The 531962-nt window shown below is 43.7% G+C and overlaps 10 protein-coding genes, 1 long non-coding RNA gene and 1 pseudogene across 23 annotated transcripts; 5 read left to right on the top strand and 7 right to left on the bottom strand.

Moving 5' to 3' along the window:
* Positions 1-14697: 14697 nt before the first annotated feature.
* On the bottom strand, positions 14698-37680 carry MEP1A (meprin A subunit alpha). The gene is made up of 14 exons (XM_084623593.1): positions 37584-37680; positions 37475-37499; positions 37315-37368; positions 36086-36126; positions 35885-35960; positions 34701-34818; positions 31629-31804; positions 26062-26283; positions 25240-25389; positions 22106-22321; positions 19387-19860; positions 17967-18140; positions 15625-15829; positions 14698-15038 (listed from the first exon to the last, which is right to left on the bottom strand). The coding sequence occupies exons 1-14, from the start codon at positions 37650-37652 to the stop codon at positions 14891-14893; spliced, it is 2148 nt and encodes a 715-aa protein (XP_084479719.1). The 5' UTR covers positions 37653-37680; the 3' UTR covers positions 14698-14890.
* A 33344-nt stretch (positions 37681-71024) lies between these two features.
* ANKRD66 (ankyrin repeat domain 66) lies at positions 71025-94996 on the bottom strand. Of its 3 annotated transcripts, none has more exons than XM_084622089.1 (4): positions 94877-94996; positions 86387-86546; positions 80624-80852; positions 71025-72721 (listed from the first exon to the last, which is right to left on the bottom strand). In XM_084622089.1, the coding sequence occupies exons 2-4, from the start codon at positions 86523-86525 to the stop codon at positions 72541-72543; spliced, it is 549 nt and encodes a 182-aa protein (XP_084478215.1). In that variant the 5' UTR covers positions 86526-86546; positions 94877-94996; the 3' UTR covers positions 71025-72540. The 3 variants fall into 3 exon arrangements, with proteins under 3 accessions (XP_084478215.1, XP_084478214.1, XP_084478213.1); XM_084622088.1 differs by lacking the exon at positions 94877-94996 and adding an exon at positions 86768-86949; XM_084622087.1 differs by lacking the exon at positions 94877-94996 and adding an exon at positions 86780-86949.
* Positions 94260-125719, top strand: PLA2G7 (phospholipase A2 group VII). Of its 2 annotated transcripts, XM_084622085.1 has the most exons (12): positions 94260-94398; positions 110880-111017; positions 113322-113446; positions 116192-116342; positions 117039-117132; positions 117993-118061; positions 118720-118867; positions 121170-121283; positions 121537-121628; positions 122110-122280; positions 124172-124320; positions 124848-125719. In XM_084622085.1, exons 2-12 carry the CDS (start codon positions 110927-110929, stop codon positions 124958-124960), a joined length of 1317 nt encoding a protein of 438 aa, XP_084478211.1. In that variant the 5' UTR covers positions 94260-94398; positions 110880-110926; the 3' UTR covers positions 124961-125719. The 2 variants fall into 2 exon arrangements, with proteins under 2 accessions (XP_084478211.1, XP_084478212.1); XM_084622086.1 differs by lacking the exon at positions 110880-111017 and having other exon boundaries at positions 94266-94398.
* Positions 105378-106884, bottom strand: IMP3 (IMP U3 small nucleolar ribonucleoprotein 3). Its single transcript, XM_084624769.1, has one exon. The coding sequence runs from the start codon at positions 106732-106734 to the stop codon at positions 106177-106179; it is 558 nt and encodes a 185-aa protein (XP_084480895.1). The 5' UTR covers positions 106735-106884; the 3' UTR covers positions 105378-106176.
* Positions 125720-131484: 5765 nt separating the features above from the next.
* On the bottom strand, positions 131485-145526 carry TDRD6 (tudor domain containing 6). The gene is made up of 5 exons (XM_084623637.1): positions 138694-145526; positions 138060-138208; positions 137060-137149; positions 136101-136161; positions 131485-132226 (listed from the first exon to the last, which is right to left on the bottom strand). The coding sequence occupies exons 1-5, from the start codon at positions 145475-145477 to the stop codon at positions 132147-132149; spliced, it is 7164 nt and encodes a 2387-aa protein (XP_084479763.1). The 5' UTR covers positions 145478-145526; the 3' UTR covers positions 131485-132146.
* A 3211-nt stretch (positions 145527-148737) lies between these two features.
* Positions 148738-190441, bottom strand: SLC25A27 (solute carrier family 25 member 27). 7 transcript variants are annotated; one of them, XM_084623632.1, is made up of 9 exons: positions 190199-190441; positions 173285-173476; positions 166381-166465; positions 160583-160705; positions 159805-159917; positions 154761-154845; positions 152213-152305; positions 151647-151749; positions 148738-149676 (listed from the first exon to the last, which is right to left on the bottom strand). In XM_084623632.1, exons 2-9 carry the CDS (start codon positions 173370-173372, stop codon positions 149605-149607), a joined length of 762 nt encoding a protein of 253 aa, XP_084479758.1. In that variant the 5' UTR covers positions 173373-173476; positions 190199-190441; the 3' UTR covers positions 148738-149604. The 7 variants fall into 7 exon arrangements, with proteins under 7 accessions (XP_084479758.1, XP_084479759.1, XP_084479760.1 ...); XM_084623633.1 differs by lacking the exon at positions 190199-190441 and adding an exon at positions 188810-188899; XM_084623634.1 differs by lacking the exon at positions 190199-190441 and adding an exon at positions 175615-175647.
* On the top strand, positions 188716-268638 carry CYP39A1 (cytochrome P450 family 39 subfamily A member 1; the record flags this gene model as incomplete). Its single annotated transcript, XM_084624259.1, has 27 exons — positions 188716-188898; positions 192663-192798; positions 194741-194915; positions 195416-195553; positions 195629-195722; positions 196313-196408; positions 201119-201209; positions 201876-202012; positions 204298-204393; positions 204792-204880; positions 205660-205747; positions 208145-208197; positions 215752-216019; positions 236744-236879; positions 239752-239926; positions 243353-243502; positions 244350-244443; positions 245031-245129; positions 252376-252466; positions 254586-254719; positions 255339-255434; positions 257253-257341; positions 263227-263251; positions 263346-263369; positions 264540-264631; positions 265999-266086; positions 267638-268638. The coding sequence occupies 27 exons, from the start codon at positions 188716-188718 to the stop codon at positions 267707-267709; spliced, it is 3009 nt and encodes a 1002-aa protein (XP_084480385.1). The 3' UTR covers positions 267710-268638.
* A 32616-nt stretch (positions 268639-301254) lies between these two features.
* Positions 301255-465873, top strand: RCAN2 (regulator of calcineurin 2). 3 transcript variants are annotated; one of them, XM_084623209.1, is made up of 6 exons: positions 301255-301405; positions 307890-308010; positions 313491-313717; positions 428616-428789; positions 430784-430955; positions 465253-465873. In XM_084623209.1, exons 3-6 carry the CDS (start codon positions 313493-313495, stop codon positions 465411-465413), a joined length of 732 nt encoding a protein of 243 aa, XP_084479335.1. In that variant the 5' UTR covers positions 301255-301405; positions 307890-308010; positions 313491-313492; the 3' UTR covers positions 465414-465873. The 3 variants fall into 3 exon arrangements, with proteins under 3 accessions (XP_084479335.1, XP_084479337.1, XP_084479336.1); XM_084623211.1 differs by lacking the exon at positions 307890-308010 and having other exon boundaries at positions 301270-301405; XM_084623210.1 differs by lacking the exons at positions 301255-301405; positions 307890-308010; positions 313491-313717 and adding an exon at positions 390274-390528.
* LOC311517921 lies at positions 445723-465952 on the bottom strand. Its single transcript, XR_014710818.1, has 4 exons — positions 465872-465952; positions 454671-454902; positions 451707-451820; positions 445723-447024 (listed from the first exon to the last, which is right to left on the bottom strand). It is a non-coding gene; the product is annotated as an uncharacterized lncRNA (long non-coding RNA).
* An 11830-nt stretch (positions 465953-477782) lies between these two features.
* Positions 477783-499846, top strand: ENPP5 (ectonucleotide pyrophosphatase/phosphodiesterase family member 5). The gene is made up of 4 exons (XM_084622951.1): positions 477783-477871; positions 484992-485860; positions 493284-493460; positions 497311-499846. Exons 2-4 carry the CDS (start codon positions 485032-485034, stop codon positions 497694-497696), a joined length of 1392 nt encoding a protein of 463 aa, XP_084479077.1. The 5' UTR covers positions 477783-477871; positions 484992-485031; the 3' UTR covers positions 497697-499846.
* On the top strand, positions 479071-481268 carry LOC311517752 (electron transfer flavoprotein-ubiquinone oxidoreductase, mitochondrial pseudogene; annotated as a pseudogene). The gene has a single exon. The product of its transcript is annotated as an electron transfer flavoprotein-ubiquinone oxidoreductase, mitochondrial pseudogene (transcript).
* Positions 499847-501265: 1419 nt separating the features above from the next.
* Positions 501266-513353, bottom strand: ENPP4 (ectonucleotide pyrophosphatase/phosphodiesterase 4). Its single transcript, XM_084622952.1, has 4 exons — positions 513231-513353; positions 507282-508152; positions 505975-506145; positions 501266-503129 (listed from the first exon to the last, which is right to left on the bottom strand). Exons 2-4 carry the CDS (start codon positions 508117-508119, stop codon positions 502768-502770), a joined length of 1371 nt encoding a protein of 456 aa, XP_084479078.1. The 5' UTR covers positions 508120-508152; positions 513231-513353; the 3' UTR covers positions 501266-502767.
* Between the last annotated feature and the right edge of the window lie 18609 nt (positions 513354-531962).

Raw genomic sequence — 531962 nt, 5'->3', positions numbered from 1 at the left:
TTCTCACATGAACAGAGAGCAACAATACCCGAAGTCCAAAGGTGCAAACAATTTGATGTTTATTGGGGTGAACTTCCAGCAAGCATGATTCTAGTTTCCTTCCTTAGTGTCCCCCTTCCCAACGCAGAGCCTTACCTATGTCCCTGTTCCCATTCTCCCCCTTAGCAAAACATGATTCCAATTTCCCCACCCCCATTCCCTGTTCCCACTTCCCCCCCTTACTTCCTGATTGACTGCAGACTATATAGTAAAACTTGAGTTCTGCTTAGCTATACCTTAACCAATTATTTTCCTGAAATTTAACTAACCAATCCTAACATATTGTAACATGATTAGCTAACCAATTATATCCCACCACCTTAATTAGTTTACACCCAGCAAAATTAATTATACAGCAGACAGAAACAATCACAGAACCAGACAGAGACCATGCAAATAAACAACAGCAAAGTGGGAATTATAATGACAAAACAATACAGAAGTGAGGATTTCACATCCCAGCTATTGATAAGTGAGTTCTTGCCAGACAGGATGCTATCAAACTAAGTTTCCTTTTACATCTTCTAGGCTCTTCCCTTTCTCTGGAGGTGATAGGCAGTATCAGGACAGGATTGTAGTCCTAGCAGCCCAATAGCACCTGATTTCAATGTGACTAGTTTGAAATGTGAGGATGTGACTGGTCGCTTCCCAGCTTAGGGCTGCCTCTGCTGCTTAGCCTAAAAACAGGGCCTCAGTCTGTCACAGTAAGAGAAGGCCCTTACACCGGCAGACAGTGATTTTCATTCTTTCTTTTATACCTCTATAACTAGCTAAGTGATAAAAATACACCTAAATTCTTAGAGTATAGGCCTTTACAGACAGGCCTGACAATCTATATCCTAACACCCAGCACAAGGATGTGTGATAAGACTGCAGTCAAGATTCTCAGCCCTGCCTAAGTTCCCTAAAGCTGTCTCAAACGGGCAGCTGAGCACTTGCCCTATGCAAGAGCAGTGCCAAGGTGTGGCCCTAGTGAAAGCATCAACCCTGCCCTGTGGTGCTAAATTTTTGACACTGAACGGCTGTCAGTAACCACATCCACCTCGAGATGTGCCCCTCGCCAGTTCCCCCGCAGCCTCTCTGCAAGGTGGATTGTGTAATACGGGTTTTCTGTCCACTGGGAATGGGACTTTATAGCAGATCCCGATGCCCTCATCAATCTGAGTGTGCAAGAGCAGCTGCATGTGCCTGGTTAAGCATGGGATCAAAATGCTTTTTCACTGATTAATGGTCCAGGACCTTTGGGAAGGTGGAGTGGAGGGAACAATTCTGATTTGCACTACATGGCTGTGCAAGGGAGAAAGGGGTCGTGAGAACTCCCTTTGGCCTGCACATGGGCTGATTGCAGTCTGGGTCCAAAGGCATAAGAGCAAGCAGTATTACACTCTCCCTCCTTTTCTGGAGCAGGTGGCCTCGAATGCTCAGAGCCTTGGTTCTACCGCTCCAACTTGCTGGCCACAGTAGCAGAGCCAGCACACGAAGGGTGGCAAAGGAGGGAATTGTGACTCAGAGGGGTATCCTTTGTGTTCCCCAGTGCTACCTGCGTATGCCTAAAGTGCAGATTTAGCCTATATCTGTAAAATGCTTTGAGATCCTCCAAAGGCGCTACATCACATATGATAAATGTAAGCCTTATAACTGTGATTGCTGACATTTCCCTACATAGAATTGACTTGCAGAATTAGTAATTGCTCAACAATTCTGGAGTTTATACACTGTAAAATTCACATTTCATTTCTGTGAACTACGAAAACTGTTGTGCCATGATTTTTTCATGACTCTGTCCTGTGCTAGCCATCACAGCTTAGAGTAGGCTTGTTACATTGCCCCAAGGAAGATACATTTATGCAACAGCTGCATTTTAGAAAGGTAAGTTTGTCAAGAAAAATAAACCCCATGTTTAATAGTCACACAGTCTCTTAAGGATTGACATAAGCTAACGGGTTATCTAAACAACATTATCTGACATCTGTCTGGATAATCCAGTCTTCTTTCCCTAGATGGGGATTCGGAATTCAAAAACGTACAATAAAGTGTATTCAAAATCTAGGGGAATTTCCCTTAACCACTTCCCATTCTATTGCTTAAAAGATTTTTCTTTGGGGCAAATTCTGATAATTTCTATGCAGCTTCTTTCAGTGTTATTTTACAACCCTTCCTTTTTAGAAGAAGTGATTGTTAATGTCTTCCATTTGTAGGATAACGTCTATAGTACTTTACAAATGAAAGCACTTTATTTTTGTACTATGATTTTCTTCCTAATACAGTAACTCCTCACTTAAAGTCGTCCCGGTTAACATTGTTTTGTTGTTATGTTGCTGATCAATTAGGGAACATGCTTGTTTAAAGTTGCACAATGCTCCCTTTTAACGTCATTTGGCAGCCGCCTGCTTTGTCCACTGCTTACAGAAAGAGCAGCCGGTTGGAGCTAGCTGGTGGGGCTTGGAACCAGGGTGGACTGGCAGCCCCCCTATCAGCTCCCCACCCAGCAGGCTATTAATTGCGGGGCAATTCAGCTGTCTCTGCCCCCCACTGCCATGTGCTGCTCCTGCCCTCTGCCTTGGAGCTGCTCCCCGGAGCCTCCTGCTTTCTTGCAGAGTGAGGATGAAGAGGGATGCTAATGTCAGGGTGGCCCCCCTTCCCCCACTCCTGTACCCCCATCTTCTGTACCGTATCTCCCCTGGGGGGCGGGGAGGGGACACGACTCTACAGGGCTCAGGACGGAGGGTGCTTGCTGGCAGCAGCTGCTGTCTCAATTTGATAATCTACTTAAAAAGGCAATGTACTTAGCTTGCGGTCAGCATACTTAAAGGGGCAATGCGCGTCTCTGTCTCTCTCTGCCATGCTGTCTCCCCTCCCTCCATTCGTGCTGCCTTAGAATCATAGAATATCAGGGTTGGAAGGGACCTCAGGAGGTCATCTAGTCCAACCCCCTGCTCAAAAGCAGGACCAATCCCCAATTAAATCATCCTAGCCAGGGCTTTGTCAAGCCTGACCTTAAAAACCTCTAAGGAAGGAGATTCCACCACCTCCCTAGGCAACGCATTGTAGAGTGTGAGGCTACATTAACATGTTCACCTTTCAGGGCTAGTTCATCCCACCCTCTGACTTCACCACCTCAACCAAGCTTCACAATCATCACTGCTGTGTACAGTATTAGATTGTTTAAAACTTACACTGTTTTATAATAACTACAGTGTTAAGCGAGGCGTTACTGTTTACAGTTTATATCTCAAAAGTGTGAAAGAACGCAAAAGCATGCATGCTTACTGTGCACATCTATATCTTTCACTGTTAATTGTTAATAAAATCTGTTTGCATATAGCTCAAAGGAGACTGGCGTGTGTTGTCTTGGAACGTTCAGCATCATAAAAGTAAACTAGTGTCAGGAAAGCACTGGTCCCATGTTTGTAACTCAAGGAAAGATGGGTGTTATTTAAAGATGACAGCTGTCAGGGCTACTAGGTGAACTGTGCCTTAGACCCCTTTTAGTCCCTCTTGAGTGTGCCCCATAGGTGACAGACTTGGCTCCCTGTATCTCTCTCTGGGTGGAACCACACTGTCCAATCACTCTCAGACTGGATCTCTGGGCTGCAGCCCCTCTGGTTCCCAACCCTGTTAATGAACCAGGCCCAACTCAGTTTTGACCCCTGTAAGAGTTTCCCTTCAGGAGTCCGCTACAACATCCATTTGCAGTGACAATGAAACAGCATAATCAAACCAAAGCATTATTTATTCATTCCTCAAAGGTACAAAGCATTTAGGAAATTGGGTCAATTCAAGAAAAGGCTTAGACAAAGATTTCCTTTCCTAAGCTTAGCCTCTCTCTATCCATAGCTCAGGGAGGTCCAGTTTATTCCCATCTATGAGCTGGGAGAGCCAGCCTCTCCTGCTCACAACATGCTCCCCGTGTTTCAAGGAAGGTGTCAGCTTTCATTTACTGATACCTCACCTTCCTCTCCTCCTCCTCAAGGCCAGCATTTTGTAGATTTAGGGTCCTTTGATCCCAAACTCAGCCTTGGAAAGCGCAGATCACACCAGCCTGGATGGAGCTGGATGGGGGATATTGCCCAGTAAACTGTTCTTCCGTTGTTTCCTCCAGGACACCCATCTGTGTCATTGTTTCCTTTTCAGTGGGCTTCTCACTCAACAGTCTCCTGTGATTTAACTCCTGGCATTCAGGCAGGTGAGTATGAAACATAACCTGAAGGGCATAGACTCCTTATCAAAAATACTACATGTAACACCCTCATTCTCCACCACTGTGTCTAACGTTCCTGGTCCACAATACTGAAATATACAGTGCAGGGGAGTCTGGATCCAGGGTTTTGACCCAGGGCCCTTTCTAGGGGTTTGATGGAAGGCTTGAGTCCTATTCCTCATGCTGCATAGATAGGATCCTAGTAGGTAGGGATGGGAAACACACAGAGATCTTTGAATCGGTCTCTCTACGAAGACAGGCTATAAATCCAGCTCCGCAGAGTGATGTAAGCTGATGAGATAACTCAGCAGTTTGCAGCAGGGTCTACCTTAAGCCAGACAAATATAACCAAGAAACCCCTTCCAAGCCTGAGATTAATCCATACTGGGAGGACCTGTGCGTGGACCCTGCTGTCCCACAGCCATTTTGCCTCTCCCTCTCACAGCAGCCTGATCCTAAGCAAGGGGATGGCAGCCAGAGTTAACCCTTTGTTTACTGGAGACTTTGTATCACTCCTGTACCCTCTGACAAAGGCATATTAAATTGAGACCACGTTGGAGCCTTTCCAGTGTGGGTGGTTAATGACTGATGCTAGTGTACATAACAACAGGTATAGCGAGTGGCTCGTAAGAACCACCCTGCCCCAGAATTGTTTGGGCTGATACCATAATGCTTGCCTGGCGGATTGGGGGAGAGGGCATCTGAGTTTGCACAGAGCAGCTTCCTCTAGAGATGGGCTGTAAAGGAAGCTTTCAGCTCTGGAATAGGGTTAAAATGAGGTTGCGGGTCCTGAATCAGGGCTGCAGTTCAGATCCAACAGCACAGCTAGCTCAAAAGATTCTGCCCCCTCCAAAATAAACTGGACAATCGGATCCTTCTGAGTCTTGGATCTGAGCTGGACTCAGAACCACAGGAGAAGGAATGGATCCCGGCGCTCTAGGGCAATATTAATACTTCATAATAAAGGGGTTTGGATGCAGGATTCTAGTGGTTTCAGGTTAGGGTGCCCAGATAGCAAGTATGAAAAATCAGGAAAGAGTGTAAGGGGTAATAGGCGCCTATATAACAAAAAGCCGCAAATTTTGGGACTGTCCCTATAAAATCAGGACATCTGGTCACCCTATTCCAGGTCAATTCTGACAAAAACAGAAAACTATGCAAGAGGCAGCGGTTAGGGTCTCAGCCTGTTAATATCTCTTCACTATATAGTGCAGTGCAGAAATATATGGCAGTGAAAGCCAGATGGATGAGCATCTCAGGGAGCATCTGGAACAAGCCTAGGATCTCAGACACATGACCTGAATATTTCAGCTGTGGCTTTCTACTGCCACCTTGTGGGAAAATGAAAGTAGAGAACAGGGAAGACAATCAAAAATGCTGAACATTGCTTAGGTTTTGAAATGGGAGCTTAGCTCTTTTGAACACGTCCCAATGGTGGGTGCTGAGCACTTGAAAATCTGGCCCCTGAACGGATTGATGGAACAGACTTGTGCTTCTGTGAGCCGGTAGATGCAGAAATAGCTACTGTGAGAAAACAGCAAAGGCTGTAACTAAGGCCTGGTCTACAAAGTAAGGCCTGGTCTACAAAGCAAGGCCTGGTCTACAAAGCACTACAAGGTTAGGTTGATGCAAGGTACCTCACATCGACCTATTTATGTATGTGTGACCTCCCTTTGGAGCGCAGGAAGCGAAGCTCCCCAGAAGTGAGGAGGATACCAGCCCCGCCCGTGCTCCACCCTGAGGCCCCCCATCCTGCTCGGCATCTTCCCCCGAGGCACCCTCCACCCACCACTCGCTCCTCTCCACCTCAGGGGAAGAGGCGGAGCGGCGGCAGAGGGGGGGTCTCAGGGGAGGAGATGGAGCCATGGTCCAGGGGACGGGGCTATGGTCCAGGTACTGGTGCCCCCCTACTTCTAGGGAGCTTCTGGCACTCGCGTGTAAGCCTCTCCAAACAGAAGACTCACACGCTGCCTATGCAGACCACCATGAGTGTCTCGGAGGCACCTGAGACAGAAATGCCTGGATGAACAACAAGGAGCAGGAAGAGGAGGGAGAACAGGTGTTGTGCAGCTTTCAAAGGTGAGCTTCGGAACTTACATTCATAACATAACAAACCAATGGACTTCACAGAGACACTGGTTTTCTGGCTCATTACAACAATTTAACACATCACACTGCCTGCTACCTATATTTACCAACTTCAAACCCTTTATGCATAACAATCTGTCCCCAGTTGCCCACTTTGTTTCAGTTGACCACCTCCAACATGTAATACCCTTTCTGCTTAACAATCTGTCTCTACTTCCATTTAGAAGAGACACTCTGCTTCCTTCCCCAGACCTGAAGAAGAGCTCTGTGTAGTTCCAAAGCTTGTACCTTCCACCAGCAGATGTTGGTCCAGTAAAAGATATTACCTCACCTACCTTGTCGCTCTCATAGAAAACTAGCCCTTTCTGTTAATATACTCCATGATAAGGTGGGCTGGTGCCAAAAGGTGTGTGCCAGCTGTCACCGCAATGCTGTATGAGAATTCCATTGCTGCAAATCCATCCACTATTACTTGCCCATTGCCAAGAGTCACAGTTTTCCATAGAAGAAGACAATTAATGGCCCTGTATTTGCATGACAACAGCCCCCAATATGGCTCTTCCTTCCAACTCCAAAATGATTTCCCACTAACCAGAAGCAATCTGGCATTGTAAGCTTCTAGAGTGCAGTCACCACGCACTTCTCCCATCAATGCAGATCTCATTCTGGTGTCCCTGCGCTGGAGGGTTGGAGCAAGCTCAACACACAGGTCCAGAAATGAGGCCTTTCGCATCTGAAATGTCTGCAGCCACAGCTCGTCATCCCAAACCTGCATTGTGATGCAAGGCTACCAGTCAGTGCTCACTTCTCAGGCCCAGAAGCAGCGCTCAACCAGCTGCAACTGTTCCGTGAACACCACCAACAACCTTGAGTTGTTTTTCCACTATGCCTCTCAGCAAACTGTCCTCGAAGATATCCTCATGGCCCTAGTTGTTGCAGTTCTTCTTGAGGGTCTGCAAATACAGGAGAATCATGTGTCCTGTGTTTGCAACATTCATGAGAACAGTGCATACCTCTGCATACGCCATGCTTCTGCCAGATGTGACAGAGACTGAAAAGCACCATGCGGGTTTATGGGGGTTTTTAAAAAATGGCATGACAGTTATGGGATATGGATGGTTTTATGGGATGGACAAAGTTACATACTGGGAACTTGACTCCTAGCTCTCAGAGATCCCAGGGCGAGTCATTACTGTCCCATAAAACACTGTGAAAGTGTCCCAAAAGGTATTGCACCCGAAGCTGGTGTGTGGCCCACTGAGATACCTAGGTGTGGTGCACCATGCTTTAAATTGACACCTGGTGAGTATGTGGCTCCAACTGAAGCCACCAAGTATGCATGTGCCCAAGTGGCAGCTATATTCCCATATAACTTGTGTCAGCCTTGATTTGTAGTGTAGCCATGACCTAAGACCAAGTAGGTGCTAAATCAGGTTACAGCTGGGATCCTATCTCTCTGAGCCACATGTAATATCCTGTCTGATCAGCAGCTGTATGTGAGATATCAGGAAGTGACTGATCACGTAGACTTTGTCCACAGTAGAACTTTCTACATAGCTTATCTCCTTCAGCTGCTTTAAAAGTTATCATAGGTCACACCTGCATTATTAAGGCTGATAGTGTAACAGCAAGAACTCATTTTTCCCATCACCATTTCAATTAAACAAGATTTAGCAACATTACTGAAGAGTGTCTTCCCACAACTCGGTGAACTATTGGTCTGAAGCAGTAGTTCTCTGTCTCACTTCCCTGTGTGTTAATTTTTGCCTTAGCCTTCCTAAACTTCAGGGGCTCAGATCCTTGTTAGGGGCTTTCTCTTCACCCCTCCCCTGGTTCTTGTCACGCAGACAGAGATCAGAAGCCTGGAACTGCAAAGTGCAGGCAATGTGATGTTTACTGGGTTAGTTTCAAGCAAGCCTATCCATAGCTCTGATGCCACAGAGTCTTTATCGGGGTCCCCGTTCCCACCTCCTCCTTCTTAGCAGGCATAACTATACCTGTAATGCATGCCCCGGTCCCACCCCTAACCATTTATGGTCATGCTCCATTTTGGAGGCTCGCGAGTCTGGATCCTTTGGTACCACCTCTTTTGTATCCCACGGGAGGGATAACGAGTGAGATTGTGCTTTGGTCAGGGACTGGCCTTTCTTTGGCTTTTGGTGTTTCTTATGCCTTCCCCCACATCCTCCTCACCCCTCCCGACTGGTTGCTTGACCTTATCGTGGGAGAGGAGTTGAGGCAGGACCGTCCTTCAGGTATACTCTCGTCTATTAAACTCCCACTCTACCCAGCAACACTTTAGCTCTAGTCCTTCTCTTTTCTGATTATACTAACAAACCCATCTGCTTGGCCAGAAGCAACACACAGTGTCTTTGTTCTTTGCTCACACATATTAGTAAGGATGTACGAGTATAAAAAAAAATCAAACCCAAAATTCTATCTCAGGCTAACCACCAGGACTGCATACTATCGGGGGGGTCTCTGTATTTGGCTTACACAGCAAAAATTTCCCACCACAGCTATCACTGCATTGGTGCTAGCAACAGTGGGAGCACCCACGTAAACAAGTCTCCAGGCAGCCACCGGCATCGTAAGCCTCAGAGCAGGTCTACATGACATACTGGTTAAAAAGCTTACCTATAAAAATGCTTCCCCCACTGCAGCAGAGCCATTGATAGCAACGGGGGGAACTTTTGACTTTACCGTGACTTGTATCAGTGTGGAAGAAACAGTTAAAAGGAATGAAAACAGAGGCCAAATCACCTTGGTTATAGGCTCCTCATTAGGTTTCCAGGCCCTTTCTCAAGGGAGTGTCCATGGATATATTCATTAACATAAGGGTACCAGAATAAAGCAGGTTAATGTCATGAAATGCCCTTGCTCTTAGCCAAATGGTTATTAGTTCATGCACATTGCTCCGCACTAAACATTTCACTTTGGGGCTCTGAATGTTGATGGTAACAAGTGCCTCCCAGTTCAGCAGCTGAATCAAAAGGCAGAGTTCACAGCACAGGTCCTGATCCTCAAGTGGGGCTGAGCTGCTCTTGATGTAGGACCTGAAGAGGGGTGGCAAAGGTGGCTGAATGCCACTTTTGTCCTCCCCATGAGCTCTTCAGATATCAGGGGATAATTTGGCCCCCAGTATAAATTAGAGCACTGTGACAGAATGTACCCCTGGATCCTCACCCTACACACTATTATAATAATCTTTGTACAAAGTATGCCTTGTAAAGTATAATTGGAAAACACATAATTTGCTGGTACTGTCCTGGCAAAATGTGTGTGGCAACATTATATGTGAAGTTATAACATGCCAATGTCTGGTGTTAGTAACACACATTCCAAACCCCACAGCCCTGTCCAAACAGAGGCTGGCAAACAGGTCTGTCCTAAACAAAGGAATGTGCGCTCTGCTTATTGGCATTTAATCACTAGACAGAGTCATCAAGCATGAAGGGAAACAAACAAAAGCCAAACAGGTGAGAAAAATCCAGCAGGAAACGTCCTTCCACATAGATTCCTAGTGCCCAGCTGGAAATGTCTTTCCAAGAGAGGGAAAGAAACTATAAAAAAGCAGGACAAGCACCCCAGGTATCCCTCTCCCCCACATCACGCCCATCGCATTCACTGCTCATGATGTGGCAAAGGAAGCATTCATTGGACTTTAGGGGTTGGGTCCTGACCTAGAGGGTTTGGTTAGTAAGACTGCTCAAAGCATGTGGGGAGAACCTTTGCTTGACTCTAATATACAGTAGAACCTAGTTTATCTGAGCCTTCATTATCCAGCTCTCCCTATTAACCGAACCAGGCAGCCGGGCTCAGACTGACAGCCTGAGCCCCACCCATTCTCCTGATTATCCACATTTTTGATGATCCGATCTGGCCCTGGTCCCAGTTTGATCAGATAAATGGATCAGCTCCACTGTAGTTTAAGTTAGGTATTAGTAAATGTCTTGTCCTTTTTTTTCTTCTAATCATTTCTGACTTAGGCCTCATTCCTTGTACTCATTTAAAATCTCTTCATGGTTAATAAACTTGTTTTACTGTTTTATCTAATCCAGTGTATTTAAATTGAAGCATCTCAATAGTTATTTGAGATAAAATGGCATATTATTCCCTTTAAAGAATAACGGACTCAAAATATTTTGTACTGTCCAGGAGAGAGCTGGGCATTGCAGGACATACATTTCTTTGCGGGGGGGGGGAGGGGATCTAGGACTGGGTTTGTGTTGGGGTCACCCTGCAGTATAACCCAGGCTGGTGAGAACCTGGTGAGAACAGAGTGTAACCTGTGTGTGGCTGGCAGGTTGCCATTACCCACAGAACTCTGGGAGTGGCTGGCATGCTGGAAGGCTGTTTGTGAGCAGCCCAGGTGGGAGCTACTTCAGCAAGGCACTGTAAAGCACCCAACGTTGCAGGGCAGGAGTGACACAGCTGCTCATTAAGCTGGATCGTACCTTGGTATGTCACAAGCATCCTTGGGGCTTGTTATCCAAATTTCTAGAAGGCTTTATGCTAACTATAAACCAAACTCCCAGTGTGTTTTGAACGCATGCCAGGCTTATAGTAAACTGTGCATGACCTCTGTTCCTGGTTTCTGTAGGAAACAAATAATTGGTGCAGGTACTAGAAATCATTGGGGAACTAGATAAGAGAAAGGAAAATAAAGGTCTGTAATAAGACAGTGAAATCTGGTATAAACATGAGCCAAAATGAGGTCATACCTTTGGAACAGTGAAAATGTAAGCTGCAAACCTGTTCCCAGATTGGGTCAAGTATTATCCCTTTCTGTATAGTGCTGATCTATTTGGCGTTAATAAACTGATTGAGCTGAGTCATCTGATGGCTTATTGATCTATAATTTAAATCAAACCCTCCACAGGCTGCTCTAACTGACTCCATCTTGTAATGGCCCTCAAGGAACTGCTGGAACACAGTGCAGTCTGGCCAAGTTCCCACCCCAACATATCCCTCACTTGCTCCCTAGATGAGGAGCCTGGAAGAGGGTGGTGCAGTGCTGAATAAGTTAGAGCACGTCTGCATTGCCAGAGTGATTCCAAAGGGTATTGCAGGCCTGGAGTGTGACCTGACACATTTCACCTCCCCTCTTACGAAAATGGGACAGAATGCAAAGCATAGGGGAGCCTCACATTTCCTTCTATGGTTACCAGTCAAATTACACTTTGCCTACCAGAGAAAACAAGCAAGCAAGCCTGCCGCACTGCCTCCTTCCAACTCCAACCAGCGTAGTGGTCTCCGTCCAGTTCCCAATGGACACATGGCAATATCACAGAAGCCTCCACAATGACTGGGCGCGATTGTTGGCAGACTCAGCAGGGCTGATCATGCTGTACGGGAACTTAGGAGACCTGATTCTATTCCTGCCTTGGCCGCTGCTCTGCTGGGTGACCTTGGGCAAGTCACTTTCCCTCTCTGTGCCTCAGTTTCCCCATCTGTAAAATGGGGGCAATGATGGTGACCTTCCTTTGTAACACACATTGAGATCTACTGATTAAAAGAACTATATAACAACTAGGTATCAGTATTTGGAGACTGAACTACAGTCTCTTTCCTAGAGGTAGTCCCTGCAATCAGGGACTTTGTGGGGAAAACCAGTGTGACCCCCCCTCTCTGCTTTAGTCAGTTTCTGGCTCAGTAGAAGACTTTGGCCTCCAGCTCTGTCATGCCAGCACTAAATTTCTATGGACTGAGAACAAAATTCTCACGTTACTGCTCCTCAGCCCCGGACTGGCAGAGCAGTTCTCACCCCCTCCCTTGAAACACATTCCTTCCCCTAGTCTACAATGTTAATTTCTTTTCCTCTATCTATTGAACCCATTCCTAGCTGCTCAGCACCATAGGTTATTTTTTGTTTAGTCAACTCACCCTAAGTCAACCAATAAGGCACAGATCTGAAATTCCTCCTGTACATACAGTGAGGGAGCCATAAAATTCCATATGGTCCACAGGAGAGTTTCTGCCCTACAGCATGAATTTCATTTTAAAAAAGGATGTTCCGACAGGAATGCTGATGGCATGAAATTGACAACTTGATGTGCACTAGTCCCTGTTTACTGTTTCCCACTTAACCCATCATAGCGAAGTAACTGATTGTTATCTGCCAGTGCTAAGTTACAAGTCCATTTTTCATAGATTCATAGAGTTTTAAGGCCAGAAGGGGCCCACTGTGATCATCTAGTCTTACATCCTGTTTAACACAGCTCCCCCAAATTAATTCGTGTTTCAAGTCCAGTAGCTGTGGTTGAACCAGAGTATAACTTTAAAAAAAATCCAAACTTGATTTTAAAATGTTCAGTGATAGAGCATCCACCACAACCCTTGGTAGGTTGTTTCAATGGTTAATTTCCCTCACTATTAAAAATCTGCACTTATTTCTTGTCTTAATTTGTCTAGCTTTCAACTACTAGCCACTGGATCTTTGTCTGCTAGTTTGAAGAGCCCTCTATTGTCAATTTTTTCTTCCCATGTAGGTACTTACAGACTGTGGTCAAGTCACCCTTTAACTTTCTCTTTGATAAGCTAAATAAATTAAGCTTCTTGAGTCTATAACTGAGACAGGCTTTCCAACCCTTTAGTCATTCTCATGGTTCTTCTCTGAACCCTCTCCAATTTAATCAACATCCTTCTTGAATTGTGGCCAGCAGAACTCACAGTATTCCACTAGTAGTCTCACCAGTGCCAAATACAGAAGTAAAATAACCTCTCCATTCCTACTAGTGATTCCCCTGTTTGTACATCCAATGATCACGGGGTTAGCCCTTTTGGTCACATCATCGTACTGGGAATTTTGTAAGTTATGGTACACATAACATCCTTGAAAGGATTAATTTTTGTAAGGCTGTGGCTCCCACCCATAGCTAGCAGCAGCATCATGCCCTCTGTGTGTAATCAGCCAATGACAGTGCTTTCCAATTTGGAAACTTGGTGCCTGTTACTGACTGAGGGTGAAATTCCTCCCTGTGTAGAAGCCCAGCATAAGGCCAAGGTACCAATGAAATCATACTCATGGCCTTACTTTGGTGGAACATCACTAGTGGTACTTCATAGGCCTTTATGCTGGCTCTCTGCATGGGGTGAATTTCACCTGAGTGTATTGATCAGGGAGGTAGGAGAAAGTGAGGGAATAACAAGAGAAAAGAGATCTTTGCGGAGGAAGAGGATCCCTAGAGCAACATCACTCAATGACTTCAGTGGGCATTGGATCAGGCCTTAACGAGCAAAACACAGCATTAAAACATCAACAGAATGGCAATAGGGATGGATTTGGCCTTTCAACGCTTAGTGCTAAATTCAAATGCACATGGAAATACACAACAAAGTCACTGTCTCATGGAACTCATGGAAGAGGGGTGGGAATGTTTTATAAAGGAGACTGTGGGTCCTGATATTGGGAGGTGCTGAGTGAATCTGGTGAATGCTGAGCACCCTTAGTTCCTATTGATGGTGGTAGGAAGTGTTCAGTAACAACTAGGATCATATATTATCAGGCGGGGTTCCAGTTATTTTCTACATCTGAGACTTTATTTCCCGAGTTTCATCCGAGAGCAATTTCATGTAGGCAGAATACAGAACTTTTGAAGACAATGGAAGCTCAGACAACAGCAATCGGAATGACACCACCTAATATTTATCGGACACCCGACAGAGTAACTGTAGCTAAGGGGAAATGTGATGGGGTATACCTGACCCTTTGAGGCCCCCTGCTGGAGACCCTGGCCAAATCCATCCCTATTGCCATTCTGTTGATGTTTTAATGCTGTGTTTTGCTCGTTAAGGCCTGATCCCATGCCCCCTGAAGTCATTGAGAGTTTTCCTTTGCCTTCAAGGGGCATTGGATTGGGCCCACAGAGCAGACCAGCACTGAAATATTTGATAACTCCATATGGAAGGGTCCTATAGAATTTAATATAAAATTACATCCCTGATATAGAATCCATAGAATGGTTCAAAGATTCATAGAAAGGAGCTTATGTTGTATTACATGCTGTTTGCCAGCTTCTCAGCTGGTTTCAAGCAGCATAGCTCCATAGAAATCAGTGGAGCTACATCAGCTGAGGATTTAGGCCAATAAGTTTTTAGAGTAATTGCTATAGAGGTTCATTATATTTCTAAAGAAGCCCATTGGGTCTGTTCCTGTTGAATTCTATGGGCTTTTTCCACAAGGGAATTTATCTCAGTCATTTCAAAAGTTCTTCCAGTTACTTTACCTGAGTTTGAACATTGGCTATTTTCCACTGGGTAGATCAAATACATGGGATCTCCTCATTCCTGCTTGTGTGAGAAGAAACAACAATCTGATAAAAGAACATGCAGAAAAGATTCTCCAGGTTGTTCTCATGTTATAAACCTTTATTAAACAGAAGTTCTAGGTGAAGGATCTTTAAATGCTATGCCCTGCAGAGCAAACGCATTGTCACTGAGATTTTAGTTGAACATTTCTATATCCATATCTTGAGAGTTTCTACATATTTTATTCCTGCATCTGTTTTAATTAAAAACCAAATGCTCTCAAGCTCCAGGAAAAAAATCACGCTGAAGCATTTATCTTCTAGTTAGCATGGAAACAATTACGATAATTAATACTATTGTTCCGGCGGCTCCACCAACCATCATTCCAAGGAGATTCCCATGGACCTGTGCAGCCTGGCATCTCTCACCTGTATAGAAGAAGGTGTTGCCTGAGGGACACCTGGGAATAAAAGGCAACAAATGTAAAGGCTTGGTGTGTATTTTCCTGCCCTGCAGGGACATTGCAAGATCATCCATCTACATTCAGAACTCCTGAAAGAACTAAGGGGCCTGTCTGCTGTGGATTGAGGACTGTTTGGTTTGAGAGAGGATGTTCCATCTAGACACAGCCTTGAGCAGGGTCCTATGGGGAACCATCCCCTCCCAGAGCTGAGAAGGAGAGGGAGCTCAAGGAGGCTCCTTCCCCATCAAGATGGCTGGGTTGCATGGGGCAGTTCCCAGTAGAGGGGTTCAGGCCAAGTCTCCCACATCATCCCCACTTCCTTTAGGGTAATTTATGTCCCCTGGGAGCACCCACAAAGGGAGCAGTCCCTGCACTGCCCTGAGGACTGCTAGTAAGAGAATTCCCAAAAGCTGAGCAAAGGAGTGCTGTGTTCCTATCACTGTGCCTGACAATGTGGAGGATTTGATACTAATGTCTGTAGCAGTGAACGGAGAGTCTTATCTTCTCATGAGCTGAATGTCTATTAGATGCATCAGCTAGTGCATGAGAAATCTGCGGCTGGCATGAAAGGGGCCTGTGGTACCTGCAGCTTGCTTTCCCTTTCACATTCACACAGACGCCATCATTTTGGCAAGGATTTGGGTCACACGGGTCTCTCATGTAGGATGGCCAGTCTTCAAGGGAGCCAGTGTTCAGAGCTGATCTCCTTTGCCTTTCAAGAATAAGGTCTTTGGTGATGGATTGAGCAGGTTTAATAGGGACTTCAGTCTTTTTGAGATAGGTGAGATCTTTTGAAAAGGAAAAAAAGAGAGACAGTGATTAATAGCGACTGACATTATTATACATTGCACTTTTCATCCGAAAGGATCTCAGCAATGGCATATTATCTCTCCTTGCTCCACACAGGGAGCTCTCACTTGTATTGGAGGAAGCTCTGCATGTATAAAAAGAGGAGAACATGCCCCTGCTATATACATTAATACGTATAATATATATCCATGTATATATACATATACTTTCTATATGTATATTTGTATATATATATTATAGAATGGACCAAACTAAAACCTTACAGCCTGGGATGCTTGAAATCCAGATCCACATTTTACAGTCTGAACCCACCACTAACACATATAGGAATCACTTCACCAATAATAGAGATTACTTGGCAAATGACTTCAGTGCAAGGCTGCTATGGTAGCTTTCTCTGAAATGCCCTCACATGGGGCTAGCTAAAAGGGGGAAACTTCAAGGTTTTAATACATGGATGCCAAGATGGCATAAGCAGGAGGAGTTTCATTTTATTAGGCACTGGGGAATTTTCAGGCTCCACATTAACCAAAGTGTAACCAGACTGCTGGCACAGAAAGTTGATGAAGTTTTAAAGGAAGATCTTAAAGCAGAAATAGGTGAATTAGAATATAAAGGGCTTTGCTGAAACAGGGTGGAGTGACAAACATCAAATCTGTATGGATACAAGTCCCACGTAATAACAATAGAAAGATATTAACAGAATTGTTCTACCAACTTCCAGATGCGGGAAAGGTTATAATGGAGTGCACAATGCTGAGGGAGGTCACAGAAGCAATGAATTCTAATAAACAGTAATCAATGGTGTTTTCAGTTAGCTGGGTATAAACAGATCAAATGTCCTGATGGAACAAGGTTTAGAGTGGCAATTTCTCGACATATTAAATGATTGCTTCTTGGAAAGAGAATGGACAAGAACAGAGGCGGATAGGCTAGTTTCATCTTAGGGTGTGTCTACACTTAAAACACTGCAGCGGTGCACTGTAGCGTTCAAGTGTAGACAAGCCCTTAGTAATACACTGGAGATGGGTAAAGAAGTTAGCTGACCCCCAAGACAAAAGAATGGAAATTAAAATCTTTAGACTCATGATGGAGGCTATTCAAGCAACCTGCGCAGAGTGTCCCAGAAGGAAAGCATACCCCTCAACAGAAAAGGAAGCATGCAGGCATGTAAGAGAAGATTGGGGATGAAATTTTCAAGTGTCCAAGCAAAATAGGAGACTAAATCTCATTTTCAAGAAAATTAGAACTCTTGGGCCCAGAACCTCAAAGGCATTTAGACACCCAACTCCCACAGAAATTGGTAGGCATTAGGTGCCTAAATACCTTTGAGGATCCGGGGCCTAGGAGCCTACGTCCCATTGAAAGTCAATGATTTTGTCTTCTAAGGATTTTGATTTCCTTTCCATTGAAAGTCAATGGGACTTTGGATCTAAAATGCCGTCACTTTCGAAAATGAAATTTAGACTCCTAAATCACTTAAGCTATTCTGAAAATGTTACCCCAGAAGATTAAATGGCAAAGTTCAAGAGGTTATTCAATCAAAGAGATATCCTTCCAAAAATGGACACCCAAGCCAAAAATAAGCAATCAAGACATAAAACGGAAATTAGGAGCAGGGGTGATTATTGAAAATATACTAGCTCATTACATCAATCAATTATACATCCTTACTTGGAATACTGTGTTCAATTCCAGACATCCTTTTCCAAACAGACACAGCAGGCCAGATTTTTAAAGGTATTTAGGCACCTAAAGATGCAGATAAGCACCCACTGGGATTTTCAAAAATGCCTAGGTGCCTAACTCTTATTGAAATCAATGGGAGTTAGACACCTAGGAGCTCTTGAAAAATCACACAAGGTGCCTACCTGCATCTTTAGGTACCTAAACACCATTAAAAATCTGGCCCTGCAAAATAGAAGGGGCTCAGAGATTGATGACAATCATTATTGGAATAGCCATCTGAACTGACATTGAAGGAAGAGCCTGTTCAGTTTGATTTAGTTGGGGTTGGTCCTACTTTGAGCAGGGGGTTGGACTAGATAACCTCCTGAGGTCTCTTCCAACCCTGATATTCTATGATTCTATGAAGAGAAAGAAAAGATTCTGCACCTTTAAATTCTGCAAAAATAATGAGATCATCATTTTTCAGGAAATTCCTCTGTCTCAGATGTTTGTGAGAGATGAAATTACTCCACCCCCAGTCTAAGCTTCTATTACAGTTGCATGAAGGGTCGAATGTTCCGACAACAGATGGTTTATCCCACATTGAAGTATCATTTTTATCTGCAAAATAATAGAATTATGCATGACTTGTTTTTAATCAGCAAAAAGCCTAGAACCAAATGTTATTCAGCGATAGATGTTAAAGCATTACAAGGACTTTTTCTGCATTAAAAAACTAGTGGTGAAGTCATGCCACAAAGTAAGATTCAGATTTTGAAAGTTTAGAGGTTTAGAGGTGTGAGAGTTTAGAGGTTCTGGATTTTATCCATCATTATTGTTCTGTGAAAAATCTTTGTAATTAAAAACATTAATATAGAAAAGATCATACTGAGAAAGGTATGGAGAGATGGGGACTCAGCTGTTGCGGTTTTACTTTACCATCAAACTCTTTATTGTTCTTATTATTAATTTTATTACAATATCACATAGACGTTCTAGTCATGGACCAGCTGGGTGTTGTACAAACATAGAACAGAAAGACTGCCTCTTCCCCAAAGAAAAGGAGTACTTGTGGAGTACACAAGTACTCCTTTTCTTTTTGCGAATACAGACTAACACGGCTGTTACTCTTCCCCAAAGAGTTTATAATCTAAGTGTAAGGCAAGAGGCAGTTGATGGAGACAGAGATATGGATGGGGCGGGGGATTACTGGATGTGCTCTGGATGATGGTAACTCAGAACTCCCACAGATTTCCAACTACTTTATTCGTTAAATAAAATGTTTTGGATGCTTTGCATGACGGTTTTTGGATGACAATCTAAATGCAACCAAGCTGTCTGTATTCAAGTTTGCCAAACCGCAAAATCTGCATGTTCAGTTGGTCAGGTGCATCGCGGGAAGGTGATGCTCTTGTGGTGTTGCAATGTCACATTTTGACACACCACTCATCAGATCCTGTCACTAGCTTGGAAGTATTCTGATCTCCCTGAGCCCATTCTAAGAACACAGGCAGAATTCTGGGTCTTGACTTGGCTTTGAAGAACTTTATATTTAGAGTCAAACTCATATATCTCTGGGCTCATTCGCCCCTATAATAATAAATAATAATTATTAATAAACACCTAACACTTATAGAGCACATTGTTATCCCAGGTGAGCTTGTATCACTATTCCCATTTTACAGATAAGGAGTCTGAGGCTCAGAAAAGGGGAAGGGACTTGCCCAAGGTCACCTGACCAAGTAATAGAACAGCTGGGAATTGAAAGTAGGCCTCCTGACTCCAAGTCCCATGCCCTCTCCACTGAATCACACTCCCTTTCTCTTGTGCATGCTGTTTCAGTCATTTTCATGCAAAAGCCACTTACCCGGCAAAACTTGGCTCTTGTCTGTTGTGAAGGTCCTGCTTGAGGACATCCTGTTCCTGATGTCAGGGTACTGGTCTAGCACCGTTAAAATAGCTTGTCTGTTCTCAGCAGGCCATTGCAGAGCATCATCATTCTCTCCACTGCACAAGTGAAAAGAAATGCGGGTGTAATCTGGAAAGTAGGAATTAGATGTGCCACGAGGATACAAAGATATACCATAACCATAACCCTCAGGGCTATAAAACCGGGGACTACGCATCACAGAGCCTGAAACAGAAGTCTGGAGAATATGGGTGAAGTTCCGAATGAGCCACACGGCATGGGGGCATGGTGTCTCAGTTAGGGTGACATCATCAATAAAAATTCCACCAGATGAGTTGCTGGGATTGCCCCTGAGTCCTTGGAAGACGTATCTGAACTTCTCTTGAACATTGAGGGTCACATGGGCAATTTTCCAATTGTAGTCGCTATCTCCTACCGGAAGAAATGAGAAAAAGGGACACAATTAATAACAATATACCTTAGGCGTGGTCTACATTAAAGAGTTAGGTCAGCACAAGGTGGCTTACATTGACCTACTAATGTCAGTGTCTACACTAGAATGCTGCTTCCGCCAAAGTAAGTGGCCCACTATGCCAACATCATGACTCCACCTCCAGAAGAGGCACAGTGCTTATGTCGATGTAGTTAGGGCCCCACCCCTGCCCTACCACTGACCGCCCAAAGTGTCAGTCGCCTCCTCCCACACCCTGGCGTGACAGCCTGAGCTGTCAGCCAAGCACGTGGCTCACCTGGTCCCCGGCTAACAACTCGGGCTGTCAGTGCCAAGGCAGCTGTCAGTGCTGGAGTGAGGGAGGGGACCCAGCTGTGAGCCTGGCATCCAGCTGACAGCTTGGGCTATCAGCACCAAGGTGATGTGGGGGGCAGGGAACAGATATTATCCCCATGCGGGGCTGCCAGACTCCAGCTGACAGTGTTCCACAATGCCCCACTTCAGTCAGTGGACGCTCCTGGTGAGGACGCGCACCACCGACAGAAGAAGTGTGGACGTGAATTACAGTGGTATCTATACAGTGATTTGAGTCGACTTAATTTTGTAGCATGGACAAGTCTTTAGTAGCACATTTATTGTTCTCCAACCACTTATTTAAACCGCATACTAAGACATGTGGATTCCCCCATAACCCCTCAGGGTGGAGATCTCAGGTTGTTGCTATTATACATTTATATTTCAGTATCACCAGAGCTCAGCTAGGCCAGGGGCCCATTGTGCTAGGTGCCATACAAATATTTAGTAAATGGTAGTCTCTAACCCAAAGAGCTTACACTTTGAAAGACAAGAGATAAGAAGTCAATGAGACAAACAAGAGGCTCAGGGAAGCTGGCACCAGCTGTCCCAATATCACCCTGATTTTGCCAAGGTACAATCCTTCATCCTGAAAATCCCACCTGCAGGATATTCCTAGGTCCCCCAAACTCCCTGGATATTGCCACCACAACAGCACCATTTCACGATAGCTGAGTTTGTGCTGTTGAGCAAACTCACAAAAAGTGGCAAATCTCAACAATGTTTGGGTTTGCATTTTTTTAACTTGGTCTAAAGTGATCTCAAAATAAACCATCAGGGTCAGATCCTTTCTCAAGGTGACTCTATGGCAGTCGTTAGAGTGACACAAGGGCTGAATGTTGCCCTTTCTGTTGTAGGAAAGCCAGATTCTGATACCTTTACTCACACTGAGAAGCACAAGACTCCTTGAGAAGTCCAATTCTACGTGTCAGGTGCATTGAAATCAGCAGGATTGCTCATGAAGTCAGGTGTTATTTAGTATGACTGACATACTATCAGAATATGGACTACTAGGTCTCTGACTTTGTGTGGTCCATTCTGAGACCATTCGTTAGCTAACCCTTCACCCTTCCCTATTATTCCAGGCTGACCCCAGGATGCTCTAAGTGTTCTCTGTTCAGACACAAGTTTAAAGTTTGATGTCAAAGCACTTGTATTAGATGGTGCCACTTAAATTCACAAAGAGAAAAGGAGGACTTGTGGCACCTTAGAGACTAACAAATTTATTTGAGCATAAGCTTTCATGAGCTACAGCTCACTGCATCCGATGAAGTGAGCTGTAGCTCACAAAAGCTTATGCTCAAATAACTTAGTTAGTCTCTAAGGTGCCACAAGTACTCCTTTTCTTTTTGCGAATACAGGCTAACACGGCTGCTACTCTGAAACCACTTAAATTCAGTGAATCATTGGAACCATGTTCTACTGGCAAGCAATAAGGAGTTAATGAATTTTCTGCATGGAAAATGCTCTAGAAGCAAATACATGTGCAACTTGTCAGGAATGAAAGGTCTTATTTGCATTAACAATGCCGAGGATCATTGCTCCTATTTGCATGAGAACAGTGATTAATTACCCCTCATGGTGCAAATGTAAATCTTTTACAGTCCTGCTTTGCTCTTACCCAAAGCATTAAAATGGTGTCCTATATTGTTTGGGACCATCAGAATTTCACCATCCAGGGCTTACATACAGCCATCCACGTAGTAGGTATGTTGTGCTCAGATACCAGAATACCTACCTGGATAGCAAGATGCTGACCTGATTGGTTTAGGAAAACTCTTGTGTTTCTGAACCAGTTTGTCTCATTTCTGAACACACTATGGTATCCCTCACCCACCCCAATTTTTTGTAGTCTAATATTTTCAAAAATACCTTGAAATGTTTTGACTTTAACCAGCATGTTAACAGTCCCGGTGCCATTATCCTTTCTAACCCAGATGACAAGCTTGTCCAAGGGGCTTCCGGAGATCTTATAGAAGAACTGGAGACACTGCTGAGTTCTCTTTGGGTAAAGGATCCGGGATTCTAGGAGAGCCATATCTTCTGCCTGGCCAGAGCTAGTGCTGAAGTACATGAAAGAACCAGCATCTACAGAGAAAGTGAGTATTAAGTATTATTAATTATTAATTAATTAGTTATTAATTAACAAATAATCATAATAAATTAATTATTAATTATTGCCTCTTCTTAATCTTTCTGCCTGCTGCATATGACTTGTGATTGCATAAATGTACGTGCAGTGCAGATAAAACAGCTGCATGTACAGTTAGTGGTGCTTTTCTTAAGCCTCACAGTGCCATCATCTTTTTAGGTATTATCTCATATCCCCATGTCACCAACAGGGAAACTGAGGCACAGAGAGGCTACACAGAAGACCCAGGAATAGACTGGGGTCAAGCCCCTGGATACTTTCTCTAGTCACTAGACTGTACTGTCACACAGCCAAAGTCCCTTTAGTTACACCTGTGAAATAAAAAATAGGGGTGTGACATTTTGGGGATCACACAGACAGGAAAAGGGTTCTGTCACTGCCTGCCTTATAACTTTGGGTGCCTTAATGCTATGCTGCAATAGCTCAGCACTCCGATACCAGCAGCCAGCCTTCAAGCATAAAGGGCTTCCACCCACCTAGTTACTCCTTGTAGGGTGACCCCAATAGCCCGTCTGCTCCTGAGCCTCCCCATATCCATCCCCTGAGTTCTTAACAACCAGACACTTGGACTTTTTCCATTGGGATCATCATCCCAGAAGGAGCGCAACCTGACCCAGTCAACAGATAACTGCTCAGGGTAAAAATAAATAAAAAGTTTATTTAATAGAAAAATCACAGATTCAGAGATGAAATCACAAGGAAAAGAAAACACATAACGAGTTACACAGAACTTAACCATAGAGACACAACCTCAGACTTTACACTTCAATATTAGCGAAATCCCCTTCTCTAACACAAGTTACCTATTGCCGCTGAACAGTTTCCCAGCATGCTCTCTGTCCTAGAGGGGATCCAGTTTTTAAGGAACAGCACCCTGCTGAGATGCTGGCCCTGAGTTTCTGCATAGCCTGCACTTCAAACTCCTTCCCTTTTAACTGGGGGGTTTGCAGTTTTTTCCTCTTCCTTTCAGGCTATGAGAATTCATGGTTACAGAGAGTGGGGAAACTCCCTCCAGGTTGCCTTAGTCCACCAACCATCATCTTGGAGTTAGTTTAATGTAAACAGCTAGCCTGGGAGGTGCCCTGCCTGCCTGCCTGGTGGGAGGCGACACGGCAGCTGCACCCTCGTTACTAGGACAATGTTCTACACATATATCCACGCATACATTCATAACCATCTGAAGAAGTGGCAAAGAGTCCTGTGGCACCTCATAGACTAACAGACGTACTGGAGCATAAGCTTTCCTGGGTGAATAACCACTTGGTCGGAAAAAGAAAAGGAGTACTTGTGGCATCCAACAAAGTGGGTATTCACCCATGAAAGCTCATGCTCCAATACATCCGTTAGTCTCTAAGGTGCCACAGGACTCTTTGCCGCTTTTACAGATCCAGACTAACATGGCTACCCCTCTCACATCTGAAGAAGCGGGTTTTTTACCCGTGAAAGCTTATGCCCAAATAAATCTGTTAGTCTTTAAGGTGCCACTGGACTTCTCGCTGACCTCCTAATGACCATCAAGTTTCGGACATTACATGCTTTTCATGAAAGACCTTACTTAACCTACAGTTCTACTCTGTAACATTGTGTAGAACCCGCTGATTCAATTGCTTATCCCTTGGGGTTCAGAGCCCCCTGTTCTCTCCTGGGGGTGTCTGGACATTGATTGTCACAGGAGGGGAAAGAATTCAAAGAAAGCCTGCAGGCTGTTTTATTGGTGACCCTTAGATTGCTTCCAAGTATCATTTCCCATTCCTTGTTTAAATTGTATCTGATCCTGTGTAACCATTCCTGAGAGAGTGTGAGTCTCCGTGTCTTCTTCACTTTTGTGGCTGGTCCACATTAGGGGATAAGAGTGTACCACAGCTGCCAGCAAATGGAATTGCTCCTTTAGCTCAAATGATAGCGGCTCATGCTTAGGGTCATTACACCTGCACTTCTTACTTAGGCAAAATTCCCGCTGAAGTCATATTTTCCCAAAGTCTGAGGGAGTTCTGCCTGACTACGTAGTGGAAAATCAGGTCCTTAGTTGTCAAACAAGCCTTTGAGAATTTTTCTTTACTTTAATGTGTGAGCAAATTCTTCCTGGACTGACACTGCCGGGCTCTGTGACTGGCTCATGCTAGGGACTGACTTTGCATTTTTTTGTGATGCCACTCGTTTGAAAAACAGAAAACTGGGGATTTTGTGTAAAATTGTCATTCAACACATGAATAGAAGGACCTTAAAATCATTGTTGTTTGATTCTTTAGGAAACCAAATATTGACCTGAGACTGTACCAGCCTCAACACACCTCACACTTCGTTTATGTTTCAAATGTAACAGTTATCAGAGATTTGCGTGCAACTCTTCACTCTTATGTTGTGCTAAAATCACTGTTAATCAAACAGAGGTAGATAGTGTAGGTCACATTCCAGCATATATTTATTATGCCTCTAATACCATAAACCATAATACGTGTTCTTTGTCCTCTTTGATATTGCTGATATGGTCTAGAGAATGCAGTGTATGTTGCAAAAAGCTTCTGATTTGGCACTGGTAATATCAGCACCTTTGTTCCTCATTATCAAAAGGAAGCACATTGCCAAGGTGCTGGGAAAAGGGTGCTAGCATGGCCAGGGTCATAACAAACAAGCCTTCTTTAGAACAGGATCCTCCAAGATAGTCATGCTTTTCCTGGCTTTGAAGTACCTTTCAGTTTGATCAGCTGCGAAGTTTTTCCAAGTGTTGGCTGCAATGTTACCATCAGTCTGAAGCTGTCTTTAAAACACAGCTGTCACCCTCACTAAGGCATGAACAAAGTGACCTTTGGGGTCCCTAACTTGTACTCAGGTCTGTATTTATTTTTTATTTTACCTTTGCAGCGTCCGAGGAGCGTGTGGTCTTCTTGTCCCATGAGGCTGCTCTTCTTATGGACCCAGTCTGCATCATCTCCGGTGCCTTGAACCATGCCACAGATATTGGCAAACTCAAAAGCACACTGGTCCAAAAGGGTGTGAGTTGAAGCTGAAAGAACATGCATATGGTTAAATCCAAAGAAGACTCTAGTAAATAAAATGTGTTTTAAGGAAGACTGGGATAATGCTGTTCAAATTATTTTTCCCTTCTGTACGCTTTTCCTGAGGGATACATTTCTATGCAACACATCATACGGCCCATATACAATCCTGCAACCTTTACCCTCCCTGAGTAGTCAAAATCATTCCTTAGGGAGCTATTACACAACTTGTTGGTTCCTGAAGGTAGCAAATAAAATCAGCTATCCCTGACTGATGCACAGCCTGACAATTGGCTGATTTCTTGGAGTTATCACAACTGCAAGGATCTGAAGGAGGAAGAGGTTAATTCATTGAGGGGGATCCCTGAATAAAGCACACATGAAAGGAGGCATAGAATTGGATGAGTGTAAGTCTTTCATTCACTTGCTGGACTGCTTCAAAAGCAGTAATGGCTAGCAGAGACCTAGAAAGGGATTGGGATGGGGAAAATAACCTGCTCCACACATCACTCATCCCCACAGTAAGGTAAACTGAGGACAAGTTTTCTATAGCTCCTCCCAATTTGGCTCTCTCGTCTTTTTATTTATTTATTTAGACATAAAAAATGAAGGGGGAGCAAAGAAATCCTGTTAAAGTCCAAAAATGTAAAGCACTTGATAATGGCTAAGTATGGACTTACTGCAGTTGTACATGCGATTGAGTCTTTCTAAGTCAATGGCGCTGAAATCCAAGCGCTGCCCAATAATGTCATTAAATGCTGGTATCTTCGCAGTGATTGTTGGGACACTCTCGTTTTTGTTAAAGGATAACGGCTCATAATGCATTACTGAGTCATAATCGTAGGGGGTGTTCAAGTCGGAGATTAACATGTCGTCGTACTTCACAAAGTTGTGAGATTGGCCTGGTGAAAGAACAAATGAGTGATTCATTTTTAAAATGGTCAGAATCTTTCCCAAGGCAAAAATGTCCCTGGGATGGACATACTAAAGCTCAAAAGTTACAACATATTAATGCAGAGCGGATATGGTGGATTCAAAGACAAATACCATATGGTTAGAATTAGAATCTTACATTATTGGTTTATGAAGCAATTTTGACAACAAAGTCCTCATATTTTAGATCCCAATTTTCATTTCACGTGTCTTCTGCTTGTGCACATTTAAATAACTGCCAGATTCAGCTTTTGAGAGCTTTCACTTGTGAAGGCAAATGATGGAATTTTCATGCACGAACTATATTTGTGCTTGACGGTCACTCAGCTTGCACCTGTAAATAGATCGTAAGAGCCAACTTCTCCCTAACTCACACTTATGTAAACTAGTTCAGTGAGAGCAGAGTCTGGACTTGTGCACATGAGATGGCATGCACTAGTAACAGTGCTCAGAAATGGTGCACGTATATATAAGGCCACATTTTGAAAAAGTGGTTCTGAATGTTTTTTCCTTTTCTGAAGGTCCTCAGGCATCTCCTTGTTTCTGTCTAATTTGCTTCCCTTCTCTGCCTCCTTTATGCCTCACATTACAGCTAGTCTTCTTCTAGCTATGGCCTTGACCCTGCAAAGTGTGAAACTCTCTGGCTTCAGTCCAGCAAAGCATGCAGGTAACTGCTCCATTTTACTCATGTGAGTAAATCTGTTGACCTCAGTGGGACTACTCACACACTTAAAAGTTAAGCCCAAGCTTAAGTGCTTTGCGAGAATTGGGGCCAGAGTGCTCAGCACCTCGCAGGATTAAGCCCTAAGGAATGATGAGCATGCCTCATTCTGGAGTCTTTAATTACTGATGCAAATGTTTGCCTGGGTATTCGGTTCACTGTAGAACAACCAGGGGTACTTCTTCTCAGGAGGGGGATGGATGCAACATGCACCCTTAGTCTGTAGAGTGCTCCCAGCCCCCGCTAGCCTGTGGGACAAATTACATCTTCCATTTAGAGCTGAGTGAAAATGCAGTTTTGCCACACTAGATATAACATTTGCTGCAATTTTATCCATTTTCACATCCCTATGACACTAAAACGTTAATTTGGCTGCAGAAGCACATGAAATCGTAACATTTCCATCATTTTCCTAAAAACAATGTTGCTATAAAAAAAGGAAAGACCTATTTTTTCAATGAAAATAGTCTCTATTTAGTGCAAATAATTCACAAAAGGGACCAGTTTCAAGCTTGCAGAGTTTGAGGGAAAGAGAGGGAAAAAATTAACATTTCAAACTATACTGTGAATGTTTTGGCTGCTTCTCACTGCTATGAAATTTCTTATTCTTCTTAATTAGAAATAGCATGTGGCCGCACTGAATGAACAATTATTACTAAATAGCCTCAGTTGTACTATTTCCCAGTGTAGCTTACTGGGGTAAGCAGCTACATGCTCAACACAATGGTCTGCGATTCAAGGCTGAGGATTATCTGAAAATTTATGTTTATTTCCTTTTAGAGATTTGAATTGAGACTTTGACTGGATTAATTATCAGAAAGGATGTCACTCCTCCCAGGGTAGCACTATAGCTTCTTATAGCTTGGAGGCAGGTAGTCTACGAGAAGATCAGTTCTAACTTTTAGATGAAGATCCGTTCTAAGACGAGCATGGCACTAGCTGCCAATAGAAGAAGCAGCTGGCAGGTTGCACAAATATTGCCAGTGATTCAGAGCCAGAGATTATCCAGTCTTTATGCAGATGCAAGATATGAGGAGGGCATGCAGAACCTTCCACTGTATCCCCCGTGCAGTGCCCAGCTAGAGTTGCAGTCTCTCAACTCCCCTAAGAAACTTTAAGAAGTGTTTTCCCTCAGTAAGGCCTGCAGGATTTATCCCAGCGGGAAGTGGGATCTATAGCTTGTAATGACACCTGCAGAACATCGTACCTGCAGTAAAGTTACGCTAACATGCACTTGCTATATTTTTTCCTTTTTTGCGTTAGGCAGGAGAATGTTATAATGCTCCCAGTCAATTACCATTTTATTGCATGTGTCATATTTGGGCTGAGAGGAGGCAGAGAGGGGTGTTATTGATCATGTGAAAAGAATAAAGAAAACTGATGACTGGCTGGCTCCAGGGATCAAGAAGGCTGATGTGTTTAATGTCTATTTTGCTTCAGTCTTCACTAAAAAGGTTAATGGCATTCAGATACTCAACACAATTAATAGTGACAACAAGAGGGAAGGAATGCAAGCCAAATTAGGGAAAGAACAGGTTAATAATATCAGATAAATCAGATGTATTCAAGTAAGCAGGGACTTATGACACTCACCCTAAAGTACTTAAGGAATTGGCTGAAGCCGTCTCAGAACCATTAGCAATTACCTTCAAGAGCTCATGAATTGATGAGGTCCCAGAGGACTGGAGAAGGGCAAACACAGCATTTGTCTTTAAAAAGGGGAACAAAGAGGACCCAGGAAATTATGGACTAGTCGGCCTAACTTTGATACCTGGAAAGATACTGGAACAAATTATTAATCAATAAATTTGTAAGCACCTGGAGAAGAATAGGGTTATAAGGGATAGCCATAATGGATTTCTCAAAAATAAATCATGCCAAACCAACCTAATTTCCTTCTTTGATGGGGTTACTGGCCTAGGGGGGAAGCAGTAGCTATGACATCTCTTGATTTTAGAAAGGTTTTTGACACAATCCCACATGATATTCTCATAAACAAAATAGGGAAATGTGATCTAGATTAAATTAGCATAAAATGGGTGCACAACCAATTGAAGACCATAGTCAAAGTGAGCTATCTCTGGTGTGCTGTCAAACTGGGAGGGCATATCTAGTGGGGTCCCACAGGATTCAGTCCTGGGTCCTGTGTTGTTCAATATTTTCTTTAATGACTTGGATAATGGAGTGGACAGTATGCTTATAAAATTTGTGGCTGACACCAAGATGGGAGGGGTTGCACACACTTTAAAGGACAGGATTAGAATTCAAAATGACCTTGACAAATTGGAGAATTGGTCTGAATGAAACAAGATGAAATTCAATAAAGACAAGTGCAAAGTACTACACTTAGGAAGGAAAATTCAAATGTAAACTACAAAATGAGAAATAACTAGGATATTGTTATGCACATGCACAAAATGGTACACAGATGTCAGTACTGATGAAAAGGATCTGGAGGTTATAGTGGATTTCAAATTGCTTTGGGCAGGGGGTTGGACTAGATGACCTCCTGAGGTCTCTTCCAACCCTAATCTTCTATGGTTCTATGATTCTATGAATGTGAGTCAGTGTAATGCAGTTGCCAAAAAGGCTAATATCATTCCGGGGTCTATTAACAGAAGGGTCATATGTAAGACAAGGGAAGTAATTGTCCTGCTCTGTGTGACACTGGTGAGGCCTCAGGTGGAGTAGGGTCCAATTCTGAGTGCCACACTTTAGGAAAGATGTGGATAAATTGGAAAAATCCAGAGAACAGCAACAAAAATGATAAAAGGTTTAGAAAACCTGACCTATGAGGAAAGAGTAAAAGAACTGGGCATGTTTACTCTTGAGAAAAGAAGACTAAGGTTCAAATATGTTAAAGTCTGTTATAAAAAGGATGGTGATCAGTTGTTCTCCATGTTCACTAATGGTAGGACAAGAAGCAATGGGCTTAATCTGCACCAAGAAATATTTAGGTTAGATATTAGGAAAAACTTTCTAACTATAAGGATATTTCAGTTTGAAATAGGGAGGCTGTGGAATTCCAAGGCAGGCTGTGGAATTCCCATCACTTGCGGTGTTTAAGAACAGATTTAACAAACACCTGCCAGGGATGGTCTAGGACCTGGTCCTGCCTCAGCACAGGGGACTGCACTAAAGGACTTCTCAAGGTCCCTTCCAGCCCAGCCTTTCTATGATTCTACTATTGGTAATGGGTTGTGGAGCCTTTCAACACATCTGAAAAATGGGGATAATTATACTCTCTGGTCTGTCTTATCTATTGTAAGGACCAGAGACTGTTTCTTACTATGTATTTGTTCAGCACCTGGCACAGTGGAACCCCAAACTCAGCTGAGGCATGTAGGCCCTACATTTAATATTATTATTGTATTTTATATTTAAATCCAGCTCAAGTTAATATCGTCTGAAAATTATTGCCATCTGATGACTGACTGGTGATCTAAGTGAGGCGAGTTGTTCCTAGTTCAGTTTAATGATGAAAAACATGGTATGTAAAGCCCACATCAAGAGTTGCCCATCCCAGTCATGCCATGTTGGCAGTCCCAACACAGACATTAAGGAAGGAATTGGCATGGATGTTCAACTCCTCTCTCGCTTCTAGAGACCCTTCTGCCACCACACGGGTCAGACACATGTTGGGGCAGAGCTGAGAGAGCATGCATATACTACTGTTATCCGTTTAGTACAAAATGACAGCTATTCGGTTTGGAGGACAGAAGAGAGTATTTTTACCATCAGTTAATTAGATAACTGAATTATTTTGGTACATTTTCTTTCTGTTTGTCTTGCATTTATTTAGTGTTTGTGAAAGGTGGTGAGTGGATAGCCCTGAACATTGAAGTCATCTGTTTATCACATATACCATGGGCAACAACACCGCAAGCTTCCCTATACAGTCCCACCAATGTACCTCAACACTGAGCAAAAAGAACCTCCTCTAAGAGTAAAAGAGTGGCTCATGGTCTTGATGCTGAGACTAGCAATAAGGATGCCAGTGGAGGTGATATTTGTTACATGGTCACATGGGACAGGTTATTGTTGAACCTCAATTCTTCCATTCTTCTACTTTTATGTGTGCGTTCTCCTTTCCTTATTATTATTTATATCACATTAACCTCTAGCACTAGGACCACAATGTGCTAAGTACTGTATAACTCCATAGTAAAACACTGCCCCGGCCCCAAAGAGCTTCTAATTCAAAAAGAGAATACAGAGAAATAGGGAGAGGGAAAACAGAGGTAAAATGACTTGCTTAAGGTCACACAGCAGGTTACTGGCAGAGCCAGGAGCAGAACCCAAGACTCCTGACATCTAGGCCAGTCCCCTATCCACTAGGCAATGCTGCCTCTCTGATCTGTGTTATCCCTCGGGGGGGGGGGGGAAGCAGAGCTGAGATAAAATGATGTCGGACTATCTACTACATCTAAACCTGCACGAGTATCAGCTTTTAGAGATGTCTGATGCTGCACCCTTGACTCTCATCTGGCTCTAAAATTCCATGTCAAGAGGCTTTAAAATCTTAGTGTATTAGTGAGAAAAATAAAATACTCTCTGTTCTTCCCAAAATCTGTATTGATATTTAAAACTGACCTGAAAGAATTTCATCCCACCAGATGTTCACGTAATCATCCCGATCTGTCCTCGACTGTTCATGATAAAATCCCATCGCATGTAAGAGCTCGTGTTCTACAATAGCTTTATGGTCACACCACTGCCCAATGGAAAGGTTTTGTCCTGTCTGCCGATCACCGACCATAGACCAGCACCTGAGAAAGAGAGAGAGTGCACAGTCATATAACCATAGAAGTGTAAGACTGGAAGGCACCTCAAGAGGTCATATAGTCCAGTCCCTGCACTCAAGGCAGGACTAAGTAATAACTAGACCATTCCTGACAGGTGTTTGTCTAACCTGCTCTTAAAAACCTCCAATGATGAAGATTCCATAACCTGCCTGGGTAATTTGTTCCAGTGCTTAACTACCGTGACAATTAGGAAGTTTTTCATAATGTCCAACCTAAACTACCCTTTCTACAATTTAAGTCCATTGCTTCTTGTCCTATCCTCAGAGGTTAAGAAGAACAATTTTTCACCCTCCTCCTTGTAACAACCTTTTATGTACTTGAAAACTGTTATCAAGTCCTGCTGCAGTCTTCTCTCCTCCAGACTAAACAAACCCAATTTTCTCAATCTTTCCTCACAGGTAATGTTTTCTAGACCTTTAATCATTTTTGTTGCTGTCACTTGAGAAGAGTTTGGAGGTCTGTATTTAAGGACTCAATTTACTTACTTTATCCAAAATGATGTTGAAAAAAATGTTCACATAAATATTTAAATAACTAATGACAGGTTTCAGAGTAGAAGCCGTGTTAGTCTGTATTCGCAAAAAGAAAAGGAGGACTTGTGGCATCTTAGAGACTAACCAATTTATTTGAGCATAAGCTTTTGTGAGCTACAGCTCACTTCATCGGATGCATTTAGTGGATGCATTCACTGACTGCATCCGATGAAGTGAGCTGTAGCTCATGAAAGCTTATGCTCAAATAAACTAAATAACCAATGTTATTATTTATTATTTGTTACAGTGCTGACAATGTGCTCAGTGTTGACCAACACACAGAATAAAGGCAGTCCCTGGCTCTGAAGACATTATCACAGGAGGCCAGTATATGACAAGTTATGCCTGTTAGACAAGCTCATTCACAATGTCTTAGGTCTACTTGTGGCACCTTAGAGACTAACCAATTTATTTGAGCATAAGCTTTCGTGAGCTACAGCTCACTTCATTGGATGCATACTGTCGAAAGTGTAGAAGATCTTTTTATATACACATAAAGCATGAAAAAATACCTCCTCCCACCCCACTCTCCTGCTGGTAATAGCTTATCTAAAGTGATCACTCTCCTTACAATGTGTATGATAATCAAGTTGGGCCATTTCCAGCACAAATCCAGGTTTTCTCACCCCCGCCCCCCCGCCACACACAAACCCACTCTCCTGCTGATAATAGCTTATCTAAAGTGACCACTCTCCTTACTATTTCCCCTTGTTTTTTCCTACCCCCCCCCTCAGATGTTCTTGTTAAACCCTGGATTTGTGCTGGAAATGGCCCACCTTGATTATCATACACATTGTAAGGAGAGTGATCACTTTAGATAAGCTATTACCAGCAGGAGAATGGGGTGGGAGGAGGTATTTTTTCATGCTTTGTGTGTATATAAAAAGATCTTCTACACTTTCCACAGTATGCATCTGATGAAGTGAGCTTTAGCTCACGAAAGCTTATGCTCAAATAAATTGGTTAGTCTCTAAGGTGCCACAAGTACTCCTTTTCTTTTTGCGAATACAGACTAACACGGCTGTTACTCTGAAACCTGTCTTAGGTCTACGAGAGTTAAAAACATAAGAACGGACATACTAGGTCAGACCAATGGTCCATCTATCCCAGTGTCCTGTCTTCCAATAGTGGCCAATGCCAGGTGCTTCTAGCAGTTGAAAGTTTAAGGACACCCTGAGAATAGGGTTGTGTCACTGACCACCTTGGCTACTACCCACTGATGGATGTATCCTCCATGAACTTATCTAATTCTTTTTTTAACCCAGTTATGCTTTTGGCCTTCACAACATCCCCTGGCAACGAGATCCACAGGTTGGCTGTGTGCTGTGTGAAGAAGTACTTCCTTATGTTTGTTTTATTGCTACTGCCTATTAATTTAATCAAGTGACCCCTAGTTCTTGTGTTATGACAAAGGTGTAAATGACGCTCTCCTATTCACTTTCTCCACACCATTCCTGATTGTATAGGCCTCTATCATACCCCCCCCACACACACACATAATGCTTAGTTGTCTCCTTCCTAAAATGAACAGTCTGAATCTTTTTAATCTCTCCTCCTATAGTCCCATTATGGGTGCCATTTTGCCATGAAACACATGGCCAGACTGGATTACACATACAGACACCATCCTCATCAGTGAAAACTGAACCTTCCACCTCTTGTGCTAAAGAATTTGTCACTAGTGGGATTTAGGATGAGAGGCACTTAGGCATCTTATGAGGGAGTATGTAATGTGCTGGGATCTGAGCTATTGATTGGGCCAGCAGGAGTTAAGAGTGTTGCAGAGGCAGCATGCTCAGCATTTAAGGGAAGGGAACACTTTATGTCATTCACTGGTGACTTCTCTGGATGACTCAGAATTGGCCCTGATGGGATCCAGAAAAAGTCTCTTCAGTCTGGAGGATAAATGAGCCAAGGCAGAGTGGAGGACAGGGGAAAATATAATAATCTTTTTGACTCTGAAAAGTCCTTTAAGAAACCATGAGATAAAAGAAACATACATAAGTGATATACTGGATAAGATTCTTATCTTTTTCTAGCTGCCTCCTTTGTACTCAGTGATCTGGAGATAGTTTATACACAGGAAATAAAAACTGTGTTTCAATAACTTGAGCTTTCATGGCATCTTTTCTTCTAAAGATTTCAAAGCCCAAATTCTGCCTCCCAACACCCCTGCAAAATAGGTAAGGAGCGTACATAGGGGTCACTTCACCCAGCACTGAAATGGAAACATCTCTGGGGAAGAAGGTGGCGACTGTTTAAGGGTGTGCAGCAAATCTACCCAAAGAAAATTAAACAAGAATCTAGGAGGTTATCATAATACTTGCCCATTAGATTTTTGAAATCGTATATAGGAGCGCTCTCCTTCATATGGCTTGAAATCCACACAAGACTTAAGACGGAACATTTCAAACACTTCAAGTATGACACCCTTGGCATTCAGATCTGGAAAATATATTTCAAAAAGTACCGTTAATATATTGTAGATCACTTGTCTGTGGAGATAAGCTATATGCTGTACATACATTATGCCAGTGGTTTTCAAACTTTTTTTCTGGTGACCCAGTAGAAGAAAATTCTTGATGCCTGTGACCCAATGGAGCTGGGGATGAGGGGTCTGGGATGTGGGAGGGGCTCAGGGATAGGGCAGAGGGTTGGGGTGCAGGGGTGAGGGTGTGAGGGGGTCAGGGCTCTGGGTTCGGGGTGCAGGATCTAGGGTGGGGCCATGGATGAGAGGTTTGGGGTGCAGGAAGGGGCTCTCGGTTTGGGGAGGGGCTCAGGGCTGGGACAGGGGATTGGGGCACAGGGTTGGGGCGGAGGGTTACCTCTGGCAGCTCCCAGTCAGCAGCACAGCCGGGATGCTAAGACAGGCTTCTTGTCTGTCCTAGCACCGCGGACCGCACTGCACCCTGGAAGCAGCCAGCAGCAGGTCTGGATCCTAAGCGGAGGCGTGCAAGAAGCTCCGCGTGGCTCTCGCCCACAGGCACAGACCCCCCCATCCTCCCGCCAGTTCCCATTGTCCAGGAACCGGCCAATGGGAGTGTGGAGCCGGTGCTCAGGGTGGGAGTAGCGTGTGGAGCCCCCCTATCGGCCCCTGCCTAAGAGCCGGACCTGCTGCTGGCTGCTTCCGGTATCAGAAGAGGTAGGAACTAGCCTCCCTTAGCTGGGCAGCACGGCTGACAGGACTTTTAAGTGCCCAGTCAGCGGTGCTGACCAGAGCCTTACATTCCGCAACCCAGTACTGGGTCGCGACCCACAATTTGAAAGCCACTGAATTATGCTATATCGCAGTCAGAGACAAACACTTTAAATTACATTTTTTGCTATATCTTTGTGATGCTGTGGAATTTGATCTTAAGTGTAATTGATGGGCCTGCTTATTAGTGTATTTTTTAAAGCTTTGAATGTCATAATGTCATTTCTCTTAGGGTCAAATTCTGGTATCATGTTAACTCCAATGAGACCAGCATTTGGCCGTAAAATTTGAAGAATAAAATATAGTCTGCTTTACCTAAGTCATCACCCAGAATATAGGGAATGGGGAACTTCCATCTGTAGGCCTCATTTCTCAGTGCATTACGCTCATTCTGTTGAAACAAGAGGGAAAGATTAACAGTCAGTGGTGCATCCCTTGGAATAGGGAAGAGGGATAATAGTAGTACTGCAAATATGATGCGTACGAATTACATCCATGCATTTACAAAATACTTACTGGCAGTAAGATATCCCCCTGAAATAGGTTCAGGCCAGCAGCTGAAAAGCAATTTAGGAACAGATTATTTAAATGGAATCTCAAATACTGTATCTTATATCCCGAAAAATGCTGAGTTTATAGAATCATGGAAGTTTGAAGTCCACAAGTGACATTTATGGATAATTATGAAGGGCCTGTTTCTAGTCTCACTGAAGTAATGGCTCTGTCCCTAAATTAACAGCAGATGCTGCTACCTGATTTGACAGGTTTCTAAAAAACATGTTACGAGAGGTTTACTCTGCCTTATGGCTGTCTATGCTCCAATGTCTTTGCTTCACTATAATCATAGCTTCATAGATTTTAAGTTTAGAGGAAACTATTCTAATTATTCCGATCATCAAGTCTGACCTCCTTCATAACACTGGCCATAGGATTTCACCCCCTGATTCCTGCATCAAGCTCAGAACTTGTGTCTGAGCTAGAGCATCTCTTTTAGAAAGAGATCCAGTTCTGATATAAAGACTTTAAATGATGGAGAATCCACTATGTCCTTCGGTAAGCTGCTGCAATGATAAGAATAGAATAGATTTTATATATATATAATCAAAATCAGATTACAAAAAATAGAAAATTAAATGAGGTGGGTTCATTTTGCTACGTGTTTTTCCATGTAATTTCTATACAGTTCAGACAGAAACACAGTAAACCACTAAATTACTGCTGACTCTCTAGAACCAGCTGTTATGGCGGGTGGGGGGGAGTGCTAACTGGCTTCTAAAGCCATTCCTAATTGGCACCCCACTCTGGGCTATACTGTTAATTGGAATAGTATCATTCACTTCAATGTAAATTCCCCTCAGCTATAGATCTGGCCCAATAGCTCTGAGTCTTCAGGAGAGAAAGGCTCTCAGCCCTAGTGGCTGTTCATTAACATCACAGAATTACCACACAGGTCAGTATGACCTCTGGTTTTCGTGCAGGAGAAGCCCAAGGTTTGGACAGCAGGATTGTGGCAAGGCTAAGATGCAGGAACACTGGTGTGCAGGAGGATGGTCAGTCCCATCCTGCCCTCATTATGTCTGTTTATGTCCATTGATCTGACTGCCTGCCCTGCCTGACCATGTCACCCAGTTTAAAAAAAAAAAGACTAAAAAAAAATTAAAGCTTCTAAATATTAGAAGGTTGCACCAGCATTTTGCTTACAACCATCTCAAAAGGACTGCATAGGAATTAGAAATGCAACCCACCTAAGTTTATTGCTGGAATGTCCTCCCTCAGTTCACCAGCATCAGCATCGCGTGCTGTAAGAAAAGCAAATTAAGAAGAAAACATTATGCATCCCCCGCTCCACCCACAAAAAATAAAAGAAAATATCTCAACCCTAGAAATAGTTTACCGAGTCCTTACCTTCTCCCTTCGGAAGGTGTCTAACCTGAAAGAGAGTAAAGTACATGTTGTAGAAGTTGTGTAACATGTGCTGAAAGAGAGGATCTGGCAATACAAGAGTTAGACTTACCGAGAATGTACTGCAATAGGCAAAGCATAATATGAGACATAGGCATGAGGAAAAGTAAGTGGAAACCATTCTTGCAGCAGAGAGAGAAAACAGAGTATTTACAATTTACAACTCTCACATTTTATAGAGCAGTTCCTTGAACTTTGCACTTATCATCAGGAAAGAAACTTTGAACCCATCCTTTTCACCAGGAGAATTATTAAAATAGTAAAGATTTTTTCAGTGACATGAGATGGTGTCATGATCATTGTTCACCTAAGTCTATTTGCAAGAACACGTAACTGAGCAGCCTGATATCTTTCTGTCTTCATTCCAAAAGCTGAAGGGCCAGACTCCGATCTCAAGTACGGCTTCCAGGTCTGAATTCAGCCCAGAGATTAAGGAAGTTATCTCGTTGCTGACTGCAGTTCACTCTGTCAACATTATGGACCAATTCTAATCTCAGTTACTCTAGCAAAAATCCAATTTAGCTCCATTTGCTTTATGCTCAAGAAACATGCACTGTAAACTCGGCAAGGTGAACTTTGTGGCATTTCCTGGTCATAGAATGCTAGGGTTGGAAAGGACCTCAGGAGGTCATCTAGTCCAACCGCCTGCTCAAAGCAGGACCAATCCCCAGTTTTTGCCCCAAATGGCCCCCTCAAGGATTGAACTCACCACCCTGGGTTTAGCAGGCCAATGCTCAAACCACTGAGCTATCCCTCCCCTATAGGGTCCTTCTGTCTCTCCCTATAGGTTTTACCACTGGATGATATAATATACCTGTAACATAACAACAGCCTTGTTTTCAGACAGTCTGCACACAAACAGTGGAAAATGTATGTATGATGAGCTCCTGGCTCAAACTTCATACAACAGTGGTTAGCTTCCCAAGCTACCTCTTTCTTCTTCTTGCAGACTTTTTGCTCTGTACTTGTCAATTAATGTGTCTATTATAGCCAAAGAATCAGTGATAGCTATAGTTAAGGTTCCCTAAATGTGTACATTCTAACACTTTTTCATTTTCTCACGGCTTTCTGAAGCTTTCAACCTTCCGAATTGAATTTTTCCAGGTCTGATTTCCGAGTGAGGGTGAATTGAAATAAATGTGTCTGATTCTCCTAAGAGAGAGCAGGTGGGTGAGGTAATATTTTTTATGGCACTAACTTCTGTTGGTGGAAAGGACCAACCTTCACAGAGCTCTTCTTCAGGTTTCTCTGATTCTCCTGTCATTCACACTGAGCCAAAAACAACTCAGTTTAAATCAGTGGTGTTAGATGGTATAGAATTGGGGTAAGTGAACGGAGACTCAGGTTCCGTGAGGTTCTCTTTATGTGTTGACTTCTTATGGAATTTAAGGGTCTGGCAAACTTATCTTAGGGCCTGGCAAACACATTTATTTAAACTTGGTTAAAAGTTTCCTTTTTACTGAAAACCAATAAAAAATATTTCAAACAAAATCTTGGAGCAAGTCCCTGAAGAAGCCACACTGGCCACTTCTTGCTCTGTGCACTTTTTACAGTGAAATCGAAATCCGTTGTTGTTGGATCATATTAAAGAAGTTCTGTATTAAAATCACAAATGAGTTTGATTCCCCAGAGTTTCAATTCCAGGCTATTACTAATGAAGAGGTCTCTTGGTTTTTGGTGCTGTTTCTCTCCCTCTATGTGTGAAACTTGCAAGCTGCTAATTGTGTTAGTACATTTTAAGACAGTCTGTTCTCAAAGCAATTCACAGAGAGAGAGACTCAAAGCAATACTCTAACAACAGAAACAGCACCCAGAGACTCCCCGCCCTTTTGTTGTATTAACAATTGTGATTAAAATAGAGATAGAGGATGTATGTGGATGGATGCTTGGTGTGGATAATAACTGAATGATCAGGGAGGTGCCAGCCTAAGAATCCAGTGTTCATCAGCTGAAGAAGGCGTCAAGTGGAAATAACCAGAGGACCCCCCCCCCCCAGAGGGCAGACTGGAATCCACCCAACAGCCTCAAGAATGGGAGAACCAAAGAACAAGATAACATCTAGCTGCATGGAGCCGTCAGGAATGTGCTATCTGCTGATTGATTCATAGACTGGCATAGGAAGAAATTCCTATAAAAAGAGACTCTAAAAAGTGAGAATTTTGGGGTCTGATTCTGCAAATCAACTTCCAGGAGCATCAGATGAGCATCTGACAAGGCCCTGCTCCCTCCTCATGTCCAGGCCACCTGGCCAGTGGCTTGGCATGAGCAACTTTAAGGCTGGTAACTATGATAACAACCTTGCAGAACCTGTATGTGTGTGTGTGTGTGTGTGTATGAATGAATGTGTGAATAAATATGAGATTGAATGGAATGTTCTAGCTATAACTAACGGCTTACTATGATTCTTTCTGTATTCACAATAAATGTGGTATTTTGCCTTTTTCCCTTTAATAAGATCCTGCTGGTTTTTAATTTATTGGTACAACAATATAACAGTAGGGATATATGTAGGAGCAGGATTTTATATTTGTACTATAAGAATTAATGTATGATTTGATCATCCTGCCAGCCACCTTTTTTGAATAGCAGAAAGGAATGACCCTCTGGGACATTGGTAGAAATGCTTCTGACAGACTGCCAGTGTCTGTACTGATGTTAAGGCAGGGACAGACCAGAACAATCCTTATGACTGATTATGGTCACCCTTTTGTTTTAGGATAAGTTATAATGTCTACTATGGTTTCCTACATGTATTATAAATTAGGCACTCTAGTTAAATATACATTTCTTTGTTTTAAGATTTAGTAAGTAAGAGACAGGATCTTATATTGTGTCTATATTAAGGAGCTTAGAGGAACATTGAAGGCCTGGGCCCCAATGTGAATTGTTTTGATTATAAGATTTAGGAAGGCTTAATTTACAATGTCTTTTGCTCAGTATAAACTGACACTGTTTGTATTCTCAAAGGTCTCTGTAAAAGACTGTTTGTGTGAATGAGGAATGCATGCATCAGGAAAAGATAAGGCGTGAAGGTCATTGTTATAGCTAGATGGTCAAGGAAGAAGGAGTGAAGAGACTTGACATCAGAGAACCATCAACATGCATCCATAATGAAGGAAGGGCAGATTGACGACCCTGAGGTGGAGGCTGGCACCCCTAAAGACAAGACAATTGATTAAATTGAAACCAGGACAGGATGACCCTCTCAGAGGTGTTTTGGAATGTTAACATCAAAAGAAACACCAATTAAGAAGTAACCGGTCACAAACTGACACAGCAAAATCCATAGACTTCAACAGAGAAAAAAGACTATAAGAACAGGATGCTTGGCCATGGGACTTTGGGTTCATCTTGCCACACTCCAGGAGCATCGGATCGTGACTGACAGAGCCCTGCTCCCCCCTGCGACCATTCTGGCTGGCCATTAGATTGATCCAGACTCTGGACTGGTAACTATAAACATCAGTTGGCAGGACTGTGTGCATTGTGTGTGTGTGTGTGTGTGTGTGTGTGGTTGAAAAGCATATGCTAACTGTTGTATTCTCAATAAATGCAGCATGCTGCCTTCTCCCCTATAAAGATCCCGTGTGCTTCTTATAAGTATAACTATTATTGACCACCTGACCAGGACAGTGATAGTAACTATGAAATGCTAAGGGAGATTAAGAGGCTATCAAAATAAAGAACTCTGGGGATTTCAATTATCCCCATATTGACTGGGTACATGTCACCTCAGGGCGAAATGCAGAGACAAAATTTCTCAATACTTTAAATGACTGCTTCTTGGAGCAGCTGATACAGGAACCCACAAGGGGAGAGGCAACTCTCGATTTAGTCCTGAGTGGGGCGCAGGATCTGGTCCAAGAGGTAACTATAACAGGTTTTGGAATTAATTGAGAAACTTAACAGTAACATGTCACTGGGACCAGATGGCATTCACCCAAGAGTTCTGAAAGAACTCAAATGTGAAATTGCGGAACTATTAACTATGGTTTGTAACCTGTCTTTAAATCAGCTTCTGTACCCAATGACTGGAAGATAGCTAATGTAACACCAATATTTAAAAGGGGCTCTAGAGGTGACCCCAGCAATTACAGACCGGTAAGTCTAACGTCAGTATCGGGCAAATTAGTTGAAACAATAGTAAAGAATAAAATTGTCAGACACATAGAAGAACATAAATAGTTGGGCAAAAGTCAGCATGGTTTCTGTAAAGGGAAATCATGTCTTAGTCTTACTAATCTATTAGAGTTCTTTGAAGGGGTCAACAAACATGTGGACAAGGGGGATCAAGTGGACATAGTGTACTAAGATTTCCAGAAAGCCTTTGACAAGATCCCTCACCAAAGGCTCTTATGTAAATTAAGTTGTCATGGGATAAGAGGGAAGATCCTTTCATGGATTGAGAACTGGTTAAAGACAGGGAACAAAGGGTAGGAATAAATGGTAAATTTTCAGAATGGAGAGGGGTAACTAGTGGTGTTCCCAAAAGGTCAGTCCTAGGACCAATCCTATTCAACTTATTCATAAATGATCTGGTGAAAGGGGTAAACAACGAGGTGGCAAAGTTTGCAGATGATACTTAACTGCTCTAGTTAAGACCAAAGCAGACTGTGAAGAACTTCAAAAAGATTTCACAAAACTAAGTGATTGGGAAACAAAATGGCAAATGAAATTTAATGTGGATAAATGTAAAGTAATGCACATTAGAAAAAATAACCCCAACTATACATACAATATGATGGGGGCTAATTTAGCTACAACTAATCAGGAGAAAGATCTTGGAGTCATCGTGGATAGTTCACGCAGTGTGCAGCAGCAATCATAAAAGCAAGCAGGATGTTAGGAATCATTAAGAAAGGGATAGAGAAAAAGATGGAGAATATCTTATTGCCCTTATATGAATCCAGGGTATGCCCACACCTTGAATACTGCTTACAGATGTGGTCCCCTCATCTCAAAAAAGATACTGGCATTAGAAAAGGTTCAGAAAAGGGCAACTAAAATGATTAGGGGTTTGGAATGGGTCCTATATGAGGAGAGATTAAAGAGGCTAGAACTTTTCAGCTTGGAAAAGAGGAAACTAAGGGGGGATATGATAGAGGTATATAAAAACATGAGTGGTGTGGAAAAAGTGAATAGGGAAAAGTTATTTCCTTGTTCCCATAATATAAGAACTAGGGGCCACCAAATGAAATTAATGGGTAGCAGGTTTAAAACAAATAAAAGGAAGTTCTTAACACAGCGCACAGTCAACCTGTGGAACTCCTTGCCTGAGGAGGTTGTGAAGGCTAGGACTATAACAGGGTTTAAAGGAGAACTGGATAAATTCATGGAAGTTAAGTCCATTAATGGCTATTAGCCATGATGGGTACGGAATGGTGTCCCTAGGCTCTGTTTGTCAGAGGGTGGAGACGGATGGCAGGAGAGAGATCACTTGATCATTACCTGTTAGGTTCACTCCCTCTGGGGCACCCGGCATTGGCCACTGTCGGTAGACAGGATACTGGGCTGGATGGACCTTTGGTCTGACCCAGTATGGCCATTCTTATGTTCTTAGTTAACAGCCCTACTTTTAAAATGTTCACATTGATAAACAAAATATCACAAGAGAAGACTGTAAGAACTAGCACAACATCCTCCATCAGTAAGGAAGCCAGGCACACCACAAAAGATAGATAGTAAGCGATGGCAGGAAATGGAAAATCTCTCTCACAATAAGAGTGTGAGCAAAGTCCCAGTGCAGGGCTGAAGATATTTAAGCTGCAGAAAGATTCATGCCTATATCTCTGTCAAAGGAGAGTCCAATACCAAGTAACTTACTTAAGATACATGTAAGTGTAAAATTCATGAACTAAATAGATGTTAAATTAGATTCACCCCACAAGGTTCCCCTACCATTTCATTCTGCAGGACACTTTAGAACAGACCCCATGCTTGGACTACCCACATGACTATTTCTCCAATCCTCAGGCTGCGGTTTCATTCTGTGGACATCTATGAACAGGCTCTGCAGACCACTAATTGCCCAGGAGTACTCTTAGAGAAGCAAACTTTACGATGTGATGGGCTCCCTGCATGGTTATCCTTGGAGGGCTTCCGATTGCCTTTAAACCAACGTCTCCCTGTCAACCTCTCCTTCCTCCTCTTCTCTTAGCTCTACATCGTCCTTACTGGCTCTCCTTTACCATGACTGAAAGGTCAGATCTTCTCCTTTCTCCACGGAAGCAGCCAATAAACATCACACACATTTTCATCTCCTTTGCAGGACCTACTTCATCTGTGTTAAATGTGGGATTTTCCAACATATTGGAGGAGCTGTCTGTCCTCCTCCTGGCTGCAGGTTTTGCAGGTCCCAAAAGCAAGCTCTGATCTAATGTTAGTTTTCATCACACTGCCGTATTATTTTTATTTCCCCCTGTTGGAGACCCCAGGGCATGGCCACTAGTTAAGTCGAGGGGCTGGAAGGCCATAAGGGTTGAGGAAGTCTCCCTGCTGAAGGCCTAAGGGCTTCTTCTTAACCCCCCTTAATAGAATTCAGGCCTGGCTGGTTTGAGTAAGCTCTTTTGCTCTTAAAACAATGTTGCAGCTGCAGATAATGCCTTATAGTGTAAGGTTTGCTGACTCCAAGTTAAAAATAATAGGAGATAGTTACAAGGCCAGGCAGGATGTGCTGGTTGTTTAAGTTGCTAGGAATGCTTGTAAGAGGTTGCAGGAAATAAACATTGTTGTAACCCATATAAGGAAGGCAGAGTATTTGTGCAAAGTTTTAATTGGCTGATGTGTAGTGCAGTAGCATTAAGGAATATAAAAGTGTGTGTAATGACCTGCTCTGGTGTGCAGGATTTGAGATTTTATTCTCCCTGTACCTTTTTTTTGAAGCTTCAAATAAACTTTTCTGCTTCTCCACCCTGTTGTGATTATTGAGTGAAACACGCCGGGTAACGAACCTCTGCTGTTGTTTTGCCTCTCGGCACTGGGTGCCGGCAACACCCCTCTTTTTTGCTTACCTGCATTTATTTCCGGGATATTGCCTTTCAGCTGTGTTGCAAATGAATCAACATATGTATGTTACTATCAAGATGTCAGTGAACCTTTGCAGTATGATACTGCTTGCACTACTCCCAGCCTAGTAAGTAAAACTCATCCATTTTCCTTTAGGCCTAGATGCATAACCATTTCATTATTACCCTTATCTTCAGTGAAGTTTCTGATCTGCAACATAAAAAGTCAATTTCAAAATCACGGACAACAGTGAAATCTTGCCCTGACCTTGAGCCTGAAAATAGACAAAAGGATAAGAATACCATAAAGATGGAGGTGCAGGTAGCCACAACTGCCAGACACAACAGCCTAAAGGAATCCATTGTAAAAGATCAGCTGGTTTTGTATACGCTGGTATACCACGCTGTCAATGATGGTCTCAGAAAACACTAGTAAACTTCAAAAGTACTGCACTTTGTACAGAAAATTGGGTTCTTGTTGTATCAGATGCAGCCATAAACCAACTTACTGGTTAAGCTGCCTTCTCATTTCATAACCATCCCTAATTTTATGAACCTTTGTAGTAATCAGAGCCAAAGAGGGTTATTTAATAGTGCTCCAAATTCTTCAGGATAAGCTCACTCTTTTTTTCCATTCCACGTACTCTCCAGTCCCCATTCTGGCATAAGGAAAAACCTGGCTGCTAAGAATGGAGGCATCACTGATTGGATGCTCACAGGTCTGCAGCCTGAATGGATAGATCACTAGAGAGGGTCAGAAAATGGGTATTTTTCCCTGGGAGCATTTTGATAATACCAAACATTTTTGTTTTCATCAAAATTTTCAGGGTAAAGTATCACCTTTTCTTCAAAAAAACAAAAATTGTTTCGCTTTTGGCAACCAAAACTGCAAACTGCCCAAACCCAAACCCTCAGTTTACAGGTTTCCCTTGGGAAAAAAAAAAAAAAGCATAGAGGGAAGCAGACACTTTCTGTGAACATTTTTTTCATTACAAATCAAATTTTCCATTTTAAAAAAAGAAGTTTTGATGGACTATTTTCAACCAGCTCTATAATCCACAAAGTGGTCAGACTGGCAGCACTGGGGAGAGAAGGCTTCTATTCACCACAGAACTGTGGGAGTCCAAGCATTTACCACATGCCACCCCTCAACCCTTCTTCCACAGTTCTGTAAATATTTTCATTGTGGGGGGAGAATGCAAAGAGGCACAGGGACTATCCTCCTCCTCTGCCCAAGATCCATGCCTCTGTTATCTCTAAAATTGTCTTGGTGCCCTCTACATGGGGCCAGCCTGGAAGCATTAGCTGGGACAGAATACAGTTCTCAGAGGGAGCACCTTATACCACAGATGACATTGGCTTCCAGTAGATACCTGGGTACAGTGCTAGATGTAGGTTGTGATCTGTAAAGCTCTTCAGTGTCTGAGCCATATGCCTCCCTCTTTCACGTGGCAGTTGAGATCCAGCTGTTTTATTGTAATTTGTTGTAAGAGTACTGACAGAAGTTCAACAGAAATCTTGTATAAATGTGCCTGTGTCTGGAATAAATGATGTGTGCAATCAAAAATGGTGGCCATTTAAAATGGTGGCTGTATACGACATCCGTAGGTATTGAAATGCATTAGGACCTTGTATCTTGGAGAGACTGTGAAGTGTGTGGATTTCAAGGCATGTTAGTTGGTTACTCCAACTAAGGAAAAAGGTAGAATTGGTACATAGCTCCTAATAAATTCCTTATTCTCTGTTACATCCATCTCCAATGGGAACCATTCTCTTAGCACAGTCTTCCGTGCATGGGTGGTGGATGAACCACAGGCTTGGGGAGGCTAGCTCCCGGCCCAGCCCACCCCTTCCCCCTGAAGTCCTGCGCCTCCTGCCTACTTCCCCCGTGGAAGCCCAAAGTCATCCCCCCATGGCTGCCAGCCCCTCCTCCCCATCCCCCCGTGGCCCCTGGCTGCCCGAGCACCTCCAGCCTCAGGACCAGGGGCTAGAGACTCAATGACCTTAGTGGAGCAATGCTGATTTATAACAGCTAAAAAGCTGAGCCTATATTTTTATAACAGTGTACATAAAAACCGACACATAATTTACATGTGCAGTAACAGCTGCACAGGCTGACACTGTAATTGCATATGCAATTAGTCAGGCAGGTCATTTGACATGCAAATCACCATGGCCGCATATGCACAATTCTATGTGACTTTAAGTGACGGTAGGAGGCTAGATGATGGCTGGCAGTAGCCACTGAAGCAAGGTGGGTATCGGGGGTTGGGGTTCCCCTGGGAGGAGTGTGGGGGCACTGCTGTGAGGCAGCACCACAGGGTGAGAGGGCACCAGGGTCCGGGAGGGACAGGGGGCCTGCGGCAGCTGAGACACTGGCCGCAGAGGGTGCTCTGAGACTGACCAGCAGGAGGTGCCGTGAGCGATCTGCTACACAGACACACAACAGGGATTAGGCCAGTTCGGAGTCACTGTCCCAGCACCATGGAATAGGTTGTCATTCACCATTTACCCTCCTTGTACTTCAAGTTTTACTGCCATCAGTGCCTGACGCTCACCGGCTTGTTCTGATCCCACAGACTGCCGTATGGGATGACACGTATGTTCTTAGGAAAGCAGTTCTATTGTCTGAAATCACCCACCTATGTAGTTATAAGCAGGTACATATTAGCTGGGTCTTGTGGAGTTCCAGGGCTGCAGGAATTCATTTGGCATCACCAGTCTGCTATGGTCATCTCTGTTCGCAAACCTCTGAAAAGAAATTCAGGTGCAGACAAAAGATGAAGAGGACATTGGCCTCATTAGACACATGGGGCCAGATCCTTTTAAGTCAATGGACCTGCACCCTTATAGCAACCTATTCTGCTCTTGAAAAGTATGTGGGCACCCTCACGGTCACCTGGTGCTCTTGAAGGCACAGTGCTGTCAGTTCGGCTCCTAACCTTTTCATTTCTTTTTTCAAAGTAACCCTGAATTTTATTTTTTTATATTAAAACAATAGAATAAAGCTTTTGAGCCAGAATCTGCTCCCACTGAAGTTAATGGGAGCTTTATCATTGACACTAGTGGCAGCAGAATGGCATAAGGTTCCACACTCCTTGTTATTCATTGGCATACGACAACTTCTGTACCATGCTAATTCAAAGCCATAATGGACTCCAGCCTGTTCATGGCACCCACATTCAAATTATTATGGTAGCATATAGGGGAACATCACCAGAATAATAACTAGCGGATCTAAAATTTGCATAATTTTTGCCCCTTCCAATATTGTGCAAAATATATTGCATAATTGCCAGTGAAGATGGAGGAGGGGATAAGAGACAGATTCAGAAGGGAATAAGAAAAAGGGAGATGAAGACCAGGGAGAGCTGCCAAAGACTGGGGAGGTGGAACAAAAAGGGAACAGAGTGAGCTTCAGTGAGATGAGGGAGAAATGACTATTTGTGGGAGGGGAAGGCCAGAGCCAATATGATTCAAAGGGGTCAATAGCTGATTTATTGGAGAAACTCTTCTCCTCCCCACCAGAGGGATGGGGCTCTGACCCTTTCTGCACTTCTCTCTCCCATGCACACTTTCTGCATGCCTTTCTCTCTTTCCCTCCCCAACCCCTTGCATCTCCAACTGCCCCTTACACACACTCCCAAGCGTGTCTCTGTGCCCCTGTCACACTTCTCGGGCTGCTGAAGGAGATGGGGTTCTTGACTCCCATTCCCCTAGTCCCTTTTGTATAGCCCCATATTCCCTAACCCCTAAATGGGTATAGGTTAGTGGTACGCTCTGCCTAATGATTCAACTTAAGGCTGGCCAAACCTATCATACCCAGCTAGTATACCAGGGTCACTGTCTCCTTTTAGAGAGGTGCGGTGGGGTGTGTGATAAGTGGCCTTCAAGAGGGAAGTTCTGCTCAAGGCTTCCTGGAGTCTCCTTTGGGAGCTGTACAGCAACTGCTGGGAACTACTTCCGTTTAAGCCCTTATTCCACCAGTCCATGCCTGAGGGGTGGGGCCAGCCTTGCCCACAGCAGATTTTTAGCCCCTTCATCACCAGCTGGGTTTATCATAGAATCATAGAATATCAGGGTTGGAAGGGACCTCAGGAGGTCATCTACTCCAACCCCCTGCTCAAAACAGGACTGATCCCCAATTAAATCATCCCAGCCAGGGCTTTGTCAAGCCTGACCTTAAAACCTTCTAAGGAGATTCCACCACCTCCCTAAGTAACGCATTCCAGTGTTTCACCACCCTCCTAGTGAAAAAGTTTTTCCTAGTATCCAACCTAAACCTCCCTCACTGCAACTTGAGACCATTACTCCTTGTCCTGTCATCCGCTACCACTGAGAATAGTCGAGATCCATCCTCTTCGGAACCACCTTTCAGGTAGTTGAAAGCAGCTATCAAATCTCCCCTCATTCTTCTCTTCTGTAGACTAACCAATCCCAGTTCCCTCAGCCGCTCCTCATAAGTCATGTGTTCCAGTCCCCTAATCATTTTTGTTGCCCTCCGCTGGACTCTCTCCAATTTTTCCACATCCTTCTTGTAGTGTGGGGCTCAAAACTGGACACAGTACTCCAGATGAGGCCTCACCAATATTGAATAGAGAGGAACGATCACGTCCCTCGAGCTGAATCATAGAATCATAGAATCATAGAATATCAGGGTTGGAAGGGACCCCTGAAGGTCATCTAGTCCAACCCCCTGCTCGAAGCAGGACCAATTCCCAGTTAAATCATCCCAGCCAGGGCTTTGTCAAGCCTGACCTTAAAAACCTCTAAGGAAGGAGATTCTACCACCTCCCTAGGTAACGCATTCCAGTGTTTCACCACCCTCCTAGTGAAAAAGTTTTTCCTAATATCCAATCTAAACCTCCCCCACTGCAACTTGAGACCATTACTCCTCGTTCTGTCATCTGCTACCATTGAGAACAGTCTAGAGCCATCCTCTTTGGAACCCCCTTTCAGGTAGTTGAAAGCAGCTATCAAATCCCCCCTCATTCTTCTCTTCTGCAGGCTAAACAATCTCAGCTCCCTCAGCCTCTCCTCATAAGTCATGTGTTCTAGACCCCTAATCATTTTTGTTGCCCTTCGCTGGACTCTCTCCAATTTATCCACATCCTTCTTGTAGTGTGGGGCCCAAAACTGGACACAGTACTCCAGATGAGGCCTCACCAATGTCGAATAGAGGGGAACGATCACGTCCCTCAATCTGCTGGCAATGCCCCTACTTATACATCCCAAAATGCCATTGGCCTTCTTGGCAATAAGGGCACACTGTTGACTCATATCCAGCTTCTCGTCCACTGTAACCCCTAGGTCCTTTTCTGCAGAACTGCTGCTGAGCCATTCGGTCCCTAGTCTGTAGCAGTGCATTGGATTCTTCCTTCCTAAGTGCAGGACTCTGCACTTCTCCTTGTGGAACCTCATCAGATTTCTTTTGGCCCAATCCTCCAATTTGTCAAGGTCCCTCTGTATCCTATCCCTACCCTCCAGCATATCTACCACTCCTCCCAGTTTAGTGTCTTCTGCAAACTTGCTGAGGGTGCAATCCACACCATCCTCCAGATCATTAATGAACATATTGAACAAAACCGGCCCCAGGACCGACCCTTGGGGCACTCTGCTTGATACTGGCTGCCAACTAGACATGGAGCCATTGATCACTACCCGTTGAGCCTGAAAATCTAGCCAATTTTCTACCCACCTTATAGTGCATTCATCCAGCCCATACTTCTTTAACTTGCTGACAAGAATACTGTGGGAGACAGTGTCAAAAGCTTTGCTAAAGTCAAGGAACAACATGTCCACTGCTTTCCCTTCATCCACAGAACCAGTTATCTCGTCATAGAAGGCAATTAGATTAGTCAGGCATGACTTGCCCTTGGTGAATCCATGCTGACTGTTCCTGATCACTTTCCTCTCCTCTAAGTGCTTTAGAATTGACTCCTTGAGGACCTGCTCCATGATTTTTCCAGGGACTGAGGTGAGGCTGACTGGCCTGTAGTTCCCAGGATCCTCCTTCTTCCCTTTTTTAAAGATGGGCACTACATTAGACTTTTTCCAGTCGTCCGGGACTTCTCCCGATTGCCATGAGTTTTCAAAGATAATGGCCAATGGCTCTGCAATCACATCCGCCAACTCCTTTAGCACTCTCGGATGCAACGCATCCAGCCCCATGGACTTGTGCACGTCCAGCTTTTCTAAATAGTTCCAAACCACTTATTTCTCCACAGAGGGTTGGTCACCTTCTCCCCATGCTGTGCTGCCCAGTGCAGTAGTCTGGGACCTGACCTTGTTCGTGAAGACAGAGGCAAAAAAAGCATTGAGTACATTAGCTTTTTCCACATCCTCTGTCACTAGGTTGCCTCCCTCATTCAGTAAGGGGCCCACACTTTCCTTGACTTTCTTCTTGTTGCCAACATACCTGAAGAAACCCTTCTTGTTACTTTTAACATCTCTTGCTACCTGCAACTCCAGGTGTGATTTGGCCTTCCTGATTTCACTCCTGCATGCCGGAGCAATATTTTTATACTCATCCCTGGTCATTTGTCCAATTTTCCACTTCTTGTAAGCTTCTTTTTTGTGTTTAAGATCAGCAAGGATTTCACTGTTAAGCCAAGCTGGCCGCCTGCCATATTTACTATTCTTTCTACACATCGGGATGGTTTGCCCCTGTAACCTCAATAAGGATTCTTTAAAATACAGCCAGCTCTCCTGGACTCCTTTCCCCCTCATGTTATTCTCCCAGGGGATCTTGCCCATCAGTTCCCTGAGGGAGTCAAAGTCTGCTTTTCTGAAGTCCAGGGTCCGTATTCTGCTACTTTCCTTTCCTCCTTGTGTCAGGATCTTGAACTCGACCATCTCATGGTCACTGCCTCCCAGGTTCCCATCCACTTTTGCTTCCCCTACTAATTCTTCCCGGTTTGTGAGCAGCAGGTCAAGAAGAGCTCTGCCCCTAGTTGGTTCCTCCAGCACTTGCACCAGGAAATTGTCCCCTACATTTTCCAAAAACTTCCTGGATTGTCTGTGCACCGCTGTATTGCTCTCCCAGCAGATATCAGGGTGATTGAAGGCTCCCATGAGAACCAGGGCCTGCGATCTAGTAGCTTCTGCGAGTTGCCGGAAGAAAGCCTCGTCCACCTCATCCCCCTGGTCCGGTGGTCCATAGCAGACTCCCACCACGACATCACCCTTGGTGCTCACACTTCTAAACTTAATCCAGAGACTCTCAGGTTTTTCTGCTGTTTCATACCGGAGCTCTGAGAAGTTTAAAACCTAGTTTAAAGCCCTCCTCACTAGGTTAGCCAGCCTGCTTGCGAAGATGCTCTTCCCTCTCTTCGTTAGGTGGAGCCCGTCTTTGCCTAGCACTCCTCCTTCTTGGAACAATATCCCATGGTCAAAGAATCCAAGGCCTTCTCTCCTACACCACCTGTATAGCCATTCATTGACTTCCACAATTCGACGGTCTCTACCCAGGCCTTTTCCTTCCAAGGGGAGGATGGACGAGAACACCACTTGCGCCTCAAACTCCTTTATCCTTCTTCCCAGAGCCACGTAGTCTGCGGTGATCCGCTCAAGGTCATTCTTGGCAGTATCATTGGTGCCCACGTGGAGAAGCAGGAAGGGGTAGCGATCCGAGGGCTTGATGAGTCTCGGCAGTCTCTCCGTCACATTGCAAATCTTAGCTCCGGGCAAGCAGCAGACTTCTCAGTTTTCCCGGTCGGGGCGGCAGATAGATGACTCAGTCCCCTTGAGGAGAGAGTCCCCGACCACCACCACCCACTTCCCTCTCTTGGGAGTGGTGGTCATGGAACCCCCAACCCTAGGACAGTGCATCTCATACCTTCCAACTGGCGGAGTCTCCTTCTGCTCCCTTCCCTCAGACGTATCATCTGGTCCACTCTCCGCATTGGTACCTGTGGAGAGAATATGAAAACGGTTACTTACCTGTATCTGCGTTGCTGGTACATGGACATTCCCCTTTCTTCTTCTGGAAGTCACATGATGCCAAATTTCTTCGCCGGCCTCCTGCCCCATCACAGCCAGGGCTCTGCTAGGAGTCAGTCCTTCAAACCCCACAAAGGGCTTTTCTGTTCTAAATTCATAACTGTCTTAGCTCAGAACCAGAAGCATCAGGAATAGTCCAGTCTTTCCTTTATGCAGCTTGGGCCTTTGATCTTCAGATTCTGGGAACAGATGATCAGCAGACAATGGCCAACGCCTCAGACCATAACATCAAAAGGTTTGGGTCTTGGAGAATGAGGGGTGGGGAATTTGTATTCACCTCCTTTAGATATTTCCCAGGAAATCCATTTCACACGTATTGTTCCAAAAGGACCAGTCTTATCCACCACAGCATTTATTATAGTCCTTTGATCAGCCAGACCCACCATAACACAACCTTTGCATTTAATACAATGGACTCCAAAGATACTGAAATTTAATTCGATATGGGTTTTCAAAGATATTGCAGGAAATAGACAATTCTGTCATGTGGGGGGTCTGAGGTAGGCAGGGGAAAGGGGCAGACTGCTCATTTTTTCACCTGATCAGATGGGGAGGGGTGGGGATGAGGGAGTATAGCGACCCTGAGCAGCTGGACTCTTTCTGTTCCTTCTACCTCCCCTACATCAGGAACTGAAAGAAGGTTTTAGATAAGGGAACACTGTGCCTGCTGCAGGCAGCAGCTCTGACTGGCTGCTTTTCCCAGGAGGTGGGATAAGCAGCTGTCAGGTGAATCCAGTACCAGCATAGACAATACTGCAGGTGAATTAGTCGATAACACACTAACCAACTGGCACTTTTTGGTTAATTTCTTACAACATCTGGGATTTTGGGGGCAAGACAGACAGAGAACAGACTAGTCAATGCCTACAGAAATCAAATCTACAAAAGAGGAAACCAAGGTGATGGCAGGTGCAGTAGTAACAGCCCAGGACCTAACCTGGAGCCGGATGGAGAACTATCATGACGCTCCGAATCAGGGGCCTGGGCAGGAAGCCAAACTCACTGGCAGGTCTCACATAAACAGTGTTTAGCTACCATGGTGATAAGTAAATTAGATAAGATTAAGAGATAAAGAAAATATGACACATCACTCCTAAACACTTGCTATTCAGAGCACTGTGTATAGCAGTCACAAAACATTCATTCTAAAAAAGCCCTTGGCTTCTCTGTAGCGTATCCTTCATAACCTGGATGTGTCTGGGTCTGATAGCACCTCCCTGTTGGACCAATTCTTTCCTGACTTTGGTTATTTCTAAAGAACCTGAGGCCATCTTGTTTCATACTCACTCTTGTATTTATTCACTTGAGAACAGGGTTTATTTTTCTTAAGTTCTTTTTTCTTGAGTTCCCACTTTTTATCTGTCTGGTCTAACCCAAGCTCTCTAACAGATGTTCGTTCCTGCACATCGCCTTGGCTCTAGAGAAGAAAGACAAAATTTCACTCTAACCACAGCAAGTTCAGTAAAGTCACACTAGTGTGACACCCTGTACCCCATGTGATACTCCCTATTTGCCACTTTTATATGGTTGTGATATAATTTGTACTAAGTGTGTCTTGTGAGGCATCATTTGAAAACTCAATCTGCTGAACATCATTATCCTGTTAAAATGTGTTCATTGACATGGTATATGTAGCTATGAGATCTTGCTATATGATCGTTACCTAAATATGCTGTCATTCTGGGTTACACCCTCAGACCACTTTCTCAACAACAAAGGCATGCTGGCTTGTCAGCTAAATCAGACATTCACCAGCAAGGGGGGAAAGGGATAAACAAAGTATTTATAATTCATCTGAAGGATGGCTTGCAGAGCAGTATGCTGACCCCATGACCCAGCAAAGACTTTTCCAATACAAAGGGTCAGAGTATAGAAAGGACAGGCAGTGACCTCCCCCCCTACCCAGCATCTCTACTCACACCAGCAATTGAAAGACAAAGGTGCACTATTGAACTGGGGTGAGTGGTCTTGGTCTGCAGGTTTTCCAGCCAGTACAGACTGTGGAAAGCTTTTGGGTGAGAGAAACCTTTTTGCTTCTTAGCCTTAGTAAAGTTTAGGAATTAGCTTGTGTGTTTCTTTTTATTTCTTTTGTAACCAACTCTGACTTATAACTATCTATTAAAATCTACCTTTCTCTTGTTAATAAACTTGTTTGTTTTATCTAAACCAGTGTGTTTGGTTGAAGTGTTTGGGAAGCTTCCATTTGAGATAACAAGGCTGGTGCATATTCATTACCATATTCATTACACTTTGTCGGAATGATGAACTAATTATGAGCTTGTACAGGCCACTGGACTAGTGAATGGGCCAAGACACATGGGGGGTGGGGGGGGGGTAGCACAAGGCTGGAACTGAGGGATATGCGGGTGTTGCCCTGTATCTATTCATGGGTAGCTAGGTGTAGCATTTGTGTACTCACCTGGGAATGACTTTGCATGCTAATGGCTGTGCATGAGCAGGCCAGGAGTGGCTGTTCTGACAGTAAAGCAGTGTGAAAGGTGCAGGGATGAAGAGTTAAGGGGACATAGCAGTTCAAGGTTACACTCTGGGGAATGTCACACCCAATTCTTCAGGATTATTCTGGATTTTCTATTTAAATAGCTATCATCATCACAGAGCACACAGGCTGATCCAAAATCTTGGCTCCAAATGCCCCATAACTTTTGGGAATGTTTGCATCCCAAATCCAGATCTAAACTTGGCAACCCAGATATTGACTGCATGGTTTATTCACCAAATCTATATTCTTTCCTACTGTGAAGCACTGTGGGATACAAATTTTTAGGAAAGATGTCATAGAAAGTGTTTTGCAGCAGTGTAATGCTCAGACTAGAGCTTAATTAAAAGTCACCCATGGCAATTTAGTGGGATATTTGTTCACTATTTTTTATTGTGCAGGCATGAACTTCAGGCCTCCTATAAGGCAATTTAAACATTATTCTGCAGAAGAACTGGGTACTGAGTTAACAATCCAAATATCCATGGGTAATATTGATATTTGGGGCTTTTTTCCCCCAGTGATATAAAACCGTGTTTTCCATGTGTTATACAGAAAGAAGTGTAGTTCATCTGTCCATTTGAGTCTAATGTTACAGCACTGCAAGAAGATCTGCTGCTCTGGGACAGAACTTCTGTACATATTCAAGAATTGGAGCCACTGGTATAAATCTTTCAAAAAATTAGTATCCACTGTAGTTGGCCTGGTGATCCTACTAATTGAGGCTGCTGTTGGAATTCAGGTACATGCTTTCATTCAGAAATTCATAAATTGCATTGACTGGGTCAAACTGAGATGCCTGTCCTCAAGTGCCATTCTGGGCTTCTCCAGGTTTTGCTTCTTCTGCATAGCTATAGTACAGATTTTCTGTGTGACCATCTTTCCTTGCATCTGTTAAGTGAACTCTACATACCAAACACTCAGAACTGTCCCCTGGTTCACTGCCTGTCTGTCTTTTACTGCGTGAGGACTGTGACCTTCAGCCTAAAACTAAAAATCTCCAGGCTGATGCCATGGTGGTTCCTCGCTTCTGTACTTTAATTCTTTTTTTGGTGATATTTATAAAATACAATATAATAGTTCTTTCTAACCTCTCGGGACTTAAAACTGAGGAAAAACTTACACTGGAGCCACATTTTCCCCCCCTCTGTTTGGAGGTTTTCCCTGGCTTTCACCATATCCACCATTGCAGCCTCTCACTCTTCTCTCTCTCAAGACACACCTGACAGACGCTAAACAGTTTATAGCATTTCACAAACCCCAGCACGGAGCCCATGTTCTGGCAGTAAAAAGTATAAATGCCCTTCACCATCATCAATGTTATGCTGGACATATGTTTATATGCATATAAATATGCACGAAAACTACTTGAATCTTCCCTGTTTAATCGCTGTAGATGCTTGGCTGTTGAGACAGTCCATTATCTTGATTCTGAGCTGCCACACACTGAAAAAGGCATTGACTAGGGGGCTACACCATGCAAGGGGCTGCGGTTGTTTGGGAGAAGGAACTTAACAAAACCTACCTCTGTCTTTCGGATGGGAGCCATTGAAAAGTAACTTTTCTCTTGAATAGATTATTGGAATATAGTTGCCCCACTCTCTGCTAGTGCAAACTGGCTCAGCTCCACTGACCCTACTTCTTGGCTCTTCTCTCAGACTGGTGCAAATCAGGAGTAAGGCTACATTTTAGTCACGGGTATTTTTAGTAAAAGTCATGGACAGGTGATGGGCAATAAGCAAAAATTCACGGCCCATGAGCTGTCTATGACTTGTACGATATACCCCTGGGTATATATAAACCTTGGGTGCTCTGGGGCAGGGGGTGGTTCGGGGGCACAGCCCAGGACCCCCGCTGGCGCTGGGGGGCATGCGTGGCCCGATACTTCCCCAGCAGCAGCCAGTGCAGCTGGCCCAGGTACTGCTTGAGCTGCTCAGGCAGCCCCTAGGCCAGCCGCACTGGCCTCTGCAGATGTCACAGAGGTCCTGTGACTTCTGTGACCTCTGTGACACTTGCCTCCTTAATCAGGAGTAACATTGTTGAAATAATTAAGCTACACCAGTGTAAAACTGCTGTTAAGGAGAGGATAATACCCCAAGAACTATCACAGGACTGTGAGTCACTTTTGTTACTCCCTGCCTCCAGCATGAGGGAGTCTTGTTTGTGCTTAGCTGGGTGATCTAATTCCTGACCCCACCAGCCTTCTAGCCACTCTAACGCTCTCCTCTAGACTATGCCAGCCTTTATTTTGCCTTGAAGGCTAACAATAGGTGCAGCCCAGTCCTCACACCAAGCACTGGAAGCTTAAATAGATCACTGACCTGACTAGTTCTGGTCTCTGTTTAAGATCAGGTCAGGTCTCTTTTTACCTTTCTGATGCCGAGTGTGATGCTGGGTCTCCAACCTGCTCCTAATTTAGTTATTGGTGGGTATAAGTGACCCAGTCTCACACATTAGCAGTCTGCACTGTACTTTAAAAACTTTTACAGAGTTTAGATACCACATTCTAGGCACATGAGATTAGATTAAAAGATAAAGAAATAGATGATACATCTCTCCTAACCACTTCCCATTGAAAGCCCTGTACACAGCACATCACAAAGCACTCAGGGTAAAGCCATACGCTTTCACACTCAAGATGGGCCTGGGGTCTGTTAGAATTTCCTGATTTACCAGTTCCTCATGACATTCCTTGGTTCTAAGAATTCTGAAGAACACTTTGTGGTTTTCTATTGCGTACAAACTGTGTTTTTCACAATCTTTCCATTGAGTTCTCAGTCTCTACCTGTCTGGTTCAGTCAAAAATTCCTTTCATCCTGCTGCCAGGCTGTGGTCTGCAGCTCCTGCACTCAACCTCAGCTTTGGAGAAGAAAGAAAACATCTTGCATTGAGCATGTGCAAGAGGGATGCAGTGAGCCCACCCACTTTGGCATGGCATACGACTGTAGTTCCTTCCAAGTGTCAGAAATAATCTACTCACATCCAGAGAGTCTTTAAACAACGCTCCCCTCACCTACGGTTTAATTTATTAAAGAAAGTTTGGTTCCCTTACATTCAGGGCTCCAGAGTCCTTCTTGGGACTGGGTGATTTCAACCTGGCCTGTCCACCCTACAAACTTTCCCCTTCAGTGTAGGGTTTTCTCAACTCTCCTTCTGGCTGAATTCTTCCTCTTGGCAGGCTTTCCTTGGCTGGGTTTGGACTTTCCTGTCTGATTCACCTACCCAGTCATCATTTCTCAGGTGGGTCTAATAACCTCAAACACCTGTTGGGGCCAGCTGGGAGAGAGGGAACATTGCTCTGCCCTCTTTGCAGGAACAATGGCCTGGGTTTTCCTACTCCTTTCCCTCCCAGTCACTAACTATGGCCTAAGACCATTTCCCTCTCACCCAATGTCCGTCTCCTGCCCCAGATGCCTGGAATCAGGTAACTGGCCTTCCAGACATCCTCCTTCAGCCTTGTGACACATTGTAGATACAATATGTCACACAACAACGTTGTTACACAACCCTGTTACACATTGCAGATACAATATGTCACACCAGGTCTCATTCTATTCTATTCTAGTGGTGCAATGGAAACACATTATAGCTACAGTTGTATCATATCTGTTTAAAGGACAACCATTCTAAGTCCCCTAAAATCTTCGTGCTTCGATGGATTCCTTTGAAATTTGGAGTGCCTCAGGAGCGGGCAAGGTAAGGTCAGAGATCCACATTTGGAGTCCTTTGAGCAAGGGGTTCTGCAGATTTAAGCCCTGAAAAAAAGTCATTTTAAAAAAAGTTTCTAAGTGGGATTTTTAAGGCAAAAGCTAAAGCTCAAACTATTTATTAGTGGGTCAAATAGTTTCAATCTGTCGAGTTTTACCCAAGATAGTGCATGGCACCCACAACATATTTGGGGGACCCTAAGGAAGAATGGTATTTGAGAAAAAAGTACATTTTTACACTGTGTAGGAACCAACACAGAAAAACAGCTAGAGGGTTTCCATTCCCACCATTTTATAGGCTTTAAACTCAACTCCTGTGGAGTGCTCTAAAATATAAATGATTACTCAGGCTTTTTTTTTTTTTTTAATTTGAGGCGGGGGGGGGGGTGAGGGGTAGCATCCAATCATATTTTGGCTCGTTTGACCTAAGGGCTCCCAAGTTACAGGCCCCACTCAAAAAACTGGTTTCCTTCTGCTGCCTTGTACTGTTAGAGATACTGAAGACTGCATGAACTGCAGACCTCCTGCTGGCTGTGAATTCACCCTTCAGATAACATACTGCCTTATATATCAAAAATGTATACACACGGACTGTGGCTGAGATGGAAATAGGAGACAGATATGTTGCAAGCCTCTGGATAAGGATAAAAGGGATACAAAACAAGGGTGATGTCATGGTTGGGGTCTATTACAGACTACTAACCAGGAAGGAGGTGGATGAGGCTTTTTTAAAAACAAAATCACCCAGAGCACAGGACTTGATGGTGATGGGAGACTTAAAACTAACTATGACATCTGTTGGGAAAATAACACAGCAGGGCATCGATTATCCAACAAGTTCTTGGAATGTATTGGAGACAATTTTTTTATTTCAGAAGGTGGAGAAAGCTACTAGGGGAGAGGCTGTTCTAGATTTGGTTTTGACAAACAGGGAGGAACTAGTTGAGAATTTGAAAGTGGAAGGCAGCTGAGGTAAGAGTGATCATGAAATGGCAGCGTTCACGATTCTAAGGAATGGTAGGAGGGAGAACAGCCAAATAAAGACAATGGATTTCAAGAAGGCAGACCTTAGCAAACTCAGGGAGTTGATAGGTAAGATCCCATAAGAAGCAAGTCTAAGGGTAAAAATAGTTCAAGAGAGCTGGCGGTTTTTCAGAGATATTATTAAGGGCACAAGAGCAAACTATCCCACTGCGTAGGAAAGATAGGAAGTATGGCAAGAGAACTTGCTGGCTTAACCAGGAGATCTTCAATTATCTGAAACTCAAAAAAAGAGTCCTACAAAAAGTAGAAACTAGGTCAAATTACAAAGGATGAATATAAACAAATAACAAAGTATGTAGGAACAAAATTAGAAAGGCCAAGGCATAAAATGAGATTAAACTAGCTAGAGACATAAAGGGTAACAAGAAAACATTCTACAAATACAGTAGAAGCAAGAGGAAGACCAAGGACATGGTAGCCCTGTTATTCAATTTGTGGGGGAAAACAATGACTGGAAATGGCAGAAGTGCTAAATGACTTCTTTGTTTCAATTTCCACCAAGTTTAGTTACAACTGGACATCTACAATAGTGAATGCCAGTGAAAATGAGGTAGGATCACAGGCTAAGATAGGGAAAGGCCTGAACATCCTAGAATACTCAAGGAGCTGAATGAGGAGGTATCTGAGCCATTAGCGATTATCTTTGTAAAGTTATGGAATACGGGGGAGATTCCAGAGGATTGGAAAAGGGCAAATGTAGTGCCAAGCTATAAAAAGGGAAATAAGAACAACCCGGGGAATTACAGACCAGTCAGCTTAACTTCTGTACCCGGAGAGATAATGGAGCAAATAAGTAAGCAATCAGTTTGTAAAAACCTAGAAGATAATAAGGTGATAAGTAACAGCCAGCATGGATTTGTCAAGAATAAATTGTCAAACCAACCTGATAGCTTTTTGACAGGGTAACAAGCCTTGAGAATGGGGGATGGGGGGGGGAGGGAAGGGGTGGAAGTCGTAGACGTGGTATATCTTGACTTTAGTAAGGCTTTTGATACTGTCTCGCATGACCTTCTCATAAACAAATTAAGGAAATACAACCTAGATGGAGCTACTATAAGGTAGGTGCATAACTGGTTGGAAAACTGTTCCCAAAGAATAATCATAAATCAAGCTGGAAGGACATATTAAATGGGGTCCCACAAGGATCAGTTCTGGGTCTGGTTCTGTTCAATATCTTCATCAGTGCTTTAGATAATGGCATAGAGAGTACACTTGTAAAGTTTGTGGATGATTCCAAACTGGGAGGGGTTGCAAGTGCTTTGGAGGATAGGATTAAAATTCAACATGATCTGGAGAAATGGTCTAAAGCAAATAGGATGAAATTCAATAAGGACAAATGCAAAGTACTCCACTTAGGAAGGAACAATCAGTTGCACACATACAAAATGGGAAATGATTGCCTAGGGAGGAGTACTGCAGAAAGGGATCTGGTGGTCACGATGGATCACAAGCTAAATAAAAGTCTGTATTACACTGTTGCAAAAAAAGCAAACATCATTCTGGGATGTATTATCAAGAGTGTTGTAAGTAAGACATGAGAAATAATTCTTCTGCTCTACTCCATGCTGGTTAGGCCTCAGCTGGAGTATTGTGTCCAGTTCTGGGTACCACATTTCAAGAAAGATGTGGACAAACTGGAGAAAGTCCAGAGAAGAGTGACATAAAAGGTTAAAGATCTAGAAAATATGACCTATGAGGGAAGATTGAAAAAATTGGTTTGTTTAGTCTGGAGAAGAGAATATTGAAGGGGGACATGATAATCATTTTCAAGTATATAAAAGGTAGTTACAAGGAAGAGGGAAGGTGAATTGTTTTCATTAACCCTTGAGCGATAGGACAAGAAGAAATGGGCTTAAATTGCAGCCAGGGAGGTTTAGGTTGGACATTAGGAAAAACTTCCTATCTGTCAGGGTGGTTAAGCACTGTAATAAATTGCCTAGGGAGGTTGTGGGAGGTCTAGAGAATACGTAGTCCTGGCATGAGTGCAGGGGACTGGACTATATGATCTCTCAAGATCCCTTCCAGTCCTACGATTCTATGATTCTACATCTAAGAATACATTCATCACAAGCCCCCACCCCACCTAGGACCAAAGGGGTTTTGAGCTGAGTGACTGGAGGCTGCTGCGATTTGAGAGTCATGAGTGGTAATTTACTCTGGGGGGAATGTAACCAAAGTATTCATGGGGGAATAAAGCATGTGAATGCTTTTTGGTAGGGGAGTGGTATTAGGGGTGGAAGGGCCTTGGGGCTTCAGCAAGGGGAGGCTGGCCACTCCAGGTCGCTGCCTCCGTGCAGCGCAGCGTCTGCCTGGAAAAGCCCGGCTGGGGAGGTAGCTGCGGCCCACCCCCTCTACTTCCTGCCCAGGCCTGGCTACCAGGGAGTGGGGCCGAGCAAGCCAGAAACATGCTGGGGAGAGGCACAGAGGAGAAGGACAGAGCCCGCCTCCCCGCCCCCTGCAAGTAGGGCTGGGAAGGGGGAGGGTGTCACTGGGGAAGGCACCAGGAGTGGGTTCCCTCTGCTCAGTCCAATCTAGGGGCATTGCTCAGGTGTCTGTGAGGGTGCAGGAGCTCCGGGCAGACACTGGGGCACTGTGGGCCTCCCTGGTCTGGCCAAGAAGAAGGTGTTCCCCACTCCTGCGGCCCCAGCCCTGGCCTAGGGAGGTGGGGCTGGAAGGTTCCTTCCAGAGGGGACACATGGAGTGGTCATATGCCACCCCCCCTTTACATTTTGTGTCCCCCCGTATCAGCAGGTATGAGCTGTCTCTGCCAGCCACTGCCTCCACCTTTTAGTGGGGGCACACCTAACACACTGACTGCACTTGGCGTGTATGCAAATAATTCCTGCTGGCTACTGCCAACTCCAGGAGAACAGAGGGTAGGTGACATGGGCATATTGTTGAGGTGGCTTTTGCGGTTTTGTTCTTTAATAGGATTGAGGGAATCCTGTGGGTGAGAATAAATGGGCTGGAAAAGGAGGTGAAGCATTTGTACATTTCAGCAACTGTGAGGTTGGCAGAGTAAAGGGGTGTGTGCTACTGGGCCTATTGGGGCATTGCTGAAAGAGGGAAGAGCTAAGGTTACCTAGGCATTTCCTGGTTTTCAGAAATCTGAGTTTTACTCAATTCAGCCTTTTGCAAGGGGACAACATACCCCCGGCTGCCTTCACTCTGCATTAATTGTAGTTTTTTGCCATTGAATTCTGTATAGGTTTATGGGCCAGCCATATCACCGTAGTATCTGAGCACCTTCCAACTGTGCATTCAGCTAATTAAGTAACATGCGTCACGTGTGGTTCCTTCTTTCTCTCATCTTCATCCTACCGAGGGAAACAGTGTGTGCCTTGTAAGGTTTTGGTAGGGATTTTTTAATACATACATACTGCTCTGTGTTTGAGCAGGCAGGTTGAGGAGAGTGGAGTTGTCGACCATAGTCCTCACGCTGGAGCATTAGGTAATCTTTTAGATACGCCGAGGTTCAGGACTTTGAGCACCTTGAAGATAGGGACCAAGACCTTGAACTTGTTTCAATGTTTTGTGGGAAGCCAGGCAGGCCCGGTGAACTTTTCATTCCTTGCATCAGACTAAACACATTGCAGACTGACCGTGCGGAGTATTTACTTTAAAATAATAAAATCTGACCTGTGAAGTTTCCTCTCTTTCTGCTATTATTTAGTACTAGAGGTGGTTCAAAACCAAATCACCGGATCAGAACACCACTGAAATCTGGAAAAGTTGGGATCCAGATCTGGACTTTGCAGCTGACAGCTGTCTTTTAAATAGGCTGAACCAAGGCCTGGATTCAAATGCTCTTGAACTTTTAGGAACGTTGACATCCAAATCCAGATCTGAACTTGGCAACTCAGGCCCATCCCTGTTTCATAATAGCAATGCATTTATTCCTCTGGTTTCTCCAGTAACGCACATCTTTATTTTTCAGCTGTGTAAATGTATTGAAGTAATTCAAATTTCAGACTAGAAAATTAATGTACACAAATGTAGTATTCTAGTGGGTTATGTGGTATATGTTTTATTTAGTTTGTATTATTCTGGCATAAACAGAAGGCATCCCAAAAGATCATTTTAAGATTGTTTTTACTCTGTACACAGCTCTTCAGAATGAAAATGCAAATATTAATGAGTGATACCAATAGATTGTAAGAGAATACACCACACATTTACGTTCCTGGTCAAGCAGATGCTTCATTATGAAGAGACATCTCTGAAGGGTTTGTTTTTCCAACTCTATAAAGCTGTGTTGTCTATAGGTGATACAGACAAGAGGATAGTGCATCTGTCAACCACATTCCAACAGTAAAATGTTGCGTGACGAATGTTTGTTTCAGAGACAGAACTTTCGTAAAGAATGGGACACAATAATTGTAACTTTGTAAAAGAGGCTGACATCACTGAATCAAGCATAACTGTCCTGGTAATCTTAGTATCTGGGGCTTTTGTTGGGATGTGGATAAATTCTTTCATTGTGGCCATGAATTGTGTTGGACGTGTCAAGTGCAGGTGCCTGTCCTCAAGTGATAATACCTTGGCTGTCCTGGCATTCTCGAGATTTTGCTTCTTGCTCAAAACAATATTACAGACTTTTTGCTCAACATTTTTCCAAGAGATCTATTACCAGAACTCCGTGTTCCAAGCATTCAGAGCTGTTACCTGGTTTTTGAACTTTTCCAATCAATGGTATGCCGCCTGCTTGTATGTATTTTACTGTGTGAAAATTGCAAACTTCAGCCACCCCCTCTTCATCTGTCTAAAATTTAAAATCTCCAAGCTGGTGCCATAGTTGCTCCTGGGTTCTGTGCTTTTATCCTTGTTCAGCAGCCTCCCTTTCCTTAATACTATTTACAAAATAGAGTATAATTACTTCAATTCCAACTTCAAAAGGCATTACAATGCGAAAAATGTCACAGCGTAAACATCTGTGTCTCACGTACTTTTTTCTGTGGCGTTAGATTTTCCATGGCGTTCACCATATTCATCATTTCAGTCTTTCTGTTGTTGGTCTCTCTCTGGAAACACACCCGGCAGATGCAAAACAACTCAAGCAGTGTCAGGAGCCCCTGCGTGGAGGCCCACATTCAAGCAATGATAGCTATCATGTCTTTCTTCCTCATCAATATTGTTAACTTTATAGCTTTGCTAATCTTGTTGACAAATATATATCAAGAAATATCTGCTGTGAGCATTGCCTGTACAATCATTGTAGATGCTTGGCCATCAGTACATTTCATTATCTTGATTCTGAGCAATCCCAAATTGAAAAAAAAAAATTGATTAAAGTTCTGTATTATGCAAAGTGCCAGGGATGAGTGGGAGAAGGAACATCATAAAATCTACTTTTGTCCTTCATATGGAATCCATTAGAAGAAACTCAAGCTTTTCTATTAAAAAATATAATTTAATCTAGGGTCTAAATTCTCTGCTGGTGTGAAATGCCACAGATTCATGTGTCTTTCACCTCAATTGTTCTCCCAAATCACTATAATTTAGAAGAAACTTCATTGAAAGCAATCAAGCGGCAGTGATGTAAAACCAGTGTAAATGTGAGGATAATTTAGGCACCTATTTTAATATGTCTCCTGGTATGTGTTTTGTTTTGGTGTTTTGAAAAGACTTCTAGCTCAGTGGAGAAATCTGGATGTAAAAATTAATCTTTCCAGAAGATAATTTTGTTGTCTCTCACTTCAGCTGATGGTACCTTGAATTTCCATGGAGATATGGGACTGCCTCTGAGTTCATTAAGGAAATATATTTTTGATTTCTTACAGGATAATCTCCTGTCTAAAAGACTGCAAGTACCAGTTGATATATCATTGAAAGTATCCCAAGAGAAATGGGGGAAGCCACATTGCTTTGAAGCATTTAAAACTGGACTCGACAACTCACTAGAAAATATATCACAGAAAACAATGAAGCATTGTCAGGAGCTAGACTAAGTGATTTAATAAGGCTTTTCCATCGCTAATTTGTATATCTTTATGATCCTGTGATCAAAGACCACTTAATTTTGTTCATCTCATGTACTTATCTTGTATTTATGAAGCACCTTTGATCCAATGACTTAAATGCTTTTGCTGTGTACAGGCCTGTGCTCTAAATTGTCCAATGTAAGAAAAGTCCAGCTCAGCCTCTTACTTAAAATTATTTATAAAAATCAGCAAAAATTTAAGACAAAAAGACCACCCAAGGACTGTGTTGAGATCATTTCTCATGAACCAGAGCAGTGTAGGACTAGAAATCAATGGACCAAAACTGGTGTGCTGGAAATTTGACCTAAATGGTGGAGAAAATAATGAGGGGATAGGATATTTCACCTGTCACTCCCTTTTGGGGTCCTTAAAAAAGACTTCAGGGTAAGAATCAAGTTAGCTAGCTGGGAATGAGCTTCCTCACTATCTTCTGGGATCCATTGTGACACCTTTGGACCTTCACTGCCTTGATCCAGAGAGATGTCCTGCCCAGTCCTGGCCAGAAAGAGAGACCCAGATGGCATCAGAACTTCAACCAGCTTTGGTTTTGATGATTTAACTGGGAATTGGTCCTGCTTTGAGCAGGGGGTTGGACTAGATGACCTTCTGGGGTCCCTTCCAACCCTGATATTCTATGATTCTATGATTCTATGGTTCCTGCTGTCACCAACCTCCCAATCATGTGCCCCATTCCTTCCCCCACCTTTTTTTCCTTCTCCTTCCTTTTGCCTTCTGTCTAGAAAGAGTCTGGCTTACCCAGCCAAGACCTTCTCTTCCTATGCTGCTGTGGGCCTATGACCAGAGAGGCAGCTAAAACAATGCCCAAAACAGTCTGACGGCTGATACAAGTTTGACAAGTCTTGGAGTGGCTGATCAGATCATGTCCTGGGGGGCTGTTTTTCCCCAGCAGCAAGGCTGCAGGTAAGAAGCAGCACTAGAGACAGAAGCTGCATTTTCTATCTGTGCTGATCTTGCCTTTTGCCCTTTGTGTCTGTTGCTCTTGTTTTGTCTTCAGGGAAACAGGATCAGATTTTAGCAACAGTAACGACAACAGCTCCAGCTCATCTCAACTAACGTCGCTTTTCCCCCAAAGAGGCAGTTACTGCCATCCTTAGTACCATCTAAAAGACAATTAGACAGGCCTAGTGCCTAAGGAAATGGAAATAAGGGATGTTGGTCAAATAGAAGCCTCACTTAATACTTTACATTTCACACGCTGTCATAAATATAAAGGGAAGGGTAAACCCCTTTGAAATCCCTCCTGGCCAGGGGAAAGCTCCTCTCATCTGTAAAGGGTTAAGAAGCTAAAGGTAACCTCGCTGGCACCTGACCAAAATGACCAATGAGGAGACAAGATACTTTCAAAAGCTGGGAGGAGGGAGAGAAACAAAGGGTTTGTGTGGCTGTCTGTAGTCGTCTTGGCCGGGGACAGAACAGGAATGGAGTCTTAGAACTTTTAGTAAGTAATCTAGCTAGGTATGTGTTAGATTATGATTTCTTTAAATGGCTGAGAAAAGAATTGTGCTGAATAGAATAACTATTTCTGTCTGTGTATCTTTTTTGTAACTTAAGGTTTTGCCTAGAGGGGTTCTCTATGTTTTTGAATCTAATTACCCTGTAAGATATATACCATCCTGATTTTACAGGGGGGATTTCTTTATTTCTATTTACTTCTATTTTTTATTAAAAGTCTTCTTGTAAAACACTGAATGCTTTTTCATTGTTCTCAGATCCAAGGGTTTGGGTCTGTGGTCACCTATGCAAATTGGTGAGGCTTTTTATCCAACATTTCCCAGGAAAGGGGGAGTGCAAGTGTTGGGAGGATTGTTCATTGTTCTCAGATCCAAGGGTCTGGGTCTGTAGTCACCTAGGCAAATTGGTGAGGCTTTTTACCAAACCTTGTCCAGGAAGTGGGGTGCAAGGTTTTGGGAAGTATTTTGGGGGGAAGGACGCGTCCAAACAGCTCTTCCCCAGTAACCAGTATTAGTTTGGTGGTGGTAGCGGCCATTCCAAGGATAACGGGGGTAATATTTGTTACCTTGGGGAAGTTTTGACCTAAGCTGGTAAAGATAAGCTTAGGAGGTTTTTCATGCAGGTCCCCACATCTGTACCCTAGAGTTCAGAGTGGGGGAGGAACCTTGACACACGCTTTCCCTGGTTTTCTTTTTTTTCTGTATCTTTGATGAAGTGTTTTAAAGGTGTTCTTTTATGATGATTGTTGCTATGGGATTAAGCAGGACAAGATCTCTGTACTCAAAACCCCAAACCATATTTGGCTGTTTAGTGTTGTACAGTGACAGGGCCATGTTCACACCTTCGGTTCCCTGGGCACATTTATTCCACTGTAATTAACACACACACTGTCCATTTTGGTCAATTTCACGGTCGTAGGATTTTAAAAATCATAAATTTCATTATTTCAGCCATCTAAATCTGAAATTCCCCAGTGTTGTAATTGTAGGGGTCCTGATCCAAGAAGAGTTGGGGGGGGGGTCACAAGGTTATTGTAGGTGGGGTTGTGGTACTGCTACCCTTATTTCTTCACTGCTGCTAGCGGGGGCCTTGCCTTCAGAGCTGGGTGCCCAGCCAACAGCTGCTGCTCTCTGGCCCCCTGAAATAACCTTGTGCCCCCCCACTGCCCGCAACTCCATTTCAGGTCAGGACCCCCAATTTGAGAAATACCAGTCTCATAGAATATCAGGGTTGGAAGGGATCTCAGGAGGTCATCTAGTACAACCCCCTGCTCAAAGCAGGACCAACCCCAACTAAATCATCCCAGCCAGGGCTTTGTCAAGCTGGGCCTTCTCACACTGTGAAATCTGTGTATAGTATAAGGTAAGAGCACACAAAAGACCAGATTTTATGGGGGGAGACCAGATTTCATGGCTGTGAATTTAGTAGGATCCTAGCGATACGACTACATAAAGTACCGTAAAAATGCAGCCATCTCTGGGTTGCATGGCTATTGATTTTACATGCCATCAAAGTCTAGTGATGACTCAGAAAAGATGATTAACTAGAGCCAGTTCCTGAGATGTGCTGAGCAACCCCACAAATCCCCCTGATTTCTGTAAATTATGCAGCTGCTCAGCATCAATCAGGAAAAGAGCCTAAGACTCAATGGAAGATAACGTATAAACCATGTTAGATTTCTCTCTTAGAAATTAGACAGATGAGAATACTAAACTCTACTAAAGATACTGGCTCAGATACTGAGTTGTGTCTGCAAAGCACAAAACAAACTCACTAGCCTTGTAAATATAGCTTTAAGATACCTTTGCACTCCCCTGGGCTGGCTTTGAGCTGATACAGTTCCCTGGCATTGTAGCAGTTGAAGGTCTGCTTTAAATTATGCTTGCTGCCTATGGCCCAATGGACTTTATAGCAGCAGCATCCAGAATGCTGAGACACTTCAACCATTCATCCATATTCTTGGCCACCAGCCTATGCAGGGAAGGGATGGTGTGCATAGGACCGGCAACAATAACTCTATGCCAGTGGAGTATCCTCCTGCATTGAGAGATCATTCTGTGAATGCATTGAGACCTCATTTGGAATACTATGTTCCATTCTGGTCTCCCATGTTTAAAAAAGATGAATTCAAACTGAATCAGGTGCAAAGAAGAGCTAGTAAGATGGTACGAGGAATGGAAAACTTACCTAATGAGAGGAGACTCAAAGAGCGTGGCTTGTTTAGCCTAATCAAAAGAAGGCTGAGGGAAGATATAATTGGTTTTTATAAATACATCAGAGGGCTAAATACCAGGGAGGGAGCAGAGTTATTTAAGTTAAGTACCAATGTGGACACACGAACAACTGGATATAAACTGGCCATCAACAAGTATAGGCTTGAAATTAGTGAAGGTTTTTAACAGCCTTCCAAAGGGAGCAGTGGGGGCAAAAAAACTTAACTGGCTTCAAGACTGAGCTTGATAAGTTTATGGAGGAGATGATATGATGGGACGTCCTACAATGGCATTTGCCTGATTTGCAACTGCCAGCAGCAAATATCTCCAGTGGCCGGTGATGGGACACTGGATGGTGAGGGCTACAGAGAATTTTTTCCCAGATGTCTGGCTGCTGGGGGTTGCTCACATGCTCAGGGTCTAACTGATCATCATATTTGGGATCAGGAAGGAATTTCCCCTTGGGTCAGATTGGCAAAGACTCTGGGTTTTTTTTGCCTTCCTCTGCAGCATGGGGCCCGGGTCACTTGCAGGTTTAACCTAATGTAAATGGTGGATTCTCTGCAACGTGAAGCCTTTAAACCATGATTTGAGGACTTCAGTTACTCAATCAGAGGTTAGAGGTCTATTATAGGAGTGGGTGGATGAGATTCTGGGGTCTGTGATGTGCATGAAGTCAGACTAGATAACGATGATGGGCCCTTCTGGCCTTAAAGTCTATGAGACTGGATATGGAGACTTTAGCTGCTTTTTGCCAGTAGCTAAGTGCAAAGTGGCCACAGCCTAGGTCCAGTGTCGGTCTTTGGAAAAGCATTACTTATACCTCTCCCTCCTGGTTCATACTTCTATCCAATTCCCGGCTCTTCCACTGGCCTGCTGGGTGACCTGGGGCATGTCACTTTCCTCCTTGTGCCTCAGTTTCTCCATCTGTAAAATAGGGTCAGTGATACTGACCTCTTTTGTAAAGTGCTTTGAGATCTAAGGATGAAAAGCACTGAGTAAAAGCTAGGTATTATTATTACTACATTAATAATATGTTGCTTTATAATGGCTTTTACTATTGCATCATGCCATATTTCTTTATAGACTATGTGTTATCTGATTAAAGTTCCATTGATTCACAATTTATGTGGAAGTGTTTTGATCATTATTGTCACAGTTCCTCCCCCACTCTGAACTCTAGGGTACAGATGTGGGGACCTGCATGAAAACTTCCTAAGCTTACTTTTACCAGCTTAGGTTAAAACTTCCCCAAGGTACAAATTAATTTTATCCTTTGCCCTTGGAATTTCCACTGCCACCACTAAACTTTAACTGGGTTTACTGGGAAACGTGGTTTGGACACATCTTTCCCCCCAAAATCCTCCCAACCCTTGCACCCCACTTCCTGGGGAAGGTTTGGTAAAAATCCTCACCAATTTGCATAGGTGACCACAGACCCAAACCCTTGGATCTGAGAACAATGAAAAAGCATTCCGTTTTCTTACAAGAAGACTTTTAATAGAAGTAAAGGAATCACCTCTGTAAAATCAGGATGGTAGATACCTTACAGGGTAATTAGATTCAAAACATAGAGAATCCCTCTAGGCAAAACCTTAAGTTACAAAAAAGACACACAGACAGGGATAGTCATTCTATTCAGCACAGTTCTTTTCTCAGCCATTTAAAGAAATCATAATCTAACACATACCTAGCTAGATTACTTACTAAAAGTTCTAAGACTCCATTCCTGTTCTGTCCCTGGCAAAAGCAGCATACAGACAGACACATAGACCCTTTGTTTCTCTCCCTCCTCCCAGCTTTTGAAAGTATCTTGTCTCCTCATTGGTCATTTTGGTCAGGTGCCAGTGAGGTTACCTTTAGCTTCTTAACCCTTTACAGGTGAGAGGATTTTTCCTCTAGCCAGGAGGGATTTTAAAGGGGTTTACCCTTCCCTTTATATTTATGACAATTATTATCAGTGTAGTTATTAGAAGGGTTACTCCAGTCAAATCAATCACATGTAGAGGTTTATGCAGCATAGGAATACTGGAACAGACTAGTGCTAGCTTGATTAGATGGATCCCCTGCCTCTAGCAGTGGCCTTCATCTCTTTTCATATCTGAGCTGAAAAATATCTCTCTTCAATGCTGTCCCACTCTGCTATTATTTATGGCATTGTGTTATTAACTCTGTAAAGCATTTCAGGATGCTATTTGTGTACCAAATAAAGTTGTATTGTACTTCAAAGATGTTAAGGGATTGCTGAGATCTGTGAACTCTGTGTGTCTGTGTATATATATATATATATATGGAATATTTTTTGCTCTGAGAGAGCTTATGACTCATGGGCCAACAGGTGTAAATTGACAATGCTGGACTGAAGTAAAAGTTAATAGATTGCAAACTCTTTTGAGTAGGGGCTCTCTTTTCTTTTAATTTCAGTAGGTAAAAAACAGTTTAACTTTTTCCCCTCACTGGAAAACAGGAAGGGGAGAAGAAAGAGTGAGAAAGTGTTCCCAGGGGAGAAAAGGAAAAAGTGATTTTTTTTTCAAATTAAAACAAAACAAAGTTTTTGTTTTGAATTTTTCCATTCAAGGATTGATATGTCTGCCCTCTACCACTCTGTCTGTCAGGACTGACTTTGTCACAATAGCCAGATCCACTACTTCTAGCCATTTCCCATTAATAGCCATATGTACAACCCACCACACAGACCATATGCTTTTTCTCTTAGGTCTTCTCTACACAGTTCTTTAATTCACACCAGAGGGGTGTCAATTTTAGTCCCCACTAGTGTGTCATGCACTAACTGACCTACGTGGACCCTAATGGCATATACTAAAAGTTCCCACATTAACATAGGCTTGTCTAGAACAGGGCTACGGTAATGCACACTAGAGAATTTCGGTGCATGCCAGCAGGGCACACACAAGCCAGTTAGCACGCAGCATGCTAGTGCAGACTAAAATTTACCCCTCTGACGTGGACTAAAGCACCATGTAGACAAGCACTTAGTGTATGTTTCATACTCCAGATGTATCTGGGGTCTGTTAGTGTCTTTGACTAGCTCTCTGTGACTTTCCCTAGTTCAAAGGAATCTGAAGACTCTACTGTTTCACATTCTTTCCTCTGTTTTTCTTTTGAGTAGAGAGTGTAGATTTTGCTTGAACACAGAGTGTATTTTTCTCAAGCTCTTCTTTCTTGAGTTCCCAGTCTTCATCTGTCTGGTCCAGTTGAATCCCTTTCAATCCTGCCACCAAACGGTAGTCCCTGCACTCCACCTCAGCTCTACAGAAGAAAGAAAAAACTTTGCCTTAACCATTGCACACTGCACAGTCCGACCACGCTTGTAGGACTGCTGTGGACTTTCCATTCAATGAAACAGACTAAAACATTGCGAACTGGTCATACACAAAAATTCAGTTAAAAATAACGAGCCTAAGCCTCTTCATTTCCACTCTTTCTGCTATTGCTTATTATGTAGAATTAGAGATGGTTCAGAACCAAAACATCAGATCAGAACAGCAAGAAAATCTGAAGAAGTTTCAGTCCCAATCTAATTTTGCAGCTGGTGGTGTCTCTAAAGTGGTCTGAACCAAACCCTAATTTAACAACCCTAAACTTAATTTTGCATCCAAATCCAAATCTGAACTTGGCAACTCAAGCCCACATCTTCCTAGAAATATATTGTTCTGCTTTATTCACTAATGCAACTCTGTATAACATTGTGGGATACAGTTTGCATGAAAGATGCTATAAAAATATAGCTGTGTTGTAGAAATTCACATTTTAAGCTAGAAAATTAAAGAAAAATTACCATAGTATGCAGGCAGGATCTGTGGCATTTCTTACATTTAGTTTTATTGCACTGTCATGAACATCATTCCTTCTACAAGAAGATTTAAACATTTATTTTATTTCTGTGCATTGCTCTTTGGATGAAAGTGCACATATCCATGAGTAACACTGATACTCATGAAGAGGATATTCTTGCCATGTACATTCCTCATTAATCAGGTGATTAATTAGGAAGAGAAACATATCCACTTGTAAAAAGAAAAGGAGTACTTGTGGCACCTTAGAGACTAACCAATTTATTTGAGCATGAGCTTTTGTGATGCTCTTCATCGGATGCATGAGCTGTAGCTCACGAAAGCTCATGCTCAGATAAATTGGTTAGTCTCTAAGGTGCCACAAGTACTCCTTTTCTTTTTGCGAATACAGACTAACACGGCTGTTACTCTGAAACATATCCACTTGTTTTATTTTGTTCAACTATTCAAAGTTGTGTGTATATGGGATGCAGACACAGGGTAGTGCATATGTCAACCAGACTCCAATAGCCAAACTTGGCAAGGAGAGTGGTTCTTCTGGGACAAAACTTCTGTACATCTTCAAGAATGAGGGCCAATAGTTGTAATGTTCAAAATGGAGGTAAGGCTATTGTATCTGATATAATTGTCCTGGCAATCACAATAACTGAGGCTACTGAAGAGCTACCTCTACCCTGCAGGAAGTATCCTTTAAGTTCCTGAGAGTTTAGACCTGACGGTTAAACCATTAATCCATCTTTAAGAAAAGGATTGATGATTTTCCATGGACAAAGCCTAGATACATAACAAAAGACTGAGAATAATAAGGGCCAACTCCTGACATTTGCTGATGATTGCAGTTCTCCTTGATTTCAAGAGGTACTGTGGATTCTGGACACCATTCTGGATGGGGCCACATCAGGGTTGATAGAAGACAACTTGACCATGAAGGGACCTCCTAGAACAGCAAATATGGCTTCAACATTAAGCACTCTGAAAATGAGATGGATACACACTAGAGAGCCAGGTTCTCTGCTTCTTTGCACCATGGTTAGCCGTTGGCACTGGTGCAAAGTGGGTGTAAAAGAACCCAAGATGGGGAATTTCTGCTGCAGACCAAAACTGATGTAAATTGTGTTTTTGTTGTTCTTGAAAAAACTCCAGGCCTCTGACACAAGCATTGTTTTTAACTCTGTACACCACTCTCCACACAACAGGCAAATATCAGGGAGTGACACTGACCCTCAACAGAATACATCTCACATTTACATGCCTAGTATAGCAGGAACAATTCCATTTAAGTATATATATTAACCCATGTTTTGAATGTGTGACCTACAGAGAGAAGGGCAGTGCATCTCTTGCCCAGATTCTAACACAGCACTGCATGAAGACCTTTGACCTCTGGGACAGAACTTGTGTACATCTTAAACAATGGGAAGCAACAGTTGTAATGTTCCCAAAGCTCTAATTTTCCCCCATCTGCTGTCAGTTTCCTGGCATTCCTAAGAGGCGAGGCAGTTGTTGGCTTTTGGGTAAATTCATTGTGGCAGTCAAAAAAGAGAGGCCTGAACTCAGATGATAAGATCTTGACCATTCTGGGGATCTCCAGGTTTTGCTTCTTGTGCACAGCAATGCTAAGGGTTTTCTATATGGCATTCTCTGCTAGCTTCTATCCTAGGAACAAAGCATAGCGAGCATTCACAGCTGTCAGCTGATTTTCAAGGTCTCCCATCCTCAGGTTGGTGGCCTGTTTATATGTCATTTACCATGTCAGAATTGGAGATTTCAGCCCCCTTTCTTCATCCACCTACACCTGAGAATCTCCAAGCTGATAGCCTGGTGGTGCCTTATGCCTGTGTTTTTATCCTTAGTCAACAGCATCCCTTTCTTCTGTGATATCTACAAAATGCAGTGTAATTATTCTGTTCCCAGTCTCTCCAAAAAGAACACTATGAAAGACTTGATCTTGGAGACAGATTTGTTTTTCTTTTCCGTGGCACTGGATTTCCTGTGGCTTTTGCCGCATTCATCATTTCTCCCCTCCTCCTCGTTTTCTCTCGGGAGTCACACCTGGCACATGCAAAACAGGTAAGCCAGTTTCAGGAGCCACGGCACAAAGGCCCACATTCAAGAAGTGAAAAGCATAATGTCTTTTTGTAATGGGGTGTGGACCCCACACTGGCCCTGCAAGAGATGGGTTAAGTCAGGAGGGCCCAATCAGCTAATTAGGCTGCAAACAGGGGAGCTTTAGGCTGGAGGCAGCTAACTAGAGAGAAGCTCACCTGCAAGAGACAGTCAGGGCTGCCACAAAAGACCAGGAAACTGGAAGTAGAGGGGGCAACAGGGGGAAAGATGCAGTCGCTCCCTGCGGAAAAGGAGGAGTGTTTGGGTTGAGTTATTCCCAGGGAGGAGGGAGACTGGCAAATCCAAAGGAGTGTGGAAGGCCAAGAAGTATGGAAGCAGCTCAGGGAAAGGCAGCAAGGTGCAGGGAATGGATCTTAGCTGCTGTGTAGAGGGTCCTTGAGCTGGAACCCAGAGTAGAGGGTGGGCCCATGTCCCCCTGCCAGCCACAGTGGGAGTGGCACTGTGAGGCAGTGAAGCAGAAGACTGCCTGAGATGGCTGGAGAGCAGGAACCTAAGGGGAAACCACATTAGTGACCTGGTGTGACGTTATGAGTGTAATAGGTTTCAGAGTAACAGCCGTGTTAGTCTGTATTCGCAAAAAGAAAAGGAGTACTTGTGGCACCTTAGAGACTGACCAATTTATTTGAGCATGAGCTTTCGTGAGCTACAGCTCACTTCATCGGATGCATATTGTGGAAACTGCAGAAGACATTATATACACAGAGACCATGAATGTAATATAATATCTCATTGAAAGGTGACATAAGGTCAGAAAGAGTTAATTAACTCACATACTGACCTGACCCATGGAAGAACTTTAAAGACTTGTTAGAAAGATATGTAAATGAATAGAGTTTTGAAATGCAAGCCTACATTGTTAGAGATAGAAGGGTAGATGTTTGCTCAGGTCTTGTGATTTAAGCAAACAAGTCTTGATTCAAAGATCAAAAAAGGAATATTAATATTTAGGAAGACTCTTGAGTGAAATAGTATTATTGTCTATATGTCTCTTTGAAGGTTGTGGTAATTTGTATCTGAACTGTTTAATGGATAAATTACCCTATGCTAATTGCCATGATGTTTAGGAGAAGGAAAGTTAAGCCTATCATTTTCTCTGGCCAAAAGGCTGCTAGAAATGTATAAAAACCCTGGGACACGATTCTTCTTCATCTCAGATCTGCTTTGGGTTTCAAGAAGGGGAAACCCTGAGCCATAAGGATTGAGATCCCCAGTCACTGACTGGAGTTATCCTGACTATGGACATTGGACTATAACCTGTGGACTATTTCTAAAAAGACTTTTGGCAACTACAGACTCCTCTCTGCTATGTATCTGAACCTCAAGAATTGAATTCAAGTCTGTCTGTATATTGATCTTTTAACCAACACTCTTTTCTTTTTAAATAAATTTTAGTTTAGTTAATAAGAATTGGCTATAAGAGTGTATTTTGGGTAAAATCTAAGTTATCATTTAACTTGGGTCCAGGGCTTGGTACTTTGGGATCAGGAGAACCTTTTCTTGTATATGATAAGATTTTCAGTAATCATTATCCTATCTGACACGTGTGTCTGGATGGAGGCCTGAGGCTGGGGACTTTAAGGGAACTGCATTATTTGGACTTCTGAGTAACCAGGGAGGTGCCATAGAAGCTGTTTTGTGCTGGGTTGTTAAACCTGAGTATTGGAATATCCACCAGCGTTTGAGGTTTGTCTGCCCCATTCTGTTTGCAGTTCACCCTGATTGAGTGACCTCAGCTGGCTCCCATGGGCCGCATCGTCACACCTGACCAGAGGGCTGAGTCAGGGAGAGAACACTGCGGTTCTTGGGAGCAAGAGAGGGAGCAGAGGACAAACTGATGGGCTGTGAATTGGAAAGTAAATTTCTCTTTTAAAATATGTATTTAATCAAAAATCTAGCCCTGGGTTTTCCTCTCACACTGGTGAAATGTAGCTGGTTCTCAGGACTTGCATTAAAACTGCCTGGGGTCTGCTTCAGCTGCCTGGCTGTCTCACGAAACTGGAGCTGAAGCTGCAGTTGCTGTTGTCACCCCATACTCCAGCTTGAGAGGGTGGATGTTACATCACCAGAGAAGGCCTTGGCACCCATCAGCTCCATTAATCACCAGCATGTGATCTAGCCGAAAGGGTTTTATTTTTAAAAACATTTTGTTTCAGAATTGTTTTTGCCATCGTAACATGTTTTATTTGTCAGAAGTCTCCTGGATGTTACATGATATGTTACTTTGCTTCATAACTCATGTTAATGTGCTTTGACTATTAATAATGGTGTCGTTTATTACAAATTTTACTCCGGTAAACTGAATTAAATATGGAGTGCCTTGCTTTCATTTACACTAAGTCCCCTTTACACCACTCTGGAGTGGAAAGGGCCCTTAGTGTACCTGAAAATCAGATCAGAAAGTTTGGCAGCTAGTTTCACAACATGGAAGCTGCACTATTGGAACAGACCGGCGGTCTGCGACAGCCAGATACATATCCTCCCTTTAGTAGTGGTATCACTGGCTCTTCATCTCATTTTGGGATACAATTTAGGTGAAATCAGCTATTCCAAATATAGTTGTATTTGGATCTCTGAGATCTAACTAAGCTAGTAAAGTCATAGAAATTTTTTTGCTCAGATCTCAGTTAGAATCATGGCCCATTTCCAGCAGCTAGTGTAAATTGACATAACTCCATTGAAGTCAACACTAACTTTCACCAGCTGAGCATCTGACCTCCTGTTCTAGAAGAGCTTACATAAAATTTGCATGTGCATAATTTGCATGTGCAGTTACCCCAGTTCCACAAGGAAACACAAATGGTCAACAAACCAAACATACAAATGGCCCGTTCGGTCAGTTGAGTGTGGAAATCACAAGTGTAATTCTAAATGATAGCTTTTAACAGCATAAAAGATTTGTATTCCACAAGGTGAGAAACAGTGAAAACTTTCAACATTACATAATAGTATACTGACTTGACAGATCTGGCTAAATTTGAATGGGTACGTTTTCATTTGACTATTAAGCAGGAAAAAATTAAGCACATGTGCTCTGATTTCATAGTTACATGTAGTTAGTGCAATGGTGGTGGTGTACATGTTTCTTGAACATATTATTTTTGCCTGCAATTAGAAGTAGAACTGTTTTTATTCTGAATAAAGAATTTCTTTGATTTATCCCTTCTTTTGCAAATTATTTGTGAACTAATCCTGATTTCTACCAGAGTAACTGTTATTTCTAATTAACCAGTTAGCTTGGATGAACAGTGTTCTGCCAAAGGGCTGTTCACTTTACCTATTGAGTGGTCATGCTGTGCAATTCGTCACCTAAGTCACACTGTGTTCCTTCAGCTTCCTCAATAGATGTCTGAGGCTTTTAAAAAATAAAACTAGCAAATGGTGAAGAGTGAATAACAAGTAGTCCTCTTTATGCACGAATACCCCCTTTTTGCATGTGAATATGGGTAGTCATATGACGAACAACCAATCCCCCCAAATATCTGTGGGAACACAATCCCAGTGGCATGAATGTTTGTGAAGAGTGAAGGAAAAGAGGCCTGGCCACCCATTCAGAATTCAAAGACTTGCTCGTGAGAAGAAGCCTTACAGATGCAATGATAAATGCCTGAGGTACTTATGAGACAATAGAGCCAGTTGGAACATTTTCCACAAAATGATTTTTCATTGGAAATTTGGAAAGACGCGAAACTTCGACATCTCAAAAGTCTTTGCAGAATTGAATTGTGACTTTTTGGCCAGCTCCGTACATGAGTTAACTCTCCCTTCTACCTTCCAAGGCAGCAGCTGGGATTTCTTGGGTTTAGACCCAGAAAGCTGCAACCCCAGGGGTGGCAGGTCTGTAGAAATGTTGGTGGTGCCCAAAACCCGCCCCCCCCCAACTCTGCCCCCACCTGCCTAAGGCTCTGGAAGGAAGTTTGGGTGCTTGGTGTAGGCTCTGGGCTGGGACAGGGGGCGGGGGTGCAGGAAGGGCTGAGGGGGGCAGGCTCTGGAAGGGAGTTTGGGTGGGGGAGGGGGTCTGGGGTGCAGGCTCTGGGATGGAGTTTGGGTGCTGGGTGTAGGCTCCGGGCAGGGGGTGGGGGTGGGGGTGCAGGAGGGGGTGAGGGGGGCAGGCTCTGGGATGGAGTTTAGGTGTAGGCTCTGGGCTAGGGCAAGGGGTGGGGGCGCAGGAGAGGGCGAGGGGGGCAGGCTCTGAGAGGGAGTTTGGGGGTGGCGGGGGTGCAGGTTCTGGGTGGGAGTTTGGGGAGAGGAAGGGGTGAGGGCTGTGGATGAGAGGTTTGGGGTGTGGGAGGGGGCTCACGGCTGGGGCAGAGGATTAGGGTGCGGGGGGGGGGGTGAGGGCTCTGGGGCGTTGGAGAGGCTCAGGGCTAGGGCGGAAGGGCAGGGTACGGGCAACCCGCCCTGCCACGAGTGACAGGGGTGCCCTAGGACCCTGCGGCAGCCGGCAGAGCAGAGTCAGCGTGAGCTGCAGGCGCTGGGGCCAGGGGAGGCGAGCGGGGGCAGCAAGTGGGGGCCGGGAGGAAACCGGGCTTTGGGACGCTCCCTCTCTCGGGAGCCCAGACTGTGGGCTCCATCCTGAGCCTGGACGTCTACATTGCAATTTAATTGCCCTACATGGCAAGGTAATTGCCCTGCAAGCCCGCGTCCGCTGACACAGGCAAGCCGCGGGTGTTTTATTGCAGGGGAGACATACCCAGAGTTTTCCGAAGAGCTCAGCTCCCCTGTCAGCACCTCTGTGAAGCGGCCAGATTTTCATAAGGGCTTGGTACCCGGAAGCTCCTGTTTATTCTTTCTTGAAAATCTGGCCACTTCATTTCAGAGCTTAAGTAGTCATTGAACATTTAAAATTCAAGCCACTTATTTATGTGCCTTAAGGGGAGCTCCTGGGTGCTTAGCTCTTTTGGAGACCTGGACCTAGAGCCAGAACACTTTGAAAAGATGGAAAATGATGAAGTGCTGTTCAGAGGCAGCAAGCCACTTAAGATAATTGGCTCTGTGGATTCACTGAAATCAACAAAGTTCTTTCCATTTGCTCACGCTGGTCCAGAAGCCCAGCAGAAAGCCTAAGCACATTTATATGCCACTTAAACCCCTAGGGCTTACATAGGGTTTAGGTTGAAATGCAAGTCGTGCATAGGCCATGGCGTAGGCCCTCTGTACAGGAGTGAATTTCACCTTCACTGGCTTCCACTTCATTTACTGCGGCTGGTTGCAGAAGTCTGTCAATACTCACATTTCTAAGAACTTCACACAGTCTTTGTGTCCATAGATTTCTGCAATCCTTTTCGGAGTGTCCCCATAGAGATCTGCTGTATCGAGGGCGGCATGCAAAAAATGAAGAGTCCTTAGAACGCCCAGTCTTCCTGACTCAGCAGCAAAATGAGCTGGAGTCCAACCCACGTCAGTTCTCAAGCAAAGGCGAGCGCCATGCTGCACAAGTAGCTTTACCATCTCTGATTGTCCTTGTAGATATGCAGAAAACACAGGGAGAAAAAAAAATGGTTCAAAGGTGAAATATTCAAGATGTTCTATATGGCAGTGTAAAGAATCTGTGTCCACGGACAACAAGCGCTGCAGTGATGTCACCAGCTAAACGGCACATACTTAGGAACTCCGGTTCCAACCCACACACGCCTCTACCCACTTGTGCCGATGCTCTGCTAGCTGGACTAGTGTTGGGTCTTTTACCCTCTGTAGACAGAAAATAGCCACAATCAGCTGATTAGGTCTGACCTTCCATCCAGACAATAGTACTGAGGTTCATAGCCACACATATGCTATACGGTATATTACATACTCCCTCTAGTTAGGCAGCGCTTGACCTCAAGCATCTGGGCTACAGGAATTCAAATCTCAGCAGCTGGACGTCATCCGCTATGAATGTAGTGTTAAGTGTACGAGCGTCAGCTGGGGAGCAAGATGGCCATGGGTTATGGCTGTGGATTGGTCACAGCCGCGTTTCCAGCACTTGCAAATCTGAGTCCTGTGATTTTCTTTTTAGGGTAGGGATATTTTTTTAAAATCATTAGGGACTCACATGAGCATAATTAAAATCTATATGTTTAATAACTTTTTAAAAATAACCAGATCCCCAGTCTCCTTGTCCAGACCTCATGGCCTGGGAGATGGATAAGCCAATCAGGGTACAAAAAAAGACCCTCAGCAAAGAGTGTCAGGGTATCTCTACACAGGGATAAACGAACCACGGCACAGCCGTGGCTGGCCTGGGTCAACTGTGAGGCTAAAAATAGCAGTGGAGACATTCAGATTTGGGCTGGAGCTTGGGCTCTGGAACCCAGCAAGGAGGGAGGGTCTTGGAGTCCATGCTCCAGCCCAAGTCCAACCAGCTGCACTGCTCTGTTTAACATCACAGCACACGTCCCAGCACCCTGAGCCAGTTGATCTGAGCTCTGAGATTCGCTGACACATTTTTTTTCTGCTGTGTAAACATACCCTTTGAGACTTACCTTCTGAAAGAAAAGGAGTACTTCTTTTTGCAAATACAGACTAACACAACTGTTACTCTGAAAGGTTTCAGATGAAGTGAGCTGTAGCTCACGAAAGCTTATGCTCAAATAAATTGGTTAGTCTCTAAGGTGCCACAAGTACTCCTTTTCTTGTTACTCTGAAACCTTCTGAAAGGACGCCCACATTCTATGGCCTTACCTGGAGATACATACACGGTTTTGATCAGCTCAGTATAACAAACGCAGCAACCCAGATAAGTAAAACACCAAGTTCAGAATTCACCCATAATAGCCCTTAGATACCACCTCTGTGCCATGTTAACTTGCCTCCCAGTCAGGACCCTGCTCAACTGCAGAGTATTTAACCACAGACCACAGTATTGTAGTCATTAACTTTTTATATTTCACTGAGCCTTCATCCATCCCAGGTGACATTCGTCAATCACAGAAGAAACTACATCTCTCAGCAATATCCTCGGCAGCTGTGATCATGGGAAGAAAGAAACTGCAGAGAGTTTCACTCAATTCCTAGAATTCCCTAAAGGCAGACCAGAAAGCAGTGCAGAGAGATGCTACACAAAGACAGACAAGCGAGAGGAAGAGAAAAAAGCGAAATGGAGAGGAGACAGGACACTGAAAGGCAATGAGGAAGGCAAAAAGACATTGGAGACAGGTTATGGGGGACAGAAGTGCAAGTCTGCGAAGCCTACCAAATATGGATCTAGCATAGAGATAAATACTTAGGTCCTTACTCGTTATACCATTGATTCCAAAGGGAGTTTTGCCAGACTGAAGGCTGAGTAAGAACAGAGTAAAGACCTCAGAATTTGACTCACAGATTTTTTTAGTTTGGGGAGGGAGGCTTGGGTAGGAGTTGGAAAGATATAGATTTTTCTGTGCAAAAACCTGTCCTTCCAGCTTGTTCTCAGCTTTGTATTCCATCCATGCTTACACATGATTTATTTCCCTGAAATGCTGAGGGAGAGGGAGAAAACCTGGCTGAGTTCGGACATTAATACAAAGCACAGTCCTGGTCTGCACAGAGTGTGAAACTATTCATCCAGGTCAGTACAAAATATTGAGGGAAAATGTACATTTGATATTTATATTTAATGCTTTGAAGAGCTGGATGTATGGTGTTTAGATTTTGTGTGCTGGTTGCAGGGGGTTAGCATTGTGTATACTATTGTGACACAATACAATACACAATGGCTCGGAGCCACTATTGAAGTCAATGGAGCTATGCCAGTTTACATTAGCTGAGAACCAGCCCAATATCAATAACTTAACTCATACCTTTTATACCCAACTATCATTAACCTACCACAGTGTGATATATGGCTTTGTTTCCCACCCTTCATTTAACCTTTCATCACTTGTCCTCCTCAGCCACCCCCAATCCTAGGGTTTCATATCATCACATCTTCTAATTTAGGTCCCAATCCTGCAGGGTACTGAGCACCCCCGGCAAGGTGCTGAGTGCCCTCATTCCCTGCTGAAGTTAATGGGAGTTGCGGGCACTAGGTAACTGCAGGAGATGCTCAGCAACTTGCAGGATCCGGCCCTTAGAATGTAAGTGTAACGCTAATGCTCCAGGGTGGGTCGTCAGCAGCAGGGATCAGACCTCTGGATCTTAATACATAAGGATCTACTGTCTGAGCTAAAAGACCCAGCTCTCGGAGCCAAGGAGGTAGCAGTAGAGCTTATCAGTCTCTAGCTGCTCTAGCCACCACTAGAGGGGAACAGAGTCCCACGTGGAGTAGGCATCGCTTACTAGAGAAAAGGAGTACTTGTGGCACCTTAGAGACTAACCAATTTCTAAGGTGCCACAAGTACTCCTTTTCTTTTTGCGAATACAGACTAACACGGCTGCTACTCTGAAACCTGTCATAAACTAGAGACCACACTGATGGATGCCACTGCCAGCTGGCACTCTCTGCACATCACTTGTAAGGCTCTTAGGCAGGTAATTAGGGAGTTACCAGCAGAGAGAAAACTCATTACATGTCTTACAAAGGGATATCACATGAACTGGGACCGAGGGTGCTTCGAGCAACCTGAACTTGTCACTGCTTTTGTGCAGTGTATTTTTAGTGCACACCAATTAATGTACGTTTAATCTTATCACCCCTTGCATAAGTCTTTGTTAGCACTTCCCCAAGCTTCCTAACTTTTATAAGGGCCAAGGGTCACTGATCCAAGGGCCACTGAAGTCAAGGGAAGCCTTTTACCTGGATTTCAAAGGGCTTTAGATCAGGCTCATAGCTCCTGTAATAAGATAATTATTTATTCTGAATGTGTGGTATTTCATTTCATCCCTTCTGGGAACAACATCTCAGGGGAAAGTCCAGCGGCAATGAAAAATGAATTAATAATGATTGAAACAACAAAAGTCACCGAATAAGGTAAGAATTTCTTTGTCTTTCTATAGGATCCTCAAGGATCTCAAAGCTCTTTACAAATGTTAATGCATTATAATACGGCTCTACCCCAAAGGATGGCAAAGTGATTCAAATGGTAGTGAGATGGTCTGTTTCTTGTGTCTCAGTGCCCTACAGACCACATGTACTCGGTGAATAAAATGTGTTCAGGATTTAAGCCAGGGGTGGGCAAACTTTTTGGCCCGAGGGCCACATCGGGGTTGCAAAACTGTACGGAGGGCCGGGTAGGGAAGGCTGTGCCTCCCAAAACAGCCTGGCCCCCACCCCCATCCGCCCCCTCCCACCTCCCACCCCCTGACTGCCCTTATCAGAACCCCTGACCCATCCAACCCCCCGCTGCTCCTTGTCTCCTGACCACCCCCTCCTGGGACCCCCCGCCCCTAACTGCTCCCCTGGGACCTCCCCCTTATCCAACCCTCCCTACTCCCTGACTGCCCTACCCCCTGTCCACACCCCCACCCCTCACAGGCCCCCCAGGACTCCCATGCCTATCCAACCTCCCCTGTTCCTCAACCCCTGACCGTCCCCCGCAGAATCCCCAACCCATCCAACCCCCACCCCCCTGCTCCCTGTCCCCTGACTGTCCCCAGGACTCCCTGCCCCTTATCCAAACGCCCCCCACCCCCCAGCTCCCTTACCATGCTGCTCAGAGTGGCAGGAGGTCACAGCCCCTCCGCCCAGCTGGAGCCAGAGCGCTGCCAACACGGCAGCTTCGCTGTGGGGCAGGACGGTCCTATGGGCCGGATGTGGCCTGCAGGCCATAGTTTGCCCACCTCTGGTTTAAGCCAATCTCTAACTATTAGAGGTAAGCATGAGACAGATGTGGGGGGCAGATTATCCCACATCTGCCTACTGAGAGGTTCTTTCACTTTCCTCTGAAGCATCTGGTACTGGTCACTGTCAGAGACAGAATACTGGACTAGATGGACTTTGGGTCTAATCCTGTCTGGTGATTTCAGTTCCTGTGCAAGTAAAAAGATGTTTGTTTCCCCCCTCACTAATTGCCCTGGAAATTCAACCTGGAATCTGAGGGTCAAGCTGGATTCTTTCTTTCTCATGCACTATCACCTGTTATAAAGATTCTGCAGGCTAAATTAAGCTCTCAGTGACCCCCATACAAACCATTTTCTTTAAAATTAAGTCCTTTGTTACATCCGCACAGTTCCACCTACTGCCTTCTAGGGGTTGGACCTGGTTGGACCTTAATAAATAGTTCTGATGCTAAAACACCAAACGTCAGCTGCAGGCAGGATCTGGTCCTGCATTGCTGATTTGAAAGATTCAACACTAAAAATAAAGGTGGGAGGATTTTAAACCACTGTGTAGTTACTGTGCTCAATCTGTTTTTCCTAAATGCCAATTGTGTCTACACATTGATTCGCCCTTCACACAGGTGTAAATCAGGAATAACTCCACTCAAGTCAATGCAGCTATTCCAGTGTTTCAGAGTGGCAGCCGTGTTAGTCTGTATTCGCAAAAAGAAAAGGAGGACTTGTGGCACCTTAGAGACTAACCAATTTATTTGAGCATAAGCTTATGCTCAAATAAATTGGTTAGTCTCTAAGGTGCCACTAGGCCACTAGTACTCCTTTTCTTATTCCAGTGTGAAATCAAAGCGATGAAAGAAATAGGGCCCTTATATATACACACAGTGTGTAAAAATTACACATTATCCCTTTAAAATAATCAAACTTCATATAAACAAGAAATGATCATTTGGGGTCCAATCCCACATGTTCTTTAAACAGGCAAAATTCCCTTTTAATTCAATATTTTGTCTGTTTGGGCAAGGACAGCAGAATCAGAACCTCTCAGTGTAATTATCGGGATGCTGCATAACCCCATTAACATCCTGCTCAGCAGTGGTGCTGGAACAATTTGTATAGTGGGGGTGCAGAGAGTCATTGAACCAAACTGTAAACCCTGTATATAATGGAAACTACTTCAAGCCAGGGGGTGCGGCAGCACACCCAGCATCCCTAGTTCCAGCACCTCTCCTGCATAGTGTAATATAATAATAAGCTGCACTCTCTTATATAACGTCAATGTTAGCATGTACATGGGCTACTGAGTACAGGGCCTCCTTACCTTTAGCAGCAGCCCAGTGCAGTGGTGTCCTGTCATTCCAATCCGTATCTTTGTAATTCACATCAAAAAGCCCTTTTTTCAGAAGCTTATTCACTAAATCGTAATCGCCCAGAGCTACAGCTTCATGAAGCTCTGTCATGTTGCACAGTTCTGACAACCCCTAGTACAAGAACAACAAAACAACAACTTCATGCACATGCTTTATATAGCAGTTTTCAGTAACTGTGGCTCAGAAAAGCCTCAACCCAAGAGACAATTTGAATGGATTAGGCAGTGTCCACACTGAAAATTCAGACATTAACCATCTGTATCAAAATTCTATCGAAGGCCAGAACAAGAAAGGCAGAGAGACAAAAAGAAAGAAAGAAAATTAACATCCACAGTTAACTGAACCTAAACCAATCACTGATTGCAGTCTGCTGGTGATGTTTGCTAGGTATTTAGTCTCCAAGTTCAGGGAAATCTGTTACAAAGTGTGACTCAGTAAATAAAGAAAACCACAGATAAAATCATAGTGCATTTCTCAAAGATGTCGCTGAAGATCTGCCAGCTCACAACACACAGTTGGCCTCCAAGTCTGTTGTTACTTATTTACCATGGAAACTGGCTCCTCCCTTGTTAAAGGTGCAGGTTTATTATATAGATTTTTTTTTTTTTAAAGAAAAGACGTTACTGATCAGATATTTCCCATGTTATTCTGGGCAGATCTTGACACACCACACTGCTTATAAAAAAACATAATGCTGTTCTCCCCCAGGGGCATGCTCTGCATGCACAGACACCGTCCTATGAATCCAGCTGGGTGTGAGGCCCGTGCAATGGGTCCCCCATTGTGTTAGGTGATCACTTAGTGGCTGCTTTGCTGACAAATTATGTGCATCCCCAGAAAACAAAACTAGCTCTTCTAGGAACACAGGGTATTTCCTCCAGTGATGTACCCAGCTGGAAGGATCATTGCTAAGGAAAGCTCTCCCTTCTTCCAAGTGTAGAATGTAGTACTCATCTCTTACCAACCAGGGAAGCTAGAAGCCAGGCTGGGGATATTGATGTAGGTTTTAGTATAATAGATGCACAGGGTCTACAAGCATAGCCCAAGCTGAAGGGGTAAAGGGATCATCTCCTTTAATGCAAAGGGTGATATTCACCCTCCTAACACAAAGCCTCAAGAGGGAGAAGAGCCAGATGAGCTGAGTGAGGCAGCTAGTCCAGGCAGGCACAGAAAGAACACGGGCTGGACAGCTCAGATACAATGTGTATCCACCCCCCCGCACCACCACCCCCCTTCCACACACACACTTCACAGAGCAAAGCCAGTGGGGAGGAAACCAGTCAGTGGGACAGACCAAGGCAGCTGGGGCATGAGGTAACAGGGGGGTGTAAATTGCAAAGTGGGAGATGAGTTGTCAGGGGATCTCTGGCATCAGCCTGAGAAAGAATTGTTGGCCAAAAGGTCCAATTCACTCAGCACTGTTGTACATGGACCACCCCACTGCTGGAAGGGAGCACACACGCTCCTCCACAGCCACAGAAGGATTGGTTCCATGGTCAGAGAACAGACAGAAGGGGCTAATTAGCAGGCCCTTTCAGAGGTCCAGAGAGGCCTGGGCCACTTCCAGCTTTTGAGGCCCCTAGCCATAATAAAAATTTAAAAATGACAACACATGAAAACAAAATAAGGCGCCAAAAAAAGAGTGAGACATAATTTGAATATTTTTTTATTTAACAAATGCTTTTCTAGCTTTTTTCTGTGCAAATGCACTAATTATTGAGGGAAAAGCTAGCTTTTGTGCAGTGCCACAGTGGATATTAAGCATGGCGAGCCCATTCAAACGCTCTTGTCCGACAGTTGGACGGTGATAGTTCTTTACCTGCCTCAACATGTTGAAGGTGCATTCAACTCAAGCCACTGATGCAGGCAAACTGACAAAAATATGCAATACAATTGTGATATTAGGAAACACCCCAGAGAGTCCAAGTTCAAATATTTCTTGAAGCAATTCCTTTGTCTTGCAATCCAATTTAAAGTTCATGGAATATATTCATCTAAGGAAGATGACCTCGTCACTGAGATCTTTTGAGATTTCTTTGTTGTTGCTGAAATTGTTCAGCTGCAGAAAGTAGATCTTCATTATCAGTCTGTTGAACTTCCAAAGAAGGGTACAAATTAGTTGCAGTGACTCAAACTGACATGTAAGACCTGATTGAATAGAGTCAATGATGACAAGGAAGACATTGACCCTATAATGCTGCTTGGCATCGGATTTGGTACGTAAGTTGTGATTGGTGGAGAACTCAGATGAAATGGCAATATTCTGTGCTACTAATTTGGACTCAGTCAGGATCGCATCCCATTGTCATGAATCTGTTGAATCTCATTGATAAGACTTTCAATGTTATCCCTCTCAACATCAAGAGTAGCATTGCATGCTTCAATTACTAGATTAGTTTGGTGGATCATTGTAAGTAGCTTCATCCACAAAGATGACATCAGAATGCAGTCACATTTGGACATGTGCTTCTGAATAGATTGAAGTTCAGTTTGAGCCTGTGCAGTGAGATTGAGAGTTTCAAGCTCATTTAAAGCCTTTCTCACTGAATTCAAATGCTGTGCAACTGGTTGAACACCATTAATCCGTGCAGACCATCTAATTTTGGACATCCCATGCAGTGAAACAGGAGGATATTGCTTCAGAATTTCCCACCTTTGTGGATGGCTACTGGAGAGATTGTACATTTGCTGAACAGTTCCAAAGTAAGTAATTGCCTCCTTGCATGATTGAGCACAGTCAACACCTTCAAGGTTTAGTGTGTGGTTTCCACAGCTGGAGAAAATACAGTCTGAATTATGCTCATGCAGAACTGCTTGTACACCTTCATACTTCCCAGCCATATTAGATCCACTGTCATAGGCTTGACCAATGCAGACTTGAAAATCTAACTTAAAACCTTCTAGAACTGCTAGTACTGGAGCAGCAGTTTCTTTTCCAGTTTTTTTCGTGAAATTATCAAACAAAATAAACCTTTTTTCAATTGAAAATTTTGAGCTGTCTATAATCTTAACATATCAAATAACGATAGTAGTCTGTTCCTTGTGAGAACAATCTGGAGTGGCATCGACAATTACTGAAAAATACTTGGCATTTCAAATCTCATCAAGAATTGTTGTTTTTTCGAATGACGCAAATAGCTCAATAAACGCATTTTGTATGCATGTGGAGAGATAATGGACTTGCATGCACTTTTGACTCTCTTGCGATTCTTGAACACATTTAACATGCTCTGATAAAAGGGGGTCATATTTGCTGAGGAGCTCAACTATGCCCAGAAAGTTTCCATTTGCACAATCACCAATACATTGACTGGAACCAAAGAAAGCCAATCCCCACACAGAAAGAAAAAGGATGACATTCAGGATATGCTCAAGAAGTTTTTTCCAGTTATTAGTTTCTGTAGAGAGTTCAGTCAAGAGTAAATTCTCAACTGAACTTTCAGCTTATGCTGCCCTACTGGCTGATTTCCATGCAACATAGTTTTCTTTCTGTGACGTTGAACTCTCATTTGATGGTATTCGGTCTTTCAACTTCCTCCAACCTCTGTTGATGCTCCATCCTGATTGATGAGAGAGAACTGATTCATTTGCAGCACTTTTGTTCAAAATGAAGCAGGGTGCACAGGACAGAGATTGTTTTTCCGTACTCCAGCATAACCAGTCTCCGTACTCTAGCATAACCAGTCTCTAGTCTCTAATGTATTGGTGATCTCACCATTTGGAAGAGTTTTTGTCAGCAGACGAGTAGGGAAAGCATGATTATCAGCATCTCGTGAACTCTTACTTGCAATTTCAAAACAACTAATTTGAAGAAAAGATTGCATTTGGGCAGCATTGCTCTTGTCAATAGTTCCAATGTCAGTCACAATCAAACCTGTCGTACTCATGAATTGCTCTTGCTGTGTAAGATCTACATCTTTCTGTTGCTGTTGAGTTTCTTGATTCTACACAGGATCTTCTGCTGCATCTGTTACTGCTGGTACATCTCCTTCTCGACTACTGTCCTCATGTTCAGGTATTGGCACTGAAATATCACCTGTTGCAGTTGCGGAGTTTTCATTATCGGTAGCATTGTTTGTTGGGTAAGGTGTGTTTTCCAGTGGTTTGAGAAATGAAGTTACTGGCTTTGAGCTCTTAGCTGCCACTTCACTCAGTTGTTTTTGCCATCTTTTGCTTGTACCACTTTCAAATCTTCTCTTCATAGTGATCTATCTGGCCAATATGTAGCCTATCCACACTTGAAATATTCTGCTGTAAATAAATAGCTTATCTACACTTGAAATCTTCTACTGTAAACATGTAAACAAATGCTGAATGGTACACAAATGCTGAAAAGACTTAAAACAAAGGAATACTAATTAAGAACACAAAATGAAACAGTCAGGTTATTATCGTTATCACTGAATCAAAACTCAAGCACGCAAGGTATAATATAACAGGCTGAGCTGAAGACAAAGGGATGACATATATATAGTGAACACAGATACAGAGAGAGGAATAATGTCCAAAAATTTCAAACATGTGTCCTCATGAAACTCACTGTACAAGATCATCCTCACAAATTTCAGCTTGAATCTTGGCCTAAAGACTATGAAAGCCTATGATGATGGCCAAGCTACCAAGCTAGGGTTCAACCAACCAACCAGTCACCTCCTTTTAGCTACTATATGAAGATAATAATGAGGAATTCTCAAACATAAATAATTCCTTAGTCAACTAGATGTAAAACTATAAAGACACTAAAATGTAACAATTCTGTATCTTTCAACATGCACATGATCCAGCACCAGCCACTAGTATTGGTTTGTTTATATAATCAGCTTATCTGAGAGGACACATTCATCACGATCTAATCTTGTGCCTTCAGAGCTGATACCTTTTTATTAATATTTATGAACATTTTTAACTCTTTAATAGGACAAAATCTATATCAGTTAACAAAAAAATTATGTCTTTTACCAAAACACATCTCTTATTTGCTTAAATTTGCAGCTCTAAGCTGAGAGAGTGTGTCACATTTTGGTCCAATAGGGATGCGCATAAAAAAAAGTTGCAAAACTTATCAAATGCCAAAAAATTAACAAGTGTCTAAATTTGAGGGCCCCTTTGAGCTTGAGGCCCAGGCCAAATGGCCCTCCTGCCTCCCCCCTCCCCCGCCTCCGATTGGCCCTGCTAATTAGAGAGGCGAGGTGTGTGAGGTAATATCTTATATAGGCTAATGGTCTTTCTGATAACAATCCCTGGTGTGAGCAGACTTTCACAGCTCAGCCGGAGCTTTGCACCAACTGAAAGGGACAGGGAAAAGGTGACAGGGTAAAACCAAAGTCAACAAGATTAGGCCCCATATCCCCACTTCACCCTTACCCTGTGACCCCCATGGATTATATGGGGGGCTGTGTATTTTGGGAGGGTTCTCAGCTCACTGTCGTGTGCCCCCCCCCAACTGCCAGTGAAGGGTTACCCAGCTGTTCACATTTGGCCAGAGCATCTGGAATCTTAGCTCCCAGCTAAGATGAGGGTGCAGGGGGAAATCAGGCTGGGGGCATCTTGGAGGGTCTCTGGGTCACAACAGGCCATCAAGATTTACAAATGGGTCCTGAGCTCAAAAAGATTGAGAACCACTTCTTTAATGGCCCTTGCTGTCTTCTGTGTTTCAGAAGCGACCGGAACCTTGTCAGAGCAGTGTGTATTTATATAGCTAGGCTGTGCATGTTGTAGAAAGTGAGTCAACACAGTTATTTGGACTCCACTGTATCCATGTGGTTCCTTCGTATGATGTCTGATGCCCCAGTTTCCCCATATATAAAATGGGGATAATGATACTGACTGCCTTTGTAAAATACTTTGAGAACTACTGATGAAAAGTGCAAGATAAGATCTAGGTGTTTAGGGTGCATCTAAAAAAAGTCATATGTTGTTGCCATAGGAAGTCACAAAAGTGTCATTATTTCAGGTTTCAGAGTAGCAGCCGTGTTAGTCTGTATCCGCAAAAAGAAAAGGAGCACTTGTGGCACCTTAGCTCACATAAATTTGTTAGTCTCTAAGGTGCCACAAGTACTCCTTTTCTTTTTATTGGTTTCAGGGTTTCTGCAGCACTGATGTCACATGTATTGTATTCCCCTCCACCACCTCTCCAACCCTGCGATTGTTCTTGCTGAACCTGTTTCTTGAATAAACACAAGTCTCCAGGGCTGACCTTTTACAGACATTAAATTCTACCATACAAACTATATGCTCTGTTGGATCCAACCCTCAATTAGGACTACAGCTGGTAAGAAAAACAGGGGGGAGTGGAAAGAAAAGGAGTACTTGTGGCACCTTAGAGACTAACCAATTTAGAATCCTGAAAATGTTTACAAACTTCATTCTCGTTTTCAAGCAAAAATGTCTTTTAGATTTCAGCCAGCTTTCTGTGCAGTTCACACCTAGTGATATTCACACATGCGTTGGGCAGCCACATCCTCTCCCACCCTCCAGGGAAGCAGTCTCAGAAATCTGTGAAGTTCACTCTGTCGCGCTCCCGCTCTCCCCTTCTCACATGCCAAAGCCCCTGGCTTGAAGTGGTTTCCATCATATGCAGGGTTTGCAGTTTGGTTCAGTGTTCCAGCACCCCTGCAGCTGAGAGCAGAATTTGGCTCACAGTCACTCCCACAAGGAGCTTTCAGTGTCAGAGCTAGATCCTACTCATGTATGTGGTACAACACAGGGGTGCTGGGCCTGGAACAATTTGTATGGGGGGAGGGGTGCTGAGCGTCATTGAACCAAACTGTAAATCCTGTATATCAGAGGTTCTCAAACTTTGGTCCGTGGACCACCAGTGGTCAGCGAGCTCCATTCAGGTGGTCCGCGGATAGTTCCCTCTAAGGTGCGCACCTGGGCGGCCACACACGAGAGAATGAAGGGCCACCCACCTAATTAGTGGCGCCGCACAGGCATGGCTCCACTATTTAGGTGCTTGGACCCTGGAGAAGACGCACATGTAAGGTGAGGTGGCGGCCTTGGGGGGAATAGGGAGTAGTTGGGAGGGGGTGGGGGGAATTTGGGACGTGCAGGGCTGCAGCGGCCAGAGAAAGAGGCGACTTTCCCCAGCTCCAGGGCTGTGGCTGCCGGGGGAAAGACGCCCCTCATTCCCAGCCTCAACCCTGTGGCTGCTGTGGTGGAGGAAAGACCCCCCTCCTTCCCAGCCCCAGCAGGGGACAGAGGGCACATCCATCACATTAGAAAGGTCAGACTACTGATATTAAAATATGAGTTGTGCGCTCTTATTTGTAGAACAAAAAAAAAAAAAAACCCGTTCATTATTATTAAAGTTTTTTTGTGTAGTGCTTTTACCCAAAGGGCTTTACAATGGTTAGCTAAGGATACAAACAAGGCTTGGAGAGCTCATTAAGTGGCCTGCCGAGACCCTCAGCAATTTTCAAGTGAGCTGCGGAAAAAAAAGTTGGAGAACCGCTGCTGTGTAGGATGGAAACCACGCCACGCCGGGGTGGCAGCCCCCCTGGTCCCAGCACCTGGGCTCAGCTGCCCTGATGCCACTGGGGCTGACGGCAGCACTGGATCCCTTGTGATGAGCCGTAAAACAGCCACGGGGCTGAAGAAGTGGGACCGAAATGAGCCCCAGCCTGGCTGCGTGTGAGTGAGCGCCAGCCCCCGGGATGTGCGCTGAGTTACACAGCCGCCGGGAAACACACAGCGTCCCGATGGAGAGGCCCTGCGGTGGCTTGCCGGGCGCCGGGCGGGAGCGCGGCGCAGAAGGAAAAGCTCCCGCTGTGTAAAGAGGGTTGCAAGTCCCTCCCCTCCTGTGAGGAGCGAGGCCGAGGCCGACAGAAAGAGAAACAGCCCCGGAGCAGCAGCCTGCTGGGGCGCTGGCTGTCTCGGGGATCCAGGCTGCCACAGGACTGCGGCAGGCGGGCGCAGCTCCCCCGCGCCCGGGCAGGCCGCTCCCGGGGACCCCGCGCAGGAGGTAAGGGGCGTGGGAGAAGGGAGGCAGAGGAAAAAGCCCCAGAGCGGGGCGGGAGGGGATCTGTAAAGGGCTCTGTTCTAAGCCCAGTGGTTCTCGCTGCCGTCTCTCTGCCTTGCTCCTCTTTCTCAGTCCAGTCTTCCCCAGGCTAGCCCCACACCCCCGACCTCTGCCCAGAGGCTGAGTCTTATGCCAGCCCCCCTTCCCCCCCGCTACTCAGACTATCATCTCGCCTCCTCCAGACTGGCTCCTCATCGCCCCCTGCTACCCAGAGCGGCATGTCCCCCAGCTCCTCACCCAGTCCCGATGCCCCCCAGACCTGCATTTCACCCTCCCTGCCCCTGCACAGACTAGCATCTTGCCACATCCCACAGGGCTAGTCCAGCAGACACAAATCAGGAGCGTTTAGTGATTAACTGGGGCCTCTGGGTTCAGTGTGCCACCATCTCCCCCTCAGCTACCCCAATTTCTTGTGCCATACCTGCCGGGGGAGGGGAGAGTCCTTCCTGTTGGACTGGGAGGGCGAATGGGTGACTTGGCTTGTATCTGGTGTGTGTACGGAGGGAGTTGGAGGAAGAGTGGATGAAGGCGTCCCAGAGCCAGGGGAAACTACTTTGTTCTGGGGTGTATAAAGAGGGAGGTAGCCTGGGAGTCCGGGGGACTTTACATTGTCACCAAAACTCTGCACGAAGCAGCTTGTACCCTACCCCACCTGGCACTGGCATGTGGACAGTTTACATGCAGTTACTGAGGAAGCAACTGTAGGTAGAAACAGGGGCTAAAGTGTCAGCTGGATTTACAGCTGTTATAATATTATTTGTATTACCATAGTACCTTTGCACATCACTCAGGGATCAGGACCCTGTTGTGCGAGGCACTATACAAACACAGAACAAAAATACGAGCTTCCAATCTAAGTTCCAGACAAGAGACAGCTGATGGATGTAAACTGACAGGGGGGAAAACACAAGGAAACAATGAGACAATACTGGTCAGCATGATAAACAGTGGTGTCAGCAGGTCAGCTGCCTAGCCATTGTCAGATTTCAGTAGACATCAGGGCAAAAGAGAGTTTTAAGGAGCAATTTGAAGGAGTGTAATGATGTAGCTTTATGGCTGTGGTGGCAGATCCTCAGTAGAGCTAGGCTGATTTACACCAGCTCAGAATCTGGCCCTCTGTTGTGTCTTATTAACATTGAAACCAAAAAGAAAAGGAGTACTTGTGGCACCTTAGAGACTAACAAATTTATTTGAGCATAAGCTTTCGTGAGCTACAGCTCACTTCATCAGATGCATTCAGTGGAAAATACTGAATTTTTAGGTATTTTTCTATTAAAGAGGCATTAATGTAAGTAACCCTTGTGCCAAAGGGGGAGTTATATTTTGTTACACTGTAAAGAAGGGTGAGGGGCAGAAACTGCTTCCAAGGGGCAGAAAGATCCTTTCCAAGTAAACGTATCCAACTGGGAATTACACGTTTAATTCCTGGCTCTGGCAAACATTTACAGTATGACCCTGGGCAAGTCACAGCCTTTCGAAGCCCCATATTCCCATCTGTACAATCTTGCTTTTCCTTGTGGAGTTTGATGCTACAGTGACGGCTGCTAAAGACATATGCAGGCTTAATTTAGTCACTTTGTGTAAGATGTTTTCAAACATCAGCTAGAAGTTGCTATAGAAGTGCAAAGTCTTACTGTCTACCAGACTTGGTGCCTAGAGCAGCCCTTTTGTATTTCGCTCAATTGTGCATGGCCCCCACAATACGAAAGCCTTTGGCGTAAGGACATTCTGTGTCATCAGGCTCCCTCAGTCTTATTCACCACTTATCCATGAGTAAATATTTAATCTCTCTGACTAAACTCTTCCTCTCTGTCAGCCTTCCTAATAATACAACATCCTGAGTGGAGGTTATGGACAGGGCCAAGGTCAGAAAAACTAACAGAGTTTGATTAAAGATATTAACTTTCCAATCCTACCCCCCCTAAAGTGTGAGAGGTTTCCAGTTACTGGAGTGGGGAGGAGGCTGTTCACAGGTTAATTTGCACGGACGTCTCTTACCTTAGCCCCACATTTACATTTATCTTTTATATATGCAATCCTAACTCAGGCCTGACATTAGCAGTGCTGACTCATGACAGGCTGTAATAAAGTGCAGCATGCATTCTTATACACAGTTTCAAAATGAAATTCTTGTTTCCAGCTTCCTTTGCTGCAGCTGTTTTGCATCCTACACTTTAGGTGGATCACATGCTTTAAAGATCTCACGGACTGGGGAACTCATTCATCCATGTAACAGACTTTGGAGCAAGTTAATGTTGTGCCTGGGCCAGTCACAGACACTAAATTGCATTGTGCCACTGTAGCCTATGTTTATAAACTTCCTTGTGGTCAGGGTCACTCACTAATATTGATGATTGTCCCTCTTGTCCATAACAAACTGAGTAGCTGGCATACATCATAGAAATAAACAGGCAAGGGAGCATCTAATGATAATCACATCTAGGGCCTAATCCTGCCACTCTGACATAGATGTAATTCTCACTGGAACCTATGGGAGTTTTATGTATGAGAGAACTACAAGAGGAGGCCTAAAGTGGCCAAGTGAAGCCAGACCCTCAGCTGATTCAGCTCCACTGGTCAGTGCTGATTCACTCTAGCTTTGGATCTAGCCCTTGGGAGTTTAGAAATGAATAGTTACCGTCATATATGTATTGAATACATAAAGGAGAGGCCTCCCTGACTTCTCTCTGCTTCTTTCAACTGAGCTCTTGTGACCATTTCCCTGAGGCCCTCCATATGGATGGGCAGTGGTTTGCCACCAATGAAATTGCAGGAGTGGTTAACATGGAAAATTATGTGATAAGCAGCATTCTGGTTCCTCCTGTGTCTGATGCCAATTGACATTCCTCCCCACTTTTCCCCAACTCTCTCCTTTCTGCACTTACTCCACTAATTCCTCTTCTTACCCCTCTGCATGGCATTTAGCTGCAGACATGTTGCCCTATATTATACATCTGTACACTCACTATTCCTCCTAACTTCAGACCCACATGTAATAGTGGCAAGAGAGCATTAAACTAGGAGATGCCTATAATAAAGTGTCACTTCAGTCAAACATTACCAAAGAAAGGCCCTTGTCAGCATAATGCAAAGTGTAGCACCTTAAAATACACTGAAAGGAAGCAGTGCTGATCAAATCAAGGTCGGGGTGGTTGTTTTTTTGCTCACTTACTTCCTTTAACTATGTATCTCCTCCTCTGCAGTGCCACAAACTTACTCTCCTTTTACTTAAGTATCAACATGATTGGTTCACATACAGAAAACCCCTTGCAAACAACGCTTGAAGTTTATCTGCTTATTACCATTTCCTTTGACTAGTAACTAATATTTTGGTATGTTGCTGTTGTGCATAGTTTGTTATTTTTTTGAAAGCTAGAAGACATTCTTCATAGCACATTTATACAGTGCAGTTTTTATGGTATGCCCATGTATATGATCCAAGGAAGAGTTAGAGTTGGGGGCTCATCTACCTTCAGATACATCTCACACATTGTGTATGCCCTGAGCACACGCACATAAGTGGCAGGATATACTGAAACAAAGTACAGTATTGGGCCTTTACTGTCTGAAGCAGCAGCTAAGGGACCACAGTACCATTCCCACATCACACAGAGTCTTTCTGGGGAAATCAGTTAGAAATAATTGCTCCTCAGATTAATTTAACTGGCTACAGCATTGGGAATTTAGTCTCTCTGCCTCAGTTTCTCCATCTATAAAATAGGATTAATATGTAACACATTTGCAAGGAGTGCAGGGGTGCTTAGAAGAAAGGTTCAAAGAAGTAGTATGATGATAATGAAACAGACTGATGCTCACAAATGCCACTAAAGTTAAGGATTTCCAGTCCCCCATTTTATTACTAACTCTGCCACAGAAAGGTGTTGGAAGATGACATGAGGGTTTTTCCTGTGGGATTCAGGCTGATTGGGAAGCTCCCCCCAACGTACTGTGACCACTGAAGTACTACCATCATCTTTCAGTGTTTAACTCTGCCCTCCAGATAGACACCTACAATTCCCCAGGGCATCACCAGGAGTTGCTTGGGTAGATGTTATAGCACAATTGCGCCCTTCCTCCTAAAAGTAGGGTTCTGGCAACTACAGCTCCCTGCCACCACAAAGGGAACTGGCTGGCCTGGCGAGGGCAGCGGTGGTGGTGGGACCTGGGGAAGGTGCGCGCGCGGCTCTTCTGCCATGACTACACCCGGGGCGCCAGCCGATGGAGGGATGCAGCGATAGGACAGTTGGAACGGGAGGTCTTAGAGCTGGAGAGGCGTCTGGCCGCCAGCCCCAAGGATCCATCCCTCTCCAGGGCGTGCCGGAAGAAGCAGAAGGAGCTCCGGGCCCTTGAGGACTATCGGGCCCGGGGTGCCTTTGTTCGATCCCGCATCCGCCTCCTTCGGGAGATGGATCGTGACTCCCGCTTCTTTTACACCTTGGAGAAAAAGAGGAGGGCCAAGAAGTACGTCACTTGCCTCCTAGCAGAGGACAGCACGCCCCTCACGGATCCGGCGGAGATGTGCGGGAGGGCCAGGGCCTTTTATGCAGGCCTCTTCTCCCCAGATCTGACCGATCCTAACACTTGCAGAGTGCTCTGGGACGAACTCCCAATGGTCAGCGCGGGCGACCGAGACCAGTTAGAGCTGCCTCTCACTGTGACCAAGTTCTCGGAAGCCCTCCACCGCATGCCCACCAATAAATCTCTGGGCATGGACAGGCTGACTGTGGAGTTCTACCGTGTGTTCTGAGACCTCCTCGGCCCAGACCTAGTCACCGTCTGGGCCGAGTCTTTGCAGAGCAGGGTCCTCCCTCTTTCATGCAGGTGAGCCGTGCTCGCCTTATTGCCGAAGAAGGGGGACCTCCACGATTTACGAAATTGGCATCCCGTCTCGCTCCTCAGCATGGACAACAAGGTTGTAGCGAAAGCCATCTCGCTGTGGCTAGGATCCGTGCTGGCGGACGTGATCCACCCAGACCAGACCTACACCATCCCGGGCCACACCATCTTCGACAACCTGTATCTGGTCTGGGACCTCTTGGAACTCGGGTGTAGGGACGGTCTGTCGTTCGCACTCCTGTCCCTGGATCAGGAGAAGGCGTTCGACAGGGTGGATCACAGGTATCTCCTGAGCACTCTGCGAGTGTTTGGCTTCAGACCCCAGTTTGTGGGTTTTCTCCAGGTGCTGTATGCTTTCGCAGAGTGTCTGGTCAGGCTCAACTGGACCCTGGTCAGCTTCGGAGTATGGCAGTGGTGCCCCTTCTTGGGCCATCTGTACGCTCTGGCGATCGAGCCCTTCCTCTGTCTCCTCCGTAGGAGGTTGACGGGGTTGGTGCTGCGGGAGCCGGAGCTGCAGCTGGTCCTGTTGGTGTACGCCGACAATGTGCTCCTCGTGGTCCAGGACCCGGGCGACTTGGCGCTGGTGGAGGCTTGCCAGGCCATTTACTCGGCAGCCTCCTCTGCCAGGGTCAACTGGGTCAAGAGCTCTGGCTTAGTGGTAGGGGACTGGTGGCAGGCAAGCTCCCTCCCACCCACGCTTCAGGCCATCCGGTGGAGCGCAGGTCCACCGCTCTATCTTGGCATTTACCTTTCTGCCACGCATCCGTCTCCCCCGGAGAACTGGCACGGTTTAGAGGGCAGGGTGGTAGAGTGGCTCCGGAGATGGATGGGACTACTCTGGTGTCTCTCCCTTTGAGGGAGGGCACTGGTGCTTAATCAACTAGTCCTGTCCATGCTCTGGTCCCAGCTCAACACTCTGGTCCCAGCCCCGGGTTTCCTAGGCAACCTCTGGACATTGATTCTGGAATTCTTCTAGTCAGGGCTGCACTGGGTCTCTGCAGGGGTTCTCCATCTACCCTGGAGGAGGGAGGGCAGGGCCTGAAGTGTCTCCGCACTCAGGTCCATGTCTTCCGCCTCCAGGCCCTGCAGAGGCTCCTTTATGGTGCAGGTAGTCTGGCGTTGAGAGTACTGGCGCACGCCTTCCTGCGCCGCTTCCGAGGGCTCTGATATGACCGGCAGCTCCTTTATCTCCATCCGAGAGGTCTTCCGCAAGACCTCTCCGGGCTGCCGGTCTTCTACCAGGACCTCGTCTGGACTTGGAAACTGTTCACAGTGACCAGGTCCATGGCGGCCTCCGTGGGGGAAGAGCTCCTCGCGGATCCCCTGCTACACAACCCCCAGCTCCGTGTGCAGGTGGCGGAGTCCCCTCAGTGCACCAGAGGTTGGTCCTGGCAGAAGTCACTAGAGTCAGAGACCTCCGGGACTACGACCGGGGAGACTGGCTGGAACCCTTGATGCTAGCTCAGCACATGGGGCTCTCCAGACCTCGTACTCCCCTGCGTGTACTTCAGGAGGTGAGGGCCGCTTTGCCGCTCGCTGCTTGGGTTTACCTCGACCGGATCCTAAGGAGGGGCATGCCCCGCCCACCCTCCACGCCAGGCCCTCCGGACCTTCTTATCGGGCCCCTGCCCCATGGACCCAACCGACCCCCCACCCCTTCACCGTGAGCCAGCTACACGAGCTGCAACCGGTCCATTTCCAGACCACGCCAAGGAAACATCTATACACGCTCGTGCTCCACACCCTTCATGTCCTCACCCTCGCGTCCTGCCCCAAACACAAAGTGGTGGGACCTCCTGCCACCCCTAGAGGGTGAGGAGCCCCGGTGGGCTGGCCTATATTCCACCTTGGTCCCGAGGCCTGCCGGGGATATCAGTTGGTGGCTCCTTCATGGGGCCGTGAGTACGGGCGTGTACTTGGCGCGGTTCACTCCAATCCCGGACGCTTGCCCCTTTTGCGGTGTGAGGGAAATCCTGGCGCATGTCTACCTGGAGTCCGCCAGGCTGCAGCCCCTATCCCAGTTCCTCACGAGTATTTTGTTAAGATTTTGGTTGCACTTTTCCCCTCACCTCCTTATCTATGCACTCCCTGTCCTTGGCCCCACTAAGTCACAGGACCTCCTGGTCAACCTCCTCCTGGCCCTGGCTAAAGCGGCCATCTATAAAACCAGGGTGAGGAGGTTGGCCGATGGAGTCTCCTGTGACTGTGGGGCTTATTTCTGATCCTCCGTCCGTTCACGCCTCTGAGCAGAGTTCCTCTGGGCCGTGTCCACTGACTCCCTTGACGCCTTTAAGGAGCAGTGGGCACTGTCCAGGGTTCTCTGCTCGGTGTCCCCGGTCCTTCGTTTGACCCTTTGACCACACTCCTGTCCCTATGGTTCATTAGTTGTCCCCCGTAATTATTTAGTTTTCCAGGTCCTGTGGACCCCCTCTTAGGCTGGGGGGGATCCTTTACTACTTCCTGGATCCCAATAAGACAGCTTCCTACTTTCCCCACCTCTTTTGGAGTCCTAAAAAATACATTTTTCACTTAAGGATTTTTAAAAATTCCTTGTTTTACTAATATCTTGATTAAAATGGAAAGAAGTTTGAAAATCTAGTTTGTTCCATTGCCATTTATGGTAGTTTATTCAAACTAGTGCACACACTACTCAGCTTGAACAAGATTAGACTGTGAGGTTTCACTTTGTGACTCTCATACTCTCGCATGGTGCTGCTGGGTTTAAGTTTCCATCCTAAGAGGGGAATGTTTTTAAGGTCAGGCTTGACAAAGCCCTGGCTGGGAGGATTTAGTTGGAGATTGGTCCTGCTTTGAGCAGGGGGTTGGACTAGATGACCTCCTGAGGTCCCTTCCAACCCTGATATGCTATGATTCTATGTTTAAACATGCTACCCATCCCGCTTAAAACATCTGTGCGAACCTTTCTATTTATAGTCAGGATTGGAATGGAGATGTAGGCTAGTGTCCAGGCACAGGAATTTTTGGAGTTTACTCCAGCTCCAACACCAACTTCCTTTGTAGCCGTGGTTAAAGGTGCAGAAAGAAATTTGAAAATAGAAATCTTTAGTACCAAATTTATTATATACATATATATTTTTATAAATTGAAATTAGCATCTATTTAACTATCTGTGGTTTCATTGTAAACTTTTGTTTTTAAGGTCATCCAGAAGGAAGATAAAGAATAGAGTCTACTGGCACATTTAATTATCTTTATGAAATTTCAAAGAAAGGCTTACAATTATTATGTCCAAAAATACATGTACCCTTTTCTGGCAAGGCTACAATTTCACATATTAATTTTGGTTTGCTCAGTTCCCGTCTGGGAAAGAAAAATGTAACTAGGTAGTTCCTAGTCAATTTGAAAGCTGTGGGTAGCTTATTAGTGCCAATTTGCATTCAACTTATTTTTCACTAAGGTCAGCTACAAAAACTAATTATTAATGTGAGAGTCTTGCTAAGACTAGAATTATTGTCAATGGCTTTACTCATTTCAGTGTCCAGTTTAACCAGCAGTTTGCAACATTCATAAGTCAGTGGTGTAAAAAAAGAGGTTATAGGTTCAACTCTGGAGCTTACTCGGTACGTGGATATATCAAAGATACTCAACTCACAGTGCTTCTAAAGTCAAACTTCTCTTCAGTCACCAGTTAGAATCTTTACTATAAGTTATGGAGAGTTGGTTTTTCATTATTTTTAAATCTACCTATGGCTTAACCCATAGGACAATGAGCACATGTTCATCCTCACCACTTGGGCCTGAGGGATTTTGTGCCAGGTCCCTCTTCTCCTTGGCAAAGGGCCCCTATGTCCTCCTTCCTGAGATTGCTCTCCTCCTACAGTCCTGCTGAGGAGCTCACATGGCTGTGCATGCTCTGTAATAGCAGTGCATACCAACTCCCCAGTTGGCAGCAGCTCCCAGCTTCTGGAAGTAGTTGGGAACCTGAAGCAAAAGGGGACGGTACGTGACAGAGAGTGAGGGTAGAATGTGGAAGGTTCCTAAAAAAAACCAGAAGTGGTAGCAGGTGGGAGAAAGGGACTTACAGCAGGCATGAAACCAGACCCAGTTCCTCCCTATCTAAACAACCCCACATCAGCAGCAAGAAACCCAGGACATTTGTTAGTTAGACCCTGTGTGACATACGGAGAGCAGCTAATTTTCAAAGGGTTAAAACAGCAAAACTAGGAGAGATTTTCCTCTATGTCAGAGTCCTGGCACCACACAGCCATGAAAACTTCCAGCATTTTAGCATGTTAGTGCTGACCAGAGATAAGGAGGTCATACCATTAGTTCCACTGCCATACACTGTCTCCTTGCCTGCATGGTAGGCAAAAGATAGATCACAACCTTGCTATTTATGCATTGCTTTACATGCTTTGCTCCTTTTCCTCAAACTCCATGCCACCAGTATACCAGTATCACGGAAGAATAGCTACTTCAGTAGAGGAAAAGTTTAAAATTCCTTCATGGCATAAAGTATTAGTGACCCAAAGTTTTCCTGGGTAACTACCCACTCACCTGTTTTTCACATGGTTAGGTTTAAGATTTTCAAAGCACTTCTCAGTTTGCTTTGGGTTTATTCTTTTAAAAATAGGCATTAGTATCATCCTAGATAAGATATTTTCTCAAAATTATGAATGACTTACACCCTGGTTGGCAGAAAAATATAGTTACATCCATGCTACTAAAATATATATAGTATTTCTCATTTAATAACTTCCCCTTTTATCATTAAAGGGACAGCAGCTTTAAAAACAAAAAACAAACAAAAAATACACAGTAGCACCTACCTCTGCTACAGTTTGATAAGATAAAAGGAAAATATATTTCCCTTGTCAGTTTCATGTTGTGGATTTAACAACATGTACTGAAGACAACTTTATGATTTCCTTTAGTCTTTAAGCTATTTAAGGTTATAAGCCACAAAAATTGTCAGGGAGAGCAAAGTGAAGATACTTTTAACTCCGTTTGAAATTCACTAGATTTCAACTTGGTAAAGTGGGAGCGGAGTTCACTCTGCCACCTACTTTTAAAGTACGCTTTTGTTCAGCTGGATTCCCTCACCATCTACTGATGCATTAACCCCTATCAGCAGGGAGCTAAGCCTAAACTCAACTTTCCAACCATACCAGTATTGAAGAACTGCAACTCAAGTTCCACAACAGCGATAGCACTGTGTTGCCAGTATTCCACTCTAATCACATGATCCATGTGTGAAACTTGTATTGCAAGTGATAATGAATATGTGAGAGGCGGCATGGGGCAGTTCTGAAGCACTAGCCTGGAACTCAGGCCTCCTGGGTCTAATTCCCTGCTCTGTAACAGACTTCTTTTGTGACGATAGGAAAGACCCTTAGTCCTTCTGTGCCTCAGTTTCCCTTCCGTAAAATGCGTATGCTCATACTTCTCCCACCTTGCTGCAGAGCTGAGGATAAATAAAGATGCCCAGACACTACGGTAATGGACATGTAAGTGCTTTAGGTCACAAGCATGCACGTTATTCAGTTTAAGGCCTTATCCACACTAGAAAAGATCTGCTGATTTATTTCTACTTCCTAGTAACAAGGCCAGTTCCTACCAGTCCCCAAACAAAATAAGCTATACCAGCAAAAGCCCTTGTTTGACTGCATAGTTATGTCCGATTTTTTTTCTCCACACTAAGCGACACAGCTATACCAGCAAAACTCTTCAGTATAGAAAAGGCCTTCACCCCTCTAAAGAGAGGATTTAACTTTCTGAGCTCCTTAGGGCAAAATGCCTAGCACATAAGTAGCACTACCATAAACAATAAATCCACAAGATGTAATAGACACTATGCAGCAAAACAACAACAATAAAGACAACAGGAAATATACTTGTGACCATGATGAAGACAGAATATACCTAGCCAGGTGCCTGAAAATCCACAGAAAAAATTAATAATGAACCATTTAAAATGTAGTTTGGTTTAAATTATTGGTTAAATGACTGTTCCAGTTCAAAACTGAAACAATAACATTCAATTTTATTACTTTAGGGCAGGAGAAAACAAATACTACAGGGAAAGACAGCTCAGGTCTTGCTTTAAAGAAATCAAATGAATGCTCTAAGAAAAGTAATTTCAGCTTTATTAAAAGTGAGAAAGTCATGAGGACTATGTTAGGTATTGCTGCTGATTACAATGTTAGCATAACTAGCGAAGTTGAATTCTGAAAACAGAACTATCCCTATTGATTTATTTTTGAAAGAGTGACTATTGTGAGAGACAAGCCCCTTGACAAGGCAAAAGTATAAAACCTGTATCTCTTCCAACACCACATTTGAGCAACAAAATTTAAATCTTCAGTTGCCCTCTACATTGTTTTCCTGGCTAGGAGAGCATTTGTTCATTAGTTCCTTCTAGATGGCCCTCTGATGGTGACAACAGAACAACACCGTTCTGCCTGTTTTGCTAATGGTCTTTGCAGCAGGAGGGTACAATGTCACAGAGGAGACAGAGGCTTGCAGAGAGCTTAGTAGCCCATCTGGCCAGAAGTCCCTTCCTACAGGAAGTGGGTGGTATTGGGCTCAGCCCATCTGAGCCAGGAGTCCCTTCACAGGGAGGTGGTAGGAAGCAGGCATGGTGGCACAACTGAGCCAATAGCCCCTTTGCAGAGGAGGTGGGTGGTACTGGGGCTCAGCCCATGTGGGCTATGAATCTCTTCCCAGAGGAGGTGGGTAGTATCAGACAAGGCCCATCTGAGCCAGGAATCCCTTCGCAGGGGGAGGTGGTACACAGAACAACTGGGCCAGGGCAGCACATGTAGGTCAAGCCCCACTCCCAGTGGCATGGAGGAGCAGCATATCTGGGTCCAGAGTCTCTTCCCAGGCTGGTGGAGCCTATTAGCCAGCAGGGCCCCTGCTCTCCTAACAGGCCAGGTCGAAGTCATCCCTCTCCTGGTTGTAGTTCAGCACGTGTTGGCGGATGCGGGAGGAATCGGTCCAGGTGATGAAATCCTCCATGGCCCGGCTCACCAGGCAGGCGGGGTCGGTCACCACCTCGGGCCCCACCCGCACGTGCCCCTGCTCGATGAAGGTGATGGCGTCGCGCAGCCTCTGGGCCATGCGGAGCCGCAGCAGCAGGCAGGGCAGGCGGCGGCGGCAGAAGGCGCTGGCCGAGACCCGCTCGCACTGCTCCAGCGAGTGCTTGGAGCTCACCAGCCCCAGCCCGTAGAGCTTCTCCAGCAGCGCGGCGGTGCAGCGGGCCCGGAAGGCGGCGTCGGCCTCGCCCAGGTCGCGGATGCGGCGCGCCAGCTCCCGCACGGCCCGGCTGAGCTGGTTGTAGCGGGTGTAGTCCTCACGGCGCTGCAGGCGGTAGCGCCGCAGCACCCGCAGCTCGGCCAGGTTCCCCGAGGCCGCTTCCCAGCTCACCAGGTCCAGCCGCTTCAGCAGCTTCTGCTCGTGGAACTTCAGCTTCCGCACCATCCTGCCGCGCGGTGCGGGGCCGCGGGCAGCCGGGCGCGGGACGGGGGGGGGGAGGCCGGCGCGCGGGAGCTGCCTGTCACGTGCAAGCGGGCGCGGGACCCCGGCGCAGTCACAGCCCCGGGCCGGGGGAAACCGGAACTGCCGGCGCGCGGCGCTGGGAGCGGAAGTGCGCTGCCCTTCGCTCTCATTGGCCAGAAGGAGGGGCCGCCCACCCGTCACATATTTCGACGGGCGGGGCGGGCAGCGGCGCGCGGTGCGGTACAGAGGGGCGGGGAGCCAGGGGGTGCGCGTGGTCTCCGCTGGCGGCGGCGCTGCTCGTGTCTGCGGGCCCGAGCCGTGGTTACTCTCTCAGCCTCTCGGGCGGATCTCCGGAGCCCTTTGGGAGCGCGGGGACAGCATTTCTGGAGCCGCCCCAGTTCAGACAGTTGCGTGTGGAAGGCAAAAGGCCACCCCGCCACCCTGACAGCAGGGTGGAAAGGGCGTGGGGTGTTTTGCAAGGTCCCAGCAAGTTACGGGACCCGCCGTCCAGCTAGTGCGGTATCTAGAAACATGTAACAGAATTCAAGCAGAGAAAAGCATTTCTTAACCAGGAAAATTTAAGAGATTCAAAATACAAGTGTCTTCCCTAGGGTTGGGTTTCAGTTTTCCGAATGATATTTGTTTGGCACGAATAACTTCTTGAATATTGCAATCAGCCTGTCCTGCTTTATTCTTTGCTACCCTGCTTCCTTTTCTGTTTAGGGGTATGCATGTCTTTTGTGACTCAAGTAGCCTCTTTGCTGAGTCTTAAGTGTAACAGTTTAAAGTGTCTCAATGTCTCTGAGAGAACAGACTTTGCGCTGCTGTCATGCTTTTCGTACAAGGCTCTTACACAACCTTACAAACAATGAACAAAGCCTCACACACCCCTGTGAGCTAGGGAAGTATTCTTCCCATTTTTCAGGCAGGGGACAGGGCTTGTCTGTTCTTAAAACGCTACATTGGCACAGCTGCACTGCTGTAGCCTTTCAGTGTAGACACTACCTATGCCGACAGGAGGGGCTCACCCATTGGTGTAGATAGTCCACCTCCCCAAGAATTGTTCCATTGACCTAGTGCTGTCTGCACGGGTATTTAGGTCGGTTTAACTACACCACTCAGGGGAGTGGATTTTTCACACTCCCAATTAACGTAGCTATGCGGACCTAATTTTCTAGCGTAGATTCAACCTGAGACTGGAGAGATTAAGGACCCAATTCAGCAGGGTACTTAAGTAAGCACATATTTAACTTTCAGTTCTGAGTAGTCCCATCAAAGTCAATGGTGCTTGAAGTTAGAAACATATTTAAATATCTTGCTGAACTGGGGTCTTACGCTCAGATCCTCAGAGTATTTAGGTTCTTATAAACCTTTGCAGACCTGAGCCCTAGTCACTTGCCCACGGTTGCATAGCAAGTCTGTTGCAGAGCTAGGAAGAGAACCCAGGTGCCCTGACTCCTTAACTTGTGTCTTTATCACTTAACAGTATTTTCTTTCATTGTCATTTTGGGCATAAAATCACAATCATTTATAGGCTGTGGCTGCAAGCTAACTGGAAAATAAGGGCTTCTCTACGCTTAAAACACTACACAGCACAGTTGTGCTCATGTAGTGCTTCAAGGTAAACGCTATCTATGCTGATGGGAGAGATTCTCCCATCGACGTAGGTAATCCACCTTCCTGGGCGGCGGTAGTTAGGTGGATGGAAGAATTCTTCAATTGACCTAGTGCTATCAACACAGGGACTCAGGTCAGCTTAACTACACTGCTCAGGGGTGTGGATTTTTCACATGGCTGGGCAGCGTAGTTATGCTGAACTAATTTTCTAGTCTGTATCAGCAAAAACAATGTGGAGTCCTTGTGGCATCTTAGAGACTAACAAATGTATTTGGGCATAAGCTTTCGTGGGCTAGAACTCTGGGGGAGGGATAGCTCAGTGGTTTGAGCATTGGCCTGCTAAACCCAGGGTTGTGAGTTCAATCCTTGAGGGGGCCATTTGGGATCTGGGGCAAAACTTGGGGATTGGTCCTGCTTTGAGCAGAGGGTTGGACTAGATGACCTCCTGAGGTCCCTTCCAACCCTGATATTCTATATCCTCTCTGGGATTGATAATGGCATAGCAGATGCCTTATCTCATTTTCTATATTCTATAACTCTACTTGGCTACCACTCTAATTTTCCAGTGTAGATGAGGATTCAGTCACTTCAGATTCAGATTATGGCCCTGATTCTCAGCAGCTCTGCAGTCTCTTTACATCACTCCTCACACACAAAAGGGTTCATCTACACAGAAACCCCTCCCACCCTGTGACAGTGAGTCTCAGAGCCCAGGTCAACTGACTGGAGCTTGCGAAACTAAATATAGCTGTTGATGGAGTGAAGTCAGGGCTTCAGGATCCTTCCTCCCCCTCGCAGAGGTTCAAAGCCTGGGTTCCAGCCTGAGCCTGAACTTTGTCACCACAATTTTTAACCTCCCCCAGGCTCTGAGACACACTATTGTGAAGCTGTACCCTAAGGGTATGCCTACACTGCAATAAAAGACGTGGCATGGCCGCAGTTGGTCCAGGCTAGCTGATTCAGGCTCACAGGGCTCAGGCTGCGGGGCTATAAAATTGCAGTGTAGAAGTTTGGGCTTGGGCTGGAGCCTGAGTTCTGAGATTCTGTGAGGGGGAGGATCTCAGAGCCCAGGTTCCAGCCTGACTTTGAATGTCTATGCTGCAATTTTTCAACCTTGTAGCCCAAGTCACGCAAGCTCAAGTCAGCTGACGTGGGCTCTGAGACTTAGTGCCGTGGATTTTTAGTTGCAGTGTGGACATGACCACAAGGTCTAGAAAACAGCTAGATTCCCCCGGCACAGGGGGATTCTCAAAGAGGTGAAGGGACAGCAAAACAGGCTTTTCCCTCTTGCAGCTGTGATTGTAGGGGCTCTGGGGGTGGTATAGGGCCCAGAAGAGCGGTGCTGTGGGAGGAAAAGTGTGTGGCTGGGGTATTCTCTGCTCCAGCTGTTCTGGGCTTGGAAGGATTAGATTTTTATTGGTAAACATCGATTTCATCACACACACAGAAACAGATAAAAAGATATTTCCACTAATAATAACCAAAATTTCCAGATAGGCAAAGTAAGAAAAATGCTGCTTGAGAACTTATTAGTGTTTGATTTAATGATATTTACATTGTATGTTTTTACATGTGACATTGACTATTGGTGTTTTAAAGATTATAAAGCTTTAACTTTTTGAATCTGAACATCTGCTGTCATTCAATAATTATTGTCTGGACCCCCCATCCATAATGTCTCACAGCTATGAAAATTTAAACAGATTAAAATAAAAAAACTTAGAACCCATCATTTTGCACAACTGTGAAGATTTAAATCAATGAAAATTAAATATTCTTTAAAATATTTAAGAATTTATGATGGTGTCCCTAGCCTTTGTTTGCCAGAAGCTGGGAATGGGCAACAGGGGGTGGATCAGTTGATGAGTACCTGTTCCGTTCATTCCTGTGAAGCACCTGGCATTGGCCACTGTCGGAAGATGGGATACTGGGCTAGATGGACCATTGGTCTGATTCAGTGTGGTCAGTCTTATGTTCTGATAAACATTGATATTATCTGTTGAAATTATAAAAAAATAAAAGCTGAATTCTGCCAAGCCTACCAACAGGGGGCCTTGGGAAGCTGCTGTAAAAACCTGCCCAGGAACTGCTCTAAATTATGCTCTAGACTGATTGGGCCCGAACTTATCCCAGAATCCAGGAGGCATGAAAGGGGCGTACAGTTGCCTTTACCTCACCTCTATGGGCTCCCGTAAGGCACAGCACAGAATGTGGGCTGTAATGACCAGTCAATGTAATTATGATCTGATGGCTCTGTGGTAGGGGTTCTGTGTGAAAAGCGCTGATGCTCTTAGTCCAGGTTGTAGTGAAGCAGGAATGAACATCACAAAAAAACAGCCCCCACAATTGGCTCTCTTGGTAGACTCAGCAAGGATTGAATGGCCAAGGAGACTGAGCGAGGCTCCCAATCTTCTGCTAATCCAGATGCCACCCTTAAAAGGAAAACAAAAACTACATTGCTTTTGAATATTTGTTGCTTATATGGTTTTAAATTATTTGCTTTGACAAAGATTATGAAGCTGAAAGACGTTCGTGAATAGAAGTGCGCGAATAGAAGATGCAGTCTTCAAAGTTTCATTTACTTTTCCGTTTCCGTTACTGGTTGCTCTGGACTAGCATAGGGAAATTGGGAGAAATTAAATTTGCAGGTAAGAAATGTATCCTTTAGTGTTGCAGCTATTATTAATTTGTAGGAGACTAACAAAAAACAAAAAAAGGGGGAGAAATGTGATTTTGCACTTGTTACCTCAAAGCTCTTAATTTATGTGCAGACTACCAGTTCACTATGCACCCCAATCAGTAACTCCTCCATGCATGAAGTTTCATGCAAGCAGCATCTGCAGAATTGGGGCCTATTAGTGCCTTTGGGTATTTAATGGAACATTATTTTATGAAGAATAATGATCTTGTGGCGATAACACAGGACTGGGAGATAGAAGATCTCATCTGTAGTCCCATCTCTAGCATAGACTATTTGTGTAACCTTGGACAGGTCACTTAACTGTTCTGTGCCTCAGTTTCCCCACATGTGAAATGGAGATGATTCTTTATTGCCTTGCATTTTATGGAGTCATCTACACCTATGCAAAGAGACCGCTAGCATTTTAACCCTGCTGTTTCTCCCTTTACATAATGTAAATGACTACACAAGGGCCAAGGCAATAGAGAATCTGGCCCAGTAAGGATGGTCTAAACCTCAGTTCATTACTGTTTGTAAAGCACTTTGAGACCCCAGATGGAGGTCATCATAGAACTGCAAAGTATTATTATTTTATTGTTATCACACACAAAAATTAGCCCATCCTTACAATAACTATAGATACATTTAACATTCTTCTTGATCCTGAAATATCCATCAGTTCTGAACGTGATCTGAAACACTGATACAGTTCCGTTTTCTCAGCTGGGTAAGCCATTATCAAGCATTCCAGAGTACTGGTCACAGGCATGTGTAAGCTTTGAGAGTGATTTTCAGAGTGCTGAGCACTCAGAGCTACTTACCGGGAAATTGTGGGCACTTCACAGTTTTGAAAATCAGGCTTACTTTGTGCTGTCTCTTCATTCATCCAATTGCACACAAATGAGACATGCAGTCCTCCAATATGAAGGAGGAAAATCTCCTAATCCTAGGCCAATTAGCCTTTGAGCCTTTTAATAGCAGACAAAATGCTGAGGTTTGCAAAGCAGCCACTGACCACAGGCATGTATTTCCATGGGGTTTTATAGTATGCACATATTCTCTGCCTGTGAATTAGAATAAGGTAATTGGTCTGTTTTTATTTAATATTTCATGTATTTTTATGTGACTATGAAACTTCTGCCAAATCAGTGGTGAAAAGCAATAGGCTGGCCCTGGTAGTGTAATGGATATCATTCAAAGTAATTTTTCCAGTGGATCCCAATGTGAGTTATAAATGCTACTGACTGTACCTACTGGTGCTATCTGTGTCAACTAATTATTATGCACCTTAGAAAGATTGATCTAGAGGAAGAGTTGGCTATGTTACCACCACTCGCCTCCCTCAGGGCTTTGCTGAAGGCTGGGCTGTAGAGTGTCTGATATCACATGAGACATGCACACATTCAGAAGACCGGTCATGCAGATCAGCAGTCCTGTTTGCAAGTCACACATCAAGCCGGTCTGCAAGGATTCTGCTGGAGTTTCTCCTCCTGGCCACCAGGGACAGCTATGGTGAAAGAATTGCGGACCCCCAAACTCCATCTCCCCTACTCTTGCTGCTCCCCTGCAGGATGCAAACCATTATGGAGCTGCTGGAAGGAGGAGGTGGTTCCAGTTGGCAAGGGAGCCAGGAGTCAGGAGGAGGAGGAGTGGCTGGGGGAGGAGACAAGTGGGAAGCCAGCTCGGAGAAGGAGGGGGACAGTCTCAGGGGATAGGCCGAGGACAGGATGGGTGTCAGGTTGAAAGGTTGGGGGAAGCATGGGGATCAGAATGAAGCAGGAGCTGAAAGGGGACAGGGCAGGGTGGAGAAGATTAATGCAGACAAGGCAGAGTGTGGGGCGGCTTTAAGGTAACAGTGGTAGAATGGGGGCGGCTGAACCAAGCTCCTCCATGCAGGCTGCTCCAGGATCTCCTAACCCTGCCCCATCAAACATTGCTCCTGGCCGAATATCACTGCTCATCCCCCCAGCAATCCCAGGTTTCTGCCAGCTTCCTAGTCCCCACATCACTCTGGTAACCCCTGCCCCGGCTCTCATCTCCGCCCCTCATCATTCCCACCCAGCTGTCTGTGGCTTGCCCAGGTGAAATTCTATGGCCTGTGGTACACAGGAGATCATAATGGCCCTTTCTGGCTTTAAAATCTATGAATCCTGTGCCTATTTCTCATCACCCTGAATGTCAGCTCAACCCTGAATCTCAAAGTCCTGAATCTTTAATGTCCTTATGTCCTTTTCAGCAGGTATGAGTCTCATGTTCTGTTTTTTCCCCCCAGGCTTGTCTGTTAATGCTCAGAAGGAACTGGGGAGCATGAGCTCTGCAAAGTTTTATAGAATCCCCGAGGGGAAGGGGCCTTACACTGTTGGCTGCACGGACCTGATGACTGATCACACGATTCAGGTATGATAGCCAAAACCTTCCTGTCACTCCCTACTTTATTTTGACGTAAGTCACAAGTCCAACATTGCAGCCTTTGTCATACTACTAGGTATTAATTAAATGAAAAGTTCCTCTGGTTCTGATAGGTGGAAATTCACCCAGGCAGAGGGGCAGGATAAAGCCTCCAGGCATTTTACTTTTTGTGAACAAAATGTTTCATATGAATTAATTCTGACAGAGGATGGCTACTGTGGCACAGGTATCGCGAGAAGTGTAAGGCTGTAATGACAGGAATATACTGTAAATCAGTCAATTTTGTCAGATACTAGGATATAGATTTTATAAACTGAAGTTGGCAGGCAAAAATGTCTGGATATAGACACTATCATTTAACCTCCAAAACTCTGGAGAAGTTCAGAACTGAATCCTTATCTAAATCTGAGCTTTGTAGCTTGGACCCATCTCTAAGTACAATTTAAGAGCCTGATCCTGCTTTCCTAGTTAAGGCAATGCTCCTTAGCCAAGATCCTCAAAGGTATTTAGACACCAAACTCCAACTGAATTCACAGCTTACCATAGAGAATTCTTTGGAATGGCGCAGGAAAACTCTTCCTGATTGTTCCATGTGCCGTAGTGAAGGTGAGAAACGTGGTTTGCCACCCCATGGAATGAGCCAGAGGCCCTGCCCCTGATCCTGGGAGATATGCAAGACCATTCACCCAGAGCCCTCATACCTCTGGGTTCCTGGCACCTGCCCCCATCCTTCCTGGCAACTTAGCTCCAATGGAGACCCACCACCAAGGTCTCCCATGACTGCAGCTGTCCCCATCAGAAAAGTCCCCCTAGCATGGCAAATGAGGGATGAGGTATAGCATTTCTGCTGTGTGTTAAAAAGTAACAATTATGGAATTTGTACCCATTTAAAAAGAAAGATTACTGCCTTCAGAATTGGTATAGAACCATAACAGAACCAAGCAATTATATCTCTCAGGTTCCCAAAAATGCAGATAAAGTATTAAGCAGTTAATGGGCCTGCAGCCCATTCAGCCTAGTCAATGCTGATTTGCATTTTCAGATACAGTAGCCTCACAATTTTTCTACTAAGACACTCTTGCCCTTTGTTGTTGGTAGTTCCTGTAGCATTGGCATGGCATTTTTAAACTCCAAGCAAAGCTAGTATGGTAGAATTTGCTTGTAGTGATTGTGGTGAGTAGGGATCATTTGGGTATTTTTGTCTGTGAATTGTATAAGGATTTATTGTGTGCCTACATTACATAATGATTGGGTAGTTCACATGGTAGAGTTTAACTGCTTCAAATTAGCTTTCGTGCCTTTATTAGGTAAATGATCTGGATTATTAACATTCTCTAAAGTCTAGATTATGAAATTTACTCACACTGGTAACCAGTTATTCACCTGAGTAATGCAATAGGGACTGTTCAGGTGAGTAACTCCTCATCACTGTCAGGGTTTTGCAATCTGTTCCTAAATAAGCCTTTGTCAAAAATGGCTCATTCATTACAGTGTGATTTGTAAATAGAGAGAAGATTCATCAGCTAAGCTCTTCATGTGCATTGGGTAATAGATCAGAAACTTAAAATTCAGGCAATCTGACACTGTTTTTAAAAGTCCAGTTTAAAATAAGTATTGTTCTTAACAGCCATCTTGCCCTATTGTTTAGGGCATTTTGCATGCACTCCTACAGTTAATTCACCAAAACACAATATAATCAGTGAGCGATTTTGAATAGTGTGCTCCAAAGTCACTTTTGTCCTAAAGAGCAAGAATGCAAACTGTACATACTTTTTATCTGATGGACACCTTCTTTATTACATTAAATTACTTGTACGTAGTCCCACCCTGTGGTCCTTGCAGAAGAAACATTCTATTGAAAAAACATACCCAATGGCATACCCAATGGCATACATGGTTCACAAGAAGAGAAAGGACCCAAAAGGAAGGAAATTGAGAGGGGAGAGAGAACAGTGGTAAGACTTTGAGAGAGAGAAAATACTACTAATAAAAATATGTATAGGGGAACAGAGACCACAGCAGATATGAAAACATCTTGAAAGAGATTGGTTTGGAGGGGAAAATAATCTGAAACACTTAACAAAGAAGAAACACTATAGAAAATTATTAATGGTAATATTTTGTATTTATGCAGCTTTCATCTGTAGCTATCAAAATGCTTTACAAAGAGGGTAAGTATCACTGTCCTCAGTTTAGACAGAGAAACTGAGGCACAGAGGAGTAATGGTCAGACAGCAAGTCAGTGCTTAAACTGTGTATAAAGGTCAGATCTCCTGACTCTCAGTCTGTGCCCTATCTGCTGGAACATATTGCCTGAAACAAGTCTGAGGGAAATGCAGGCTCTGAAGAAGTCTGAAGAAATATGATGCAGGAGGAAATAGGAAGAGAATAGGGAAAGAAGGAGAAATAAGAGAATGGAGGCAGCAAATACTCTAAAGTTAATAGAGAGTTTGCACTGTACATTTTGAAATAATGCTGTAATGGTATCCTGGGAGGGAATGTTATCTAACTTTAGCTGGATGCCAGAGATCATGTCTGTTTGGTTCCCAGGTATGAAAAATACAGTAACATTTGGTGGCAATCAAAGCTGAGCCTTTATTGTTAATTTTCTCGTTGGACTCTCTCTTACACCTTGTGGTATCATTTTAACATGTTAAACTCTTAGGTAAAAATATTTTTCTTCTTTAGCAGCTTCAGTGAGAAAATCTATTTCTTTTTCTGATTCAATCACAGGGAAGCTTCTTTCGTCTGTATTATCCTTCACAAAATGGCACAAGTAGTGAAGAAACCAAGTGGATCCCCAGGAAGGAATATTATCGCGGACTTTCCGACTTCCTCAACGTGTACCGGATGTTAGGAGAGACAGTTTTTCAGTACTATGTTGGTAAGATGAGTTTATTTCTAATTGCCTTACCAGTGAGACATTGTGTGCTATGGTCAGTTTAGTTATGGCACCTGTATGTGAGGAATGTGTTAATACTGCAGGAGCTCAAGGGAATTTCCTTTGCAGAACTGTTTCTCCTCCTCTTCCTATGGGGCAGGAACATTCAGGTGACTGTGACCGTATGTTTCACTGCACCACGTGCCCAAATATCACTGTCATGGGTGTCTGGGAATATTCCCAGTAGTAAGCCCTATGGGTAAAATTCATCCTTGAGCAAAGGGCCATCACTTAAGCCCTATAGGGAATCTTTTTGAAGGCACAAAGGGGAGGCTAGGTGCCCAGCTCTGATTGAAAGTCAGTAGGAGTTGGATGCCTAACTGACTTTGTGCCCTTGAAAATCTTCCCCTACAGAATTTAAGTGGGAGATAGGCCTTATGCTGGCTCTCTGTATGGGGGGGAATTTCACCCTTTGCCCGGTAATAAGTGTCTGTAGGATCAGGCTTTTTAGTGCAGAATACGAACTAAGGCCTTTACTCTTATTCTCCTTGTGTATCTCACTCAAAAATCTAATTGAAATCAATGGGACAACCTGAGGAGTAAAGCAGCTACTCAAGGTAAGGGAGGGTATCAGAACGTGTCTCAAATAAGTGGTTACATGAGAAGCCACACTAACTGCAGATATCCTTTTTTATCTAGGCTCAGTGACATGTCCTGCAAAATGGAATGCTGCTTTCAAGCCTGGAGAGAAATACCCCCTCATTATTTTTTCCCATGGACTTGGAGCTTTCCGGTAATGCTGCAGTTTGTGGCCTCAGACCACATGGGGACAAGTGACTCTCCAATGTAACTCCACTGCGCCCAGTGGACTTATGCTAGGGAGGAATTTAGCCCAGGAAGTTGACAGTTCTTGAGAATGGTTTTGAACACTATTCCAGTAAAGTTGCGTTGGATCCATCACAGCATTAGCTAAAACTGGTTTTAAAAACAGTGGGCCAGATCCTCAGCTGGTGTAAAGTAGTATATCTCCATGGAAATCAATGCCAATTTATAAAAACTGAGGGCCTGCTCCAATTTTGGTTTATTTATATGTTTCCCTATTTGAAAATACTTGCTTCTTAGGAGTGTTGCGAGAAAAAATTATTTAAGGTTTGTAAAGCACTTTGAAGATGTAAAGTATTGTGCACATGGTATTATTATATATAATCATTAGTTTCTCTTCCTCAAAAAATCCTCTTCAAAATGGGTGTTGGTATAAAGATAGAGAGGCTGTATGGCTTAGTGGACAGAGCACTGGACTGGGACTCAGGAGACCTCAAAGGGATTCCTGGCTGAGCCGCTGGGTGACCTTAGGCAAGTCACTTCCCTCTCCCGTGCCTCAGTTTCTCCATCTCCTTTCTCAAACACTTTGAGTTCTATGCATGAAAGCACCATATCAGAGCTAGAAATTATTATTATTCCTGTGGGACTTTGAAAATGTTGTACAGACTTCCACATAAAAATCAGTCCCTTAGTAACTTGAGAAAGAAAGGAGGCATTGATCTACAATGTACAATATTAAATTAGGTGTAGTACAAGCATGGCCTATATGTTATTTCAGGAGCAAGGTATTGAAACTATGTGTATTTAAGCAGTGTATTATTTTGATTTCAGGACTATATATTCTGCTATCTGCATTGAGATGGCATCTCAGGGTTTTATAGTTGCTGCTGTGGAGCATAGGTATGTATAGTACATCTGCTTCTTTGGGTTAGAAGAGGCGAACAGTTATTTCACAAAGTCCTATGCTTATCATTTGATCTTGCAAGATGCTGTGTGCAAAACCTGAGACCTTCTGAAATTTGAAAAACATTTATTTGACTGGAAGAGATCATTTTTCTCAGCAACGTCTTTAGTCTAAAAGATGCAAAAAGAATGTCGTGTTTATTGTACAGGATAACTTGGATTTATTTTAAAAGACTAAAATAGTATTAATTTTCTTCAAAACCCATGTAACTCCCATAGCTCAACTCTCAATCTAAACAAAGAGCAAGTTACTTGAATTCTTTGACTAGGGGAGCTGGCAGTAGTCCATGTAATTTTTTTTAAATGCACTATTTGTGGCTGTTTAATATTAGATTCCGGCAAAACAAGGTCTGTTTTCTTTTCATTTAGACTTTATTATATACATTCAATTATAATGCTGCTCTAGTTATTTTCTTGATGCCAGGAGCCAGTCTTTCTTGATAGGGGGTGAAATCCTAGCCCCACTGAAATCAGTGGCACTAGTCCCATTAACTTCATTCGAGACACAATTTCAGCCCTGAAGTCCATGTGGGTTGAGTACTGTTGGCATGAGTGTGAACTAGCCTTCAGAAGTAACTTTTTTTCTGTATTATAGAGATAAATCCTCTTCTGCTACTTATTACTGTAAAGAAAATCCTGTTTCTGAAGCACGAGAAGAGGCTACAGAAAATCCGGAAGAGGAATGGATCTTCTACAGAAAACTAAACCAAGGTGAACAGGAATTTCCTTTACGCCACCAACAGGTATGTGTTGTGGAATGCTGATCTAAAAACTGAGGAAGATGCAATCTATCACCCAATAGGTGCCAAGGGATAGATTAAAGCTGACATATTTGCAAGGCCACTAACCCATCAGACTTCCTACCTCAGGCCAGGTCTACACTACAGACTTTTACCAGCATAGCTATGTTGCTGAGGAGTGTGATGAGGAATGATTTGTGACTGACAGAGCTGAGCTGGCAAAAGTGCCTAACATAGATGTGAAAAGAAAAGGAGTACTTGTGGCACCTTAGAGACTAACCAATTTATTGGAGCATGAGCTTTCGTGAGCTACAGCTCACTTCATCAGATGCATGCCGTGGAAACTGCAGCAGACTTTATATATACACAGAGAATATAAAAAAATACCTCCTCCCACCCCATTGTCCAGCTGGTAATAGCTTATCTAAAGTGATCATCAGGTGGGCCATTTCCAGCACAAATCCAGGTTTTCTCACCCTCCACCCCCCCACACAAATTCACTCTCCTGCTGGTGATAGATGTGGTTATACCAGCACAACTGTGCTTTTGGCAGTATATTTTGCTCAGAGGTGGGGGACGGAGGGAGGCCTCGAATAAGCTATCCCAGCAAAAGAGCAGCTTTGCTGACATAAGCTGTCCCCACACTAGGAGTGCTTAACAGGTATCGTATACCCATATAGTTATACCCACACAGCCTTCCAAGTATGGAGCTGGCCGCAGAAGCATGCCAGCAGTTTTTCTCCTGTGTTCCAATCCCCACTTAAGTCAGCAGAGGTCTTTCCATTGACTTCAATAGGCTTTGGATGAGGTCCTTAGTGAGTCTCTGGTGACAGTGTGCACACCAATGAGGCAACAACTGACCTCTCATATATACATCCAATATCCTATTTGTGAGCCTAAATTCACGCCAGTTAGAGAAACATTGGGAATAACCTGCCGAGTTACTGCCTATTGGAATGATCTCTCTGGTGGAGCTCAGCAGGTGTTTCTTTCAGGGATTCATAGCGATTCCAGCGGCACATAGGCCTCATGCTGGCCATACGCAGTGGGGCGAATTTCACCCTCACATAGAAAGCTGGTTCCAAAGAAAGAGAGAGATTATTTTTCTTGATTGGTAAAATATAAAAATCAAAAGGAATACAAAAACATCCTACAACCCTCATTAGGTTACGGGTATACAACACAAGAAGGGCTCTCTGATCGGTTCCCACTGAGGGCTTGTCTAGATGAAGACAAACAGCATATTGACACACTTTAAAGCTCCAGTATAGACAGGGCAAGTTGTACTGTGTTACGAATTATACCTGGTAGGACACGCACACAAATGCTACGAATTATACCTGATAGGTCACGCACAGTTCAAATCTAGGCTGAGGCACATAAACAAAGTCCACAACTGCAGAGTTCCCAAAAGACACTAAGTTTATTACGCTCGAGCGTGGTGCCCCCCTGCTAGCCAGGAGGGGACCCCAAATACAGATTATACAAAGGTTATATACCTTTTAGCAAAGCATGTTGCCCTCGTGCATCGGAAACCTTAGCCAATAAACAAACCCTTTTCTTATCTACCACCTATCCCTACTTGGTGCATTCCTCCTGCTAAACTAGTATGTTAATTACACAGCATGGTCCTAAAGCCATGCATCAGTAACTTTTATTATCCGGATGGGAGGCCTCACATCAAAGGCCAGGAAATAGGGAGTTAGAGACTGACAAAAAACAGATACTGGGAGTCAAGGCAGGCTGGAGACAAGGAGGATTTTCACAGGGATGCGGTGTCTAAGGAACACTCCTCCTGGTGCATGATGTGCTTCCTTTTAGACAATGGTGGGCCCCAAACCAAAATGGAGTCACATGTGCTAACTTTTCCTTAACAACTGTAACACGATAGCTCATTCAGGTGAACCCCACAAGAGAGACAAGGGATCATCTGGACCAGCCAAGTTTTAAATACATCTTTCATCCAAGTCCTGACAAGCCTGCTCCTGAAAAGTACTGAGTCCATGGGAGTTGCTCTCATGGGGCTAAATTAACTCTTGTGCAGAGTAAGCTCAAGGCCACTGGCACTTCAGTCCTCAGGGCCAAATTCTCTGCTGGTTTAAACTGGTACAGCTCCTTTCATTTTTTTCTATTTATGGATCCAAGCTCCAGTTCTGCAAAGTGCTTATCTTTGAACATGAGCGTAATCCCAATGACTTGAAGCCCTAGATGTTTCTAAGTTTTTTTCTAAGTGTTTTAACTGAATGTCTGGCAGCTTGTTTTTTCTGTCCAGAAGGATAATTGTTGTTTTTTTATCTATGTCTAGTTGCAGCAGAGAACAGAGGAGTGTATCAAAGCTCTTGACCTCATTCTTGATATTAATTCTGGAAAACATGTAGTGAATGTACTATCTTTAAACTTCGATTGGACTCTCTTAAAGGTGAGTGAAGAGATCTAGACTCCTTTTAATAATAGCCTGACTGCCTTTCTGTTTTCTCTTTCTGTGATCCCCACATCAGCCAACCATATTAGTTGTATGACTGTTTCATCTCATGTGATCCTGAAGCTGTGTTTTTATAGCTGCTATCTTTCTATTTCCATTCTAGTAGTCTCTAGCTTTTAAAATAGATATGCCGTAATGACTAAAAGTTGGGAAAGGAACGTTCCTCACAGCATCTTGATTTCTTTTACAGGGTTCTATTGATAGTGACAGAATAGCTGTGATGGGACACTCTTTTGGTGCTGCTACAGCCATTGAGGCTCTAAGCAAAGAAGCTAGATTCAAGTAAGTATCATAAAGCAAAGGCAAGTCCCAGGCTTTGGGATGGCATCGAACTGCATTTAAGCTTTTTGCTTTTCTTGGCTATGCTGAGATCTCATTTAACTAGTACTAACTGTAATGATTACAGCAATTGTAAAGAAAATGGCTTTGCTTACTAGGGACAATTTTTTCCTTACTTACCCCCTGCTTCTGTGAGCTCCAGGGAGCCAGAACATCTGAAACAGACTCACATGCTTTCTCATTTCTTGGTACCCTGTGGAAGCGTCTCTGCCAGAGCTTCACGGGGCCAGGGACAGGACTGAGTGGAACATCGGCCTGCTCCCCGCCATACCAAATGGATTTCCAGTCTGCAATGAAAGCACGCTATCCCTTCAGGAATTCTTATAGCCTATTTATCCATGTACACTGTAACTCAAAGCATACTGAGACCACCCTATGAACCATTCTATGTCAGTGATATGATCGCATAGCTCCTTTTTTGCAGGTGTGGCATTGCTCTGGATGCATGGATGCTTCCTCTAGATGATGAAGTTTATACCAGGGTCCGCCAGCCATTGTTGTTTATCAACTCAGAAAAATTCCAGTGGGCTTCAAATGTTTTAAAGATAAAGAAACTTTACTCCACTGGCACAGAAAGAAAAATGATCACTATCAAGTAAGTATTACAGCACTATAGTCCTGTTTTCTTCTCTAGAGACTGGATTCTTTGCTTGTAAAATCTACAGGAGGAAAATTACAGGCTTCTGAGGAGAGTTGGTGGTTTACCTGTGGGAATCTAGCAGTGCCAGTTATTACAACCTCACCAGAAGTATTTACCATGCAAGGCATTTTCGTTTTCAAATCTCTTCATATAGAAGTCTGGCGTCAAAGCAAAGGGCTTTGTGCACCAAATCAATACAGACTTCCAACCAAAGATGCAAGATATCTGTTCTACTGTATTCAGGTTCTTATGCTGTGCCCATCATCTGTGTAACCTGGCTGTGAGAATGGGGGCTAGAGTAGCAACTGGAGCCCATTGTGCAACACCCAGGTGGAATTTGTGACCCGTGGATCTGCATACCCCAGCCACTTCCCCGGCCTACTCACAAATCCTTTCAATTGAAGTTAGGTGCTTAAATACTTCTGTTTGAACTGGGCCATGTGACTTGCCCAAGGCCATAAAAAAAAAGTCCTTTTTGAGGCCTTCACCTCTCCTAAGCAGAGAACACCTCTGTAGCCAGTACGTAAGAGAAATGCCTGATCCATTCACTGGCACAGATGGCCCTGAAGGTGATGGGATGGAGAAAAATATAAGAATCCCACACAAGGGGTGTGTATTCCTTCAGTGACACAGAGAACAAGGATGTTGATAAACTGGAGAAGGTTCAGAGAAGAGCACAAGATTGATTAGATTAGAAAAAACATGCCTTATAGTGATAGGCTCAAGGACAATGGTGGGCAACCTGTGGCCCATCAGGGTAAGCTGATTGCGGGCTGCGAGACATTTTGTGGACATTGACCGTACATAGGCACGGCCCCCCACAGCTCTCATTGGCCGTGAACGGTGAACCATGGCCACTAGGAGCTGCAGGGGGGCCATGCCTGCAGATGGTCAACGTCTGCGAAATGTCTCGCGGCCCGCAATCAGCTTACCCTGATGGGCTGCATGCAGCCGTGGGCCACAGGTTGCCCACCACTACTCAAGGAGCTCAATCTATTTAGCCTAACAAAAATTAAGAGGTAACTTGATCACAATCTATAAGTATCTACATGTGGAACAAATATTTGATAAAGGGATCTTCAGTCCAGCAGAGAAAGGTACAACATGATCCAGTGACTGAAAGTTGAACCTAGACAAATTTGGACGAAATAAGGCATACATTTTCAACAAGGGTAATTAACCATTGGAACAATTTACTCCAGGCCATGGATACTCCATCACTAGCATTTAAATCAACACTGGATGTTTTTTCTAAAGATATGCTCTAGGGATTTTGCGGGGGAAGTTCTGTGGCCTGTGTTATACTGGAGGTCAGACTGGATGATCCCATGATCCCTTCTGGTCCAGGAATCTGTGACTCTATTAACAGTTTCAAGGGTCCTTCAGGGGGCATTTGGAGGCTGTGGGGAGCAGATCCAGTTAATATGATTATTTGGATCCACTAGACAACACATCCCAACCAACTGGGCAAGAACTGTGAGGGGCAGAGGATTATTGCTGCCCTAAGGATCTCAGATTCATACACAAAACTGCAGTCCTTGACTTCAAGGCTAGTCATGTAGACATGTACCTCAACACAGAATTTACCCTTAGGGTTCTTCCTACACTTGAAAGCTATTCCAATTAAGGCAGGTTTCGAATTTAACAAATAAAAGCTATTCCCAAATAACAGAGTATGGAAAAGTCCTGAAGCAGCAGTAGCAATAGAGGAATACAAGTCTCCTATCCCAATTAAGTATATAATCCATGATTATCTTTGCAAATGACTTGATTTACATGCATTACCTTTTATTGCAAAACTGCCTTCCTGTGAACTCATTTAAAACTGTCTCTTTTCTGTTTACAGGGGATCAGTACATCAGAGTTTTCCAGATTTTACCTTCCTGGCTGGTACCATTGTTGGAAAGATTTTCAAATTAAAGGGAGAAATAGACCCAAACATAGCTATAGATATTAGCAACAAAGCTTCATTAGCCTTCTTGCAGAAACATTTAGGTGAGTAGCAGTATTAAAAGGTAGTTTTGTTTAAAAGGCTCAGGTGACCATTAAGACCGATATGACTAAGCGTTAATCAACTCTTTATTGCTATGCAGCCCCTCAAACTAATCCACCATTTTCTATAGGACAAAAATTAAAATGTGAATTATCTCAGTACCTGCTGACCTGCCCCTTGCTGAAAATGTGTGAATACTTTGACAGTTGACTCTTTTCTCTGGGTTTGTAACTTGACTGTAAAAAGTTTCTCCCAGCTGCAAGATCGGGTTAAAGTGCCTCAAGTTAGGAACATTTAAATTTTCCTCATTTTATTCATTTCTAATTTATGAGATGTGTAAATAGTTTAAAGTTTCCCCACTTCACATTTTATTTTGTTCCAACATCTTCCAAACCAGTTTGATTTAAAAGATGAAATTGGCAAGTAATTACCTCATTATCTGGTAGTTTGATTTTAATAATTTTTGCATTTGTCTCCTTCAGACAGTTGTTGTTTTTGGTCACATTTGTTTTGCTTCCATGTTTCACAGGTCTGGAGAAAGGTTTTGATCAGTGGGACGCTCTCCTGGATGGCGAAGGTCATAATGTCATTCCCGGAACCAACATTGATCTACCCTCAACTCAGCCTGAATCACTAGAATGAAGAAACTGATAAACAGTGCTTTAGTATGCACGGTATTAAGTCTTCAACAAGATCTTACTTAGAAGTCTAGTACGGCTGGCCAGCTACTTCCCACAGCTCCAGCGTATTTTTTGTTCTTACTTATCAAGACAGGTGACTGTGAGGCAATCTCATTGCACGCTGATAAAAGAGTTGCAGGGGTTTAAATTCATACCAGCCTATAAACTTGTTATTGAAAATACTGTAAAACTTTTGCTTTCTACAAATTAAATATTAAATCAGTTATTAGATCGATGTCTGACTCTAAATTAGGAAAGAAGCAGTGTTGCCTAGTGTTTACAGCAGGTGACTTTCATTCTGGCAAGAGTTTGGGCAAAATGTTTATCCTCTCTGTTCTTCAGCATCTCCATCTTTAACATGGAGACAATACCTAACCAGCATATCAGATGCTTTGAGCTCTCCAGCTGTAGAGTGCTACATAAGTATTGAGGGGGGAAAAAAATTACTAGACCTAAGTTAGCCTGACTTCAAGAATATCAAATGGGAAGCCCTGACTCAGTTTCTTAAGAGTCTGATCCTAAATGAAGATAGATTTTACAAAATATTTCCACCAGCACCCCTGGAAGCCTCTTGAGAGCATACAGTGTGTATGGTAACACCCATTGTTTCATGTTTTCTCTGTATATAAAATCTCCCCACTGTATTTTCCACTGCGTGCATCCGCTGAAGTGAGCTGTAGCTCTCGAAAGCTTATGCTCAAATAAATTGGTTAGTCTCTAAGGTGCCACAAGTACTCAGTTTCTTTTTGCGGATACAGACTAACACGGTTGCTACTCTGAAAACTCTTGAGAGCACTTGTTCTTGGGAGAGTTCCTGTAAGACTTCTGGAAGTTTGGCTCTTCTTATGAGGTTTCAGTTCCATGGGAACTGCAAACTGAAAGAAGACTCCTTCTAGTTTTGGATTTAACCCAGAACCAAAATTGCAAGGACAGATTGGGATCTAGGGACTTTAATCACAGTCCTGCCTCCTAAAATTCAAACCAGTTTGGATTGTAGGTGCCACATATGGTATATTTAGTAGTTAATAACTGATTCTGTTTTTTAGAAGCCACACTGCACATGCTTAAGCATTCCTGCCATGCTTTAGGAAACTAAAACTGCAAACAAATTAGCTGAAATGTTTTCCCTCAATGACAGACAATGCAAGACTAGCAGAATTTCTTGTCAAGATTACAAAGCACAGGGAGCACTTAGGTGCTTTGGAAAATCCAACCCAAGTGACACAGGAGCACAAGTCCCCTAAAAGTCAATGGGATTTTGCACCTTCTCCATCCAGCTTTTGCCTGCTTTGTAATCATCAGTTGGGGATGAGGCTGATACGGGAGGGAAAATTGAACTCTCAAGGCAATGTAGTCTTCATCTTTAAGAGTAATTCTTTTGTCTTCACATACATTTACCTGCTTTGTACAAATGCCATCTCAACCTACTGTGACATGCACTATTGCATTTCGGGATGCTTTTTTACATGTCATAAGCAAACTGTAGCCAGGTTCCAGGACAGTGGAAGTTTTCTGACCTTGTGCGTGCCCTTGCAATACAAATCTATGTTTTCAACAATAAACAAGCTCTTGAGCTGGAATTTGCTGAACAAGGGAAATAGAAACGTTTATTTTTAAACTACATTCTAAGCTACATTATCTCCAACTTAAAATTGTGCTTACTTCCCTACAAGGGGTCATTTTGGGTCTGTTAGAACTCAGGAGCTCTCCCTTTTAACTCCCCACAAATAAACACCTCCCCCCCTCATAGAATCACTGTTCTGGCAAAGGACAACTGAACTCCTTTCATAGAGCCATTAGCAGTCAGAGGAAGAGAGCTTTACGACCATGTCTACTGCACAGATAGAGTACTGTTCCTCCTCAGTGGAGAACCTGTGGAGTGGTGGTTAGGGACTATTTAGAAAAGCTGAACGTGCACAAGTCCATGGAGCCGGACGAGTTGCATCCGAGAGTGCTGAAGGAATTGGCGGCTGTGATTGCAGAGCCATTGGCCATTATCTTTGAAAACTCGTGGCGAACCGGGGAAGTCCCGGATGACTGGAAAAAGGCTAATGTAGTGCCAATCTTTAAAAAAGGGAAGAAGGAGGATCCTGGGAACTACAGGCCAGTCAGCCTCACCTCAGTCCCTGGAAAAATCATGGAGCAGGTCCTCAAAGAATCAATCCTGAAGCACTTGCATGAGAGGAAAGTGATCAGGAACAGCCAGCATGGATTCACCAAGGGAAGGTCATGCCTGACTAATCTAATCACCTTTTATGATGAGATTACTGGTTCTGTGGATGAAGGGAAAGCAGTGGATGTATTGTTTCTTGACTTTAGCAAAGCTTTTGACACGGTCTCCCACAGTATTCTTGTCAGCAAGTTAAGGAAGTATGGGCTGGATGAATGCACTATAAGGTGGGTAGAAAGCTGGCTAGATTGTCGGGCTCAACGGGTAGTGATCAATGGCTCCATGTCTAGTTGGCAGCCGGTATCAAGTGGAGTGCCCCAAGGGTCGGTCCTGGGGCCGGTTTTGTTCAATATCTTCATAAATGATCTGGAGGATGGTGTGGATTGCACTCTCAGCAAATTTGCGGCTGATACTAAACTGGGAGGAGTGGTAGATACGCTGGAGGGGAGGGATAGGATACAGAAGGACCTAGACAAATTGGAGGATTGGGCCAAAAGAAATCTGATGAGGTTCAACAAGGATAAGTGCAGGGTCCTGCACTTAGGACGGAAGAACCCAATGCACAGCTACAGACTAGGGACCGAATGGCTAGGCAGCAGTTCTGCAGAAAAGGACCTAGGGGTGACAGTGGACGAGAAGCTGGATATGAGTCAGCAGTGTGCCCTTGTTGCCAAGAAGGCCAATGGCATTTTGGGATGTATAAGTAGGGGCATAGCGAGCAGATCGAGGGACGTGATCGTTCCCCTCTATTCGACATTGGTGAGGCCTCATCTGGAGTACTGTGTCCAGTTTTGGGCCCCACACTTCAAGAAGGATGTGGATAAATTGGAGAGAGTCCAGCGAAGGGCAACAAAAATGATTAGGGGTCTGGAACACATGACTTATGAGGAGAGGCTGAGGGAGCTGGGATTGTTTAGCCTGCAGAAGAGAAGAATGAGGGGGGATTTGATAGCTGCTTTCAACTACCTGAAAGGGGGTTCCAAAGAGGATGGCTCTAGACTGTTCTCAATGGTCTCAAGTTGCAGTGGGGGAGGTTTAGATTGGATATTAGGAAAAACTTTTTCACTAAGAGGGTGGTGAAACACTGGAATGCGTTACCTAGGGAGGTGGTAGAATCTCCTTCCTTAGAGGTTTTTAAGGTCAGGCTTGACAAAGCCCTGGCTGGGATGATTTAACTGGGAATTGGTCCTGCTTCGAGCAGGGGGTTGGACTAGATGACCTTCTGGGGTCCCTTCCAACCCTGATATTCTATGATTCTATGACCTAGGGCAGGCCATTGGCCCTGATGCAGTGATAAAATTTCATTTTTATGAATGCCAAGCGGTCATTTGTGTTATGGACATGAGTTCCCCAGCCACATTACCCCTACTAGAGATGGTCTATTCCCAGTTCTGCCCATGGCATTGCCACCTTCCCCTTGCTCCCATCCTTCCATTCGGCACAAGTAATTGACACACATACTTCCTAGTCAGTACCCATTAGGTTGATATATTTAGAATACTACAGTGGCAATAACATCTGCATGATCAGCCACTGCCCTTTCCCTTCTAGCTTCCCTAGAAGGCATCATCGGACAGTTTTGTTTCCATAGCTGTGGCAAGGAGTGGCTATAGTACTCTTAGGCTATGTCCACGCTACGGACCTTACAGCAGCACTGCTGTACCGCTACAGCTGTGCTGCTGTGAGGTCTCCCGTGAAGCCGCTCTTTGCCGGCCGGAGAGCGCTCTTGCCGGCATAATTAAACTACCCCCAACAAAGCAGCATTAGCTGCGTGAGCAGAAGTTCCCCTGCTGACATAGCGCTGTCCACAGCACTTTTGCCGGTGAAACTCATGTTTGTCAGGGGTGTGGGTTTTTTTCCCCACACCCCTGAGAGACAAAAGTGGTAGTGTAGACATAGCCTTAGGCATTCTCACCACTAGCAGCCTTATGCTGCTTATGCTATTACCAGTGTTGCTACTTGCCGTGTCTAGGTGAGACAGTAGGCATGGGAAAGCACTTGATAGACCATTTAGAAGCCACTGTGCAGCTCTGATCTTCAGAAGAAGCGATCTCCATAAGTAATTATCAACATGGAGAGATGGGTGGACAAAGCCACGGTCCTAAGATCTTGTTTTGTCTACAGGTGGAGCAAAATTAAATCAACTTTCAAGAAGAGTTTAATAAGACTCCTAATCTTAAGAATAAACATTGCAAAATGTTGCCCCCTTTAACCATAGTTCATTTGATTCTAATGTTTATATACAGCGTACAGCAGAATTAGCATTTGTAAGATACTGCAATGAAGTTTTAGAAATACATTTAGCAGTATTTTTTTCAATAAAACCACCTCCCTCCAGGCCCATTTTTATGAATTTACTAACATACTGTAGAATAAGCCCCGTTACCAACAGCATAAAGATTTACCAAAGAGATTCAAACAAACAAAAAGTGACAAGTGGGATTTTCCATAGTATTTAAGGAACAAGTCCCACTGACTGTCAATGGGACTTGTGTTCCTAAATCACAATTGCATGGAAAAATCCTACAGCTTTGTGGAGAATCTACCTTACCTGATTATGGCACAAAACAGGTTTTAATCTTAATCTTACCAACCTTGTGAGAATTCTGACATATTACTCATAGCATAGCAGTGTCCTTTGCCTCTAAGAGAAAATGGTAATATCTAATGAAACTTGCTCTGTTCCATAGCAATTTCCACACATGCAACAGAAAAAGTTTATTTCATTCACTGTGCTTACAATTCTGTTTGAAGGTTTTGTTCCTACTTGTAAAGTGAGAACAAGCAAGTCAGTACTTTTGCATACACATTTCCAGTGTTTGGAAACGTTTAGAACAGTGCCAGATGTTGGAACTGGATAATGGGGGATGAATCACCCAAATTGCCCTGTTCTGTTCACTCCCTCTGCAGCACATGGCACCAGCCACTGTTGGAAGAGGATACTGAGCTAGATATATGAGGGAATTCTGCGCCAAAAAGTTAAACATTCTGTGCACAGTATTCTAAAGTTCTGCGTATTTTATTTGTCAATAAACAAGATGGCGGCTCCAGCATGGCAGTGGGGAGCACAGTCCACTGGCTGCACAGAGGTGGAAGATCACCCTGCATTTCCCCCCCATCCCCAACATGGACTTGGCCATGAGGTTGACCCAACTGACAGTGCAGGAGCCAAGGCTTGCCCCACAAACACCCCAGGGCCCTGTCCCTCCATGCCAGGTGCACCAAGATAGTAAGTGAGAGGGACAGTCTCTCACACATGCTCAACCCTGGCCCCCGATCCAGGTGTGGGGCAAGCAGGCTCAGCCCAGCAGGATACAAGTGTGGAGGGGTTTAGTGCGGGGGGATCCAGGTGCGGGGTGAGAGGGTTCTGTGTGGGGCAATTTGGGTGTGGGTGGTTTGGTGGGGGATCTGGATGCACAGGGGCTCGTTGAGGGACTCTACAGGGGATGCTGGGGGAGTGGGGCTTAGTGTGGTGGAGGTCCGGGTGCAGCTGGTTGGGCACAGTGGGGTGGGGGTCTGGATGCAGGGGGGAGGACCTTGATGGCGGGGTCCCAGTGTGGGAAGTGAGGCTCGGCAGGGGGTGGAGGGAGAGGGGGGTTCAGGTGCAGAAAGGCTCTAGATGCAGGGGCTGAGGCTCAGCATGGTGAGTGTTTGAGTGCAGGGGACTGTGTGTGGGGATTCTAGGTATGGGGAGTCTGGATGCAGGTGGGATGAATGATAGGGGCATGCAGCAAGAGGGAGTGCAGAGCTTCCTGCAGTCAGGGGAGGGTTCTGGGGGTGGGTCTGACCTGGCCCCAGCAGCTCCTTGTAAGGGAAGAGGAAGTTCTGTCCTTTCCCGGCCCCCGCAGCCCAGCCAGGACTAGCAGCTGAGATCAGCACAGGGTAGGAGTCAGCGGCCGGGGTCTGCCCAGCCCCTTCTCCACAGTGATTTACCTCTCCACCAACTGCTCCAGGTGCCCAAAACGACACGCCTACACTGCTGGGGAGGGTTTCATGACCACTCTTCTGGCTTCCTTGTCATTTTCTGTGGGGAAGCAAAGAAATCTGCAGAGAACATGAATTCTGTATGTGCGCAGTGGCGCAGCATTGGCCCAGGAGTATAGATGGACCCATTTGTCTGACCCAGTATGGCCGTTCTTATCCTCTTATGTTTAATATTCCTGGGGTGCTCTGTACTTATTGGCCCTGTTTTTAAAAAGGGTGTTCATCCAACAGATTGTAGTCAATTAATTATAGATGAAGGAAGTATTCCTTATACACTAAAGAAAGTAGTGGAGAAATCAAAAAGATCAAGACCAGATAACAATGCACCAGCATCAGCTTTATTCCATCTTGTTCTATTGTTAGTATAGTAGTATAAATGCAGAGTTCACACTGAAGTATATATTGTTTACCATAAAGGAGGACAAAACATTCAAAGTAACTGGTGCAAAATATCCTCACATTTTTTTTAGGAGAGCTATTCTAGCAAAGAAATCTCAGCGCTCATCAGAAAGCAGTGCTGCATAATGTACAGTCGTTTGTATACATCTGAGTAACCTTCATTTAAGCAAACCCAAACTTAAATCAAGTATAGTTCCAGTAGAAATATAGGACTTAAGCAATCTACATATGCAAAAAAGTTTAACATCAATCTAGTTATTACAACTATTGGTACAACAGACTAAAACATTCAATAGCTGAAACTCCACTGGTCAAGAGCTGCCCAAATTCTCACTTAAATGAAGGCAGCACAATTTTAAGAAACTACATGCTGGAACTATCAAAACATCTGTAGATTCCATGTAGGCATTTTGTTAGCACTTCACACTTGTGTAACACATTACAGAAATATGACATACGAGTTAGATATTACTTGCACAGCTGTATGAAAACCATGCTCAAAATACTTCTACACTGTAGAATTCAGATATCTCGGGGAAGTACATGTTCATAAGACTTTGCTTCTCCAACACATGACACTAGTGAACTAGAAGCCTTACTCGGTGGCATTTTCAGGACTGCTGGACAACATATATGGATCAACCATTACATCTGTGCCACAGCTGGCCTTTTTTTCTAGGAAAAGAGGAGAGAAAGACAGAGGTAAGAATAGGACCATGAAGATCCAAAAATATACTTATGCAGTAACAGTCATTAAAGAGTGTGACCTGTATGTTTTTTGATAGTCTGAAAGATTGTAGTACAATTTCAGACCAACTTTGTCTACTTCATGGTCCTGTACTAAGTTTACCCCAAAGATTACACAGTTGAAAGACCATTGTGTACAATGATTAACTATTAACTAAGGCAGCTGGAACTTTAGTCAAAGGTGAAATGTTTACAAGACTGTCTCGAGTTTTGTGTTGTATTGTTCAGTTTAAGAGATAACCCATTCCACCTGCAGGGGTCAAACATAATAGTCATAGTAGATATTTAAAAACGTAGTTTAAGATAGATGAATTCAAACTGGAACAGGTACAGAGAAGGGCTACTAGGATGATCCAAGGAATGGAAAACCTGTCTTATGAAAGGAGCCTCGAAGAGCTTGGCTTGTTTAGCCTAACCAAGAGAAGGCTCAGAGGAGATATAATTGCTCTCTATAAATATATCAGAGGGATAAGTACCAGAGAGGGAGAGGAATTATTTAAGGTCAGTACCAATGTGGACACAAGAACAAATGGATATAAACTGGCCATCAGGAAGTTTAGACTTGAAATTAGACGAAGGTTTCTAACCATCAGAGGAGTGAAGTTCTGGAACAGCCTTTCAAGGGGAGTAGTGGGGACAAAAGACATAACTGGTTTCAAGACTAAACTTGATAAGTTTATGGAGGGAATGGTATGAGGGCATAGCCTAATTTTGGCAATTAATTGATCTTTGACTATTAGCGGTAAATATGCCCAATGGCCTGTGAAGGGATGTTAGATGGGGTGGGATCTGAATTACTACAGAGAATTCTTTCCTGGGTGTCTGGCTGGTGAGTCTTTCCCACATGCTCAGGATTTAGCTGATCATCATATTAGGGGTTGGGAAGGAATTTTCCTCCAGGGCAGATTGGCAGAGGCCCTGAAGGTTTCTCACCTTCCTCTGCAGCGTGGGGCACGGGTCACTTGCTGGACGATTCTCTGCACCTTGAAGTCTTTAAACCATGATTTGACAACTTCAGAAGCTCAGACATAGGTTAGGGGTTTATTACAGGAGTGGGTGGGTGAGATTCTGTGGCCTGTGTTGTGCAGGAGGTCAAACTAGACGATCATAATGGTCCCTTCGGACCTTAAAGTCCAGGACTCTATGGTGTTTTATCAATAAAATGTTGATTCTATTAACATGTACAGTTTGTATCAGACATTCAGATACTGTGACATTCTGTGGATAGATGAGTTTGTATCTGAAGGTTTTTTAAAGTTAAAAAACAGTCATTAACAGGACTGAGTGAAAGGGAACCGGCCACCATTTGCAGACTTATACACACTTGATTTTAAGATATTCTGATTAGAGCTCGCTTGCTCTCTCATATGCACGCATATAATTTTTTTGTAAGCACAGAAAAACTGTTAATAGAACATTACAGTTAAAAAGTCAAATGCTCAAGAGTTAGGAAATGCCAGCATGACGGTTACCTGTGCACTCCTTGTGCACATGCATTCCAACGGTCTAATTACATGATCACATGCTATTGTTTCCACAGGACCCCTGCTTCATTCTATGCACAAGATGGATGGTGCTCAATGATCAGATATTCAATATCTTATTTTATCCTCATTCCGCACCCTATATAATGCACACTATTCATACCCTGCTCTGAAGACAGGATTATTAATTCCAATATGGCACTCTTGGGAAGGTGGGGTAATATCCCCATTTTACATCTGGCGAGTTGAGACAGAGAATAAGGTCAAAGGTATCAGCTAGTTTTGGGTGCCCTGAGACACCTAGGATCTGATTTTTCAGAGTACTTAGCATTATATAGCACTCTACAAGTTCACAGCACAGCTCCCATTTATTTCAGTAAGATGTGAAAGCTCAACACATCAGAAACCATGCCCACAATTTGGGCATCCAGAAAATGAGGAACACAATTAGCGACTGCCTGTGGAAAGTTTGGTTTAAGAACACCCCAGTGTAACCCCAGCATCACACAGGAACTCTGTGGCACAGGCAAGGATAGAATCCGGTTCTTCAGGGTAGCATTCACTTCCCTGAATCACCGGACCCACTTTCTCTTTCTGCAATGCACTGCCTCATTCACTACACACCTTTCAACTTCTGCAACAAATAATGCAGGACCTTACAGACAACCGTCTCCTTTACCACACAATCCTAATTCATCCCCAGAGCAAGACCACCCTGTACACTGAATGAGGCAAAGGACCTGTGGAAAAAATAATGTGATCATGTAATTAAAGACCATCAGAATGTATATGCAGCAGGGGGCCAAATTAAGGTTGCACCTTAATCATGGCATTTCCTCACTTTTGAGGGCTTGACATTGCAGCCTCAATTTTTTCAATGTAGTTTTGTGTGTAATTTCTTGGGTTTTCAGAAAAAACAAATGAAAAAAAACTAGAAATTCCTTCATATGGCATGTGATCCATCTAGGTGTCAATAAGCAGTGGTGGAACCTTTTAATCTCCTTTTGATCCACCACAGATCTCAGTCACTTGAACTAGTGGAATTCCTGATTGCCGTAGTAGGTTGCCAGCACTAAAGGGCAATGAAACACATGCTTTGCCAGAGTGTTTCACAAATATTTATTGACTGCAGTGAGAGTGAGTCAGTCTCACGAATCTTGGGTTCCATTCCAGGCTCTGGAGGGGAGTGTGCTCTAGTAGTCACAGACTCTTCTGCCTATGCCACCCCCATACTTCACCCCTTCTGCCCAGTCCCCTCCAGCAAGTCCTTGTCCCAGCCCTCTCTCTTCCCCATGCTTGTTTTTGTCCCAGTCTCAGTTTCTTTGCCCAAGTTTGGCAGAGTTAGGAGTAACTGAAAACATGGTCTTATAATGGGAAGTGTTGGGCAATCATAATAATAGGCAGTGCTACCATTCCCGTCTATCATATAAATTGTCAATGTGACCTTTCAAACAAAAAGACTCAGGAGAGAATTTACTTGTCCATATCTTTAAAAGCCAATTTCCTAACTTCTGTAACAAGGATACCTTACATTACTGAAAAAATTAAAAAAATTAAAAAAAAAACCCACACACAATCCTGGCAATACACCAGACAAACTTAAGTAAACCGGTGCTAGTAGTAGGAAGGTCTATACACCTTTGACTCAAATGAGAAGAGCAGATTAGCTAATAGCTTTTCAGGCACTGTAAAAAGTCAGGAAGAAAGTATCACCAGCTAAGCTTTTTATTCCTAGTATCAGTCTACAGATTGGCAAATTAAACCCGATCATCTCAGAGAAAAAAAAACAGAATGACATAAGGTTTCTTGTACTTTTTTTGTAAGAAAGAACAAAAATAAGGGAAGAGCTACAGAGAGACCACATGCCTCAGGTGATCAGTAATGGATACAAAGACTTTCATGTGACAGTCACTACCACTTTACAAAGATTTGGGAGCCTACAAGACCCGACTTGTTATCATGGTTCAATTCTCCAGGTGGAAAAGTACCCAAGAGATAAGCCTCAACCGAAAGGCCAATGATTTGACCAGGCATGAAAACAGAACTATTATTTCCCCTTAGGGATAGTCCTTCCAGACACGGAAATATGGGGAGTCTTGCACTGTTACTGGCTGTGCTGTACCTGCTAGTGAAAAACCCAGAAAATTATTCTACAGTGACCAGTTAGTCCAACCACATTTCACAGCTGGAAGTTCTGTTTAAAATATACTAGAATATCATGCTTTTAGCCTTTTGAAGCATAAGACAGGTACTTAACATCCAACTAACAATGAACTTTTCATATGGCAGGAGTTTAGAAAATAAAATTTAAGTACTACCTTTCAACACTGAGCCTTCCGCTGATAAGGAGTGCAAGTTATCTGTCACATGGAACTCTGCCTAAAACAGAAACAAAAACAGGTTTTGCTGAAAGGGACAAAAACACAACTGCTGAAAAACTTTTTGTATTTGCATCTGATTTAAAAGTAGACTGGTTTTTACATTAACACTCAGGTATTCACTCATGATCAGTAGGAGAATTATTTTCCTATCTCAAGCACTAGAACTGGCTTTGTGTCCATCTTATTTCTTCAAGCCACGCTTCTGTCGCAGGAATGAAGAAGCTGAAAATTGATTCCACTCCCTTCTTCATAATAATCAGCATCTGTGACAAATGACTCTGGCATAATTTAATATTAGGTTCCTGGATGTATGTGTTGCCATAACAGCACTGTCCACAAAGCAAAATACAAATGCAAGACCCCTTTAAGATCATTTCTACTACTAAATAGTTATGAAATATTTCATTGTTCCTTATGCAGTGTTTCTTTAAGCTCTTTGTTAGCACTATATTGTCAGAACTGATGCCCCAATAGCATTATTCAGAACTGTCAAGTCTGACAGCAATAAGCAGCTTTCTGCACTTCCTGATATTTCTTCTGCTTAACACTGTGTTTACTCACTTTCAATATCACCCGTTTTCTGGAACTGGGTTTCACACAACCCAAAATAATAATAATATTCCTTATCCAAGTAACTGGCTGAGGGTAGCCAGTTATACTCCACTCTTCAGGTTTTAAAAAAGGAGGGCCACAGGGGTCACTTAGAAGCTACAGTGTATCAGGCAGTTTGGTAAAGTTTTGATAAACATCAAGATTTTCCAGATAAAGGTTGGGTGGGTTGGTGTTGGTGTTATCCCCCATGATCACACAAAGATTACAACTCAAAATTCCAGATACTGGATATTTTATCTCCATTAGGTTTCCCCAAATATTTACCAAGAGCTATAACACTGTACCTCAGATGGACTCTTAGTCACTTCAGGAATACCATTCCAAACATTCTCAGGATTCACTATCTCCTCATTGCCATTAGAGAGATTCAAAACCTATATAGATAAAACATTAACCTTAGTCTAGTAGGCATTACCAGTTTATACAGAATACATAACACAACATGTTAATGGAAAAAAAGTCCACAACTGGCATATCATGTAAAACACTAAGTATACAATTCCTGTAAAATGCAAGAAGGGAGAAAAGAGTATATAGTGTTCAGTTTCTGGTTCAGACATTTATTCGTCTAAGGTGTATAAACAGATGTCTGCAGCTACTCTTCAAAACCATTCAAAAATCAGACTAGGAAACAGAGATTTAATAGGAAGAGTTCTTGAAAACCTTTACATTGGCACCTCCTGGCATCTACTTACCAAGTGAATTTCCATTGAGTAACTCTATTTACCAATATAAGAGGCAACTGTAACTATGTATTCTAGAAATCCAAAAGCAGCAAGCAACACTAACTACAGTGGAACCTCAGAATTACAAACACTCTGAGAATGGAGATCGTTTGTAACTCTGAAATGTTCATATCTCTGAACAAAACGTTAGGGTTGTTCTTTCAAAAGTTTACAGCTGAACATTGACTTAATACGACTTTGAAGCTGTACTATGCAGAAGAAAAATGCTGCTTTCCCTTTCTTTTTTTTAGTAGTTTGCATTTAAGCCACTACTGCACTGTATTTGCTGCCTTTTTTTGTGGGGGGTAGGGTGGGGTGGTGGTCTCTGCTGCTGCCTGATTGCGTACTTCCGGTTCCAAACGAGGTGTGTGGTTGACTGATTAGTTCACAACTCTGGCGTTTGTAACGCTAAGGTTCTACTGTAACTATTTTAATCTCTGTAACCTCTCTAGTAATCTGAGAGTCTGGAGAACGTGGGATGCACGTGGAGCAACCAAAGCATTTCTAATGTACATGGAATCTTTTCTACACATGGAGAGAGCTCTGAAGTCCTACTTACCCTGGTGCCTTCATCAGATATCTCCAAAATCCGAGCCTCACACCACTTCAGACATGTCCACACCATACATTTGGAGCCAACAGCAAACCCCTCTAGATTACAGGCATGCTCACTTTGCTCTACAAGATTTGAAATGTCACCAAAATTTGCTGTAAGTTTTAGACTTGATTAAAAACCATCAGTGTATTTAACTGCCTCTGCCTGCTGCCTTTTCAGTCTGTATTTGCAGGTAAGAAACTACTCTTATTTGTTAGAGTTAGTAATGGACACATTTTACAGGAGACTTTGCAGTGCTAACTCATTACTAAAACCCAGGAATTCAAGAGGTTTTAAGGGTGGAATAGATCTAAATCAAGAGTGTCTCATAGACCACATAACACTCTGTTCATATATTATTCCTTTAAACTATAGCACTTTTTATGTATCTTACCTCACAGACCTCATTTCCCCATCCCCTCCCCACGTCTAATCTTAACATTAGAATTAATTTCTTCTCCAAAACACACCCCAGTCAAATATTTTATAAACATTTAAGCTAAATTTTGCATTTGCAACTGTTGATTTTTTAAAACAAAATGTTACTGTGCTGTACAGTTTGAGTCTATAGCTCTTTAAAATAATTAAAGGTACATACCTGCATCATGACCAGCTAAAGTTACATCCTGCTTTCCTCTTATTTCAATTTCTTCTTCATCTGAGGGCTTATGCCTCAAGGACTCTCCACTCACAAGAGTATTTTTATACTCTCTGAACACTTCATGCAAGTCTGGTTTCATCGGTTCTGCACAACTCTTCTCTTGCAAAGTTAGCCATTTCTTACATTTTTCACCTCTGCTGTCAGCTTGTCCTACATCACAAAGCTCTACAGGGCAAGTAGACACTTGCTTTTTAAAGTCAGTTTTGGGGAATGAAAACTTATCTGCAGAAAGCTCTAAAAGAGATGATTCCAACTCTAACAGGTCCTTCCTTGTTTCATCACCAAGAGAAGCCTGCACCTCAGATGGCACCAGTTCCAATTCCTCTTTTCTTTCAGCACCAAGCAAAGATTGTACTTTGTGCGTCTCTGGTTCCAGCTCCTTCCTGGCTCCATTACGAAGTAAAGTCTTTACTAGGGAAGACTCCACTTCCAACTCAGTTGGTACAGCTTTCATTTGATGAACTTCAAGCAAGTCCAAGTCCCAATCCACACTCTCCTTTGTTTCTTCACCCAAGGAAATCTGTACCTCACATGGTATCAGTTCAAATAGTTTCCCTCTTTCATCACCACATACAGGCTGTATTTCAAGTGACGACTCCATTTCCAACCAATTCTCTCTATTACTAAATGAAGGCGACACTTCAAGGGATTTCAGTTTCATTAGCTCCCCCGTTTCATCATCCAAAAGCTGTATTTGGAGTGATTCCACTTCTGACAATTTTTCCTTTGTTTCATCAGTCAAGGAAGTCTGCATTTTTAGTGACTCCACTTCCAGCACCTCTTCTTTTGTTTTGCCACCCAAGAAAGGGTGCCCTTCGAGTGACTCTAGCCCTTCAAGTGACTCTAGCTCCAGTAAGAGCTTTTTCAGTTCGTCAAGTGAGGAGTGCGTTTGTAACTGCTCCATTTCCAACAGCTTCTCATTCTCACCCAGGGAAGGCTGCACCTCAGCTGATGGAAGTTCCAACAGCTCCTTTCTTTCTTCACCCAGGAAAGATTGTACTCTAAGTGATAATTCTAACATCTCTGCTTTGAGTTCGTCATCCTCTAAGAACTGTGCTTCAAATGGCTCAAGAACTAAGTCCTTTGCTCCACTATTGGCAAGAAGCTGTGATTCAGATGTTTTTGGTTCTGCATATACCTTTGTTTTGCTATCGCTCTCTTTTTCCAATAAAGGATTCTCTACTTTATTAAGTATTTCAAAATTGGTCTGATGCTCATCAGCAGTTTTGAGACTCACTTTTTCTTCAATTTCTGCAGTATTTAGACATCCATTGTCTGTCAGGTGGAATGGTTCTGCACAGAGTAAAGCATCCTGCAGAGCACTATTTTCTTGCTCAGCATCTCCAGTAGAAGCCGCAGCTTTTTCAAGGCAAACAGCATCTGTATTATCTGTCCCTGGACCCTCATTCTTTTCACTGAACGTGTTCTGAATGTTTGCCAAAGTCGTGTCAGTGTTATGCTTCCAAAAACATTTCATCTCCTCATTAATGTTTTTTCCATTACATTCCAGTTTAACAACAGATAAGGGAATTTCAGAAGATCTATCCTTTTGTATTTCCATTATTGTGACCTCTAGTAAATATTCTGCAGTCATGTCATAAAACTTGTCTTTTGCTTCATTACTCCATGAACTCTCTGGGGAATTAAATCCAGACAGACAGCATGGAAATGCTTGCATAGGTATTGTAAGCAATTGATCAGGAATTTGTCTAATCATCTCTCTGCCAACAAGTTCCTCAGATCCATAATCCACATGTCTCACAGTTAGGTTGTTACCTTTTATGCTGCTAACTTTTGCTCTGTAAAGTTTTCCATCTTCACTATACTTTGCTATGCAAATATCACCACTTCTAATACTAGATCTGAAGTCATCCACACTGCTTATTTCAAGTTCTCCAGTTTCCTGTAGTTTTTTTTCTAAGTAGTTTATATTTTCTGGATCAGCCATCTGACACCAAAAGTATTCTGGACCCTTTACAACAGTGACATAGGTTTCTACAGTCTGAGCTACCTCTGGAGTCTTCCAGAAGAATGATTTAGTGTCCGTTATACTAGAAGCTTTATTTTTCTCATCAGAAGGCAGAGGTTCACACTGATTTGCCACATCAGCACCACTCTCTCTCCTGTCAGGTGCTTCTGTTGACTGAGATTCTTCTCTCGTTGCAAAGGTTTCATTAATCAAATCCACTGCTATCATACCTTGCTCATCATAGAGAACAATTTCCCATCTGTCTTTGAGTTTCTCTACAAATTCACAGTTTATTTGAACTTCACTTGTTCTTTCTGAAAAATAACTCACTGCTTCGTGTGTCCAATTTGTAAGCTGTTTAGACTGAACTCCAGCCAGCGAGGAATGAATACTCATCATTGGAATTGATGAATATTTTTCAAGCAGTCTATTTGTTTCACAAACATTAACTACTGAAGTGTTGCCATAATCTATATATTGTACACTGATCCGTTCATCAGATAGTTTCTGTTTTACTACAGCTCGATACCACAAGCCGTCTTCTGAAAAAACTGCACAAATTAAGTCTCCTACTTGCAACTGTTGTTGACTGAGACTATCTGTTCCTGTTTTATTGTTTAATCCTTCTGAAATATTGTTAAGTTGAGGCTCATCACTTGCTAATTGGATATAAAAATCTGAAGGGTTATTTACATGAGAAATGTATACTAAAGTTTTCAGACCAGGCACTAAGTTCCTTGGAGGCAAGTCACATATGCTTTTAAGCGGAAAGAGTGTACTATTTTCTCCTTGATTTCTAGCTTTAAGAGTATCAGGTTTAACAATATCAGACTTTATCTCTTTCTTTATAAAGGGTAAAGATTTATTTTCACCTACTTTTTTACCCACTAAGGGAGTACTTGTTGAGGGAAAATCTTTGTTAGTGTTAAATCTTTCCACAGATCCTAGAAATTTGGTTGACAACTCTCTTTTTGCAGCGGGTTCGAAGTGTTTTACATCCTTACATACAAAATTGGTTTTGGTATTGCGCTCCTCTCCTTGGATTTCAGATCTCCAAGTTCTATTCTCAGACTTTCTCATGTATGTTGCTGATAACTTCATGTTTTCATTCCTCTCTTCTTTAGCATTTATGTTTTTAGAATGTAGAGTTTCATTTCCTACATATTTGTTAGACTCTCTATTTCTTGGTAAGCTTAAACCCTCTTTCATTTTTGCATTAATTTGAATATTGCCATCATACAGTTCAACTATCAGCTTTCCATCAGATTCTTTTGCTACCACTACCATCTTTAAAGGCTTATCCAAGACAGCGGTTTCAAACCATGTGGTAGCTTCTTTTGGTATATTAGAGATATCAGATAGTGAACATTTTATGGCTTGCATTGGCAAAAGCAAGATATCGTATGCATCGCTGGGTATAGGAATCAAGTCTTCTTTCTTTACCACCTGTATATTCCCAAAGTCTACAAAGAAGACTTCCTTATTAGGCTTGGTTTTCAAAACTACTCCTCTGTACAAGTGATTGTCAGTGTACCTTGCAAGATACAGGTTTCCAGGGTTTTGTGACATTTTTAAACTGTGCATTACTTTGCTTAGTCGACCAATGTTATTTGTGAGCTGTTCTAGAACATTTGCGCTTCTGGCAAGTTGGCAGTAAAATTTCCATGGATTGTCAACATGTGTTACATAAATCTCTTCTTCACTTCCAATTTTGATGTCATGTGTAGAATAATAATAAGAGTGTAGCTGAACAGAGGATGCCAGAGGTTTTTGAGGTGGTACAGGTCTGGCCAACCCTTTCTCGGTTAAAAAATGGCACACACTCTGAAAAGGCGTAATTAAGTCCACAACATTAAACAGCTCTTTATTGTTTATGGCAGCTAGAGCAAATATTGTACACTTCAGTTCCAAATGATCTGCTGTCTCATCAACAAACTCCTGAAAAGCTAGGATTGCTTTTTCATCCCAAATAAAAGGATCCTGACCATTTGGTTGGATTAAATTGTAAAGGCTGCATCTGAAAGCCTGAGCCTTTAATTTCAGAAAATTTGCATTAATTGAGCAGAGATTCTTTACAGAAACCAGCTCCTTGTTCCCATAGTCAACATATATCACTTCTACCTGTTCTGTAGAATACTCTCCACTAATAATCAAAGCTCTGTACCATTTTTCATCCTCTGAATACTTTGCTAAACACACTGGACTTGCCCAGTGATGTGGCTGTGTTGAAGTCTTGCAATAATCTTGAATTTCAGCCATTAGTGTCTTAAGTTCTTGGTTGTTGCTACTCAACTGACACCAAAAGTAGCCAGGACTTTCAACATAGGATATTACCACCTGAACTGTACTACCAACTTCCAGCTGACCTTCATAAGGAGATCCTGGTTTTATTTCCAAGTAGTACTGTGTAAGAGAGGAGGGCAGATTTAGGTTTCCCTTAACTTTTTTTTCATCAGGAGCAGAGTCACTTGATAAATGGCAAGTTTCTGCAGTAGGCTGGTCTTTGACAGTCAAAGGCACAGAGGGATTCAGCACTATGTTGTCTCTTATTGTTTTGGATCGCATTCCACTCCTCCTGGCTGTTGAACTCACTAGCTCCCCCTCGCCAGCACGTTCTTTGGGATCCTGCCCCGGAGACTGAGCAGATAACTTCTGAAGAGCCTCTGGAATCTCAGCCCCCTGGAATTTTGCATAGCCTCCTTGGGACAAGATTTTGCTTATATTTTTCTCCCCCGTTTGAGACTGGTCAAGAACTTCAATCACATGCTTGTCACCCTGCGTAGCCAACACCTGGATCACCAGCTCTTTGCTCTGCACTGTCCTTTTAAAGTGAGCCACAGACTCTTTACTCCATGCCTCTCCCAGGGGAGAAACATCTGCCAAACAGCACTTCAGAGCTACAGCAGGCAGCTCCCTGAATTGAGGCAGCAGCTCCTTCACCTTATACCAGTCCAAGATCTCCCTGTTGCCTCTATCTACCAGGTGCACTTCCACCCCATTCCGCAGCACCCTTGTGATAATGGCCCGATAGTAGGCGTTCTCCTTCCACTTGGCGCAGCACAGGGATCTCGGCTGGGGCTCCAGGACGATGCCGTCCAGCTTCTGGGCTGGGGAGTAGAAGTCGCTCATGCTCCGCATCAGCTGGCTGAAAGGCAGCAGGTGCTCCTTCAGCCGCAGCCAGAACTCGGAGGGGTCTCGGACGAAGGACACCTGGGCATCGTAAAACACTCCCACCTTCAGCCGCACGCCTGGTAGGTGGGCAGCGGCCGGGTCCCTCTGAGCCGCAGTTGCAAGGAGTCTGTCTGGCGGCGGCGGCCCCGGCTCCTTAGGAGGGTCGGCGTCCTCCTCTTTCGGCTGCTCCTGCGCTCCCTGGCCGCCCTGCAGCAGGCTGTGGGCCAGACAGCGGGTTTGCACCCCATAGAGGCAGTTCAGGTTGAGGCCCTTCTCCCCGTACAGGTTCACGTAGTAGAGGTGCTCGAAGGGGCTGTAGGCTTCGATGCGGGCGCTCACCGCCTTGCCCAGCAGCAGCGCCTTGAGCCCGCTGAGCTGGGAGCGGGACCAGCCGCAGCCCCCGTCCGAGATACCCTGCAGGGCGCACGGGTAAGTCACTACCGGCATGCGGAAACACTCCACGGGCAGGCGGCGCAGGTTAGCCCCGGTGACAAATTCCTTCCTGCCGTAGTCCACACAGATCACCTGGGCCACCAACCGACTCTGCTCCCCGGGGAAGATCTCCAGCAACAGCGCGCGGTACCAGCGGCCGTCTACGCCGCGTGCGGCGCAAGGAGAGCCCGGCTTGGGTAGCGGATCCTGCTCCCACCTGACCGCCGTCTCGTACATCTGGTGCAAGGAGTCCGAGAGGCGCTGGATCTCCTGGGACAGGCTCTGCAGCTGGCAATAGACGCGGTGCGGGTCGGAGATCTGGGTCACCAGCACCGGCTCAGTCACCCCCAGCTGAAGTCGTGGGTAGAAGAAATCCAGGGCGTCCGGGCCCGGCTGGGGAGCGGTAGCCACAGGGTACTGCGTAGCTGAAGTAGGGCCAGGGGGCTCCGGCTTGGGCTGGCCGAGCAGGCGGGGCGCCGCCAGGCAGCGCTTGAGCAGGGCGCGGAAGCAGCTGGGAGTGACCTGCTTGGCCAGGCCCAAATGGTGCATCTGGGCCAGCAGCCAAGGCAGCTCGAGCAGGACCAGGCGCTGCGGCATCAGCACCTCTCGCACCAGCCCCGACACCTGCTTGGCTTGCAGGTAGCCGAGGAACTCCAGGGCGCCCGCCGTCCAGCTGGCGGCCGGCTGCTCCCCGCCGCCCGCCCCGCCCGCCCCGGCTCCCGGCGGCACCAGGTCGGCCAGCACGCAGCCCAGCACCTCGGAGGGCAGGTGGAAGAATTCGTCCCCGCCCCGAGCCAGGTAGTAGGCGCCGGTCGTCACCGTGCGACCCTCGTCCAGCAGGAAGACTCGGCAGTGCTGGCCCTGGCGGCTCACGACCCGGCAGCGGTGCCAATGATCCCCCAGTTCCACCAGGCACAGATCCCCCGGGCACAGCCCGGCCCCCGCCGCCGGCCAGATGGCTCCCGGGGCGCCGACCAGGCGCGGACCGGCCTTAGCCTGGATGTCCTGGTGCAGGCGGGCATACTCCTCCCGGCGCTCGCCCAGCAGGCCCCACAGCCGCACCAGCGGCACCTCCGGGTGGACGTCCACGAAGGAGACCCTCAGGCTGACGGTGGTGCCGGGACTGGGGATCCCCTGCACGGAGCACATCCCCCAGCGCGGCCGCCCCCTCAGCGCGACCGACCGACCTACCGACAGCGCACTGGGAAGTGAGCTAGCGGCCGTTCCGCAGGTAGAGAGGCACGTGACCACCCCCCCCCCCAAACTGTCCGGCACGAGGCCGGCCCGCTACGCTCCACTGTTATAGGCTCTTCTTCCTCACGTGACCCTTCCCGCCGCCGTTGGGTGGTCCGTGGGCCTCCCTGGAAAGAACGTCCGTTAAACGAATGAAGTCTGTGTCAGGAGGGAGGTCGCATTGGTCCAGTCTGTTTTGCCCAGGAGGAGGGGGGTAAGAACGGGCTGGGCGGCCCTTACCGTCAGAGGGGAAGGGAGCGGGTGAGGGTCAGCAGTACCCCTCAGGCCCTTGGTGCGGGATAGGCGGGCGGAGGCCTGAGCGGTGTCTCCAGGCTACTGGGGCTCGAGGCAAGCCATTAGGGGCTGGCATCTGGTCTAGAGTGAAGCATAGCATGCCGGGACTTGTTTACATGCTGCTTGACATCAGGGGAGAGCATTGCATGCTGGGAGGGAGCTGCCTTTACAGGCTAGGTGGGCTGAGGACCAAGCATTGCATGCTGGGAGCTGTCTCAGGCAGCTCAGGCTCAGGGTGAAGCATTAAGCTATGGGACTTGAGTACAGACTCCTTGAGGTCAAGGTGAAGTGTTGGATGCTGGGACCTGTCACTACATATTGCTCAGGGTGAAGCATTTTATGCTGGGACCTGTCTCTGTAAGTTGCAGTTTGGGCTCAGGGTTAAGTGCTGCATGCTGGGAATTGTCTGTGGGCCGCACCCAGCTGCTCAGTTCAAACAGTGGTTGTGATGGCAGTGCACAGTTGGGAGCATGTTTCGGTGTGGATGCAATCTGTGTTACACCTCTACTAGCTGGAGCACATGGTTAGCATGTAAAATTTCTCTAAGGCACACAAACCGAGGGCTGGGTGCTAAGCCCAGCTCCCCTAAACCACAGGACAATAAGCTCCTAATATTAGCCATTAGGTGTCATAAAGTAATTTTGCAAATTAGCAGGATGGGGACAGCTGTAACTTAAACAGCTTCCCACATCTGTCTGTGGGCCACTGCACCGTCCCAGAATAGCCAATGCACAGAACTGTGTGTACCCCAGAGCTGCCCCTGATATACCCCTGCAGCAGGGCTGAACTGGGGCAAATGAGTATAAAGGTATTACACCACTCCTGTGTTCTCCAGGGAGTCATCCTTAGCCTGGGGAATTCTAGTTAGGATGATCTATCTGCATTCCTGTGGCATAGAGAGGGAATGCAGCTCAGAAATGAGGCCAGCAGGTCTAAACACATTTTAAAATGTAGTGTTTCAAGAAATGTGATATACTACATAATTGACAATGTTGACCAAGTAATATGTGTAAACAAGGTTAAGATTTTGTCACAAATATTTTTAGTAAAAGTCATGGGCAATAAAGAAAAATTCATGGAAGCCCATGACCTGTCCATGACTTTTACTAAAAATATCCTGTCGGGGCTTAGAGCTCGAGGATCCCCCTGCCACCCAGGAGCTCTGGGATACCCCCGCTGCCCGCAGCAACCCAGAGTTCTGGGTAGGCCCCCTGCTGCCTGCATCTCCCTGCAGGCAGGGAGACCCTGCTGCTCCTGGCTGCCACAGGCTGTAGTCGTGGAGGTCACTGAAGGTCATTGGAAGTCACAGATTCCATGACTTCCATAACCTCTGTGAAAAAATCGTAGCCTTACATATAAATGTACACCAAAAAAAAAAAAATCAAACATAGGTGTTTAAAACAAAGCACCTAAATAAGAGTGGCCTGATTTTCAGAGATGCTTAGTTTCCCACCGAAGTCAATAAGAATTATAGTCACTTTACATTGCTGAACATCAGACAATTTATTCAGATGTCTACTGGATTTGAGTGTCTAACTTTGGGCACCTACGTTTGAACTTTGCGGCATGGGTGTTTATTACTGTACATCAGTATATTTGGCACTTAATTTGGCACATCTTTTAATACTTATATTTTAATTCATTTGTAAACATAAAGCATGCCAGATTCCTGCCATCAATATTAAACTTTATTAAGCACTATGTTTCTTCCTTAAATATTTCTTGCCTAGGTATAACTTTAGTAAGAGCCAAACAGTGTCTTTCATCAAAATGCTGTAATACACTGAAAAGTGATCATTAAAATAGCATCTGAAGAGATAACTACCTATGTGTATCCACAGTTACATCTACTTGGGTGGTCAGACTTGCAGGGCCACTGAAGGTGAGGGCAGAATTTTGCCCACAGATTTATTATTGATTGTGATGATGTGTGAGAAATAAGGAACTCAGGTTGAGTTTTCAGGACAGTTAGAAAAAAAAATTCTGCTTATGAACAGAAAACATTTGACATCAAAGACACTGAGACATGAACATGGGACCTTACATTTTTACAGAGCAATTTTTCAGAGCAGGATTGGACTTTGTGTTCCAGCACACTATCCAAATGCTGGCTAGTGTCAGCTGGTCGTATCCTCCCCCTCCTCTGAAATCCAGACAGCATTTGGAGGGTGTCTGGTTAGACAGGCTACAGTTTTGATCCTCCCATTGCAGGATGTTGTTCAGTTTCCATCCACCCTGATTAAGATACTCAAAATATTCATAACATCATTTAACCATTTGTAGGTTGAAAATATTTTGTGGTTATGAAAGAGAATCCAGTAAGATCTAGGCAAACTGAGGGCAGGTACTATACATGTTTTTACACAAACCTCTGCTGGTACAAATTAGTGCTGACCTGCTAATGTACCACTGGGATTCTCAAAAGACACCTGTCCAAAAGATCTTCAGTCTCTAATCATTATGATTCCCTCTGTACTGGTGAATTTCACCAGTAGCACAGTAGTGTGTCCAAACATCATGTGAGATGATTTAGTTGGCGATTGGTCCTGCTTTGAGCAGGGGGTTGGACTAGATAACCTCCTGAGGTCCCTTTCAACCCTGATATTCTATGATTCAAACAGGTAGTGGTGGTGTGAAGAGGGTATACATCCATTGAGAAATAAGTTGAACCTATCAATTCCTTTCACGTGTTATATCAAACTTATCTGCGGCCAAGTCTTCACAGCTGAATCTACTGTATTAACTTATTACAGCACCTAGTACTTAATGCTTGGTTTGCTAAAAAATGACACACCTCTAATGAAGAGGTAGCTACAGGAGATGTATTTTCCTTTATTGTGTACATCTGTGTGTTTGTCTAATTCTAATGAAAGGCTGCAAAATTTACACTTGAGTCTTTTATTTATCCACAGAACATGTATAATGCACGATTAAAAACGTACATTCTATAGAAGTATCTAGAGCTCAATCAAGTCTCATCCTTAGCTACAGGAGCCCTCTCTCTAGGATTAAAAAGGTAATTTAGTGTACTTGCTTAGTAAGTTGTTTTGCCTTTCCTGAATCTTCCAGCATGGCTGACACTTATTGCCAGGTGGAGTTGTGCTTTTTGTCATAGACAGTTATGACCACCATTGAGACCACCAATTCTATATACTGCTTTAGCAACCACCTCCGAAGAGAGACCACCCTGTCACAAGCAACTACTTGTAGAGGACACAGAAAGTTTTCCCCCTATAATTTAACTGCGAAGAAACTGTAAAGAGGGATGACCTGTCATCTGCAACCAGTGACCACATTTTCTTACTCCCATTCATAAAAACAAACCTGTAGGAGAAACTGATTTTTGCCTATCAGTAGGGATCTAGTGTACCATACCATGCCACCCTTACTTCTGCACTGTTGCTGGTGAGAATGGCCAAGCGGGGCACTGGGCCAGCAGCCAACGCTCTCCCGTGTGCAAACCTTTGAAGAGTGGCCATCTCTTACAAGAGACCACTTTTGCTAACTCCCATGAGTGGTCACTCTTGGCAGGTTTTACTGTACTGTAATCTGTCAAGTGGCAATCAGAAGGTAATATTAAATCACTATCAACCAGACTGAATTTGAAGTGATGACGTAAAGGTGAGAGACTATTGCCAGTCTCCTAAAATAACCAGTTTCCTTAGGGATGGAGTGTTTTATTGATGATCTGCTGGATTTCCAACTCTGTTTTATTTGTTATGTGATTATTAGTATATGCTTTCAAGATCTTAAAAAGAACTAACTCCACAGATCCTTCTGATTTGTTCATAGGTAAGCCAGAATACCAATGACCAAGGAGCCTGCAAAAGTAACCATACAATTTATTACAAACTAAGAACAGAGGTAACATTTTAGTAAGTATTCATTAGCCAGTTTAACAGGGATAAATACATAACTATATTAAAGTCTTTGTCTTAGCTAGATTATAAGAAGTTTATGGAGGGTGTCATATGTTGCCTATAGTTAAGGTTGCCCAACCTCTCCCATAAGACCCTCTTTCCAATTTATTTTGCTAAAATGTAACCCTTTGGGCTGAAATTTTCCACGCTGCAGGCTGAATATTTTCAGAAAATTTCAGCAACAATTGTTCAGCAGTTTCCAAAAATAAAATTAGGGGAAAATACATAGTTTTGCCCATGTTAAAGAAATTCTTACAACTGTTTAGATCAGCAACACTCATACCAACAATACATGCTGACTCCATGGGTGCTCCGGGGCTGGAGTCTGAATAGGGGCAGGGAGGGGGCAGAGTTGGGGCGGGGACTTTGGGGAAGGGGTTGGAATGGGGGCAGGGGCGGAGTCAAGGCGAGGCGCCTATGTACCAACATACTTCGGAGAAAGGAACTGAAATTTGACAAGGTGCCTGTCTGTGTCAGTGGTGTGCTTTTGCTTTTTTCCCCCATAAAAAAACACACAAAATTTGGCCAAATTATAAACCTTTGAAAAAAATCTCAGTTGGCACATGCTCAGTAGAGACTTGTTAGAGTTTGGCTGCTAAATTCTCTGAAGATTCCATCTGTACTGGACATAGTCCAGCCCAGGGATGCAGTAGCTGAGCAGGACTTTCCTTGCAATTGTTCTTTCCAGCTGCTGTGATACCAGGCACAGGAACTGAGAGCAGAAAGATTTTCTTTCCTGTGCTCTCTTTGCCAATGCCCAGGCACCCTGAAGGAGGAAGCTCCTTGACTTGAATGCAGAGAACAAGCGTCAGACCCCGGGGGAAAGGGAAGTGGAGGGAGTAGATTAGTGCCAGTGGGAGTGGGACTGGTTGGCAAAGGAGTCTGGGACCTGGGGAAAAGAAACCAGGGGATTGAGAATAAGTGAGTGGGTAAAAGACTGACAGTGGTCAAGGACCCGGAAGAGGGGGAGACTGGCTCTGACCGAGCGGGGAGACTGGCTCTGACCGAGCAGGGAGACTGGGACAAGGAGCCTGGGGGAGGTGAGAGTGGTTGGACAAGAAGACTGGGGCAAGCAGAGTAAAAAAGTCACATTAATTTTGGAATAGAGTGTCCACACAGAGAGTTACACTGACATAGCTTTAGCAGAATAATTATCCTGCTATAGCTATGCCTGTCTGCTTCCCTGTGTAGACAAGCATGTGGCTTATGAGATCTGAGAACTTGACAATTCAGGATGAATGAAGGCAGGCACATAATGAGACACAAACCTCTGTCAGTACACATCAATCTTGATCTGCAACATCCCTATTACTCCAGGCCTGGGACCACTTCTGAACGAACACTGACGGTCATGTCAGCCAATGTGGTTGGTGAAGTGAATAAATGAGAACTCTAATCTAGCTAAGGAGTTACAGTGCCTATCATGAAGGTATTTAAACACAGAGACCAGTCTTTCCATGTAACTGGAGGCAATGCTTGGGTTCATGCCTCCAGATTTAAATGACTAGTGTACTAAGAATGCACACTAATTTAATTCATTTTTAAAACCTCATATTAATATTTTCCAAGTTTAACGATACAGTGAATGCAACAAAGGACTATGAAATACATACTTTAATATCATTATTGCTGTAAGATGTTCTGTGTAGTTCTCTAATTCTGTTTTAGGACCCAATCTTGCAGGGTGCTGAGTGCCTCCTACAAAGCGCTCCAACTTCAGTTCTCAGCAAAGTCAATGGGAATTGAAGGCATTCAGCACCTGGCAGGATAAGGGTCTTGATGCATTGAAGGAACCCCTGTAGTTGTACAACACTGCATTACAAACTATTTCGTTCTAAAGAGTTTATACTAAAAGAGGAAAAGTCATTTACCATTCGCATCCAGGTTGGTAAAAAGCCTTTGTATAGAGACATAAATCCTTCACCTTGTATAGCCTGTATCAAGCAGTCTGTAGAAGACTTATACAGCAGTCCCCTAGCAACAAGGAAGTAGAACAAAATGAAGTTGGTGTTACAAATACACAAGTAGACTGTAGGAAATGAAAGTGTTTCAGCACCATCACCCCCACCCAATATAACACCCCCAAATCTTCCATTAGGGTAGTTCCTATGAAAGGTTACATTTAGAAATAAGATCCCTGGCATAGACCCACTGAAGTAAATGAAGCTATACCAGGGATTAATTCAGCCCCCAAAAGTAAACTATATACTTTAAGGAAGAACTTTATATAGTTATGGACCATTACTACAAAAATAGCTTTTATATGCAAAAATAAACACCAAGACAATAGGCAGAAAGATTAAGAGTAGACTAGAGATCCAAAGCCTGCTGTATCGAAGAAATCAATGTGAATCTTTCCATTGACTTCATTGGGAGTTCAGTTCACGTCCCAAATTACTACTGAAGCTGGGAAATACCCTCTCAGAAATATCCATACCTTCCCTGTTTATCTCTTGGTTGGTTCATTATCCGCGTTTTGATGACATCAGCAGGAGTTCCCAGGATAGCAGCTACCAGGCCGGAACATACACTATCAATAAAAAACACTATTTGAAGAAAAAACACATCAAGATTTATCATCCCAATTCAACCACCTACATCTGAGTTTCAATAATAAAGACATTTTTATGGCTGTTGTCATTAAACCATGATTAATGCCCCATAACTTAATGTGGGTTTCCCAGTTAGGACAGAGCTGGGAAGCATTGCCTCAGCATCCTGCCCAGCCCCAGTGGAGTTCCTCAAGGATTGGTTTTGGGACCAATCTTATTTAATCTTTTTATTACTGACCTCAGCACAAAAAGTGGGAGTGTGCTAATAAAGTTTGCGGATGATACAAAGCTGGGAGGTATTGCCAATTTAGAGAAGGACCGGGATATCCTACAGGAGGATCTGGATGACCTTGTAAACTGGAGTAATAGTAATAGGATGAAATTTAATAGTGAGAAGTGTAAGGTCATGCATTTAGGGATTAATAACAAGAATTTTAGTTATAAGCTAGGGACGCATCAATTAGAAGTAACGGAGGAGGAAAAGGACCTTGGACTATTGGTTGATCATAGGATGACTATGAGCCGCCAATGTGATATGGCCGTGAAAAAGGCTAATGCAGTCTTGAGATGCATCAGGAGAGGTATTTCCAGTAGGGATAAGGAGGTTTTAGTACGGTTATAAAAGGCACTGGTGAGACCTCACATGGAATACTGTGTGCAGTTCTGGTCTCCCATGTTTAAGAAGGATGAATTCAAACTGGAACAGATACAGAGAAGGGTTACTAGGATGATCCAAGGAATGGAAAATTTGTCTTGTGAAAGGAGACTCAAGGAGCGTGGCTTGTTTAGCCTAACTAAAAGAAGGTTGAGGGGAGATATGATTGCTGTCTATAAATATATCAGAGGGATAAATACCAGAGAGGGAGAGGAATTATTTAAGCTCAGTACCAATGTGGACACAAGAACAAATGGATATAAACTGGCCACCAGGAAATTTAGACTAGAAATTAGACGAAGGTTTCTAACCAACTTCAGAGGAGTGAAGTTCTGGAACAGCCTTCCATGGGAAGCTGTGGGGGCAAAAGATCTATCTGGCTTTAAGATTAAACTTGATAAGTTTATGGAGGAGATGGTATGATGGGATAACATGGTTTTGGTAATTAAATATTCATGGTAAATAGGCCCAAAGGCCTGTGATGGGATATCAGATGGGGTGGGATCTGAGTTACCTAGGAAAGAATTTTCTGTAGTATCTGGCTGATTAATCTTGCCCATATGCTCAGGGTTTAGCTGATCGGCCATATTCGGGGTCGGGAAGGAATTTTCCTCCAGGGCAGATTGGAAGAGGCCCTGGAGGTTTTTCGCCTTCCTTTATAGCATGGAGCACGGGTCACTTGCTGGAGGATTCTCTGCTCCTTGAAGTCTTTAAACTACGATTTGAGGACTTCAGTACCACAGATATAGGTGTGAGGTTTTTTGCAGGAGTGGTGGGTGAAATTCTGTGGCTTGCATTGTGCAGGAGGTCAGACTAGATGATCATAATGGTCCCTTCTGACCTAAATATCTATGAATCTATGTACAAGTTGAGGGCAGAAGACGAAATGAAGATAAAGTAGTTTAGGACCGAACCCTACCAGATCATTTAAGGTATCACCTAATTTTTCCATACACACAGTTACACTGGTCTCCAGAGAAGCAGCATATGTACATAGTTAAAAACAGCCTATGGAGAGAGGTCCAGAGAGCCATATACAGTGTGTCTGATTTTAATACTCCTCCCATTGAGCAGATGGAATAAGATGCGGAGAACGTGATCTCCTGAGTCCCAGACCATTGCCTAAACTGCAAGTCCATCCCTTCCCTCCTCTCTCCTGAGGATATCTGATACCTTTATTGGAATAGGATTTGCCTTGGTGCTCAGTAGGCAGTATACCATCCTGTTCTCTACATCTGGCCCACTTCTGCCTAGGATCAAGTTCTTCACCAAGGAGACACCTATCAACATTAGGTGCATCTCCTGTTCTTTCTACTAGTTCCCTTTCAGTTCTTGCTTTTTGGTTACTGGTCAGCTACTGTCTATTCTCTGTCTGCTCCTGCTCCATCTCCAGGTACAATACTTAGTCACAGAATTCCAAATATACTGTGTATAATTTACCACCACCTAGCACTTTCATATGCAATCTCAAAGTGCTTTGCAACATTGGGTAAGTAGCATTATTTCCAGCTACAGCATTGGTAACGGAAGCAACAAGAAGTAAAGTGATTTGTTTATGACTACACAGCAAGTTACTGGCAGAGCTGGGAATAGAACCCTCGTTCCCAAGTTGCATTTGAGTGCCCTGTTATGGCTACCTCTGAAGAAGCAATAATTGGAAGACAGAGGGAAGCAGCAATGTGACTGTCCTGAAAATTATAACATCACTGAGTGATTAGCTTGTGGCTAAAAGTTATCTCCTTAGAGAGGTTGGAGGGGATAATAAAATAATAAGGCACCTTGCAATGCTGTGAGTCGCACTATTGTCCTGAAGTGGTGTGTTCAGAAGTAAAAAGTGTTTCACTGAGTCATAAGTAGTCAGATCTGTAAAGACAGTAATTAGTGGAAATAAGCATAAATGAGAAGTTACTTGGTGTTCAGGCTCCTTGTTATTGATTTAGGAGATAAAGACCTGTGCTAAATAAATCCCTGGTGTAACCTATTGACTACAAGAATTGCACCAGGCTGGCATATACCCTGTTCCCCTTTTCTACTGCCATCAGCTACATCTAGAGCCTCCTCTCTGCTTTCCCCCTGCCTCCATCAGAAAACATATTATTGGAATATGCATATAGAATAATTGAACTCTCTCTCTTCCCGAAACCGCCCACCTTTCCTCCTGTTTAACATGAAAACAGTAACTTGGAAAACAAATGACCAAGGGGAAATTTGGCAAAAATGTTGTCAAACAAAATTGGAAACATTCATATAACTCTAAAAAGGATTTTTTTCCACTTCTCTATCACTTTTCTTTCCCTGTGTAGGCACCATTATCCCCATTTTGTAAATGGCAAAAAATGACAATAGAGGGCATAAGGGGGTCTAAATTGGGATAACTTGATAAAGGGTTGGAAGGAAGTGTAAGTTAAAGTGACTAAGGATTTAAATGAAGACCAGCAGTCTCCTAGAAAATTAATGATAGATTTAGGAATAGAAGACAGGTGTCCTGACCTTAGATATGGTGCTTTATCTACACCAAGGGAAGGTCATGCCTGACTAATCTAATCGCCTTTTATGATGAGATTACTGGTTCTGTGGATGAAGGGAAAGCAGTGGATGTATTGTTTCTTGACTTTAGCAAAGCTTTTGACACGGTCTCCCATAGTATTCTTGTCAGCAAGTTAAGGAAGTATGGGCTGGATGAATGCACTATAAGGTGGGTAGAAAGCTGGCTAAATTGTCGGGCTCAACGGGTAGTGATCAATGGCTCCATGTCTAGTTGGCAGCCGGTATCAAGTGGAGTGCCCCAAGGGTCGGTCCTGGGGCCGGTTTTATTCAATATCTTCATAAATGATCTGGAGGATGGTGTGGATTGCACTCCCAGCAAATTTGCGGATGATACTAAACTGGGAGGAGTGGTAGATACGCTGGAGGGGAGGGATAGGATACAGAAGGACCTAGACCAATTGGAAGATTGGGCCAAAAGGAATCTGATGAGGTTCAATAAGGGTAAGTGCAGGGTCCTGCACTTAGGACGGAAGAACCCAATGCACAGCTACAGACTAGGGACCGAATGGCTAGGCAGCAGTTCTGCAGAAAAGGACCTAGGGGTGACAGTGGACGAGAAGCTGGATATGAGTCAGCAGTGTGCCCTTGTTGCCAAGAAGGCCAATGGCATTTTGGGATGTATAAGTAGGGGCATAGCGAGCAGATCGAGGGACGTGATCGTTCCCCTCTATTCGACATTGGTGAGGCCTCATCTGGAGTACTGTGTCCAGTTTTGGGCCCCACACTTCAAGAAGGATGTGGATAAATTGGAGAGAGTCCAGCGAAGGGCAACAAAAATGATTAGGGGACTGGAACACATGAGTTATGAGGAGAGGCTGAGGGAGCTGGGATTGTTTAGCCTGCAGAAGAGAAGAATGAGGGGGGATTTGATAGCTGCTTTCAACTACCTGAAAGGAGGTTCCAAAGAGGATGGCTCTAGACTGTTCTCAATGGTAGCAGATGACAGAACGAGGAGTAATGGTCTCAAGTTGCAGTGGGGGAGGTTTAGATTGGATATTAGGAAAAACTTTTTCACTAAGAGGGTGGTGAAACACTGGAATGCGTTACCTAGGGAGGTGGTAGAATCTCCTTCCTTAGAGGTTTTTAAGGTCAGGCTTGACAAAGCCCTGGCTGGGATGATTTAACTGGGAATTGGTCCTGCTTTGAGCAGGGGGTTGGACTAGATGACCTTCTGGGGTCCCTTCCAACCCTGATATTCTATGATTCTATGATTCTACAGAACCATGCAGACTTCCATAATACTTTATAGTAGGGCTGTCAAGCGATTAAAAAAATTGATCACAATTAATCGTGCAATTAAAAAAATTAATCGTGTGATTATTTGCACTGTTAAACAATAGAATACCCTTTATTTAAATATTTTTGGATGTTTTCTACATTTTCAAATATATTGATTTCAATTACAACACAGAATACAAAGTGTACAGTGCTCACTTTATTTTTGATTACAAGTATTTGCACTGTAAAATAACAAAATAAATAGTATTTTTCAATTCACCTAATATAAGTACTGTAGTGCAATCTCTTTATCATGAAAGTTGAACTTACAAATGTAGAATTATGTACAAAAAATGCATTCAAAAATAAAACTGTAAAATTTTAGAGCCTACAAGTCCACTCAGCCCTACTTCTTTTTCAGCCTATCGCTCAGACAAACAAGTTTGTTTACATTTGCAGGAGATAATGCTGCTCACTTCTTGTTTACAATGTCACCTGAAATGTCACCCGAAAGTGAGAACAGGCGTTGGCATGTGTCAAGGTTCCTCCCCCACTCTGAACTCTAGGGTACAGATGTGGGGACCTGCATAAAAACCTCCTAAGCTTATCTTTACCAGCTTAGGTCAAAACTTCCCCAAGGTACAAAATATTCCACCCGTTGTCCTTGGACTGGCCGCTACCACCACCAAACTAATACTGGTTACTGGGGAAGAGCTGTTTGGACGCGTCCTTCCCCCCAAAATACTTCCCAAAACCTTGCACCCCACTTCCTGGACAAGGTTTGGTAAAAAGCCTCACCAATTTGCCTAGGTGACTACAGACCCAGACCCTTGGATCTTAAGAACAATGAACAATCCTCCCAACACTTGCACCCCCCTTTCCTGGGAAATGTTGGATAAAAAGCCTCACCAATTTGCATAGGTGACCACAGACCCAAACCCTTGGATCTGAGAACAATGAAAAAGCATTCAGTTTTCTTACAAGAAGACTTTTAATAAAAATAGAAGTAAATAGAAATAAAGAAATCCCCCCTGTAAAATCAGGATGGTAGATATCTTACAGGGTAATTAGATTCAAAAACATAGAGAACCCCTCTAGGCAAAACCTTAAGTTACAAAAAGATTCACAGACAGAAATAGTTATTCTATTCAGCACAGTTCTTTTCTCAGCCATTTAAAGAAATCATAATCTAACACGTACCTAGCTAGATTACTTACTAAAAGTTCTAAGACTCCATTCCTGGTCTATCCCCGGTAAAGACCAGCATATAGACAGACACAGACCCTTTGTTTCTCTCCCTCCTCCCACTGTATCTTGTCTCCTCATTGGTCATTTTGGTCAGGTGCCAGGGAGGTTACCTTTAGCTTCTTAACCCTTTACAGGTGAGAGGAGCTTTCCCCTGGCCAGGAAGGATTTCAAAGGGGTTTACCCTTCCCTTTATATTTATGACAGCATGGCACTGTTGTAGCCAGTGTCACAAGATATTTACGTGCCAGATGCGCTAAAGATTCATATGTCCCTTCATGCTTCAACCACCATTTCAGGGGACGGGCTATGAAGTTTTACTTTTTTTGGTTTGAGTGCAGTTATGTAATCAAAAAAAAAAATCTACATTTTTAAGTTGCACTTTCCCGACAAAGAGATTGCACTACAGTACTTGTATGAGGTGAATTGAAAAATACTATTTTTCATTTTTACAGTGCAAATATTTGTAATAAAAATAATATATACCGATTTCAGTTACAACACAGAATACAATATATATGAAAATATAGAAAAACATCCAAAAGATTTAACAAATTTCAATTGATATTCTATTGTTTAACAGTGCGATTAAAACTGCTATTAATTTTTTTGAGCTAATCACGTGAGTTAACTGCGATTAATCGACAACCCTACTTTATAGTGTTTTTCAGGACAAATGTATAAGGTGGTAGAAGTTACATGTTAGTAAACAGATGCAACTAAATGTAAGAGAGTCTGAATTGGTATAGCTTTTCTTCTGAGGGATGGAAAGACTAAATTAGTGTGTGTGTGCGTGTGCGTGTGTGTAACCCCTAGACATAAGCACCCTCCAGTGACCAACCTCAGCAACACAGGCATAAATCTCCTCAGTTTAACCACAGGCGTGGGTTTCTATACAAGAATTCCACCAGTCTTTAGCTGTTCTGACAACCAACCTGGCCTTTTATATTGGCACAATTTTACCTTCTTACTCCAACAATTACAGGTGGATTCCCCACATTCAAACACCCAACGTACAGAAACAATAACAGGCTCTTCTTCCCCAGAGAGTTCTTCCAGTCCAACCATTCCTGGGCTCTTCTTCCTTAAAACTGTCTTAAAGCCAGTCCTTAATAACGGTACATCCAGACTCCCTTCATAAGGTGGTTCCTCCCAGGGCTTTCACCAGAGGCAGGCTTCTTCCCTTTCCCCAAGTCAGGGATTCTAGGTGCCCCTCACAAGGCCCATCCTGCTGGTCCTTCCAGTATCATGCTAGCCTCCTTCTTCCTAATAACTATCACATGATCCCCTTCTAAACTTAGTAAGAGGTAATTAGTTGGCCACAAGTGGACAATGCCCACATGTTCTTAAAGGACCAGACTCACCTGTGACAATGGATACTTTAACTTTTATACCTGCTTGTTATCCTTTCTCTAGCCTTAGTGATGTATAACTTATGCCACCTCTGACCCTGGCCCATCAATCTTAAAAAGGGATTTACATACATCAGCAACAAATACTTAAAATAGCCTTGGGTTAAGTGGCCTAGAAATTACCAGCCATTCTGCTAAGCAAATTTAAACAGGCCAACAAAAAAATGACAGAAGGTCAAAAGTAAACTGATGCAGAGAAAGAGGCTTCTACTGAGCATTGGGGGACATGATTATGGAGGGCACTCCTTAGGCAACAACCCTGAACCCAGAAGACCTCACCATCCTACAGATAAAACCTCAGGAAAGATGGCAAAGACAACCCAACTTATCTCAATGGTCCTGGAAGGACAAAGGAAGAGAGAGTCACTTAAGGAGCTCAGGCCTACTTTATTATGTTTACCTCCCATGTTTACCAGAGCAGCTCTTTGGACATTTGGCACCCAACCTGCCCAAAGGCCCTGAATTCCCCCTTCAGACAGGATCTTCACAAATGCATGGTGAACTCCATGAAATCTGAAATAAATAACATTTGACATTTCTCTAGCATCTCATATGTCTTTACAAACATTCATTCATACAGCTAATGAGTAGAGAATTCAGTGATGGACAAACTTCTGTTGTACACATGCAAGGAGGACTTCTTGTGCTTTCTGTAGCACACATTTTAAAAAAAAAATTCATAGGAATGTTCGTAAAGGTTATTGACCTGTTACAGCCCTGAAGACTGAAGTCCTCTGTTTATCCACAGAAGAGATCCTTTATATTAAGGGCAGTGATAATCCAAGCTTCCCCACACTGCCCCACCAATGTGCCTCAACCATGACTTGAAGAAACTATTTTGATGGGAGTTCAGTCTCCAGCCAGATCCTTAGCTGGTATAAATAAGCACAGTTCCATCGATGGAGCTATGCTGAAGTACACCAGCTAAGGATCTGGGCTTTGTGTGTCATTTTAATCACTTAAGCTCTCCTCTATAAAAAAAAAAATACTTGCTTAAACCACAAGGTTTTGTGCAGTAATGGTATGTATAAATTAGGTGCATAAATATGCATATATTTTTGCACATACAAAGTCCTAAAAATCTGTCTCATACTGCATGGCACTTGTCAACATCCACAGAATGACCACTGACAACAACAAAAAAATGCCAATTAAAATTAGCTTACTTGAGAACTCACCGTAATGGTTTCCCTTCTAGTCTCCTCTTTCCTTCCATTTGCATCTGCACCTTCACCAGATCAGTTGGACTGGCAAAAAACTGACCAATGGCACCAGCTGCCATCCCTCCAACTACAGATTTCCTGTACAAAAGTAAAGTGGGACCTAAACTCCCATTTTTCTCCAGAATACATTCAAGACGTTAACAACTATGAAGTCACAATGCCTGTTTCCCCAATGAAAATAAATGCCTCACCTAATGAGCTCTGTAGCATCTTCCACGTGAAATGGAATCTTAAACAACCACTTCTCATGTGAACAGCCAGAGCTTAATCAATGATTGTAGTAACTCCAGATGGCTAATATAGTCTATAATGTTCTTGTCAGTTTTATACAGTGTTAAAGGTAACTTGGAAATAAAATATTTAATATACATTACCAATATATGCTGGTTGCACTCAGGAAACATTGAAATAGCCAGAAGTTAGTCCCTTCCCCTTAATTGCACTTTCCCTTTATGATTTCTCTTTTTTATTTGGGAAGAAATTGGTATCAAATACTTATAGTCTTTTTCTGTTTTTTGGTTTGCTTGTTTTTTTTTTAAGTGAATTTGCACAGCAGTGGGGTGTGGGTCTCAAGAATGGTCTTCTTGGAAACTCTTGCTATTCCCATTGCATTCCAAGTTGTTACGTTCATGGCTACACCATCTGTAGCACCTCCTCAAGTTCTGTGATTTTTGGAGGTAGCCCCCAGAAGTCTGAGCTCAGGCAAGTAATGCAACTAGCCAGGTGAGATGGAGGGGTATTCAACATATTAACACTTCAAAGGGAAAACCACGAGGAGTCCTTGTGGCACCTTCGAGACTAACAAATTTATTTGGGCATAAGCTTTTGTGGGCTATAACCCATTTCCTCAGATGCATGGAGTGAAAAATACAATAGGCAGGTACAAATATACAGCACATGAAAAGCTGTGAGTTGCCTTACCAAGTTGGGGGTCAGTGCTAACAAGGCCAATTTAATCCGGGTGAATGTGGCCCATTCCCAACAGTTGACAAGGAGGGGTGAATATCAGATGGCAAATTACTTTTTGTAGTGACCCAGCCACTCCCAGTCTTTATTCAGGCCTAATTTGACAGTGTCAAGTTTGCAAATTAATTCCAGTTCTGCAGTTTCTCACTGAAGTCTGTTATTAAAGTTTTTTTTGTTGAAGAATTGCCACTTTTAAGTCTGTTATTGAGTGTCCAGGGAGACTGAAGTGCTCTCCTACTGGTTTTTGAATGTTACAATTCTTGACGTCTGATTTTTGTCCATTTATTCTTTTGTAGTTTGGCCAATGTACATGGCAGAGGGGCATTGCTGGCACATGATGGCCAGGACCTAACCACATGATAGGACCTAACCACATCAGCCACACCATCAAGGGCTCGTTCACCTGCACATCTACCAATGTGATATATGCCATCAGGGTTGTACCGTATGACTGGAGAATTGCTAACATAGTTCCTGTTTTTAAGAAAGGGAAAAAAATTGATCCGGGTTACTACAGGCCTGTTAGTTTGACATCTGTAGTATGCAAGGTCTTGGAAAAAATTTTGAAGGAAAAAGTAGTTAAGGACATTGAGGTCAATGGTAAATGGGACAAAATACAACATGGTTTTACAAAAGGTAGATCGTGCCAAATCAACCTGATCTCCTTCTTTGAGAAAGTAACAGATTTTTTAGACAAAGGAAACGCAGTGGATCTAATTTACCTAGATTTCAGTAAGGTGTTTGATACGGTGCCACATGGGGAATTATTAGTTAAATTGGAAAAGATGGGGATCAACATGAAAATCGAAATGTGGATAAGGAATTGGTTAAAGGGGAGACTACAGCGGGTCATACTGAAAGGTGAACTGTCAGCCTGGAGGGAGGTTACCAGTGGAGTTCATCAGGGATCGGTTTTGGGACCAATCTTATTTAATCTGTTTATTACTGACCTCAGCACAAAAAGTGGGAGTGTGCTAATAAAGTGTGCGGATGATAAAAAGCTGGGGGGTATTGCCAATTTAGAGAAGGACCAGGATATCATACAGGAGGATCTGGATGACCTTGTAAACTGGAGTAATAGTAATAGGATGAAATTTAATAGTGAGAAGTGTAAGGTCATGCATTTAGGGATTAATAACAAGAATTTTAGTTATAAGCTGGGGACACATCAATTAGAAGTAATGGAGGAGGAGAAGGACCTTGGAGTATTGTTTGACCACAGGATGATTATGAGCCGCCAATGTGATATGGCTGTGAAAAAAGCTAATGCGGTCTTGGGATGCATCAGGCGAGGTATTTCCAGTAGAGATAAGGAGGTGTTAGTACCATTATACAAGGCACTGGTGAGATCTCATCTGGAATAAATACTGTGTGCAGTTCTGGTCTCCCATGTTTAAGAAGAATGAATTCAAACTGGAACAGGTACAGAGAAGGGCTACTAGGATGATCCAAGGAATGGGAAACCTGTCTTATGAAAGGAGACTCAAGGAGCTTGGCTTGTTTAGCCTAACCAAAAGAAGGCTGAGGGGAGATATGATTAGTCTCTATAAATATATCAGAGGGATAAATACCAGAGAGGGAGAGGAATTATTTAAGATCAGTACCAATGTGGGCACAAGAACAAATGGATATAAACTGGCCATCAGGAAGTTTAGACTTGAAATTAGATGAAGGTTTCTAACCATCGCTCCAACCCAGTGGCCTGTGATGGAATGTTAGATGGGGTGGGATCTGAGTTACTGCAGAGAATTCTTTCCTGGGTATCTGGCTGGTGAATCTTGTCCACATGCTCAGGGTTCAGCTGATCGCCATATTTGGGATTGGGAAGGAATTTTCCTCCAGGGCAGATTGGAAGATGCCCTGGGGGTTTTTCGCCTTCCTCTGCAGCATGGGGCACGGGTCACTTGCTGGAGGATTCTCTGCACCTTGAAGTCTTTAAACCATGATTTGAGGACTTCAATAGCTCAGACATAGGTGAGAGGTTTATTTCAGGAGTGGGTGGGTGAGATTCGGTGGCCTGCATTGTGCAGGAGGTCAGACTAGATGATCATAATATTCCCCTCTGACCTTAATATCTATGAATCTATGTGCCAGCAATGCCCCTCTGCCATGTACATTGGCCAAACCGGACAGTCTCTATGCAAAAGAATAAATGGACACAAATCAGACATCAAGAATTATAACATTCAAAAACCAGTAGGAGAGCACTTCAGTCTCCACAAGGATGTAGAGACAAAATCAAAAATGCTAAGGCACAAAATGAGTTATACCTGGCAAGGGACATAAAAGGCAATAGGAAGAGCTTATTTAAACACACTAGGAGCAAGAGAAAGACAAAGGAAAGTGTAGGTCGTCTACTTAGCGGGGAAGGAGATTTAAAAACTAGGGCTACGAGTTTGTCACAGATGTCACAGAAATCACAGAATCTGTGACTTCCAGAAACCTCTGTGACTTGAGCACCCTGCTGTAGGGTCGCCGTGGCTTGGAACTACGGGGCCCAAGCTCCCAGCTGCAGAAGGAGGCAGGATGCCCCGCAGCTCCCAGGCAGCGGGGCCGCTCTGCGAGATCCTGGCCGCGGCGGGCACTGGGGCCCCTGAGAGCTCCCAGCCGCTGCAGCTGCTCTGCAGCTCCTGGCCCTGCAGCTGGCGGGGGTGCCCGGGAGCACGAGCTGCCACAGCAAGCAGGGGTGCCCAGGAGCACGGAGCCGCTGCAGCCGGTGGGGGTGCCCGGGAGCACAGAGCCATCACAGGTGGCAGGCTTGGAGCCACTGGTGATTTGGGGACCCTGCAGCTCCAAGCCAGGCACCCCTGAGTGGTGTGGGGAGCCTGCAGCTCCCCATTTTGTCATGCATATTTTTAATAAAAGTCACGGATAGGTCATGGGCTTCCATGAATTTTTCTTTATTGCCCGTGACCTGTCAGGGACTTTTACTAAAAATATGTATGACAAAATCTGAGCCTGGGAAGGAATGAAAGCCAAAATAGGGAAAGAATGGGTTGAAAATATTTATATAAGTTAGATATATTCAAGTCAGCAGGGCCTGATGAAATTCATCCTTACGGAATTAGCTGAAGCAACCTCAGAGCCATTAGCAATTATCTTTGAGAGCTCCTGGAGGACACAAGAGGTCCTAGAAGACTGGAAAAGGGCAAACATAGTACAGTACCAATCTTTAAAAAGGGGAACAAGGAGGACTGAGGGAATTATAGACCAGGCAGCCTAACTTCAATACCTGGAAAGATATTAGAGCGATTATTAATCAATTTTTAAGTACCTGGAACATAATAGGTTTATAAGGAATAATCAGTATGGATTTGTCAAGAATAAATTATGCCAAACCAACTTAATTTCCTTCTCTGATAGGATTACTGACCTAGTGGATGGGGGGAAGCAGTAGAAGTAATATACCTTGATGTTAGTAAGGCTTTTGACACAGTTCCGTATGACATTCTCATAAGCAAACTAAGGAAATGTGGTCTAGATGAAATTACTATTAGGTAGGTGCACAACTGTTCGGAAGAAAATACTTGAAGAGTAGTTATTAGTTAAAACCAGTTATTAGTGGTTTGCTGTCAACTTGGGAGGACATACCAAGTGAGTTAAATACAGGGTCTATCCTGAGTCTGGTACTATTCAATATTTTCGTTAATGACTTGGATAATCGAATAGAGAGTATGCTTATAAAATTTGCCGATGACACCAAGGTGGGAAGGATTTCAAGCACTTTGTTGGACAGGTTTAAAATTGAAAATGACCTTGACAAATAGGAGAATTAGTCTGAATTAAACCAGATGAAATTCAATAAAGACAAGTGCAAAGTACTTCACTTAGGAAGGAAAAAATCAAAAACCACAACTAGTACTGAAGAAGAGGATCTGGTGATCATTTAGCACTTCTGCCATTTCCACATTTTCTGTTATTGTTCCCCCTCACTCCCCACCATTGAGTAACAGGCCTACCCTGTCCTTGGTCTTCCTCTTCCTTATAATGTATGTGTAGAATGTTGTTATTCTTTATGTCTCTAGCTAGTTTAATCTCATTTTGTGCCTTGGCCTTTCTTATTTTGTCTCTACATGCTTGTGTTGTTTGTTTCTATTCATCCTCTGTAATTTAACCTAGTTTCCACTTTTTGTGGGACTCTTTTCTGAGTTTCAGATCCTTGAAGATCTCCTGGTTAAGCCAGGGCTGTCTCCTGCCATACTTCCTATCTTTCCTGTGCAGTAGGATAGTTTGCTCTTGTGCCCTCAGTAATATTTCTTTGAAAAACTGCCAACTCTCTTTAATAATAGGGAGATTCATTGCAAATTACTGACTTGCAAGTTAGTGATTTAGGATGAAATTCACTCTGTGCAAACAACCAATGCAAAGACTATGCACCACTTAAATCTTCAAAGTAGAGATCAAATAGTAACCTACATGTTGCATAAGCCTTGTGTTGGCCAACTGCATATGAATTAATTTCACTCCAGGCCCTTGTTTACACAGGAAAGTTGCACAGGTTTTTAAACTAATTTGGTCAAACCAGTGGAACCCCTGTGTGGACACTCCTATTTCAGTTTTGCTCAAACCTGTTCCCAGTCGACTTAAACCAAGGGAAGCTGCTCTTCAACTGAAATAAAGAGTTCCTCACAGATGTTTGCACTGGATTAATTAAATCAATTTAAATTCACACCTTAGTTAAACCGGTGCAGCTTTCTTGTGTAGACAAGCTGTGAGAGACAATTTTCCAGGGCCTATAGAACTGCTGCAATGACAACAACCCCAACAGTAGGCAGTAGCACATTTACCAAAGAGGAAAGCTCTCATCTTCAGCTCCACCAAGCACAGAGTCACGAAGGTGCTCATATGTAACCATCCGCACTCCGGAGTATACTACAGAAAACAAAACCACAAGAGAATTTTTAGGGCAGCCCTCTCTCTGTTTGTACTAGAATAGAAAGCCAAGAGATTAATTGTAAAACATCTACCACAATGGGACCCTTGGTTCTGACTGAGGCATTTGGTTGCTACTGTAATAACAAATAATCCAAAAGGGGAGGAAAAAGAGGCTGAATGGAATATCTGCCCCAGCCATGAACTTGTTAGTGTAAGGGAATCTCTTTTGCTAAGTGGTATTTCTTGTCAAAGATATGAGATGTCTCAGCACTTTAAGACACTTTACTTCACCGGACATCTCACCACCAATCTGTGAGATTTCTTTCATTTCCAGCAAACTAGCCATTAAAGAATCCTCTATGTGTGTTCCCTCCCACAGGCGCAATCCCTTTAAGATTTGCTGCTGTCATTGTATTTCCAATTAAAAAAAATACAAACCAGCTATCTCTGAGAACCTCTTCCTGCTAACGAGAAGGGAATGTGATATAATGGATGGGGCACTAGACTGCATTTCAGATTTCATGGTTTCAAGTCCTGGCTCTGCCATGGACCTGCTGGGTGACCTGGGAAAAGTCACTTCCCTTCTGTAAATTGAGGATAATGATACTGACCTCCTTTGTAAAGCATTTTGACACCTACTGATGAAAAGTGCTGTATAACTATCCACTTCAAAATGCCAACCTTTAGTTAATTTGGATTACTTTTCTTGGCTGTCCCCATGTAGACAAGCCCTTTGAGTCCTGGACCTCAATGGAAAAATAGGGGGGTTAATTGAAAATGTTTGATTGGATGATTTGACTGCACATTCCAACTCAGGCAAGAATGTAAGTAACAGCGAAAAGGCTTGGAGATGGAGCACTTGGCTCCCTCTAGAGGCTATAATTAAGGCTGTAAGTCTGTCCCAGAGATCCTGGATTCCATGACTGTCCGGAAATTCCATGACTCCTGCAGCAGCCGGTACGGCTGACCCCAGGGCCACCCAAGCAGCTGCTGCTACTGCACTGGCTGCTGTTCAGGTGGCTCCAGGCAGCTGGCCTCTGGGGCCACCAAAGGAGCAGCAGTCCCAGGTGATGTCCCGAAGCACCGGGGCAGCACCCCGCCTCACTGGGCTGCCCAACCCCCAGAGCAACAGCAGAGCCCTGGGCGGCCTCCCTTCCAGAGCAACATCGGCACCCCTGAGCAGCAGTGGTGCCCCAGAACCCTCCCCACCCCTGAGCAGCAGTGGCACCGCAGGTGCACCCCAGAGCACCTAAGATTTAGTCAGTGGTATTTATAGTACAAGTCATGGGCAGGTCACGGCCGTGAATTTTTGTTTATTGCCCATGGTCTGTCTCTGACTCTTACTAAAAATACCCAGGACTAAACCTTAGCTTTAATTATAATGTTGTTTACTCATAGTTCGACCGACTGTATTGGAACTAGTTTATATTTTGATTGCATGAATGATAACAGATTGTAAGACATTACAAGCAGTACAATCTGGTTAGGGAATGCAGTTCAAGTTCAGCAAGGTAGAGTTGGGAGAACTCCACTCTAAAGACCAGGAGCTTTATGCCAGCACGCACGATTCTGTCTCAGGGTCTAGTGTTCCTCCATTCCCTACCTGGAGATTCCAAACCCTGCGCAGAGTGATTCTGTAGGACTGAACTGATGGCAGTGGCAACGGCAATGAAGCCACACTGTAAGGCCCGACTAGTCCAGCTGTGGCAGGGGTGCCAGAACTGACTTTACAGCAACACGTGACCAGACCAGCTGTGACAGGTCTGCAGAACTGACTTCACAGTGAGGCCCACTGGACAAGCTGCGATGAGGATGCAGAACTGACTTCATGGCAAGACCCAACCAGAGCAGCCATGTTAGGCAGGCCATTCATCCAACTTTAGGTCAGACAGCCCTGTTTTTAAATTGTTTGTCTCCTACCGTGTACTGAGACAACACAGGATGTGGTTTTGTCTGGTATCATGGCTAGGGGATGCCATTTTGAAGATCACACTCCCACACCCATGCCTGCATGACCTACCATGCACCATGCAGGCCAGGTCATTCTGGCGAGAGTGGAGACATGCAGGCGGGGGAATGTCCCATCTTCTGGGGTTGTGTAAACAGCATTCTTGGCAGGAAGGGTGAACTGACTTCACAGGAGATCCAACTAGAGCAGCTGGGGCAGGGATGCGGAACTGACTTAATAGTAAACCCATGTTAGGCCAGTCATTCATCCAGTTTTAAGCCCGATAGCCCTGTTTTTAAATGGTGTGTCCCCTGTCTGGTACTGAGACAACACTGGATATGGTTTCGACTAATATCATGGATGGGAAATGCCATTTTGAAGAGAACACCACCCCACCCCTGCTGGCATGACTTCACACGCACCATGAATGTGAGGTCACACTGGCGAGGATGGAGTCATGCAGGTGGGAGTGAGGGGCAGACCCATGCCATGGCCAGTATTCTGGGGATGTGTGAATGACCACCCTAGCCATGGCAGGGATGCAGAACTGACTTCACAGTGAGATCCAGTTAGACTAGCTGAGACAGGGGGTGCAGAACTGATTTCTCAGCAAGGCCTGACCGGACCAGCTTTGGCAGTGGTGAAGAACTAACTTCAAAGCAAGGCCCGACTGTACCAGCTTTGGCAGTGGTGTGGAAGTGACTACACTGTGAGGTCCAACTGGACCAATCCAAGTGGAGGTGCAAGAACTGACATCATGGCAAGGTCTGACCACACCAGTGGCAGCCAAAGTACAGAGCTCACATTTCAGTGTGACCCACGCAGGGGTGCAAAACTGAGTAAGTTCTCAGTGGCAGAAAAGCTGATTTCTTGCAGCTGAACTAGGTAGCCTCACAATGGAGCAGGACTTCTCTGGATCGGAGCAGACAGATGGAGGAGAGCCACCCCCTGACAGCAACTGAGTCTGAGACCACTTCTAAAGTGAATTAAGCTAAATCAAATCGAGACCACTTTAATTCTGAATAAGAGCATTCACTCAAGTGTTTAACTAATCTACTTTAAATCCGCTTGGATTAAATTTCCTGAGTGTCCTCATTCAGGGCACGTCTTCATTAGCAACGGCTTGTGTAGTCGCAACAGAGTGCTGGGAGAGAGCTCTCCCAGCACTATAAAAAACCCACCTCCATGAGGGGAATAGCTACTGTCACGGAGTCCCTGGGCGATGGTCTGGAACTGCTCCCCATGAAGCCAGTCAGGACTCTGGGGCAATCTCCTTTCTGTGAGCAGCCTGCCTTCTGGACACAAAGCTCACACAGCTTCCACCTTCCTGGGTCTGACCTCGGAGCATTCAGCATCCTCTGCCCCTCCGTGCGCTTCCCACAGCGAGTCCGCTCAGGCGGGCCTCCTGGGGAAGCCAGAGGGTCCTGCACCCCAACTTCGCAGTCAGACGTGACTCTCAGCCAGCCAGTAAAACAGAGGTTTATTAGACGACAGGAACATGGTCTAAAACAGAGCTTGTAGGTGCAGAGAACCGGACCCTCAGCTGGGTCCATTTTGGGGGGCAGTGAGCCAGACAACCACGTCTGCCCTTCACTCAATGCCTCCAGCCAGCCCCAAACTGAAACTCCCTCCAGCCCCTTCTCCTCTGGGCCTTGTTCCCTTCCTGGGCCAGGAGGCCACCTGATTCCCCTGTTCTCCAACCCTTCAGCTCTCACCTTGCAGAGGGGGAAGGGCCCAGGCCATAAGTTGCCAGGAAACAGGGTGTTGGCCATTCTCTGTGTCCAGACCCCTGCCCTCTAGGGCTCCGCAACGATCACATACCCCTCCACCCAGACACTCAAGAACTGCACAGGGGAAACTGAGGCACCATCACACTATTCAGAGGAAACATTAAGAACAGTCCCACTTCGTCACAGCTACCAACACTGGAAGCTTGGCTCCCAGCGCTGGTGCACTGTCTACACTGGCACTTTACAGCACTGAGACTTGCAGCACTCAGGAGTGTGTTTTTTCACACCCCTGAGCAAGAAAGTTGCAGTGCTGTAAAGTACCAGTGTAGACAAGCCTTCGGACAAGCCCTAAGTAGAGCTGGGAATGAGGTTTCAGGTGGGTGGGAACTGTTGTGTGATTAAGGGTCCGCAGTAAGCTGGTCACTTACTGTTTGGGTCTGGAGGGCTGACTGAACACTGATTGGGTTTGGGTTGTTGTGTTGCATGTAAATATACGTGCAGTGATCATGCTTTGGGATTTTTTTTCTTTTCCCCCCAAATAAAAGGAACCAGTGGTGCTGAGTGCTGCCATCCCAAGGATGCTGAGTGCCTGTGAGTGGGGAAAAACGACCTGCAAAGGTAAGTGGGGAGGTTTTACTTTAACTTCTCAGAGTCAGAATACGGCTCTGGTTGAGGGCTCAAGCCATAGTTTAAGAGGACCTCTAGGCACATTGAATGAGCCCTTATGCTGCCATTGGCACTAGCCAGAAGGGTTACAAATTGACATGGCAGGATTATGACACAAGACAGTATAGCTGTGGGACATTATCTTGGCCATTATCTTTGAAAACTCGTGGTGAACGGGGGAAGTCCCAGATGACTGGAAAAAGGCTAATGTAGTGCCAATCTTTAAAAAAGGGAAGAAGGAGGATCCTGGGAACTACAGGCCAGTCAGCCTCACCTCAGTCCCTGGAAAAATCATGGAACAGGTCCTCAAGGAATCAATCCTGAAGCACTTACATGAGAGGAAAGTGATCAGGAACAGTCAGCATGGATTCACCAAGGGAAGGTCATGCCTGACTAATCTAATCGCCTTCTATGATGAGATTACTGGTTCTGTGGATGAAGGGAAAGCAGTGGATGTATTGTTTCTTGACTTTAGCAAAGCTTTTGACACTGTCTCCCACAGTATTCTTGTCAGCAAGTTAAAGAAGTATGGGCTGGATGAATGCACTATAAGGTGGGTAGAAAGTTGGCTAGATTGTCGGGCTCAATGGGTAGTGATCAATGGCTCCATGTCTAGTTGGCAGCTGGTGTCAAGTGGAGTGCTCCAGGGGTCGGTCCTGGGGCCGGTTTTGTTTAATATCTTCATAAATGATCTGGAGGATGGTGTGGATTGCACTCTCAGCAAATTTGCGGATGATACTAGGAGGAGTGGTAGATACGCTGGAGGGCAGGGATAGGATACAGAGGGACCTAGACAAATTGGAGGATTGGGCCAAAAGAAATCTGATGAGGTTCAATAAGGATAAGTGCAGGGTCCTGCACTTAGGACGGAAGAACCCAATGCACAGCTACAGACTAGGGACCGAATGGCTAGGCAGCAGTTCTGCAGAAAAGGACCTAGGGGTGACAGTGGACGAGAAGCTGGATATGAGTCACAGTGTGCCCTTGTTGCCAAGAAGGCCAATGGCATTTTGGGATGTATAAGTAGGGGCATAGCGAGCAGATCAAGGGACATGATCGTCCCCCTCTATTCTACATTGGTGAGGCCTCATCTGGAGTACTGTGTCCAGTTTTGGGCCCCACACTACAAGAAGGATGTGGATAAATTGGAGAGAGTCCAGCGAAGGTCAACAAAAATGATTAGGGGTCTGGAACACTCAGTGGTTTGAGCATTGGCCTGCTAAACCCAGGGTTCTGAGTTCAATCCTTGAGGGGGCCATTTGGGGCAAAAATTGGGGATTGGTCCTGCTTTGAGCAGGGGGTTGGACTAGATGACCTCCTGAGGTCCCTTCCAACCCTGATATTCTATGACTCTATGACTTATGAGGAGAACTGGGATTGTTTAGTCTGCAGAAGAGAAGAATGAGGGGGGATTTGATAGCTGCTTTCAACTAGGTGGTGGAATCTCCTTCCTTAGAAGTTTTTAAGGTCAGGCTTGACAAAGCCCTGGCTGGGATGATTTAATTGGGGATCGGTCCTGCTTTGAGCAGGGGGTTGGACTAGATGACCTCCTGAGGTCCCTTCCAACCCTGATATTCTATGATTCTATGACATAGCACACAGCAGTGGTTTTCAAACTACGGATCGCGACCCAGTACTGGGTTGCGGAATGGAAGGCACTGGGTCGCAGCAGCTCTGATCAGCACTGCTGACTGGGCCACTAAAAGTCCTGTTGGCGGTGCTGACCGGCTAGGGAGGCTAGTTCCTCCCTGTTCCAACACCGCACTGTGCCCTGTAAGCAACCAGCAGCAGGTCCGGCTCCTAGGCGGCAGGGCCATGGGGCTCCACATGCTGCCCCTGCCCTGAGCATCAGCTCCGCACTCCCATTGGGCGTGAACTGGCCAATGGGAGCAGGGTGGGGGGAACGGTGCCTGCGGGTGAGCGCTGCGTGGAGCCGCTTCCGCACCTCCGCCTAGAAACTGCACCTGCTGCTGGCCGCTTCCAGGGCGCAGTGCAGTCCACAGTGCCAGGACAGGCAGGAAGCCTGCCTTACCACCCCTGATGTGCCACTGACCGGAAGCCGCCCAAGGTAAGCCTACGCCCTAACCCTGCACCCCAATCCCCTGCCTCAGCCCTGAGTCCCCTCCCCAGACCCGGAGCCACCTCCTGCACCCCAAAACCTCAGCCCCACCCCAGAGCCTGCACCCCCAGCCCAGAGCCATGACTCCCTCCCACACTCCAATCCCCTACCGCAGCCCAGAGGCCCCTCCCATACCCTGAAGCCCTCATTCCCAGCCCCACCCCACAGCACTCACCCCTGCACTCCAACCCTCTGCCCCAGCTCTGAGCCCCTCCCACTCCCCAACCCCCTAATCCCCAGCTCCGCTGGGTCGTGGGCATCAACAATTTTCTTCAACGGGGTCATCGGGAAAAAAGTTTGAAAACCACTGGCATGCAACATTCTGACTCATTGCTATGGGAGAAGATAATCACCTATGTGTCTGTAGACGGCAGGTGTTGCTCCTTGCCAGAGTTTTAGTAAGCCTTCCTCTTGAACAATCCCTGCTGCAGTACGTAGCATGCCACGGTAGGGTACAGCTCTTCTGGCAGCAGCTCCATATCGACAAACAGCAGCTTCACCTTGGATCTGCAGCCGTGTTTTCGTGAGATCCAGGGGAAAGGTTGCTAGCAAAAAATATCAGGGAACACAGCTGAACAAGGGCACATCCTGCAGAACAGATTGTTGCGAAACACAGGCTGGCAGCATTTGGTTTGCCGCAGGCACTGTTAGCAAGTGCTCATCCTGACTGAGACAGGAGGCTCATTATTCATGGTGCCTTTTGACAAGATAGCAAAAAAATACATCAATCGCCTTTCATTCTATCCCAAGTTCTTCCCCTTCCAAATCCAATGCTTACCACCTGCCCCACTTTTGAAGTTTCTTTGGAGAAGCATTTGGAGTTTCTGGAAGATGCTGGAGCACGTCAAATCCTTGTCAGTTACTCCCACCCTTTTACATACTCTGTGACCAAGACTTTGGTGTACACAATGCAGTTGGGCAGGTCAGGCACCCCCTTATTCTCAAGTGGCCACTCTGCATTTCCAGTCTGTGCCCAGAGGGAAAACACACTCTGCAGAGCCAGTAATCTCCCCATCCCCATGCAGGGGAGCATGAAATGGGAAGATGTTTGACTGGCTCCATCCCACGATGTGGGGAAGGTGCTTTGAGCAGAGGGGGAAGCAATCTTCTATTGGCGTGGATTAATAGAAGATTACTTTTCCCCATTGGAACAAAGCAGAACCAGGGAAGAAAGTGTCCCGCAATCCCTTCCCTATGCTGCTTCTGGGGCAGTGCAGTTACACGCTGCCCTTACATTAAAAAAAAAACTTGAGAACAGCTAGGCTGCTGGTGTGCTGAGACCACCGCTTCCTCTGCTAACCAACATTGCCTTGTATTTCCCAGGCTGTCTGTATCCATCGGTTGTCACTTGTTTTATACTTAGATTGTAATCTCTGTGTAGTACAGACTATCTCTTGGTTCTATGTTTGTACAGAGCCTAGCACAATGGGGTTCAGGTCCATGACTAGGGCTCCTAGGCACTACAGTAATATAAATAATAAACAACACTAATAATAATACTTAGGGATGCCAGTAAAGTCACAGTATAGTCCCATATTATAAGTTATTATTTCTTGTACTGGGTATCTTTAAACAAAAGAGAACCCTTAAATCACTAGGACATTGCACCAAGTTTGCATGTACAAATTAATAGTTTACACTACATAGATATTACAAAATATCAAATTATTTATCACAATGCAGCATTGTATAGGCGTTTCCTCTCCCGTAAATATCTGCTATCATTTTATTGCACTGACACCTGTCTCTAAAGACAGTTCTGCTGTAATTGGAAACTAGATTAGATCTCTTTTTGGGGTGAAGGAGGAGTGCTACTCTAGGCAAATTACTCACAGTCAAGTTCAACGGATTGTTCTTCGTTTTTGGTGTTCTATCAGAAATAAGAGTACATTGCACATTTAAATCACTCACAACTTGTCTTGGTTTGCTATTGCATCCCACTGTTCTCAACAGCAGAGATTTAGGGCTAGTCTACACTGGCAGTGCTTTAACATGGCTTGTGTGGTCATGGCACAGCTCTCCCAGCGCTCTAAAAAAAACCCACCTCCATGAGAAGCGCGGCTCCCAGTGCTGGGGTACTGTTTACACAAGCACTTTACAGTGCTGAAACTTGCTTCACTCAGGGGCGTGCTTTTTCACACCCTTGAGCGAGAAAGTTGCAGTGCTGTAAATTGCCAGTGTAAACAAGCCCCCAGAACTGAAATACCTACTGCGGAGCAACACCAAGTTTGCAAAGCTGCAGACCCGGAGAAACCATGTGATGTAATATATTTTGCAACCTGCAATACACAGACAAGTATAAAGAGCAGAGGCCGGTGTAACAAGTTCCCTGCGCTGGGAAGTTGTTGAACGTTGAGGCAGCAGTGAACAGAGAGCTGGGGGAATGGGGCTGAGTATTTTCCCTGCCTCCCACCCCAGTCAATCACGACTCCCTTCCCTCTAATAAAATCATAGTGGCTAGTACCTAGTTCTGCAACCACCGCTGCACAGGCTGACAGGGTGAACTTACTGGCTCGGGGCCATCTCTCTGGGAAAGGCAAACTCCTCTCCTCCTGGGGTAGCATTGAGCATGTAACATAACAGGCTCACTCACCTACCCACCCGAAATAATTAAAAGTCAGTGAGTGAGTCACTCTCCTGAGGTCATTTTCCTAAAGTTCCAGCCGCACCAAGGAGCACTCACCCCACACCGTCTCCTGATAAACAGACTCTAAAGTCTCTGCTCAGTGACATAATTAAGTCCTACAGAGAGGCTTCTGGGAAATGTAGTCTTTCATCTTATCTCGTTTTCACGTGCAGTAGTGAAAGTTGGTTTTTAAACACAGTTATTTATTGCCAGTTGCTGATATTCAAAAATCATGAGTCAGGTCCGCAAAATCATGAGATTGACTTAAACATAATCATAGAATAGAATCACAGAATATCAGGGTTGGAAGGGACCTCAGGAGGTCATCTAGTCCAACCCCCTGCTCAAAGCAGGACCAATCCCCAATTAAATCATCCCAGCCAGGGCTTTCTCAAGCCTGACCTTAAAAACATCTAAGGAAGGAGATTCCACCACCTCCCTAGGTAATGCATTCCAGTGTTTCACCACCCTCCTAGTGAAAAAGTTTTTCCTAATATCCAACCTAAACCTCCCACACTGCAACTTGAGACCATTACTCCTTGTTCTGTCATCTGCTACCACTGAGAACAGTCTAGATCCAACCTCTTTGGAACCCCCTTTCAGGTAGTTGAAAGCAGCTATCAAATCCCCCCTCATTCTTCTCTTCCGCAGACTAAACAATCCCAGTTCCCTCAGCCTCTCTTCATAAGTCATGTGTTCTAGTCCCCTAATCATTTTTGTTGCCCTCCGCTGGACTTTTTCCAATTGTTCCACATTCTTCTTGTAGTGTGGGGACCAAAACTGGACACAGTACTCCAGATGAGGCCTCATCAATGTCGAATAGAGGGGAATGATCACGTCTCCTGATCTGTTTGGCAATGCCCCTACGTATACATCCCAAATGCCATTGGCCTTCTTGGCAACAAGGGCACACTGTTGACTCATATCCAGCTTCTCGTCCACTGTAACCCCTAAGTCCTTTTCTGCAGAACTGCTGCCAAGCCATTCGGTCCCTAATCTGTAGTGGTGCATGGGATTCTTCCGTCCTAAGTGCAGGACCCTGCACTTGTCCTTGTTGAACCTCATCAGATTTCTTTTGGCCCAATCCTCTAATTTGTCTAGGTCCCTCTGTATCCTATCCCTACCCTCCAGTGTATCTACCTCTCCTCCCAATTTAGTGTCATCTGCAAACTTGCTGAGGGTGCAATCCACACCATCCTCCAGATCATTTATGAAGATATTGAACAAAACCGGCCTCAGGACCAACTCTTGGGGCACTCCACTTGATACCGGCTGCCAACTAGACATGAAGCCATTGATCACTACCCATTGAGTCCAACAATCTAGCCAACTTTCTATCCACCTTATAGTGCATTCATCCAGCCCATACTTCTTTAACTTGCTGGCAAGAATACTGTAGGAGACCGTGTCAAAAGCTTTGCTAAAGTCAAGGAACAACACATACACCACTCTCCCCTCATCCACAGAGCCAGCTATCTCATCATAGAAGGCAATTAGATTAGTCAGGCATGACTTGCCCTTGGTGAATCCATGCTGACTGTTCCTGATCACTTTCCTCTCCTCTAAGTGCTTCAGAATTGATTCCTTGAGGACCTGCTCCATGATTTTTCCAGGGACTGAGATGAGGCTGACTGGCCTGTAGTTCCCAGGATCCTCCTTCTTCCCTTTTTTAAAGATGGGCACTACATTAGCCTTTTTCCAGACGTCCGGGACTTCCCCGGATCGCCATGAGTTTTCAGAGATAATGGCCAATGGCTCTGCAATCACATCCGCCAACTCCTTTAGCACTCTCAGATGCAGCGCATCCAGCCCCATGGACTTGTGCACGTCCAGCTTTTCTAAATAGTCCCGAACCACTTCTTTCTCCACAGAGGGCTGGTCACCTCCTCCCCATGCTGTGCTGCCCAATGCAGTAGTCTGGGAGCTGACCTTGTTCGTGAAGACGGAGGCAAAAAAGCATTGAGTACATTAGCTTTTTCCACATCCTCTGTCACTAGGTTGCCTCCCTCATTCAGTAAGGGGCCCACACTTTCCTTGACTTTCTTCTTGTTGCTAACATACCTGAAGAAACCCTTCTTGTTACTTTTAACATCTCTTCCTAGCTGCAACTCCAAGTGTGATTTGGCCTTCCTGATTTCACTCCTGCATCCCCGAGCAATATTTTTATACTCTTCCCTGGTCATTTGTCCAATCTTCCACTTCTTGGAAGCTTCTTTTTTGTGTTCAAGATCAGCAAGGATTTCACTGTTAAGCCAAGCTGGTCGCCTGCCATATTTACTATTCTTTCTACACATCGGGATGGTTTGTCCCTGTAACCTCAATAAGGATTCTTTAAAATAAAGCCAGCTCTCCTGGACTCCTTTCCCCCTCATGTTGTTCTCCCAGAGGATCCTGCCCATCAGTTCCCTGAGGGAGTCAAAGTCTGCTTTTCTGAAGTCCGGGGTCCGTATTCTGCTGCTCTCCTTTCTTCCCTGTGTCAGGATCTTGAACTCGACCATCTCATGGTCACTGCCTCCCAGGTTCCCATCCACTTTACTAATTCTTCCCGGTTTGTGAGCAGCAGGTCAAGAAGAGCTCTGCCCCTAGTTGGTTCCTCCAGCACTTGCACCAGGAAATTGTCCCTTACCCTTTCCAAAAACTTCCTGGATAATCTGTGCACCGCTATATTGCTCTCCCAGCAGATATCAGGGTGATTGAAGTCTCCCATGAGAACCAGGGCCTGCGATCTAGTAACTTCCGTGAGTTGCCGGACTATATATATAATTAGACTATATATGTATATATATTTGCCTTCAGTTATTTGAGTGGTTAGAGTTCACGTTTTCAAACTCTGCTCTGGAATCATGAGGGCTAGAAACTTTTTTTTCCGAGATGAAAGCTGAGATTCTCACATAGTCAGGACTCCAGCACAGGGGTGCTATTTCAGATTTTAACCGTGATTTCAGAGGCTACTTAGGCACCTGAAAACTCTAGGTGTGATGTTTTGTTTTGTTTTTTGTTTTGTGTTGCAGATAAGTTAGAAATTAACTGCTTGGAACACTGTATCTAATTCCTATATAAAGAAAGAAAAACACCAATTAAAGCCATATTTTAAGTTTATATGTAAATTTAGAACAATCTGGAGAGAATACCTCAATGCTTGGGTTTGGAAATATCTTGTATCAGTTTTGGAGCCTTAGCACAGATATCAGAAACACAAGTTTGATACTTTATACACTACCTTTAGTAGAGATAAATAAAAATAAATAAAATTTGCCTAATATCTGCTTACTTTCTCTGACACACACTGTGTTACCACAATTATCCACTCTATTTTAGTCAATTGTTTTTTCACTCCACTAAAAAGATATTTACTTAATTTTAACATGCACAGTTAAGTTTTTTCCCCCTCTTTAATTAAGAATAGGAATTTGTTTAATTATTTTGGCATTTCTGTTTACTGATCACAATCATATATGTTACTCATTAATATTTGAATCCATCATTACTATTAGTATCGGACTTGGAACTGCATTTATTTTCATGTAAATTTTAAGTTATTTTACAGATATAATAAAAAATATAATTTGAAAATAAGCAACCTTCATCTGCACAGTGCCTAAAGTTTTGTGTTTAGCTTTTTTTAAAAAAAACTGGCACTGCTAAGGTGAGTACAAGCTAAATTTAAATTCTAGAAGGATACTATTATTTGATGGTGTGTGTGTTGGGGAGAGTGTGTGGGAGACTGAAGGTGTGTGTGTATGAGATTGTGTGTGCTGAATGATTGTGTCAGCACACTCAGGCTGGCCTTACCATGAGGCAAACTGAGGCGGCCACCTCTGGTGCCAGACTGGGGGGGGGGGGGCACCAATAGGACCCAGAGTGTAGAAAATTGTGTCTGCTGCTAGTGCATATGTATTATTTCTGCTCTAGATGCACAGGGATGGTGGAGTGCTGTGCTGGAGGAAGGAGGGTACAAGAGACTTAACAGGCAGGCAGGAGAAAAGGTGAGAGGGAACAACAGAAAGCAGCAGGATCTGCAGGGAGAGAGAGGAGGAGGAGCCTCTTATGTACCTCTGTAGCACCCCAGGAGCCTGGACTGGTTGACACCAGCTTCTCAGGGAGCTTCCTGTTTCCTGCTGCTTCCCTGAACCCTCTTGAGGAGAACAGGCAGTCAACTGAAGTAGTAGGAGCCAGTTAGGCCCTGCTACCAGCCTGCTTATTTGTCCCCTTCAACTGAGTGTTGAGAGCCACTATCGCTGGCACAGAACAGCAGTCATGAGTGAAAAAAGAAAACACCCCTCTGGGGCAGCATTCAGAAAAAGAAAGCAAAGGAAGCTTTTCTAGCTAAGCAGGAAGCAGTTCTCCTGAGATACATAGACACAAATGTTCACAGTGAGCCTTCCGGCCCCAGTGAGGATGTGAGTGGTGAGGAGATGCCTGATCGTCCAGTTAGTCAGAGTGCAGGTGACCTGGCAGCTACTGCAGCATCCATATCTCCATCTCAAATGGATGTAACCATGCACATTTCTGAAGAAAAGTGTAGATTAGAGAAGAGTGTGGTGGAGGCGCAAGAAACAGGTGCTGCTGAGTTTAGTTCCTTAAGTTTAGATGATCCAGGACTGTGGACCCAGTTGAGCAGTAGCCTGAGGGACTTCCCTGTACTGCATGGACCACAGCAAGTGAAAAATGTCATGTTCCCCACAGACAATGAAAATAGAAGTTTTCATTCAACACATTACTGGCGTGAAATCCCCAATGGTGACAAAGTGGAGAGGCCATGGCTTATGTACTCAAAAACCCAGAATGCTGCATACTGTTTTTGTTGCAAACTCTTCCAGTCTAATGTTCCAGCCACATTGGGTTCTAGAGGAACAAAGGACTGGAAAAATCTGTCTAGAAATCTGGCATGCCATGAGAAGGCAGGAAATCACCAGAGAGCATTCCATAGGTGGAAAGAGCTTGAGATGAGACTAAGGTTAAGGGCCAGCATAGATGATCTGCATCAAGAGAAGATTGCATCAGAGTCTCTTTACTGGCAAAATGTTCTGAAAAGGCTCATTGCCATTGTGAGAATGCTTGCTACCCAAAACCTAGCACCGCGTGGCACTTCAGATCAGCTGTATGTGCCAAACAATGGAAACTTCCTTAAAGTTGTGGAGCTGATTGCTGAGTTTGATGTTGTACTCCAGGAGCATCTAAGCAGAGTCACCACCCAAGAAATGTACACACACCACTACCTTGGAAAAACAATTCAAAATGGGATCATACAGTTACTGGCAACAAAAGTCAAACAGAAGATTGTGGCAGATCTGAAGTCAGCAAGATAGTACTCTATTATTCTGGACTGCACACCTGACCTCAGCCATATGAAACTGTAGGGAGCCAGGGTGGCTTCCCTCCGAACCAGAGGGTAAAGAGCCACCCTCTCAGCCTGAGTGGGCGGTGCCAGACCAAGCTTACGCCAATCCCCGGAAGGGAGGGGTGGGACAGGAAGTACAAAGGGCAGGACCCTTTGCCCAGTGAGGAGAGCACCAGGGAGGGAGACAGACACAGGCTGCTCCCTCGCGATCCTGCTGCCGACCCAGGGGAGGCCCGGGCCCAGGAGGAACCTGACCGGGAGGAAGGCCTGTGGCGACCAGGACTGCCAGCCGCTGAGTACCCGGAGGACCTGGAGGGGCCAGGCGGTAACCCACGCCAGCATGAGCCCGACACAGAGAGGGAGCTGGAGCTGCCAACAGCGGAATACCTGGACGAGCTGGAGGGACTGGAGAGACCCACTTGAGAAACCGGGTAGGAAGTAGCCCAGGGGCAGAACTGCTCTGTGGGGTGGGTGTGTTTGGTCAGCGTGCGCGGATGGCCCCCCGCTGACCCAGCAGCAGGACCTTCACCTCCCGCCACTGTCAGGGTCCTGGGCTGGAACGCAGTGCAGTTGGGTGGGCCTGCGTTCCCCTACCCTGGCCAACCTGCCTTGGGTAGCAAAACTGTGCGCTACCAACCCGTGCCGGCGCTCCCCGGCCCAAGGGGCGCGCCGCAGACTCGTGCCGGCGCTCCCCGGCCCAAGGGGCGCGCCGCAGACTCGTGCCGGCACACCTTTCCCACTAATTCCCCAGTGCCCGAAAGGTGTGACTAAGGCCTGCCAGTGGGGCCATAGCTCTCCATCGCCCCCTAGGGGCTCGAAACCTGTCACAGGAACAAATGACTTTAATGGTGCATTTTGTAAGAACAGCAGAACCTAGTGAAAATGTCCCTGCAATGGTGACTGTCAGAAAGCATTTTCTAGAATTTATTGACCTTGATGATACTACAGGAGCTGGTATGAAAAATGTGCTTCTTAAAAAGCTGGAAGATATGGGAATTGCGATAGATGACATGTGAGGTCAGGGCTACGATAATGTGTCAACATGAGAGGAAAGAACAGAAGAGTGCAGACACGGATCCGAGAGTTAAAGCCTCGAGGTTTTTTTGTCCCATGCAGTTCTTATTCATTGAACTTGGTGGTCAGTGATGCAGCATCAGCTTCTAGAGAGGCTGCTGAATTGTTTAATGTAATTCAAAGCATCTATGTATATTTCTCTGCATCAACTCATCGATGGCAAATTTTGAAGCAACATCTGAGAACATCCTCCTGACACTAAAACCACTGAGTGCCACACGATGGAAAAGTCGAATGGAGGCTGTCATAAATATAAAGGGAAAGGTAAACCCCTTTAAAATCCCTCCTGGCCAGGGAAAAGCTCCTCTCACCTGTAAAGGGTTAAGAAGCTAAAGGTAACCTCCCTGGCACCTGACCAAAATGACCAATGAGGAGACAAGATACTTTCAAAAGCTGGGAGGAGGGAGAGAAACAAAGGGTCTGTGTGTCTGTCTATATTCTGTCTTTGCCGGGGATAGACCAGGAATGGAGTCTTAGAACTTTTAGTAAGTAATCTAGCTAGGTACGTGTTAGATTATGATTTCTTTAAATGGCTGAGAAAAGAACTGTGCTGAATAGAATAACTATTTCTGTCTGTGAATCTTTTTTGTAACTTAAGGTTTTGCCTAGAGGGGTTCTCTATGTTTTGAATCTAATTACCCTGTAAGGTATCTACCATCCTGATTTTACAGGGGGGATTTCTTTATTTCTATTTACTTCTATTTTTATTAAAAGTCTTCTTGTAAGAAAACTGAATGCTTTTTCATTGTTCTCAGATCCAAGGGTTTGGGTCTGTGGTCACCTATGCAAATTGGTGAGGCTTTTTATCCAACATTTCCCAGGAAAGGGGGGGTGCAAGTGTTGGGAGGATTGTTCATTGTTCTTAAGATCCAAGGGTCTGGGTCTGTAGTCACCTAGGCAAACTGGTGGGGCTTTTTACCAAACCTTGTCCAGGAAGTGGGGTGCAAGGTTTTGGGAAGTATTTTGGGGGGAAGGACGTGTCCAAACAGCTCTTCCCCAGTAACCAGTATTAGTTTGGTGATGGTAGCGGCCAATCCAAGGACAAAGGGTGGAATATTTTGTACCTTGGGGAAGTTTTGACCTAAGCTGGTAAAGATAAGCTTAGGAGGTTTTTCATGCAGGTCCCCACATCTGTACCCTAGAGTTCAGAGTGGGGGAGGAACCTTGACAGAGGCGATAAAGCCTATCAAACACCAAATTGGGAAGATAGATGATGCTATAGTTGCCGTTATGGAGGATAATGCTATGACAGGAACTATTTGTGGGAGAACAGTGGCAGAGGGAAATAGAATCACCAGAAACATACATAACTTCAAATTTCTGTGTGGCTTAGTGTTATGGCATAACATACTGTTTGAAATAAATGTTGTAAGCAAGAGACTCCAAGGTGTTGACCTTGATATAGCTGGAGCAATGGAACAACTGGACAAAGCAAAGTCATACCTACAGTCTTACTGGTCAGATGAGGGATTTCAAAACATTCTGAAGAGTGCATAGAAGCTGGCAGAGGAACTTCATACTGAAGCTATTTTCCCACCCGTTCAAGAATACAAGCGTCACCGAAGAAGACGGCATTTTGATTACGAGGCATGGGATAATCCCATAAGAGACCCCAAACAACAATTCAAAGTTGAATTCTTTAACCAGGTGCTAGATTGTGCAATACAGTCACTTGAGGAACGTTTCATGCAGCTCAAGGAACACAGCGGTATATTTGGGATGTTGTATGATATTCCAAAACTCCTCACTATACCTGAAGAAGACCTACACCAGCAATGCAAGGCACTAGAGACAGTGTTGACCCATGATGACATGTGCTATATTGATGCGAGTGATTTAGGTGATGAACTGAAAGTCCTTTCAAGATGCATTTCAGCAGGGATCAACTCCAAAGGCTGTTCTGGAATGTAGGTGCACAAATAAGATGACCACCCTCTTTCCAAATGCTTTTTTTTGCTCTGCGTATACGTCTAACACTTCCTGTAACAGTTGCCAGTGGAGAACGCAGCTTCTCCAAGCTGAAGCTAATAAAAACACATCTACACTCCACAATGACACAGGAGAGGCTGGTCGGCCTTGCAACCATCTCAATAGAGCATGAGCTGGGCCAGACTGTGGACCTTCAGGAAGCAGTTCAAATCTTTACAACCAAGAAGGCACCGAAAGCACCACTTTGATTATTCAAACAGATAAAAATGCCAGTGTTTACTATGCAGACAAGAAAAGTTGTTGGATCATATTAAAGAAGTTCTGTATTAAAATCACAAATGAGTTTGATTCCCCATGGTTTAAATTCCAGGCTATTACTAATTAAGAGGTCTCTTGGTTTTTGGTACTGTTTCTCTTCCTCTATGTGTGAAACTTGCAAGCTGCTAATTGCCTTAGTACATTTTAAGACAGAGTCTGTTCTCAAAGCAATACTCTGTAACAACAGAAACAGCACCCAGAGACTCCCCGCGCTTTTGTTGTATTAACAATTGTGATTAAAATAGAAATAGAGGATGTATGTGGATGGATGCTTGGTGTGGATAATAACTGAATGATCAGGGAGGTGCCAGCCTAAGAATCCAGTGTTCATCAGCTGAAGAAGGCGTCAAGTGGAAATAACCAGAGGACCCCCCGGAGGGCAGACTGGAATCCACCCAACCGCCTCAAGAATGGGAGAACCAAAGAACAAGATAACATCTAGCAGCACGGAGCCGTCAGGAATGTGCTTTCTGCTGATTGATTCAGCAACAGCATGATGAAGCAATTCCCATAGACTGGCATAGGAAGAAATTCCTATAAAAATGGACTCTAGAAAGTGAGAACTTTGGGGTCTGATTCTGCAAACCAACTTCCAGGAGCATCAGATGAGCATCTGACAAGGCCCTGCTCCCTCCTCATGTCCAGGCCACCTGGCCAGTGGCTTGGCATGAGCAACTCTAAGGCTGGTAACTATGATAACAACCTTGCAGAACCTGTGTGTGTGTGTGTGTGTGTGTGTGAATGAATGTGTGAATAAATATGAGATTGAATGGAATGTTCTAGCTATAACTAACGGCTTACTATGATTCTTTCTGTATCCACAATAAATGTGGTATTTTGCCTTTTCCCCTTTAATAAGATCTTGCTGGTTTTTATTTTATTGGTATAACAAAGTTACATTTGCTGTTCAGGCATTTGAAAGTTAAGTGTTACTTAAAATTTTTGAACAAGGCATTTTAAGTTGTTAGTTCTCTTTTATTGGGGTAGGTAGAAGAGCAGTACCATGAGAGGATTAGAACAGGAAGAAGGCAGAATTGAGACCTTTCAAAGTTTTGGCCCAAGCGAGGGAGCATGGGCGCATCATTTGAGCTCCCCACCTCAGGTGCCAAAATGTTGTGAGCTGGCCCTGAGCACACTGTCTCTTTAAGCCAAGCATGTAGGAGTCTGAACACTTGTTCAGTACAGCAGTAGCAGCAGCTCCTACTCCTGAGTCAGAGGAACATGCACAGTCAGGCATCTGTCCCCACCTCCCTAGCTCAGCAGAGACCCACTCGGGCACAGCCACCTCTAGCATCAGATGAGCTCCTCTAGTGCTGCACCAGCCGTGGATCAGCTTCCCAGGGAAGAGGAGACTGCCAGGGTGACAGGAGCTGGGCAACCGGAGAGTGGCGGCTGCTGGCTGAGCAACCAGCTCTGGGAGGGGTGCTACAGGTGGGGGCTGAGACAAATTTTCAGGTGGCTATAGTCCCTGCAAATCCCCCCTTGCACCACCCTGTTTGTAAAATTATAATGTGGTACAAAACTTAGGGGTGGGGGCCAGGTCCCCCCTTCCCTTCCTAAATGGTGCCCCGATCCAGGAGCTGGGGCTTCAATAAAAACACCCAAAATTGCGAGGCTCATGAAAAAACTAACAAGAGTTGACAACACTGTTGGACTAAACTCTATAATGGAGACCTGCAAAACAATAAACAACCATACTTTGCATTTAAATGGCACTTCACAGCCATAGATCTGAAAGTACTTTACACAGAAGTATAAGCATTACTATTTGTATTTTAAAGATGGGGAAGCTGAGGCACGGAGCGGGTGAGTGAATTGCCCAAGGTGACACAGCAAGTCAGTATTAGAACCAGGAAAACAACTCAGGGCATCCAACACTCACAGCTACATCCTCGCACTTCACCATGCTGCCTCCCAAGAAGTAAGCATGCTACAGAAAGCATAAGACGTCTAGTTCCACTGGCACCCCTTCCTGTTTCCAAAATGGGGCAGCCCTGCCTTGCAGAAATGATACAAGGGAGCCAGAAAGGGGGCATGCCATGGAATTGCTTCTCCCTTTCTATGCCCCCAGCTGAGTTCTCCTTGCTTTGCATCCTCTCCTGCCATAGAAGCACTGTGGAGAATCCACCCTTTTGCAATTACATGCCTTTGGTTAAATAAAACATTCTGATGACATTAGGTTGTGGCTCCTACCAGCCTCCTTCTACACCCCTTACTATGATGAACCTGTATTTCATATCACTGGAATTACATGGGTGGATAAGAGGTTACTCCACATCAAAGTGAGAGAATAATAATGGTATTATTATTTATCATTTGTATTTATCGTAGTCCGGCCAGCCAGCCTAGGAACCTAGTTATGGACCAGGACTCCATTGTGCTAGGTGTTGTACACACATAGAGCAAAAAGACAGTCCCTGTCCTGAAGAGCTTACAATCTAAGTATAAGGCAGAGACAACAGATGGATCCAGACAGTTGGGGAGTACAAGGAAACAAGTGAGACAGTATTGGCCAGCATGATAGGCTGTGATCTCAGCACTCCAGCAGCCTAACCGTTGGTAGGGATCACGACAAAGGAGAGTTAAAGGGGTTTTGAAGGAGGACAAGTAAGTTTTACGGATGTTTACAGTGAGCTTCTCCTGAGCATGAGGGGCAGCATGGGAGAAAGAACAAATGTGCCGGTTTGCCCTTACACCCAGTTCCTGCATGCACTTACATATATTAGGAGCTTTGCACATGCATAGTCCCACTGAACACAATGGATCTACTTACATGTGAAAAGTATAAGTGTTTGCTACAGTGGTGGCTTCAGGGCAAAGATTGTATTGCCTGTCTGTTCTGCAAAGCCCCTTGCTTTACATAGATCAAAAGTGTGCTAAAAGCTGTAATGTGAATATTACATTTTTGCTACTCAAAGGGGTATACACTAAAGGAAGTAGTTTTAAAAACTCTGGCCCAATCCTTCACCCACTGAATTCCCTGGGAGTTTGTAAATGACTTCAGGGAGAGCTGAATCCCACTGCAGTGCCAAATGAAACTAGCAAAAGGTTAGTCGTGTCAAAGGGATGCTGTGATGTATTTTGCAATGTTTTATTGTAGACTGTAATCATTACTCTGCGGCTCAAGTGTTGCTCTGTGTACAGTATTTTGATGTACTTGTAAGAGTTCATTTTGATTCTCCTCTGCTGTCCTGTTGAAGATGCATCCACTTACCTGAATAGCAATCCCACTAAAGTTAATTTGACACCTTGTTTGCTGAGATTTCCTAAAGGACATTTTTCTCTCTTTTGTACAGACAAAAAAAAAAAAAAAAACTCCTCAACCCAAAGTATCTCAGAGTGATAAACGCATAGTGCCAAATTCTTATCTAATTTATACTTCCTGCTGCCAACGTCAACATCAATATCTCTAAATACAGGGCTCAGTACAGGTAATGGGGTGAAATGTTATGACATGTAATATACAGAAAATCAGATTAGATGATCTAATAGTTCCTTCCAGCCTTAAAAAAAAAAAAAAAAAAAAACTATGAATCTAAAGTTTGTCCTTTATTCTCTATCCCTGTTCATCTCTCATGTTGACGGCTATAGCCCCCTTTCTATACTCCCCAGTCTAGTCTATCCAAAACAGGGTTGACACAATCATCTTCCTCTCCTGTCATTCTGACCTTATCTCTTTATGGTACTTATGTGGCCTCCATCACCATTGTATCTTAGTACCTCACCATTTTTAATACATTTACCGTCAATACATTTACCTTCCCCAGTGAGGTGGGGAAATGCTATTATTCCCATGCTAGAGATGGGGAATTGAGGCACAAAGAGACTGAGTAAATTTCCTAAGGTCATAGAGGAAGTCTGTGAGAGGGCTGGGAACTGAACCTGGCTCTTCCAACTCAGTCTAACCACTGGCCACCCTTCCTCTATTTGCTCTAGCTTACTTCGCCAGCTTCCACATCAAATCCAAGCTCTTCATCGTCATTGCCCGGGCTACAAAACTCATTACATGCCTACACATTTTTCCTTCTACACCCATACTACTATTAGCTTCTCCCTTGGACCTGATCTAAGGCACACTGAACTCAAAGGGAATCTCTCCATTGACACCAATGAGCTTTGCATCAAGCTATATCCGTCCTGCATCCACACCTAGTATTATGTCTTCTTCTAACCCAATTACAACTAGGAGAATTTCTGAATTAATGATCAACCAACCCTTCTCTTTTATGCCACAAACATTTTTCACATACTCACCCACTCCATTACATGTGCTAAGTAACAGCCACACCCCATTCTTCATTTATCCTATACAAAACAGTTCTTCAGTTCAGATATATTCAGCACATTTGCCCTGTGTACAGCCCTGCGTACACCCATGTGCGCTATATAAATACTACAATATATCATTAAGGGAGCCGCAGAAGCAGCAGCAGAAGCCAGTTTGGAATCAACAGCAACATTTCTCTGAATCATCAGTCATAGGTGTTGGGGAGGAAATGGACATAGATGTTACTGCCATCTTGTCTTTAGTCCTTGGACTTATTATTATCATGTATTTTTTGTTTCAGCCAAAAAATCCAAATTCCCCACCTTTTATCCGTGGTTGGATCCCTTGGTTTGGAGCTGCATTTCAGTTTGGGAAAGCGCCTCTGAAGTTTATAGAACAAGCCAGAATCAAGGTAATAAGCTGGTAGACATAACTGTGTGAATAAGTAATGTATTATTGGAGAAATGGGATACTACCATGTAACTGAAGATTGTGTTGTAATGTATAAGCAAAAGAAAGAAGACTTCAAGTTGAATATTTAACTTTCATTTTTGCATTTCCTGATTTTTGACCATTTAAATTTATACCATTAGCTGAGCTTTTCTATTCTAATTTCTATACTTTGTTTTTAAGCCTATAGTTATTAATGCTGAGAAGAATACAAGGCTCCCCTTCCCGCTGATCTTACAGACCAGGCTTTGAAACAGCTTCCTTTTCCCGTACAGCAGTGATTTTCAGCCTGTGGTCTGCGGACCCCACGGAGTCTGTAGACTGTGTCTAAAGGGTCCGCAATAGGTTGTCATTATCATAAAACAGTGGTTTTCAACCTGGGGTCCACAAACCCTTGGGGGTCTGCCAATTATGTTTAAGATTTCCAAAGGGGTCCACACATCCATTTGAAATTTTTAAGGTGTACGCAAATGAAAAAAAGGGTGAAAAAAGGGGGGCAAGGACACTTGGGCCTAGTGCGAGGGGGCTTCATCGACACTCGTGGTCTTCCATCCCCTCGAGTTACCTAGTGGCCATGCCCCAGTGTCCCCAACAACATCAATTTTTTTTGAGGTAACATGTCAATTTTTATTGACATTTTGACCAGAAAACATTTGAAACTGTCAAAATCAGAATACAGTATTTTATTTTGACTTTATTGTTTCACTTCATTTTGACATTCTTGTTTAGTTCAGCTCTAATTCTCATTTCGTTTAGACTTTTAATTTATTTTTTAAAAAACTTTCATGTTATTATACTTATTTAAATTGCACATGCATATATTATATTTAGTAGTGTAATGTTTCAATATTATCAAAATGAAAACTTTTGATAAGGTCTTTGCAATGTTTCCAAATTGAAATAGTTTGAAATTTCCATTCCATAAAATATTTTGAGCTTTCAACTGTTTGTTCTGATTTGGGATGATTTTTCCCCCTGCAACACGTTGGAATTTCCCACTGGACAGAAATTCTGTTTTCTGACCAACTTAGAAGCCATTTGGGCAGACTTTATAAAATCTTCCAGTGGCATCACATCCTTAGATTTGCCTAGCTAGAAGTCAGGGGGTCAGTCATAGATGACTCGTTTCCCCCCCGCATACTGGGGGGGACACAATCTAAAGGGGAGGACACATGGTCGCCCCATGTGTCTTCTCCGCCCAGCGACCCCACTCTCCTGTCCTACACCCAGCCTGCTGCCGCGCTCTCCCCAGTCCACGTTACCTCCGTCCTTCTCCTGCTGCACCTCCCACCCCAGCACGTTTGGCCGCTCTCCCTGGCAGCCGGGCGAGGAGCAGAGCCGCTTCTCATGCGGCTGAAGCAGGCGGCTCCGGGTCACTGCTCTGTGCAGTGCAGCAGCTGCCCGAGAGAGCCTGGCGGCAGCCCACTCCCAGAACAGGGGACGAGCGAGCCGGAAACACACTTGGGGGGGAGGGGGAGAGGGGACTCTGGCTCGCTCAGCCCCTGTCTCTGGCAGCCGGGCCCAGGCAGGGAGCGGACTGCTGCTCCCAGCGAGGTTCTCACAAGGCGACCCAGAGCGCCCAACACGAGGAACGGCTGGTCCCGCCCCCTCCATTCTCCGCCCGGGCCCGGCTGCCAGGGATAGGGGCCGAGCATGCCGGGGGTCAGGCGCAGCGGGAGGACAGAGACCCTTTCCCTCCCCAACCTCACAGGGCAGTCGGGGGTGGGGGGGAGCACTTAACCACACATGACCCCCTACTCGTCTTCTCTGGGGACTGTTGCCACCAACCACAACCCCGTCTATATGCTCCACTTTGTGCCTCACCCAAACTTTGCAGGATATAATATAATCACACGTAATGTTCTGTATGCTGACACAACTCCTCCTCTCCCCTCCACTGAATTTTTCTATTAGAGATTTTTTTTTCCTGTGGAGCTCAGGATCACCACAAGAAAGAGAGAGTTTCTCTCCATGTCCAGCAGAGTTCCACAGGAGAGGGGATCTTCTCTTACAGAACTCAAACTCTGCATAAGAATGCAGGCAGATTTGGGTGAAGACTCTGTTCTTGCTCTGAAATCTGTCTACAGAAGTTCTTATGGGTCACGTCAAATCCTGTCCAGTTATGCAGTGAATGAAAATTGTTACATTCAGCAGTTTATGTGAAAGGAGTTGATTAATACAATTCACCAGCTAGCTGAGAAGTATTTAAATCACAACAACTATCCTCTTAATTGACATCCTTGTCTGAAGTCTCAGAAAGTCCAAGTAGCAGATCCCAGAAGCTTTGTATTAGTTTGTATTTGTATTAGTGTCATACCTTACAGTACTGTATACATTGATAGAATAAAAACACCTGATGTTATTAAAACATTAGGAGGCCAGATTTTTAGAAGTCAGCCTTGTTTTTGCAATTTAGGTTATTTAGAGGCCAAAGTAGCAGATTGCATTACAAATAATTGTGAAAGGAAAATAGTGTCCATAAAAACAGGCCTCATTAAAATCAGGCTGAAAATGTATCCTAATAGTTGTAGCAATGTGTAATTTGAGCTATTTTGGCCTTTTAAACTTTTGTTTTAAGTTAGCCCTCAATCCAAGTCTCAAATATTGTTGGCCCAAAATTCTGAGTGCAAATTAAATTGTTCTCACAATTGGACCCATTTAAATACCTAACTCTGGTTTATGGATGCAGTCAGTTAAGTAGGCTTCCAGATGAGTACATCTGCTGGTTCAATTTAATCATGCCTAAAGCTTTACACCTGCATTTAAATGCAAATTCATCATTGTGCCCACAGTGTAGGAGGATGTTTTGAAAACAGGTCTTTCTCTGTATAAATGTGGTCAATTCATATTGTCCAGTGCTGGAAATCAAAACACAACTGCATTGTGCTAGTACAGGAAAACCAAATAGTGAAACTTACATGACTTATTGCATTATCCCTGGAAATGTAGAAGGTAAACCCAAAGCATTCTGGGCTGATTCAAAACCCCATTACTAGTAATAACATGAGTAAGAACTCCATGCATCTGAAGAAGCGGGTTTTTTACCCACGAAAGCTTATGCCCAAATAAATCTGTTAGTCTTTACGGTACCACCGGACTCCTTGTTGTTTTAATGGGTAAGAACTGGTTTTAAATATTCTCCATTCCATTAAACCCAGGGCCGGCTCTAGGTTTTTTGCTGCCCCAAGCAAAAAATTTGCCGCCCCAAGCTCCGAGAGCGCAACTGCCCCCCCGCCAAAAAAAGGTGGCCGGAATGGTGCCCCTGGAATTGTGCCGCCACAAGCACGTGCTTGCTTTGCAGAGCCGGTTCTGAATAAGCCACTTTTACATTGGTGCAACTCCACTGAAAATGTTCACACACAAAATGTTCCATTCAATAGAGTTAACACTATCATGTTTCTGTGGACATTATTTTGCACTCAATTATCTGTGGATGCAGTCTGCTATTTAGGCATCTAAATGACCTAAATTACAAAAACAAGGCCAACTTCTAAAATATCTGGCCCCATAATGCTTTAACACCATGTTTTATTATGTAAAACTGTAATAACAGAGTGCTGAATCAGGCTCATAATTTTCATCTTGATAGTGTCCATTTAAAGTGGGTTTTAACTCTTGATTAATTGGCAATTGCTGCAGAAGTTATGGAAAATATCTTGGTCTTCTGTAAAATACACTAATACTACAACAATATTTGTCAGGATTTTTTATTATTATTTGTACTAGTATGGACCAGTGTTCACCGTGTACCTTCTGGGAAATCGATTCACCTTTGTGACTGAGACAGAGGATGTTCTTGAATTTCTGAGGTCTAAAGAAGCAGATTTGGATGAAGCGGTGCAGCAAGCCCTCCAACACACGGGTACAGGATATTCTCTTATGTAGACCTCAAATTTAGTCACATATCAAGATTAAGAAGCTTATTTGGATCCAAGGTCAAGTCACAAATTTAGGGAGAAGAATCCAGTACACAGAAATACTGGGCTAGATTCTTGGCTGATGTAAATTGGCATATCTCCATTGGCTTCTGACCCATTATTTTAGTAGTGCCCAAAATCTCAATCAAGGCCTCATGGGGTACATCTACACTGCGATAAAAAACTTGCAGCACTGAGTCTCAAAGCCCAGGTCTGCTGACAGGGTTATAAAACTGTAGTGTAGACATTTGGGCTCAGGCTGGAGCCCAGACTCTGAAGCATTTTTAGATGTTGATGTTTTATAGCCTTGCAAGCCCAAGTCTGCTGACCTGTAGCCTGCTGCAACCATGCCTTGGGTCTTTTATTGCAGTGTAGATGTAATGTTAGATGTTGAAAAACAGAGGACACAGTTTGCCAATGAGCTTTGTTCTAGTCCTCTACATGGAGTGGATTTAACCTTTTGAGCGCTCGTTATAGAATCCTAGAAATGTAGGGAACCTCAAAAGGTCATTTAGTCCATCCTCCCATGCTGAGGCAGGACCAAATATACCTATGCCATCATTGACAGGTGTTTGTCTAACCTGTTCTTAAAAACCTTCAATGATGGGGACTCCACAATCTCTCTTGGCAAACTATCCCAGTACTTTATTAATATTATAGATAAAAAGATTTCCCTAATATCTAACCTAAATTTCCCTTGCTGCAGATTAAGCCTATTACTTCTTGTCCTGTCTTCAGTGGACATGGAGAACAATTGATCACCATCCTCTTTATAACAGCCGTTAACATATTTGAAGACTTATCAGGCCCCCTAGCCCCCAGTCATGTTTTCTCAGGACGGAACATGCTCAGGTTTTTTTTAACCTTTCCTTGTAAGTCAGGGTTTCTAGACTCTAATTTGTCCATATTTTTCTTAAAGTGTGGCACCCAAAACTGGACACAATACTCCAGCTAAGGCCTCACCAGAGCTTAGTAGAGCAGGACAATTACCTCCTGTGCCTTACATAGGACACTCCTGTTAATACACTGCAGAATGATATTAGCTTTTTTTGCAACTGCATCATATTGTTGGCTCATATTTAGTTGGTAATCCACTATAACCCCCAGATCCTTTTCTGTAGTATTACCACCCAGCCAGTTATTCCTCATTTTATATTTGTGCATTTGAGTTTTCCTTTCTAAATGAAGTACTGTGCACTTGTCTTTATTGAATTTCATCTTGCTCATTTCAGAGCTATTCTCCAATTTGTCAAGGTCATTTTGAATTCTAATGCTGTCCTCCAAAGTGCTTGCAGCCCTTCCCAGTTTCATGTCATCCACAAATTTTATAAGCATACTTTCTGTTCCATTATCCAAGTCATTCATGAAAATATTGACTAGTGGCAGACAGGACAAACCCCTGTGGAATCCCACTAGATACATCCTCCCAGTTTGACAGTAAATCATTGATAATTACTCTAAGAGTATGATTTTTCAGCCAGTTGTGCACCCACCTCACAGCAATTTCCCTTAGACCACATTTCCCTTGTTTTCTTGTGAGAATATTATGTGAGACTGTGTCAAAAGCCTTACTAACATCAAGATATATCACATCAGCTTCTCCCCATCCAAGAGGCCAGTAAACCTGTGAAAGAAAGAAATTAGGTTGATCTGGCCTGATTTGTTCTTGATAATTCATGTTGACTGACTTATTCACCCTGTTGCCTTCTAGGTGCTTACAAATTGATTGTTTAATAATTTGTTCTAGTATCTTTCCAGATATCAAAGTTAGGCTGACTGGTCTATAATAGCTGAGTTCCTTACATTTTCCCTCACCATCTGCTTTGGTGGGTGGATGGGGAATTAACTTGCTGGCTTCCAAAACATGCTGTTTATTTTCTATTTAAGTTTCAATCTCCAAAGAAAGCTTTCATCAGAACCGAAGCATGTTCTTCAAATTGATGATACAACAACTGAGTTCCTCTAACCTGCATCAGTTCTCTGAGACTCTGTGTAAAGAATTCCATGAGCACGTGGAGCATTTGGGCAAAGAAGGAACTGAGGATCTCAATGACCTAGTAAGGTTCGTAGATTTACAATCCAGCTCTAATGCACAGATATCCAGTATGTTTATTAAACACGTAAATATTTATTTATTGTGGGTGAAATTCATCTGTGTTGAGGGTCAGCACAAAATTCTGTGTCTCACCGAAGTCCCACATAAGACTGATTTTTGGGGCTTAATGGGGACTGATGTGATGCAAGGCCCTCTGTGCTGACCCTCTGGAGCCAATTTCACCCTGACTGATTTGTGAACCAGAATGGAATCTAGCTTACTTTCCCATGGCAGTGTTGGTTCTGCAGGGCTTATAGAAGTGAAAAGTTGTTAATGTATTTCAAGTCAGCAGATCCGATTCTATTATTGTCAAGCATCAGATCTGCCGAGTGAGAAGGTTCCATTTTACATAGTCACTTTTCTCACCAGAGTCACTCTTAAATATTCTTATACTGCTAATCAAAAAGATTACATTCTTGCCTTAAAAAATGCTTGAATGAATTACTTTTAACCTTCTGTTTTCACAGGCATATCATGTGTCCAGCAGTAATGAAAACCCTGTTTGGGAAAAACTTCTGTCCAACAACTGGGGAGTTTGAAAGGCATTTTCAGAATTTTGATGAAGGATTGGAAGTTGGGTCCCAGATACCTGAATTTTTTTTAAGGTGAGTTTTATGCTTCATAAATTGTTCCTTAAGGTGTATTTAAAATCCATTTCCATTTATCTCATCCTCTGACAGGAACTGGGGTAAATCCAAAACTTGGTTACTTAATGTATTTGAAAGGATTGCAACAGATATAAAGAAAGACAAATCTTCAGAAAGTGGCTCTAAGGTAAACCTACCAAAAAATTTTTTTTTTATAAACTGCCAGGTTACCATTGGTATAGAGGCTAAGTTATGGACATGGGCCAAGATTTTTAAAAATGACTAGTGATTTTGGGTGCCTCCATTTTAGGGTGCTCAAGCTGACACTTTTGTAAGACTGAAGGGTCTGAAAACTTAAAGGGATAGAATTCTCTGCTACCTCTATAGGAGAAAAGTCAGCTCTGACCAGCTTCAATTACATGAATTTAATGTTGCTTGACCATAATTCCACCTACCAAGTTTTGTTGCTTTGGTTGGAATTCTGTATGATTTGATTATTATTCCTGTACTCATGAAAGGGAAGGAGAATTGTGCAGGATATGCCCTGGAGTGAGTGGTCTCTCCAATTTAATAAATACCACCCTTTGGAATGTTAACAAAACTCAAGCCGAACAGGAGGGAGGGGGAAAAGGGTTCTAGCCTCAGACCCGGGACTGTTAAGTAATAGGACTTTTTTCTTCAATAAATTAATGTGATCATCCTGTAGGCAGAGTATGTTAGCAAACTATTCTTTTAGACGACCTTTAACATGCATATTCATTCTCTTGTTTATGAGAGACACTAATACAGCATCTCCTGGACAATTTGCATGGAAATGAAGCTTCCGGTTATTTGCTGCTCTTGTTCTGGGCTTCCCAAGTTAATGCTATTTTGGTAAGTACACTATCTGAGAAATGCTTTCTCGCATCTCCAATTTGTTGGGAAAAGACAGGAAAAAATAACGGTCAATATCTGGAAGATTTATTAAGGAGTGAAAAGCTTGTAATATGTTCACTCAGAGGGATTGAGGGCTTGTCTACACGAAAAATGCTACAGCAGCACTGCGTAGTATTTCAGTGTAGACACTACCTACCCTGATGGGAGGGATTCTCCTGTCAGCGCAGGTAATAAACCTCCCCGAGAGGCGGTAGCTCGGTCAATGGAAGAATTCTTCTGTCAACCTAGTGCTGTCTGCATGGGGACTTAGGTCGGCTTAACTACACTGCTCAGGGTTGTGGATTTTTCACACCCATGAGTGACGTAGTTATGCTGACCTAATTTTCGAGTGTAGACCAGGCATCAGCAACTGATACAAAGGAATTCAAATTCAGTATTGATAAGGAAAAGGAAAATTTTTTCCCCAAATTATTTTCTTCGTGGCACCTTCCACATTCAACAGCCAGTAACAGGCACAAAGAAGTAAAGGTTGCCAGGCAGCTTGTGCACAGGAAACACTCAGCACTTCTCCAACTGCCCCTGGTAGAGCAGGGTCTAACTGGCTCACAGGCAACAGGGAAATCTCCCAGGCGGTCCCTGGTCCCCAACCAGACACAGCTGCAACAGAAAATCTGTGTGCTGTGAAGGCAAGACCTGACTCTTTACTATTGCTAAGAGACAGGCCAGTGTTCTTGGCACTTTTCCCCCTACCTTTTGATGGTGCTAACACTTCTGAAGAGATGGGCGGCCAGTGAACTGACTGTTGTGGGAGGCTAGCCTCTGGCGCCTCCCCTTCTGCCCACGGCCCCAACCCTTGCCATCCTCTTCTGCCCCATCTCTCCTGCAGGAGCCCAGCGCACCCCCTGCCCCAGGCTGCCCCCAGCCCTGGAGCTCCAGACAGGCCCCCAACCCCAGCCCCGGAGTACCGGGCAGGCAGCGCAGCAACAACCCCACTTACCCCAAATCCCGGCGGCACGCCAGCCGCCCCAGCCCTAGTCAGTCTGGGGCGTGGAAGAGCAGGAACCAGGAAGGAACTGCAGGAAGGGGCCTAGGGGTGGAGTGTGGGCAGAGCCACTCCAGGCTGTTTGGGGAGGCACAGCCTCCCTCAGCCTCTGATACCCACCACCCATAGCTGAAGAGCACTGCATAATGCATTGTTAGTGCTGACACCAAGGAAGGGAGGATGCTGCTGGCATCTCACAATTTTTCCACCACATCAGAGGTGGCACCATAGATCACGAACTTGAAAATCTCGTTCTGCATCTTATGCAGAGTGCCTCACACAGCAGAACAACATGCTGCCTGCCATCAGAATGGCTAGTATAAAAAGAATGTACAACGTGGCCTGCTCACTGGGCTTAGTAGTGGCAGCACATGGAAGATGTTTCCGTGTATGCTCAGGCTCTCGCACGACACATTGGTCGGTGTTGTGAAAGCCTCACTGAAAGCAGCCACTATTTTTCTGTTACCCCTTTTTGACCCAAATGACTAGTCAAAGTTCCGGGCCCTGGGGATGTTCCAGCTGGGAGTAAAAATTGATGATGGAGTCTGGTATTTTCTTGGATACAATCTTGTTTATCTGAAGGAATGTACAAGGTTCTGCTTCTTCAAACTCAGGTCTTTTTAGCCAACACCAGACCCAAAAAGCTCTCTCTCTAGCTTCTTCCAGGGCCATGCCATGCTTACAGACTTCTGCTTGGATTTCTTCAGGCACACTGCATCGCATGCATGCCCTTACCCAAAACAAAATTCAGCCCAAAGCCCACCCCCCCCACACCATCCAAAACTTCTGGGCAGCATCATATAATCCTTTTGTTTTACATGGGGGCATATGATTAATTTAGCCTTGTACTTATGTTAATTGAAGGATACATTCCATCCACCAATCTCAATGAGGTTTTAATTCAACCCCTAACAAGATTTCATCCAGCTCATAACATTTCCATCCCGTGTCTCTTGGAGATTAGAGAATGTAGATAGTTAAGCACCTGTTGGGAAGGATTGCTGCTTATTCTCTCCTTTTTGGTATCAGTGTCTGTTTATGTAGGTATTGAAACTATTCTTATCTGGTTGCTAGGTGTACACACCCTCAGGAATTAAATAGATAATACAAGGGGAATCCATCTCTGAGCTGGGCTGTAATTGGGTCTTTAATTATGTAACCCTTCTGCCAGGCCAAGTTGATAGCAGCAAGGGCCGGGTTCAGTACACAGGGGTTCCCTCTCATCAAAGCAAATGCAAAACTGGCTCGACCCCCCACCCAGTGACCAGAGAAAATCTTACACACCCCCTGGGTGCCTCAAAGAGGCAATAGTTCCCCTCTTGCAAGCACAGAGTCTCGGTGTAGCAGAGAATCTTTAATAACATGAGGTAAATGATATCAGCATTAAATTGGGAAACCACCACAAGTAGTGTTCATTAACCAAACCATGAGCAAAGACCCACCCCAGCAAATTGGGCCACATCCTTTCCCTCAGGTTCTTGAGTCCCACAACCCAAATGTCTCTTGAGTCTAGCAATCCAAAAATCAGCCAAAGTCCAAAAAATCCAGCCCCAGAGTTCAAAAGTTCATCAGCAGAGTGTTACTCCCCAGTCTGGGTAAAATTATGCCTGGGGGGGGGGGGAAGAGGTAAGGGCCACCTTACATGTCCTAAAGCTGACTGCCCCACAGGGCTCCGCTGTCTCACAAACAGCTCCACTCTGCACAGCTCACTATCTCATGAACACTCTGCCAGCCTATCCACAAACAGCACCACTGCACTCTAGATCTTCCGGCTCCCTACTACTTGACACAGTGCTTGGTGATTTCAGCTCATAGTAGTGGGAGCCTTGAGTGCTGGTGCTCCATAAGGCCAAAGTGAACTCAGCACAGTACCTGTAGCAAGACTCTTAATAGACCCAAAATTAGCTCTGACATTCCACAGGCGACAGAAATAGAGATGTAATTGGTGTTTCAGGCCTTCACAAAGGGGGCCCCCACCACCAGGTACTAATACCTGTCTTAAACCTCTCTCAATTCACACAGTTTTGGAACCCATGTCCCTTGCCTAGCGAGTGCTACTTAGTTGATGGTGAGTCCCTCCATCATACAAAAGGCCAAGTACAGTTCCACTCTCCTTGATTCCCATAATCAGGGTAATAACAATTTATTCTTCCTGCCCCAATAACAGAGACACTGGGGATCTCACAGCAGCCAAAGTGACCATTTGGGCAGCTATGGCCTCATTCTAGGTGGGGTGGGTGTGCCTATGCAAATGAGATCAGCCCTTGAAGTTCTTTTCCACAACTTGCCACACCTCACCACCAGATGTCAGGGTGGAGCTCATCCTGACTCTGCTTACAATTAGATATATATTTCTAATAGCTTAACCTTCAATGGTGGTTGGATTCTCAGTTTTGGTTAAACCCCTTAAAGACTGGAGCCATATAGAAAATTCATACTTGAATTGGGATTTTGTTTGGGGCTGTTTGGTTCACGCCCATCAGTAGTTTTGGAAGGTACAAGCAATCTTCTCATTTGAAATAGATGTGTTGGAGTAGGTGCCTTTCCTAATTGGATTCAGGACCTATGAACTGCTTCTGTTGAAGCTGGTGACAGTAAAGCTATTGATTTAAATGAGAGCAGGAATGGGACCTAGTTTTGCTATCCACAGATCTGTGCAAGAACTTGGCAGTTTCATTTTACAAGGCTGTAACAGGGTCAGCTGCCGCCTGAGCACCTGCTCATGGACAGAGGTTGCTTTCCAGTTCCCAGCCTCAATTTCCATTCTTGGACTTTCCTGCAGCAGCCTCTCTCACTCACTGTAGCTCCTGGTGCTCTTATAGGGGAATCACCTGGTGTCTGGCAAATATGCCTCTTCAGTAGTCAGGCTTGGCTGGCCCCAGGCTTCTAGGTCTCAAAGGACCAAGCCACGCTGTTACAAGGGAACATTGTGGGACAGATTCACCAGAGCTCTCTGGCTGCTTTACACCATTCCAGTAATGTAAAGCAGCCATAAACCTTGCTAACCCTGTCAGAGGAGCATCCCCAAATAGTTTTAGCAAATCGGAGAATCTGGCCCCTCTATTTGATTTTGTTTCCTGTGCTTTTGCATCACTTGAGTTCTGTTTTGAGTTCTGCATTTGTGCAGCCCACAAAGCTCAGAGCAAACTGCTGCATTTCAGCTCATATCACACTGAAACCATAAAAAACTGTGAAATACTCCATAAACCGCCCCCGCCCCACCCCAGGTTCATCTGAAACCAGGCTCTGGTTCTCTGCAATAGTTTATCATCTCAACCTTATGAATCCAGATAAGTGACGTGGTGCTTTGTTGTGAAAACACCGTTCTAGCTGCCAATTCCTCTTCTTTTGCTCATTTGTAGACATTGAATGCCTGATTTTCACAGGTGCTGGCCTCTCACTAATCCAGGGGAAGGTAAAAGGGGCTGTGGGTTCTCAACTCCTCTGAAAACCAGGTCCGTAACTTACAGTGTTTTCTTTTAAAACGTTTTCAATAACGTTATATTTAATTGCATTACCAACTCTGCCCACCTTACTCACTTGCCTGGTTAACTAGATGGGGATTACTCATGTGAGTAAGGTAAGCAGGCTCTGATCCATTATAGTGACCTAGTTTTAATTTACCAGAATTTAATATCGCGGAGGTAATTTTTGTTTCTCTTTAGGGTGCCTTTTGGACCCTGGCATTTATACTATCCAACCCTTCTGTTTACAAGAACATCATGGAGGACATAGTTTCTGTTTATGGCAAAGCAGGTAATAAACCAGAAATAAGTGACTGCAGTGGTACAGAACAGAAAGTAAAACCACAGTTAACATACGACCAAAACCCTCACTCAGTTTTTGCTCTGTCGTTACTCAGCCTGATCCCACTGAAGTCCATGCGTGTTTGGCCACTGGCTTTTTTGGGAGTTTGCCTGAATAAGGTCTTGAGGCCCAGATCCTGAAAAGTCTTTAGGTGCCTTACTTTCCTTGATTTCAATGGGAATGAGACACCTAAATACTTCTCAGGATCTGGGCCTGAGTAACATCAGGGTAAATATTTCTGGATTTAGCCTCTAATGATTTGGCCTTTATATTTGTGTAATATCTTCAACTAAATGACATTTCTTTCATGTGTGCTGTTCCATGACTTTTCCATGGACTTTCAGGGATTTCTGTGAGCTTCAGCCTTACTGAAGTTAATAGGACCCTTGCGGTACTAAACTCAAACAAGGGAATGGGATAGCCGCAGTGGGTCATTATTTCTGGTTTGGGCCAGGTACCCCAATGCAAAGTGATCTCAGCACCAAGGTGAAATATCCCTTCTCCCCACCCATGAGTACAAAGTGGGTTCAAATCACTCCCATTCTGATTTGAAATTTTCTAAATTGAAAGGGGGCTGATGTACTACTGTATCTGTGTCATGCCACCTTGTTTCAGCAGGTGAAGCTAGGATTGAAGTCTTTGAAGACAACCTTAAGAAACTTCCATCAATTAAGCTGTGTATTTTGGAAGCCTTACGGCTAGTGGCCCCCGGTTCAATCATAAGGAAAGCAATGAAGCCACTAAAAGTTCAGGTGTTGTATTATTTTAAATGGACTTTGTATTTTCTTAAAAAGAAAAGGAGTACTTGTGGCACCTTAGAGACTAACCAATTTATTTGAGTAAATCTTCTGGAAATAGATGTCACCAGTTCATTCAGATTGTCAAGCCCATTATTTAGAACACTGCTGTAGTTTAAAAAAAAAAATCTGACAAAAATGGGTCATGGTGAAACAAGCCAAAAATTTGAATTTGTTTTGACCTGACTCCAATTTTTTTTTCAAACTTTTCAATCTGCTGAATGTAAGAACAGCCATACTAGGTCAGACCAATGGCCCAGTATCCTGCCTTTCGACAGTGTCCAGTGCCCGATGCTTCAGAGAGAATTAACAGAATGAGGCAATTATTGAGTGATCCCTTGCCTGTCATCCAATCCCAGAATCTGGAAGTCAGACGCTTAGGGACACCAAGAGTATGGGGTTGCATCCCTGACTATCTTGGCTAATAGTAGTTGATGAACCTATCCTCCCTGACTTATCTAATTCTTTTTTGAGTCCAGTTACACCTTTGACCTTCACAACATTCCCTGGCAACTATAGGTTGACTGTACATTGTGTGGTGAAGTTCTTCCTTTTGTTTGTTTTAAACCTTCTGCCTATTAATTTTGTTGGGTGACCCTTGTTCTTGTGTTATGTGAAGGGGTAGATAACACTTCCTTATTCACTTTCTCTACACCATTCATGATTTTAGAGCCCTATCATATCCCCCCTTAGTTGTCCATTTTCTAAACTGACCAGTCCCAGTCTTCTTAATCTCTCCTCCTATGGAAACTGTTGCATACCCATAATCATTTTTGTTGCCCTTCTCTGTACCTTTTTCCAATTCTAATATATCTTTTTTGAGATGGGGCAACTAGAACTGCGGGCAGTATTCAAAATGTGGGCCTACCGTGGCTTTAGATAGTGGCATTATGATAGATAATAAAATAGGAACCATTAGGAAAGGGATAGTTTCAAACATTCTGTTCACTTTTTTGACTGCTGCTGCACATGGAGTGGATGTTTTCAGAGAAGTATCCACAATGACCCCTAAATCTCTTTCTTGAGTGTTAGCAGTTTAGTTAGACCCCATCATTTTGTATGTATAATTGGGATTATGTTTTCCAATGTACATTACTTTGCATTTATCAGCATTGAATTTCATCTGCCCTGTTGTTTCCTAGTTTTTCAAAAAGTTCTCCCCCAAATTATTTTTGGAATTGCCAGCAAATGGAAAAAACCCTTATTCACTCAGCTCTAATTACGGTAGCGTGTAGGAATGCCAATCAAGGATCCCATTGTGTGAAGTGCTGTTACTTGACAAGTACAAACAAGATGGCCCCGAGATGCACACATTCTATATTTTTTGTATTCATTATATCCTCAGACCTACTCCATACCTCCTAACCAGCATCAGCTTCATTGTTAAGGTGACTCAGCCACACAAAAGGAGAGTATGTTATGGTATTATTTGTATAGCATGCCAGGGGCCTGAGATTCTGTACAGTGGTAAAGTAGATTCATAGATATTAATGTCAGAAGGGACCATTATGATCACCTAGTCTGACCTCCTGCACAACGCAGGCCACAGAATCTCACCCACCCACTCCTGCGATAAACCTCTCACCTATGTCTGAGCTATTGAAGTCCTCAAAAGTGTGCAAACTGCCTGGAAGAGTTTACAGTCTACTCGTAAAAGGGTATAAAACAGTGAATACACATTGCTGGTTCTTGATGAAAATACTGGACACATTTCAAAAGACAGGAGGATGCATGAATTATTTGTCCACTTTTCCTTAAGTCAAGGAGGTCTTTAAAAAAATCCCCTTGTTTTCTACTACTGTTTTGTTTGACTTTTAATTAGTCACTTAAGACAGGGATGTCTCCTGTCAGCAACGCTTCAGTCCTGAAAGAAGAAGTGCCAGAACACACTTCTGATATTTTCAGTAAGTGATAGTACTGCAATACTGTTACAGCCCCTGCAAAAAAGTGCCAGAATGGCATTCGGGAGCCTTCCAGCAGGACTTGAGCCCTGTTTACAGGTAGTCTTTAGTCCACACTTCACTATAGTAACACTAACAAGAACATGTATGGTTAATCCCACTGCAACTAAAGTCAATGAGAATTTTGCCATTGGCTTCAATGGGAGTAAGATGAAATATTCTGCACATCATGCCAGGATTTCCCTCCCTCGCACAATTTTTATTCGACAAGACATTCTGGTAGCCAATTGGGCTTGCAGTTATGTATTCCTTTGCTGATGATTTGTGTTTCTCATTTAGAATTTTGTCATTCCACCTGGTGACTTGCTGATGGCATCGCCTTACTGGTTGCACAGGAATACAAAATATTTCCCTGAGCCTGAAACATTTAAGCCTGTAAGTTGTTTCTTTTGGGACATGTATTTTGCTGTGTTTTGCCCTGGGCTGGAAAAATGGAGCCATGTGAAGGGCTGAAAGGTCAGCAAACAGTGGTAAAGTGTGCAAACTCCCTAGAAGAACTTAGAGTCTCAGTATAAAACTGAATATATATTGCCTGTTCATGAAGAAAAATACTGCAATACCCCAATAATTCATTGGTCAGACCTTGCTACCACCCATCCCTCTCCTCTTGTGAGAGGGAACTGGAATTCATAACAGATTGCAAATAAACCCCAGCAACAATACAGCTTCATATGCAAGGATTAGCTGTGTAAAGTCATTTTTAGCCTGGAGAAATAAAGTTAAGACTATTTATACAAGGCTTATTTGGAAAAAAAATGGTTTTCTTCCCACAGAGTCGTTGGGAAGAAGCAACATTAAAGAAGAATGCTTTCTTGGACGGCTATTTGGTATTTGGAGGAGGAAAGCACCAGTGTCCAGGAAGGTCAGTGAAACAACTGGGGTTTTTTTATTCCTAATTCTGTGGAAAATAGCTCCACTGGAGGAGACTCCTCTTTTATCTCCAAAACAATTTCTTTTTGCACCAGTGATCAGTAGCGTGTCATTTCTGGGGGTCTGTCCAAGGTCAGTCTATTAAAAGACTGCACACAAAGGAAGAGAGATTAGTCTTTTGATGTATGGAAAAGCAGCGTAGAAGATCAGGAGATAGAGGAGGAGAAGTCAGAAGAGGAGAAGAGGAGTCAGAAGTCAGCTCAGCTCTTTTCTCAGCTCAGCCCAGTGTCTTTTCATCAGTGGAAGGTTATTTCAAATACAGGATGTGCCAGTTTGAGCTCATGGCATTGGAGTGGCTATAAAACATTCTCTGCCCTTGGAGTAAGGAATAATGCACTAATCTAAGGGCTTTTCTTCATGGGAAAGTTTTACAGTTATGGTTTACCAGATTGAGTGTCCACAGGGGAGGTTATACTGGTCTTAGGGGTGGCTTTTTCCAGTTTAGTTTAAACCCCTCCCCAAGCAACAAACTAAACCAAAACCAGCCCTCTACTACATGTCATTTGAAATTAACACCTAAGGTAACACTGAAAAAACTCCTCTGTTTAGATCTTTAACTTTCTTATCCCTTCTGCCCTTTGTGCGGAAACGGAAGTAGGATTTAAATGGGTAAAAGATACCAGGAAAAAAAACATACAATAGAATATGATAATTATACAGAAACAGTGCTAGGATCATGATGGATAAGCTTTGTCTTTCTTTTTCTTTCAGGTGGTTTGTTCTAATGGAGACTCACATGTTAATTATTATACTCCTTTATAAATATCAGTTTACTCTTTTGGACCCAATGCCAAAGCAGGTAACATCTGTCAGTATCTGCATCTATTTTCTTTAAACGCTTAAATCTTTTACCCTCAAAGCTTATCTACATGCAAAAGTTGCACTGCTATACTAGCATAGTGAAAGCAGTGCAGCCCCCCCAGCATAGATGCAGTTATATCAATATAGCTTATTCCATAGAGGGAGGGGAATAAATTATACTGGTATAGAGCACTTTTATGCTTGTATAACTGTATCCATACTGCAGGTCGTACTGGTATAACTATATAATTAAAAAAAAATCACATCCTTACCAAAAATAGTGATATTACTACACAGTGTGTAGACCAGGCCTCAGTTGGAATGTTTATCATTTTGTTAAAAAATGAATGATAAAACACATAAGGCCAAATCCTGCAGCCAGAGTCCCCCCTGAGGGGGAGTCAGCAGGACAGGCTGGCCCATTCCCACAGTCCTTTATGCGGACAATCTAGTTGGGTCTGGACCAACCTTCCTGACCCACCCACATTCTCCTTCACAGTGTGCAACTTCTCCACAGCCCCACCTTTCCACTCAGTGGCAACACCACTGTGGTCTTTTTGGTGCATGGGTACCCGGACTGCACAGGCTTTGTCCGATAGCAAGGGATCTAGCCAGCTAGTACAGGTGGACGCTTGGGAGCAATGTGGCATTCAAGTGTAATTGCTGACTGCTCAGTGCTGTCCCACACCAAACCTCTTAAGGTTCTCAGTAGTGCAGCACATGTACCACAATCTGGGGGCAAGTATAGAAGGCACTTCAGTGGCTAGGCCTCAAGAGGTGCTAGCCCTGTTGGGTCCCAGGACCCAACAGGGCTAGCACCTCTTGAGGCCTAGCCACTGAACATCACCAGGAACATCACCTGGCTAGCACCAGGAACATCACCACCTAGCCCTTATCTAGCACTTTTCATGAGTAGAACTCAATGCACTTTGCAAAGGATGTCAGTATCACTATCCCCATTTAACAGATGAGGAAGCTAAGGCACAGAGGTGAAACAACTTGTCCAAGGACACCAGTGGGAGATCTGGGACTGGGACCCAGATCTCCTGAATGCCAGTCCATTGCACTATCCACTAGGCCACACTGCCTCCTACCTAATAAGCACTCAGACACACATCTAAGTGAAGGGACATTTATCTGGGCTGTCAGAAAAGGGAAGGGTTGCAAATACTCTAGGTGTGCAGTGGCTTAAAGAGTTACATTTCAAGGTAAAACATTCCTAGTCTGGCCCCTGGGGGTATCCAGTCCAGGGTTAGGCCTATTATCTGGGGTGTCCTCTCCCTCCTCTGCTGCCTAGTCACCCTGCAACTGCTGTCCTGCCCAAGAGCAAGGAGATTTCCTGGGGCAGGGTCTTTCAAAGAGTTTCTCCTCTGTTGGCCAGGGGAGGAGGATGTGCCTGTGTCCAGGCTGGAAAGTCAGCAGGGAGGGGGTTGATGGGAATTCATCACACAAGTCTTTAATGAGGACTTTAGAAGGAAAATGTTCAGCTGGCTCTATTTACAATAAGGAAACAAACTTGTGTAGGCCAAAGATGGATTTGGATTTAAAAATCAGTGTCAAACCTTGTCATGGGGAACTGTTAACAAGTTCCTCAAAATGCTGCACTGTCGGACTGTGGTTATAGAAACCAGAGACTAATGGCTAGATCTTCAGAGGTGTTGGGCACCCACCATTTCACACTGACTCCAGTGAAAATGGTGGGTGTTTGGCACCCCTGAAAACCAGGCCTTTTTTATTGGTCATCCTAAATAGGGATTTCAGTATCCAATTCTAAGACACCCAGGTTTGAAAATTTTGGCCTAAAGTGTTAGTCTTATGCTTCAAAGGTATCAGAGAACAGACACCAACCCTCAAAATTAAGCTCAGTAAAGGCTCATGAACATAAATAACTTGCCAAACAAAACAGAATGTAAATGTATTGTATCTTCAAATTGTGATTGACTAGTAAAGGGCCTGATCTCATGCTGGTTTTACATGTTCTCAGTGAAGTTATGCTTGACAATATAACAGAGCAAAATCCATCCCAAGGGCACAGATTCTTACAGTGTAAGAGAGTAGATAGTGCATGGACCAGCACTCTGCTGACCTTGGTTCTATTCCTAGTTTGCTCCTGGGTAACCCTGGGCAAGTAACTTCCCTTTCTGTGCTTGTTTCCCTATCAGCCAAATGGGGATAATGATATAGACCTCCTTTGTAAATTGCTGATGAAAAGTGCTATGTAAGAGCTAAGTATTATTATTAATTACACTAAGGCACCTTTACACCAGTCCATGAAGTACTGTCAAATGTAATTTATTCCCACTTTATGGGCCTTTTACACTGCTCTGACCTTAATTTGTGTAAACTTAATCTGTATGTATATTTACAGGTTTCTATTGTTTGTGATTTTCTACAGAGTCTTCTCCAATTATCAAGGGTGTGTCAGCCCGATGGACCATGCAGGGTGCAGTATAAACTCAGAGAATGAAAGTTTATTTTATTAACTTGGTTTCCTGTACCAGCCACCTCCAGAGTAATGGACCATTTGACTTTTCTGATTTGGCATTTCCTCTGTTCCTTAATGAATTCACAGTTTTAACATTTTTAAATAGGAAAAGGTTCGTATGCTGAGAATGCTCAGTCATATCTTCAGATGGTGTAAATCTACGTATCTCCATTGATTTCAGTTGCCTTCAGTGAAAGCTATGTCAGTTTACACCAGCTGAGGACCTGGACATTAGTATCTAACCTAAGAACAAATTATTGTGAATGCAATGTTTTTGTGAGCATATTAATAGATTCCAAGGTCAGAAGGAACTACTCTGCTCATCTAGTCTGACTTCCTGTCTAAACGCAGGCCACAGAATTTCCCGGAAATACTTCCTGTTTGAACTACAGCATCACTTTTAGAAAAAGATTCCATCTTGATTTAAAAGTTGTCAATGATAAAGATTCCACCATGACCCTTGGTAAATTGTTCTAGTGATTCATTACCCTCATTGTTAAAGATATACTCCTTATTTCCCGTCTAAATTTGCCTAACTTCAACTTCCAACCATTAGATCTTGTTTTACTTTTGTCTGCTAGGTCGAAGAGCCCATTGTCAAATGTCTGTTCCCCATGTAGGTACTTATAGACTGATCAAATCACCCTTTAACCTTCTCTTTCTTTGAACCCTCTCCATTTTATCAACATTCTTGTTGAGTTATGGACACCAGAAATGAACACAGTAGCCCAGCAGTGGTCACACCAGTACCCGACACAGGTGTAAAATAACCTCTCTACTATTCAAGATTCCCCTGTTTATCTAACCCAGGATCACATTAGCCCTTTTGACCACAGTGTCACAATGGGAGCTCATGTTCAGGTGATCATCCACCATGACTCCCAAATCTTTTTCAGAATGACTGCTCCGCGGAATAGAGGACCCCATCCTGTAAGCATGACCTACACTCTTAGTTCATAAAAATATTACAGAAAATTCCCACTTTCAACACATATGCATCTATGAACAATCTTTAGGACTCTATCACTTTGGTCTTGCTACTCATTGCAGGGAAGAAACTGGTTTTCTCCTGTGACATAGGAGATCGGCTAGATATTTGAGACATATAGCTACTAGGACTTCCGCACTGAAATCAAAACATTGAATGGAAGATCCTACAGAGGTGACGAAATCCCGATGACAGAAGATTAACACCTTGCTGCAGAGGCAGCTAAACTTGTGAACATGGCATGGCTGTGTCCAGAGAACGAACACAAGGGGTGTTCTTGTAACTTAACAGTAACAAGTCACCAGGACCAGATGGCATTCACCCAAGAGTTCTGAAAGAACTCAAATGTGAAATTGCAGACCTATTAACTATGATTTGTAACCTGTCCTTTAAATCAGCTACTGTACCCAATGACTGGGAGATAGCTAATGTAACGCCAATATTTAAAAAGGGCTCTAGAGGTGATCCTGGCAATTACAGACCGGTAAGTCTAACGTCAGTACCAGGCAAATTAGTTAAAACAATAGTAAAGAATAAAATTGTCAGACACATAGAAGAACATAAATTGTTGCGCAAAAGTCAACATGGTTTCTGTAAAGGGAGATCATGTCTTACTAATCTGTTAGAGTTCTTTGAGGGGGGTCAACAAACATGTGGACAAGGGGGATCTAGTGGATATAGTGTACTTAGATTTCCAGAAAGCCTTTGACAAGGTCCCTCACCAAAGGTTCTTATGTAAATTAAGTTGTCATGGGATAAGAGGGAAGATGCTTTCATGCATTGAGAACTGGTTAAAGACAGGGAATAAAGGGTAGGAATAAATGGTAAATTTTCAGAATGGAGAGGGGTAACTAGTGGTGTTCCCGAAGGGTCAGTCCTAGAACCAGTCCTATTCAACCTGTTCATAAATGATCTGGAGAAAGGGGTGAACAGTGAGGTGGCAAAGTTTGCAGATGATACTAAACTGCTCAAGATAGTTAAGACGAAAGCAGACTGTGAAGAACTTCAAAAAGATCTCGCAAAACTAAGTGATTGGGCAACAAAATGGCAAATGAAATTTAATGTGGATAAATGTAAAGTAATGCACATTGGAAAAAATAACCCCAACTATGCATACAATATGATTGGGGCTAATTTAGCTACAACTAATCAGGAGAAAGATCTTGGAGTCATCGTGGATAGCTCTCTGAAGACATCCACACAGTGTGCAGCAGCAGTCAAAAAAACAAACGGGACATTAGGAATCATTAAAAAAAGGATAGAGAATAAGACGGAGAATATCTTATTGCCCTTATATAAATCCATTGAATACTGCGTACCAATGTGGTCCCCTCATCTCAAAAAAAGATATACCGGCATTAGAAAAGGTTCAGAAAAGGGCAACTAAAATGATTAGGGGTTTGGAATGGGTCCCATATGAGAAGAAATTAAAGATGCTAGGACTTTTCAGCTTGGAAAAGAGGAGACTAAGGGGGGATATGATAGAGGTCTATAAAATCAGGAGTGGTGTGGAGAAAGTGAATAAGGAAAAGTTATTTACTTGTTCCCATAATATAAGAACTAGGGGCCACCAAATGAAATTAATGGGAAGCAGGTTTAAAACAAATAAAAGGAAGTTCTTCTTCACTCAGCGCACAGTCCACCCGTGAAACTCCTTGCCTGAGGAGATTGTGAAGGCTAGGACTATAACAGGGTTTAAAAGAGAACTGGATAAATTCATGGAAGTTAAGTCCATTAATGGCTATTAGCCAGAATGGGTAAGGAATGGTGTCCCTAGCCTCTGTTTGTCAGAGGGTGGAGATGGATGGCAGGAGAGAGATCACTTGATCATTACCTGTTAGGTTCACTCCCTCTGGGGCACCCGACATTGGCCACTGTCGGTAGACAGGATACTGGGCTGGATGGACCTTTGGTCTGACCCAGTATGGCCATTCTTATGTTCTTATGGGTGTCTGATGTCTGTGTTAAGACAATCAGGGCACATCCAGCAGGGCCCTGTGTGTAACTGGTAGACAAAGGAGAGTGGGCGAGGATGGCTCAGAGAGCAGAGTATTGTGACTCCCTGGCTTCTACCAACAGGAACCATATCACAATCCTGCCTCTAATGCTAGGTCCCTTTGGGAATGTACAGATCCTATCTCTGTAATGCACATAGATAGAGACTGGTTTCAGAGTAACAGCCGTGTTAGTCTGTATTTGTAAAAAGAAAAGGAGTACTTGTGGCACCTTAGAGACTAACCAATTTATTTGAGCATAAGCTTTCATGAGCTTAAGCTCCAATAAATTGGTTAGTCTCTAAGGTGCCACAAGTACTCCTTTTCTTTTTATAGATAGAGACTGTATGCAGCAGAGAATAGTGCAGAAATGGTTTGTGACACAGTCATGGGGCACAGTACTCACCGCTTGTCTGGTACCTCCTCCTGGTCACTCTGGTGATTAGCTCTTGAGGCTGACACCACTTCCCATGGTCACACGCCGTCAGACCTTCTCTCTCAGGTCTGCAGCTCCTCTCTCATCCCAGGAACTGCAGGATCCTCTAAATGATTTAGCTCTCTGGCTAGGTCACTCAGCATGTTTCCCCCCTTCCAAGGTACAGTCCTTCAGATTCTCTGTCTCTCCCACTGTGACCTATTCACTGCCCCACTAGTGCCATTTCCCCAGTGACAGGTAGGGGAACCCAGGCCCACTCTCTACTCCAGGTTCCAGTCCAGGGACCCTCAACCCAGTAGTTCTAGGCTTTCTTGCCCAGCCCTCACTACTTCCCTGGACTGCTTCCTACCACGCCTGGCTCTGGGCATACAAACTCCAAACCCTTCTCCCAGGGACAGCCTGCAGCCTACATATCTCAGCAGCCACCCAGAATCCCTCCCTCTTCTCAGGGCAGGGAGTGACTGCCCTTTCCCAGCAGCAGCCCATCTGTGGCAGCTTCCTGTCTTGATAGGCCCCATCTGTTCCTGCACAGCTGAACCTGCTTGCAATCAATATCCTGCTCTCTGACTCTCCTTCCAGCTGCAGCCTGTAAAGTTAATAGGCCTATCTGGCCATCTTAACCCTTTCCAGTCCTGTGTGGGGTGGACACTGCATCACAGATACTTATTAACCAGATAGGATCATGATAAGTGCAATAGAAAAGCCCCTCAGGAAATTAATAATTTGGTGTTTGTAACACCGACAGACCCCCGTCGTTGGTGGGCAGGGTTGAACCTAGGACATCTGGAGCTAAATGCATGAGCCTCTACTGCATGAGCTAAAAGCCACGTGGCCCTTAGCTAATGCTGTAGCAGACTCATTAATCTCTAAGTGGTCTCGGTGCCACTAGAGGGGACCGAGGACCACACCCAGGAGATGTGTGGGTTAAATGTTCACAGCAGGTTCAAATACCTTTCCATGAAACCATCCTTAAGTGAGTACCATCCATCCTGTGCACTGAATGAGGCAGGGGTCCAATGGAAAAAAATGTATGTGAACATGGAATTAAAGGTTGTATAATTATGCATATGCACAAGGGGGCTGAAATAAGCTTGCACAGAAAACTTTAGTTCTGGCACTTCCTAACTTTTGAGTGTTTGGGGAGAGGAGGAAGCATAAGCAGAAAAAATAGCCCGTGAGAACACCACAGCCCCCATGTCTTTACTATCATTTCATCAAGCAGAATTCAGTAAAATATTTAGAAAGGGTAATACTGAGGCCTTGTCTACACTACAGGGGAAATTTTATCTAAGCTACAGAATTTGAGTTACATGAAATCAACTTAGCTTAGATCTACTTAACATGGGGTCCACACTACACAATCTCGATGGGAGATAGTCTCCTGTCAACTCTCCCTACTCTTCTCGATCCGGTGGAGTACAGGAGTCTACAGGAGAGCGATCTGCGGCCAGTTTAGCGGGTCTTCTACCACCAATGCATCTGTCGCCGCTCGATGATGCCCTAGTAAGTGTAGACAAGCCCTGAGAGACACAGCTTCACTATTCCTAAGCACAGCATGACAAAATACATGTTGTAACTTATGAGTGCGAGGCTATTATCAGGTTACAAATATGGAGTAAATTCCCTGAAGCCATTGGACTTATTCTAAATTTATGTTGTCTTAGCGTAGTTGAGAGCTCTCTCTACAATTTTGGATTCGGCAGTGAATGAGGTAGGTCAAATAGTAACCATTGTATACTGTGACACCTTCCCCTGGGGAAGGAATTGCGATGTTCCCCTGGTGTTATCTGCACTGGTGATCTGCTAGGTCACTCCAATCCTTGACTCTGGGAGCCAGCCTTACCTTTCTCTGCTGTGAGAACTCTGACTCCTGGGCTGTTCACACACAGCCTCTGTCATGCAAGATGCTTGGATCGTGCAACTGAATGACACTAGCCAATATCTCCGGTCCCAGACACAAACCTAGGAACCTCCGTCTTGTGGTGTCCAGTTATGCCTGCTGGATGCTGCAAGGTTATATGAGTTTGTCAATTTAACAAAGAAATTGATATGCTTGTTATCCCAAGGGGAATTGACAAGCTTCAAACCAAACGCACTGCTTCAGGTAAAATAAACAAACACATTTATTAACTACAAAAGATAGATTTTAAGTGATTATAAGTCAAAGCACAACAAGTTGGATTTGGTCAAATGAAATAAAAGCAAAACGCATTCTAAGCTGATCCTAACACTTTCAGTGCCTTTACAAACCTAGATGCTTCTCCCCACAGGCTGGCTGGTTGCCCTTCAGCCAGGCTCTCCCCTTTGATCAGCGCTTCAGTCGCTTGGTGATGATGTCTGTAGATGGAGGTGGAAGAGAGAGAGGAAGAGCATGGCAAATGTCACTCCTTTTTATCATGTTCTTTCTTCCCCCTTGGCTTTACCTCATCATAGTCCCTGACTGACCAAGGAAAGGGGAGTGACTCACTCGAGAGTCCAACAGATCCTTTGTTGCTGTCTAGGCCAGTGTCATTTGTTCTTGTGAGGCTGGGCTGGGTTTGTCCCATACATGCCCTGATGAGGTGTGAACTGCCCCTCTGTTCCTGGAAAGTTTTTGCCTGAGCTTGAATTAAGCCATGAGGATACGTTTTCAGCCTCATAACTCTATACATGAAATTACAACCTATAACATTACTATAACAACAATGCTCAGTGAATCATGAGCCTTCCGAAGACACCTGACATGACAAACTTTGCATTGGATACCACACAATCATAAGGATGAACATGGGGGTGCAGAGTGTTCCCCTGAGATACAGAGTGTCATAGGGATGTAGCCCTGACCCAGGTCAGGTGACAGGAATCAGGAAATAAAGTACAATACCACTGTCACTTGGCAGGTGCAGTATCCATTGACTCCAGTGACCATTTGTACATCAAGGGTCTGCTTAGTGGGCAGCAGGTGCAGTGAATGAGGCAGGGGTCCAACTCATTCATCAAAAACAATCAAAATAAATGAAAATTGGGCTTCAAACAGTAATTCTATTGCAACCTTAGCTATGGCGCAAGTTTACTATAATTAAACTATATGTTAAAGGAACATTATTAGGTTGCAAAGTCAAGCACTTGTAATATAGGAAATGCTGGAATTAAGGTTGCCTGTGCAGCAAAATATTTACATTTTTTCAGAGGTTTTTTTTAGGTTTTTTTTCCCCCACTTAAAACATTTCAATCAACTTTGACATGAATTTGCAAATCATTTCAGTGTCACCAAATCTGCATTTTTCAGTGTAAAAAGGTTTAGTTGAAAAATTTCACCCAGCTGTACAGACAGCTTAAATGCTAGAGCTCCAGGTATCCCATTCATGGCACAAGATCCAACTTACACACTGAATGAGGCAGGAATGCTGCAGAACTAATGGGAACTTTTATTCCTGTAAAAAAATCTGTGATTGTGTAACTAAAAATGGTCTTGGCATGCCTTTGCCCAATGGAGCAGCAGAGATAAAGCTGAACAGGCTGCCTTAACCTCACTTCTGAGCACTTCGCTTTGCAGTCAGTCTTAACATTCTTTTAACATCATTTAGTTTAAATAGAAAAATAATAAACCAACAACTCCCTCTCAACCTCTGTGCCACTAGTTCATGGGCGTTCGTGGTCTCAGGGTCTGGTTCCCTGAGGTTATTTTCCTAAAGCTCCAATAGCTGCAACAGCAACTACAAATCTTACTGAAAGCTGCTCTCAAGGCTAACTCTATGCAGTAGCATCACTGAAGTACTGCTGATAAGGCTTCTGGGAAATGTAGTCCCTCAGTCACTTGTTATACACATACCCAGTTTGTTATATATATATATGTTTGTGACTGAGTAGCTCACAGCTGTTGAAATAAGTTTCTAACCCTCTGCTTTGAAGACAGATAACAAACATTTGCAGCCTGAGCCGATTTAAACTGTTGTGAATCTCCTCTGACCCCTGATTAGAAAGCAACTCTCCCTCCCCTCCTTTCCAGAGTGGGCAGAACAACCCGGCTGTGTTTCTTGCCTTGGAATCTTGTCTCCATGGCAGTGATCAGCCAGTGGCATTGACAGGAAAAATAGGCCTTATCATCTGTCCTGGACTGAGCCTGGGCAATCTTTCAAGCTGGGAACGGCAGCAGCCAGTTCAAAGCAGCGGGAGGAGCAGCTCCCCAGTCAGTATGCAGGAAAATGGACATAACGATGGCTGTTGTGTTGGTATTGGTTCTGGGACTTCTTATGGTCAAGTTTGCTTTGTTTCAGCCAAGAAACCCAAATTCCCCACCTTGCATTAGTGGCTGGATCCCTTGGTTGGGAGCTGCATTTCAGTTTGGGAAAGCTCCCCTGGAGTTTATAGAACAAGCCAGAGTCAAGGTAAGAATTATAATAGGGTGCATGCATCTGTGTGTTGGGGGAGGGGGTGCCTGGGGCAGTATAGGGAGACAGATGAGGAACCTTTCTGCATTAAAGGAATCCCTTACAACATTAAGAAGATTTCTATCATTTTTATTGTAACACAGAAGCCTCCGGCTGAAATAGGTGATATGTGTGTCAACTGATTGGCAGGTTACCCTAGATACCTTGGACTTGATATTGCAATCACTGTTTTCGCACAATAGTACCTGAGCACCTGATCGGGACACACAATGCATGCAGCTTTTCTTTCTCAGCTGGGTACTGACCTGGGTTCCACATGAAGGGAAACACGTTGCAAAGTGCATTGGGACTGTAAAAGTTTGTGCGAGCTGATTGTATGAGGTATCACCTAATACACAGTCAGTAGTGCCAGCTGCATGTGTTCACAAACGATGGGCTGCCCCCCCGATCATGAAATTAAAAAAAAAAGGGGGGGAGATTTTTTATTTGCCTCCTTTTTGAGTCTTCAGGGTTCATGTTTTCAAGCTGTTCTCTGCAACAAGTTCTAGAAACTTGGTGGGGTTTATGTTCCCCCTCCCCAGCCCAGCCCATGAAACCTGAGATTAAAATATAATCTCATGACTCCAGTAGCTGGAGCTTTAAGAAAGACACCAAATATCGCAAGACTTGCAATACAATAAAACTGGCAACAGTGTTAGTTCAGGATGAATCACACAACAAGTTCATACAACCTAGCTGAGTGCAGAAAAATTCCCTGGCTTTTGAGTGCATAATATATCAACCTTAGTGTTACATAATTGTAAATCTCTCCCTCAGATCTCTTATTATTACATCTAATGTAAATCAAAGGGCAATATTAGAGCAGATGCCTGCTGCCATCCAGAATGATTCATTTTGCAAAAGAGTTATTTCCAAAACATTCACTTTGAGGACTGAAATTTTCCTACAGTTTATTTCTTGCTGCATGTGATTTCTTTTGCAGGAAGTTGGAGCAATATCCGTTTAGATACTTAAGGTTGAAGCTAGAGACTGGGCGTGGATTAGATCTCATTGAGGATTAGTGATTTTGGTTGAAAAACAAGTTGTTTGAAATGAACAAAGGCAATTCAGACCAAGAAGTTGCATTAGAAAACGTCTTTAACATTGAGCAGGAGTTGTCCTATTAGACTCACGGGCTTGATACTTATTTACACCAAGGCCATTTTACACCACCCTGGCATTGTAAAAGGGCTTTAACATGGGAATAAATTACATTTATACTTGTTTTAAGGCTCCTTTACACTGTCAGCATGGGATAAAGCATCCTTCAGGTAAAGGAGAATCAGGCTCATTGGGACTACATTAAAGTTAAGCAATGCATAAGGCTTTGGAGGATCAGGGCCACAGACACAATTCATTGTGCATTCCTGCCCAGCTAGCTAAAGGGATACTGGTAAAAAAAATTCTGGAATAAAAGTCATGAAAATTTAGTTCAAGTTTTTCCCTTTTATTGAAATTCAAAGCTATGATGCAAACTTTATTTAGATTTAAAAAATGAAGAAGATGCCTACACATAGCTCAAACTGCCTTCAAAATAGTATCGCATAACCCCAGCAGCATTCAAACAAGTATTCTGCCAGTTAGACACTTAGAGACTTGTTTTGATCCCTTCATCCATAGGCGCTGACTGCATGGATGCTCCAGGGCTGGAGTACCTATGGAAAAAAAATTAGTGGGTGCTTAGCAACCACAGGCAGCTAAGCTTCCCCCCTGCCCCCCCCCGGCCCCCGTGTTTCCTGCCTGCCAACAGCCTCACCGATCAACTCCTCACCCTCCCTCCCAGTACTTCCTGCACACCGCTGAACAGCTGTTCTGTGGTGTGCAGGAAGCGCTGGGAGGGAAGGGGAGGAGTGGGCTCCGTGAGGGGGCAGGAAGAGGCTGGGCAGGGTTGGGGCTTGGAGGAAGGCGTGGAGTTGGGGCAGGCCTGGGGTGGAGCAGGGGTGTCAAGCGGCCCCCCCCCTCTACCGCCCACATGGAGAGGAAGTGGGCGCCTATGTCTTCATCATTCTGGGAAGCATCCCTCAGCCCTCTCCAAAAACCCTATCAAACAGATGTCTATTGCAGCATGCCTGGAAGATCACCAGCTTAACCAGGCTATTTCACATCAAGGGAGAGAGAGTAAATTCCAGAGTCCTGGAGCCCTCACAGGAAGTGCCCCTGCCACTACCCCTGACTCTTTTATAATGATAGCAAGTGTATCTGCCAATCATAGCTGTGGCAGTATGGCATGGGGAGACATACAGTCTCTGGTAGGTAGGTTCCAGGCCATTTAGAGCGGCCTAGGTCAGAACCTTTAGATGCATTATTAGGTGCACACTGGTTTAAAGACTACAGTTTCTATAAAAAATAACAAGGAGTCCTTGTGGCACCTTAGAGACTAACAAATTTATTTGGGCATAAGCTTTCGTTGGCTAGAACCCATTTCATCAGATGCATGGAGTGAAAATACAGGAGCATGTATAAATACATGAAAGGATGGGGGTTGCTTTACCACCTGTAAGGTCAGTCTAATGAGATAAATCAATTAACAGCAGGATACCAAGGGAGGAAAAATAACTTTTGAAGTGGTAATGAGAGTGGTCCATTACAGACAGTTGACAAGAAGGTGTGAGTAACAGTAGGGGGAAATTAAGTTTAGATTTTGTAATGACCCAACTACTCCCAGTCTCTATTCAGGCCTAATGTGATGGTATCCAGTTTGCAAATTAATTCCAGTTCTGCAGCTTCACGCTGGAGTCTGTTTTTGAAGTTTTTTTGTTGAAGAATTGCCACTTTTAGGTCTGTTATTGAGTGACCAGAGAGATTGAAGTGTTCTCCTACTGGTTTTTTAATGTTATGATTCCTGATGTCAGATTTGTGTCCATTTATTCTTTTGTGTAGAGACTGTCCAGTTTGGCCAATGTACATGGCAGAAGGGCATTGCTGGCACATGGCATATAGCACATTGGTAGATATGCAGGTGAACAAGTCCTTGATGGTGTGGCTGATGTGGTTAGATCCTATGATGGAGTCCCTTGAACAGATATGTGGATAGAGTTGACACCGGGTTTTGTAGCAGGGTTTGGTTCCTGGGTTAGTGTTTTTGTTGTGTGGTGTGTAGTTGCTGGTGCGTATTTGCTTCAGATTGGGGGCTGTCTGTAAGCAAGGTGCGTGAGGTAATATCTTCTATTGGACCAACTTCTGTTGGTGAGAGACATAAGCTTCCAAACTACACAGAGTTATTCTTCTGGGCCTGTTGGGTTCCGGGATGTGGGTGGGTACAAGCCCCCCCATGGCTAAAGGCCCCTCCCCCAGCCTCAGGAGAGGTGCCACTTAGTCTGGGATTCAAATAGATACAGGGGACAACAGAAGAAAAAACAAGGACAAGTGTGAGGATCAAAGAGTTAAAAATAGGGAATCTGAAAGAGACACCATGCAGAGAACCCCAGACAGCACCCACCGCTCCTCGAAGCTGTCAAGGGAGACAGCGGACGTGGTCCAGAGGAATTCTGCCCGGATACCTGAGCAGAGAGAGGAACAGAAATAGGCCCCACAGTCGCAGAGAACCCCCTCGGCCAACATCCTCTCCCTGCCAGGGGAAGGTACTAAGAGCATCACAGCTAAATACAAGATCAAACAGATAGTTTAGCACAAGTAGTTAGCACATGGTCTAATCTAAGAGACCATTCAAGGGTGAAGCAGCCAATTAATACCGTGTAGTCATAGGACAAAAAGGAAGATTTTGACAACCTCAGGGAACTGATGGGTACGATCCCCTGGGAGAATAACATGAGGGGGAAAGGAGTCCAGGAGAGCTGGCTGTATTTTAAAGAATCCTTATTGAGGTTACAGGGTCAAACCATCCTGATATGTAGAAAGAATAGTAAATATGGCAGTCGACCAGCTTGACTTAACAGTGAAATCCTTGCTGATCTTAAACACAAAAAAGAAGCTTCCAAGAAGTGGAAGATTGGACAAATGACCAGGGAAGAGTATAAAAATATTGCTCGGGCATGCAGGAGTGAAATCAGGAAGGGCAAATCACACTTGGAGTTGCAGCTAGGAAGAGATGTTAAGAGTAACAAGAAGGGTTTCTTCGGGTATGTTAGCAACAAGAAGAAAGTCAAGGAAAGTGTGGGCCCCTTACTGAATGAGGGAGGCAACCTAGTGACAGAGGATGTGGAAAAAGCTAATGTACTCAATGCTTTTTTTGCCTCTGTCTTCACGAAGAAGGTCAGCTCCCAGACTGCTGCACTGGGCAGCACAGGATGGGGAGGAGGTGACCAGCCCTCTGTGAAGAAAGAAGTGGTTCAGGACTATTTAGAAAAGCTGGATGAGCACAAGTCCATGGAGCCGGATGTGCTGCATCCGAGAGTGCTAAAGGAGTTGGCAGATGTGATTGCAGAGCCATTGGCCATTATCTTTGAAAACTCATGGCGATCGGGTGAGGTCCCGGACGACTGGAAAAAGGCTAATGTAGTGCCCATCTTTAAAAAAGGGAAGAAGGAGGATCCTGGGAACTACAGGCCAGTCAGCCTCACCTCAGTCCCTGGAAAAATCATGGAGCAGGTCCTCAAGGAATCAATTCCGAAGCACTTAGAGGAGAGGAAAGTGATCAGGAACAGTCAGCATGGATTCACCAAGGGCAAGTCATGCCTGACTAATCTAATTGCCTTCTATGACGAGATAACTGGCTCTGTGGATGAGGGGAAAGCAGTGGATGTGTTGTTCCTTGACTTTAGCAAAGCTTTTGATATGGTCTCCCACAGTATTCTTGCCAGTAAGTTAAAGAAGTATGGGCTGGATGAATGGATGATAAGGTGGATAGAAAGCTGGCTAGATTGTCGGGCTCAACGGGTAGTGATCAATGGCTTCATGTCTAGTTGGCAGCCGGTATCAAGCAGAGTGCCCCAAGGGTCGGTCCTTGGGCCAGTTTTGTTCAATATCTTCATTAATGATCTGGAGGATGGGGTGGATTGCACCCTCAGCAAGTTTGCAGATGACACTAAACTGGGAAGAGAGGTTGATACGCTGGAGGGTAGGGATAGGATACAGAGGGACCTAGACAAATTAGAGGATTGGACCAAAAGAAATCTGATGAGGTTCAACAAGGACAAGTGCAGAGCACTTCGGATGGAAAAATCCCATGCACCGCTACAGACTAGGGACTGAATGGCTCGGCAGCAGTTCTGCAGAAAAGGACCGAGGGGTTACAGTGGACAAGAAGCTGGATATGAGTCAACAGTGTGCCCTTGTTGCCAAGAAGGCCAATGGCATTTTGGGATGTATAAGTAGGGGGATTGCCAGCAGATTGAGGGACGTGATCATTCCCCTGTATTCGACATTGGTGAGGCCTCATCTGGAGTACCGTGTTCAGTTTTGGGCCCCACATCCCACAAGAAGGATGTGGAAAAATTGGAAAACGTCCAATGGAGGATAGCAAAAATGATTAGGGGACAGGAGCACATGACTTATGAGAAGAGGCTGAGGGAACTGGGATTGTTTAGTCTGCGGAAGGGAAGAATGAGGGGGGATTTGATAGCTGCTTTCAACTACCTGAAAGGGGGTTCCAAAGAGGATGGATCTAGACTGTTCTCAGTGGTAGCAGATGACAGAACAAGAAGTAATGGTCTCAAGTTGCACTGGGGGAGGTTTAGGTTGGATATTTGGAAAAACTTTTTCACTAGGAGGGTGGTGAAGCACTGGAATGGGTTACCTAGGGAGGTGGTGGAATCGCCTTCCTTAGAAGTTTTTAAGGTCAGGCTTGAGAAAGCCTTGGCTGGGATGAGTTAGTTGGGGATTGGTCCTGCTTTGAGCAGGGGGTTGGACTAGATGACCTCCTGAGGTCCCTTCCAACCCTGATATTCTATGAAGGTCGATGGGCTACTGATTGTTGTAATAAGCCATAAATCAGGTGCCTTTATGAAGACCATGATTTTTAGGGCTAGTCTACTCTGGCAACACTAAAGCACTGCCATGGCAGTGCTTTAACGTGGCTTGTGTGGTCATGGCGCAGCTCCACGAGGGGCATAGCCCACCTCCACAAGGGGCATAGCTCCCAGCGCTGGGGCACTGTTCACACTGGCGCTTTATAGTGCTGAAACTTGCTGTTTTTTAACATCCCTGAATGAGAAAGTTGCAGCGCTGTAAAGTGCCAGTGTAGACAAGCTCTTAGTGTCTCACAAAGTTATGAATTTAAGCACCAGGCTCATCTTTTGAAAGTGTTTAGTACCTTCTGGCTCACCTCCCTTCTCTGGGTTTGCCAGTTGCACAACTCCTGCCTCCCAGGGAGTAAACTATAGACTACCTACCTCTATAATCCCAAACAGACCTCCTTATTACCAGGAATGACTACAGACTACTTCCTATAGTCAGGGGCGGCTCTACAAATTTTACTGCCCCAAACAGTCGCCACTGAATTGCCGCCATGCCCGGAAGAGCGGCGGAGCTGCCGCCCAAAAGCTGCCGCGGCACGAAGACCTCAGCGGAGCTGCTGCCCAAAAGCCTGGAGCTAGCCCTGCTTATAGCCTCTTTCTGCTCTCAGCTCCTGTGCTTTATACAGGCCCTCTCTGTTCCTGTTCAGCTGAGTCACACGATTAATCCCTGCTCCCTGGCTTCTCTTCCAGGTGCAATTAATTGGCCTACCTAGCCACCTTAATTTCAGACCTTGTGTGTGGTGGATACCCCATCACATCAATAAAAGATATTACCTCACACAAGCCTTGTCTTGCTAATATCATGGGACCAACATGGCTACAACAACAGTGCATACATGTTCTGCAGGTAAGTCAGGAGAGTTTGTATCCTGTGCCAGGTGAAACCAAAAGAGTACTTGTGGCACCTTAGAGACTAACCAATTTATTTAAGCATAAGCTTTCGTGAGCTACAGCTCACTTCATCGGATGCATACTGTGGGAAGTGTAGAAGATCTTTTTATATACACACAAAGCATGAAAAAATACCTCCTCCCACCCCACTCTCCTGCTGGTAATAGCTTATCTAAAGTGATCACTCTCCTTACAATGTGTATGATAATCAAGTTGGGCCATTTCCAGCACAAATCCAGGTTTTCTCACCCCCCCCCAACTGTGATTATCATACACATTGTAAGGAGAGTGATCACTTTAGATAAGCTATTACCAGCAGGAGAGTGGGGTAGGAGGAGGTATTTTTTCATGCTTTGTGTGTATATAAAAAGATCTTCTACACTTTCCACAGTATTCAGAGTAACAGCCGTGTTAGTCTGTATTCGCAAAAAGAAAAGGAGTACTTGTGGCACCTTAGAGACTAACCAATTTATTTGAGCATAAGCTTTCGTGAGCTACAGCTCACTTCATCAGATGCATATCGTGGAAACTGCAGCAGACTTTATATACACACAGAGAATATGAAACAATACCTCCTCCCACCCCACTGTCCTGCTGGTAATGGCTTATCTAAAGTGATCATCAGGTAGGCCATTTCCAGCACAAATCCAGGTTTTCTCACCCTCCACCCCCCACACAAATTCACTCTCCTGCTGGTGATAGCCCATCCAAAGTGACAACTCTTTACACAATGTTCATGACAATCAAGTTGGGCTATTTCCTGCACAAATCCAGGTTTTCTCACATCCCCCCCACCCCCATACACACACAAACTCACTCTCCTGCTGGTAATAGCTCATCCAAACTGACCACTCTTCAAGTTTAAATCCAAGTTAAACCAGAACATCTGTGGGGGGGGGAGGTAGGAAAAAACAAGAGGAAACAGGCTGCCTTGCATAATGACTTAGCCACTCCCAGTCTCTATTTAAGCCTAAATTAATAGTATCCAATTTGCAAATGAATTCCAATTCAGCAGTTTCTCGCTGGAGTCTGGATTTGAAGTTTTTTTGTTTTAAGATAGCGACCTTCATGTCTGTGATTGCGTGACCAGAGAGATTGAAGTGTTCTCCGACTGGTTTATGAATGGTATAATTCTTGACATCTGATTTGTGTCCATTTATTCTTTTACGTAGAGACTGTCCAGTTTGACATTATGTCATTATGCATTAAGTCATTATGCAAGGTAGCCTGTTTCCTCTTGTTTTTTCCTACCCCCCCCACAGATGTTCTGTTTCATATTCTCTGTGTGTATATAAAGTCTGCTGCAGTTTCCACGATATGCATCTGATGAAGTGAGCTGTAGCTCACGAAAGCTTATGCTCAAATAAATTGGTTAGTCTCTAAGGTGCCACAAGTACTCCTTTTCTTTTTCCACAGTATGCATCCGATGAAGTGAGTTGTAGCTCACGAAAGCTTATGCTGAAATAAATTGGTTAGTCTCTAAGGTGCCACAAGTACTCCTTTTCTTTTTGCGAATACAGACTAACACGGCTGTTACTCTGAAACCAGGTGAAACCAGTGGCTGGAGAGTAAGCTGCATATGTTCTACTTAGGCTCATCCTAGCAATCATGGTGTTAACTTTTGTGTGCTTGATCTTACAACCTTAATGTTGTCTAAATGCTAATCTTTTTGCATTGATTTGTGGCACAACAGGTCAAATTAATACGCACTTCCTATCTTCAAAGTGTCTGAGCAAGCTCTGTAATTAAGCCTTTCTAATATAGTGAAGGAAGGTCACACCTTTGAGGATGTTTAAGGGAGTTGTTGAAATAAGCTGCCACATCTCAATGCTTTTATTAACAAGTATTTAAATACAATATCTTCAGTGAATGACACGAGCCCTTGCAGAGCTCCGACTCAGTCACGAAACAATAAGACACATATTATCAGTTCATAGAAAAGTGGTACATTATTATGAGGGGTAGCACGTGATTAGGTATTTAAAGACTGTGTTGCAGTTAGAACTGGTTGGAATTTTTTTTTTTCCTGCAGGAAATTTTGACAGTTTATCAAACAGTAAGAAACACCACACTGAAAACTGTTCTGTTTTCAGCTACCAACAACTGACAATTTTCACCCCAAACCAAAACATTTTCAACTAAAAATTGAAAATGTTTCAGCTGAAAATTATTGGCTTCCAGGTTTCTGGGGTTGTTGTTGGTGGTGGTCTTTGTTTTTTTTAAAATAGGAAAACGTGCGCTTCTGTGAAAATCTTTGTTTCGTCAACATCTAGTTTTCCATGGGAAAAAAAGTTGTTGATGGAATTTTTTTTTACTAGTTCTAATTGCAGTGCAGATATCCAGGATAACACAGCTATGGTTGCACATGCAGTCTTAACTTTAGCGCTTCATGACTCAAGTGCTTAACCATAGAAACTTAACATCTTCTAAACATGGTGGGGAAAGGCAGTTAAAGGGAATTTTGCAGTTTTTAAAGAGAAAAGAAATTACATATGCAAAATGGTTTGGCTGGACTGCACTGGAATACTCACCCTCATTCATGGTGCATCACCCAGACCAGTGCAAGGCCTAGAGAGCTCATAATTGCACTTAATTTCACAAAGGCCCTGTCTCATTCCAGGCAGCTCAGGTGATCTGTCTGTTCATTACCCAGCTGAGTCAGCCAAACATCCTTGCATAGCACACGCCTTCCTCTGGCAGCTCAGACGCGGGTACCTCCAGAGCTCCAGTTTGTTTAGGATTGTCCCTAGCCACGTCTGGTGGTGATGGATCTCTTTTGTAAAGGACATAGCTATGGGAAATGGGAGAGCAAATCAAAGCTTTTATGTGGTGGTTTCTTATTCATTGGTCATTCCCCCTGAGGAGGACATAAAAGGAGAGATGGAAAATGGTGGAACGACTCAGCAGAAAACACCCCTGGTTTAGTCAGTAAGATTGTTTTCCCTCGGGGGATAGTGTTCATAAGAAATTAAAGAGAAAATTCCCAAGCTGGGGGTTCAGCCATGACCTCTGACCTCTTGATATACAGCCCAACAGCATTCTCTCACAGAAAACTTCTCTTACAACCTTACCCATGGAAATCGGTGTCAGAGGAAGGGCAACGGAGCCAAAGTTAACCCCGTGGCCACTAGGGCCCCTGCACCCTATCACAGAGGGATTCTGGGTGAACACCTGGTTGCACTGAAGTGAATGGGAATTTTATCATTGACCTAAATGGGACCAGAGGATGTCAGCCTTTGTACCTTTTCTGAAATTTTAAAAGAACGAGAGGCTACTTCAACCTCCCTCCCCCGTGGCTCACATTCACCAAAAGGTCTAGAGCAGAGGTATTATGATCAGCAAGGAGGGCGATCCAGTGTAACTATTCCTGCTAATGCCCAGCACATGTTGCAATTGTAATACATAAAATTGCAATCTTGGCAAGTCACAGATTATTACAAGTGTCAGCCACATGCTCTAGATGCCATAAAAGGCATGCAGATTAAACACTGCCCCTCTCTTTAATAATTTACAATCTAAGGGCCTGATCCAGAGCCCATGGAAGTCAATGGGCCATGGAAATCAACAGGAGTGTCTCCCATTGATGCTAATGGATGGATCAAGACCCAAAAATGCAGATACAAATGAGAAAACCCAGGCTGGCAGACCCAGAGACAGGAATTTTACCATTGACCTCAGTGACCAGGATGTCACCCTTAGATTAGATAAGCAGCATGGGGTAAAGGGTAAAAGCACCAGTATGGTATTTGATGAAACAAAGTTTGTTTGGCAGTACGCTAACTATATATTCTAACTAATTCAAGTATCAAGGACAACACCATCATTTTAATCATAAAAATGATCTTTCCCCCACCCTAATCAGCGAGGTATTCTGACATAGAAAATTCTGTAAAATCCAGTTACATGGTTACAGACTGTACATCTGCCAAACCCTTTCATACAATAACCCTGAAACGTTAAACCTGGACATGCTGCCCTCCCTCCCCTTAGGTGACATTTGCAGCATGCACAGAATTCTTGTACGAGGGAGGCAGACTTTTTTTCCCCTGCAGAAAATCTGCTGCAGTTCTGCCTTTTGCCTCCCAGAGACCGCTGTGGCACCAGAACAGCCTGAGCTGGCTGAGGCTGACTGGTCAGGTGGGCAGCTGCAAACAGCTAGTAGGCGGGTGGCTGGTGCGTTTTTTCCTCAAGTGAAAAGTCACAGCAACCGTCTTGGAGGTAAAGTTGGCCACACAGGGCTGCTGAGGTCACAGGGCCACACGGGGACGTGGGGGGGGTGGCTTGAGGCAGGGCCACGGGGGGGGGGCGCTGAAGATGCTGTGCCTAGGGGCGCGTAAGGTGTAAATCCGGCCGTGCCAGTAGATGGCTGTTTGGTTGCTTATCTGAAGTGAGCTGGTGGCCCCATCCAGGTTTTCGTGGCTAGGTAGACATCAGCTTTAGCTGAATTCTCTCAAGAGAAAAAAGGGCTGACTAAGCCTGAAACTATCTTCTCATCCACAGGGTGGCCTGGAGGAAGCTTGTCCTGCTGCTAATTTCTTGTAGATATTGGAGCTAGCCAGAAAATGGGGAGTAACTTTTGCTCTTTCTCCCTTTTGTGGGAGAAAAGTGATCATTTTTAATTGTGGTGGGCACCAAGTAATTTTATCTCCCAAATTACCAAAAATATTTAGTCTAGAGAAACAAGAAATGGTTGGCCAACTCTTATGAATTCCCTCTCTCTCTCTCACTGACAATTCAGGGATGTGACTCTACTCTTAGCCCTGGTCTACACTGGGGGGGCAGGGCGCTTGGATCGATCTAAGTTAAGCAACTTCAGCTACGTGAATAACGTAGCTGAAGTCGACATACTTAGATCGACTTACCGTGGTGTCTCCACCGCAGTGAGTCGACTGCTGCCGCTCCCCCATCACTCCGCTGGCGCTGGAGTACAGGAGTCGATGGCAGAGCACTCGGGGATCGATTTATCAAGTCTAGACTATACGGCATAAATCGATCCCGCTGGTAGTATGAAGACATACCCTGAGTTACAGGGGTTCTTTTACATACTTTAGGTGACAATAAAGACCAAGCAAAATAGCCATCATTCATAACTGTGATGATTTTATTAATAAAGAAAGGAAAAGAAAACATTAAACAAAACACAAATGACAGAACACTAATTATAAATTGGCTACTTCCATTGCAATCTCGTTTTTATGCCTCTGTGGAAAGTTTTTAACAGAGATTACACTTTTGAGGGTGAGCCCACCTTTGATGGGCATTTTGCTCTTGGTAAATTGAGGCCCAGGTCTTCTCTCCCAAAATTATTGTGAGGCCAGTCTTAGTATCTCATAGGAAACTAAAAGCTGTTTATGGATGGACAAAATTTTAAGGGCCGATGGATCCTGTCACGTTGTCATTGATAACCTAAACCAGTTTATAAAAAGGCAGAGTAAGCACTCTTAACTAACTCCTATCAAAGTTGTTTAAATCAGTTGCTTAGAAGAAGCCATTTAAGGAGTTCTCTTAAAACAGGCCACTTAGCAAATATCTTAAATCCAATTAAACCCACTATTTCTCTGTTTACAAGTGTTTAGCCTCTGTCTCCTCTCCAGAAATATATGGTCTAACCATTTGGTGATTAACAGGAGAAGCTGTCAATATTTTAGATTACAGTATCATTTCAATATCCCAATAAAATCATTACAAGAGTTTTCTAATCTAATCCCTTGGCAGTGTTTTTTGACTGCTTCCACCTCATCTGTGATGATTGTCTTTCGGTTGGAAGATAGCCTTTCTTTGCTACTGCTGTGTGATATAGTTTTCTGCAGGGTGGATTGATTTAAATCACTAGTCAGGAAGACTCAATTTAATCATGGATTTCTACATAAAAGTGCATTCTTATTGGTTGTTATAACCTTAATACATATTCTTCACAACTCAGAGATAGACATAGGTTTCATTTTTAGAAGGTACACACTATACATTTTTAAAGTGATTTATTTTGAAAACTTTTCAGATTAGTTTTACAGCTATATCAGAAAATGAATAATTGTTTGGTTATTTCATTTACCAAAGGAAATTGAAGCAGATATTTTTGAAGTCATTGGGAGGTGAACTATCTCCAGTTCAACAGGTTAATCATTAATATTTGGAGGATTTTCTTTCCATGCTGTATTAGAAGGAGAACACGACCAGACAGACACTGAAATTGTTTTATTTAACTAAAACAACAATGTTATGTATTCTGGATTTTTTTCTTCAACAGCAAACATAATATTTTAACAAAACAAGCATATGAATTTTTGAATTTAGTTAAACATTCAAGTTTTTTAAAATCAGGTTTGTTTTTGTTAAAATTGTTTTTAACTAAAATAGTTAAATGAAACATTTAAAAAAACAATAACAATGTAAAATCTACTATGTCAGCCAGGTCAACATGAGAAACTTAAAATATTGGCTTCTAATATTAAAATATTAGCTGCTAACTCAATCGTCTTCACCTTCATTTTCCTGTTTGTTCATAATCTGGAAAAGAAAAATAAGCTTTCCTGCTTTTTCAGGTCCCAAACAATTTCTCAATTTGGAATGAATTAGTCCAAAAGAAGAAAATATTTTTCTATACCAGCAGAAGAAGCTACTGCTGTTAAAAGTGAGATTATCACTTCAACAATCTCCGAATCGAACTGCTTAAGTGACTTCTACCAGTTCACTGATGTGACTTTCTTGAAAACATCAACAGCAAGCATATATTTCTTGAATGGTTCTCATTCCCAAACTGGGTCTCTTTTATGGCCCAGCTGCCATTATAGGCTTTCCCTTCTAGTGAGAGAATGGTATGGTAGATCTCAAATCTATTTATTTATTTTAAAACAATTTTGCTGTTAACAAGCATGTTACCTCTGGAGACACAAATCCACAGTTTGAGAACTGCAAAACTAAACATCTCTGATGATATCTTCTAAACTGAGCACTGAGTCCCATTGGGTAGATAGAAAGATTGACCTAAACAATCTATACAGAAGCCCCTGGACCCCATACTATTGGGTCCCTAATCCATGAACTATTTGAACTCATTTACAAAACTTTTCTTAAACATCACATAAATATATTGTCTCATACTATAGAATTAGACTTTATAATCCCCATTCCATGATGAGATATCTTTGAGCTATAATGTATCTATCTTTAGATAATTTTTTTTGAGGAAAAAATCTATCTAAAAAATCTGATTTAAATAAAAAACACGACTTTTTAAAAAGTTATTTATTTATTTATTTTAAATCATTGATTTTTATCCATCCTGGTTTTCTGCTTTTTCTTAGTTCTCTGTGGCTTCTTGCTTGTGAAGGGACAAGATGAGTTGAGGAATGCTTCAGCATAGTAGCAGAGAGTGAGTGAACAGTACTCACTTCAGAATTTATACTCTTCTCCTTCCTATTTTCATGAAATTATAGGAAAACACCTCTTTCAGACTTGTTTAGATTCAAATTTGGCTGCTGTTATCCTTTCCTTGGCTCCATGTCTTTTTGGTGGTATCTTCAGCTCCTCAAATTGCAGTCTGATTAATGAATGTGCAACACACTTCTAAATGTTTTTGTTCTTCTGTGGCAGGAAAGTATCAGAAAACTTTTAAAGTTTTAATTCTTTTTATTCAGTCTATTTTCTGAGATATTTTTTCAGTTTTATTAGAGTTAAACAGGAAATGAAATTCTGTTTTCAAAAAGTCCAAACACCCCTACTCTTTACGTAAATGCTTTAATTCTCAAAGCAATCTTTTTCGAAGGCAATAATTTTTAAAGAGAGTTTTTTGCTTAAACAGCTATTTAAAGAATTGTTTCATTCTTCATAACAATTTTTGTAGAGATTATTCTTGTCTTCCTGAGTTGGGTGACTGGTTCCATAAGTTTACCAAATAGCTAAATAATTAATTCCCCAATAATATAAGTACACTCTATTTAAATGGCCTCTTATATTAGTAATTAGGTTATCAAGAACATTAGATTCCATGGTGGTCCATCAAGCATTTTACCATTTATAATGGTAGCAATTATATTAGGAAATTACATTAGAAGATTTCTATTCAGTAAGCGTTTTACGAGGTCATGCCATCTCTACACTTACGAAATAAACAAAGGTTTTCTATAAAATATTTCTCAACTATAAATGTTTTTCTTAAGGCTTCCAGGAGGAAGATTTTACAGTGATTACAAAAGAATCTACTGCCTAGTTTTATGGTTCTATTAACACATCCTTATGTATGACTCCTTTTTGCTCTTAACATCCTCTTAAAATTGGGACCTAACTTTTGTGTAAGGTCCGTTATTTGAGATAAACCCATCTCTTTGCCAGCTGATGTTTTAGGTAGGAGATGTGTCCTTGTGAGGGAGTGCCCATGCCACACAAACCTTGAGTGAGTTATTGGGGGCCTGGAGAGAACAATTAACCTTAGATGCTGAATCTAGAGGGGAACCAGGGATTGATAGGGCCTAATGGCAGATGAAACCCAGCTTTCTGAACATTGAAACTGACTGGGGGGAGGGCAGGGAGACAGTTGCCTTGGACAATAAAGGAGAAGCAGCAGGGGATGAGGAATGGTCTCAGATCAGGAAGAAGAAAAAAGACTAGATATATTAGGATCTGAGTATGAAGGAATCCAGAGAAATGAAAAACAAAAACAGGATAAAGTCAATATTTCATAATTGTCAAATGAGTGCAGGCCCTCCGATGCGGGTGGTAGCAAATGGAGCAATTGCCCAGGGGCCCGGTGATTTAAAAGGGCCTGGAGGCCCCCAGCCGCCACAGCTGCTGTGGCCCAGAACTGCTCTCCGCAGGCCTGAATGAGTGACAGGAGATGTGAACACTGAAAATGGATCTATTGATTAGAATGTACACATAAGGAGCAAGATGAAAAACTTAAAACTGTAACCTTAGGGAACCTGAAAGTTACTTGTCAACTGCCTAAATTCCTGACAGAAGCACGAGTGGTTGTGCATGGAGTGCTGCTAGAATTGTCTGAGGATGATATCAAAAAGAGTATAGGTGAAGATAAAGTATTGTTTTTAAAAGGGCTACTTTAGTACAAGAGAGGGAGAAAACTGGCCATCTATGGCTGGATGTATAACACTTAAAGGTGAGACACTTTTGAATAGGATCCAAATTGGGCATCATTCTTGTTGGGCTAAATCATAGGTGTCCCCCTCTTCCCGCCGCCCCATGATGTGCTGTAATTGTCCAAGATTTGGACATGTGGCAGCGATTTGTAAGGGAACATTGAGGTGCAGTAAATGTGGAGGAAATCACTCATATGAGAACTGTGTAGAGGGAACACAACCTAAAAGCAGCAAAAGGTAACCACTGCAGCAAATAGAAAAATACTCAAGTAAGAGAAAAGATGTACAGGGGCAGCAGAACATATCTCTGGTCAGGGAGGAGACTATGAGAGGAATGGGAGATCATGTATTGCTTGTAGGTATAGAGAAGTTTATAGCATTAATTACAGAAGTATTTAACTGCACCCTGCAGATGGGGGGCGGCGGGAACTGAAAAGAGTAAAATCATAGCAAAAGCAGCAGAAAAATATCTAAAGATGGACAACCGCTCAATAGACCGCATTCATGTGATTTTAATGAAGGCAATAATACATCTTAAATAACGTGGCCTTAATAATCCTTAGCTGAAGTACAAATAGTTTCATAATGCATGGACAGGAATTTAGGAAAGGTATCTTTGAAATGGGAAAAAAGCCTGATGTAATATATGTGCAAGAAACGTGGCTAACGAGTAAACTTGTTTTCAGTCTATGGGGATATGATATACTCCAGAAGGATCAAGAGGCTGCCAGAGTAGGAGTGGTCTGTATATTTATAAAAGAGGGTCTTAGATATGTCAATATGGATGTGCAGAAACTAAGTTTTGAATATAACGATATTGAGATTCCCATACAAAACAAAAGCTCTGATTATATGTATTTATAATGTCCATATTAAAATTAGTTTATTTTATCATTCGAAAATCTAGCTAATATAAAAAAAATCATAATTTTCAGAGACTTTAATATTCATAATGATCTGTGGGAAAGAAAACTGACCTAAACTGTAAATGCTAGAACACTTTGTTGATATGCATAACCTGGTCATATGGAATGCAGGAGCACCTACTAGATTTAATTCAGTGGATGGATCCTTTTCTGTTTTATATCTGGGAAATTCAAAAAGAAGATGGCCTTGGTACTTTTACTTCCCATTCCAAGGAAATGTCAAAAACACAAAAGAGTTCTGACCTGGAATTTTTGAAAAGTTGATAAGGGCCTTTTCAAGATTAAATGTGATGAATACTTATGTAGTGATTGTACAGGTTGCCAGGTGTCCTGTGTTCGACCAGCACGCCCGGTCAAAAAGGGGCCCTGGCAGCTCCGGTCAGCACCGCCAACCGAGCCATTAAAAGTCCGGTTGCCAGTGCTGCAGGTCTAAGACAGGCTAGTCCCTACCTGTCCTGGCACCGTGCTGTGCCCCGGAAGCAGCCAGTAGGTCTGACTCCTAGGTGGGGGGAGAGGGAGTGCCACAGGGTTCCGCATACTGCCCCCGCCCCAAGCACCAGCTCCGCACTCCCATTGGACAGGAGCCTACCTTAGCCCCGCTGCACCGCCGACCAGGAGCCGCCTGAGGTAAGCCTGCACCCCAACCTCTGCCCCAGCCCTGAGCCCCCCCCCAAACCCAGAGCCCCCTCCTGCACCCTGAACCCCTCATCCCTGGCCCCAGCCCAGATCCTGCACCCCCAGCCCAGAACCAGTACCCCCTCCCACATCCCAACTCCCTGCCTCAACCCACAGCCCTCTCCCACATTCCAAATCCCTCGGCCCTACCCCCCAGCCTGGAGACCCCTCCTGCACCCCAAGCCCCTCATCCCCAGAGCCTGCACCCCCAGCCTGAGCCCTCAGCCCCTCCTGAACCCCAACTCTCTGCCCCAGTCTGGAGACCCCTCCCGCACCGTGAACCCCTCATTTCTGGCCCCACCCCAGAGCCCGCACCCCCAGTTAGAGCCCTCCCACACCCCAACCCTCTGCCCCAGCCCCGTGAAAGTGAGTGAGGGTGGGGGAGAGCGAGCCACCAAGGGAGGGGGACTGTAGTGAGCGGGGGCAGGGCATTGGGGAAGGGGCAGGGCTAGGGTTTTCAGTTTTGTGCAATTAGTAAGTTGGCAACCCTACAAACGGCATGCAGATAAGAAGGTATTGATGAGGAGGAGGAGGATGTTTAGAACATTGATAAGACCAGTTTTAAACTACGGATGCCAAGCTTTTGGTTCTGCCTCAGAAACAACTTGTACGATATGCTGGCCCATGTCAGCTCGCTCGGGTTTGCAGGGCTGTTTTATTGCCGTGTAGACATTTGGGCTCGGGCTGGAGACTGGGCTCTGAGACCCACCCCCAGACAGGGCCAAGAGCTCATGCCCCGGCCTGAGGCTGAACATCTACATGGCAATTTTACAGCCCCGCAGCCTGAGACCCACGACCCTGAGTCAGCTGACACAGGCCAGCCGCGGGTGTTTGATTTGCGGTGTAGATCTAAGTTCCCTCCAAGCTGTGTGGCCGCGCAGCAGCCTATGAAACACCGCGCAGGTGGTCGGGGCTGCGGCAGGGAGAGATGCCTCACCCCCGACCCCAGATCTGCTGCGGCGCACAGCGCTGGGTTTATAATGGTGGCAGGCCCACGCTTAGCAGGGTCCCCGCCGGCCCAGCTCGGTGCTCCACTTCACTAGTGCTGGCTCCTCTCCTCTCTGGACCTTCCCCCACACTCCTCTAGGCTCACCAGCCCAGGGCTTCTCTCCGCCCCCACCCTCCGTCACCAGCAGAGTGACATGTGCGTGTGTGTGTGTGTGTGTAAAGGAGCCCACAGCTGCTGCCGTTCCTCCCGGCATTCCAGTGAGACTTTGTTACCCTGGAAGGGGGGGCTTATATAGTCACCAGAGGGCCAAGTCACAAAGAGAGAGAACTTCGAGTCACTGGGTGGGGAGGGGGAGGCTACAGCATGAGCAACTGACAGAAAGGGGTGCCAGGTGGGACAAAAAGCCCCACCCCCAAGGAAGTGCACTTGCCGTGAGTGGACCCCTTCGCAGTCCTGTTCTGTGATAAGATGCTGTGGTTGGTTGGTTCGTCTTTTGATCCAGCACTTCTTAGAGCGTTCACAATTTGCAATTCAATATTTTACACAAAACGCAAATTGCAGTAAACGTTGGTTATAACACTGTACAACAGAGCATCAAAGCAAAGAATAAAGTGTTAAAGTAAAATGGAAATTACAACAGCTGCAATTTAGGGTTTGTATAAATATAGTGTTATCTTCCTTGACTCTTGTGGAGTTTGTCAAATTGACAGACAACAAAATTCCTAAGAATTTCCTTAGCTTGGATGTTTCATATAATTAAACAAACAAAAATATATGCAGGTGAGGTACTTTTCTCCAAGCACCCTATGAAGTAAGGATATGTATCTCCTAAGACTCAGTAAAGGCACAGACATGTTTGTAATGACTTAACATTATAAAAATAAGTTATAATAATTTTACTAATATCATTTTGCATCAATATTGAGGTCTCTTCCCTACACTTTCCACCCACTCTTTGTCAAAAAAAATGTTATGACCAACTCCAATGGACAGTGAGGGCTTCTTTGATCTCTGTCTGGTATCTCACAAGCACTGAATTCATGTGGCTACTGCTCTCTTGCAAAATCTATTTTATGTGCTTCTATAGTCCCCATTACCATAGTAATCTGGTCACCACACATCCTTTAATGTATTTATCCTCACAACATCCCAGCAGAGGAGAACTATTATCCCCATTTTACAGATGGGGAACTGAGGCACAGAGACTGTTTTGTCCAGGGTCACACAGGATATCTGTGACACAATGAGGAATTGAACTCTGTCCTCCCAGGTACTAGACTAGGGCCCTAACCACTGGGCAATCCTTTCTCTCTAGAAGTCAGTGTGTTGGTTAAAACATTTTACCTGTCTCCCTATCATAAACTTATGCTCCCAAAGATCGCTCTGCAGAACAGACCACACAATAATTACAGCCTAAATCAAGTTCAAAGACCAAAAACTGGTGAAAAATAATGCTCTAGCTTCCAAACAGTTGGGAGAGTTTGGATTCCAGTAGTGAGTTCTGAGTTGAGTAGATATGAGATGTTAGAGAAGCTAACTTCAGAGAAAAGCTACAACAATGATTTGTGGGATGGAAAACACATCTTAACAATGAAAGGCTTAACGACCTCAATCTATTTAACTTAACCTTGTCTTTGATAAGAGGTAGTCTTTAAATACCTACACAAGAAGAACATATTTGATATTAGGCGGCTCTTTAATCTAGCACAAACGCGTAACAAGATCCAATGTCTGGAAGTTTGTTATAAAAATTCAGATTGGAAATAAGATGGAACTCTTTACCAGTGAGGGTAGTAACTATTGGATCAGATTACCAAAGGATGCCGTCGTTTTCCTGGCATTTGGAGTCTTGAAATCAAGACTGGGTATCTTTCTAGAAGCTATATGCTAGCTGAACCACACTTGTGTCTGTTCAGGAATCAGTGTGTGAAATTCTGTGGCTTGTGCCATGCCGCTGGTCAGAGGAGATGATCACAAGGGTCCCTTCTCACCTTAAAATCTATGAATTCAAGTCTAATTTATTTACATGTCTGTTTGCTCCTGAACAAGGATTTTAGATAGTGAAGCTGCATACCTCTACCCCCCGCTTTGGTTTTATTTTCTTTCCCCCCTATCTTCTCAACATTTCTGTTGTATTGGTGCAATTCCTGTTGCAGGATCAGAGCCATGGTCTCCCATAAAATGTCTTAGCAATAAAGTCATTAATTTTTTTAACTCCCTCCTTGTTTTTGCAGTATGGGCCAATATTCACAGTGTTTGCCCTGGGAAACCGATTCACCTTTGTGACCGAGGAAGAGGGGATTGAAGCATTTTTGACATCTAAGGACATAGATTTTGAGCAGGCGGTGCAGCAAACGGTCCAGCGCACAAGTAAGGGATATCTCAATTTCAAAGAAAAGCTAATCTAGCCACCCATCAAGGTTAAAGATGTGATCCATAGCCCATGGGTCTTTGGATCAGGTCTCAAATGCATATCTTAATCCACAATTAAAGCATAAAGTTAAGGGGCAAATGCAATACACAATGTCATAGCCTGGGCCAGTCCTGCTCTCTGGATAGACACCAGTCTATCATGAGGAGATCCACCTGCATGGGCCACTAAATTCCTGGATCTGGGTAGTGATAGATCACTGTTCCTGGTTCTGGGACACTCAGAGGCACTCCTGAGGTGTAGACCCCACGTCTGACATTCCTCATGGCAGTGGGACCCTGCACTCCAACCACCTTGACACTGGAACCTGTGCCCCATTCCTCCTGAGCACCCCAGCAGCTTTGATCTGTTCCCTCCAGAGTCCACCAGGCTGGATGAGTTCTGGTTTCTCCAGTTGCACCCTTCAGGAATCATGTAACCATGAAAGCAAGGAATCTCTCTTTCACTCTCTCTCATTCTCACATGCACCTGACTCATGGACAACACAACACACACACACCTGTCTCATGGACAGCCCACAAGAGTTAAAGATCTAGGCAAAATAACAAACACCTGAACATAACTGTCCCTTGGGCTGGTCTCACCCCTCCATTTATGTCCGAGGGGTGTCCAAGGGTCTATCTGTGTTCAGGCTAGGTGGAGACTCACTTGTCTCCCTGGCAGCCATTCCCTCTTGGTGCTGGCCATGGCCAGCCCCATGCACACAGCACCCTTCTTGCTTACAATCAGCCTTGGTCATGAGCCTCTAGTGTGAAAGCTCATACCCCAGTCATGCTGAATTCACATTCACAACACATTTTTTCACAGGGGTGTACAGTAGAGAAGAGTCACTAACAAGTCCATATTCCTTTGGAGCTGGCTGGATGACACTTCTTGTGTTAGGTCTCCCGAGGTTGAGAAATGTCACTACCCGTCCTGTCACTACCCAACCCCATCCTCTCTGGCTTTGTTATACATCTGGAGCAAGCTACACATATGCCAGTTCAAAATGATGCTCCATGCCAGGGCACAAAAATGGGTCATATACAAAATGGGGATTCTAATCCACAATGCAGGTTACAATCATAAATGGTCCCCGCAAAACTAAATGAAATTTATAAATTGACACCAACATATTCCCCAAACTGTCACACACAGATGTAACTATTTGTTGTCCAAGGCCCTGAACATGTATAATGATCCCAGAACATGTCATCAGTAGATTTTTTTTTGAACCTACAACCCATATTGTTGTTTGTGTGGCAGTAAAACTTAACAGCCCCAACCAGGTATCAGGGCTTTTTTGTGGTAGGAGCTTGTAAGAGCATCAGAGCCACAGGACAGACTTCTACCAATTGAGCAAAAGGAGAAACTGTTAGCTGGTAGCTATAGTAAGCTGTTCTTCTTTAGAAGAACAGACAGTGGAGAAGAATGCAGGACACACTTTGCTGGTGTGCTATGCCAACATTAAATCCCATTCACACATCCTTTAAGTAAATGGAAAGTGGACTACAGGAGTAAGTTCTCTCATTGTTGAGAGAGAAATGAGTTGGTAGAAGGTGAGATGTTTTGCATGTTTGCAGTGATGAGAACCAAAATAGGGCAGCTCTAATCCCCAGGCTTAGATGGTACAGCCAGCAGCTGTCTATTGCAGGCTGCATTTTCCACCTCCACATACTTATTGTGCAATCTGCCTTTGCTAGCCATAAAACAAAAATGTGCCACTGAACAAAGTGACAGTCCTCCCAAAGTTTTCCCTGCGCAGGTGTTTAATCACCTATCCCAGTATTCCCAACCTCAAGCTTTCAAAATCATGAGTCAGGCCCCTCAAAATCATGAGATTCTTTTCCAAATAATACATTTCAGGGTTTGGGGGGTTTTTTGCTGCCTTTTGGGCCACTCAGTATTTAAAAGCACGTACATTGCTTAACACCCCCTGCCCCCTTCACACACACACACCACAGAAACGGTGCTCCATGTAGGGTCCTGGGACCTGCTATGATGACACCTGCTATTTAATACAAGGCTTGAATAAAGTGACCAGATTATCAAAATGAAGAAATGACGCTTGTCACTCCACACCCAGTCAGGAGTCTGTTCTCCGCACTCAGCCACTACTCTCACCTTAGTGAGGCTGCTGGCTAGAGCTCATGCCTACAGGCCTGTTCTCAGCTGGGCCCCGGTGATGGTGGTGTCACGCCTGTACCTCCACCAGGCTTCATCTCAATGCGCTGCTGTCCCCATGGGCTGAGACCAAGGGGAATGGCTTCCCAGAGTGCACAGCGGCACCTGCTGCGGAGGAGAGAGTGAGGGGGACAGTTGAACAATAAACACTTAGATCCCAGACCACTTCCAGCTTTATAGATTAACAGTAACTCCTTGAACTCCCCCCTCACAGCCCCCCTTCCCCCGCAAGCTTAGCAGGTGCTCAGTGCAGGTGATGGAGCAGGGATTCTGTATGCTCTCAACATGAAGCTCCAAAACGTGCCTTTGGAATTGCTCGGCACATAAATCAGGGGAAGTGTTTGGCATATTTATTTCCAAGAGACTGAAGCTTTATAGGGCAGAAGGAGGAAGTTCCCTACTGAGCAAAATAAAACAAAACTTAGTGGGGTCTGGGTGTTAACCACTGCTGATCCCTTTACAAGGTCAGAAATGCAGGCTGTGGGAATAAAATCTTCACGGGTATGAATTTCACTCATGGAGAGAAAGATTACGGTAAACTGAAACTAGTGTCACAAGTAATATACAAAATAGACACTTTTTACATTTAAAATTTACCTTGGCTAGTTTCCAAAACATTTACGCCTTCTCTCATTTTTGTGTTTAAAGCTTCAGTTCCTGCAGAAATCTTTTATCTGAACCATAGCAGACTCTATAGCATGATGAAAGGAAAAATGGGTACCTCTCGCCTGTACCTTTTTGCTCGGACTCTGTGTCAAGAATTACATGAGCACATGGACTACTTGGGCACAGCAGGAACGGAGAATCTCAGTGATCTAATAAGGTATGTGACTTTTATAATCGTGCTCTATTGAACAGATGTCCATGTTTTTTGCTAAATAAATAGTAGCTGCAGCAGTGACAGTATTATAAAGTCTGCAGGTGGAGATCAGGCTGTGGGATCCCAGAAAAAAACTCCTCCAGGAATGCAGAGCAAGCCGTTCATTGCCTCACTGTGCCCAGTGACTTAGAGCTGGCTGGTGCAGCTCATAAAGTCCTTGCGTCTGGAGAGGGTGGAGGCTGGGACTGGCTGCCATGGAGAAAAGTCTGTTACAAGTTTTGAAAAAAGGTAAGCACAGCCTCCTCTACTTACCAAGGTATTTGCCAAGGGGACCCCAGGTCAAGGATTCACATGTCTAGGAAGTTTCTCAAGTTATATTGGCAAGCACTGGCTCATGCACCCCTTGGCAGAACTAAACAATTCCCATAAAAATCCGGGGTGAAACCCTGTCCCCAGTGAGGTCAATGAGAGTTCTGCCATTGATTTCAGTGGAGCCAGGATTTCATGCCAGGTGTGCAAGAAGTACCTGGCTGACAATCTAATATTCTGTACAGACTTTTATGCCGCACTCATGACCACAGTATCTAAGCACCTTCTTATAGTGCATTAAGCAACATGACTAACATGTGTCATGTGTGTTTGTTCTCTCATCCTCTCCCCAAGGGAGAAGCGTGTGCAGTGGAATGTCTTTTTGGTAGGGAGGGAGGTTTTATTTTTTTTCATATAAATATACCTGTTGCTATACTAGAGAAGGCAAGGTAAAAGAAATGCACCTTGCACTCAGAGTGGAAAGTGATGAGGTTTATGATGAACCTCAATTCTTGGGGAAGTTCATTCCATATTTGCCTGGGCAGACCTGTACACTTCTCACCTGTTGATAACATAGCGCTTTTTCCCAGTTGTGCGGCTCATATACACTTTGGTAGGCCTGTGATTATGTGGAAATGAAGCTGAACCATATTTGTAAGGTGAGGCATTCAGTTGTTGTAGATCCAATGCCATTTATCACAAGGTACATCTGCTCTGCACAAATCTTAGAGAGGCATGTAGAGTACAGCTCTCCTTCCCTCCACCCCAGCATGGGTATAAATAGCTGTATGGATGGTGAAGCACTGCTTAGATGAGTAAAGACATGCCTGAGCCCTGTGGCTATGTATCCTATTTTTAGCACCAGGGAAAGGCTCCAGCAGTGGGGAAAGGCTCTGGCATGGGGAAGGCAGCAGGGAAAGACTCTGGCAGTGGGGGGAAAGCTCTGGGATCTGCCCACCATTGCCTCCTTTTCCCCACCACAGGCAGCTGCCAGGGCCTTTCCCCGTTTCAGGGAAAGATTCTGCCAGCAGGGAAAGACTCTGGCAGAGAGGAAGCTGTGTGGAAAGGCATTTCCCCACTGCCTCCCCTCTTCCAGAGCCTTTCACTGGTGTGTGTAGCTACTCACTGCAGTGTGGCAATGGCTTGTTTTTCACTCAGGCTTATAACTACACATACCCACCCCTGCCAGTGGTGTGCAGTGCAGACCTATCATAAAACTTAACAAGCCAATTAGGTCATGTCATAAATATAAAGGGAAGGGTAACCACTTTTCTGTATACAGTGCTATAAAATCCCTCCTGGCCAGAGGCAAAACCCTTTCACCTGTAAAGGATTAAGAAGCTAAGGTAACCCTGCAGGCACCTGACCCAAAATGGCCAATGGGGGGACAAGATTCTTTCAAATCTGGAGGGGGGGTGGGGAAGAAAGGGTTTGGTCTATCTGTGTGATGTTTTTGCTGGGAACAGATCAGGAATGAAGCCTTACAACTCCTGTTAAGTTAGTAAGTAATCTATAAGTAATCTAGCTAGAAAATAGAAAAGGAGTATTTGTGGCACCTTAAAGACTAACAAATTTATTTGAGGAGCTGTAGCTCACGAAAGCTTATGCTCAAATAAATTTGTTAGTCTCTAAGGTGCCACAAGTACTCCTTTTCTTTTTGCGAATACAGACTAACACGGCTACTACTCTGAAACCTAGCTAGAAAATGCATTAGATTTTCTTTTGTTTAATGGCTGGTAAAATAAGCTGTGCTGGATGGAATGTATATTCCTGTTTTTGTGTCTTTTGTAACTTAAGGTTTTGCCTAGAGGGATTCTCTATGTTTTGAATCTGATTACCCTGTAAGGTATTTACCATCCTGATTTTACAGAGGTGATTCTTTTACCTTTTCTTTAATTAAAATTCTTCTTTTAAGAACCTGATTGATTTTTCATTGTTCTTAAGATCCAAGGGTTTGGGTCTGTGGTTCACCTGTACAAATTGATGAGGATTATTATCAAGCGTTCCTCAGAAAAGGGGGTGTAGGGCTTGGGGGGATATTTTGGGGGAAGATGTCTTCAAGTGGGCTCTTTCCCTGTTCTTTGTTTAAAACGCTTGGTGGTGGCAGCATACAGTTCAAGGACAAGGCAAAGTTTTTACCTTGGGAAAGTTTTAACCTAAGCTGGTAAGAATAAGCTTGGGGGGTCTTGCATGCAGGTCCCCACATCTGTACCTTAGAGTTCAGAGTGGGGAAGGAACCTTGACACGTCATAACTAAGATAATCAACTACAGAAAGGGGAATCTAATAAATCTTGTGTTGTACACTTTTATTATGTGCCTTTTGTTTGGTATTGGTTGGTTATAAAATGGGGGCTGAAAAAACTGAAATACACACTGGTTGAAAAATGTTTATATAGCTGACCTGGAGCTGAAATGCATTGAGCCAGCAGATGGCTCTAGAGAGACAGCAGGAGAAATGTAGCTTATGATACTTAGAAAGGCAAACTAAATGAAACCATCCCTGTCTCTAATAGTCATTAAACAGTAGCTGGAGCTCAGGAGAAGATGTTAGGAATTTATAGATCTAATGACCCCCAGTGAAATCTGCTGGGGATGTGTGCAGGGGGAAGGAGACAAATGAGCAGGCTGGGAGGGAGGCAGAGAGGGGGAGGGAAGTGTCCCCTAGCCCAGCAGGACTCAGGATGGGGCTACATTTCTAAGCCCCAGCTGTGGGTATCACCCAGGAGAAGGGATTCTGGTGCAGCCACCGACTGGGGAAGTCCTAGCATGGAAGCTCATTTGGAATCAGACTGATGGATAATGGGGGTGGGGAGAGGGTATTCCAAAGGACAGGGCCATCCTGCAGCTACTTGGTAGAGTAAGTGCTCACTAACTGGTAAAATTTGACCACAAGCTGAGGGCTTGTGCAAGGGCTATTCATCACATAGGTCCCACTTAAACTCTGTGTTGAGGGCTTAAGTCCTGCTGGCCCCTCTACACAGGGGAGAATTTCATCCCAGCATGAGTTAAGGTTCGACTGTTAGGCCCAAAGAGTTATTTTTCTGTTGGTAATCAAACAGGCCTGGCAAGATGCTAGAACAGCTTCCCATTGGCCTAATGCTGCAGTGCTTCTGTTACAGATCTGTCATGTATCCAGCAACCGTAAATATCTTATTTGGAAAAGACGTCTGTCCAACAAACAAGAGTGACATCAAGGAGTTTGAAGAGCATTTTCAGAAGTATGATGAGGATTTTGAATATGGGTCCCAGATGCCTGAGTATTTTATGAGGTAACGGAGCGGGTGGGGGAATGGGGCAAGTCTTGCAAACCTATTAGAAGTATCTTATCCTGGTAACCCTAGCAGCATTTCCTCGGAAACCAATGTTCTGCCTTTGACTCCATCTTGGTCATATGCAGTGTTAGTTGGGCTTTAAATTTTGTCCATTAAAAATTAGGCTCCTGATTCTCCTCTAACGTATATTGGTGTAAAACTTGGATAACTCCACTAAAGTCAATGGAATTACACCACTGCATGAGGAGAATCAGGTCCTATGTGCTGGTTTTGTAAAAGATGTCCCATCCTGTCATTTTATTCTCTTGGGCCAGCACTTCAGTATTTTGTGCCCAACCTGAGGCATCTTGGGCCTTATTTTTAGTTGTAAGCACCCACAGACCTCATTGCCTTCAGATGAGAGCTGTGAGTGCTCAGTAGCTCTGAAAATCAGACCTTGTTTTCTCAGATTGGACACCCAATGACTGAGACACCCAAAGTTAATGGTTACTTTTGGAAAAATTTGGCCTAAGTAACCTGTCCAAGGTCACACAGGAAACCAGTAGCAGAGCTGGCAGGAAAATCTAAAAGTGCTGAGTGTCAGGTCTCTCTTCTAGCCATCAGATCATGTGTTTAGCTATTGTGGGTTTCAGAGTTGCTGAGCAGCCGCTGCTGATGTTGACTCAACAGTACTGAAAAATCAGCTTGGTACATCTGTCCCTCAAAGAAAGAGTGCCGAGGTGCTCAGAGAAGCCTTGGAGAGAAAGCGAGGAGTCCTCTTCCGTGAAAGTGATGTTGCGCTGTGCTGCCTGAATTGTTTCCCCAAATGCATTTCAAATCATTCCTATTTTTTTTTCCTTCACAGAAAGTGGTCTAAATCCAAAAAATGGCTTCTAAAAGTGTTAGAAAAAGTGGTAGCAGACGCTGAGAGAGCCAATCCGTCAGAGAGCAATTCCAAGGTAAATCTGTGTGTTCCATTTCCCCACAACTTACTACCTCAGAAGCCTTGCTTTTCCTTCATCCACCCCAGAGACAGAAAGGGAAAGTGGTATGGAGTCTGCCCAACTGTATGCCTGGATTGTGGGAAACAGGGCGACATAAGATGACTATTCCATGCTTGTCATGAGTGTTAGGTCTGCTACACTGCACAGGACCCCTTGGAAACTGGGGAAAGCCCAGACTCTTAAAGATACTGTGTTATGGAGGGATGAGCCCTGACTACTAGGGGATTGAGACAAAGGAGTGTGGGAATCCACTTTGGATGAAGCAAAAGTGGGCCTCAGAGCAGTTTGGGGGACACACAGAGGAATTGCCCTGAAAAAAATCTCAAACTTTAGGAAGTAGGATTATCCATGTGGGGAAGCCAGGCTTCAGAGGATCTAGCAACCTTACTCTAGGCCTTATGGCAAAGAGAATACCTGCCCTGTAGTGCCCCCTTCTGCCCAAGTGTGGCTCTGCAGAGGTGGAAGCATCTACCCAATTTTTAGAAAATCGTACCCTAAGACACTAATGTGTGTGTGTATATTTATGCTTTTACTTATAACAGACACTGCTGCAGCATCTCCTGGATAACTTGCATGGAAAACATTTAGCTCCCAATTATGCTCTCTTATTGCTCTGGGCCTCGCAAGCAAATGCTATGCCTGTAAGTATGATGGCTGCAGGAACACTTTCTTTCCTCTTTGATTGCACCAGATAACTCCATATCTGATTTTTTTTTTCAATACTTGTCCTCAAAGGAAACCTGCACAACACCTTGTTGTGGGGTAGGGGGTAGTTCAGTATCAGTCCTGGCAGCACTGCCTGGTGGCAGTACTCTGGGTTATGCTGCCCAGTGGCGAGCATCAATAGCCAGGGGTAGGGGAACCCAGGCCACCCCTGCTCCACCAGGTTCCAATCCAGGGCCCAGTGAAACAATAATTCAAAATGTTTGGCCTAGGGGTTAGGGTGCTCCTTGGGCCACTTCCTACCCTGGCTTCTGTTTCTCTGTTGGCATCACTGGGAGCCGCTGAGTCCTCCCTAGAGCCCTCTCTGTCCGTGGTTCAATCGGTCTTGCTCTTGCAATTGCATCTCTTCATCATCAACCTCTCCAATTGAAAGGCCTCAGGTGGTCTGGTGTTGAGGCCTGGGTCCCGCTGCATGGGGCCTTGGCGGGTTCTCAGTAGGAGCCTGAAACACACAACTGCTCCCCTGCTCCATCCACCCTGACTGAGCTAAGCTGCTCCCTTTTGAGCTCAGCCTTCATTGTGACGCTTTCTGGGCCCAGAGCTGCTCCTTAACCATTTTCTCACCAGTGTGGGGGTTGTACACCCCACCACACACCTTCAAAAGGTGAGCCTAGGAACTTAAATTCATAACTCTGCAAGACACCAAAAACTATGGACTCAACGGGATGCTGCTTTTATGGCTCATTAAAACAATTTTGTAACACACCACACCGCCCGCTACCCTTAATTGTCCAATTCAAATCCCTTATGCATAACATCTAGCCCTCAATTTTGCACTTCATTTCAAGGGACCACCTCCAACATGCACTACCCCTTATGCTTAACAATCTGTCCCACCTTATATTTAGCTCAGATGCTGTGATTTCCTTCCCCCATGCCTGAAGAAGAGCTCTTTGTAGCTTGAAAGTTTGTATCTTCCACCAACAGAAGTTGGTCCAATAAAAAATATTACCTCACCCACCTTGCCTCTCTAGTATCCTGGGACCAACATCCTATAGACTTATTAAAAACTGCCTTATTGTGAGTAAGCTCTTCAGATGGGATTTTTAGGCCTTGTCCACACTAGAGTTGTACCACTTTAACTAGACTGGTATAGTTATACTGGTACACTCCACCCTGCCATAGATGCACGTATATCTGTATAAAAGTGCTTTATACGGACATTCCTCTTCCTGTAAGAGGAATAAGCCATACTATTATAAGGCACTTTTTTTTACTAGTATAACTGCCTCCATCCTCAGGGCTATTCTGGTTTAACTATATCAGTAAATAAATCTCACCTCCAACTGAGATAGATACCTGTACAAAATCTGTATATAGACCTTAATCAGCAAGGGAAGAGATACTTCTAGTTTTGAAGTAGCTCTGCTTTTGATTTCATATTACTTCAGGGAATTTTCACCTTCTCATAAAGTATAAACTACTTCATGCATAATCAGTTAAAACTTCATGTCCACAAATTCACTTTGTTTTGCAGGTAATTAAAACATTTCTTTGATGACACTGCCATACTGATATGACTTACTAGAGTAATGCTCTGCAGATTATTATATGCAGTATTATTTTAGAGATGTCAGTCCTAGGATATTAGAGCAGAGGTCCCCGAAGTATGGGATGCTCCCCCCAGGGGGGCGTGGAAGAATGTCCAGTGGGGCACGATGGGGCCCAGGCCTGTCCCCACAGGGCACGGGCAGGGAGTGCCACCTAGCTCCTCTCCGCCTCCAGCTCTGCTCTGGTCCCGCCCCAGTTGCGTCCCCAGCTGCCAACTCTGCACCTGGTCCCGGCCCCAGCCTCAGTGTAGCTCCAGTCCCAGCCCTGCACCAGCCCCCAGCCTTGGCTGCTGACTGTGGCTCCGTTCCCGGCCCCAGACCCACGCCCAGCTATGGCCCCTTACCCCATCCGTGTCCATCTCCTCCCTCCCCCAACGAGCCACGGCCCTGCTCCTGTATTAGAGAGACAAGGTGGGTAAAGTAGTATCTTTTATGGGAGCAACTTCTGTTGGTGAGAAAGACAAGCTTTTGTGCTATACAGGGGTCTTACTTATTAAGTTATTAGGCTTATCTATCTTATAAGCATTAGTGGGAATTTGATACCTCATTTTTCCATTTATGTGGCTGAAACCTAATTGCATGCAAAGCAAATGGCATACTAATTCATTTTAATGCCTGGGTATCTGAAATTAGAGTGAATGTAGGCACTGTATATTTCACACTCCTTTTTATAGTTTAAAGTAGAAACAGGAAAAGGCTCATTTAAGAGGAACGTGCAAGTATTCAGCAGAGGAGGAGACTGAATTTTACTCAGACTGTGAGCTCTCTTACTCCCACTGTTAGGGTTACTCACCCAACCAAGTAGACCCATGGAAATCATTGGGATTACTCAGGTTAGTAACTCGTCAACAATGGCAACAAGAGTTCACAATCCAGCCCTTAATCTTTTGTCAGCTTCTTATCTGACCTTTTATTAGACATACGGGGCAGATTTTCACAGCTGGGTACAACATTGTTCCCACAAAATGCATTTACACCCAGTGATGGGGTAGTCTGCCACTTAAAGGCACAGGTAGCATTGCCTTTTAAGGGTTTGAAAGGGTCTACCTCTCTATCTTCTTCTACCTTTGGTCCCATCTCTATGGGGTGGGCTCTTTGCATCCTCCTCCACTCCAGTCTGTATTGAAGCAGTTCCTTGGAAATGCTGCAACTAATATATATAAAATATGGACCTAAGGGGGACATGGAGAGAAAGCAGTCTGTTGTGATAATTGGACCTACAAATTTACCATAGAATCATAGAATATCAGGGTTGGAAGGGACCTCAGGAGGTCATCGAGTCTAACCCCCTGCTCAAAGCAGGACCGATCCCCAATTAAATCATCCCAGCCAGGGCTTTCTCAAGCCTGACCTTAAAAACTTCTAAAGAAGGAGATTCCACCACCTCCCTAAGTAACGCATTCCAGTGTTTCACCACCCTCCTAGTGAAAAAGTTTTTCCTAATATCCAACCTACACCTCCCTCACTGCAACTTGAGACCATTACTCCTCGTTCTGTCATCTGCTACCACTGAGAACAGTCTAGAGCCATCCTCTTTGGAACCCCCTTTCAGGTAGTTGAAAGCAGCTATCAAATCTCCCCTCATTCTTCTCTTCCGTAGACTAAACATCCCCAGTTCCCTCAGCCACTCCTCATAAGTCATGTGTTCCAGTCCCCTAATCATTTTTGTTGCCCTCCGCTGGACTTTCCAATTTTTCCACAGCCTTCTTGTAGTGTGGGGCCCAAAACTGGACACAGTACTCCAGATGAGGCCTCACCAGTGTCGAATACAGGGGAATGATCACGTCCCTCGATCTGCTGGCAATGCCCCTACTTATACATCCCAAAATGCCATTGGCCTTCTTGGCAACAAGGGCACACTGTGACTCTCATCCAGCTTCTCGTCCACTGTAATCCCTAGGTCCTTTTCTGCAGAACTGCTGCTGAGCCATTCGGTCTCTAGTCTGTAGCAGTGCATTGGATTCTTCCTTCCTAGGTGCAGGACTCTGCACTTGTCCTTGTTGAACCTCATCAGATTTCTTTTGGCCCAATCCTCCAATTTGTCTAGGTCCCTCTGTATCCTATCCCTACCCTCCAGGGTATCTACCTCTCCTCCCAGTTTAGTGTCATCTGCAGGCTTGCTGAGGGTGCAATCCACACCATCCTCCAGATAATTTATGAAGATATTGAACAAAACCGGCCCCAGGACCAACCCTTGGGGCACTCCACTTGATACTGGCTGCCAACTAGACATGGAGCCATTGATCACTACCCGTTGAGCCCGACAATCTAGCCAGCTTTCTATCCACCTTATAGTCCATTCATCCGGCCCATACTTCTTTAACTTGCTGGCAAGAATACTGTGGGAGACAGTGTCAAAAGCTTTGCTAAAGGTAAGGAACAACACGTCCACTGCTTTCCCTTCATCCACAGAACCAGTTATCTCGTCATAGAAGGCAATTAGATTAGTCAGGCATGACTTGCTGACTGTTCCTTATCACTTTCCTCTCCTCTAAGTGCTATACCATAAGTATAGGCTCAATTGTAAATGTGTATGAAAGTTCATAAGCTGTTACAATAACCTAAAAAAATGTTGGTGGAAAGTAGGTCAAATTGCTTTCAATAATGAATGTTATAGGCAGGTGCAAAAGAACCAGACTAAATTAGTCCAGATGAAAAAAGGCCACGCTGATATGATTCAAAGATTATGCTGAAGTCCACCTTGGTGAAAACAGAAGGTGTGGAACTGGAAATTAATGAACCAAAATTTCTGTGTTGGATATTGGGCCTAACTGGTGGACAAAATAATGAGGGGATGGGCTATTTCAGCCATTGCTGCCTTTTGGTCCTTAAAGAAAGGCTTTGGGGGGAGAAAGAAGATGTAAGAACAGATGCAGACTGTTGGAGTGAGCTTCACCATCATGGCTGCCACCCCCACTGTTTCCTGGGACCCCAGGCCTTCATGATCCTGAGAGGTGTCCTGACCAGACCAGGCCAGCGAGAGGGATCCAGATGACATTGCCAGCCTTACCAGCTCCACCTGAATCCTAAACACCAGCTGAGATGAAGCAGGATCAAACTCAACAGCAGCTCCAGCCCATCCCAACTAACTACTTTGCTTTTACCCAAAAGGACAATTATTACCTTATTATTATTATTAGCTTATGCTCAAATAAATTGGTTAGTGTCTAAGGTGCCACAAGTACTCCTTTTCTTTTTGCGAATACAGACTAACACGGCTGCTATTCTGAAACCTACCATCTAAGAGACTGTCAAAAAGGGGGCTTTTCCTCCTAAAACTCTCTCCAGCTAAAGGGAATGAGAAATGTTGTTAAAATGAGTCTTACAGTATATTTTACATTTCAAGTGCTTGAACTGTTTTTGCTTCTTCTCCGTATCTCTAATAAAACATTAATTTTTTTAATGGCATGTTTGTCCTGGTGTTAAGCAGGCTGAGGTCTCTATATACCAAACCCCGGACCTTATTTAGCACTGTTTAATGCTGTACAATGACTGGGTTATGTTTACACCTTTGGCCAATATATTCTATCTAAATTAATACAACAGCTCCTAGGAACGATTCGTGCTTGGAAGCAAATTCTATCACTGTACATTTAAGGACCCTGGGCCAGGAGTTTTGCAGAGAGGGTGAGCCAAGATTCCTCTCTCATCCAATCAACGGGGAATGAGCTGGGAGAGGGGCACTAGCATATATACTGCCTATTCCCTCCAGGGCAAACACCAGGGATATCGGCAGAGAAACACTGTCCAGCTGAGTGCCCTGAAGGCTAATTAAGGAGAAGGGAGCAGCTGAGTCCGGCCCATACTTCTTTAACAATACAATAGACTATCCCACAACTCAGCTGCAGGGAAGAGAGCTGTGTACAAGACAATTTGATTAACATGACCCAACTCCAGAGAAGAGAGCCGTTTAAGGGGAGAGAGTGAGAGGCTAAATTAATGCAGCCACACTCCAAGGAGAAGAGCTTAGGGAAAGACTGAAAAGGAATAATCTAGGCCTAGTCTACTCTACAGTGTTAGATTGACATAAAGCATTTAATGTTGACCTAACTCTGTAAGCATCTACACTACAATGCAGCATCCACCGATGTAACTCGCCCACTATATCGACTTAACTCCACCTCCTTGAGAGGCGTAGTGCGTAGGTCAGTATAGCTAGGTCAACACAGTGTCAGCGTAGACACTTGCATCAACTGTTGCTGCCTTTCAGAAGCCAACCCACAATGCCCCACACTGACAGTTAAATCGGTGCAATCGCTCGTGGGGAGGATGCACACCACTGACCCAAATAGCACAGTGTGGATATGCAAAAGGGTTAATTACTGCGGTGGGTGTACGTTGACATAACTTAGGTCGACTTAATTTTGTAGTGTAGACTTACCCCTAGAGAAGGAACTGGGAAGGGTTCCACAAACAGGCTGGCTACAGATGCAGGAAAGAAGTCTCTCATGAAGGAAGGAAACAGAGATCACTAGTTGGACTAGGCCTGCGATGATGACTGTCCCCAGGTGTATTTGTGGCTCTGGCTAGACTAGAGAGCTTACAGTGGAGCATCTACACCGATGCAGCTGCACCTCTTTAAGCTCCCTAGTCTAGCTGCGTTAAGCTGTTGGGAGAGAGCTCTCCCATTGGCTTAATTAATCCATCCCCAATGAGCGGCAATAGCTACGTCAGCAGGAGAAGCTCTCCTGCTGATATAGCGCTGTCCACACTGTCGCTTAGGTCGGAGTAACTTACATCACTCAGAGGGGTGGCTTATTCCCACCCCTGAGTGACGTAAGTCATACCAACATCAGTGGTAGTGCAGACATAGCCTGAGTGAGCGCCTACGTAGGCTGATGGCTCTTGTTAATAATAAGTACGACCCTTGAAAAGGGTGTGCTCTTTGATAAAAAGATTTGTGTGGGCTTGTTTATAAGCTGGGTGAAGGGAAGTGTGGTGCCACTCCTAACTGAAAGGGGGTACACCGCTGTGACCCCATGTCATCACACACCCACAAAAGGAATTGGGTAATTGTGCACAAACATTCATTTTGTACAAGTAAAGCTTTTCAACAGGAGACACGTGCGCCTGTGTTTTGCCCTTCCCTGCATTTAAAACTTGAATTGCAGTTCATTGGTTTGCAAATGCATTTCAGCATTATATTCTCGCTAATCACCTGACTCTCTTGCACTGGCTTTCCACTGACTTTAGTAGCCACTTCCGACTGACAAAGGTGTAAGTGGGATGAGACTCAGGTTCATTATCCCAGGGCCTCTGGCAATCTCTCAGACCACTTAGCAGTTTTCGAAACTCCTTCACATACTCTCCATGTCCATTGTGAATCAATAGAAGTCACATTGTTCTACAGTGTCATCCTCATCTGCTTTCCGTGAGGGAGGGGCCCACTCCAAATACCCCTTAAAACTTAGGGTGGTTTGGATCTGGACTTGAGCTTTGTGACTTAGAATCGTAGGCGTAGGGCTGGATGAGACCTCGAGAGGTTGAGTCCCATCCCCCTAAGTATACCTAGATCACCCCAGACGGGTGTGTCTCTAGCCTGTGCTTCTGATCTGACACTTTTACAATACAGCTCTATAATTCTGAGGTAACTTCTTTCAGTCTCTTTCTTTAGGTGGCATTTTGGACTCTGGCATTTATACTATCCCACCCTTCTATTTACAAGAACATCATGGAGGACCTCGTTTCTGTTTTCGGCAAAGCAGGTAATAAACCAGAAATAAGTGACTGTCGAATTCTAGAATATACATTTAAAAAATAACAATCTGTTCTGAATTTGTACAGGGCCAGGCATTGGGGTTACTAGGCATAACTGCAATACAAATAATAACTGGCCAAACCCTGAGATCTTTACTCAGGATTTGCTCATCCTTACTCAAGCAAACCTACCTGTTGATGTCAATGCAAGAAATAAATAAAAATTGAGTAAGAACTCAGCAAGGATCTAAGGATTTGGCTCTTCAGGCTCAGCCCTAGCATTTGGGCGAAATCTCTCATATCTTCTAAGGGCTTTCTTGTCAAAGGAACAAGGCTTGATTCTGACTTGAAAGCTGTTTCAAACGGTTATACTCCATTGACTTCGGTGGAGTTACTTCTGGAAATAATGTTTGAAGCATTACTAAGGCCAGTGCCAGAGAAGCGGAGAGAATTCAGGACATCCTGGCTCGAAGCCCCATGTTTAATATACAATCATGTCTTTTAGGAAGCATTACTCACTCGTTCTCCTCAAGTCCATGGAAGGGTGGACAGATCTGCCTGTAATGGCTGTACTCATTCCTGAAGGCAAATTCCTTGTGTCCCTGTTGTATTTGGGCTGAGACTGCTCTGATCTTGCTTCCATTGACTCACTCAGAACTGGAAAGCAGGATTTTCTTAGTCAAGGAAATTTACTTGTGGAACTCCCTTGTATTGGAGGTCTACCTGTCTTCATTGTTGGCTGTGACCAGGGCATGCTGCAAGTCCTACTTGTTTTGGTCTGTTTACTGTGAACTATTTATGCCCCCATCATGTTTGATTTATTTAGCATTTGCCAAAGTCTCTCTTCCTATTTTGTGTGTGTGCCCAATGGGAACCTTTGTGTATGGCTGGTTTTCCTGAAGGTTATTGTGTGCCATTGGGCCACAGAGTATTTCTGTGATGTTGCCTTGCTGTGCATTTGGTCTGGCTGCCTTTCCTTTTTCCATGTTTTATCTCATGTTGTCATTCCTGCAGCGTGCTTCATTGCCTTCAATAGGCACCTTATAAACTGCTTCCATTTTTAAAACTGTCTTGAGAGTTAGTGAGCCTAACACAGTATGTAAAAGTAAGATCCAATAACTTACCCAAGTTATTGTCTTACAATGGACTCTACGAACATATAACAAACCTAAGGAAATAAAATAAAGAATAGGGTGGGCACTGAGGTGCTTAATTATTATTACTATTTTTAGTGCCCAAAATTGTGCTTGGATGCCCCACAGAACAAGTCAAAGCTGCTGCCCCAAAGAGCATGCCATCTAAGTTCAGTGTGACACAATGCAAGTCAGGGTCATAACACAGATACAATGAAAGAGTAGGGGAGCAGAAACACACAGATAACAGGGTCATGTGATTAGACAGTAAGGAATGTAACATATTTAAGGTTCTGCGAATTTAAATGGGTTCAGTGAGATTCTGCACAGCAATAATACCTTCTGTAACACTTTTTATCAGCAGATCTCAAAGCACTTTACAAAGGAGGTCAGTATCATTCTCCCTATTTTGCAGATAGGGAAACTGAGGCACGGAGTGGTGAAGTGACTTGCCGAATGTCACCCAGCAGGCCCATTGCAGAGCTAAGAATAGAACCAAGGTCTGCTGAAGCCCAGTTCAGTGTTTCATTCACTAGGTCTCAGTATCCATCTACATACGTCGTTTAACACGGTTTAAAACTAGAACTGGTCAAAATTTTACATACACCTCAAAAATTACCATTTTTCATCAACATTTTGTCAAGTTTTTGTTGAGCTATCACAAGTCTGAAACTTGTTGACCAGATATATTTGAAACCCTTACATGCTAAAACAATACCAAAGTGGCTTAGCCAGCCAGTGTATAAAACTGTTTGAGGAATGCATTCTAGACATTCTAGACATTGGTTAGTCTCTAAGGTGCCACAAGTCCTCCTTTTCTTTTTGCAAATACAGACTAACACGGCTGTTACTCTGAAACTAGACATTCTAGAGGCACTCTACCAGAAGTCCTCTAGCAAAATGTTTCAGTGCATGATGAAATCTCATAACCCATGTGAAATCTTGTACTTCTTACTGTCTTATTCATACATTATTATTTCTTATAATGCAACAGGTAAAGAGAATATTGAAGTATCTGAAGATGACCTTAAGAAGCTTATCTTAATTAAATGGTGCACTTTGGAAGCCATACGGCTAAGGTCTCCAGGTGCAATCACTAAGAAAGTAGTGACTCCAATAAAAATTCAGGTAGGTTTGTTTTTATGAGGCTGTCATAGTACACTGTAATCCTTCTAGAAGTCACCATCCCAAATGTATCTGGACATAATAAATTAGGCATAGGGAACCCCAATCCTTATTTAAATCAGGATACTCAGGAATCTCCTAAACAAACATTTGGGAGAAAAGCTATCTTGGGTAAAGAAGTGGCATTACCACCCATTCAGGACATAATCCAAAGGTCATTTGACTTCAACAGGAGTGTTTCTGTGGATCTCACTAGGTTTCAGATCAAGCTCTTAATGAGAGGACTACCTAGGTTTACAATCCACTTCTGAATACAGTCCTTCAGCAAGAACCAGGGAAGACCAGATTTAACATTCCTGTTACATCTAATGTTAAAAAACCCCTCCAGGCCTTTCTTATATGTAATAAAGAAGCAGCAACAACAACAAAAGGTGCAAACCCATTTTCCCCTTGCATCACATCCTTAATACACCCAATAGTGCTTTACCAGCTGCACTTCCTCTCTAGCAAGGCCTTTCATTCTGTTTTTGGTGAACCAGCAGCATTCATAATATGTTTTGAGAGCAGACTGAACTTGCAATTATCTATTTCTTTACTTCAGAATTGTTTCTCTTGCTTTTAGACTTTCACCATCCCTACAGGTGACATGTTGATGTTGTCTCCATATTGGGTGCACAGGAATCCAAAATACTTTCCAGACCCTGAAACATTCAAACCTGTAAGTTGCCTCTTTTGATGTATTTATTTTGCTCTCTCTTCTCCTTTTTGCATGTAATTAGATCCAAAACATATTGTTGAGTGCATCTTCCTTTAAGGTTGCTTTCAGGAAGATATTAATCCTATCCCTAGAATACTCACTATATGGATTAATGCCTTAGTATTTATAGGGGAAGAAAGCATGCACAAAGAAGAGGGACCTGCTGGAATGAGCAAGATCCTCCAGTTCAAGAACATATTTATGTTTAAAATATTTTTGTGTAATCACCGCCACTCTGAAGTAGCAAATTGTATCTTGCTGGTAAATTGCAAATACATATAGGACTTGATCCAAAGCCCATTGAAGTCAGTCAATTAAAAGACTCCCATTGACTTGCACTGAGCCTGGTCTGGAGCCCAGTGATTCCTCCACTGGACATCTGTTTTATACCTCATCTCTGTGTATTTTACCCATCTACATTGTCTTCAAGTCCCTCCTGAAAACTCTCCTTTGCCATGGTACCTACAAAGAACTTGCATCAATTAGGCTGCTGGTGTGCTGTGACCACTGCCTATCACCAATATGAGAGAGACAAGGTGGGTGAGGTAGCATCTTTCATTGGACCAGCTTCTGTTTGTGAGAGAGACAAGCTTTTGAACTTACAGAGAGCTCTGGTTCATGACACTTAGAAGACAGGATGAAAGTATCAGAGGGGTAGCCATGTTAGTCTGGATCTGTAAAAGTGGCAAAGAGTCCTGTGGCACCTGTGATACAGGGAGGCCAGGGAGCAGTGGTAGAATGGTCAAGGGGAAATATATAAGCCCTAGGCTAATTAAGGCGTGGTTCCCTGTAGACTAGAGAGGGTTGCTACAGGTTAATTGGAGCACTTGTCAGGAACCGAAGGAAAAAAACCCTGCTTCAGGCAGTCAAGGGTAGAGGAAGGAGAGAGGACTGGAGCTTGGAGGTGTGTTGAGAGATTTGGAAGACCTGAGAACTGAAGTAAAGGAGACCCTGCCACAGCAGGAGAGGGAGATTCCCTTCCCCCCAGCATCTAAGGACCAAGGGTAACCCCACCTAAGGGGGACAAGGGTAAGAAACCCGCAGGGGTTGAGAGGGGCTGGGACTCAGAGGAAGGAGCAAACCCAGACCCCCTCCCCCGCTTCCCTTCTCTACCACCTTCCTGGGCTAGTAGCGAGGTCCTCAGCACCCAAGAGCAGGGGCAAAGGGTGGCATCTTAGCCCCTCCCCAAGAAAAGCACAGGACCCACCATATGAACATCGGCCATCTTGCCACACACCTTATAGACTAACAGACATATTGGAGCATAAGCTTTCGTGGGTGAATACCCACTTCGTTGGATGCATGTATGAAAGATGCTTGTATGAAAGATCCTATGCATAATTAAATTTGCATTGCCTGGTATTACCTTGCAATTCAGGGAGAACTAAGGACAAAGTGTGAGCCTTCACTCTGAATCAGCTTGCTTCAGTGAGGTAAGGGCTAGATTTAAAGGCACTTAGGTGCCTAAACATGCAGGTAAGGTGCCTAGTTGGATTGTCAAAAGCACCTAAGTGCCTAAATCCTACTTGGCACCTTCCTGCTCCTTTAGGGGCCTAAATGTCTTTGTCAATCTGGCCCTAAATTCCTGTCTTAAATGGGCTTGACTAAATTACCTTGTTTACAAATCCATATGCTAGCAACACAGTGGTCAAGTAATCTTAACAGGTTGAAGGGAGCTTTATATGCCAGGATTAGCTGTCCCGGTCATTTTTAGCCTGGAAAAATGTTAAGCTTATTTATACAAGGCTGATTTGGAAAAAAAATGTTTTCTTCCCACAGGATCGTTGGAAAGAGGCAAATTTAGAGAAGAATGCTTTCTTGGACGGCTTTGTGGCATTTGGAGGAGGGAAGCATCAGTGTCCAGGAAGGTCAGTGAAACAGCTGGGGTTTATTTATTCCTAAACCCTGCAGAGAACAGCTTCCTCACTGTGGGACTCCTCTTTTCTTTTTTTTTGTCCTCAGATGTATTGACATTGGTCAGCGATCAGTAGTTCAATAATCTTTGGGCCTTGCCCGAGTTGGTCTGATAAGAAGTTGCACACATAGGAAAGGTAGAGTTAGCTGTGAGATAAAAGTAGAGTCTGAGACCAACATTTTCAGGGTTCTGCATCTTGGGAGACAGAAGTCAGCCCAGTTCTGCTGCTCTCCCAGCATCTTTTCATCAATGGAAGGTTATTTCAATTACAGGGCATGCTAGTCTACGTACGTGGGATTGTGGTGGTCATAAATTCTGTCACTGATCTAAGGAATGTTTCTCCAGTCTAAACCTCTTCTCTCATTCCTCATGATAAACTAGGCTCCTTGCCCATCAGTCCAATCATATCACACCCCTCTTTGAATATCTTGACTGGCTCCCCTAAGTTTAAATGTCTTGTACTTGCCTTCCAGGTCCTTTAAAACTATGCCTTGTCCCATGGCACAGATGTCATCTCCATCACATCCCCTTTCACTCCTTCAGCAAGCCTTGATGCCTCCTTCATGCCCACTTCTTTGTTCCATGCTGTCCCCCACCCATTCATGGAACAACCTCCCCATCCCAGAGAGCCAGCTGCCCACATCTGATGATCTTCAAATATGTAAAAGGTTGTTATAAAGAGGATGGTGATCAATTGTTCTTCACGGCCACCCAGGGTAGGTCTAGAAGTGATCGGCTTAAATTGCAAGAAGGGCGATTTAGGTTAGTATGCTGGGATATGTACCCCACACTGGTATAGAAAGGGTTAATTGGAGCCAGAGCACAATCAGTCCACCTGGAGGATGTGCTAGGCCCAATTACTGATTAATCCCATCTGGGGTTTACTATAAAGGGAAGAAGCCAGATGAGTGGGCAGTGGAAAGGAGATAATTCTGAATTCCCTCCCTGGGTAATAGAGAGGTCTGTAGGAAGACTCCTGCTAGGCTAGTGAAGGACTTCATGGCAAGAGGGGGAGAAGAAAGCAGAAGCTCAGGGGCAGAGCTACTCTTGGCACCCTCTCTTGAGTAGAGAGCTGTGGCAAGAGGCTGGGAGAAACACAGAGAAGTTCCTGGGGTACAGCAAACTCTGGTGATTAGTCTTGATAGAAGGGCAGGATCTAGACTTTCAGTCAGAGAGCCCCTGGAAAGGGTTCGACTGAGGAAGAGAGCATAGCATAGCAGGAGGGAGCTGAAAATTGAAGCCTGAAGAGGGAAGAAGTGGTTTAAGTTTATATTTTTATTTGAGACTTACTGGGGAACTGCATGGAGGAGCCATGCAAGCCCCCAACCTCTAAGAAGAGTGAGTATTTAGAGGTCATGGAACCTGGGAAGATTACAGAAACACAGTGGGCCCAGAAGAGGGCTATGGAGAAGGCCTACAGGCAGGCTGAGCTAGGAAGAAGCCCAGGAAGGCAGTAGAGTCCAAGGGAGCAGAACTTGCCTGCTTGCTACAGTGTTGCTGGGCTGGAACCAAGAGGAAAGAGGGGAACCCAGGGTCTACCCCCTGTCTAATGTTCTCTTTTGCAATGCAGTGACATAGATCTTTAAGGAAAAGGGAGGAGATGGAGAAAGAAGATGAGCTAATGCAGGGCAAATGTGAATATGTGTGTCACATTTTGGGGTGCAATGCACACCAGTGAGGGGTTGTCACCACCTGCAACTCTGGGTGCCTCCCAATGCTTTGCTGTTGTAGCTCCCAAAGGGGGCCACTCACAAACAGCCAGACTGCATGCAGGTCACACCCTGAATGGCTGTGTATAGCTGCAGCCCTAGTCCAACATCTCTAACTCCAGCAGCCGTTCAGCAACACTCCAACCACACCCTGGCTTCCACCAGCCTTGGTTACAACTTGAAGGGTGACTCCAACACACTCCCAATCCTGAATTTTCCCCAAAATGTGTTCTGCATTGTCCAGCCTTCTCCTGGGCAGTTCAAATATTAGAGGTCCGTTGCCCCTCTAAAGGGTCAATATGCAACAGTTTCCTACTTCACCTGGAGTTACTCAAACAGCTCAGTTTAAACTCAATGCTGGATTAGTTTTTTGATTAAAAAATAAAACAAGTTTAACTACAAAGAGATTTTAAGTGAGTACAAGTATCCAGCATTAAAGCCAGAAATGGTTAGAAGAGAAATAAAGATAAGACTCTTTCTAGTAGCTAATCTTACCTTGAACCAAATCTAGTTTTTTAAAAATCCTTACCACAGATGCCCAGCAACATGGCTGACCAAATTCTCAGATCAGGTCCACCCCAAAGTCAAAGGGCTGGTTTCTTTGTTGTCTTAGGTGAATGAAAAAGAGAGAAATCCTGGGGTGTTTTTACCCCTGAGTTTTATAGTCCAGTGCCCCTTTGAAATGCATTTTCCTCTGGGTTACCATTAGATAAAGTTCCTTCCCACTGTGTGGACGGAGACATGGAGTCTTGTGGTGAAAGAGGTTCCATGCTGTTCCTTGCTAAAATGCAGATTGAGCTGTTCCTGCTCCCTTTTGCTGTCAAAAAAAGGCCGATGGACTGGTGATTGCCAATTAATCTGGCCAGAGGCATCAGCTTGTCCTTTATCTTTGGAAAAACCAGTTTATCTGCCTTGCAGTCTTGAGGACCTTTTTTACTACTTGTATGTAAATTGAGCTAAGCAAACATTTCTTTGTTTAGGATGGATCTGTTTAACAACTTCTGCCTAGTCAAGGCTGTGTGGTTTGAACACATGCTACCATCCTCAAATACAGGGAATGCATAACCTTACATATAATTTAAAAAAAAAACTAGGAGTACTTGTGGCACCTTAGAGACTAACAAATATATTTGGGCATAAGCTTTCGTGGGCTAAAACCCACTTCATCAGATGCATGCAGTGGAAAATACAATAGGAAGATATATATACACAAAGAACATGAAAAAATGGGTGTTGCCATAGCAACTGTAACAAGACCAATTAATTAAGGTGGGCTATTATCAGCAGGAGGGAAAAAAAACCTTTTGTAGTGATAATCAGGATGGCCCATTTCAAACAGTTGACAAGAAGGTGTGAATAATAGTAGGGGTGGGGGGAAATTAGCATGGGGAAATAGTTTTTACTTTATGTAATGACCCATCCACTCCCAGGCTTTATTCAAGCCTAATTTAATGGTGTCCCATTTGCAAATTAATTCCGATTTCTGCAGTTTCTCGTTGGAGTCTGTTTTTGAAAGTTTGTTTGTTGGAGAATTGCGACTTTTAGGTCTGAAATTGAGTGATCAGGGAGGTTGAAGTGTTCTCCAACTGGTTTTTGAATGTTATAATTCTTGATGTCTAATTTGTGTTCACTTATTCTTTTGTGTAGAGATTGTCCGGTTTGGCCAATGTACATGGCAGAGGGGCATTGTTGGCACATGATGGCATGTATCACATTGGTAGATGTGCAGGTGAATAAGCCTCTTATGGTGTGACTTATGTGATTAGGTCCTATGATGGTGTCCCTTGAATAGATATGTGGACACAGTTGGCAACAGGCTTTGTTGCAAGGATAGGTTCCTGGGTTAGTGTTTTTGGTGTGTGGGGTGTGGTTGCTGGTGAGTATGTGCTTCAGGTTGGGGGGCTGTCTGTAAGTGAGGACTGGCCTGTCTTCCAAGATCTGTGAGTGAGGGATCATCCTGCAGGATCAGTTGTAGATCCTTGATGTGCTGGAGAGGTTTAAATTGCGGGCTGAAGGTGACTGCTAGTGGCTTTCTGTTGGGCCTGTCCTGGAGTAGGTGACTTCTGGGTATTCTTCTGGCTCTGTCAATCTGTTTCTTCACTTCAGCAGGTGGGTATTGTAGTTTTAAGAACGCTTGATAGAGATCTTGTAGGTGTTTGTCTCTGTCTGAGGGATTGGAGCAAATGCGGTTGTATCTTAGAGCTTGGCTGTAGACAATGGATCGTGTGATGTGGTCTGGATGAAAGCTGGAGGCATGTAGGTAAGTATAGCGGTCAGTAGTTTTCCGGTATAGGGTGGTGGTTATGTGGCCATCGCTTATTAGCACTGTCATGTCCAGGAAGTGGATCTCTCGTGTGGACTGGTCCAGGCTGAGGTTGATGGTGGGATGGAAATTGTTGAAATCATGGTGGAATTCCTCAAGGGGTTCTTTTCCATTGGTCCAGATGATGAAGATATCATCAATGTAGCGCAAGTAGAGTAGGGGTGTTAGGGGACAAGAGCTGAGGAAGCATTGTTCTAAGTCAACCATAAAAATGTTGGCATACTGTGGGGCCATGTGGGTACCCATAGCAGTGCTGCTGACTTGAAGGTATACATTGTCCCCAAATGTGAAATAGTTGTGGGTGAGGACAAAGTCACAAAGTTCAGCCACCAGGTTTGCCGTGACATTATCGGGGATACTGTTCCTGACGGCTTGTAGTCCATCTTTGTGTGGAATGTTGGTGTAGAGGGCTTCTACATCCATAGTGGCCAGGGTGGTGGTTTCTGGAAGATCACCGATGGATTGTAGTTTCCTCAGGAAGTCAGTGGTGTCTCGAAGATAGCTGGGAGTGCTGGTAGCGTAGGGCCTGAGGAGAGAGTCTACCTAGCCAGACAGTCCTGCTGTCAGGGTGCCAATGCCTGAGATGATGGGGCGTCTAGGGTTTCCAGGTTTATGGATCTTGGGTAGCAGATAAAATACCCCTGGTTGGAGTTCTAGGGGTGTGTCTGTGCAGATTTGTTCCTGTGCTTTTTCAGGGAGTTTCTTGAGAAAATGGTGTAGTTTCTTTTGGTAACCCTCAGTGGGATCAGAGGGTAATGGCCTGTAGAAAGTGGTTTTGGAGAGCTGCCTAGCAGCCTCTTGTTCATATTCCAACCTATTCATGATGACACCCATTTTTTCATGTTCTCTGTGTGTGTGTATATCTTCCTACTGTATTTTCCACTGCATGCATCCAATGAAGTGGGTTTTAGCCCACAAAAGCTTATGTCCAAATATTTGTTAGTCTCTAAGGTGCCGCAAGTACTCCTAATTTTTTTTGCTGATACAGACTAACATGGCTGCTACTCTGAAACCTTACATATAATGTTACTACAGTAGAACCTCGGGAATGGAGGTTGTTCATAACTCTGAAATGTTCACAACTCTGAACAAAACATTAAATGGTTCTTTCAAAAGTTTACAACTGAAAATTGACATAATATAGCTTTGAAACTTTACTATGCAGAAGAAAAATGCTGATTTCCTGTTATTTTTTCGTAATTTACATTTAGTACTGTATTGTATTTGCGTGTGTGTCTTCTGCTGCCTGATTGCATACTTCCAGTTCCAAATGAGGTGTGTCGTTGACTGGTCAGTTTGTAACTCTGAGGTACTACTTTACATACATTTCACCACGATATTATTGACCAGTGAGTTGTTAGTTTTCAGATGATACCTGATGAGGCATATTTTGTACGAAGATTATTACAATAGGGTGTGAATACAGGGTGCATTTGGTCACAATGTAATAATGGCTGTGCTTGCTGTGATATAACAGGTAATATTTACATATCATTTTTATCCACATATCTGAAAGCACTTTCCAAAGTGTGTAACACTATCCCCATTTTGCAGGTGAGCAAAAGGGTCCTGAAAGGCTGTCCCATGTCACAGTCAGTAGGTGGTAGAGGCAGGAAAATAACTCAAGCTAAAGTGAATCTTCATTTAGTTTGACACTGGCATTTTATAGTTTAATGATGTGTTATAATTTTTCTGTCTTCCCACATTATAAAAGTCCAACCTCAGATGAAATTCCAGTATCAACATAAATGAAAATAGACCACTTGTTAAACTATCAAATGAGCATCATTGTGCTTTTTCTCCCAGGCTGTTCACGTGTGAGAGGAGCTCTTCATAACATCCACAAAGCCACCTCATTGTTCTCCTGACTCCTTTGCTGTGGTGTCTGTAAAAAGAAACACAACAACTGAGTTGGTGTGTCTCAGCACACCAGCTGCCTACCAGTACTGGTCAGCATTTCTCATTGTTTCCTCATACTCCCCATATCTATCTGTTGTGTCTTGTCTTCTACTTAAATTGCAAGCTCTTTGGGGAAGGGACCACTGTTTTGTTCTGGGTTTGTACAGCACCTAGCACAATGGGGTTCTGGCCCATGACTGGGGCTCTGAGGCACTACCAGGTTACAAATAGTTAATAATAGCCCAAGTGTTACCCAGGGTTTTCAGAACCCACAGCATTGGTAACTTGTTTCACTCCAGGAAGTGTCAGGAATAAATCAATGGGAACACAGCACTCCAGCTGATAGATTTAACACAAGTAAGCATGCTCTTATCTAAAACTACAGTTTATTATATTTAAGCACACACAGACACAAGCAATAGGTTTAGAACATCCCAAAAATTTACCTAAAATAGGGGACAGTATTGAGTAGTTACAGCAGTTCTGCGATGGCCAATCATTTTCCCCACTGGGGAGTAAGGTGTCAGGAAGAATGTCACTCAGGATGGCTTCAGAGGACTGCTCCAAAATACACTCTATTATCTAGTCCTTTTTATAACTAACTTTTACAAAACACACAGATCGTAGTGACCCCTGCTAAGTCATCACTTCTCCTAATATCAGTAAACTACTTATCAACAAACATTCCTTACAGTCTAGTCATAATAAGCTTCTATGTCAAAGGCACCCAAACTCCAAGGTTCTTGTCCACTTATTCCCTGTCAATCTCAAATTGTTGATTCTGTCTCTCCCCTCCTCCCATTTTGATTAGCAGAGTCTGCAAGCTTGCAGCTAGTTTTGACCTTGCCTTCAGAAGCCCTACTTTATTCAAATTAACCCTTAACTATGCCGTGTTCTATTTTATTAGTTCATGGTGGCTTAATGCACATAATATGGTTGCAGTTGGCTTAATCACATTCTGAGGTACACGCAGCCCTTAAATCTAGGGTAACACATAGAACACAGAACATCTGATAGTCTTTACTAAGCACATATTGTCACTATGTAAAAACAGGAAGGAGTGAACTCTGCAGAATTCTCAGAGGAAAATCACTCTGGGGCCTTATCCTGTGAGGTGCTGAGCACAATCTTGGAGAAGTCAGTGGGAGCTGAGGGGGTGCACAACACTTTGCAGTATCTGACCCACTCAGTTACAGAACTACTTTGGTTTCTCTTCACAGCAGTGTGACTTACTGGAGAAGGCACTGGACTGGGACTCAGGAGATTTGGATACTATTCCTGTCTCTGACACTGGCCTGCTGGGTGATGTTAGGCAAGTCACTTCACTGCTCTGTGCCTCAGTTTCCCCATCTGTAAAATGGGGATAATGATACTGACCTCCTCTGTAAAATGCTTTGAGATCTACTGATAATCATGCTATAAGAGTAAAGTATTATTACTTGAGACCTTGATTCAGCAAGGTACTTATGCACGTGCCTAACATAAAGCATGTGAATTGTCCCATTGACTTGACTTAAATGTGAACTGGGCCTGAGTGGGTAGAGAAAATTCTTGTGCAGATCCATGGAGGGGAAAACCCAACAGCCAAGACTGAGGCTGTCTGAAGTCCTCTACAGACTGACAATGGAGAGCTCAGCGATTGTTAGGGCACATGGGAAAGGATCTAACTGTTCAGGCCTCTCACCAGGTTTTGATGTTGACATGCTAACTAATAAGCTGCGATCTCATGGTTACTCTGTTGTCCCGCTCCCAGCTGTATTGTACTGTGACATAGAAGGTTGTACCCATGTAGTATTTTTCTAGGTCTCATTCCCCTCACGCTACAGTGAGGTTCCTCCTGGCTCACAACAATGTGAGGAGAATAAAGGCATACGCTGCCAAATGAGTAGGGCCCTACCAAATTCACAGCCCTGAAAAACACATCACGGACCATGAAATCAGACCTCCCCCCATGAAATCTAGCTATTGGAGGGGAAAGCGAGAGGGAGGGGCTGGGGCAGGCTGGGGGCTCCTACTGCACTGAGCTCCAGCTGCTAGTCCCAGCTGAGCTGTAGAGGGATGGAACTTCCTCTTCTCCTGCCCGGCTGCTCTCAGGGAGGGATCAGACCCCACTCCGGGTACTTCCCTTGGCTGTAGGAAGCTCCACGGCTGCTGGCTGGGTGTCCAGCTCTGAAGGCAGTGCAGAAGTGAAAGTGGCAATCCCACAACCCCACTACAACAGCTTTGTGATTTTCCCCCACCCCCATGATCCCCTTTTGGATCGGGACCCCCCACGGTTACAACATCATGAAATTTTAGATGTAAACATCTGAAAACATTAAATGCTCATTTAAAAACCCTATGACGTGAAATTGACCAAAATGGACTGTGAATTTGGTAGGGCCCAACAGATGAGCATACAGACCCTATTTTAAAACAAACTCTTGTAGCAGAGGAGTTGAGGACCACAGTGCAGTAGTTTTAGAGTTTCACAGACAGGAGGGGAAGCTACAACAGCCATACCCTTTACCTGCTAAAGGAGCAGAGCAAGATCCTCAGCATCATTTTCTGCTGGAGGTAAACTTGTGTGCAGAGACAGGCGATGGACTCTAAAGTGTGCAAAAGGGATCGTGTGTTTTTTCTGCTAATATGAGGTGGTCATGCCAGATAAACGACTGTTTTCTCCTTTGCCTTTTTTAGGTGGCTTGCTATAATGGAGGTTCACATGCTAGTCGTTTTGTTCCTTTACAAATATGAATTTATTCTTTTGGACCCAGTACCAAAGGAGGTAAAATATTTGTATGTTTAATCCAAATCTTTTAACCCTGTTTCTTTACTCTCAATTGAAATGGTGAAAATATTGATAAAAATATGTAAGGGGCAAATGCTGCCCTCACTTCTAGCTATGTAAATCCAGCCATTGAAGCCAATGGAGCTCCTCTGGATTTACAGCAGTGCAGCTGAGAGCACATTTTGGCCCATAGATGGCTAAACCTCATCCTAGCTTCTTATTAAATGACTTTGTGCTGTTTGCCTCTCTACCGGTACTTAGCACAAGGTAGAGGATATAGAAATGACTTCTGTCTGTCATCTCATACATAATTTTATCCATGTCTGATGGGCTGGACCCTTGCCACATTACGTGCTCAAAGGTTATTCCCAGGTAGGCGACTGGAAACTCCAAGGGCCTGTTTCTCCATTGCCTTTGCACTCATGTGGCAGAGGGATAAGGACCAGGTGCAAGTCGATACATCAATACCAAAGAATTCACATTCCTTCTCATTCCATTAAGAGGTGAAGGGATTGCCCTCCCCTGCAGAATGGGAAAGAAGCTCAATGCACAGAGTCCTGGTTCCACCAGAGGCTACTCCCTCTCCACACAGGCCCTGTGTCTCTGCACTCTCAAACAGGGCCCAGAATGCAACACGTTGGGAGCAGCCTGTGCATCCCTGGCTCAGCCCCCTTGAGCATCCAATGGCACTAATTATTAAGCCTGAAATACCCCTTGTTACTGAGTGACTGGCTAAGAGCAGCACTGACTGCAGCAGCTCCTTGTCCATGTCTGCATTCCTCCCCACTGGGCTTGCTGGCTAGCATTCCCCTTCGCAAACATGGTGCTCTGCATAACACAACACATAAGCCTGCTAGGACCCAAATGTGCCACTTGCCTTTATATCTAAGCCGCCATAAGTGAGGTATCTAACATCAGGAGAAGAGATGGAAGCTTGCAATGACCCAGGATTTATAGGAGTTGCCCATTAGGCTGGCATATCAGAGGAACGGCACTCCTTGGTTCTGGTGGAAGAATCTGGGCTGTTACTCCCCAGTGGTGGAAAGTCCATTTAGGATGGGGGATTGCAGCGGAGCTGGTCAGCACAGCCCTCAAAATGAGTAGGGCAGCCAGGGAAAGGGGCATGGCCACAATATCTCAGCCAGCAGCTCCCTCTTCAGGACTGGGGCAGCACTGGTGTCTGCACTCCCACTGGAGTGAATTGCACCTTCTGTCTGCCACCACAGGCAATCATGCCACTGAAAGTAAATTGAGTCCCCTTAGAGTTCATGCTTCATACTGTATTAGAGCCAATACTGACCTAAAATGAAACATGGGAGACAAAATCTGGTCCTGCTGAAGACAATGACAATTCCGATTGGCTTCAGTGGGAGTAAGAGTTGGCCTTAATATTGGTTCTCAAGTCTGTGTAACAAGGCAAAGCAAATCTCTAAGAAACAATGCCTATAACATTAATGTCAAAGCAAACCGAGACAAGGGCTGCGTTCACTAAACTAACCCAGATGCATATTTACCATGTCTTTCTACTACTTTTCTATCTTTTTGCAGAGCCTTCTCCATTTAGTGGGGACACAGCAGCCCATGGGAGCATGCCGGGTTCGGTATAAACTCCGGCAATGAAAGCTGACTTGACTAACTCTGGTTCCTTTGCCAGCTGCTGTCTGTGAGGGACTATTGCTCTGTTTCACTTTAGCATGTCCTATGCGCTCCAGTGTAGTCGGTGCCATAAGCAGTTTTTAAACAGTTTCAAATGCTGTATGTACTTCATGTAGTTTTTGTATCATGCCCATCACTGTGGTATTTAAGCACCAGGGCCTGATTGCTTAGGACACAGTATTTAAAATGCAGCCTTCCTTTATGCATATACAATTTGTGGGTGTAATCATTGGCAGTGTGTAGCTTTCTAACTCGCTGACTGCACCCACAAGGCAGGCATTTAGAGGCCAGATTCATTATGCTCACTGTTACTTTGGGGCACAAAGAGGGAGGCTGTGCTGGGAGCTCTTTGAAAATCAGGTCGTCTTGGCCTAATTCACAGCTGTGCTGCATGTTCACTTGGACCAGTACAAAGTGGCTGGTAAGCGTTAGCAGGTCAGAACAGTAATGCCTTGCACTGGTATAAATGAATGCACAAAGTTCAGGACCATAGTGATTGGGCCCTCTGGATCAGATCCTCAGCTGGTGTAAATCAGCATAACTCTTCTGTCTTTGTTGGAACGATTCACACCAGAGGAGGAGCTGACCTGTGTCTAAACTACAGCTAAATAATTGTAAATGAAATATATGAAAAGTGAAAGTGATACTGTGCCCTGGGTGCAGCCAAAACTCCCACTGACTTTTGAGCTTTGGTTGCTCCAGGGATTCAGAATTGCCCCCTATCTTATAGTATAATGAAAGCCTTGCCATGGTGTTTGTTTTCCATTTTATACTTTGCAAGAATTTGCAAGGAAACTTTGTCTAAGGTCTAGAAGACTTTTGCTTTAGTTTAATGATTTACAGCATGTGAAATGCCAACCCTTTTTTGGCTGTTGCACAAATCTGAAAATATCTAACCCTAAAAAGAAAATCTGGAAAAAACCACTGTTAAAGGAAGCGATTCAACAAATTAAAAATATCTTTTAGAATATACAAAATTTTGTAACTGCTGTCAGATTTGATACATTATAATAACCTTGTTTGTATATCTTTAGTTTTAAGTAAAGACTACTGATCACTTTTACAAATATTTGCCTCCAAAAAGGATATTTTAAAATGGTAAGAACTACAGAATTAAGTTCCATAGGAAAAAAAAATAACAACTATAGTATGATGCACTAAATTGGTGACCAGATCCTATCTCGCTTGGTTTATGGATCTGACAGTATTGCAACCTAGCCGCCTGGTTGGCTAGTGATTTTGGTAATGGTATATTAAAGTGGTCTCTGGTTGTGCTCATTATAGTTACAGCTGCAAGACAGTTTCCATTCTCACCTCCTGTTTTTTGTTGCTTAAGTGGTTCTGAACACTCACCGTTAGAGCTGATATTTTCATGTGTGGTCACTGCGTAAAAGTATGGGTCTATATATTTTTAATTTTGAAAGTTTGAGCAAAATCTGTTCTGGTATTTTGCAGTCGTGAGCATGGAAAAACTTCTTTCCCATTGCTTTAAAATAAACACTCTCTCATATTTTCTTTCTCCGAAAGGGCAACATCACACTTGACACATCAGTAATCCCCAATGAGCAGTAATGACACTGCTATAAACATTTTTTTTTCCAGCGGAGTTGTGTTACCAGATTTGCCTGTTGCTTTGGGGTACACTCATTTTAGGGTTACTTTTCTGGGGGGGAGGGGATTTCTGTAATTCTATCAATGTACTGTATGCATCACTTGTGTTTTCATATGGAGCTCAACTTCTCCCTTCTGCAAGTTTCCTCCCAATGGAGCTATCCTGCCGGACCTAGGTTCCCCAGAGCTGGGTTCCTCCAGCCCCAGAATCAGAAGAACAAACACACACAGATGAACAGAGCACATATGAGCGGACCGGGTCAGTCAGCACTCCCAAATTGACCCCTGATATGCCCCTGGACCCAGCAGGCTGGGTCGAGCAGCACTTTCAAGCTGCCACCCTCCTATGCCACAGGTTCAGCATGTCCCTGTTCTCACTTTGACATTACAATTGTTCTGGTAGAACCCACCTGATGAGCAAACCCTACAGGATTTTTGGGCGCTACAGGGATCTTTAGTTTAGGTAAGAGGAGCGTTGCTGCAGAGCAAATAGGGAAGCCAAAACCACAAAACAGAGAGAGAGAGGGAGGGAAGCAACCACCTTAACCATAAAAGTTATTTATTGCCAGGTAATAACCATACACGGAGAGCCAAACAAACAAAACAGTTACAATATTAAATCTAGCTTAAATTTGATTACAAAAGTCAGGTTTAGAAAACTATACCTGATCACACAGGTCAGGGTTAGAAAACTATACCTAGAGTAGAAAAAAAAAAACAGCTAGAGAGAGAGTTGGGTTCTCACCTCTCCGTGAAGCTTGACCTGGTCAGGGTTCCCAGGTGATGGTGGTAGCTGAGACCCCAGCATGATCAGTCAGGAGAAGATGAGGTCCCAATGGAACTGATGCAGATTTTGGATCCAGGCATCAGGACACTTACTTGAGCGTAGGTAGGGTTTTTTTTAGGGAAATAACAATGGTTCAAGGGAGAACACAAGATTTGTCTATGGGTAAACCAATGGCTCAAGGAAGTATACCAAAGTTGTTTTGTTCAGGCTAGACAATAGGAACTGATCATTACTGGCTATGGGCAGTGTTCCTTCAAGAGAGCTCACAATGCAATTAATCAGTTTCAGTATTTTGGATACCAATGAAGGATTTATTACTAGAATTGGTCTGATAACTACTGAGCTGGGTGTGTGCACGCATGGGTTCCTTAACATCTGCAGCAGAGATTCCCCATCATGCAGTGCTTCCCTGCTTTTCTGGTCCAAGAGTTCAATGCGGTTCTTGCCTTGGAATCTCTGTTTTCCATTCTGTATGCTAATGGAGATGCCTCCTTGTCCCATCTTCCATGCAAATGAGGTTAGGGGAGTTGCCTTAATCCTGTCACCTTTGTCTGGAGGGATTTAGGTGTGTCGCCCACTGACTTTTCATTGCTTTTGGTAAGTCGTTCTTCTGATAGGTTTTGAGTCAAGCAGAGGCTGAAGGGGAGGGCAGGTGTTCTTTTGTGAGTCATACAGGCTTGATTCTGCACCCTGGTTCCTCAAGAACACAGAGCTGACAGCTAACATATGAATATTTGAAAATAGAGCGCACATGAGTTCCGATCTGCCTCGAGAGCTGGGAATACCTTCGGGTGTCAACTTCAAACCTGCATAACACACTCCAGGATTGTTTTTTGTTTTTTTTAAACTTAACTTGATGTCTAAGCCTCTGAGATCTACAAATGCTTTTCTTCAAACCCTCTAAAAACAACCTCTGCGCTAAAATCAGATATGAGAGGTTTTGTCCTATGAAAGTTTCTATTTGTTCTAGAAAGTCTGAGTGATTGCAAATAGGGGTTAAGTATAAAAGTACTAGCTCAGCCTTAATCATGCTATCAGTATTGTAACTAACCTGAAAGTTGCTAAATCTTCTGATTTATAAAGCAGTGTGCAATAGCTGTATCCCATTAGTGGGATCTTGTCAGGCACATTGTGCTAATTTAATCGGTCTTGGTTGTATAATTTAAGCCCTGAAGTTGCCAAGGGAACTGTGTGGGCACATTCCTACATCTATATGGAGTCCAACTGTCTGCAATGGGGCGTAAGGTTAGACTGTAAGCATTCTGGGCAGGGACCATATCTGTGTTCGGTACAAGACGAGACCCATTGTTTGCGCTTAACAAGCAAATATAAATGGTTTTGAACTCTTTCCCTTCTCGTCATTCTAACAATAAACGTCCTCTCCCTGTTGATTTTTGGCCTCCCTTTTGCCTAATATTTTCTGTTGCTGTTTTTCCCAACGGCACAGGCACCAGAGCTGTAGCACTTTATTGCCTGTACCAGTCATGTGGCACTTGAGAAGGACTGTACAGAGCGCTGGGCCACTAGTTGCATCTAAGCACTTGTGCTCATTGTTTGTTTCTTTTTTTTATACAAAAGTAACTTGCTAGGTCCTGATCTCAGAAGGTGTTGCGCACCTACAACTTCCAGTGACTTCAACAGCAGTTGCAAGTTCTCATCATGCCTTGGAATCAGGCCCTTCCTGAGGATGCAAAGCCTTTATGGGTCCTTGAAAAGACTCTTCTTGACTTCAGTGGGCTTTGAGTCTGGCTCCTAGTTTATTGCTGTAGCAGTAAATATTGTGTGGGATGTTCAGGTAGCCTGAATGCAAATTCTACTCTGCTACTGTGACTAATGGAGCAGTGCACCTGTAATGGACAGCAGAAGGTGGGACTGTATTTTGTTTAACACCACCAGGCTGGTGTGTTTGCAGATTTTTAAAATTCAGTGATAAGTAAGAATAAGGTCATCTCTATTGCATGTATGTACAAGAGAACTATTAAGTAATACCCTGTGGGCCAAGCCCCACCAGATGCCTTAGGAACTCTAGGTTCTGACCGCTTCTATCATGACACAAGCTGGACCTATCTCCTTACAAAGTGACCAAAGCACTCAGTCTGGCTTAGCAAGGACTCTAGGAGCTTGGTGCTCATTTGTTTAGATGTAAGTAGCCTCCCTTTCTGACAGTGGGAAACCAGTGGTACAGGTTGTCTTCAGGGCAAGAAATAAAATACAGGAAACCAAACCTGATTTGTCACAGGGTGACTGGACCCTGCTGTCTCTGATTTTGGATGGGTGATGGGAGACCCATTGTGAATGAGACAATACTCCATTTACTAAATAGTACAGATGACCATTTCCTAACTCAAAAAACATTACAGCCAACACTGGGGAATTCTATAGTAGACCTTATCTTGACAGATGAAGAGGCACTGATCACAGAACTAAAAATTAACGGTAATATAGTGTGATGGTTCTTGGAGTATGCAGGACTGAGAGTCACTTTGTTACCTCCCCTTCACCTCCAGTGTGAGGGAGACTTGCTTATCCCTAAGTTGGGGGTCAGCTCCCTGCCACCAGCAGCCTATTAGCCACCCAAGCACTCCACTCTGAGCTATGCTAGCCCTTCCTTTACTTTGCACGTTAACAGTTGGTGCATCCCGGTCCCAGGGTCTCTGTGGAGCATTCCCCTGTAGTGTCCAACCTTGTACACACATAGAAATGCCAGGTCTGCTGTCCCCAAGGGACCAATGTACACGACAGCTTGTATGATTTAACTCAGGAAACAAGAATAAGTTTATTATCAAAGATGCAAGATTCAAGTAATAGTGAGAGACGATGCAGGAATGTCTGTGAAGGGAGGGCCCCTGCCTCATACTGAGAATGAGGGGCGATCAGCAGGTTATCTCAAGTGCTTATATATGAATGCACAAAGCCTTGGAAACAAGCAGGGAGAACTGGAGGTCCTGGTGATGTCAAGGAATTATGACGTGATTGGAATAACAGAGACTTGGTGGGATAACTCGCATGACTGGAGTACTGTCATGGATGGTTATAAACTGTTCAGGAAGGACAGGCAGGGCAGAAAAGGTGGGGGAGTAGCACTGTATGTAAGGGAGCAGTATGACTGCTCAGAGCTCCGGTACGAAACTGCAGAAAAACCTGAGTGTCTCTGGATTAAGTTTAGAAGTGTGAGTAACAAGAGTGATGTAGTGGTGGGAGTCTGCTATAGACCACCAGACCAGGGGGATGAGGTGGATGAGGCTTTCTTCCGGCAGCTCGCAGAAGCTACTAGATCGCATGCCCTGGTTCTCATGGGTGACTTTAATTTTCCTGATATCTACTGGGAGAGCAATACAGCGGTACATAGACAATCCAGGAAGTTTTTGGAAAGCGTAGGGGACAATTTCCTGGTGCAAGTGCTAGAGGAGCCAACTGGGGGGGGAGCTTTTCTTGACCTGCTGCTCACAAACAGGGAAGAATTAGTAGGGGAAGCAAAAGTGGATGGGAATCTGGGAGGCAGTGATCATGAGTTGGTTGAGTTCAGGATCCTGACACAGGGAAGAAAGGTAAGCAGCAGGATACGGACCCTGGACTTCAGGAAAGCAGACTTCGACTCCCTCAGAGAACGGATGGGTAGGATCCCCTGGGGGACTAACATGAAGGGGAAAGGAGTCCAGGAAAGCTGGCTGTATTTCAAGGAATCCCTGTAGAGGTTACAGGGACAAACCATCCCGATGTGTCGAAAGAATAGTAAATATGTCAGGCGACCAGCTTGGCTTAACGGTAAAGTCCTAGCGGATCTTAAACATAAAAAAGAAGCTTACAAGAAGTGGAAGGTTGGACATATGACCAGGGAAGAGTATAAAAATATTGCTCTGGTATGTAGGAATGAAATCAGGAGGGCCAAATCGCACCTGGAGCCGCAGCTAGCGAGAGATGTTAAGAGTAACAAGAAGGGTTTCTTCAGGTATGTTGGCAACAAGAAGAAAGCCAAGGAAAGTGTAGGCCCCTTAATGAATGAGGGAGGCAACTTAGTGACAGAGGATGTGGAAAAAGCTAATGTACTCAATGCTTTTTTTGCCTCTGTCTTCACTAACAAGGTCAGCTCCCAGACTGCTGCGCTGGGCATCACAACATGGGGAATAGATGGCCAGCCCTCTGTGGAGAAAGAGGTGGTTAGGGACTATTTAGAAAAGCTGGACGTGCACAAGTCCATGGGGCCGGATGCGTTGCATCCGAGAGTGCTAAAGGAACTGGCGGCTGTGACTGCAGAGCCATTGGCCATTATCTTTGAAAACTCGGGGGAAGTCCCGGATGACTGGAAAAAGGCTAATGTAGTGCCAATCTTTAAAAAAGGGAAGGAGGAGGATCCTGGGAACTACAGGCCAGTCAGCCTCACTTCAGTCCCCGGAAAAATCATGGAGCAGGTCCTCAAAGAATCAATCCTGAAGCACTTACATGAGAGGAAAGTGATCAGGAACAGTCAGCATGGATTCACCAAGGGAAGGTCGTGCCTGACTAATCTAATTGCCTTCTATGATGAGATTACTGGTTCTGTGGATGAAGGGAAAGCAGTGGATGTTTTGTTTCTTGACTTTAGCAAAGCTTTTGACACGGTCTCCCACAGTATTCTTGTCAGCAAGTTAAGGAAGTATGGGCTGGATGAATGCACTATAAGGTGGGTAGAAAGCTGGCTAGATTGTCGGGCTCAACGGGTAGTGATCAATGGCTCCATGTCTAGTTGGCAGCCGGTGTCAAGTGGAATGCCGCAGGGGTCGGTCCTGGGGCCGGTTTTGTTCAATATCTTCATTAATGATCTGGAGGATGGTGTGGATTGCACTCTCAGCAAATTTGCGGATGATACTAAACTGGGAGGAGTGGTAGATACGCTGGAGGGCAGGGATAGGATACAGAGGGACCTCGACAAATTGGAGGATTGGGCCAAAAGAAATCTGATGAGGTTCAATAAGGATAAGTGCAGGGTCCTGCACTTAGGACGGAAGAACCCAATGCACAGCTACAGACTAGGGACCGAATGGCTAGGCAGCAGTTCTGCGGAAAAGGACCTAGGGGTGACAGTGGACGAGAAGCTGGATATGAGTCACAGTGTGCCCTTGTTGCCAAGAAGGCCAATGGCATTTTGGGATGTATAAGTAGGGGCATAGCGAGCAGATCGAGGGACGTGATCGTCCCCCTCTATTCGACATTGGTGAGGCCTCATCTGGAGTACTGTGTCCAGTTTTGGGCCCCACACTACAAGAAGGCTGTGGAAAAATTGGAAAGTCCAGCGGAGGGCAACAAAAATGATTAGGGGACTGGAACACATGACTTATGAGGAGTGGCTGAGGGAACTGGGGATGTTTAGTCTACGGAAGAGAAGAATGAGGGGGGATTTGATAGCTGCTTTCAACTACCTGAGAGGTGGTTCCAGGGAGGATGGTTCTAGACTATTCCCAGTGGTAGAAGAGGACAGGACAAGGAGTAATGGTCTCAAGTTGCAGTGGGGAGGTTTAGGTTGGATATTAGGAAAAATTTTTCACTAGGAGGGTGGTGAAATACTGGAATGCGTTGCCTAGGGAGGTGGTGGAATCTCCTTCCTTAGAAGTTTTTAAGGTGAGGCTTGACAAAGCCCTGGCTGGGATGATTTAATTGGGGATTGGTCCTACTTTTGAGCAGGGGGTTGGACTAGATGACCTCCTGAGGTCCCTTCCAACCCTGATATTCTATGATTCTATGATAATGGAAACAAAAGATTGCAAAATGATATCCCATTGTCATGAATGTAAATGCACTTCCTGTTTACTTCCTCGTTGTCATCTTTGTTCTCCAAATATAGTCCAGCAAACCTTTGAAGTGTAGCTCAAGAAAAAGTTCATTTCCCCTAAGTGTTTCTCTACCTGTTAGTTCTTTTCTGAAATTCTTAGTCTTTCATCTGCATTCAGCTTAGATGGGTGATGGGAGAGCCATTGTGAATGAGATAATACTCAATTTACATTTCAATAGCGAGACAGGTGAATAAATATCCCTTGTCTGACAGAAAAACCTGTTTGTCAACTCTGCCTCAATACAGACTTTAAAACATATTTTCTGTATGTGTGTTTGTCCTCACATTGTATCTGTACATACATTTCACACTGGTATTAATGACCAGTGTCACCCTGCATTTCATTAAAGACCTCACATAACAGTTTTTGGTGAACCAGAATGTACATACCAGAATTAGCACATTCCTATAACCTCCTTGCCAGTTGGCAGGGAGGGGTTCTTGGGTCATGGGACTTAACTATGCACTTCAGTTTAAGTATGTGCTTAAGTACTTTGAATCAGGGCCAACTGCCTTTGACAGCTAATGGGTTGATCACATTTATAATATGCCAACAGAATAAAGTGCAGAACAATAATACACTTGGTGCCTTCGTAATGCTGAAAACAATTATGAGCCAAATCTGTTGAGAGGATGAATTTAATCAGGAATATAGGAGTGAGACATTGGAATTGTTTAAGTACACTTTACTAGATGACTAAAAAGCCATTTACGAAAAAGGTTGTATTGGTTTAAAAAAATGGTTTGGTTTAGAAGGGAAATGAACAAATGGAAGGAAAGGCAATTTGATAGTATTGACTATAACTCAGAAGCTAGAAATTGTAGAAAATTGATAAGGGAAGCAAAGGGACACAAGGTGAAATCTTTGGCCCACAGAGTTAAGGACAATAAGAAGGAGTTTTTAAAGTATATTGTAACAAAAAGAATTGTAACAATGCTATTGGTCCATTACTAGATGGAAACAGTGGAATTATCAATAATAAAGCAGAAAAGGCAGAAGTGTTCCATAAATATTTCTGTTCTTTATTTGGGAAAAAATCAGATGATGTAGTCATGTCATATGACAACACTCTTTCCACTCCACTAGTAGCTTAGGAAGATGTTAAACAGAAGCTACTAAAGTTAAACATTTTAAAATCAGCCGGTGCAGAAAATTTGTATCCAAGAGCTGGCTGAGGAGTTCACTGGACTGTTAATGTTGATTTTCAAAAAATTCTAGAAGACAGGAGGAAAGCTGATGTTGTGTCAATAGTTTTTTAAAAGGTAAATAGGACAACCCTGTTAATTATGTCTGTCTTTCTAACATCTATCTTGGATAAGATAATGGAGTGGTCGATACAGGACTCAGTTAACAAAGAATTAAAGGAGAGTAATATAATTAACAGCAATCAATATGGGTTTATGGAAAATTGATCCTGTCAGATTAACTTGATAACTTTTTAAATTAAATTACAATTTTTATTGATAACAGTAATAGTGGTGATATAATATACTTAGACTTCTGTAAGACATTTGACTTGGTACCACAGGATGTTTTGATTAAAAAACTAGAAAGATATAAAATTAACATGGCACACATTAAATGGATTAAAAGCTGGCTAACTGATAGGTCTCAAAACGTAATTGTAAGTGGGGAATCATCATCAACCGAGTGGTGTATTTCTAGTGGGATCCTGCAAAGATCAGTTGTTGGCCCTATGATATTTAAGATTTTTATCAATAACCTGGAAGAAAAAAGTTGTCACTGATAAAGTTTGCAGATGACCCAGCAATTGGGGGAGTGGTAAATAATGAACAGGAAAGGTCACTGATACGGAGCGATCTGGATTACCTGCTAAACTGGGCCCAAGTAAACAATATGCATTTTAATACTGCTATATGTAAATGCATACATCTTGGAACAAAGAACATAGGCCATACTTACATGATGGGGGACTCTATCCTGGGAAGTAGTGATACTGAAAAAGATTAGGTGGTCATGGTAGATAATCAGCTGACTGTGAACTCCCACTGTGATGCTGTGGCTAAAAGGGTTAATTCTATCCTTGGGTGCATAAACAGGGATCTCTCGTAGGAGTAAAGAGGTGATTTTATCTCTGCATTTGGCACTCGTGCAACCACTGCTGGAATACTATGTCTAGTTCTGGTGTCCACAATTCAAGAAGGATGTTGATAAATTGGAGAGGGTTTAGCATAGAGCCACAAAAATATTTAAAGGGTTAGAAAACATGCCTTATCGTAAGAGACTCTAGGAGCTCAATCTATTTAGCTTAAGAAAGAGAAGGGTAGGGGGTTATTTGATTAGAGTCTATAAGTACCTACATGGGTAAGAAATATTTAACAATGGGCTCTTCAATATAGCAGAGAAAGGTATAACACCGTCCAATGGCTGGAAGTTGAAGCTAGACAGATTCAGACTGGAACTACGGCATACATTTTTAACAGTGAGAGTATTTAACCAGAGAATCATAGGACTGGAAGGGACCTCGAGAGGTTGTCCAGTCCAGTCCACTGCACTCATGGCAGAACTAAGTATTATCTAGGCATCCCTGACAGATGTTTGTCTAACCTGCTCTTAAAAAATCTCCAATGATGGAGATTCCATAACCTCCCTCAGCAATTTATTCCAGTGCTTAACCACCCTGACAAGAAGTTTTTCCTCATGTCCAACCTAAACCTCCCTTGCTGCAATTTAAGCTCGTTGTTTCTTGCCCTATCCTCTGAGGTTAAGAAGAATAATTCTTCTCCCTCCTCCTTGTAACAATCTTTTATGTACTTGAAAACCGTTATGTCCCCTCTCAGTCTTCTCTTTTCCAGACTAAACAAGTCTAATTTTTTCAATGTTTTCTAGACCTTTAGTCATTTGTGTTGCTCTTCTCTGAACTTTCTCCAATTTGTCGACATCTTTCCTGAAATGTGGCACCCAGAACTCAAGACAGTATTCCAGTTGAGGCCTAATCAGTGCAGAGTAGAGTGGAAGAAGTACTTCTCATGTCTTGCTTACAACACTCCTGCTAATACATCCCAGAATGATGTTCACTTTTTTTACAACAATGTTACACTCTTGACTCATATTTAGCTTGTGGTCCACTATGACCCCCGGATCCCTTTCCGCAGTACTGCTTCCTAGGCAGTCATTTCCCATTTTGTATGTGTACAATTGATTGTTCCTTCCTAAGTGGAGTACTTTACATTTGTCCTTATTGAATTTCATCCTGTTTACTTCAGACCATTTCTCCAGTTTGTCCAGATAATTTTGAATTTTAATCCTATCCTCCAAAGCATTTGCAACCCCTCCCAGCTTGGTATCGTCCGCAAATCTTGTAAGTGTACTCTCTATGCCATGATCTAAATCACTGATGAAAATAGTGAACAGAACTGGACCCAGAACTGATCCCTGCGGGACCCCACTCCTTATGCCCTTCCAGCATGACTGTGAACCACTGATAACTACTCTCTGGGAACGGTTTTCAAACCAGTTTTGTAACAACCTTATAGTAGCTCCATCTAGGTTGTATTTCCCTGGGTTGTTTATGAGAAGGTCAGGGACGACAGTATCAAAAGCTTTACTAAAGTCAAGATATACCACATCTACCGCTTCCCCCCTAGCCACAAGGCTTGTTACCCTGTCAAAGAAAGCTATCAGGTTGGTTTGACAGGATTTGTTCTTGACAAATCCATGCTGACTGTTACTTATCACCTTATTACCTTCTAGATGTCTGCAAATTGATTGCTTAATTATTCGCTCCATTTTACAAATGGTTGTGCCATATTCTTCATCATCTAATGATTTTTAAACCAAGATTGGATGGTCTTCTAAAAGCTGTGCTCTAGGAATTATTTTGGGGATGTTCTATGGACTGTGTCATAGAGGTGTCCCTCAATAGTTCCTTCTGGCCTTGGAATCCATGAAAACCAAGGGGCCAATATACATGGACTGATTATCTGCTGCCCAATAGGCCTGAAGGGAAGGCATCTGGGCTTATAAAAGGGGAGAGAAGTGGGTTCCTAAAGGGACCTGAGTTAGGAGTGGAAAGCAGAAGAAACTTAGAATGCTGAAGAGAAAACTGCTCCTTAGGGAGGCAGGACTAGGCCCAGCTGAAACTGGGATGAAGACTTTGTAAGTCTGTGTTTTCTTTTGGAAGTCTGCATGAAAAACAACAAACTGGACCCCAGAAGAGGGAATGTTTTTAATATCTAGCCTGTATGGACTTTGTAAGGAAACTGAGGCAGGCCTCTTCAGACCCACACTTGGCCAGAAAGGGGGGTGCTTTGGGGCAGGCCTCTGCCAGGTTGCTAATTACTATGAAACCTGGCTTCCCCATAGTCATTGCCCCATTTCTCAAAGACAGAGGCTGTTTTGTTTTGTTTTTTAATTTCAGGGCAATGCCTTCCTGTGTGTCCCATTTCCCCACAACTTACTACCCCAGAAGCCTTGCTTTTCCTTCATTCACCCCAGAGACAGAAAGGGAAAGTGGTATGGAGTCTGCCCAATTGTATGCCTGGATTGTGGGAAACAGGGAGACATAATATGACTATTCCATGCTTGTCATGAGTGTTAGGTCTGCTACACTTCACAGGACCCCTTGGAAACAGGGGAAAGCCCAGACTCTTAAAGATACTGTGTTATGGAGGGATGAGCCCTGACTACTAGGGGATTGAGACAAAGGAGTGTAGGAATCCACTTTGGATGAAGCAAAAGTGGGCCCCAGAGCGGTTTGGGGGACACACAGAGGAATTGCCCTGAAAAAAATCTCAAACTTTAGGAAGTAGGATTATCCATGTGGGGAAGCCAGGCTTCAGAGGATCTAGCAACCTTACTCTAGGCCTTATGGCAAAGAGAATACCTGCCCTGTAGTGCCCCCTTCTGCCCAAGTGTGGCTCTGCAGAGGCCTTCCTCAGTTTCCTCTTAAATCAGGCTCCCTTAAAAAGTCCACAAGCCAGATATTCGTAACCTTTCCCCTTGCTGGAGTCCAATTTATTAAGTCCTGAACCAAATCTTTCAAAAGAAAACTCAAACTTACAAAGTCTTCATCCCACTTGCAGCTTGGCCCAGTCCATTTTGCTGGGAATTTGGCCATCTCCACAGGCCTTCCCCCTGCTGACTCAGGAGCCTTCTTGCTCCTTGCAGGTATCTGCTAATAACCTGCAACTGTCTCTCCTCTTTTAAGGCCCAGCTACTTTCCCTTACAGTCTAGGGAGCAGCAAGCACAGTGGGAGCCTGCTCATGAATCTAAAGCTGGTTGGAAAAGAATTCTTGTTCTTGTGAAAAAAATTGGAAAAGTTTCTGCTTTCATTGAAGTTTTGGGATTTTGTTGAAGTAAAAGTGTTTCTGATGAAAACTCAGCCACTGCTGAGAAACCAAAAAACCAAAACAAAAAAAACCATGGAAAACAGATTTCTAGAGGAAATGTCTAACTTTTGATGAAATAGGTCCCTCTCACCCATGCTTGCCAGCCATGCATTCCCAGGGGGCAGAGAATGGGCTCTGTCTTTACTTTAGTCATGTTACTTAATCCCCTTTCTGCCCTTGGGTGGGGCATATACACAGAGTCAAAGAAACCAGAAGATTAGGTTTACCAGGTGGCTCCTGAAAGCAGGCTGCATCTGGGGACAAAAAGACATGTAGAAATGAACTAGTTTAAGCTAACAATGGCCACCTGTAACAGATCAAGCACTCACTGGCACAGCATCTCCTGCTGGTCAGTCTAGGAATTAGCTCTTTCCAGTCTCAGAGTGCCTCCAGCTGGCCAATGTGTCACCTGCCACAGGCCCCATGTCCCTCCCAGACCCCAGTGCCCCTTACCCTTGGGGTGCTGCCCTATACTCTGGGTTTCCCCTCACAGGGGAACCCCCTCCTCTTTTGTCCACCTTGCCTCAGTGGCTACTGCCAGTCATCATCTAGCCCCCTTTCTCTGGGGCAAACTGCAGTCTGTAATGGCCACTCATCACTGGCAAGGGGGTTGGACCAGCTGCCTCTGCCTATCCCCAGGCTGCACCTCTGCAGCCCCAGTACCTCCTTAGGCCTTTAATAAGGCCTCAACCTGGGGAGTTGCCAGGCTGGCACTCGCCAGCTCCTTTTACTCTTCCCCAGCACTGCTCTGCCCAAGGTACCCTGTCTCCTAAGCAGCTAGGTCCTTCCCACTCCCCAGGAGCCCTTCTTATACTACCCAGCCGGGTCCTGATTGGCTGCCTCAAGTCCGCTCATGATTGGTTCCCTGGGGTAGCCGTTTCCCAGGGCTGTTTTTAACCCAGAGTGGGGTGATCACCCTGCTACACTGCCTATAAAAAAAATATTGCCAAGGTCAGTGGTGTTAAGCACTGAGCCAAAGCGAAATGGACTTAGGCACCTATTTTACTTTCAGCACATGTGTTAAGTATCTTGACTCAGGGCCCAATTGCCTTAGAGAGCTAAATACAGGTAGACTTAGTATTTTCTGTATTCAACACATTTGTTATAGCAGTTTTATGGAAATACAAGGGATTGCTTGAGATACACCTCTACCCCGATAGAACGTGACCCGATATAACACAAATTTGGATACAATGCGGTAAAGCAGTGCTCTTGGGGGCGGGGCTGTGCGCTCCAGCGGATCAGCACATCAGGCTCTGACATGCTGCTCTGAGCGGCGTGTTAAGGGTGCCGGGCCGGGTCCGAGGGCTTGGATAAGGGGCAGAGGGTCTTGGGGGGCGGTCAGTGGATAGGGAGCGGGGGGGTTGGATGGTTTGGAGGTTCTGGGGGCAGGGCAGTCAGGGGACGGGGAATGGGGGCGTTGGATAGAGCGTGGGAGTCCCAGGGAGCCTGTCAGGGGTTGGGGGTGTGGATGGGGAGCAGGGGGGTTGGGCAGGGGGTGGGGTCCTGGGGGTGATTAGGGATGCGGGGGGGTCTCTGGAGGGAGCGGTCAGGGGACAAGGAGCAGGATAGGGGGTGGGGTCTTGGGGTGGTTAGGGGCAGGGGGTCTCTGGATGGGGTAGTCAGGGGACAAGGAGCGGGGGGGGTTGGATGGGTCGGGGGTTCTGAGGGGTCAGTCAGGGGACGGGAAGTCACTATTAATAACGGAAATGCTGAAGGCCAAAGCAAGTTCGATATAACGTGGTTTCACCTATAATGCGGTAAGATTTTTTTGGCTCCCGAGGACTGCATTATATTGGGGTAGAGGTGTACTGAAGTAGCTCTGTTGGTCTTTGATGCAGCTGCCCATAAATTACTTAACAGATTAGGGGATGGGCAAGTCCTTAATTCTGCTTGCTTGTTTCGGAGTTACAAACATTGTAAGTGGTGGGTGCAGAGGAGACCCGTGCCTGCAGATAGTGGGGTTGGGGAAAGGGGGGGGGAAACAGCAGTGTTACTGAGCATGCTCAGTACAAGCCAAGCAGCAACCCCACATGCCCGCTCCCCACTTGTCATCTTTGGGAGGATGCATCTTGAAAATCACCAAAAAATGTGTTACATAGTTTATGGGCAATCCCAATGAAACTACCAAAGGTTAAGAGGGCATCACTGGTTTAGCAAAGTAAAATTTTAAACCATCACATTATATTAAAAAAAAAAACATTTGGCTTTCTTGGCAGCAAGCATCTTTCCCAATGATTTGGTGCATTCTAAACATGTGGCTCATCACACGGCCAAAAATATTTCTTCTCCATTGGTATGCAGTGGAAGGGGAATTAGGCACAAGAAAGGCATTCAGGAGATAGCAAGAGTTTAATTGAAAAGACCAAGGAGAAGCTTTCATCGTGTATCTATGCTGAACAACATTGGACGTGCCATTGAGGGGCAGATAATTATTTATTTCTTCACTTTGATCATAAAATTACCAGGAAAGGCTTAATGGAGTTATAAATATCTTGTTTCCATGAGAGTCGTGGGAAGATAATTATAGTGCTGAAGTCTTTACAAAGATAATACCATTCTGTACATACGCTGCTTGAGAAGGCACAGACCCATGGATTACGTATGGAACTAAGAGTCTGGAAGCCTGGGTTCTGTTCCCAGTTCTGGGGCTGACTTTCTGTGTGCCTTTGGGCAAGTCACTTCATCTTTCTGTGGCTCAGTTTCTCCTCTGCAAAATGGGGATAATGATACTCACTATTGTGAAGCAATAGGCTATAGGTTAGAATTGCTAAGTATTGTCCTTATTTAGCAAGGCACTCAAGCATGTTCTTAACCTCTATTGAAATCTATAAGACTTCAGTATGTCCACATAGCTCGCAGCAGTGAGCCTCCCAGCCCGGGTGGATGGACCCGGGCTTGTGGGCAGAGCCGTCGCTAGGGTACAACGAATTGAGGCGACCGCCCTGGGCCCCGCCCGCGCTTCATGAGGAGGTGGGTGGGGAGGGGCCAGGAGGAGCCCCCCACCAACCTTCCCCTCCGTCCAGCACCTCCTATCCACCAGCAGGCCCCACCAATCAGCGCCTCCCCATCCTTCCCAGCGCCTACCGCTAATCAGCTTTTTCGTCTGGAGGCACTGCGGGGGAGGGAGGAGGAGCGAGAACGCAGCTTGCTCGGGGGAGGGGGCAGAACTGGGTAGGGAAGAGGTGGGGCGGGGGCAGGAAGAGACAGGGTGGGGCCTTGGGGGAAGGAGTGGAGTAAGGGCCTGGGAAGAGCCGGGGGGACCATCCCCCAGCAGATAGAAACGCGGCACCTATGTCCCGGGCCCTGCACCCCACTACGGACGGCCCTGCTTGCGGGGCTCACACTAGTGCTCTAAAACTAGCGGTATAGACATCATTTGAAGTTGCAGGTTGGACTGGAGTTCGGGCTCTGAAGCCTAAGGAGGGGTGGGTGTCAGAGCCCGAAGTGCAACTTCAAAGCATTGTCGACAGAGGTATTTTTAGAGCACTAGCAGGAGCCCTGCACACCAAAATCTGTCAGCCCAAACTGGGAGGTTCTTTGCTGCAGGCTGTGTAGACGTAAGTGCTTTGCAGAACAAGGGCCTATAGTATTTGTGTTACTCATATATTGTGTATAAAGCAACACAAATAGAGCTACAAGCACAAAATATTCACAAGAAAGATTTTAAAACTTTTGGTGCACACTTAAAGGAATGACACTGGTGGAATACACATTTTGCTATTTACAACCCCTTCGAAATATTTTGTGCATAATTTATGAGTTTGTATTGAAAAATGTATAAACAAGTTTAGTTTAGGACAAAACTACAATCCCCTTTTCAAACCAAACACGAGTAAAGAATGTTAGCTTGAAATTGTGCAACCTCTGTCTCTGCATGTTAATTTTGCAAAACAAATTTGGATCATGCTATTTTGCCAGTGTATTATTTCTATTTCACTACAGATTCGGTACAGCACCATTCTCAAGTATCAAACAGTGGCACATAACACAGTAACAAACTACAGAGCATCATGTATGAGTATAATGCAATTGTTATTACTAATTCCTGGGAAGCAGTGACTCTGAAAAGGACTTGGGGGTCATAGTGGATAATTAGTTGAACATGAGCTCTCAGTGTGATGCTGTGGCCAAAAGGACTAATGTGATCCTTGGATATATGAATGGGCATATCGAGTAGGAATAGGGAGGTTATAGTACATTTGTATTTGACACAGGTGTGACTGTTAATGGAACCCTGTGTCCAGTTCTGGTGTCCACAATTCAAGGATGTTTATAAATTGGAGAGGGTTCAGGGAATAGCCACCAGAATAAGTAAAGAAAGCCTTACAGTGAAAGAGTGAATCTATTAATCTTATCAAAGAGAAGATTAAGGGGTGATTTGATCACAGTTTATAAATACCTAAATGGTGAACAGAAATTTGATAATGGCCTCTTCTGTCTAGCAGATAAAGGTTTAACAAGATCTAATGGCTGGAAATAAGGCACAACTTTTCAATAGTGAGGGTAACTAACCATTGGGACAACTTACAAAGATATGTGGTGGATTCTCCATCACTGGAAATTTATAAATCAAGATGGGATGTTGTCCTAAAAGACAAGCTCTAGTTGAAATAGGAATTAATTCAGGGAAGTCCTATGGCCTACGTTATGCGGGAGAGCAGACTCGATGAACACGATGCACCCTTCTGGCCTTATAACTTATTAATACTATAAATCTTTTCTCAGGCCTAGATTCTTACACCCCTACTCATGCTGACGAGTATCTTACTCTGTAAGTAGTTCAACTGAAATCAATGTAATTAAGGGTGGCAGAATCTGTCCTTCAGTTTGTACTGTGCTTTTATACAGGCAAAACTCCCATTGACTTCAATGAACATTTGGCCCAAGTAAATGCTGAGTAAAGACCTTAGGATGTGGTTCATTGTCCCTTGGCACTTCTATTTGCCTCTTGATATGCACATGGGCTCTTGACCTGGTGCAGTGTGTGCTAAACTGAAGAGATGCCTTCTGTCATCACATCTCATGTCAAAGGTCTGTGTTACAACCGCACTTGAGCCTATTGCATCTTAAGTTAATTAAGCACAAAAGCTTAGTAATAGAATCAACTGGGATTGTGTGTCTGGGGCTGTTTGAGCCTTTGTTCCCTGGATCATTCTTGATCATCTTTGATCAGCCTCAATCAGCCTTCTGATCACCCTCCCGCTGTGTGATTAATGAGGGGGTAGGGCTGACCTAGGAGAGAAGGCCTTAAAAGCCAGAGGCTGAGCGACCAACAGGAGCTAGTGAACAGGGGAGTTTGAGAGGGAGTCATAATATAGTCGCTATGGTTAGGAAGACCCACATCGCCAGTGCCAAGGCTGCTCTTGTCTTCTCCACCTGCGTCTGTATCCAGACAGATAACGTGACCGTGGAGGCCTCTACCCAGATCCCGGTGTGGACTTGCAGAGACTGTGGCCTGCATTTCCATGCACAGAAAGCCAGGATGGGGGGACCATCCAGTGTGAGAGGTGCCTGCTGGTGGAGTCTCTCAGGAAGCAGGTGGGAGAGCTACAGGAGGAGGTGGCTAGGCTGAGGAGCATCCATGCCCATGAGGAATTCCTAGAGAGTATTCACATGGAGACATCCAAGGCTGAAGAGGTTATCCAGCTACAGAGGACTGCTGTCACACCACCAGGGGAGGAGGATATGGCCCTGTCACAGGGAGGACACTGGTTGCTGTTTACTTCTGGCAGCAGGCAGTGCTCCACCCCTTCTCCCAACCCCCACACCAGGGTGATGGAAAACAGATATGCTGCCCTAGCAATGAGTGATGAGGAATCACCCCTAAAGGTGGAAGATGAGAAGCCATGTACCCCCAAGGCTGGGAGGATCACAGCCACCACTCTCAGGAGGAAACGTAGGACAGTGGTGGCCAATGACTCTCTTCTGAGGGGGATGAAGGCACTTATATGATACCCTGACATGGAATTCCGGGAGGTATGTTGTGTGCCAGGGGCCCGTATCTGACAGGTTACAAAGGGATTGTCGAGGATCATCCAGCCCTCTGACTGCTACCCCATACTACTCATCCATGTGGGCACTAATGATACTGCGAGGTATGACCCTCAGCAGATCAGAAGTGACTACAGGGCTCTGGGAGTACAGGTGAGGGAGTTGGGAGCGCAGGTGGTGTTCTCTTCGATCCTTCTGGTCAAGGGTAGGGGCCCAGACAGGGAGAGATGCATCCTGGAGATGAATGCCTGGCTGCGAGGATGGTGTCACCAGGAGGGATTCGGCTTCCTTGACCACAGTATGCTGTTCCAGGAAGAAGGACTGCTAAGCAGAGATGGGGTCTGTGGTGGGTTCCCCCCCATCTTCAGGATCCCACCTGGGACTGGGGTATCGCTGAGCCTGCCTAACTCACCAGCCAGGGCTCCCTTTATACTGTATTGCTGAGGCAAGCCAGCCAAGCCCTCCCTCAGGCTTAAGACTGCACTTTACCAGCACACATACTCATAGGGACACACCCAGCTGCAGCTTTACACACAGATATTGAGATCAGCTCTGCATGGGAAGGCTCAGCTAAGGAACTGCCCAGTATTCAAGTGCACGCCCCTCCCCCCGAGAGGGTAGACCCAAAATTGTACCATCTTGAGCTGCACAGAAACTTGTACAGTGTAAGTTCATGAAATTTGCCCCCTCCCGCCCCAATGTGGAGAGAGATATGCAACAACTTTTTGCCCCCCAGTTATGAATTCCACACACTGGGTTTTAGACAAAAGATAAATAAGTTTATTAACTACAAAAGATAGATTATAAGTGATTATAAGGGATAGCAAACAGATCAAAGCCGCTTACCCAGCAAATAAACCAAAATGCAATCTAAGATTAATATTCTAAAGAAATTGGTTACAAATAGCAAATTCTTACTCTAAATGATGTTTTAGGCAGATTGCAGAGACTTGCTGGCAGCTTAAAACTCACTACAGATAGTCCTTTCACTGGCCAGACACCCTCTAGCCTGGGCTCAGCCCTCCTGCCCACCAACCTCAGTCTCTTTGTTCCGGAGGTGTTTCCAGCAGCCTTCTTTCTTGGGTGGGGAGTTAATGAAGAACAAACCATGATGCTGTCACTCTCTTGCCTTAAATAGCTTTTGCATATGGTGGGAATCCTTTGTCTCCCGGTTAGTGGGAAAATACTAGTATTATCATGGAATCCAGTACCAGGTGACTTGGTCACATGACCATGCAGCCAAAACTCAGAGGCTGTTTGTAGCATCTCCAGGAAGCATCCTCAAAGACCTATTGTTCTCCCTAATGGCTCTTCCCAGCTAGACATCTACACTGATTGTATTCTGCCAAATGAGCATTCCCCAGGTGTAAACACCTTTGTAATAGATGCATAGACAATATTCCTAACTTCAGATACAAAATGATACATGCATACAAATAGCACAATCATATCCAATAAATCATAACCTTTTCAATGAACTCACAGGACCTATCTGATATAAAATACATCATAGTTATGCCATAATCATATCATAACAGTATCTCTAAGAAGAATATGGGGGCTTAGTGTCACAGGTTCCACCTATCGAGGAAGGGGAGGAGCATATTTGGATACAGACTGACTAACCTAGTGAAGAGGGCTTTAAACTAGATTCGAAGGGGGCAGGTGACCAAAGCCTACAGGTAAGTCAAAAACATGGAGACCTGGGAGAAGGGTTGGAATTTGGGGGAGGGGGGGGTGGAGGCGCGAGGGCTGTTATAGCATGGATAAAGGAGTGACAAGACAGAACTGTGGGGGGAAAATCAAATTGGTATCTTAGATGTCTGTATACTAATGTGAGAAGTATAGGGAATAAGCAGGAAGAATTCTAAATACTAATAAATAAACACAACTATGATATAGTTGGCATCACAGAGATTTGGTGGGATGATACGCATGACTGGAATATTGGTATAGAAGCATACAGCTTGCTCAGAAAGGACAGGCAGGGAAAAAAGGGAGGAGGTATTGCCTTATATATTAAAATGTATAAGATAATAAGGTGAAAAGTAACAGTCAGCATGGATTTGTCAAGAACAAATCATATCAAACCACCTGATAGCATTCTTTGACAGGTAACAAGACATGTGGATAGGAGGGAAGCGGTAGATATGGTATATCTTGACTTTAGTAAAGCTTTTGATACTGTCGTCCCTGACCTTCTCATAAACAAACTAGGGAAATGCAACCTACATGGAGCTATTATAAGGTGGGTGCATAACTGCTTGGAAAATCGTTCCCATAGAGTAGTTATAGTGGTTCACAGTCATGCTGGAAGGGCATAAGGAGTGGGGTCCCACAGGGATTAGTTCTGGGTCTGGTTCTATTCAATATCTTCATCAGTGATTTAGATCATGGTATAGAGAGTACACTTCTAAAGTTTGCGGACAATACCAAGCTGGGAGGGGTTGCAAGTGATTTGGAGGATAGGATTAAAATTCAAAATTATCTGGACAAACTAGAGAAATGGTCTGAAGTAAATAGGATGAAATTCAATAAGGACAAATGCAAAGTACTCCACTTAGGAAGGAACAATCAGTTGTACACATACAAAATGGGAAATGACTGCCTAGGAAGCAGTACTGCAGAAAGGGATCTGGGGGTCATAGTGGACCACAAGCTAAATATGAGTCAAGAGTGTAACACTGTTGCAAAAAAAGCGAACATCATTCTGGGATGTATTAGCAGGAGTGTTGTAAGCAAGACATGAGAAGTACTTCTGCTCTACTCTGCACTGATTAGGCCTCAACTGGAATACTGTCTTGAGTTCGGGGCGCCACATTTCAGGAAAGATGTAGACAAATTGGAGAAAGTTCAGAGAAGAGCAACACAAATGACTAAAGGTCTAGAAAACATTGTGTTTGTTTAGTCTGGAAAAGAGAAGACTGAGAGGGGACATGATAACCGTTTTCAAGTACATAAAAGGTTGTTACAAGGAGGAGGGAGAAGAATTGTTCTTCTTAACCACTGAGGATAGGACAAGAACCAATGAGCTTAAATTGCAGGGAAATTTAGTTCGGACATTAGGAAAAACTTCCTAACTGTCAGGGTGGTTAAGTACTGGAATAAATTGCTTAGGGAGGTTGTGGAATCTCCATCACTGGAAATTCTTAAGAGCTGGTTAGACAAACACCTGTCAGGGATGGTCTAGATCAGGAATCAGCAACCTTTGACACGCGGCCCATCAGGTAAAGCCGCTGGCAGGCCACAACAGTTTGTTTACCTGCAGCATCTGTAGGTTTGGCCGATCGCAGCTCCCACTGGCCACAGTTTGCCATTCCAGGCTAATGGGGGCTGTGGGAAGCAGCGACCAGCACATCCCTCAGCCCATGCCGCTTCCCGCAGCCCTCATTGGCCTGGAAATGCAAACCGTGACCAGTGGCAGCTGCAATCGGCTGAACCTGTAGATGCTGTAGGTAAGCAAACGGTCCCTGCCTGACAGCAGATTTCCCTGATGGGCCACGTGCCAAAGGTTGCCAATCCCTGGACTAGATGACCTCTCAAGGTCCCTTCCAGACCTATGAGTCTACGATTCTATTATTCTAAAAAGCAAAAGAAGATTCACCATCACTTACCAAGTGTGAGGCACATGGGATCTGTGTGACGTTGCACTCCATATGTTTTATAGAAATATGCTTATGAGTGTGAATATGATGTAACTGGAATATGCTCTATGCAAAACGTCTCTTGTAAGGTATCATAACAAAGGTTATAAACTACTGAATATATTCATCCTATTTGTATGCATGTATCAGTCTTGTAGCTGAAGATAGAAATATGAAGTATAACTCTGAGTTCCTATTGTAATTATGCAAAGTGTGGGCCATTAATGGTGGTTTAGAATCTTGATGGCTCTCATTGACTAGGACAATTGGTTGCAAATGGTTTATTTACCTGCAAGCCTTCCTGTGTACGTGTGGGCCAACCCAGGAAGAATGGAGACTAGGGTTCTTACAGTGACATGTAATCCTTGAACTTTTCCATTTAGGAGGAGGGGTGGGGACCCAGACAGACAAAAGATTCCCGCCTTGTGCCAAAGCTATAAAAGGGGGTGGAGCAGGACAAAAGGGGCCAGTCATGAGAAAACCCCTGCTTACCACCTGAGATGTCTGCTGGATCTAACAAAGACTGTACTAGGGAAAGGATTGGGTCCAGACTAGGAAGGACTCTAGTCTGTGAAAGAAGCTTATTGGAACATCTTTGAGGATAGGATATTACCTGTAATCAGTTTCTTAATGTATTAGGCTTAGACTGGGGTGTTTTGTTTTATTTTGCTTTGTGACTCACTTTGTCCTGGCTGTTACTACTTGAAACCACTTAAATCCTACTTTTTATACTTAATAAAATCACTTTTGTTTATTAATAAACTCAGAGTAAGTGATAAATACCTGGGGGAGCAAACAGCTGTGCATGTCTCTCTATCAGTGATATAGAGGGTGAACAATTTACAAATTTACTGTGTATAAGCTTTATACAGAGTAAAACAGAGTTATTTGGGGTTTGGATCCCATTGGGAGCTGGGTGTTTGGGTACTGGAGACAGGTAACCTGCTGAGCTGCTTTTAGTTAAAGTCTGCAGCGTTGGGGGTGTGGCCCAAACCCTGGGTTCTGGAGTACCAAGCTGGCAGTGAAAAATGGGCTCAGAGGTAATTTCAGCACATCAGGTGACAGTCCCAAGGAGGTCTCTGTGACTGAACTCAACACAACATGTTTTACATTTTCTGTGTTGTAAATATGGGTAGTAGGACGCTGGCTGGTAACTCAAAGATTTTGTATCCCCCAGCCAACTGACTCCTGACGTATTCAGAAGGGTTTGCAGCTCTAGTCTTTGTTACTGCTAATTCAGATCTGGGGTGTATTTAATGTATCTGGCCCAAGTTCAGGAAAGCATCCCAGTTCAGCAAAGCACTAAGCATGCGCTTAATGGACAATTGACTGCTTTCCTGAATTTATTTATATACAGTAGATACATGTGCTTTAAATTGGGACCTATATAGATAATATGACCTCTGCCTAAATGTCACATCCAGCTTAAACTTGATAGCTAGGTAATGCATGATAAAATGTAAAGTCCCATTGAGGCCACTGACCTTTATTCAGTAATACACTGTGGCTTGATATATTACTTATGAGAGCCTCTTCCACTGTCCAAATCTTGGTATTGTCATCTACTATTTTAAGCTTGCTTACAGAACTGGAATAAAACATGGATATAAAAAGGTGATTACAGCAGTGCAAGTCTGAGCTTTTAAGTTCCTTTTCCATGAAAACAAACCAAAGAATGTTTTATCCAAAAGGTAGACAGCTGGTTGTTGCTTGCCATGAACTTGAATCATGTACCACTTATTTAAGAGTCCAGTCTGATTTTCCTCTAAAAGCAAAACAAACCCTCCCCAAGAAGCTGGTCATGCTTTTCCTTCAGGTGTAAGTCCATATATTTAGATAGAGTCTGTGGGCCAAATTTTCAAAATGGCCCCAACCCGGCCTCTAAATTTGCAGCCAAGGTTTTGTGGGTGTGCACATTTTTGCATGTTCAAAAATATGGATTTGTGTGACTAGATCAAGTAGCAATTAACTTATTTGCCAGCACAAATTCAAGTGCCAGGACATGCAAAAATTTGCAGTCACTAAAGCCTCTACATCTCACTTCTTTGGGACATGGGCCCTGACCCTGAAAGGCATTTGGGTGCTTAGCTCCCATTGTAATCAAATACTTTTGAGGATCTGGTGCATAGTGTATGGACGGGCTGACCATCTCTTCTGAAGTTCTCTTGTACATGGCTGGGAGATTCTGTCCTGTGGTTTATGCAAAAAAGGAGAAGCTCCCCTTTTTTTCTTTTTTCACTTCACACTGGCACATCAGAGCAAGAGAGGCCAGGTTTGACCCCATACTGCTTAACAACAATTGTGCACCCATGGCGGGTCCTGCTCCCCCACCTCCACTGTTCACATTTCACTAGGGACTGCAGTCTATGTGCTATGGCGCCACCTCAGGGCCAACTTCAAGTTGATTAATTTATTATAGGTATTTATTCATTTATTATAGGTATTTCTAGTGGGGTTAGCATTGTAGTAATTAGCTTTAATAATTTTTTTCAAATCTAAGAGTTAGAAGCATGGGCTTTGCTAGTAAATTTGTAGCAATAAACCCAGTTTGAAGCAGACTGTGTATGAGTCCCCATGTCTCTGTTAACTTCAGGGATACTGGTATAAAATGTGATTTTTGTTACTTGTCCGTTCATGCTGTTTATTTTCTATTGGCTGTACATATTTGTAGTGTCATATAAATGACTAATAAGTTAACCATAATAATTTAACATCCACACTGCTCTGCTTCTGAAAGCATAATTATTTCTATAGCAATCTCTTGGAAACAAAGGCATATTTAGGCTTGACAGAAGCCTGCTGTGGATATTAAGAGTTTCTTCAGATAACATTTAACCGCATAAGCATAAGTAAAACTGTGCGTGTGTAAGAAATTGTAGAGTAGTCATGTTTGTGAGGAAAAGAAAAGATAAAGTAGCTAAAAAGCTAGAAAAGACTGGTTTGAACTAACAATAAGCCTGTACTGACGGGGAAGAGGAATTAGTGGGGAAATGGGAGACTAAGATATAAGAAAAGAGAAAAAAATTATCAATAAGTTTGTGTAACAAAGGGAGGCTGAAGGTGTATTATCCAGTGATGGAGGTGACTGTGATGAGATCGCCCCAATGAGCTTCCCACTTGTGAGTAATTGATCCCTGCTTGCTCAGTGTTTTGCCTTAATAGAGATTTGTTAGACCCATCTGCTGAGTGAGTCTCAGTCCTACGCAACCCTCTGATGGTATCATCCTAATAATGAATGAAGATATCAGGAAGGAAAGAAACAGATACAAACTTAAAAGCACGGATCATCGTTTCACGCAATGAAACAGAGGCAGAGCAATTCAGAAAATGATCTCCCAGTGTAAGCCAAAATGTCTCTTAGGATGTTTTTCCAAAGGCTTCCAGTTCGGGTCAGTAGGTCCTGAAGCACTTTCACTGGCAAAGGCAACCATAAAGATATCCACATCATTCTGAACCAAACCTATCTTGCACAATGGGGTCCGGCTCAATGCCTGGGGCTCCTAAGTGTTATTGCAACACAAATAAGTAATAATAATAATAATTCATTGTAAATTCACACAGACCTTCACTTCTCAGACATGATCTGAACTTTGCAGCTTAGGCCTTTCCCTTGTTGTTGACCTACTAATGGGCATAAATGAAAAAACAATACTTGTACTACAAATGTCTTCTTAGTAGTTTTTATCTTTAATCAGATTGACCAAAAAATTCAAAATTTAGGCAACTAAATCTACACTTAGACACCATAATGATATTCTTTGTACCTGCAGGTTCTAGAGTTGCTTGGCACCTGTGGAAATCAGACATCAATGGGAGCAGAAATGCTTTTTGCTCATTCCTTTTAGACATAGATTACAACTCTGAGAGTCTGAGGTCAGGATCATTGTGCAGATGGTGTCTACATTTAGGGTAGGCACACAAGTCTGAAATGTTTGGATTGAGGTTACATTGCAGTGACCCATTGTGTTTGTAGGGCTTCTGATTTTTAGGTTTTAACCAATAAAACACCCCTGATAAAAAAAAAATGAAATTGGTGTTTATCTAAAAAACACTGGAAAAACACCGGAAATGGTTACTTGTCTCAAAGGGCTTGTCTACAAGGAGCAGTAATGTGGATTACAGGGGTATGATTTCTAAAGTGCACTAATGTGTTGTGCTTTAATTGGTCTGGATAGACCCTGCTGGTGTGCACTAAAGTTTCCCTAGTGCACTTTAATATACTGCTGTTTGAAAGGGTATGTTAAAGTGCGCTAGGGAACATCACAAAGAGATTACTCATTACAGTATTACATTACTACACTAGGTAATATTTGTAATATACATTACTCATTATAGTATATACAAAAAGAAAGCCCTGAAAACACTGGACTTTTGAATATCTACATAAAATTTAAACATTGCTAAAAATAAATCCCGAAAAATAAAATTCATGGACCTTCCAAAACAGAAGCCCTATTCATATTGTATCTTTTGCTGCAGTTTGGGACATACTGGGCAAGTCACTCGTAATAAATCTCATTGTGAATATAAGAACCAGGAGTGGGCCTGGTTATGTATTAAGAGCTTACAATGTACACAGCACTGTACATGAGATGAAATAAATATAGTTCCTCCCCAAAGGATCTCCAGCCTGAAAGGAGCTGGAAATATGTGTACCAGAAAGGCAGGCAGGATGTTTAGAAACCACATGCTGGACAGACTGCATTCTTAGTTTGGGTTTGATTCAGCTGACATCTTTGATACTCCTCCACAAACTGTATGTGCTGTAGGCAGATATCAGATGGTTCCTTTGAATAACTGGCTGCTATTATATCCCATTCACCAATTTAGGGAGGAGGCAATAGATCAGCCTGGGAGATCATTTTGACAAGCCACTTGCTGTAGCTTCGCAACTAAACATTTGGTTGAGTACAGCTGAGAACTCAAAGGCTGCTGCTTGTAAACACGCAGCAGCAACCACGGGCCATTCATGAGCAACCTGATCTAATGCCATTAGTGATGCTAGTGAGTGGTGCCTTCTGTTCTCATGAGGATGTGTATGCCATGGGGTGTCTCCACCCTTCCAGGAACACTTTCAGTATATAATGTAGCTCACACAGGACTGAAGGGGAGCACAAACCCCACACTAGACAGGAAGCGGTTAATTAACAGACAGCCTCAAATTGTCCTGCTCTGTAACACCTGTTGGTGGGTGTTAGGTTAAGCCTGGGAGGGGGGATTTAAAAGGAGGGTAGTCATGTAATGCCCTGATAGAGAGGGCACATAGGCTGCTCCTAGGTGGGGGTAAAAAGCCTGTTTGGCTAGGAGCTGTCTGGACACTGCATTATGCCTGAACCTGTCAGTAGAAGGGTAGACCTGAACCATATTGTTGGTGTGATTAAAGCCCAGGAACCTGATCTTAGGCCAAGACGTTGCAGCTGCAGGGGCCTACCTGCCAGGAAGAGGGCTGACAGCTGAGCTGGCTGGGATGAAGCTGTTTTTGTTTGGTGTATCTAGTGGATTTTGACTGAAGGGCTCAATTACCCTGGAAGGGGTGGAGCTTTCTGATGTGATTAGGCTGGAGGACTAAGCCACATCTGTAGTGGAAATGGTCTGACTAGCATGTGGGGAAACTGAGGCAAAGCTACTGCATTACACCATGAGATGGGGGTGCTGGGATGGCACCTCTATTATAAGGACTGTACGAGTTAACCAGTCAAGATAGAAGCAGTAAGAATTTGTTATGCAAGACACTGGGGGGGGGGAGGGGGTGGAGAGAGATTACTGGGAATAGGAACATAAAGCAGAAAAGGAAATACCTTATAGCAACCAGAAAATTGATTTTCTTTTTTTCTTATCCCTGCCTCCCCAGTCAGCAATCCCCCATGTCATACTGTGGGACCCTTTAGGTCTTGGTAAGGGATGCATTCACAGCTAACAATTCAGAGAACTCTTCTTTAATTTGGGCCTGGTGGTGACAGATAAGTTTGGCTAGAAGATGCAACCAGTAGATGGGGGCGGGGGGAAACAATCTTAAACCATAGCAGGAATTCAGACAAAAGAGAACCTCTCCAATTTTTCAACATCCTTTTTATACTATGGTCAACCAGAGCTGGGCACAGTAATCCACATCCTTTCATTGAGATAATTGCTGTTATGCTTCAGGATGAACTTTGTTGTGGAACAAAGATTCTTTCTTTCCTTGCTAGCAATAGAGATTATTTTAAAAGTTGCTGGAATTCTTTGTTCCTCTTACTTTACCAAGCATCAAGGCTAACAAACATTTTTCTTAGTTAAAATCATTCCTCACTAGATATGCAGACACAGTAGTTCAGTTTTCTTCAAAACTGTGGGTTAACTGTAACACAAGTCTTTATTTTGGGGGGCTCTAAATTGGGTCAGGAATTCGACAATGTCAAAGAGAAAAGGATGTTTGGGGGACTCATGGACAGAACATGTTGACGCTGTGCCTCTTCTGTCAGTTGCCTTAGAACTTATTGTCACTTCTTGTTAGTGGCTTCTGCAGCGATAATCCTAGTGGCTGTGTTACCATATATATTTACTGACACATACTTGTTAAAGGACTGGAATTATACAGCTAATCCAGAGAGACAGACTTTCTGTATCGAAATTTAAATGAAACATTATTAATCGTTCCCACTCCTCCCATCGCGGGCAGGGTGCTTTGCAGACTAATAAAAGACACAGATAGCCCTTGCCTCCCCAGTTTTATTTTGCTGTCTTCATTGCATTCTGCAGAAGCCATCAGTAGATACTACATGCATAAAGAAGTCCCCCTAACCAGCTACAGGGAATATTCATGGGTAAGTTAATGTTGATCCAGTCAGCATTAATTTTACCCATGTTTCCCACTCTGCTCTCTGGACTCTTCCGTTAAGTAAGATTCCTAATTCAGCAGCCCATGAAGGAAGCTGGGGGCATTCAGAGGGGGCGGAGATGGATAAGAGCCAGTATGTAGGACAGGAACTTTGTAGATCTGCTTCATTAGGAGGACAGGGGTACAAACCCCTTTCTTCTTCTGAAAGGAGAAAACTCTGACCCTGAAGTATGTGCTAAGACTGCAGGATTGGGTCCTTGGTTGTATTTTGCTGGTGGTCACGTATTAACATGATGGGCCAAATTCTTTTCTTAGTTATATTGATGCAGCTCTGTTGAAGTCACTCAGATTGCACGAGTGTAACTTGGAGAACAGTTTGGCCCAGCAAATCAAATCCGGAGAGATGAAGTGTATTTGCCTTATCTGCAGTGCAAGTGGCAGGTTCTGAGCAGCTCAGGATTTGGTTCATTGGATCTAATCCTACATCCACTGGAGTCAATAGCAAAACTTTCATTGAGTTCTGGGTGAGCAGCACTGGGTCACTATAGATCTTATAAGGAGCTGCTGTTCTGTGGTTGGTTCAGGGATTCCTCCTCAACACTGAGATTCCCTGATACTCTACAGATACTTGGGCTGTGGGAAGATTCCCTGCAGCACTCTGATATGCACAGCCTGGCTACTCAGAGCAGACATAGTGTTTGAGTTCAAATTAGTAAATGGCAAGATTATCTCCGAAAGGCAGGTTTCATTAGCTACCAGGGAGCTCTTTTTTCTCAGAATTGCTTTTAAATATTTTAAAACATAATTGCCCTTTATTATGGAATTTTCCTAATGAGAATGTTTGAATACATACAGAGGGGGATATTCAGAACCCTGTCATTGTTTCTGCTCTCGTTAGTGCTTAATTTGAAAGACATTTGATAGTTTAAACACTGGAATCCTATGTTGGTCTCCCCGTTGTCCCGATAATAATGTTGAAATGCTTGCAAAAGCATTTCCAAAGCTCAGGCTTAGATGTTCCCAATTTTCCTAATTATGGGCTAGCTCAGCCCCCTCTGTGGAGGTACCCGGGGGTAAGGGAAAAACCCTGCCTGGTGAACCTTGACTTTCTTCCAAGCATGAACTTCAACTGGAAGAGGCAGTAAAGAATGAATGGAGAAAATCGGGATTATTGACCTCAAAGAGGAGACGTGATACAGGGATATGGCATGTGAATGGTGCAGAGAAAGTAAATTGGGTGCACCCGTCCTCAGAATACAAAAACAAGGGGACATTCAATGAAACGGAAAGGCTATAGGTTTAAAACTGATAGAGAAAGAAAGAAATGCTGAGAGACCTTAGCAGAATTCAAAGAATATTGAACATGTCTATTTAGATTGTAAGCTCTTTAGGATGGGGACTTCTCTGGTTGTACAGTGCCTGGCACAATGGGGTCCTGGTTCATGACTTGGGCTCTGAAGTGCTATTGCAATACAAATAAATCATAATAATTAATCTATGGATTACAAGGATATCCACTCACAATAGTAAGAATTAAAAAATAGAAACAAAGAACCAAAACTTTGAAAGGAATCTAAAACCTCATGCTTCAGGACATATGACAGCATGTCCACATATCTATTCAGGGGAAACCATCATAGGGCCTGATCACATCAGCCACACTATCAGAGGCTCGTTCACCTGCACATCTACCAATGTGATATATGCCATCATGGGCTAGCAATACCCCTCTGCCATGTACATTGGTCAAATTGGACAGTCTCTACATAAAAGAATAAATGGACACAAATCAGATGTCAAAAACTATAACATTCAAAAACCAGTTGGAGAACACTTCAATCTCCCTGGTCACTTGATTACAGACCTAAAAGTCGCAATATTACAACAAAAAAACTTCAAAAACAGACTCCAAGGAGAGACTGCTGAATTGGAATTAACTTGCAAACGGGACACCATTAAATTAGGCTTGAATAAAGACTGGGAGTGGATGTTTCATTACACAAAGTAAAACTATTTCCCTTTGTTTATTTTTGACCCCTACTGTTCCTCACACTTTCTTGTCAACTGCTGGAAATGGCCCATCTTGATTATCACTATAAAAGGGTTTTTTTCCCCTCTCTCTCTCTCTGCTGGTAATAGCTCACCTTACCTGATCACTCTCGTTATAGTGTGTATGATAACACCCATTGTTTCATGTTCTCTGTGTGTGTATATATATATATATATATCTTCCTATTGTATTTTCCACTGCATGCATCAGGTGAAGTGGGTTTTAGCCCACGAAGGCTTATGCTCAAATAAGTTTGTTAGTTTCTAAGGTGCCACAAGTACTCTTGTTCTTTTTGTGGATACAGACTAACAGGGCTCCTACACTGAAACCTGTGTGACTGTTATCCTATAACTATCCACTGCAGGATTTCTTGCACCATCTTCTGGCACTGCTACTGGTCACTGTCTGAGATGGGACTCTGGTCTCATTCACCACAGCAAGTCATAAGGGCCGTTAGTGGAAAGAGCTTGAGTGAATTGTAACCTTTCTATAGGATTTTTTAATATATTTACTTAACAGAGAATCTCCTTTCTGTAGATTTCTGTAGGATGTTTTAAAAAATTCTATGGGAATGATCTCATTCTGTTACATTTTATAGATTTTCACAGCCATTTCTGTAGAACCTTATTGATTTCATCCCCATAAAATTTTATAGGATTAAGGAGATACCACAGAAAACTTTAAGCTTTAGCAGCCTCAGACATGTAGATGGCAGAGAAAGGAGGAAGAGGAACAGTTCTTTTTCCAAGGAAGCAGAAGATCAAAATTCTTAAATGACTTTCTTTTTATAATAAGACCAAGGGTGGTCCTTTTCAGCTATAATGGATAGATATTTTCAGAAGTTTGTGTGTGCTCCCTGAAATTGACATTCACAGATAAAAGTCTAATACTCCCAAGCCTAGTTATTATGACACTGAACTAGGGGAACCCAACGGAGGAGAATGAGAGTTCTGGCATAGCAGAGATCTATATGCAATGCTTAATTTGTGCCAGGGCTTGCCAGGGCTCAGCCCTGGCACCGCTAGACTTGGCAGGTCATAGCCCCAGCACCTCTGGGCTTGCCACCTCAATTATGAAAATAAAATAATCTGTTTGAGCCCTGGCACCCCTTTCATTACAAATTAAGCTCTGTCTACACTCCAGTGCCCAGAGCCAGATGATGCCACAGAAACCTGAACTCGCCTCCACCTGGTGGGCAGAGTTTTCCCCTTGAACCCCCACACCCCTGCCTGTATGGAAGTGATTGGGAAGGGGGAAGAACCCTTGCGCAGGGAGGGGCAGGCAGAAACCTCCACCCACCTGCGGAGCGGCGCTGACCGATTCCCACCCCTCTCGGCCAGCCTGAAGCAGCAGCCGGCGTTGACACGAGCTCGGCGGGCGTGCTGGGGAGGGCGGAGAGCGGATTGGCTCGCGCAGCCTGGGAGGCTGAGCCGCGGGCGGGCTGATTGGGCCCGGCTGCCGCCCGCCCTCTGTGGCCAGCCCGCCTCCCCCGAGCCGCTTTGTCAGGGGGGCGGCAGCTCGGCGGAGCCGCCAGCCGAGCAGAGCAGCAGCCGAGGCGGTGCACGGGGGCTGCGGGGAGGGAAAACGAGCCGCGGCAGGTAAGTTCAGGCGCAGGCTGCGCGGTGTCCTTGCAGCGTGGGGACCCCCTCCCCGGGGGGTAGCAATTGCCAGGAACCCCCCCCCCGTCCCCCCGGACGGGCATGTCCCCCGCACCCCCCAGCCCGTTATATAACAGCCCCGAGGGATGCTGTCACGGGGAGGGGGACAGTTTCCTGCTCTTCCCGGGTGTGGGAGGAGAACGCGATCCCGCTTGTGCCCCCAGCGGAGGGGGTGCCGCTGCCTGGGGGAGCAAGACATGGATCGTGCCCAGCGCTTGGTCTCACGGCTTGGGGGGCTCAGCAGTTCTCCGCTCAGGGCTCCGGTAGGGGCTCCCTGCGTGCCCGCGGACCCCGGCCCCTTGCAGGGGCGTTCTGAGCCTTCCAGGCGCCTGGGGGTTTTCCCAGGCGCGTGTGGGGTGGGGGTGTCCTCATCCGGGAGCAGCGACTTTGGCAAGGTAGTAGGGAGCCCCTCGGGGACCCGGCTCAATTTTTTTCATTTTGTTTTGGCTGGGTCTGTGGCCGCCCCCGCGTGATTTCCCCCCTCCCGCTGCACACCCATCAAGCGCTACAGCCCCCACAGGACCAAGCCATGCTGCGCTGTCAGAAACGTGCTGGGGTGGATTGGGGGATCTTTGGGGGACAGGGGGCAGGTATTGTTGGGGGCTTGTGGAGTACTGCGTACAGCCTTGGTATGTTGCAAATAAAGGGAGGGGTGTTTGGATAATTCAGGGCGAAGGGGGCTTGCTGAGGGGTTTGGAGATAAGTTACTTCTTTGGGGTGGAGGGAATTTTGGTTAAATGGGGAATTGACAAATGAAGGAGTGTCTCATGTTGGGGTGTAGAGATGTACACAGGATTTGGATAAAACCAAATATGGGAGATGCTAAAGGGGGTTCTGCTGTGCTGAATTAAACCTTTCGGCTCACATAAAAATCAGTGGAAATTAAGTGACGACAAACCTGTTCTGACCGCTTTGTGTTGCTTCTGAGTGTGGAAGTACAATGAAACCTGTACCCCATGCCCCTCCCAAAGGGACTCTGCGGTTTTGAGAGGCCGCTATAAAGACAGCCCTAGGATTCCAGTACGGTTTTATCAGACCTCTAGTTAACTGTCATCTCAGCAAGCAGTTTTCTCCTGGATCCATGAGTAGTCATTTAAGAAAGTTTTCACTCCCCATCACCTTCTAAGTTTGTGTCCATAAATTCTTCATACATTTATTGTTTTCAGCAACTAGATTAAAAATAAAAGTGGCAGATTCTATAATGTTTGTATGGATTTGTTAGCATGGCTTATATTTCACATTTTAGATTTTCATAGTCTTCTGTAGCTATATATAGAAAAATAACTTGCTCCAGTTTTGTTTGTTCATAGAGGTTGCTCTGTGGAATAATTAAGCATTGTTCTTTTAAAATCATAGCATTACTCCCAAGCAACTCTGTTGCTTCAGTAAACATACAAAACCAGTAAGAATACAAAACCAGTACGCTTTCACAGTGAATACAACATCATCCTCTGAGAGTCTGAGGTCTAAGACCATTGTGTAGATGGGAAATTGTCACAGGAACTACAAACTAACCTTCTGTTTTGCTCAGTGGATGGTTACTAAGTGGGAAATATGTCCATACGTATTGTAAACTTGGCTCTGTGGTTTCTTCAGTGCAGTAAGAACCGAGGACAGGTGACCCCTCCCTTACCCCAGTTTGAGGAGGCTGGGGCCCATCTGTCTGATGTATTTGATTCTATCTTTTGCCAAACAATGTGCTTGGCTGGCTGGTTCTTGCTCACATGCTCATGGTCTAACTAATTGCCATGTGTGGGGTCAGGAAGGAATTTTCCCCCAGGTCAGATTGGCAATGACCTTGGAGGTTTTTTTGCCTTCCACTGCAGTATGGAATGTGAGTCACACCCAAATAATCCTGGCAAGTATCTCATGTAATAATTTCCCTGCTATTGCAGGGGCATTGGTGCATCTCAGTACCTCCTATTCTCTGCCTGTGGCACACAATAGCGTAGGCTCCTGTGGGCTGTAATACCATGGTCTAATTTTGGTTGTTGGGTTTAGTCTACAGGTCCTATTGGGAATCCAGGACGTGGGCGGGCAGAGCTCGTCCACTACAAAAGGATCCCCCCACAGCCTAAGGGGGAGATCCACAGGGCCTGGAGAACCAACTAATTACGGGGGACAACTAATGAAAACCAGGGACGGGAGTGCGGTCAAAGGGTCAAACGAAGGGAACCGGACGGGGACACCGAGCAGAGAACCCCGGACAGCGCCCACCGCTCCGCAAAGGCGTCAAGGGAGTCGGTGGACGCCGCCCAGAGGAACTCCGCTCAGAGGCGTGAACGGACAGAGGAGCGGAAATAGGCCCCGCAGTCGCAGGAGACTCCATCGGCCAACCTCCTCACCCTGGTTTTATAGATGGCCGCTTTAGCCAGGGCCAGGAGGAGGTTGACCAGGAGGTCCCGCGACTTAGTGGGGCCACGGACAGGGAGTGCATAGATGAGAAGGTGAGGAGAAAAGTGCAACCAAAACCGTAACAAAAGATTGGTGAGGAGCCGGAATAGGGGCTGCAACCTGGCGCACTCCAGATAAACGTGCGCCAGGGTTTCCCTCACGCCGCAAAAGGGGCAGGTGTCCGGAATGGAGGTGAACCGCGCCAAATACACGCCCGTGCTCACGGCCCCGTGAAGGAGCCGCCAACTGATATCCCCGGCGGGCCTCGGCACTAAGGTGGAATAGAGGCTGGCCCACCGGGGCTCCTCACCCTCTAGAGGTGGCAGGAGGTCCCGCCACTTTGTGTCAGGGCGGGACGCGAGGGTGAGGACATGAAGGGTGTGGAGCACGAGCGTGTAGAGATGTCGTTTTGGCGCGGTCTGGAAACGGACCGGCTGCAGCTCGCGGAGCCGGCTCACGGTGAAGGGGCGGGGGGGGCGGTCGGGTCCACGGGGCAGGGGCCCGATGAGAAGGTCCGGAGGGCCTGGGGTGGAGGGTGGGCGGGGCGCGCCCTCTCGCAGGACCCGGTCGAGGTAAACCCGAGCAGCGGGCGGTAAAGCGGCCCTCACCTCCTGAAGTACGCGCAGGGCAGTACGCGGTCTGGAGAGCCCCATGCGCTGAGCGAGCGTCAGGGGATCCAGCCAGTCTCCCCGGTCGTAGTCCAGGAGGTCTCCGACTCTGGTGACTTCCGCCAGGACCAACCTCTGGCGCACCGAGGGGGACTCCGCCGCCTGCACACGGAGCTGGGGGTTGTGTAGCAGGGGCTCCGCGAGGAGGTCTTCCCCCAGGGAGGCCGCCACGGACCTGGTCGCTGCGAACAGTTTCCAGGTCCGGAGGAGGTCCTGGTAGAAGACCGGCAGCCCGGAGAGGTCTCGCGGAAGACCCCTCGGGTGGAGATAAAGGAGCTGCCGGTCATATCGGAGCCCTCGGAGGCGGCGCTGGAAGGCGTGCGCCAATGCGCTCCACGCCGGACTACCTGCACCATAAAGGAGCCTCTGCAGGGCCTGGAGGCGGAAGACGTGGACCTGAGTGCGGAGACACTTCAGGCCCTGCCCTCCCTCCTCCAGGGGCAGATGGAGAACCCCTGCAGAGACCCAGTGCAGTCCTGACCAGAAGAACTCCAGAACCAATTTCTGGAGGTTGGCCAGGAAATCCATAGTCTACAGGTGCTGGGTAGTGTTGATGGCTTGTGATATACAGGAATCAGAGTAGATGAGTAGCTTCTGTTCCTAAAATTTATGGCTCTGATGTGGGCTCTGTTTGTATCCTGGGTTTTGGTTTGTCCCCAACTGTATTAAGAACACTGATGGCTACACTGATAACACCCATATGATGGTGCCTGGTTTGTAAACTTCTTCTATGTACCAGCCATGGCATCTATAAAGAGAGTATCTCCAAACTCTTATATTTTGAATGGCTTCAGTTTTTAATTTCCAAATTGTAATGAAAGTGTGATAGAAGACTGCCTGGATGGTTATCATTCTATAAGATTGTCTTGAATTTCTTTTCTTAAAGATATGATTTATTAGCCTTACTTTTTCACCATGTGTGTCCGTATCAATATTTTAAAAAGCAAAGCAAAACTACAGTCGTGATCCCACAATGTGATGTGCAGACCCTCACTTCATCGGATGTGATTTTAGACATTTTTATTGCCACTAGAGGGAGCAGTCATAAACCTGAGTGCAATACAGGCTATATTGCTTCTTTGTCTGCGGCAATCCGTTCCTGTTGTCACTTTGTGTCCAATTCGTCTGTCTCTGCTCTGGTGAAAGTTCCACTGAAGCCAACAGAAGTGTTGCCATGGTAGGGATTGTGGGACTGGGATTTTGGCGTAATAAGGAAACACAAAGGCAACTTCTCTAGTGTTGGTCTAACTCAGCTCCTATTGCAGTCAGTGGGAATTTGATTTAGGCCAGCGCTCACGTGTCTGGTAAAATGACTTTAATGAGAGCAGAGTTAGGCCAACGTTGAATGCATTTAAAATTCTCAGAGAGATTGCTAATGTGTCCAACCTGTCCTGGGACCAACCTGGCTACAACACTGCAAACAACGCTTTGAAAATCTCACACACGCTGCCTGAAGACAAAACTGCCATTGACTTCAGTAGGAGCAGAAATGGGCCCCCTGCTCTTCGCTCATTCCTTTTAGATACAAGACGGCAACTTTTGGTTTATTTTTGGTTTTTCTATTTTTCTCATTTTCTGTGGAATTAGTTTTCCCAGAAGGTTTGTATCTATTTAGTCACTTGCAATTTTGGTTATATTTAAACCTTCTTCATTAGTAGCATTTTGTTCCGTTATTCTATTTTTAGTTATGTAGTTTGTCATGGCTGGCAGCACTGGTCAAAAAAAAGAAAGAAATGCTTCCTAGCAGTTTCAAGAGATCCTTAGTTATAACTTGAATATGTCCCCAAGGGACCTTTTAAAAACTCTTTTAAGACAGAAAAGCAGTTTCTAAGAAAATACATTATTAATTTCCATAAATATAGTGTAGAAATGGATATGTAAATGGTGGTAATTGAGTCCCAATTCAGCAAAACATATACTTAAGTCCATCCAGCAAAGCATATAAGCATGTGCTTAACTTTAAGTGTGTGCTTAACTGCTTTACTTCAGGGTCTAATTTCATAATAATATATACTTAAATGTATTTTCAGTCTTTGACTCGCAAGTCATTCTCTGTTGTCCTGATGTCATAATGCCCTTAGTGGCAATTCCAGTAGAATGAATCAACTGGTATCTATTGATTCCTGCTGGCCTCTACTGATTTTGCTGGAGAGCCATTAGTTCCAGGAACCAGTATACTTTTTGAATGGTTAAATAGATCCACAACCTAGTTGCCAGAAAGAACCAGGAGAGAATTTTCAACTAGAATTTCAACGAGGGGTCAGGAAAGTGAGGATTTTGGGTGATATAATTCATCTTGATGCTGAGGGCCTTCACAAAGTCTCTGAACCCCTTCAGCTATGAGGAATCACTGAGCTAAGAGGGTGATAGGGGCTTTTGCACCACTTGAGCACCCAGATGGTAGGGTCTGGGTTGGCTTAGAATAGGTCAGAATGGAGCAGAGCATTGGGGTGCACACAAACATAGTGGCCAGGAAACTCCATATAAAGGACGTGGAAGGGCAGTGGCCACTTGTGTGGTCCATATGCTAACGGCGTAGTGGCAAGGGGCCTGTACTACCATTCTGTGGGTTAGGAATGTGTTTAACACACACGTGGGTTTAATACACACACACACTCCACATAAATGCTCTGTTTATGCATGTTTGCAGTGTTGACCCTTTGAGTATTGTAGTTTAATACCCAGAATTAAAACCAAGGGCCAAACTCAGCAATGATGTTTAGGGGGATACAAATTGCATTGATTTAAAGGAGACTCACTTACATATCAAGAAGCCAGAAGAAGATGAAACTTGTATGAACTTGCACTCAGACTTGCCTCTGAATTTGACCTAACATTTCAGACTCAGATAGGCAAGGGTCCTGCAATGGGATGTGGGCCCTAATGCCCAAGCAAAGGCTCATTGACTTCAGCAAGATTCCAGGCAATAAGATTCAGTGGATTCTCTGATAAGGTCACAGCATGCTTGGATCATTAAATCTGAGGCTGTTTTTCAGAAAATTACTCCTATTGGAATTCTGAATAATTAATCAAGTATAATTTTTGTTATCTTAGGTGTTTCTAAAAGCTTGTTTATATAAAAGCTAAATTTGGGGCCAAATTTGAATTCAATGTTTGTTTGTTTTTTTTTAAATTATAATGGGTCTGATTCCCACTTACAGTAAGGCCCTGTAATAGGGTGGTCTGACCTTTTAAGGGCCGGGGTCCTGGAGTCACACAGTCTAGTTGGATGATCAGATGGCTGGGAAGGGGTCAGGTGTTTTATATAAAGGACTGAAAGAGTTCAGGTAGAAGGTAGCTGCAGGAAGGAGATGGGCTCCAAGCAGGGGAATTGAAAGGAAGAAATGCTTTCTATTTGACAGTGAGAGCGGCAAGAGGAAAAGCCCCTGGGAACTGTGGCAGGCTGAAGAACAGCTTTGTTTTGGTGTGTTGCCTAAGTTTGGTGACTAAAGACTAAAAGGCTGGCCCAGAGGAAGATTCTAGGTGAGTCCTTCATGGGTTTGGGGAGACAGGCCAGCAGCCTTACAGGCCTCCTTTACATTTACAGAGCTGTGTGACGTGGTAGTAAATAACTTTTGACAGAAGCAATAGAATGGGGCCTTAGTGTAAATCAGAATGTGGCCCAGTTACTATATTATACCAATATACCTGCTTAAAAATAACCAGTTAGATGGACTTCAGTGATTTATAAGGAATTAATTCTCTTTTTTGTGGGGGGGAAGAGGTTTCTGATGACACCATGAGCTGTACATACTTGTGTGGTATTTATTATTAAATGCTTTGACAGAGTTATTGGCAAGAAATTGTTTCTGGCACAGGTTTGTTTGAGGTGATAAATATATTTAGTGGCTGAGTAAATACTAAAACAAAACAGATGTTTGATAACCACACAATCTTTTTGTTATGAACATAATCCAGCATTATGACATGATTCCTAGGGTTACATGGATGAGAAAATCTCGGCTTGTGAATGGCTGAGAAGTCATTGGAAGGGTTAGCAAATTCTTCTATTGTTTACGCAGAGGTCAAGAAAACTCAGATTTGGAACAAGGGCTGACAAATCAAATCACATATGCACATCTTAAATGGCTACAGCTGAATCCATATGTTAGCCAATCAGATGACATGCAAATCTGTGTTTCCTGAGGACTTTTATTTAGCCCTGATAATGCTTCAGAGACTTCCCAGTTGATATTCCAGAGAAGCCCCGACTTGTAATGCCGATAGACCCCGGTTGGCGGCAGCTGGGATCAAACCTGGGACCTCTTGAGCTTAACGCTTGAGCTGAAATATATTGGTGTGTTAGCCAGGGTTGTAGCACGCATCAGTCTCTAGCTGGCCTAGGCATCACTAGAGGGGGACAGAGTGCCATACCAAGCAGTTCTGGGTTACAGAGTTATCGAGGATATTAGATCGACAAGGTGGGTGAGGTAATTATTGGACCAGCTTCTGGTGTTGAGAAACACAGGCTTTCGAGCAGACACAGAGCTTTACAATAACATTGCATACAATTGTTAAGGGTGTGTGTGTGTGTGTGTGTGTGTGAAGACTGTGTGTAGGTGCACTTCCCCGCATCCTGGACAGCGGATACTATTATCCCTCTGCCTAATGGCAGCTGATATCAGAGCCTTGCTGGCTGGTTTCTTAGTGGAGAAGAAATCAGTGGCTTGGAGTCTGGATATATTTTAAGTGTACCTTGTTTTATCTATAGCACCAGTCCTGGAATGGAGGTGGTTACAAAATATGCAGGACAATCCCTTCTCAGGAATCTCAACTCAACACCGACCCAGAGACCAGCTCTGTCTTAAGAATTTACTCCAATTGGAGGTCAAGGCAGAGAGCAAGTGTAACCCACGCATCTCCTGGGTGTGGTGTTCTGTCCCATCTAGTGGCACAGAGACCACTTAAAGAGAGAGATAAAATGAGTCTGCTCTACAGCCTTAGCTAACAGCCAGTTGTAGCTACAGCCTTTTAGCTCATGCTGTAGAGGTTCATGCACTAAGTTCGAGAGGTCCCAGGTTCGATCCCGCCCACTGACAACCGGGGTCTGTCAGCGGAACACAAGTTCTCCTGCTGCTCATACAGCAACCTCTGGATAGAACCTTGCATAACAGAACCAACAACAGCACACGTCTTTCTAAGACGGATCATTGTCTCACAAACAGAGAAAAAGAACTTGGAAGACTGAGTAACATCATCACCTGGTGGTACCTGATATAACAATAATCCCCTTCAGGGGGTTTGCTTTTATTGCTAACTTAATTAACAAAAAAACCCCAAACATCTGCTTTCTCCCCAAGCTTGCCTGCCCTTTTGATTTCCTGTTCCTTCTGCTTGAGAGACCCTCCTAAATTCAAGCTAATTGGACATACCTGCTCTAACCTTAGCATGACTCAGAAAAAATATCTCTGCACATCCCTATGCACGGTTCAAATACCTGACATCAGGATGACTCAGTACAAGAGTGGCTTAAGATCTGACACCCTATATATCTGACACTGCTACAGTTACATTTGATTTCTTTGCTCCCTTACAGAGGCACCTCCCCTCACATAACATCCCCGTGGAAACCATAGCAATTGCTTGCATGGAACAGTAATACTAGGAAAGTATTTAATCTATTTTTAGCTGCCTTTTAATGTAATTTAGCACCTATAAACAAAGGAGAGCCAAGACCTTGTGACCAGCTAGCTCTCCACAGACTATTGGCAAAGGTTAGGTTGACTACTGGTGGTCAGTACACCAGGTTTTGGTACCACTGGGCACCGCTCCGTACAAACATCACAAAGTATGACTGTCTGACCCCAGTGTTCCTGAGCTGCCTGTGTCAATATCCAGTGGCCTGGTACAGTAATTAGCTTGGGCCCCTACAGTATTACCCTGAAGGTACATCTACACTGTATGCTTCTTTTGTGCATAGAGAACATATAATATCCCCTCCCCCCCCCCCCCCCGTAGCATGGGTACAAATAGCAGTATAGATGGTGAGGGACTGCTTAGGTAAGTAAAGACACTCCTGAACCCTGTGGGTATGTACCCTACACGCCTCTCTACTTACCCAAGCAGTGCCTCCCTTTCCATACTGCTATTTTTAGCAGTGTAACATCCTGTTGCTTCCCCACTCCTGGAGCCTCTTTCTGCTGCAGAGAAAGGGCCAGCAGCTCCCTGTGGCAAGAGTCTTTCTTTGAAGCAGGGAAAGTGAGACTTTTGGGGGCGACTTTAGATTCTTCTACATAAAGGCTTTCTCTTAGTCAGATGCGCCCACCAATAACCACTTTTGCTCTCTCTTTGATGTAAGATAATTGTATGTTGTGCAAGCCTGTGAAGCCAGTGGGGTTATACCAGGGGTATAGTCATGGCAGATTGGGCCTGAAGGGTTCATGTTACTTATTGAGATTGTTTTTTTTTATAGATATTAAAATCAGAAGGGACCATTATGATCATCTAGTCTGACCTCCTGCACCCCGCAGGCCACAGAATCTCACCCACCCACTCCTGTGAAAAACCTCTTACCTATGTCTGAGCTATTGAAGTCCTCAAATCGTGGTTTAAAGACTTCAAGGAGCAGAGAATCCTCCAGCAAGTGACCCGTGCCCCATGCTACAGAGGAAGGCGAAAAACTTCCAGGGCCTCTTCCAATCTGCCCTGGAGAAAAATTCCTTCCTGACCCCAAATATGGCGATCAGCTAAACCCTGAGCATATGTGCAAGATTCACCAGCCAGATACCCAGGAAAGAATTTTCTGTAGTAACTCAGATCCCACCCCATCTAACATCCCATCATACCATTGGCCATTGGGCCTATTTACCATGAATATTTAAAGATCAATTAATTACCAAAATCATGTTATCCCATCATACCATCTCTTCCATAAACTTATCGAGTTTAATCTTAAAGCCAGATAGGTCTTTTGCCCCCACTGCTTCCCTTGGAAGGCTATTGTTTCTAAATATCACAGTGGAGTTGTACATAGTATAATCCTGGGCAGAATTTAGCCCTAAGAGTTTTAGTTGCATCAGTAGTTACAAATGTTAACAAGGAACAGCAAGTAGTATGCAAGAGAACAAGGCAAATCGGAAACATCTGAACAAACTATGTAAATGTAGCCCTCTAACCACTTCCTTTCAGAAAAGATAATTTCTCCTACACCACTTGCATATAGTTAATTGTTTTAAGTAATCTGGATGTCTCCTCTTGGGTCCTGATCCAAAGCCATATTCTCAAGTCTATTTCCCACCCCCCCTCCAATGTTTGTTAAAACTCCTTTAAAGAAAGTGTTAATGAGCTTAGAACAACAGGACATATATTCTACGGCAAACCTTAAATTCGGCTGCAAGTTTATTCTGTATGGAAATAGTAGAATAACAGGGTGTTGTCTTAGCTATATGCACTGCTCCTTTCAGCCTTTCGATAATATCATTTTTTTGAGGCGCTTTACCTTTTTTATTTTGATTTGAAATTTGGAACCATCCTTAAAGAACTTTTTTGCTTTTAAATCAATTTTGAAACTGTTGGTTGCAAACTTCTCTTTTTGAAGGGTGTGTGTGTGTGTGTGTGTGTGTGTGAGAGAGAGAGAGTGTGTGATTGACACACACACACACACTGTAATGAATTAGCGCACTGAAGTTTTGCTTCTGTCTAGCTGGAGTCCAGACTACAATGCACCATCATTGGGTTCCCTATCCCTTGACCCTGTGACTAGATCATTTGTTTTTGTGAAGTGGAGGGGGCCTTAACCATGTCTTTACTTTCAAGGCCCTTTGTGGCATAGCCTCACTCCAGTCTCTCATTCTGTATCGAGAGGTTGACTCCCACTTCTGATCCGCTGATGACTAGCTTCTGTCTCCAACTAGTTAAATTTTCAAACGAGCACCTTTGTGCATTCTCCCTTGTTGGCCCTCATGCTTTGGAGGAGTTCCTTGTAAACGTCTAGAAAGCTACATTTGTTCTGTGTTTGTACAATACCTAGCACCATGGGGTCCTGGTCTGTGACTAGGGCTGCCAAGTGCTATGATAATATTATAAATAATATGCCAAACTTATGGATATGTCCTAGAATTTTATCATGTTTAATATACAGTTAGGCCTCTTGTAGGCTGCTAGTCAATATTTTCATTAATGGCTTGGATAATAGAGTGCAGAGTGTCTATAAACTTTGCAGATGACACCAAGCTGGGAGGAGTTGTAAGCTCTTTGGGGGACAGGGTTAGAACTGAAAATGATCTTGATAAATTGGAGAAGTGGGCATCACACTCCAGGAAGGATGTGGACTAATTGGAGAGAATCCAGAGGACGGCAACAAAAATAGCAAGTTTAGAAAACCTGACCTGTGAGTAAAGGTTAAACAGATTGGGCATGTTTAGTCTTGAGAACAGAAGATTGAGAGGGGGAACCTGGTAACAGTCTTCAAATATGTTAAGGACTGTTTATAAAGAGGACAGTGATTGATTGTTCTCCTTGTCCTACCTTCATTGGACATGAAGTAATGGGCTTAATCTGCAGCAAGGCAGATTTAGGTTAGATGTTAGAAAGATTTTCTTAACTACAAGGATTGTTAACCAATTCCAGCACTTAACTAGCGAAGCTGTGGAATCCCTATCAGTGGAGGTATTTAAGAATAGGTTAGACAAACACCTGTCAAAGATGGCCTAGGAATACTTGGTTCTGTCTCAGTGTGTGGGGATGGACTAGATGACCTCTTGAAGTCCCTTCTGGCCCTACACTTCTATGATTTTATAATGCAGACATGGTCCTAAAACTTTGGTTTGAATCTTATTGAAGTTGATGGTGGTGTCCTGGGTTTCCAGCTCAAGCTATTGCATTGCTGTCTAGTGAAAGTGACTTTCAGATTCAGCTTGATTTCAAGTCTCTCTTCTAGGACTAAGAATTAATTCCTGTAGAGACTTGTGTGTATGGTTTAAAAGCCTTATAGACTAACCATCATATTTTCTCCATGCCATTAGGAATGAGGGGAGAATCGTATTTTCTTGGAATGCGAGGCCCTGGTCACTATGGCTGTATTCTGGATGATGGGGGACTTTTCCTGCTCTACTCTATAGACAGAGACAAGGATATAAAGAGATGTTTTGAAGAGGAAGATTTTCATGAAATAACTGATTTCAATGATCTCCCAAACTCTCTCTTCGCTTGCAACGTCCACCAATCTGTGTTTGAAGGCGAGGACAGTAAGGTATGGTGTGACTTTTCCACTTACATGTGAAGTATGGAAAGTATTTGTTAACATTTCAATGGTGCAATGCTTGTTTTACTTATGTGGAAACAGGCAACAGCAGTCAGCCCCAATATTTGACTCCTTAAATAGAACTTGCCTGCTAACTATAGTGCATAAAAAGGTTTTGGGTTTTGTTAACATTTGTGCAAATCTCACCAAACATGTGGGCACATGTATCCTAGCAACTATCACTGCAGACATGGTGGAGGTGGCAAAGCTAAACACATGAAAGAATGTTTCTCCTGCTCACTGGTAACACATTACTGTGATGTCACTGCCTTTCCTGTATTGCTCACAAATGTTTTAAATTCTGATCTGAAGTAACTTCTCACCTGGGAAAGTGGAAAATGGTGGTGTGTATCCCCCCTCCCCCTCCCCCTCCCCGGGTTTCATTTTTGCTGAACTTCAACTATGCTAGTTACGTGGAAATTTGAAAATATTTATAGTGCTATAATTATGCTTGTAAAAACTGAACTGGAACCCTTTAAAATCCTCCAGAATCCTGATGGCTGAGCAGCAGGGTTTGTGGTTGAAAAAGGTTTGTGCAGGAGGTGTGGGATTCTTGTTTCTTAGGAAACACAGATTGGGGTATGGTTAGAGGGAGACTGGTTTTAAAACAAAATTGATATACTTCTATAATTATCTGGGATTAGGCTTGGCTGACTGTTGCAGGGATACCCAGCCTGGTAGTTAAGGTTACTGGGGTGGCGACACATAAATTCTCCCCCCCGCCCCCGGATGGAGAATCTCAGACAAGATGACTCCAGTGAACATGGAAGTCATTTTCATTGGAATTGCCTGAAGGCCAGGAATAAAGTTTATTTAGGATGGAGAACAGAGAGTCCGTGTGGTGGGGGGAAGGTATGGCTTTAGGTTGAAGGACTCCCAGGTCAGAGCACCAACAAGTTGGCCTGTAACCCTTTGTGCTATTAAAGGTACTGGCCAGTGTTCTTGGTTGAGGTTCTGCAAGTGGAGTTAGTGTGTGTGTGTGTGTAGCTTTACTCATTTGTTTGGGGTGTTTTTTTACATCTTTCTTCAAGGTAAAGATGATGTCTTATGTACCCACTGTAAATAACATGGATTGGGGGGAATATTCCAAATCTCTGCGTCATAAAGAAAATGATCTGCTATGGGGTCCCAAACTCTGCTTACTGCTGGCAGCCAGATTGGCACGAAGGTGATCAGCAAACTTCTACAAACTCTTAATAATAATCTTAGAGAATTGTGCAATCATAGGTCCTAATACTGAGGTAACAGCACCACCAGCTACCCTACCATGCTCTGTTGATAGATGTGGCCAGTTGGTCTGCCACTGCTTATTGAATATTTGCAGCTGACCGGCATTGTTAGGGTGTTTCCCTATTTGCTGCCTTGAGATGCAGATGATGGGAGTTAGTTGCTCTTTGATTTAGGAGTGAAAATCCCATAGTGGGATTTTGGCTCCGGATTTCCTAAATCCTTTTTGGAAATGAAATGAAATGCTAAGAGCTGCAATGTCGCCTAAATACCTTAAAGAAATCTGGGTCTTGATTTCAATGGGAGTTAAGGGCACACAGTACATTGCAGGATTGGCATGTTCATTTACCTGGGTCTGGCAGTGTAAAAGGGCATTCATGTGGAAGCAAATGTGGATCTTTGGGTAGAATCTTTTCAGAAAGATTCATAAGTAAAATCTCCTGAAAGTTTCCTTTAGACACACTGTACACTGAGTTGCTCTATTTGAAGCTGGATTATTCCAGTGTTTAGCTGATGGCTTAGTTAATAAAGGAACTGGTGGTCACATAACTGAGAAAGGGACAGCAATCTGTGAAGATGTGCAAGAGTAGAGTTTTTCTTAAGATCAGTGACTCAGCTTTGGAGGTAGATGCTCCGATGCCATGTCCACATTAGTGAGATGGAGTGTGCCTCCATAGATAACAATGGATTATTAAGGAGTTCTGCTTACAGGTAAGTAGTGACTCTCCTTTTATTTCACAGTCTGTATGTTAGACTAGATAAAATTACACTATAGTTTCCAAGTAACACAAATGTGCACCAAGGGACCTGATTTCCCTAGAACGAATACTTGTGTTCCCAGCTGATTTGGTTTCATAATCCTTTCTGTTATTAACTACTACTGCAGGATAAGAACACACATGATTCTAATATAAAATCTTGTACGTTTACTAGGCTAAAGTAACTGTTGGTTGATTTTTGGTATTTTAATAAGTACCAAATAAGTGCTGATAATGGACTCCTATCCTACAATATCGCTTTTTAAATCCAGTCTATAGCAATGGCACAGTGGCGTGTTATGAAAACCACATTGATATAACTTATACCGACAATATATGCATGAAGTTTTACATGTATTATAGGCCGAGAGTAAGAACTTTTGCAGTATGTTTGTGTTTGTTGACTTTGCTGCTCTTTGAAGCATATTTTTGGGGGGTAGGGGGGTCTGGTACAGATGGGTTTTTACAAAAGATAGAGCCAGAGGAGATTGCTAGTGTAAATTATTGTTTGATCTGGTGGGTGAGCTTGAATCCTAAATTTTAAATCTAAGTTCTAGGTGCACATGGCATATAACAATTTTAGCCTATTGGGGGTCACACTGACCATTTTTAAAAAACTTCATTTTTTACAACTGATGTTTTAATCCTGGAGCTGAAAGCACTTGAGACAAACTATACTTATAAGCACATGGTAGTTTGAAAGGTTCTTTGTTTCAAGTAAAACAAACTAAATAGAAGGATTAATTTACTTTCATTTGTCTGGGGATCTCTTTTCTGCAGCTTGTCACGTGGTGGTTGTGGGTGTCTAAATATGATAAGAGTTTCATATCTAAGTTGTGGCTACCAAAAACTCAAATACCTTTTCCCTACCTCAAAATTAAACTTTAATTTCTTATTTGCTTTCTCATATCTACCTCCTTAGATTTCATATGGTTCTTTCCTTTCTTCTGCATTTCTCCCGCCCTCTCTTTCTTAGGGCTGGGTCAATCAGAGAGAAATCCCTTCTGGTTTGGCTAAATGCGACCTAAATTTTTGGGTTATATCATGCTGCGGACTACAGACAAATGCTGCCTGGCTGGGAGAAGGATGGCTAAAGATGAAGCCGTGCTGGAGCCATTGGACTTGATCCCAATATCTGGTTACAGCCCCTTCATAGCAGTGTCTTTTTCTGAATACAGAATCACCGCTGCTTCTCCTGCTTTTGGCCCTCTTCATCTTATGAGGAAACCTTGTGGATGCCAGAGTAGAGGAGATCTTTCTGATCTGGAGGATCCACTTCAAGAAGTGACTGCTTGCTCAGTGGTGGCTAAGGAGAGGAAAATTGAGGCTATAAATGGACAAAGCTCTCCTCCATGATTGGCTGCACCACAGGAACTGAGAAGCCTTTGGCTCAAAACTGATTCCTTAGCCCAGAAAATACAGTTCAGAAAGCAAAGCAACGTTCATACTGGGCAAAAAACATTTGGCTGAGGACCACTTCCTGGTGGGTGGATAGGTGGAAAAGAAGAGCATGCAACATGCACATTCTGAGAATTTCCATGGACAACAACTTACCTGTAGATGTGCCTGGGTTAATGTCAAGGCTTTTCATATGAAATATAGACTAGTTAGTACCCAGTTTGCAATCTGATTAGAAAAGACAGAGTTTCGGAGGAGGAATAAAAGCACAGAGAGGTGAAATGGATTGCCCAAGGTCACCCAGCAGATCAGTTGCAAAGCTAAGAACAGAACCTAGGTCTTCTGACTCCCAGTCTATGCCCTACCCACTTGCCCTTTTTATTTTTAGATTACAAGCTCTTTGTAGCAGAGACTGTCTTTTATTCTGTGATTGTGTGCAATGACCAGCACAAAGAAGCCTTGGTTTTTGGTAGGGGCATAGGGCATTTTGCTACTGGAAAATTAATGAAAACCCTGGGAAACAGCACGCGATCCAAGTAATTGGTTTAAGTCACTACTCACTTGTGAGAAACTGATGGGATTACTTGTGAGTAAGATTTGGCAGAAGTGGGCCTCTTATTTTTGGCTCCTAGAGTAGCTGAATGAGAGGAGCTGCTCCTTGCCTGTCCCTGATAAGGAAGCTGTGTTGTGAAGCCAAAGGGCATGACTTTGATAACAGTTTAAGGATGTGTGTATGTTGCTTTTAACTTAGCTAATTGCTCAGTGTAACCATAGATTTTTTTTTCCTCTCTGATCTTTCTATTTTAGTATAACAACATTTCTCTGTACTGCTTGTATTAGTGTTTTCCTTGTAAACCCCTCCTTTGTGGGAGTTCTGTAACTTGACTCTAATTCCCTTCAGGCTGGAAATGGTAAATATACTGTAACTGAAGCACACATTTATTTTCTTTTAAGATGCTTTAGAGTTGTAGTTTAATAAGCTTCAGGATGTATTGATACTTAAATACCAACCTCAGAGGTGCCTAGAAATCAGAGAAGGGACAGACACTTGTCTCTTTGGTCAAGTCAGCTACTTCTTCTCTTGCTTGCTTCTGTGTAAATCAGGAGTAATGCTATCAAAAGAGATGGAGTTACTGATGGAAAAGCTAGTGTGAGAAGAGGATCAGGTTCTGTAGGTTTAGGTCATTATGGTGTAGCTGGTTGCAACACTATAGCGAAGGTCACATTACAGATTTGCGTTTTCCAGCAATGGTAGCGAGAGAGAAGAGCGTATTTATCCCTGAATCAGTACTGAGATCCATGTAGGAACTAACAGGAGGTGATTTGTTAGTTTGGTGACTTTGGTCTGTGATTGTAGAGTATGTTCTGGGGAGGTAATTATTTAAACTTAAAATAAATCTCCAGAACTGTAATATATGTGCGGGGGGTTGGGGTAGAGAGAAGAGTGCAGCTGAACTGATGAAGCAGGATTGTAGCTTTCAATGGAATGTCTACAATGGGAGTGCAGGGAATAGCTAGTGATTTCATGTTACTTTTCCTGTTTAAGATTCTTCAGCTTTACTAATACGTTGGGCATGATCCTGCTTTCATTAAAGACAATGGAAGCTTGTTGCTGACTTCTATAGCAGCAGGATTGGGGTCATTCTCATCACAGCCTCTTGTCTCAGTCTATAGGATTGGCTGTAAGATCATGCCTTAAGCAAACTCTGTAGCCTGGTCAGGGTATTCACATATGTCCCTGATCCTTCAAAGATTTAAACACATGCTGTATGCACTGTAACTGAGCCCTATTGACTTCAGTGGTGGGTAAAGTTAAGCTTGTGGTTGTTTAGTAATAAATATTATTTTTCCTTGTGTACCTGAATTAATTTTGTTAACAAAATAAACCACTGCAGCTACTGGCAACACTTAAGGTGCATTGCAATTCAGTGAACTTTCTACATTGCCTCTGTTTTGTATAAAAATCACAACGTTCATTCTGGAACTGAAATTGGTAGTTGTTTTACTTTTCTAAGCCAGGCAGGGAGGCAATGTGACTGGGCATCATGAGTGGAATGTGTTCCAGCTTCCATGTTCCAAAGGGCTGGTTCAGGAGGCACATGTTGGGATGCAGGTTTTGTTTGTTTGCAGGGAGATCTGCACTTTTTGCATTTTTAAAACAGTCTATGAAAACCCAGAACCTCTCTGGCCATATGACATCACTGGAGCCTCTAGGTGTTGAGTCATCATTATTTTTAGGAAGTGGCACACTTGTTTTGTTCTAATAATAGTATTCAGGCCTGGACTCTGTGGAAAGTCACCCCAGCAAAGATGAAGTCACTGCTCCAAGGCTGGAATGGAATGCAGACTCCATTCCTGGCTTCCTGGTACACTTATTGTTGCTTTATTTTACTTTCAATTTTTCTACCTTTTAAGGTTGTATGTTTATTGGTGTGATAATGCTATCTGAAACTGCCACTTGAAATGGTGGGATGTTTTGTGCTCGGGGATTTTTACCTAGTCTGTATATAGCAGAACATAATATGGTATGAATGTGTTAATCCATCACTTGGTAAAAACAAAACCTTCTGCACAGGATATGTACTATATAGGCAGCTATCTATAAAGAGTCTGAACAAAGGGATAATGGTGAAGCAGAATGGGGTCCTTTACCACGTTATGGCTCATAGCTTCATTATGAAATCTTAGGCTAGCGTCATTCCACCTTCTTCTCCATCTAGGCAAGAGTCTATAGACAACAGTGTACTATCATCCACTGTTATTTAGACCACAGTAGCACTTGTGTGCTAGACACTTAGTAAATACAGAAGACATTTCTTGTTCTGACAGTCATACAGTCCAATGAGAACCTTTATTTCCTATGGCTTTTTTATCCCACCATCATCATAGGCTCAAGTCCTTTTCCCTGCAGTCTATGCCAGTGCAATATTTGAAGTGCACAGCGGCAGAGTGGCCACAATTTTATTCAGCTCCCAGGAATTTTACCCTCTAGGAGTCTGAGTCTCACTTGCAGGTGGGATTTTAGTTCTTGGATCCTCTCATTCCTTCATTTCTACAGATGCCTGCCTTGTGCTTCACAAGTGTCACATTGCGCCCTGTCTATCACAGAGTGCTAGTCCTTGCTAAAGAATCAGCTCAGTACCCACTTTTGGAATTAGGGAATCGGCTGCGATGGGTCAGAAGCTTGCGAGACCATTGCGTCCTTGCTTTCTGCAACAACGGGGCAGCAGTCATGCACATGTAGGGGCTTGCCATTTATTTGAACCCCAACATACCATAGTTCTGGGACTATCAAACTCGAGCTGGTACTGCTATCCCCAGTATGTACAACTGTCTTGACAGCCCTACAACATATGAGTTTTGGGGTTCCCTGGCACATGATACGTTCTGGGATGCCACTACATGCTTAGCCCTAGAATGGAGGCAACAGCAGGGGGGAGAGAGAGGTTGGAAAGGTCAGTATGAGAATGTTAGTGGTGGAAAGATGCCAAACCACAAAAACGCTCCCTTTCTGGTTGAGAGATGCGTTTCAGTGTCTACATTTTTGTAGACCCAGTCTGCCCCTTCACAATTGTAATGCATATGCCTGAGGAGGGATGTTAAATTTGTTGTAGGAAGTCTCACTGAGAAGTTCCTGACTTTACATTCCCTCTATTAACAAAGCCATTTGCAGAAGGTATTAACAGTGGATCAGGCCATTGTTCCCAAAGAGAACTAGGTTTTTATAGACCTAGCGCCTGATCCTGCTCTTGTCTGAATCAACTCTAAAATTCCCAGTGAATTCAAGTATCTTGTTGCAACCGGCATCCTATTTGCTAGATGGCCGACAGCCTGCTCTCTGTGTTCTTGTCATTCCTGTTCATAGCCAGGACCATCCAGGAAATGAGATGGGAGAAGGCCACACTAATTCTACTCTCGCTTTCTGGCCAAGTCAAATGACCAGCTTTCTGATCTGATAACCTTGTCAGAAGGCACTCCCATGTTCATCTCCCAAAGAAAAGACTTACTATCCTGGGGCCCACTGCTTACCACAATCTAGGCAGGTTGAATCTGGCTGACTTTTTAATGGCTACCCTCCAGGCATCCAAAAACTAATAAACAAATTTAAAATACTCCTCAATTTGGCAAACATTGTAAATAATTCTTAATTCTGAAAATATTTCTAAAAGTAAGTTTTTAATTCTGCATTTAGCACCTGGTTAGTACAGTGATAGGTGCTTGGTATATGCCTGAGACAATGTCTGAGTTTCAGACTCTGCCGCAGAGATTTATAGTATTTGAGGTTTATTTTCCTATCCACCTACAGTGCATTTAGGTGCATGAGTGCCTTCACGTTGATGGGAGAATGTCCCTGGGTCCAGATCAAGAGGATTAAAGGTAGACTTGCGATTTCTGCAGCTGAAGTTTGGACTGATGCTTCAAAGCATGCAGTTATAAGACAGCCATTGCTAATTTTATAAAGATGAACTTATGAACATTTTTCCCAGAACACATAAGACAACCCTCTTTAAATTTGGAAACTTACTTTTCTCTTATAAGCTTCTGTGGAAGCATTCTTCCTAGCATTGCTTTTGGCGGTCACGTCCTGCTCAGCTGCACGCAGAAAGTGCTCACCATGCCATGAACAAAGCACAAAGGGGATGCTTGCTTGGGAAAGAACCAACTAATCAATATAAATAACCATAATGACAACTAAGACACTCCTATGCATGTGGGTTGTATAAAGAGTATGCACTATTCTAAATAGTGTGGTGTGTTAGTGTAGTTGTTGGTGAGTCCATGCCAAGATTTAGGAAGACGCTATGTGGTGACATTAGCACAACCTTTGCATCCTAATCTATGAGCTAGGGAGAAGACCATATAGTTCTATGTGGCCTCAGTAAAGAATCCCCCTTATATTCATTACAGCCCAGTCCTGTTTCGTCTCTTTATCAGAAAGGACCCTACAGGATAAACAGTGGAGATGGGTCTGATCCAAATACTCCTGAACTTTAGGGAAATTTGTACTAATGTCCCAATTGGCTCCCTTCTATAGGAGGCTGATCCAAATCCCTGGATCTGAACATCCCTGATCTTTGAGGAAGTTGGGATCTGGACTGGAACTTTGAGGCTGGAGCATCCTTTCTATTTAACAGTGGTTGAGAGCAAGCACGTAGGCAGAGTACGGCAAAGAACTTGCTCTGAAAGGGAACATCTTTTGCTGGTTGTCTTGGTCTTCCTCAATAATTCTGCATGAATTTTTTTTTTTTGAGAAGTTAGATGCACTTACAATGTCTTCACTGTGCTAGAACACAGCTGAGTCTGTCACAGGATAGTAGTATGATATATACACTTCTGGGAGCATAAAAAGCAAAACAAACCAAAAATACTGCTGTAATCTACCCATATAATTTTATGCCATTTTATTCCTAACCAGCTCAGAGAGTTTTGGATTAGAGTACTTTGTGTCAATATTTAACAGTGAAATATTTTGGTCAAGTTTACTAGCAACTGGTACTATTTACACCTCATGCCCTGCATTGTTTCTGCATTGTTGTCTCTCCAGTCCAGGCATCTGTGGAGTGGCATAGCTTTGCCTGACTTCAGTCAAACCCATGGGGAGGCCTGACCACAGACAGAATAAATAACAGCAATAAACTCAGACTTTCACACACTGATATACTTTTGCATCTAATTTAAATCCTAAAAATTTGGCCCAGTGCAGTGTTAAACTTAGAAGTAAACTCCTCTGAGTTCTGATGAAGGTAACAAGACTGCATCTTCTAAATGGAAAGAGGTTGCATGCGTGTCATTTGTAGCAAGGGTCTTGGTTCATTTCATCAGATGACTTTAATCTCCACTGAGAGCAATAATTTTTTTCTCATTCCTTTTTGCACTGCCTCTTTAGTAAACAAGACTCCAGGGAGTCCAATGGAAAGTCAACAAATATCAGTTTTTCTGGTTGATAATCATCAAAAGTGCAGTAAAGTCCTCCTAATGCAGCAGCTGTTCTCAATCTTAATACCATCATTGATATCAGGACTTGTGGCTGGATTAGGATCTGTTTTCTGGTCCAAGGAAAAGGTTTCCATATGAAGGTCAGCCTTTGCTACAAGTAGATGTGCACCATCTTTATGTAAATGCTACATTCTGGTTGAATAATGTTCAGTGCAATAGGCTTGTAATTATTTCTAAAGCAAATTGCAATTATAAGGGAGTTTTAGAATTAGTACAATACATCTTTTATTTTGCCTAGCATCAGTCAGTCAAACTATATCCATGCAGAATTAAATAGCAGTTACCAAGTGAAAAAATGAATAATAGCAGAGGGAGGAGAGAAATCAAGCAAGGGGGCAAAATTATTTTCAAAAGTTGAAAAGAAAGGAAGACTGTATAAAGCAGAGATACGGGAAGCTGTTCCATGTAGCAGCGGAGGAAAGAGGATGCAGAGGAAAGAAGGCCAACAGTATCAAGACTGGCAGTGACCGAGAAGGAGATGGTGCTAGACAGGCAAAGGAAGATAAGATGTCTAATTTAGAGATGAATCTAGGGGAAGAGAGTTCTCAGTTGGTGAAGTTAGATCATTGTGCATGTTAAAACAAATGACTCATCCTCTAAACTTCAGGTGAAACCCTGCCCCATTGAAGTCTGTGGGAGTTCTGCCATTGACTTCAGCGGGGCAAGGATTTATCCCATGGTTAGACTCCAGGGGCCAGATCTCCAGCTGGAATTAATTGCAATAGCTCTAGTGAGGTTAAACTATGCCATTCATACCTGCTGAGGATCTGGCTCTATCTCTGCATTTGGCCCAATGTCTTTGCTTATGAGCTTTTAGCAAATCTATGGAAGGTTTTAAAAAATGAAGAGCCTGATTCTCTACTGCCCTGCAACTAGTGTAGTCATTTATACATGTGTCAAGTTCGGTAGTGTTTTACATCCCCGTTATCCTCACTTTACACAAGGAGGGCACGTTGGAACTGAATCTTAAAATTAATGTGGAATTAGTGGAGTTGTATGAGAATGTAGATAGATTTCTCAACCATGCAAAGAAGTATAAAAGAATCCTTCAACCTGTGGTGTGCTGGATGGAGTCTAGAGAGCAGGAATTTAAGGAGATGTAGGGAAGAGTTACAGTATTCGAGGTGAGAGATGATCAAGGCATATATGAGGATAGGCAGTGTCCTGCATACTTTGATTGTTTTAATGTTCATTGCAAGTCAGCTGAATATAAAATGCATTAAGAGATTCTTTTCAACACTCACATTCTTAGCCATGTTAAAATTCATCCCTGGATGTTACTGGAACTGGTATTGCCAAGATGTCTGATCTCATTGCATCCTTAGCACTTAGTATGTTGGGTTGCCTTTTCTTCTAAACCACAGTCATATTGGCTGAAATTTTCAAAGAGTCCTATGGAAGTATGGCCCCCAACGCCTATTGCAGTTCAGTGGCAGTTGAGAGCTTAGTTCATTTAGGCCTCTTCGAAACTCCCAGCTACTTTCTCCTTGTTGACTCTATGCCTGGTGTTTAATTCCAGTGACCCTTCCCCCTCCCACCCCCACCCCTTTTTTTTTGTTCTTGATCACCAGCCACTCAATCACGGTCCAAAAGAACTAGCTGTTTATCAAAATGCCTCAAAGTTAAGAAGCTTTTTATGATTTAAAAAAAAACAAAAACGGCTTGAGCCAGAGATATCCTTGGCTAAAAATGACTGTATTCCAAGCTCAATGCAAAGGCAAGAACTAATTCCCACTGAAGTCAAGGGGGCTCTTTTTATTAGCTAAATTGCATAGCATCAAGCCACAGCCCTGACTGAAGTGATGTGGAGCTGCTCCACAGCTGGGGAGATCAGTGAGGCATGTGTCTTAGTAGGCACAATACTATTCCCTAACTCCCTAGCATAATGAGAGAGTGGACAAGCTGCAGTACCCCTTGGCCTGATGCGGACTGCTCCCTTGGGTGAACCCAGCCAGCTCCACTTATGGGAAAGTCCTACAGAATTAAGTAGAAAGCGGTGACCTCTGTACTATTCTACAGCAGGGATATTATTACATTCTCTAGGATTCTATAGGATGGTACAAAAAAACCCTATAGAATGGAGCTCATCCCCTGTTAAAAGCTAGAGAGTTTTAGAGTCATTCTACAAGCCCTATTATATCACCATAGATCATTACTGGTTCCATACCTATTAAATTCTTTCAGGCTTGTCCATAAAAGTTTGCAGGCTGATGTAGAGGAAGGGGGGGCATGAACCCTCTCCTCTTCACCCTCTCTGGGGGAGCCATCTTTGGGTAAACAAGGGAATGCAGAGGGAGCAGTACCTTGTGATAGCTCTTGTGGGTGGGGTTGCAAGGATCCTGGTACTTTTTCTGTTCACCACACACCCATCCTGATCTCCCCTGGCTCTTCTGGCCCATTCATTTGAATGGGGGTTTAATCAGGTAACAGATCCTAACCTTGCTGTCCGGAGCACTAACTCTGCTACGTGCTAGCACTGTAATTACAAAGCATACTAGGTAATTTTAATTATTCATCATGCATCTTGGCGGGAGCGCTCACCAGCCTAGGGAGCTGACCTTTCCAGATGAGCGCACTGTCAGTTTGGTGGATATGATCTAAGTTAAGTCATATGTTGCCTTATTTGACATAATTTTGTTTCTAATTATTTTCGGAGTCCTTTGGGTTGGCCACCTACACGTTAACGTGGATTGTTATTTTAATCTCCATCTCTGGATTTGAAGGGGTGGTTCTCATGTTATCTCAACTCTGTTTGGGAAATTCAGAAACATACGGTGTAATATACTAAGAATTGCTTTCTACAGTCAGTGTTCCTGCCATATGCTCCCTCTTACAGGTTTTTCACACCAACGCCACCAAGAGCCATTCTCTGTTTTGTAATCTGATCTTGTCCTGATTCGTTGTTAATTTACACCTCCTGTTAATTATTTACACCAGACAGATTTCTGTCTGCTAGAGCTTATCTTCCTGATGGATGGTGAGTGGATGCTGCATAGCAGCTCCTGGCTGTTTGTGACTCAAGGGCTTGATCCCGCATGGTGCTGAGCTCCCTCAATTCCCATTAACTTTGGTGAGAAAGAACTGAAGGAATTCAGCATCTTACAGGATGGTGCCTTTTAGTGTCATTTTTTTTTCCTTTCATAAAATCATAGAAGATAAGGGGTAGGAAGAGACCTCGGGAGGTCATCTAGTCCAACCCCCTGCTCAAAGCAGGACCAACCCCAACTAAATCTTCTCGGCTAGGGCTTTGTCAAGCCAGGCCTTAAAAACCCCTAAGGATGGAGATTCCACAACCTCCCTAGGTAACCCATTCCAGTGCTTCACCACCCTTCTAGTGAAATAGATTTTCCTAATCTCCAACCTAGACCTCCCCCACTGCAACTTGAGACCATTGTTCCTTGTTCTGTCTTTCCTCTCTTCTATAAATCAAATTCTCAGCATCTCTTGGCATCCACAGCTCACAAATAGCCCTCCTTGTTGCTGCTGACCGTTTCAAGCAGAGGCGCCGACTTTGTGATTTCCCTGGGGGTGCAGGACCCCCGTTCTGCCCCAGACCCCGCCCCTACTCCACCCCATCCACACCCAAGTTTCCACCCTGTCTCTTCCTGTCCTATTCCTCCTCCCCAGGACCTCCTGCACACCACTGAACAGCTGATGATGTTAGAAGAGCTGATCCTTAGGGCTGTCATTGGGTGCTGAGCACCCACTAGTTTTTTTCCATCTGAGTCGGTGCCTATGGTTGCAAGTATCTCTTTACCCTTTCTGTCCATGTTACGTTACCGAGTGTGTGTTCTTGTAGCCCTTTTAAAGTGAACACACCACCTTTTATCACACTTTCAGAGCAATTAGAGATGGAGAAATCCATCCCCCTGAAGGTGCAGGATTGTTCTTAGAAACAATCTCCAGTGCTTTGTCCATTCCAGTTTCAAATGTCTTAAATAACCGGGCTTATGCTACTTCTCTTGGGAGGCTGAGCCACAGACTTGCAGCTCTTGCCCTGAGGAGTTTTTTCCTAAAGAGCCTAAGTCTCACTTTCTTAATTTCATCCTCTGAGCTTGGATTACACCCATCTGTATTAATTTATGCAGCCCCACTCACACCGTGGTGTTTATGCCCTTCAAATAACTCCTCTGTCCAGTGGTTCTGATGGTGATCATATGTGTACTGCACATTTATTTAAATTTCTAGGAGCCTGCCTGTTTGTAGAGGCAGCTGTCACTTAGCAAGTCAGAGCTAAGGTAGCATGTTCCTGAGGAGATACAAGCAGTGCTCTCTCATGGAGAGTTTACTTCTATTCTCCTCCTTCCCCCACCCCTCTTTATTTTTTAATGAAAGTTGAGATTCTTTCATAATCACTTTATCTCCAGGGTCTGAAGCGATAAGCAAAACTTCAAATGTGAGACTCATGATATCATTGTGAGAAGTGGCAACACTGTGTTGCCAACTCTGGCTGAAGCTATTCCAGGAGATTTTTTTTCCCCCTCCCAACATGATGTAATGTCATTTTCTTAAAATATCCTATTAAAATCTCCCAGATTGCTTTCAATTGATAGTGATTCTGCGAGACTCCAGGCCAATCCCAGAGGGTTGGCAACCCTAGCCTCTAACCGGAGAAATACTTCCCCCCCCCTCCCCCCGGCCATATATCCCAGTGGAGTTAACATCATATGCCACAGAAGAATTTACTCAGACACTTTATACAGGGTCCTAACTCCTGCTGGCAGAGTAGGTTAACAAGAGAGCCCTGTACTGCTGTGCAGGCTTACAGATCTCTGTGGCAGTGACTATTAGAGGAGACTAGTCAAATGTTTTCAGGTAAGTAGGTGTTACAAGCCTCCAATAAGAAATAATTATGGAGTTAATCTCCCAGGAATCAACTCCCAATACTAGGATTGCTGCTAAGCAGATCCTGAGGCTCAGAATCAGTGAAAATTAGGTCTAGCAGCATCTTCCCTCTGAGATGGCAGTGACTGATCATACCTGTCTCTTAGACAAGTGCTATTGTTCCCCTCTTACAGATGGGGAACTGAGGCGGGCAGCTAAGTTACTTGTCCAAGCTCACAACAGGAAATCTGTGGTGATGCCTAGGACATGGAAAACCCAGGTTCCATTTCCTCCAAGTGCCTTAAGCGCTGAATCATCCTTCCTTTCTCAGTTGGAGAAAGTTCTATCTTCATTATTCAAGGCCCTATGTGAAAGATTATCAGATACAAAGAGAACGCATTAGGAAAAGCCAAGCGGCACCTAAGGGTATGTCTACACTGCAATTAAAAACCCGCAGCTGGCCCATGCCAGCTGACTCAGCCCAAGCCCTGTGAAACCAAGGGGCTGTGTAATTGTGGTATAGACATTCGGGCATGGGTTCTGGGATTCTGTGAAGTGGGAGGGTCCCAGAGATCTCTACGCCACAATCAAACAGCCCCTTAGCCCAAGTCCTACAAGCCAAAGTAAGCGGACATGGGCCAGCTGTGAGTGTCTAACTGCAATATAGACATACCCTAAAAGTTCTGATGGAAAATCCTAACAGATTTATTTGGGCACAAGCTTTCATGGGTAAAAAGCTCACTTCTTCTGAAGTTGGTTTTTACCCATGAAAGGTTATGCTCAAATAAATCTGTTAGCTTTTAAGGTGCAACTGGACTCCTCGTTTTTGTAGATAGTCTAACACGGCTACCCCTCTGATACCAGGAAATCCTAGGAACAGCTGTTTTTTTGGGGAGAAATTTTAAAATGATTTATTGTTGATCAATAAGGCCAAACCCCCGGGAGGAGGGTAATTCTGACTCTGTTTGCTGCCTGCTCAGTCACCCAAATAGGCTCATATACCATACGTACAGCAAGCACTACTTCTCCCCCCCCCCCACCGCTCACCCCTGTGATGGTAATTTTAAGCTTCCTGGTGACATGGTCTGATCATGTTCCTCACCATACTAAGCCTCGGTGATATTCACCAGGTCTGGCTCCCCATAAGCAGACGTAGACTGTGACTCCCCATTTCTGATTGCTAACTTGCCAACTGTAACACTGAAATAAGAGAAAATGAAGTCCTTTCTTTTTCAGTCTAAATGACATGGTCATTCTTTCTGGACAATAGCTGACCGGATGGACACCAGACTCACCTTGCCAGTTACTGAAACCTTACATTCGCCCTTTGTCTCTAATACTAATTTACTCTAGTAAAGCCCTCTGGTCTATACATGTTTGATCCTTGTTTAAGTAGTTCTCTCTATATCTTATTGCTAGCACAAAGGGATTTGCTTTGCTCAGATGGAGCTAATCTATAGTGAATACAGTAGAACTTCAGAGTTAAACCACTCGGGAATGGAGGTTGTTTGTAACTTTGAAATGTTCATAATTCTGAACAAAACTTTATGGTGTTTTTTTCAAAAGTTTACAGCTGAACATTGACTTAATTCAACTTTGAAACTTTACTATGCAGAAGAATTGCTTTTAACCATCTTAATTTAAATGAAACAAGCACAGAAACAGTTTCCTTACTTCGTCAAATCTTTTTTTTAAACTTTCCTTTTATTTAGTAGTTTAACACAGTGCTGTACTGTACAGTATTTTCTTTTTTTTATCTCTGTTGCCTGATTGTGAACTTAGAGCTCTAAATGAGATGTGTGGTTGACCGGTTAGTTTGTAATTCTGGTGTTGGTAACTCTGAGGTTCTATTGTAGTTTTCTCTTAATTCAGTAGAGGTCCTTGTTCCCTAAGAAACTAAAATGCTTCTGCCTCTTTTGTGCATTGAGACCTCTGACTAAAGCTTCTGTCGAGAACTGGCTAGCTAACTTCCTCTCTAATGCTAACTGAAAGCAAAAGATACTGGGTTGAATTCTTGTTTATGCTATGGGGCATAGACAGCTCTTTTTTTTGTGGGGGGAAGGGGGAAGCGAAGAGGAGGAGGAGGAGTAGTAGTAATAATAATTAATAATAAATACTTGTTGACTATCACTTTAAAGAGTAGTTTCGTACCATAACTCTATTTATCCATTTTACTAAAAGTGAGATAAAAGGGCTTCTGTTCCAAACTCAGTGTTCTCTTTAATTATTTATCCAATCCCAGTTTTTTGTAGAAGAGGTATAAAGCCCCTCATCTCCAACCCCCAATTGTGTACGCACGCACAAAGCCCACTCCCAACCACTTTGGCAATGTTTTAAAGGAGTCCTTAGAGTGCATGTAAATTATATTTACACCCACTTCGAGACCCTTTCCACTGCCAGAGTATATTGCTGTAGCTCCTTTGTGCACATAAGAATCAGGCTTGTGGTTAAAAGCAGTCACTAGAATACACTTGATTTGAAAAGTCGTCAGACAGTGAGCAAATGGTAGCAATGGCATACAAAAATCCCTGAAATCTTGTCTCCATTTCAGGATCTTTCCAAGTGATAGTGGTGCCATCTGCTGTCCCTCTCTTGTACAACAATACCATTTCCTTTCTTTTGGAGGAAGGATGAATGGCAACACCCTCATCTCTATTAAAGACTAAATGAAGAATATAGGTTTTAAAAATTACATTCCATGTCACTGGGACTATTACATGTCTCTCACTCTCTCATATATATTGAATTCTTAGTTGATTAGTTTTTATGCAGTTAGAATAACACACTGTTTGTGCTCCAAGTTTGTGTTACGAGAGAATATCTGCCTTGAAGTTTGACAGTTAAGAGTGTTCATGCCTTGCGTTGTTCCGGTTGTAATATTTCAGTTGTGATGTTCCCAAGCCACAACTTTCAGATCCAGATTTTGAATACCCTGACATTTCTGGATGATTGGATCTGCAATGTGGAACTGGCCGAATGTCTAACTTGCAAACGTTTTAATGCTAGGCTGCCCTTCCTCATCCCATTTCCCACAATCTAATCTCATTAGTTTCCTGTATTTGGCCAGGGCATGCAACATCAAATAAACCATAGTTGTGTGGAACACCCTAGAAAAGTCTGCCCCAGTGTGAAATACCAGCAGCACTACTAAGTTTGGACACCAGACACTATGATTATAGTGTTACCAATATACGAATACCAGAGCACAGGCTGCAGGTTGTTACTGACTGAAGTTTGATCACACCGTCAGCATGCAGTGGGTACTTGATGCAGGGGTAGTGTGGCGAAGTAGGGAAAAATCTCTCCACAGACACCTTTCCAGTGGACGGCACTGTTCTTACAAGGGGGCAAAATCCAAGCAAGCCTGGTTATGCATTCTGCACTGAGTGATATTGGTATAGATGCAGAGTAACTCCAAAAACACCAGTGAGATGCAAGCAGAATTTGTCCCTAGCGCAAGGGGCACCAACCCACAGGCCAAATTCTATGGGGTTATAAATGACAGTGTAAGCTACATGATGGGTATAAGTAAAATAGTGAAACTTGTACCAGTTTGGAACCCACTAACTTCCTAAGATGATAGTGAGGGTGCTCTGTCGGCCTCCAAATCTGCATGTGAGGAGGCAACAGACAGTGGGTTGGGCCAGCAGAGGTGCGGGTGAGTCTGGGTTGATGTCTGTCATTGACCCTCCCCACCAGCCCTTCCAAACTCAGGGTGGAAAACAGTACCACCCTGGAAGTCCAAGGAGCAGTGCTTAACTGCCAGAGCTTTATCAGGGATGTTCCACCAGGGCTGTGCTCTTGTTTGGGGCATTAAGGCACAAGAGTCAAGGAGCTGGTCTCGGCCTTCAACTGATACTTAGGAGCCATGTCTCCCAGCTCTGTCAGACAGTTTGAGAAGAAATCTCTGAAAAGAGATCCACCCCCTCTGCCCATAGATTTTTAAGGCTAGTGATCACCTAGTCTGACCTCCTGCATAACACAGGCCATAGGACTTCCAGGAATTAATTCCTGCTTGAACGAGACCATATCTCTCAGAAAAACAACCGATCTTGACTGAAATTTCCAGTGATGGCACCGCTGCTCAATCACCATGATGCTGAGCACCAGAAATAAGAGTCAGAGATGCAAAATCTTCAGACAGTTTGCAAACCCCTTCCCAAATGTCTGAGTGAACCACTGCTGGCTTTGTAAGTATTGGTTGAACTTGAACCAAAGCTGATCCATGATATGTATTAGGTTTGAATAGGTTTCAGAGTAGCAGCTATGTTAGTCTGTATTCGCAAAAAGAAAAGGAGTACTAGTGGCACCTTAGAGACTTAGTCTTTACTTTACTTTGTAGCTAGTCCAATTGAAGTCAGTGGGATGATTCCTGGAGTCAGGTGCTATTAAGCATGTATCAGGATCCCTGAATCTGCCCCATAGAGGAGACCGAAAACTAAAGTTAATGAACTATTTTTTTTTTAAAGTGGCTCATTTGAGGGACGGAAACAAACTGTAAGCCCTGCATATGATGGAAACCACTTCAAGCCAAGGGGTGCAGCAGCACTCCCAGTTCCACCACCTGTGTCCAGTTCCGATTCCAGATGTTGATAAATTGGAGAGGGTTTAGAGAAGTGCCATGAGAATGATTAAAGGATTAGAAAACATGCCTTTGAGTGATAGACTCAAAGAGCTCAATCTATTTAGCTTGACAAAGAGAAGATCTACGATTCGAAGATTAAGGGGTAGCTTGATTAGGCTGTAAGCGTAGACCACGGGAACAAATATTTAATGATGCACTCCTCATTCTTAGAGAGAGAGGTTTAACACGCTCAGTGTCTGAAAGTTGAAGCTCGACAAATTTATACTGGAAATAAGGCATACATTTTTAATAGTGAGATTAATTAACCATTAGAACAATTTATCCAGTCGTTGTGGATTCTCCCTCATTGACTGTTTTTAAGATTGGATGTTTTTGTAAAAGGTATGTTCTAGGAATGATTTTGGGGAAGTTCCATGGGCTGTGATATGCAGGTCTTGGGGATCTATGATATCAGTGGAGATATACTGACTTACACCAGCTGAGGATCTGGCCCAGAGTACATATTAGGCTGCATGAGGGTGAAGAACTGAGCAGTCATATTTTTTGTGCGTGAGTGTGTGTGAATACATATAAAATATTCTACAATTATGATCTAATTTATGTAGTTTATATTATGATACTGAAGAATACAGTGTTGTTGTTTTTAAATGAGTGATGGGACAGCAGTTATTTTCTGGTATGTAATGTTTGATGCAATGATGTCCATCACTTCAGCACACTGGGACATTAATCATCCAGACAGTTCAAATTAGTGTTTTTTGTCAAAATTTAATCTCACTTTTTGCTGTTATCTGCACTTCCAGGGACAAATTCTAAATCAGTCACTTGGCAGAGGGAATGAAACAATACGACAGACAAAGCAGGAAGAGGGCTTACTTCCCCTTTCCCTGCGAAAGCCCTACTAAAACTTGCATAGCATACACCTTTTGTTCCATTTATTTTGCCCACTAACGTTGAAAAATGTAAACCAACTTCAGCAACTGTACAGAGAGGATGCATCCTTGCAATCAGTGATGTAGTAGCAGATATTTTAGCTGTGCATTCATACTGCTTTAGTTGGCTCAGCGAGTACTTCTTTAGAAGTTTTCAGTTCTAACTCAGAAATCAGGTGAAACTCTTTGGTCAGATGAGCAACTTGGCATACAAGTCCAGGAACAGTTTCCTTCTAATTTCTTAAAGGGGAAAAAAAAGAGAGAGAGGTTAAAACAGGGGGACTTTATTCTGTTTTCATGTATACGGGTGTAAATCAGGAGTGACACGACTGGAGTTGCAGCAGCATAAAACTGGTATAAAAGAGGAGGATCAGGTCCTGTGAGCATTGCTCATCTCCCTTTGTGCTGCTCCAAAAACCAACTGTGTTTGCCCAACTGGATGGAGAGTCTGCTGGCATGGCAGAGCCATCAGAAGCATAGAACTGGCATAGCTGACTTCTGCACTGTCCTCCTCACTGCTGCAGCTTTGGCATATGGGGCATGTTGTAGGCAGTGAGGGGACATGGCCAAAAACTATTGCACTCCAGCTGTTCCCAGTTGGTAGACAGCCCCTTGGGGACTGTTGGCAGTTGAGTCTTTCCTTCCTCACGTCTCTTTGGGGAGCTGCTCGGGGTGGATCCTAATAGTTCCAAATGAACCTCCCTGTTGTATTTGCCCTTTCACTGGGGGACAGTGTCTGCTGCCCTCACTTGCATTAGTTAATGAGCAGCTCCATTTTCTCTATTGTGGCGTAAGATGCTGCTCAGCATAGAGGAGGGTGGCAGAAACCATCCCTTATTTAGTATCTAGGGTTATGCAATTTGTACAGTCATTTGCCTTCAGCTGGCCCATTGCTGCAGTAGGAGCAAAGTAAGAGCTATCAATATAGTCCTATTTTAACCTTGTGAGTTACTTTTTTAATAATACGGAATCTTTGTATGCGGGACCCAGAGTCCTCCGTGCCAAAATTTCTGGTGCAGCTTCACTGACTCTGTATACCCCTCCTGTGGTGAAAGCAAATGACACAGCATCTCCAGATGGTTGTATCTGAGATTCAGAAATACTTCATAGGCGCAAATGTGCATCTTCCTCCTTTCCCTCTGGTGCTGCTGTATTTTATTTCACTGGGTCACATACTGTGGTGCTACATGGGCATAAATGAGGGCAGAATTTGGACCTTTCATAATTTTTTTGTTTTTTAACTGAAGGGCCACTGCTTGATACTTCCCCAGTCACCATCAGTGGCTGTTCTGCACGCTAGTGCCTGCTAACAGGTGTCGACACAAAGGGGTGCCCTCTGGTAGCAGTTACAAATATCTGCCAGGTTAACTGGATGGAAAGTAAATTGTAGGTGGCTGTAGCAGCCCTGAATGTTTAGGGGAGACTAGTATGATTAGTTAGCACCTGGGGGGCAGCCACAGAGAAGTTGGAAAAAGTGAAACCACTGTCATCACCTGTACCTGGTAGCACCGCTCGGAGCAAGTTCTGACAGGTGATAGAAATGCTGGTAGAAATTGTAAAAGGTAAATGATCCAGGAAAGAATACAATCAGAAAACCCTCCAGGGACACTTTGGAATCTGTCATGGAGAGGAAGGATAGCTGACTGGTTAGGGTGCTAGCCTGGGGGAGACCCATTTTCAATTCCCTGCTCCAACATAGGCTTCCTGTTTGACTTTGGGCACAGCTCTCTGGCTGTGTGTGTATTATCTGGGTTACTGATACTTCCCCCACAAAGTTGCTGTGAGGCTAAATATATTAAAGATTGTATAGTGCTCAGATACCAGGATAAGGGGGGACCATGTAAGTTTCTTAGATGTCTCCATGGGGACATCTTCCTAACTTTCAAAACATTGATTTTTGTTTGTTTGGACTCTGCAAATAGACTTGCTCACTGGGACCAGGACTCTTCCACCATCTCTTTAGGCCTAGGCGAAAATGGACAATATTGATAATGCTATATTAAGGGTCAGATTCTGATACCCTTGCTCATATTGGATAGTTCCTTACTCCACAGACAGTCCCACTGAATTCTACGGAACTGCTTTGTAGAACAGGGTAATCCCTACTCTGAGTAGGGGATCAGAATCCGTTTCAGATATAGTAGCCAGGATGGCTTTTAATGTTTTCCATCACTAGCTTTTAGGCATGTTAGACAAAGGGGGAGGTGGTTTGCCTGAGATTACACCAGGCTTTGACTAAAATGGACAGGCCGGGCAGTTCTTCTGTCTGGTACACTGATGTAAGATCACGTCTTCAGTCCCTTGTGTTAGAGGTATTGTACAAACAGCCCCATATAGATCTCTTAACCACAAGACAAAGTGCCTCTGTTGACAGTAAACCTCAGGCCTGCTACATGGCTCTCTTATCCTTGAGCAGGGACAGGTTCTTGAAACATGCTTTTCCACTGATACAACTTGGGTACCAGGGCAAGAAAAATCACACCCCAAAAGTTGCTTTTCACTAAAAAGGTTTTTGTCTATATAATAAAAGTCCAGGATTGCCACTCCATGTGTCCGAATGTCTGTTAAGAACTAAGAATGGCCATACTGGCTCAGATCAGTGGGATCCACCTAGTCCAATATCTTGTCTCAGACGGTGGCTGAGATGCTTCAGAGGAAATGAACAGAACAGGGCAATTTTGAGTTATCCACCCACTATTGTCTAGTCCTAGCTTCTGGCTGTTGGAGATTTAGGGGCACCAAGAGCATGGCATTGCATCCCTGCCAATAGCCATTAATAGACCTATCCTTCAAGAACTTGTTTAATTCTTTTTTGAACCCAGTTATATGTTGTAGCTGTTTCCATTACTTCACACTGATTCACACATGGATGGGAGTTCTTTTTGTTTAGACTATCATCCGGGTCAATCATGTCTGGGTTTCGTGGTCTTTCACTGTCCAGTTTTTAAGTTCTCTGCCATTTTGGGGCTTGTTTACACTTTACAAATGATACCTGCAGCACAGCGTGGGCTTTCACTGAGGGTTGTGTTTTGGTTTTTTTTTATTTTATTTACTTTTATCTCATACCCACTGGTCCAGGATTTGTTGGATGCTTCTTCCCTCCATTTTGTTGATAGGACCAAAGAGTATTTGGAGCTGTACAGCCAGACTTCCAGGGTTTATTTCTTCCCCAGACAAATATATAACAACATGGACTTCTTCTATAGCACACTTTATCTGTGTATCTTATAAAGCATGAGTAAAATCTTCACATTATCCCTGTGAGGTAGATAACATGTTATAGACATTTTACTGATGGGGACACAGGAGCATTGACAGACTAAGTGGTTACATAGCAAGTCAGTGGGAATAGAACTGCCATCTCCTGTTTCCCAATCCCTACTCTAACCACTGTAACCTACTTTCCCCCAAACTACTTTCATCTTGTAAGTGAAACTCCGTTAACTTTCTGTGGGCCAGGTACTCAGCAGGTGTATATTGGCATAGCTCCATTGGCTTCAACAGAGCTATATTGATTGGCGCCAATTGAGTATGACCTTACAACTTTAATAGCAACTGTCATGCTGATGCTAATTCTGACTAATAAATTCATTTGGGACTATTATGGAAGAGTCATTCAGGATCAGGGATTGGCAGGGGGATAGACAACATAAAAAAACAAACCAAAAAACCATTTCTGTGTATAAATGATGCCAGGTCCCCACTCCATTCTAGTTAGAAAAAAAATTAGTAAACGAAGACCTGATATGTTTTTTCTTTTTACCTTTTGAAAAAAGAATAGAACACAAATGTACTTGTAAGGGAAAAGGGTTGCATATTGCGCTCTCCTCCAAATGTGCGTGTGCACACAAATAAATAAATAAATCATATTTTATCTGTGGGTTTTTTTTTTTTGTTTTTTTTTGCTAAAAGTTTTGCTGCACTTTGTAGTAAAAGCCATTTAGGTAAATTAATGCAATGAGAGGGATACATTTCCTTTGAATTGTTTAGACACATTTATCTAGCCCTCTTACTTTAAAAGTAGAGTAATGATGCCTGTTTCTTTTTGTGAGTGTATCTGCACGTTCAGTAAAGTAAAACCTGACAGAAATATTGGCTCTAAATTGCCCAGAAATTCATACAGTTATAAGCATCCTGGGTTTCTGCTCAAAACCATTAGTGTCATAATGACCAAGTGATCCATGAGGACAGAGTGAAATGTCTTTTTGCTTTAATAAATACGCTTGAAGGCTAGTAAAAACGTAAATGAAGTAATAACTTAAAGACAGGTCTAACTCTGATGGAATTTTTCTCTTTTTATCCCACACCAATAAACTCAATTGGGAAAAAATTTAAATAAATGTAGGGCCTGTTTATTATTTTAAACCAATTTCCAATTTTGTGCCTGCATTTAATTGCATTGCAGGCACAAAGGATGATGATTAGATTCCTGACTGTCTGATTGTGTCCAGAAATCTGGTCGACAACTGAAGGCCTGGTCTACACTCAGTTGTACCAGCTTAACTAAAGGGGTGTGTGTGTGTGTGTGTGTGTGTGTGTGTGTGTGTGTGTGTAAAAAATACTGCTGCCTGATCCTTTTTAAAGGTTAATACCGTTTGTACTGATTGCCAATGATCAGGAGGTGATAAGGTTCTTTTCCCTGAAATCAGTCTACTCGGAACTAAAACCACTGAGTTCAGTATTTTGTAGGAACCATTGGGGGGTGTGGCAAGGCCATTCACATTAAGGGCAAAGCAAAGCCTTAGGGACTTCTGGAGCTTCTCTGTTTTTTGCATTGATTTTAATAAGACACATGAACAAATAAGAATAATACAGTATTGGGGATAGCTGTGGTAACATTCTTTGCATAAGCTCTGAGATTTGCATACTTTCACCTCTCCTTGAGGAGCTGGTGGTAAGAGACAAAGGACCAGCCCTGTCTCTGGCATGCCAAATGAGTCCGATGGTCCAGGTTCTTTAACTAAAATCCTGTAACTAACATGACCAACAACAATCCATAAAAGCATTAGCGGAAACTTTGAACTGAAATTAGACAAGTTTAAAAAAATCAAGCTATTGAATGTAGTTCAACCACCCACTCCAAACCTTATCAAAATGTCATTTGACATAAATAATTGTTTCTTGTAATTGAAGTAACATGAAAGACATTATTATTATTAATGGCTGCTTCATTGTGTTTCTTTTTAATACACTGTCTATAAACATAACATCCAGACATCATCTTTAATATTTTAGGCTTCCATATGCATTTATTTTTCTATAGAGTCTGGAAATATTTAAGCCTATTAACGCCTACAATAAAGGTGCACTAAAAGGAGACATTTGCATGTGGTATTTCAAACCCTTTTTAAAGAAGATGTTATGAGAACCAATAAAGTTTGGTCGGGGGAAATCTCAAAACTTATGGCTAATGGCCCTCCCTTCAACTTTTTTCTTTTTTTTCTCTCTTTTGTGTCATAGCGCAGAAAAGGTGAAGAGTAGGTTACAAGCCTAGAAAAGCAGTATTTACTGTACTTTAGAATCCAGCATCTTAATACACAAGGACATCCACCTGTAATGAACTCTGATGTTGCAGAACTGTATTCACAGGGTGGAATACAGAACTAGTACAAGATTTAAATCCTGTAAATAAGACTGCAGTGATGCACAGGGCTTGTGCTGGCCTTCTCCATGGGGGTGAATGTCACCCACAATAAAGTAGGTTGGATATCCCTATGTATGTCCCTACATTACACTGAACAAACTACAGTTCCAGAGATAGCTATCCTCATTATTTGAAAGGAAAAAATCTCTACTGTACAATGTGTGTGTGTCTAAATATATATTTTTAACTGATCTCTGACTAGATTTTGAGCCCCATATTCGTCAAGCTGGGTAGTGTTTTACTCCACAAATAGTCCCAGTGGATAAAATTCTAGGTCCGTTGAAGTCCATTAGAGTTTTGCCATTGATTTCAATGGAGTGAGGGTTTCACCCATTGACTTAGTACACGAATTCAGGTATTGCTCAACATGAGCAAAGGTCTCTGAATCCATTGCAAAGTAAACTAGGTTATAACTTAATATAGGGCAAAATGAGTGGGTTGGCTAGAGTGGTCTGTTTCCCCGCGAAATTAACATAGGGCAACTAGATGTGAAAATAAACCTTCACTAGTGAACCCCAAAGTCTGAGTTTAGTGATATGTTTTTTCCTCCTCCAATTTATCATAATTTAAACATCTAGCAGACACTAGCAAGTGAGAAATTAACTTGGCATCCTTCAAACTATACATGGGTTTTTATTGCTGTATTTGGGGATACATTCAGCTCTCCAAAGGATCAAGTGGGGCAGTAGGGATTGTAATCAAATTCCTTGGTGAACAAAGGAGCCATAATTTCAAATTCTAGGTGTAAGCCCATGGACTAGGGGCTCTGTAAGGCTCTTTGATGCTGAAATTCACTTTCCCATTTTGATCTGTTAGACTTGTCGGCATGCTGCAAAGTGGGAGTGTTATGGATAGTTGACAAAGGTGGGTTATTGTGTGTCTTGCTGGGATGGGGATTTTCTTTGGTGTTTGTTTATGAGAGCTAAGGGCCTGATCTGAATCCCAACAACTGGAAAGACTCCCATTAAAGCTTGAAGCAGAAAAAATGTGGGGGTTTGGGTGTCTATCACAATCTAGGAGTAGCAGCTTTGGTGACATACTAATCATAGAATATCAGGGTTGGAAGGGACCTCAGGAGGTCATCTAGTCCAACCCCCTGCTCAAAGCAGGACCAATCCCTAACTAAATCATCCCAGCCAGGGCTTTGTCAGGCCTGACCTTAAAAACCTCTAAGGAAGGAGATTCCACCACCTCTCTAGGTAACATATTCCAGTGCTTCACCACGCTTCTCGTGAAAGTTTTTCCTAATATCCAACCTAAACTTCCCCCACAGCAACTTGAGACCATTACTCCTCATTCTGTCATCTACTATCATAGAATCATAGAATATCAGGGTTGGAAGGGACCCCAGAAGGTCATCTAGTCCAACCCCCTGCTCAAAGCAGGACCAATTCCCAGTTAAATAATCCCAGCCAGGGCTTTGTCAAGCCTGACCTTAAAAACCTCTAAGGAAGGAGATTCTACCACCTCCCTAGGTAACGCATTCCAGTGTTTCACCACCCTCTTAGTGAAAAAGTTTTTCCTAATATCCAATCTAAACCTCCCCCACTGCAACTTGAGACCATTACTCCTCGTTCTGTCATCTGCTACCATTGAGAACAGTCTAGAGCCATCCTCTTTGGAACCCCCTTTCAGGTAGTTGAAAGCAGCTATCAAATCCCCCCTCATTCTTCTCTTCTGCAGGCTAAACAATCCCAGCTCCCTCAGCCTCTCCTCATAACTCATGTGTTCCAGTCCCCTAATAATTTTTGTTGCCCTTCGCTGGACTCTCTCCAATTTATCCACATCCTTCTTGAAGTGTGGGGCCCAAAACTGGACACAGTACTCCAGATGAGGCCTCACCAATGTCGAATAGAGGGGAACGATCACGTCCCTCGATCTGCTCGCTATGCCCCTACTTATACATCCCAAAATGCCATTGGCCTTCTTGGCAACAAGGGCACACTGCTGACTCATATCCAGCTTCTCGTCCACTGTCACCCCTAGGTCCTTTTCTGCAGAACTGCTGCCTAGCCATTCGGTCCCTAGTCTGTAGCTGTGCATTGGGTTCTTTCGTCCTAAGTGCAGGACCCTGCACTTATCCTTATTGAACCTCATCAGATTCCTTTTGGCCCAATCTTCCAATTGGTCTAGGTCCTTCTGTATCCTATCCCTCCCCTCCAGCGTATCTACCACTCCTCCCAGTTTAGTATCATCCGCAAATTTGCTGAGAGTGCAATCCACACCATCCTCCAGATCATTTATGAAGATATTGAATAAAACCGGCCCCAGGACCGACCCTTGGGGCACTCCACTTGATACCGGCTGCCAACTAGACATGGAGCCATTGATCACTACCCATTGATCCCGACAATCTAGCCAGCTTTCTACCCACCTAGAACTGTCTAGATCCATCCTCTTTGGAACCCCCTTTCAGGTAGTTGAAAGCAGCTATCAAATCCCCCCTCATTCTTCTCTTCTGCAGACTAAACAATCCCAGTTCCCTCAGCCTCTCCTCAGAAGTCATGTGCTCCAGTCCTCTAATGATTTTTTTTATTGTCCTCTGCTGGACACTTTCCAATTTTTCCACATCCTTCTTATAGTGTGGGGCCCAAAACTGGACACAGTACTCCAGATGAGGCCTCACCAGTGTCAAAGAGAGGGGAATGACCATGACCCTCAATCTGCTGGCAGTGCCCCTACTTATACATCCCAAAATGCCGTTAGCCTTCTTGGCAACAAGGGCACACTGACTCATATCCAGCTTCTCGTCCACTGTAACCTCTCGGTCCTTTTCTGCCGAACTGCTGCCTAGCTGCTCAGTCTCTAGTCTTTAGCAGTGCATGGGATTCTTCCATCCTAAGTGCTCTGCACTTGTCCTTGTCGAACCTCATCAGATTTCTTTTGGCCCAATCCTCTAATTTGTCTAGGTCCCTCTGTATCTTATCCCTACCCTCCAGCGTATCTACATCTCTTCCCAGTTTAGTGTCCTCTGCAAACTTGCTGAGGGTGCAGCCCATGCCATCCTCCAGATCATTAATGAAGATATTGAACAAAACCGGCCCAAGGACCGACCCTTGGGGCACTCTGCTTGATACCGGCTGACAACTAGACATGGAGCCATTGATCGCTACCCATTGATCCCGACAATCTAGCCAGCTTTCTATCCACCTTATAGTCCATTCATCCAGCACCTACTTCTTTAACTTGCTGGCAAGAATACTGTGGGAGACTGTGTCAAAAGCTTTGCTAAAGTCAAGGAATAACACGTCCACTGGTTTCCCTTCATCCACAGAACCAGTTATCTCGTCATAAAAGGCAATTAGATTAGTCAGGCATGACTTGCCCTTGGTGAATCCATGCTGACTGTTCCTGATGGCTTTCCTCTCCTCTAAGTGCTTCAGAATTGATTCCTTGAGGACCTGCTCCATGATTTTTCCAGGGACTGAGGTGAGGCTGACTGGCCTGTAGTTCCCAGGATCCTCCTCCTTCCCTTTTCTTAAAGATGGGCACTACATTAGCCTTTTTCCAGTTGTCTGGGACCTCTCACGATTGCCATGAGTATTCAAAGATAAGGGCCAATGGCTCTGCAATCACAATCCGCCGACTCCTTTAGCACTCTCGGATGCAGCGCATCCAGCCCCATGGACTTGTGCTCATCCAGCTTTTCTAAATAGTCCTGAACCTCTTCTTTCTCCACAGAGGGCTGGTCACCTCCTCCCCATGCTGTGCTGCCCAGTGCAGCAGTTGGGAGCTGACCTTGTTCGTGAAGACGGAGGCAAAAAAGCATTGAGTACATTAGCTTTTTCCACATCCTCTGTCACTAGGTTGCCTCCTTCATTCAGTAAGGGGCCCACGCTTTCCTTGACTTTCTTCTTGTTGCTAACATACCTGAAGAAACCTTTCTTGTTCCTCTTAACATCTCTTGCTAGCTGCAACTCCCAAGTGTGATTTTTGGCCTTCCTGATTTCACTCCTGCATGCTCGAACAATATTTTTATATTCCTCCCTGGTCATTTGTCCAATCTTCCACTTCTTGTAAGCTTCTTTTTTGTGCTTAAGATCCACAAGGATGTCACTGTTAAGCCAAGCTGGTTGTGTGCCATATTTACTATTCTTTCTACACATCGGGATGGTTTGTTCCTGTAACCTCAATAAGGATTCTTTTAAAATACAGCCAGCTCTCCTGGACTCCTTTCCCACTCACGTTATTCTCCCAGGGCATCCTACCCATCAGTTCCCGGAGGGAGTCAAAGTCTGCTTTTCTGAAGTCCAGGGTCCATATTCTGCTGCTTTTCCTTTCTTCCTTGTATCAGGATCCTGAACTCGGCCATCTCATGGTCACTGCCTCTCAGGTTCCCATCCACTTTTGCTTCCCCTACTAATTCTTCCCAGTTTGTGAGCAGCAGGTCAAGAAGAGCTCTGCCCCAGTTGGTTCCTCCAGCACTTGCACCAGGAAATTGTCCCCTCACTTCCCAAAATCTTCCTGGATTGTCTGTACACTGCTGTATTGCTCACCCAGCAGATATCAGGGTGATTGAAGTCTCCCATAAGAACCAGGGTCTGCGATCTAGTAACTTCCATTAGTTGCTGGAAGAAAGCCTCGTTCACCTCATCCCCCTGGTCTGGTGGTCTATAGCAGACTCCCACCATGACATCACCCTCGTTGCTCACTCTTCTAAACTTAATCCAGAGATACTTAGATTTTTCTGCAATTTCATACCGGAGCTCTGAGCAGTCATACTGCTCTCTTACATACAATGCAACTCCCTCCCCTTTTCTGCCCTGCCTGTCCTTCCTGAACAGCTTATATCCGTCCATGACAGTACTCCAGTCATGTGATTTTTTCCCACCAAGTCTCAGTTATTCCAATCACATCATAATTCCAAGTGGAGTAATCAGTTGCACACATACAAAATGGGAAATGACTGCCTACGAAGGAGTACTGCGGAAAGGGATCCGGGGGTCATAATGGATCAAAAGCTAAATATGAGTCAATAGTGTAACACCTTTTTTTTTCTCCAGAAAAAGTAATCTTCACTCTGGGATGTATTAGCAGGAGTGTTGTAAGCAAGACAGGAGAAGTAATTCTTCCACTCCCCACTGTGACAAGATCTCAGCCGGAGTATTTTGTCCAGTTCCAGGTGCCACGTTTCAGGAAAGATGTGGACAAATTGGAGACAGTCCAGAGGAGAACAAAAATGATTAAGCAAAGTAAACTGTCATGGGATAAGAGGGAAGGTCCTCTCATGGATTGGTAACTGGTTAAAAGATAGGAAACAAAGGTATGATTAAATGGTCAATTTTCAGAATGGAGAGAGGTAACTAGTGGTGTCCCCCAGGGATCTGTACTGGGACCAGTCCTATTCAAAATATTCATAAATGATCTGAAAAAAGGGGTAAACAGTGAGGTGGCAACATTTGCAGATGATATAAAACTACTCAAGATAGTGAAGTCCCAAGCAGAACGAAGAGCTACAAAAGGATCTCTCAAAACTGGGTGACTGGGCAACAAAATGGAAGATGAAATTCAAAGTTGATAAATGCAAAGTAATGCACATGGGAAAAGATCATCCCAACTGTACATATAAAATGATGGGGTCTAAATTAGCTGTTACCACTTAAGAAAGAGATCTTGGAGTCATTGTGGATAGTTCTCTGAAAACATCCACGCAATGTACAGTGGCAGTCAAAAAAGCTAACAGAATGTTGGGAATCATTAAGAAAGGGATAGATAAGACAGAAAATATCATATTGCCCGTATATAAATCCACGGTAGGCCCACATCTTGAACACTGCGTGCAGATGTGGTCGCCCCATCTCAAAAAAGATATATTGGAATTGTAAATGGTTCAGAAAAAGGCAACAAAAATGATTAGGGTTATGGAATGGCTTCTATATGAGGAGAGATTAATAAGACTGGGGCTTTTCAGCTTGGAAGAGAGACAGTTAAGGGGGGGCTATGATAGAGGTCTATAAAATCATGACTGGTGTGGAGAAAGTAAATAAGGAAGTGTTTCCTCCTTCTCATAACTCAAGAACTAAGGGTCACCAAATGGAATTAATAGGCAGCAGGTTTAAAACAAACAAAAGGAGGTATTTTTTCATACAACACACAGTCAACCTGTGGAACTTCTTGCCAGAGGATGTTGTGAAGGTGTAGACTATAACAGGGTTCAAAAAAGCACTAGATAAATTCATGGAGGATAGGTCCATCAATGGCTTTTAGCCAGGATGGACAGGGATGATGTCCCTAGCCTCTGTTTGCCAGAAGCTGGGAGTGGGTGCCAGGGGATGGATCACTTGATGATTACCTGTTCTGTTCATTCTCTCTGGGGCACCTGGCATTGGCCATTGTCGGAAGACAGGATACTGGGCTAGATGGACCTTTGGTCTGACCCAGTATGTTCGTTTTTATGTTCTTATTAAAGATCTTGAAAACATAACCTATGAGGGAAGATGGGGGAAAATGGGTTTGTTTAGTCTGGAGGAGAGAAGACTGAGGGGGAGACATAACAGTTTTAAAGTATATAAAAGGTTGTTGCAAGGAAGAGGGGATAAACATTATCCTCTGAGGACAGGACAAGAAGCAATAGGCTTAAATTGCAGCAAGGGAGGTTTAGGTTGGACATTGGGAAAAACTTTCTAACAGTCATGGTTCAGCACTGGAACAAATTGCCAAGGGAGGTTGTGGAATCTTCATCATTGGAGACTTTTAAGAACAGGTGAGACAAACACCTGTCAGGAATGGTCTAGTTATTATTTAGTCCTGCTTTGAGTGCAGGGGACTGGACTAGATGAGCTATTGAGGTCTTTTAAAGTCCTACACATCTATGATTCTATAATTAAATTTCACAATTTCATAGAAATTCCTGTAAAGCTGACCATATGAGTGATCATTCCAGAGTCTGTTTATAAATTAAAATAAAGACACAGTATGGATGCATTAAAATGCTGCTGTACAGTTCAGGTATCTGATTTTCAATTGCTAATTTCATAGTTTGAAGCAGTTTTTAAAATACTGAAATGGGATATGGACCTAGCCCATTTCTTAAATGAGGAAAGTGTCTTTTTTATAAGCAGCTTGAGGGAGGGCAAAAGAAGCAAAAAGAGGCAGGGAAGCACAGGATTTGAGGTTGCCTTGTTTTGTTGTAACCACCTATTGTCTGTCTGTCTTGCTCCTGTATTCCTTCCCTGTCCTCCTAATATTTCTGTTGACTGCATTGGATGGACTCCTGGACTGGGATGTATATGAATCTGGGAAAAATTCACTATGCTAATGCAAGACTGGCCATGGTGAAATGACATGTAGTTCAAAGTTTGTCTAAATGGAATAAATATTGTTGTCAACAATAATTAAACTGTAGTCAATTGATCATCCAGACAGAGGAGTAGGAGACAGGAGCCCTGGGTTCTCATCTGAACTCTCACAGTGCACTTTGCTTTAGTATTACTAGGTTACTCTGCAGTCTTTTTCTGTATCTTGGCATTTAAGTGGATGCAATTTAGATGCTTGAATCTAGAAGTATATAAGCTTTACTATTATAATTTATGTTGCTTACTAATGTAAGTAATCACCAAAAAGGCACTTTTGGGTGCTTAGGCAAGTCAAAACAATAACCGGGTAAATGATAAAGGGGATCAGCTAATAAACCTCCATGCACCTGACCGAAAAGATAGGGTGCTGTCTGTAGTAGCACTGGGTAGATACTAAGTAGCGCTTCACTACATCTGTTTCTCCACTGAATGTTTTTTCAGTAATGCTTAATTTTCCTGAATTGTGGGCTTCCTGAATTGGCATAATTGTGGTCCCACATTGGGCTCGGTTTCCCTGATTTGGGGAATTCTTAAGGGCATCCTCAGTTGGGGGAAGACTTGCATTGGGCTCCTGAACTGAAGGCACCCTTGTGTGATTATGCTATATTTGGTTCAAACACTTCTCTAAAGCATTTTCTATGTGAAAACTTTACTGGTGCTAGAATTTTTTGGCATAAGTGTCACCTTGCCCAGGACCATTCCAAAGCTGTTTCCTAGCGACAGTGTTAGAATAATAATCTAGCTGAAGAGAAATGTACAACATCATCAATGTGTCTGACACAAAAAGTACGGCTAGAAATATATTTTATAGACAGATACCAAAGATTTGTCTTTGGATGAGTCTTCAAAATCATTACACCTTAAAAAGCATGGGGACAAAGATGAAGTTTGTGTGGCTGCAGGTGGCTTCAAAGTTTCTTCTGAGCAAGGAGAGAGAGGATTTTTTATTGCAATCCAAGGTAATGACTGACCGGATCTCATGACTGCCTCCATATCAGCAGGGCATAGAAACTGGGGTTTTCAAAGGAGTTGAAGGAGTTTGCTACTCAAACTCTACTGAATGTCACTAGACTCCTAACTCCTTTGAAAGTCCCAGCCAAAACCTATTGTGAACTTTACTGCACATTCTATCCCAAAGGAAAGTAGTTAAGCCAAAATGTCCTATCCTTTTCCATATTGAGAGCTGGGTGGTGGGGGGGGACAGGAATGGAAATAAATTCATGCCTTAAAAAGTATGGGACATGAAACAAAAACCTAATACCAAAATGCTGTGTGGGCATTGGACGTAATGCATGTTGACCTGATTATTCTCTCACCAGTTGTATATCAATGTAACTTCACTGACTTCTTGGATTTATTCCTGAAGTACTCCTCCGTTTAAGTGAGAGAGGAACAAAACCCTGTATCGCTATTTAAATGTTACAAAATTAAGGCATTTGATTTAATGTCTGAAACTTTTATTTCAAACTTTAGCCTTAGCCTGGCATTGTGTATGTGTATAGGTTGGCAAACAAATAGTGATTCATGATAACTGATGCACTGTGTCTTCTGGGATGAAAGATTTTCACCAACTTAGCTATCAGATCACTGTGCAGAAAGAGAAAACAGTTTTATTGTTAAATAGCCTTGTTCTCCATGAAATTTCATTGCTGGGCCCCAGGTGATAGAGATTTATGATTCATACACTGATGCCACAGAAATGAAAACTTAACTTTTATCAACAAAATTGTCCTTTTGGAGTGCCAACAATCCGGATGAACGGATACATCATCATTACACAGGAGATGCCAATCAGGTAGCACCGTTGACTGCCATAAAGCATTTTGTCACCAGTTGTCCCCTCCCTATTATGTCATTTTTCTCTAGTCTTCACTCTGCCTTTCTTTTAGGCAGTCTCTTTCAAGCAGCTTGGATACAGTCTGAAAATGGAAAAAGATACATGAAAGGATTACAGTAATGGGGTAGAGTATGTGGGTACCATAGGAGACAACATGATCTGGTGTGTAGGTACAGACATTGAAGTTGGAGGAGCTGGGTTCTATTCTGCCAGTGACTCACTGATGACCTTAGGCAAGTCACTCAACATCTCCATGCCTTGACTTCCCCATCTATAAGATGGTGTAATGATATTTAATTTCTTTTTGCAAAGCATTTAAGCTCTGCAGATGGAACATGGTATATAAGTGGTATATATTTGTTATACCTCAAATGCTCACTTTCGCAGCCCTTCCCACTCATCTATGCAGAAAAGATGGAAAACAATTAACTCCATACTGGCACGAAGTTGTTCATTTTTTGGGTCCACCAATTCTAATTTACTTTCTTCCATAACAAAGATGAAGTACTGTGCACTCTGCCAGATCTTCAAGTGAAAACGTACTTTACGTGAGATTAGCTGTGGACTAAAGTGCTTAAGTGAAAATCTTCAGGATTCCTCTAAAAGCTTAAAAGTGCTGAATGCAGTGCAGTTGTAGTTGTAGCTGTATCAATCCCAAGTTATTAGAGAGGCAAGGTCAGTGAATCAATATCTTTTATTGGACCAACTTCTCTTGGTGAGAGAGACAAGCCCATACAAAATGATGGGGTCTAACTAAGCTGTTACCACTCAAGAAAGATCTTGGAGTCATTGTGGATAGTTTTCTGAAAACATCCGCTCAGTGTGCAGCAGCAGTCAAAAAAGATAACAATGTTAGGAACCACTAGGAAAGAGAGAAATAAAAAGACAGAAAATATAATGCTCTATATAAATCCATGGTATGCCCATGTCTTGAGTACTGTATGGAGTGCTGGTCACCCGATCTCAAAAAAGATATACTAGAAGTGGAAAAAGTACACAGAAGGGCAACAAAAATGATTAAGGGTATGGAACAGCTTATGTATGAAGAGAGATTAAAAGATTGGGACTTTTCAGCTTGGAAAAAAGATGATTAATAGGGGATATGATAGAGGTCTATAAAATCATAATTGGTATGGAGAATGTGAACTAAGAAGTGTTGTTTTTCTCCTTCATGTAATACATTGGTCACCCAATGAAATAGGCAGCAGGTTTACAACAAACAAAAGGAAGTACTTCTTCACATAGTCAACCTGTGGAATTCAGTGCTAGGGGATGTTGTGAAGGCAGTTGATTTGATATCTGAAAGTTTTTTATTTGAAAATTATAATGGGGTTCAAAAAAGACTGAGATAAATTCATGGAGGTTAGGCTCACCAATCAATGGCTATTGGCCTACGTGGTCAGAGATGCAAGCTGGGAGTGGATGACCAAGGATGGATCACTTGATTCCCTGTTCTGTTCATTCTCTCTGAGGCACCTGGCATTGGCCACTGTCAGAAGACAGTACACTGGGCTGGATCAGTGGTTTTCAACCTTTTTTCATTTGTAGACCCCTACAAAATTTCAAAAGGAGGTGCAAACACCTTTGGAAATCTTAGACATAGTCTGTGGACCACAGGTTGAAAATTACTGGGCTAGATGAACAATTGGTCTGAGCCAGTATGACCATTTTTATGTTCAAGCTGTTGAGCCACGCTGAGTTCTACCTTGAGTGGTCCTTTAGAATATGTGAAAACCACTAATGCTAAACAGTCTGTTCCACCATTCATTTAGCTGTGACACTCAGAGTACCATTCCCAGACCCGAAAGAGAGCTCTCTGTGGTTCAGAAGCGTGTCTCTCTCAAACAGATCTTGGTTGAACAAAAGATACCACCTCTCCCACGTTGTGTCTCCTAAATGTGCTGAAATCCAGATCTGCTCTTCTGCCTTGAGGATCCCCAAAACAGGATAGGTATAACTAAGACAGCTACAGAGAGAATGCCCAGAGGTATTTGATCAGCCTGATGCCTTAGTTATGCAAATTCTTCTATCCAAACACTGTTTAAGTGAAGTCTATTTTGTTGATGCAAATTACCCCACCCTAGATAATCCACTCAACAGCCTCCTCAGATGTGAAGCCAATAAGCATCTGACTGCCAACATGTTTGTGTAAAGAATGAACACGCTTAGCCTAATTTCAAACCCACTCTTATATAGTGAGTTTGGAAGTTCAACTCAAATATTATTGGATCCACTTCCCACTAGGGAAAGACTGAAAATGAAGCAGAAGAGAGGAAGAAAATCTTTAATGGAAAGCCCAAAGTTAACTCCTCTTTTTTTTTTAATTTTTTTTATTGTGGGATTCTTCTACCCCCTAACATATAGCCAAAACTTGTATTGAACTTTTCTAAGTGCTCAAGTCTGCAAACTCTTATTCATCCAAGGAGTTCTTTTGTCAGTGAGTAAGAGTTCTCAGGGTCAGGTCCTAGCTTCTGAATAAAGGACTGCAGGATTCGTCCAATCACCATGAATGAACAATCCTATGGCAGATGTTCTATGTATCATGACAGGTGTGAAGATTCATGTCATTCACATCATAAGTCCAGTGATGCTGGCAAACCAGGTGCCAGTTCGTGACAAAGCCCCAGGCCAATTTATTTGTGTATTAGTATAGATCAAAGTGATTTGTTAAATTTATAAGAATGTATTTGGTGTTTAAACTTTATGAAAACTGATGGGAAGTTACATGCATTGTTTTCACTTATCTGTATCCTGTTATGAAGTAATAGCAAACATTTACATTGTATATATCCTTGTAACTAGATATACTTCTTTCTCTCTGATGGGTTAATGCAAATGAAGAACTTTATCAGGAAAGTGCTAATTCTTGTGCATTTGGAGGCAAGTGGTCATTGTGTGTGATGAGCAGAGATCAAAGGCTCTAAATCCGAGGTGGGCAAACTACAGCCCGCGGGCCACATCCAGCCTGTGGGACTGTCCTGCCCAGCCCCTGAGCTCCCGGCCAGGGAGGCTAGCCCCCGGCCCCTCCCCTGCTGTCCCCTCTCCCCCGCAGCCTCAGCGTGCCGCCCCACCAGCGCTCTGGCCCACCGCTCCTGCCAGGCAGCGTGCGTGGAGTGGCTGGCTCCGGCTGGGCGGTGGGCTGCAAGCTCCTGCTGCTCTGAGCAGCATGGTAAGCGGGTGGTGATAAGGGGCAGGGGTTCCCGGTGGGCAGTCAGGGGACAGGGAACAGAGGGCGGTTGGATGGGGCGGAGGCAGTCAGGGGACAGGGAGCGGAGGGGTTGGATAGGGGGTGGAGTCCCCGGGGGCAGTTGGCGTGGGGGGTGTGGATAGGGGTCGGTGCAGTGAGGGGACAGGAAGCAGGGGGGGTTGGATGGGGGTGGTGTCCCAGGAGAGTTCTGAGGGGGGCAGTAAGGGGGCGGGAAGTGGGAGGGGGCAGATAGGAGGCGGGGGCCAGGCTGTTTTGGGGAGGCACAGCCTTCCCTACCCACCTGTTGCCGGCACCCAGTGCCGAGAGGCAAAACAACAGCAGGGGTTCGTTACCCGATGTGTTTCACTCAATAATCACAACGGGGTGGAGAAGCAGAAAAGTTTATTTGCAGCTGCAAACAAGGTACAGGGAGAATAGAATCTCAAATCCTGCACATCAGAGCAGGTCATTACACACACTTAATGCTACTGCACTACACATTAGCCAATTAAAACTTTACACAAATACTCTGCCTTCCTTATATGGGTTACAACAATGTTTATTTTCTGCAACCTCTAACAAGCAGTCCTAGCAACTTAACCAGCACATTTTGTCTGGCCTTGTAGTTGTTTCTTTTCTATTATTTTTAACTTGGCGTCAGCAAACCTTACACTATAAGGCATTATCTGCGGCTGCAACATTGTTTTAAAAGCAAAAGCATGTTGCATTCATATCATGAGTCCTCTTTCACCCTTTCTAAAAACTGTCTAGTTAACCTCAACTCATATCTTCAATAAGCTATGGGCATCCTCTTCAGGTTACTAGAGAACATGCAGTCTGGTAACAAAACATCTTATAAACCAAAGTTCTTGAAGCCTAATAAAGGTGGAATTTCACTAAAGGAATTTGATTGCTGTGCAACTAGGTATTAATAGATGACTGATTTATACTCCTCTCCGGAGAAGTGCGTGCCCAGTGCCCAAGACTGATTCATCCTAGCTAGGATTCAGAATTCCAATAAGACATGCACATGTGTTTTCATTTACACTGAGCTGGACTCTTGCGTGCATAGATGCAGAATTCTTTGGTTATTTTTGAACTAGTCCACCAGTGCCACAATATATGTGGAAACGTTCTTCGTTAGGTCAGACACCTTCATTTCACTCATATGGCAAAATATGCTTTTCATTGACATCTTTCCCTTCTGCTTTGCATGATCGTTTCTGTGTCTGTAATGCGAGAACATAAACACAAAGAGCCATGCCTTAAACTGCAAATAGAGAATTCCCAGGCCAGGAAGTCCTCTTGTTTATTAAGCCCCTACTGCAACATATCCTGAGCCTCTCTGGTAACTGTGGAGGACCAGGAACTCTAGAACCACTACTCAGTATCAAATCTATCCTGTGATAACCATACGGGTTTTGGGCCAGGTATGTTGTTCTGACCTATTGTATAGATGGAGAGAACTGGAGCAGTTCTTGTTTGTTTCTGGGATCAGGAGTTGGATTCTGCAATGACAGAAATTCCCTGAAAGCATCTCCCTAAATCTGTCTTTTCCCCCTGAGCTGTAGTCCATGCTGAGAACATCTACCACTCTGACTGCTGTTACTTCCTCTCTTGCTATCTGCTTCTCTCTGAGCTCCCTTCCAGTCCATCATACCGTTCCCCTCTTTTAACCCTTTCTCTGGCTTCTCCTCACCGTCAACACCAAATTCAAGCTTCTTATCCTCAACCACAGGCCCTGGATAACTCTTTACTTCTCTGCTCTCTCATTGCTTCCTACACCCTTATCTGCCCTCATTTTGCTTCTCTAAACTAAGCCTTCCCCCTTTGTACAGTATCTTCTTTCCACTCACCATCTTATCATTGATTTCATTAGATCTAAATAATAATTTAGAAGATGCTGTGGGCACCCTGACATTTAATGTTATAACAACATAATACCCATGTGATTTGCACTCCATATGTTTTATAGAAATATGCTAATGAGTGAATATGATGTAACTGGAATATGCTTCCAAAGGTCTCTTGTAAGGTATCATTACAAATCTTATCTGAGTGTGTTCATCCCATTTGTTGGCATGTATTATTTCTATGTCTGGAGTTAGGAGAATAAGATACAACCTTGCATCACTGATGTAAACATGCTAAGTGGAAGCCATGAAGGGTGCTTCAGAATCAATCACCTGGAACTGGCTCTGTTTACTCGCAAGCCTTCTTGCATTCCTGTGAGTCAGGCCCAGGAAGAATGGAGGCTGGGGTCTCACAGGACATGTGGCTATGTCAGCAGGTACTGGAACCCATCTTAAACCTGGGACTTTTCCATTTAGAAGGAGGGGTGGGGACCCAGAGAGACACAAGAGTCCCGCCTTGTGCCAAAGCTATAAAAAGGGGTGGAACAGAACAAAGGGGGCAGCCAGTCATGAGAAATCTCCGAGTTACCACCTGAGCTGGAGCTAACAAGGACTGTACCAGGGGAAAGGATTTGGCCCAGACTAGGAAGGAGTCCAGTCTGTGAAAGAAGCTTATTGGAACATCTCTGAGGGTGAGATTTACATGTATTCAGTTTCTTAATGTATTAGGCTTAGATTTGCATGTTTTGTTTCATTTTGCTTGGTAACTTACTTTGTTCTGTCTGTTATTACTTGAAACCATTTAAATCCTACTTTTTATACTTAGTAAAATCACTTTTTGTTTATTAATTAACCCAGAGTAAGTGAGTAATCCCTGGGGGAGCAAACAGCTGTGCATATCTCTCTATCCGCTTTATAGAGGGTGGACAATTTGAGTTTACCCTGTATAAGCTTTTATACAGAGTAAAATGGATTTATTTGGGGTTTGGATCCCATTGAGAGCTGGGTGTCTGGGTGCTGGAGACAGGAGTACTTGCTGAGCTGTTTTCAGTTAAGATTGCAGCTTTGGGGGCATGGTTCAGACCCTGGGTCTGTGTTGCAGCCGGCTAGTGTGTCTGGCTCAACAAGACAGGATTCTAGAGTCCCAAGCTGACAAAAGAAAACTGGCTCAGAGGTAGTTTCAGCACATCAGGTCCCAAGGGGGTCTCTGTGACCAAACCCGTCTCAACCTATAATAGCATTAAAACAAGCATTCAGAGGAACAAATAACTCAGCCAGCCAACTACCCATAAAAAGGGCTCCTTTCTGAACTTTGGCATTCCAGGAACACAACTTCAGCCCTATCCAAAACCCCTTCCACATAGATGCCTTTTGCAGCATGCCCAGAGAGTCACATAATCAGGGCTGTCCCTAGGGTACAACGAATAGGGACAACTGCCCCGGGCCCCGCACTTTGGGGGGCCCCACAGGTGGGGAGGTGAGGCGGACAGGCGAGCTGGATGAGGAGACGAATGGGGAGGAGAGTGGCGGGTGGGGGGGGGGGTGACAAGGAGCCCCCCTACCAGAACCTCCCCCAGTCCTCCTGCCCCCTGGCAGGAGCCCAAATCAGCACCTCTCCCTCCCTCCAAGCGCCTACTGCCTGCTGCGGATCAGATCAGTTTTGTGGCGTCAGGAGGCACTGACGGGAGGAGCGAGGGTGCAGCACCCTTGGGAGAGGGGGTGGAACTGGGTGGGTAAGAGGTGGGGTGGGAAGAAACTGGGTGGGGGTGGGGTCTTGGGGGAAGGGGTGGAATGGGGTCGGGGTAGATAGGTGCTGGCAGATAGGTGCTGAGTTTCTAATGTCCTGGGCCCCACACCCACCCTAGGGATGGTCCTGCACATCATTTAGGTTATTTTGGACAAAGGATGTGGAAGTGAGTCCCCTCTTTCATGTTGTCTTCCCAGTTATCCCTTCTGATGCTTAGAAGTTTCTCTTCTCATGTGCGAAACCTCCCTCTCTTCAAATCGCAGAAGTAATTCTTCCATTCTGCTCCATGCTGATAAGGCCTCAGCTGGAGTATTGTGTCCAGTTCAGAGTGCCACAGTTCAGGAAAGATGTTGACAGATTGGAGAAAGTCTAGAGAGCAACGAAAATAATTAAAAGTTTAGAAAACATGACCTATGAGGAAAGATTGAAAAAACTGGGTTTGCTTAGTTTGGAGAAGAAGAGACTGATGGGGGACATAAGTTTTCAAGTTCATAAAAGACCGTTACAAAGAGTGTGAAAAAATTGTTCTCATTAACCTCTGAGGATAGGACAAGAAGCAATGGACTTAAATTGCAGCAAGGGAGGTTTAGATTGTACATTAGGAAAAACTTCCGAACTCTCAGGCTGGTTAAGCACTAGAATAAATTGCCTAGGGAGGTTGTGGAATCTCCATCATTGGAGATTTTTAAAAGCGGGTTAGACAAACACCTGTCAGGGATGGTCTAGTTATTACATAGTCCTGCCTTGAGTGCAGGAGGCTGGACTAGATTATCTATTGAGGTCCTTTCCAGTCCTACACTTCTGATTTTTCTGCACAGCCTCCTGGCCAGATTCTTAAATCACCTCAAGCTCATACTGTACTTGGTATGTCATGTGTATGAACTGTATTGTCTGTACTAGGTTGTAAGCTCCTTGGGGCAGGGACTTTGTACAGCATTGAGCATGAGATCTGAGCTCAACATGTAGTAATATGTTTTCATTTAGGTAGGACATTTAAATCTCTGCTTTAAATCATGAAACAGTTGCCAAAGCAGTATTTTACTTTAACTACAGGCAAGGCAAGGAATCAAATACAGATGTATACTTTTTAAATTTTCCATCAATTTTATGTGCCCTAGTACTTCAAAATGCAGTGTAATTGCAGGCATAAGTGGAAAAAAATAGTTAGTGCTTTTCGTGGTTATTCGGTTTGTTTGCTTCAAGCAAATTTTTTTCTTCTAGGTTACAAACACAATACTCCTAGACATCTGTTTCTATGCAACTAGAAGCAACTTCTTGCTCTTTATTTCATTTTTAGCTTTTTAAGATAATTTAATTTCTTTTCCTCCCCAATCAGCTCTGGATCTTGGTGCATGCTGGTAAAAATGCAGCATGTTATCTGTGTGCACTGCCACCTAAAAATAAATAAATTACAAAATAAAAAGCTGCTTTCATCTTGCCTACTCAGCTTGAATAAAAGACTTAATTCCTGTTTTAGAAGTTTGTTTAGTAATAAATAGAAAATTAGCAAGAACAAATTATTCATGCTTACTCTAAGTGAAGGAGAAATTATTTGGTAAGAATATAAAATTTATCACAGTTGAGGAGCGCTTCAAAGAGATTAAAGAAAAAAGTGAAAGGATGGCTTTCATTCTTCGGGGGGGGGGGATTAATGGGTCACTGTAATTAAACAATCTGTCTAGATCTTGAACTGGCATTTAATTCCTCCTAACCAGTCAAGCCTTTGAAGATTCACCATGGCATTATTTTACACTTGATAAATACTGTGCCTTATAGAGAAGGCTTTGTAAATAGTTAATCTAAGAATATTTTCGAAAGCCCGTGGGGCATTTTCAAAATGCCAAGAGGGGTATTTAGTAGTTTTAGGGGCCAGATTCTGCCTGGACAAAGAGCTTCCTATCACTTCTCGTACCTCCCGCCTCTTTTCTAGCCTACCTGGGGGCCAATCAGAATGCCCATCCCTGGGCCCAGGAGAACTCGACAACGGCTCCCTTTACTCCCTGGGTGCTGCATGGCACAAAACGGGGAGGGGTCAGTGCATGACTCTACCTTCTTTCCCCCCGTCCTCCATGCACTGGCCATTACAGCTGGCTGGCCAAGTAGGGATTTAGTACAATGCACCCTGTAAATCTGTTCTTTTGAGGGTTTTTTTTATACAACACCCATCACCAGGGTTGTGGTAGAACCCTGCAATGGTACCTGACTAAACGTTTCGAGTCCGGGCTGGGTGGGAAAGCAACTGGACGCCTTTGTGGTTCAGCTCTCCTCCTCCTTCCCTGCTCCTGTTGTCCTCTGCCGCCGCCTGCGCTGGGTGGTGCAGAGTGAGAGTGCTGAGCAGGAATGGCGCAGGAGCAGGCCACGTCGCCGTGCGAACACCACAAGCAGAAGGCGGTGGTGGTGCTGACTCAGATGCGGGGGCGAGGGGCAGAAAAGGACTTGACCCTGTCAGGGTCGGGTCAGGTCAAGCCAAGCAGCCTTAGATGTTGTTCAGGTCTGGGTTGGATTTAGCAATTAGGCCCAAGCAAACCTCTGGTTGTGGGCATGCTGGGAAGTCTCAGAGTGCTTCCCGCGGGCCAGTGCAACTCTGCATTGCTCCTTACTCTGGGGTGTAGCTTGATACAAAAATAATAGGCACAATTGTACCATTTGAGGGCAGATGTTCATACCTTTTCTTTTTCCTCTATGTCATCCCGTATGTGCCATTTGAAACATTGGAACTTTATCCCTCTACTCATGTAAAATACCAGCTAAATGGCACCCATCTGGAGCAGTGAAAGCTCTCTGTGTAAAAGATAAGTGCATTAGCATTTACCAAAAATTGTCTCCATGAAATAGTTGTCGGCTCAAAGTCCTCAATTAAGTTCTGTATGTCAGATAAATATAAAAGTGTTTAATCAGTGTTTGAACTGACTGATTTATGGTATGGGACTAAATCCTTGGTAGATCTCAGGGTATAGGCCATTTGGTGCCTTCTGAAGTCAGAAATGCTTTTTAGCAGTATCCTTATGAACTAGGAAAAGTCCTCTCCCACCTTTTTGTTTATCTTGTCTACTTAGGGCTTGAATCTGGTCCCATTCAGGTTAATGAAAAAGTCCCATTACACTCTTAAGTGTGGTGTCTTGGGGGGCAGGAATGGTCTCTCACTGGGCATGCATACAATGTTTTGCAAAATAATTAATTAATGTTCTGAGCAGAATTTCATTTTTCGCTGCAGAATTGATGCTGCAGAAGCTGCTCACCACCACTAGGGACTGCTGGACCCACAGAGTCTGCCTCTCCAGCTCACAAATACAGGATACTGCCCAGGGGTAGGGGAAGCTGGGGGGTTCTGGCAGCTGCAGTTCCCAGCATGTCCTGAAAGGAGGAGGCAGCATGCAGGAAAATCTCTATAGGCCCAGGACGTAGCATCAGGCTCTTTCTCTCTCTGGATCCGTGGGCTGTGGGTGGTAGAGGGTGTGGGTTTCTGAGCTGTGGGGAGGCACCCCATGGCTGGGCTCTGGGAATGTGGGGGGTGCAGTGGGTGCCATGGGAGGTTGGGGGGTGTGGGCATCTGGGTTGGGGGGTGCCATGAGGCTGGGCTCTGGAAGGAGGAGGTGCGGGTGTCTGGGCTGTTAGGGCGCCCCACGGCTGGGCTCTCAGGGGCAGGGGGTGCTGGCATCTGAATTGGAGGGCATCCTGTGGCTGGGCTCTTGGGAGGAGGGGCTGCAGGTGTCTGGGCCAGGGTGTGTCCTGTGGCTGAGCTCTGGGGGTGAGGGTGTGTGGGTGTCTGAGACCAGAATGGCAGTGTTTTCCCCCAAGTTGTGCCCAGCTGGCACGTGACACACCCAGACTCGGGCACTTAACAAAAGCATAAAAGAGAAACAGGAACTGGGTTGTCAAGGGATTTCTTTAACTTGCTACTCCTGGGGGAAACTTTTTCGTTGTCTGTATTGTTTCAGACATATTTTCTGACAGGTATTTTGAAATAAAGAATTGAAACAGGTATGATTATATTGTATTACTTTGACAAATAAAATATGCAGAATTTTAAAATATTGTATGCAGAATTTTTAATTTTTTGGCATAGAATTCCCCCAGGAGTACAAAATTTAGAACACTGTGACTGAGAATATCCTGGTTTAAAAATGCAGTTTGTCATTACTGAAATTATTTGCAGAACTGATAAATTATATAGAAAACAGATGCACATTTTGATTCTCCTTTCAAGAATCATGAAATTGAATTGCCTTCCTATCAGCACTCAGTCCTGTTCACATTACAGTCACGCACACAGTAACACTGCAACACAAACAATAGCACCCTCTGCTCTAGTAAGATCTCATCTCATTAGCTGTTCATGGAGCATAATCAACGAGAGTAATAAACATCAGCACTGGAACACTGCTATGCAATTGCACGCAGTGGAGAGAGGAATGATTGTTTGAATAAGGCTCCCAGTTGGCTCCACCTCAGCTGTGCATTGTGCTCAAATTAGTGCTGTGGGATTGACTTTAATTTATGGAATTGCTTGACTTTTGAGCATTTTTGAGTGCTGCAGTAACCTAGTTTATGGCATTATTTATATTTTTGCATTCAATTAACCTGTTGGTTTTTTTTTATTAAAAAAAGGAGAGAAATGCAGAGCTACTTGACCCTTGGGGTGCTAATGGTAAAATAAACATCTGAACTTCTTCATTCAGTCTTATTTGGCTTGCAGGCTTTCCTTCCGGTCCTGCACCATGTGCATCCATTTACACCTGCACAAAAGGGGAGTCAAGTGTTACCAGACTTTTCTGAGAGCTTTGATCATAGGTCTAGGCTGGTCAGTGACAAAAGAGCCTTCCCTGTAGCGCTTACGATGATCAATTCAGTCCCCTGCCCTGGCTGCGCCACCACAGAGATGTCCTATTTCAGAGCAGCAGCCGTGTTAGTCTGTATCCGCAAAGAGAAAAGGAGGACTTGTGGCACCTGAGAGACTAACCAATTTATAAAGCTTATGCTCAAATAAATTCGTTAGTCTCTCAGGTGCCACAAGTCCTCCCTTTTTAGAGATGTCCTATGTAAATCTTCAATATTAATGTCTGGATTAAAATTAAATAAAAAGTTCTCTGAGGAAGGGACCCTGTTTTCTTATCTGTACTGAGAGATGCCAAGCATGCTTGTGTGTGCCACAAGATAATAATTGCCTTGTTGTTGTAAGTTTTTCATTTACCTCAAGGGCAAAATTCTAGACATGTCGCAGAGAAGACAATAAATTGTAGATACTGCTTAATCCTCTAGGCATTGTACAGACCTGCTCACCTCTTGAGTGTGTGTTCCCTTCTCCTCATTCTCAGTTTCCTGAACTTTTAGTCACTTTCTTCCTTTAGATAGAATTTTCAAAGCACAAATGGCTGAAGATCAGACTAACTGTATTTCCTTTTGAAGTTAAGAAGAGATTGCATTCATAAGCATATCTATTCCTTAATCACATCAAATGACCATATGATAAATTGATATTGCATTTCAGAAATTTGTGAAGCAAAACCACAGTGCAAATTTTGTAACAAAACACACAAAGGTAAACGTTGGAGCTGGTTGAAAATTCATGAAAATGTTTGCGGTTTTCACCAAAATATGAAATGGGGGCAGAGGCCTTTGAAATTTAAAGTTCACTTTTTTTTTCAGTGTATCATAGAACTGGTTAAAAATTGGATGAAATTTTCGTGCAAATTTCAGCCATTTTTCTTTGAAATTTGGATGAAAGCATTTGTCTAACTTTAAGAATTTTTTCATCCAGCTCTAGAACATAGGAGTGTCCATACTGGGTCAGACCAGTGGTACACCCAACCCAGTATCATGTCTTTTGACAGTGGCCAGTGCAAAATGCTTCAGAGAGAATGAACAGAACAGAGCAATTTATCAAGTGATCCGTGAACTTATCTAATTCTTTTTTTAACCCAATTGTACTTTTGGCCTTCACAACATCCCCTGGCAATGAGTTCCACAGGTTGACTGTACATTGTGTGAAGAGGTGGTACTTATATTTGTTTGTTAACTTTATTGGGTGACCCCTGGTTCTTGTGTCATGGAGTAATAACACTTACTTTCTCCACCTCAGTCATGATTTTATAGCTTCTATCATATCTGCCCCTTTGGGCATCTATTTTCTAAGCTGAACAGTCTGTCTTTCCTTATATGGAAGCTGTTCCACCCACCTAATCATTTTTGTTGCCCTTGACTGTACTTTTTCCAGTTCTAATATAACTTTTTTTTTGAGAGGGGGTGACCAGAACTGCATGTAGTATGCAATGTGTGGACATACCATGGATTTATATAGTGGCATTATGAGATTTTCTGTATCATTATCTATCCCTTTTCTAATGGTTCCTATCATTGTTAAATTTTTTTGATTGCCACTGCACGCTGAGCAGATGTTTTCAGAGAACTATCCACAATGACTTCAGTATCTCTCTCTCGGGTGATGACAGCTAATTTAGATCCCATCATGTTGTATAGCTGGGATTATGTTTTCCAATGTGCATTACTTTGTGTTTATCAACATTGAATTTAATCGGCCAATTTGTTGCCCAGCCACCCAGTTTTGTGAGACCCCTTTTTAACTCTTCACAGTCAACTTTGGACTTAATTATCTTGAGTCATTTGGTATTGTCTGCAAACTTTGCCACCTCACTTGTTACAAATTTTCCCAGATCATTTATGAATATATTGAACAGCACTGATTTTGGTGTCTTTTGATAGTTACCCTTTTTATCCTGCCTAATTATAATTCACTTCCCAGAGTTTGTTCCTTATGATTTTCCTCGATAGGATTTGACTTCCAATTTTTAACATGTCTTTTTGACTCTAGCTGCTTCTTGTACTCTGCTGTTTAGCCCTGGAACCACTTTTTGGTCCTCTGACTGTTTTGTTTATACATACAGTTTGAGTCTCTATTATAGCCAATACTATTATAAACACTACTCAGTGCACAGCATTCAGAACGGTTTTTCTAAGAAGCCTACATCTGAACCAGCAGTGTTATCCACTGAGTAGAAGTCTTAATTTCCAGAGCAGTTGAGAGAGACCTAGTGTGTCCTGAGAATCAAAAACTCATCAGTTCTAATTCAACACTTAACCTCTCTGTACTTCAGTTTCCCCATCTGTAAAGTGCGGATTGTAGCTACTTCACAGGGATGTTGTGAGGATGAATTAGCTAATGTTAGAAAATGAGAAGTGTTGTATATTATTACAGGGCTAATTTAAAGCTCAGTGTTGGTGCTAGCTCAGGGTTGATCTCAGAAAAGCTGGTGTCCCAGGCCATTTGATGCATAGGTTCCAACGGTGTCTATTTCATGGGAAACCTATGCACCCTCTTTCATGCCACGAACTAAGCTTATAAACAAATGGTGTTAAAAGAGATATTAAACACCTCATTGTGCCTGTTCCAGACACTCCTTGTCAAGAGTGGACCTGTTTGTTTCAGCATGATGATGATTTGTATTACAGTGGAGTGTAGAGCCTCCAGGTGAGACTGGGGATCTATTGTGGTGGGCCCTGTACATCTGCACATAAGAGACAATCCCTGCTTCCACTTTAAATAGACATGAGGGACGAAGGAGGTGGTATCCTTATTGCACAGATGGAAACCTGAAACCAAGAGAGAAAGTGACTTGCCCAAGGTCACCGAGAAAGTCTGTGGCAGAGCCAGGGGGTTGAACCTAGATCTCCAAAGTCACATAAGACCACTCTTCCTTTCTAAAGCTGATGTATCAATACATCATCAAAAAACTTTAAAATTCTTTCTGTCCAGCATGCGATTCCTGCACCACAAAGAGAAATCTGCAATAATACAATAATAATAAAGAATTCTTGGGTTCTATTTTTTTTTTTTAAAAAGAGGGGAGGGCAGAGACACTGTCATCCTACAGGACAGGTATAATTTTAAGGCTCCAGAATTGTAGTGTATAGACTCGTCCTATGCAAACCCCTTCATTGGATATACTCTGTGTTTCCTGATTGCCAAAATAAAGGGAATGGCCTTGCGGATCCATAACTCAAGCCAAGTATCTCAAGTCTGCATGGGCCAGATTCTGCCCTCGGATAAAATACATGGGAGATGTACTTTTCTAGCTGAGGACAATATTTAGTGCCCAGATGCCACAGTGAAGGGTGTAGTATATTAGTGCATTATCCAGTCCTGTGGTAACATGAATGTATTCTGACATCCAATACACACCTTTAACAAGTAGAAAGTTACAGCATTCAATATGTGATGGGTAAAGCAAAGAGAGGCACGAAAAAGTTTTATAGCAAATTACAGCAGAGTTTCTTTGAAAATAGAAGTAGTAATATTTGTCTCAAAATAAGACCTCGTTATTCAACAGTGATTGTTCACATGCATGTGCATGAGAAGTGGGATCCACTCCAGGCATGCAAGATCAGATTCTTTGGCAGGCAATGTCAGTTGGGACTGTGTCTGTGCCCTGTGTGTCCTCACACCCCAGTCACCTGAAGGCATAAAAGGTGAAATGGGCCCAACCATCCCTTAGTTCCTTCTTATTGCCTGTGGCAGCTAAATGGAATCTTTGCAGTAGCAGCTTATTCTACACACTTTGCGATTACTTAGGCCTGGTCTACACTAGGGGGCGATTGATCTAAGATACGCAACTTCAGCTATGAGAATAGCATAGCTGAAGTAGACATAACTTAGATCGACTTAGAATCACTTACTTCGCGTCCTCGTGCCACGGGATCGACGGCCGCCGCTCCCCTGTTGACTCCGCTTCTGCCTCTCACCGTGGTAGAGTTCTGGAGTTGACGGCAGAGCGATCAGGGATCGATTTATCGCATCTACACTAGACACGATAAATCGATCCCGATAGATCGATCACTACCCGCCGATCCGGTGGGTAGTGTAGACATGGCCTTTGTTATTTATGCTAGTTAGTACAGTTCATTAATAAGTGGAGTTAGGGAATAATTCTTTTTGTTAAGCCCATTGGCCAAAAATAAACAAATGAATAAATTGCAGTGGATGTCTATTAGCAATTTCTTGGTTCCTGGCAAAAATGTGCCATTATTGGAAAGGTGCCAATAAGTGATAGGCCCCCATTTTTAAGTGCACATTATATGTGTACCAGTATGGAACAAGAATAGACTTGTAGTTAAAGAAGCATGGCATTGAAATACATTTGTGTATTAATTTTTGTTTAATACAATGTTAAAAAATTAACATACATACAATAGGTTTCAGAGTAGCAGCCATATTAGTCTGTATCCACAAAAACAACAGGAGTACTTTTGGCACCTTAGAGACTAACAAATTTATTAGAGCATTAGCTTTCGTGGGCTACAGCCAACTTCATTGGATGCATAGAGTGGAACATATAGTAAGAAGATATATACACCCACACACGTACAGAGAAGTTGGAATTGCCATACAAACTGTAAGAGGCTAATTAGTTAAGATGAGCTATTATCAGCAGGAGAAAAAAAACTTTTGTAGTGATAATCAAGATGTCCCATTTAGTAAATCTTTTACTGAGTGGCCAGAGAGGTTGAAATGTTCTCTGACCGATTTTTGAATGTTATGATTCCTGATGTCAGATTTGTGTCCATTTATTCTTTTGTGTAGAGACTGTCCGGTTTGGCCAGCATACATGACAGAGGGGCATTGCTGGCACATGATGTCATATATCACATTGGTAGAGGTGCAGGTGAAGGAGCCCCTGATGATGTGGCTAATGTGATTAGATCCTATGATGGTGTCACTTGAATAAATATGTAGACATTTAAGGGTGGCAATTTTGCAACAGAAAAGCTTCAAAAACAGACTCCAACGAAAAACTGCTGAGCTTGAATCAATATGCAAACTAGATACCATTAACTTGGGTTTGAATAGAGACTGGGAGTTTGGCTGGGTCATTACACATATTGAATCTATTTCCATAAGCTAAGTATCCTCACACCTTCCTGTCAACTGTCTAAATGGGCCATCTTGATTATCACTACAAAAGTTTTTTTTTTTCCTGCTGATAATAGCTCATCTTAACTAATTAGCCTCTTACAGTTTGTATGGCAACTTCCAACTTCTGTGTGTGTGTGTGTGTGTGTGTGTATATATATTTATATAATCTTCTTACTATATGTTCCATTCTATGCATCCGATGAAGTGGGCTGTAGCCCACGAAAGCTTATGCTCTAATAAATTGGTTAGTCTCTAAGGTGCCACAAGTACTCCTTTTCTTTTTCCAAACACACAATAGTTTCCTTGAATACTGTAAACTTACACTGCATAGGCTGCTGAAATAAAATGGTATTTTCTTCATATTCAGATACTAACATCACTCCCTGCCAGCCATTTACATGACATGTATGTAGAACAAAAAAAGGTGTGTGTGTGTGTGTGTGTACACGTACACACTATAGTACTACAATTATACAACATCATACTACAATTGTCCTTACAAGAAGTAAATGTAGGTAAAAAAATATTGGTATACTTACAAGCAATTCTCCAGGTGTGTCACACAAAGTAAATGAACACATAATTTTAAAAACACAATTTGTCCAACGTTGTCTGCTTTTTATTATTCACCATCTCCAAATCCCTCTCAATTTTGTGCTCAGCTTCATATCCAAGTTCAAAGCCACGATTCTGGCATATCCTTTGGAAAATGTCCACAGCATGAACTCTTGGGGTTCCTTGTCTGATGCATTAACTTCTTGTAGTTCTTCAATCTGTGGGTGCTTAGAAACTGTGACTGTCTCAAGAAGGTCCTCATCAGTGAGCTCACCTGCCATTTACACACGACTGGCAAACTTGACAGTGACCTCAAATTCATTTGCTGTCAGATTATCAAGAACAGCAATGTTGCCCATCAGTGTCCACCAGCCCAATGTTTTCTGTGATATATACAAACTCTATCTTTCTGTCTGAGAACAGCAGCCCAAGGCTCCTTAGTGAGATGAAGTGCATCAATTAGTGTTGTGGTTTTTTGTAATATCCAGTGCTTGAAGTTTTGGGTCAGTAGTGAGAGAGGCAATGACTCTCACATTCAGATGAGCACAGCAGTGGTGGCCTTTGACATTTTTAATGACACCCATGTCCATCAGCTGTAAGCCTGAGGTTGAGTTGGAAGACAAAGATTTCAGCATAATGTACAACAGACCTACATTGACTGAATGAGCTGGACAATTGTCTATCAACAGGCACTCATGAAGGCTTTGTAGGTGCAGCTCCCTGTTCCAATTCTTCAGCCACTTTTGAAACAATGAACTAGACATCCAAGCATTAGCAGTGTTCCTGCAGATGTCAGAGAGCCTTGAATGATCGTTAGGGATCTTCAGAGAGGGCTTTAGCTCTTTCCAATTACCATAAGTGGCCATTTTCCCATGCTGTCTGTGTTTGTCCACAACAACAATGTAATACAATCCATAGCTTTTTGCCTCCTGCGGTCTCTTTCCACAGCATACCAAGGCCTCTTGTCCAGAAAGCCCTGGTAGAAGCGAGCAGTCTCATCACCACTGAAGATGTCATGTGGTTGGAACTCATCCACAATGCTGGCTGGGGTGCTCACCTTCCATTCAGCAGCTGCCAGGAGGTCAGCATCTTGTCTCTGAGCCATGCGGTGTTGGGTTTTCCAAAAAATACGCCCACCTGTTGAAAGGTTGAACCCCCTTCCCCTGCTCTGCTGCCAGCCGACTCATTTTCTATTTCAGCAATGGCCCAGAGAGTCGAGCACCCTGGTCAAACCTCTGTGGAAATCAGAGCCATTGGGCTTCACCAGTGTCTGCCTTCCAGCCCTCACGGTGACATTGGTGGTCTTGGTTTGTGCTGATCTCATGCTCCTTCAAAATGTCATTGCTATACTTAAGAATGTGCGAAACAGATTTTGAGACACCAAACTTCTCAGCTACTTGCAGTTGCTTAGTGCTGGGCTCACATAGGGCCTCCAGAGTCTGGTGAGAAGCCATGGGACACAACAGAAAGGCACAGCTGCACTGTGCAGTCTTCAGTGTGCTATGAATGCTGCATAAAGCATGTGTATAAAGCATGCACAGCTGTAGTTTGTGTACACTGTGGTCCTGGAGACATGCATTTGCTTCCTTCCTCAGACATGAAGCCAGCAAATTCATTACTAAGTGGAAACTATTTGAATAAAGTTGCCCGTGGGTGACATGACCGTTGCCAATATCCGAATTCCGTTAACGTTAAAGTCAATGGGACGAGACTGGTTCTCAGGAAAATGTTGCTAATAACTGAACGTTGCCTTTATCAGGATTGCTACTAAGTGGCATCCACTGTATATATAAAAACATAGATTAGGTTAGTACTGAGTACTGGTATTGAACCGCGATGGCTGAGACGAAATCCCTCGGATTTATAACTTGTCCCTCTTGTGAGGCTGTTGCATCATTCAATGATGGGCACTCCAGGTGCCTCTAGTACCCGGGTGAGCACCATAAGCTTGATAAGTGTTTAGTCTGCTGCTTCTTTCCCAAGAGGGTGCAGAAAGCTGGGGAATCCTGTCTCAAGCTTTTCTTCTAGAGTGCTCAGTGAGGGCCTCTTCAGTGCCTGAGGCTAAAAATCCTGCTAAGCCTTCTCAGTCCCTTTTGACAAGTGGCTTGATGAGCCGTGGCTCCACTCTGAGCTCCTGGGCACAGTCTTCATCTAAGAGATCTGGCAGAGCAGACGAACTCCTCCATCTAGCTGTCATATGAGAGAGGTAGGAAGGAGCCATTACTGCAGGGATGAACACAGGCAGGACTTACTCTACCCAATAAAATGCTATGGCTTGCAGACTCATATAATTACAGTATGCAATGTTGCCTCCCTGAGATATGCAGCCTCTTTCTCCTGCGTCTTCCTCTCCTACAAGCACCTTAGATCTGCTCTACAGGTCAGGTAATGCAGTCCCACAGTCTGCAACAGCCAGAACGTGACCGTGAGGAAGAACAGGAGATGGAAGATCAGTTGTTCTCAACAGCAGTTTTTTCCTTCAGATGAGGCAGTTGCTCCTGCTATTCTTAGCCAGCCAGATTACTTCATGTCCTTGCAAGAACTTGGAAGGTATATGGTGTGATGCTGGCTGACCAGGTCATGCTAGAGTTTTAGTCAGGTAAATTCACTTGTGTATTACATCAAAGCAATTGTAAATGTACAAGTGTTTTGGGATGTTTAAAATTCATAAAACTAATGGGATGTTACTTGTATTGTTTTCACTTATCTATTCCTGTCATAATGCAATCGTGAACTTTTACATGGTAAATACCCTTGCAACTAAGTTACCCATCAAAGAAATCTTGTGAAATGCTAATGAAGACTGAAGAATTGTAACAGATAATGCTAATTTCAAGCAAGTGACCATTTGGAGGTCAAAAGTTTAAGTGCATTCCTCACCCAGTGGGTAGAGAGACAGTCAGTGTGTCTTCTGTGAGAAGATATAAATATGGACACAAGGAAAGATCCTTCATCTCTAAACTGTTTGGATTCTAACAGGGCAGAATAACTGGTTGAGAAGATAGAGATCCCCAGAATTATCTGGAAAAGACTTTTGGGAAACTGGCAGTCTGTTACATCACTGCTGCTATTTGGAGTTATAAGCTGTGATTTAACTGTTATATTTAACCAGCTTTAACCTCTCAATAACTCTCATTCTTTTTGCTTAGCTAATAAACCTATAGTAGTTTACTAAGAATTGGCTGCCAGTGTTGTCTTTGCTGTGAGATCTGGAGTATCAATTGATCTGGGATAAGTGACTGGTCTCTTGGGACTGGGAGATATCTGGTGTGGTGTGATATTTTTTGGTTTTAATAACCTTTTATCACAAAGTTCAGTTTGTCTGGGTGGCAAGGTAGACTGGAGAGGCTTAGAGGGGGACTGTTTGTGACTTCATGGTAAGTGATCCAGGAATTCACATTTGTTACTGGCTTGGTGAAATCTAATTATAGAACATACCACCAGCATGGAATGTCTGCCCTTGTTTTCTGAGAGTCTGGCCCAAGATTGGCACTCATAGTTGTGAGTCACTCCAAACAGCGTGACACATGGTAGATACTCTAGAAATTCCACTGGAGGGGATACAAAAAAAGTCATACAAATTACAAGATACCTCACTTTGGCCTCCCATGTCCATTAATGAAGGCTTGTTAGAACTGGCTAAGGACTTGTGGCAGACTTTAACATTAGTGGCACCTACTTCCAAAGGAGCCAGCTAGCAATATCCAGTTCCCTCTAACATAATTGAATATATTTACACTCATCCATCCCTAGGTCACTAGTGGTGGCAGTTGTACATGAAAGATTTAAACAACAGGGATATCCAAAGCTGACTCATAGAAGCTTGATTTAGTCAGCAGTAAGATCTACTCCTTAACTAATCTCCAGATGTCCCAATTCATTGAGAAGCTTCCACAAGATCAGAAGGAGGAACTAAGATCTCTAGTGTCTGAGGGGCAGTTAGTGGCCCAAACATCCCTGCAGTCTATTCTATATGCACCTGATATGGCCGTGTGTTCAGTGTCCACTTCTATTGCAATGCACAGGGCTTCATGGCTCCAGTCTTCAGGAATACACTGGTCCAAACTATCATTGAGGACCTCCTGTTTGAAAGTTGTGAGCTATTTCATGCTTGGACAGATGAAGTTCTCCATTTATTCTTTAAAGGATTCGGAGCCATGCTCTGCTCTTTGGACATTTATACACCAGTCGCAAGGAGAAAGCAAACCAGACCCCAGAGCTTCTGCAGAGACGAGACCCTAATGACCTGTTCTTTATATAACCAGTCTATGAAGAGCACGCTTTTCGGAGCCATATTATCCACTGAGAGAGTTGTGGAAATTCAAGCCCTCATGGTGGTTCCACCTTCCATTGTGTTCCATAAAGACTGATTCACCTGCCAGTTTTCTTCCCCAAGCCCTGCTCAAACCAGGGGAAAGCCAAACTGCACATCCTAGATGGAGGGTCAGGGCTCTTTCATGCTATTTGGACTGGACAAGGCCCTTCAGGAGCTCTCCCAGAGTATTTGTAACATTTGCACATAAGACTAAGGGTCAGACCGTATCCATTCAAAGTCTGTCTAAATGGGTATTTAATTAGATTATCTCCATCTATATAGGTTAGAGCTCATTCTAAGAAGTATCCCTATTTTAGAAATTTGCAAGGCGGCTACATGGGAATCAGCCCACATTTTTACCCAGCACTATTCCAAGTTGAGGCTACAAGATCTGGAGTCTGTTTTGGCAGAGCTGTCCTGCAATCCTTGTTTAAATAGGACTCTGAGCATCCACCTCCTGAGTCTGAGGTCCCTACTTGCTAGTCACAAGAAGTGGAATCCATGTGATGATCACACAAAGCAGAATGGTTGCTTTACAGTAACTGTGATTCTTTGAGATGTGTTGTCCATGTGGATTAATTGACCCACCTTCCTTCTCTGCATCTGCAGAGTTATATTGATGAAAGAACTGAGAGATGGTTGGGCCCACTCTGACCTTTATGCCCTTTGGGGTGAGGGGGGAAAGGGGTGTGAAAACACCTGGGAGCACAGGGAAGGCCCAAAAAAATCCAATTTCTCATGCATGGGGCATATGCGCACCATAAGTGAAATCTATATGGACAGCTCATCCCAAAGTTACTGTAGGGTAATTAATTTCTGCTGGGGCTGAAACATCATTGTTCATCACAGTAATTCTTTTCCCTGGCCTTGCTTTCCCTTCTGGGAGCAGGGTTCTGAGTTTTGGCAAAGCCATGTCAAGTCACATAGTGACAAAGCACTATAAAAAGCTAGCATTACATCACTGAAGAGAAGCATCATGTTACAACTGCATACACCAAAGGCAGTGAAAGATGACTAATATTCTGCAAACTGGATTTTCAGCAATGTGAAATTCTTTACCTACTGTGGTGTCCTCATAGACCTGCCTTTGAGCTCAGTTGAATAACTTATCTGAGATTAATGTACCAGCCACAAATCAGATCAGAGGAAAACATTGTTATTTTCTGGTTTGCAGTAAGAAAGGGTGGTCCTCTGTTCTTGTATTTTTCCACACAACTCTGAATGCTGGTAATGAATGTTCTATTTCTTGACCTGAATTGTGTAGTGGTGTTAAGCAGAATACAAAGAATCTATGCTATAGAATAAAGCTGTATTTTTTTCACTTCATTGTACAGTACAAAGGACAATTTCTTTTCTAATCTTAATGTCGCTCAGGTCTATTTTGCCAAAGATCATGGATTAAATTTAAGACTTGCGTTCATGCTCAAAATGCTAATAAAACATTAAGATTGCAGACTTAAAAGTACTCAGAATCAGGAAATGCAGAAGTTAATTTCAGCAGCAATGTTACCATTTCTATACAAATGTGAAGTACGCATCATATTTTCTATTCTTGCTTTGGTTTTGATTAAATGTGGTGTTTAGTGTATGGGGCACACTAAAGGCTGTCAATAAAAGGTAATGATAAATGATAGGGATGACATCATGGATCAAGAGGGGCTAATAGAGCCCCTTTATACAGCTCTGTTGGAGCTGTCTGGAATATTGCATTGAATTGTGGGCACCATATTACCAGACAGAAACTGACAAATTGGAGTTCATTCGGAAAAGATCAACAAAAATGCTCTCAGTGCTGGAGTAATTGACTCCAGGAAAGCTGAAAAGAGCTAAATATGTATAGCTTGAGTAAGAGATGACTAATGTGAGATAAGTTTGTAACACTGAGGATAGAAAATAGTTGTTTAGGGGTGGTACAAGGGAGTATAACAAGGAAATGTTTAAGTGAATACTACAAAAAAGCTTTTCCTGTTAAGATCTATTAGGCCGTAGAATAATCTCGAGAAAGAAGTGGCAGAAGTCCCATCATTTGGGCATTTAAAATTAGTTTGGGCAAAACACCAGAAAAGGTACTATACTTATAAAGAACAATTCTGCACTGACATACTAGTCCTTTGTCATTTCTGACTTGCAGAAGTTTTTGATATGTGATGGACAATGTGACTGAATTAATGATTTTAAGGAATTTTAACTTTGCATTGTCTGACTTTAGTGATTTTTTTCTCCACTGTGCAATCTTAATGTTGCATTAACACACGTTCTTTTTACATTTAATATAACAAGTCCACTAGTTCTTCATACAATCTCCACCTTTACTGCTACAATCTGGCTAGTGATCTGAACAAACGCTCCCCAGGAGTATCAATCTATCATAGGCTCAACTTCAGGCAGTGGCATCACTTATGAGGCTTAGAGGTCTTCAACAATCAAAACTTTTAACTGCTGGCACTCTCCAGAAAACAAACAACTCCGCAGGACAGATCCTGCCAAAAATACAAAGTACCCAAAAGACCAGCATTACCAGATTCATCATTCCCCAAGGCAGAACACATACCAGCAGCTTAGTAAAGCATGTTGTGAACAAGTTGCAAAAATCTTTAAAGACTAAAAACACCTGCAGCTATAATTAAAGAGGCCTCTTACTAAGCTAAAAATAGACTTGTCCATTTAAACTTAACAAAGCTTGAAAGTTAAAGCAACTAAATTAAGAACCGCTGCAGGCCAGCCAGAGCCACAATCATGGCATTTCAGCTATTGCCTTGAAGAAGGTGCTGCCACTCAGCCTTCTTTATGTGATTAATGCGCTGTGCAGAGTAAGATAGCAGGGGATAGAGTGGACGATAGCTAAGGTCTTGTCCACACTGGCGATTTGCTTCGGTTGCCGCCTGGGTTGTACTGTGAACTCCTAAAGGAGACTGGTAAAGCCCCAATTTCAAGCAGGGATAAGTTATACTCCCATAAACAGTGTTCTTACTCTCTAGGGTTACACTGGTGCAGCAGCTACACTGATGCCTGTAATTGGGGCAGATAAGGTCTAAAACAGGGGCAGGGATTGGGAACCTATGGCCCACGGGCCAGATCCGACCCGTTGCTTAATTTCAGCTGACCAGCGACAAACATCAGTGCCCCCGTGGCCCTGGAGCCATGAGTGCCGGCTCACCCTGCCGCGTGGGGGGAAGTCCCAAGCCTCTGCACCCCTGCGGGTGGGTGAGTTGAACATTTTATATTTCTCTCTTTCTTAAAAAAAACAAACCCCTAAATTAAGTTCCTTGTGTGTGGCCTGTGATTGATTTTTTTTTCTGTGGGTCAATGGCCAGTGATAGAAAAAATGTTCCCCACCCCTGGTCTAAAACCTTAAAGTTTCTGGGGATCTTGATGACCCAACACAACAATCTTTAGATTTTCTAAAGAGCTTCAAAACCAAAACTGATGCAGGCCTTTCTCAAACTTCTCCCAACCCCGAGCAGTACTTAAATAACAAACAAACCAAAAAAAAATTAGGTCAGTTTATCTAAGGTTAACTATACTGCTCTTAGCATAAGGTGCTAACTGATATAGCAGGAAACTCTACAGGCTTATACCCAAGAACTTTTTTTTTTAATACTTTAGTCATTTTACCACGAGACAAAACTTCTGATACTGGAATCCCCTTGCTGACAGTTTAAACAAATTGATTTAAAAATCACTGGAAAAAAAAAGAAAAGTTAAGACACTACTTAACATACCAACATGTTCTGGGGGTCTGTGAAAGTGCTCATCACTGGATTAATGCAATTCTGGGATAAGCAGCGATAGGTTTATCTGCAATCTTTTGTGTTTTGTTTTGTTTTTTAAAGTGTCCAGTGACTGGAATTTAACAATCTTGGTCCCATTTTCTTTTTACTTTCTAGAAGTTTACAGCAAACTCCCTGGTAGATGTGCCCCATCTACATTTCTGACTGGTTTGTACTTATAAAAAGTATAACCAAGTTTAAGTAGCCACAGATATGTTGCCTTAGCATGAAGAAACGCATTTGTTCGCTGTTTTTGGACACTTTTCTTGAAGGGGACACTGCTTTTATCAGTCAAAGTCTAAGGCCCACATTCACAAAGGGATGTGAGTGTTGTGATGCTGAGTGCCACAATACTCTGTCACTGCCTGCCTTTTAACTTTGCTGCTTTGGTTCAGTGCTCTGACACCAGTAGCCAGCCTACAAGCATAAGGTCCCACCCTGGCTCCTACCAGCCTAGTTACTACTTGCAGGATGACCTCAACAATCCCTTCTGGTCCTGAGTTGCCCCAAATCTGTGTCCCTAAGTTTTAACAGTCAGACTTTTCCCTTCTGGTTCATCACCCCTGAAGGGATGAAACCTGCTTCCAATTATCAGTTCACTCTGGCATGCACGCTCCATTCACTTTGGACCACAGAGACCTGCCTGAGGTAAAAATAAACAAAAAGTTTATTTAATAAAAATATCATAGATTCAAAGATGAAATCATAAGCAAAAGTAAACACATACGAGTTACACAGAAATTAAGCGCAGAGACGCAATCTCAGGCTTTGCATTTTGATATTTGCTAAATCCCCTTCTCTAACACAAGTTACCTATTGTCGCTGAGCAGTTTCCCGGCAAGCCCTCTGACTAGAGGGGATCCAGTGCTTCACAGACAGCACCTTACTTAGATGCTGGCCCTCAGTTTCTGAATAGCCTGCACTTCAAACTTCTTCCCTTTTAATAGGATTTGCAGGATTTTTTCCTCCATTTTCTCAGACTATGGTAATTCATGATTACACAGAGCAGGATTTTTCCCCCAGATTGAGGTTTTCTTTTCCATTTCAGGGGTTATCTGTACTTGAACCGCTGCAGCATCTATAGCTTCAGTGTAGACATTCCCTACGCCAAGGGGAGGGGTTCTCCTGTCAGTTTAGGTAATCCACTTTCCCAAGAGGCAGTACCTAGGTTGATGGAAGAATTCTTCAATCGATATAGCACTGTCTACACAGGGAGTTAAGTCAGTTTTACTATATTGATCAGGGGTGTGGATTTTTCTGACCTAATTTTCTAATGTAGACTAGCTCTCAAGTTGTTTCAGTGTTTTCCCATTAACTTTAATGGTCCATCATTGTCTCTTCTTTGCTGGGCAATGCTAGGTGCTTGGAGCCAGTTTAGCGTAAACATCTAGCCTTGGAGGTGCCCTCCCTTCCCGGTTGCCTCACCACACTGCTGGGAGGTGATGCTGTAGTTGCACTGTAGTTACAATTGCAATTTTCTACACACATACCCATGCATAATCCATAACCATAATCTCTATACATAGCTCATAATGACCATCAAACTCAGGACATTGTAAATTTTCGTAAAAGACCTTTACTTGACATATTTTTCTACACAATAATATTGTCTACAACCAGTTGATTCAATTGCTTGTTCGTTGGGGTTCAGAGCCTCTGTCCTTCCTTTGGGGTGTCTGGACCCTGATTGTCTCAGGTGCCTAGAAAAATCATTGGAACAACAATAGAATCCATAAAGCCTGAGTTAGGTGACTTGGCTCCCTCTACAATGAATGGGGGGAGAGATGCTTCTTAAGGTCTGTCTACACTGCAATTAAAAAATCACAGCTGGCCCATGCCAGCTGGCTCAGGCTAAGAGGCTGTTTAATGTTGTCTAGATGTTTGGGCTCAGGTTGCAGCCCGAGTTCTGGGACCCTCCCAGCTTGCAGGGTTCTAGATCCTGGGCTCCAGCCCAAGCCTGAATGTCCTACACTGCAATTAAGCAGTCCCGTAGCCTGAGCCCTGTGAGCCTGAATCAGCTGGCACAGACCAGCCACTGGTTTTTAATTGCAATATAGCCATACCCTTCAACTGAGACCCACAAAACCCAGCATAGTAGGCACAGAGCTGCCTGTGCTAGCCAATGGCAGATGCCGATGAGAGGCATGTGTCCAATGCTCTACCCCTCTTACCAAGTTCGGGGAATGTGTCTGGGATGCAGCGAGGCACCTCTCTCTGCCTGTGATCCACACCTGGGAACCACTCTCCTGGAGTCGGGTGGCTTAGATGCCTAAGTCATGTCCGGCAAGAATGCACTAGGCACCTGCCTCACTCCAGACAAAATGACTGGGAGGAGGACAACAACCTCCATCATAGCCTTTAGCCAAGTGGTTAGGGTTCTCATCTGGACTGTGGGAGGCTCCCCGGGGTTCAGATCTGCCCTCTGACTGATGAGAAGTATTTGAACAGGGATCTGTTCCTTCTCAGGTGAGTGCCCTAACCACCGGACTGTGGAATATTCTGATGTGGGTCTCTCTCCATCTCGCCTATTGAAGTTGTTCTGCTTTAACTGTATAACTGAATAATCAAGTATGAACTAGGCCAGAGAGAGCAAGAATCACTGTGCAGTCCAGTGCACTCGGTTGAGAGGTGACAGATCCCTGTTTATATCCCTCCTCCGCAAGCAGACGGGGGACTTGAACTGGGGGTCTCCCATATCCTGAGTACCCTCACCATTGGGCTCAAGGCGCGCTCTCCTCCTCCGTTTTGTGTGGCATTAGTCAACCCCTGAGCATGTCAACTAGACTGAGTTGTACAGGCAATCTAAGTGTACCTCTGCCTATCTTCCCCAGTTCATGGATCATTCAGGGGGGAAGGAGTGAGATGGGCCTCTGGATGCTTCACACGAGGCAGCAGTGCATATGGCCAGCAGCAGAAACATAAGCTCTGAGGGAACTTTTACTGCAAAAGCTTTGCTGCAGAGTGAGTTTGGGCACCTACCGGGTTAGACAGCAGCTGAGCAGGAGTTTTGTGGATTGTAATGATGCCTAAAACTGGACTTACGTTCCTAAATCCCAGAGTTAGGCACCTAAATACCTTTTTGGATCTGCGCCTACCTCCTTATATGGCCCCCATAGCCATAGTAACTGATTGTTTCATAGATGTTAATCAGTTTATCCTTGCAACACCCCAGTGACATAGAGAAGTCTGGTGTTTGCTACAGGATTGCAAGGGGATAATTTCACCCAGGGGTTACTGGCACAAATTCAGAAAAGGGGACCATCATTTCAGATAGCCCAATTACCAGTACTTAAAGGACACTGCAGGTGTTGATTGCCTTGAACTTTTACCTCTGACCAGGCTGAGTTCTTCAGCAGGGCTTAGCACAGGGAGTGGGGAGTCCAGGCAGGAAACTGGAACAAAAACTTTCTGGGGTTGGATGAAAAAATAGTCCTTGAAGACCAGGAAGAGAGAAGCAGAGACTGCTGGGGGGCAGAATGAGGCCAAGTCTACACTATGGATCTATATTGGTATAACCACATTGCTCAGGGGTGTGAAAAATCCTCACTTCTGAACTACACAGTTATACCGACCTAACCCTTGGTGTTGACAGCACAGTGTTGACGAGAGAGCGGCATAGCGACTGCCTCCTGGGGCGGTGGATTAACACCACCCTCGGTATAGGAGCATCTTCACTTAAGCGTTATAGCGGCACAGCTGCACCGGTGCAGCGTTTTAAGTCTTGACCTGCCCTGGCTCTGAGTCTGCAGAGACTGGGGTGTCTGAGATAAAACAGATAAGCGTGCAGATTAGAATCCCTTTTCTTTTGTTATAATTTTTTTTTTCTCTGTTGAGAATAAACAACACTTTGTTTGGCTAAGGCTGTTTTGGGTCAGTGTATTCGCCACCGGTCACTGCTCCTGAAGGGAAGATTTGCAGCTGAGCAATCATGCTTGGCACACAGGGTGTGGTAGCCTCAACCCTAAGAGTGGGAGACGTGCTGTATTCCATCCCAGAACAACTGGAGCCAAGAGGCCGAAAATCTGAGGAGTATGAACTCAGAGATCAGGACAGGAGACACAGGTGCAGCCAGCCTTGCACCTGCTTCGTCCTTGGCCTCTCCTATTAGATCTGTACTTAGGCTTCTGTAAGGCATTTGATTTGGTACCTCACAACACCTTGATTTAAAAAAAAAAAATAGAAAGATATCAAATCAACGTGGCATACCTTAAATGGATTAAAAGTGCCTACCTGCTAGGTCTCAAAATGCAATTGTAGATGGGGAACTGTCACTGAGAGGGTGTGTTTCCAGGGGGCCCATGAGGATTGGTTCTTGGCCCTGTGCTCGTTAACATTCTTATCAATGACCTGGAAGAAAAGACAAAAGCATCACTGATAAAGTTTGCAGATGACAAAAATTGGGGGAGTGGTAAATAATGAAGACAACAGGTCATAGATTCAGAACTATCTGATCACTTGGCAAGCTGGGTGAAAGCTAAATTAATATGGCAAAAAATTTATTAATCTAGGAACAAAGAATGTAGGGCATACTTACGGGGGGGACTTACGTATATGGAGGACTCTGTCCTGGGAAGCAGTAGCACTCAAAACAAATTTGGTGGTTGTGGTGGATAATCAGCTGAACATGAGCTCCCAGAGTGATGCTGTGGTGAAAAGAGCTAATGTGATGCTAGGATGCATAAATAGGGGAATCTTGAGTATTTTACCTCTATATTTGGCAGTGCTGCAACTGCTGCTGGAATATTGTGTCCAGTTGTAGTAACAATTCAAGAAGGATGCTGATAAATTGGAGAAGATTCAGAGAAGATGGGATGTATAAGTAGGGGCATAGTGAGCAGATCGAGGGACGTGATCGTCCCCCTCTATTCGACATTGGTGAGCCCTCATCTGGAGTACTGTGTCCAGTTTTGGGCCCCACACTACAAGAAGGATGTGGATAAATTGGAGAGAGTCCAGCGAAGGGCAACAAAAACGATTAGGGGTCTGGAACACATGACTTATGAGGAGAGGCTGAGGGAACTGGGATTGTTTAGTCTGCAGAAGAGAAGAATGAGGGGGGATTTGATAGCTGCTTTCAACTACCTGAGAGGTGGTTCCAGAAAGGATGGTTCTAGACTATTCTCAGTGGTAGCAGATGACAGAACGAGGAGTAATGGTCTCAAGTTGCAGTGGGGGAGGTTTAGATTGGATATTAGGAAAAACTTTTTCACTAGGAGGGTGGTGAAACACTGGAATGCATTACCTAGGGAGGTGGTAGAATCTCCTTCCTTAGAAGTTTTTAAGGTCAGGCTTGACAAAGCCCTGGCTGGGATGATTTAATTGAGGATTGGTCCTGCTTTGAGCAGGGGGTTGGACTAGATGACCTCCTGAGGTCCCTTCCAACCCTGATATTCTATGATTCTATGATCCACAAGAATGATTAAAGAATTAGAGAATGGCCTTATAGTGATAGATTCAAAGAGCTCAGTCTATTTATTTTAAAAAAGAGAAGGTTAAGGGGTGACTTCATTACAGTCTGTAAGTATCTACAGGGGGAACAAATATTTAATAATGGGCTCTTCAATCCAGCAGAGAAAGGTATAACACTATTCAATGGCTGGAAGTTGAAGCAAGACAAATTCAGACTGGAAAATAAGGCATATGATTTTAATGGTGAATAATTTAACCATTAGAATTTTCCAAGGGTTGTGGTGGATTCTTCATCACTGACCATTTTTAAATCAAGATGGGATGTTTTTCTAAAAGATCTGCTCTGGAAAATGAATTTGGGGAAGTTCTATGGCCTGTGTTGTACAGAAGGTCAGACTAGATGACCACAATGGTCCCTTCTGACCTTGGAATCTTTGAGACTGCCAATAACACTGCTATTTAGTGTCATTCAGGTAGCAGTTTGTGAATAACAAGGGAGACCTTGTATGTGAATACTTCTCCACTTAGAACTGGGGTGAAAGCTCAAACCCCATTTTGGAGCCATTGGGAGAGCTTTATATTCCATTACACATTCCCAAGTCATCTAAAATCCCTTTGTTCTCTGAACACTAATCTAGAACCTCTGCTGTTATATCTGTAAGGGCTTGGCTACACTTACATTTTATAGCGCTCTAACTTGCTGGCTCAGGGGTGTGAAAAATCACCCTCCTGACTGCTACAAGTCAGAGTGCTTTAAAGTGCTATTGTAAACAGGCTCCAAGCGCTGGGAGCTAATCCCCTCTTGGAGGTGGATTACCATGAGCACTGGGAGAGCTCTCGCCCAACAATCATGCGGGACCACACTCACGCTTCAAAGCGCTGCCACGGGAACGCTCCCACAACAGCGCTTTGAAGTTTCCAGTGTAGCCATGCCCTAATCCTCTAACTGGGCAGATATTTCTCTCTGCCTTGAATGGAGGTGAGGGTGGATAGCTGATGGTGCTAAATGTAAAGTGGGAACAATTTGTTTTTCATGAATGCAATGCGAGAAGTGAACATCTGCATTTAAGAATGCTTGAAACTAAATAAATCCCTCATCTCCCCCTTCCCCTTTAAAATATTCGGGCAATGACCGAATGACTGCATGAAGCATCATATTTAATGTTTCACTGATTCATTAGGTGGTGTTCGCTGTCCTGTTTGATAGTTTATCTTTTCCCCTTGAGCTGGCTTGATTTTGCTGGCTTGTCAGTAAGCACTGTTTTCTCTCAGAAGGGCCATTAAATCTCTCACCTGTATATCCTGTGCAGAGCTGCAGTTAGTAGATAAGGTCTCTCACAGCTGAGAGCATTGGTATTCCAACCTCTGTCAAGGGCATTCTACCTTGGGAAAGCATCTCAAATGACAATGAAAATAAAAAGACATGTTAAATAAATATCCTTAATGGGTAGGGCTGACACAAAGCCACAAGTAAATGGAAGTGATTTTAAATTAATATTTTAAAAAAATTAGACCCCCAATCATTAACAGAATTCATCAATACATTTGAATTTGACAAATATATATAAAATTACAGCAACGTCTGCCCCGAAGAGCTTATAATCGAAACAGACAAGACAAAGGATTCAGGAAAGGTGTGCTGACCTCCTGTTGAATATCTTGGCCTGCATAATTTGCCCAAAGGTCATGTAGGATGTTTATGGCATAGCCAAGACTTGAAACCAAGCCTCTTGAGTCCCAGTCCTGTGCCTTAACCAAAACCATCCTCCCAAAGTGAACTGAAGTAATTTTTTACCTACCATGACTCCTAGTTTATATCCTTAGGGTTTTGGACAGCTCCTGTAGCTGTTGATGGTCCTAGTGACATCTCAAGTGCAGTTAAAACCTGCACATCCTGTGCTGTTTCAGTCATTATTTTTAACTGTATTGGGGTAAAACAAAAACTCTGAACTGGAGTACTGGAAGGTAAGAGGCAGAGGGGCTGTTTGTAGGTAGAGATCAGCCTAAGCTGTAACATTCACATCTGGATTTTGAGCACTCAGGGTTCTAGGCATTCACACCCATGGCTTGTAGTAACCGTAGTTTTTAGGAACATAACCAGTTTAATTTCTTTTCATGATTTCACTAAGGGCTGGCTCTAGCCTTGGAGACCATGTGTGTTTTGGGAGACCTTGCTTTTAAACAACCTCTCCCGCCATCAACCCAGAACCTTTCCATTCTGCTGGCCTGCTGCAGACTCCTAGCTCTCCAGCCTTACCAGATTAATTGAAAAGGCTCATTTCCACCACTGTCCCCATTCCTGAAGCCCATTTGACCACCCTTTCACACAAAATCCTTCAAACTCTGTTGCTGTTACAAGCACCTTTATACCTCCCCCACCCCCGATTTGTAAACCATTCTCACAGTCCTCTGACGGTGAGAGCATCTGCCGGAGGTGCTACGTATCGTATGTGGCACAGTTGCCCATAAAACCAAGGTCTAGCCTTGATTTCACTTCATTTTTAGGCAGCCCTCAGTTTTGGTATTGCGGAGTGAACTTGTACATAACACATGCTCAACAGGTTGAGCTAATAACTGCGCTTTGATTTCCTTTCTTTTGAATCGTTGTGTAAAAATGAAAAGAAACAGCCTTCTAATCTACTGGGCTAATATGTACATCTGGGAGGTAGGGAAGTATTATCCTCCCTGTGTTCCAGATGGGGAAACTGAGGCACAGAGCGGCAAAATGACTTGCCCAAAGTCCAGAAGTCAGTGGGATTACTTGTGTGTAAAGATAAATAGGAGTGTAATCTGCAGGATTGGGGCCTTGCAGTATAAGCCATTTTGTATAAAGACTGTGTGTTCTGTAGTTGCAGTCCCTAACACAATGTGACACTGATCCCATGTGCTACTACAGTACAAATAACTAACGAAAATAATTGCACAGCTCTGCCTCAGAGCTGAAAACTAATTGTATTCCTAAATGAGACTGCAGAATCAGTGGTCCTAGGGACATTGCCATTTATTTAAGCACCAAAGTGCTTTTTGACCTTGGCTAGATTGTATTTTCTGATTGTTGCTCATCTGTTTTATGGAGGACCTCTTTTCCGTGTGTGTATGTGTGTGTATAATCTTGGACTACCAGATTCCTTTTTCCCTCTCCTCTTGCTCCCCACTCATCTTAAAAGTAGGTTTGGAGAGCTAGAGATGCTCTCATAAGAGAAATTTCCTGAGCTGCAAAAGAGCTAAACATTTCTTACCGTAAATAAAGGTTCCCTTTCCAAAATTCAAGCCAAGGTACCCTGTAGCTAAGGATTTTGCGAGCTCTAATGTTCCTGCAGCCAAAAGCTTGTCAATTTCAGGAGATCATTTTAGCATTGACTAAGCTTTTTTTTTTCCTAGTCAAAATTCTATAACCTGTTGTGAATCTCAAAACCTAATGATTAGAAATACCAAGTATTTCTAGCTGAAACACTCAAAAAGCCTCATGATTATTTGTTTAAAATGGAGGTGGAGCAGAGAGGGGCTTTTTTCAGTGTTCTCGTCAAGCCACAATTCAATGGAACTTTGGATGGAGGGACAGTTGCAGCTAGCAAAGATTGATGGTATTGTAGGTGCTGGAAACACAGCTGCTGCTTGCTTACCATGAAATTCCAGTTAATATATTCTGGCCTGAGAAGATTTGGATTTGACGTACAATTTATCTAGTTAGCATCATTGAAAAAATTCAAAGATGCTTTATTTGATGTCTTTTTTATTGATGGTCTTCCTTTAAAGTATCTCGCCTCTGGAAATTTGTTCAAGCTTGATAATACTTCAAAACTTAGAGCAAAAGTAGTCCCATACAGATGGTTTTTTCCAGGGCCTAATTTATTATGGTTTTAGCCATTTACTACATTCCTGGAAAATTGACTAATGGGCTTGGATCTGAAGCTTTTTGGCCTAGGAAAAGGTCATATCCCAGCAGAGTTAGAATCCACATGTAGCAATATAAAAAGAGACTTCATTGAATAATTCAGTATGGAACGTTCATTGACCATTGTGCTTGGGAATATGGGTGGGGCAGGGCCTATGGGCTGGTGTTTTAGCCAACAGTGAACCCATCCTTTCAGTATGGGGAGGCTCAAGAGTGGTTCAGAGGTGTGTTTATGGATGCCAAGAAGATACTGTCCCCACATCCTGATCCTAAAGAATGCAGCCGACTTTGAAGAAGAATCAGTTAAATGTCCTTGCCCACAACAAGAAAAGAATTGCACAAAAAAGAAAAGTAATGAAATTGAGAGCAAAATTCACCATTGCTCACCAATAAACAGTACATCTGTCAAGGCTGATTCCCCACTGTGGCACTTGGAGTGCAGAAGGTGGGGGCCTGCAAGGACTTTAAAAATTAATACTTGCCACTCCAGGCTTGTATTAAACTCCCAAGGTTACAGCTTTTCTCTGACCTTGGATTTGTAGATGCTGCAACCACCCAAGTGCAAAACCCCTTTGAGAACCCAGGAAGGCTCACTTGAGAATTCCTTCTTGTGGGATACCCTCAAGCCCTTTCCACCCCCCACTCCCCCAGGGAAGAGCTGAGAAGAAAAACAAAGGAAACCAGCTGTTGCCACCAGCTAATTAAACAACATGAGCACAAACCTCTTAGGACACAAAAATCCAATCCTGTTCTTAAAAAAAAAAAAAAAAAAAGGGTAAATTTTATTTAAAAAAATCAAAAGGAAGATAATACATCTGGTAACTTAGGCTACTGCTAGATTTAAAAAGAGCAACTACAAGAATTAAAAAGAAAAGGAGTACTTGTGGCACCTTAGAGACTAACCAATTTATTTGAGCATGAGCTTTCGTGAGCTACAGCTCACTTCATCCGATGCATTTGTGCTGGACATGGCCCACCTTGATTACCATGCGCGTTGTGGGGAGAGTGGTCACTTTGGATGGGCTATTGCCAGCAGGAGAGTGAGTTTGTGTGTGTATGGGGGTGGGGGGGGGGTGGGAAGACCTGGATTTGTGCTGGAAATGGCCCACCTTGATTATCATGCACATTGTAGGGAGAGTGGTCACTTTGGATGAGCTATTGCCAGCAGGATAGTGAGTGTGTGTGTGTGGTTTTTGGAGGGGGGTGAGGGGGTGAGAGAACCTGGATTTGTGCTGGAAATGGCCCAACTTGATGATCACTTTAGATAAGCTATTACCAGCAGGACAGTGGGGTGGGAGGAGGTATTGTTTCATGATCTCTGTGTGTATATAAAGTCTGCTGCAGTTTCCACGGTATGCATCCGATGAAGTGAGCTATAGCTCACGAAAGCTCATGCTCAAATAAATTTGTTAGTCTCTAAGGTGCCACAAGTACTCCTTTTCTTTTTGCGAATACAGACTAACACGGCTGCTACTCTGAAACCTACAAGAATTAAGCATCAGGAATAGTTTTTTGAGGTCCAGCTTAAAGGTTACAAGCAAAACAAAAGCACCTGGGTTTAGCGCAGAGAAGTCCACAAGCCATAAAGAGGAATAAAAGGGATTAAACCTAATCACGTCTTTCTAGATATTTCCTGATTTACTTACTTTTCTGGGGTTTTAGAGGAGTAGTTTCTAGGTATGATACTGATGATTTTTCATACCTGGCCCCAAGCTTCTTACAGTTTAACTGCTCCCTGTCTGCCTCTCCCCGAGAACAACAGACAGACAAAAAGGGAGTCTTGTTTCAATTTTAAAAAGTTCTAGCCTTCCCATTGACTCTTTTGGCCAGGTGCCCACTCAATTCCTTTTACCTATGCATCACAGTAAGACTTTTTAACCCTTTACAAGTAGAGCAATTAGAGAAGAGCTACTAAAAGGGATTTTATAGCTACTGGCTGGCTGGGTGTGAATAAAAGGGAGCTATCCCCCCCCCCTTCATTTATCACAACATCAGTAAACAAATTATTACAAGATGGGGCCAGTTCAGTGTTTTGATATTTATAACGCACACAGTGCCTTTTTATATCTACTATCTATTTTATCTAGATAAAGCCGGAGTATTTTTAATATTTATGATGATTGGACTTTTGGGGGGAAAGCAACAGGTCATTTATAAAAGTCTATTCCTATGTGCAGGAAAGCCAGGGAGCTTGATGAACTTCTGCTCTCCCCTCACGTCCCTTGCAATGAGTGAGTGGTAGTCGGAGGGAGAAAAAATCCTTAATTGTGTGCTCTGCCACACACCTGAAAGACTCCATGGTCCATTTGTGCGATTCCGTTCAAAACCCAGATGGACAGCTGGGGCAAGGACCATTTTATTGTTTTGTGTTTGAGGAGTGCCTAGCAAATGGGATCCTGGTCCAGGACTGTGGGCTTCTAGGCATTACCATAGTATTACCACCATTCGTAATAATGTGCACAATTCTCACATCCTGAGAGACACTGTTGCACCTGTTCATGAATGATCAACTGCAGATATTTCCAGTTCCCAGGTATTGTGAATCTGATACTGGTACTGAGAACTGGATATGATAAGATACAGATACCTCCTCAGAGATGCTGAGTGCCTTCTGTTCCCATAGGGACAAATCGGGGCAGTTTGTTTGAGGACCTCAGGATTTGACCCATTTACTTCAATAAGAGTTGCGGGCACTAAACACTTTTCGGTCTCAGGTCTTAAGCTCTCTAGGCACTGCTTAGGTTTATCAACTTATGTTTTAATTGCAACTGTGATCATTTTTTCATATTATTAATTATTTGTATAGCAATAGTGCTTAAGAGCCCCAGTCATGGACAAAGGCCTGAAAGATGGTCTCTGTCCCACAGAGCTGATCTTCCATTGTTTCTTGTTGTCTGAGCTCTTCTGTCTGAAGGCTTGGCCATGATTCTTCTCTCACTCTGGTGTAAATCAGGAATGGCTCCATTAGTGTCAGTGGAATCACACTGGTGTATGTGTGTTGGGGGGGGGGGGAATTGGGCTCCTAGAGTTTTGGTGTTCAGCAATACTGCAAGTTTTAAACCCCATTTGATGATTTCATAAGGGCATTCATAAAAACATAAATCTTTTGACTGCCCTTACCCAGACCAGTTTCATAGGAGGTCTCATTTTCTTTTAATTTCCATCTCTGAAGCATCCACACACGGTGCCCATCTACATCAGTGCACAATTTTTATGATGGGCAAAGCAAGAAATATTTATGGGAAACTTCAAGTGACTAATCAAAATATGTTGGGAAGGAACTAGGAGAAATGACAGAGGGACTCATTCAGCATCTGGTAAGAGGGTGCAACTCCATTGACTTCATTTCATTGGCTGTCTCATGGTTTCCAGATGGAGTTCAAGATGTTGCACTGTAAAGCCTTCAGTGGCGAGGGACAAGCCAACTTGAGAAATGCCTCTATCCCCTTGTGTTACTACCACCATTCCGAACATTAGAAGTGTGATATCTGGAGAGTTTATGGGTTAAATGAGTAGGGGCTGAAATCTTATGATGTCTGTTACCTGGCCATAGTTGGTTGTGGGAGTTTGGCCGTGGAAGTTTTTTATTCTTATACAAACTGAAGTAAATACATTAATGATCTGGCATTAATTATGACCAGACAAGACTGTAAGGAGAATTTCAGAGAGGCCTAACAAAGCTTGGATAAATGCGGGGCATGATGGAAGATGAAAATTAGTTTTAACAGATGCAAGGTGATGCACATTGGAAGAAGTAAGTTGAATTACTCATAAACCCTGCTGGGTTTTATATTAATGTAATCACTTGGCCAAAAAAAAAAGCTGGGTGATGCTGTAGACAGCTCAGTAAAAGCATTTTAATATGTGGTGGTGTTCAAAAAGCATACAAGATGTTTGATTGTGTTAGGAATATGTTGGGAATAGGCAAGAAGAGACAGGAACCTAAAATAGTTAGAGGCACAGAAAGCTGCCCTTGTGTGGAGGACTGTTCAATTTAGAGACAAAATGTATAATAGGGGTATGATAGAAGTACAAAAATAAATAACAGGATAGAGGTGGTCAGTTGGAGCTCCTATTTACTGATTTTTCATAATAGAAGGACAAGGGGACATTCTATGGAATTGAAAGGGAACAAATTTAAAACTTTTAAGAGTAAGTAATTTATTACACAACACATAACCTGTGGAACTCATTTCCATAGGATCTTGCCCCTTCACCTTTCTTGATCACTGTGGCCAATACACTGTCCTTCCTGTCACTCAGGTCCATAACCTGGGCATCATCTTTGACTTGGCCCACTCTCTAGATCCTCACATCCAGGCTAAATCTTGCCTATTTTTTCTGCATAATCTCTCTAGAAGTCTCTCATATATATTTTCTATCCATCCACACATCTGAAACTCTTCTCCAGGCTGTCTCATTTCATATCTCAATTACTGCAACATCCTTTTTCTCTAGCCTTGACAAATCCAATCTTGCCCTGCTCATATCCATTCAATATGCTGCTGTAAAGATCTTATTCATAGCCTGTCGCTTTGACTATGTCACCACTCTTTGCCCCTCTCCACTAGCTCTCCTTTTTCCACCACATCAAACATAAGGTAGTTGTGTTCACTTACAAGGCCCTCCATGGCTTATCCCTATTCTGCCTATCATCTCTCATTTGCTATCAAAATGCTAACTCTCTCCTGGGATCAGCCAATGATGCCAGCCTTCAACGAGCATCTTCGTGCTTTCTGCCATGCTGCCCCTCATACCTGGGAGGAGCTCCCTGTAAACGTCCGGATAGCCACCCTGTTGTCCCTCCATTCTTAAAAATCTCTTTAGTCATGATTCCTACAAAAAAACCTCAACAACAGTTAAACTGCTGGTGTGCTGAGACTGCTGCCAATCATACTAACATTCTCATTCATTTCCTTCAGCTCCCCAATCTGTCTGTCTGTATCTACCCATTTTCTCTTGCCTTATACAGTAGTTGGATTGCAGGTTCTTTGTCATAGGGACAGTCTTTTTGTTCTGTGTTTGTTTGGCATCTAACACAATGGGGTCCTGTTCCATGACTGGGGCTCCCAAGCACTATCACAGTACAAATAAGAAAGGATAATTAATGATGAGGACAATTCAGAAAAGGAGTAGATAACTGTAGTAGTAGGGACATCCTCCTTATATTAGATAGGGTACATTTTTAGAAGGTTATATTAGTTTATGTCCTGATGTAGAAAAATTAACCACAAACTATGGAGGTCAGGAAGAAACTTCATCTATGATCAGGTTGCTCTATAATTAACTACTGTGGGATTTCTTGCACAGTATCTGGTGCTGGTCCTGTAAGGGAGAGGATACTGGACTGGATGGATTTGGTGTGACAGTTTGTTGCAGGTATTCAAATCCAGCATTTTGGTACAGAACTATTTATTTTCCCCAAAATGTGTTTTAATTTGGAATTTCATTGTCTTTCTGTCTGTGAACCTGATTTATCCTGGAATCTTGCCTTTAGGCTTAAAACAAAACTGTTTCAATTGAGCAGATATGCCAGCAGTGGCCGTTATTTATGGATCAACACAGATACGAAATGTTACCTGCCCTTTAATATAAAAACCTCAGGAACAAAAAATCAATTTGAAATATTGCCACAAACTATGGGATTAGTTATCATTTATATTTTACATCAACAAGGTGATAAAAAGAAAAGAAGTACTTGTGGCACCTTAGAGACTAACCAATTTATTTGAGCATAAGCTTTCGTGAGCTACAACTCACTTCACGAAAGCTTATGCTCAAATAAATTGGTTAGTCTCTAAGGTGCCACAAGTACTCCTTTTCTTTTTGCGAATACAGACTAACACGGCTGCTACTCTGAAACCTGTCAAGGTGATAAAGTCTGTTTTTGTTACTGGGTCATCTAGGAGCTCTAATCATGGACCCCATTGAGCTAGATATTCTGCAGGTGTCTGATGGGGCGTATGCTGAGAGTTAGAGAATAACTCTGGGCCCCGAAGGCCCTACCCAGCCACTCCCATTGGCCATGTTCATCCTGGAGGCACAGCTCCAAAAGGTGCAGCTCAGTTCAGTCTGGGCAGACAGAACAGGGGAGCAGCTGTGCACTGCCAGCTCCTGCAAAGAAGCCATCAGGGCTCCACAAAGCTGAGACCAGTCCCCACTGCCAAGCCACCATAGGCCCGTCACCCCACAGACATTGGGAATAACAGGGCATGGTTGATAGAGGAAGTTTCTCTGGAGTGGGATCAGAGAGAACTCCAGGAGGAATCCCGAAACAGATCAGTGTCACTGACTGAGGAACCAAAGCCAGGGTAGGAAGTGACCCAGGGAACAGGCATAAGGGCACCAGCACCTAGATCACATATTTGAGCTATTATTCACATGGTCCTAGGCTGGAACCTGGAGGAGCAGGGAGGGCCTGGGTTCCCCTACCCCTGGCTGTTAACTCTCACCACGGGGTGTTACAGCCCAGACCACCACCACTAGTGCTGCCAGGTTTGGACTTCAACCCCCCGACAAGGGGTAAATCAGCTTTCCTTCACTGAACTCAAAGCGGTTAAACTGACTTACACCAGGTGACGATCTGCCCCTGTATGTTCATTAAGGAACAACTGTAAGGGTGGGTAAGATAATGGTGGTCCAGTGAAGAGTCCTCGTTTGAAGAGTGTGTTTCTCCTTCCAGTCATTTTTTGAGAAGGGTGCCAAATTCCTGTTTGCCCACAGCCAGCCCTTACAACTACCTGGTTTTAGTTATTGCTATCTGTGTGTACAGATACAGGATCCAGTCTTGCAATGTGCAAATCACCTCTTGCAAGGTGGCTGGACCACCTTCCACTCCAAGGGGTTGTATTCTGTAGCTTTTCCAATACAAAGATGCAGCTGTTAAAAAACAAAACAAAACAAAAATCTACATTAGAATATTAGCATAAGCCGTACAATAACAAACACACACCTTGGCATCCTCATTTCCCTCCTCCGCCCCCTTTTTATTTTTAAGGTAGAATAAATAAAATCTTCCGTCCCCATGTTCAACTGCTTTAAATGCTGAATTAATTTACACCCAGAGTGGAGCTTTCAGTGTCAGGAGATCTTTTTTTGCCAGCATAAGCACTCAGCTGAAACAACAGCTATGACTCAGTTGCCAGCGAATTCTGCCTGAATTGATTCAGTCCGAGTTCAGACTTAACACATAATCATGTTCAATTTGATCCACTGCGCTGCCTGGAGATAAAAGGGTTGAAAAAAAATAGATTTAGCTTGTGTCAGTCTTTGTGGTGATGTCATTGCCAGGAGAGATGGAATAGTGCTGTTACTAGGCTGTGCCTGCTCAGTTGGTGGGTGCACTAGGCAGAAGCAAGGAGCGACTCAGCTCCGTGCAAAGAGTCTGCTTCAGAGGCTTACGGCTGTCGTCAGCCCCGAAAGCAGAATTTCGGACTGTTCAATAGCCGTACTGAATCAGGCTTTCTCATCATTCATAACTCTGAGGCCGCCTAACTCTTTGTGTACAAGAGGGGGGGATGCCAGCCCGTAGCATGGACTGTGATGTCTCCACTCTGGTTGCCTGTGTGGTGGATGTGGAGATTTTTACCAATCAAGAGGTTAAGGTATGCACCTGCAATCTGTTTGTTACAGATCCTTCTTGTGAGAGCCTTGAGAGTAATAGGAGTTGGTGTAGAGCAGTTTAAAAGAAGTAGGCAGATGAAATTCTAGTAAAAACACATGCCGTGCATGGATATCTTAATTACAGCAAATGAGAGAGACTGATGATTGCTTTTCATTAGGTTTTGATACGCTAACTGAACAGCCTTCTGTTTACCATTTAATGATACAGGAAAGATGTTGCATAACTGAAGCCTGCATGTTTCGTCTTGGTAACAAAAATGACTCATTTTTAATTTCTCAGAGGTATTTTTAATCCAGTATCACTTTCCTAGCTCTTAGCTGTCATAAATACCAATTTCTGCTTGACAATTCAGATATGGAAACAGTGCATTGGTTTGTGTCTTAGCTTTAAATGGCTCATTTTTTTTCCACACAATTGAGTAGCAGCAATTTATTGTGGTCTTCATGATTCCTTTTTTAGAGTCCAATCAAGTAGTACCTTTTATTAAAGGGTTAAAATGTGTAGTGAGTCTTTCTGGTGCATCCGCAATGTAGCTATATGTAAAAAGCTGGGCAACACATGTATAATATGAATGACCTGAAACCAATGCTTGATTCTAAGGCTTAATATGCTATACTCGTCATCCTTGATTTTCTGCAGTAGTTGTCAAATAGTCATGGGTAATTGCTCCCTGATTAAACTAATTATCTTTTTCATTTATTCTTATATTACCAAAATAGAATCCCAATAAATTAAGTTTTGAAAGAGGAATTGTAAGTGTGACTTTCACAAATCATCTCACAGAGCTCAGAGGTAAAATGCAGTGAGATGTAGCATCTTATTTAGAGGACACAGGTACAAACAACTGAATACAGTGCACTAGCCTTCCGGTTTTGGAAGGTGAAGGAGGACAAAGGGAGGGTGTGTGCTAATTTAGGGCAAGAATTTGAACCCATTCTTCTAATTACCCACATGAGTAGTCCCACAGAAGTAAATGGGACATACTTGTGTGAGTAACTGCACACCAGTGTGAGTAAAGGATTGAGAATTTGGCCAGTCGTCATTTTCCAGCAGACTGTACTCTTTATTTAACATTGTATTGCTCTGTTACTGTGCGGTCAGGTGGTACTATGAGCACTTTGCACAGCTCCTCATGTGTTACCAGCATGAGGCTGTTTAATTCAAGAGGCTGTCCTCTTTTTTTTTTTTTTTTTTTAAAATGCAATGGCTTTGCTACAGTTAGCGAACAGATTCAGAAAGTCCAGTTGCTGATGCGTATTTCGGAGTGCTTGACAACACTCATGCCAGCGCTGACATGTTTCCTGTAGTTGAAGTGGTGCAGTGCATACGGACATGTTTGATTGTGCTTATGCTTGTTCATCTAAAAACATCATAGATCTGAAGTTTGGAATTTTAAGAAGTATTCACAGGGACTCACAAGAGAGTGAACTGTGCCTTTTAACACCTTATAGAATTTTATGCTGAATACAGATTATGCAATAAAATTATGGTGCTATTTTTAGAGCCTGTTTGTACTACAATAATGACAGCACCCAATCCAGCTCTTATAAAAGTCAACAGAAAGACTACTATTGACTTCAGTAGCAGTTGGATTAGACTCAGCATGAGTAGTATCATGCAGGAAGAATGGTTGAGGAATGTGGGGTGAAAGAGAGCAAACTGGTTAAGGATATGTTGAAGGAATTGGCACATGGATCCACAATTCAGCAATTGAGAGGGGAAGGGATTATGTATCAGACTGTTTAGATGCACGGTTTTTTCTTTGCTTTTGTTGAAAACTTCTTTGACTCAAACATCTGAACAAAATGCAGGGAGAAAAGACTCTTCGTTAAAAAATTAACATTCCTGACACTTAAAAGGTGGAGAAAGCTACTGCTGCTGCTGTTTGGTCCTCCAAGGAAACTTCCAGCAAAAACAGGGGAGACTGGTCTCTGAGTTCTGCTAGGGTCTCCGGTATTGCCTTTGATTTTTACATGGAAGGATCTAAGACACTATGGTGATGGGCATCAGCATAAAACTTGACAGATAGATAGATAGGACTTGACATTGCAGTATTTCTGTGGTTAAAAATCATTTTTGGGGCACATGGGTAGCGTGATTCGGGGGTGGGGAAGCAAACACTGGCACAATACCTTTTTTCCAATGCCATTAATGCCTTAAAGTTGACTTGCAAAGGGGGAAACTGAAATTCTGTGTTCCTGTGGTTTAAGCTATTGCACTGCAAGATTGCCTGCTATTGTATTTGTAGTGCCCCCTCTCCACCTGGTTACCTCCTTTAATGCCAATCCGCTTACAGGTTTTGATGGACAGGTCTGGGTTCTTTTGGATCCCGCCACTCACTCAGCAGGGTGTATCTTCTTTATTTTATTCCTATGAAATTATTTGGCGGTGCCTCCACCCCCCTTGCTCCTTCCTGGCAGGGTCACCAGGGCAGCTTGGGCGGAAAATTCTAACCACAGAGTAATCCCCACTTACTTGCCAGATAGTTGGAGACTTCCAAGAAATAACACAAACACATAAAATATATTCAACACAATAATTATATTAAACAGGAGACAAATACAACATAACAGGGTAAAACACTATTTTTAGGGTCACCGGTGCCCACACTGCAAATACCTGTGACTTGATGTAGCAAATGTAAAATTAGTGTCCTGTTGGTATGCATACTTTGCTGGGCCCTTGATGACCTATGACCACAAAATTCTTCTCTGCAGTGGTTTAGCAGCGTGGCTGACTGGGTTCAGTACAGCCCAAAGGACTCACAAGTGGGAGAAGGTGGTAAATCCATCCACAGGTGTAATATGCAGCAGGTTATAAAATCCTCAAACCCTTAATCCCTGGCTTGAGGACACAGTTCAGGGAGTAGGGGGTCCCCAGAACAAATTCCCTGACTAACAAACTAAACGATGGTGCATTCACAAACTCCATGAATGATCCTCAGGTTCGAAGATGACTCTGGACTCAGACACTGCAGAGGGGCTGCTCTCTGCTGGCAGGGGTCCTCCTCAGGCAGGAATCCGGCTGCGTCGGTCCCAGGATTTCCCCTCACCACAAAGGGGTGCAGGGCTCAAGGTGTAGGTTACACAACTACACTAACATCCAAACGGTAGCCTCCTAGCCCAGCCTCCAGTCACACACTCAGCAGGCAGCTTCCCTGGACTAGCAGACGGAGCAGAGCTGACCATGTGGTGACTGGTCTCACCTAGGGAGCTGGAGGGTGAACTCAACCTGGCTGGGAAGTTTCCCAGCAAATGCTACAAATTGGGAATCATCAGTGGGGAAGGAAAAAACCCAGCTGAGGGATCCGCTGTCAGGTCCCTAGAGGCCTGTTCTCAGGAGGAACCCTACATGCTGGCCTAGGACTCACCAGCTTCCCCACACAGCCAGTCCTGCCCTTTTCCTGGCTGGCTCCAGCCTGACTACCAAATGGCTTCTCCCTGGGAGGGCCTCTCCCTCCCTACTGGTTGCTGAGCGGACTCTGCTGGCTCTCCCTCCCTACCGGGGCAGCGTGCCTCTCCCTGAGTTGCTAGCAGACAGAGTCCCAGGAATCTATATAATCTCCTTGGGAGTTACATATTGCTGTTTACTTGAAACCTGGACTGTAGGGAGCTATCTCTCTCCGAAAAGGCATGTTATCTCAATAATAACTTGAACATATAGTGGATGACACTTTTCTTATAAGGTATGTGGTAGTTCATTAGGTTTTGCAATATGGGCGAGCAGTCATTTAGGAGTCAATCTTCCACAGCCGCGAGGAAAGTTTTAGCAATAAGACTCCTGTTACATTCAATGGACATTGGGTGGTGTCAACTTAGCCCATCTCATTTAATTAAACCCACAGTTATAGAGTTGAATTGAGGCCCAGAGAGCCATGGTGAATAGACTAAGCTGTCCAATCATAGGTTTAAATCACCTGTCCCCTTTGTTTCGTATAAATTGGCCCTCTGAATAATAAATATGACATTTCAGAGAGCAGATTAGGCTAATGCAGATGTTACCATTTTCCTGATGCAAAATTAATGGTGCTTAGATATCAAAGAGAAACACCCAAGATTGTTTTTTAGACAGATAAAATAGGTAAATACAAATACTAGTGATGGAAACGTCAAATGCATTTCTACTCATGAAGTTACATAGGTCAGTTATATAATGAGAATTCTACTTTATTTTAATGCCTTCAGGTTGTCATTTTATTGTAGAGACATTTTTACAAAAGCAAGAAATACATTTATTAATGAAAATCTTGTTTATTTTTGGAAGAGAGATTTCAGAAATCAGTGAACAAGGAAAAGAGAGAGTAGTATAAAAATGAAGGATTTTTTTTAAAGTTAAAATTGAGAGATTCTTAGACTGACCTCTTCTGGGCTGGGAATCTCTTCATTCCATCTATGTACAGCACCTTGCATAATGGGGCCCGATCCCTGGTTGAAGTCTCTAGGCACCACACAATCCAAATAATAATAAATATTAATGGATTAATATAAAGGATTATGAACCTACTGTGTGCACCACAGCTATGGTACAGTGTGAAATATGGAAGGTATCTCAATGATAGGAGAAAGCTTTGCTGTATATGCAGAACGGCCATTGTTTTGTATTTAACCCATAGTGTGCACTTACAGGAAGCAAAGAGGGACTAGTCTGACTGGCTCTGGGGACTTTGGGCTAATGCACATTGGAGCCAGGTGTGCTATCTGCATTTAGACAGGGTACAGTGTGCATATTCCTATCCCAGCTCATTATTGGATGTAAGCATGGAGGGGTTCTGGCCATAGTTCTGCCCTTCCCTTGCTGCTCTCCCTTTGGAAAGTCTAGCAGTCTGACACCACTTCTAGACTTGGGACATTCAGGGAGTGCAAGGACAGTAATAACAGTTCTCCTCTGAGACTGATCTGTTTGGCAGCCTTGAGCAGGTCACTTCATTTCTCTGTTTCTCACTTTTTCCAGTCATGAAACTGGCTAAGTCATAGAGATGCTGGGAGATTTAATGTTTTTAAAGAGCTTTGAGATAGCCAAGGGAAAGGCATTCTAGAAGGGCAGAGTATTACTGCTCATTTTCATATTGTCAACCCCATGCACTGAAAAAATCATGAGTCAGGCTCTCAAACACTATGAGGTGGTCTTAAAAATCGTGAGATTATTATATAATAATACATTTTGAGTCTTTATTTGTCTTCTGGTTCTTGAGCCTTTAGAGTTCATGTTTTCAGATTTTGCTCCACAATCGTGGGGACTGTGTTTTTGTAAGCATATCTGAGATGTTCACATAATTTCAGGTCTCCAGGAGATGGCGTTTTAAGAAAAATACCAAATAACATGAGAATTGAGGTAATGTTTTATAATTTCTCTTTAGAGTGCTTTTATGTCTGATAGCTGTTTTCTCATTGGCAGAATTGTTAGAAATCAAGCAGAAATATAATTACTACATTGAAACCATCTCTGAATTGAACACAAGTGTAATAGCTCAGCTTGAGGAAACGTGTACATGCGTGTTATCTATTCTTATGTAGTACTTGATTAAGTAGAATAAATAACAAAGGTGTGGGGGGAGGCCTCTCTCTTTTGACCTGGAAAGCAATCTGTGTCAGTATCAGTTCATGTTTGAAAAGCAGGATCACTTTGGTTTTGGGGAGAGAGGATGTGGAGAAGATTACATTTGAACATACAAGCAAGATGCTAGAGTTCAATTTAAAATAAGAGAGTTGTAAAGGTAAATATTTTACATATGTTTCTAGGCTGGGTCATCTGGGCTCTGGTTCTCAGTATAAAATCCCAGTTGCCTGCTGATTATAGGTCATAAACATAAAGAGGCACAAAATCAACACGGATGCTCAACCTCTAAATAATCAGCTGCTTTCTGCGTGTGGGAAAGATCGTGTAAATGAAAAGCGACTGATAGCCCAGAACTTTGTGCATGTTTCTCTGGAGCCACAGGAACAGCAGGGCTACTACCAGTGTTTCGGGCTCTGTTACTTCAGTTCCTGTGGTAAGCCAGACTCTTAGCCAGTGACGTGACCGTATGGGTTGGGGTGCCTGTTGCTAGCGCAGAATGAAGCACTGAGAGGCACCTGTGATGTAGCTTGTTTGGATGCTGCATGTTTCCCTTTCCAGCACTGTCCTTCCCCAGATGACCATTGTGGTGAAGGCTGCAGAACTCCATGGTAAAGAGCCTCCAAAGAAGGAATGGGTTCAGTCACAATGTTAAGTTATTTGGAATAATGATGTAACAAGACTCTCTCTAAGTTTACTTTCAGTAGGTTTTAAGACATACAGAATCACTTGCATGTGTTTACACTGTGCCTGGCTTGGAGGAAATGAGCATTCACTGTAGTAGTTGAAGTCAATGAGAGCTGCAGGTGAACATCAGGTGCATTATGCTTAGCACTGTTAAGCCATTCTATTAGTGTTTCTCAGCTGTGTTATAGAAACTATGGAACAAATGTGAAGTTAAGAACAAGACCTAGAGTTTTATATTCTCCCCCAATCCGCCTTTCCATTAAAGGTCACACAGGAGTATTCTCTTTTAAGAGTGGTAATTAGACAATGGGCAATTTATAGTCAGAGTAAAGAAGATCAATAGGATGCTAGAATGTGTTGCTAGAAAATACAGTGTGAAGGGTTCAGTCACAGAGACCCCCTTGGAACTGCCACCTGATGTGCTGAAATTATCTCTGAGCCCATTTTCCCTGCCACCTTGGGACTCCAGAACCCTGCCTTGTTGAGCCAGACAGGCGACCTTGCTGCAACACAGACCCAGAGTCTGGGCCATGCCCCCAAAGCTGCAGACTTTAACTAAAAATGGCTCAGCAGGTTACCTGTCTCCAGCATCCAGAAACCCAGTTTCCAATGGGATCCAAACCCCAAATAAATCCATTTTACTCTAAATAAAGCTTATACAGGGTAAATTTATAAATTGTTTGCCCTCTATATCACTGATAGAGAGATACGCAAAGCTGTTTGTTCCCCCAGGTATTAATCACTTACTCTGGGTTTATTAATAAACAAAAGTGATTTTAAGTATAAAAAGTAGGATTTAAGTTACAGAACAAAGTAAATCACCAAGCAAAATAAGCAAAAACACACAAGTCTAAGCCTAATACATTACAAAACTGATTACAGGTAATATCTCACCCTTGGAGATGTTCCAGTAAGCTTCTTTCACAGACTAGAGTCCTTCCTAGTCTGGGCCCAATCCTTTCCCCTGGTACAGTGCTTGTTAGTTCCAGCAGACATCTCAGGTGGTAAGCAGGGGTTTTCTCATGACTGACCCCTTTTGTCCTGCTCCCCCCCTTTTATAGCTTTGGCACAAGGCAGGAATCTTTTGTCTGTCTCGGTCCCCACCCTTCCTCCTAAATGGAAAAGTACCAGATTTAAGATGGATTTCATTATTATGTGACATGGTCACATGTCACTGTAAGACCCCTAGTCTCCATTCTTCCTGAGTTAGCCCACACGTACACAGGAAGTCGTGCAGGTAAATAAACCATTTACAACCAATTGTCCTAGTCAATGGAAGCCATCAAGATTCTAAACCACCATTAATGGCCCACACTGCATAATTACAATAGAAACTCAGAGTTATACTTCATATTTCTAGCTTCAGATACAAGAATGATACATGCATACAAATAGGAGGAATATATTCAGTAGGTTATAACCTTTGTTATGATACCTTACAAGAGACATTTTGCATAAAGCATATTCCAGTTACATCATATTCACACTCATAAGCATATTTCCATAAAACATATGGAGTGCAACATCACACCAAGCAATGAATGTTTTCTTTTTGGGACAGAAATAGGTGGACATAGACATGGAGTACTTTTATCCTTGTCTGTTTGCAGTATTCATACATAAGAACAGAGATATAGTTAGATAGTAAAATCATAGCACAGCTTCTAACTCAGTTGCCCAGCACACAGGTCATGGAGCTCCAAGAACCAACCCTGTTTAAGCGTTCAGTCATTCTCTCTGTGCCCAGCTGCTAGGCAGTGTGCGTTTTCCCTCAACAAAAAAAAAAACCCATTGTCATGACTATGTGCTTGGGCTGTTACTCAAAATTGCCCTCACTCATTTGGTTGACATGTTTGTCAAAACAACGCTTCAGCGAATGGAATTTTCCAAAGGGAGACTTTTGAGACTTTTATAGGGTGTCCGTTCTAATTCCTCTGTAAAAATGTAATACTGTCCGGATTCCCACTCTTGGGTCTCAGCTCCCTGATATGAGACACCATGGACTCCCCCTTTGGCCCTTTGATGCACAGGCAGCTCAGCTGCCTTCTGAGACCAGTTGCCCTACAAAAGATTCTATATTCCACATTTTTTCCTCTGGCTCAGCTAATGAACTTGTCTTCCCTTCCCTGCTCCCTTGCATTAATAATGCAGCTGTGAGGGTGATTTCCAGCTGCTGCTGCTCCTTCAGACTTCAGATTGAGTTTGGTCAGCATTTCTGTGTCCTCTGACCCTGCTCCCCTGGGTTTCCTTGGGCCACAGAGCAACTTCTCATAGCACCAGTGTCATTCTGGTGCATTTAACTGCATATCTGCATTGTCTTTGAGGTGTTGGTGACTCTTGGAAGCACGGAAGGTTTTTCAGCTGCAGCAGTTTGTGGTGATGATTCTGGTTTGCTGAAGATAATTCTATCTATGTAGATATATGTCCCCTTCTCTGTAGTAGCTAAGCACTTTCCAAATATTTATGGATTTATATTCACAACTTCTCTGTGAGGTAGGGAGATATCATTAGTCTTATTGTACAGTTGGGTACTGAAGCATGGAGAAATTGATTGTCTTGCTCCAGGCCACAGAACAGTCTGTGGAAGAGTCATTAGACACCAGATCTTCTGCATCCCAGTCTACTGTCTTAACCACAAGAAAATCTTTCCTTGTTTCCATCTCATTATCCTGGAGACATTATCCCAAGCTCTGTAAGAGAGAGAAGAGTGTCTCAGAACTTAATGAGTTTTCATGAGAATTTTGTGAGTCAAAACCATTCTGGGCTTGGAGTGCTTCAAAGAAGCACTGCCTAGCCCAGCTTTTGAAATAAGTGTGGCCTTGCAACTCTACCAGCAGAGAGACACTTCAGTGCAGGAAACTCCCAAGGTCCTGGATATCAGGGCAGAACTGTCCCTTGAAACTGTAGTTCTCAGGCTGTTACAAAGCAGCTCTTTGATGTGAACATGTTGAGGCCCTGGAGCTTAAGGTAAATGGTATTAGCACAGAATCACACCACAAAGCTGAAGTGCCAATGAGTCCAGTTGGCATGTTATTGCATCAATGCATTTCATATGATAGAGCTGTGATACTTCAGAGGTCAAAAATGGAGGCCTTGGAATACAGTCACGTAGTTCAGAGGAAACATTGATGTGCTATGTCCTCTTTGTAGGAATCAGTGTAGAGCTTATCCTTCAAGCCACCAAATGTTCTGTCATAAGTCTCATTCCACCTAACTTCTCCATTTTTCTCTCCCCCAAATCAGATGTATGAGGGGTGTAGCAAGTTTGGAGTAGGTATGGCTGAAGAACCAATAATACCCCATTTATCTCCCAAATTATTAATCTCCCTTTTGGGGAAGAATGGGCACTTCATTAATTGTCTCTGTCTTAGCCACTTCTGGTTTTACCTTATCTACATAGTCAAAGTACTTAGTTTCTCGTTGGGCTATTATCACACTTGCCTACTCTTATGGTTAATTCAGACTGGGCTATTTTTGTCTCCACTCTTTTTAGCTGAACTAGGTGGCTAGAGTAATCAGGGCTATAAATACTCTCATCTGCCAATTAAGGAGCTCTATACTGCATTTGAATACTCAGTGGGCATGTTTCACTACTGCATTGTTCCTGTTATTGTAACTCTATTGAAACCACCCCCTGGGTGCCAGCTCTTTTAGCTAGTGCTGGTCAAAAAACGGGGAAAAGATTTTGCAATCAGAATTGAAATTTTGACATTTCCATTTTGCAGGGTCTGGAACAGAACTTTAAAAAAATTAAAATTTTCAGATTCTTGAATGTTCAGGCCCCTTCCCTTTTTTCACCTTTCCCCCCCTTTTACTACTCTAACTTTTCATGACTATGGCACTGGCTCCATTTCGGGGGACTATAGATATGATGCAGGACCTGAGTCACCACTGCTACTCCAGCTTTATGCTGGTATAACCCAATAGATTTCAGTTACATTGCTTGCAACTTTGTTGGGTACAAGAGAAGTCAATCTATAGCTGAAAGGAGGTGGACATTTTTTGTTTGAAATTTTATTCTATGAAAAATTGCCTCATTCCAGCACTGAAATCTTTCATAAAAACTCCCCCCAAATTTTTGTTTATTTTATTTTATTATTTTGTTTTGCTATAGAAGACAATACAATGAATGATGTAACTTGAAGTCTTTAAATTGTGATTTGAGGACTTCAGTAACTCAGCCAGAAGTTACGGGTCTATTACAGGAGTGGGTGGGTGAGGTTCTGTGGCCTGCAATGTGCAGGAGGTCAGACTAGATGATAATGATTAAGGATACAATTCTGTCATGGAGGTCACAGATTCTGTGACTTTCCGGGACCTCCATGCCTTCTTCAGCTTCAGCCAGACACAGTGGCAGGGCTGGAGCAGCTATAAGCCCCAGGAACAGCAGTGGGACTGGAGCAGAGCAGCAGGCCAGTAGTTAGCCCCCACCGCCGGAACAGCAGCCCTGGGGCTGCGTCAGCCTCTGGGGCTTGAGCAGTGGCTGTCAGGCCCTACCACAGGAGCAGGGGTGGGGCGGGGTGGGATCAGCTGCCAGAGGTCAGCCCCCAGCAGGACTCTGACTGTTCATCCCCCCACAGGGTATTTTTAGTAAAAGTCATGGACGGGTCTCGGGCTTCCATGAATTTTTATTTATGACAAAATCTTAACCCTCATCATGATGGTCCCTTCTGGTCTTAAAGTCTAGGAGTCCAAGTTTGTGTATTTTTTCTCACTTTCAATTTCAGTTTCTTTTTTTAAGTTTTCCAAAAAACTCTGTAACTTTTCAAAACATCCTTAGCTTTGGAACAGTTACATAGTGGCAGAAGGAACAATGAAACTCTGTAACTCTGCCACTCTGGACTCCAGTCCTCTTAGCAGGCACAATTGCAGTATGTTCAGCTGAATGTCTGCTATTTCAGCTGCACACTGTCTTCTGTACCCCGCAAGGTCCTTCCATGAGACAAGGAGTCAGCTGTTTTGCTCAAATAGCAGCATCTCAAGAGACATTGCAATCTGCAATGAGCATCACATCACCCTGAAAAATGCTTGAAGTAGCAGAGGATTCATAGTGTGTTTAGTTGAGAGCGGTCAAAACAAGCGATTTTCAGAATCCCACTGCACTAAAGGGTTAGGGGGAGACATGACTCCACAGCTCTCTAATTGACTTGGAGTCTCTATGTGACTGCAGGATTAAGTGTAGCTTCATACCAAAGCTCTTCCACAATTTTTTTTTCAATGTGGGTGCACAATTATCCTGCCAGACCTCGTTTGGCCACAGCGTCGCACTAGGAGCTCATATTCAGCTGATTTTCCATCCTGACCACCAAACCTTTGTCGGAGTCACTGCTTTCCAGGATAGAGATCCCCATCCTGTAAGTATGGCCTACATTCTTCCTAGGTGTATACACTTAGCCATATTAAAATATTCTAGATTGTGAACTCTTAAGGGCAGGAACTTCCCAGATGTATGAACATTGTTTACGACATTTGGGGGCATTACTTTCACACTAATAATAACTTAATCTAGCTATGTCAGTACACTTACTTCTAAATGGAGCGGATAATGTTTTCCTACCAAACCTGGATGCTGTGAGGCCAGTTCAGTTAATATTTGTTTAGTGTGCAGAGTTCCTCTAAGGTGTGCTATGCAAGTGCAAATAATTGATAATAATAATTGATAATAATAATACTTGATAAAATTTCACAACTCGCATGACATAAGTCAATATTATCCCCCTTTTATTGATGTGGAAATTGTGGCACAGAAAAGTTTAGGCCCTGTTTTTCAAAGTGGCGACTGATTTGGGTGACCAACTTGATTTTAGAACTGCTGAGCACCTGCAATTCCCAGGTGAAGACAACGAATTTCTGAACGTTCAACATCTCTGAAAAGCAAGTGTGAGATATCTCAAATTGAATACCAAAAGAGGCACTTCTGAAAATGTGGACCTTAGTGATTTTTCCAAAGTAGCACAGTCAAGTGTTTGGCTGTATTGGGAATAAAATCCAGATCTGATACCTCATCTTAGTTTTTAACCACTAACAAGGAAACCACTAACTTTTTCATAGTATAGACTCCATCTTAAAAGAGTGACTTGCCTGGACCTACCTCCTCCTATCCGCCACTGCAAGGGCCACTTCCCTTCTCATATGGTATCACATAGCAACTCTGTGACAACAACAACACTTACTTCCTTGGAAAAGTGAAATCAGACAAATATTTAGTGTATTTTAGTTGTCTTTTTAAAGCAATTTAAGAACTGAAAACAAGGAGGAAAGCCAGGATAATGTGACCAGTCAGTTTTCTGCAGACCACCACTGGTCATGAATCATAGTCTGAGAATCAGTGGACTAGACCTACTAATAATGAGCACTGGAAATCAAGCCAAATGGTGGTTATCCACAACAGCATTATATCTGCTATTCATAGTAGTGAGACAGAAAAAAGTTACTGATCTCTTTATACAACTCTAGAGAGAGAACATGTTTTCTTAACCTGCATATTAAAGAATTAAAAGTTCAGGTGCATTAAGCAATCTCTCTTGCATTAGCAATAAATAACTAGACTAATACATTTCATCAACGGCAATGATTTAAGCTACATGCACATAGTCTGCTAGTTCCCAAATTACTTGTGTTTCTCAGGAGAAAGATTGTGGCGTCACTGAGCACACTTGAATGAAGATTTCTGCTCAATGTGCAGCATCAGTTATAAAAACAAATAAGAGGCTTGGCTGCATTAGGCATAGGATCGGGAATAATATGGAAAATATTGTAATGCCATTATGGACATTCACAATACATTCTCTACTTAAATGGTGTGTGCACTTTTGGTTCATGGTTCATTCAGTTTCAAAGGCAGAGTAGAAGGGCACAAATGATTATCACAGATAGGAGGATTTAATACAGAGAAGCTTTCGAAAGACTAAGAGTATTTACTCTGGGAACGGGAAGAGCGTTGACTGGTATAGGCATGGAGAATCTAAAGAGGTAGGGGTGTGTGTTTGTATTTTATTTACACATGCACGTACACGCAGATTGTACATGCACGTATACAGTATGTAGCTACTAATGGTTACAGACTGGTACTCATCTGTTGCTTTGAAATCCTAGGAACTACAGATATTTTATCTTGAGCTCAAGAATGAGGTCTTCCTTGTCTGTAAGAAGCATAGCATATGGTGGTCTGGCTTACTTTTCGCTGGAATCTATCATACCTAGTTATGATGTAGTTGTATATATCAGTTTCCTCTTCTGGCTACGCTAAACAAGTTGCATCCAAAAATCTACAATCTGCCCAAATTGTTATTTTTGGCTTGACAGACCATAGGTTACTATATCTTTTACAAATCATTATTGAATACTAAAATGGCACCTGTCTTCTGTTTTTCTGCTAAAATGTTAGTTTTACCGTTGCCCCATCCTCCCACCCCATTTCACCCTATTTGTCTGTTTTTGTCCACCTCTTATGTCCTGTGTGACTTGTAGATTGTGAGTAACCTGGGGCAGAGATATCCTTTTTGGTACTTGTTTGTTTATACAGTGCTTTGATACTGATCCTTGATTGGGGTTCTTACATACTATCATAATATAAATAATACATTTTAATAAAACAATCCATGGCATGGATGACATTAATGTTAATACCACTGTTCAGATTATAAAATGTTATATGAGCTGACTATCAACATTTAGCAATGGGCATTTAATTGTTTAAAATTACATTATAACCAAAAAGACCAAGATAATTTAGTTGTTATTCCTGCTACCTGACACTGTAATTACAGTTTCTGTGAAAGAGCAAAGAACTTTACAAGCGGTAATTCCAGATGAGTAGCTAGGTATTATCCCTGTTTTACAGATGGGAAAAAGCTGAAGCACAGGGAGCAAATGGCCTGTTTCCGCAAACCCTTAATTTCATGAATAATCCTTAGCATGGTCTGATCCAAAGCCCATTGAAGTAAAAGGAAGTGGTTCCATTCACTTTCATATCACTCTAGTCCTGCAAAATTGTACTCACATGAGTAGTGCCATTGATTTCAGTGGGATTATTCACACGGAGTAAAATGTTGCAGAACTGGACTTTTAAGAGATGTGTTTACAAAGGTGCATAGCTACCTAAAGATGCAAATAGGCACCTACTGGCATTTACAAAAAGTATCTATGCGGATTAAGCACCTAGCTTTTACCATTAGGCAACACTGACTTTCAGTGGTAGTGAGGTGTCTGGTGGGATTTACAAAGGTGCCTAAGTGAGTTAGGAGCCTATCTGCATCTTTGGATGCCTACGTATCTTTGTAAATGTGGCCGTAAGTGACATGAAAGGTCACACAGTGAGTAATTCATGCACAGGAACAAAGCCCAATGTTGTGGTCACCCAATCCCTTCTCCAACAATGAGACATCCCTGCCTCCCTATCAGTGATTTCTCTAGTAGCATTAGATGCAAGCTCTACTAAGGGTGCATTGTACTAAATAGGTCCAATCCAATAACATAATTTTAATTGTGATTTGCTAATGATTGATACTTTTTCCCCGCATTAGTAAATGAAAAAGATGTTGAGAAAAACGGTAAGGTTTTTAGCTATAAAACAGAATTATTGTTCTTTCCCATTCTTGTGTTTCAAAAACAAAATCTTTGCCAAATGGAAATTAGCCATTTGTCTTAGAAATGGCACATGTGTTGTTTATGAACTATAGCTTTCTTCAGAGATGTACCACTGCTTGCCAAATTGAAGAAGAAGAAAAGTTTGGGGATTTCTCCCCCTCCCCTATCTATCTAATCTAGAAATTTTGGAATTGCCAAATTGGATCAGACCCATGGTCCATCTAGTTCAATGTCCTGTTGAGAGGAAGGTGCCAGAATTGCCTTTTATAGGCAATTATGGGGTAACCTGGCCCCAGGAAAAGTTTCGTCTTAACCTCTGGTGGTTAGATGTTGGCTTATGCACTGAAGCACGAGTGTTTGTAACTTTTCTAGAATTCCTGGGTTTTTAAGAATTTTACTATAACTCTAGATGTTCTTGTTACCAATATAAATATCCAATCCTTCTCCTTTTTATGTTGATTCATACCAAAATAGAAGAAGTACAGTTGTGTGTGGATCTTTATTTAGCAATCAAAGGGTCATTGGGGACTCCATCCTTCATTTTGTACCTTTTTAGTAACAGCCTTTGACCATAGGTTACCTTTTGACACTCTTTATGAATGGAGACAAGATTGTTCTGAAAAGCAAAGTAAGATTCATATATTGAAGGCCCAGATCCAGCCTTTGGAAGCACATGCACATACATTTCAGCACCCACATATCTAATGGTGGAATTTGGACCATAATGATTTAATTGGGGATGATTTAATTGGGGATTGGTCCTGCTTTGAGCAGGGGGTTGGACTAGATGACCTCCTGAGGTCCCTTCCAACCCTGATATTCTATGATTCTATGATTCTAATGTATGCAACCTTTCTTCCCATCATGGAGCAGAGTCATCTTGACTCCCTCTCTTGTGATGGCAGGTTCTACTGCTCATATCAAGAACAGTTTTGACTAGTGAATAACCTGTTTTCGCACCCTTGTGACAGTCCATCAATGGAGCAGAGCAGAGAATAGGCAATGAATAACTCACCTAACATTTTATTTTTCTGGCTGCAGTTTTGACCAGACCACACTGGAACAATTAATTTAATTTTCTCCTAGTTTTTCTTTCTGTGTTTCCACTAGGAATGGGTCAAAGGCTTCAGTGTCGGAAAGGGAACTTGTGTAGAATGCACTTTAGTATTGCAAATCTGTTTACTTTTCAGAAACATCTTGCCCCCCCCCACACCTGCTAGAAGTGTCAGCTGATTACCTGCAGTACAGACTGAGGTAAGAAATTGGAGAGAGAAAAAGGGACCAATGAATTCATAGTCCACGTATTTCTAGAGCAGTGCAAAACTGGTGTCACTCTTCAGTGTCTGAAATTGATGCAAAGCTTCACAAAGGTGCATGGCAGTAGCAGTTTTGGGACAGAGCTTGCAGTCTTTACTCATTGAATAAGTCAGGTTAAACTCCCATAGAAGTGCAGGATTCAACCCTCTGCTCTTTATTTAGCCCTCTATTCAGGAGCATAAATAAAATGGTGGCAAAAAAGAACCTGAACCAGATTCAGAGATGACTCTAAATAAGTCTAGACAGAGTCTCAAGTTTGGTGTAACTTCCGCCTTCTTCCAGCTCCCTCAGTTTATATGTTATTCCAATTTAGGCTCCTGCTGCACATCAGTATACTTACTTTCTCATTTACAGTCATACCCACGCTATCAGTGTGTCACTTGTATACACTTAGCTGCCTTATGTGTTCTAATGCTTCCCAGGGGCATCCTAGGTTGCGAGGCATCTCACTATCACCTGCCCTTAACATGAGGAAGCCTTGTCTGTGCCTGCTGGAGGTCAGCTCGCTAATTCCATTGGCCACTGGCAACACAAGCCCTCCCCTCTTGGCCTACACAGGCCCTGCTCTCACTCTGCAGGTTAGCAGTCGGGCACGCAGCAACCACCTAGCCCTCCAAGTATCCCCTGAAGTATGTAACCCAGCTCCAGTGGACATTTGCAGTATTCACTGATCCACCACTTCCAAAGAAGCAAGACGCCTAGCTTACCAGTTCCATCTCAGCTCACTGCTCCGCTTACCTCACGGCACTTAGATTTGTTGGTAGTGAAATCAAGTAGAAGTTTATTTAAAAACACACAGAGATTCAAGTAGGAGTACTGGCAATAAATGGTTACATATAAAATCATAACACACAGTGTAGACTTAATTAATGAGATACTCTTGTGTCTAATAAAGTATTGCACATCCAAAATCCTTGCAGCGCTTTACAGCCAGGCAGGCCATGACCCTTCTTTCATGAGACAGGCACACTGTCAGTTTGCCTCCTAGGTGAAAGATTCAGTGTGTCTCTTTGCTATGCTAGACCAGTCCTTTGCCTTTATTCATAAACTGGACACCCACTGCTGTATGTTTCTTCCTCTTGTTGATTTCACAATCTCTCCATTCGCCCCGGCTCAGTATGTAAACAGGCCTGCAGTGTGAGGCAGACAATACGTAAAGGCCTGACAGGGAAATAGGTGGTCTGTTACCTCAGAGATGTTCCCCTCAGGCATGAGGTGTGTCACCTCCTAGTGACCTACCTTAACTCCAAGACCTCAAAAGCATAATTTTCAGTATAGATACAGAGCTCCTTAAATATTCTCCATAAAGACATTTCACAATGATTATGATGACCAGTGGGCTACTGGCTCTCAATAGAGACCTCACACACTGCCCTTTGGTGAACTATTAGGCAAATATCTGACCCAGGAGATCCCTGTGTAACTCTGTGCACCCCCTGTGCCCTCTGCCAGTTGGCACCAAGGACACCTTGAGTCAGACACATCACTTCTGAATGTGACCCACTGAGTACTGGTTTGTTTTGATAGGGAAAGAGGTTGAGGTAAATTAATCCCACCTTAATCTCCACTTCTTTTCTTGTTCTAAACAAACCCTATAAAGGAGTCTGTGTTAGTGTAATTCACACACACAGAGAGCGGAAGAGAGAAGTACAGCAACAAAAGCAACCAACAAGAGGGTTCAGTAATATGTAAGTTAAACTAGGCCACCCCAAACTTTAACTTACATCTGCCTTGCATCTTCTAGCTAGCTTCTTGACATGTAACATACATCACTTTACACTGGCATATCAATAACGGGCAGTCAGTAGGTCTACGGGGGACTTCAGTATAAGGGAGTCTGTTATTTCGCTTCATGTATCACTTCCAGTCTTCGTCTCTTTAGCTATATTTCACACCCACTTTCAAGCTGTTCCTTGAACTTTGCTCTCCTTTTCCATATTCCATTTTTCCCATTTGTAGCACTCTTTTTTAATGTAGAAAAAAAGTGTAGTCTAGAAAAAGCTTAAAACATTTAATAAAACAATGGAAAATTGTGCTTGCTGAACGCATCATGTGTAATTGTCCTCTAAAACGCTATCAAATTACAGAAGTATAAGTTACGTTGTCATGGGTGTAGCTCTCACAAATGGTTGGATCCCAATATCCTTATTAAATCCCTTCTTAGGCAAAACTTCTATTGAATTTAATATGGCATCCATTCAGCAAAGCACTTAAGCATCTGCTTAACTTTAAGCATGAGCAGTTCCATTGACTTCAAATCTTCAACCACTTCCCATATACTTAAATACTTTGTTGGATTAGGGTCTGAATGTAAATTCTGCCAAGGTGAGGAGGAAGATAGGGGAGTGTCACAGGGTACACTCACCGCTAATGGGCCTCCTCCTGGTTGCTCTGGCAATTAGCTCTTTCTAGGTCCAACACCCCCTTCTGCTGGTTGTTGCACACCATGTCGCAGCCTCTCTCACTCTCTGCGATTCTGGGTGCTCTCCCTTCATGGCTTGGTCCTCCAGCCAGGTCACTATGTGCTTTGCCCCTTCCAGGGTATCAAAGTGTTTCTGTACAAACTGTCTCCAGCAGTCTTCCCATTCACTCCCCAGTTGGTGCCACTTCCCTAGTGGCTGGCAGGGGAACCCAAGTCCATCCTCTATTCCAGATTCCAAGAGCTGAGGGACCCTCTGATTAGCAGCCACGGTCTGCACGCTCCTAAACCTTGCTGCCATTCCCTCGAGCCTTTCTCTACAACCTCACTCCTAGATTTCCTTCTTTCCCTCTCTAATGTCTAGCAGCTCCCTCACTGCAGCCCCTTTCTGCTGACAGCTTCCTGGCTTCATCCTAGTCGGGCCTATTCCTTCTCAGCTGGGCTCCATCATTTGGGGGATTACTTAAACCACCTAATTCTGCTTAGCTGTGGCCTATCCAGTTAATTGGTCCCTTCTCAGGTTCATTAACCCCTTCTAGGCTAGTGTGGGATAAACACTCCCTCACAGGGAGCTAATTCTAATCTTGCAGTTGTGTTGCATTGCTATAATCCAATTGATTTGCATGGAGTTATCCAGGATCTACACCTAATTGATGTGAGAGGAGAAACAGGCCCAAGGATGTAAGGAATGGGCCCTAAAAAGAGCTCTGTATCTCATAAGAGTTACCAGCAGAGCAAGAGCAATTGAGCTATTCAATAGCTATTGAGCAATTGAAAAGGATGGAATTCTTTTCTACCCGTCCATTGCCCCTTCCCAGTATGTGTGTTTTGATCAGGGATGCCTTAGCCTAACCATCCCGATGTGTCGAAAGAATAGTAAATATGGCAGGCGACCAGTTTGGCTTAACGGTGAAATCCTAGCGGATCTTAAACATAAAAAAGAAGCTTACAAGAAGTGGAAGGCTGGACAAATGACCAGGGAAGAGTATAAAAATATTGCTTGGGCATGTAGGAATGAAATCAGGAGGGCCAAATCGCACCTGGAGCTGCAGCTAGCGAGAGATTTCAAGAGTAACAAGAAGGGTTTCTTCAGGTATGTTGGCAACAAGAAGAAAGCCAAGGAAAGTGTGGGCCCCTTAATGAATGAGGGAGGCAACCTAGTGACAGAGGATGTGGAAAAAGCTAATGTACTCAATGCTTTTTTTGCCTCTGTCTTCACGAACAAGGTCAGCTCCCAGACTGCTGCGCTGGGCATCACAACGTGGGGAATAGATGGCCAGCCCTCTGTGGAGAAAGAGGTGGTTAGGGACTATTTAGAAAATCTGGACGTGCACAAGTCCATGGAGCTGGACGAGTTGCATCTGAGAGTGCTAAAGGAATTGGCGGCTGTGATTGCGGAGCCATTGGCCATTATCTTTGAAAACTCGTGGCGAACGGGGGAAGTCCCAGATGACTGGAAAAAGGCTAATGTAGTGCCAATCTTTAAAAAAGGGAAGAAGGAGGATCCTGGGAACTACAGGAAATGTCTGAACCACCAAGGACACCCTGAGTCAGACACATCACTTCTGAATGTGTTTTAAAGAGGGAACTGACAGTCACCTCAGTCCCCGGAAAAATCATGGAGCAGGTCCTCAAAGAATCAATCCTGAAGCACTTACATGAGAGGAAAGTGATCAGGAACAGTCAGCATGGATTCACCAAGGGAAGGTCATGCCTGACTAATCTAATCGCCTTCTATGATGAGATTACTGGTTCTGTGGATGAAGGGAAAGCAGTGGATGTATTGTTTCTTGACTTTAGCAAAGCTTTTGACACGGTCTCCCACAGTATTCTTGTCAGCAAGTTAAAGTATGGGCTGGATGAATGCACTATAAGGTGGGTAGAAAGTTGGCTAGATTGTCGGGCTCAACGGGTAGTGATCAATGGCTCCATGTCTAGTTGGCAGCCGGTGTCAAGTGGAGTGCCCCAAGGGTCGGTCCTGGGGCCGGTTTTGTTCAATATCTTCATAAATGATCTGGAGGATGGTGTGGATTGCACTCTCAGCAAATTTGTGGATGATACTAAACTGGGAGGAGTGGTAGATACGCTGGAGGGCAGGGATAGGATACAGAGGGACCTAGACAAATTGGAGGATTGGGCCAAAAGAAATCTGATGAGGTTCAATAAGGATAAGTGCAGGGTCCTGCACTTAGGATGGAAGAACCCAATGCACAGCTACAGACTAGGGACCGAATGGCTAGGCAGCAGTTCTGCAGAAAAGGACCTAGGGGTGACAGTGGACGAGAAGCTGTATATGAGTCAGCAGTGTGCCCTTGTTGCCAAGAAGGCCAATGGCATTTTGGGATGTATAAGTAGGGGCATAGCGAGCAGATCGAGGGACGTGATCGTCCTCCTCTATTCGACATTGGTGAGGCCTCATCTGGAGTACTGTGTCCAGTTTTGCGCCCCACACTACAAGAAGGATGTGGATAAATTGGAGAGAGTCCAGCGAAGGGCAACAAAAATGATTAGGGGTCTGGAACACACGACTTATGAGGAGAGGCTGAGGGAACTGGGATTGTTTAGTCTGCAGAAAAGAAGAATGAGGGGGGATTTGATAGCTGCTTACAACTACCTGAGAGGTGGTTCCAGAGAGGATGGTTCTAGACTATTCTCAGTGGTAGAAGAGGACAGGACAAGGAGTAATGGTCTCAAGTAGCAGTGGGGGAGGTTTAGGTTGGATATTAGGAAAAACTTTTTCACTAGGAGGGTGGTGAAACACTGGAATGGGTTACCTAGGGAGGTGGTAGAGTCTCCTTCCTTAGAAGTTTTTAAGGTCAGGCTTGAGAAAGCCCTGGCTGGGATGATTTAATTGGGGATGGGTCCTGCTTTGAGCAGGGGGTTGGACTAGATGACCTCCTGAGGTCCCTTCCAACCCTGATATTCTATGATATGTGAAATTAGTTTATCCTGTTTCCAGTTTTGTTTAGAATGTACTTGCAATGTTTGACCTTCCTAGGTAGGTATGTTATAATAAATCACATTCACCTACTCACCTTCTCTGGAGAGTTCCACATTATTATTATTAGTGTATTTATTTGATTATGATGATTTATTTATATTGCATCTCGGGGCCCCAATTATAGAACCCATTGTGTTAAGTGTTGTACACACACAGAACAAAAGACAGTCCCTGCCCTGAGGAGCTTGCAATCTAAGCATAAGAGGAGATAACATAAAAAATGGATACAGTCTGGGGAGCATAAAGAAACCATGAGAGAATAATGGTCACAGCACACCAAGTGCCTAACCATTATCTAGCCTTTTGTAGGTATCATGACAAAGGAGAGTTTTAAAGAGGGAACTGACAGTCACCTCAGTGTCCTCTATGTCTGTTTATGAGAAGCTCTTTTGCTGTGATTGAATTGTAAGTGCTGGGGGAAACAAAGTGACACTCTTAGCCTGGGCAGTACTATTTGTACCTCCGCTAATCCGACTGTGGCTCCCAAAGAGTCTGAAACCTTGCTTCTCGTCGGCCTCAGTTCTCTTTGTATTTGAGGCTAGACTTCAGCAGTCTCTCTCTCTCTCTCATCCTAGCATGTCTTGTGAGAACAACAATGACAGGTAAGGTGTTCTCTTCTACCTACCTCAGTGGAGCATTTGTGAGGATTAATTAATGTGTGTAAAGTATTGCGGGATTCAGCTAGTAAAAGAGCTATAATAGTAAATAGTTATCAGTATAACACAGCAGACCAATTCCGTCCACTGTCTGACTTTGCAGAGGGTAACTTTCAGTGTGTTTTGGGTTTGGCCTTTCAAAATTCAGGCAGGTAGGCAGTATCTTTTTTTAATTCTGCTGGTGCAGTTATTTGCAGTTGTACAGTTGAACTTCCCCCATGACTGTGATGGGAAAAACGGCTGAAATGCTACAAATGTTGATCACATCAGGTAGTACAGTAAATCAGGAATGAGCAAGCCAAGCTTTTCTTTTTAAATTGTTCCATGTTTTTTCACAGTTTATCTTTCTTGTCTAAATGGAGTGACAAAGCTTCAAAATGAATAGCATGTATTTATGGTGATTTTATAACATTACAGCTCCTAGTGAGGTTATAAAATAGCAGTGCAGCCACAAAACAACATTCTTCTGCTTGCAGTTTCCTTTTGATCGTGTTTCCTTCTTGTATATATCATTTCATTTGCATGGGCCTGATCCTGAATTACTGACATCAATAAGGACACTGCAAGGGGGGAAGGACCCAGAGCTAGGGCTCCAGCCTGGGCCCAAACATCTACACCACAGTTAAACAGCCCTGTAGCCCAAGTCCAGAAAGCCCGAGTCAGCTGTCACTGGCCAGCCACAGGTGTTTAACTGCAGTGTAGACGCATCCTTATTGTTGAGAGCTCCATTTTGTCAGAGGAGCATAATTGTCGATCATGGTTGTTGTCCCAGAGCTTTAGGTGACCTTTTAGTTATCCTTGGCCCAAGCGATAGAGTGCTTTAAAGATCAGGACCAAGACCTTGAACTTGGTTCACAGGGGAGCTGTGAAGCTAAATTTAAGTTTTGTGAAGCTCGCTGACATGAACAGCACAATAGAAGTACAAAATATTATTGTTCTAGTTCTTCTCCCAGGCTTTAGCATTATGAATCTGAAGATCTTTTATATGGTTTCTCATAATAGATAGGATTGTGTTCAATAACTCTGGTTTCTTACCTAAGGTTGTCTCAGGAATCTTCCTCCACCTATTACTTTTCCTAGCCTTCTTATTCCAGAGGAAGCCAACTATTGCTGTTTTGATCAAGTGAGATCCTGTTGGCTAAGAAGCCAGTTTGTTTGTTTCTTAACTGTTTGTTGATTAGGATAATAGCGGTCTTTCGATTTCTCATCTCAAAACAGGATGTGTACGTGGAGAGCAATACTTCCTTGTGTTACAAGTTGTTTGACAAGCCTTTATTAATTGGATTCACATTCTTCCAGCAGAAGAGCTGGATCCGCAGTCAGTGCTTTAATAGGTATGTTGTTGGATGAGGATAGGGAGATATGTTGAAATGCAACTCAGCGTTTTCTGCACACATTATCTAGCCATTATGGTTTGGACTTACACCAGAATGGATGCTTCTTCCACAAGGGCAGCCCTCGAGCACTTTTTCTCCTGCCTTGATGCTCAGCTTAATTTTTCAAGGTATTACTTCACAATTGTAACCGATGGAGGACTCCCCAAGGCAAAAAACAAGGTTAATAACCTTGAATTCTGAGGGTGCATTAGCTCCACCACAGACTCACACTCACCTTTCCCCTGGTCAGTGTAAGGGATCTTATAGTAGAACCAAGGAATGCAATGCAACACAGTATTCAGGCAGAAAGGCTGATGCAGCTTCCTGGAGAGCCACGAACGCCAGATACACAGAACACTTCATGTTTCCTAGTGCTAGCAGCAGGTCTAACAAGCCTGTTCCAGGTACTATGCGCTTGGCCTGGTAGTTTGCCACTCTTGAAATAATGTTATGAAGGTTCCAGTACTCTGTACAGTGTCTGGAATCTTGGAATGCTTCAGACATGAAAGTTCTTCTGCTTTTCTACTGTATCAGCTCGTACTCTTGTAAAGAAGAAAGCTAAGCCACAATGGGTTTGTTAGGTTGGGGAGGAGGGTTAGTACAATCATAGGGGTGTGAAATTGAATTGAGAACTCTCCAAACTGTATTAAATCACCCCCTTGGCACTGCCACAGGAACAATTTATTTTATCTTGAAGGAGCCTTTAGTTTCCAGATGAGCAGAGCTGAGCAGCAGGAACGTGCGTCATTTTGTGAGGTAAACAGTGATGTGAGCTGGTTAAAAACAGAGAAGGCAATGCAGCAGCGTTCTCTGCCCCTGACACTTGTCGGCCTCTCCTGAAACGCAAATAGGAGTTTCATTACGCACTTGGGCAGATAGTATCTTGGGCCCTTTTGTTGGCCTGCTATATTGGAAGCTGAACACAAAGGCATGCTGGAGCCTAGGCAGTCTGGCATTCTTTTCAGCAGGCTGATTTCAGAGCTATCCTGAAATCATTCCTTGGCGAGCTGCCCTGTGCAAATCGATTGGGGGTTCTGCTGCTTCACCAGGGCACTTCACCCTCACCTCACACTGGTACCTCATTTGTATGTGGCTTTGTCACAACCAAAACCATGTATGTGAGTAGCCACAGCCAGAGCTCATGGGCTGCAGAAGCTGCCAAGGAGCAGCTGCCCTGCACCCACCCCCAGGTGGGAGGGGAGAAGGATTCCATCCTATATCCTATTGCAAATTCCCTTTTACAAAGGGTCTACAGAGTCTTTACTCCAGCAAAACAGCTGGTTATGGGATTGTGACGTGACAATGTGTGCTTTCACCCTAAAGGAATAAGGAGATGGATGCCGAACACGTTATTAATTATTTATATGCATTATCGTAGTGCCTAGGAGCCCCAGTCATGGACCAGAACTGCTTTGTGATAGGTGTGGTACAAACACAAAATGCAAAGACCCCGAGGAGCTTTACAATCTAACTTAAGCAACATGAAGATACCCAGAAGCACCCAAAAAACTATTAAGTACTAGGTCATGAAATAAAACATTAAAATAAAATGAAAAAAAATAAAGGATTATTTTCAACTACCTGCCTTGCTCATTGCTAGTCTGAGCCCTGATATCCCAAATCTGTTGACCTGGGCTTGGATACTCACTCCAAAATGCTGTTTAGACATGCCCACTGCCTCCCTTGATGTGACATCCAGAATTTCTCACACACAAAGGTGATTGTAGACTAAAGTGTATATGTCACTGGTGCAGGAAACATGCTGATGGACATATTTCTCCATTCCAACGCTCACGGCAGCTCTCAACTCTGATATTGACATATGTCTGTAATGTACTATATGAGGACTCCCCTTTTAAGTTAGTGGGAATACTGTGTGCAGAGACCCAGTCTAAGGTCCCTTGAGTTGAGTTCTAGTGACCAGTCAGCATGCTACCCTTCACTATGGATAGGGTGGGCATGGAGCAGACGTGGAGCCGCTCCACAACTGTAGCTGTTAAGCAGGAAGCTTTTGATACAGAGAAAGATCAAACATAAATTCAGAACTCTCAAAGACCCATGCTTAGACCTGATCTCTCTCTCTCTGTAGTTCATAGACTCACTATCCAGGATTCAGAGTAGAAGCCGTGTTAGTCTGTATTCGCAAAAAGAAAAGGAGTACTTGTGGCACCTTAGAGACTAACAAATTTATTTGAGCATAAGCTTTCGTGAGCTACAGCTCACTTCATCCGATGCATTCAGTGGAAAATACAGTGGGGAGTGAGTGACTGTGTACCTCCTTTATGCTTCCTTTTAACTTCACAGCCACCATCCTCCCCTCACCCCCACCTCACATCTTGAAGAATTGAGAGTAAGGTCCTGTGAATCTCTTAAGTACCATCTTAATAAGCTAGTTTAAAATACTGTTACCACACCTAGGGCTTCATGAGGGAGTCAGTAATGGCTCTCCCTCTGTGTATTGTGAAATACGATAGGATACAGCAGTGGTCCTCAGACGTAGGCCGCTGCTTGTTCAAGGAAAGCCCCTGGCGGGCCGAGCCGGTTTGTTTACCTGCCGCATCCACAGGTTCAGCCAATTGCGGCTACCACTGGCCACAGTTCACCGCTCCAGGCCAATGGGGGCTGCGGGAAGCAGCGCAGGCCGAGGGATGTGCTGGACTCCTTTCCTGCAGCCCCCATTGGCCTGGAACCAGTGGGAGCTGCGATCGGCCGAACCTGCAGATGCGGCAGGTAAACAAACTGGTCCGGCCTGCCAGGGGCTTTCCCTGCACAAGCGACGGCCCTAGTTTGAGAACCACTGGGATAGAGGACTTCCTTCTTAGAACCAGAAAGGCTAATGATAGTCAGTTAGACCTTTGTCTACCTTGGCTATTCTCAGAAGCTGCAGTCATTTAAGGCATTTCCACACTTTACTTGAATATATCCCGACTCAGTGCTTATCTCCCTGTTTGAAGCTCTTGATATATGCTTAACTTTTGAAACCAGTTATACTGATAGTTAAAAATTATCTGGACTGATAATTAAAAATCCACCTTTTCTTAGGAACTGTCTTGTTGTCATGGGAAAAAATTTATACTGAAAGTAAGAGAGAATATTTCAGGGGATAACATATCATCTGACAATAATCATAAATTTTACGTCTTGGCTCGGAACATTCCCTTATGTATGCGTTATTAAAAATCCAAATAACTAATTACATACAAAAATGAAAAATCAAAGCAGACAATAGATGCTTTGAACATTCACTTTGATCGTATTCAAAAGTCTAGGAAAAGGAATAGATTAAAGTTTTAAACGTCAGCTCTTCCATAAGTCACAATGTGAAACAAGGGTGGTAATGGGCGTAAACATGCCAAATAATAAGCTCACTGAAGTCAGTGGATTGATTCCATTGATTTCAATAGGCTTTAGCTCTGCTTCTAAATGAATAAAATACCAGTAAAGCTGTCCATGAAAGAAATAGGGTAGAAATTAATAGTATTTTGGCATGTAGTGTGCTCTTTGGGACAGGGGCTGTTATCTTCTATATATTGTACGATGCCTAGCCATGGTGGTAACAAATGTATAATCTTTGTAAGACCTTTCTTTCTTCCTTCTCTAATATTGCTCTTATTGTCCTCCACTATCACCCTTATCTGTGTGCTGGTAGCTACTTATGCATACAATTATTTGTTCACTATTGTTTGGCTCCCATTGTTAACTGTTGGTTTGGACTAATCTCAGGGTGGTGTAGTGCTTTACTTTGCGGATAATTTAACAGTTGTCAAATTACAATGGAACATTGATAAACCTATGAAATATGCACCCCCAATTGAAATAATTATGGGTGGCCCAAAGCCACAAATTTGCTAAAACTGTCACTCTCCCTCTGAGCAGTAGTAGTTTTCTGGGCCTCCACAGAGCAGTTTCTCACTGAAGAAGAAATTAATATGATGAAGCCAACAAACCTCACGCTGGCACGGAAAGAGTTAGTGTCTATGGGATCCACTAGCCCTGCCAATGCTAGGCCTGGAAGAGGGAGAAGAAAAGGAGAGAACCTAGCTTAGTTCAGGGCTAACTGGCAAAGAGGCAGGAACTAGCTGCCTCCCTATCGGAGTGGAGCATCACGAGGAGCCTGACAGCTGGGACAGCCACTGTGTAAGAAGCACTGTTTCCCTGACTGAGGGAGGCTGCTGAGGAGACCAAGGAGCACCCTTCAGCTGAGTGAATTGCGGTACTGAACTGTAGCGATACTGTGGGTTTAGACCCTGCCAAACTTACAGCTGCCCCATCTGGAGGAACCTGAGGCTGCAGCAGGACACTGCTCCAAGTCCGCAAGGAAGCATTACTTGAGTTAAGCCGCTATGAACTGTTTGGACTATAGGAGCATGCCCCAGACTTAAAGGACAACAGTAGGAAGTAGCCCAGGGCAGTGAACTTAGACTGTCTGCTGGGAGGTCCTTGTTTGGTGGTTGCTTCACACTGGGCTCTGGGTTACGACCTGATGGAGCGGGAGGGCCCGGATCCCTCTACCACATTGCCTTAAGGGCTGAGGCACCTCGGCCAGGGAAGCAAGGGGTTGGAAGTCAGGTGTGCCAACCACTAGGCTATTCAGCCCTTCAAGCACCCTATTACAGGATATTTTCTCATAATCACTTGTTTGTTTACATTGTGTACACCAGTCCTTGAACAGAGGCGATAACAAACAGCACACAATCTCCCATTTTTTGGATTCTCAGCCCAAACACCAGTTCCCAGGAAGCAATACTGAACCAAGAATTGAGTCTAGTTAAGAGAGATGGAGGCAGAGAGCAAAACTGTTGCTGTTCATCACAGATTCCTCCAAATAAACTGCATCACAAAAAGCTAACTACCACACGGTATTTTTTCCAGTGCTGTACGCAGCTTGCGTGCTCAGAAAAAGAACTTGTAAGACTCTGAGTTACAATGCCATCTGGGACTCCCACCATACCAATACTCTTTTCCTGCCATTTTGGGGGAGAAAGATACAAATGTGGGAATTAGGGTATGGATCTCACAGTTGCAAGTGTTACGAATCTCATGATTCCTTTGAGAGTCCCGTAATTTGGGCTAGTGTCATGATGCCACAAGAAGTTCCAGCCCTGTCTTGAATTTCAGCCCTGGCCTGGGGGAAAACTGCCTTTGACTGGCTGCCTTCTCCACCTGCCCATCTCCTGGGGAAGATCAGCCAATCAGAGCTGCTGCAGGCAGCCAGCAGAGCTCTGCCCCTCTCCGCCTCCACTAAGGAGCCAACATCATTCTCCCAGGAGAGGAGGGAACAGAAAGAGCCTGGTTGCTCAAGGTTGTTCTGCTCTCTCCTCCCTTCCTTTGAACAATGAGTCAGCTCTGCTCTGCTCTTACTCCCCTCCCCTCCACTCCCCTCCCCTCTCCATTTCTGCAACACCAGGCCTGAGAAGGAGGACACCACAGCAGTTGTCCCCCAGGCCTGGGAGATGGGTGTGAAAAACCCCCGGAGCTGCAGGCAGGGTGGGGTTGGGGGTGGAGGCAGATCTGATGAGGGAGCTGGGGGACAGAATTAATTGCTGGGCAGGGGATGAATGGACATGTGAGGTTGAGGGGACACAGAATTAATTAAAATTTTGGGGATGGGGAGAAGCTGGAAGCTCTGTACCATCTGGCAGTCCATGAGAGTTCCTGCAATAGGCGCCAAAATCACTTTACTCAACAAATCTGGGAGATTTGGCAATGCTAATTAATTTTTTCTCATTCTCTCCTAGGGGTGTGCGGGGGAGGAGAGGATTTCAAAAATCAAGATAGACCAAAACACACAATATAATCTTAAAAAAACAACCAACCCTCAATCTCATAATTTATTGGGGTCTGACTCATGATTCTCAACTTTTGGGATTGGCAATACTGTTAAAATAGAAAGCATCTTCACTGTTGTTTTTGAGCGTATTTTGCAATCCAAAATTTTAAAAATATTATGTACAAAAATTAAAAAGGCAACCCGAGTCGGTTAAAAATCTTGTCTTATTTACCCAAGAAACTTGAAGGGGAACTTGCATCAAAGGGAGCGAGAGAATTTATATATCTCTTCACAATGCATACAATGTACTTTTCATAGATCAGAATGGCCCTAAAGGAGTTTTAATATTCTATTAGTGAAATACGTACATTTGGCATATATTAAAAGTCAGAGACAATAACGATCGAGGCATAAGGCATTTCCTGCAGATTAATGACTAGCTGGGAGGAGTTTGATGGGTCATGATGCAGCTGAGGACTGTTTACTTCCAGGTGATGACTAATGCACTCTGCTGAGGTCATTGTTGTTCTCAGCTGAAAATGAAGAAAACCCTAGATGTATAGATTTTCTTTTTAATAGGTGCTGCAGTTCAGTTGGTACAGTACATACAGGGCACTTGTGCGGAATGAATGCCCTGTATTTACCCAAATAGGGGGTCTGATTCTGCTCTGACTTACACAAGTGTAAATCAGAACTGGCTCCATAAAGCTGACAAGTGTAAAATGCTAAATATTCAGAATAAGGCCCAACGTGTTTTCATGATCTCTCAATATTACATTCAACTTCCAGTATTAATCAATCAGCCTTTTTGTAGCCATTCCAGTCTGTGTCTTTCAATGCCTGATGAGAATGTGTACCACTAGTACACAGAAATGTGTGCAGAATATCTTTACATTTACTGTGCATGTAATCATTGTAACATTTTTATCTTCTCCATTATTTATTTATATTACAGCACCAACCAGTGGCCCTAATCAGGATCAGGATTCCATTACCAACTGTGCTGTATAAACCTAAAACAAGACATTTTCTTCTCCATAGCTGAGTAATGGTGATGGAGATTCTACTAGGACAATGGTTTTTAGATTTCCAAAGGGGTCCACCAGCTCCGTATGAGATTTTTTTTAGTGGTCTGCAAATGAAAAAAGGTTGAAATGCACTGTACTAGGAGGTTTAAATTACAGGTTTCTCTTTCTTTGTCATTGCTGGGTTATTGTTGTTACTAGGTCTATGTAAAGGACTGCACGCAAGTAGCCATTTGCAATGCTAAGGAAAAGTTTCACAGGTCCTACAAAACCCAGGAATTATGCTACATATTCTTGAGCACCATACTGTGGCAGCAGAATCTGTGTGTGGTATGACAGGGACACTGAACTGGGCTGCTGCCCATGCCATCTGTTGATGTATTGCTCAAGTCTAGTATAATTGTTCATGGGTCTTCATTATCTCAGTAAGCCTTCTTGGCAATCTTTACAGTTGCTTCTGCTTTGATGTGGAGAAGATGTATGCTCAAATTCTGATAATGCTGCAACCTATGCAAATTCCCAACAGGCAAACTGAGGTCCAGCATCTCTGGAATTCTATGTCGGGCAAGCTGAGCTTGCAGCTTAAAATGAAAGAGGCAACTGTTGTATGTAAGGGATTGATTTCCCAATAATTCACATAGTAATAAACTATCATGAGCAATACTTGATTTCCACTAGACATAATTCTATACTTAACTTGCTCCCTGGTTGATCAGTTATTTCTTGCACCATGAGTGGTTCCCGTTGTTGATTCACAAGAAATTTGTTGCAGACATTGCACTGATTTATGAGGTCTTTTACATCCCTGCTCTTGTTTGTTCATTACAGAACTTCTCTCATAATGTTGTGATCCGGGTGTAGGCAAGGGATTTTGTTTACTTAAATGTGTATTTTTAAAGCTGTTGATGTGGGAGCCAACAGCCTGGGATGCATGCCTTTTTTGTTGTACAAGTCAATATGAAGAGCTGGACTCAGGAAGCCATTTGCAGTGCATAACAACAATCATATTGAACCTACTAACTTGGGAGTTGTAAATAATGCTCCATATTCTTGAGCCAGTAGATTACACACTTTATATTATCCCTCTCTCTTTGTATATGTGTATGACACACACACAAACTATGTTACAATAACACTATTAAGGTTGCAAAATCAAAATTTAGGCAATCCCAGAATTAAGGTTGCCTGTGTATCTCTTGTTATGCAGTATGATACAATCTTTAATTTTATCATCATATACTGTTTTTTCCACAGGACACCAGCTTCATTCATTGCATATGTGCAAGAGGGTTGCACAGGCAACCTTAATTCTGGCATTTCTTAACTTTAGAGTGTTTGCCTTTGTAGCCTTTGTAATGTTTTTAGCATATTTTGTGTGTGAGTGTGTGTGTGTTTCCAGTTTGCTTTTTTACCAGCCCCATCATGTGGCATCGTATGACACTCCCCTGGGTCACCATAGGTTGAAACCTTCAGATCCACCACAAAGGCCTCTGTCACTTGCGCTAACTCAACAGGTGATAGCAATAGTAGGTTGTGGTTATAGTTACAGGGCTAGCTGCGCCTCTGTCTGGTCTCTCTGAATGCGCCCCTGCAGCCGTCAGACCTCGTGTCTTTACCTATGTCAGGGTGGAATGTCACCATTTTCTCACTGAGATTGTGTATCCACTCTTTACCCTGCTGATCTGACTGAGTTCAGGTACCTGCAGTTCTTCTTTAATAAGGTCTGTGACCCATGATATATAGAGTGATCAGACAGCCTTCTTAAACCAATACATCGTTAGTTTTAACAGTAGGCACAAAACTTTAGAGGAAAAAGGGATTTTAAAACAACAGTCTACAGGCATGTCTATCTTATGATGGTAACATAGGCAGGCCTTGCTTCTTCAGATGCACCTTCAGGGTCTTGTGCCTCAGTCTGGTTCCCCTGAACAACTACTGTTGTCATCGTCTATGTGGACCATCTCTAGGGGGAGATGAGACACTTTGCCAGTGCATTTCACAGAGGTTTGCTGACTGCAGAGGAAAAGTGAGACTCAGGAATCTTGGGTTCCGTTCCAGGTTCTGGAGGGGAGTGTGCTCTTATGGTCACAGACTTTTCTCTCTCCCCCCACTCCAACTTCCAGTCCCTGTTTCCCTCTCTGCACCTCCCCCGCCAGCCTCCAGTCCCAGTTGTGTCTACCCACTCCAGGATCCTGGTGCCAGTCTACTCCCTCCCCCAGATCCTACTCATGTCCCCTCTTCATTCAGATCTGGCAGCTTTCTCTTCCCTGTTGCCTGCATGCCAGCAGCAGGATCAATGAGAGCACAGAAAAAAGAGGCTCCCTACTCTCAGTTCCTGTGCAGGGTCCACAACCATTCAGAGCTGCAATTGCAGGAAAAGTCCTGCTTGGCCGCCTGCAACCTTGGGCGATAGCATGCTCAGTGTGAACAGAATCTGTGGGGAATTTAGCTGCAAAGCTCTAGCAAGTCTGTGGAGTATATGCAAAATGAATTTTTATAGGCTTATAATGTGCACAAATCTGGCCAGATTTTCACAGGGATGGCAAGAGACACACATGCCACCCCCTTGCCAAATTTCAAGTCTCTGCTCCAAAGCATGGGGTTTTGAGAACTTCCCAAAGAAAAGGTTTCCAGTATTTTGTTAAACAATGTGTTTTTCACTAGCTTCACTCTTGGAAATGGCTGAATTGCTAGAAGGTTTCAAAAAAAACAAAAAACAGCCTGAGACAGACATCTGGTATTGATGATTTCAGCGCAAACAGTTTAAAGTTTTGAGACATTTATAAGCAACTTAAAACAATTGAAAACTTAAGAGGAAGTGATGGGCAACCTTAATAATAGGTGGTGCTACCAGCATCTTTATACAATATTCCCATAAGCCAGCAGGTCTTAGGTCTGTCTCAAACCACACACCCATCTCCTTCCTTCCCGCACACCCTGGAGTATCTCCTATGGGTAAAGGTAGGAACTGGCATTTAGGCAGTGAGGATGTATTAGCAGCTGAGCAGGATGGAGCAAAGAAGCCAATAGTGGAATATAAACGATGGGGAGAAGGGCCACTGAGGTGGAAATGGAGGAAAGAGGCAGGCAGGGATGCAGGTAATTCAAATGCGTGTGTGCCAGGAAGGCCTCATAACCCTCACTGGGACAGTAGTTTTGGGTTTAATAATTAACCCTTTAAGAGGCATATTGTATTGACAGTGGGGACTCTAGCAATGCTAGCATCTCCTTCTGATGCTTATGTGCTATATCTGTTGTGAAAAAGGTTGTTCTGAAAAGTGCTCCACTCCCCACTCTGCCTGTATTATGAACAGATCAGGATTGGAGTATTGATTAGATTTAGATTACATCCGTTGAATTTTTCATATCTTCTTCTGCAGCCTTTCCCAGTTATCTTCTCTAAGGGGTCAGGAATTGTTTTGCCCCTTTAGAGCTAAAGAAGATGAATCTCAGGACATGAAATAAATTTCTAATTTAAACTGGAGATAATTCAGATGTATCAAGGCCAAAATTGGACTATAGCAATAATAATACATTTTCCACCTGCAATGAGTAGCCCTGGGTTTAAATCAGATATACAGAAATAGAGTGGAAGAATCCAAATGGGCCTGTTTTCTTCTTGGCACCATGACTTTTAGGAGACACAGTAGTCTGGACAGTTACTTCAGTGACCAACCCACCAGATGCAAACGCTCCTGAACTTCAGGGACAACAGGATCCATATGTCTTCACGGCTGGTGTCTGATATCTGAGCTAAACCAAAATCCTGATCCAAAAAACTCTCTCAATCTTATTTGGGAGAACCAGATCCAAACTTTACAGCACTGGACCAGCTCTTAACAAAACTGCCTTTATGCACCATCAATGTGCTTTTCCTCTGCACAATGCAATACAATCACTCTGCTCTTACCCCTTTTAGAAGGAGTCACCTTTTAAGCAAGCAGCACTTGGGCAAGGTACATTCTGCTTCTAAGAAAGAGTGGGAAGTTCCTTCTCTCTTCAATGCCTAATGAGAGAGGGTTTTTTGTTTTGTTTTGTTTAAATGACATCCTAAGTGATTCACTTTGCAAACACAAACTACTTTGTGACACCACGAGTTTGCTCTTCTTGTGCAAACTAAATTTGTAGGGTCGGCTTGCCCTCTGCCTACCAAACCAGAACAGTTGTGTTTTTCACTCACTTTGGATAAGTGTAAAAGACTGTACAAGGTGCATCTTATTAGAATCTACTTCTTGTGGGGCTGAAGGATATGTGAGAAGCCTGCATTTGCAAGAGAACCCAGACAACTCTAGTGTTTAGCCGAGGCTGAGAGCTTGGCCTTGAATAGTCTTGTGATGTTGAATAATTTCTGTTTAGCTCTTTGTTTTGGCAAAGACAAAGGGCATGAGAAGTGGTGGTTAGTCTCATGTTATGCCCAGTGTATTGTAAATCTACACCTGGCTACAGTTTCTCTTCACATATCTGGCCAGATCCTCAGCTGGTGTATCTTGGAGCCAGTGGAGCTATGCCAGGTTACACCAGTTGAAGATCTGCCCCATAGAATCTAGCTATAGAAGAAACCTGTTAGGTCACCCAATCCAGTTCCCAACCAATACATCGCTATTCCTCATGGTACAATTTTAGTGTTTCCACTTGCATCTGGAATCCTGTAGAGACTTATTTAGGATTCCATTAAACTATAGTGTTTTGTGAATTGCACTAAATTTCGTGTCTGCAGTGTACTTGTAGCTGTGTTGGTCCCAGGATATTAGAGAGACAAGGTGGGTGAGATATCGTTTTATTGGACCAATTTCTGTTGAGAGAGACAAGCTTTCAAGCCACACAGTGCTCTTCTTCAGGTCTGAGAAAGGTACTTTGAGCCTCACCACTAAATGCAAAGTGGAAAGATCATAGAATATCAGGGTTGGAAGGGACCTCAGGAGGTCATCTAGTCCCACCCCCTCCTCAAAGCAGGACCTAATCCCCAACTAAATCATCCCAGCCAGGGCTTTGTCAAACCTGACCTTAAAAACCTCTAAGGAAGGAGATTCTACCACCTCCCTAGGTAACCCAGTCCAGTGCTTCACCACCCTCTTAGTGAAAAAGTTTTTCCTAATATCCAACCTAAACCTCCTCCACTGCAACTTGAGACCATTACTCCTCGTTCTGTCATCTGGTACCACTGAGAACAGTCTAGATCCATCCTCTTTGGAACCCCCTTTCAGGTAGTTGAAAGCAGCTATCAAATCCCCCCTCATTCTTCTCTTCTGCAGACTAAATAAGCCCAGTTCCCTCAGCCTCTCCTCATAAGTCATGTGCTCCAGCCCCCTAATCATTTTTGTTGCCCTCCGCTGGACTCTTTCCAATTTTTCCACATCTTTCCTGTGGTGTGGGGCCCAAAACTGGACCCACTACTCCAGATGAGGCCTCACCAATGCCGAATACAGGGGAATGATCACGTCCCTCAATATGCTGACAATGCTCCTACTTGTACAGCCCAAAATGCCATTAGCCTTCTTGGCAACAAGGGCACACTGTTGACTCATACCCAGCTTCTCATCCACCATAACCCCTAGATCCTTTTCTGCAGAACTGCTGCATAGCCACTTAGTCCCTAGTCTGTAGCAATCCATGGGATTCTTCCTTTCTAAGTGCAGGACTGTCCTTCTTCTTGTTGACAAGATGGTTTAGCATAAGTAGGTAGCACATATTCTAAGGGACCATTCAAGGAAGAGAGTGGCCTGTTAACTTTCTCCCCCCCCCCCCGCCATTTTGTCTTATGACTGCAAAGGTGTTAAGTGGGTTACAGATTGTTGTAATAAGCCATAAATCCAGTGTCTCTGTTCAGTCCATGATTTTTAGTGTCTAGCAGTTATGAATTTAAGCTCCCAGGCTCGTCTTTTGAAAGTGTTGTGCAGGTTTCCTTTGAGAAGGAGGACTGATAGGTCAGACGTAGTGATGGCTTTGTGAAAAGTGTTCACCTACAGGTGACAGGGTGTTTTTATCTTTTATCATTTTCCTCTGAGAGTTCAATCGAGAGCGTAGTGATTGTGTGATTTCACCCACATAGTTGTTGTTGGGGCATTTAGTGCACTGGAAGAGGTACCCTCACATGTTGTGAAGGCATGTGTAGGGTCCTGAACAGAGTGTTGTGGGGGGTGGAGCTCGTTCCTGCCATTGCCTCCATTAATCTCTCTCTCTGTTTCATACCAACTTGTTTTGGGCAATATGGATTGTACTAGCAATAAAATATTAGAGGTGGCAAAATTTGCTCTGACCTGGGCAAAATAAAGGCCCAGCAGAATTACAGACATGATCGTAGCAATCAGTAAATTACTTCCATGTCCAAGACGCTGTAAATGCACCCAATTTTTCTAAAAGTCTACTGTGCATAGCAGGCTAACTTCACCCCTGGCATAACTCTGTTGATTTCACTTTGCTGCACATCATTTTGTGTTATGTTAAAGTGGACTATTCAAAAACCCAACTTTTATATGGAGTTACAGAGAATACATTTCTTTTCTGTTAAATTGGTGATTAATTTAAAGTGTTACCATGAAATTGATGGTTACTGTTCTGATGATCAGTGTGGATGGTTCACTATCTTTTTTGTGTCTGATTTTTTAATTGATTTTATTTGAAAAAGCAAGCAATAAAAAGTACAAAAAGGCAAATAACTTACAGCTTGTATGTTTCCAAATACCACATGTTTCTCGGGCTCTCCAACTAAGTTAGGCAATTATGCAATTTTTACAATTCATCAAAGCTGCAAGACCAGACAATTAAAAAAACAAAACAGGCAATAATACTACATAGACACAACACATTTATAGTAGGATAGGAAGACAAGACATACATAAATAGGGGGGGGTGGAAAAAGGAACGAAAATCAGTGGACTCTATTAACTTTAGGATAGACCCTAAATGCCAATAATAGAGACCATGATTTGCATCTAGGTGGAATAGTTCTTATTTCGTAGCACAATACCCAGGGTTTATCATTTTGGGATTGATGCAGGTGAGTGGCGGAGTGGATATGATGGGTAACAGCGGAACAAATAAAGAGAGCAAGTGGCAAAGTTATGTTCAACACAGAGCTGGGAGGGAAACGAATAGTGGAGCTCAATATCTGCTCCGGACACACACACAGAACCAGGCCACTGGAGTCTGGATCAGAGCTTAGTTCCCTAAGAGGCTGTGAATTTTTCCTTCCCATGATCTGCAGTGAAAAGGACTACAAACACAAACATCAACCAACCCACCCTGGGGAGATGTAGTCAGTTGACAAGAGGAGGCATTCTGCATGTTCCAAATTTTCAAAATATCCCGTTCTTGTTAATTGTACAAAAACTGGAGAAACAAAAATCATTTTGTATTCAAAATGATGCCTAGTCTTTTCAATAAAGTTACCGGGGGCCTAATTTACCTCTCTTATACTAGTATGATCCCATTGGAATTACTACTGGTTTACACTCATGTAAATGAGGTCACAGTCATGTCCTGTATTTGCGTGTCATTTGTTGTTTACACCCTGACTTCTAAGAACGACCGTGACTGTCACATGGGGGCTCGGTGATCATCCATGTAAACAGTTAATCGCACCAGTCTCGGTTTTTGTCATCTGATTTCAGATTTGGCAGGACGGAATGCAAACAAAGTTAGCCCTTAACATGACCAAGGTCTTTTCATTTACAGGAGAAGTTTGAGGGCTTGTTCCGTGCCTATGATGACTGTGTGACATTCCAGTTGTTTAAAAGCTTCAGACGTGTGCGGATAAATTTCAGCAGTCCTAAATCAGCTGCTCGGGCCAGAATAGAGCTGCATGAAACACAGTTCAGAGGGAAGAAATTAAAACTATACTTCGCACAGGTAAGAACCTTTTGACATGAAAGCCTTTCTCTCCTTACTTCTTAATGGGTGACTGCTCTATGATCTTGTGTTACCAAAGAAACGCTGTTTAATAAAATCAGATAAAAATAATAGCTATGTTTGGCTATTTTGAAGTGAATGGGCTAAATGTTGCTCTTAGTTATGACTGTGTAAATCTGGATCAGCGCCTCTAGAGTCTGTAGCATTACTTTGGATTTACACTGGTACACATGAGAGCAGAATTTGACCCTGTGTTTTTTAGCGCTCATAAAAGGCTCTGATAACGTGGTTGAGTTTCGTCAGCTCCAGACTAAAGCTGTGCACTCTTTGTAGAGTTCAAATGTAATTCCCTGGCATTCTGATTTATTAACAAAAAGAGAGTTCCAAAGTAATACTACATGTGCCCTTCCCCCTTCTCCTCAGGACCCACCCGTCCCAGGCCCTCACTCTCTCCTCCAGAAGGTTACCCCGACCTTCCTTGTATTAAATAGTGAGTTTAAGCCACACCTGCCCCAGTGAGTACACAGTAAACCTGAAGTTCCCTGCCGGGTTCTGAAACCTGCTAACAGGATGGGCCCAGAGGAGAACACCCTCCATTCTATTACAGTACCTCCAGGGGGAGAAGATTTCTGGTTGAACAAAGCTGTGTAATCTAGCAGCCAAAGGCATAAAGAGATTTGTCTTCCACTCACTTGAACTAGATGAATTCAGACAAGAAATAAGATACAGATTTTTTTCTTTACAGTGAGGATAATTAGCCATTGGAACACTTTGCCTAGGAACATAGTGGATTCTTCATTACTTGAAGCCTTTCAATCATGATTAGATGTCTTTCTAAAAGATAAACTCTGGCTTAACCCAAAGTTATGGGTTTGATGCAGGAATTATTGGGTTAAATTCTATGGCCTGTGTGATGCAAAAAGTCAGACTAGATCAGAGGTGGTCAAACTACGGCCCGCGGACCACGTCCGGGCCGGCCCTTGAGCTCCCTGGTGGGGGAGGCTAGCCCCTACCCCCTCCCCTGCTGCCACACCACTGTGCGGGCAGCGCTCTGGGTAATGGGGCTGCGCGCTCCTGCAGGGCAGCGCAGCAGCGTGTTTGGCACCAGCCGGGTGGGAGGCTGCCAGACATGCTGCTTTGAGCGGCATGGTAAGGGAGCGGGGTGGCGGGGGTGGATAAGGGTCAGGGAGTTCCGGGGGGCAGTCAGGGGACAGGGAGCAGGGTGGGGTTGGATAGGCGTGGGAGTCCCTGGGGGCCGGTTAGGGGCAGGAGTGTGGATAGGGGTTGGGGCAGTCAGTGAGCGGGGGGGTTGAATGGGGGTGGGGTCCTGGAGGTCAGTTGGGGTGGGGGGCCCGGAAGGGGACAGTCAGGGGACAAGGAGCAGGGCGAGATTGGATGCGTTGGGGAGTTCTGAGGGGGGGCAGTCAGGGGGCGGGAAGTGGGTGGGGATGGATAGGAGGCGGGCGCCAGACTGTTTGGGGAAGCACAGCCTTCCCTACCGGCCCTCAATACAGTTTTGCAACCCCAGTGTGGCCCTTGGGCCAAAAAATTTGCCCACCCCTGGACTGGATGGTCACAGTAGTTCTTTTCTGGGCTTAAAATCTATTCAGGAACAGCTCTGCGGGTTGAAGCGCTGCATTTATCTGCAGAGTAGGAACATTATGGACAGAGGCACTCCAGACTTGCTCATGCAGCCACACCCAATGTACCTGCCTTGGAGGAACCATCTCTAGCAGGGATGAGATGATGATTCTGTTTCCAGGCCCATGCAGTCCTTGGCCTCTCTGCCAAGACTGCCAACAAGAGTGCTGGTTGTGGCAGTGGCCTTTGTGATTTGACAACTGTGCACAGGAAAGTTGACTGAGACTCACGAACTCATTTCACAGATGCTACCGAACAGCAGTATCTGCTCTTTGAAGTTTGTGACTGTCTAATCTTTGTTCCATTTGCCTGCCCTACACTAAAATAATCTGTGTTTCTAATACATTTGAAAGGTTCAGACCTCCGAGACAGACGGGGACAAGCTTCATTTGGCTCCACCACAGCCTGCAAAACAGTTTCTCATCTCGCCTCCAGCCTCCCCTCCTGTAGGGTGGCAGCCAATAGATGATGCAACACCCGTCATCAACTACGACCTCCTTTATGCAGTTTCTAAACTAGGACCAGGTAAGCTTTGCGGCCCTCCTGTATGGGAATGGGTCAGCTTAAGCAGATTGGAAACAGAGTGAAGATAAATAACTAAGAATGCAATTCACCTCTGTGCAGAGAGCACCGCAAGGCTTATATACTGCTTAAATTCAAGGGTCCACGTAGGGTTCAAGTAATGCGTAGGCCTGGCACCAGCTTTCTGCTTGGGATGGATTTTACCTATGTGCATAATTATTATTTCTTAACTTGAGTTAGTGCTTGGTGCTGTACAAGACACAGAGATATGGGTCCTGCTCCTAGGAGTTTACTCTAAAATTCAGACTGGCATCAGAGGAGAATGCACTGACAGACCCAGAGGATGATCACATCGAATGTTTCCATTGCACTGGTTTACTTTTAATCTAGGTAGGAGAGTTGGGGTTGTAGAAGGGCAGGAATAAATGCTGTTGAGCGAGTTCTAAGAGTTCCTCACAACAAATACAATCGGGCCCAGTCCTGCAAGATGATGTATGCCTTCTGGGAGGTCCGAGCTCAGTGAGGACCCCAGGGACTAGCCCCAACCAGGATCAGGTCCATTTTGAGATAGCAAAACACATCAGAATTCTGAGTGTGACTCTGTGTGGATTGTTCGTTAAGAGAATTAACCAATGATCAGTTACAGTGGGGAGACTAGCTTCTTCGCACTTATTTCTACTAGGTAAGTGGAGTCAGTTGTGGCCCCCAGGGAAGTGGAAGGCAGATTGACGATCTATAACCTGGTATAATGCAGGCAGGTCACCCCACTTCATGGTTAGGTTTAGAGCTGGTTGGGAATTTTTTCACACATTTTTCATTGGAAAATATCTGGTTTTCTATAAGCTGTTCATGGAGAGAGTCAGTTCAGACTAATTTCTCATTTTGGGGCGGGAATCAAAATTGTCAAAACGGCCCATTTCCACATTTTAGAAATGAAAAAGTTCTGTTTTTTCAGGCCCAAATGACTTTTCGTTTAGAAATACAAGTTAATTGATGGTAAAACAATATATGAGAAAATATAAAAAAGTCTACATCAAAACCAAACATTTAAATCAAACCAATTGTACATTTTTTTTCCAGATTTTTGGTTCAGGAAAATGTTCAAGATTTAGATTTTTCATCCTCTTTGGGATGGGAAATTTTTAAAAAAACTTAAAAATTAGCACAGGACAGGAAAACCATTTCCTGCCCAGCTCTAATGTGGATGCCCCTTTACTGTTCTGGGAACAGCTACCACTTAAAGAAGCCCTGTCAGTGGGACTCCATTGAATCTGCCCTGCCAAACAGGAGTCCATGGGGATACGGGGCTGTCTCTACCTTTTCCATCTCCCCCAAGGACCATGAGAATTGTGGGACTACCCCACATCTTTTACCAGTGGGGACCCATACACCTAGCCTCCCTTGATGGAACAAAGGAAAGAAATCTGCAGGAGGGGAATCTCCAAGACATTTCCTCCCTCTTAGTCCTCTCATATGGGTTTTTCCTGCACATGGGGATTATCAATCCATATATTACAGTCCATTATTCCCAGCATCAATGCTTTATGCTTCTAAACTGCTGAATAAAAGGAAAACAAAGAATCCTCCTTTCCCCTTGCTGCAGCGACATTATAAATGGAAACATGTAAATGAATCCTCTAGCTAGCTGGGTAATAAATCAATTCCTGTTCTGGAGCAGTGAAATGTGAAATATCACTCATTATTCTGCACTCTGGGACAGTGCTCCACGAAGGTCATATTCACTCTCATTTAAGGAGCCTGCAGGGAGCAATATGAAAAGTCATTGTCTGCTCTTCCCCCTCCCCGCCTGCTTTTCTATTTTTAGCACTCGTTAGGGAGATCAATTTTAGTTAACTGCAGAGGAGATCTTAAAACAATACTGCAGTCCTCAGTTGTGCTCTTGCTATATTTAGTATTTCATTTTAAAAAACCACACAATCCTCTGCAGCCCATCTCCTTTGAAACATGCTGTGTTGCCATTGCTAGCATCTTATGCTCGTTGTATCCAACAGGTCTCAATCCTTTTTAAAAATCTTAATCGTGGTTTATTTATTCCCCAAAGGAAGGAGTATTTAACAGTGTGGTTTTAAATAGCTAACAATGTAAGGGCATGGATCCCACAACCCTTCCTCACCTAAGTATTCTGATTGGGTGCCATTCACACCTGTGTAGAAATTCAGGACAAAGCCCATGCTCCACTTAAGTCGCACTTACAGTTTCATGCTAAGTGTGGAAGTATGAAAGCTTACATGGGAGCTGTCAAGGTTCCTCCCCCACTCTGAACGCTAGGGTACAGATGTGGGGACCTGCATGAAAACCTCCTAAGCTTATCTTTACCAGCTTAGGTCAAAACTTCCCCAAGGTACAAAATATTCCACCCTTTATCCTTGGATTGGCCGCTACCACCACCAAACAAATACTGGTTACTGGGGAAGAGCTGTTTGGAAACGTCTTTCCCCCCAAATACTTCCCAAAACCTTGCACTCCACTTCCTAGACAAGGTTTGGTAAAAAGCCTCACCAATTTGCCTAGGTGACTACAAGCCCAGACCCTTGGATCTTAAGAACAATGAACAATCCTCCCAACACTTGCACCCTCCCTTTCCTGGGAAATGTTGAATAAAAAGCCTCACCAATTTGCATAGGTGACCATAGACCCAAACCCTTGGATCTGAGAACAATGAAAAAGCATTCAGTTTTCTTACAAGAAGACTTTTAATAGAAATAGGAGTAAATAGAAGTAAAGAAATCCCCTCTGTAAAATCAGGATGGTAGATACCTTACAGGGTAATTAGATTCAAAACATAGAGAACCCCTCTAGGCAAAACCTTAAGTTACAAAAAAGATACACAGACAGAAATAGTTATTCTATTCAGCACAATTCTTTTCTCAGCCATTTAAAGAAATCATAATCTAACACGTAGCTAGCTAGATTACTTACTAAAAGTTCTAAGACTCCATTCCTGGTCTATCCCTGACAAAAGCAGCATATAGACAGACAGAGACCCTTTGTTTCTCTCCCTCCTCCCAGCTTTTGAAAGTATCTTGTCTCCTCGTTGGTCATTTTGGTCAGGTGCCAGGGAGGTTACCTTTAGCTTCTTAACCCTTTACAGGTGAGAGGAGTTTTCCTCTGGCCAGGAGGGATTTTAAAGGGGTTTACCCTTCCCTTTATATGTAGGACAGGAGCTTGGTAGAATTTGATTTTTATTTTTATATTTTTGTAGTATAATGATGACCGATAACATCCATGTTTCTTTTAAAGCATTTTTTAGATTTTTCTCTATTTAAATTTTCACAGTTTACAAGAAATTACGGAGAGTTCGGACAATTATTTAATGACATATGCTGAGATTCAAAAAGCTAAAGCTTTACAAACTATTAAAACACAAATTGTCGACATCGCAGGTCAAAATATACCAAGTAAATGTCCTTAAACCAACAAATCAGACCTATTTTTACTTTCATTCACTAATCATTTGTAACCAGCCGAATTCAAAAGTCTACATCACTGGATTTTGACTCCTAAGTTCTCAAGCAGCATTTTGCTTGCTTTGCCAATTGTAAATTTTGATTATCGCTGGAAATATTTGCCATCAGTTTGTGTGTGCCTAGTGAAATCAATGTTTATGGACATTTACAGATAAAAATCTAATCCTTCCAAGCCTAGATTTCAATGGTGCATAGCGCTTGTGCTGGCCCTCTGTACAGGGGGGGAGTTTCACCCACTGATTTCACTGTTAGTCAAGTCCCAACACTGGACCTAGACAATTTTTAATCCAAATAAAGTGAATAAGCTGCAGAATATCAGTAGTAATTATAGGTATTTAAGGGCAAATTCAGCCCCTGCCTTCACAGAAGCTCCCTTGCAGCAGAACCAGTGAAGTTCCTCTGTGCAATGGGAGGGGCTGGATTCAAGGGGCCACATATGGGATGTTCCCCAACTTTGTGGAAGCTCCATAACTTTGTGGAAGGGGGTAGAGGTGAATCCAAGGATCTGCTACTGTGTGGATCCTCCTATCTTCTTTCCCCTGCCCAGGGATGGAGACAGCTAGGATTGCAGATGAACTGGATTTAGGCCTTAGAACATAAAGGGTTTAAGCAAGGCCCCCTGCAGTGGGGTGAATTTCATCCTTAGCTAGTACCTTCCAACTGGAGATCTCTGAGCGCTTTACAACCTTTAATTAGTTCACCCTCACACACCCTGGAATGATAGGTGAGCAGTATCCCTGTATTACAAATGTCAAGACTGAGCTGCAGTCACTTGAGTAAAGCCATGCAGTAAACCAGTGACAGAGCCAGGAACAGAACCCAGGAATCCTGATTCCCTGTCCCCTCTAACCACTAGACCACAATCCCTCCTATCTGAATGACACTCCCATGTCTGTAACATGTATCTGTATACCAACACCAGTGAAAAACAGACTTTGCTGTAGTTAAAAGTGCCAGAGAAAATATGAAATCCCTGCCCTGAAGTATTATAAAAGGAATGCATTATAACTTGAACACAGTCATTAACATGGGGGTCTGTTTCCTCCATTGGATGCACATGCATATTCCCCACTAATGCCACATTCACTTGGGGTGAAAGTTATCCCTGTGCAAAAGGTCAGCACAAAGGCCTATGTGCTCACTTAAGTCCTACTTCACCCCTGTTTTGAGGATGTGAGTGTGGCCCATAAGGAGTCACCTTAGGAGTAAAAGCTGCTGGCATTAAAAACTATGTCAAAACTCCTATTGCCATCAGTGGTATACCATCAGCACTTTAGATTAGAAGGCTATTGTTTGCCTGGTTTTTTGTGGGTTTTTTAAAATGCTGACACTGTTTGAAGGAAAAAAAATTCCTGTGTGTAACGTGGCTGTCCATGAAAATCTCTACATTTGGTCTGACCCTCTTTGAGCTGTCTATATTTGGGGCTTTCCTACTCCTGTTTAAACACTGTATCACAAAGGGGAAAGCATCACATTTCTGTGGAGTATTGCTGTTGCCCGGCATGTTTATTGATTTAGTCTTCGTTTAGTCCAGTCTTACGAGATTGTCAATGTATGAACCCAGGTACAAACACTATATAGCCACCCCAGCAATGATCATAACAAAGGGAAGATTTACCCACCAAAAAGAAGTGATGATTCGAAAAAATAAGTTGACTTTTGCTAGGCTGATGTAATCCCAGTGACCTGCCACGTGTAACTGGGGTGCCCCAGGATATATTGTGCCACTGAGTCACAATTTCTTCCATGGTTCCTCCAACCACTATTCTGCTACGGTTGAAAATACATAATCTAGCCCTGAGTAAGGGCTGCAGGATCGGGCCCTAAAACCGATGCATGTTTAATATCATTCACATTATAGATAAACAAACCTATTTTTAACTCTTTAATGAAACTGCAGTTATGATTTTTAAGAAAGTAAAAAATGACTGATTTAATAAACATGAAAAGAACTAGAAATGCCAGTGCCTTTCAAACCACAAAACAGTGCAGGAAACTCAGGAGGCATCAGTGGAAAAATTCTGAGCAATGGGCAACTGTGAGCAGAATTCTGCAAGAGTAAATGTTAGCAGGATTTAGTCTCTCAGCCCCTATGCTTCCCGCTAACTGGACAACTTTAGCCCACAGTTTCCAACCTTCTGGGCTGGTCTTCAAGTCCTCCTCTAGTCTCCACATCATTTAAACTATCTGATGGCAAGTTTAATACCTCTCCCTTGTGCACCTTCAAAGCTCTTATTAGAACAATTTCCCCTCCCCTAAACCCTAAAACAAAAATCTTTCCTGGTAAGTCAGAAGAAGGCTTTGTAGGAAATCCCTGGAAATAGGAGATTGAAGGTCATGCCATGGCACTGGAAGAGAAGATCCGTCGGCACCGCTCAATGCAACATGGCGTGGCATTCTTCTAGTACACACTGCAGCCTGGTGATTGTGAGGACCAGATTCACCGTCAATTAAATACTGCGAGAAGATCCTGAATAATCGGCTGATTATATCCATATTATCCTGGATTATGTAGGCCATGATTACCTACAAAAATAAAGATCTCAGCTCTTCAGCTGAGGTAAATCTGCACGGCTACACTGACTTCGGTAGTGCCAGGCTGGTTTACCGTGACTGAGGATCCAGCTTGTTGCCTTTGAAAGGGAACGCCTTTTGATGCACCTTGAGAAAGGAAGTTGTGGTTTATGTTGGATTCTTACGTATGTTTCAAACGACTATGACTTCACAATAGGCCCCAATGGTGGTGACTAATTTCAGGACAAATCAATAGCCCTGTGGCTAAAATATGTTTTTGGTCATCTACCGTCTTCACTTGAGGATAATGGATACACTGGATTCCTGCCACACCTAAACCATCTGCTGAGGCGGGAATCTGACAGCAGAAACAACATTTTTGTACATCTAAATATATCCACAGATCTTTTTTCAAAGGCAAATGGTAATTCTAGTTGGTCAACTGATATCACCGGCATGTTTCAGAAATGGTATCTTACGTGGAGAAAGAGACGTGGTATCTATAACGACAACAAGAAGAGCTACTAGAGCTACTGGTGCAGGAAGTAAAACCAGATATTCTAGGGATAAAAGAAACAGGGTGGAATAGTCGTCATGACTGGACTACAGGTATTGAGGGGTATGTGCTGTTTAGGCAAGACAGAAATAAAGGTAAAGGTGGTGGAGTAGCGTTGTATCTCAATGATGAGGTAGAATGTAAAGAAATAAGAAGCGATGGAATGGATAAGACAGAGTCCGTCTGGGAAAAAAATCACATTTGGGAAGAAAACTACTAGACCTCCCTTGTGATAGTGCTTGGGGTGTGCTATAGACCGCTGGGATCTAATTTGGATACGAATAGAGCCCTTTTTAATGTTTTTAATGAAGTAAATATTAATGGAAACTGTGTGATCATGGGAGACTTTAACTTCCCAGATATAGACTGGAGGAAGAGTGCTAGTAATAATAGGGCTCCGATTTTCCTAGATGCGATAGCTGATGGATTCCTTCAGCAAGTAGTTGCTGAACTGACTAGAGAGGATGCCATTTTAGATTTGGTTTTGGTGAGTAGTGAGGACCTCATAGAAGAAGTGGTTGTAGGGGACAATCTTGGTTCAAGTGATCATGAGCTAATTCAGGTCAAACTGACCGGAAGGATTAACAAAAATAAATCTGCAACTAGGGTTTTTGATTTCAAAAGGGCTGACTTTCAAAAATTAAGGAAATTAGTTAGGGAAGTGGATTGGACTGAAGAATTTATGGCTCTAGAGGCAGAGGATGCCTGGGATTACTTTAAGTTAAAGCTGCAGAAGCTATCGGAAGCCTGCATCCCAAGAAAGGGGAAAAAATTCATAGGCAGGAGTTGTAGACCAAGCTGGATGAGCAGGCATCTCAGAGAGGTGATTAAGAAAAAGCAGAAAGCATATAGGGAGTGGAAGATGGGAGCGATCAGCAAGGAAAGCTACCTTATTGAGGTCAGAACATGTAGGGATAAAGTGAGACAGGCTAAAAGTCAAGTAGGGTTGGACCTTGCAAAGGGAATTAAAACCAATAGTAAAAGGTTCTATAGCCATATAAATACGAAGAAAACAAAGAGAGAAGAAGTGGGACCGCTAAACACTGACGATGGAGTGGAGGTTAAGGATAATCTAGGCATGGCCCAATATCTAAACATATACTTTGCCTCAGTCTTTAATAAGCCTAATGAGGATCTTAGGGATAATGGTAGCATGACAAATGGAAATGAGGATATGGAGGTAGATATTACCATATCTGAGGTAGAAGCGAAACTCAAACAGCTTAATGGGACTAAATCAGGGGGGCCAGATAATCTTCATCCAAGAATATTAAAGGAATTGGCACATGAAATTGCAAGCCCATTAGCAAGAATTTTTAATGAATCTGTAAACTCAGGGCTTGTACCGTATGATAGGAGAATTGCTAACATAGTTCCTATCTTTAAGAAAGGGAAAAAAAGTGATCCGGGTAACTACGGGCTTGTTAGTTTGACATCTGTAGTATGCAAGGTCTTGGAAAAAATTTTGAAGGAAAAAGTAGTTAAGGCCATTGAGGTCAATGGTAAATGGGACAAAATACAACATGGTTTTACAAAAGGCAGATCGTGCCAAACCAACCTGTTCTCTTTCTTTGATAAAGTAACAGATTTTTTAGACAAAGGAAACGCAGTGGATCTAATTTACCTGGATTTCAGGAAGGCGTTTGATACAGTGCCACATGGGGAATTATTAGTTAAACTGGAAAAGATGGGGATCAATATGAAAATCGAAAGGTGGATAAGGAATTGGTTAAAAGGGAGACTATAGCGGGTCCTACTGAAAGGTGAACTGTCAGGCTGGAGGGAGGTTACCAGTGGAGTTCCTCAGGGATCGGTTTTGGGACCAATCTTATTTAATCTTTATGTTACTGACCTCAGCACAAAAAGTGGGAGTGTGCTAATAAAATTTGCAGATGATACAATGCTGGGAGGTGTTGCCAATTTAGAGAGAGACCAGGATATCATACAGGAAGATCTGGATGACCTTGTAAACTGGAGTAATAGTAATAGGATGAAATTTAATAGTGAGAAGTGTAACATCATGCATTTAGGGATTAATAACAAGAATTTTAGTTATAAGCTGGGGCTGCATCAATTAGAAGTAATGGAGGAGGAGAAGGACCTTGGAATAGTGGTTGATCACAGGATGACTATGAGCCACTAATGTGATATGGCCGTGAAAAAAGCTAATGCGGTCTTGGGATGCATCAGGCGAGGTATTTCCAGTAGAGATAAGGAGGTTCTGGTCTCCCATGTTTAAGAAGGATGAATTCAAACTGGAACAGGTACAGAGAAGGGCTACTAGGATGATCTGAGGAATGGAAAACCTGTCTTATGAAAGGATACTCAAGGAACTTAGCTTGTTTAGCCTAACCAAAAGAAGGTTGAGGAGAGATATGATTGCTCTCTATAAATACATCAGAGGGATGAATACCAGAGAGGGAGAGAAATTATTTAAGCTCAGTACCAGTGTGGACACAAGAGCAAACTGGTCTTTGGGAAGTTTAGACTTGAAATTAGATGACGGTTTCTAACCATCAGAGGAGTAAAGTTCCAGAACAGCCTTCCAAGGGAAGCAGTGGGAGCAAAAGACCTATCTGGCTTTAAGATTAAACTCGATAAGTTTATGGAGGAGATGGTATGATGGGATAATATGATTTTGGCAATTAACTGATCTTTAACTATTCATGGTAAATAGGCCCAATGGCCTGTGATGGGGATGTTAGATGGGGTGGGATCTGAGTTACTGCAGAGAATTCTTTCCTGGGTATCTGGCTGGTGAATCTTGCCCATATGCTCAGGGTTCGGCTGATTGCCATATTTGGGGTCGGGAAGGAATTTTCCTCCAGGGCAGATTAGAAGAGGCCCTGGAGGTTTTTCACCTTCCTCTGTAGCATGGGGCATGGGTCACTTGCTGGAGGATTCTCTGCTCCTTGAAGTCTTTAAACCATGATTTGAGGACTTCAATAGCTCAGACATAGGTGAGAGGTTTATCTCAGGAGTGGGTGGGTGAGATTCTGTGGCCTGCATTGTGCAGGAGGTCAGACTAGATGATCATAATGGTCCTTTCTAACCTTAATATCTATGAATGTATGAAAAAAAAAAAACAAGAGGGTCCAAAGCCATGATAAGAAGCTGAGTGGTTCAGATTGCCTCTTGCAGCAGTGTAAATCAGGACTGCTCCACAGAAGTCCAGACTGTGTAAGAGCAGTGTTGGTGAGATGGATTCAGAACAGTGTTCTTACAGACAGCTCTTCATGTCTTCACTTGCTGTCGTGGCAGGAAATGAGACTTCGTCACAGGGTGAGCTGGCCCTTTAAGGGCCTGTTGATGGTGCAGCTGGAAGTGAGCCTGCCAGCCCGGGTAGACAGACTTGTGCTATCAGAGCTTGAGCTAGCATGCTAAAAATAGTAGTGTGGACACTGTGGCTCCAGCAGAGCCTCTGGCTGGCCACCAGTGCTCAGAATCACCCAGCGCGCTAGGTTTGAGCTTGGGTGGCTAGCTGAAGTCTCTGCCAGAGCTGCAGTGCTCCCACTGCTATGTTTAGCATGCGAGCTCAAGTTGCACAGTGCAAGTCCATCTACCCAAGCTGAGAAGCTTGCGCCCAGCTGCAGTGTAGACAGACCCTAAGAGGGCTGGGACTCAGCCTCACCTGTGCCAGGTGTAGCCCGTCTCCTCGGATGAAGGGCATAAATCCATTGGTGACATCATGGGAGCATGTTGCTCAGAAGCAGGCCTGCTGGGAGATATAAAGGATTGCCTGAGGCCAGTGAGGTACAGTTCAGAGACATTCAGAGGAGCCAGGGGGTCTGCTCTGTGCAGCACGGCTCTTCTTAGCTCCCAGGCTTTCACTCTTCAGACCTGTTGTATTGGTGCTTGCACAGAACGACCCAAAGGTGGCTGCATTTCAGTGAGGGGTGAAGTGGTTCCTGCATATATAGGGACAGATCCTGCTGTTAAGATGCAGGCCTAGGCTGGAAGTGGTGCAGGTAGCCCTGCTCTGAGAGGCATTGTGCCTGCTTCACTGTCCATTAGAGGGATGCTTCCTGCTCTGGAAGTGTCTAGCTCTGCTGGCCAATGTGGGTGGTGGAGGCTGTGGCCTGTCTCTTTGGCACGAGCAGGGAGCAATTCCTGCCTCTCACCTGTGGATGCTCTGGTGTTGGAGGTGCAGTACGGGATTAGCTCCATATGCCTCTTCTCCTACCTTCTGCCCCCACGCACAGGCCAGACCCAACCTGACCTGTACAGTTTGTAAAGGCTGTAAATGTAAGATGTTCTTATGATACTAATGACACATTTAACATGGAGCAGACTGCTCTGGACCTATTAACATTTGATTATGATTCAGAACAGAGGACAAGGGAGCTGCAAAATACCACTACTCTGCCTTGAGAACTAATTAATCAACTACATATATTACATCCATTGCCAGACAATAAAAGCTTCATAGTTCAAGAGGAGCCCATCCATGAAAGGCCATGATACTGCCTCATAAAGCAATATAAAACCATGTGCTGTTAATTTTTTATGATTTTTTTTAAATTCTCAAACATTACCAGACTGTTCCTGTGCTGCTATTGCTGTGTGTTCAATTATCAAAGGTCACCCATCCTTTCATGTTAATGTTGCTGAAGCAAATGGTCCCTATTCCCATCTAAGTAGTTAGGTTCATTGTGTAACGATTTATTAGGTTCATTGAGATTTAAGTCCCCTCATGCTGTTTTTCTTTTTTGCCAACTAAATACAGTAGAGGAAAATGTAAGGTATTTCTAGAGGGCTAGGAGTTCATTAGAAGCATTTTCTGGTGTTTTAAGGGGACACCACAACTTAATTATTTTGTGCATCCTTCCCCCGAGGCAGATTAGAGCTAACAGAATTTATTTGGCGAATTGGGATATTTTGCTGAATAAGATGGCATGTATTTCCCTAATTCATTCTTTTTAGAAAACTTGCTAGATAATCTATTAATGTAGATAAATGATTGCACAATTTGCAAATCACCTAACACAAGGAAATAAAGAATAAGAGGAGGGCGCCAAGGACATTTAAGGGGAGAAGGACCAACCAAAGGAGATGCTGAAGGAATCACCCAAGAGGCAGGAGGAAGATATGGACAGGGCACAGTCATGGAAGTCAGAGCAAGACACGATATTTAAAAGGAAGTTATGATCGACAGTGTCACAAGCAACTGAAGTCCAAGGGGATGAAGATGGAGGAAAGACCCTGAGATTGACCAGGAAAAGACTGTTGGACACCTCGGTGATTATGGTTCAGTGGAGTGGAGAAGGCAGATCCTGACTGGCGAGGATCCTGAGTGCAGCTGGAGGAAAAGAACTTGAGGTAGCTTTTGTGAACAGCACGTTCAGGGAGTTTGAGAGTGAAAGGAAGAGAAGAAATAGGGCAGTGATCGAAGAGGAAGGTGGAGTTAAGGATTGGCTTTCTCAGGGTGGTAGTGATCAGAGCATGCTTGAATTGTGAGGGGAAGGAGACAGAGGAAAGGTTGAGGAGAAAAGAAAGGGAGGTTGAGGATGGGGATTAGGAGGCAGGAGAGAATGAGATCAATAGGGCAAAAAGACGGGTTTCAGGAGGAATGTGGATAGGAAACCTGGATATCAGTGATGGGGTGAGGGAGACAGCGATGGGGAGTGGGGAGGTTGTAGCATACCTTGTCTGTCTGTACTTAAAAGAGGCCAGCAAGATCCTGTGCAGGGAGGGAGAAGGGTTTATCTAGGGAGTCAAATGTTACAGGTAAATGACCGCTTTAATGTGGGCACCTGATACAATGACACTGTCTCACTGCACAACTGTTTAACAAACACCAGAGCTGTGCAAATAACTGATTTTTTGGTTCCCTGACCATACTGAAAAATTGGGAAGGGGGACTATTTTGGGTCATACAAAACGTTTCATTCAATCCAAAATGAAACATTTAATGAAAAGTTGTTTCAAATTGAAAAATCAAAACATTTTTTGTTAGGGCTGTCAATTAATCGCAGTTAACTCACACGATTAACTCAAAAAAATTAATCGTGATTAATTGCAGTTTTAATTGCACTGTTAAACAATAGAATACTAATGGAAATTTATTAAATATTTTGGATGTTTTTCTACATTTTCAAATATATTATATTCTGTGTTGTAATTGAAATCAAATTGTATATTTTTATTACAAATATTTGCACTGTAAAAATGATAAACTAAAGAAATGGTATTTTTCAATTCACCTCATACAAGTACTGTACTGCAACCTTTGTCGTGAAAGCACAACTTACAAATGTAGATTTTTTTTGTTACATGACTGCACTCAAAAACAAAACAATGTAAAACTTCAGAGCTTACAAGTCTACTCAGTCCTACTTCTTGTTCAGCCAATCGCTAAGACAAACAAGTTTGTTTACATTTACAGAAGACAATGCTGCCCTCCTCTTATTTACAATGTCACCAGAAAGTGAGAACAGGCATTTGCATGGCACTTTTGTAGCAGGTATTGCAAGGTATTTATGTGCCAGATTTGCTAAACATTCGTATGCCCCTTCATGCTTCTGCCACCATTCCAGAGGACATGCTTCCATGCTGCTGATGCTCATTAAAAAAAATAAGTGTTAATTAAATTTCTGACTGAACACCTTGAGGGAGAATTGTATGTGCCCCGCTATTTTACCTGCATTCTGCCATATATTTCATGTTATAGCAGTCTCGGATGATGACCCAGCACATGTTCTTGATTTTAAGAACACTTTCACCAAAGATTTCACAAAACACAAAGAAGGTACCAGTGTGAGATTTCGAAAGATAGCTACAGCACTTGACCCAAGGTTTAAGAATCTGAAGTGCCTTCGAAAATCTGAGAGGGACGAGGTGTGGAGTTTGCTTTCAGAAGTCTTAAAAGAGCAATACTCCGATGCGGAAACCACAGAGTCTGAACCAGCAAAAAATGATGAAAATGAACACGCACTGCTTTGGATTGTTATTGAGCAGAACCCATCATCAGCATGGACGCATGTGCCCTGGAATGGCAGTTGAAGCATGAAGGGACACATGAATCTTTAGCGCATCTGGCTCGTAAATATTTTGCAACGCCAGCTACAACAGTGCCATGAGAACACCTGTTCTCACTTTTAGGTGACATTGTAAACAATAAACAGGCAGCATTATCTCCTGCAAATGTAAACAACTTTGTTTGTCTGAGCAATTGGGTGAACAAGAAGTAGGGTTGAATGGACTTGCAGGCTCTAAAATTTTACATAGTTTTATTTTTGAATGCAGGTTTCTTTGTACATAATTCTACGTTTGTAAATTCAACTTTCCTGATAAAGAGATTGCAGTACTTGTATGAGGTGAATTGAAAAATACTATTTCTTTTCTTTTTTTACAGTGCAAATAGTTGTAATCAAAAATAAATATAAAGTGAGCACTGTACACTTTGTATTCTGTGTTGTAATTGAAATCAATATATTTAAAAATGTAGGAAGCATCCAAAAATATTTAAATAAATGGTATTCTATTGTTTATCAGTGTGATTAATTGTGATAAATTTTTTTAATCGTGCGATTAATTAATTTATTTTAATTGCTTGACAGCCCTACTTTTTGTTTTTAAAATGTCAATATGAATTTTTTTAAATTTTGTGACTGAAACAATTCAGCTAAGTCGATCCAAATCACGAAATGTTTTGGTCGACCCAAATATACATTCTTTGGACAAAAAAATAGTTTTTGCAGAATTTTCCCCCACTCTAATAGATAAATCAGTTAAACTCATCTTTTCACAAAACAACATAAAATTCTATTCAGGAGGGAACATGCTGTGTGCTCTTACCTTTACTTTGGGTGCGTATGAAGTGTTTGTTAAAACTGACAGGTTTGGCTGGAAGAATTCGTAAGTAAATGAATGGCCCTTCCAAAACCACAGGATCTGCAAGCATAGAGGTCTCATTAACTCTTCTAGTGCTTAAGGCTGATTAGACTGGCCTGCCTCCTGTACTATATTTAAAGTATTTGGGCTAGTCTAATTCCTGCCTTCTAAAAATAACTAACTCAGATTAAAGTTGAAACAACAACTCTAATCCAGCCAGGGCTGGATTAAGACCTTTAGAGGCCCTAAGGACTGAAAAGATTATGGTGCTCCCCGATACGTAATTCAAAATAAAAACAATACTATACCGTAAAATAAAATTTTATTTTTCGAAATTACACAAAATTTACATGTATGCTGAAATTAAAATAGGCTCTTTTTAGATTTTCTGATTGCAAAATTCTGGATAAATTCATTGAAGCTGACTCGATGAAGTATGTCCACTTCCATTCAACAATAGGGAAAGTGAATCAAGTCTGTCTGGACACATTCTTGTTCTTGAAGGTTTTTTATTCTTTTCAGCTGAGAAAAAGAGCATTCTGCGGAGCAGTTAGTAATCATCAATGTTAGAAAAATACGTAGTGTGATCTCTACATTTGGAAATACACATTGTATTCTGTCTTTCAATATTTTGTCATGAAGATCAATGTGACTGAATTTCATTTTTCCTATTTCATTAAACGTTGTGCGCATATAACAGTGGAACTGCCATACTTCTCCACAGAGATTCATGTTCAAGTCAACAGGGTATGAGTCAACTAGCTTTTGGGAACCTTGTGAATATTTCCTCTTCATATGAGCTTCAAGTGTATCAATTAGAGCGTAGTAAGTAGATACGCGAAATTTGTCTCTAGGATTCAGTGCCGTTTCTGTTGCACTGCTATCATTTGCTTGTTTTTTCCTGATTCACTTGTGGGACTGGGCTTCTTTGTAGTTCGTATCAGGCAAGATATCTTTTGATATGTCTTCAAGTCTTTCAAAATCATTCCTCAAAGTGTGTAAGTTGTCTGCTAATGATTGACAGAGGTCTGCATATGTTTTCGAATCCAATTCTTTTTCTTGGGGAGCTTGACTTGTGTGGTAAAAGTGTTGTAAAATTTCATTCCACATGGTCAACATGAATACAAACTCCAGTTCTTGCATCTTGTTTTCAGTGTTTCTGCCTCTCGTATAGTTTCTCCCTTTTGTGATTGGTCTTCAGCTATACTTTCTAATGCATCCACAATCTTTGAGTAGGACTCCAGAATTGCACTTGTTGCCACTGCATGTGCCTCCCAGCGAGTATTAGAAAGAGATTTCAACACACGATCATTGCCCAAATATGTTTTAAGAACTGCCCATCGGTGTGTTGAGGCAGAGAAAAATGTATAAAGTAACTGGACTGTTGAGAAAAAACGTACTGCCACCGGACAACAATCAACAGCTCTGCGGCCAACAAGATTGAGAGAGTGCGCAGCACATGGTGCGAATATGGCATATTTGTTCTGTTCTAAAAGCTTCTTCTGCATTCCTTGATAACGCCCTGACATGTTGGCAGCATTGTCATAAAATTGACCTCGGCACTTCGAGAAATCTATTTTGCAAACTTGGCACGGATAATGCAGTACTTGATGTGCCATTTCTTCACCAGTGTGGCTTTTCAAATTGAGGAATGTTATAAATCGTTCAACTGGTTTTCCATCTGTGGGAGATGCATATCTTAGTACAATACTCAATTGATCAAACTGTGAAAGCTCAGGTGAAGAGATGACAGATAAACTGAAGTACCCAGCAGTAATGATTTCATCCACAATAGTTGAACAGACTTTGTCACTCATTAGACCATGACTGATTAAGAGAGCTTTAAACTAGGAATTTGGGGGAGATGGTTGGGAGATGTCCAGGTAATCTCCATGCCGGATTTTAGAATTGAGAGGAAAGAAAACGAAGTAAGAAAGGATACAGCCATGGGTAGGAGGAAGGGCAGTGTAGATACCAGTCTAATAGGTTATAGTGGCTGTAGAATGACCATGCCTAATAGGGTACATAATGTGAGTGAGGCCAAACAGCAAAAATTAAGATGTTTGTACACTAATTTGAGGAGCCTAGGTAACAAAATGGAGGAACTAGAGCTACTCGTGCAGGAAGTAAAACCAGATATTATAGGGATAACAGAAACATGGTGGAATAGTAGTCATGACTGGACTACTCATATTAAGGGGTATGTGCTGTTTAGGAAAGTTCAAAATAAAGGTAAAGGTGGTGGAGTAACATTGTATATCAGTGATGAGGTAGAATGTAAAGAAATAAGAAGCAATGAAATGGATATGACTGAGTCCGTCTGGGCAAAAATTACATTGGGGAAGAAAACTATTAGAGCCTCGCCTGGGATAGTGCTTGGGGTGTGCTATAGACTGCTGGGATGTAATTTGGATATGGATAGAGCCCTTTTTAATGTTTTCAGTAAAGTAAATACTAATGGAAACTGTGTGATCATGGGAGACTTTAACTTCCCAGATATAGACTGGAGGAAGAGTGCTAGTAATAATAATAGGGCTCAGATTTTCCTAGATGTGATAGCTGATGGATTCCTTCAGCAAGTAGTTGCTGAACCGACTAGAGAGGATGCCATTTTAGATTTGGTTTTGGTGAGTAGTGAGGACCTCATAGAAGAAATGGTTGTAGGGGATAGTCTTGGCTCAAGTGATCATAAGCTAATTCAGTTCAAACTGAACGGAAGGATTAACAAAAATAAATCTGCAACTAGGGTTTTTGATTTCAAAAGGGCTGACTTTCAAAAATTAAGGAAATTAGTTAGGGAAGTGGATTGGACTGAAGAATTTATAGATCTAAAGATAGAGGAGGCCTGGGATTATTTTAAACCAAAGCTGCAGAAGCTATCGGAAGCCTGCATCCCAAGAAAGGGGAAAAAATTCATAGGCAGGAGTTGTAGACCAAGCTGAATGAGCAAGCATCTCAGAGAGGTGATTAAGAAAAAGCAGAAAGCATACAGGGAGTGGAAGAAGGGAGGGATCAGCAAGGAAAGCTACCTTATTGAGGTCAGAACATGTAGGGATAAAGTGAGACAGGCTAAAAGTCAAGTAGGGTTGGACCTTGCAAAGGGAATTAAAACCAATAGTAAAAGGTTCTATAGTCATATAAATACGAAGAAAACAAAGAAAGAAGAAGTGCGACCGCTAAACACTGAGGATGGAGTGGAGGTCAAGAATAATCTAGGCGTGGCCCAATATCTAAACAAATACTTTGAAACTCAAACAGCTTAGTGGGACTAAATCGGGGGGCCCAGATAATCTTCATCCAAGAATATTAAAGGAATTGGCACATGAAATTGCAAGCCCATTAGCAAGAATTTTTAATGAATCTGTAAACTCAGGGGTTGTACCGTATGATTGGAGAATTGCTAACGTAGTTCCTATTTTTAAGAAAGGGAAAAAAAGTGATCAGGGTAATTATAGGCCTGTTAGTTTGACATCTGTAGAATGCAAGGTCTTAGAAAAAATTTTGAAGGAGAAGGTAGTTAAGGACATTGAAATCAATGGTAAATGGGACAAAATACAACATGGTTTTACAAAAGGTAGATCATGCCAACCAACCTGATCTCCTTCTTTGAGAAAGTAACAGATTTTTTTAGACAAAGGAAATGCACTGGATCTAATTTACCTAGATTTTAGTAAGGCGTTTGATACCGTGCCACATGGGGAATTATTAGTTAAACTGGAAAAGATGGGGATCAATATGAAAATTGAAAGGTGGATAAGGAACTGGTTAAAGGGGAGACTACAGTGGGTCCTACTGAAAGGTGAACTGTCAGGCTGGAGGGAGGTTACCAGTGGAGTTCCCCAAGGATCGGTTTTGGGACAAATCTTATTTGATCTTTTTATTACTGACCTCAGCACAAAAAGTGGGAGTGTGCTAATAAAGTTTGCAGATGATACAAAGCTGGGAGGTATTGCCAATTTAGAGAAGGACAGGGATATCCTATAGGAGGATCTGGATGACCTTGTAAACTGGAGTAATAGTAATAGGATGAAATTTAATAGTGAGAAGTGTAACGTCATGCATTTAGGGATTAATAACAAGAATTTTAGTTATAAGCTAGGGACGCATCAATTAGAAGTAACGGAGGAGGAAAAGGACCTTGGACTATTGGTTGATCGTAGGATGACCATGAGCTGCCAATGTGATATGGCCGTGAAAAAAGCTAATGCGATTTTGGGATGCATCAGGAGAGGTATTTCCAGTAGGGATAAGGAGGTTTTAGTACCGTTATAAAAGGCACTGGTGAGACCTCATCTGGAATACTGTGTGCAGTTCTGGTCTCCCATGTTTAAGAAGGATGAATTCAAACTAGAACAGGTACAGAGAAGGGCTAGTAGGATGATCCGAGGAATGGAAAACCTGTCTTATGAAAGGAGACTCAAGGAGCTTGGCTTCTTTAGCCTAACTAAAAGAAGGTTGAGGGGAGATATGATTGCTCTCTATAAATAGATCAGAGGGATAAATACCGGAGAGGGAGAGGAATTATTTAAGCTGAGTACCAATGTGGACACAAGAACAAATGGATATAAACTGGTCACCAGGAAATTTAGACTAGAAATTAGACGAAGGTTTCTAACCATCAGAGGAGTGAAGTTTTGGAATAGCCTTCCAAGGGAAGCAGTGGGGGCAAAAGGATCTATCTGGCTTTAAGATGAAACTCAATAAGTTTATGGAGGAGATGGTCTGATGGGATAACATGGTTTTGGTAATTAAATATTCATGGTAAATAGGCCCAATGGCCTGTGATGGGATATTAGATGGGGGGGGATCCGAGTTACCCAGGAAAGAATTTTCTGTAGTATCTGGCTGATGAATCTTGCCCATATGCTCAGGGTTTAGCTGATCGCCATATTTGGGGTCGGGAAGGAATTTTCCTCCAGGGCAGATTGGAAGAGGCCCTGGAGGTTTTTCGCCTTCCTCTGTAGCATGGGCCACGGGTCACTTGCTGGAGGATTCTCTGCTCCTTGAAGTCTTTAAACTACGATTTGAGGACTTCAATAGCACAGATATAGGTGTGAGGTTTTTTTGCAGGAGTGGTGGGTGAAATTCTGTGGCCTGCGTTGTGCAGGAGGTCAGACTAGATGATCATAATGGTCCCTTCTGACCTAAATATCTATGAATGAGTTCATCACATATTGTCTTGGAGAAGTATGATGGGTTACCTTTGCCAGCATTCCCATATTTTGAGATATGGCCTGCTAAAAATGTGTCAAACTGAGCCACAAGCTCCAACAATCCCAAGAAATTTCCATTCTGCAATGATCCAAATGTGTCATTTGATCCCCAGAAAGGCAGACCACATTCAGCTAATGTTTGAACAACAGCTATAACTCTGCAAGACATGTTGCCAGTATTCATGCTCCCCTTTAATTTGTTCTTCCAATTTTTGTGTCAATCCAAAGCCCTGCTTCGATTTAAATATGTCAACATTGAATCTCTGTGAATAGTGCTATTTTCATGTTGTTCAATTAAAACAGTATTCCGCCAGTCACTAAATCCATCTACAGCAAACCGGGATGTTGAAGGTTTATATGCAAAAAGTTTGCAAACAAAACAGTACACAGACCCTGCTGATGGTGAATACAGTAGCCATTCTTGAGTGTATTTCTCACCATTCCCTTTCATGCCAAAAAATATTTTTTGTGGACAATATCTTGTTTGTTTGCCATTGGTAAAAGTCCGATGTGATATTGCAAAATACATGACAGGATCTGATTTCCTTGCATTATTTCAATCTACGTGAGTAGGACGCCCCCCTGGTTTAGGTGGGGATAAGTAATAAAAAGAGAACAGAAAAATGGGTGAAGAGTGTGTAGTGGAGTGTAAGGAAGTCTCACAAAGTTCTGATTTTTCCCATTATGACTACTTTGATGCTTTTTTTGAAATATCAAATATCAATTTTTTAAAAAAAAAAATCTTTTTTTTCGTGCCCCCTGCTTTGCTGGTGCCCTAAGCACATCCGTAGTCTGCCTATTGGGTAATCCATCCCTTGGGTAAGCGGGTGCAGATCTGTTGCAGTCCATGGAGTTGCTCCCACTTGCACTGGGGCTGAATTTAGATTCATAGATTCATAGATATTTAGGTCAGAAGGGACCATTTGGTCCAGTATGTTTTAATAAAGATTTAAAGCATAATCCCCACTTTGAGGATTTAGAAGAGAGTTTTTGAAACTAAAAACACATTTCTTCCAAATGAATCAGGGTCGCAGGCTGTGTTGTTGTCAGTTTCCCCTTACATCTGAGTACTAAGTAATGTACTTAATGGGGCAGATTTATAATAGTCAGCTTTCTTAGTGATTGTTTCAGTCCTTCACTCCAAACATACCTGTTAACTGAATCTCCTTTGGTTAACCTTCAGGTCCTCTTCAGTCCTCTTGCATAGATGCATAGGAAGGCAGGAGGAAAAGGAAAATGCCTTTGGGAAGTTAGACTTCAGCACCTGAAATGAGTGGGTGAACGTCAACCTGGGGAGATTCCTATTTCTCATTCTGATCAGATTAATTTATTTTGTTTCCTTAGAACAAAGGCTAAATATTGAGGTAGAGACCTTGCTGACTGCCATTGTGTTTTTCTGCTGAGTCATCACACTATCTGACAGTGCCTTTATATTTATAATTGTAGATCCTAATTAAAACTTCTCCTCTGTGTTTGGAGAGTGCCTAGCATATTTTGCCACTGCCACAATCTAAATAAATCAGCAAGTGTCAATTGGTGTAGCTCCCATTTCGTTAGGCCTGTATCCTAATTTGGACTCAGATTTTATCACCAAAACACCGATCACTTAAATGGAGACTCATCAGTTTATACCTGTTGGGGATTTGGCCCGTGATTTTTTGCCTTACGGTGTCACTTTAAAAAGTGGGAAGATCTATCTTTTTCATCCTGTCATTATTACCTTGGTATCTGAGCTACTAATAGCACTTTAGTAGTAGTATTTTTAAAGACCTGAACAACCATTAAAATGTAGCACCGGATTCTATTTTTATAAAAACCCTATGGATTGTACATGACTATGTTCTAATACATTAGTAACATTGGCCTCATTTTCAGTCCAGCCTTAACAAGGCTTCCATATTTTGATCCACGATTTCGTAGGCGTTAATAATCGTGAATACAAAATTGTATCCACATTTTTTGGGTGGGTATAACTGAGGTTCTTCTCTGAGTTTGTGTCAGCATGGGTCCCACTCCAGGCGTGCATGAACTACATGCATGCAACACTGGATTTTTCTGGGCTAGCAGTGTCCATCAGGGCTGTGCATGCACTCTGTGCTTCATTTCCCCCTTACTGCCCATGTCCAGGTGTCAGCCCCCTAGTTCTTAACTCAGGCTAAACTCTGAAAACTTATGAATATCTTCAGACCCACTTCTGAGCTTTGATTTTTGACTTCAGTGAACTGAGTAATCATTGGACAATACTGTTCAGAGGTGCTCCGATTGACTCCAGATCAGCAAGAGCTTACCTACCAGAGGACAGGTTCTTATCCCTTCACTCAGTGGTGCTTAACCTACAAGTGAAACCAACAATGACAGTGTGTATATGTCCAGGGCTATTAGGCCATACGTCAGTGTGCATATGTGAGATGCCACTTGCCAGACTTCTCCTATAACCTTTATACTTGTGGCTGAGATCTGTGTATGCCCCATCCAGACATCATATGAGCAAGTGCAATAAAGACCCATCTCAAGTATTGCAAAAGCTGGCTTGGTGGCTAGACATGAACATGAGGAGAAAGGTGACATTTTTGGTTCCCCCTCCCCCAGACAATGTTTATCATGGACACACCAGGGACAGGCTGAGGGGCCCACCTGAAACACCTCCAGGCACATGGGCTCAGGACAATTTGAAGCTACACATGAACGTCATGGAATTAAGGATCATCAGGCTAGCCCTTTATAACATTCTTGCCCATTCTGCAGAATTCCAAGGTACAGATTCTAACAGACAACATGTTGGCAATTCGCTATGTAAACAAGTAAGGTGGTGAGTGATTATCCCCTCTGCCTGGAAGCCATTAAGTTTGGTGTCATCAGCATGAGGTGACCCCACAAGCTCTAAATCTTCCAGAGACCAGCAATTACCTAGCAGACTTCCTGAGCAGAATCGTGCTAACCAAACAGAAGCATTTACTACAGAAATCCATCCTAGACCTGATATTCCATTAGTGGTGGACTCCCATCAGATTTGTTCACCACAGAGGATACCACCAAGTGCTCCTGTATGCATTCCCACCAATTCCTCTGATTCCCAGAATAATATCCAAGGTCATATAGGATAAGGCCTGAGTCGTCATGATAACCCCATACTGGCCAAAATAGTTTTGATTATTAGATCTGCTGCAGATGTCTCGGCAGCATCCTATACACCTTCCAACTTGCCTGACATAGTACCCCAGAACCATAATCAGATATTTCACCCAGGCCCACAGTCACTGCATCTGATGGCTGGATGTTGGCTAGCTGAGCAACACTGACAGAGACTGCTCCCTACCAGGTCAGAAAATTCTTATGCAGAGCAACAAATGTTCCACCAGGAAAACTTAATCCTCCAAATGGATAAGATTATCCATGTGCGCAACTCAGAATAATATTGAGCCAGTGGAGTCCCTGATACCAAAGATCTTAGACCATATCCTGCTCCAGAAACACATGGGACTAGTGTTTAACTCTCGTAAAGTCTACCTTTCTACAATATTGGCATGTTAAGCTCCAGTAAGGTCGCACTCAGTCTTCTCACATCCTATGGTATTCAGGGGCTTTCTTCATGCTTGCTCTCCAGTCAGAGACCTAACTCCATTATGGGCCTCAGTGTCATCCTTCTAAAGCTTATGAAGACTTTTATTGAACTGCTCTGGGAGTACTCAACATATTTGTCAAGCTGTCAGGAGTGGCTCGAAAGCATGAGTACCAACCTCAGGGCAGACTGTTAAGAAGCAGGGCACACCCACAAATCTGGTTGTGAATTCTAGACTTTGAATTCCCCAACCTAGCATCCAGTGTGACCTCCTCAGCACTGTAACAGCCCAACCATGAAGTCCCATATAGTCATCTTGGGTACTCAAGCTTTTAGGTGGCAAGACAAACTGAACTTTGTGATAGATGGTCTCATACACCAAAAATCACGATAATATTCCAGTTACTCTCAGTCCCAAAGGACCAGTCACTTTCCCAGGTCAGTTGCACTTTAGATCTTACAAAGACAACGCTTGTAGCCAGTCCTATAATAAACTAGCTAAAGGAAATGAGAGTTATTTATAAAGTTAAAGGAGGTAAACATACACATACAAACCTCTGTTCAGTGGCAGCTTTGCAAGCATCAATGATCCCGACATACATTTGATGAAAATACTCTTTGGGGTCACTGTAGGTGTGAGAACGGCTTCCGCGGTCGAGCCGTCTCCGTGGCTTGCGTTTTCTTGGGAGTGTAGGATCATCCAAATAAAGATATCTTGCCTTCTCTACTCTACCACGGTGTCTGTGAGCTGAGCTGAGTGCACTGCACGCTTGCCGTGGTCTGGCATCTGCACGAAGAAAAGGCATGAAACGATTGTCTGCCGTTGCTTGCACGGAGGGAGGGGCGACTGATGACATGTACACAAAACCACCTGCGACAATGTTTTTGCCCCATCAAGCATTGGGAGCTTAACCCAGAATTCCAGTGGGCAGCAGAGACTGCGGGAACTGTGGAATAGCTACCGATAGTGCACCGATCTGTAAGTCGATGCTAACCAGGATAGTGAGGATGCACGCCGCCGACTTAATGCGCTTAGTGTGGACATACGCAATCGACTGTATAAAATCGACTTCTAAAAATCAATTTCTAAAATATCGACCTAATTTCGTAGTGTAGACATACTCTGAGAATGTTTCTCCATCAATTGATATAGAAATTCACGCGCGCTGCACATCAGAAGTTTCACATGATAGAGAAGAAAACTCAATTTTTGTTTTTACCCCTCTAATTGGAAGAAAATAGCTCACGAGAACAGGGAATAGCTTTTGGTCCTTTTGGTTTGATGCATCCATGCTAAGCATGATAAACGAGCACTTCTCTACATCACACTGCAGTTCTTCTGTTGATAATGGAGCTAATACATTGCAGATTATTCCCTCAGATTTTGTATGCGCAGACGAAAACTTGGGTTGGTAAAGTTTTTTAATCAATTGTGAGATACAATCACTAGATCTGAAACTGTGTCCTTGGTGCACAGAATGGTAAGTAAACAGTCCCTCACTTGCATGTATTTGATCAGCTTCTGTGTTTTGCTTAACAAAAAATTCGGAAACACTTGAGTTGCACTTAGTTCGTTCGGCGCCCGAGTGTTTTTTTGTTTGGAGATGCTGAGTAATGCCATTACGGCTACCGTGAGCAATGGAAAACTCGTCTCCGCATGTCTGACCTATAACCTGACTGTTGTCAGCTACTGAAGTCTTTATTTCAAAGACATGAATTGTTTTTGTAGGTCATCAGTAAAAGAACATACACACTTCTCTGACATTTCTGGAGTAAAGATCGAACTAACTTCCCATGGCTGCAGTCTAGCCCTGTTTCAGGTTGCTCAGAGCAATTGCCACCACCACTCCCTGTCGTAAATTTGACTGCAGAAGAATGTTCTTGTGAGCACAGTAAGATTTTGTAGTGTACATGGGTTACAAAATCTTAATCTACCCCATGTTTACCTTTAGTTTTGTTTCAGAAAGAGAAGTCATTTGGAGAGGCAGGGGGGCACCGAGGGGCTGTGTGCGGGCAGGGGGTAGCTCAGGGTGCAGGCAGGGGGGCACCGAGGGGCTGTGTGCGGGCAGGGGGTAGCTCAGGGTGCAGGGAGAGGGGTCGCTAGGGGCTGTGTGCCAGGAGGGCTCTCCTGTGGTCCCTGTTCCCTGAGGGCTCTGCCAGCCCTGGAGCCGGGTCCCCCAACCCGGCAGCTCTTACCGGCTGCTTGAGCAAAGGGGCTGGGAGCTAGGAGCACCACGGCTGCCTGCTCCATGGCTCCAGCCAGAGGAGCAGCTACCCTGCATGCACAGCCTGGCACCAGCTTCTTGCCTCTGATCTGGTGGGTGGGGGGAGAGAAGGAGCAGTGTGTGTGTGTGCGGGGGGGTGGAGCTGCCCCCTGGACTTCTCTGCACTTGCAGTGCAGCTTGGGGGGTGAGCAATTCTGCCTGGGGGAGCACCAGGGATCCAAGATTTAGCCCTGGCTCTTGGCTTCAAGTCCCACCGCTCATGGCTTGGGTGGGGGCAAGGATCAGGGTTTCAGCCCCGGGATCTGGGCTTCAGCCGGTGGTGGGGGTGCTAGGGATGGGGATTCAGCCGGGGAGGCAGCTCTGGGCCTTCAACCCCGCAGCAGGCTGCAGGGATGGAGACTTCAACCTGAGGGGGTAGGGTTAGGAAAAACGTTTTCACTAGGAGGGTGGTGAAACACTGGAATGCGTTACCTAGGGAGGTGGTGGAATCTCCTTCCTTAGAAGTTTTTTTAAGGTCAGGCTTGACAAAGCCCTGGCTGGGATGATTTAGTTGGGGATTGGTCCTGCTTCGAGCAGGGGGTTGGACTAGATGACCTCCTGAGGTCCCTTCCAATCCTGATATTCTATGACTCTATGAGTTAATGATCTGGAGGATGGTGTGGACTGCACCCTTAGCAAGTTTTCAGATGACACTAAACTGGGAGGAGTGGTAGATATGCTGGAGGGTGGGGATAGGATACAGAGGGACCTAGACAAATTAGAGGACTCGGCCAAAAGAAATCTGATGAGGTTCAACAAGGACAAGTGCATTTAGGGTGGAAGAATCCCATGCATTGCTACAGACTAGGGACCAAGTGGCTAGGCAGCAGTTCTGCAGAAAAGGACCTAGGGGTTACAGTGGACGAGAAGCTGGATATGAGTCAACAGTGTGCCCTTGTTGCCAAGAAGGCTAACAGCATTTTGGGCTGTATAAGTAGGAGCATTGCCAGCATATCGAGGGATATGATCATTCCCCTGTATTCGGCATTGGTGAGGCCTCATCTGGAGTACTGTGTCCAGTTTTGGGCCCCACACTACAAGAAGGATGTGGAAAAATTGGAAAGAGTCCAGCGGAGGGCATCAAAAATGATTACGGGACTGGAACACATGAGTTATGAGGAGAGGCTGAGGGAACTGGGGATGTTTAGTCTATGGAAGAGAAGAATGAGGGGGGATTTGATAGCCGCTTTCAACTGCCTGAAAGGGGGTTCCAAAGAGGATGGATCTAGACTGTTCTCAGTGGTAGCAGATGACAGAACAAGGAGTAATGGTCTCAAGTTGCAGTGGGGGCGGTTTAGGTTGGATATTAGGAAAAACGTTTTCACTAGGAGGGTGATGAAGCACTGGAATGGGTTACCTAGGGAGGTGGTGGAATCCCCTTCCTTAGATGTTTTTAAGGTCAGGCTTGAAAAAGCCCTGTCTGGGATGATTTAGTTGGGGATTGGTCCTGCTTTGAGCAGGGAGTTGGACTAGATGACCTCCTGAGGTCCCTTCCAACCCTGATATTCTATGAGTTACAGTCTTAGGTTCCAAAAGCTGATAGAAGCTTCTATAATAAGTGTAAGGGGACTGTTGTCCCCTTACTAACCTTCAGTGGGGGTGTTTTAGTTGCTAGCTTGCAGTACTAAAAGGGGGAAGGGTTGATGGGGAGTCAGGACCCTGAGACTGACAGTCCCTAGGTAAAATGGGGAGAGGCCAATGCTCCAAGTCAGCCTGAATGACAGGGCGGGCAGGCTAATCAGGGAGTCAGGAGTCCAGGGAGGTCCTGTTTTCCGTGTGAGCTGGAATTGCCTGGGTCAGACAGAGTGGGGCCCAGCTAAGGAGAAAGCAGGGGCCCAAGCTGAGCTGGGATCAGAGCTGCAGCCCCAAAGCCAGAGGCACAGCCCAGAGAGAGCAGACTTGCCCTGCGAGGACAACTGCGGCAACCAGACCTAGAGGGGCCAGAAAAGCAGCCCCACGAAGCAGGTCAGTGCTGGGAGCAGAGTCGCAGAAGCAGCCTGCAGAGCAGACCTGTCCTGGGAGGAGAGCTGCAGCAACCAGACCTAGAGGGGCCAGAGAAGCAGCGCAGGGAGCTGGAGGCAGAGCAGCAGCCCTGCTGAGGCAGAGTGGAGCTGGGGCTGGAGCAGTCCGGAGCCGGGTGTCGTAAGCAGCTGGGGAGAGTGAGGGGGGACCCTGGGCAGCGGGGCCAGCACAGGGAGACACCTCAGCCAGGAGGCTCTGCAGGCCAGACTCGGAGAGGGATTGGTAACCCTGACAGGGTGGGGGCAACGCTGAGAAGAAGGGTCCTGCCACCTAGAGCCTGAGAGCGTGCACCAAAGAGAGTGTCCAACCCACAGCATCCCTGCAGCACAGCCAGGGCCTGAGAAGGCGGCCTGGGACTTACAAGGAACAGACGGTGAACTGCCCTGACATTCCAGAGACACTGTTTGTGATGTTCCCTGCCACAGAGCGGGGTGATGTTTCCTTTAACTTTTCCCATTTTCCCTTATTCCTTTTAAAATTAATTGTTGATTAAATAACATTCATTTGCTTCAAATTGTATGTAATGATCAGTGGGTCAGAGAAGTGCCCAGTGCAGAGAGAGTACCCTGGAGTGGGGACACCCTAGCCCCGTCCTAGGTGACCACAGCAGGGTTGCGGGTCGAGCCCCCCAGGAATCCTGGGCCCAGCCTTGTTGGGGTTACGAGGACTCTGCCAGACAGGAGAGTGGAAAGGGAGTCCTCAAGGGCAGGGAGGCCACTGGGTAAAGGAAGTGAGAGCGAGTACTCAGATCCTTTCGCTAGCCCACTTCACTGGGGTAGTGCAGAAGCCAGGAAAGTTTCCCACAATAGCGGGACTATTCCCCTGCTTACATAATCTTTATATGTCCTTTAGGGCTACCCCATCTTAGCACTGTGGAGCTTTTGCTCATGCTTAGTAATCCTTGCCCCTCAGAGTCCAAGCAGCATAAAGATAGTTTCTTCTTGTCAGGGATTTTTATTCCCTTCCCCCAGAGTTCAAGCTGATGGGAAGAGTCCACCGGCATGTCTCCTCTTCATTGGTGTGGAGGGGTGCAATTAACAAAGTCTTTTGTCCTCTGATGTTCTGCAATGGTTTGTCTGGGGTCTATGGGTCTTCTTTTATTGGGCAGGAGATACACCTGTGGCAAACCACTATTTCATACTTGTTAATGCTTCTCTCCTCCAGTTTATAGTTTGAGTGAACTCTTAAATATTACCATATACCGTGATACAGATATGATAAATGAGACTGATGCATGCAGCAATTCATAAAAGCATTTCATAAAGTCCAAAACACTAAATACATTTTATAAACCTAATACCTAGTTTAACAATACTCACACACAGGTGAGCCAGACTGGTTTCCAGCTATGCATTTGTCAGTGTTCAGTTGAAGCCTAAGGGCCTTGGCATGAGCTGGTACCTGGTCTGCCAGCATCACAATACCGCCTTATCATCAAGACAGATATTCTCATGGCCATTATGTCAGCATGGACAATCAGCAAGTTCCAAGCTTTTATGTCCGGATTGTTTTACACACCCTTCCAAAGGGACAGGATGGTGGTGAAACTGTACCCCAAAGTCATCCCTAAGGTGGAGTTGGAATTTCGCCTGAACCAATCCATTACCCTATCAGTCATCTTCTTGAAACTGCACTCAATGCCGGGAGAAAAGAAGCTCCATATTCTGTATGACTCCAGAGCCTTTCTATATTACCTCAGCAGGACTAAACAGTTTGGGTTCTCGCCTCACCTCTTCTCGGCTATATCTGGTGCCTTGAAAGGCTATCTTGTCACAGAGAATCCTTGAAGTGGATCATGTAATGTATTTCGACCTGCTTCAGCTGGCTGGCGAGCCTCTCCCTCCAAATGTCAAAGCACTTTCCACCAGGGCACAGGTACCATCTTCCACCCACTTCAGAAACATGCTGATCTCTCAGGTCTACAAGGCAGCAATGCAGTGTCACCTGCTAACTTCTGTTCAGCATTATGTATTTGACCTGGCAGCCAAATCAGAGGCCATGTTCAGGGCAGCAGTACTTTAATCTCCGTTTGATGCAGCTGAACTTCAGGGGTAGGGACACTGATTGATTGCCTGTCCCCTACACTGGGATCCACACTGACAAATACTTGAAGAAGAAAAGTAATCTTCCCTCACTGTTTTTGAGATGGTGTAAGCAGTTTGCATCCCACAACCAGCCCTCCATTCCCGCTTTTCGGAGTCCTCAGCCACATAGGCTTTGAACTGGCAGGGACCTGCGGGAGGACTACAGCAGCCCCCTGCCCTTTATGGCCTTGTGCAAGAGCACAGGAACTGGCAGCCTGAATGGCCCTGATGGACACTGCTAATTAAGAAAACTCCGGTGTCATGTGCATGAGGTGCTTGTGTTCCTACAGTAGGCTCCACGCTGCCTACAGCATCTCAAAGAATCTGTTATTGTCGGGCAAGTAATTGTTCTTCACTTGGCCACCTTCAGGACCGATTTATGGGAGCACTGAATACTGATTCGTTCAAATGACATTAATTGCTGCTGCAGTTGCTTGTGCCAGAGGCTTGGGAATGTTTGTCCCAGTGTCTGTAGTTATTTCAACTTCTCTTTTCCAGTGGAAAGACATCTTTGGGAAAGAATTTGAGCATAAAAACGAATGTGGCATCTGAACTGGGATTATCACCTTTTAAGAGGACAGTGAATGTGAGTTACTGTACGTGGTGTGATAAGAAATGGCCCAGCTTTGTTTGTGCACTGCACCACAGAGCTGTTTGCATCTGACAGTGACCAATGTGCCCCTCAGTGGTGGTTGGCAGCATTGACGTCAGACCATAGCTGAGAAATTAGCTGCAGCCTGCAGGGAAAATAGGCAGTGCAAAACCACATACAGCATGACCAAGAGTGGTTTCTCTTTTTACATTTTAGCTTCTCAGCAAGCCCCATAATGCTTTACTCAATCTGGATCCAGGAAAAAGATTTCCAAAAATAGAGAAGTTTAATGTCAGCATTAATGGGATCACAGCAATAAAATATCTCTTGCAGCAAGAAGCCTAATTTATAATAGTTATTCACTGTCTTGATTGTACAGTTGCCTCCCACCTTCAGATAAAAATGCACCCTGTCCTCTAATCCCAAGCCTTTAAGCCTCACTCAGATGAACAGCAAACCAGCACAAACACCATGCTTGCCTTGTAGCAGGTGCAGAGTTACCTGGAATGACAGGGGCCCGATCCTGCAATCTTTTATTCAAAAAGGTGTGTGTAAAGAATCATGTGAATGAAGATTTTTGGGATCAGGCTCAGTAACTTATAAAACCTGGCAGGGCATCTTTTAGTTCTGTATTTATATAGCCCCTAGTACAAGGAGGTCCTGGTTCATGACTAGGGCTACTAGGCACTACCATACTACAAATAAGTAGTAGTAACAATTTATTCTATGGCAAATAGGATTTTGGGGTTCCATCTTACCTAGTTATATGGTGCCTTGCTCTCCTCCTAGAGTATTTACTGTAAATTTGCATTGGCCGCTCTTAACTCAAAGCAGTCATATAAAGCAGAGATTGTCAAAGACATAGTAGTGTTTGTCAGTAGCTAATCATGGTGTTTGTCAGAGTCTTAATAAGGCAATTTGTCAAACTTAAATAAAGTGTACTGGTGCTTGCCGGCATAAAAGACAGAAACGACCTATTCCAATAGGTCATCTACTCTGCCCCTGCCAGGCCAGGATTGTTCCCCACAACACATTTTCTAGTGCTTTCTCTAGTTGAGTTTTAACCGCCAAGCTATGAGACTTCCCCTGCTTCCTTGGGGAGATCAGGTCAGTGTCTCACAGATCTCACGATCTGAAATTTTTCCTGTTATTTTTCTTAAATTTACTTTTTCTTAATTCCATCCCATTATTCTTAGCTACAGCCCCATGTACCACACTGAACAGAGGCAGCATTGTTTAGGAGATGGTGCACAGGACTTAGAGCTGGGAATTACTGAGTTCTGAGCCTGGCTCTTACTCTGAGAGCGTGCGGCACAAGCTGTCAGCATAGTCTGTGTGGTATGTAGATTGTTATGGATTTTTTACCTTCAGTCCTTTTGGTACGATGTCCATCTGCTTGCATTTGGAAAGGAAGATGATGTCTGTCTGTATCTGTACAAGTTTTTTCATGCAGTTGATAGATTTCCACTCCATACGGCTAAATGCAGTGCCTTGCATAATGACAGGTTTCAGAGTAACAGCCGTGTTAGTCTGTATTCGCAAAAAGAAAAGGAGGACTTGTGGCACCTTAGAGACTAACCAATTTATTTGAGCATGAGCTTTCAAATAAATTGAACTGTAGGTCACGAAAGCTTATGCTCAAATAAATTGGTTAGTCTCTAAGGTACCACAAGTACTCCTTTTCTTTTTGCGAATACAGACTAACACGGCTGCTACTCTGAAATCTGGCTCTTACGCTGGGGCTGTGGCAAGTCATTTCACTTCCCTGCCCCATTTCCACCTCCACAACACTGACCTACTTCACAGGGAAAATTGGAGGGTTAAGTAATGAATGTGCACAGAGCACTTGGAAAATCCAAAGTGCTGCATAAGTGTGTAACCCATTGCTGAGTGTGTTACAGGTCCCACTCCATGATCTGCAGAGGATATGAGTGTGTTCCATCTACTGCTAAAGAGCACTGGCTCAGGCTATAGCCGCTCATGCTTTTAGCTCTAGAGGTCTCTGGTTCAGTCCCCTGTGTGTCGGCCAAGATGATGATTGTCATAAGTGCTAAGTAGATGCTGTGCCTACTTCAATGGTGAAGGGTATTTAGAGATGTTTATAGCTGGAACTGTTATCAGTGATAAACAAATCCTCTCCCTCACAGCCTACAGCTACAGCAGCTAGAGAAATTAGAGATGGAACCAAGCTGCAGTGTGTTTAACTGGATCTGAATGATCCCAGAGTCTAAGGAAGTTTGGGCCTGGGGTACTGAGGTTTGGCCCATTTTAGATACAAGGGGCAGCCATGAAATTTGAATCCAGTGCTGAACTCCCTGTGGATAGAGGGTTTAGGAGGTGTGGTTTTGAGCTGGGTCCATTTCCATGGCACTCAGCTACCTTATCTCTCCCCTCCTTACATATACATTTAAGCCTTGTCTGCTCTGTGATTTCAGTGTGGCTGCATGAGTGGAAAATCCTAGCATAGGCACTAGTGCAGTTTGTTTTTAACTAGTCCAGATTATCCTGGATTCTACCCTTAGGCCTCGTCTACACTTGGGAATAGCCTTTGCATTCAGAAACAGTCGCCAGCTTTCGGTGTAGTTGCAGGGGTGCTGACCCCTGGCGAGTTGTATGGGCCTGTGGTGCCCGGGCTCCAGCAATATTCAGGGCCCGGGGGCCCAGCTCCACCAATGTCTGGGGCTGGGTCTCTCCCCCAGCCCCACCTGCTGCTCCTGCGCGCTTCCCCGAGTGTCCCCCGGCCCCCACTTGCTGCCCCCGTGCGCCTCCCACAGGCCCCAGCTCCGGGCTGCCTCCGCTCTGCTGGCTCCCAGCATCAGCTGCCACGGAGGGTCCTAGTGCCCCCCATCCCCTAGTGCCAGGGCAGGCTGCCCTTACCCTGCCCTTCCACCTCAGACCCTTACATTTTCCAGCAGGACCCTCCACCAGCACAGGGCTGACCCTCCACCCGCAGTCACCGCTCCTTCCCCACGCTGGGCCAGGGGCAGCCCCATCCCTCACTCCCCGTAAGGCTACAGTGAGGGGCAGCAGCAGGGGAGGAGGCACACGTGATAGCAGCACCCCGCCCCCGCCCCCACCACAGGCGAGGCGAGGGGGCTTCCTGGACCTGAGAGGGGCCCTAGGAGTAAGTGCAGTGACAGTGATGGGGGTGAGTGTGCTCCTGGGGAGGAGAGGGCGGGCTCCTCCCCCAGAGCTCACTGCTGCTGGCAGGGAGAGGACTGGATGGGGAGTCCTCTCTGGCCCCAGCCCCGGGGCAGCCTGCCTGCACCCCAAACTCCTCATCCCTAGCCCTGCCCCACCCCAGAGCCCCCACCCCCAGCCAGAGTCCTCTGCCCTAATCCTGAGCCTCTCCAACACCCCAAACCCCTCATCCCCAGCCAGAGCCCTCACCCCCCCGCACCTGTACCCTCTGCCCTAGTCTTGAGCCCCTCCCACACCCCAGAGCCCTTATCCCCCGTCACCCTGACCCTCTGCCTCAGCCCTGAGCCGCCTCCTGCATCATGAACCCCCCCCAGCCCTAGCCCTGAGCCCCCTCACAAACCCCTGATCCCCACCCCACAGCCCTCACCCCTGCACCCCCTCGCTCCGCACACCCTCCAACCGCCAAACTCCCTCCCAGAGCCTACAGCCCCACCCCCACCCCCAGCCCAGCCTGCACCTAAGCTCGGTCCAAGCCTGCACCCCCACCCCCTTCCCGCACACCCTCTCCTGCCCCCCAAACTCCCTCCCAGAGCCTTCACCCCAGCCCTCTGCACTCCCTCCCAGAGCCTGCACCCCAGACCCCCACACACACCCAAACTTCCTCTCAGAGCCCAACCTCTCACCCCTTTTGCACCCAAACTCCCTCCCGGAGCCTGCACCCCAATCCCCTGCCCCAGCCCAGGGCCTGCACCCCAGACCTCCTCCCCCACCCAAACTGCCTCCCAGAGCCTTAGGCAGGTGGGGGGGGTGGAGTTTGGGGGGGGGCGGGTTCTGGGCACCACCAAAATTTCTACAATGATGCCACCCCTGAAAGCAAACCCCTGTGTGTCTTTGTCTAAGCTTAAGGCTCAGCCATGGTGCAGCTACACTGATTGCTGAATCAGGGCTATTCGTGGAGACAGACAAGGCCAAAGTCAATGTTTGGCGCTCTCATTCTGGTGACCTTTGACCTAACCACTTATGTCTGCTTCCAGGGGAGAAGTACGAGCTGCATGCAGGGACAGAGTCCACCCCGAGCGTGGTGGTGCATGTCTGCGACAGCGACACAGAGGAAGAAGAGGACCCAAAGAATTCTCCAAAGCCAAAAATTATTCAAACCCGGCGCCCTGGCCTGCCTCCTCCTGTGTCTAACTGAGCCTCTCCAGCCGGAGTAGCACTTCTCTCCTCCAGCATGGCTCTTTGTTTTCTGTTTGCTATGTTTTGTTGAAGGGCAGCCATTGCCTGTTGGGTAATGGGACATCTAACTCATTGAAATCCCTTCTCTGTACTCAAGCCTGTCTAACACAAGGGCTAGGAAAAAGTTCTTTGTACATGTAACCATATCACTTGCCATCGAGTGTAATAGATCTTGTGAAAGGGGCTAGAATAGGGGTGGGGTTCAGTCTGAGGGTTTTTCATAGCATTGCACATTGTAATGGTAGCAAAACCAGAAGCATTGCTTAGTAAACTAGTGATGGGCAAATAGGCTGAGGGTGGGATTAACGTTCAGACAAGCAGAACATCATTCTCTGCTCCCCTTCCCACAGGATCCCACTCCCCACCCTCCACTACTCCCCAGCAGACCTGGGTCTCCCTCTTGTCCCTTATTCTTACCTGGTGTCATCTTGTGAGGTAGCAGCTCAGTGGCCTTTAACCCCTTCGCCTCCACTTACTGAGCATTTATCTTGTGGGGGGGCAACCCAGAGGCCTTTCACTCCCCCTGGCAATGTCATCAGGGGACATGTTCTCTGCATGTTTCAGTTACAGCCAGGGGACTGAAATACTCCTGTCACCTGACTGCTGCTGAATACACTGGCCCTTTAAATCTGGGGCTGACACCCTAGAGTGCATTGGGCTGAAGGGGGAGGCAGGATTTTGTGAAGGGGGAGGTGTCCTTCAATCCTTGGCCCTCCAATGAGAGGGAGCCAGGCTGCTAGCAGTGGGGGAAATCCTCACATTCCCTCCCAGCAGGAGGGCAAGGGTGTTAACTTCTCTTTTCCTGCACCCCTGAGGTTAGGATGGAGAAGCTAACTTCCCATTATGCTGGGATTCATTGCTGTCTCATGGTAGCAGCAAACGGCAGTGATGGGCAGAGGTTTCCAGTGGTATGCTGGATAGCCCTGATACTCCAGCTATTTGCAAATATTTGCTCATCCCTAATAATCAGCACTCCCCCTCCCCCTTTGCTCGATGTGTTTTAAAATCCATATTTAGCTGTATGCAGTGTTCTCCCGCCCCCAGGCCAAATAAAACAGGACCACACTTAAACTTGAACTTAGACTGCATGGAATTTACTCTCCTGTCTCACTCACTCCTACATGTCCCTGCCACTCATAAAATGCGCAGGATTACTGACATTTTTGTGCTTTCAGTGTGAGTGGTAGCAGAGAGTACTTAGATATTTGGATTTTCTACCTGGGCAGATCATCTCTGTTAATTATTCTCATGCACGCTCACCGTTTCGAGAAAGTGCTTTCTAGAGCTTTAAGCCTTGCTCTTACAAAGGCACGTGAGCTTAACTTGACACACGTGAGTAGTTCCATTGAAATGAATGTTATGAAACTTAAGCGTATGCATATGGCTTTGCAGGATTGGGGCATAAGCAAATGAGCTGCAGTTCTACCCTTACCCGCTTGAAAAAGACTCTGTAGAGATGGCACTGAGGGGTTCCATGTTTAAAGTCTCAATGTCTTTCCTCTCTAGTTTGCTCCATTTACAAGTAAAAAGAAAGTTTTTCTATTTCTCAACCCTGCAAGATCAACTTGGGATCTGAAAGTCAAGCTAGGTTCTGTAATAAAACCTTGTTGGGAAGTTTCTGAAAATTACAGTGGCAGAATCTTAATTAACCATAAGGATACATATGCTTCAATGGACTCTAGCTCATTTTCCCATTGCTGTATTGACTCAGCAATACCGACAGAAAGAAAAACATGTAATTTCTTCACTAAAATCAGCAGAGAATTCTCAATGCCCACAGGGAGAACAGAGCTGTGGGTGTAAAAATGAGCCATTTTTACAGAGTTCCTTTTCTGACCATCACCATTCTTTAATATTCCCACTGAGAACTAGAGCCTTGCTTATGCATAACCCTTATGGCGATGATTCTCATTGCAGTATGGACACCACCTAGCATACATTCACACTTAGGTTAAACGAGCATGTTCAGTCTAGCAGAGACCTAACCTAAATGAGACTTGACTTTAACAGTTTTATGGGATCTAGACAGATGACCGTCTTTAAAAAAAAAAAAAAAAAAAAAGCTTTTCCGCTAATTCACATTATTACTTTTTGGCAATGCTTTCAGAATTGATTTAAAGAATGATATTCTTCTTATTTTAAATCACCTTCCACCCTGGGACTATAATATGACCATTCCTGCTGAAAATGGTACATCAGGCAAGCTATAGTATTTAAGGAGAACAAATCCCCTCCTATTTCATGTGTTACTGCGTAGATAAAATGCTATTTTGATGTCAAGATCCCTTGGCTTTAGACAGTTAATTATGAATAGTATTTTTATGTGAGATTTAAATGTAACATTTCCTGAATAAAACCGTCACTTTGAGATGGCAGAGATTTGGGGGCCAGATCCTCAGCTGCTGTAAATCTGTGTAGCTCCATTTACCTGTTTACACCAGCTGAGGATCTGATCTTTTATGTACAAAAATCAAACAATGAATAAGGAACCCAAACCTAGTCCCCACATTGAAGCAAAATCAGACTTTCGGGGGTTTGGATCCGGGTCCAAACTATGCAACTTGGGCCCAACTCAGATTAAAAAATCTATTGTGACTGAAGCATCAGTTTTAGTTTAATATTCACGTCTGTCTTATTGTCTCAAAGTGCATTATGGGACATGCACACAAGGGATACTTAAAGACAGGCATAGTTAATTGACTATGGTAGGTCCTAAAAGAGTGGAGCTGTAGGGTACTATGCAGGAGGGTGTGGGAAATAGCTTCACTGTCCAAACCACAGAAAGAAAAACACAGCTGAAAGATTGAGATAACCCACGGGAATCCTGATATGGCTGCAATCAGGGTTTATAAATCACTATGTGAAAGAACAATACTTCTGATATTATAGATTAACCTCTCTAGTATGAAAATAACATTTGAGAACCTGGCAAGCCATCTTTGTATCTCACCAGCAGCCTAATCCTGACTAGTAATAGAAAACAGGCTTCCTCAAAAAGGGCTGACCGCTTTGAAAAGCAAATTTTCTACATAAATTCAGTAGTCCAGATCCTGTGGCCCTGCTGACTTCAATGGGAGTTTTGTCTATGTAAGGTCTGCAAACTCAGCTACTATGACTTTCACTTGCAACACCAAAAGTAGATTCTGCTTTATAAGAGCACTGTAAATCAGGACTAGTTTCACTGGAGTTACTCCTGATTCACACCAGTGTAAGTGAGAGCAGAATTTGGCCCTGATTCTTTAAACTTGCTTTCAAATGGGTTCTGAGATACTACTGAAATGGTTTTCTAGAGGTGAAATGGCACCCTCTAGTGGATGTACATTGCTCACTCCTCTGGTTAGAAATGGAGTAGAGAAAATGAAGGTTACAATTGCTATTACTGGTGTCCCATCTACCCCACTTGTCCTCCCCCTTCTTCTCTGAACTCAGACTCTTTCATACTCTGCAAACGGTGACTTCTTTTGTAAACGTATTTGTGCATTTAACTTCCCTAAACTCAAAGCAGGGTGCTCAAACATTTCAAAAATAAATAGTAGTCAATGTCAAAAGTCTCAGTGTTGTAATGGGACCCACATGTCCTTGTGGGGACCCACTGTCATCACTAGAACATCATACTAGCTGATCCCATGGCAGAATTGCCACCCCCAAAAAACCTTGCTATAATATCTGAGCTACATGGATCAGTACTTTTTAAAAAATCTTGAACAGGTTAAAAAGGTGTCCTGTGGGTAAACTACAACCCTACATTTCCACATTTATTTTCTCCCAAATTGGCTAGTTCTCTTTTCATGCAGTGACAGTGAAAAGGGCCTTTCTTGAGACAAAGGGAACGTCTTTTGTATAGAATGATACTCAGCTAAATAGTCTTGTAAGACTTTACAGTGGTACATCCTAGCACTTTGAGAGTTAGTTATGTGTCAGCATTTCCATTATACTGTACACATCTTTTAATTCTATTTAGTTATATTTTATAGGAGTATTAAAAAAGGCTATTGGCTAATGAATCACTTTTGCACTTGTATATCTCAGAGCTTAGTTTTAAAAAATAAATATGGCAAATGATGATTTGTCCATGTGTTCTGCTTGCTTTTAGCATTTTGGAAAGCAATCCTCAAGAAAGGCTAAAACAGTCTAGTGAACTGGCTAGTATGAATGTGCACTACTGCTCACTACTGGATGGAGTCAGGACTGCTTAAATGTGCGTCACAGGTCACATGCTGCTGACTGGAGATTATCCTTTAGTTCAAGTGGGCCTGTGTTTCTGGAGCAGGAGGATAAAGGAAATATAAGTGTGATATATGCAAGCTTTCACTTCAGTCACTATTGTTCTCTGTACAAATTATGACAATTTGTGGCAAGATATGATGGTAAAAATCAAATCTAATTTAAGTAGTTGCAATTCCACTGACTTTCATAAACTTACACTGCTTATACCATATCTGAACTTGCTTGGGAGTGTGTAAAAATAGCACACTGCATCACTTCAGAAGAGCAAATGTGTCTCTACCAACTGAAATGACTCCACAGAGGCTGTTCGATATGGGTAAACATGATACATAAGCATGTTTAAATAGATAACTTGGCACTGAGAAAATGCCTAATCTTAAAATGAAAATAACAATACTAATCCTGATTACCACAAAATACCAGTGATGGATTATGGTCTACCATGTCGATTCATATAGGGTATTTTTCCTCTTCTTCTAGGATAGTCCTGAAGGATTATTTTGTGTTTAAGGCAAAGGACTGGAGACAGAAGATTTGGGTTCTCTACCCAGCTCCACCATAGATTTCTTGTGTGTGACCTTGTGCAAGTCCTTTAGATCTAATTTTCATAAGTGACTAATGATTTTGGTGCCCAATACAAGGCATCTTAAAGGGGCCTGATTTTCAGAGATGGTGCTCGGAACTTGGTGAAAATCAGGACCCTTTAATGTCTCAGCTTGCCATCCAAAAATTGAAGCACACAAAAATCATTGGTCTCTTGACAATGTAGACCTTATTCTTTCTGTCTGTAGGGATGGGATCCAGGAGTAAAATGGTCTGTATAACTCCTAATTATTCTCTGTTGCTAGGCAGCATGTGAGCTTACCCCAGATAAAATGAGAAAAGCTTCTTTGGCTGATTTGTACTGAAACGTGAAAATTGTCTAAGTGCTATTTGTGTTTGAATAGGGCATAAAAGGGAAAAACCACATTGCCTGGAAATAAGCCCAATGATTGCCAAAGTGAACATTGCGGGCCATGTTTCTAGACAGGCCTCACCTGGACTCTGCATGGGCAAATGTAATAACTGACGTTATATGCACAAAATCCCATTAAGCACTTAATCTGAACACACAAATGGGCTGTTACACTTCTGTAGTAGGCATTTGCACACAAGTGAGAGTGTGCAATCAGGGCCTGATCCTGCAAGATGCCGAGCATCTCTGGGGAGTCAGAATTGAAGGCATGTCTCACCTCCAGTTGTTCAGCACCTGACTGGTTCATGCCCTGATTACTTGCACAACTGACTGCACGCCAAAGTTGTGCATGTATTTTGTTACCGGTGATGTGCTTAGGGCTGTGCAAGACACAAATTGATAATCACCACCCCAAAGAGTTTACAACCTAAATAGGACATACATTAGAGCAGACAGGATGCACTGGGAATCCCAAAGCAGGCAACAACTAGAATGATCATTGCTGACTCACTTTTTGCACAGAGGCCCTGTTTTCAAAGGGGACTTAACACCTTACAGGATTGGGCTTGTAGTTACTTACTGCCTGATAATAGACAGTCTGCAAATTATTTGTTAGAATTACTCCTAGACTCATCAGAATGATTTATCGGAGGTGATAACAGTCCTACAGTACTTTGTCATAGATCGGGGGGATGGGGGACGGGGACGGCACTGTTTTTTCCTGGAAGAGGGATGTTGGGCTGGTTATTATGAATAATCCTGATTAGTGCAACTGCTATTCGTTTTGGTTTTGGTTCAGCAATTTCCTGCTAACCATTGAAACTCAAAATCACAGTAGGTTTCCTCCTCCTCCTCCTCCATTCAAGATTCTTTAATAAACTAAATTTGCAAGAAGGTTTTTTTTTTAAGTACTGCAATTACTTATCCACTGTGTTAACATATAAGAAAATAAAGCAATGTCTCATCTTAAAGCTTTTGCGTTCTCCTCAAGGAAGCCACTTTACAATAATAGTTACCAAAATATACAAGGATTGCTGGCTAAAAAAGATTAAGGTACTGGACAGGTCCTGGCCAAGATTAATCCCTGGTGTAACAACACTGAAATTAATAGTTAAGCTGGTGAGGAATATGGCACCTTTTATTCAAGAACCTCATACAGGGCAAAGTTCAGCAACCCACACTGTACCATGTTCACTGGCTTTGCAGTTGGAGTTACGGAGGCTTTGAGCAACACCATATGGGGCAGATTGTGCTGCGCCCCGTGCAGATGTGTAAGGATGGGGGTAGCCCAAGAGATCTGTTACCTCACATGTCTAGGTGAGGGTTGGCCATGGTTCCACTGTTTGTGCTCAGAAGAGTGCAAGGACAGTGAAGAGCAAGTGCCACTACCTACCCCAATGAGGTTGAGGCACCTGCAAACCGGCCAGGGCAGATGCTTTGGCTTGGAGAGGAGTACAGGCAGAACAGCACTTGCTACGCTGCATTCTTACCAGGGGAGTGAAACCCTCTCCTGCCTCTAGAGCAGGGATGTTCAGAAGGCATAATAAGGTTTATCAACCCCTTTAACAGATGCTCACTCCCAGATGGGTAAAGATCACCACCCAGGCACTCTCTGAATACCAGTATTCCAACAGTGCAGTATCTGCAGGCCCTAGCATCCAGGATTTCTTTGTCTAGGGAACCTTGCTCAAGTAAGCACTAGGAACCTGATGCTGCACCTGAAGGGCTGATCATCCTCTGAGTCAATGGGAATTAAAAGCATTCAGCACCTGAATAAAGACTCCAGGATTTAATCCCCTGTAATTCATATCCATGAAATAGGGGGCTCAATCTTGCTCTTGCTGAAGTTAACAGAGGTTTTCCCATTGACTTCCTGAGAATAGGATCAGGCCAGCAGGAGTAAACTGGTCTATCTTCTGTACATCAGAAAATCAGCCTTGTTTAATAAACCACTGAAAGTGATAGATCATTAATCTAGTACAGGACCGTCATTGTGTCAACATTAGTGTCCTGAAGACATGTTCTCTTCACTATCAATTTAGAAAAAAAAAAGTATAAATGTTTTGAATCCATTTTAGAGCAGACTGCTTCTCATTCAGAGATTTTTGAAAGGAATGTGTCATCCGTATTGACTGATTCATCCTTACTGTTGATTTAGCAAGTTGTCCTATTGTGATTAGCTGCAGAAGCCTTTCATGTATGTTATTGTGGATCTGAGACCATTAACCATGTTCTCCTTATTCAAGTGTCTGGATTGCTGACAAAGATGTGACATATCTGTACATATTATAAATCAATACTATTTTTAATCATATATTTTGTACAAATACATTAGCTCTGTACTTCAGTGGAAATCTAATATGGTATTAAACATTTTGGTGGAATTACTGAACTTCTTGCCTATTCTTAATTTCCTTTGATTATCATTAATCACCACAATATATTAATTTCAAGCAGCCAAAGCATTTCCCATGGCCAAGAAAACATTACCCCCTTTCCAGCTATATGTAACAACAGATAAATGCAGCATGCTGGCTTAATGTGCGCCAATGGCTCCCTCTAGTGGACAGTCCTGACAACTATAAGCTTGCCAGGTACCACTTTAGTCCAGGAGGAGGAGGCTTCATTTTGTTGCTGAAGGATGAATATTCACTGACCACCACCAAGGTGTGTTTATCAACCTACCACCTTCATAGTTTAATAGCTATGAATCGGTGGTACCACCATAGGCTTAAGAGTCACAATATTTAACAAGACAGAAAAACACAGTTGCCTAAAGGCACCTAAGTAGGTTTTGTTAACCACATGCTTGTGTACAGTTTTATCCCACATCGGTGTAATGCAAGGTTTCTTGCACCTTCCTCTGACACATCTGTTGCTGGCCACTGTCAGAGACAGTATACTGGACTAGATGGACCCTGGGTCTGAGCCAATCTGTCAATTTCTAGGTACTGATGTCACATTTTATACAAATCAGATCAATAAAACACATTTCCAAGATACATTCAAGTTGTGCACTAATGTTGGACCCATAGTTTTTCATTTGTCAATCTGTGCTTTAATAATTCAGAATATCAAATAAGGCACAGACTCTACAAAAATGAATGTTTAAAACAACAGCCATGTCTTATATTATAATCCCCAGCACTGAATGTGTTCAGATATCAACAGAACACCAGTCCTCCATGTTTACAGAAACATAGGTAAAATGGCAGAGGACCATATTCTCCCACTGTCCCTCAGCTGCGTGGTGCGTTACTGCATGAGTAGATCATTGAAATAAACCTCACAGAGTAAGGCATCCCCCCACGCAAGGGAACAGAATCTGGCCTTGAATGGATGATGTACAATCCTTTCCTCCTGCCATTGCAAATTACTAGTAACTAGGCAGAAGTGTAAGTGTGAAATATACAACTAATACCTTATTAATAAATAATTAAACTCCATGAGTATGCGCCAGATAGGAACAGCTTGCTTTCATTGTAGTGGGCAAAACCCTGGCCACACAATTGTTTGTTTTTGTTTCTGATTCTGCCATAATGTTTATATAGATAGATGTTTGTGTGCCAATGGAAGGGTCACAGGGAGTGAGCCTGCTGTGTAAAAGGACAAGAGATGACACAACCCTATGTGCTAAGGGGAGTTTAGTGATGCATCTCTGACTCACCATTGAGGTGGGGAAATTTGGTTATGCTGGGGGCATATAAAGGGCGCGTTCATTCAGTCTGTGCATAGTACAGACTCTCGTAATCTCATGCTTGGATGAAGAAGAGAGTTCTAGGTTGTTCCAGCTATTCTCCCAGCTACAGTTCAGTTTCCAGTGGGGCTGGCCCTGGCATGAAATCAGGTCACCCCTTCCAACATACACTGTTTTCCAGAACACAACTTTTACTTAAGCTTTGCTCAGGGTCCAGGGTTTGGCTCAATATGCAATAGCTTATCATCTGCAATTTTTACCACTGACCATTCTCAAATGGTGGTGCTGAGGGCTTTGCACAGAAAATAGTGCCCCAAAAGTGACGGAAAAAAAGAATCAGTAGCCACTTGCATTTCCTTGACAGCCTTGGAGTACTCATGAACAAAAAAACTAAGATGTTTGGAACAAAATCCACTGCTCTCTGTGTTTGAAATCACCGCATACAGAAACTCATAAATGGGCAGTGACACTTTGCTTCCTCACAGGGATTCATGTTTGTGTAAAAGGTTTCGAGCTCTTCAGGAAAACTCTCCCTCCCCCCTGAAATTCTGAAGACTTTAGAGGAATTTGTAATTGTCAGATTTCATCCAAATCAATTTATATAATTCTGTCCATTTTAGGGTTTGTCCTGCCTGCTACCCGTCATAGTAATATCTGCAGCCCAGATCCTCAAAGGGATTTCTATGGGAAATAGGTGCCTATATATTGTTGAGGTCTGGACCTGAGCACCTTCTACTTAAAATAGACTGACAATAGCAACGTTCCGAGTGGAATCTATTGATCCTCTGGTTCTCTTCCCATGCCAAGTTGTAGGCAGCTCTGCTTGGGTTTGGGGAAGAGAGAAGGGCAGAGGCAAAAGTGTGTGTGGGGAGGAAAGGGGGACAAGTTCCTGTTTTAAATGCCATTGGCAGCATTTCCTACAGGTCACACTGCATTCACCAGTGCTCCTCTGGAAGTCTAGACCTCTTAACTGAGAATATCCTAGTCCTGCCTCAGCTGCCTTCAGAAGAACATATGTCACGGTTCAGGACGACTGCACATGTAGTTCCGTTCAGTGGTCCAGCAAGGGCACTCACCCTCAGGTTTCCGACTACTTTGGCTGTCACTTCTCTTGGGTGGAGACCAATCCTCTGGTCTCTTTCCCTTCTGACTAGGGTATCTCCAGAGTGAACAGTTCCCTGCCTATACAGGTATGTGACAATTCTCTGAAAAGTTGCCATATTTTTGGAGTTCAATCTGCCTACCCTACACACACCCACATCTTATATTGTTTGAACGCTTATTTTATATATGTTCAGGTGTGGTATGGTGTGGAGCTGTCCAATGGTGCCGTAAACCTGCAGGTGAGGTGAAAATATAGTACCCAAAATGAGAGAGTCATTTTTTGCACGGTTCCAGAAACACTGCAACATGACTATGACCAGAAGTTTTTACTGTTTAAGTTCATTTCAACTTCTTAATGCCTTACACACACAGTGTTCCATACTGCAGGCAGGTCCGACTATGCCATATGGATATCAGTCTACATTCTTGGTATGTTAAATCTCCTTGAGGAAGTACATGATGCCTCTGAGTCAGGGGAATGTATGTCAGACACCTGGTTCTTTCAGTGGCATTTGGAGTGATGCAGGAACAGTAGGGTGACCAGATGGCAACTGTGAAAAAGTGGGATGGGGGTGGGGGGTAATAGGTGCCTATATCAGAAAAAGTCCCAAAAAACAGGACTGTCCCTATAAAAACGGGACATCTGGCCACCCTAGGGAACAAAGAAAACTGTCTTCAAAGACTCAAAGGGCAGAAGTGGGATTGTAGGACTGACAAAAAAGAATCCAGCCCTTGTTAGATGGACCCCCACAAGACATGTCCTGAGTAAATATGCAAAAGCTATGAGAAAGAAGTCACCTAACAAGAAGTAGTGAAGACACAGTCCACAAACAAGTCCTTGCCTCTGCATTGAAGAAGGATGAAAAGCAGGTTACAGCTCTTGCCAATCATGTCATCAACAATAAGATAAACTCATTTGACCCCGAATCACATCCAGGGGTGCTTATCAACATATCTACTGGACTGCATGTAACATCTGATGTTACAAGAGTCTCTGCTGAAAATAGCAGATGTTGGTGAAGAACAAATGGAGAGAATTGTGAGACGTGCACTTGATTCTTAGGGGGCATGTAGCTTCTTCAGGCCAGTCAAGATATCTGGCACCCCTGCTACGGCCAAGACGACCGTATTTAAGTCTGGCAAGGGAGGACCAATCACAGCACCTATCGTACCTGTGCATGCAATTTGTGACACACTCACTTCTGACTTCTGCAAGATACTTCCTGCTGTACACGCCTTAACTGGATGTGATTCTGCATCACCCCATCTGCTATTTGGAAAAAAATCTGTCTTTAGACTCAGCAAATCAAATGGAGTCTACCATTTGAGACATCTTGCTAATTTGGCACAGAGTGACAGAGAAGCTGCAATTTCTGCAGCAAGGAAGTCCACAGCACTGCTGTGTGAGCAGAGTGAGAAAGAAAAGGAGACCACTTCATACCTACGGTGCTAAAGCGTTCTTTGATGTTCCTACCATTGCCCCAAGGTTTACATGTATGGCACACCGGGGGGGATGTGTCCAAGCTCCTGCTAGTGCAGGCAACCTAAGGTGACTAGATGTCCTTGTTTTATAGGGACAGTCCTGATATTTGGGGCTTTTTCTTATATAGGCTCCTATTACCTCCCACCCCAGTCCTGATTTTTCACGCTTGCTGTGGGGTCACCCGAAGGCAACCCCGCCCTATCTTTATCAAGCTGTCTGTTAAAAGGAGTTAGGTGCGTAGCCCTGCCCTGGGGCAGTGGAGTTGGGGGGCCCATGCTGCTGGAGGGGGCTGCTCTGGGCATGGCTGTGAGGAGCTGGTTCGGCCAGTGGCGGACTAGCCACTGGGCCAGCCGGGCCCCTGCCCAGGCACCCTGACCTGCTCCGCCTGGCGCCCCACTGGCTCTGGCCCAGGACCCCCCAAAACTGTAACTCGCCTCTGGGTTCGGCTGGAAACGACTCAGCCGCAGGGCCAGAGCCGCGCCCACCCTTTGACAGCGTCCCGCTTGGCCTCCAGCCCCAGGCTGAGGCGATGCCCCGGGCCCCAGGCTAGCCCCTGCCCCCCAACGAGCTCACAGGCCGTGCGCGGGGGGGGGGGGGCACAGGTCGGCTGCCGGCCAGGGCTAGGAGCAGGCAGGGCTCAGGCCGGGGAGGGTGGCTGCGAGCCTGAAGAGCCCAGCTGCCCGCGGCACCATGGCAACACCCGGCCCGCGCCCGTCACCTGCTCTCCCGACTGCGCACGCGTCCCTCTCCGCCCCGCTTCCCCAACACCTGACGGACAGCGTCGCTGGCCATTGGGGGCAGGGAGCGGGGCACAGGAAGTGCCCGAACAATAGGCGGGAGGAGGCGGGGCTTATCCGGGAAGGGGCGGGGTCTGGGAGGGGCGCGGAGCAGCGGCTCGGCGCGGTACCGCTTGTGAGCGGGCCGCCAGGAGCGTGTGGCTGAGGCGCTGAGGTACGTGCCCCCTCTGCCCCCCTCCCCCGTGAGTGGCTGGGCCCGCGCTCGCCCCTCCCCCTCCTGGGATACCGACCTATCGCGGTGCCGGCTCCCCACTCGGGCCCCCTCCCGGGATACCGATCTATGGGGGGCGTTGCCGGCTCTTCCCTCTGGCCCCGTGGGATGCCGTTCTGTGGAGGGGTGGTGCTGGCTCCCCTGTGGATACCGACATGTTGTCCTAGGGGGTTGTCAGCTCCCCCTTCTAGACCCATGTATCGGGTGTGCCCAGACAAGGACATGGGGGGTGGGGTGGCTGCCCCTGAGACTTGCTTCTCTAGATTGGGGGCAGGTTGTGTGGGTGCCTGTCTCCCCCAGCTAGGGATCAGGAGGCCAGCTGGAGGATGAGGCTGGGTGGGGTTTGCTAAACCTCTATTTTACTAAAAAAGAAAAGGAGGACTCGTGGCACCTTAGAGACTAACCAATTTATTTGAGCATGAGCTTTCGTGAGCTACAGCTCACTTCATCGGATGTAGCTCACGAAAGCTCATGCTCAAATAAATTGGTTAGTCTCTAAGGTGCCACAAGTCCTCCTTTTCTTTTTGCGAATACAGACTAACACGGCTGCTACTCTGAAATCTATTTTACTATTGATTTCCCTGACTAATTTTAGATGTGCAGGTTGGTGGGAAGGAGAAGATAACCTCTCCACCCCTCCCACCCCCAAAAAGCCACACAGGCTCACATCTCCCTCTGTCCTGCTTGATCCAAATGCTCCGTGCTGATCCCCTCTGCATTTCTACACTGAACTGTGCTTTTGAGACATTTTGCTTGGATTGCAATCTAAATTATTGTCTGTTATAAGCCCATCACCCTAGTGTATCTGAATGCCCAGGGCTCCTCTCAGTAATTTTATCAAGGCAAGGTGCATGTGGCAGGTTAAAACCAAACTTCCCACTGTCATCTTAGGGAAACAAGACCTATGCAACAGCCCTGGTCAGGTCTCCCGGCAGGTAGCCTGGTGCGCAGGCGCAGTGGGGCGGGGACGGGGTGGCGAGAGCTGCGGGTGTGTGCTGTGTGGGGTGAATGCCATTGGCTGGGGCTGTGTGTGGGCTCGCGGCGGCAGGCTGACCCGGAGCTTCAGAGCCCGGGTGCTCGGGGAAGGCAGAGCGGGGGACCCCCGGGCGCTTTGGGGGGCAGGCTGTGCATAGCGGGCAGTGGCAGCGTTCGCCCCCTGTCCCGGCTCTGAGGGGAGGCTGCCCCGTCCCCAGGGGGCGACCAGGCAGGCACCATGCCACTGCCGCTCTGCACGCTCTCCAGCCAAGCACATCATTGTTTGCATGCTTTAAAGTCAGTAAAGGAAGACATTCTACCGCCTTTGTGTATTGCAAGATGGGCTTCTACTTCCTCTGTGCCTCGAATCACTACACACTATACTATTCATTCTCGGAACAAAGACAAACGATGGGAAGGGGTGAACATGGAAAGATTTGCAGAAGAAGCTGATGTTGTTATAGTTGGAGCAGGCCCTGCGGGTCTTTCTGCAGCTATTTGACTTAAACAGTTAGCCAATGAGTATGGCAAAGAAGTTCGTGTTTGCTTGGTGGAGAAGGCTGCTCAGATCGGTGCACATATACTTTCTGGTGCTTGTCTTGAGCCACGAGCTTTGGAAGAACTCTTACCGGTCTGGAAGGAGCAAGGGGCTCCACTTCAGACTCCAGTAACTGAAGACAAATTTGGGATTTTAACAAAGAATTCCAGAATTCCAGTGCCAATTCTTCTAGGCCTTCCAATGACTAATCATGGGAATTATATAGTGCGCCTGGAGCACTTTGTGAATTGGCTGGGTGAGCAAGCAGAAGCTTTGGGTGTTGAGGTGTATCCAGGCTATGCAGCAGCTGAGGTTCTTTTTCATGAAGATGGCGGTGTGAAAGGGATTGCCACTAATGATGTAGGCATTCAAAAGGATGGAGCACCTAAAGCTATCTTTGAAAGAGGTTTGGAGCTACATGCCAAAGTCACGTTCTTTGCAGAAGGTTGTCATGGACATCTTGCCAAACAATTACAATCTAAGGGACAAATGTCAACCCCAGAGCTATGGTATCGGACTGAAAGAGTTGTGGCTTATTGATGAAAAGAAATGGAAACCAGGAAGAGTGGAACACACTGTGGGCTGGCCCTTGGACAGACATACATATGGAGGATCATTTCTTTATCATTCAAATGAAGGTGAACCATTGGTAGCTCTTGGGTTTGTGGTTGGTTTAGATTATCAAAATCCCTATTTGAGCCCATTTAAAAAGTTCCAGAGATGGAAGCATCATCCCAGTGTGGAGCCCACTTTTGAGGGTGGAAAAAGGATTGGCTATGGTGCTAGAGCCTTGAATGAAGGTGGTTTCCAGTCTATACCCAAACTCACTTTCCCTGGTGGAGTATTAATTGGTTGCAGTCTTCGTTTCATGAATGTTCCTAAAATCAAAGGTACACACACTGCAATGAAAAGTGGCATGTTGGCTTCAGAAGCTGTTTTCAACCAACTAACTAATGAGAACCTCCAATCGAAGACAATAGGACTTGATGTGCCTGAATATGAAGAAAACTTGAAGAAATCCCGGGTGTGGAAAGAGCTCTATTCTGTTAGGAATATCGGACCTTCCTGCCATGGAGTACTGGGTGTCTATGGAGGAATGATTTATACTGGTATATTTTATTGGATACTGAGAGGAATGGAACTATGGACATTAAAACATCCAGGGCCAGACTCTGATCAGCTAAAGCCAGCCAAAGATTGTACTCCTATTGAATATCCAAAGCCTGATGGAAAAATCAGTTTTGATCTCCTGTCCTCTGTGGCTCTAAGTGGGACAAATCATGAACATGACCAGCCTCCTCATTTGACTCTGAAGGATGACAGTGTCCCTGTGAACAAAAATTTAGCTATATACAATGGGCCAGAACAGAGATTCTGTCCTGCAGGTGTTTATGAATATGTTTCCCTGGAAACAGGAGAAGGGTTACGGTTGCAGATAAATGCTCAGAATTGTGTCCACTGTAAAACATGTGATATTAAAGACCCAAGCCAGAATATTAACTGGGTAGTACCTGAAGGGGGAGGAGGGCCAGCTTATAATGGAATGTAAATTTGATCAAAACTATCCAGTGTACTTCCCGGACACGTTGTAACCTCACACAAATATATGCTATGGTGTAACTAAGCCTAAAAAAAAACAGCCCTGGTCAGCTTGAAATAACAGGCGTGAACACTGTCAGGGGCGAAAAAGGGGTTCTAGTGGAAGATCCCTGTAATGTCTTCATCCCTATTGATCTCCTCCAGTATGTCATCCCTTTTATGTCAAACTTCAGTGAATGTGTTTAATAGATTCTTAAGGCAAGAAGAGATGATTAGATGATGGTCACAGACCCAGTATCTGTGCTGCACCCCAGTTTTTAAATAGTTCCTTGGAGGAGCCTCTTCTGCGTACCAGATCCCCCATGGATCCCACTCTTCCTTAAAGATAGGTCACTGGACCTCAATGCCTCTGAGACTGAGCCTCTGGGCTCCGGTACACCTGTTTCACATTGTGAACTCTGCCCAGTGAGTCCAACTGAGATAGATCATGACTTTTACACTTCTCAGGGACCAGTGCACCTCAGCCAGGCAGCCCTACTCAAAAGAGAGTAGGATCTATTTGGAAGTTCTTAGGTTAGCAAGCACCATAGAGAAGCAAAGGTTAAGACGTAGTCCATTCTGGCCAAGCCAGTGCGCCACCCAGCAAAGTTGTCATAGAATCCATTTGTTGTCTCTCTGCTGTTTCTTTGTCAGGCTACGGTCCAATCTCCACTATAGAGTTAGGGCAACTTAAGGGAGCTTACATTGATCTAGTTATGTCAGTGTGTACGCTAAAGCTTGCTCCTGCCAGTGTAAGTGCCCTACTACACCGACCTAATAATTCCACCTCCAGGAGAGGCATAGGGCTTATTTCAGTGTAGTTAGGGTGCTACAGTAACTGTGTAGACACTATCTTACTTACCTTGGCTGTTGGCTGTCATTCTTGTCAATTTCATGGCTAGGCACTGGAGCTGTGAAATTGACAAGAAAAGCTCCTTGCTGTGAACCCTGCAGGGCTCACAGCTGGGCTGTCACCCCAGGACTTGGGGCGGGGCTCCAGCTGGAACCCATCTGCTGCCTGGGCTCCACACCAGGCTCCCAGTTCCCCACTGTATTAAAGAGGTCTTTAGTACCTGCTATTTTCTAATTCATTCTTTTCTGTAATCTTCCTTGTTAACTGTAAAAATGATTCTGCAATAGAACAAGTTATCAAGTTTTTCTGTAATGTAACCTTCACTTTTTCCCAGCTCTGTCTTAAACCCATTACTGTTTGGTGATTTGTGATAGAAATTGGTCCCTCCATGTATTTGAAGACTATAATGTTGTTTTCTTCACATGTCCACATCTCACATCCTTTTGCTTAGGTCTACTCCTCTGTCACTTTTGTTGCTATGCTTTCAAACATTATATTGTGAAGCAGAAATTGTAAAAACCATGAAGAATGGTGATCTTGAGATTAAAACACTGAATTGGGACCAGGAGATCCAGGTTCAATTCTTGGCTATGTTATTGACCATATGTATAATGAAGATAATAGTTTCCTCCCTTAGAGAAACAACAAGGAGTCTGGTGGCACCTTAAAGACTAACAGATTTATTTGGGCATAAGCTTTTGTGGGTAAAAAAACCACAGTTGGATCTGAAGAAGTGTTTTTTACCCACGAAAGCTTATGCCCAAATAAATCTTTTAGTCTTTAAGGTGTCACCAGACTCCTTGTTGTTTTTGTGGATACAAACTAACACGCTACCCCGATACTGGATACCTCAGAGAAGTGTTTTGAGGATAAATCCATTAATATTTGTGAGGTGTTCATATATGAGGGCCATTTGAGTGCCTATATAGGTAGTTCAGATTGATTGATAGAAGTATTATAGGAGAGAGCTGAGCTGGGGCAGGGTTTGGGATCCAGGCTATAAGCTGATGGGAAGGAGAAAAAATTGCCAAAGGTTGTGGAGATTAACACTGAGGCAGTCTTTGGCTCACAAGTACTTGGTTGATTTCCACAGATAGATAAAACAAGAGTTCTGCCTTCATTTTGTTCTTCAACCTTGTCTTTTAAGGAAAGTTCAGCTTGAGAGATCAGATGCACAAGGATAATCAATCATAAGCCTTGTGGATGTGGTCTACTTGATATTCACTGTAAAACTAGTACTGATTTCAGTGGAAGGCTGTATATTGTTGATTTCAAAAGTCATTAAAATAATGAATGTATTGGATAAAGAGTGAAAGGCAAATCTGCATGATGTGCCTCACTGTTGCTGTTATGTGGCAATGGACCCATCAGTCTACTAGAACTGGTTAAAATAACAACAGAACGAGGAAACAGCCATATGCAGCAAGCCTGTAACAAATAGAGGAATAATCCTCTTGGCAGGACAAACAGGCATTTTTAATGGGTTTTTGGGACACGAGCTGTTGCATGTAAACCTGTTTTCAAGGCTTTACAGGAATATATGCCTGCCTTGAATTGGAATAATTAATGAGTCTTGATTAGAAGTATATGGGAAGGATAAAACTAAAGCCTTCAGTGAATAAGTAGCATCACAAGAGAGGATGACTTCATTTTGTATGAGCTCTGCACCTGCTGTTATATATAGATAACTCCTTTCAGGGTGTCTGCTGGCAGCTGATTTCTTAATGAATCGGCTGATCAGACACAGCTAATTATTTTCATGGCTATCTAGGAAGAAAACATTTTCTGCATGCAACCCATAACAATCAGTGGTTTTAGTTTACAGTGGTCAGATTAGATATAAGAATTTTCTCATTTTAGCAAAGAATTTCTCATTTCATGCTTTCTGTATTAAGTATATTCAGAAGTCAGTGACTGTTGATTTAAAAGGACAAAACAATTTTTATGCTTAGCACTGGACTGATTAGAAAGTGCAGTTGTGAATCATCTGAGATGCTAGTTAATCTTTCTCCTTTTCTGCCTTTTTCCTTCATAAATCAAGAGACTTTTGGTAGCAGATAGATTTAAAGTCTTTGTATGTGAGGGGAAATTAGATGGCTGAGAGTTGTATGGAGTATTTCACCTCTAAATCTCTAGTTTCAATGTGAGCCAGATTGATAGTAGTTTAAAATTGATAGTGCCTTTATGATCAAAGTAGCACGACATGAGAAGTAATTCTTCTATTCTACTGAACATATGATATTCCAGTATCAAAATACACTTAGGGAGTGTTAATGAAATTTTAACTGTAGCCTCCCTGTGATGACTTGCTTCTCCTCTGCTGAACAGCTAACATATACTTGGTGACTCTTTATTTGGTACCTTTGCTGCCACAATCTGGTATTAACTCCTTGTCTCTTTTAGAGTTAAAAGCTTTTAGTCTTTTTTTCCCCCAAGAACTTGAAACCCAGGGTTGCACTTAGCACCTGATAATTACTTTGAGTAGCATCACTTCAAGAAGCTGGTGTCTAAATAATTTAGTTGCCTATATCAGGCTTAGTCTTGGAGTTAGTGAAAATATAGTATCTTATTTATTACTTGAAGAACAAACCTAACAAGGAACTGGAAGCTTTAAAGAAATAGTTTTATACACAGAAACCTCTTTCCCCTCCCCCCTTGTAAGTTTATCTTGAGTGTGTGTATGTATGTACATATATACACATACACTCAAGATAGATTTACATGGGGGTGTGTGTGTGTGTATATATATATATATATATATAGTGTCTCAAATGTTGGCAAATTTGTCAGGGTGGACAAGGAAGAATGTTTTTTTTTGTTCAAAGCACTGGCTGTACCACAGACTCCTGTGTAACGTTGGGTAAATCATTAAATCTTTCTGTGCCTCAGTTATTCATCTGTAAAATGGGGATAATACTATTTCCTTACCTAGCAGGGGTGTTGTGAGGGGAAATCCACTAATGTTTGTGAGGCGTTCCACAGTGATGGGAGCCACATGATTACCTCTTGACAGGGATTACTCACTGACTTGTTCAGATTCACTTATACTGTAGTAAAGATAAGTATTCAAGATAATTAACTTGCTGAAGTGGTAACCGAATTTTGCCTTTGTATTCTAGAGATACGAACTTTGTGCCTGAGTGAAAAAGCTTTTCCAGGATGGCTTTGAATTGCTACTGGGGAGTCTTGGCAGTCTGTATGATGACTTTTCCAAGCACACTTTGTTTCCAGCAGGACCAGTCCAGAATGTTACTATTATCTTTTGATGGATTTCGATGGGATTATATTTATAAAGTCCCAACGCCTAACTTTCATTATATCATGAAGAATGGTGCTCATGTTAAACAGGTTACTAATGTATTTATTACAAAAACTTATCCTAATCATTATACAATGGTGACAGGTCTCTATGCAGAGAGCCATGGCATGGTTGCTAATGAAATGTATGATCCTGTCCTGAACAAAACTTTCTCCCTGAACAGCATGAACATCTATAATTCAAAGTTCTGGGAAGAGGCCTGTCCAATATGGGTCACCAATCAAATGGAAGGACATAGAACCGGAGCTGCTATGTGGCCTGGAACAGATGTAAAAATACATGGAGTCTTTCCTACACACTATATGTTTTACAATGAGTCTGTTTCATTCGAAGATCGAGTTAACAAACTTATTGATTGGTTTACCTCAGAAGAACCCATAAATTTTGGTCTTCTGTATTGGGAGCAGCCTGATGCGATGGGGCATGTTTTAGGCCCAGAAAATCCACGTATGGGCGCAGTCATTAGTGAGATTGATGACAAGCTGGGATATCTTGTGTCAGAACTGAAGAAAGCAAAGTTGTGGGACACACTGAATATCATAATCACAAGTGACCATGGAATGACACAGTCTTCTTCAGAAAGGCTCATAGAGCTTGATCGATATGTGGCTAGAGAGCTGTATACAATGGTTGACCATTCTCCTGTGGTAGCGATTTTGCCAAAAGAAGGTAGGAACTATGGCATTAAAATGACAGGGTAACAAGCCTTGTGGATGGGGGGAGGGGGAGCAGTGGTAGATGTGGCATATCTTGACTTTAGTAAGGCTTTTGATACTATCTCACATGATCTTCTCATAAATAAACTAGGGAAATACAACCTTGATGGAGCTACTGTAAGGTGTTTGAATACCTGGTTGGAAAACCATTCCCAGAGAGGAGAAATCAGTGGTTCACAGTCAAGCTGGAAGGACATAACAAGTGGGGTCCCGCAGGGATCAGTTCTGGGTCCAATTCTATTCAATATCTTCACCAATCATTTAGATAATGGCATAGAGAGTGCACTTCTATAGTTTGCAAATAATACCAAGATGGGAGGGGTTACAAGTGCTTTGGAGGATAGGATTAAAATTCAAAATGATCTGGAGAAATGGTCTGAAGTAAATAGGATAACAGTCAATAAGGACAAATGCTAAGTACTCCACTTAGGAAAGAACAATCAGTTGCACACATATAAAAGTGGGAAATGACAGCCTAGGAAGGAGCACTGCAGAAAGTGATTTGGGGGTCATAGTGGATCACAAGCTAAATATGAGTCAGCAGTGCAACAGTGTTCTAAAACAAAGCAAACATTCTGGGCTGTATTAGCAGAAGTGTTGCAAACAAGACAAGAGAAGTAATTCTTCCACTCTACTCTGCGCTGATTAGGCCTCAACTGGAATCTTGAGTCCTGTTCCGGGGGGCAACATTTCAGGAAAGATTTGGACAAACTGGAGAAAGGACCCTGCAGCACTTTAAGGTCCCTGCCCCTTTTGCCTCCCCTCGGCTGCTGATGGGTGTGGGGGGCAAAGGGAGCAGCTGCCCCGGTGCTGGCGATTTAAAAGGCGTTTGTTTAGTCCAGAGAAGAGAAGACTGAGAGGGGACATAACAGTTTTCAAGTATAATAAAGGTTGATACAAGGAGAGAGAAAAAATGTTCTCCTTAACCTCCAAGGATAGGACAAGACGTTAAAGCACTGCAAGGTCCTTTGCCACGGCAGCGCTTTAAGGTCCCTGTCCCTTTTGCCCCCCCTCGGCTGCTGACGGGTGGGGGGGGGCAAAGGGAGCAGCTGCCCCAGTGCTGGCGATTTAAAAGGGCCCGGGGCTCCGGACGCCGCTACTGCAGCAGCAGCTTCCGGAGCTCTGGGCCCTTTAAATCACCATGGGAACCTTGGGTGGCACAGACCAGGCGGCCTGGAAGGGCTGGCTGGGGGGTGCTGAACCTAGCCCCGCCCCTACCCCATACCGCTAAGTGTTCTGAGTTACTTTCAGCCCTGTGTAGTAGTAGTAACGTTTTTATTAGATTACACATTTGAATTTATATTCTTGCAAAGCGCCTTTAACAGATAGGCCTGCAGTATTTGGGACACTGTGAATACGTATGTAATCCTAGATAATTGTGTGTGTGTGTGTATATATGTATGTATGTATATAGATATCTTAAGATACTTCAGCATCGCCCTCTTAACCCGCTGTCCATTAACATGCAGTCGTGATGGCTTGACTCCTGACATCCGCGTGTAAACGGGTCTGTACTGTATAACCATTAGGCACCTATCATGTTGATATCTCATTGCCAAATATGATGTTGAGGAGTATCCAATAGGGTTTTCTCCATACTCATACTTGACTTGAATCACCAAGGGCCTCATGCTGGTTTCACTTATTTACCTTCATTGACTTCAACAGGGTTACCCCTGATTCTCACCAGCATGTAAACAAAATTAGATCACAACTCTCCAGCAGTGACAACTAGTGTATTCGTCTGTGACCATTTCTTTTGGTTCTGTGGTGGTTATATAACAGAGAAGAAGAAAATAGTGGCACAGAATTTTAAAATTGAATGCAGAGGGCCTTCTTCCTTGGAAATATTTGCAATATATTTATCATAAACTTGTATTTCTAACTTAATTCCTACCTATTTTTGTAATTCCTCTCCATGAAATATAAACATGCATTGAAAGGTGATCAAGGTCCCAAATCTAGATTGAATTTAAAATAAATACAATTTTACAGGAGCTGATTTTAATAAAAATGTATTCAGGTTTTAAAAAGATTTATATTGTGGCTTTAAACACTTCTCTGCAGCATTTGCAGCATTGTACTAGTGTATGAAAACAAAGTGAAGCTCACAAGGGTATTTGCTGTCCAAGCTGAGTGAACTGTGAAATGGAAGCAGATGTTGAAAATAAACATAGATTTTTTTTAAACCTCTTCAGTTTAATTTCTAAAACATTAATTGACAGGATTTTTTTAAATGATTTGCAGCGTGTCCCTTTAATAGGAGTGGCATCTTACTTTGTTATCTCATTGCTGCATAATGTACTTTTTTTTCTATCCATTCGGAGGTCACTGCTTTAAATAGCATCTTGTGCTTGAAGATGCTGATTTTTCATGTTTTGTTTCAGTTCTTTAGTTTGCTGATAATATAAAACTAGTCTTTCATAGGCATAGCTAAAATTACTTTCTTTTTCCCAATAGGCTTTAACTCTTTTTGAATTGTCCAACAATTAACTACTTCTTACTGAGTCACTAGCCATAGCTAGAGGTTTTATTTTCAATTTTTGTGTGGAATTATGTTTTAAGAAATCAAATAAGAAAGTAAATTCTTATAGCTAATTTAGCCACTATTATCATGTTTAATGTGTTTAGGCCCCAAAGGTCAGTGCAGCACTAGTGCCCGTCTTCAGCAAGGAGAGGAAAAACTTGTTCTAAAAAGTTTGGAGTGCAGATTATTTCTGATAGGGCAAACCCATGCTTCATTGTATCTTCTTACTTATAGTTGACTGGTTGAAGCCAGTGACATCTATCAAAAGTAGAAGCTGAGATGTTTTTAATGTTTGCTAGGAGGGATCTGATATACCAACCTCTTATCAGAATATACTGCTCTTTTTCCTCTTCCTCTGCGTGTCCCCTACCCTCTCCAAAAAAATCAGACTTGGCCTTTCTCAGCTTGGGCAACCCCAGTGATATACTTAAGGGGTATTTGAACCTTTCTGAGAGAAGTACATCATCCTACATGCTGAACATTGCAGACCAAATTCTGCCCTTAGTTTACATACAAATGTGACTAACTTTAATTTGAGGCTAAGGTTGTATGTCCAGGAAGAGGTTACTATCTTCTCTCAATCTAGGTGTGAGAAAAGAGACTTTAATGCTTTGTAAAGGGGAGCAGGGTTGCAGGAAGTGGGTGGACATGTACAACCACATTGCCTTCAGTCAGAATGTATTGGTGTAACTGAAGACAGAACTTGGTCTAGCAGTCAGAGGAGAGAGAGGATCCACTTATAAGAAGCATGCTGTGACCTTTTTACTAAATAAGGTCATAGTTTTAGCCCCAAAGACAAATAAGAAACATTTGGTGACCGTTAAAACCACACTTCCGACCCTTCAGTTCTTTCTAGGCTGCAAAGAGACCACTTGTCGGGGTCTGGCGTGCTGCCTGTTTTGAAATGTGGATGCATGAAACACAAAAAGAACATAGCAGCTTTATTTCTAAATATCAGCTAGTGCTGCAGAAACGTCCTGCTCAGCTAAAGTGACAAAATTCTGACTTGCATAGCGCATGTGACGCAGTCCTAAATTATATTGTAAATAGATTCAGCATGCTCAGGCTTATTACTATTAAAACAGGGAAGGCATGATAGCAAGGAAAAGCAAACTGCAAAGCTTTAATACTCAAAACCCAGCACATATAGGAGCAAGCTTAGGAACCAAATTATATCCGTTTTCAAACCCCCTTCCTCGTCTACGTAACCTATCAAGTCTTGGATTCAGAGTTTCTTCTCTGAAACTTCATGGTATCACCTCTATCTAAACAAGACCAGGAAGGCTATTTTAGATGATTGCTCTACAATAGCAGATGCCATCAATCGTCCAAAATAGCCTTCCGTGTTCTGTGTAAGGGGTAGTAGTGTCACCAAGGCCCCAGTCCTGCTCTCACTGTAGCTGGGGGCAGAACTGCCATTGATTTCAGTGGGAGCAGGATGGGGCCTTGTGAGGCCAAGGGAAGCTGGAACCGCAAGCACAGAACTTGCCAAGAAAGGAATTGAGGACAGTGATATTCGGTTACCTTTATCTTCTAAAGATGGAATATATTGTATAGATGGATCTGAGAGCATGACCTAAAGAGAAGGTTGCATGACACTTTCAACTACAAGACCCACAAGTTTATAACTTGCCAGATTTTAATCACTGGAGGTGACATTTTCCATGCCAACGATCTACCTCAGGTTGACTTTTTAAAAGTTTCTGCTAAAACAGTTCTGTTATTTCAGAGAATAAACTTAAGGGGAAATACGTTGCTGCCTATGTTTTAAAAAAATTACAACCATTTCATTGCTTCCATGCTTTGGCACAGGGACTTGAAATTTGTCAGGGGGTTTCTCTGGGTTTGTCTACACTACAGTAAAACACCTGTGGCTGGCCTTGTGGTAGCTGACTCAGGCCCATGGGGCTAGCGCTGGAGGCTATAAAATTCCAGTGTAGACACTGGGACTCGGGCTGGAGCCCAGGCTCTGGGACCCCACAAGGGGTTGGGGCAGAAGAGTCTCAGAGCCTGTGCTCCAGTCTGAGCCCAATCATCTGTACTGCAATTTTATAGCCCCTTAGCTCAAGCCAGCTGACACAGGCCAGCCACGGGTGTTTGTTGCAGTCTAGCCATACCCTCTGGTAAAAACAACAAGGAGTACTTGTGGCACCTTAGAGACTAACAAATTTATTTGGGCCTAAGCTTTCCTGAGTAAATCACAGGAGAACAGTGTTAAAAGCCAGGGATGAAGACAAGGGCAAGATCCCTGGCATCAGACAATATTTCTTCAAAAAGCAGCACCTTTGACTCCTCCAGTTTCCATTTGTGGAGTCTCTGACATTTTACTGATACTTATTTTTCCCTTCACCATGCTTCCTGGACCCTACTATTTACTGCTTCTTAGCCCTACTCCATGTCTATACGCTTTGCACTGCTCCTCCCCTACTACTCTCCCCTCATCTTCCTCCACTTCCCATTCCATAGCTGCCTTTGCAACACACTTTAGAGAAAACAGAAATAGGTAAATGATAAAAGTAGTACAGAAATAGATCTCTAGAAGAAGAGAGAAATTGATGCAGATAGTAAAGTTTTTGAGGCAGAGAATCTCTTTGCTCTGTGTTTGTACAGTGACTAGCACAATGGGGTCCTAGTTCATGACAGGCTCTGAGGCGCTACAATACAAATAATAGACAATGATGAACAAAAATTTGTAGATTAAAATATATTTGAACCTTTACATGTTTCTACTGTTCTTTTAAACCTCCCATCTATTTCTATAGTTTCCCTAAATTTTTAATCTGGTGTGAATATTCAAGTTGTGCATGCCCTTAGACTATGTAACTGTCTAATCTTATGATTTACTTTCATCTTCCTTCCCATTCCACCTTATTGCTTGTTTCTTGCTTGTTGTCTTGAAATAAGTTGTAAACTCCTTGGGCAGGAACCAGTTTTTGTACCGTACCTAGCGCAGTAATGGCCTAATCTGGATTTGGACCTCTGAGCATTACAGGAACATTAACAATAAGAAGTAAAGAATTTCCAAAGACAGAATATATCATTAGGATCATATAATACAGATGACACTAAACTGGGAGGAGAGGTAGATACGTTGGAGGGTAGGGATAGGATACAGAGGGCCCTAGACAAATTAGAGGATTGGGCCAAAAGAAATCTGATGAGGTTCGACAAGGACAAGTGCAGAGTCCTGCACTTAGGACAGAAGAATCCCATGCACCGCTACAGACTAGGGACCGAATAGCTCGGCAGCAGTTCGGCAAAAAAGGACCTAGGGGTTACAGTGGACGAGAAGCTGGATATGAGTCAACAGTGTGCCCTTGTTGGCAAGAAGGCCAATGGCATTTTGGGATGTATACGTAGGGGCATTGACAGCAGATCGAGGGACGTGATCGTTCCCCTCTATTGGACACTGGTGAGGCCTCATCTGGAGTACTGTGTCCAGTTTTGGGCCCCACACTACAAGAAGGATGTGGAAAAATTGGAAAGAGTCCAGCGGAGGGCAACAAAAATGATTAGGGACAGGAGCACATGACTTCTGAGGAGAGGCTGAGGGAACTGGGATTTTTTAGTCTGCGGAAGAGAAGAATGAGGGGGGATTTGATAGCTGCTTTCAACTACCTAAAAGGGGGTTCCAAAGAGGATGGCTCTAGACTGTTCTCAGTGGTAGCTGATGACAGAACAAGAAGTAATGGTCTCAAGTTGCAGTGGGGGAGGTTTAGGTTGGATATTAGGAAAAACTTTTTCACTCAGAGGGTGGTGAAACACTGGAATGGGTTACTTAGGGAGGTGGTGGAATCTCCTTCCTTAGATATTTTTAAGGTCAGGCTTGACAAAGCCCTGTCTGGGATGATTTAGTTGGGGATTGGTCCTGCTTTGAGCAGGGGGTTGGACTAGATGACCTCCTGAGGTCCCTTCCAACCCTGATATTCTATGAATACAGAGTTGGACTCCCCCCCCTAAAACCATGAATTGATTGCTTAGCTGCATAGTTGGGACCTAACCACCATTTGAAGAAAATTGCCACGCCTATAATTTGAAATGGTGAGATAAAGAGGAGACAAAGTCAATTAGGGCCAGATACCAAAATGGGGACTGAAATTCTCTCAAGTAAATACTGTGGACTTAAACTGAAGATTGTTGGCTTCCTCCTAAGTAAAAGTTATGCTTTCGAGGCTGCCATGGAGAAATCAACAGCTCCCAATGCAGCTTTTTAAAGTAAGATAAACTCTAAAGCAACCCAACTGCCACTGAGGTGCTACTGAGCACCATAGATGGTTTCTGGGGAAATGTGGCAATCCCCTTTGAAGCTCTGCTCCTTGAGAAATCTGTGTGCTCTGAACAGAACACGAGAGAAAGTGTCACTTCCCAGCTCTCAAGCTTTATATGTAACTGGGAAGAATCCAGTTATCCACAAAGGGGCTTACCTAAATTCCTTCTAACTGAAGTAAATAAGTCCAACTCATACTGCTGGGCACAATGATACTACAAAAAGTAGACCATTTTACTCTTGTGTTAAATAAAAAGAAAAGCATAACATAAGAGAACTGTTGTAATTTTATATTGAGGGACATGACCATAAGAGCACGTTCCAATAAGTTGTTATGTGATTTCACCAAACCTTTCTGGTGACTAATATGACCATCCAAAACTCTTAATAAAATTATCACAGCCTGTGTGTCTATAACTTCCTTTATGGCTAAATTCTGCTTATCAGTATAACAATTATTTTCATCCTTCATACCTACTGCTGAAATAGATCATTTAAGCTGTTGCTAGCATGTATACTAAGTGACTCATCATCGCTACTTGTGTTTTGTCACTATTAAGTTCTTGTTTTATTTGGTCTAAGGCAAACTTGATGAAGTGTATGAAGCCTTGGTCAATGCTCATCCCAACATGACTGTTTATAAAAAGGAGGAGATTCCGAATAGATTACATTACAAACACAACAGTAAAATTCAACCAATCTTAGCAATGGCTGATAAAGGATGGGAAATCTTACAAAACAAGTCTGATCAACTTCTCTGTAAGTATATTTTTCTTCATTCTGTTTCAGAGCTATAAATTCTTTTCTATTCAAACTAGCACAATAAAAAGTTATTAAATGCTGTGACCCCCTCTCCAGCCCCCAAAGCCCATACCTGGCTTTAAAAGGGTTAAGAGGTCTTCAAACATATGGGTGGAATTTTCAGAACCCCCAAAGGGACTGAGATGTACCATCACATTGAAAGTTAGTGGGACTTGTGCTCCCAACAACTTGTAGGAGCTTTTGAAAATCCAGTCCTAAAGTGGCTTCAGAAAACTTAGCTGATCACAAATATAACTTTAAAAAATAAGCAGCTTCCTTTTGCAAGACCTGTATCTTGGAACTTCTTAAGAACCTAGAGCACAATTCTGTAAAGTATGGCATTGTGGTATGAAGAACTGCCAATTCAGCCTGTTGATCTGAGGGGGGATTAGTCTGTAGTGCAGAATACATAGACATTGCTTTGGAAGGGACTTCTGAGATGGATGAGAAAAACTGGTCTGCTGATTCAGAAATTGGAGAACACTTTTGTTAAACAGGCAAAGAAAATACTAGCCCAGGGGTGGGCAAACGTTTTGGAATGAGGGCTCCATCTGGATATGGAAATTGTATGGCGGGCCATGAATGCTCATGAAATTAACAATTCGTGTTCAAACAGGGACAACACAAGTTTGTTTCAAAATCAATGCTATTAAAATAGTTCTGTTGAACAATGTGCTGTTAGAAAATTACATTACTGAGCTGTTTGTTGATTTTACCACACAATTTTGCTCCTGTCCGAACACAGATTGTATGTTAGCTAAAACTTTTCAGTGTACTGCACTACGTAAAAGTTTGGTAGTTTTTCACATTTATTGCTGACTTCTTTTCAATCTGTAATTAGCTTTGTTGAATCATCAGTGTATCTCCATTTGATCGTGGCAATAACCAAAATATATTCAAACTTTTAAACCATAATTAAGGAATGTCGTTGATGTTCAGTTTAACTCTGAAGAAGAGAGATTCAAATAAACTTTATTTAATAAAGATTATATTTTGGTGGAAATAAACATAAAACCTTACTTACTATTATAAGTATACCACCATAACATATTACAGTAATTAAACTAAACTTACCCCCTTTGATTAATGTGAACCTGCAGCTGGTCACCCTTCTTTACAATGGCATCAAAATCCAGTGCCATTATCATTGTGGAAATCCGCAATACCAAGCTGAGATGTTGGTCAGTTAACTGGGATCTGTAGCGAGATTAGTTGTAATTCAGCAGGGAAAATTGTTTGTTCGCAAACATAGGTGGACCTGAACAAAATAAGGATTTTCTGTGCTACCTTGCAGATATTTGGGAACTTTGTTTCACTCAAGGAGGCATAAAACTCGTCCAGTTTTTCTGAATTGTATTCTGAATTGTATACATGGCAAGTAACAGTTCTTCGTAACAAACTGTTTGTTTCGGTATTCTGGTCACAGCATGCCAGCAACATCAACAATGCATTCTTTCAAAAACTCCCCTTCAGCAAAAGGCTTATTTTGTTTAGCAATTTTAAACGCCAGAGCATAAGTTGCCTTTGTAATGGCTTCCTTGACTGTAGCTTGTCGCACATAAATATTTTGCTTAACTTTTAAGTTCATGGCGAGTTCCTCAGCTTTTCTTGCCCTTTCCTCAGTTGTTAAATTGCTGCCATAATTAGGATGTTTTGTTGAAAAATGGTGATTCAAATTGCACTCCTTGAACACTGCGATGCTCTCCTGACAAATCAGGAATACAGCCTTCGGGTTCATGTTTGTGAAAAAACATTTTGCATTCCTTTCTCTGTTAAAAACCCAACACTTACTGTCCACTTCTTGTTTTCTTTTTTTTTTTCTTAGCTTTTAGCACTCATTTTTGAAAGGGAAAAGAAAATCTGAACTGTTGCCATTACGTCAAACTGGTGCTTTACAAGATTGCATGCACTACATGCAGGGCCTCATTTTCAAAAGAGCTGCAATGGCAACGTGTTTTTTTAAAATCAGAAAAGACACACTGTGCTGGGGTGTAGCCATGGGTGGGCCATGGCCCATCCCCTTATCCAGGTCCACCTCATCACTTTCCCCACTCCGGAGCTCCAGCCGGGGAGTGGGTTCAGGGGCTTGCCCTGCTCCCCCTGCCCACCTGGCGCTCCTGCCGGGGAGTGGGATCAGGCCTTGAGCGCTTGTAAGCCTCTAGCTCCCCTCCCTGGCAGGCACACCGGAGTGGGGCAAACCCCCAACGGACATCGAGGTCTGGATTAAAAGGTCTGACTGGCTGGACGCAGCCCGCGGGCCGTAGTTTGCCCACTCCTGGCCTAGCCGCACATTGTTCCTCTCACCCAAATGCCTGATGTAAGAGTTACTGCATTTGTAAGTATATCAGGATATTCTAATTAGGATGTCCATGCGGCTTTATGTGGTCATCATCTTTCCTTCTGTTTATTTTTTAGGGCATGATCCTCGAGAGTTTTGGGTGTAAATTTTCAAAAGTGACTGCTGCCATTTTTCTGTGCCCAGCTTGAGACACTTTAAAGGGGCCTGATAGTCAGAAGACATGTATTTTAGCACTTCTTGAAAAAAATATAGGCCTTCGACCTTCTTCCACTTGTCAGTGCATCCTGTTCCAAGATGGGCACTATTTTCATTCCATCACCTACTTACTTTGTCTGTTGGGAAGAATGATGTGATAACAAAGTATGTTCATGGTGGTCTTTGAAAGATGGTATAAAGTGGTATGATACAGATGGTTATGACCCCTGCCACTTTCATGGAAAAACTAGAAAGCAATGCTGTGTACAAATTTAAACAAAATAGTGAGGCGGAGGTATCCATGGAGGAGAGCCAGGTTTGGGATTTCATCGGAGGCTTTTCATTACTGGGTTAATATGGGATGCTCATCTTAGAGGTGATACTCTCAGTAAGTTTAAATGCTGATTCTGTCTTATGCTGCTAATCTTGTCAGTTCTAGGATCACTTAAAAGCAAACTTTCCAACTGGTGAAAAGCTGATGTCAAAGTACCCTTCATAGTTTACCAAATATTTTCACTGTTCATATTAATCCAACTATTTCCTCACTTTTTTCCTGCATGATGCATGTATTCATGTGCACACATTTCTCCTGGTGTAGGGCTACCTATGAGCTGTGAGACTGTGGCTCTTTTCAAGAAAACTGAATTGAAGCACTAGTTGTGAGACCTTTCCATGCTTCTGTCGCCATATCTTTTCCATATCATTGACAGGCATGTGGGGTAGAGGATGAGTCAGGGTCTCGCACTACCTCTGAGTTCCAGAAGGCTGGACATTGGCCAGTAGTCAAGCAGAGGTTGAGAAAAAAGCTTCCATTTGGTATAGAGCCGCCAGCCCAGTTGTTGAGTAGAATTCTCTCCTTTAAGCAGGCTTCGGTGCATGATGCCTGTGACTGCACGCCAAACTCTAACACCTTCTGAGCTTTCCCTTCATAGGCCTCTCCTGTCTCTGATGGCTCTTGAATCAACTCCTCTAGCCTCCCTGCCAATACAGAAGCCTCCTGCAGTAAATTCTTGAATGCTTTAAGTGACTCCCTTGATGATTTATGTGAAATGAATGCTAACCGTTTAGGCATTGATTCACAATGTCTAGTATTATGACTGTTAGCTACTACTTAAAGTTTGTGTGCTTGTTCAGAAATGTAGTTAAATCTTTGCTACAATAAATTAGGCTGTTTGTTTTTCCTTTTGAATTGAGGATTTTCTGGGAAAAGGTCCAAAGATTCAATATTTCCTACTTTTAGTGAGCAATGGAAGTGTTTTAACAACTTGAAGGTGTCAAGAGTTTTTGATAACTCACTTTTTCTTTTCTTTCCAGTGGGTAATCATGGATACGACAACGTCCTACCAGAAATGCACCCAATCTTCTTGGCCTATGGTCCTGCCTTTAGAAAGAATACCACCAAAGAAGCCATGAGTCTCACAGATCTGTATCCCTTGTTGTGCCATCTGCTTAGTATCAGTCCATTGCCAAACAATGGGTCACTCAGCAATATGGAAGATATGCTTCTTATGGAAGTTCCAAGAGACCTGAATCCTAGATATTATGCACCGGAGTCCTATGCCTATTTTATAGGAGTTTTTCTTGGTAGCATTCTTGTTGTTGTTTTTCTTTTAGTTTTTATTAAACACTTAATCCACAGCCACCTACCTAGCATGCAGGTGCAACACTCTGAAATTTCCCAGCCATTACTACAAGGGTAATATTACTTTCCAGTGAAGGCACTTTAATAAAAACAATGAAAAGTTATTCTAGCTATTCTGAGCTTAAAAGTTTTCCTAGAAATTAGGTAAGTAGATCTGCGAAAATTAATACATGTGGTGCACTGGAGTAAATGTGTAACAGATGCATACAGGGAGAGCTTGTTTCTGTTGCTCTATATAACCACTTGATTTTTCAGGGTTGAAAACCCTCTAGATAACACTGGAAGGATATGTATGTAGAGATTTAGTAACTTTAAACTCTTGGATACTTCATTTTGGGCTAATATTAGGGAAATAGAAATCATTTTTAGATTCACTAAGCTCTTGGTCTTCTGAATTTAAACAAATCATGGATTTAAACAAAAATCTGTTTAGGTTAAGAAAAGAGTGTAAGGCATCCACAGTGGAAGGATGGGCAGATTAAATGTATACTATCCAAAATGCTCTGATTTTGTGCATTCAACATAAATATCACTAGGATAGTGTTTGTACAAGTTGCAAGTTGCATTTTGGTCTTTAATTGTAGCAGGCAGGGTTTTGCATTTCTAAATTGAGTTATATGACCCACAGAAGGCTGGTGTTTCATGGGCTATATCTTATTGTTAAAGTGGGATGGGCAAGAATACTGAAACTGAGTTGGTAGTCACAGAATTCAGTTTCAAAACTCGGCATGCTATATAACTTAATCTGACTCATGTCTGAAATTCTGTTGTGATTGTCCTGGGGAGCATGTGCTATTGCTCCACCTCCATCTTGGTTTAGGTAGTCAAGGAAAATCACCCTGTGGCCATAGTGCCAATAATGTAAAGCTGCCTGTTGCTGGAGTAGCCCACAACCTGTTTTTAGTGAGTCAGGTGATAACAGAAGTAGACTTGTCAGTAGACTTGTCAGTAGTTTATCAGACAAATAATTCTTCTAAAACAGATGAAAATGGTGTTCACAGTAGTGGCTAAGACCTTGAAGTTCAGAGCAGATGAACCTAGATTAAAATCGGGCTACCAGTAAACTTTATTCACAGGAAGGTCAGGATCCACTGCAATTTTTACTTTGGCAGTCTTGTCCTCAGGAATTGGTGGAAAGTATCTTGGTTGGACGGTAAGGGGAGATGTTTTGATGTATAAAATCTCTACCTTTTCTGATCTTAGTAACCTATATGCAATAATTCTTGCAGATCAATAGAATAAATATTCACATACAAAACTGAGACCTACAGTCTGACAGCACTTCCTTGCAGAAGCCTAGATAATCTCCCCTTACTGTCTGTTTCCAGTAGCTTCTTCACTCAAGCTCTGTCCCCTCTTCCCAATGACCTTGGTATTAAAATTTTCATACAAGATAGACAATGTGATCTTTCTTTGCATCATTGAATAGTTATTCTTTCTCTCAACGTGGCAGGGGTGTTAATGTGGCTTTTTAGAAAACTCCACAGTGAGCAAGTAAATTATATCCTCAAGGGTGTAGTAAGCACTTGCAATTTTTTTTTTTAAATCAGCTTAAAAGTGGTATAATTCAATCTGTTAGGCAATTTACTAATTTAGGGGGAAAAGTTCAGTACATCTGTCAACAATAACATTTGTGCCCAAAATTCCCATACCCAAACATACAGTTTAGTGAAGAGCAATGTGTTCTAAGAGAAACTTTTGTATGTGTGAGCCAATACCCCCAGGAAAAAGGGATTTTGCTAGTCACAAAACCTGTTTAAGTTGAAACATGCACTGTACTGTAAAAATAACTGACAGGTTTTGAAGTGGGGGAGTTGCGTGTTCAGCTATTTTGATTTGTATATCCCTACAAACTAAAAGCGGTCTTTGTTTTCATGTTTTGTTTTAGTGTAAATAAAATAAACTTTAATGTCTGTTGTTTAGGAATAGCTGCAGGGCACCTATCTAATATTGGTTACGTTTACAAATGCACAATCCTAAACCTGTAAGCACAGGAAATGATACCATTGGAGAAATATAATGAATGCTCCAGCCCATGCTCTTTGAAATGGCACAGGGTGGGATGTGTGTGCTTTTTTGAGTACTTTAAGATTGCATGTGACTGAGTTAGTGAAAGCTGGCGTTAAAATATATTGCAACTGTGAATTTAGGAAATAAGAAAGCTTGTGCTGTTCAAAAAACCACTTACTAAAATATGGCATGCTTTGACTCTAGTCAAGAATGTTCTTTCCTATTTGTACTTGTAAACTCACTTTTATCACTGCAAGTAGTATTCAAGTGATAACTAAGATTGTTAAAAAACCCTCTGAAATTTGTAACAGTTTTATGAAAAGATTTAATAGGTGTCTGTTTTAATTACTGTTGTAATTATTTCTGGTAAATAGTAAAGAGACAGGGGAGAGTTCTGGTTTCATAAATAGAATGTGACTGAACCAAGGGTCTGGGATATGAAATTGTAAAGCCTCATGTGTATTCATCTTATTTTGATATATGCAACTTAACCATCTTCATAAAGGTATTTTCTGGGCTGAGTTAACAATTAAGCTAGCAAAGACAGGAATAGGAGTAAGTAAATAACTTTGGAGAGAAGGTTGATAAGGCAATATCCCTTATTGGACCAACTTCTGTGAGTGAAAGAAGTTTCATGTATGTCAAAGGAAATCACTGTCTTAGTTGAAGCACTAGAAGCCACAAACAATGACTGTTTAATTCTTCCTTTATTCTGCTTCGTATAGGGTATCCCCAGTTCTATCCCTTCCCCTAATATTCAAGATTTTAAGCATAATTCAGATGCATCAGATTTCCAGTTAATAAGCTTAGAGGTCATGATCATCTCAAATCCCATTGTGAAATATACTCTTCAATGCTTAGTACAAAAAGATGTGGTTTTATAGCATCTAGTGCTAGAAGTGAAACTAATTCCAGAAACAGGATGTCTGATGGAGAAGGTGCTACCACAGCACACCCCTGCCCCCCCAGGTGTGGGAAGGTAGCTTTAGTTTTAGACATCTCTACTGGTCTTATCTATGGCATAGGGGCTGGGGCAAGAAGCTATTCTCTAGGTAACCAGATCCCACAGCACTCAAGGGCAACTCTATCCAATCCTACCGTGCCAAAAGAAGCTGACATTTTAAAAAAAGTTTAATGCAGTTTTTACCCCAAACCCATGTCTAAAACCAATTAATGAGGATCTAGGAAGTGTGAGGACTCAAATAGCCAGCTTAGATCTGCTGCAACCTTCTCAAATATGGGATCTTCTATACACATTACTGGCTAAAACTGGCATCAGCTGCTTCTTTAAGGACAGTGGAGAACCCTGCCTTCTCTAGCAGTAGGGATGCATTGATGGCTACTCAGTACCTGGGCTCTTCAAGCTCACACCCACCCTCACCAGCCTGAGCCCTTCCTGTTCCTAGGCCAGACCAGCATCTGATGTGTGCCTCTTCTCCCTGCACATCCATTTGCAGTTTGGATTTTTTTTGGATGTATTAGCCTCTTTTGGTGATAAAGATCATAGTCTGCACTAACTGTGAAATGCTATCATATGCCCTAACAGCAAAAGCTCTCAGTTCCAAAGGGATGAACAATATGCCATGTTTTTTGCTTAGAAAAAAAGTTCAAGAAAAATTAAGACACTAAAATTTATTTTACATATGCAAAATGTTTTCACAGAAACTAAAGCCATACAATCAAAATATAAATATTTCACTAAGTTAAGGCACTAGCCATTTAAAAATAGTCTGATCTTAAGCACATTACACACACACACACAAAGATGACTGATTCCCTTTATTTTCCATTCTTTCTACCCCTTGGAAAACTTGATGCAGCTCCCTTTAGAGCTACCGATGCCACTCTTGAAGGGTGCCTTGCTGATACTCAAGAGCAACATGCAGTACTTTGAGCTCTTTCTTCAAACACTGACCAGTAGCCTGGGAGTAAAGTGGCATATAGCAAGTCATACCGCATCACTAATAGTTTCAGGGGTTTTCAGATAATTCCGTTGTAAACCAACGGTACTTTAAAAGTTGTTAATAGATTTAGATCCCAAAAGGTACCATCCTCCTAAGATAAAGTTAAGATAAAGTCCATTGTTTTTTCATATCCTTACCTAAGCACTAAATTAAGTTTTTCTTCATGTGTTATTACAATCATGTTTTAACCAGAGAAAGCTTTGAACCCTGAAGTGAGGGGCCCATTTAAAGAAAAAATCCCACATTTTTTTTCAAGTGTATATGAAAGAGTGCATGTAGGTAAGTAGGGGTGTATCTGAGAAATGTTTCATATTCTTCTTTAATAGTACTTTGTACTTCAAGACCTCCACCTGAGAATTGCAAAAACATTTCACAAACAAACTCATTCTTAAGTCATTTCTGCAAGGTAACTAAGTGTTATGCCAGTTCTATAGCTGAGGAAACTATGGTAGAGAAGTCAACTGACTTGCACAAGGCCATGCAGAAAGTCAGTCAGAAGTAGGACAAGAACTTAGATATCCATCAACCCATTCCTGTACTTTAGACTACACCACCTCCTAGTTAAACTAGGAACATTGTACAACTTGCCTTATAATAGTTGCAGGGGAGAACTGCCACTAGTGTGGAATTTCTACTGCTGGTTTATTTAGCTACAAGAAATTGGAATCCCTGTTTCTGAGAACAATCACTCTACACCAGCCAGAGAACCACTGGTCTTAAAGTTTAAGACCCAGGACAGAGTTTTCCAACTGATACATGAGTGCAAGAATTGTAAAGAAATCACTGCTATTAATTTTAATACAAAATGCAGTATGTTTCATTTACAAGTGTTAGAGATCAGACTCCTAGCCTAGCTAGTTTATAATTTTACAAGTGTGTAAATGCCCAAATGCAAAACATCTTTGTCTTGTTAAATGCCTTTTGCAGTAGGCAACAGGATCCTTTCAGTGTAGATTTTTGTAAATCTTGTGCTATTGAATTGTTAGTCAAGGTGCAGAGGCAAACAGTTCAACAGATTTTTGTCTGTACATCTTAGGCAATTTTAAATGGAGTACTGTTTAAAGTGCATCATAGAACGATCAGCCAGATCATTCATACTATACATAGATATTAGGGTCTGGAAGTAAGTAGTGAGGTTAGGACTTCCTACATCTGCTATCCAATTAAGGGATCGTCATCCTCTTGTAGCTGAAGTCGGGAGAATGGACGGGGAGAGGACACTCTATTCTTCATGATTATTATAAGGCAGGTCAGAGTAGTTAACACAAGGAGGACACCAACAACTATTCCAATTGCTTCGGGGAGATTTATGCACCACTGGTCAACTAACAAGCACTTGGTGTTGCTGAAGGTTCCATTATTGGGCTGAGGTTTTAGTCTGAGGATGTGACACATCATTGGGTAGATATCAACATTATTAATTGTGTTCTGCTTGTAGCCTTTGTGAAAAGCAGGACCATGAGCAGCCAGGAACGGATGCATGCTTGGGAGAGCATTGTCATAGCCGTGGTCACCTACTAAAGGAGAAATGCAAAGTTAATAAACAAATATAAAATTAATGTTGTAAACTAACAGAAATTAAGTTGCTTACAGACTTTGTTAGCTATGATATTAACACGTCTATTCCTAAAAAAAGGGAGGAATAATAAAGTAATGCAACACTTCTACTAATGCTTGAAAGCCACAAGAATTTTTAAGTAGGAAACTTTGCTATTAAAATATTAACAGGGCACTTTGCTGAAGTTTCTTTTTATTAGAGCATAACCTCCATATTCCCCCCAGAAATGTGAATCCAAGCAAGAGATCTGGATTATGAAAGTATTTATCATCGTGGTCTAGGATAGGATAGGTTTGTAGCCAGATTTGTTTTAAAAGAGTGGTCAAGGTAGGTAATGTACTAATTCACAGTGATACAGCAGAAGTTTTAACAGGCGCTTTAACCTCTAGTTCATATACAGAACATGCAGCAAATTTGTGGTTTTTCAAAACCAATCATTGCAGCAAAAAAATCCATTTAAGACAAATATTGTAGATCTAACTTTTAGGATTCTAGCAGTGTGAAACTGCAGTAGGGTAAGGGATTTTTGGTTAACAGTAAACAATCTTGTTTGTTTCTCTAGCATAAACAAACTCCAGAATAGGACATTTAGAATGCAAACAGGTCTCCTATAAAAGAAACTTGTTGCTAAGTGCTCTGGAAACCAAACATCTTCCCTGTGTACAGCTATACTTTACTGGGTCACTCATGCAGTTGGTTCATGGACTGAACTCTTCAGGACCAACAGCAGGCCTCTTTTGTGCACCTGGAACCCCTCTCTAGTAGTCTGCCAGGCTCAGAATTTGAAGAGTTTCAGGATGCAGAGTAGAAGCACTCTTCAATTTGGCCTTTATCTGCTGATCACTCTAGCAGCAAGGAATAGTAGGGGGGGGTTTATAGCAACTATTCTAGAGCCACTTTTGTATTTGCTTTAAACTTGTATAAGATGCCAACACAAAGGTTACTGTTTTCACATTAACTACATTGTTTCTTTCCATGGTCATAGAACAAGTTATTGGGATTCTCTAGAGGGCAATTTAAAAATTGTTTGTTCAGCCACTTCTAGCTTCTTCTCTAGAAGACACTCCTGACGAGTTTGTCTTCCTAAGCCCCTTATAAATTATAGGAACAACATTGATTGTTGAATACTTAGGGCAATGGTCTTTAACCTGTGGACTGTCTTAAGATGTACGTGAAAGACTGACTGAAAACTGAACAGAATTCAGCTATAGAGACACATTTCCAAAGAGGTCTGTGCCTCCATTTGAAAATTTCCAAAAGGGGTCCACAAAATGAAAAAAAGACAGAACCACTGACTTAAGAAAAGTCTTTAGAATATTCTTTTATGACTGACCATTCAAAAGACTAGATATATAGAAAGAGTTCGAAATAGCACTAACACTGAAACCTATGGGATAGGTCAGCAAAACAGATCACAAAACATATGGGGTTTCTTCTCATATTATACATGTATGGATATAAAAAAAAAAAAAAAAAAAAAAAAAAACTTAGCTGCTTATTGTGACTGGTCAGTTCTAAAAGTTTGCAGCACATTATCTTTGATAGATTCAGTTCCGGTACACACTAGAGTCCTCATCCAAGGTTTCTTCATGATCTGAGTAACTCAACAAATCACACATCAGACAGGGCCTTTGCAAATATCCTGTATATATCCAACTCTCGGTGGCAGGTTTGTCCAAAGTGCATTTTTGACAGCATCAAAATCAATTAATTCAGGATTTTGATATGGGATTTTGTAATTTACATGCTCTCACGATCCAGTGAGTCTCTCCAGTAAGATGATTTTGTTTAGCAGTTTTATGTCAGTGTTGGAATAAATCATAAGTTACTTGCTACTGTTTAAGCTAAACTTATCTTTTGCTTCTATGCACTCATTTGTTCTGCAGGAAAAGGCCCCTTCAAAGTTCCCTCACTATATTGCTAGAAACTGGAATGGTGGTAGTGGTATTAGTAGAAAAACCAAGCAACATTAGAAAAATTTGAGACTATCCATTCACTGCTCCATTAAGCTGCTAATTGTGTACTTGAAGGTATACATGGTAAAACATTCATATCTACTGTAGTTAAGTGCATAGTTTTTGGCTGTCTGGTGAGCCAGACACCCTCTTTCCTAGACTCAGTCAGCTCTGAGCTGTTGGGTTCCCCTTTAGAAGGGATTCACACCTTTTACTGATAATATACTGTCACCTCCAACATGAAAGAGTACAGGACAGCTTTATATCCTATGCAACAATATGGATGAAACTGGGAATGTGGTGGCAGTGCAGATGACCAATTTTAAGTTAAGTTATTCTCTACAACCACTTGTTACAGTCAGATTCATCAAGGAGATAGGTGGTGGTGGTGGCGGCAAAGTTCCAGAGCACTAAGTATTATCATGAAATGTACTACATATGACTTAAGACAGAACTTTTTGCAGCAGCAGCAAGCTTATATTTTCTTTTTTTTTTTTTGGTTACTCAAATATACAGAACACAGACACTTTGCTTTCACTACATCTGACTTTACTGCTCAACATACTGGTCTAAATTCTTTATTGTAACTCATGGCTACTGTGACCATTGTTATTGCTGATTTATGCATACAAACTTGGTGGTGGTATAACTTTGTACTCCTAAACCCTTCCTATTTGTTTTATTTGCCTGTCATTTTGGGTAACCCATTGCTTATGGGTTTTTGTAATATGCATGGGTTCTCTATTTTACTCATCACTGATAGTAGTACCTGAGGATCCCAACAATAGAAATAAAAAAAAGAGTTCAACAATATAAGCCACCAGGAGCATGAAGGATGAAAATACTTACATTTTCTAAATGACCCACTTTGTACAATTGTCCAGCCCTCATCTGCAACCAGAATTATGGGTTGAATGCGCTTATTGTGATGGTAATGAAATCTGTCTGGAATCTCTTCTTTAAGATACACCTTCATGGAAGTGCTGCAGTTTTTCAGTAAGTTATATACATATGTTTTGTCTGCAAAGAAAACAGACAGCATATGAAACAGCAACTATTCAGTTATCTATGTAGTTTTGTCCATTTACTGTTATCCATAAGCACACTTAATACAACTTTTAAATAATTTTTTTAAAGCTACATGAGAGGGGGTGTCACTTAGGTACCCGATTGGTTACTGAGGTAATCAGTGTTGGCGTCATCATTTGTTTCTGCTGTAACTGTTCTCCTTCAAAGCTCTAATGGCTTCTCAGATTTTGTTGTGGAGAGAATGAAAGTTGAGATACAAATATAATTTCTTCTTTAACATTCAATCACAGAGGAAAAAAAAAATCCAGTTTCTTAGAATATAAAGTGAACCCTGCATTAAAGTCAGTCAGGTTTTTCTGATCATTTTTCATCAGCCACATCAGTTCCGGCCTAATTTTGATAGTCAACAATAAGTGCTTATCTGCAGTCATGACCCTAAAATGACATTGGGGAGGGATTCCAGCTTTCATATAGCATTGGTTTTAGCTCTATCAGTTTAAGACTTGACCCATGAAATCAGGTTGTAATTGAAGTGGGATGAAAGAGGCAAAATATAATAAATATAAAACAAGTTCTAAAGACCTAAAATTCAGATCAGTATAATTTTCAATCCCCAGTGAAGTTATCCCACGGTGTTCGTTATTGTGATATAACTGAGTAACTGACAGGGTGAGCAAAAGGAGGAAAGGCATGAAGGGATTCCAAGGCCAGAAGAGACCATTGATCACCTAGTCTGATCTCCCCTATAACACAGGCCATAGAACTTCCCCAAAGTAATTCTGAGAGCATACCTTGATTTAAAATTTTTCAGTGATGGAGAATCCACCACAACTACTTTAGAATAAACCACTCCAGAGCACTCATTAACATCCAAAAGTACACAGCATGCAGGGTAAATATTAGCTATTCAACATGTGCTCTTCATTACCAGAGCCCAGTTATTTTTAAGTAACTGGATACCCCTAATTTAATGTATTCATTCATCCATTATTTTCTGTCTAAATAATGCAACATGAACTGGATTGTCTTCCCAACTCCTGTGAATAATACACAATGGGAAATTTCCAGCAAGAAAGGAGACAAAGTTTAACACTTTCTCAGTATACAACTGAAAAAAATATACATACTATTTCTTGGTAGTATTGCAGCAACTGGCGTCTTGTCTACCAGAGTGTAGTTACCACGGCCAATGCAGTTGTCCAGTCTAATCAGCTTGTCCGGGAAACACTGAGTCATTCCATGATCACTTGTAATTATGACATTAATGTTCTCCCACAATCCCAATGCCTTGAGTTTATAAATAAGTGAACCAATGTGGTTATCCACTTGTTCTAACACTCTTCTCATGTTTTCTTTATCTCCTGGTCCATATACATGCCCACTTGCATCTGGTTCTTCCCAATAGAGTGTAGCAAAAGTAACTGGTGGGTTAGAGTTGTTCAGCCACATAGTAATGTTCTCCATTCTCTCTTCAAATGTTACTGAATTATTATACTTCATAAAAAAATGAGGTATTGTGTTGTTAATTTTTACATCAGTACCAGGCCACATTGCAGCAGCACTTCTTCTATTCTCTTGCTGCTGATTTGTCACCCAAATAGGAGTTGCCTCATTCCACCAGAAAGGATCTGTATCATTAAACTCCGAAAATGTCTTCTTTGTATCTTCTTCATACATTGTGTTAGCCACAATGCCATGGCTTTCTTCATATAAGCCTGTCACTATGCTGTAATGGTTTGGGAAAGTTTTTGTGATAAAAGCATTTGTAACATGTTCTACCAACACACCATCCTCAATAAACTCTTGGAGATGAGGAAGTCTATAGTTTTGCAGATAGTCAGCCCTGAAACCATCAAAGGACACCAGGAGTAACTTGTGTATTGAATCATCGTTAGCATTTCCACCATAACAGGCTACAATTCCAGAAAGAAAGAGTGTTAATATTAATTTCATTGCAGACAACATTTCAAAGTGTTCCCAGCAGCCAATCGGATGTACCTGAAAAATTAAAAAGGTTTTATTATACATGCAATCTAAAATATGTGTTACACTGGAGATGGCTTAGATAGCTATGTTAAATATTTAAAATTTTTCACATATCCTTCCAGAGAGGGTTTTAACTGTGAAATCACTATTGGCCCAATCTTGGATTCACTGAAGTCAATGGTAAAATTTCCATTGACATCAATAGCAGCAGAACTGGGCCCTAGTTGTTTAGGTAAACACATGAGCAATTTAACTTTTCACTTCATAAATTCTATTAATTATAGACTAGTCATCCTAACTTTGACACTTGTAAAGATAGTGGAACATGTTATTAAACAATCATTTTGTAACCATCTAGAGGATGATACAGCAATGGATTTGTCGATAACAAAAATCATGCCAAACCAACCTAATTTCCTTCTTTGACATGGTTACTGGCCTAGTGAATATGGATAAGCAGTAGATGTGATATATCTTGATTTTAGTAAGGCTTTGACTTTCTCCTCTCACATTCTCATAACCAAACTCTGGAAACGTGGTCTACTAATGAAGTTACTATATTGTGGGTGCACAACTCATTGAAAGACTGTACTCAAAGAGTCATTATCAATGACTCATTGTCAAAATGGGAGAATATATCTAGTGGGGTTCTGCAGGCATCCATTCTGGGTCCATTACTATTCAATATCATCAGTAGTGACCTGGATAATGGAACGGAGAGTGTGGTTTTAAAATGTGCAGACACCACCAAGTTGGGAGGGGTTGCTAGCACTTTGGAGGACAGAATTAGACTCCAAAAGGACCTTGACAAATTAGAAAATTTGTCTCAAATCGACAAGTACTACAATTATTAACAAAAGTAAAATGCAGAAACACACAATGGGGAATAACAGGCTACGCAGTAGTACTGCAAGGATCTGGGGGTTATAGTGGATCACAAATTGAGTATGAGCCAACAATTTGAGGCACTTGAGAAATAGGCCAATATCGTTCTGGGGTGTATTAACAGGAGTATCATATGCATGACAAGTAAAGTAGGACAATTACTTCACTCGGCACTTGAGGCCTCCATTGGAGTAGTACCGTGTCCAGCTTTGGGCATTGCAAAAACTGCAGAGAGTCAAAAGAGCAATGTAACTGATAAAAGGTTTAGAAAAGGAGACCTATGGGGAAAGGTAAAAAACTGGGAATATTTAGTTTTGAGAAAAGAAGGCTGAGGGGGAACTTCCTGAGAAACAGACATTTAATTTGTGGCAAGATGGGGTGTCAATCTATGGACTGTCTGTGTGAACCCCGCTGATGTCCACTAACAGTTTACTAATGCACTTTGATCTAGTCCCCTTTGAAAACAGGGCCAGATCAAAGCACATTAACGAATTGTTAATACACATCAGTAGGGTTCACAGACAGTTAGTCTGCAGCAGGCTAGCGCTAGGTAGATTTGAACGCCAGCTTGCCGAAAACTAATTTGTGGACAAGTCCTTGACTGCTGCACAGCTAACACTGCCAAACTGACCAGGAGTTCTTTGTTTGTCAAAGCTAGCACTTGGACTGCTACCCACTACTATACCAGACCGAAAGTATGTTCTTTACAAGTCAGTTTTTTCAAAAAGAGAATTTAGAGTAGTAACTTCATGCTGTAGCTATCATCATTGGCGGACCATTCATTAATCTAGAAAACAGGAATGCAAATTCTGAAAGCATGTTTTATAAAGTTACCTAACAGGCAGAGATTGGCCTGGAGCAGAGAGGATGTGCTGCAATTTAGCATGAGGACTGTGAAGGAATGACTAAGATTGCCTAATAAATTGCTAAAAAACATGATGTGAAGTTCCAGGTTGCACAAATCCTCCTAGAATATCATCAGAGGACATAATCCTGAAGCGCAGGCAAGTCGAGCAATATTGCTTGAAGATTCATTTCAACAGCATGTGTGTGACAAACTCTACTGTACATGTGCAAGAGACAGTTTTCCTATGTTTTGTAGTTTAGCCAAATCAGGGGCAGCAAATGGTACCTCCTTCACAATTGAACTATTTCCCCTGCCAAGTTTCAAGTATCCATTTCAAACCCTAGGGAACCAGTGCTCTTAAAATTCTAAGAGATGGCTTAACTTTGTTAAAGCGGCCTGTTTTCCCCTTAGTTTAAAGATCTTTGTTGAAGCTTTTTTTTTTTGGTAGAAAATTAATTCAGCCTGAGGCAGAGATCAAGCATGAAACATTTCAGCCCAAACAGTTTGCCAAAAGGAATAAGCAATTGAAGACAGGGGGTTATAATGGAAAGTGTTTAGCCACCTATATAATAGGTGTTGCTACTATACAGACAGAAACATAAGCCTTGAAAACTGACATTCCCCCCCCCCCTTTTAGTTTAATAATTCATGAATTGTGTGTAGTGTAATGAAAGGTGGGTGCACTAATTATCACAGTGGACTATATATATGTTGACATTTAAGGAGCCATAATTTCAATCCAAATCCTTGACCGACAGTGGGTTCTGTCTGAACAAGAAGTTTGACAAAACTATATTTTTATTGTGACAGGGTCAGGCCAGATGGCTACAAGAGTGGTCGAAGGTAGATACACTAGTTCCAAGTTAAGCAGGTCCCTTTCCCCTGGGTAAGATAACAGGGACTATTCCAGAACACTCAGGAACTTTCTAGAGCTAATTAAGACAGGCAGGCTAATTAGGACACCTGTAGCCAGTTGGGAAGCTGCCAGAATTAAGACTAATCAGGACACCTGGTTTAAAAAAGCTGTCATTCTAGTTAGTGAGGTGTGTGCGTAAGGAGCTGGGAGTGAGAGGATGTGATGTTTGGAGGACTGAGGAATACAAGCGTTAACAGACATAAGGAGGAAGGTCCTGTGGTGAGGACAAAGAAGGTGTTGGGAGGAGGCTAAGGGGAAGTAGCCCAGGGAATTGTAGCTGTTGTGTAGCTGTTCTAGAAGGCACTCTAGACAGCTGCAGTCCACAGGGCCCTGGGCTGGAACCTGGGGTAGCGGGTGGGCCCGGGTTTCCCCCAGACCTCCCAACTCCTGACCTAACACAGGAGCTTCCACCAGAGGTGAAGGTCTCTAAGCTGGTCCCTGACCCACATGGTGGATCAGCAGACACTGCGGGGATTGGGTTCCCCCCCATGCTGGCCAGTGAGGAGGTTCTCTGAGTGAACAGCAGATTTGAGCCATGAAAGTGGCCAAACTGAGGGCTGCCACGAATATTTGAGGCAAGCAAAATCTGCCAATAAGTGCAGGACCCACCAAGGTAGAGGAGGAACTCTGTGTATAATATATATAAAATATATAGTGACACACCCACCCCTTCACAGAGTCCCAAAACTAAAGCTCTTGCAACCCCTGATTAAAAAAAAAGTCTACAGCTGGTGCATCCAAGAGTAGAATTTCAGCCTGTCTTCATAAATTCTTTATAGCAACAGCCTTTGCTAGCAGATCAAGGCCAATAACTTGTCTAGATGGGAGGTTATGGACTACTATAGTTACCTTGGTGCAAAAATTCCTAATACAAAAATCCTTAGATACCATGGTAAGAGTCACCTTAAAAATGCCACAGGCAGATTTTCTAAAACCTTTCTTAGGCTTTTGGTCTACATTTGACCTTTTACTTCTAATTATTATAAGAGATAAGTATTTGATAAATATTTCAATTCACATTGTGGCTATGTATACCTAGGGTGACCAGATGTCCCAACTTTTCACCCTTGCTATCTGGTCACCCTAGGTATACCTGTTATAACCTGGTTTTCCATTCAGCGGTCATTTCACAGGAATAGGCTACAAAGTGTTGACTATTCTTTAAATAAGCAGTTTAGAACTGTAGTTAAATTTTAGAGTCCAAATGTTTAGGATTGCCTTTACAGAGAATATGGGTGTTAAAACAATTCCCCCTACCTCAGTTAATAAGGTCAAGTGGTGGCATTTGTGATGCTGGAATCCATGAAAATCTAATTTACTTTTCACTATATTTTCATTGTGTGTGTTATGCAATTTGGAAAAATGACGCTAGACTGGCCAGTTTAACTTCCTGGTTAACATCCATTCATACAATGTATTGCATTTGAAGTCACAATACTACAGAGGAATGTTTAAATCCAACACCATGCTCATTGAAACATCAAAATAGTTTTGCATTTAAAAAAAAATCTAAAATTGGGATCTAAACTAACTGACAGGCATAAGAATGCTGTTTCCTCTGGTATATAAGGATAAGGGAAACTACTTGTGATTCACCACTCCAAAAAAAGAAAAAAAATCCTAGTACTCCTCTCACTTTGCCACCTTATTTCATAATACTTTCTCAATCTAATTTCAGAATCTATAAATCTTGCACACTACTCAGCTGTCATAGGCAAAGAAACAAAACTACAGGGAGAGGGGGAAAGTATCAGCGTCTGGTTTGCACCACCATGTGACATCCGCTGACAAAAGCATCAGCGGGAATACATTGATTGCATCCGCAACGTCTCACGCAGGTGGCCACGCTACGCTTCCCTTTTCTATACCCAACATATTTCCTTAGCGGAAAATAAATCCGGACCCCATCGTCTCCAGCCACTTTTGCCGGAGACACGGCATTTATTTGACACCCTTCATTCTCAAGGGTCCCAGAGCGGCGCCCCCCGCCCCCCATACACACCGCAGTGAACAGGGACCACTTTCTCGTCCACCACAACGCAGCTCCCTGCCAGCGGGTTGAAACTGAACCCCTGTCAGAGGTGTCCTGCCCCGCCCAGCGACACTCCGGGACCCAGTGAAGGGCGCTGCCTACACCTGGCACCGCAGGCAAGGAAGGGCGGGCGCGGGGGGGAGGGGGAGGAACAAGGTAAGTGCACCTCACTCGCCAGGTACTCGGGGTGGGCGCTGGGCTTCTTGGAGAGGGCGACACTCCCCCACCAGGTATCCATGAGGTGGGGTCTCGCCCGGCAGGCGGGGCGGGCACAGCACATGGGATGGGGGGAAATCCAACCCGACTGTCAAAAGACGGGAGGGGGAAACCCCGCTGCATACACCTCCCCGGGGGCGGGGGCGCAGTCTCCCCCCAGCTCGCCCCTACCTCAGCCGGGAGCCTCAACTTACCCCCTCCGAGTCCCCAGGCAGCGCCGGAAGATCGCTCGCTGCGGCGCGGTTTCCTCACAGGGCGAGAAACGGACGCAGCATTCGCGCCTGCGCACTGAAACCACTTCTCCTCCTGCAACGGCAGCCCCAACTGCCAAACCCGAACCGCAGCACTGGAGGCTAACGGCGAGGGGAAGGGGGGAGGGGGGGATTATTGAGAGCCGGGGGCTCTCTGGTTGGTCAGAGCGCCCTCGGCCTGTGATCTGATTGGCCTGCTGGGTTCTGGAGCGGAAAGACAATGTAATGAGCGGTTTGGTTCCTAGAGAGGGTGCAGGTGCGAGAGAGGGAGCTGCGCTGTGCGGGCGGGCGCGTGCAGAGCGCTGGGGCGAGGGGGAGAGGAGTAGGCAAGTGGGGGCGTGGGTCGGGCTGTGGGGAGAAGGACAAGCCTTGTGCGCTCAGTGGGAGGGGCGGATGCAGCGAGCTGCGGTGGAGTAGGTGCAGTGGGGGTTTCAATAGGAAACTAGGGCAGGGCAAGTGATGCCAGGAGGGGTTCAACGGGAGGCTATGGCAGGGTATAAGTGAGAGCTGTGGTGCCAGGAGGGGTTCAGTGGGAAGCTATGGCAGGGTATAAGTGAGGGCTATGATGCCAGGGTTTTGTGTGTGTGTTGTGTTTCCTCGCTTGTCTGCTGTTACATGAGACACAATATACCTGATTTATTGCTGTTGCAAAGTGAAATGGGCCTTGTCAGCAGAGTGAGCTCTAGGCTAGTGGGTTCCTGCAGGTCAAGGCACGATTGGGTACCTCCTTGTCCCAATGGCTTCTCTCTCTGCCACCTATGCATCCAGCTTGGCAAGCCATCCTTCCTCCGTCTTCCTTTTTTCTTACACTGAAAGGAAAGGATGGGGCCCTGTTTCTGCTCAGTTGCTTGCTTCCAGCACAAATGCACCCCAACATCCTTTGCTACATCTCTTCATAGAAGCTGCTAAGGACACGGGGGAGTGTTTTTGAATCTTCAGACCAGGGGGCTAGGTGCTGGGACTCCTGGGTTCTATTTCTAGCTGTGAATAATAGCCAGAATAGCGAACTGGGAGTCAAGACTTCAAGGTTCTATTTCTTGCTCTGCCACAGGCTTGCTGTGTGATTTGGGACAAGAAGTTGCGCTTCTCTGTACCTCAGGTTCTAGGCCTATATAAGAAGGGCTAATAAAGGTTAGTATTTCTACTGAAGTCAGTGGAGTTACTCTGGATTTACACTGGTGTGTGCAAGGATAGAATCAGACCAACAGAACGTATAAACAGTGAAAATTGAAATGTACCTTAGCAGTTTATTGTGGGAATAAACTGGTAATTTATTGAAGCTTCAGTAGTCTTATTTTAATGTGATATTTAATCATGGAAAATAGAGAAACAGAGCCACATCTATCTTCGGCCTAACTACTGTTCTTCAGCAGAGGTAAACAGCTAGGTTTAGTTTCTTTAGATTATACATGCCTCTGGTAAATTCGCAATGAATCTTGTGTGAATTCAAACCTTGTTTCCTTTTCCTTTATGAGCTTTATGCATACACTGCGGATGGTGGGTTATGTTGACCTGCCTCTCTGTCAAAGAGTTATTTTGAAATGTAGATCGGGTATAGGGCTACTATACAGGAAAGCTATGAGAAAATCTGTAAAGGAAGTAGCACAACTCTGATTCACCCTTTTTCTTGGAATGCATAGAAGAATAGCCATAGTGGGTCTGTCCAATGAATCATAGAATCATAGAAGATTTGGATTGGAAGAGACCTCAGGACGTCATCTAGTCCAATCCCCTGCTCAAAGCAGGACCAACCCCAACTAAATCATCCCAGCCAGGGCTTTCTCAAGCCGGGCTTTAAAAACCTCTAAGGATAGAGATTCCACCATCTCCCTAGGTAACCCAGTCCAGTACTTCACCACCCTCCTAGTGAAATAGTTTTTCCTAATATCCAACCTAGACCTCTCCCACTGCAACTTGAGACCATTACTCCTTGTTCTGTCATCTGCCACCACTGAAAAGAGCCTAGCTCCATCCTCTTTGGAATCCCACTTCAGGTAGTTGAAGGCTGCTATCAAATCCTTCCTCGCGCCTCTCTTCTGCAGACTAAATAAGCCCTGTTCCCTCAGCCTCTACTCATAAGTCACGTGCCCCAGCTTCCCTAATCATTTTTGTTGCCCTCCACTGGACTCTCTCCAATTTGTCCACATCCTTTCTGTAGTGGGGGGCCCAAAACTGGATGCAGTACTCCAGATGTGGCCTTACCAGTGCCTAATAGAGGGGAATAATCACTCCCTCAATTTGCTGGCAATGCTCCTACTAATGCAGCCCACTATGCCGTTAGCCTTCTTGGCAACAAGGGCAAACTGTTGACTCATATCCAGCTTCTTGTCCTCTGTAATCCCCAGGTCCTTTTCTGCAAAACTACCGCTTAGCCAGTCAGTCCCCAGCCTGTAGCAGTGCATGGGATTCTTCTGCCCTAAGTGCAGGACTCTGCACTTGTCCTTGTTGAACCTCATCCGATTTCTTTTGGCTCAATACAATTTGTCTAAGTCACTCTGGAACCTATCCCTACTCTCCAGCATACCTACCTCTTCCCCCCAGCTTCGTGTCTTCTGCGAATTTCCTGAGGGTGCAATCCATCCAATCATCCAGATCGTTAATGAAGATGTTGAACAAAACCGACCCCTGGGGCACACTGCTTGATACCGGCTGCCAACTAGACAGCGAGCTGTTGATCGCTACCTGTTGAGCCCAACGATCTCGCCAGCTTTCTCTCCACCTTACAGTCCATTCATCCAATCCATACTTCTTTAACTTGCTGGCAAGCATACTGTGGGAGACTGTATCAAAAGCTTTGCTAAAGTCAAGATCTATCGTGTCCACCACTTTCCCTTTATCCACAGAGCCAGTTATCTCATCATAGAAGGCAATCAGGTTGGTCAGGCGTGACTTGCCCTTAGTGAATCCATGTTGACTGTTCCTGATCACCATCCTCTCCTCCAAGTGCTTCAAAATGGATTCCTTGAGGACATGCTCCATGATTTTTCCAGGGACTGAGGTGAGGCTGACCGGTCTGTAGTTCCCCAGATTCTCCTTCTTCCCTTTTTTAAAGATGGGCACTTTATTTGCCTTTTTCATCTGGGATCTCCCCCGATCACCATGAGTTTTCAAAGATAATGGCCAATGGCTCTGCAATTACATCAGCCAAATCCCTCAGCACCCTTGGATGCATTGCATCCAGCCTCATGGACTTGTGTATGTCCAGCTTTTCTAAATAGTCCTTAACCTGTTCTTTCACCACTGAGGGCTGCTCACCTCATCCCCGTACTGTGTTGCCCCGTGCAGCAGTCCGGGAGCTGACCTTGTCTGTGAAGATCAAGGCAAAAAAAGCATTGAGTACTTCAGTTTTTTCCACATCCTCTGTCGGTAGGTTGCCTCCCCCATTCAGTAAGAGTCCCACACTTTCCCTTACCACCACCTTGTTGTTAACGTACCTGTAGAAACCCTTTTTGTTAACCTTCACATCCCTTGCTAGCTGCATCTCCAATTGTCCTTTGGCCTTCCTGATTACACCCCTTCATGCTCAAGCAATATTTTTATACTCCTTCCTAGTCATGTCTCCAAGTTTCCACTTCTTGTAAGCTTCCTTTTTGTGTTTAAGCTCACCAAAGTTTTCTCTGTTAAGTGAAGCTGGTCACCTGCCATATTTGCTCTTCTTTCTGCACATCGGGATGATTTGTTCCTGTGCCCTCAATATCGCTTCTTTAAAATACAGCCAGCTCTCCTGGACTCCTTTTCCCCATCATATTAGCCTCACAAGGGATCCTGCCCATCAGTTCCCTGAGGGAGTCAAAGTCTGCTTTTCTGAAGTCGAGGGTTTATATTCTGCTGCTCTCCTTTGTTCCTTTTGTCAGGATCCTGAACTCAACCATCTCATGGTCACTGCTGCCCAGGTTGCCACCCACGTCTACTTCCCCTACCAATTTTTCCCTTTTTGTGATCAGCAGGTCAAGAAGATGATACTGCCAATGATACTGCCAAGAATGACCTTGAGTGGATCACTGCGGACTACGTGGCTCTGGGAAGAAGGATAAAGGAGTTTGAGGCACAGGTGGTGTTCTCGTCCAACCTCCCCATGGAAGGAAAAGGCCTGGGTAGGGACTGTCGAATAGTGGAAGTCAATGAATGGCTACGCAGGTGGTGTCGGAGAGAAGGCTTTGGATTCTTTGACCATGGGATGGTGTTCCATGAAGGAGGAGTGCTGGGCAGAGACGGGCTCCACCTTACGAAGAGAGGGAAGAGCATCTTTGCAAGCAGGCTGGCTAACCTAGTGAGGAGGGCTTTAAACTAGGTTCACCGGGGGAAGGAGACCAAAGCCCTGAGGTAAGTGGGAAAGCGGGATACCGGGAGGAAGCACAGGCAGGAATGTCTGTGAGGGGAGAGCTCCTGCCTCATACTGAGAATGAGGGGCAATCAGCAGGTTATCTCAAGTGCTTATATACAAATGCACAAAGCCTTGGAAACAAGCAGGGAGAACTGGAGGTCCTGGTGATGTCAAGGAATTATGACGTGATTGGAATAACAGAGACTTGGTGGGATAACTCGCATGACTGGAGCACTGTCATGGATGGTTATAAACTGTTCAGGAAGGACAGGCAGGGCAGAAAAGGTGGGGGAGTAGCACTGTATGTAAGGGAGCAGTATGACTGCTCAGAGCTCCGGTACGATACTGCAGAAAAACCTGAGTGTCTCTGGATTAAGTTTAGAAGTGTGAGCAACAGGAGTGATGTAGTGGTGGGAGTCTGCTATAGACCACCGGACCAGGGGGATGAGGTGGATGAGGCTTTCTTCCGGCAGCTCGTGGAAGCTACTAGATCGCATGCCCTGGTTCTCATGGGTGACTTTAATTTTCCTGATATCTGCTGGGAGAGCAGTACAGCGGTGCATAGACAATCCAGGAAGTTTTTGGAAAGCGTAGGGGACAATTTCCTGGTGCAAGTGCTAGAGGAGCCAACTAGGGGGGGAGCTTTTCTTGACCTGCTGCTCACAAACCGGGAAGAATTAGTAGGGGAAGCAAAAGTGGATGGGAATCTGGGAGGCAGTGACCATGAGTTGGTTGAGTTCAGGATCCTGACACAGGGAAGAAAGGTAAGCAGCAGGATACGGACCCTGGACTTCAGGAAAGCAGACTTCGACTCCCTCAGGGAACGGATGGGTAGGATCCCCTGGGGGACTAACATGAAGGGGAAAGGAGTCCAGGAGAGCTGGCTGTATTTCAAGGAATCCCTGTTGAGGTTACAGGGACAAACCATCCCGATGTGTAGAAAGAATAGTAAGTATGGCAGGTGACCAGCTTGGCTTAACGGTGAAATCCTAGCAGATCTTAAGCATAAAAAAGAAGCTTACAAGAAGTGGAAGGTTGGACATATGACCAGGGAAGAGTATAAAAATATTGCTCGGGCATGTAGGAATGAAATTAGGAGGGTCAAATCGCACCTGGAGCTGCAGCTAGCGAGAGATGTTAAGAGTAACAAGAAGGGTTTCTTCAGGTATGTTGGCAACAAGAAGAAAGCCAAGGAAAGTGTGGGCCCCTTAATGAATGAGGGAGGCAAGCTAGTGACGGAGGATGTGGAAAAAGCTAATGTACTCAATGCTTTTTTTGCCTCTGTCTTCACGAACAGGGTCAGCTCCCAGACTGCTGTGCTGGGCATCACAACATGGGGAATAGATGGCCAGCCCTCTGTGGAGAAAGAGGTGGTTAGGGACTATTTAGAAAAACTGGACGTGCACAAGTCCATGGGGCCGGACAAGTTGCACCCGAGAGTGCTAAAGGAACTGGCGGCTGTGATTGCAGAGCCATTGGCCATTATCTTTGAAAACTCGTGGTGAACGGGGGAAGTCCCGGATGACTGGAAAAAGGCTAATGTAGTGCCAATCTTTAAAAAAGGGAAGAAGGAGGATCCTGGGAACTACAGGCCAGTAAGCCTCACTTCAGTCCCCGGAAAAATCATGGAGCAGGTCCTCAAAGAATCAATCCTGAAGCACTTACATGAGAGGAAAGTGATCAGGAACAGCCAGCATGGAATCACCAAGGGAAGGTCATGCCTGACTAATCTAATCGCCTTCTATGATGAGATTACTGGTTCTGTGGATGAAGGGAAAGCAGTGGATGTATTGTATCTTGACTTTAGCAAAGCTTTTGACACGGTCTCCCACAGTATTCTTGTCAGCAAGTTAAGGAAGTATGGGCTGGATGAATGCACGATAAGGTGGGTAGAAAGTTGGCTAGATTGTCGGGCTCAACGGGTAGTGATCAATGGCTCCATATCTAGTTGGCAGCCGGTGTCAAGTGGAGTGCCCCAGGCATTGGTCCTGGGGCCGGTTTTGTTCAATATCTTCATAAATGATCTGGAGGATGGTGTGGATTGCACTCTCAGCAAATTTGCGGATGATACTAAACTGGGAGGAGTGGTAGATACGCTGGAGGGCAGGGATAGGATACAGAGGCACCTAGACAAATTGGAGGATTGGGCCAAAAGAAATCTGATGAGGTTCAATAAGGATAAGTGCAGGGTCCTGCACTTAGGACGGAAGAACCCAATGCACAGCTACAGACTAAGGACCGAATGGCTAGGCAGCAGTTCTGCGGAAAAGGACCTAGGGCTGACAGTGGACGAGAAGCTGGATATGAGTCAGCAGTGTGCCCTGGTTGCCAAGAAGGCCAATGGCATTTTGGGATGTATAAGTAGGGGCATAGCGAGCAGATCGAGGGACGTGATCATCCCCCTCTATTCAACATTGGTGAGGCCTCATCTGGAGTACTGTGTCCAGTTTTGGGCCCCACACTACAAGAAGGATGTGGATAAATTGGAGAGAGTCCAGCAAAGGGCAACAAAAATGATTAGGGGTCTGGAACACATGAGTTATGAGGAGAGGCTGAGGGAACTGGGACTGTTTAGTCTGCAGAAGAGAAGAGTGAAGGGGGGATTTGATAGCTGCTTTCAACTACCTGAGAGGTGGTTCCAGAGAGGATGGTTCTAGACTATTCTCAGTGGTGGAAGAGGACAGGACAAGGAGTAATGGTCTCAAGTTGCAGTGGGGGAGATTTAGGTTGGAGCTTAGGAAAAACTTTTTCACTAGGAGGGTGGTGAAACACTGGAATGTGTTACCTAGGGAGGTGGTGGAATCTCCTTCCTAAGAAGTTTTTAAGGTCAGGTTTGACAAAGCCCTGGCTGGGATGATTTAATTGGGGATCAGTCCTGCTTTTGAGCAGGGGGTTGGACTAGATGACCTCCTGAGGTCCCTTCCAACCCTGATATTCTATGATTCTAAGAGCATGGTCCCCAGCTGGTTTGTCCAACACTTGCACCAGGAAGTTGTCCCCAACACTCTCCAAAAACTTCCTGGGTTGTCTGTGCACTGCTGTATTGCTCTCCCAGCAGATGTCAGACCCCCAGGAGAACTAGGGCCTGTGATCTGGAAACTTCTGTTAGTTGTCCAAAGAAAGCTTCGTCTACGTCATCCTCCTGGTCTGGTGGTCTATAGCAGATGCTCACCACGACATCACCCTTGTTACTCTCGCCTCTAAACTTAACCCAAAGACACTCAACAGGCTTTTCTCCAGTTTAATACTGGAGCTCTGAGCAATCCTACTGCTCTCTTACATACAGTGCAACTCTTCCACCTTTTCTTCCCAGCCTGTCCTTCCTGAACAGTTTATACCTATCCATGACCATTCTTCAATCACGTGAGTATGACATGGTCCATCTGGCTCGGTATCCTGTCTTCTGACAGCAGCCAGTGCCAGATGCTTCAGAAGAAATGAACAGAACAGGGAAATTAATGAATGATCCATCCCCTGTTGTCCAGTCTCAGCTTCTGGCAGTTACAAGTTTAGGAATACCCGGAGCACTGGGTTGTGTCCCTGATCACCTTGGCTAATTGCCATTGATGGACCTATCCTCCCTGAACATACCTAATTCTTTTTTTAACCCAGTTACACTTTTGGCCTTCATATCTCCTGGCAACAAGTACCACAGGTTGATGGTTGTTGTTTGAAGTACTTGTGTTTATTGTAAACTTGCTGCCTATTAGTTTCATTGGGTGATCTTAATTCTTGTGTTATGTGAAGGGGTAAATAACACTTTCTTCTTTTTCTCCACACAATTAATGGTTTTATAAACCTTTACCATATCTCCCCTTAGTCATCTCTTTTGTAAGATGAATAGTCCCAGTCCTCATATGGAAGCTGTTCCATACCCCTAATAATTTTTGTTGCCCTTCTCTATACCTTTTCCAAGTCTAATATATCTTTTTGAGATGGAGTGGCCAGCACTCCACGCAGTATTCAAGGTGTGGTAAACCACAGAAGTGTATAAATCATCCCAGGTGAATTCAGATAAAAATGATAAATAGGTTGAATGTTGGCAGCTGCTCAGACTTTAAAAAAACACGCAAAAATCTTGATTTGAATCTGACATAGTGATAAGTATTTATGTACATGAATTACTGCATGCCCATTTTTCAGTAGAAAAAGAATATGTCCCTTATAAGTGACTTTACTATATTCTCATAAAAAGATATTTGCCATTTTATAGCATAGAAATTTAAGGGAGTGGGAGAGTATGCAGAAACAAGAGGAGGGAGCTCCCAGCCCTTTAACCTATTTAATCTTTGTATACATTTTCCTATTTTTCATACAAACCAGGCATTTTACCAGCCTCTAGCATACTCCTTAAAGTAGAAGCATTCTATTTATACAATGTTTCAGAGTTAAAAGGATATTCCTATTGGCTTTAATTCCACAAAGCACTTACTCATGTGCTTAATCTTAAATGTGAGTAATCGCATCCCTGTTCACCAAAACATTTAAGCATGTGCTTAACTTCCAATAACTTGAATAGGATTTAAGTCCACTTTACTTGCCCAGTTTAACCCCTATGAAAGGCAGCATGCCTTGACTATATATACTTGTAAAATGTCTTAGCACTTGAACATCAAACCTTAAATACTGGTCTAGACAAGACCTTTAAGACCCATTTATACCACAATGACTTCAAAAATGAGTCAACAATAATATTTATTTTGTTTTTATTTATAAAAACAAGGAACTAGCAAGCCGTGTCCCTTTTGTCACCAAGACCACTTTGCTTGTATGTTGTGTTCACCTGTTTAGATTGCAAGGGCTTTCAAGAAAGGACTGTCTTTTTCTAAATCTGTAGAGCACCTAACATATATTTTAGTGCCACTGCAATAAAAATAATAATACTTTTGTCTCAAAAAGCTCCGTATAAGGGTCCTGGTGTTACAGGTGCTTTACTTCATCCATTTGCAAAAGATATGTTGGTTACAAAATACCTCAGTGCTTGGCTAGACATATTAAGAAAATAGGAGGGACTGCAGGCTGGGAACCACACTCCATTAATGAAAAACAATTCCTAACTAACTTTTGATTTTGGTTCAAATAAAAACAAAATGTGAAATTTTACCAGCTCAGACAACTGCATTAAATTTGTTCTTAAATTTCAGGGAATACCATCTCCTTAAAATCACACATTTCCTTACTACTATTCTGTTACTAGTAATAATTAGATTGCTATAACTGAACTTACAGAAAAATATGTTTTCCTCTACATTTTTTCAGTTTATTTTATGCATTGGGCAGAGCTTTGTGTATAGTTATTTCTATATTTCCCCCCCTAAATAGTCTATTAGTCAGTTTACCCTGGTGTTTGTGTGGATCTTGCACACAGCTGAGGGGAGAGAAAACACAAAAGTATTAGAAAATGTGATTTATGAAACCATAAAGTGGCAGGTGTAGGACCTGCAACTATTTTTAATTTAATTAAATTGATTAGATTTCAAGTTGAAAGTGTCCCTTTAATCTGAAGAAATAAATGTAAAAGGAGAGGAACTCTACCCGCACAGGTCCTCCCACTCCCTATAAAATGGTATTCCTAAGGTCACATGTGTATGGCTGTCCGTGATATTTTACAATGACATAATGATATCTCCTGTGTTCTCTTGTGGCTGTATAGTCCGATCTGCAAGAAGCAAGGTCATGAGTAAATGTCACACAAGAATGTGGAGACTCCTGCTGAACACTTGGCATGCATGATGTTTGGCTCTTTTTTCAATCCATTTTTGGCATTTGTGGGGCCAGGGATGAGGGGTTTGGGGTGCAGGCTGCCCCGAGGTTGCAACGGGGAGAGAGAACTCCCCCCAAACTCTCCCTTCCCACCGCAGCACCTGGGGTGGGAGGGAGGGGTGCCTCTCCCCGCCACGGCAAGTCCAGGCTGGGGCTGATTTGGTGCCACAGGAGAAGCACCTCTCCCACGACTGCCACACGGCTGAGGCTGGGTTGGGGCCAGGGGAGGGGTGCCTCTCACCCAACTGTGGCACGTCCGTGACTGGGGTGGGTTGAGGCTAGGGCGTGTGGGAGGGTTGGGGCTAGGGCTCTCCCCCCACAGCCCTGAGCGCTTGCACGGTGCTTAATAGGTTGCTGCGTGGCTGAGCAGCTTAGAGGGAACTTAGGTTGGAACCTACTCCTGCATCCCAACCCCCTACTCCAGCTCTTCACCCCCTCCTGCACCATAACTTCCTCCCAGAGCCTGCACCTCTGCCCTGAGCCTCCTTCCATAGCCTGCAGCCCACACCTCCTCCTTCACCCCAGCCCTGAGCCCCCTCCTGCATTCCAAACCCCTCATCCTGGCCCCACCCCAGAGCCCACATCCCAGCTGGAGCCCACATCCCCTCCCAAACTCCTGCCCCAGCTGTGAGCCTGTCATAACCATACAGCTAAGGGTAGCCTAGAATTCCTTCTTACCTGTAAGGGGTTAAGAAGCTCAAATAATCTGGTTGGCACGTGACCAAAAGGACCAATGGGGAAAGAAGATACTTTCAAATCTGGGGATGGGGGGGAAGGCTTTGTTTGTACTCTTTGTGTGTGTGTTCTCTTGGGAAGCAGAGAAGCACCAGGTCAGAAAACTACTCCTCCTATAAACCATCCTAAAGTGAGTCTCAATATTGCAAAAAGAGTAAGTAAATAAGGCAGGGCGCATTAGATTACCTTTTGTTTTCAACTTGTGAATTTTCCCTGTGCTAAGAGGGAGGTTTATCCTGTTTTTTGTAACTTCAAAGTTTTGCCTAGAGGGGAATCCTCTGTGTTTTGAATCTGATTACTCTGTAAAGTTACCTTCCATCCTGATTTTACAGAAGTGCTTCTTTTACTTTTTTTTCTTTGTAATAAAGTTCAGTTTTTTAAGAATCTGGTTTACCTATTTGGTTGGTATGTTATTCTCAAGCCTTCCCAGGAATGGGGTGTAGGGCTTGGGGGGATATTTTGGGGGAATAGGGATGCCTCTCCCCACCACGGCAAGTGGTCCTTTCCCTGATTTTTGTCTAAATCACTTGGTGGTGGCAGCATACCATCCAAAGGACAAAGGATTTGTGCCTTGGGGAAGTTTTTAACCTAAGCTGGTAGAAATAAGCTTAGGGGGCTTTCATACAGGTCCCCACATCTGTACTCTAGAGTTCAGAGTGGGGAAGGAACCCTGAGAGAGCCTCTTGGCTCCAGCCTGGAGCCCCCTCCTGCACCTCCAATCCCTCATCGCCAGCCCCACCCCAGAGCCCACACCCTCAGCTGGAGCCTTCACCCCCTCCTGCACCCCAACTCCCTGCCCCAGTTTGGAGCTCCCTTTGGCATCCTGAACCCCTAATTTCTGGCCCCACCCTGGAGCCCACACCCCCAGATGGAGCCCTCACCCCCTCCCACACTCCAACCCCCTGCCCCAACCCAGTGAAAGTGAGTGAGGGTGGGGGGAGAGCGAGCAAAAGCGAGAGGGGGGATGGCATGAGTGGGGTGTGGGGCCTCTGAGAAGGGTCAAGTCGGAGCCTCTGAGAAGGGATGGAGCCTCAGGGAAGCAGTGTTGCTGGAGTGTTCGGTTTTGTGTGATTAGAAAGTTGGCAACCCTAGGCAGGATGCACAGGCCATCCTGAGCTGTAACACTCTCTCAGCCAGAAATTGCTCATCTATCACACACCGTCCAAAAAAGAAGCCTTCTCAGGACTTGTGGATGCTCTGGATCTCTGAAAGTCAGAACACTTATTTTGGTGCTTAAGTTTAGACATCCATATTTGAACAGTTTGGCTACATTATATAGTATTTGAGCGGGTGGCAGGGCAGGGTGTGAGGGCATGGCATTTTTAATCTTTGTGGAAGTGGACAGTGGAGAGACAAGAGAAGAAAAATATCTTACAGTAAGCAGAACTTGGTGCTGCTGGTTATGCTTCCTGTCTCATGGGAGGTTACAGTGATGGACAAAGATCCTGGTCTTCATGTGATGTTTAATGCAAGGTCAGTAGTGAATAAAACCTCAGCCATTCACAATTTGATAAGAGATGAGGCACTAACCTTTTATGTACAACCAAGACCTGGCTGGATGATACTGCAGAATCCATTTACGTGATATTGTTGTCAGCCAGGCATCTGGTGCAGTGTGAATCAAAGCAGGATCATCAAGGAGTCAGTATGGCTGTAGTGTTGACATCCAGCCTAACAGGTAGGGAGATAAATATAACATTATTGAATTAAGTTTAAATATTTTAGGAGTTGATTGTATTAAACATGCAAATGTTTATTATTGTAGCTTTGTATGGAACTTCTTCGGGAGGAATACAGGATTAATGTAATCTCTGGGAAGTATTGTGGGTTTCAAAAGACTGTGTTGAACAACGTAGCAGACATGAATGATCTCTTGGGACAATATATGTGAAGTGGAATTCCTAGGCAGTTCTTGGGAGGACGGGGTTGCAAATTCCCACCTAGAGACTTAGTCTTTGAAGCTTCACCCTGAAGGGGGAACTTTTGTCTTCGGATCACCTGTTACATGAGGCTCTTCAAAGATAAACTGTATAAAGGAGTAAATGTACTCCTGAGGTGCTTGTTCTGAGTTGAAGCTGTGATGGATTTGTGACCACAGGAAAAACCCCTGTGTGCAATTTGAAGTACTAATCACTAACCAAAGCCCTTGTTGGTGTGAGAGGGTGATCTCTGGTAAGCTTATTAGCATGCGTCTAGGTTCTTCTATTTTTTTAAAATGTTTTCTTTTTAATGCTTTTACTTTAAGAATAAATGTGCTTGCTTAGAAAGAGCTGCATGGTAGCTTAACTGTGGCAATTATACTGTGTACCATTTCTGAGTAAAGCAGGCTGACTTAGGCAGGCTGACTTCCTTGGAGGGTCACAGTATAGGTAGGGAACTGTGTAGTCTGGAAATACCCTGGTCAGGAAGGATAGAGACATGGATAATCACCCAAGACTGATGACAATGGGGAAGTCAGGAGCCTAGAATGGGTGCCCTTCCTGAACCAAGGAGGGAGGATATAGGTGCAGGCCCCCTGAATTATGACAGTAATGAGCCCCCAAATTAGGTCTAACAGAATGTCAGAGTAAAAAGACTGTCCTTGTCTCAGAGAATTCGTAGTCTAGGTTCTGACAAGATGCAACAAGTTTCTGTTATCAAGAACCTAACATATTATTCTTATTTCACTTCCACTGCATGTAGAGCCAGAATCTTCATGGAACTGTTTGCAAAGATTCCTAGATCTTTTTCTGGAAAAGTTTCAAAACTCAAATAGAAAAACTATGGAGTATCAGGTGAGTATTAAGAAAAATAAATTCACTGCAGATTTCCAAAGGCTTGGAGAAATTTGAGCTTTCATATAATACTTTGTAAACTAGACAGTCTAAATAGCCATCAAATGTCACAATTCCACTAGTGATGGCTGTGTCGAATGCAAATTAGGTGTCCAATCCTGTGAGGTGCTGAGATCCTCCAACAATTACTGCAATATGTGATCACTGAGCATGTTCAGCATCTTCCAGTTACAGGCTCCAGTTTTCACTGAATGTTTCCAAAAATGTTGTTTGCCTCATTTTAATCATTCATTTTCCCAGACCTCTCCATTTTCAGTTCTGACTTTTGCTACTATTACCTTTTTAAAATGTTGGGCTAGATCATTTACTGATGTAAAGCTCCATTGACTTCACCAGCTAAGGATGTGGCCCTTTACTTTTACTTTAGTAAGTTCCTCCTAATGCATGAAAGTCTGTCCATTGTAGTGCAAGGGAAAAAAAAATTAAGGGCTGCAACAGAGTTAAAATTATAGTTACCCCCCGAGTGACCTTACAAAAATACACCCTAAGTAGCTTCTCTCTTTGTACATATGAAAGGGCAGATCCTCAGCTAGTTTAAGTCAGAGTAACTCAGTTGATTCCTGTCTCTGATTTTCTTGTCTTTATCTAGTTAGTAATGTGGGCTGCTTCATTATTTCACATTGATTTTTTTGTATATGAATAATAGGGCATTTAAAATAACTAATTTAGCATTTCAGTTATATTCCACAGACTGTTCATAGAACACTGGAGTAAGTGAGAGCGTTATCAAGCCCCTTTGTTGAACACTCTGTGGGCCAGATTCTGATCTCAGTGATAGTGCTGTAAGGTGAAACTCTGTGTCCAGTGGATTACAGTGGGATCAGAATCAAAGGGAGGGTGAAGACAGTGCAAAGAGGAGCCACAAAAAATATTCAAGGACTGGGAAAAATGCCTCAGAGCGATAAACTAAACAGATGGAGCTCCTTCAGTTTATCAAAAAGTATCTTGATTACAGCATATCTTTTATAGAGAGAAAATGCTGGTAGTGATGGGCTCTTTAATACAACAGGCACAATGGGAACCACTGTCTGGAAGTTTAAAGGCAGACAAATTCAAATCAGAAAAAAGCACACCTTTTTAACAGCAAGGTTGATTGACTATTGGAACAAACTACCAAAGGAAGTGGTGGATTTTCCATCTCTTGAAGTCTTCAAGAAGATACACTTTAATTAAACACACATTATTGGCTCAATACGGGGATAACTGGGTGAAATTCTATAGCCTATGTTATACAATAAGTCAGACTATATGATCGAAAGGTCTGCTCTGGTCTAAAAAATCTGTAAATCTATGAAAAAATACAGTACCAGGCTTGTTGAGTCTGGATGGTCTAAACAAGCAACTTAGCCTGCCTAACGTATATTATCTCAAAGAAAGAGAATGAATTAAGAAAAGAAAAATACTTTTTTACCCATTGAAAATTTTACCCATTGATGATGATTTCGTTTTACGCATACTAACTGCAAAATCATAGTCAGAATCATTTTAGTTAATTTGACTTTTCAGTGTATTGGAACACAAAAGTTTGTAGTGAGGATAAAGCCGTAAGGTGAAACAGGAGTCTGTTTTTCATTTCCCAGATTTATTTTGAATAAATACTTTCTTAGATGCAGAGAGGGCCAGATTCTTCACTGCTTTGCACCTTATGTAATCCTTTACACTGTGCAAAGTAGATATAAAATGCTATCAGATCAGAATAGCATTCTACACCCATTTTGCACACACTTTGCATGGGTATAAATTGTACACCAATTTTTGATAGTGAGCTTTTGGAGGGCAGGAACTCTCATTTATTATATTTGTACAGGTCCTGGCACACTGAGGCCCATCTTGGTTGTGACCAATATAAATGTTAAAAAATAATAATGAATAAAAAGCATAAATAACTAAATGAAGTGCAAAACAGTGGAGTCAAGTCCAGCTCTTCCAGAGGAATGAAGCTGTGTTCTGTGCAAGCACCGGGGTGGGGAAAGAGAAGTGGTAAAAGTGATTTTATTATTGAAAAGTATGAAACACCAAGTTTCAAACTGTTGCATAATATTTGTATTTTACCTGCCTTCTTGTTCATTTTCAGCAGGTGCTGCTACTTGCTGCAATTGCTTTCTCTGCAAAAAACTGATCGTGGTGATTTAGGTCTCTGGAAGCTGCATGTTGGTTCTCCTCTAAAGCAGTCATCAGTGGTGATGATAGATTTTCTTTTTTCCCTTCTCAGTGATTTTTAAGACTGGGTGGCAGCAGGGAGAGAACAAGAGAAGCATTTTGATGGCCTTAGAGGATCTGATCCTGCAAGCATATGGTATCTCTTGAAATCAATGGGAGTTATGCCCAGAGAGCGCTTACAGCATGAAGTCCTTCATCAGAGAAGTCTTTGAACAGCACAGGTTAGACAGCAAAGTGAATCTATGTTCTTGAAAAGCTTGAAAACACACAAAGCATTTTCTTAAAAGCAAGAAATTTGCAAACCAAATAAAAATGTCATACAAAACCAGTGGGCTCAGCTCCTTCCCATCCCTCCCAGGTTCTTTGGGCTGTATATAATAGAATAACAAACAAACAAACAAGCTCTAACAAAGGTCCAAAAAGTCAAGAAGGCATATTAAAGAGAGCGTAAGTTTGGAGAAGGCTGGACTGAGGCAGCTGTTGTAGGGCAACACATTTCATTCCACAAGATGAATATGGAAAAAGATGCTTCTCCTGCAAAGCCTTTTAAAAATGTTACTGTTGAAACAACATTTCTGAACTCAACTGCAACTTTCAGGTGCTATCTCTCCATCCCCACCCATCTTCCCCTGAGATACACCTTGGGTTTTATAAGGTGGGGGTGGATCCACACAGTATGCTCTATAAAATTTGGAGGGATAAAGAAAACAAGTCATAAGGCATGACCCTACTTTCCTCATGCACCCAAACGTTCCATTTAAGTCAATGGCTGTGTTGGGTGTGCATTTGAGACCATATCCACTGCTCTAGTGCTCAGCCCGAGTCGCAGATTTGTGTGCTGGGAGAGATCCAAATTTGCCTGAAGTTGCCCTGCAGAAGCATCTTAGCATATCTGCACTATGTGTGAAACCAGCGGAAGGTTTCATATAGCAGAAGATCGTCTGGCTTTAGCAACCATTTCCTGGCCCTTCTTATTCAGGGAGCTCTCATGAAGGTGAGCTCTTGTGCTGTACAGTGTACGAGACTCCCTGCTTTGAATTCAGCCCTCTTATAGAGTGCAAGTGCACCACTTTCACCACCAGGGGGACCTCCACGTTCATAGAGGAGGAGACAAGGTGTTTGCCTAGGACTGTGGAATCAGGCCCTTAATAAAGTTTTTTGGGAGCTGTGTTGAATTCAGAGCCCATCAAAATGTCAGTGGTGCCAACTCATGATTGTTTTGCAATATCTGGTGTGAGATCTTGGCTGCGTTTAATGGCAAAGCTCCCATTGACTTCAGTGGAGCCAGAATTTAACCCTTCATCTTTTATCTGAAGCCGCAGGTCCAGCAGACAAATGATTATTCAAGAATTTCAGCTTTCATTTAAAAAATGTACGTTTCTAACCTTCATGATGGCACAGAAAAGCATGAAAACAGGACCCATTAGCTTGTGAAGTTTGAAAAACAGAAAGTAAATCAAAAGAACCCCATATTTATTATTTTAAAAGCTCATGATTTGTAAGCCAATCTCATGGTTATGGGAGCCTGACACATGATTTTTGATGATGTTTGATCTTTTAATTTGGATTTGAGAAGATATTCAAGCAATGTGCCAGTTACACATGGAAACAGTGAAGGGGAAATGGGCTTTGTTCTGCTTACTGACATTGCTTGTGGATCAGGCAGGATTACGTGAGTAACACACTGAATATGAATTATACATCCCTGAAGTCCTTAGTTTGTGCCTATCCAGTAAAGTAATCATGTGTCAAGGTATTTCATTGTCTTTCTGTTATTTAACTCTATCTGTGTGGAATGGTGTTAGTTCCAGATAGGGAATGCAAATTCCACTTGCTGCATTTTTATTGTCTATATAAAAATTAAACATAGGTAAATCAGAATGATTTAGGTGATGAATCCAGCTGCCTGTAGGTTTAAAGGCTGCTACACTTTTGCGGTTTGACTTTTATTTTTACTTTGATAGGCTGAATACAAAAATAATGACTTTAATCCACAGCCTCCGGATCTCAGGGAGACAGCATCTGCTGCGCCACCTTTTGACAGGGGTGTGGTGGATGCACCTCTTTGTTCTGTGCAGAGATGGGTGCGGTATAAGTTCTGCTCTCCCCCCCCCCCCGCCTTCCCCAGTCCCTCTGGGGAATCCGCCACTGGTTGTAGCAGTCAACTCGGAGAAGCACAGGGACTTCACTGTGCCAAGTCCTTGCTGGGGGTGCAGGAGGAAAGGTTTCCTTGAATCTTCTCTCCTTCCTTACCCACCCATGCAAGATTGAATGCAGTTGAAGCCTTAAGAATAGGAAGATAGTCAAAGTGCAGCAGATGCATGAAAATGAGAGATGTCTTAATCCAATCACTAAATCTATATTTCCCCAAACTTTGGAAAGTTCAACTCCAGATCCAAACTTCATGACTTGGGCCCTCTCTAAGAAAAATGGGCGTATAAAGAACCTGGATATAAATGGCAGATACATATAATACATTTTAAATGTAATATAATAACACTTAACACTTACGCTTTTATTTCTAGATTTCAAAGCAGTTTACAAATATGGATACATGTTGTTGTCTCCACTTTACAAATAGACAAGTTAAGGCAGGCAGAAGTGAAGTGACTTGCCGAAGATCAAATAGTGTGTCAGTGGCAGAGCCTGGAAGAGAATGCAAATCTCAAGATAACCAGTCTGGAGCTTTATCCTCTGTGGTGCTACTTGAATTTATTTTTCAGTAATTGATTCTTCCCTGGCCTGTGATAAACCACTGAAGTGTTGCAGCTTGTTTACATTGGTGGTGGTATTTTGTGATCAGAGGAGTAGGTACCCTTGCTTTTCACTGATGCTCAGAAAATCAGTTCAGTGAGATCT

Source organism: Lepidochelys olivacea (assembly GCF_965140295.1).
Source record: "Lepidochelys olivacea isolate rLepOli2 genome assembly, chromosome: 3".
Classification (NCBI taxonomy): Eukaryota; Metazoa; Chordata; order Testudines; family Cheloniidae; genus Lepidochelys; species Lepidochelys olivacea.
Note: the sequence above shows the minus strand (reverse complement) of the source record. Positions and strands in the feature narration are given on the sequence as shown.

Excerpts from the sequence above, each read along its gene's own strand:
- MEP1A (XM_084623593.1), bottom strand. The coding sequence starts at position 37,652 with ATGGTTTCCACTTACTTTTCCTCATGCCTATGTCTCATATTATGCTTT. Across the intron at positions 26,284-31,628 it reads GTGGGATGAAATTCTTTCAG|GCCAATCTCACAACTTTGTG; the intron begins GTCAGTTTTAAA and ends TTCTTTCACCAG. Across the intron at positions 15,830-17,966 it reads TATTTTTGCAGAATTTAAAG|ATCTCACCTATCTCAAAAAG; the intron begins GTGCAGAATCTT and ends CCTTTTCAAAAG.
- ANKRD66 (XM_084622089.1), bottom strand. The coding sequence starts at position 86,525 with ATGACAGAGCTTCATGAAGCTGTAGCTCTGGGCGATTACGATTTAGTG. Across the intron at positions 80,853-86,386 it reads GCACTGGGCTGCTGCTAAAG|GACAATCAGAGATGGTAAAG; the intron begins GTAAGGAGGCCC and ends CATATCTACAAG. Across the intron at positions 72,722-80,623 it reads TGTGTGAAGTTCTTAGAAAT|AGCTGAGGTGGAGTGCAGGG; the intron begins GTGAGTATTGAC and ends TTTCTTCTGTAG.
- IMP3 (XM_084624769.1), bottom strand. The coding sequence starts at position 106,734 with ATGGTGCGGAAGCTGAAGTTCCACGAGCAGAAGCTGCTGAAGCGGCTG.
- PLA2G7 (XM_084622085.1), top strand. The coding sequence starts at position 110,927 with ATGCAGTCTTCAAAGTTTCATTTACTTTTCCGTTTCCGTTACTGGTTG. Across the intron at positions 116,343-117,038 it reads AGTTTTTCAGTACTATGTTG|GCTCAGTGACATGTCCTGCA; the intron begins GTAAGATGAGTT and ends TTTTTTATCTAG. Across the intron at positions 121,629-122,109 it reads AGCAAAGAAGCTAGATTCAA|GTGTGGCATTGCTCTGGATG; the intron begins GTAAGTATCATA and ends CCTTTTTTGCAG.
- TDRD6 (XM_084623637.1), bottom strand. The coding sequence starts at position 145,477 with ATGTGCTCCGTGCAGGGGATCCCCAGTCCCGGCACCACCGTCAGCCTG. Across the intron at positions 136,162-137,059 it reads TGACTAAGAGTCCATCTGAG|GCAGAGTTCCATGTGACAGA; the intron begins GTACAGTGTTAT and ends TTTCTGTTTTAG. Across the intron at positions 132,227-136,100 it reads GGAAGGCTCAGTGTTGAAAG|AAAAAAAGGCCAGCTGTGGC; the intron begins GTAGTACTTAAA and ends CTCTTTTCCTAG.
- SLC25A27 (XM_084623630.1), bottom strand. The coding sequence starts at position 175,495 with ATGCTACCCCAGGAGGAGAGGAGTTTGCCTTTCCCAGAGAGATGGCCC. Across the intron at positions 151,750-152,212 it reads CCAAGAGATAAACAGGGAAG|GGGACTGCTGTATAAGTCTT; the intron begins GTATGGATATTT and ends CCTTGTTGCTAG. Across the intron at positions 149,677-151,646 it reads TACCAACCTGGATGCGAATG|GCTCCTTGGTCATTGGTATT; the intron begins GTAAATGACTTT and ends TTACTTTTGCAG.
- RCAN2 (XM_084623209.1), top strand. The coding sequence starts at position 313,493 with ATGAGGGGAGAATCGTATTTTCTTGGAATGCGAGGCCCTGGTCACTAT. Across the intron at positions 313,718-428,615 it reads TTGAAGGCGAGGACAGTAAG|GAGAAGTTTGAGGGCTTGTT; the intron begins GTATGGTGTGAC and ends TTTCATTTACAG. Across the intron at positions 428,790-430,783 it reads TAAAACTATACTTCGCACAG|GTTCAGACCTCCGAGACAGA; the intron begins GTAAGAACCTTT and ends TACATTTGAAAG.
- ENPP5 (XM_084622951.1), top strand. The coding sequence starts at position 485,032 with ATGGCTTTGAATTGCTACTGGGGAGTCTTGGCAGTCTGTATGATGACT. Across the intron at positions 485,861-493,283 it reads AGCGATTTTGCCAAAAGAAG|GCAAACTTGATGAAGTGTAT; the intron begins GTAGGAACTATG and ends ATTTGGTCTAAG. Across the intron at positions 493,461-497,310 it reads CAAGTCTGATCAACTTCTCT|TGGGTAATCATGGATACGAC; the intron begins GTAAGTATATTT and ends TTTTCTTTCCAG.
- ENPP4 (XM_084622952.1), bottom strand. The coding sequence starts at position 508,119 with ATGTTGTCTGCAATGAAATTAATATTAACACTCTTTCTTTCTGGAATT. Across the intron at positions 506,146-507,281 it reads TGCAATACTACCAAGAAATA|ACAAAACATATGTATATAAC; the intron begins GTATGTATATTT and ends TTTTCTTTGCAG. Across the intron at positions 503,130-505,974 it reads AAGTGGGTCATTTAGAAAAT|TAGGTGACCACGGCTATGAC; the intron begins GTAAGTATTTTC and ends TTTCTCCTTTAG.